The sequence below is a fragment of the Eptesicus fuscus genome, chromosome 4, assembly GCF_027574615.1.
Source record: "Eptesicus fuscus isolate TK198812 chromosome 4, DD_ASM_mEF_20220401, whole genome shotgun sequence".
Lineage (NCBI taxonomy): Eukaryota > Metazoa > Chordata > Mammalia > Chiroptera > Vespertilionidae > Eptesicus > Eptesicus fuscus.
In genome coordinates this window covers 96,975,563-97,552,278 of record NC_072476.1, presented here as the reverse complement: position 1 = coordinate 97,552,278, position 576,716 = coordinate 96,975,563, and the positions used below count along the sequence as shown (strand labels likewise).

The following is a 576,716-nucleotide window of genomic DNA, read 5'->3' as shown; positions in this document are numbered from 1 at the left end:
CTTCTTTCCTGCCATGTACTCACCAGCTACAATCATGTCTTTATTATTTTTTAAAGATATATTTTATTGATTTTTTACAGAGAGGAAGGGAGAGGAATAGAGAGTTAGAAACATCAGTGAGAGAGAAACATTGATCAGCTGCCTCCTGCACACCCCCTACTGGGGATGTGCCCACAACCAAGGTACATGCCCTTGACCGGAATCGAACCTGGGACCCTTCAGTCCACAAGCCGACGCTCTATCCACTGAGCCAAACCAGTTAGGGCTATAATCATGTCTTTAAAATGTTAACTGGATCTTCCCATGCCCCTACATGAACACTCAAATGGACCTGATTTTGAACTCCACTGCAGTGCTGGACCCTTAAATAGCCACAAAAATATGAATATCAAAGTATTTTTTTCATAATTGAAATTTTATTGTTTGCTTTGAGGATCAGTACACAGACATTTCAATTTGTACACAATTCTTAACACATGTAACAAAATGTAAAGTCATGTAGTTGTGGTTCTTTCCTAAACAGTTATTCTAGTGACTTTCCAGTTTAAAATTTGGAGGCTAATTTTCCTTAATAGAGTATCAAGTACCAATATCTTCAAATGTTGCTACGCTATTACATCAAAGTCCCACTAATTCACAATTTAATATCATATATACTACATAATCAAATTTCCAATCGTTCACAGCACATTGACAAAGTTACTAGGAAAACTGGACTACCACACCAAAGATGTTACAGATGCACAAAATTCTGACAGGGAGAGCCAAGATCAAGGAGTGGTTTTCTTTAGGAAACAATTCTACCAAAAACATGTGAATAGACGTAATTTAAAATGTTCAAGACATAGCAAATACATGACTGACTCCAAATTGCCATTTAATATGCTTTGTATTATAGGATATAAAAACGACCCCCATCTATGGAATGTTAAGCTGACACTCAAGACAATGAAAGTCTCCCATATTCAATATCCCACTATTTTCTGGTTATGCCAAAAAATAAACAACCAGCAAATGACTTCACCTCTTAAAAAAATCATTTACACTTAAAACAATGGGATGAGTTGGAATTCCCTCCTTCTTAAAAATGTTTCTAGAGCTACTAAAAAAACTTGCATTTACAAAATAGGTGATAAAAATATTCCTCTGGATTGTACAAGAAGGGAGACAGGGACCACTGATAAGACATGGTACATGACATTAATCAGACTTGGCTTCTTTTTCTCCTGCTTCCTCTGAGGCTGGACTCTCCTCGCTTTTAGTTTGTGTTTTCCGCAGGTAGATTTTCTTTAGGTTCCTGGTCAGCCACTTCGGCCAACTTTCCCTTTGCTGCCTTTCCCCCTCACATTTGCACTTTTAGTCTGCAGATTTATCCTTTCCTGTCGCCTTTATGGGCTTCATTTCCACTTTTGCAGGAGCAGGTTTGGCTGACAACCTGGCCGACCTCCTCTTGGGCTCCTCCTTGGTCACCCCTTGGCAGAGCTGACCTTCCTCTTGGGCATCGTGGCAGCGGATCAGGCACATGCTGGGTGCCTGAGGGCCGAGGCATGCCAAGAGGCTTCGCTGCTGCTTCTCTCGCTGCCCAAGCTGCTTGGACCCCATCAAAGTCTTTCATACCCTTTTTCTTATGGGTATGCGTTGTTATGGTTATGGGCATAAATAAAATTGAGGTCATCAGGAGGCAATATTATAATTTTGGGCTGGGTGGGAAATTTTATTTATAATTTTTTGTGTGACTTTTGCCCCCATTAATCCAGGCATAAGGTGAGTTCCAGAATACAAAGGTGTCCCAGACATTGAGGAGCCAATAAACCCTCCTGGGATTCTGTGAGCCAAGTGGATCCTGTTGCCTCTATGACAGAGGCCCCCCATTAGGCCACGGTGACTCCTTGACATAATTTAACCTGAATTGTGTGTTTTAGACCTTCTTGAAAGATATCACTGCTGTCAATATTGATCCAGACATTTATCACGGTCAATTATAGGGTCTCCAGAAAATTGTTTTTAAGGTATTGGGAAAAGCGTGATATTTAATCCCTTCTTGGTGAGGGTTAGCTTACCAATAACTAGCCTAGCTATCGAGGAAGAGTGAGTTGGGATTAATTCACACAAGCAATAAATTACAGTGTCAAGAAAAAAGTAAAGAGGAAGAGACAAACAGAATAAGCATGTCATGAAACGATTGACAAAAATTTTAAACCCAATTTATTTATTCATTAAGAAAAAAATAACTGGCAGTAGTGGAAATGGTGATAAATTAGCCTCAATGCTAAGAAATGAGGCCCAGGAACCATCTGCATAGCAATTAGGAACCAAGTGATAGATAACCTCTGAGTAATATATTATCAGGTTGCATTGGCTGCAAAATCAATGGCCACTGGGGCCACTGTGAATAGATGCGTTACTCTGGAATTAAGAAAGTTGGGTGTTGTGAGGAGGAGTGGTATTGACTTAGTTTTCAACGCTTGAAAGAGGCAGTTTGGGAGGTGGGTGGCTTTGTGCACAGCATATATGACATATTTAACTCTATACAACATGCATAGAATTCAATTGTTGACTATTTAGTATTCCAATGTTTCCTTACTGTTTTGACTCATGTTGCTGCCTTTACCTTCTAACCCAGTGATGGGCAACCTTTTGAGCTTGGTGTGTCAAACTTCGCCAAAAAACTGAACATAACTCGGGTAGTGTGTCACTTTGAGGAAAAAACATTATTTCACAAATGTTTCATCCTCAGGAGCAGCAAATGTTTCATCCTCGGCATGCGGCCGCCTCAGCAGCCGCATGTCATCAGAAATGGTATGCGTGTCAGTGCTGACACGCGTGTCATAGGTTCACCAACACTGTTCTAACCTAAAGTTTTTATACCCCTCAGAAGCATTTAAAACTCTGACTGTTAGACTTAACAAGAGGATGTGTTAAGTGCCATGTCAAAGTAGGTCATGATTTTATTAAGTTGCATTAAACCTTGGTGATTGTCAGTCTTGAGCCTTTTAACCTCCCTGGGATAATGGAGGGATTTTAATATGATTCTCTATGGTGACTGATTTGAATTTCTAGGACAGCAATTAGAGAAGAGGACACCTACCTGGTTGAAGATTCCTTCTCCCAGGTGTTATCTCAAATGAAACAGCTTTGTGGTGTATTAAGGAAGCCTACAGTTGTATCTTTGAGAGCCTACAAAGACACCAATTTATTAGACTTGGTGTCCTTCTTTGCTAAGAACCATACAACATGCTAGTGTACATTCAGAAGTGCAGGAAATCTACCAGCCTGACCTCATGTGATGTGCACTCATGTAGCTTATTCTTCTCAAACCCCAGTGGCAACCTTTGAAAAGAAACCTGTCTGATTGGCAGCGTGACCCTACAATCTCCAGTGTCATCCAGATCAGAAATTCAAATGGAATGAGCTGAAAAGGCCACCTTTTCTTTTGAGAGTCAGAGAGCTAATGAGTGCTTGTCAAATGCTTATATAAGTTATAATTTGACTGGTAAAGAGCCTTAGGACAGAAATGTATGAGCTAGTAATAGTTAAAAGTCAAAATTTCTAAAATAGAATCTGGGCCATAAATATGCTATTATCTTGGTGTCTGTAAATGGTATATAGTTAGATATAAAAATTTAGTCTAAGTTCCAGTAATCTGATATGTAACAAACTATGTGTGTATATCATCTATTATCTACCCATCCATCCGTTTATATATACGTATACATTCACACATATCCTCCTATAAAATAAAAGCCTAATATGCAAATAGACCAAACAGCAGAACGATCGATTGTTATGATGCGCACTGACCACCAGGGGGCAGATGCTCACGCAGAAGCTGCCCCCTGGTGGTCAGTGTGCTCCTACAGGGGGAGTGCTGCTCAGCAGAGCCAATCTTATAGCTAGCAAGCACAGCACCAGTGGCAGGAGCCTCTCCCGCCTCTGTGGCAGCACTAAGGAGCAGCAAGCCAAGGAGAGCAGGTGGGCGGTAAGGAGTGAGGGGTCCTGGACTGTGAGAGCCCTGGACTGCGAGAGGGATGTCTGCTTGTCGGCTTAGGCCCAATTCCCCTGGGGAGCGGGCCTAAGCCAGCAGTCGGACATCCCCCAAGGGATCCCAGACTGCGAGAGGGCGCAGGCTGGGCTGAGGGGACCCCCCCAGTACACAAATTTTGTGCACCAGGCCTCTAGTATATAATAAAAGGCTAATATGCAAATAGTGCGAACAGTGAAACGACCAGTCACTATGACGTGCACTGACCACCAGGGGGCAGATGCTTAATGCAGGAGCTGCCCTCTGGTGGTCAGTGCAGCGGGGGTGGTGGGAGCCTCTCCTGCCTCCATGGTAGCACTAAGGATGTCCGACTGCCAGCTCCTGGACTGTGAGGGGGTGCAGGTCAAGCTGAGGGGCCCCCCTCCCCCGAGTGCATGAATTTCATGCACCGGGCCTCTAGTATGATATAAATACATGTATGATGTATATACACACATATACATAAAGGGATGTAGATATAAAATAATATATATAAAATGGTCCATATATAACCTTTGTATCTATGTCCTTTATCTCTTTTTCTCTCTATATATGTATACATTTATGCAATTTTTTATTTTTATATATATCCTTTTCTTTAGAAACAATTTAAATGGAGCAATGGGAAGGTAAATGTAGATACTTGTGCACCAGCTCACAAGGGTCAGGATGAAACTCTTTGTAGGAGCCCAGAGAGACATGGGAAGAGAGATTGCTCTTAAAAATATCATCCACTCAGCAGCTACATTAGAAATAACATCCTTCATTGTAAAGGCAACTGAGAAAGGAAAACATTGGGCTGTGGTGGTGGCCAAATCAATTTGCTGAAATTTCACAGCTGTCTTTCTACAAATGGGACTCTTGTTGGCACCGAGGAACATGTGGGTGAAGACCAGACAGAGAAGAATGTCAGCTTGGCTTCTTCTGTGCAGATAGAATCTTGTAGCTGCTTTCAGTCCTGAGAAAGTAGTTTAAAAGGATAACAAAATTAAAACCTTTTTTTTTATTATTAAACAAATCAACTTATTTCCCTTTGGAGGGTGTATGAGGTTCCCGAGACCTGTATTTGCTGCTAACTTTTAATCATGACATTTACTTGTCATTCTCATGTTTCTTCTTAGTTATCACACAGTTTCACAGTGTCCTGCCTAAATGGACCCCATCTGTGCTCAGTGACAACTCTGTTCTCCCTCCCAGGATAAGGCATGGCCTATTGCCATCTGGGAGAAAATGGGCTATCTGTTTCCTCCTCAGCGGCGGGGACATTTGGTCATGTTGCTAGTGCTCCACCATTTTGGTAACTTGCCACTGTCCTGTGGTTTCTTCTGCTACTTCTGCCACCTGCTGACCAACTTTTCCGAATGTCTTGAGTTTGGATTCCCCAGGAAAGACCTGATTCCATTAGCCAGCCTATACCATGTTTCTCTTGGTCGTACCTGTGAGACTAGTTGGCATCAGATGACACCTTCATCTCCTGTCTACCCTAAACGGGATTGGAGGGGTGGGGTCACGTGGTATGGTACAAAGTCACTTCCGTGCAAGGAACTACCTGCATTGAGAGCAGGTTTCCCACAGAAAGGGATTTGGGCATTTCTCTGGGCTGTAACAGACTCTGGCTCTGTGCAGTGAGAATCCCGCCTTCCAAGGTGGCTGTAAGGATAGAAAGAGAATGCTAAGTGCCCAGCATAGTGTGACTTAACAAAGCCTGGGCCTCTTCCTGCCCCACTGTCTTTTGACTAGAACCTGTGGCACATCTGGGATAGTGTTTAATTGCATAGACTCTAGTATAGGTACCTGGATTCAGATCCCAGCTTTGCCACTTGCCAGCTATGGGACCTTGAGCCAACTGCTTAACTTCTCTGGGTTCATTCTTATATGTCTAATGTGATAATAGTGGTATCAACCTGAAGGCAAACTTAATGACTTAATATAAGGCGTTTACACAGTCTATGGCACACTCTTGTCATATGATTATTATTCATTCTCATTCTTCTAGAAGGAATAAAGTAAAGGTGAAGTTAATACTAAGAGGACTGATCTATATTGGGGTTAAAAACACTCAAGCATCACAAGGATAAACTTTTGAAAGGGGTCCAATACCAACAAATTAATGACAATCTCCAATATGCAGAATGAGAGTGATCTACCAGCAGAAAACTAACGGGAACTGGTGCGTCCACCTCATCAGTTGATAGTGACAACTTGACATGGTGAATGGAGAAGTGGGTGAGGCCACTGTGGATGGAGGGGCAGAGCAAGGTGGGACCGAGGGAGGTTGCCCAGCTCAGGAGCTGTGTGCGTGCATGTGCACCCCATGTCTGCCTTCCCCCACCTACTGTGAGTTCACGCACCCAGACCTGCTGATTGATCCAAATTCGCTTCTGGAAAAATTCAGAGAGTGAGACAGTTAATCTCTGCCATTTGGCTAGGACATAGGTCTATGTGCTTCTATCAGCTGAGGCCAAGTGTCCAGCCAAGCGCGGTCAGGATTTCCTGCAGCGGCTGGCCAAATAGTCCTTTATCCTGTGAGATGGAACCAGTTGACTGACATTTCCCCTTGTTGGCAAAGGCCTCTGTTCAAAGCTCCTGGACAATGAGTATGCAATGTCCTTTAATATGGGCTTTTCATTTTTATCTCAAAGTAACAGTTTTTATCATCTATGAAGAATTTCTGCACCACTACCTTCAGATTCGCAGCTTCTTATCTAATTCTACTATTTATTCTCCCCAACAGGAACTCACTAATCCAAAAAATCTGAGAGTCTTCTGAACCAACATAGCAATGGGTGATACACATTGAAATCAGCATAGCAAGCGTGTTGGGATATTTGAAGGTGCCTGAAAGAGAAAGCATATTATATATTTTCTCTCTAGGATTTATAAGCAGCCTGTAGGGTACATATTATCAGTATTCCTATTTTACAGATGAGAACATGAAAACAGAAATAAGTAACTTCTCACAGATTAACTGCCTAGAGGTTGGCTGAGCTGGGATTTCAGGTATATCTGACTCCAGAATCAAAGCTCATCTTTTTCTTTCTTTTTTATTTTTCAGGTTATTTTATTTTATTTTTTATTTTTCAGGTTTTTACTGGAGCACTGGATGATGGGGTGCTGGAAATGGGACAACATCTGGGAGAAAGAAGAACCCAGGTAGGACCGGGGGTGGGGGGGGTATATGGGCTTTGACATTGGTAAATTCTATGTTATAGATTAATGTGCTTATAAAATAACTGAAGGTGTAAGACCTCAAATAATAACGCAAATGAGCACAGAGCAAAATCAGAAAGAGCTCGGTTGGGATGTACTGGATACCAGGCTGATGGCAGATGAAGAGTTTAGCAACGATGGAAAAACACGACCATATAGTGTAGTAAGGAATTCTCCCCCTTAGTTGCAAATATTCATGACTGAGAAGGTAGGAAAGGATAAATAACAAGCAGGTTTTTGAAATTTGATAGATTTCAGAATATTTTTTGCATGCTTGGACCATATTATTGTTCTTTTTCTTAAAGTTCTAATAAAAATATCTGGCCTGGCTGGTGTGGTTCAGTGGTTGAGCATTGACCCAGTAACCAAGAGGTCACGGTTCGATTCCTGGTCAGAGCACATGCATGGGTTGTGGGCTCAATCCTGATCGATGATGTTTCTCTCTTATTGTAGTTTTTCTCTCTGTTCCTCTCCCTTCCTCTCTCTCTCTAAAAGTTAATAAAAACGTATTTTAAAAAATATCTGTGAACATGAGATTGAAAAGGAGAGGTTAGTTGTTAACTTCTGCTTGTGTGGATGTGAATCAGAAGAGAACGGAGCCTATGATAGTAACTGCCAATCATGAGCAGAATTGTTTTTCTCCTTCCTTCACCCACTTGGAAATTCCAGGACTTCTGTGTCTCTCCCTAGAGATTTTGCAGAGATAGGCATGTTGTTAAATGATATAGCTATCTCTCAGTTCCTCACAGAGGCACCACAGTGCTCATCTTAGAAACCCACAGAAAAAATAGTTCCATACTTAATGAAAATGAGAGCAGATATGAGAGAGGCAGGAATCAGCTAACATTGTCATCTGAGGTCAAAATGGGTGAACAAATCCAGAATGTTAGAAATGATATAATAGACAATTGTCTGGACTCTCCAGATGCGTGAATGTCATGAATGACAAAAATGGTGATGGGGAGGAGCTGTCCTAGATGTATATAGACTGACAAGACACAATAATCAGATGAAGTGTGAACCCTGAGTGGATCTTGAATCAGAAAAAAAGAAAAAATATATAAAAGATATTTTGGGGGATAATTGAAATATGGACTCTATAGTACAAAATGTTGTTGACTGATGCTAATTTTAAGTGTGACATTGATGTTGTGGTCAGAGAGAAAAGGCCCTTATTCTTGGGACAGAAATGCTAAACTTTTCAGATCTCATGATTACTGCAAATCATTCAGGAGGAAAGAAAGTAGATCAAAATACAGAGATAAAGAAAGCAGCATAATGCTAACAGTTGGTGAACTCTAAGGGATGGAAATATAGGTGTTTCATGGTACTATTTATTCAGCTTTTTGTAAGGTTTGAAAATTTTCCAAATAAAAAGTTGGGGAACACTGTTCCTAGTGCTGTGCCTCTCACAGATCAGCATCCATCTCCTGAATGTCTTCCATGTGCACACATCCTCTTGAGGCTTGTTTTACTAGTTTTTCTTCTTTTTAAAAAATCATTGCAGAAAATATTATTGGACAGTGTTGACATTGCTCAGTGTTTTTTGTTGGTTTGTTTTTTTTTTCTGTTTCTTTAATTCTATTTTGTTTTGCCTAGGATGAAGCCTTGGCTGTGTACACACTCAGTACTCTAGAAATACTGTTATACTTTTAAAAACTAAATTCTATTTAAGTAAATGTCACTTGTTAGGTGAATCACAAATGCCCCTTTGTGGAAATTGGATCTCCAAGTTTCGTCTCTTGGGTGATTGGTATTTGAGGTACCCAGTGCTCATGCTCTCTGTGGGAGTGGCCACAAGATGGCAGTGTCTCAGAACGCTGCTCTGCTTGGAAGTTAGATGTGAGAGTGGCTGAAGGGCATGGATGGCAGGTTGGCAGCTCTGATGCTGTGTTCATCATCAAAAAGGTTTGAAACAAAGACTTGGAAGGTGTATTGGGAAAAAGACAGTATGAGTTGTTCTTGTGATATCCTTTGCCTAGAACTCAACCACTTTCTATGGCAGCTATCCATGGACTTGCATGGAATATTTCTTGTCTGTCCTTACACTATGTTTGTAAATTTCCTCTAGTTATTTATGTTTTCATGTATTTATGCTAGGACTTCACCTAGCATCTCCCTCTACTACCCCATGACCCATTAAAACTCACTAAACTCTATTTGTTGCATGAATTCTAAACATAACCACCAAAGAAAAAAATATTCTTTCTACCTATGAGTATCTATAGAATTAATGTGTGTGAGCATCTTTATTATACTGCCATTATCCTTCAGATTTCAAGAATTCAACATTTCTCACTTAGAATCTTTATATAGGGTATCATCTTTAATAGGTTCTATTTTTACTATTGGGCTTTCATAGTCTGTGAGGAGCTAATAATTGAAATGCATGATTCCTACGTTCCTGTGACAAAGCAAAGCAAGGTCATTTTTTTTGGTTCAAAATCCAGTGCAGACTCAGTAAATCCCAGAGTAGCCTAATAGAAATAAAACTTGATGGCTCTGCAGTTATCTTTGGATGAGCTTCAAACTGAGGCCATAGATCACTGTAAACGTCTAGGAGAGTTCAGTGTTGGTAAAGCCGATCCCCAAGCTTGTGAAGAGGTGAGGAGGCTGCCGTGGGACCCTCTCAGTGAGTGTGGTCTCCTTGCTCCATAAATCTGCTTGGAGGCTCGTCTCGGTGTGGGCTCTTTGGCAAGGGCCCTTCTCAAATCTGCAGGGTGAGCTCAATGTCTGGAGAAGCATCATTTGGGTTCTTTTCCTCTGACAACCTCCTGATAAATTCTACCCCCAAATGGAAAGACACTTAAGCAACGGTGCTTAAAGGATTATCTTGTTAGAGCCATATAACCTTTGGATTATCCCAGGCTGCGTGAAGTGCAAACGTTTGTCTTTCACTCGGTGAACCCACAAACTGAATTAAGCCTCAGCTCATTTATCAGGCCCACTGACGAAACGGCTTCCCTCTGCGTAAGGACATGCCAATATGCATAAAGAGCTCATGCCTAGAGAGCACCTATGAACCCAGATACTCACAGCCTGCCTTGGGGGTAAAGCATATCTTGCTATTTCAAAGTTATGGATTCCCTTTTGTTTCCGGTTTTCTAAAAATTCCAGGTATTAATTGTGGGCGGTGGGTGAATTGCTGTGGAGTGTAGTATTATCTTGCCTATAAACACACAAAAACGTGGTTGCATAGAGTTAAAGCTTCTAACATCTGTTCCTATTAACATGTTAGCAAATTGCACCGTCATAAATCGTTAGGGTAGGAACTGGCTAGGGCATCCCGTTTTGCCTTTAAAGGGGCTCCAGTGTCTTGCAAGCCTGAAGGATTCCAACATGTAACACTAGCTGGTGATAGCTACACTCTCAGAAAGATTTCAGGGCAACAGCTTAAGTGAGAAGACATGCTCTTTATGGTAAAATATAAGATGGTATAAATATTGAATGGATCAGAGTTGCCTTCATTTGAGTGGAAAGAGTTGGATGATTTCAACCCCACTGCTACTTCCTTCAAGCCACGGGTCCCACTACTGTTGGACATGTTATCCTCCCTTTTTAGAAGGTTAGCTATCTCAGATTTTAGCACAGCTCTCCGGGTCATCTTCCGTTCCCTTCTTTTCTCCTGATATCTAAGGAGGTAAGTCCTTGGCATTTTCTCCTTTCAGAGCAGAAACATCACAGAGTGCGATCTGGGATCGTTTTTGGTGACTCACCCCAGGGCACCTTGCCCCCCCCCCCCGCCCGCCCCCAACTCTGGGACTGGGAGAGTGAATGTGAGGATGTCTATAACAGAGTAAAAGCACCAGAAAAATGTAGTGCACGACATAATTTTTCCAAATGGGGTGACCAGAACTATATTTCTGGATGACAGTTCATTTGATTCAGGCCTTGATGGTATGCAATATTTTTAAAAAGCACTTTGGGGAAAGTGGGCCTTTAGTCAAGAGTGGCAGTAAAAGCCTAAACAAGGAAATGAGAAAAATGTATGTCAGGTTTTGCTTAATCCAGCTGATGCACCTGGATTATCATGTGCCTGTGTCTGAAGCATGCGGTAGAATATAAGAAAACCTAGAAAGTTAGGCCAGGGTTAGAGCCAGGATGGCATGGAATGCCATGCTGAGGGGTTTGATGTACAGGTTTAGGTAATAAGAGCCACTGGCAGTATTTGAAAAGGGGGGTGTGTGTGACATAAAACATACTTAAATAGTCAGTAACAAGGCACCTACTGTGTGCACGCACTGTACTAGTGCTGCTCTTATATGAATGCATTGCATCTTCTCAATAATTCTGTGGAATAAGTATAATTACCCCCTGTTTAGATGGAAGCACAGAGAACTGAGGAATTTACTGAAGGTCACATAGCTAGAAGTGGCAGAGCCAGAACCCATACACACGCATCTGCCACTTTGTGCCGGGGCTGACCAGCAGCTCCTGAACGACGGATGAACAGATTACTCAGACACAGTGTGTCTGTGCAAGAGAGGGCTAAGGGGCCCCTGGCTCTAGCGGCCAGAGCAGCTTTGATTGCCTGTCTTGTTAGCCTTTTATTGGAATTTTTATCTTTAGATACAATCAGTAGGGTGAGTAATCTTGGGAGGACACATGTGTTTACATTGTCCTCTAGGCAAGGGCATCCAGGGATTAAGCATAAGGATTCCAGTAAACACCCAGAGGTCTGCATGTACACAGACTTGTTTGGAAAGGTCAAGGAGTAATTAGGGGGCACCACCATCGACACTCCCCTATCTCTCCTAACTTGGAATTCTGATAAACAGGGCAGGTGGCCTTCCACACACTTCCCTTTTATCAGAATGTCCTTCTTACAAACTTTCCAACCAAGTCTCGTGTGCTCCCCAACAACTTTACTGCCCACATGTCCTTGGGCAAACTCTAGTGACTAATGACTCAACTTCAGCATTTAATGCTTGCCAAGTGCTTAGCAAGAGCTTAGCATTGTCTGCCTTTAAAGAAAGGGCTCAAAATGTCACTCCCATTATAGTTAATATTATTAAGACTCCTTAAGTAATATGTCAGGATGCAGGATCCTTTGAAGGGGTTGTTTATTTATTTATTATTTTTGAAGGGCTCTTTAAAACATATCTTGTATTCCCAGTAAATACTGAATAAAATAATTGTTGATTGCCCTGAAAAAAAAATCTTGTATAAATTGCCAGGGTGCAAGATCTTTTAAAAAGTCCTTTTAGAAGATCTTTTCAAAACCATCAGCCTATGTTGAAAGTGGCCCTATGGAAAGAAGTTGAGAAAGTCCAGTTCATTAAGATAGGATTTAGCAGTAAGATTATTGTTCATGCATCTTATAGGTTCCAATCACACTAACAGCTTGTTTATTTCCATTCAGAGCCTTTGGTTGGTGTGAACTGTGAAGTTACGTGTTTCTCTAGCAATTGATCTCTGTTGCTACAAGCAAACAGTATGGACCCATCATTCAGGGCTTGGAGACAAAAGTCACTGTTTTCAAAGGGAGGATAGCCCCACACATTGGAGGAAAAACAAAATTTTAAGAACAAAGCCAGCCCTAGTTTGGCTCAGTGGATAGAGCGTTGGCCTGTGGACTGAAAAGTCCCAGGTTCAATTCTGGTCAAGGGCACTTGCCTGGGTTGCAGGCTCAATCCCCAGTGGGGGGCATGCAGGACGCAGCCAATCATTGATGTTTCTATTTCTCTCTCCCTCTCCCTTCCTCTCTTAAATCAATACAAATATATTAAAATAAAAAAGAACAAAGTCATACTACTTCTCAGTCTTGATCCCATTGGTTATTCATTTATAAAAGTCAAATTTAAAAAGCTGATATTTAGTTAAAGAACTAAAGTATAAGAAATTCATTGGATGGGTAAAATTTTCCCAAAATGGACTTTTCCCTTCACTGTGTCAATTGTAAAGTAAATAGAATATAATATTTTTTTTGCCTTGTTTCAATGTAAAGGCAGAAGAGTGAATCTAGAATGTCATTTATTTTTATAGTGATTTTAGTGATACCGTAACTCAGCAAAATGGCAGTCCTAGGACTGGCGGTGACCTTGGCCAACTCCCAGGAAACAGATCTGCTCTCACTTGTTTCCTTCCTTTCTCTTTGCACCGACTTACTCTTTAAGTTATCCTTACTCTTTAAGTGGACAAAGCTCATCCGATGCTGAGACAGAATCAAGCACTGGTGGGTGAGGCACAAGCTTTCCAGAGGGGATTCCATAGAGAGACAAGCTGCTCTCCTTTGGTGTTCTCTGCAAAAGCAGTTCTCTCCTCAGGGAGCTGCGGCAATGAGCAAGTGATCTTGAGTTCAAGTGGGCTGCCTCATTAGGGTGTGTTTCTCGTGTGTGTATATATTGATATATTCATATTTATACATGCAGTGATGTAGGAATCCGTTCAAATACAGACAAGTTACTTGAATTTGCAATGAACTGAAACAAAAAAGGAAACTGATGTAAATAATATCAACTTTTATGACTTTTTTAAAAGGAAGAACGGAATGATGCTCTCCTGTAGTTCCTATTTTTCACTGAAAAATGCCTCAGGATTAATCACAGGCATATCACTGAAGTCTTTACCCACATAGCTTTCAATTTGGCTGGATTAGATTTGGTCTTTTTCCTCATTGTCCCCACCATTTTGAAGAATACCATCTATTTTAACTTTTGTGAAAACTCCACATAATGGAAACACAAGGGATAATTAACAGTCTCAGTAGCTCTGTTGCCAAGAGTCCCTGTCGCTCCCTCCTGCTTATATATCTTCAAGGTCAGGCACTGCATACAAATAAGCCTTTTCAACTAATTTTTTATTTCCTCTTCTCCATGTACCTTATAACCAACTCAGGATTACTTATGTCCAATAGCCGGGGTCAACATTTTATTTCATTATTATAATAGAAAATCAATGGATCAGATATGTCTCTTAAATGCAAAACATACTTTTGAGTAACAGGCATTTCAGTGGGATACCTTATATCCTTATATCAGGAATTTCATCATCACATTGGTCTTGAGATGGCTGGATGTGTGTGTGTGTGTGTGTGTGTGTGTGTGTGTGTACATGTGTGCATGTGTGCATAAGTGTGCATGCATGTGCTGGCTCAGAAAGTACCTGAGCACCCACAGTACAATAATTAAGGAGGCCCTCACTCTTAGAGTTGTGCAAGTGCAGAGTTGGTAGCTGAGAGTGAGCGTCTCCTTAAATATTGACCCTGAGTGTCTCTCTTATCACACTCCGGTCCTGGCCTTGTGACTAGAAAGGGATGAGGTGAGTAGGGTGGAAAAATTCCTGGCTTAGTGTTCTGTCCCTTGTGGATAGTGGGGGCCTGTGATGTACCTGGGTAAGGTCTGTGAGCTGGGCTAGATGTGGCAGGGCTCTCACCTCTGCCAGGACACCTCTGCAGGGCTCTCACCTCTGCCAAAACAAGAGAAGCCGAAGCAGAGCTGTGAAATTTGTGGTGAGTTTTCAATGCTTGCAATTGAACTCACTGGTGCTTCAAATATACCCCCAAATAAAATGTATTCTAGTTGTGCTATTCAAAATGAACTTTCTGATTTATAAAAACGTGAGTTCATTGAGCAGACTAGGTGGCACAGTTTATTAATGGCATTCATGGTTAAAGTGCCAGATGAAAGTATTCTTTCAAACCTGCCACTGTACCTTTCTGGATGCATGCCTCAGCCGCTTATTGATAAGGCTGAGAGTCTGCATCTGAGACCTCTGTCTATGCGGGGCTTGAGGCAAGTGGTTCATTTGCTCCTGGCCTCCTCTGTGTGGGTCCCATATTGGAGGATATAACTGGAAAACAGCTATGAACGGTCAGTGTTGAGGCATAAACATCCAGTTCCAACACCTCTTGCTCAAAGCAGCTGTGCAGAGAAGCAACACCATGGCCGACTCCTGAGCAGAAACAGCAGAAAGCAACTCCAAATGGAGTTTAACTTCAAGGTGCAAAGGGGATATTTGCCAAGAAGAGGGATCTTCAGGTCAGACAGTCACTCTCCACCAGCTCTGCAGTAGAATCTTCTGGGAAACGTTAAAAAATATGAATGCCCAGGAGCCTCCTCAGACCCATGAAATCAGAATCTCTAAGATGAACTGGATATTTCTATTTTTTACAAAACCTTTCCAGGTCATTCCACTGTGCAGCTGGGCTGTAAGGTCAGGAGCTAGTAGAGGTTGACCAGGTATCTATACCAGTTTTTTGTTCTATTAGACATCTGTGTGACCTCTGTTTGATGGGGACAAGAAGGGAAGTTTCTAAAGGGCAAGGAGAATGGAGAATTATTTTAAAAAGTTGCCATTTCCTGGCTCACACTGCTTGAGGAGGCAGGAGTGATTGGGAATGCGTGGGAAACACATTGATTCCATCAATGAGAAATGGGTAGAGAAAGGAAGCCGTATTTCCTAGTCTCATTTCAGATCCTCTAACTTGTTCCTATAGCTGCAATTATTTAATTATTTCTTTGTTTTTAAAAATATTTTTTGTTAAGAATATTACAGATGTCCCTCATTTCCCCCTGCTTTGTCCCCCTCTACCTGGCTCCTGCCCCACCCTAGGCCTTCACCTCACTATTGTCTGTGTCCATGGCCATTATTTCTGAACCTTGTGCCCCGGCGATGCACAAGCACAGAGAACAGCTGTTGAAGCTCTTTTCCCAGAGCATCCAAGGCAGCTAGAATGACTTCCAGGCAGGGACCAGTGCCTGAAGGGGTGCTGGTTCCCATAGGAGGAGCCAAGGTGCCTGGAGATGCGGTTGCTTATTTCTGTGGCTTAAAACCTCCACTTATCTCTCAAGTGATGCCAAAAACAAAGACAAAACACACACCAGAGGATTACATACATTATTCTTGAAACCCATAAAACATTTGGGTTGTATCTGGAAAAGCAAAAGCAAAAGCATTTCCAAACATAATTTAAAAATTTCCTCATTGTGTTTTGGTATTTTATACTCCCCCCCCCCCCCCCCCCCCCCCCCCGCCCGTCCCCCTCCTGATTCTCAGGGGACTGAGTTCACAGGACTGTGGCAGGTTAATAGACAGGTTAGGAGCAGGCCTGTTGTGAGAGTCTAAGCTTCTGGAACTGTGACCCACAATGAATGGCGACCTAGGTGCTTTCCCTTTTAACATACATGTGGGTGTATTGAAAAAGCCACTGAAGACAACCCCTCAGCATGCATTCCTGCCAGCAAGTGGCCATTTGGAGCTCTTTCCCTTAGACGCATAGACACATTTTCTCCTCCCCAAAAGTTCTACTCCATATTAGTCTTTTTTCCCCTCAGAAAAGCATTGGTATGCTTAGGATTTTGTGCTGAAGAAAAAACCAAGTCTTCATGTGACTGTGGGCAAGATATGGACTCTCTGACTTCTAAGATAAGACCTTCCTGGCACATAGTAGTCACTTAACACAAACGGTTGCTTTTTCCCTCTCCCATTAAATAAGACAAATGTAGAATGTTTAGCACAGGACCCGGCCCGAAAAATGTCAGCTATTATTGTGTTTCGGCATCAAAAGCCTTGCCTAGCATATAATATATGCTGAACATTTCTTTGCACAAGTGAATAAATAAATACCGCAATATCTAATTCTTACATAGTGCTTAGTAGGTGCTAGACACTATTCTAACTGCTCAATTTATGTCAACTAATTCCATCTTCTTAAGAACCCTATGACACAGAGCATTTTATAGTTGGGGGCCCTGGGGCAACAAGGACGCAAGTGGTGGGCCCACATACACCGGGTATATTTTTATAACTATCTTCTGGAGACAACAAACTTATACTAACTGACACAGTGGGAGAGTTTCATGAGGGAGATTTAAACCAGGGGGCTAAGAAAAGAGGCACCAGAGTGGGTGGCAAGTTTTGTGCAAAGCCTCAAAGTCATAGTTAGGGTCTTGAAGTGCCTGGTCTGGGAGACTTTGTTCTAAACATATTCTACTAATGACTTTTACCCCCACTTCCTCACACAAATATGTAAGACTTTCCACAAATGGAAGGCAAGTCAGCAAATAAAAGAAGAACTATTTGCAGTGCTTGGCGTGCTCTGACATGGAGGGTGTGGCATTTCTCCCACGTCAACATACTTCTGTTGGCCAGTGATGTCCATGCTGGCAGCCCCTTTCATCATGACGTGGTGATGGGCTATTTGCTGGCTACTTGGCCCTGCCCAGGTGGTCCTGGCCTTAAGCTATACCTCTGTGAGATCAGAATCCTTATTTTCTAAAGAGCAAGAGTTCTGTGTTAGGACTCCTATGTCATGCGCTGACAGTGTGAAGTATGAAGAACCTTAAACTGATAGAAATAAACATTGTCCTATCTAATAAAGAAGGACTATGCTAATTGACCATCACACCCTCACAAAGATGGCAGCGCCCACAGCCAATAAGGAGGGAATATACTAATTGACTGCCACACTCTCAAAGATGGCAGCGCCCACAGCCACAAGATGGAAACGCCCAGTCCCCTTAGCCCCGCAGGGGCAGCAGGCGCTCAGCATGGCTGGGCCCACCCCCAGGTGGGTCCAGCCGCTCCGCACCTGGCTCCGGAGTCCCCCAGTCTCCTCAGCCCCTCAGCTGCCCAGGGCCAGCCCGAGGCACAGGCAAGCCTTGGATGGTGGCTGCCCAGCTGCCCAGGGCCACCCGAGGCTCAGGGAACCAGGGCCGGCCGAGGCTTGCACTGCCGGCAGTGGCAGCAGGAGAGGTGTGATGGGGGCATTGCCTTCCCCTGATTGCTGGGTCGCTTCCCACCCCTAAGGGCTCCCGGACTGTGAGAGGGGGCAGGCCGGGCTGAAGGACCCCCCCCCCCCCTTCCAGTGCATGAATTTTCATGTACCGGGCCTCTAGTCTTTTAATAAAGCTCATTCTTTACTGTTCTCTCGACCTATCTATTTTGACTCTATGCTTCTCATTATCAGTAAATGGGAATGCTGTGGGTTGATTTGGATCTTCATGGAAAAACTCATAGCTCTCACTGCCTGCTGTTATCTAGTCTTTCATTAGACAAGCCTAAGCCCTTATCTTTTTTCCCTCCCAAGTGAAATGCTTTATGTATGTGTGTGTGTGTTTATTTAGTTTAGGTATCAGCCTAAAGATAAATTTTAAGGAGGAAAACCCTATAATTTTAAAGTCCCACTGTGAGGAAGGTCACTGTGATTATGACACCACGTGTGGTAAATGGAAAGTTCTGATTTTTTCATAGGTCACAACTCATCAGAAGAAAGACGTGTGTTTGTGTGCTCCTTTCTGTACTAATTGAGGGAATTACATTTTCTCAGCTGGTTCATTTCTTTATCAATGGCAGATGCGCTCTCCCTCCTCCTCTGGAAATAGCATTTTAATTCAAAAGCCAGTTGTTTCAATTGCATTCTGCTAATAAGATGAGTCATAAGATGAGGGAACTGATGCGTTTTTAATTTTCTTTGTTTCAAAAGCAAACACACCGAGGCGGCCTGCAGGGCATTTGCTGCCCACATGTCACTCATTAGAGGTTCATGGAGGCAATCTCAAATTGAGTTGTTTGTGTAACCAGTGCATATATTTCTCCAGTTGATGATTTATTGCTTAAACTACAGTAGCGCTCCCCAGAAGACACAGGCAGCCTGTGACTGTGACTCACACTTGCCCACGTGTTTTTGTGTCTTGCTTTTCAGGTCACCTGGATGTAGACCATCCAGTTGGCTTGGAAGTTTCCTGGCTGCCTTTCCAGAGGAAATGTCCTCCTTGTAAAGGCAGATTCTGTAATATAAGCGGTTTCTCTTTTTCTTTTTTAAAAATATTTTTATTGATTTCAGAGAGGAAATGAGAGGGAGAGAGTGATAGAAACATTAATGATGAGAGAGAATCATTGATCTGCTACCTCCTGCACGCCCCACACTGGGGATCTAGCTCATAACTGGGCATGTGCCCTGACTGGGAATCCAACCATGACCCTCCTGGTTCATAGGTCCATATTCAACCACTGAGCCACACCAGGTGCGCTATAAGTAGTTTCAAGCACAGAGATTTAAAAGCAAATGAGTGGCTTACTCAGAGAGGTCAGGAAAAGAAATGGAACTGAGGTCTTCAAGGTCATACTAACTAGATGATGGCTACATTATTTTTCAAGTATTGCTGTTATCTTTTACATGTACATTTAGAATGTTACTTTGTGCTTATTTATTATTTTTAAAATGAATGAGGCAGCATTGTTTACAAGGCTCAAAAATAAGTGATTCATTTATGAGATGAGTTGTAAAGACAAAGTGATGATGCCACATTTTCAGTTCTTCCTGAGAGCTTCCCCGCCTGTGGATCAGGCCAGCCTTCCACTCATGGCTGTAGGGGTCTAGTTGGGGAATGCCAGCATTATTACTGGTTGTTTCTCTCTTGTCAGTCTCTACTCCTCTCCCTGCTGCCTAGCTGCTATTTGGAGAAACAGGAATTAGTAGCAAAGGTGAGGGAATTTTTACTTTCCTGGGAGAATTGTAATCTGATGTTGGTTCCATCGGGTATGGTAGCTTCCATATGCGGATTTTTTTTTTTTTCTTGTTGTCTGCATCCTTGCATCCTTGCTCCTGTAAACTTTGAAAGTCAGTTAATTCCCTCCCAACCCCACCTCTCACCTATACACAGGTGGGAATCAGGCAGACATCCCCTTGTCTCTTAAACATTAGAGGATACAGCTAGGCTATCCACAGAGTTCTCTCAAACCCCCCTTCAGCTGACTTCCAGGAAAGGGGAAACCCTGGAGCACATCAGAGCACTGTCTACAAAGAGGGTCTTCAGGGCTGGGTGTTTCAACATGCCAGGGGCTCTGTCTTCTGCCGTGTAGCCCAGAGGGAAGTGAAGTGGCCACACCTGCAAAGCTACTCATCTCTCAGCCGGTCCCTTCACAGTCCTCTAGACTCTTGCTATTCAAAGTACAGTTCTTGGACCACAGGCATCGACTTCACCTGGGAGCTTTTTAGATGTGCAAGCACTGAGGGCCACCCGCCCCCTCCCCCCCGCCTGCCGCAACTCCCTAGAACCTGCTTTGGGACAAGATCCACAGGCGGCTTCTATGCATATTAAAATGTGAGAGGCAATGATCAAATGATCACGGACTTACTGGAGTGGATGGTGCCTACACAATGTACATGGGGGCCTCTGCTGAGACCAGGCAAAGTCACAGTTAGCATCCTGGTACACATACATGCCCCATATGGTCCCAAATAATGAAACACTGAGACAGAAAACGGATAAAAATTAAATGGAAGGGAAAGATGAGGTGGCACATTTTTAAGAGTAATTAGGTCACATGGAATAAGTTTTAGGGTTAGCAAGAGTGTTGCATCTCATGTCATCACATGGGCATGTGTAGAAGTCTTATTTTCAGCTGTGTCGTTGCTGCAGTTATGGTCCCCCCATCTTAATTGCTTTTCCTACCATGGTTGAATCTTCATCCTCTGAAACCCCAAGTCAGCAATTTGGGTTCTTTATTTGTTTGGTTCATATGACTCAAGGATTTCTTTTTGTAAACTGGGTAAAGTTTTCCATATTTCCAGTTATATTGTTAGTGGGTTTGGAGGATTTTTTCCATTTATAGAACACTTGCTGAAGTTGTTGAGTCTTGGAATTGTTAACTATTCAGTTATTTGTCATACAAATATGGTGTGTGTGTGTTTAATGAAAGTCAATTAAAACAATAACAAAAAAATTCCCTAAATTAGAATTTTTGTCATTGGAACGGAATCAAACTGTAATATGTCATTTGTCAGTAGGCCAGTGTGCACAGCACACACATTAAAAGCATACACATTTCAACATTTTTGTTTCCTTTAATTTTAACTGACTTATCTGAAAGCTTTGGGCTGGACTTAATTTCTGTACACCATCTGTTACCACTGATTCGAGACCATTCTGTTTGGCTCAGGCGCATAAAGCATAGTTAATTTCCCCATCACTCGTCTGAATGCAACTATTTATATTATACTTTGTCAAGTTAAACTTATTTTGATATATTAGCTTATACCTTCTCTGGCACATAAAACCTTTACCTTTCCTTGTAGTTTTTAATAGTTGAGGAAGTTTAAGATAAGCAGGTAAGGGAACAAGGATTTTTTTTTCTTTTATCATTTATATTTCCCTGTTATATACCCAGTTATCCACCCCTCCAATGTCTCTAACATTTAGGCATTATAACTTTCCTTCCCCCCCTCTCTGTAGCTTCTCCCATCATAGGACTAGCCTGAAGTAGAATTATGCAATTGGTCTTTGGTAATACAGCTTTTATTTAATAGTAAGCTTTATTTTAGAACAATTTTAGGTTTATACAAAAGTGAGTGTTCGTCACCCAGTTTCTCCTATTGTTAACATTTGAAACAACTGTGGTATATTTATCACAACTTGGAAAATAACGTGGTGCTTAACTATTGACCAAACTCTCTACTTTATTTGGACTTTGCTAGTTTCTCCACTGATGTCTCTTTTCTTTCCAGGATCCCGTTTGGATTATCTTATTGCATTTAGTCTTTTTAAAAATATATATTTTTTATTGATTTCAGAGAGGAAGGGAGAGGGAGAAATAGAAACATCAACGATGAGAGAGAATTACTGATTGGCTGCCTTCTGCATGCTCCCCACTGGGGATCAAGCCCACAACCCAGGCATGTGCCCTTGACTGGAATCCAACCCAGACCCTTCAGTCTGCAGGCCCATGCTCTATCCACTGAGCCAAACCAGCCAGGGCTGCATTTAGTCTTATCTCTCCTTGTCTCTTTTGGCTGTGATAGTTTCCTGGTCTTTTCTTGTGTGTGTGTGTGTGCGTGTGTGTGTGTGTGTGTGTGTGTGTGTGTGTGTGTGTTTATGATCTTATCAGTTCAGGAATATTCTAGACTGTCCTTCAACTTGGGTGTGTCTGATGTTTTTCTCATGGTTCCATGGGGGGTTCTTGATTTTTGAGAATACGGCAAAGGTGAAGTGCCCTTCTCACTCCATTTTCTCTGGGCATCGAGATTGACTTCACTCATCATTGGTGAAATTTACCACTTGCCACAGGTCCCAGTCACTAGGCAGCCTTTCATTTTTACTCGTCATCCCCTATAGCCCACTGTCCACACCATGGCCCCCTTCTTCTTACTCAGGGAGGAGAATGATTCCCTTTTTCAACTTAACACATGAATCTCAGGAAAATATTTGAGAGAATTGTATATAAACAATAAATATTTTAATAATCTTTCCTCGCCAGGAGTGCTTAGCTTCCAGGCTTTATCTCTAAGGATGGAATCATGAGAGAGAAGATTTTGCTTCCTACTAAAATTATTTCAGCCAGCAAACAGCCAGATAGGCAGCTTGGCAAAGGTTTAATATTTTCCTGGGTCATCAGGCAGGCCAGGGGAGGAAGGAGGAGTTGGGAGGATTTTGCTCTCTTTCCAGAAGCTTTGACACTGTTCTAGTTAATCTGCTGCCTGCTCTTCTAGGCAGTAAGTCCTGCCCCGGGCTCCCTTTCCCATTTGTAAGACTCTTTTAAAAAGGCAGTAAACCATGGCCTGGGGCTGGGTCTCAGTGAGGTCAACTTTCCATCTGAGAGAGGAACAGGCTGGGGTGTGTGGGTGCATGCAGGCTTGGATTTCCCAGCAGGACAGCTGTGCCATATAAATGTTTGCCAAGTATCTTTCTTTGGTGATGAGACAGGTCCTTGTTTTGACCAAGTTATATATTGTACTTTGCATGTGGCTGTTTTCTGAGTTCCTTCCTTCCTTCCTTCCTTCCTTCCTTCCTTCCTTCCTTCCTTCCTTCCTTCCTTCCTTTCCTTCTTTCTTCCTTCCTTCCTTTTCCTCCCTCCCTCCCTCCCTCCCTCCCTCCCTCCCTCCCTCCCTCCCTCCCTCCCTCCCTCCCTTTCTCTCTTCCTCCTCCTTATTCTTCTCCTCCTCTTCTTTTCTTGTTTAACAGGCTTTCTTTTCTAACCTTCATTGTGTCTCTTAAGATTTCTGCCTCCCATCTTTTTTTTTGATGTAACTGTATCAGATGCTTGATGCCCCACACATGTTTCTGCAGCTATTCCAGAGGTCACCTGCCAGAAATACCTGGACACATAGGTGGCTCTGTACATCGCTCTGCCTGAGAGTGGTCTCTGGTGCAGGAAGAACGCCAGAGTATAAGATAGTTAAGGCTCCATGAATGACCCTTATCCACTAACAGTTGAAAATTGGTAGATAATTACCCCAGCTTCCTTGTCCATTGGGTAGGACAATTCTGTGTTGAGAGGTCTATACCAGCACTGACAATAGAACTTTCAGTGATGGTGAAAATATTCTGTCATCCACCCTGTCCAATATGGTAGTGATTAGCCACATGTCACTATTGAGTACTTGAAATGTGGTTAGTGAGAATGAGGAACTTAATCTTAAATTTTAGTTAATTTAAATAGCCACAGGTGGCTAGTGCCTATTGTGTTTAGAAGTGACATGCATAGTCTCTCAGAGGGTCCAGGGCAGGAAAGAGCATCAGTTTTCCATTGTAGTCACCCAATTAATATACCCCCTGCTCATTGGCTTTTTGGCTTTTCTGTCTCATATCCTCATTCCTCCAACTTCCTGGATCATCTCCTGTAAGGGCTGGTTTTATGTGTCAATTTGCCTGGGCTCAGGGATGTTCAGATAGCCGGTAAAACATTGTTTGTGGGTGTGTCTGTGAGGGTGTTTTCAGAAGAGATTAGCATTCAAATCAATAGGCTGAGTAAAGAAGACCACCCCTTACCAACGCAGGGGGCATCATCCAGTTTGTTGAGAGAATGAATAGCATCAAAGTCCAAGGAAGGGAGAATTTTCTGTCTGTTTGAGGTGAGTCATCCATCTTCTTCTGCCTTTGGACATCTGTGCTCCGTTCTTGACCCTTCAGACTTGAATTGGGACTCATACCATTAGCTCGGCTGGTTCTCAGGCCTTTGGATGGGACTGGAACTACTCCAGTGGCGTTCCTGGACCTGCAGCTTGCAGATGGCAGATCACCAGATGTCTCAGCCTCTGCAATCACACGAACAAATGCATCATGATATAATAAATCTCTTCCTATGCATCTCTATATATCCTACTGGTTCTGTTTCCCTGGAGAACCCTGATTAGTATATCTCTCAAAAAAAAAAAAAAACACAAAAAAACTACTGGCTGAAAAATGCTTTTCTCAGGGACTGTTTCTAGGGGATCCCAACCTAAGACGCATTTGCACTCAGCCTCTCCAAGTCCCACCCTGTCTCTCTGCTATTGACTCTGACCTTCATATGCCTCTGCCTCTGGGTTCCTGCAACCCTAGTGAATCAGAGTGCACTAGGGAACTTCCCCACGCACAACATAGGCATAGACACAGTGCTGTAATGAGCTGAAACAAGGCTCACATGTTTGTTTACATTCTCAAAGGCCACCTTCTGAGGCTCTGGTGTGCACTACAGAGGAAATACAAAAGAAATAATTGTTTTTATTCTTTCCAGCTACTGTTTTAGTACCATAGAAATGCACAGAAATAAAACAATCTATGCCCTTGGGCTTTTGCGGTAGGTTAGATTCATCTCTCATAGGGAAATACAAACACAAAATGAGATAGAAATGGCTATTGAAGAAAGGTATTTTTCTTTTTTAATTTTATAATACTTTTATTTATTTTTTTATTGTTTAAAGTATTACATATAGTAGTGTATATATCTCCTTTCCCCCCCCCCATTGACCTTCCCCTAGCCTCTCCTACCCCCTGTCGCATTGAAGAAATATATTTTTCAAAAGACTAAAAAAGTCTACTTGTTAAGAAAGACATCACTTTGGTTAAACTATACATTTCTCAGCTCCCTTCTTGTTTGGGATCCATGTTCGCCACAGAGAAGAAGCCCCTATGGAAGAAGAGCTCAGGCAGAAGCACAGGTAGAGGGATGTTGGCTCCGAACACACTGGGTGCTCCTCCCCACACACCTTTCAGAGCTCCTCCAACCTCCCGGTGCTGGTAGTCCTGCTCAGCCTGTACTTACTTCTCAGTCTGCTGGTTGTTTGTGTTAATCAACAGCAGAGTTGCTAACAGATGCCAAGAGGACAGCATCCACTGTTAGAGTCACCACCCTCTGTGTATATTTCAGTTAGGTTTTCTCTTGAACGTTAAAGGAAGGAACAAATTTTCCTTAAATCCATGGAGGAACTGAACCCTGAAATTACTCAAAAGCTTGTTTCTGCTAGAGATTTAAAGTTGATAGAAGAATCGGTTTTATCACTTTTGTTGAGGTCAGTGACACATTAATTTGATATTTTATTCTCTCAATGTGCACTTCAATTATATTTTAAGAAAAATAAAGAATGCACTGTATGCATGGTTAGAATTCTTCATAAGAAAATATTTTTTCTTCCCCTATTCTTCCTTTCCTTTTCCTGTTTCTCTCTCTCTCTCTTCTTTTCTTTCTCAAACCCCCATGACTGGAGGGAGAAAATAAACTCCTTGTAATCTATCCAGTAGATTTTCTCTCTTATTAGAACATTTATTATTCCCTTCACAGTAGAATTTTGGGTAAATTTTGTATTCCCCTATTGGATTTTCCTACAATATCTTGCTGTCTGTTGAGTCCATCCCAGTTTAGCTTTAGGCTAATCTTTTCTCACTCTTGGTGCTTTACTCATGTCAAATTGCTTGATACCCAAACTGCTTGATTCCCCCATCTCCCCTGCCTCTGTTTGTGGTGCTTCCTTCCTTTGCTGGGAATGGCCCCCTGTGTTTCCTTCTGCTTCCACAAGTAGATTCTTTCTTCAGGGCCCGATTCACACTCTCAGACGCTTTCTTTATGGTCTTCTCTCCAGTCTTGCCCTATCTCATTTTAGTACATTCTTAAAAAAAATTTTTTATGTATTTAAAAAATATATATTTTATTGATTTCAGAAAGGGAGAGGGAGAGAGAGCTAGAAACAACAATGATAAGAGAGAATCATTGATTGGCTGCCTCCTGCCCGCCCCACACTGGGCATTGAGCCAGCAACTTGGGTATGTGCCCTGACTGGGAATCTAACTATGACCTCCTGTTTTATAGATTGATGCTCAACCACTAAGCCACGCCAGCCGGGCAACATCTCAGTACATTCTTAAAACATTTACCACTCAGCCAGTGTTTGGATTAATCACATATTTTTTATACGTTTACCCTACAATAAAATTGTAGTCTCTTATTGGTGATGATTCTATAGTATGTAGCATGATGCCGTGAACATAACAGATGCCTAAAATATATTTATCGTTGCCATTTGCTGACTTATTTCAAGACATTTAGATTAATAAAGTGTGTGCTATTGATATTCTCAAAGCTGTAACCATTTGAGGAAATACTATGATTTAGGTGGCTTCTAGGATGTCACACAGATTCTGAACCAGAATATGTTGGAATTAATGTGGCCGAAGTAAAGAGTGGTGCAGCCTTGACTCTGATAATCTGTTTGAATTACTAAATTTCTGACACCAGAAAATACACATTAGTAATTTAGGCTAACCCAACTGATAGATTAATTAAATAAATTGGATTATGTTACTATCAAGTACATACATCTACTAAATCAAGGTATATAAACTTCTGACAACTAAAGTATTTTAGTAACTCTGCTATAAAGACAGTTATTTATAAGGAGTATATTTTTTATGTGAAAAGGAGTGTTTATTGAATACTTTAAAGAAGTTTGTTATCATAAATATGTGAAATAAGACTCTAACATTTGCTTATATAAAAATTGTTTTAATACCCTTTCTCATAGTTGAATTATAAGTAAATTTATCCCAAGTCATAAATTCCAAATTAACAGCACGTGAATTAATGAAGATTTTGCCAAGAGCCCTTCAGAGCGCACCCACACCCTGAAATCAAGTCACACGTCATAACTCAAAATCAGCAACACTCACTTTTGAAAATGTTTCCACAGAAGAAGGAATAAATATGCTATTCTATTGAATGACTAATTATTGCCTTAAGTAAAAGAGCTATGCTGTTCTAAAATAACGGAGACTATGTTTATAAAAATAACTATTTATTGGCCCAAGGTGCCATTATTTCTGCTTTGGGTAGAGTAAATTGAAGGGCTCACCTAATGAGTTTTGCACAGGTTTGATGTGCATAAATCTTCTTGAACTCTTGTATTATCTAAGCCTCGAAGTTTCTTACTTTAAAATCTTGTTTATTGTCTGCAAAACGTGACTTCTTTGCTTCAAAATAAACAGGCTATAAAAAGTCCCATAAGTCATCTTGGAATTTAGAAAACTCTTACCAAACAAAAATCTTAATGGGTTCAGTGTCCATGATGCAGAAACATACGGATTAAATTTCCCTTAAAATACACATGAGCTTGAAAGTGAAGGGTGAACGTGGTGGGCCAGTTGCACTTGAGGTTTTGTGGGAACCAAGACCTTCGGAAAGGCACTCAAGATGCTTTTCTATATCCTCACATTCAGCCAGGTTTTCAATTTGGTGGGAGCTCCTTATAATTACAGAGGATCCATGTATGTAGCTTGAAATGCTCCCCTGTTGGTTGCATAAGCCTTTGTAAAGACTAAGGGCATATGGCACATTCTGTAATGAAGATAACTTGATTTCTTTTAATAAAGACAGCAATGTGTATCACTTATTGCCTTTTATATCCAAGATGAAAGAGCTTCGTCTTGGCTCCTACAAGCACAACAAAATCATAACCCCTAGGAAGTAAATTTAATGTTGGTGATATGTATCACTAGTTTAGATAATTTTATGAGTTATCATCTATACATTTTTCTTTTGAAGAAGAAGCATGTACAAAGTCTCCTATTTTTCCAGAGCCTAGGCACACCCTAAGTCTTTACTGTGTGTGTGTGTGTGTGTGTGTGTGTGTGTGTGTGTGTGAGAGAGAGAGAGAGAGAGAGAGAGAGAGAGAGAGAGAGAGAGAGAGATTTTGGTGAGGGACAAGGGACCAATCACATTTTCAGCCATTCTCAATGAATCTTTGAATTTATAGAAAAAATTGTCCAGCACAGTTGAGAATTTTTAATGTAGCTATTGAAGATTTTCCATTCTTTGGAATCTGGAGGGTGGTTTCCTCACTGCTAGGAAAGAGAAAATGCTAATTACATGCCCTAGCTTTATGATGAGATCATTTATTTAAATGAAACTAATGTGGTGGTAGTTCACAGTTATTTTGGCTCTGTAAACTTTGCTTGCAAGTTGATATTTGGTTTGGTGTTAAATCATTTACAGAATGCATTTAACAATTTTTGCATGTGCTATAGCATGGTGTATATTTAATCTGGTAGGGCACCCTGCGAGCAAAGAAACCCTGACTTTCCTGAGCAGAAGAGCAACTTGTGAGCTCTGCCTGGTGACTCCTGCTGGTCAGTGGACAAGGCCCAGAAACATTTATTGTTTCAAAGTGAATTAAGACTGTCCAATCTTTCTTCTTCAATGTAAATAGCTAAATGGTGGTCAACCTGATGGCTAAAGGGTTAGAAAGTCTTGCTTCATGAAACCTAAATGAGGTGTTCTAATAAAAATTTTCTTTCTCATGGGAAATTAAACTGTAAGATGAGATATGTTCTCCTCAAGAGGATTTCTGTATATTTTTTGATGGGCTATAGTAGAGATCACTTCTTTTTAAAAGCCTCTCAATTAAATTCTTATGGCTTCAAACCCCTTGGAAAAGAGAAAAAAAATATTTTAGGGATCTGGACAGAAACAAGAGATGTTTTCACACAAGATGTTTCTGTATCACTTCTATAGATGACTGTGAATGAGGTTATGCTGAGACTAAAAAGAAGCCCCTGAATCTCAGTGGTTTAAAGCGACAAAGGGCTTGGCTGGCATGGTTCAGTGGTTGAGCGGCGACCCATGAACCAGGAGGTCATGGTTTGATTCCTGGTCAGGGCACATGCCTGGGTTGTGGGCTTGATCCCCAATGGGAGGCATGCAGGAGGCAGCCGATAAATGATTCTTATCAATGATGTTTCTATTTCTCTCTCTCCCTCTCTCTTTCTTTCTGAAATCAATACAAATATATATATAACAACAACAGTAAAGGTTATTTCCAGCCCCATTGAGCAAAGTGTGGGGGTTCTACATGTGTCCAGGAGAGCTAGAACAATGAGAAGCCCCAATGGCTGTTTTGTGTATTTACAATCCATAACAATCAACTTAAATTTTCTTTAAGGTTTTTATTCATTTGTGTATCTCTCGAAAAGGCATTATTATTAGAAGTGAGAGATTTGGGACCCTTGCAGAGCACAAATTGTTTCTTCTTAGCACAGGTAGAGAATCATGCTTGTCATAAATAATGGAGTAATTGACCAGATGGAGCCATATTCATACCTGGAAATGCTCCACTTCATTTTGTTACTTAGGAGCCTGGCTGAGTATGCTCACATTTTCTTCCAAGAGGAAAAGTGGTGTATATGGCAGGTTTAAAGCTTCCAGGTTGAAATGTGTTTTGTGGTGTAGGTTAAAATGAAAGTTATAACATTGACAATAATTTTAGTGAATGAAGAGAGTACTACTCTAGTGCCCATGAAATTATTTATGATTAGACATTTACCATAGAAAAATATTGGTTTACTTTAAATAACTTTCACTTAAAATTTTATTTAAATTATTAAGTTATTAATTTATTCAAAATAGTAAATATTATTAACACTTTATTAATTATTAAAAAATTAATAACTTGGATTATTAAGGAGTTTCCCCTAAAAATAAAAAATGGAACTTCCATTTGACTCAGTGATCCCACTTCTGGGAATATATCCTAAAACCCCCAAAACACCAATCAGAAGGAATATATGCATTCCCATGTTAATAGCAGCATTATTTATAATAACTAAGGGTTGGAAACAGCCCAAGTGCCCATCAGTAGATGAATGGATAAAAAAGCTGTGGGACATTTACACTATGGAATACTATGCAGCTGTAAAAAAGAGTGATCTCTTATCTTTTGGAACAGAATGGATGGACCTGGAAAATATTATGCTAAGTGAGATAAGTCAAATGGAGAAAGAAAAAATATCACATAATCTCACTTATTTGTGGAATCTAATGAGCAAAATGAATTGACTAACAAAATAATACCTGAAGCATGGAGGCATGGAACAGACTGACATACCTCGATGTGGGGTTGGGAGGATGAGAATAGGTAAACCAAGAACTTACATACTTATATGCATAGCCCATGGACATGGGCCATAGCGGGGTGGGTGGGTAGGAGCTGGGAGGTGGAGGTTAAAGGGAGAGAGAAATGGGAGATATCTGTAATACTATCAACAATAAAAATATATTTAAAAAGAAAAAAGTATATAATGTTCATTATCTTGCTGTCCAAATGCCTTTTCACTCTCTCCCTAATCTGGGTGCTTTTAACGTGGAGTTATATATTTTGTTTTATTCTCCTTCTTCTCTTCCCTTAGATAGCCTCTTCCCTTAGATAGCCTCACTTTCAAATCCACAGGTGGGCAAAAGTAGGCTAACGGTTGTTCTTATGGAAAATAATACAATAATTAATAAATAATAATATGAGAATAAACTTTTGTGTTTCATGTACTCACAACTATATAATTATCAGTACTTTTGCCCACCCCTGTACATTTTCTCTAGATCTGATTTTAACTTTCTATCTATCTATTTATCTTCTATCTATCTGTCTATCTATCTTCTATCATCTGTTTACCTATTATCTATTTATATATCTGTCTATCCATCTACCTATCTATAAATATGTACAGTTATAACTGTAAGAAATGGATTAAAAAACACATTATTGTTCTTAAGCCATTTTTTTTATAGTTATGTCTGTGAGCAACTCAAGGACAGAAATTTTATCATTGTATTTTTTTACTCCCACAACCTGGCACATAATAAATGTTCCTCAAAGTGGCTGAATAAATAAAACAAAAAATGGTGATAATAGAAATGCTCACACAATCATTCTACAAAGTGGTATGTTGTGTACATGCCATTGAATGGTATGAGCTAAACATTGCAGAACATTACAGATTCTGAGATTGAATTCTTAAGTTGAGAAACTCAAGAAAAAAATTTTTTGAATAGGCATAAATGTTGAGATGGCTTTTGGACCATCAGGACTTTGATAGATGGTGATGGGGGAAAGGCTTCTTTCTTTGATGTTTTCCCACTTTCACTTTCCTCTTACTTACAAAATTCTAATACAGAGAAGGCAAGGTAAGCTTTATCTCCCATGCCAGGAGCATGGTGCTGAGAAGAATGCTATAGTTCCTTCTGGGCAGGGCAGAATTGTCTTCATAGACACTGCAATTGACACCAAATAGCTCACATTTATGTCACAGAATGAAAGAGCTCCTTTTAGGGAGTAGAAATAGCCTTTGGATTACATTTTGTAATATAAGGAGTGGCAGGGGAGTTCTGAGGAAAAATACCTCCATCTATGATCTCTTAATTCTACCCTGACAATTTATTTCTTCATGTTAAGATTTTTCTATTTCTTAGATGAATCCTAATGGTCAACCTACCTGACCTGTGATTTCAGGGGCCAGAATAACATACTAGGACTTCCTGTTTAAAATGATAACCCCTGGGGTGTGCTGTATGCACTTTTGTACACCTCAGGGTTTTGAATTACGCAATTATACATAATTATGGGTACTTAGAGCCACCCCTTTGATTCTGAGGTCCTGTGATAGATTGCAAAGTAAGCTGCTGTTTCCTTCAGATGGCTTGGCAGCGGTCTGGGAGAAGACCACAGCAGTGTGCCAACATTAGAGTTTTTGCTGCCTTCTTAAGTGGAAGCCTGCCTTGTCCCTATTAGCATCGAGACTCATCATGTGTCCGGGCTGTCATAATATTTATTCACAACAGCTGGCGTGTGACAGAGAGTGAGGCCTGTATCTTCACTCAAATAAGATCCACGCCTTGGTTTATTTGAACTAGTACAGAAGAAGAAAGATCTTATACAAAATGACATCTGGGAAAAGATGCACTTGCTTTTCAAAACACTGATGACATCATAAATGCATGAGTTTCCAGGATGGCTGCAGATGTCTAAATAAAAATAATACAAAGAGAGAAAATGGAAAAGTAAAATGGATTTACAGGGCATTGTACACTGGCTCCTCAGGTGTTCCCCCCAAAAACCTGAACTACCTACCAATTTGCTCTCTTGAGTCAAGCAGGGGCAGAAGGAAAAGGGGTGGCATAGTGAGTCTAATGCTGAGTGTCAACCACTTAACTACCATGGTCATGGCCATCAATGAGGCAGTGGAGCTTTGGGAAGTGGTTGGCTGGACAGTGAGGGTAGAAGGGGACATCTCTTATCTGAAGTAGCATTTCCAGGGTGCTTCCAGTAGCAGAAGAGGGGTCATTTGTAGATTGAGTTCTGCTACGAGGGTGTCTGGGGGTGCACCTGTGGTGTCCGCTCCAGGCCACCGATGCCTGGGATGTTGCTAAAGCCATGGAGTCTTCCCTGCTCCTGCTAAGCCGCATTGCTCAGCTGCTCAGTGGCTTCTCATCCCAGAGTAGGAGGGGAAGTGGGGCACAGGAAGAAGCAGAGTCTTCTGGAACAAATCAAGAGCCAAGGATCCTTTTTATCCTTCTTTACTGAGCACTTTTAGGCAAATACTCTTTCATGATGCTAATTGACAGACATAGCACATACTCATTCATTCAATGTTTAGTCAACAATGATTTCTGAGCATCGATTTTGTGCTGGGCACTGTGCTGGATGCTGCAGACACGGTGGTGCCTGTTCTCATCGAGTGACAGTCTGGTGGAGGACAGAGGCAAGCAAGGATCAGTAAAAAGAGAGTGAGAAGTGCCAGGGCAGTGTTGTCTAGGTATTAGGGCACACAGGAAGGACACCCACCCAGAGTGTAAGGATCAGGAAGAAATTCCTGGAGGAAGGAGGTACTGGGGAGTAAGGATTGAAAATAATCCCCCCTAGGGGAAACAAAAGCAGGAGAGAAAGGGGCTTATTCTGAAACCAGAGCATGGCTGGTGCTGAGAATGTGGGAAGGGCGAGAAGGCAAGGAGTGAAGATGGACAGGTAAATCATGGGGTAAGTTTCTTTGGAGAGCGGTGGGGAGTGTTTCAGGCTCTGAAGTGATGAAGCCAGGTCTGCATTTTAGAAGGACAGACCCATCTGCAGCGAGGATTATGGATTTGTGCAAGGTGAAAAGAGAGGTGTTAAGATGAATATTCACCAGGATAATGATGACCTGGGTGGCACTGGTGGCATTTGGGAAGGGAGAGAAGTGGACAGATTTAGGAGACATTTTGGAAGGAGACCTCATAGAAGTTGATACATCATTAGTTTCAAGGAACGAGGAAGAGGATGGAATCGAGCATAACTTTCAGGTTTCTGGACCCAACCATCACCCTAGAATATCATCATTTCAGGGAAAAGCAGAGGGAAAGAGTTCCAAGAAGCTTACTAAGAGGGAATGATCAAAGGTGAAAAATAAGGAAGAACTGATGTCTTGGGAGCATATTTTCAGAGAAAAGAGTGGTCAGTATTGCTAATTGCCACTGAAATACCAAGTAAAATAAGCCATTGCCCTAAGGACAAAAGTCTGTGGGGAACTTGGCAGCAACCATGCCTCTGGAGTGGTGGGGAACTGGAGCAAAGTGTTCACGACATCGGCCGGACAGGGAGAGAACGGGTGATTGCTGGAAGAGATTTGCTCACTAGGAATCTTTTATTCCCAGCAACAGAAAGCCTAAATCAAAGTGGCATAAACCCACATGGAATTTATTGTTCCATGTGGCTGAAATTAGGTGCTGATGTCATCTGGAACTGAAGGGGACACGGAGAGACTGTATGTTTTAGAGAGGAGCAGAGAGGGGTGGGCTGGTTGCTAAAGTTGATGGTAAAGAGAGCCAGCTAAGGAAGAAATTCACAGGTAGTAAGAGGGCCCATGAAGGTAGGAGATCAGGGCTGTGACTTATCAACTACTGTGTGTGTGTGTGTGTGTGTGTGTGTGTGTGTGTGTGTGTTAAGGTACTCTCAGATACTTGTTGACTAATTTTTGAAGGGCTTCTTTAATTTATGTAAACCTGAAATATTGCCATCCCATCCCACTGAGTTTATAATGTTTTTTCTTATATTAAGGTTCTGCATAACAAATTATTGCAAACTTAGCTGCTTAAAATGCCACTCATTTCTTCTCTCACACCCTCCATGCATCAGGACCCTGTACCTGGGTCCTCTAATCAGTGTCTGAACAAGCTGAAATCAAGGTGCTGACTGGGTCTGCAATCTCATGTGAGGCACAAGTTCTTTTAAGCTCATGAGCTATTGGCAAAATTCAATTCCTTACAGATGTAGGGCTAAAGTCCTGGTTTTCTAGCTGACCATTGGATGGGACAACTCTCAAGTCATCACTACATGGCCTTCTTCAATGTGGCAGCTTACCTCAAGGCCAGTGGAACAATTTCTCTGACTTCCTCTTGTTATGGGATCACTTGAATATGTAAGGCCCACCCAGCATAACCCACTGAAAGTCAACTGATTGGCAGCCTAGTCATGGAAGTGAAATCCCATCATATTCAAAAGTCCTGACAACACTAAAAGGGAGAGGGCAATTCAGGGCATGTCTATTAGGGGTTGGGAATCTTGAGCTTATTTTAGTTTATGAAGCTGAAGAATGCTATATAAGATGAAGCTGAAGAATGCTATATAAGGCTTTTTGTATCAGGCCATGGTATCAGTCAGCTACTGCTGTGTAAGAAACAATCACAGGATTCTGCCTACCACACTTCTTTATAATTCGTTTGTGTTTTATATAACACCTTCATAAATTATACTACATTTTGTTACTGTGGCAAACTGAAGGATTGTTCCCACGTTTCCCTCCCCTGTAGGAGCATGAGACATCTGCATACTTGCCACGGCTTTACGGTGAGAAGGGGATAATTTTATACTCCTTGGTTTTGGGGTTGACCAAGCAATTTGCTTGGAAGGATAAAGGGGATGGTGCTGAGAGAGAGGGAAAATTTTTCAGACCCAGATGCAGACTTGACAGGTGTAGGAAAGGAGAAACGAAGAAGGTGGGAGAGGAGACAGACTACAGGGCAGTTCAAGGAAAGTTTTGGCCAAACTAATGGAAAGTCCTCAAGTCAAAGTCACCCAACTGAAGAGTCCCATATCTTGCAGGAATGGTCCTGCATTAGTAACCTCTATCATTTAACTCAGACATTGGCTGGGAGCAGCCCTAGGGAAATGCGGCCCCACCATAAAATGGAGGTGGATGCACAGTAGCAACAATTGGGATCTGCAGTCGGTTCATTTCTGAGTGGTGCATTCTCATGCCTCCCCTGGGCAGAGACATGTTATCAAATGTGGTGTGGACAGAGACTTGCAAAATGTGTGTTTGGTAGACTTGTCATCTGATGTTGCTGCCATTGCTATCATAACTGGCAGCTGGCATGAGATATGTGCAGCAGAGCCACCCTTCCCAACCTGCAGAGTCATGTGTGCACCCCTGAGATTTTGTGATTGTTTCTTACACAGCAGTAGCTGACTGATACCATGGCCTGATACAAAAAGCCTTATATAGCATTCTTCAGCTTCATAAACTAAAAGATGTTTGGTTTTAGATTTTTAAGGCAAGGAGGGGAAGTAAAATCTAGGTAGGATCATAAATTTTGAAAAACACAGTATTTCTTATATGAATAAATAAACTGGGATCTAGAGAGGTTAAATAAAACTTCTCAGTTCACATGGCAATTTAAAGAAATGAAAAAACAAGTTTGATTAATCTGGGTTTCCATATATACCTCAATTGTCAATCATGCAGATTCTGAGAGGTGGCTGATTTTTTACACATGAAACATTTTAAGTCTCTTAAATAATACTTGATCATAACTGTTTTTAATTAGAACCAGAAATGGGATAACTTTCAAATAGAACATCAATTTTATTTAAGTTGAGTCTGATTTTCTAGTATTTTGACTTTCTGAGATAGGAAGTTTGAAAATAATTTAAAACAGGAGGAAGAAAATATGGGTATGTTGGAAACTACAGAGAATTATAGAGATCATCATGTGGAAGCCCATACATGCTACAGATATATTTTGTTTGGCCAAGAAATTTTCTAAACTGAGTTTTATGCCTTTAGTAGGTGTAGGTATTCTCCAGGTGCCACCCTCCAATTCCACTACCTCCCATTATTTCATACCTGGCCCACTTCATTCATGGACCGCATCTCCCTGGTCCCTGAAGGAATTTTAGTTTGCAATCCCTGATTCAAGATGAACTAGTATGACATTATCCAGTAATTACAGGGCCTCGATTCGTGTATGCTACATTGTAACTCCTTAATTCACTAATTCTTTTCTACATTCATTCAAGGATAGCTAGTGAGTGCCAATTTGGACAGACACTATTCTAGGTGCTTGAACAAAACTGACAAGGATTCTTTCTCTCATGGAGCTTGCTTTAAATATAATAAGTAATAAATATAATTAGTAAATTATGTAAAGTATAAGAAGGTGATAAATAGTATAGCAAAAGAGAGAGTATGGTGAGGGAAAGGTATTGATTTTGCAATTTTAAATCAAATGGTTAGTGTAGACCTTATTGGGAAGGAAACAATTGAGTATTTGAGCAAAGACTTGAGGAAAGGAAGGGAAATAACTTTTGAAATGAGAAAATGAGTAGAGGAATCATTCCTTGAATGGAAACCTATTTTTATCTCAAATAGCTCCTGAAGATAATGGCTTTTCTGCTTCTGGAAGAATGTTGCTTACATTTTTAAAGTTCAGTTTCTTCAGTGTTTCTGAGCTTTCCTAATCTTTCAGGCACCATCAAAAGAAGTCAGCTTGCATCTCACTTTTTTTTAAAGGGTTTCTGAGTTCCCTGGCTTATCCTAGCACCCTGCAACAACACATGGACTTACCTTTGTAGAGAGAAAGTGAGATGAAGGGCTCTCCTTTAAGAGAGGAATCCGCAGGTTGAAAGCGGGATATGGGCACCCTTCCATTCAGAAGGCATCAATGGTTCTATTGTGCACAGGGCACATTTTACACTTATGGATGGCTTCCATGGAACAGAGCTGGAGCTGAGCCACAGACAGAAAACAATTTATGTCAAAGGTGACAGAATAAAACATCGACAGCCCATTGAATCACAATCGCAGGCTTTGACTGGTGTAGCCAAGTCTAATTGAAGCCATCATTTCACTCCTGAGAGGAACTTTCTCTGGAGAAGCTGAGGTATGCATTACCCAAACAAACTCGATCCAGAACTCAGAGTTTCAGAGCTGCAGAATCTGCTATGTTGGAAAAAAAAAGTTTCCCCTTCAGACAGCTATTCTGTACTAAAAGGGATTACAGCTGATATCTGATCTAGCCTTGAATACTGGAACTCAGTATTTGTACCCACTCCCTGTGGCCTAACACTTAAGATTCAAAGAGGTGGTTACAATGTTTATGCTTCAGAGAAGGAGGCTATGAGAATGGGCACCATTTCAAGAATGTTGATTTTGGAGAAGTAATCCTAAATAAAAGGCTTTTTTGTTTCTGTCACTTAAGATGAAATGGCACTGTCCAGCCCGAGCTAGCCTTAGGTTAAGTTATCGCAATGGACTGTTTTGTATGCATTTTTTCTCAGTTGTCAACACCAAAGGAAAATGTAAGGAAAGCCTTGTCACTCCTCAGGATTTTCTGAGATGTAGCTCACGTTTAACTTTTCCAGGCATGCTAATGGGCCTTGGGTAATATTTTGGTCATTTCTATCTAACAAATTGCTTTCTTTGAATCTGTTGCTGGTTGAAAAAAGATGAATGGAGAAAGGGCAACGGGGTGAGGAACTATGCTGAGCACTTTACTCACTCTCATGTCTCTTTTGTAAATGAATCAAGGACCTCTTCCAGCAGTGAGAGGGAATCTAAGAAAAAGGGACTCATGTCCAGCTAAATCCAGAAGGAACGAAGTGATAGGCTGAGGCCAATGTGTTGGCTTGGGTTTCCCTCAAAGTAGACCCTGCGATAAAGATTTACTCCCCTGGGAAGGGAGTAAAGAGTTGGGTCAGGAAGGGAAAATGGCCAATAAAGGCAAGCTACTAGTGAGTTTACATCTTTGGGAGATTCTGGGAAAGGACATAAACCACAGCTAATCCTGTGCTTTTTCTCAGCATACTAACGATATTCACCAATCCATTTCTTCAACAGATATTTTTGAGGGCCACTCAAGCAGATGCATGAGTGAAAAAAAACACACACACAACAAAAACCGATGTCCTTATATAGCTTTCATTCTGGGGGGAAAGACAAAACCAAGATAAATAAGTAAAGTCTAGACCTGTGCTGTCGGATATAGTAGCTTCCAGCCACATGCAGCTCTTGAGCACTGCAAAAGTGGCCACTCCAAACTGACATGCTGTGGGGAAGAGAAAAGGGACCACTGTTGGACCAATGTCCTTGAATAGTGATAGGGCATGGGATCAGGTGGACACGTAGAACAATTTTCACAGGTTGGGAATATAGTCCACTTATGCAAAAGAGAGAGCTAGTGACTGAGGGCATGAAGGCAGGTGCACAGATGCAATGTCTGGAGCCTGAGGAAGTTCCCTTTCTGAATAAAGCAAAATTTTCAGTAGTTTCAGAAGCAAGCCCATGGGTTCAGAGTGAGGATGAGGGAGGAGCTGTCCATTTGCGATGAGAGAAAGAAAGTATGACATAATGGTCTAAAGAGTGGGAGAGAAAATGGACTGAGGATGCATCGCAGGCTCGCTGGGCAGCATTGAGGATCCACTTGAGATTCATGACTGGCGGTGACTGAAAATCGCCATCAAAAACCTTTCTCACTTTCCTCCCTAGTCGCAGAGTCTTGGCCACCCAGCCAGTTTTATGTTCACGGCTTCCTTCTAGCTTCTTGTAGTCATTTTACCAAGTCCTTAGAAACCAGCTATGAGAAGAAATGTGTGTTGCAGCCAAGTGTGGGCAGAAGCATTGGACAAGGACTCTTCCATACCCCTTCCCCCTGTTTTCTGGCTGGACTGTTGACATGGACGTTTCCCAGCTTTGTCCACACAGACAGCGAGAATAGCCTTGGGGGTGTCAGAACAAGACGAAAGGTAGCTGAGGTCTAAATGACCACACGAGGCAGTGACACTCTGCCAAACTGTTATATGTGAGAGAATACATCTCTGTGGTGCTTAATCTAATAGTTATTTGTGATTACAACAAAGTGCAAGGGTAATAGGGAGTGGATGATGGAAAAAAGCAAACATTGTAAAAATTGACCATTATACCAAAGTGTCATTCCTCTCTGTTATAGCCTGCCACTGATGCTCTTCTGAAGTCATCAGTCTAACTATTGCTCCTTTAAAAAAGATTTTTTTCTTTTGGCTGTTTTTAAGATATCTATCTAGATATAGATGTAGAAATGGATATAGATATAAGAAAATATCTTTCTAATATATTTATTATGTCTGTGTCTATTTCTGCATTTATATTACCTAAATATATCTATATATGTATATAGATCATCCATATCTATCTATATCTGTACCTATACCTATACCTATACCTATACCTATACCCACACCTATCTATTGTTTTTAAGCAATGTGGTAGATTTCATTTTGCAAAGTGGCCCCTATCATGCAGTGCAGTCTATGTTTTCTCCTCATAAAATACAGGTGAGTTTTTTTTGTTTTTTTTATGACTGCCTTTTCCAATAGTGTCTGGTAGAAATGACACCATGTATTTGTACTACAAAACAGCCATATACTTGTATGTGACTTTCTTGGGATATTGGATCTTGGAACCCAGTCACCACGTTGTGAGGAAGCCCTGGCAGTCTGTGGAGAGGCCACATGGAGAAGAACTAAAACCCTGGCCCACAGCCCTGGCCGGGTTGCCAACTGGTAGCCAGCACCAACTAGCCAGTCTCTGAATAAGCTAACTTGAAAGCAGATACTATATCCCCCAGTAAAGTCTCCCTAGCTGGTTCTAGATGGAACAGAGACAGCCAGCCCTGTCAAGCCATAACCAAATATCAAATCCATGAGTAAAATAACTATGATGTTTTAAGCCACTGAGTTTTGGGTTGGTTACACAATAGAAAACTGCAGCAGATTTAGTTCCTTAGCATGGAGTAGGTCCATTAAAAATGGAAAACATTTGACATTGGCTTTGGGCCTGAGTAACAGGCAGAAGCTGGAAGGACTTTAAGGAGACGGTTAGTGAGAGCTTAAGAGACCTCAAGGAGAGTGTTAGTGAAAGTCTAAAGGGAGTCTGTCAGTGAAGGCTTAAAGGAACGTGAAAAAAGTGTTACTGGAGGTTGGAGGCAAGGAAATCCTTGATAATTAGTGGGAAAGAGTTGCAACACCATCATCTGTAGCAGTAAGGAAATCAATAAACATACCCAAGGACCTCTGAGTTTTTGGAGGTTAGTGCATATTTGTTAGTTATATAAATCATATATTTAGAGCTCCAGGAAAAGAGGGATAATGGAGCACAGGCAATATTTCAAGTGATAGTGGCTGAAATCTCTCCAGATATATTCACTCTAATCTTCATGTCTCCTCAACTGTTAAACCTGCCCACTGACTTTTTACTTTCAATTATATTTTGTGTTTCTATGTAAAAACTTAATTTGCTTCTTGCATCACTGTACATTGTCATACTTTGTAGCTTCCTTGGTGTTGCAATTGTTTTCAAGCCTGGATTTTAATTTTCACTCTGAACTCTTGGTTATTGTTCATGGTTCTCACTTCCTTGGAGAATTAGTTGTGGAAACTTTTGAGGTCTAGAAGGCAAGTTCCTCCAGATAGAATTTTCCAGGTGCCACCCCAATCTAGACACTAAACGAAATGGGTGGCTTGAATTTGCTTATGTGAATTTGGGCAAACATTTTGCAAAAATCAGCTTGTCATTACCATCCTTCTCCTCCCACTCCCCCCATACTTTTCTCATTGCTAAAGCACCAAAGCAAACTTTCCTTGCAGCCTTCAGTGAGGAGGGTGATAATTTTTCCCCCAGTTAATCCTTAAACTGAAAGTGGAACTCTATGGGGTCCCAGCTTTATGAGGAGAAGGCTTGTTATTAGACCACCCACGTTGTCTCTGTTCCTCATGCCCTAATGAGAACTTGAAAATCACCTCTCAAGTTCCCACTTTGGCAAATGCCCTCAGGCCAAAGGGACTAAAGCACACACTTTCTCTCTTGGCTTCCAACTTTCTGCTTACATTTTGGCCACAGACTGTCTTACTGTCTTGCAGCGCATCAATACTTTTAGGAAGATGTAATTTTTTATATGAATCAGAACTTTAATTATTTTGCATGGAAAACGTGGTCTAATACCCAGCCCACCATATTACCAGAAATGCTTCTCTCCCTGTGTGGCACAGTCGGGCCTTCTAAGTGCTTTCAGGCACTCTTTAAGTCCTCTGGGTCTTTTTCCTTGTGGGTTTTACAAACATAAACTTAAGCCAAAGGCCATATATGAAATACAAAGTATAGATTCCCTAGTCCCATTAGAGAGAACAGATGGGATTTGCTTCTCTCACCAACCCACCACGGAGGGAACAAAATTAGCAAAAATAACTTTAGAAATTGAGGGAGTTTATAGCACAGTAACGAACATTATATTGCCTTCTTTAACAATACATGGTATGTTTAATCAGAAAGTAGAACTTAAATGCAATATGAATGGCCTTCAATAGTCTTTGCCTTTGGATTAGAGATTCAAAAGATAGGTCCCTAAATGTGGCCATTTGTTCAATTGCTGGCATAGGGTTTCCAAATGCTATCTAGAGCAACTGTTCACTTTTGGTAGAGTGGCCCATTAAAAGCACAGATGGCTTGTTAGATGGACTTTATATTTGTTTCATTTAAACCCACAAGGCAGATAAGACAATTTAAAATAATGCCAAGAAAATGAGATTTGCTTTAGAATATGTGTTTAAAGAGTATTTGGTGAGGTCTCCCGACACGGTTTTACCTTAATTTCTTCATCTTTCTCACAGTTGTGCACATCACTTTGGAGTCAGTATTCATGATTTTGAGGAATGCTTATGTGTATTTTGCAGTCTTAAGAAATGCACATTTTCCAAGGGTATAATTTCACAAGAAAAATACTACCCACAAAATGAGGATTTACTAATAGATAAAAGCAATCTTATAATGACATTTACAAAGAACCCTCAATTACCCTGAAGATAATTGTAGATGCTTGGGGCCAGGGACAGAAAGGATTTAGATCAGTTCTGCACTGCATAGCTTATTCTTTTTCAAGTGCCTGCCACATACACTCTCCCCTTCTGAGTAGAGAAGCAAGAGGCTGTTTTGCATTTAGATTTCCATGGGTTAGATTATGAGACCTGTAGATCTGGCTACTACTGAAGGGACCAGGGATGCCACCTGGGCATGAGGAAGATGAGCTGCTTAGAATGCAGTTCTGCATGAAAGCTCTACCCAGTAGGGGTGTTCGGCACCTGGTGGTGGTAACTTTAACAAGCCAATGAGATCTTCTCCTAGGAGAAGTTTAAAAGTAAGATGAGAAAGACCAAAATAGATAGTAGAATAAAACAAAATTTGAGAGAGGCAGAGAGGGTGGGGTATGAGCAGAAAGCAATGAGGCAGCAGAAGCTATGAATTGGCAGAAATGATGAGGTAGAGCAGCAAGTAGAGAGAGGCAGTTAGATCACAGAAACAGAGAAAGCGGGGCACGGAGAAGGAAGTGGTGGTGGAGAGGGTTATGGTTGGGATGCTGGTCTGGCTTTAGTTTCATGAATGGCATCCAGCTCTCCATAAAGGCTATTTGCTTACTGCCTCTGTTATCTTAAGTTGCTCATGTATTGTTTCAAGAAACTCTCCTACTTTAGAAAATGTGTTTTGTTCCTTAATAACTGAAAGATATGAAACCAACTCTGATGGAAACTGTGACCAAATTGGCATTTAAATAAATTGCACATGAGCAAATTTGTCAAGGTGGCTCAGTAGGTATGTGTAGTTTTAGATGCTTTACTCTTCTTTAAACAAAACAATGACAGATTATATATATTGGAATTAACCATTTAAAAAGAGAGAAAAAAAAAAGTCAGAGCCACAATCTAAAGGCAATGTTACATGTCTAGAAGTGAAATTGAGCTAAACTAAACTGATACCACAGGACTCATAGAACTAAAATTGGACAGAGCTGTTGACTTCAAATAAATGAGTTACCAGAGGTGCCTGGATGTTCTGCTCCCATGTTAATGCAAAATAAAGTGATACGTGTGAGGTGCTGTAAAGTTCACTGCTATAAAGCAAGTGAAAAGTTGTGACCAGTTGTTGCCTATGGTCCACTTCTTAGAGAATGAAGGAGAGACAGAGTCTGTCACACCAGCAGGACATGGGCCAAGTCACCACTGGCTTAGAGACAGAGACAATAATGTCCTTATTATCACCTTAAGACAATACCTTGAATAGCTGGATGAAGGCAAAACAGCTTAATGGGAAAGGGTCAGCTCAGAGTGGCAGAGAAAAACCAAACAAAGAAGCAAACATACACCTCCTCAAATACTAGCAGAACAGAAGAAGCAGGTCTGATTTAAGACTGCAAATCAACTACTAGTATTACTTGGGTTTCCAGCTAAGCAGCCTGCCCCAGATTCTAGACCTGCCAGCCCCCATTATCCTGTGAGCTAATTCCTTAAAATAAATCCCTATCTATCTATCTATCTATCTATCTATCTATCTATCTATCTATCTATCATCTATCTATCCCTACTCTTGGTTTTGTTTCTTTGGAGAACACTGACTAATGCAATAGGCATGGATAAGAGAGAGGCTTCAACACATCAAAATAGATATTAGGAGAAAATCTTAAAAACAACCAAAGGAAAATAAGCTATCTTAAAATCTTAAGACTTATTGACAGGAAGTACAGATTACCTGCAACTGAACAACAGACTGGCAGCAATTTTCTTGACAATAAAAATACATGAAGAAAGATAATAAACCTAATATCTTCAGTCTATTGAGGGAAAATAGGTTTTGACTTGGAATATTACACTTCATTAAGATATAGTTTATGTACAAGGGTTAAATGTAGACATTCCCAAGCATCTAGAGTGTGACTGCCATGGTTTTCCATTGAAAGAACCAGTTAAGGGTAGTCACACTCTAGGAAGTGGGATGCAAAGCAAAACAAAACCTGTGAGCAGAAAATCTTAGGTGAACTAAATTAGGTTTCAACTAAACGACTACTTTTTATGTTTAAAAAAAGATAGAAAAGTTTTATACGAAATAAAAAATAAGATGGCAGGCATGTGGTAACTCAATGAACTATGTTTTATGGACTTAATTTTAGGTGAGTGGAATAAAGATAGCATTTAACTTGGAAGGACACTGACTTGTACTGAGATTCTGTGTATTTCAGTGTTGAAACACTCATCTATAGCTGTGCTAGACACCATAAAGAGACAAACAATTGCTTGCACCTATACCAGAACTACAAGAGCAGTACGCAAATGCAGAGCGGCAGTGGTGTGTTCTGGTGACTCAAGTTTCACTAGCAGTGTCCACTTCAGTAACAAAATATTGGCTAGCAGTGTTGTCTTCAAAAACACAAAGTACTGACTAACTTTTGGTAAATTTCTAAGCCAATGTACAGGTTTCCCTTGGTTTTCACAGCTTTCACCTTTCTGAAATTCAATAGAAATTAAAACATTGAAAAAATACTGTGTACATACAGTGAATCCTCATTATTTGTGGATTTCATATTTGCAAATTTTTCTACTTGCTAAAATTCATTTATAACTCCAAAATTGATCATTGTGATGTTTTTGAGTAGTGCTTTGGAAATGCAAGGACTGGAACAGGGTCCTTGAGTTCCATTGAGTTTGTGCCATACAATGAACCCTATTTCTACTCTGCTCCCTGATACGTTAACATTTTCTCTCTGGAAAAATCAGGTTTCCCATAAAGGTATTCTTAAGGTCAGCTCACTTGCTGGGGATCTCTCTAACTTAGATTTTAGTCTGTGCTCAAAGTGGCCACTCTGGTATTCTAGTTGGTGGTGAGCAGTAGAATATTTTGGAAGACTCAAGTCTTAGGAAGAGAACGTATGAACCCTTGAAGTCAATAAGGGATCATCGGTCAGGGTTAGCATTACATGAAAGTTCAGAAGGACTCAAAACTCAGTGCTCATCGGATTATTTACTGTGATGTTTGTTTTCATTTTTCTCCTCTCCAACCTCCACTTTCACCCTTTTTCCTCTCCAAATGGAGGGCTGAGAAAGCACATGAAAAGCACCACCAAGTCTTGTGTTTGTTCCACAGACCATACTGCCTTCCTTACCTGTAAGTCAGGTCCTGTCAATTGTGTAGGTTTAGGAGGTGCATAAAGAACACACCATTATGAAGGACTCACAGTGGGACTGGCTTAGGCATTGGGATGCAGAGACATGGAATCATCTATCCTTGAGAAACTCAAAGTCCTTTAGGGGAGAGACACTAAAGAACAAAACACTTGAATATGAGTTGATTGGGTAATCCCAAGGAGAGGCCCATAGCTCATCCCTGGGAGGGCGTGAGGAGAGGTGTGAAGGCTTTCTGGAAGAGGAGTCACCTTGAGCTGATTTCCCAAAAAAGTATAAGAGTTTCCCAGGCTATTCTATGCCCACCCACATAAGGTCAAGGGTCATTTTTGAGTTACCTAAAACTCTTTCCAGCCACTCTTTAGCCAGATTTATTCCATCCATAAATTCAAATTCAACAACTGTATCATAGCAGTGACTTGTGTAGTTGGAACAGTTGAACACTTTGTTTCCAACCCATTAAGTTAGTCATGAAAACTCCCAAATAGCTCCAGCACATTTGCTGGATTTATTTAACATCTTTATTTTAGGGAGGTCCAAGCTTTATAGACTGTTTCATTTATTCTCATATCAAATATCACTGAAAGGTTAAATTTGGTGTTCAGTGACATTCTCCAGGCAACCTTTCCAAAGCTAAAACTGAAAATAATGGATGTGACATTTCTTCCTGGAAATCTCCTCCACAAAGCCCAATCTCGAACCCTTAGAGGACTCAGCAGTTTGGGATTGTATCAAACCTGCCAGCTTCGTGTGATTGGAGCTCCGAATATTTCAACTGGACAAAGTGTCCGGAGACATGGGTTCCTTCAGCTGGCAAGAATTCAAAGGAGGGAGGAAAGAAGGGAGACAAAGAAAGAGAGAAGGAGGGAGGGAAGAAAAAAAGATGAGAGAGAGAGGGTGGGTGGAGAGAGAGAGAGAGAGAGAGAGACTGGTTGAATACAAGAGAGGCCCTATATCCATCATTAATGAGAGGTAATTGAAGGAATTAACTAATCCATCACTTTCTAAGGAGGCACTGCGGTATAGTAGAAATAGATGGGAGTAAAATCTGAATTTGAATACCATTTCCATCACATACTAACTATGATATCATGGGCAATTAAGCTGAGCTCTGTCTAATTATCTGAAAAAGATCTGGCTTGATAAGAGCACCTAATCCATAGCATTGACTTGAGAATAAGATGACTTTAAAGATGTAGAGTACCTTAAAGAGTTCCTGATTAATAAAGTCATTCTATAATAATATTAATAATGCTTATTATACATTATATAACATTATTATAATTATTAGTGGTGGTAGTAAGAGTTTGACTTTATAAATAAAATCACAGAAGGATGAATGAGTACAGTTACACCATTTTGGGTTAGTGTCTACTGCCAATTTGAAATCTATTAGGATTACTAGTACTTGAAGAGACACATACATATTTGTTTCCTAGGGCTGCTATAGCAAATTACCACAAACTGGTGGCTTGAGACACTAGAAATTCATTCTGCAATTCTGGAGGCTAGAATTCAAAAATCAACAGGGCCCCCTCCCTCCCAAAGCTTTAGGGGAGATTCTGTTCTTTGCCTTCTTCCAGCTTCTAATAGATTCAGGTATCTCTTGGCTTGTGGCACAGATTAGAATGATGAGGGGCAGGAATTACTATTCTTTAAAAAGAATATTCCAGGAAATGGAGAAAGGCTTGATTCAGAAACTTGTTTTTTTTAAGTTTGAGACATCTAGTAGACATCAAATGGAGATGTTAAACACAGAGTCAGATGTATGTATTTGGAGGGCAGAGAAAACTCCAGATGGGAGAATAAAGTTTTGAATTGTGAATGTATAGATGGCATTTAAAAGCATGAAACTCAGTAAGATCTCTCAGGGGCCAAATGCATAAAGAAAACAAAAATTAGCCCAGAATAGAGCATTCTGAGGTAGACAAGACAGGTATCACATACTACAAACAAGAAAACTGACTCAGAAAAATTAAGGGACTTGCCCAAGGAGAAGTAATTTGAAGTCAGAATTTCAAATTAGTTATTCTATTTTTAAACTTTATTGTTTACAATATATGCAGTGTCTTTTGTAAAATTTGCTGTAACAAGAAGAGTTTAATCAATCAAAACTGGTTTTAAACTGTTCTTTTTCTTACTGTACCCATTTGAAAGATGTAATAACAAAAATAGATTTAATTTTGAATTATTTTATAAACATGATTTTTTTCCTCTGCCTTTTCATAATAGCCTACATTGTCACCTCAATCATGCACTGAACATCAGAAATAAGTTTGCACTTGAGATAATCTGAGTAAATGTTATTATTTACAGACCTAATTCTGGACTTTATTAAAATCAAGTTATATTTTGAAAGTCTTATTTAATAACATCTTATTGATGTTCTTCTTTTTTCCATTTTGGGAAGGCATAACTTATGGTTGGCTATTGTATATTGCCTTATGCAGCTGCTATTTGAAAATATTTTTGTTTAGGTGCTCAATAAAGTTTTGTGGAATCAAATCCATTTTATAGTCCTGCTTGGTACAGTAATCATGTAGCTTTTACAGTTGTGCATTATGACAGCACAATTGAAAAACAGCTCATACCCTCGCAGGTTTGGCTCAGTGGGTAGTGTCGGCCTATGGACCAAAGGATCCTGGGTTCGATTCTAGTCAAAAGCACATACCTTAATTACAGGCTCCTCCCTGGCTCTGGTCCTGATCAGGGCTCGTGCAGGAGGCAACCAATTGATGTGTTTCTCTCACATCGATGTTTCTCCCTGTCTTTCCCTCTCTCTTCTACTCTCCCTAAAAATCAATGGAAAAATATCCTCAAGTGAGAATTAACAAAAACAACAACAACAACAAAAAAGCAAACAAACAAACAAACAAAAGAAACAGCCCAGCCAGCATGGCTCAGTGGTTGAGCATCGACCTATTAACCAGGAGGTCATGGTTCGATTCCCGATCAGGGCACATGCCTGGGTTGTAGGCTCTGTCCCCAGTGTGGGGCATGCAGAAGGCAGCCGATCGATGATTCTCTCATCAGTGATGTTTCTATCTCTCTCTTCCTCTCCCTTTCTCTCTGAAATCAATAAAAATATATATTTTTTAAAAAAGAAACAACCTTTCTCTCAAAAATAGGAGTGGACTTCAAAAGCTTAACTCTGTGAATGTGAGAATAGAAAGTGGCTTTATAAATCATCAATTCTACCCCTGCCTCTTTAGAGCTAACTAGAGCTTTTCTTCAGAGAAAACGAAGGCCTAGAGGAGTTTGGATGACTCACCCAAGGCGACACTTGGTGGTGGGAGGCTGGGTCTGGAATTCCAGCCTTCTGCTTCCCAATGCCAGGGTCCGAGTCCCCAGTTAAGAAACTGAGAAAAAGAAAAGGAAGATACACCAAAGCCCATGATGGACAAACTGAAATGTTTCATGGGAATCTAGATTTAGAGCAAAGAAAGAAAGAAGGCAAACATTCTACAGTATTTATGAGTGAAAGTGTTTCCATGAGGAGGATGGCCAAAGCATGAGAAGCAAATCCTGCCTTGACCACTTACGCCCTTACTTCAACGCCCCACACCTGCTTCCTCTTCTTAAGATGGGGAATAAAAATAAGGGGGTTGGTGTAAGCATTCGGTGCAAGAACGCATGTAAAGTGTTTAGAATAGTGCTTGTCATACAGTGAGAGCTTGGTTAATGTTAGTTATATTCCTCTTTTTATAATAAAGTGAGAGAACCCAGGCTGATGCCCTCCCTAGCTCCTCTACTAGCCCTGCAAACTCAGACAAGTCACTCAATTTCTCTGTGTCTCAGTGTCTTCGCTAAAAATGGGGTTATCATAGTTTTTCTGCCGATCTCATGATGAAGACATGCACGAGGAGTAAATAATTGTAAGTGCAGGGCTCTTGAGAGTGAGCATTTCTTTTGATGAATTCTATTGTCTTGTGTCCTGTCTGTATTATTTCCTTGGCTTACCTGCATACTTCTTTAATTTCAACGTTAGAATGGTTATTATTGTATTAGTTGAAAGAATTAAGAAAGGGCAACTTGTTTTCATATGGAAGGAAGGGGAAAAGATGCTGTTAAGGATCAAATATTAGAAGTCTAAAAAAATGTGACCTAATAAATTATTTTATATCAAATGAGACCTTCCTAAAATAACCAGCAAAAAGTACCCATTGATGTAGCTTTCCTGGCACGCTGGCTTTTTTTAAAAGCAGTTAGATGGATTTTTAAAAAATGTTAAAATGAAACATTCGGAATGAATCTAGTAGCTGTGGAACTTTTCCCTATGGTTACATTTTAACATAAAAAAAAAATGGGGCAGGGGATGGTCTTTGTTAACTAGTAGATAACTGGGATTCAGAAATCATGATGCTTGTTTTTTACTTTCATTCGAATTTTCTCCAGGCACTTTCTTCATTTATGCCTCATTTATTCCATTTTTAAAAGATACTGTTGACTTTCAGTTTTTGTTTTTTTTTTAACCACAACAGGAAATTATGAGGCTGTCTTTCTAATAGCTCCTCTGAGTTAATAACAGAATATTAACTGTTTTGAGATTATTACCCTTGTGAAAATGCTGTTTTAATTGAACAAAAGAAACACGTTTAAAATGACAAAATGCAGATATGGTATGACATGCTTTTATATATTTGTAGTCTTAGTTTTTAGTGATATGTTCATTATATTTGGATACAGTATGTGATCTTCACAGCTGAAAAAATTAATTGCTTTATAAATCAAGTTACTGATACCTAACCAAAAAAATTCTCAACAAGAGGAGGAAATATTAGTTTTTGCTATCATGTCAAACATCAGACAGATCGCATTACTGAATCAATTTTCAAAGAAATATCTTCTCAAAGGAGGCTGAAAATAAATGACAGATAAAGAAGCCTGCTTAGCAGGTTGTTCCCAAAGTTAACTTGTGATATAAATACGTTGTCATGGCATCAAGCCTTTTCTGCTTCTGGGTTGTTTCCAATTTTCTTAGTTTCTTCCTCAACTTCCCCTCGACAAGTAGTACGTTCAGTCTCCCCTCCCTCTCAGCTCTTCGAAACATGCAAGAAGGTTTTATTTCATCCATTTTTCCCTATGTAAATTGAAGCCAGTGAATTATTTCTCCCGTGGATATTAGCATTTTAAGTGTTAGCAATAAATATCAAAGAAAATACTTTCTCCCTGGTAACATTTACATTCTTAACAGGTGAAGGAAGGATAGTTTAAAACAGAAAAGGAAGGATTATTTAGTCCTTCTATGATCATATACACTGAGTGGCCAGATTATTATGATCTCTGAATACATAATAATCTGGCCACTCAGTGTAGGCCCGGTACATGAATTCGTGCATGGGTGGGGTCCGGCCAGCCTGGCCAGGGGGAAGGGGCATGGGTGGTTGGCTGGCCTGCCTGCTGGTCAAACTCCTGGTCAAGGGGACAATTTGCATATTAGCCTTTTATTATATAGAATATACACTGAGTGGCCAGATTATTATGCGTTCAGAGATCATAATAATCTGGCCACTCAGTGTATTTCATGCTTAAAATGGACCATGATGACCAATAAAGGAATGGACACTTTTTCCCTAAAATGCCTGTGGGCTACAGAGAGCAGATATGTGAAGAGTTTTGTTTTTGAGAAACAGGGGCATATTTGAGAAGTCTTGGACAATATTTGAGAAATCAGGATATTTAGTTCTGATTGCAACTCTCAAGCTTACTCTAAGGTCTTGTCTCCTTTGAATTTTATTCTTCTTTTGACAGAAATGAACCGAGGTCTGTATTCTCAGTATTGAGATAGTCACTATGTTTTACTTATGTGCTCATTCTTCTCAGAGACCAAAAATGAGTGTAATTTAGGTAATACTTAAATGAGAGACATTGAAGAATAAGAATGACCCTGTAAACATAAACTGACCATTTATTTCTAAGGCATAGACTTTATCTTATTTAACTAGACTGCTTCTGGACAAATATGTTTTAACTGGACAAATATGTTTCAATAGAAAAGAAAAACATTCTACATAGGAAATGATTGTTGTAAATCAAGTATGAAATCTGATCTATTTGCAAACCAGAAGGCTTAGAATCTGTATTCTCACCACTAGTTTAATTCTGCCCCCTTGTGTGTACAGGATGCATTGAAATGGGGCCAATAAGCTCACAGGAAATAAGGCAGGAATGTATCACACACTGCATTAAAATCATATTTAGGAACAGAATATCTATCTAAAATTGGTATAAACTTGACATTCTGCAGTAAAAGTAATATCCTAAGAATCACCTTATGCGAGGGACTAAATTGAAAAAAACGACGTAAATCTACACCCAGGTTATTCTTAAGATATCTCCCTGCTTTATCTCTAGTACTTCTGGATTAAGACTATACTAACTAAAAAGAAAAAAAAATGTATTTGTTACTTAAAACTCCAACTTATCCGAAGAATATTGACTTTCTTCTAATATATTCACTACAGTTACTTTAAATACCAAACAACCCAAATTCTTTTAAAGTCCATTGTCTTTTTACAGCAAAAATATTAACAACATACTGAGGAGTCTGTGATATATGTAGAAATGAAATATATAACAATAACAGTGCAAAAATGAATGAGGGTTTAAATGGAATTGTACTGGTGTGAGATTCTTAAATTATGGGGGAAGTCATAACATATTAATTCAATATTAATTGCCTATCAGAAGTGAAAGATGCACAATATGATTCCTCCTTCCATCTTCAAAGCCAGCAATCCCATTGCTCTAATCTCTGCTTCTGTCTGTATGTGTCTTTCTGAATGCTGCTTCTCCTGTCCCCTTCTTTCACTAATAATGACCCTCACACTTACACATATCCACCAAGGCAATCCAGGATAATTTCCCTTTCTCAACCATTAACCATACCTTCATTAACCATACCAGCAAAGCCTTTTAACCGTGTCAGGCAACATAATCACAGCTGCTAGGAATTGGAGGCATCTTTCTGTTTCCCATCTCTGGGTAGAACTGGGATAACTAGACAGGAATCATTTTCCAGGTCATAAAATAATCAGTGTAGTGTGTTTCAGGGCAAGAAGAAGCATTGTGGCTGGTTCAGTCTCACGTTGTGATGTACTGAGAAAATGGACGGTAGTGAGGGAACCAGATTATGAAGAATCTTGGTTGCCAGGATCAGCAGTATTTGACTTTTCTAAAGTCAATAGGAGAATTTTGAAGTTTTAAAAGTACGGAGTCAAAGGTTCTAGAGATATACAGGATCTTAGGGCAACTTCTGAGCCCTCCCCTGCCTTCAGGAATGTAGTGTGATAATGTTCATTTGAAAGAAAAGACAAAATAGTCCAGTCATAGATCTAGAATATTAGCTTAATCTTCTCTTGTTCTCTGCTTTGGAAGTGGCAATACAAATTCTCTACACATTATCTTGTGGAATCATTGATTTTAACTTTTCCTTTGGCCAAGTGGAAAAGAGATGGAATGAGTCTGGGCTCTCCTGCCAATCAAAACTTTTCGGATTTAAAGATGCCAATTTCATTATAGGTACCATGACAACCAATTAGCATGTGATATTTTCATATTTCATTACAGATAACAATGAGCCTTTGAAATCCATTGGGATTCAAGGGGGATTTTATAGACAAACAAAAAGAATGCTTGTTTGGTTATTAAACCCTGAAGAGAATTTAGTTCTAGTGAATATTCTCAGCCTTCAACTGTATCTAACAAATTTATTCTTAATGATCTTTCTTACTTTTGAAATTCTATCTCTTTCTTGTACCTACTTAAACAACCCACCCATATTTTCAGAATTCTTCTTACAAACATAACTTAATAGGAAAGCCTGTATATTTATGGCTATAGACAGGATTTCTTTTAGTAAGAATGGAATCAGGAATGTAGGGCCTAAAGGAAACTGATACTTAACAAAAGATTTAGGAGTCTGTTTTTAAGAAAAGAATACACAGGTTTAATATTCTTCAATAGTTATTCTTCTTGATGCCTCTTTTGGCACCATACTATTTTAAAGTTAGATCTGTATAAGATTCACTTCAGATTTTAACACCTACCTCCCCAAATTTATATACATATACTAGGGGCCCAGTGCACAATTCGTGCACCTTGAAAGGAACTGTGGGCCACGAGGCTGTGGTGGGCACAGGGGCAGGTCTCAGCCCATCTTTCGCACCCCCACCTGGCCCCTCCCACTACGGCCCCCAGTCCCTGTTTGCCAGCAGCCCCGCTCCTACCACCGCTGCCACTCCCACTCACTGATGGCATGGAGCGACTGGGGCCAGCACCAGCAGCGGGTGTGAGTGGCGGCTGCTGCCCTGATCGCCCTCAGGAGCAGGGGGAGGTGGAGAAACCCTGAAGGGTGATCAGGGCCAGCAGCCATCACTCGCACCTGCTGACGGCGCTGAGCGATCGGGGCGGGCAGTGGGTGCGAGCGGCAGCTCCAGCGCTGGCAGCAGGTATGAGTGCTGGGCGGGACCACAGTACAAGGGAGCAAAGAATTTTCAGTAACCACCAGAGGCTCGACCCAATGACAGTGACCAGCAACCCGCCTTGGTCTGGCACCTCCGCTCACCTGCTCCACCATCCCACCACAGCCAACTCCCACCATGTTCCATGCTTTGCCGCCTGCTGCCGATGCCTGTCGTGTTCTGTGCGTGCCCCTTGGTGGTCAGCACACATCATAGCGACCGGTTGTTCGATTGTTCTGCCATTAGGTCTATTTGCATATTAGGGTTTTATATATATAGACTAGAGGCCCAGTGCATGAAATGTGCACGGGCGGGGAGGCGGGTGTCCCTCAGCCCTGTCTGCACCCACTCGCAATCCGGGACCTTTCGGGGGATGTCCGACTGCCAGTTTAGGCCTGATCCGCTGCAGGATCAGGCCTAAACTGGCAGTCGGACATCTCTCTTGCAATCCGGAACTGCTGGCTCCTAACTGCTCGCTTGCCTGCCTGCCTGATCGCCCCTAACCACTCTGCCTGCCTGATCTCCCCTAACTGCTCGCCTGCCTGCCTGCCTGCCCACCCCTAACCACTTGCCTGCCTGCCTGATCACCCCTAACCACTCTGCCTGTCTGTCTTATCACCCCTGACCACTCTGCCTGCCTGCCTGATTGCCCATAACCGCTCCCTGGGGGGCAGGGCCAGCCAGGGCAAGGGGCTGTGGTCATTCTGGTCTCTGGTTGTTCTGGTCATCCCACCATTTCAGACACTGGGCTTTTATTATATAGGATGTTGTTAGCATCTTATGAGATATATCTGACAATTTTTAAAAAATGAAACTTTAATATCACTTATCAACATTACTCTAAAATCTAATAAGACCTTAGTTCTGAGTATTATCACAATAGCTTAAGCAATTTACATCTGTTGGTTTCTCAATAGGTACCACACCTATCATTCTTTCTTTCATAAAATTATATTTTTTTCTCCAAACAGAATAATCTTATACATTGGAAATGTTACTTTTTTTTTTTAGCATAACCCAATATACAATTAGCTTTTAAGATCCTACTATAATTGATGTCATAGCATAATAATCTAGGGACTAGAGTTGCCAATTGAAGGATGTGATGCCTCAACATTTTTTTTTTTCCTGAGAGGATGTGGGAAATACCTTTTGTTTTGTTTTGTTTTAAGTACATTATTGCCATATGCAGAGAATTTGAGGAGATTTTTATTCCTTGATGTGTAACTGTTATACATTTCAATTCAGGCAAAATGATAACCCGTCCACATTGTATAAAAGAATGTCAGAATGCAGAAAACTGTATGTCTTTTTTATGTTGAAATAAAGGATGAAGTATTATATTGCTGTTAGGTTCTATGCTCTAACAGACAAAATGTAGTGTCAGAAAAAGTATAGGCCCATATGTTTCAGCAGGGGCCATTTTGAATATGCCTATGATGATTCGTTTTCACCCTCATGTTGAGAACCAAATCAGAGACATTAGGAGCAGAGGAATGATAAACAGCTACTGGGGTGTTTGCTCATTGCTCCCTACCTATCTTAGTGAAGGACTTTCTGTAATTGATGAGACAACTAGCAAGGGTGCTGTGACAGGCCCAGAGTAGACATGGAGTATCCATTGAGAAAAGTGATCAAATAAGTTTCTGCAGAGAATAGAATATTAAAGCATTGGTTCTGTCTCCAAATTTGCTGTTTGTTGACCTTGTTTAAAGGCAGCCAATGCTAAAATTACTTTAAGATAACAATGATCAACCTATAACATTTAGGGCAAATTCAAAAGTAGGTGGATAATAAATAAGAAAAAAAAAGTAGTAGATGGAAACCAACAGTTAAAGTTCTAAAGTTTCCTTGCTTACACAGGTCTGATGGAGATCCTTTGGAGATTATTTTCTGTATCCCCTGAGTGGGCAAGAGTCCCCTTGGATCAATTAAGGACATTGATTGATAACTCTTAAACTAGGGGTTTGTTTTTGCTGTCTATAAATTATAGATAAAAATTGAGACTTATCAGCTAGGTTGTATGGTTTGGATCTACCAGGTGTTCTTGTGGACTGGCACAGCAGTGGTTGATCAGCTCCTGAATCTGGGAGCTGAGAAGTTGATAAATGACTGTGGGCGATGTCGACTTCCATTAGAGAAGTTGGGTTCATTGTGGAAGGCCTTGGCCATGGAGAGCAGTGTTAAGCAATCAGTAAGTTTTGGTAATATCCTTGGCAATAGGATTCAAGTGACATCTTTCTTTGACAAACTCCATAAATGCTCACTTCAGATATCTGCATGGTTGTCTTATCTCCTTTAATGTTACTATTTACTGGTTACTCCATGTAAAATGGCAACCGGATGTTCTCCACCTCCTCCACATTCCTGATACCTCCTTATGCTGTACTATTTCTTCTATTTTTCATAGTCCCTATTACCTTCCAAAGTACCATATCACTTATTTATTTTGCTTATTTTTTATCACCAGTGTCAATTATGAGCTCCTAAAGTGCAAGGATCTTTGTTTTTCCAATGATGAAACCTAAAGACCGTGCTTCTATACAGTAGGTGCACAATAAATATTTTTTAAATCAATGAATTAATGAAAGGAGTAAATTTGGTCTTTGGTATATTTCAATAATACGTTAAAATAATTGTAACCCAACATTATGCGATGCACAAATGTTCTGCCACTGTAGGGTCCTAGGTAATAATAGAAAATTACAACAACCTACTCATGAATATTTTATGTGGGGAGAATTCCAAACTTTTATTTGCTGAAGATCTCAAGCTTATCAAAGCTATAGGTAATGTATCTGGCAACTTCATGCATTTCCAATATTTACTTATTTACTTTTATTTTTATTTAAAATATATTTTTATTGATTTCAGAGAGAAAGGGAGGAGAGAGAGATAGAAACATCAATGATGATAGAGAATCATTGATCAGTTGCCTCCTGCATGCCTCCTACTGGGGATTGAGCCTGCAACCCGGGCATGTGCCCTGACCAGAATTGAACCGGATCTTCTGATTGCTAGTGCAATTAATACATTTAGGTCAATGGCTATATTTAAACAACAACTTTCTATGCAGAAAAATCCTTACCTGTAAGATCCATGAAGATCAATACACTTTGGCTATGAGGAGGATGGGTTTAATGAAAATTTAACTTTTCTGAAAATTCTGAGTTTATATTGGCAGATTTTAGATTGTTAAAATTTGCTTGTATTTAGTTGTCATGTGTTAATAATTTCTACCTCTTCCTTTAAAATTCATATATATTTAATATATGAACATTTATGCAAATATAGTATAATATATATGTGTATACATATTTAATATTAGAAATTTTATTGATATTTAAGTTGTCTGATGATTCTAGACTCTATATTGACCCTAAATTTTGCATGGTTGATGTAATGAGATCATTTTTTCCATGACTGAGAGTCTATATATATATATATTTTTAATCCTCTCCCACGAATATTTTTTCCATTGATTTCTAGAGAGTGTAGAAGGGAGGGAGAAGAAGAAGAGAGAAACATTGATGTGAGAGAGACACATCCATTGGTTGCCTCCTGCATGAGCCCCTACCAGGGCTGGGGAACCTGCAGCCGAGGCACATGCCCCTGACCAGAAATCAAACCCGTGACCCTTTGGTCCGTAGGCCAATGCTATAACCACTTAGCAATACTAGCCAGGGCAATAAATGCATTTTTTAAAATAGAAATCTTGAAGGCTCCCAACCCAAGAACTCTTGCTTAGGAAGAAAAGCAAAAGTCAAAGATTTCAAGCTGCAGAAGGAATGTATATTTGATTGCAGTCTGTTGTGAACCAACACAGATTGTGTGAGTCAAGGCTGAAATTATGACAGTCCCAGGTAAACCAGCAAATATCTGCATATTTCTGCTTATGTGCAAAATGCAAGAGAGATACCACTATCTGAAAAATCTTTGTCAAGATAGAAGAATCTATCAGCTTCTCCCGTTTAAGGTTCTAAGGCTTCGCCAAGCCACTGGGGGAAACCAGGCATTAATCTCACTATTCATGGACCTGAAAAGTCCCCATTAACCACCCTTTGAGTCTATGGATGGGCTCTCAAAATCTCTCATTTCTATGCTGGCCTACTTCTGCCCATGGAGATGTTGATACATCCAGAAGCCTGGATGCTATTAGTGCTTCAGAATTTCTATTGTCATCTCTATGATTCAAAAACCCAATGTAAGAAACTCAGAACAAAAAGCACAATGTCTGTATAGCCTCTTGGGATGAGAGAAGACTGTCTTACTCTTTTCGGTACTCTATGTCTTTGAGCACAAAAACCTGAATTAAATATTTCAATTCATTATCCTGTCACATTTTAAAAAATATATTTTTATTGATTTCAGAAAGGAAGGGAGAGAGTCAGAGAGATAGAAACATCAATGATGAGAGAGAGTCATTGACTGGCTGCCTCCTGCATGCCCCCTACTGGGGATCTAGCCTGCAACCTGGGTATGTGCCTTTGACCGGAATTGAACCAGGGACCCTTCAATCTGTAGACTGACATTCTATCCACTGAGCCAAACTGGCTAAGGCATCCTGGCACATTTACTTGTCACACAACCCTATGAAGTAATATTATAATGCCCATTGAGGAGGAGGAAATTGAGGCTTTGAAAGGTTTTAGAAATATACCTATGATTACATTGTTAGTGGGAAGTCTGTTAATTTCACAGTTATAGCACCTAGAAACCATGTCTGTTGTCATTTTAATTTGACTTCATAGTCATCTGCAGGTCTTTGCAAATTCTGAAGCTATTGTGTGAGGTAAGAAAGCGGTCTTTTGAATGTTTTAGAACACTGAGAGATGAAGATGTGGGGACGTTTGAAGAGACTGGCTCAGCACAAGTATCACAACTAGTAGACATCACTGAGGAAGAGTCATTGATTACTTAGAGGAACAGAGAAGGGGAAGTAGAAAAAGTCAAAGATAATGTTAAATTTCAACATCTGTTTTCCCTATATTTCTGAGTGTCTCAGTAAAATATCTTAGTTTTTTCTTACATCGTTATCATATAAATGGCTACACAGAGCAGTTAAAACCTTGCCATCATGTTCCCAGACTAATCTATAATAATAAAAGCATAATATGCAAATTGACCAAATGGCTGAACAGCAGAACGACCGTCCGGACAATCTTTCAGACAACCTTCTGGACGAAGCCAGGGCTGCGAGGGTGGCTGGGGCTTCAAAGGCCTACTCTTGCACAAATTTCGTGCATTGGGCCCCTAGTTTACTTATAATTAGCATTGCATCTGAGCATTAAACCTCTCAGATGAACTTTAAGGTCAATTTGCCAACAGAACAAACCCTTTGGAACTTTGATTGATATTGTATTAAATTTACAGAATAAATTTTAGATGAGTTGGCAGGTTTGTGTTATTAAGATTATCCAGATTGGAACATGAGACATTTTTCTATCTTTTAAATGTTTCTTTTATGACTTTTGGTGAAGTTTCCATTTTTTCCTTTATATTAAGCTTGAACATTTCTCATAAAATTAATTTTCTAAACATTATATATTAACTTTTGCTAATATATTACCTAAGTGATTATTGTAAACATAAAAGATAGCAAGATCTTGGTACCTGAAATATCTAATACATGACATATGGCTAACTGGTTCACTTCCAAGGACTTTTTGGCTCACTCAAATGCAGCTACACTGCTTTTTAAAATGTCTCTTTTGGGTGAAGACCAGACCGGGTAGTTTGTACTATCAAACACAGAAGTACATAAATACAACATATAATTAGTTGTTAAAGGAATTTGGAAGTTCATTCATATTAGGTACTTATTTCAAGCATAGATGTGTGTGTGTGTGTGTGTGTGTGTGTGTGTGTATGTGTGTGTTCACTTTTATTCTTTACTTCATACTCAAATAAAATGACATCATTAAAGATCATCTGAGAATAATTAGGATTGTGTCACTACTTGGATTCTACGTGGGAACAAACAGGCACATTTGTAGGGAAAGTGCTCTGGGGGAATGCAGGACACTCACTGGAAGAGACAGAGTCTTTGGTGCAGTCTGAAGTGGAGTCATGTGCTCAGGGGAGGATGCTGGAGAAGTGAGCCCAGGGGGGACCACTGACCCTGGCCAGGAAATGAAACAGGTGTCCAAGATAAAAAAAGGACAGTTGGCTGTTAGGTTGGGACGGGAATCAAATCCCACGACACAAAGGAAGGTGTCATGACCAAACCTCCAAAGTGAATGTCAAATGAATAATTGCAACAATTTTGCCTGACTTATTTTGCCAAGGACATGTTTTAGTGGTGATCCTACAGGGTTATAAATAAGTACCTCACAATAAGCTCTTATCTGGTCAGTTCTCGATACTTGGTTAAATCTTTTCCTTGGTTTCAGATATGAGCTCCTGATTAGGCAACTGGGAGCAGAGCTGAGTCCATACTTACATAATCCCTTGGCTAAGAAAAATAGGTGCTACTTGGAGAAAAATTGGCACGAGAAAGTTAAAATAAGGGGAGTGGATGATGCAATAGAACAAAAAAGAAAGGAATTAAGTGAGCATAGTAGAACCTCAAGACATCGCAAATGCATGGAATTGAATTAATGTTGACATAAGACATACAATCCTGCCTTGCTTCTCACTAAACTGGTGTTTCCAGACCTGTGAAATATTCCTTTGCTGATCTGTAGGATCAAATGTGCTTCTTACTCAAGGTTGGCCAATATAAGACATGTTGGGTAGGCATTACATGCCAAACTCTGTGCAAATGTTTCTACATTTTGGTCCTTGATAAGAAATTTACTTGTTATGTAATAACATTTCTTTAACTGACTGTGTAATACTCAGGACACAAACAATGGTATTAATTGTATTTAAATAAAAGTATAGAAAACTTTCAGTTATCTAGGATATTAAAATTAGGATCTTCTGGTAAACTAATCATTTTGGTTATTTGAGGATTATGTATTGACAAAGCAAACACTGAACAAAAATAACATGATTTAGTCCATTTCTGATAGTTCTCAGGGATCCCGTTGTTCCCAAAGGCCCTATTTTGCAATAATAATCATATGACACCATGCACAAAATTCAATCGCTTGTAATTGGATTTAACTGTTATTTAAATTGTAGGTAAATACAAGTTACAAAACACAATTCTGAATTTATTTCCAGAGAATCAAGAAATGTCCTGAAAGAGAGAATAATTCTTCAAATGGCTTTATTGTAACAAAGCTGTATTCCTGGAATGTGTATGCTCCAGTGAAATTTGTTGTCCAAAGAACTTATTTATGATCAGACCAATAAAGTTCACTTAATTTTGAAAAGCAGAACGAGAACCCAGTACTGGGGAGAGTGGGCCCCAGTCACGGTGGCTTTGAAAACCCTTCCAGCCTCTTGGTGCCTTAAAATGAAATCTGCAAATCTGCATGGGTCTGGTACAACTGAGCAAAAGAGACCAGATTCAATTTTCATCATATGAAGGGCATATTACAGCCGAAATTAGTGGTGATTGTACAAGGTTTTAAACACTTTCCACTACCAACAAATGCCAGCACTAAAAGAAAAGATGCAATTAGTGCCATAGCAGCCACTACCAACTGCCAAATTCTGCCACCCGGAAAAGGAGTCCCAACCCTGCTGAACTGTTTTTACATTCTATGCTCTATGTAAATATTATGTTTTCAATAAAAAGACCCACATGTAGCAAAAATACTTCATTTACTTTTGCAAGGCCTCTGGTATGACTCTAGAAGCAGCAGCAAAGGAGAAACCTTCAGATATAAACTTCCAAAGCATCTTATGGGACTCCTGCTGTAGGTGGCATGGAGGATGTGGCATATGACTGCAGCACCTTTCCTGGCTTTTAATTTAATTTCAACAATGTTTTTTCATTGATTTTAGAGAGAGGAGTAAGGAGAGGGAGAGAGAGAGAGAGAGAGAGAGGAGAGAGAGAGAGAGAGAGAGAGAGAGAGATTGGTTGCCTCCTACACACCCCCTACTGGGATTAGCTGCCAACCCAGGCATGTACCCTGACCAGAATTGAACCGATGACCCTTTGGTGCATGGGATAACACTCATCCAACTGAGGCACACCAGCCAGGGCTCTCCTGGCTTTTTTGAAGTGAGTACTTATAGTTGAATTGCCCAGCATTACCTCCCCCGCACCGCCTTTTTTTTTTTTTTTTTTTTTAAAGGATAACTCAGCTGATTTAGAGGAACTGCTCCCTGGTTGGCCAGGGATAGTATCCTGTCTGCCAAAGTATCATTCCTGTGCTGGAAACACACAAAACTATTTGTCTTTTATCCAATTTATATACTTAATAATAATTAGTAAATATAGTCACATAAAAATGAAATATAGGCACTAAACCTTACTAATACAATTGTATCAGATAAATTTGACTCAGGAAATTTTTAGTTGGTGTTAAGAGTGGACAAGAAATAAATTTACAGCGGCATAAGCTCTAACCAATAAAAGAGTTCTTAAATTAGTTGCTTCAGAAAACCAAGTTTACCCTAGTTTCCACAGAGAATGTGATAAAAGCTATGTACAATTTATGATTAAATAAGCACACACACATACATGCAATTTATACACATGATCACATAGAGTATCAGAATGTCCTTGCTTATCATCCCTGAGTTGATAGAAAATATGTGCACTAGGTTGCTGATTACTCTTCTCATTCCATTTGGTGTTCTTTAGAAGTAAAACATATTCCGAGGTGATTGCTTTATGTTTTATACTTCTGCATTAATTTCCAATTGTGTATAGACTATTTTAAATGTATATACCATTCCATTTTGGACTTCTTAGATGGCATTTTAAGCCATGAAAAGAAGTTATATTATGTATATGGACAAGGTGGACTGACACCAAAAAAGTTTTTAGAACCAGCCTGGGGCCATTCCAGCATCTCTAGATCCTCAGAGACGAACTCATCAAAGAAAACTGAACAGGAAGAAAAACCAGGAACTTAAGGCAGTGCGATGTCCTGACCAATGGGGTGGGTCACCTGTGATGAATGTTGCTGAGCTGGGAAGTAAAGTGAGTTTGGAAAACCAACCACTGGATTGGGAGCAGTGCGGTTATTGACAAGAGCAATGGCACGGAAGCAATGGAATAGTATCTACACTGCAGTGGACTGAGGAGCGAATGGCAGCCGAGGAATCAGAAACAGCGACAACAGACAAATCTCTTACACATTTTTGTTTGAAAGAGAGGAGGTAAATGGCAGATAGAAATGGAAAGGCCTGAAAGGACAATGAAGGAATCTCTTGTTTAGATGGTATTTATTAGAGCTCGATTGTACACTGATGAGGATTATTCAGGAGCAAGGCACAGATGGGGTAGAACTGAAGCCCTTGGGAAGGTGAGAGATGGTGAGATCCGAGGATCTTAGGGAATCTGTACTGCTTCCGTCTCTCCAGCTCTCCTTATACGAAGCTGTAGGTCCAGGTCCGCCCTCCATGGCACCTGGCACAATCTAACTGCAGAATCCTCTGTGTGATATTACTCTCTTAGACGTCCTTTCCCTGAGAAAACATGGGCCTCTCTGTCAAATGTGTTTAGATCTTAATCTCTTGCAGACAGAGGCAGTGTCTATTTTTGTCTGTTGTAGAGGCAACCGTGGTAAATCATTCTTTGCTTAAGACCAGCAAGAATCAGCGAGAGAATGCATTGAAAAGCAGAGGCCAAGTCAGCCAGGAAGATATCTCTGGGTGGAGCATTCCTCCCTTGGTCTGGGAGAGTGAAAGAAATGGTAATGGAGAGGAAATTACAAAGGCTCAGGGGCTGGTCTTGAAAACATCAGTAAGATGGCTGGGGTGATTGCTTATGTCTGCTGATCACACAGTCCCGAGGTGCACCGCCAAGTGGCAGAGCTGGGCAAACTTACTTTTGTATGTTTACAGGAGAGGAAAATCTTATATTTTCACGTGTGTCGGAAAAGGCCACAGCTCTGAACTCGGAGCATAATCATGAAACTTCATCCGTGAGTTCTCAGTGCTGCTACTCACAGGACCCACCCACCTTTGTCCAGCTTCTCAAAGAGCTGCTTTTGTGTAAGCACCCTGACCAGCACTGCTCGCATTTTCTAAATACCTTTCCCATTATAACAGCTTTAAAAACAATGGTCCCTTTAAAAATCAGTGTCATGGACAGAGAGCTGGTCCTGGAGTCCAGTCACTCCTCATGCTGGTTCCAGTCTTTTTTGCCACATTAGGAGAATGACTTAGAGAAGGACACGTTGCCTTGCTGGCCTCAATCCTCTCAGCTGTAAAGTGAGATGATTTACCTGTTCTCAGTTCTAACATCCTGTAAGCCATAAGACAAAATTCCAAGAGGAGAGAGCAGGTAGTGTAATGTCCCCCTTAGAAAGGAAAATTGTACCCCTCTAATCAAAGAACTAAAAGTCTAAAAGCAATGTTACTTTACTTTTTGCTCACTGAGATAATAAAGGTAAAACAAACGAGTGCCCGGTGCTGTTGTAAGTACAGGAAAATTGCCCCTCTCAAGTACACTGATGAGGCCGTAAACTGGCACGTCAGATTGGAATGCAATGGGACAATAGTATAATGAAATTTAAAAGGAATACAAGCCCAGCCCTGGCCAGTGTGGCTCAGTTGGTTGGGCCTTGTCCCATGCATCAGAGGGTCCTGGTCAGGGCACATGCCCAGACTGTGGGCTGGGGTAGTGGTAGGGGAGTTGTAGGAGGCAGGGCTTGTGCAGGACACAGCCAACATTGATGTTTCTCTCTCCCTCTCCCTCTGTCTCTAAAAATCAATAAAAAATATTTTTAAAAGCATATAAGCCCACATGTCCGTGCCTGAAACACTTGTTTATATTTTCTATACTATATATCTACTGTTTAATTATAAAGAAAAATAATGTGATGAAGAAAAGAAGTAGGAAAGAAAATAAGGGAAAGAAAGTAGAAAGAAAGAAGGAAAAAATGTTATTTTTTATTTACTGAGATGAGAAAGAATGTTTTGTGTGTTCAGAGACAATCAGGAGTTCAATATTTGGCATTTTATGTTTGAGAGGGATATTAAACATAAAAGTGGAGTTATTTTATAGGTTTCAAATAGAAGTGACTTAGGCACACCCCATTCTTTTATTCCAGTCTTTTTGTCTAACAGCATGACTTAAGACTTGATTGGGTTTGGAATTTGGTTTTGTCGTAGAATTTATAGCAGTATAGACCTAGGCCCTATGGATTCAACCTTCAATTGATAGCCTTCAATTTCCTGGTCATATCAACATCCTTTACGCATTTAAAACTGACCTATTTTGGCATAAATAAACATTTTAATAACACAAACTCCTCCTTGTTTGAGCAAGTCTCTACTCCCATAGGCCGCCTTCTTGATGAAGCACTCCTCTGTCAGAGGCCCCTTTAGGAAGAACTGGGGAATCACTTATTTTGTACCAAAGGAATGCTTGCTTTGTCCTCAGAGAAGACTTCAGATACCCTCACCCAATGCTGTGCACTTGAGCGTAAGAGGTGTCCCCCATCTCATTCAAGAAATGTGGTTACTCCACCATGGGAAGGAGCAGGAGGAGCAAATCTAATTGCCATTCTGAAGCATTTTACAAAAGGTGTCCTTTCTTGGATTTAAGTCCATCCAAAGTGAAATATCTTTCTTAAAATAGTAAAAAGAGCATCATCACTTTACTAAGAAACAATATCTGGCTGGTTAAGACACTAGTGAGAGAGAAATGGTCATGGCTCTATTTCACATTTCCTTTTAGAAAACCAAGTGGCCGCACCCTTCCGCACGCCTCTCAGCAGAAACAGCTGTACCAAAGGGGGTCCTAGGGGCTGACGAGCTCTGATATGTGATCAGAAGATTTCTGGGAAATTGAGCACCTCAGCTTTGGAATGTGGCCTGTTTCCATAAATAGACTAGTGTATCCTGTGGATTTAGGCAAAACACTTGATATTTTATGAGGGATTTTTAAAATAAAAATAAGTTTTAAGGAATTTAAAACATATAATTGCTACAAATATTTAAATAACACGTTGCCACTTATTTAGAGAGTATCAAATCATGATCAAACATTTACAAAGGAGGAAAAGACTCAGGCTCCTGCTTGTGTCAGCGTTTTCTTAGTGGAAGTGAGAAATTTGACTCAAAGTACCTTCATCACGGGAAGGGATTGGTTGGCTCCCACGATACCAATTCTAAGGTGGATAATACCAGGCAAGGTCAAAGCCAGGTGCACACATGATGACATCTGGAACCTGTCTCTCCCCATCTCCTGGCCCTACTTTTTCTGTCTTGGCTTTGTTCTCAGCCAGCCCTTTTCTTCACGGTGACAAGGTGAATCCAGCAGTTGCAGGCTTACAGTCTATCAGCCGAGTGACCTCAGAGGAGAAAAGAGCACCCCCGACATGCAACCTGGGACTCACTCTGATTGGCCCAGCTTAGGTCGAATGCTCGACCCTGAACCAACCTCTGGAGCCTGGGGTGGAATTTTATGATTGAATGAGCATGGGTCACCTGCCCAATTGCAGGGGTAAGATTAGGAGCATTCCTACCTGAATTATAGGGTCAGAGTTGGGTATCTATATATATAAAAAGCCAGTGTCCATGATGACCCTGATGACCAAACAACCAGTCACCATGAGGTCCATTGAGCACCTCTTGGTTTCTCCCCTGTCGCCCACAGGCTCCGATAGCAGCAAGGTGGGCGGTGAGCGGGCGGGTGGGCAGGGCTGTGAGCAGCAGTGGGCTACCGTGTGCGATTTCGCACGCTGGGCCTCTAGTTTCAGAATAATGGTAACTTGGACCAAAGCATGTGATATCGGAGAACTGATGTGTGTTCTTGTCAGAGTGAGCTCTCAGCAGGGCTAAAAACAGGAATGGATACTCAGCTCATATGTGGGACACCTGCAACTGAACTGTTAATCTGCATTCCTTTAGGAGACACTGAGAAATGGGAGGGCAGAGGCAACCAGTTTCAAGAAGACTTCCTTTAGACTACATGTGGTCTTCTTGGAAGACTACATCAGGTATTATATTTTCCCAATTAACATTTATCTCAGACTTCCTGCCATAGAGGGAAAGATTAGACAAAGTTGGCTGCCATTGTACTTGTCCCCCCGACCTTTTTCTGAGCACAGGAAGTAGGACCATCAGTTCAGATTTATGTCAGTTTACAAACCAGAGAGGATTATCACCTACTAGGTGTACCGCAGAGGAATTAACTTTTAATTGAGGTGACCCAGAAAGGAAAGCTGTTTCAGCAGAGAACTTCTGCCCGGAGAAATTGGCTTTTAATGACCAATTTCCTTTCATGTCAATTCACTAGAGGTGGCGAGGTTCATGAATCTTATTTTACCCACCTCTCACGCTCTTATCCACCTCTGAGGAAGGATAGACACTAATTAAATTTGCTTTTGTGAGAGGGAACTGAGAATGCCATAAGTCTGCTAAAGAATGTCAGACTTAGGAAGGAAGACAGCATTGTGTGTTGTTAACTAATGGAACATCAATGCAGTTAAGCTCTTGACCTTGAAGTTCCCTTATTACAGATTAATTTATTCTGCTAGGGTTTATAAAATGACTGGGGACACAGGCTCATTAGAAATAATAATCCTTGATTACAGTTGTTATATGCCTATGTTTCTTCTGCTTTCATCCATGGATTCTGTAAAACTAATACCCATAAAGTAGCCCATTTCAAAATTGATAATATTAATTTAAAAATTTGTTTCTGTTTTTATCTTTCCATTTTCTACTCTTTTAGGGTACTTAATAAGAATGTGCCATCATGATAAATCTGTGGAACTATTTTCTTGCATGATTTAAGGAAATCATGCACAATATTTTATAGTTACCACCCATGTTGTGGGACCATTATCTAATGACTATTCATGTTTAAGGAAGAAAAAGGTTTATTACATTTGAAACAGGCTAAACAGCATGGGATTATTTAAATTCTAATCATGTTCTTATACTGACTCCCTATGTGACCCAGAGAAAGTAAAGAAACACTTTTACTTGGAACAAAGAGAATAGCCTGCTAAATCAAACCATTGATACTTAAATATGCTCATTAAACACACCCCCTTTCTGAAGGAGATTCTATGTATAAATATATATTGGGGCAATCTTGCTTTGACACCCTTCTGATTGAAATGGGATTATTTTTTCTTCTCACTAACATTTATTTTCTTAGATAAAGGAGTGGATGGAATGAAAGATAAAATAAATATAATGAATAACTATTTTTAACTAGAGGCCTGGTGCATGAAATTCGTGCAATAGGATAACAAAAGTGGACTGACTGTGGTATCTTGGGGACACAGGCATTGGGGTACTGGTACACATGGTCTTTCCCTCCTCCCCTCCCCAGGCAGGTTTCCAGGGTTGGGAGAGGAGGATGACTTACAATACAGGCCGTCCTCAGGTTACGTCGGAGATCCGTTCCTACGGCAATGTAACGTGATTTTCGCAGTAAGTCGGAACCCACCTACATAAGCACCTATGTCAGTGACATGGAGCACAGACACAGCAGTGATGAAGTGAAACAGTCAAAAAAATTTAAAAGATAACTCCTGACCTTTACTTGTGGTAAATAAAGAATAAAAAACATAAAGCACATGTTCTATGTTCTCAGCCATAGCACTATTTTGATATTTGCGGTTTCCTGGCCTCTAGAGGTAGTGTGTTCGGTGGCGGGGAGGGTGAAGGAGCAGAAGGCAGACTGGAAGATCGAGGAGTTCTGCTTGAGATGTGAGACTGAGGTATAGGAATATGAGCCCTGAAAAGTCTAGAGATCTCAGACCCAGCTTTCTGAATACTTGTCTCTATAACCCAGGGAGCCTTCAATGCCACTAGCTTGGAGCCTGTTTTCTAAAGGAAATATGCACCAAGATGAGTTCAATGAAAGAGAATGTTAGTCATATTAAATGTACTTAAATAGTAATAAACAATTAAATGTATTTAAACTAGACAAGCAAGGCTTTGAAAAGATTGTTGAGTATCTACAGGTCCATTTGTCTATCTATTTATCTATCCATTTGTGAGACTCCACTTGTCTCAAGAATATGTCACTGAAATGTAATAACTGGAGTTACATGAACACACACAAAATAATGCTATGAAATAATTTTTTTTACAGTAAGTCAAGTAATACTTTCAGTTCTTATTTATATGTGGTTTACTTGGGGGTGAGCTTTCTCAGTGTTTTAACCTGAGTCAGTTAATAGGGGCCAACTGGAGACAGAAATCCTGCCCAAGAGGAAACGGGAAATTTTTAAATTACTTCCAGTGCCCAGGAAGAGTTATGGAAACCAGGGAATAGAAGGTAAGATGGTCACCTCATATTAAGATGAATGATATCTTGGAAACAGAGAGAAGGTGGTTTCTCTTTGGTTTCATTTGTGTAAGTTAATAGTATTCCCAGAATATTCAAAATAATGTCATATACCACTGTGGTGATTTCTAGAAACCACAGCCTTGGTTAGCTATCTTTTGAACTCATTCATGGCACTGTTGAATTTGCAGTTCTGGAAATTCATCCAGACAAGAAAATGTGTGCTAAGGGTGTTATTAGTGGGGAGCTCTTCGTGTCCCCGCTGGTTGCCAGTGGAAGTGGGCTTTTTTGCGATGTTATGAGAAAGGGAATTTTCTGAGACTCACACAGGAGAATGAGTGGTATTTATTTGCATGGAATTAACCCCTGAGTTTCCAAGGTCCCCTCTCCCTCCATCCTGCCATGGAGGAAGTCCAGCTGTTTCTTCAGTGGAGCTAGGGTTAAAGCCATTGTCCAGAGTTTCCATTCCTTATTTGCATCAGACTAGCTTATTTTGCATTCCCAGCTGTAGTCTGTTGCATGTGAGGTCTGCATGGGCATGGGCCATGCAGGTTCTAGGTCCACATGACTATGGAGGAAACACAGAGAGTGCAAGGGAGCAGGAGCAACAAGAGAGATAGAATTCCTTTATCTGGGGGTTTTAATGTCTAAGGTTTCATACACTTGCATTGGTTCCACCCTCTCTAGCCAATCCATGGTGTCCTAGGCTAGATTGACAGGCAAGTATCTTCCCTAGGCCACCCTGACTTTACTGCATGTGTTCTTCTTCTCCTTTTTTGGACCCCTGCCCCCAGTAATTTTCTGGGAATGGTGGTTCCCTGAGGAGTGTAAAGTTGCAGCTTCCAGATGAAGCCTCCCAGATGGCCATGTCTATAATGTCTGGCCTTTACTTTGCTTTCTTCCTATTATTAATAACTAGCCAATTACAATGGTAACAAGGGGGCACTAGGATGGTTACTTAGCATAATATGGAAAGAAGACTGCATGCAAAGCTGTATTTGTTTACCTTCAGAAAAGTTTATTGGCAGCAAAATTGTATTTACCAAGTCAATATAAATTTCTTTCACTGCCAGTAAACAATGTTTAATTGTTTAGCTTTAGTCTTAGAATTTCTAATTTTTGAATTGTTTTTGAATTCCCCTTAATACTTTTAATATCATGCTCATCCATTTATTCACTCGCTCATTCATTCTTTTTCTTGTATTCATCCAACATGCCCTTGGATAGAACAAAGGCTATTCTATTCTTGCTGTTGACCAGCTGACTGTCTAGTAAGTTTGCTGATGAATGATTTACTGTTATGCGTATATGAACAACAATGAAAGGGTTAGAAATATACACTTAATGCCAGAAGAATTAGCACAGCAAATCAAGGAGGAGAACAAAAATGCAGACATATCCTGAAGTGTGTGTAACTGGCTTGGAAGATTTTTGAAGGCAAAAAAAAAAAATCCATATTCTTATTTTGAATTCCCCAAAGCAACTGGAGTATGCTTGGTGGGTGTTCAACTGATTCTTGTTGAATGAATTCCACACAATAAAATGTTGAAAGGCAACAGACCGTAAACTTCTGTCCCATAGGCTTGTTGTTGGGACATATTGAATTCAGAATGTTTCCATGGAAGGTTTAGCACTATATGAGTCTTCTGTTTCCATCCTCCATCTATTTTCAGCTATTTTCATTACATTACTCACAGCTCTCAAGAGTTCAATTCTTTCTATTATTGTTTCATTGTTCTGGACAGGTTTTAACACATTAGAAATGCTCAGCAGAGTGCTTTTTTAATTCACTGTTTTTTAAGTAAGATTAATTTTCACATTTCCCACAGGTTCAGTCTTTAATCTTCTATATTATATGAGTAGAAAAACATAGTAACAATGGGCAAATGAGGTTTTAAATTTCAAGACTTGGAGCCAAGGTGATGATACAACAGAAGGGAAAAATCAATCAATCTCTCTTCTCTCTCTCTCTCTCTCTCTCTCTCTCTCTCTCTCTCTCATAAACAGCAGTAATGTGCTTTGTGAATATTTATTGGTAGCCCTCAAATTTAAACCAAAACCCAAAAAAGTACTCAAGCTAGGGAATCTGTGAATAAGTAAGCAGAGCAGAACAAGTTCTACCATTCTCAGTGGATTTGTCGATTTCCTCTAGTCTTGGGTCTAAATTTCTCTTTATTATTCCTCAAAAAAGAGCATTAAAATTTTTATAAGATAAATAGTCTTATTTCCTCTACACTGTGATTTGATAAATAGATTGAATAGTTGTAAAATCATAAAAGCCAGCATTTCAGTAAGGGCCTGAGGTCAGTTGAAGACAAGGTCAGTTGAAGACAATTAGAACAATTCAGCCAAGAATGTTGAGATAGAAACCTATAATCTAAATCTATAGCTGGGGGGGAACTGATACCAAGAGCTTGTGCATAGATAAAGAAAAATGTTTATATGTCAACAGACTTAATTGTCTTAACTATTCCAGGAAGCAGAAAACCCACTGTGGAAAGTTACCGGGTTGTAAAATGGAAAGACCCTGCCCCCTAAAGTGTATTTAACCTGTGTTCAAACCCTGCTTCGGGGCCCACAACCTCTGCTCTGTGTTCAGAGTATGTTGTGGGACCGGGCATGCCTGTACCAATAAACCCTTTGCTTTTTGCATGAGAAGCCTCTCTTGGTGCTTTGTGAGTGCGGCCAGCGTTCCGGGCGTTACATTTGGAGGTTCCACCGAGATTGCTGCAGCCGCCTTCAGGCTCCAACAGACGCTTCTTGGGGTAAGTAACGGCGCCTCTTGGATAGCGATCGCTTGTCCTTGTCTTCTGTTTGCTGTTTAGTTTGAGGGTTAAGGCTGGCAAATCTGTTTGGTCTGGTGGCTGTCGGGGAGGGGCGTAAGTCTCCCCCGACTGCGACGACAGACGTGTCCTCGGGTCGCAGGCCACATCCCCGGGGGACGCCCTGGTGGAATCTGGGGAGGCCCAGGGACGCCTGGAATCCTCCCATCTGGGGAGGCCCAGGGGCGCCTGGAATCCTCCCATCTGGGGAGGCCCAGGGGCACCTGGAATCCTCCCATCTGTTAGAATACTCTGAAATTCTGTTGCCAGCCAGGTCAATTGGTGCTGTGAGACCTTTTGGATTTTTGTCTGAGCGTGTTGTGTTTGTCCTTGTCTTCTGTTCAATGTTTACTGTCATTTGTATGGTTCTTGTCATGGGTCAGTCCACCTCCACTCCTCTGTCCCTGACCTTGGATCATTGGTCAGAAAGCCTTTCTGGCTCCTCAGTTCTCTCCCAGGACCCTGCCGACGATGTCGCAGGCCGTGATGTTGCCTGTGAAACCAGCTACCCCTTCCCCGCCGCCCTCGGCCCCTCCCGTCTTCTCGGCACAACCTGATCTGATCCTTTTAGACTCTCCTCCGCCCTATCCTAGGTTAACAGGTCTCGTGGAGCCCTTAATGTTCTCCCGTCAACCCATTTGGGATGGCTGTCAGCAACTCCTGGGAACCCTCTTCACCACTGAGGAGAGAAACTAGGCTCCTAGAGGCGCGGAAAAATGTTCCCGGGCGGGACGGACGACCAACGCAATTGCAAGACCGAATTGACGACATCTTCCCCCTGCGCCGCCCAGACTGGGACCCTAACACCCAGGAAGGTAGGGAGCATCTGTCCTCCTACCGCCAGGCTCTTGTGGCAGGTCTCCGGGCAGCCTCCAGGCGGCCCACCAATTTGGCCAAGGTAAGGGAAATCGTTCAGGGGCCCCCCGAATCGCCCACAGTCTTTTTAGAGAGGTTAATGGAGGCCTATCGGAGGTTTACGCCCTTTGATCCACAATCAGAGGAACAGAAGGCCTCGGTGGCCATGGCCTTTATTGGCCAATCAGCTGCGGATATAAGGCGTAAACTACGGTGCCTTGATGGGCTCCAGGATTTGACTCTCAGAGACCTAGTTAAGGAGGCAGACAAGGTTTTTCACAAAAGGGAGACAGAGGAGAGACAAGGCATTGACTAAAATCCTGGCCACAGTAGTTAGTAACACAAGAGAAAGGAAGTAGAAAGGGAGGAGACCTGGGTCCACGATGGCGGTCAGATTTGGACTCGGACCAGTGCGCATATTGCAAGGAGAAGGGCCATTGGAAAAGAGACTGTCCCAAAAGGTCCAGGACATGACGGCATGGCTTGAGGAATACCCAGATGCTTGGGCCGAGAAAGCCGGGCTAAGGCTGGCAGAAAATCAACCCCCAGTGGTGGTTACCTTGAAGACCTCTGCAGTCCCAATTCGAGTCAGGCAGTACCCCATGAGTAGGGAGGCTCGAAAAGGAATCAGACCACATATTCAGAAGCTAATCCAGGAGGGGGTTTTGAGGCCCTGCCAGTCGGCTTGGAATACGCCGCTTCTCCCTGTCAAAAAGCCAGGAACAGGGGACTACCGACCAGTACAAGACCTAAGGGAAATTAACAGTAGGGTACAGGACATACATCCCACTGTACCTAACCCCTACAACCTTCTAAGCACCCTCCAACCTGACAGAACCTGGTATACTGTATTAGACTTGAAGGATGCTTTCTTCTGTCTGCGGCTCTGTGAAAGCAGCCAACCATTGTTTGCCTTTGAGTGGACTGATCCGGAGGCCGGGATAGCGGGACAACTGACCTGGACAAGGCTACCCCAGGGCTTTAAGAATTCACCCACCATTTTCGATGAGGCCCTCCACCAGGACCTGGGTCCCTTCAGAACCTGACACCCGGAGGTGACTCTGCTCCAGTATGTAGACGACTTACTGTTGGCTGCACCGTCTCAGGAGGAATGTGAGTATGGGACCCGTTCCCTATTGCAAGAGCTTGCTCAGCTGGGGGACCGGGCATCAGCTAAGAAGGCCCAGATATGTAGGCGGGAAGTAACTTTCCTAGGATATACTCTCCGGGAAGGAAAGCGGTGGTTGACGGAGGCCCGGAAAAAGACTGTTGTGCAGATTCCCGTACCTGCCTCCAGGAAACAACTCCGAGAGTTCCTGGGGATGGCCGGGTTCTGTAGGCTATGGATCCCGGGGTTTGCGTCATTAGCCGCCCCACTTTATCCACTTCTAAAAGGGGATGCGGAATTTTCCTGGGGGCCAGAACAGCAGCAGGCCTTTGATGACATCAAGAGGGCCCTATTGTCAGCCCCAGCACTGGCACTCCCCGATGTTGAGCCGAGAAGTCCTAACTCAGACCTTGGGACCCTGGAGGAGGCCAGTGGCCTATCTGTCCAAATGTCTGGACTCAGTAGCAGGAGGATGGCCCCGCTGTTTGAAAGCTATAGCTGCCGCCGCTCTGTTGGCCAAAGACGCTGACAAATTGACTTTGGGACAAAAATTGACCATCATAGCCCCGCATACTCTGGAAAGCGTCATCAGGCAGCCCCCAGACCGATGGCTCTCAAATGCACGCATCACCCATTATCAAAGCATTTTATTGGATAAGGATCGAGTAACCTTTGGGCCCCCGTCTACCTTAAACCCTGCCACCCTGCTCCGGACGAAGCTGCGGATCCGGTCTTGCACTCCTGCCAGGACATCTTGGCAGAGGAAGCAGGAATTCGCCGCGACCTGAAGGACCTTCCATTACCCAACTCAGAAGTAACCTGGTTCACGGACGGTAGCAGCTTCCTGCGAGATGGTAAGAGACATGCGGGGGTGGCGGTGGTCAGCAGAACTAAGACCATACGGTCAGCAGGGCTGCCAGAAGGGACCTCAGCCCAGAAAGCAGAGCTAATCGCTCTCACGAGAGCCTTAGAATTGGCTAAAGAAAAAAGGCCACCATCTACACTGACAGCCGCTATGCGTTTGCTACTGCTCATGTACATGGGGCCATATACCAGCAAAGAGGACTACTAACCTCAGCCGGAAAGGACATTAAGCATAAGGCTGAAATCCTTAGGCTACTGGCGGCCGTTCTGCTGCCCACCGAATTGGCTATAGTCCATTGCCCCGGTCATCAGAAAGGATCAGACCCCATAGCCGCAGGGAACCGGCGGGCAGATGAGGAAGCAAAGACAGCAGCCCTTCGAGGGGCAGAAGTTCTAGCAGACAGAAGTTCAAGTCCACTAGTAACTGAGACCCAAGAGGAGAATCTGACACCCACAACTGTTACAGCATGTTCATCAGCTCACTCATCTAGGTGCCAGAAAATGCAAGAACTGCTGAGGGAGCAACCCTTTTCCTTAACTGCTACAGAAAACAAGAGGCTGACGGAACAAGTGGCTAAGAATTGTCAAGCCTGCCAGGTTGTGAATGCACATCCATCCCAAACCTCAGAGGGAAAGAGACTAAGGGGGAATAGGCCTGGCCAATTCTGGGAAGTGGACTTTACTGAAATCAGGCCAGCCAAGTATGGGTTAAGATTTCTCTTAGTTTTTGTAGATACTTTCTCAGGATGGGTAGAGGCCTACCCCACCCGGAGGGAAACAGCCCAAGTGGTGGTAAAGAAGATTATGGAAGAACTTTTTCCTCGGTTTGGACTGCCCCAGGTAATTGGGTCAGACAATGGACCTGCTTTCGTGGCCCAGGTAAGTCAGGGAGTGGCCAGGGTGTTGGGGATTAATTGGAAATTACATTGTGCCTATCTTCCCCAAAGTTCAGGGCAGGTAGAGAGAATGAATAGAACCATTAAGGAGACCTTAACTAAATTGACCTTAGAGACTGGCGTTCAGGATTGGACCTTGCTCCTGCCTTATGCTCTGTTTTGGGCTCGAAACACGCCCTCGTCCCCTATGTATAATCTCACCCCTTTTGAAATTCTGTATGGAACCCCACCTCCGGTCTCAAGAATATCACCCATTCTAGGTAAAGGCTCATTACCCTATACCCCTCTGCTTGCCAGGTTAAAGGCTCTGGAAGGGATCCAGTAATTTGTCTGAATGGAAGCCGTTGGCCTCCGCTTATCAACCAGGAGACCTTAAGGTGCCCCACTCATTCCGAGTCGGAGACTCGGTGCTCGTAAGAAGACACCAGACCCACAGCCTAGAGCCCCGGTGGGAAGGACCCTACGTGGTGCTGCCGACCACCCCGACAGCAGTAAAAGTAGATGACATCACGTCTTGGATCCATGCCTCCCATCTCAAGCCTGCGCCGCAGCAGCCGGGACCAGAATGAACGGTAGAAAAGACTGACAGTATTAGACACTTGGGATCTGGGAGCAGTAGAAGACCCCACCAAACTCCCCCTGCTCATACGAGATGATGGGCACCATCCCAGCGGTGCCCATACCTCGGGGTGCAGTGATTCCCGCCAGGGGTGTGTTCTCGGTAACATTGAATTTTATGTATGCCCCAAGGAAGGGAGGGACCGGGGAAAAATAAGGACTTATGGGGGGCCTGAATCTCTATATTGTGCTGCTTGGGGGTGTGAAACAACAGGGGCAGCCTGGTGGATACGAGGTCCCCCAAGGGACTGGATACAGGTATTGAGGAATATCACGGGAAGAGCCAGCACTGATTGTGAAATATGATCCCCTTGTGGGACAGGCATTCTATGTAACAGGTTAAACATTTCCCTCACTGAGAACGGGAAAAAATCAGAGAATCTACAGACATGGGGTCTTAGATTCTATACTCCGGGCTATGATTATAGATTATGGTTTACAATAAGACTGAGACAGGAAGCTGTCCCCGTACCTGTGGGCCCAAATCTTGCCCTTCGCCCACCAGCATCACTTTAATCAGGCAGCAATACTCAGCATTACATGAATCTGAAGGTCTCTAGGATTAGAGACCGCCCACAGAAAAAGGGGGGAATGAATAGTTGTAAAATCATAAAAGCCAGCATTTCAGTAAGGGCCTGAGGTCAGTTGAAGACAAGGTCAGTTGAAGACAATTAGAACAAATCAGCCAAGAATGTTGAGATAGAAACCTATAATCTAAATCTATAGCTGGGGGGAACTGATACCAAGAGCTTGTGCATAGATAAAGAAAAATGTTTATATGTCAACAGACTTAATTGTCTTAACTATTCCAGGAAGCAGAAAACCCACTGTGGAAAGTTACCGGGTTGTAAAATGGAAAGACCCTGCCCCCTAAAGTGTATTTAACCTGTGTTCAAACCCTGCTTCGGGGCCCACAACCTCTGCTCTGTGTTCAGAGTATGTTGTGGGACCGGGCATGCCTGTACCAATAAACCCTTTGCTTTTTGCATGAGAAGCCTCTCTTGGTGCTTTGTGAGTGCGGCCAGCGTTCCGGGCGTTACAAGATCATCCCTGGTTCTCTGGAGAAGGTCATTAAAACCTGTTTTTAAAAGCCACTTAATTGACTCATCCTGGGAAAAGCAACAACTCTTTTTAGAGTACTCAGAGTGGCCTTAGGGATTTTATTTATTATATTTCTGCAGAGTACATATCAATCCCAAGCTTAAGTTTACTTCTCTGCACAAAACAAAACCTCTTAAATGGAGTATTTTCTTTTGTTAAAGCTAAGTGAAGAAAACAGAAGATGGTCAATCTTTTTGCTGTGAGAAAAATTGTGAGGTAGAAGAAAATTGTCTAAGTAGATCTCCAAATTTATGAAGTTAAATAGAAACTGGGTCAGAGATGTCAACTTGTCCTTACAGTGGGAAGTTCTGAACTCTGAACTTTGAAGCCCATTAGCGATGCTTTTGTTTCTAAGAGGGCTGTATTTTGGCATAACGGTTTCCATTGTTCTCCTTGACGTAGTGAGCACGCCCCTCATCTAGCCTGCCATGCTTTACAGCAATTGACTTATATTATTGCTTCCTTCTTTCGCTTGCAAAATTCCTCAAAACTGTCTGCTACCTCTCATCCTGTTCCCATGTGACTTCTTCTTCTACCAACACTTCAATTTCTGGGGGAAAAAGGAAACAAGTCAATAAACAACAGCAAAAGGTTCAAATTTTCCCCCTGTATTTTATTTCACTTTAAGATAGATCTTTGTGGCCCTAGTCAGTTTGGCTCAGTGGCTAGAGCATCAGCCTGTGGACTGAAGGGTCCTGAGTTCTATTCCCATCAAGGGCATGTACCTTGGTTGCAGGCTTCTCCCTGGCCAGGGCCCTGGTCGGGCACGTGCAGGAGGCAACCAATTGATGTGTTTCTCTCACATCGATATTTATCTCTGTCTTTCCCTCTCTCTTCCACTCTCTCTAAAAATCAATGGGAAGATATCCTTGGGTGAGTATTAAAAACAATAAATAAATAAGATAGATCTTTGTGGTTTAGATAAGATATACCTCCATGCCTTAGACTCCCTCGGTCTGAGAGAACCAGCGGTATATTGAAGAGAGACAACACAATTTTTTGGAAGAATCTTAGGTCTCTTTGGCAAAGCCTGGAAGAGAGATAGTGAAAAGTAATATCCACTGGCTTCTCAGATCTCATCTTATTTCACATTTCTGCATTTTCCCACCCTCTTGTCCTCTAACTGTATCTGGCAGCTTTCTTCCATTCCTCCTCACCCCTGCTGACTTTCTTACAGCAAGGCCTTGCACACCCCACCTGCTCCTTCTCAGTCTCATCTCATTTTTCAGTGTTAGAATTCTCAGTTCTCTTTCTGCCACAGCCTATCATGTCATTTCTCAACTGCTGCCCATATATGCTGGTGGGCTCCAGTCAGTCTTTTCATACGTGGCCCTTCCTCTGAGCTCAAGACCCACAATTCCCTCTTCCCCAGGCAAATCACAACCTGCTTATCTTTTATTGTTTTCCACCTTCCCTTCAAAAGCAGGAGTCTCCTGCATAAATTGCCCTAAAAAAATGGAATCATGTTGCCTCAGTATCTTCTTTCACACTCTCATCTTCCATATCCACTCATCCCCAAATCTCTTGTCTACTTTCTAGTTAGCTGCTTGATCTGTCTTCTTTGATCCTCATGACCCACCTGTCACTGCACCATTGAAATTGTCTCTTGCCTATGCCCCTTTCCCTAGCTCCTTTCATTGAGAGCTTGTTTGGAGGTTCTAGCAGGGGAGCGCAGCTACTCGTATACCCTTGACCAAAGACCGGTCCTCTCCTCTGGAGGGAAGGTCGTCCTCTTCAGGAGGGACGCACATGGATCAGTGAGGGAGGAGGGGGACACCCGCCTAGCCAGCCAGATCAGCCGAATCAACCCTGGCGATCAATGGGGTGACAGATGTCGCAGCCAGATCGCCCTCACATCCCCTAGCTCCTTTCATTATCAAACCTCATCCAAACAAGAAAAATGATATTACTATCACACCTAAAATCTTAGAATGGTTTTTGAGCACCCAAAAAACTAAGATAAAGTACAAAATTTTAGCTTATCATATAAGAACATTCAAGCTCTGGCTCCAGTTTGCTTGGCCAACTTTATCTTCTGCAAGTTCTTACTCTATACCAGGTCAAGCAGCCCAAATCCTTTGTGACTACTGGCCAGTACCCCCACCTGGAAGAACCCCACTTTTCTCAATTCAATTGAATTTTGCCTAATTGTCCAACAAGACCCAGATGAAATATGTGCCTGGATAACGCCTTCTCTCAATCTTCTTTCATTCCAAAGATGTTACACCTCTGTGATACCACCATACCTCTGTCAAAACACCATAGAAGATGCTGAGGACATCTCCCTGTATCCGAAGAAAGCCAGGGTTTGCAACCAGTCAATCTAGCTTAGATTTCTGGCTTGACCACTTGCCTGTTGTTGACCATGATTAAGACACATAGCTTATTTTGAACAGAGGTTTAATAATAAACCATCTAATAAATTTGTGAGGATTAAATAAGAAAAAATATGTGAAAGGACTTTGTAGATCATAATAATTGGTAAGTATGCTATTGTTCACTATCCATGAACAATTTCTCTTTATCTGGATTATTCTCTCTCTAGGCATGAACAGCTTTTTTAGGTGTGTGTGTATTGGGGGGGGGAGGGGAGGGTGAGCAGGAAAAAAATATGTTTATGTCATTGACAATATTTTGATTTTGTTACTGTTGTTTGTATACTTGACTCTTCCTGCTTATTGAAGTATGTGTTCCTAAGGCTGGGGACTACGTTATACTCATTACCGTAATCCCCATACTGCCTAAAATATATCAGAGGCTCATTTAATATTTGGTGAATTGAATATGTAATTCTATTTTAAATTACTTGAATAATATAATATTAGAAATATTATATATGATTTTTATAAACTTTAAGCCAATGGTTCTGAACTGAAGGTAATTTTTGTACCCCTGGGACATTTGGTAATATCTAAAAATATTGTTTCATTGTCACAACTATGGGTTGGGGGAAATGCTATGGCATTTAGTGGGTAGAAGCCAGGGACGCTGCCCAATATCCTACAACAAAGAATTATCCAGTCCAAGTGCCCTTAGTGATGAGGTTGAGAAATCCTTCTTTAAACTAAAAAGATTATCTAAAAGAATATCTGTTTGGGCTAATATAGACTTGTACTACTAATTACCAGAAACATGAAATAAATATCATTTAATTAGGTCCAACATTTCTTTAGAAAAACAACTCTTGTCATCTTGGGAGATTACTGAAAACTTTATTTTTGAGAATTATTTTATGATTTTTTTTTTCATGCCAGTGTGAATTTTTATTATCCTCATTGCTCATCTCAACTTACGGCATAAATTCAATAGAGTAATACTTCAGTTGCTTTAAAAATCTGATTTAAAAATGTAAAACAGATCCCAACTTTGCATATATTTTTTAAAAGTACTCTCAATGTTTTCAATAGCCTGTGTTTAAAATTTCGAAATATGATCATAGAATAAAATGTTCCCATGAGCATATTTAATTTTTTATTATTCAAATATTATTTTGCAATGGAGAAATTAAATGGAAAGGGCATGCTAAGGATAAAGAAATAGGGAATAATACTTTTTATTTTTGCTTATGACCTGAGATATCCATTTACTACTTCAGCAATCTTAGGCGAGCTGTGGTAATCTTAGGGAAGGAAGTGGCGGGATGGTTAGTGTGGGAATCTGAGAAGAAGCTGTCACAAGAGTCTTTTAAACTAGAAAAAGGACTTACCCTCTATTCCCCTTCTTCTCTATCCACTTCCTTCTTGATGGTTAAGAATGTGGTGTGCCTGTAAAGCAGCTTGGTCCTCGAATCGGATTGATGGCAATGTAGTCCAGCAGTACTTTAGGGAATGCCAGAGTTGTGACATTTCTGCCATCTCTCTGCTAAGACACTGTCCTGATGTATATTTTTTGTTGTTGTTGTTAATCCTCACCCTAGGATATTTTCCCATTGCTTTTTAGAGAGAGAGGAAGGGAGGGGGAGAGACACAGAGAGAGAAACATCCAAGTGAGAAAGACATACCAGACACATTGATTGGTTGCCTCATGGCACATGCCCCAACTGGGGCTAGGGATTGAGCCTGCAACCGAGGTATGTGTGTGGGAAACTGCCTATTGTCTTCACTAGCAGAGGGGTGTGGACAAGGAGCCTAGAATGCTGGTGACCCTTGAGCCCTGGCAAAGGTCAGAGCTATGCACCCACTGCTTAGTTGAGACAATGGTAGCTGAAGCAACTTCCCCACCAGACAGTCATGTAAATCCTTACTGATAAGATAGTCCATCTGTTACTGGAAATTGCCTGCCTAAGGGCTATAGGTGTTTCCCAAATTGAATAAAAGGATGGCAAGGCCTGAGCCCAGGCGGCCCTCCAATTTCCAAATTATTATTTCTTGTCTCATCTCTTTCATTTGCATGAGGCCCCTTCTCCAGATCCTGAACCCTGAACCACGCGGGACGTGGGTCATTTTCACACATGTGCCCTTGACTGGAATCGAACCCAGGACCCTTAGTCTATGGGCCAATACTCTATCCACTGAGCCAAACCAGTTAGGGCTCCTGTTGTATCTTTTGACACAGATCACACAGGGGAAAAGGAATGGAAATTAGTTTTCTATGTGGAGAGGTAAGTTTTCACCTAATCTCTCTTAGTTTGACAAAAGGCATAATTTTTATTGAATGAGGATAATAATAATAATATTTATCCTATATAAGTGAAATTACTGGTTTAAGAATCAGATTTGATTATGTACATGGCTTTTGAAAGCTAAAACACTGTAAAAGTGACATGAATTATTATGGTACTAAAGGCCTAGTGCATGAAATTCATACACTGGGGCAGGGGTGTCTCTCAGCTCAGCCTGCACCCTCTCCAATCTGGAATCCCTCTCACAAGCCAGGACTGCTGGCTCCTAACCACTCACCTGCCTGACTGCCTGATTGCCACTAACCACTCTGCCTGCCAGCCTGATAGACCCATAACTGCTCCCCTGCTGGCCTGATTGACACCTAACTGCTCTCCTGCTGGCCTGATCACCCCCAGCTGCCCTCCCCTTGCAGGCCTGGTCCCCCCAAATGCCCTCCCCTGCAGGCCTGGTCATCCCCAACTGCCTCCCCCTGCTGGCCATCTTGTAACAATGTGGGGGTGGCCATCTTATGACAATGTGGGGCGACCATCTTGTGATGACGTGGGGTGGCCATCTTGTGACAACATGGGGATGACCATCTTGAGACAATGTGGGGTGGCCATATTGTGATGCTAGGGCATGAGGGTCAATTTGCATATTACCTCTTTATTATATAGGATGAGTATCCACTTGAGTTTTGAGGGGACAAAAACAAAGCTCTTTAAAGCTTCTAGAATTCTCTTTTTCTAACAATATGACAGTAAGAAAAAATATTGTTTCTCGAGGGTCCCGGGGGCTGCTATTTTAGGCCACTGTCCTTGAAAGTAAAGCAAGTTGTTTGTAAGGAATAGTTGATAGAAAATGTGCTAACTCCCCCTTTTTTAACTTCAAAAATCAGACTCTAATTACAGATATCTTTTCCAGATTGAACCACCACTAATTTAACCAAAAACATGTGTGTATAACAAAAGAACTCGTAAAAGGAACATTTGAGGTTTCACATGAATTTCTGCAAAAGACAAACACAGTAAAATCACAGAATTGGCTGATGGATGCTCTGCTGTGCTAAAGTTATAAAGGTTTTATTGAATCCTTGGGACTTATAATCTCCATTCATCCTTTAAGAGAAACTAAAGGTCTTAATCCATGGAGGATCTTTCCTCTGCTTACCAGGGAAGCAAATCCTCCCACCTTGAATGGCACAGTCCAGAGCTTTCAAGAACCCACTGTGGTCCATGCTTCTGGTCTCCCTCCAGCTCTCTATCAGACGTGCGATGGAGAGGTGTTAGCTCTGTTGCTTAGCAAATGACTTGAAATGGCATGGAGCACTTAAAACTAGAGTTATTATAGTATGTTTCTGATTTAAATATTGCTTATTTTGCAACTCTTATCCTGGAAAGATGCCTAATAATGCTAAAAATACCAAATAGACATTCAGCAAATATTTTAAGTTTAATTGACTCATACTCAAATGAATGTGCCCCAAACATGACATATAGGGACCACTTACTCACCAGGAGGGCTGACACATGGAGGAGAAGTCCAAATCCCTAATGGAAAGCCCTCAATGTTGCAGAATGACATTGAGAAAAAGTATTCAATACATTGAGTTTAATAAATATTTCTTTTTCCTTGATGCAGCTTCCTGACTCATTCCTATTTCCTTGTCTCTTCTCATGAACTGTTCAGAGAAATCTTTGAGAAACTGATCAGACCAATACACTAGACATCAATCTTGGAGGCCATCAGCTACCTCAGATAGATAGGCAATGACTGTGGTAATTTTACACTTCTTGGAAATGAAGATTATTGTCATGACAAATGTTCTCAGAGTGTCAAAACACTAATTAAGAAGGGAAAGAGGATAAAATGGAGGTGGAACCTATTTGCTAAATAGCTGTTTAACTCTTGTGAATTCTAGAAGTCCATAATATGCATATTCCAAGGCATAAACAAAACAGCTTCTTCTGACACAAAGATACAGACTTTGGGGGAACATGATTATTTTTCCCCATTTGGATTTAAGGCATTTGGAGGTATTACTTTATTTCTTATCATTCAAATTCTTCTATTCTGTAATAAAAAGTAACTGTGAAGACACCATCTCCAGTAATCACTGGGTTATCTGGTGATATGCATGCCAGTATTACTAGTATGTAGGATATTATTATCTCTTCTGCACTAAATATTTTTTGTAAAAATTAACAAAGAAAAAGATGGAAGAATAATTCAGGATCACAAACATTTTTCCAAAATCTATCAAAATAAAAATTTTAAAGTTAAAAGAAAAGCTAAAATTTGCTAGTAGCAATCAAACTAGGAAAATATATAATTTTATGTTAAAATTTTCTAAAACTGGTAGCCAAGGACAGAGCTACAAGTGGTTCTGCATTGATTTAAGCAACAGCCAGACCAACAGTCATAAACATTACCAAGAAAATAATGATAATCAACAGAATCCTGTGAAATTTTAGCAAAATAGGAGTCATTGATTTCGTTTCATTAGAGAGCTGAACGAGTGGAACAGAGAAAAGCACACAGAGGAATAATACAGGAAGCTTCCCCCTAAATGAAGGCAGACATAAATTATAGATTGACATGGCATGTGGGCACAAGGGAAAATGGATAAAGACGAGTTTACTTGGAAACCTCACTGCAGATAAAAGCCAAAATCCTTTAATTGCCTCAAGGCCTGTGTGATATAATAGTATATGAACATTTACATCATATCTTTGTGATAAATCTGTATCACTAAGAATGCTTTGTGGCATAAAGCCTGTTTTGTGTGTTACTAACATAGACATATCTCCTTTCTTTTGGGTAGTTTTTCCTGGTGTCTCTTTTCACCTGGAAATTCATCAGTCAGTCAGTCTGTGTCTTAATGTGTTAAGGTTGTCCATTACAACACATATACCTGGATTTTGTTTTTCTCCTTTCTCTTTTGTTTTTGTGTATTAAAAATACACAATTGAGTGATTTAAATTTTTATTTTTATTTTCCTGGAGGTTATACATGGCATTCATATAATTTTAGTGGTTACTCTTTAAAAAATCAATTGAATAATTGATTTAACACAGTCTAAAGTTAATCTTTAGTCTCTTGTCACATAATACAAGGACTTTAGAACAGTTTAAAACAAACCAAGTCTCCTACCAAGCAAAATAGAGTCAGACTCATAGATTGAGAGCAGGCAGACAGCTCTGGTGGAGGTTGGGGGTGGCGGGATTGAACAAAAAGAGAGGGAACTCATGGACATGGACAACAGTGTGGTGATTGCAGGGGGTGGTGGGGGTGTAGGAAGAGGGCATAGAGGGGCTAAATAGTGATGGAAAAATAAAGTAAAAATGTAATCACTTATCCCCCCACTTTAAAGGTGAATTTTTAAATTTTCTGTAAATGAAGACATCAGTGGAGGCAAGAAAAAAGCCAGTGTCATTCTCCATTTTTTAAAAGTGCTTCTCCTTTCATGTCCCCCCTCACCCAGGCACTCCTGTACATGCTCACACACTGCCCACTCCAGACACTTCTAGGTGTCTTCCTCCATTTCTGCTGCTGCTCTTCTTGCTTCTCTTCCTTGCTACCAAAGCCTGAAGTGTGGGATGGACAAAGGGGACAGCTTCAAGCTAGAAAGAAAAAAGGGGGTTCAATCCAATTTTATCTCCTTCCCCCTCTATACCCTGCCCTTAGACCTGATGAAAAGGATGGCAGTTTCCTATATTACATAAGCAAGTTACATTCCATTAATGTTGTAATCTCTCTGGCCCCATCTCTAACCTGGCAAGCATGGACAACATGGAAAGTTTACATATTGAAAAAAGACTTCTAGATTAGCTCATGTTTTGTTTGGAAAATGTATGACTGCCTGGAAATAGCATAGTAGTATGGTTCCTTTATGGTGTGGGGGGAATGTTGTGACATTTCCTAAACATAATAGGTTCATGGTTTCTTGGGATGGAAAGTGTCTAGAGGAAACCTGTAAAAAAAAATGTTTGGTAAACGCAATAGAAAGTTGAGATAAAAATGTCATTTTTGGCTCTAACTTCACTAATTGCTTAGAGAGTACCATATGTGTATTTAAAAAGATTTAAAATAAAATATTTAATCATCTGCATACTGACTTATATCTGTAACTCTTTAGTAGGAACATTCCGTTTTAACACATTTCTGGTATTCTCTTATTGTAATGGTAAGTATAATTCCTCTCTATTGTGGCAAACCTTACGTAAGCCTGATATACAGGGTGGGGCAAAAGTAGGTTTACCCTTGTGAGAGTTTATTCTTGTATTATTATTTATTAATTATTGTAGTATTTTCCATATGAACAACTATAAACCCACTTTTGCCCCACCCCGTATATCACCAGGAGAAGATATATAAAAACAATGCCTGGATGGTTCCATCAGGGATTCCAAAACCTTTGTGCAAGTGAGATTTTGGGGGTCTGCTCACTACTGTACACTTGGCAACTGGCCCAATGCCTGGTTTATACATAAGATGCCTTACATTATTTGTAAAATAAATAAATGGGAGGTGTATCTGAGAGATATAACCAGTTTCCATGTGACCATTTAATTACTTCTTGAAGTTTGGTTATGCCTCAATTAGGTTATTTTCTTAATTAGGTGCTTACTTTTTTATTATTTTTATTTTTTTAATTCTCATCTGAGGATATTTTTCCATTGATTTTTAGAGAGACTGGAAGAGAGAGGGAAGACAAAAATATCAACATGAGAGAAACACATCAATTGGTTGCCTCCTGCTCATGCCCTGACCAGGGCTCGAGCTGGGGAGGAGCCTGCAACAGAGTACATGCCCTTGACCAGAATCGAACCAGGGACCCTTCAGTCCACAGGCTGACACTCTTATCCACTGAGCCAACCTGGCAAGGGCTAGGTGTTTACTTTTAGATGGCACAGGTATCTCATTGCAGTGACTCAGTGCATTATTGCTGTGTTGACAAAACGCTTTCACATAGAACTAATTGGTTTTGATTTCCTCCCCCAGTTACCTGCTGAATTCCTTTGCCATTGTGTAGACATAGCAAAGACAAATTTTCTAGGAATTCCAAGAGGGGGTTTTAGTCCCAACTGCAACTTTCCCAAACTCTGTTCTATAGATACTAATGTGACTCAAGATGCTAACTGAGATCTGCCACAAAGACTTTATGGTGGCCAGGTAAGTTTAGAAAATACAGCATTTGGAGACCATACATCTGGGAGAGTCTCGATGTATATCAGTTTCTTAAGGGCTCTGAAAAGTCCTTCAATAAAAGAACTGGTCCAATTTAATTTACTCAAGCACTCCCAATTTTTTGGCCATAAGCTCTATTTCTAATGGTATTAAGTGTTCCATACACATGGCTTAGAAAATGCTGTCCTGCCCTATATTTATATCAGTTGTGCTGATTCTTAATGTATTCTTAAGTAGAACAATAATAAAAAAGAAATTTGAACATTATTTATTTTCTGCTGCTTGTAAGAGTTCCCTTTATTTCTTTAAAATATATAATAACCTCAGAAGTATATGAAAATATATGAGTGGTTAAATTACCTAACAAAGTTCTTTGGTTTCTAATATTTTTCTAAGGCAAAAATGATACTCTTCAGAAAGTGAGGAAATAGTTACAGCCACCTACTTTAGTGACCATTTTTATTTTTTCTGCAATAAATTCAAAATTCCCAATGGCACAGCATTGTTGTCACACAAAACTGATTCCACTTTGAACATGAAATGTACACCACTCTGGTATGGGCAGAAAATTGTCTCTTGATATGTTACACATGCCACAGAATCTGGAACATTCTTGAGATGAGAGAAAAAGTGATACTGTCTGTGTCAATGTGGAATGGACTGCACGGTTTAAGAAACTGAAGTTCTGTTTCTATTAGGCTCACATACATTGCTCCACTCTTGGGGAAAGAAATATGTATAGCAAACATATGAATGGAGATGTTGAGAACTGACCAGCCTTATTTAATTTATTTCAAAATCTATATGCATACTGTATTTCTACAGAGTCTGATGCACCCACATTTTAAAAGTGGGCAGCTGAACTGCAATAGCATGCATGGCTAGGAATTCAGTGTCAAGGGTTTTGTCACTCTTCTCCCTTAGGAGTGTTCTAGAAGGTGAGCAAAATTATTTTAGTCTCTCTCTCTCTCTTTTTTTTTATGGAAACAGGTTTAACACAGGTCAGGATATGGAAGGCTAAGCCTAGCTGTGTCTTCTTCAAGGATTAAGAAAAAACCCACACAAAATAATTGGACTGTATAAGGAACTAACCTGTGCAGCTTAACTTCTTGAGCTATGAAAAAGCTGAATAGATAAGATCATGGATTCTAGCACCTACAGAGTGATGGCTGCATGGGCACCAAGGAACAGCATATAGGGGACCAAGGGACAGTAAAGTGAAGCATTATCACAGAAACCTTTTATTGTTCAATCCTGAGGAAAGCACATGACATAGAGCATGAGTGTACCCACTGGCACTGCTTTACGGAAAAGCGTAGACGATACTATAAGAAGAGTTTCTTACAGCATTTGATGCATTTGGATGCTGATGAACATCATCCTTTGTGGGAATCCAGAGTTCCCTAAACAATTATGGTTCCAAGGTGGTCAATTCAAATTATATGACAAAGCTTGCCCTGGTCAGCTCAGCAGAAATACTTAATTATCTCTTTATCTATATGTCTATATCTATGTCTATGTCTCTAGGTCTATAATATCTATATCTATATATTTCTCTATATGTGTACATATAAGTATATCCTATATAATAAAAGCCTAATATGCTAAGTGTCTGGTCGTCTGGCCGGCCATTCAACCAATCAAAGCGTAATATGCTAATTATATGCTAAGGCTGCTCAACCACTCACTATGATTTGCACTGACCACCAGGGGACAGACAGTCGACCTGTCAACTAGTCGCTATGATGTGCACTGACTACCAGGGGGCAGACACTCCAACCAGTAGGTTAGCTTGCTGCTGGGGTCTGGCCGATGGGTACGGAAGGAGACAGGCTGGACATGCCCTGGAGCCCTCCCGTGGCCCTCCCCAGCTGGCCAACCTTCCACATCCCTCCCTGGCCCCAATTGTGCACCAGTGGGGTCCCTCGGCTTGGCCTGTGCCCTCTCACAATCTCGGCTGAGGGAGGCCCCCCTGAGTGCACGAATTTCATGCACTGGGCCTCTAATACACACACACACACACACACACACACACACACTAGTAATTATCCTATCTAATAATAGACAAATATGCAAATTGACCATACCTCCAACACACCACAAGCCACACCCACAAGCCACGCCCACCATCCAATCAGAGCGAGCATGCAAATTAACCCAAACCAAGATGGCTACAGCCACAGAGAGCAAGGTTTCCTAGGTAACAGAGGAAGCCAAGCTTTCCGCCTGCCCTTGCCAGGCCTAAGCCTCCACTCAAGCTACAAAGTTTCAATTATAGAAGGTAAACAAATTCAAACAAATGGTGGCAGAATGGAGCTTGAGAGAGCAGGTCAGGGTTGCCGCCAGCAACAGGGGAAGCAAAGCTTTTGCACAACCTGGCCGGGCCCACCCGCTTAAGGCAACAAAGTTTCAATTATAACCCCAATACAAATGGCTGCCGGCCTCGAAGGGAGCCCTAGGCTTGGCTCCGCTCCAGGCTACAAAGTTTCAATTGTAGAAGGAAAATAAATTCCAGATACCAGGGCCTCCGCTTGGGTTGCCAGGGGTCGTGGCTGGCCTGCAAACCACCACAGGCCCCTCGCTCAGGCCATCCCACACCCCAAGGGAACCCCCACCTGATCCAGGACACCCTTCAGAGCAAACCAGCTGGCCCCCACCCCTGTACCAGGCCTCTATCCTATCTAATAAAAGAGTAATATGCAGATTGATCATCACTGCAACACACAATATAGCTGCCCCCATGTGGTCAAAGATCCTGCTCCCATGTGGACACAAGATGGCCACCACAAGATGGCCAGCAGGAGAGGGCAGTTGGGAGGCAACCAGCCTGCAAGGGAGGGCAGTTGAGAGGGACCAAGCCTGCAAGGGAGGGCAGTTGGAGGTGATCAACCCTGCAGGAGAGGGCAGTTAGGGGTGACCAGGCCGGCAGAGGAGGGAAGTTGGGGGCAAACAGGCTGGCAGCAGAGTGGTTAGGGGCAATCAGGAAGGCAGGCAGGCAAGCAGTTGGGAGCCAGCAGTCCTGTATTGTGGGAGAGATGTCCGACTGCCCGTTTAGGCCCGATCCCGTGTCCAGGCCTAAACGGGCAGTCGGACATCCCTCAAGGGGTCCCATATTGGAGAGGGTACAGGCTGGGCTGAGGGACAACCCCCCTCCGTGCACGAATTTTGTGCACCGGGCCTCTAGTATACATATATGAATGCATACATTTTGATAGACAATCTGTATTGGATTATGAAACTGGGATGACAGTTGTGGATAGGTCAGTCATCTCCTCTTCTCAATACAACCTCCTCCCTGCACATCTCCTCCCTCCTTCTAGTCCTTAAAAAGAAGCTTTTGAGGTTTTGAGAGTAACTCTTCAACAGAGAAACCCCTCTAATGCTAGTAACTTCTTGTTGGTTATTTCTCCAAAACAGAGAATGTGGTGCTTTTGGAATGATGTGGTTGCAGAAGGAGACCAGCTGCATAGACATCTCTCTTTCAGTGTGGGCAGAAATGAGGCTGTGTGCCTCCCTTGCCATTGCCTTCCATGGCAAAACAGGAAGACTGCCTTCCTCAACGTCTCTGGCTGTGGGGTTGGGCTATGAAACTGGTTGCTGTATTGTGCATGGAACTGGTGTGTGCTACTCCCAGGTCTGGCATTTGAAAACACCCCATGAGAGCAGTTCAGATCCCTGAAAACTTCACCACACTTTGTGTGAGTGACAAATAGACTTTTTGTATTATGTCTCTGATTTGGGGGTTTGTTGCAAAGAGTGTTAATTATCCTGACTAATAAACTCAGAAAATAATCAAATATGGTGACAGTCAAGTACCTCCATCAGCCCAGCCAGTGGTTGAGCATCAACCCATGAACCAAGTTTAATTCCTGGTCAGGGCACATGCCAGGGTTGTAGGCTCAATCCCCAGTAGGGGACATAGGCAGGAGTCAGCCGATTGATGATGTTTCTCATTTATGTTTCTATCTCTCTATACCTCTCCCTTCTTCTTTCTCTAAAAATAAATCATATTTTTAAAAATGTACCTCTATCAAATTTGGTCCCCTTAAATATTTTTATGTTGGTTGATCTCATTAACAAGGGCAGAAAATGTTCTTCGGCTCCTCAAACACATCAATAGACTAGAATGTGGAGCGACGTAGTCTGAATGAATGTGTGAAAGGGTCATGGGTTGTTATTTTGTTTACCTTGATAGAAATTGTATTCACTGCCCGACTTCTATTTTAGCAAGAAATAAATTCTCTTGTAGTGTGTGGTATCAGGGATTTTGCAAATGTGTATTATAGGTTGATTTCTGGGAATTTTGTCCCAGAGAAAAGAGTCCTGTACAGTTCAGGCAAGAATACTTATTTGTTGTGTTCATGAGTTTCAATTTTATATCCCACATATGAGTGAAATCATATGGTTCTTAGCTTTTTCTGACTGACATTTCACTTAGCATAATGTTCTCAAGGTCCATCCATGTTATTGCAAATGGCGTTATTTCAGCCTTTCTTATGGCTGACTAGATAAAGAATACTTCTTAATTTTAAGTATACTCCGTATTCACTAATGTGTATTCCGATCTGTCTCATGCTCTCATTTCAGTCAGCCTCATGGAGAGTTATTCTCTACAGCACATTTCTGTCGACTGATGAAAAAATGAAATTTGGAACCACACACAGGTTATCAAAAATACGGATACTTTCCCTGCAGAATAAATAGACGCTCTTAGGGAAGATGGCACTTTTGAACATAGGAAAAGGTTGACATGTGTGCCCAGTGAATGAGGTGATAAGGAAGTGGGCCAAGTGGAAGAAATGATGGTCATGGGGCTGGAAAATCTGCTGACGAGTATTTTCTGATAATGACTGGTCATGACCTTACCATTGGTCAGGAATCATTCAGTCTCTGAGAACTTCAGTGTTTTAATTTGTAAGATAGAGATAATAAATATCTTCCCAGTCTGTGCATGAAAGTGCTTTATAAAATGTTTTATACCAATGGATTATTACTGTTAATTTAGGATTCTTAGGGAGTCACCAATGTCGAAAAAGCACAAATGCGCATGCCATTTGCTAGTAGATGCTACGACCCTACAGAGGAGGTATAGGAAGGGGCTGCACTAGAGTCTGTCACTGCAGTCATCCCAATTGCTCATTTCTTAGCATCAACGGGTTGGAGTAATGTGTGTTCCACAACACCGATTCCACTGTCCACCTGAACAGTTTCCTGCTTCAGCTTTTAAGCTCTGTTTCATCTTCACCAAAGGTGCACCATCGGTCATACTGCTACCGTCTTCTTCCATTTCTTGCTTTACCTTTTCTAGTTCCTTACAGCTTTGGTGGTTGACTCCTGTGGGTGCGCTAACCTCACAAATAAAATGATATTTTTGCTTCTTAATTATTTAGCCCTTTAATATGAAGAAAATAGACTTTGCTGGAGGGGCTTTCCAAACAGGCAGAGAAAGCATCCCAGATATATGCAGAATCATGTGCCTCGGATCATAAAATTTCTCCTGAGCTGGAATTAATTAGAAATTGCTGGAACTCTCTGGCATGGAAACAGCTGCTGTCAGGTCTGCACAGCATTTCCCAGCCTTGGAACAGCTGTACGTAGTTTTTCTTTCTCTTTCCAACTAGACCTATGGAGAAACCTGTTATGCTCTGACAAGGGTTTGGAATTATTCTCATGAGATAATCAGATCAGCTTAGACAATACATGGAAAAGATTGGGGTGTTTTCTATCTAAACAATTCTTTATCTTTTTTGTTGTGGTGGAAGCCTTTTCAGAATGTTGTCAGTGTGAGCTGGGGAAATTTTCTGGAGGGAGAATGTTTCTGAAGTGCCCTGGCAGTGGGTTCTGTGACACTTGAGCAGGTACGGTTTCAGCGCCCTTAACCTCACCTGTGAGCTGGAGGCACTTTTTAGCTTAGGCACTTAGAATGTACTACTCATTACAATAAGGTGGTGGAGGAAGGTGGCTTTGAAATTTGTATTAAAAAATTAGGTGTCAGGAGAGACAATGCTTTGTGCCCTGGCCAGCCACCCTGCTAGGTTCTGGGGCTGCAGGAAGAGGGTAAGCGTTCCTATGTCACCCAATGCCTCTACCAGGGGAAACATTAATTCAGACATGTGCTTCACTGGTGATCAGTAGTACTATATAGTGATAGACAAGGGAGTGCAGTGTGTGTGTGTGTGTGTGTGTGTGTGTGTGTGTGTGTAAGCTGTTCTGAAGAATTCATGGGGGTTAAGATCTGCTATGGGAGCCATGGCCAGTGTGGCTCAGTTGGTTTAGCATCATCCCATGCACTGAGAGGTTCCTGGTTTGATTCCTCAGTTGGTTTAGCATCATCCCATGCACTGAGAGGTTCCTGGTTTGCACACGCCCAGGTTACCGGCTCAAGGGGGGCATGCAGGAGGCAGCCAATAGAAGTATCATTCTCATTAGTGTTTCTCTTTCTCCTCTCCCTTTCCCTTTCTCTCTTAAAAAAAAAATGATGTGCTCTGGGAGTCATTCTGACTCTGGCAATGCAAGTCCCCTACCCCAAAGCAACTCTAAAACTCGATGAAATGGTCAAAACCAAGCATTGTTTAGCACTCTGGAATCTGATCAAAAACATGCTATTGAATCCACTGCACAGGCAGGAGAGCAGGGCCTGGTGTGCATTTCCATTTGTTCAAGTTGGTTTTCATAAGGGGACTTGTGGTTGTCATTGGGACAACTTCCCACAATCCAGTTGTCCTTTCTGTCTGGACCCCGTAAAGATTGAATTTCCGGACCTGTCATGTTTTAGTGGGCCTATGGGAGTAGCACTGCCCAGTGAGGTGAGGGCTTCGTCATTACTGGCAGGTTCAACATCCTCCAATATGTTCTTTCTCTCTAGAATAGAAATGAACAGCATTTGAACTATGGCTGTGCCATTAGTGTGAATCACTGAGAGATTATGCGGAACAGAACACTACTGCCAATCTCTGATGGATAGTTTGTATGAGGGAGAAATAAATCTTTTTTCCCCCTTAGTCCTCTAAGATTTTGAATCGTTTGTTACGGTGGCATAACCCATTCTATCCTGACTAATACAGGGTCTGAGCCAGATGGCTATGCATCTCTCTGCAGAGGGTGAGGAAGCAGAATTCCTGTTTCTTCTGAAGACAAATTTTGCCTAGGACTCCTTTAGGGGAAACAAGAAGACAAAATACACAGAATTTTCAGCTCAGGCTTCTTGAATTAAAGCAGCTTTTTTTTTTTTTTTTTTTTTTACTTCAAGTCAGAGAACTAAATATTTTATTTTATTTAAAAACCAGTATTTGGAAAGCTGGCAACTTTCACCTAGGGGTAAATTGAATATGATGCCAAGTTCACACCCATGGAATTAATTGACTGTTCTACTTTCAACATAAGGTATCAAAGTTTTCTACATTAGTGACCCATGTAAAACAAACTTTGCCACATGGGCTGTGGTTTTCAAGAAGGCTTCTATTAAATGAACTACTCAATATAAATTTACCCTGGGGGTGCGTGTGTGGATGGAAAAGCATACACGTACTTAGAATAGCCCTTTTTCTATTTCTTCTAATTTTATACCCAAAGGCTTTTAAAAAAAACCTTTTTGGTGTTCAGAAGTCAACATTTGTGGCAGAATTTGCTTTTAATCACAGACTTCTTCCTAGAGCTGGAACATAGGAGAAACTAGTTCTTTTAAAAATAGTCTACATGTAGAAACCCCATGGATTGTGCATTTTGAACCACTTACTGAACTTCTGATGGTCCTCTTTGGCATGTAAATCCTTAAGATCATCTTCAGCCACAGCCTGCTTCCTGTAGGCCTTCATTTTCTGTCTTATGGACCTTGATGATTCATCTTCTGTTCATCTCCTGTCCAGGTCTTTCCTGGGGTCCTCTCATTTCAAGACTATCTTTGGAAAAGCTTCACATTCTTGAAAGTCATGCACAGCTACAGCAGCATGTTCTATTGTATTAACGTCTGTATTTTTCACCCTTTACATTTATAAAAAGATTAGTAACATAGACTGAGAATAAGAAAGACCCATGACCCATGATATTTAGTGATTGGGTTGAGTAAATAAGACGGGTATGGTATTTAGACAGAAGCAGGGAGGAAAGTGGAGTTTCCTTTAAACCTATAAAACTACAAAAGGCATTTCTGATTAGAGGGAAAATGAAAGGAGGAGTGTTTTAACATGTCAATGAATTAAGAGGAAATTTGAAGTACAGTATGGCCAATAGATCAGGACACCACTGGCATTGAAAAGTCAGTCTGTTACAATTCTCAAGGGGAAGGGGCACACCAAACCATGAGGGGCCACTTGGGGAAGCACCAGGGTCAGTTGGGAGCCAGACGGAATGGGAGGAAACAGGTGAGAATTTTTACTGTGGTTTCTGCAGGTAAGAATGGGGAAGGCAGGATAAGCAGGCTTAGGATTGGCTGGTTTGAATGATTTTCTTGGGCTCTGGAGCCTAGAGGCTATTCCTAGTTGTCTGGTACTTGACCCTGGGGGTGATTAGGGCAGGTGGCTAGTGGCCTGTAGTATGAGAGTCAGAGAGAAGGTGGTTGAGGTGTGGGCTCTGGGTTGGTTTATTTGTACTTGCAGGGGAGTTGTTTACTATCTCTAAGTAGTGGCTCATCCTGGGAGAAGAAGTCTCTATAGAGTCAGCAAGGCTCCAGATGTCAAAGAATCAGAATACAGAAAATAGAAGACATTGTTGTTATGAGGAGGGATTTGTTTCCTAATTCCTGGCATCAATGAGACGGGTATGTAGGGCCCAGGAACAGAAAAGGCTCTCTTAGTTTCATATTTGCATGTAAGAAATTACCCCAAACGTGGCACCTTAAGCCAACAAAGATTTACCATCTCAGTTTCTGTGAGTCAGGACCTAAATTCACCCTAACCTGGGTCATCTATTCAGGGTCTCTCACAGGCTTCAGTCACCTCATGTCTTGACGGGGAGATGATTTGCTTCCCAGCTCACTCATGTGGGCTCTTGGACTGAGAGCCTCAGGTCTTTGCTGGTTGCTCCTATGGACCTTTAGGGAAGTTTGCAATATGGCTACTGGCTTCCATCAGCAATGAAGCAAGAGAGCAAGAGGTGGCACACAAGATGGAAGCCAATGTCTTTTGTAGCCTAATGTTGGAAGTGACATCCCACCACTCTTGCTGTATTCTATTAGAAGCATGTCACTCAGTCCACCCCACAGTTGAGGGAGCATGAATATCAGGATTCCATAGCAGCCTGCCTTCCACATGGGCAATGGCATTGTATCAAGGAAGCAGCCAGACTCTAGAAGGAGGTGTCAGCTTCTCTGCATCATGGCATGGACAGACTCAGAAAGATGGCCCTTCCCATGCATGGCAGAGAGGTGGCAGAAAGTCCCAGCCCACAGACTGGCTGTCTACACATGCCAAAAGATGGGCATTTCTGAGGAAACAAGTGTAATTTAATGATCTGACCCTTGTCCCCTCCTCCTACACCAAAGCATGTAAGCCTCTGGGAACTTAGAGATGACTTGGGGACTGGGGGAGTGATTTACCAAGGTGAGCACATTTGAAAGTACTTACAATTATTCCGGAATAAACAGCATAAGCTAGGACTGTCCCAGGCAAAGCAAAACACCCAGTTGCCCAGCCCTAACCCAAAGGAAGATGGATTTGTTTCCTGCCATCCTACTGAAGGGAAGTTCAAAGTGGAAAGAAAGTTGAGATCTGAAAAATAAAGTGTCTGAGCTGCAAGTAGACCGGCTATTGAAGTCATTCACCTTTTGTAGCTCATGCCTAAGAAGTATTTGCTGGGAGGAAGAGAAAAGCTATCAAGGAAAGTCTCAAATTTGCCAATAATTGCATGTGGCCATCCATCCCAGCCATGGTCAGTGCTTCTGTTCTCTTGCCAGGTGGAATCTCCACATTTATCATGCCTGAGCGTGGAGAGCATTCGAACTCCTTTCTCACCCAGTCCTTGCTGTCTCCCGGGGAATATATCTTTCTCACTTTACCTGAAGGTAGAGTTACGACAGGACAGGGCCATTTGGGCATCCCCAGGCCCTCCTAGACAGGACGGGAGCATAGTTGTGTGAGGCAGAAAGCTCCACTCTTCCTGCCTGTCAGTGTTGGTTAGCACCGGATTCATGCTCCAAAGCTCCCTAAATCCTTTTCCTTAAGAAGTGACATTTCAGCGCCAGGTGCAAATAATGAAATTTTCAGCATGCAGATGATAACATAATGTCTTTTGTTTGCCTGTGTATGTTTTGAAGACTTTTGAGGTGTCCGGTCTGTGAGAACAAACAGATGATGAATTAAAAGTGAATGCAGGTGTCTCCTCATCACCAAATGTGGTAATCACATTTTCATCAGCAAGTAATCTCCGTTGTCACTCCCTGTGCACCTCTTTGGGTAGGGAAAAAAAATACTTGTGATTTGTAGTTGCTTGATGTGAGAAAGCATACTTTTCATGGATTTTTTTATGTTTTATGTTTATAATGTTAAAAAACAAAATTCAACTGAGTAAATTTGGTCATCTAATTGACTTTATTGAATAATTCATAAATTGGCAAACATCCAATCTATCAACTGGAAAGGCGCTCTGAGGGGTTGTACAGATGGAAGGTTTTTATAGAAATACTAGAAGCCTGGTGCACGAAATTCGTGCACGGCGGGGGGTTGTCCCTCAGCCCAGCCTGTACCATCTCCAATCTGGGACATCCCTCTCACAATCCAGGACTGCTGGCTCCCAACTGCTTGCCTGCCTGCTTTCCTAATTGCTCCTAACCGCTTCTGCCTGCCAGCCTGATCACCCCCTAACCACTCCGCTGCCAGCCTGGTTGATGCTTAACTGCTCCCCTGCCAGCCTGTTTGCCCCCAACTTCCCTCCTCTGCCAGCCTGGTCACCCCTAACTGCCCTCTCCTGCAGGGTTGATCACCTCCAACTGCCCTCCCTCGCAGGCCTGGTCCCTCACAACTGCCCTCCCTTGCAGGCCGGGTGCCTCCCAACTGACCTCTCCTGCTGGTCATCTTGTGGTGACCATCTTGTGTCCACATGGGGGCAGGATCTTTGACCACATGGGGGCAGCTATATTGTGTGTTGCAGTGATGATCAATGTGCATATTACACTTTTATTAGATAGGATAGAGGCCTGGTACAGGGGTGGGGGCCAGCTGGTTTGCCCTGAAGGGCATCCCGGATCAGGGTGGGGTTCCCTTGGGGCGTGGGGCGGCCTGAGTGAGGGGCCTGTGGTGGTTTACAGGCTGGCCACGCCCCCTGGCAACCCAAGCAGAGGCCCTGGTATCTGGAATTTATTTTCCTTCTACAATTGAAACTTTGGCCGAAACCGGTTTGGCTCAGTGGATAGAGCGTCGGCCTGTGGACTCAAGGGTCCCAGGTTCGATTCTGGTCAAGGGCATGTACCTTGGTTGCAGGTACATCCCCAGTAGGGGGTGTGCAAGAGGCAGCTGATCGATGTTTCTCTCTCATCGATGTTTCTAACTCTCTATCCCTCTCTCTTCCTCTCTGTAAAAAATCAATAAAATATATATTAAAAAAAAAAAAAAAGAAAGAAACTTTGTAGCCTGGAGCGGAGCCAAGCCTGCTGCTCCCTCAGGGCGGGAGCCATTTCTATGGCAGTTAATTCACCTTCTACAATTGAAACTTTGTAGCCTTAAGCGGGTGAGCCCAGCCAGGGTGTGCGGAAAGCTTTGCTTCCCCTGTTGCCGCTGGCAACCCTGGCCTGCTCTCTCAAGCTCCATTCTGCCACCATTTGTTTGAATTTGTTTACCTTCTATAATTGAAACTTTGTAGCTTGAGTGGAGGCTTAGGCCTATGGCTATGGAAAGCTTGGCTTGCTCTGTTACCTGGGAAAGCTTGCTCTCTGTGGCTGTAGCCATTTTGGATGGGGTTAATTTGCATACTCGCCCTGATTGGCTGGTGGGTGTGGCTTGTCCGGTGGGCGTGGCTTATGTAGCAGAGTGATGGTTTATTTGCATATTACCATTTTATTAGAGAGGAAGGGTGGGACAAGGGAGCTATGAACAAAAGAAAAGAAAATAATAGTTTTAGAGCATTGCATCTTCTTTTTAGGGAAAGAGAATGGCAAGGATTTTATCATGCAAATGGTTTTTTTCTTTCTATGGGAGATAGAGCAGGCCCAAGTGACAGGTATCTCGTTGGTGTTGACCAGAAAACTCCACACTAGTTGATTAAGATTGTATTTCTGGGAGAGGTTAACAACAACTAGGTCAGGTATTGAATCTAGGTTTGGTACCATGGGCTTTCGCACAGTGTTGCCATTTTGGGCCTATGGTTTTTTCTTTAACAATAAATAAGAAACACCTATGTTTTGTACTTTTAAAAAATCTAAGATATGATATAAAAAAACTAACTGATTGACAATCTAAAGGATATTTTTGAGCCAAGATTTTATTCTCACTTTTTAAAAATCTAAAGCAAAGAGTGATGAGGATCTCCATCCGAGTTTCTGCAGATCTAGTCTAAATTCCCATTTTTACCAGCAAAATCTCCTTATGTTCTATTGTTTCTTTTCATAAAGATGATATATTGATAAAGTTTCCTGGGAGACTTGTGAGTCTCTACTATGTGGGGGAGGAAGGAACTTTCCTCTACCCTTCTAGGTTCTTAGTCTAATAATCAAATCACACAAGACAGATTAAAAAGTGAAAAATAACTCAATTTAGTTACACACAATCATATGGGAACCTCACATACATGAGAGAGGCAGAGATTCCACATACATGTGAGGTTCAGAGACAGAAAGGGAAAATGAGACATCCTGAACTAAGGATGAGGTCAGGTGCCTGGGGCTTCAAAGGGGAGGAAGGTCATTGCAGGACAATAAGAGTAGATGTTCAGTAATTGGATGTTTGCTCTGGCCTATAAATAGGTCATCACAAGTTACCTCTGTTAAAAACTCTTATTATGGGCAAGGCCCCTAATTTAAATTATTTAAGGGAAAGGTAGAAATTTCTTGTGAGCCTTCAGGGTCTCGATTGTCTTCAGCTCAAAATAATTCACATGCCAAATGGCACATCCTGAGGAGACCTGTTCTGAACCCCTTCAATTACAACTGACATGTGTGTGTGTTTTTTTTTTTTTTACATGTTTTTTTATATATATATATATTTATAATATATATATATATATTGATTTTAGAGAGGAAGGGAGAGGGAGAGAGAGATAGAAACATCAATGATGAGAGAGGATCATTGATCGGCTGTCTCCTGCATGCCCCCTACTGGAAATCGAGCCCACAACCTGGGCATATGCCCTGACCAGGAATCAAACTGTGACCTCCTGGTTCATAGGTCAATGCTCAACCATTGAGCCATGCTGGCCTGGCTTACTATGCTTTTATATATATTCTACTTTGCAGTTCCTCGTGAACACATTTTTTTTTACTAGTACTACATTTATAAATTTTGCATTATATAACTCTTGTGTCTTTAAAACTCTTAGCAATATTGGAGATTTTCAATGTCTGTTGTAAAGAACCTGAGGAGGGAATAATGCCAAGAATTTTTATGTATTTTTTTGAATAGTAAGATTTATTAAAGGATAGGATAAGATAGATAGATAGATAGATATAGATAGATAGATAGATAGATATAGATATCAATTCTTTCCTATCAATGGGATGTATAAAATCTGGATATTCAGTGTGATCTCTCATAAAGTATTATGAATATAAACCAGGTATAACATTATTTTCTGTGTCAGACAACATAATTGGTACCAGGAGTGGCTTCAGGAAACCGAGCCTGAAAATGTGTTTCTGGGATTGGGTGATTCTTAATATTAGGTGAGGTCTTAAATAACCATGTTGCTGAGGAAAATAGGACACTGGTAATTTATGGCATGCAGTAGCATCATGGTAAATCATATCATCACTAGTGATAACATGGGATGAAGTGCATGTGTAGGGCGGGACATTGGAGATGTAGTAGCTGTGGCATTTAGTCACTATGCCAACCCTTGTGATTACGAAGGTTGTAGCCTCACCTGAAATGATAGAATGGAGTACTGTTCTGCACCTCTTCACTAACCTCCCCCTCTGTGTTGTGTCATCTCAGTCTATCAACTGTGATGCTATCGGCTAGGAATGTCTGGGGCACTCACCTGGGTGCTTGCTACTGTGGCAAGCCCCCACAGACATTTCCCAGATGGGAACCAATGTAGTTAGCTCAGGCCTTGTGGTTCTTATTATGATTGCAAGATACACCTCAGCTGCAACCATCAGGGAACTTTGAAAAAACAAGAAAAGATTTATTACTTACAAATTCTGGAGAGTGCACAACACATCCAAGGGCCACACAGTAAGTTAATGGGGAGAGAGAGAGGGAGCAAGGACCTGGGGCTCTGTGTTTATTGAAGTGGAGGTTGTGGTGCGTAGGGTTTCATGAGTTCCCTCTTTATTGGCAAACTGAAGACACAAGAGCAAGAATTAAGACACAGCAAGGGAAAAGTGGGGCCATTCAAGTGGTCACTTATCTAGGTTACCCAGGCCTTTCCAAAAGGGGAACTTTATGGGTGGGGCAGCCTGGTTTCTTATCTAGTTGTTTTACTGAATGCTGTGTTGTACAGCTGGTAATAAGTCTTTGAAATGGATGCCTCAACAATCAAAAGCTTAACGTTAGACATATTACAATGAAAAATCTTAATGTTAGGCACTGACACTACACCCTCCCACTGGGTGGGTTTTCTACCCCCTGACTTTGTCTTGCTTTGGTCAATGGAATGTGAGCAAATGTGATATTAACTGAGTGTGCAGTTTTTCTCAGTTCTGCATCCCAAAGATCACTGTTAGAAGAGCTTGTCCCCACTAGCTACTGATTCTTCAACCTGGTTCTCAGAATGAGACAAATGGGACAGATATGAACTTGACCTGAGGCCAATCCAAATGAATTTCTGCCCAAATCCACTTCAGCCAATCCTCAGGTCTGGGGTCAAGAGAAGTGAATGCGGTGTGAGAAGCCACTGACATTGGGGATAGCTTATTACATAGCATTAGTTGACAACTGACAACAATATCTGACTTCTTATTGCACTACATAAGAAAAAAATTAAGAATATGCTTAGAGAGCTGGAAGGCTCCAGTGAAGCTTTTAACTTGTCCCTCATCTCCTAAGAGTAGCCCCAAGCTGCCTTAACTCATACTTAGCTCAGAATGACACATATACTTCATTTTAACTTTCTGCCCCTATGCCTTTTGTGTATGTGGAGTCTCTGCCTCTCCCATGTATGTGGGGTTCCCCTATGTACGTATGTAATTAAATTGGGTTATTTTTTCTTGTTAATCTGTCTCATGCAGATTTAATTATTAGACCAGCTGAAAGAATCTTAAAGAGTAGAGAAAAGATTCTTCCTCCAAGAGGTAAAAATGACAATGCATACTGCCTGCCAGGACCTTCTTGCTGAGACCAACACTGATTGCCTGCTCCATGCCCTTGACTTTCTTTCTTTCTTTTTTTTTTTTTTTCATGCCCTTGACTTTCATCCATGCACCAGAAACTTCCAGCCTTGCCTGTCCTCTGCTTCCCAGGCCTCATTCATTAAACTTTCTCTACAGAACATTTTTCTTTTCATCATATTCAATCTCTCTATCTGTTGTCTTGGCCAGGATTTTGGTTATATAAGAATGACAAGAGGTATTGAGCCACAATTTCCTGCAATAAGTTAATTTCTCATGAAAAATCCAAAGCTTATAAAGGCCCTGACTGTGAACTCCTTAAGTGTAGGGCTACACTTCACTTCATCTCAGTCCCTATATCAGTACCTTCAATTTACAGAAGCTCAATCAATCAATATTGACTTTTTGTTCCCTAGTGAAGAGCATTTCTGAGAAGGCTAACCCCTAATTTGTAAAACTACTGATTGGAATTCTCTGCTGTTTTGTTTTGTTTGTTTTTTTTTTTTTTTTTAGATGGCCTCTTATTCTAAAAAATAACTTTGCTTTCTAGCCAGCTTTAGCCTGCTTGAATAATGAGGAAAATAAACTTAGCTGTCTGACCTTGTAGGCCAGAGACTAGATATGCCCATACTCTCAATGCCATGCCAGGTGTATTTTTTAATTGGATAGAACTGTGTTGTTTTCAAGGCCAGCAGCGAGATAACCACTAAGCGCACATAGGGCTGGCTCTTTAATAAGAAGGGAAGTTCTGCTTGTAGCCTTGCTTAGAATTTGAATTCATTTTCTCTAAGCCCACCGATGAATAAAGTGTGACTCCAAACTCTCCGAGCATTGCTTGATTTATTCCGGTTCTCTGTAACATTTTGACACCCTCAATCTTTTTTAAATATATAGTTAAAAGCAATAAAACATTTGTGTGATATTAAAATATGGGATAAGTCTCTGAAAGGGTTAAATATTTGTGAGGGAAAATTTCAGACTTGACAGACACCTACCCCTACTGGATGCCGACACCCCTCAACTCATCTGAAGCACTTATGTGCATGCTGCTATTCTCCTGCTCAGGGTTTGGAGAGTTTTGTGTGTTTTTTTCTTCTAACTTCTCCTCACTACTTCCAAACCATTATGGTTCCCCTCTACTCCTGAGGGGATGACTATTCAATATGTCCAGTGGAGTAAGAGATAGATTGGAAAGACAGGTTGAGTCAGATCATGAATGTGTTAGGGGCAGAAATAGAATATTGGGGACCGGCTATAATGGTAAGAAATATTAATCATGCTTTGCTACCCATGATTGCTTTGTTCTAATTAAAGAAGGTACATTCTAACCTGGCTGGGAGTTGCACATGGGACCTGGGAGCTCAACCTGGAAATGTAGCCCATTCTCCCCATCAAGGAGCTGCTTATTATCATGGAAAGGTTAACAACCTTGTTGCAGAAACCAGAGCCACCAGCCCTTTTCATATCGCCTGTCCTTTGAAGACCCCCAGCCTGTGCTACCCTCAGGCCTTTGCAAATCTCCTGTAAACTGCCCATTTGTCATACCCTTTTGCTTACTTCCCCACGTAATCTTTGTTCTTCTACCCAATATTTGCAGCTGGCTTATGGTGGGATGCAGAGCAGATTTTTGTGGATGACCTGCTGCCGGCAGTATTGGAATAAACGTTCATATGATTCAACCCTGTCTCTGCTTAACTGGCTCAAGTAGTAACTGGCAGCACAGACCCATGATTTGTGTGGTTACAAATGGTCTTGTGAGTCCTGCTATAGAATTAGAAATTTATTTTGTAGGGGCTATTGAAACTTTTTATCAGTGGCATGACATGTCAGCTTTATAATTTTGGAAAATTTTTCTGGCAGTGTGAGAGGACTGGGTGAGGGGTTAATGCAGTAGAGAGTAGTTAAGGTGGTATTAAAACAACTGAGTGCAGGCTAGAACGTAGCACAGAAGCTGTCGAAAGAGGACTGGTTCGGAGGATAACTTGGTAGTTCAATAGTTAGTGCTTGTTATGATATCCCTTCAAGGCTCTTTCAATGTTCACTGATCCCCTCTCCTCCCATCCATGGTCGCATGAGGGGGTAGGTTGAGAGTGCCATTCCAGTGAAAGATGACACATGCAATCGGAATTCTCATTTTTCTATAACTGTGTTGATGTAGGAAATGTGAAAACCTGTAGAGGTTTTTATAAGTTTATGTGAGACAAACTGACGGCATATGCTGGGGAGCAAAATCTCAAATGCTCTGGAGAATAAGTTTTGCAGCTTCTTTTATGCATTTGCAATTGAGAAAGTTTACATGGCGGTGGAAAAAAGCAAGGATGGGATTGGATTAACAAGATTATGTGCTCCTTTGAGGGAGGTTATGGCTCATTTCAAAGGAGTGTCAATGCAGAGGCCCAGAAACAATGGTCAGGGCTTGCTAAAGGCAATGATAAGCCTGGGGCGTCACTATCCATCATGACCTGCCCAATCAGGAATTTATGATCAGATTACCTGTGAGGTTTCTTTCCATAGAATCCTTTTTTTGTTTGTTCACAACTACTGTCTACCGTGCACCCATTCTCACATGCCCTCTATTTCACATCAATTTTTCCTCCTGATACATTCTCTAAGATTCACATTATATGAGCAAAAGTGTCTGTTTACTTAACATTCTGTTATTTTAACTCTGTTCTCTAAATACCAGTTGGCACATAGGAAGAGGAAAACATGATTTGTATTGAAGTCACAAAATAAAAAAACAAATAATTACCCCTAACTAGTGAATAGAAAGCTGTGTATAAGAGGATCTCTCAAAACTGCTTCTCTCAATTTAAACATTAAATATAATATACCAAGGAAATAATGGAAAAGTAATAATTCACTTAAGTTACATTGTTTATCTTACACATGATCAACTGTGTGGAAATTGCTGTGGTTTGTAACTAGCCTCCATATGGTGTCAGATTATTCATCCTGTCTAGCAATCTGCAAATAATTTGTTCATGTAATGCCAGGTTTTAAATGTATTAAATATGAAAAGTTTACCAAAACACCCTGAATTCGTACATATTTTTTGAAATAATACTCATGATTTGTCTAACATTGTAGAAACTCACATACAGATTCATCTGAAATTATATTTTAGGTAAAAAATGTAAGTTGTTCAGCAGAACTGATTGTGGACCTTTTTTCACATTTTACAGCTCCCTGATGCCAATGTGGTGGTAATGAGGGATGTACACATTTAGAAGTCAAGGCAAGTGATGGGGGAGACTTTATCAGAAGGGATCAGCCTAACAGGTTCTACTTAGGGGCAGAGATCTCAGTGCTAATGAGTGCCTTGTGGGAAATTGGGAGAAAACCAAGCTTCTATTTGCATGAATAAAATCTCCATATGGCGTCAAGAAGTGTGGTGGGATGTGAGTTTTTAAAGTAGCTTGCTCTTTCCCATGATTATAGGAAGAAGATCATGCTCTAAGAATTTCAATTTACAACAGCCAAGCAGCTGTGCTTTAAAAAAAAAATCAATAGTTTTGTGTATATATGTATAAAGTAAATATTGAAAGAAAACAAGTCAAGGGACAAAAGTATGTGAACAAAACGCAAAAGGTAGGTTATTGTAATGACAGAAGTTTAGTGGCTTCTCTACAACTTACTTTCAAGACTCTGATGTGAAACTTCAGTGCAGAGAAATGACATTTCTCTTTTCCTTGCCATACTCTCTCTGTAAGGATGGGATGGGCTACAGGACATCGCCCCTGTTTTTGTGTGTGCTGTTCCCTCTTTTCATTGTCCCATTCACTCATTCCGCACTACCTAAAAGGACCAGCTGTGACTTTCTAATGATGAGGAGGCATTAGGGGACACATCTTTGTGGCGGGGCTGAGACCAGGGTGAGGCAAATGCAGCACTTGCCTTAAGTTGATAGTGGGCCCCCTCCCCCAATATACTATATATCCCAGTCCTAACCCTTGGAACCTGTTAATGAGATCTTGTTTGGATAAGGTTCTTTGCAAATGTAATTAAGAATCTCCAGATGAAATCACCTTGGATTTAGGGTGGGCCTTATCAGAGAAAGGCAGAGGGCAATGTTGGCACTCAGAGACACAGAGCAGGCCATGGGAAGACAGAGGCAGTGAGTGGAGTGATGCTGCCACAAGCCAAGGAACCTCTGAAGCCACCAGAAACTGGAGAAAGTAAGGAAAGATTCTCTTCTAGGCTTTCAGAGGGAGTGTAGTTCTATTGACACCATGATTTTGGATGTCTGGCCTCCAGAACTGTGGGAAAATAAGTTTCTATTGTTTTCAGCTGCCCAGTTTGTGATAATACAAGCATAAAATTGAAGGTGTCAGAAAACTCAGTAATCAAAATAAACAATATTTTGTTGTAATATTTTAAAACATGAAAAATGAAAGCCAAGAAAGAGATAACTCATAATGAACAAAACGTTAACACTTTCAGACAACATCTGTGAGGTTGTGGCAGGGATGGCCATGCTGGGCAAGCTGAACCCAGTAGGTTAATGAACTGATGCCTTTTATATACAACAACTTACTATCTATTTGGATCAGAGGCAAAAGCATCCATGGGATAAGGAAGAAAACTGTAGCTGCATCCAGTTTCCCTTCTGTGGTTCAGACCAATTCAGCCCTGGTCCCTAGGTTGGACCAAATCTCCAAAGTGCACTGGACCTGCAGCAGAGACAAATATTGTTCCCTGACACGGAATCTCATGTTCTCTGAGAACTGTTTGGTAGGTATTATTGTCTCCGTTTTGCTACATTTCTTTCGGGTTTATGACTCCAGCAACTGCCTGCCTGGCTGCCTCTGGACTGAGCTTTAGTTAAAAACGTATAGCCCATTTTATTGTCATCTGCTTCCAACTGGGAGTGTCAGAAACAAACTGAATGTAAACGGAGGGACTACTGTCAGTGGAAACCAGCTGTTTGTGCTCCTCTCTCATTTTCTACTTAGGGTCACGAGGCTGTCTTCCTGGTCCTCCAAGATCATCAAGGGATCTCACTAAGGAATGAGGTGGGGCACATCTGCCATCCAGCAGCGGGGGATGCTCTTATCATCAGAGAGACACATTATATCCATCGGTCAAAGGTCAAGTCTCTCGTATCTGGGGTTCTCCCCTCTTCCAGACTGCATGCTCTCTGAGTAAAGAGAGCTAGTAGTCTGGGAGAAGGGTCTTCATGCTCCCCACAAGCTCCTGGCTGAGATCTCGGAGGGAGGTGCAGTCTCTACCAAAAGTCCCAATTCAATCATATTTCCACACTGCTATTGAGCTCTTCCAATGTACCAGGCATTGTGGCAATTTAGAGCAGTGGGCGGATGAGTAAGAAAGTGGAATGGGATATATTTTCCAAATAAGTGAAACTATCTAGTGATAACTCCCAAATCCTCATGGGCTATGGACATGTAAAAACAGCAGTAGAAGGAAATGTCTACCTGGGCAGCTCCGGCACAAGGCTTAGATGTCCTTATTTCTCCCTAGGACTCTTTTCACACCCACAAATTCAGTTTCCTTTGATTATTCAAGCCATGCCAAAGACCTTATCTGCATATGGAGACCACAGAAGAAAGATTCTGCACTGCTTCCTTAACTTGTATTGACTTAAAGTCATGTCACAGAAAAGAATCAGGAATACAGGTGTTTTCCTTTGCATTCCAATAATCGGTGACTATAACTTAACACTTTTTTTCCTATAATATAGCCACACTGAATGATTTCAGAGATTTCATGGTGGTTATTTTTTAAAATATATTTTATTGATGTTTTACAGAGAGGAAGGAAGAGGGATAGAGAGTTAGAAACAGCAGTGAGAGAGAAACATCAATCAGCTGCCTCCTGCACACCTCCTACTGGGGATGTGCCCGCAACCAAGGTACATGCCCTTGACTGGAATCAAACCTGGGACCCTTCAGTCTGCAGGCCAACGCTCTATCCACTGAGCCAAACCGGTTAGGGCCATGGTGGTTATTTTTTAATGTATGGTACACACGTTTCAATTACTGAGGGTGTCTTACTAGTATATTAAAATGTATGCAGATAATAGTAGGAAATACAGTAACCAATCTAAACTTTTAAAGTTGTAGAGCTGAATAGCCAAGTACAGCTTTTACTTGAATAGATGTGACACCAGCTGAGAAGTGGATGTAGCGCATATGGTCCGGGTCAAGGAGAGTGGAGGCCGTTAAGTTCTGAATGCACATGGTGGGGTGGTGGGAGCTGAACCGTGCTGTGCAGGAAGTGTCATGGTGTCCACGTTTCTGCACAGTGTGGGGTTCACTTTCATCTTTCTCTCTGGGCAGGAAGTGATTCTTTCTGCCAAAAGAGTTTAAAAATCCATCCTATCACCACAGCCTGCAGAAGACTGATGATCCTGCAGAGAGAACACAGCTGCCAGAGAGGGAGAGCGCACTGGTTCCCACAAAGAGACCGAATGAAGCTGCTGGCAGACACAGAAGCCTGAGATCAGAGAGAAATGCAGTGAGGAAACACCGCCAGAACTAGAATCTTGCATAGGATTTTGGATGAAAGCAAAGCCTTCCACTGAATCAATTGGCAAAACTTCAGCCCCAATGATGTACTTTGAGCATATAGATATAAGGATATATTACTAAGATTTAGTAACACAGGCTCAAAGCTAGATATGGCCATCTCATACCATCTCATGTGTGCCAAGAACACCTAGGGCACTTTGAATAGGATCCAGCCTCAACCAACATGATTTCTCTAGGCCTAATAAAAGTTATGCTATGCTCCACCATAAAGATAAATTATAGACTGATTTCAGAAGACCTAAAATGTATTCTTAAGTAACTAGGTATGAATTTAAGATCACAAATTCAAGTGTTCTATGATATACCTCCATTTTTTAAAAGTTGAATTTAATTCAACTTGGAGCCCCTGTTCCATCAGATAGTAGACATTTAATCTCAGGCAATTCAAGTTTATCTCACCTTAATCAGCTCCTTCCTCCAAATGTGTGTTTACATAATGAGGAAACTGTGTTGTGCTCTACACTAGATGGGAGGAAGGAGCTGATTTGCCACTCATCTGGCTGTCCAAGCATTGCCTGGCTCTACTGCTCCATCTGGTCCATTGAGGTCCATCCAAGGGCACTACTGACTCATCCCTCAAGTCCAACTCAAGGCCCTCAGCTCTGTCCTTCTCTCTGCTATTTCACAGCCATTTCTGGGCATGCTACAGTGCTGGACATCATCTGAGGTTACCCCCAGGAACTCCTTGGGGGTTTTTCAGCTGTTCATCCTCCATTATGGGCCAAGGGTACCCTGTGCTTTCTAGGATCCCATCTGCTTAGATGACCTTATAGCCATTATTACCTTGGGGTCTTGCCAGCTCCTCAGATCTCTCTGGAAATGGTCATGTGAGGCACTCTGCTTCTGATAACCGGGGAGTAGGGCGAATGACAGGGCCCATATCCCTCACTGGACACTCAATCTCAGTGTTGTCCCTCTGGGTCTTTTCTGTTCCCAAGGATTAGAAACATTTTTTTTTTCTTCTTAGTTTATAGTAAGGAAGGAGGGAGAACACAGAGCAGAAGGTGTGCTTTTCTTCAACAGATGCTCTCTCAAATCTACTGTTTATACGTTTTCCCTGAGCGTGGAGCTTCTGAAACCTGGAATGGCTGGTCTGATTCCCCTGCTTCCCACTCCAGCTCCTCTTCTGGGAGGCCAGTGTGCAGAAGGTCTACCTGTTTAACGTAAGAGGGGCTGAGGGGTAGAGAAAAGATCAGTAGTCAACAGTACATTGGTCAATATCTGAAAAGGTCAGCATGCCACGCCACTTGAATAAATTGATTATGGTTTTCACAAAATGTGAGTTTTCAGTGGATCCCATTGTGCATGAAGTTCTAGGTTTAGGCAACCTTATGGTATCACTAATATAAATATTCCTGATCTTGATAGATTCTGTATATTAGAATTAAAATTCTTGTGTTTACAGTAGAAAACATAAAAATATGAGTGCTATCTTTTGCAGAGTTCTCTCTGGGGATGCTATATTTCATATCAGTTCATGGACACAATCTGAAACATAGAGTTTGCTAAGTATGTAATATCTCAACCCATTCAAATACAACCTTTTGTAAGTCAACCTTAAAGTGAATTACTAGGAAATCACGATCTAAGCCCAAATCTTAATCTGTAAAAAGATTTCATTATCTCTATGAGGTTAAACACATCTTGCTGTTTTTATTATGACACAAAGAAAATGAACCTGAAAATGAAAATTCTTAAGATTGAGTCTATGCATTACTGAGAAGTCAGTTATTGAGAAACTCCTCAACCCATTATTCACTTCTTGATTAATTTAATTTTAATGTGGCAACCAAAATATTAGCAATTCCAAAAAAATTAGATTTTGAGTAAAATATTTTTTATTTCTAATAGAAAAAAAGCAATTAAATGGTTACCTGTGTCTAGTTGAAATCTACCTCGCAAGATTTTCTCCTTCTTTTTACAATTCACTTAAAAGAAAATGGTTTGTGGAATTGAAAATAGTGCTAGAAGAGAAAACTAACAGAAACTTTGGTGAAATGAAAAAGCAACAAATGTCAAATGGAGTTTAGGCTTATTAACACCATTCACCAAGTTTCAAAAGGGTTGACAGGCACACATTTATCTTGAATGGTTAATGTTCAGCTCTTACCTCTTTGAGGAAAAGCTGCCAAGTAACCCAATAAAACCACGGGCCCCTTACCAGGGACAGCTTAAAGTTTGTACCCTGAAAAGTTCCATAACATCTCAGATAAAAGATAAGCACCTCAATCCTTTCTGCAGGTTTAAGCTCCCCAATTAGGACACTGACTTTATGACACTTGACCCGGATGTGTGAATATTCTTCAATGGAAATGTACTTAATTTAAGGATAAAGCAATTGGTTGTCCAGTTTTACAGTTGCCTTGTGGTGAAACAAGAATGAGAATGTTGATTGCACATGGGATGTTATAGTTCACACCATTTAAAAAATAATCCTGATATTTTTATACCTTCTACATCTTGAGAACTCTTAAATACATTTTTTTTTTTCATTTGATTCTTAGAGGACATTTGTGACTGTTGAAATGGAATCACAAAGCTCGGGGCCATATAGATTTGGAGGCTGGAAGTCCAAGATTAATGTAGCATTGATTCTGTTCCTGGTGAGAACCTTCTTCCTAGCTTGTGGACAGTGCCTTCTCACTGTGTCCTTACATGGCAGAGAGAGGAAGACCTCTGGCCTCTCCCCCTCTTCTTAGAAGGGCACTAATCCCATCACAGGGCTACTCTCATGACCTCACCTAATCTTAATCACTTTTCAAAGGCCCTACCTCTTAATGATACCCTCACATTTGTGGTTATGGTTTCAACATATAAATCTGGGGTAGGGGGGACTCAAACATTCAGTTCGTAACAACCAGCAACTAATTCTTGCAGATGTGACCTCCTCAAGCCTTTCCTGTCATCTCGTTTTGATTTGGGTTACTGGTCTCCCTTACAGGCGATCCAGAGCATCTGGATCTTCCTCTGATCAGGTTACTTATAATGGTGGGTGTGAATAACAGAGTTTCTAACTGTGTTTATCTAGATGGCCTTGGAGTTCAGTCTCAACAGTAGAGTATGGCCAATTGGTATACAGCTTTGCAGTTCTGGCCCATAATTCTCCCATGCACAATTTTTGTCTTTTCCTCTATCCTCAGTGACTTTGGAGGCCACATGTTGAGAATAGCTTGAGTGATGGAACATTTTGAATCTTGCTTCCTATGAAAATAAAATACATACATAGAAAGTCCATATCTTTTATCAAATGATAACTTAAAATTGACTATAATTTTAATGGATATATTATTGCAACTGGCTACTGGTGAAGAATTGAAAATGACTGTTGAAAATGCATCATTTGTTTCATTTAGGATAAAAGTAAAAAATTAATATTTTTAGTTTATTGAAGATGCTTTAAGATCTCTTCTGCTTCCAGTGAATCTAAAGAGAAATATTGATACCAGATACTGTAATCCCAAGTGTTAAAGGGAAGAGACAAAGAAAGGAAACCTAGGTATCCTGAGAAACCAGCCCACTCATCCACAGGAATAGATGGGAGTAGATAGGCCTAGTTCTGTTGGGAGAGTGGGGCAGAGTTTGGTGTATAGCCCAAGGCAACAGAGAAATAGGCATTGGCCTAGTGTGTATGGGGTGCCTTGAGGAAAGATTTCTGGCTTTGGGATTCTAGGAGCCATCTTCCTCTCTAGGCAGCTTAAAGAAGGTGGAGGACAATGCTGGGAATGACTGAGGAAGGGACTCCCAGAGGCTGCAGAGAAGGTGAGTCCCAGGGACAGGGACATGTGGGAGCCCTGGGGTCCTTCTAGAGAGCAGTGAGGAGAAGTGGTTGTTGGAAGCCAAGATGCCTGAGAGGCAGCCGACCTCCAGGGATCTGTTTTGTGGTGTTTGGAAAGGTAAGAGGGAAGCTTGGCTGGAATATGGGGAGTTGAGGATAGATGTTGTTATGGGTTAAATTCTGTTTCCTCTCCCAAAATTATGTTAAAGTCCCCCAGTACTTCAGAATGCAACCTTATTTGGAAATAGTCTTTACCGAGGTAATCAAGTTACAATGAGGTCAGTAGGGTGGGCCCTAGTCCAATATGAGTGGTGTCCTTATAAAAAGAGGAAGTTTAGACCTAGAGACAATGCATACAGAGGGAATATGATGGGAAGACACAGGGAGAATGCCATCTACAGGCCAAGGAACATCTGAGACTGCCAGGAGCTAGGAGAGTCATGGGACAGATTCTCACAGCCCTCAGAAGGAAATAAAACTGCTAACACCTTGAATTCTACTTCCAGATTCTGAGACAATAAATTTCTGTTGTTTAAGCCAAGAAAAAAAAAAAAAAGGATTTTAGCTTCTACCAAATATACTGTGGAAACAATTGCCCTGTTATGAGGATTATAAAAACAAATTGTATTAACAGTTTAGATGCACATTATGCACTGAGAGGTGTTGCTATCAATCCAACCTAGATTGTATGAATTAACAAACTAGAAACCAGTTCATTTTTTACATTTAAAACTTTACATGTTGACATGTATAGTGTTCATTAAAAGTTTACATAAAGATGTTTAATGTAGGAATCACTGTTTTATTTATACCCCATATAATTATCAATATTAATCTCCTATGCATATACTTTTAATGAGCAATGACTATAACTTTGTAAACTTTTTGGTTTCTTTGTGCTAAGTTTATTATTATTTTATCTACTGAAATTTAATACTGTGATTTTTTAATCTAATATAAAAGATCAAGACTTGTATTTTGTATGTATTTTCCTTTTTATTTTTTATTTTTTTTTTGCAGTCCTGTATTTAAATTAAATTTTTGAATTTTCAGTGCATGATGTATTAGGGGAAAAAACTAACAAGCAAGCATGTTAAACTAGCCCCTCCTCACAGATAGTTTTAGGAGCAGTGAGTTAGATTTCAGGTTTGGGGCATGTGGCAGGTGGAGGCATACCAATCAGTGCCATAGCTGGGTAGGACGGATGGGTCAGACAGCACAATACCCATCAATCCTGGACATAGCGACAGGATGGGATTTTGTGTTTTCTCCCTGGGAGGTGGCAGTGAGTGAGTATACTTTACATGCAGAAAGGAGACAATTTCAGAGAGAGCACTCACATTATAAGAATTCTGTTTTAATAATGTCAGCAGAGGAAAAAAACAACAACGATCACTCTAGTAAGGAAGTACATGGGCTGAGAACAGACTAATAACAACTCTTATTGTTTGAGTTTATTATATGGCAGCTTCTGCCTGAGCCAGGATTTCTCAGCCTCGGCTCTGCCGATACTGGATGGAGTGGGGGAGACCATCCTGCGCTTTGCCAGATGTTGAGCAGCAGCCCTGGCCTCTACCCACTAAATTCCAGTAGCATACTTCACCCCACTTGTGACAAGCAAAATTGTATCCAGACATTGCCAAATGACCCCAAGGGGGCATAGTCACCCATTGAGAAATGTTCACTTCGCAGCAGCAATTCTCTGAGTAGGCACTATTACCATCTGCCTCGTATAGATGAGGACAATAAGGTGCAGGCTGGTTAGTGAAGTGGAAGTAGCCCAAGGTCAGGAAGCTAAGAAGCTGCAGAACTTGGACTTGAACTAGGGCAAGTGGCTGGGATCCAGACAGCCAGGGTCAGGCAACCTGAACTCTACCCAGCTTCTGTAACTAAAAGATGCTGGTGGCTTTAGCCCTTGGAATGACATAATTACTTTAAAGGGAAATATTGTGGTTGTGGTCTCTCTGTGACCTACTTCAAAATGTTTTAAAAAATGTCAGTGTTTCTGTAATGGAAATTAACATTTTTCTTAGAAACGTACTCCTCTCTCTTTTCTTTCTCAACAAAATGACACTCCTAATGACCCAGCTGCTTAATTCAGAAAATTTCCCCCTTTTCCTAAAACCTATAACCTATTTCCAACTTGTGTGCTGTCAAACTCATAAATTCAATTTAGAAATAATTTGAAGTAACAACCTGATTTTTCCCCTCATATAATCATCTTAAGACTATTTCCATAGATGTTAAGTGTTTATCTTCAAAGTAATTTTTAATAGCAGCTTAGTATCCCATCTTTGGAATGTACCCACTTATTTAACTAATTTACTGTTTCGGGGCATTGCGAGGTTTTTTTTTTTTCCCTAGTGTTTCGTGCACCATAACAATTTTGTTTGTGCTTTTCCTGCCCACAGAGCCTCAGCTGACACCACTGTCCAGGGCTAACAGAATCTCCTCTGACTCATCTTATCAGGGGACTTACCTCACAGGTTCCTTGGATACACTGGGAAATTTTATGCAGAAGAGTATTGTGGTTGATTCTTATTCTAGAAAAATTACTATAGATTTGAGGCTGAAAATAGCAGAAATGAAACTGGATTCAGAAAGAAGAGTTAGAAGTGAACTGAGATAAGATTCTGAGATAAGGCAGTGTCAATGGGAAAAGGCTTAAGAGGTATTAAGGAGTAGGATTTACAGGATCTGGGGACTATTAGGTAACAGGGTTAGAAAGAGGGAGAAGTTTAAGATAACTTCTGGATCTACATTTGCTTATTATCCTAATTTTAAAAATTAACTATGGAAGGATACGTTGGGTTTCAGTTGATTGACAGGACCAGAAGAAAAATAATTTGAGAACGATTTAGTCTCCTTGAAATCTAAACCATTTTAATTCCACTTGGGATCAATTCTGTTATTCATTATCATATGAAACATTATACTTTTAAAAATCTCTGAATGGTGAAAAAGGAACTGACTCCCCCTCTTCCATTTTATTTTAAAATATGTGTGATATATACTGTATATGTATCTGGATGGAAATAACAACCTTTAATTCTCCCCTGTATAAAATATGGGCAAGAAGGAAAGAAAAGAAAATGGAAGTTGCTCTGTATCATTAATGATCTAGTAATCCCAACAGCTCAATTCAAGTAAAAGCCATTTACTGAGTGATTTCTTACTCCTTTCCAGGGGTGATTAAGCCCAATACCTCTTTTTTATATCTCAATGTCTTTAGGTCTGAAATCAACAAATAAAAATTCAAAAGTAGTTTCTCCTTAAATAAAAATAAAAAAAGAAACAGAAAGACTTGTATAATTATTCTAAACAGATTTTTACAAAATGATTAATTATATATATATATATATATATATATATATATATATATATATATATATAATCTTTCTCTTTCTTTTTGGATAGTTCCTTGCAGTTCAGTTTCATTGCCTGGCACAGAAACGTCGTGAAGAAAGGACAGCCTTTCAGCAGCTATGGAGAAATGGAGTTGGGTAGGCTGTGCCAGAAACACTGGGAACTAGCGGCTTTACTGCTAGGCTAGACGGCATAAGGACAGCAGTGGTGCCAGGTGTGCAGATGAACACAGCACATCTGTTAATTGCATATAGTGGCTGATTGTAGTTTGTGAGTTAATTGAGGAGTCCCACTCACCTACCTCTCCCGAGTGAGAGAAAGGCTTAGTGGGTATGAAAGTTCCCAAGAGTAAATCTAAAGAAAAACAGCATTATCATTATCTGATACTTGGTTACCTGAAAGAGAGAGATGATACAGATAGATACAGCAATAGAGAAAGAATGAGTGAGAGCTCACACTAGCTATAACCACATTTCATTCTTAGGCATGAGAACTGTGTAATTAATGATTGACCTTTGCTCTGTCTGTCACAGGGATCTCCAAATGGCCCTCTGCTCCTCCACATTTCTCAGCCTCACTTGTAGTTGGATTTGATTCTGGCCATTGGGATGTGGATAGAAGTAATATAAGTCATTTCTAAGCCCGACCCATCAATACATTCCTCAAGATTCTCCAGCTCTTTCTTTGCTTGCCATGTGACTTGGGAGGATGCATTTGGCACAGGGACAGGAAGGGCCATTGGATTTGCACTGGACTTTATGTGTTAAGTTCCTCAAACTTATCTGTTGTGGCAATCAGGGTTGATGACCTTGACAACCTCTATCTTTGCTGAGGTGATGGGATAGAATTGCCACTTCCTTCTTTGAAACACCTCTTCAAAAGGCCATTTTATAATTATTCCCACATTTCTCCAACTTGGAGGCTGCCTTTTTTGTTCATTTTAGACTAATAGGGTAACAAGCTAGAGATAAGCACAATATGTATTGACCCAAGTGTGTATGACCTCTACTTTGGCTCAAGAATGGCTCTCTACAAAGTAAAAACAAATGGTATCTATAATTCTGGAACATGTGGACTAATGAGAAAAACAAGATGCAATCAACTTGGAACCATTAGAAAAATCATTGCCAATACCAGTGATCCTTCCCTTATTTCAGGACATATCCATATTGTTAATTTTCTACATATGTTGTTTAAGGACAGAGATTCTGATCTTCTTAGGGATGACTTTTATGTTAAAATGAAGAGTTCTGTCTGTCAGATATTAGCCTTACACTCTTCTAATTTTAAATAATATAATAGATCCTGGGACAAACCAATTATAGTTATATTTTATCTCTGCACAAGTTGATCTGGCATTTCATATTGATAGAAATGTTTGTAATACACATTCTGATTGGTCTGATATCATTGGAGAAAATACATTTATGAAGCAGAATGGTAAGGGAAAATTTATATATCACTAAGTAACACCCCTTCCATTCAAAATGTTACCTTCAGAAAACAATAAGTGTCTTTTGTATTTTGTTGCCTTCCTTAGAGAAAATAAAAATCCATTGCACTGAAAAACAGTTTCCCTAATCAACATTTGGAACATGTAACTAGAGATAATAAGTTTAAAATAGGAAAAGGAAATAATTAAATAGATGACCATAAAAGTTTATTATGCAATTAGTTATATGCATACATTTGCTTGTTTTTCATTCTAGACTACTACTATCATTAGAAATACTTTAAACACATGAAAGAAATGAACAAAGTTATAAAATATGTAGTTTTGCTTACAGCTCAATGATGACTAATTTAGATTATCAGATGGGTAATAAAGTGGGAAGTTTCCCAATAAAGCACACCATTTAACATCAGATAAAGCCTTCTTTATAGAGGTAGAAAATATATAATTTTACTTCTCAATCTTGATTTCAATAACACAGTCTGAAGATATGACGTGACTTGCCCATTTAACTCTAGGAGAAATCCCTCAAGAGATTTGAATTGGAATAAATATTACATCTTGAATTAGAATTATCACAGTTAATGATTACTTAATTTCTGGCTTTAAAACTAAACATTAATCATGTTTTCATGATCCATATGGTATCATTTTTCTAAGGCAAAGCGTTCAAAATTAATGATTTTACTTTAATCAGGAAGGTATATAAACTAGGCACAACAATGTAGTGCTGATGTCATCACAAATCTATAGTAAATAAGATAAGAAACTGCAAGGCAGATGGCCTGAGTTCAGATACATTGTTACAGATATAACATTTAATCTCACTGTACCTTGAGGTTTCTTATTTCACATTATTTTTCTGCCTATATTATTTTGATAGTTATTCCTAAAATTGTGCCTTTTTAAAGATACAAAGCGTGGTATTAACAGAAATGCAGTTAGAAGTAAAACATATAAACAAAAAATGTTATATTTTTAAACAATTATTATTTACATTTGTTTTAGGTTCCCTTTTCTTTCTTTCTTTCTTTCTTTCTTTCTTTCTTTCTTTCTTTCTTTCTTTCTTTCTTTCTTTCTTCCTTTCTCTCTCTCTCTCTCTCTCTCTCTCTCTCTCTCTCTCTCTCTCTCTCTCTCTCTCTCTCTCTCTTTCTTTCATTCTCACCCAAGGATATGTTCATTGATTTTTGAGAGAGAGGAACGGAGAGAGAAACATTAATGTGAGAAAGAAACATTAACCAGTTGCCTCCCATATGTGCCCCAACTGGGGACCAAACAGACAACCTAGTTATGTGCCCTGACCGGGAACCAAACCCACAACCATTTGGTGTACTGGATGACACTGCAACCAACTGAGCCACCCAGCCAGGGCTGTTTCAGGTTCTCTGTATGTATATTCAATCCTCTCAACAAAAATGAAGGAAGTTCATCATAATTAACTCCAATTATAAAGGAAGAAATGAAAGTTTAAAGATTAAGAATGTTATCCTAGTCCATCCATCTAGAATTGATAGAATTGAACTTATATTTGATTACGGTTAGTTTATTTGGTTTGAGACATTCTGAAAAGAAGTCCAATTCTTGAGATTATATTTTCTCTCGATGGTTACTGTGTCAGATATTCTCTGTTGAAACTTAGTACCATCCCTGCCTTTTAAGCACTTCTCCATACTGCAGGTGGGAAGCTCCAGACGTCCTAGGGTCCCATTTAGATTCTGCCATTGAGATGTTCTTAGTGAGCTTTGGAGGGTAGAAGAGAAGAAGCTCCTATTCTAGTGACAAATGGCTGTGGGCTGTTGCCAATGGCTCTGTGGTGACCTCTTAGAACCACCTAGTGTAGTGCTGCAGGCATGTCAACTCATCCCGTGCCTGTTTCCTGGGATCCACACTTCTGATCTCCCCTTGCTAATCGCAGCTCCCTGGTTTTCACTCCTGTCCTCTGACCTGTTATTTACAGTGACTATGCAGCCTCTACACATATCAACTGTGGGTTTTGATTTCCTGATTAATTCTCTTGGGTATGGAATTTGGTACCAAAGATTGATACAGGTACAAAACCTCATAGATGGGAATCAGAGATTGTTATCTGACTGGGTTAGATTTGAAGGTGGTATTAATGATCTCATTGAAAATAGGAAATGGGTTAAAGGTAGATCATAGCACAGAGACAAAACATTAGCTTAAAGTAGCATCCGAAGACACTTGTGACTGTGTGCCTGCTTGATGTAGACATAGTTAGGGACTGTCAGGATTCCCTTATGGAAACAGGGATATTAAGGGAGGAAGGGAAAATGGAAGCCTCAGAACCACTACCAAAGAGTAAACTAAAAACAACAACACAGGGGAGCTTGCAGAGATTAATATCACCATCAAAGCATGAAAGATGCTGGCAGTTGAGTCCTATTACATCCCTCATTTAATTCAACTAATTGGCTCATGGGAGAGGCAGATCTTGGAGAATGAATAGATTATTGTAAACTGAAGTAGATATTTCCTATAATGACAGCAATTTCTGGTATTCAGCTAGTTGATCTAGAAAATATCTTTTTTTTTTTTATCATTGGTAAGTAATAAAGAACATCAGAGGCAGTTTGCTTTCACCTTAAAGAAACAGAAATACAGCTTTACTGATTTATCTTGGAGTGATGTCAGTTTTTAGTAACTTGTGTCACTGTTCCACAGAACATTAATAAAATCTGATGAGCAGGATGTAGACAGTGCTGTAGGTGCCTTGCTGAGACACATGTATGATGAATGATGAGGGATGACCTCATTAAAATTCAGTGACCTGCCACCTCAGTGTATTTTTTAGTGGCCCAGTGCTCTGGCCTGGTTGAGATATCACATATCACATTCAGTGTGAAAAACAAGTTGCTCAAACTTTAACTCCCTCTTCCTAAGAAAGAAATGAACTGCTTGAAAGCCTCGTTTTATTTTGGAGGCAACCTACACTATTGTGCTGCTCTGACCCATTTACTAAGCATTCCTTAAGGCTACTACTTGTCCAGGCCACTCTGCCAACTATGCCTTTATGACCTGGACATCCAACGGAGCTTGCATCGTCTATGGGGCAAATAGGAATGTGTATGGAGTTATTGGCAAGCTCCCATAAGAGTTTCACTGTAAAGAACCTGTGGTTTCAGAGCAAAGCCATACTCTCTTTTGCACATAACTTTCTCCTTTTCAGAAACAACTCCTGAAAAAGCAGTCAGAGAAAGACAAATACCATATGATCTCACTTATAAGTGGAATCTAGTGAATAAAATAAACTGATGAACAAAATAGAACCAGAGGCATAGAAACATGGAACCGACTGACAACTGTAAGAGGGGAAGAGGAAGGAGGGGAGTAGATGAAAGAAGATGAAGAGATTAACCAAACAACATGTATGAATAGCCCATGGACACAGACAATAGTGTGGTGAAGGCCAGGGGTGGAGCTGGGGCTGGGGCTGAGGCAGGGTGGAAGTGGGCAATGTGGGGGGAAATGGGGAGCATCTGTAATAGTATCAACAATAAAAAAAGAACAACTTCTGATTTGCTACAGGGCCCAGGTAGGGACTCATTGCCTGGTCATGGGACAGAACATGATCACAAGATTATAAAATGGTTGGTTTGATATATCAAGTTAACTTGATATATCAAATCACAAAAAGGCAGAGAATGATGGGGCAGCATGGAAGCACTTGTCTTCAAGTGGAAATGGCATACAAACAAGGTCAACCTTAAGTAGGTTCTGAAGGCTAATAAATTTAATAAGCACGTGATTCATGAAACCATTCCTAATGCATTTCTACCTCTCCTTCAACTCATGCTGCGTTTCCTCACGGTGAGTTTCCTCTACCATTGACTGAGAATGTTGGTTCCTCAAGATATCCTGGCACTAGTCACAACTGGACTGCTGTAGCTTCGTGCATCCAGGGAGTGCCCTGAAGGCAGTGAGGAAGAGAAATACTTTCAGTGGAAGGAACTCCAAGCATCTTGTCTTTTATTGTGCATGAGAGGAGAATAACTAGGGACAAGTTTTTATACTAATTCATGCGTAATATCTAACAACTTGGCCAGATGGTCAGGGTTTGGGATGAAATTATTCTGTAGGATAGGTGACAGGGAGGTATAAGAATGGAGCTCTCAGAGGGCCTGAGCTTAGGAAAATATTTGTTTTCCATGAGCATTTCTAAACAAAGGTTACTCACTGTGAATGTCAATCAGCATCTTTCCCAGCCACCTCAGTGCTCATGAACTAAATACCATGGCAATAGGATTGAGGTTATGACTAGAATTAAAAACATGGGCTTCCATTACCAAGGGTGATCTGGTCATGATCATTGCTGGGTGTCCAGCCTGCCAACAGCAGAGACCAGCACTGAACCCCTGGATATGGCATAATTTTCCAGAGCAACTACCAACCCTCTGATGCCAGGTGATTCCATTGGACCTCCTTTATCATGGAAGGGTAGTGCTATGTGCTCACTGGAATAGATACTTCTTCTTGTTATGAATAAGTCTCTGTGTTCTCAGTGCTTCTGCCTGTAACATCCTCTATAGATTTAATTATAACTTTATGATCATGGTAATAATGAATTCACCACCTGCAACCAAAGAATTAGTTTTATAATAATAGAAGCTAGCCTAATAGGAAGATTCAATAGCCTGCTGAAGATTTAGCTTTATGCTGGCTAGGAGACAATACCTAGCAGGAGCTAAATCAAATACCTAGGTCTATGTACATAATATGGTAAATTTCTCCTACAATAGGATATCACAGGTCTGAGAAACAAGGAATGGAAATCTTTTCACTTAATAAGCTTTCCTCAAAAGTTATGTTTCCTGTCCTCATAACCTTGGGATTTTCAGATACCAAGATCTTGGTTCCCAAGAAGGAGAGTTTCTGTAAGGGCTGCATTGACCTTGAAGTTCAGATTGCAATTTAGCCATATTGGAATTTCAATGTCATTGAAATAACAACAAAGAAGGGAAATACTCTACTGGTGGGTGACTAATCCTGATCAGTAAGGGGAAGTAGAGGTGATGCCACAGTAGGGAGAAAGCAGTATGCAGAAAATGCAGGGCACTGTGTGAGTGTGCCTCTTAATGCTTTCAGTGTTGTTAAAGAAATATCACAGCTACCCAAAAAAGGCATGACTATTAATAGCTTGGACCACTCAGGAATGAAGCTTAGGGTTGTTCTGCCAGGGAAAAGTGCAAATCCACCTGAGATGCTCACTGTGGACAAAGTGATTATGGCATGGGTCATAGAAAAATTTCTAAAGCAATTATAGCTTTGTGATAAGTTGCAGAATAAAGGAATATAGTAACCATGCTTATATTCTTCCTCGCTGTATTATGCATACATTATATTAGATTAGTTTTCTCCTTGCTCTTCTAGTTTATGTAAGAAATATTCATGCTACTTGAACTTACAGTATAGTCTGCAAATTACAGGATATTAAATAGGGACTGTTATTGAGCTGAAAAGGAATGCATATCCAGTAATGGATACAGTAATATTTGGGTTTTTGTAAATTGCCTTTTAAAGGAGAGTGTGAGCACATCTTCATTAGATCGAGGGATATAGTCAAAAGCATAATAGTGTTGTTTGGAACGTTATTGATATACGTATGAAGAATCAAACAAGAGACTGTGTCTTGATATATATCACAATCCCTATTCTTTTAAACTCTAGCATGTAACACGGCACTTGACAGTTTGAAAGCCACATTAACCAGATTTACTGGCCAATAGGGATTTGCTTTAAATTCTGCCAATGGGAGACATTTGAGCAAGATTTGGAAGTGGAGGAGAGAGAGAAGCCATTGTTCTCCAGGACCAGCTGGGCATCTGCAGATGGCAGCTATGGGGTTTTGCCAGTGGCTTTCAGTGTCCTTCGGCAATGCTGTAAGAAGCATAGGTCATTGGTGCAGGTTTATTGGGATTCTTCTACTTTCTGATTGGTTGATTCTATGTTTACCTTCCTTGGCTTTGAAATAATTGTGTAAGACTGTAATTCTGTGTACTACTCCACCTTCTGTTAAAATACCTAGCATAATTTCTGTTTTTCTGGCCACGTTCTCACTGATAAGTGTACTGAATCTTTATTCCTATATTTGGCCATTAGCTACTCTGAAGATGTTATAAGACTGTGATGTGAACATTGAAAATGTCTTCCCAAAAAGTATTCCAAAATGCATGCCTAAGGAAGCGTTTATCTGCAGCAGTTCTGAAAATACAAAGGTACTCCATAAAAGGAGTATATGTAAATAAATATACTGTATATTATAGAATATAGCTCAAATGGTTCAGCTGTAAAACAGAATAGATTTAAGTGGCCTGCTTGAATATTCAGCCAATTTATTATGTTGGTGTCCCAAAATGTTACACTGCCAATTTTTTTGCCAGTTTAACTGACTGTGAGTTTGCCAACATAAACAGGAATAAAAGAACAGGTTGAGTTGTATGAAAGTCATTACAGATCCAACCATGTGCCTTTTAAAACATTATTATTTAAAATTTATTTCTATCTTACTTGAACTCCATCTTCTGCGTTTCAAAGGGAGAAGGAAATGGGAGTGATAGCTACTTTCAGCAGGGAAGAATGTATTTATTTTTTCTTTTAGTTAGACAAGCTAACTCTCCTCCATATCCTTTAGACAAACTGCCTGGAAAATCTTTGTCTTTCTAATAATGTGTCAGTGTTCCTTGAGTGACACTATGCAGATTTAAAACACTCCACATCACTCCCACGTGGGACCATTTGCTGCTTCTGGACCTACCAAGAACTTTCAGCTCTTCCTTGGGCAGTGCTCAGATCAGAATTCTTTTAGCAGTTTACAAATGTCTCCAGTTGTTTATCTGTGTTTCTCTGCTGGATCGAGCTCAGCAGCGTAGAGATTATTTTATTCGCATCTGCTTAGCAAATATAGATAGTAGGCACCGACAAATGTTTGATAAATAAATGAAATAAATCAACGGATGAATAAATAATAGGATTTTTTTATTTGGAAGAAATATTAGCAGTTCTCCTGTCCAAATTCCATGTTTTACAAAAGGAAAATGGGGCTCAATGAAGCTTTGTTTGGGCCGATTTCGCACAGTAAAACTTTAAACAGTATTGCTGGTCCTAGACCACAGGTGTCTTGGCTTCCCGTTCAGAGTCTTTCTACTCGGTCATTCCTGGCTAATTTGGAATCTTGCTTGAAGAGATTGTGGTTCATTTTCTAAATATTTGCTCTGTAACATTCCTAACATCCTTGGGGATATCATTCACACTTTAAAAATACTTGAATAAAAGCACCTATAACTTCAGGCATTCAAATAGCTACAGTAGCCTTCTAGATTTTCAGCTGGCTCCTTGCCTGTTCAGCATTTCATCACTTTCATAAAACAGCAGCACTGTTTTATGTGGCATTTACTTAAATAGTGTTTTAGAATCTATGTTGGATGTAGATTCTATATTCTATATCTATGTTTGATATTTTATTATTGACTTGTAGATCTTCTTTATAATTTTTAGATACAAGTCCTTTGTAAGATAGATGGTAGATATAATTTCCACCCAGAATGTGATCTGCCTTTTTGTTATCTTCCTAGTATTTCCTAAAGTGTAGAAGAATTAAATTTTGATGAAGTCCAATTATTTCTTTTTTTAATATTGTGGTTCATGCTTTATATTCCTAAGCACCCTTTGCCTACCCCAACATCATGAGATATTTTCTGAAGTGTTCTCTGAGGAACTTTATAGTTATTGCTTAAAGTTTAGACTTATTTTCAGCTTAAGTGGTATCCATATATTTATCTAATTGTTACAAAATTATTTTTTGAAAATATTTTCCCCCTCATTTAGTAGATTCACATTATTCTTGAAAGAAAATTTATTACACATATATTTTTTCCCTGGATTCTGGATTCTATTCTATTGTTATATTCATCTATTTTTCCAAAATCACTCTATCTTGATTATTGTAGCTTCATGGTAAGTCAAGTGGTGTATATATCCAGCAACTATGTTCTCTTCCTTCAAGATAGTTTTTTTTCTCTTCTAGGTTCTTTTCATTTCCATATAAATTTTAAAATCTGCTTGTCAAATTATACCATGCATTCATTAAATCTATAGATCAATTTTAGGAAAAAGGATATGGGAACATTCCTATTTTCCAATCTATGAATATGAATTTTTCTCCATAAATGAATGAATCTGTACTAATATTTGCAGTGCCTTTTAACTTTTCAGTTTAATTTAGCTTTTAAATTAATCATTGAAGTTGGACTCTTTTTAAAAATATATACTTTTATTGATTTTTTACAGAGAGGAAGGAGAGGGATAGAGAGTTAGAAACATCAGTGAGAGAGAAACATTGATCAGCCATCTCCTGCACACTCCCTATTGGGGATGTGCCCGCAACCAAGGTACATGCCCTTGACCGGAATCGAACCAGGGACCTCTCAGTCCGCAGGCTGATGCTCTATCCACTGAGCCAAACCAGTTTTAGTGACTTTGGACTCTTAAGTAGCCTTTATGGTTAAATGTACATTGAGGATGAGGCCTAACATGTGACATTGTGTCCAGCAGGATTGGTGATGACAAAAGTGCCTGAGGCTAGTACTTAAGTCTGCAGTTAACACTGTGATCTTTCTATCTAGTAGGTACGAGCAGTTATGAAATCTTCAAAGGAGACTAGAGGAGACCACCAGGACAAAGAGGCAGCATAAGCCCGACCACTGTAAGTTGGTATGCATTCTTGTGTTTCAGCAAAGGTGGGAAAAATATAAATTACTTATTGCTTCTCTTATTTACTAGAAATCAATAATATATTTCTATTTCAAAAATCTTGTGAATGGTTGAATTTCATTGCATCTAGCAAAACGTAAAGAATCAGTTCTAATAATAAAACCACCACATTTTCAGAAGAAATGTCATACATAATATATTAAGAATACATATCTATATGTATTGATGACTTTTCTCTTATTTTTCATTCTCCAGAATGTGTAGGTGTTTGAGTGACCCTGGCTACCTAAAACCTATTTTATCTTTGATAACACCTGGTAATTCATGGAGTCTGATGATGTATGTGAGAGCTTTCTTTTTCCTTAAAACCAATGAAGGAAAATCATACTCTAATTTTACTTTAGCTATTTTCTTTCTAATTTTCTTTGTTTTTAAGTTCCTTCTCCATTATGAGCTTTTGTTTTAAACATTCTGTTCTTATACTGTTCCACTGATAGTGTATGATGTCCTGAAAATAGAAGATCCTGGTCCTTAAAAATTTATTTCAGGTAATGTAAAACTGACACTTCAAGATACTTTTCCCCAAAAGGTAGTTTTTCATTATTTCAGCCACTGTCTTCGCAACTTCTTCAGACTCAGACTCAAAGAAGGCACAGCCTTTGCAATGTCCTCTCCTTTTTACTTTTGTGCAGTGTGAGTGTTGTAATGGTGCCAGACTAGGAGCTGGGGTTCACAAAGCCCTCCAAGTATATGGCCCACAAGAGACTCCGGGAGTAAGTTTTCCTTGCTGGTTGCACACCAGCGATTCTCACCAAACCCCTCAAAGCCTGCCTGTTCCTGCAGGTTATGTGGCAGTAGCATCTTGCTGCCCCTGCAGAAACCCGTTCGTGGTGCCCTTTACCCCCGGCGCTCCTGGAAAATCCTGTGGGTGCTCTTTTAAATGGCATTTAAATATTAATTTTTCTATTTTTTTTGTATACAGAAACCCAATTAACATTTGTACATTCACCTTTTATCCTCTGATCTTGCTAAATTTTATTTCTAGTAGTAAGGTGGGATTCCCTCTCAGATGAGCTCATCTGGGACTCAGTCTCTGCAACACGTCTGTGGAGGTGATGAGAAGTGCTAGTGGCCTGCCTCTCTGGGAAGATACTTGTCTTGGTCCATTTGGGCTACTTTACAAAATACCATTGACTGGATAGCTTGTAAACAACAGAAAATTATTTCTCCCAGTTCTGGAGGCTGAAGTCTGAGATGAGGGTTCTAGCATGGTGAGGTGAGGGCCCTCTTTGAGACTGAGACTTGGCATGGTATCCTCATATGGCAGAAGGGGCTAACAACCTTTCTGGAACCTCTTTTGTAAGGCATTAATCCCATTTGTGAGGATTCACTCTCATGATTAAAGCACATCCCAAAGGTCTCACCTCCTAATACCATCACATGTGGTGGTTAGGATTTCAACATATGAATGGGATGAGGGGCACAAACATTCACAGCATAGCAATGCTGTAGACCTCAACTGGGACCCGAAGGAAGAAAGATGCTTGTGTTCTTGTCTGCATCTACATGGACGGGCGTTTCCATTATGCTGAGCTGAGGGGAATGAGGAAAGCAACGGGTTATAGTTCAAAATGCAACACATTCTCAATGTGCAATGGAGTTCTGGTAGATTTTCTTGATTTTTATTTTGTTTCTAGTATGCTTTTAGGACAGTTTCTCAAGAATTTAAATGGTCTTGTTTTTCTAATAATTTTCACCAGTTATGTTTGTTTACCTGGGTAGGGAGTTCACAGAGCAACTCTTACTACTATCTTGGAACTAGTACTCCCACAATCCACTCAATTCCACCTAGTACTTTTTAAATTTTTAGATATTATACTATTCTAGTCTATAACTTCCATTTGTTATTATTTTTATTATTTTTTTTTAAATTTCTTTATTGATTAAGGTGTCACATATTTGTCCTCATCCCCCCATTCCCATCCCACCCCTCTCCCCACGCATGCCCCAATCCCCTGTTGAACTTAACCGTTGGATAGGCTTATATGCATGCATACAGGTCCTTTGGTTGAACTCTCCCCCACCCCCAACCCTCCCCCTACCCTCCCCTATCCTCCCTCTGAGGCCCGATAGTCCGATCGATGCCTCCTTGCTTCTGGTTCTGTTCTTGTTCCTCAGTCTATGTTGTTCATCATTTCCCTTAGATGAGCGAGATCATATGTCACTAGATATATACTAATAAGAACTGAATGTGAGACGAGCAATAATAGTTATGCTGACAGGCAAATGAATCAATCTGTAGCGAGCTTCCCCCTGGACCAACAGTTCTTTTGAGACCCAATTTCGATGTCCAGTAGTTCCTTATGTGTACATGTCAGCACTGACCCCTCAGCTCTGGATGGTGGACAAATGGTGGTAATGGAGGTCTGACTCCCTCTGGTTTGGTCTCGGCCGAACCCAGGGGCACGGCGTCACCCGGACAAGGGGCGCGTGTTCTCACCCGGGCCTGGGACCCAGCCTCACCCGGATGGATCCAGGGGCGCACGGCCTCACCCGGACCCAGGATCTGGCTTCACCCGTACCCAGGGACGCTTGGCCTCTCCCAGACCCAGGGGCACGTGGTCTCACCCGGGCTTAGTTGCACAAGGCCTCACCTGGATCCAGGGACACATGGTCTCTCCCGGACCCAGGGACGCTTGGCCTCTCCCAGACCCAGGGCCACTTGGGCTCACCCGGGCCTAGGTGCACGCGGCCTCACCCGGATCCAGGGACACATGGTCTCACCCGGACCCAGGGACGCTTGGCCTCTCCCAGACCCAGGGCCACTTGGGCTCACCCGGGCCTAGGTGCACGAGGCCTCACCCGGATCCTGGGACACATGGTCTCACCCGGACCCAGGGAAGCTTGGCCTCTCCCAGACCCAGGGCCACTTGGGCTCACCCGGGCCTAGGTGCACGAGGCCTCACCCGGATCAAGGGACACATGGTCTCACCCGGACCCAGGGACGCTTGGCCTCTCCCAGACCCAGGGCCACTTGGGCTCACCCGGGCCTAGGTGCACGAGGCCTCACCCGGATCCAGGGACACATGGTCTCACCCGGACCCAGGGACGCTTGGCCTCTCCCAGACCCAGGGCCACTTGGGCTCACCCGGGCCTAGGTGCACGAGGCCTCATCCGGATCCAGGGACGCATGGTCTCACCCGGACCCAGGGACGCTTGGCCTCTCCCAGACCCAGGGGCACGTGGCCTCACCCGGGCCTAGGTGCACGCGGCCTCACCCGGATCCAGGGACACATGGTCTCGCCTGGACCCAGGGGTGTGTGGGCTCTCCCAGACCCAGGGGCGCTTGGCCTCGCCCGGGCACGGGATCCAGCGTCATCCGGGTCCAGGGGCACTTGGCCTCACCCGGACCCGGAGTCCGGCCTCACCTGGACCCAGGGGCTTGTGGCCTCACCTAGACCCAGGGACGTGAGGCCTCACATATACCCAGAGGCGTGTGACCACACCCGAGCCCAGAGGCGCGCAACCCCGCCCGCACCCGGGTCTCAGCGGGGCCCCGTCTTCCCGATCCCAATTCCTGCCGGTCAATCCCCCCTCAGCAATTCCCCTGGCCATCCTTCCAGAGCTCCAGTATGGCTGCTGCAGAACTCGTCGGGCGGCGGTTCGGTGAAGCTCCAGTGCACCCGGTGTATGGCGGTGGGCCGGTCTGGCGTCGCTGCGTCGGCCCTTGGGTCTGCATCAGTGGCCGGTCGCCGAGCATGCGCACCTGGCCGCTTCCGGGGCGTTGAGATTCTTGACGGACTCGGAGGTCAGCAAGCGCGGAGTCTCCCACCCCATGTCTCATCGGGGCTCGTCTGTCCGTGCTTGGCTGCCAGTGGAGCCGTGCCCTCAGCCGGAGACCGCCGGGGGAACTGCGCCGAGCACGTTCCAGGCCGCTGTTGTATCGCCTGAGCCATAGTTCTTTTGTGTCGCCTGAGCCGTAGTTCTTAAAGTGTGGTCTTTGGGTCACCGGCATCAGCATCATCCCACATACCCCTCTTTTATTCTAGTTGTAGAGCATCTACTCAGCCAGCCCTATGGTGGTCTTGGATGGTGTCTGCTCTGCTCTCTTGTCGTAGTCTCAAAGTTGTTGTGGTAGGCAACAATCAGGCTTCCGCCCTATGCCTCCATCTTGGTCCTCCTTTGTATAGTTAAGTCTTGATTGTTGTTGTTGTCACTGGGGGGGCTCTCTTTGTCTATAAAGGAAGAGTTGCTGTGCAGGAGACACGTTTATGGGCCGGGTCTTGGTGCAGCAAAGCTTTGGCGCTCACTGAATATTCCCGTTGAATGTGTCCCTTATGCATGTGGTTGAAATCTGGTGTCATCTCCCACAGACCACTAGATGCCCTCGTTTCTGGGTCTCCAATGGGGTGTAGATCAGCTACTGCCTTAGGCACTCAGCAAGGATTACAGCAAAAACTGTAGTTTCTTCCTCCTGTCTGAGTGGCCCTGGAGCAGTCCGACTAGAACAGCAGTTCATCTGGTCCGCTGCCAGAGGGCAGGCCACCCACATGCATAAGCTGTTGCTTGGGGCGCAGGTGTGCCTGCAAGACTTGCGGGGCAGGTCTTCAAAATATGCGGGGCGGGTCCCAGGGCGGGGCGGGGTCTCAGGGTGCCAACAGGCCATGGTGCGGCGAGCCGCGATGGCTGTGAGTCTGGTCCTTCTGCCTTCCACGTATCTAAGTCCCCTCGTTCCGCACTCCAGCGCAGCAAACACTGATTGCTGGGTGCACCTCCGCAAGAGTCCCGCCTCTCCCCGCAGGCATCTGGGTCTCCCGGGGTTCGCCAGAAGATGGATTTCAGGGTGATGGAGAGCTAATCTCCCCTAGGTTTGGAACAAAAGCCCCTTTCCCCCGCCACCAGCCAGACCCACGCACCTCCACACCTCATCCCCTCCGATTTCGCTGGGTGCAAGGCAACAGAACAGCCTTTAACCTCCGCCGCCATCTTTTTCAAACTTCCCAATTTGTACTTCTTAATCCCTTCATTTCAGTCAACTCTACTGAAGTCTAGCGCTGCCGGGAGATGCACGGAAAGGGCGCCCGGGCCTCCATCCGGTGCGCGCATCCCGCGGAACCAGGCGCGCGAGGGCCGCGCGGCTGGGACGGGCGCTGGGCGGCCGCCGAGCTCCAGGCACCGCCATCGCCGCGTTCCGGACGTCGCCGCCGCGGCGTCCCCCCGATTTGTACTTCTTAATCCCTTGAATTCAGTCAACTCTACTGAAGTCTAGCGCCACCGGGAGGTGCACGGAGAGGGCACCCGGGCCTCCGTCCGGTGTGCGGGGCGCGCGGCCCGAGGCACCAGGCGCGCGGGGGCGCGGGGGCTGCGCGGCGGGGACGGGTGCTGGGAGGCCGCCGGGCTGGGCTCCGGGCGCCGCCGCTGCGGCGGCGTCCCCAGCGTCCCGGGCCGGGCGGCCTGCGGGGGCGGCGGAGTTGCGAAAGTGAGTGAGTTTCCCAGGGTTTCGCCCGGAATGGGGTTCAGTGCAATCGGAGCCGGTGCTCAGCGCACTCTGGAGCCTTTATCTCCTTCCTGCCAGTGAACTCCGGCCAGGTCATCAGCCGCCCCTTCCTCTCCGGTTCCATCCTCCCCGCAGGCGCGTGTGCTCGTGTCTCCGCCCGTTTCTCCATACCTCAGGCTTTTACGGCTTCCCCGACTGTCCCCGTGGCCTTCTCCTTCCCCCCAGCTGTGGGCATTTCAGTCCACCAACTTTCCTGTGGTTCTGGACGATGTCCGTTCTGACCTCTAGTTGTATTTTTGAAATTGTTGTGCCCGGCTGCAGGTTAGGTGTTTAACCTATGCCGCCATCTTGGTTTCTCTCCATTTGTTATTATTTATACTTATCATTTCTCTCATGGTATTTCTTTTATGGTCCCTCATTATGTTAATATTTTCTTTTAATATCCTGCATGCTAATTCCAATGCCTTGGTCATTTCTGGGTCTGTTTTTATTGCCTATTTTTTTCTTTCTTTTTTTTGAGTCTTTTTAAAAATATAGATATTTTTATTGATTTCAGAGAGGAAGGGAGAGGGAGAGAGACAGAAGCATCAACCACTGAGCCACGCCACTGAGCCCTACTTTTTTCTTGATTGCTGGTCACATTTTGCTGGTTTTCATTTGCCCTGCCTTGTTCTTTTTTCTTTTTTCTTTCTTTTTTTCTGTATGCAGAACATTGTGGATATTTTGTTGTAAGGTGTCTAGGGTAAGTTGTCTTCCTTCAAAGAGTGTTGAGTTTTGTTTTGACAGCAATGAAATTATGGGAACATTCTCTTGATCTTATCAGACTCGAATTATGCTTTGTTAAAGCAGACCTGCATTGGACTTGTCTTTTTTCCTACAGTTTGTTCCTTTCTCTAGGGCATGCTCTTGATTCCTGAAGCATCACCTTTCATGGTTCTATATTAAATTGCTCAATCATGTCTCTTCATCCTGGCTGCTCCGAGGTTCCCCTATCTTTGAGCTGCATGATCCCTGTACCTTTGCGAAGCTTTCGTTCTGGCAGTCACTCTCTGCCAGGCATTATGTGGTCTTTCCTGGTGCATGTACAGCTCAGTCCTAGCCAAGGGCTCAAGAGCAACCCGTGCAGATTTCATGGCTCCTCTCTGTCCTTTCTCTTCTTAAGTATCCCGACACACAAAATTTTATATGACTCAACAGCCAGGAAGTCTTATCTTAGTCTCCTAGGCTAGCAAAACTCAATTCTGTTTTGCTTGTGTACAACTTCTCTGTGCCATAGTGAGGTAGGTGCTTGTGGTCTGAATTCTGAAGCCGATGTAGTATTAACTTTGCATATTTTTCTTATCTAAGGATGACTGTAATTTGATGCCAGTTAAATAAGGCCAGAAATGGTTTTGTAATATATTTTGAGCAATATTATAGCTGTTTATATCGGGAGGGTGTTTTAGTCCATTTGAATTGCTATAGCAAAATACTATAGACTGGGTGACTTACAAACAACAGACATTTACTTCTCACAATTCTGGAGGCTGGGACGTCCAAGATCAAAGTGCTGGAACATTTGGTGTCTGGTAAGGGCCTACTTCCTGGTTTATAGACAGCCAGCTTTTCACTGTGTCCTCATATGGCAGAGGGGATGAGGGATCTCTAAGGGGCCTCTTTAAAAGGGCACTAATTTCATTCATGAGGGCTCCATTCTCATGACCTGGTCATCCTCAAAGCTCCCACCTCCTAACACCATGACATTGGGGTGTAGATTTCAACAACTGAATTTTGAGGGGACACAAACATTCAATTTATAGCAGAATTCTGCCCCGCCCCCCCCTTGTAAGATATCTTTAAACTTATTTATGAATTTTTAATATTTACATATCTAGTTTGCTTCTCTCTGTATGCAACCTGGATACCAGAAATGTGCACTATTATAGTAAATTTACTATCATTAATAATGTCCTACCCTAGGAAAAAGAACAACAGTACTAAGTAGCATACAAGGAAGTTCCAATAGATGGTGCCATTGAATCTAAACTCTTTTTATTCCTCCTGTGCCAGTCAAGGACTAGGCAAAGCATGTCTTACCTTTGTATATGAGAGGGGATATCTGAGAGGGATACATATTCCTGAGAACTTAAAAAAATATAATTTTAATTCAGGAAGTTGGAAATTTGAGCTTAGGGAGACAGTAAAATGGTCCATACAAGTTCTACAATCAAAGTTGGGCATTTAGAAGGGGAAAGATCCCAATAGTAAGAGAATAAATCCATTGCAGTATAAACAAATAAGAGTCAAAATGTTTAGTTAGTATAGTATTGCTACAATGGGGAAAGCTTTATTTATTATTTCAGTTGACAAAGTATGTCGGAATTGATACTCTCCAGACATGCTAAATGCTGGAAAAATGTAATTAGTGATATAACTTATGTGAATTGACTTAAAAAAGTCTCTCACTTGTATATTTGTTAAACATATTGCTGAGAGAATGTCAAATCAGTATAATCACACTTCATATTTAGAAAACATTTCAACATTGAGTAAAATTCCCCCATATAGACACTTAATTTGAAACTGAAGTGTGAAGACCGCCAAAGTTAATGTGCCTATCAAAGGAGGATTTTGTCAGTGGCATCTTTGCATGAAGTAGACTAGTTTAAGTGTCTTCTTTATGTTGTGAGAGAAATGGCAATTTTTACTTGTAGTTTGTACTTTATACTTGAGATTTACCATGTGAAAGAAGGAGTAATTTTCTGTGAACCAAGATCTCCTAGTGCCATAGTCGGCAAACTGCGGCTCGCGAGCCACATGCGGCTCTTTGGCCCCTTGAGTGTGGCTCTTCCACAAATACCACGGCCTGGACGAGTCTATTTTGAAGAAGTGGCTTTAGAAGAAGTTTAAGTTTAAGAAATTTGGCTCTCAAAAGAAATTTCAATCATTGTACTGTTGATATTTGGCTCTGTTGACTAATGAATTTGCTGACCACTGTCCTAGTGCAATCATTGTTCTGCATTGTGAGTCTACATTTCACCTGGTTAACACATTTCATCAGGTGCTCAAACTGCTGCTGATGTGGGTTGGGTGAACTTATGGGTCATGAAAACATAAGCCAAGCACTGACCATTTCAGGGCTGTGGCAAATTTGTTCCACTCCTTATAACGCCTAAAACACAGAATTCCCACTTTAACCACACAGATGCTGTAAATACATGAAAGAAAATTCCATCATGATAAGATCAATCAAGTTCTGCAAATTGCTCATGTAATAAACATCTATATATATAAAAGGCTACTATGCTAAATGTCCCTCCAACTGTCTGACCAGTCACTATGATGCACACTGACCACCAGGGGGCAGATGCTCAACATAGGAGCTGCCATGACAAAGAAACAGCACTGGGGACCTGGCACTGACAAAGCAACACTCGGCTTCCCCCAAGTGGAACACAGGCCCCGCCACCACCCCGGAGAAACAGCCCTCCAAATCACAGCCAACACTGCCGAGACCCCATGGCTCAAAATGCAGCCCACAGCCCAGCCCAGCCCGGAAATGGTTACTGTGGGCACTGGATAATGATGTCCCATAGCAACGCCCGGCTTCCTCTCCCTAACGACTAGCCTCCTTGCAATTTCTTCAGCCCAGTTACATGACTTGCTTCATAGCCAGGTGCAAACATTTTACACTTTAACCAAATGTCTGAGAAGCGTTTTCCCATGCCTCATCTCATTTGATCCTCACAGAAGTTCTGGAGTAGGTAAATAGGAGACTTGGTAGAATCCTATTTTCTTTTCATTAGCCGGAAAACGAAGATTTAGAAAGTTTAGAAACTTGACCCGACTGAAAAGAAGTAAGAAATGGTGGACCTTGAAAATGACGTTTGGTTTTCTCACTGCACAGAATATAGTCAAACACTGCTGCAGTTAATATTTTATTTACCCTTTGTTCTCCCTGCATGATCTACAATAATAATCTGCTTCATGTTGATATTTACTTCTGTGTTGCTGACAATTACCTGAAAGAGAAGTTGGGGTGCTTCAATGGGCTGGAAAAAGTTTAGCTAAATCAGAAAGCAGGTCTAATTAGGCAAGTTTATATATATATATGGCTAAGTTGACTCACACATGCACGATACATACAAAGCTCTTACTGGAAACAATTGCATGTGTGTGTTTTGATCTGTCATTGTCAATCATGAATTTGGTTGACACTTCTTTTATAGAGAAAGGGTGAATAGTGATATTAAAATATTTCTTCAAATTAAAATTTCCTTTCAATGTGCACGAATCCATGCACCAGGTCTCTAGTGGTATTTAAAGAACATATTTTCCAGATTGCCCAGGTGCCATTCCTGCATTCAGAAAAATCACTAAAGGTAAATGTATATATCATATTATCTTAGATTCATCAATAAATGCTTGTATCAAGTAAACATTAAATATTTATGTGCTCAGCCTATGACAGTGACAAATTGAGAATCATGCATTTGATCAGTTTTTCTGCATGTTTTGCAAATCTGTAGTTTAAAGTTACTTTTTTGTCATTTGGTGGCCCTTAAAAAGAAATCCCTATTTTCTTTCAGTTAGTTCCTATGGAAAGGAGGTCTCTGCAAAGTATTTGGATTTCTTGCCTTTGTCAGACAATGAATAATGACTAATTCCATGGGTTTTGTTTGCTTATGTATTTCTTTTACCACACAATTCATACAAATCAAGGGCTCAAGAGTGATATAGCTCATCTCACGTAGCTGGTAAGATCAGATGGCTATATAATATTGTAGGAAGAGGAACATATACAGGATCAAAGAGCCTTGGTTCAAGTCTTGAGTCTGGTACTCTTTACTTGAAATTTTTATTAAGTTACTTATTCCACTGAGAAATTTTACAATATATAATGAGTCTTCAACAAGTTCGTAAACTTTGATTAAATAATTTATTTTTAGAGATTTTTTTATAAAGAAAGATGGGCTATATTTTCATAAGAAACATATGATAGTATTTTCTTTTAAAAATATATATTTTATTGATTTTTTTACAGAGAGGAAGGGAAAGGGATAGAGTGTTAGAAACATCGATGAGAGAGAAACATCAATCAGCTGCCTCCTGCACACTCCCTACTGGGTATGTGCCCACAACCAAGGTACATGCCCTTGACCAGAATCGAACCCGGGACCCTTGAGTCTGCAGGCCGACACTCCATCCACTGAGCCAAACCAGTCAGGGCAGTATTTTCTTTATGTGGGATAAAGAAGAGAATCTAAATGCCCTATAATAAGAAAATACTTATATGAGTTTCATGAAATATCATATTTGAAATAGAAATAGTATTTTCAAAGAATTTATGACATAAACTTTTTATAATATAAATTTTAAAATAAAAATACAGAATTTTTTTTTGTGTGTGTGTGAGGAGAAAGAAGAAAATGCTCTAAAATATTACCAGTGGCTATTCACTTCCTCCACTCCAATTTTCTCCCCTGTACTTTGTAATTGGTTTCTGACCCCAATTTGCTACCTAGCTGTTCTCTTAATAACCTACTTTTCAGTAGGATCTCATTTTCTGAGTTCTTACTCTTTTTTGAGCTCTTCAAAACTATTTAACATTGTGACCTGAAACAACTACTTCAAATATCTAAAAGTTCTTTTTTTCTTCTGTCAGTGCCTTTCTTTGAGTCTCTTGTCTTTTAATCCCTGTTTCTCTATCTTCTGATTGGCTTCTCTACCTCTTCTGGGATGTAGAGTTCCCACGAGTTTCAGTCCTCGGCTTCTTTCTTTTACAACATGCACATTTTTCCTTCTATAATAATACAGTTCATTACTTCTAAGCTTCTAATAGTCATTATTACTTGGTTGTATATCTCATTGTACTTGGACTTTAATATGACCATTTGAGGATTTATTATTTTGTGACCAGGACTGAAGCAATATGGGTCTATATGAACTTACCTTGTGATGGCTTCTGGAAGGACCTTCTTTCCATTCTCTGAGTTATTTTCTAGCCATTAATAAGGTCCAATCTGCTTTGTGAGAATAGTAGGTCAGAATATATTTTTATTAAAAAATATTTACTCCTTTTCTCTAATTCTTATGCAGAGTAAAATACCTCTCCCATTGATATTGCACTTGGCTGTGTGAATTTTGCTTTGACCTCATATAGGTAGAATGAGCTTTCCTGAATCATGACCTTTGTTTCAACCTTGTATCTTACTTTTGGCTAAAACAAAGTTAGCAGCCATAAAAGCAGCAAAGACTTGACCCATACTCACATGTTTGGGCTTGTCATCTTACATTTAGGCCATCACTATGAAAACTTGCCTTGTGTAGCTATTGGCCAATTATAGACTTCGGAATAAAGAAACATGGGGTAGACCTGAGTTAAATCTCCAGTGAGGAGTCAGAAAGAGTCAAACACACAGATTGATGCCAAATTACAGTGCTGATCTGTCTATTTCAGCTATCCTCCAGCCAACTCAAAGACCTGTAAACAAGAATAAATGATTATTATTTTAAGCCATTGAGTTTGATATGGTTTAATGCACAGAATTATTGTGTCAATAGCTGACTGATACAAGTAGACCCTTGTCTGAAGATAGATCCCTGGACTAACACACTTTTGGGAGGGTTTTATGGTGTTCTACTTTATCAGTTACAAGTCTTTCCTTGGCAAAAGTCTTAGAGTAGAGACAGTTTAAGCAAGGTTTGACTCAGGGCTCAAACAGTGTCATCAGGTCCTAGTGTCTCTTGCTCCATCCCAGTTTAAGTTCCATTTCCAGGCTTTCTCTTTTTCTTTTTCTCTGAGTGGCAAATGGTTGCTTTCATTTATTAAAAATTATCATTCAACATATACAGTGTAAAAGTCAATTCTAGCTTCCAAGTACAATTTCAATATGAATAATCATCTGTTTCTCTTTAAGAGAGCCCAACATCTATATACGTAAAAGGCTAAGTGACCGTCCAACCATCCGACTGGCTGGTAGATATGATGTGCACTGACCACCAGGGGGCAGACGCTCAACACAGGAGCTTCCGAGCTGCGGTGATTTGGCAACTGTGGTTCTCGGGTGACACACCCCGGAACCAGAGAGGAGGGAGCCCAATTCTACCTTTGGCCATGGGTTATGTTGTTGCTGGGGCATTGTCGGCCCCCAATCTAGTTTACTGAACACTTGTGTTTGCGTTCCACACCCTGTATGACAGCAGCTTTGCAGAGTGCCCTCTCATACTCCGGGACCCCTCGGGGGATGTCGGAGAGCCAGTTTCGTCCAGATCCACACAGGCCAGGCCAAGGGACCTCACCTGCCGGAGGGACCCCACTCACTCCGCAGATGCCCTTCGAGCAGCATCGTCACCCCAGGTGCCACCAGCCCGGAAGGGACCACGGGAGGTTGGCTCCAGGGCATGTCTGGCCTGTCTCACCTAGTCCTGCCCCACCAGCCACCTTCTAATTAATTTCCCTTTCATTGTGCACGAATCTGTGCACTGGATCACTAGTAGTTACTATAAAACCAGTCATTTATAGTTAGGGGAAAACACTTTTCTGTGGATGCCACGTAAGTCAAATGTAGACAAAAGTTGAGTCAATGACACTTGAAGTCCATTGGTTGGGAGAATTGTCCTCCAAAGGGAACCAGAGGAACTGTTTTAAAGGAAAAGATCATGAGTGCTTGGTGTTGTACAGAAAGCAAGAGACAACAGACCTTGTCTACAACAACTTATTACCATTCGTGTCTCCAGGTTTTCTCTATTTCAAATTGTCCTCCACATGCACCTTGTCTTCATAAAACACAGTCATGGTGGTATCATTCTCCCAATCAAAACTTTTATAAGTCACCATTGCAATCAGAATATGGGCCACAGCCTGAAGGTTGAAGTTCAAGGCACTTTATCATTTGTTTCCTAACTTCTTTTCCAGACTTGTACCCTCCCAACACACATGCAAACCTTCACTTCAATGACAGTGGTAATTCTTCCATTCCCTTAGCACATCCCACAACCCTCCCAGTCCCATGATAGCATTTGACATGCCATGGGTCTGTCAGGAGCTCATCCAAATTCCACCCCTCAAATTGTGCTTCTACCATGGCTTGTATCACAGTCAACCTCATGTGGTGTCAAGCACATATGTGTTCTCCAGATGGTGCATCTCTGGAGGATGAAGGTAAAATTCACCTCTGTATCCTCCAGAGCGACTCACAGAGTACTTTTGAATCATCAATAAATGTTTGTTGAAATGTTGAGTTGTAAAATTACCGAGCCTCGGGCTCAAGAGCAGAAGTTGGGATTGGCATAAAGCTCAGTATTTTCAGCATGTAATCTCTTTAGGCTCCTACAGGTGGCCAAATTCTGACAAGCTGCTGGACAGGAAGGTGATTTAAATTACATATCTAAAGGAAGGTGTAATTTAGCCCATATGGTGGGATAAAATAAGCAGACAGTCAGAAACTTCACACAAATAAGAAAGAGGCCCACAGTCAGCTGCAGGGGCCCAACTGAAATGTGTTTAAAATGCATTGCTTGCCACTTGGGGGGTGTCTCCAGGGTTACTAAAGGAAGGGTTCCTGGGCAGTTTGGAACTTAATTGATTGGTGGCTGGACCCTGAGTAAGAAATGCTGAAGGTTTTCTATATTACAAGTCTATCTTTATTTACACAAAGTTCTAACAGCTCAGAGAATACTCTGAGTATATTGAGAGGGGAGAATTAAATTAACCAAAAACTTTCATTTGACATTGTACCTAAAATACTTGTCTTTCTTCTTGTGCCGTTTTCACACACAAAGTGCCACCAAAGAGCTGTAGGAATTATCCTAGGGTGGTTAGAAAAGAAATATATTGTAATCATCAGTTCACATATGCATATACATGTGAAGAAGAAGTCACTTTTTGAGGTAGTAGAAAGAGCATTGAAAGGAGGATCCTGGTACATGGTCTCTGGATGAGCACTAGGGCTCATGAGCTCTGTGGACCTGAAAGGGTCCTTTAAAATCTTTGAGCTTTGCGACATAGTCTGAGAGATTAGGCCATAGTTAAAATTACCTTTAAAGTCACTCGCATTGTTTTGAGATTACATGATTCTATATTTGATAAAATATTATAGGTAAGATATATGAAATACCAGAAAGCAGGTGGGTAAGTCAATCTGACAACAGACAGTCATCTATGCTCCTTAAGTATCTTGGGGCTCAAAAGTTTAGAACTTTCTATTGTTTGGGGAAAGGGAACAAAAAAAAATATCTATAGGTCTGATTTTTTTGCTGTTGTTTTTAATCTTCACCCAAGGACATTTTTCCATTGATTTTCAGGGAGAGTAGAAGAGAGAGGGAAAGACAGAGAGAAACATTGATGTGAGAGAAACACATTGATTGGTTGCCTCCTGCATGAGCCCCAACCAGGGCCTGGGCCAGGGAGGAGCCTGTAACCAAGGTACATGCCCTTGACCAGAATTGAACCCGGGACCCTTTGATCTGTAGGCCAATGCTCTATCTACTGAGCCAAACCGGCTAGGGCCATAGGTCTGATTTTTTTAAGTAAAATTCTTTCTTTGTTTCAGCAGCCTTCAGTGCTCCTATTAAAGTGCTATTGCAATGGTCCTGGAAAAAGATGTTTTATTAGACTAGAGCAGGTGTGGTGGGAGAGGTGACCAAATTTCAAGTATGTTTTAGAGATGGAGCATTATATTATACTAGAGGCCCGGTGCATGGATTCGTGCACTAGTGGGGTCCCTCGGCCTGGCCTGCGGGGATGGGGCTGAAACTGGCTCTCCAACATCCCCCTAGGGGTCCCAGATTGCAAGAAGGCCGTTCTCAGGTGATGCACCCCAGAATCGGGCTCCCTACTCTCTGGTTCTGGGTGCATCACCCGAGAACCACAGCTGCCAAGTCACCGCAGCTCAGCAGCTCCTGCATTGAGCATCTGCCCCTGGTGGTCATTGTGTGTCATAGCTACTGGCCGGTCACTTAGGCTTTTATATATATAGATTGCAATTATGGGATATTAGGGAACAAAAGAACCAAGGTTAATTCCTAGATATAAGGTTGAAACAACTGAATTAATGGTGGTGTTATTTATTAATATGGGCAAAGGTTAGGGCACAGGAAGATTTTGGACAAATTAAGTTTCAGATATCTTTTGTACATCGAAGTGGGGAGATTGGGTAAACAATTGAATATACAAGTCTAAAAATATGCTTAGAAAAGAATGTGTGTCAAAGAGGGAAGGGTCAATGATATCCAGTATTACAGAGATTTAAATATGATGAATTCTAATATAATTTCCATGTGATAACTGTGGTTATAAATTTGAAGTAATCCAGTAAATTTGATTTTTGTCATTTTTAAATCTATACTTACCTACCCAGATACAGGTGCTGAGTAAGAAGATAGTAGATTTAACAAGGTTTGAGGTCTACATGAGTTTTTTAAGGAAGAGAGGTATAAAGGAGTATTTGCAAGAATGTGGTTCTAGCCCAGCTGCCGTGGCTCAGTGGTTGAGCGTTGACCTATGAATCAGGAGGTCATGGTTTGATTCCCCATCAGGGCACATGCCCAGGTTTTGGGCTTGATTCCCAGTAGGGGGCATGCAGGAGGCAGCTGATCAATGCTTCTCTATTGTTAGTGATGTTTTTATCTCTCTCTTCCTCTCCCTTCCTTTCTGAAATCAATACAAATTATTTTTTTAAAAAAGAATGTTGCTCTAATTTCAGAATACATTGAATGAGGACAGAGACAAAGCAATAGGGCCCTGATGGGTAATGAAAAAAATGTGAGATTTCTATGGATTGAAGTTATTGATAAGTTTGAATATTTTCATGGTATATCAAGGTAGGAGTTAGTGGTTTCCTTCATGAGATGTTTTAATGAAGGATTGGGGAAGAAAGGCTGACTGAGTGAAAAGTAAGTGGAAGAGAGAGTGGAATCTGAGGAAGTAGAGACAGAAAGCTGAGACAATAATTTTGAAGATAATTCCTATTAATAGACACCAAAAATAATGGGACACCAGCTAAAGAGAGGTGTGAGTCAAGGGAGGATTTTAAAATAATTACCTGTTGATGAAAATGACATAATGGAAAAGGTTAAATCAACAAGGAAGATGAGAGAGGGTATGATTATAGAGGTGATTATGAAAAAAAATTGAGTTCACTGTACCAGTTTGCCTTATATAAAAGCAATAGAAATTCTCATCTGAACAGGTTGGAAGTTGACATACATGAACACAGAGATAGACCTGCTGGTAAATGTGGTATTGCAAATGTACAGAAAATTTCTGCTGATTGCTTCCATTTTATCAATGAAATAAAGAAGCATGGCCATCAGAGGAGAGTGGGGGAAATGGTGGAGGTCCAACAACAAAATGAGAAGGTATGAAATCATCTCAGAATGTGTGAGAGAAAATTAACCGAAGAAGTACATTAGGATTGTCTGACAATGCCCATTTGAGATTTGTGGTGATAAATTTGAAGAATGCCCAGAAAATTTGATTTTGTTATAGTTTCCATCCATATTTACCTACTCAGATATAAGTGCTGAGTAAGAGGATAGAAGAATTTAATAGATTTGGCATCTGCTATATAAACTTGTTAAAAAGAGATAGAGGACTTTTTGCAATAGTGTGGTTGTAATTTGAGAATGTTTTGAAAAAGGAAGAAATATCTAGAGATAACATCTAGGCCTTAGTTGTATTTCAGCTCCAAAACCAGCCCTGGATGAGGTCAAGACCAGCTGCATTGAATAATGACCTCCTGCCCTGGTACTGGCCAATCAATCAGTGGAGACCACAACCCTAAAAGGATACACTTAAAAAAAAAAAAAGAAAGAAAAGAAGGAAGGAAGGAAGGAAGGAAGGAAGGAAGGAAGGAAGGAAGGAAGGAAGGAAGGAAGGAAAGGAAGGAAGGAAGGAAGGAAGGAAGGAAGGAAGGAAGGAAGGAAGAAGCAAAACCATAAAGGTTCTGATGGCTAATGAAAAAATGAAAGAACTATGGATTGAAGCACTTGATAATGTTGAATATTTTTATGGTAGGAAAACCAGAATGAGTGAGGATGAGGAGGAAATAAGACAGGGAAGTATTTATAAATAAGAGAGCTTTCAGAGATAGAGCAGTCTCAGAAATAACAACATGTAGGGCAGGGTTTCCAAAAGTTTTGACCATATCTATTGCTATGAGTTGAATTTGTCACCACCACCCTCCCTCAAATATAGGATGATGTCCTAATTCCTGGTATCTTATAATGTGATTTTATTTGGGAACAGGATTATTGCAGATGTATTTATTTAAGATGAAGTCATATTGAATAGGGCCTTTAATCTTATATGATTGACTAGAGGCCCAGTGCACAAAATTCATGCATGGCGGGGGAGGGGGGGTGGTTGTCCCTCCCTGGCCTGCACCCTCTCACAATCCGGGACCACTGGCTCCTAACCGCTCACCTGCCTGCCTGCCTGATCACCCCTAAACCCCTCTGCCTGCCTGCCAGATCACCCCTAACCACTTGCCTGCCTATCTGATCACCCCTAACTGCTTGCTGGGGGTCAAGGCCAGCCCTGAGAGGGGCCATCTGCTTACCTGATCACCCCTAACCGCTGGCTTGCCTACCTGATTGCCCCTAACAACTTGCCTGCCTACCTGATCACCCCAATCGCTAGTCTGCCTGCCTGGTCACCCTTAACCACTGGTCTGCCTGCCTGATTGCCTCTAACTATTCTGCCTGCCTGCCTGCCAGATCACCCCTAACCACTTGCCTGCCTACCTGATCACCTCTAACTGTTGGTCTGCCTGCCTGATCACCCCTAACCACTCTGCCTGCCTACCTGATTGCCCCTAACCCCTTGCTTGGGGGTGGAGACAGCCCAGTGAGGGGCCGTCTGCCTACCTGATCACCCCTAACCACTTGCCTGCCTATCTGATCACCCCTTACTGCTTGCTGGGGGCATGACCAGTCCTGTGAGGGGCCGTCTGCCTACCTGATCGCCCCTAACCACCTCTGCCTGCCTACCTGATCACCCCTAATCACTCTGCCTGCCTGCCTGATTGCCCCTAACCGCTTGCTTGGGGGCAGGGCCAGCCTGGCGAGGGGCCGTGGTAGTTCTGGTCTAACAGTCGTTATGGTCATGACACTGTTATGGTCTCTGGCCTTTTATTATATAGGATGTCTTTATAAAAAGAGGAGAAGAGACACTGACCCATGAGGCAGGAATGCCATGTGATGATGAAGGCACATATTAAAGTGCTGCAGGTATAAGCCAAGGAATGCCTAGGACTGCCAGCATATTGCTAGGATCCAGGAAGAGGCAAGAAAGTGTTCCCTTGTAGGTTTCAAAAGGAGCATGGCCCTGCCAACACCTTGATTTCCAACTTTTAGCCTCCAGCTCTAAGACGATAAGTTTCTGTTGTTTTAAGCAACTCAGTTTGTGATACTTTGTTACAACAGCTCTAGGAAGTAATACATATACAGTACCTCCTCTAACGATTTTTATGTATTTACAAAGTATATACATTTATAATCATACTAGAGGCCCAGTGCACGATTAAATCATGCACGTCTAGGGTCCCCTAGGCCTAGCCTGCCATCAGGGCCATGTCTGCCGCCCCGCGATGCCTCTCATGCTCTGCGGAAGCTGCCGGCACTTCACTCTGCCCGCTGCAAGAGCTGCTGCTCATTTGGTCATGACAGCGTCACGACCACAGGCCTTTTATGATATAGATTCATGTCATGTAACTTACAACACACAAGCAAAATGAAATGTTTGCTTTCATTATATGTTTGATAAAACTAATATGACTTTCAGAAAATCTCATTTTAACACTTATTATACACTAATCCCAAGGACCTGTGCTAAAGTCAGTTCATGCTGTTACTTAGTGTTAAAGACTGACATATCTTAAAACTTCATAAGGAGATAAAATTTATGACTGCAAATCTTGAGTAGGCGTTGTCAGAAAAATTCTGGTATATTTCACCAGTCAAGTATTGGCTGATATTTTTCAGTCTATATTTTCTAATTTGTTATTGCTGCTTAGCTAGTAAATAGTTATCTTTCAAATCGCTTATGTGGTCAGTGCAAGAGACAGATGCATCCTGGAAGATGACAGTAGATTCTTGTAAACTTAACTAGGCATGGACTCCAACTGCAGCTCTGTTCCTGTTCAGTTTTTCTCTAGGTCAGGGTTTCTTAAATTTGGCACCGTTGACATTTTGGACAGATAATTCTTTGTAGTGAGGGCCTGTTCAGTAAATTGTAGGGTGTTTCCCAGCATCCATGGCCTATCCACTAGATACTAGAAGCACTCTCTACTCCAGTTGTGACAACCAAAAATATCTCCAGATATTGCCAATGTCTTCTTGGTCATACTCCCCGCCTCCCCTCCCTACTGCCACTCCATTGATAACCACAGTTGTAAGCCAAATCAACACATCTCCTGGTACCTGCCATGTAGTTATTGGTCTGGAAAGTGTTCTTTCTTCTCTACATCTCTTAGTAAAGATCATTTTCTTTCACCTGACACAACCAGCAATACATTTTCACTACCCAAGCTATAGCTACATCAACCCTCCAGCCCTTTCTCATAGTCTACTTTATGGTAGATCTAGTTCACCTCTCTGTTCCACAGGATGGCACACTGATCCATTACATGGATGGTATCATGCTAATTGAAATTAAAGAGCAGGAAGTGAAAATTGCTCTTGGTAATTTAAGAAGTTTCCCCAGTTTGCCAGCTGCCAGATATCTCAGTGTAACTGGCCAGCCACCAGCCAGCAGACAACTGACTCCATACCTGTGAGGATGCCCAGCAAAGACTAACCAGGCCAGCATAGATCAGAATAATTGTTCAGCTGATCCACGGAATTAAGAACTAAATAAATGCTGTTTTAAGCTGTTAGGTTGTGAGGTCATTTATTATGCCAGAAAAAGCTAACTGACACAGTGCTCTTTAAAAAAAATCCTGGTGAATTGTAGAAGCTGGAAACCATATGAAGACTATAGACACACAAACCATTGGGCAAATGTGGGAGGCTGCTAACCAGGTTCTATATGATTTCATTAAAAATATTTCTTGGGGTGGTCCATCTGCCCTATAAAAGTACATAGGGACATTATAAAACTGAAAACGATAAATATGTCTGTTCAGATAATGAACAGAGTGTAAATCCCAATGTTATGATAGAAGCAATGAAATTTCCCGTGTGAATCAAATCACAGCAACGTTTAACTGAATGCCTAAATGTTGAACTTAATGCTTGAAGATACATTATGAATAGCCATTCATCCATGGCAAGTAAAGATGGAACCAGGAAAATGTTAAAGATGGTTGTTTTATTTATTTTTATTACCTTTATATTTCCAGGAAGGGTAGTGCTATGTTTTGAAGCTGGAATATTTTCTTTACATTTTAAGAAGTTGGAAGGAAGTAAAATATAGAGTCTAAAGGCTACGTTTGTGTGAGTGTTGTTTTGACCAATTACCATGTGACTTTCAACTACTTTCTTTTCATTTCCTCACTGGCAAACTGAGGATCATGATATTATTTCCCAGGATTAAGGAGGATCAAATAAAACAATACATTAAAGGCACCAGCACATTGTAAATACTTAATGGGTATTTACCACAACCTTGCAACTGTAAAATTCTTAAAACTTGTTCTTGAATACCTCTAGATCAAGAAAAAATAAGGGTGAATAAATGCCACAGTATTATAAAGTTGATGGTTATAATAAAGTAAAGAAGCCCAAAACTAGGCTTATTGCAGTGATCACTTTGCAAGTTACATAAATATCTGACCACTATGTTGTACACCTAAAAGTAATATAATATTGTGTGGCAACTGTAATTGAAAAATATTATTTAAAAAATAATAAGTAAAGCAAAAAATCTGAATTCAAATTTTTTTGTTTTTTTCACTAATAGTGTTCCATTATATTATAAAAAGTTGATATTTTTATAAAATTCTTTGTTCCACAATAATGATTATACATTTTTACTGCTGCTCTTTTGGATACAATGTAAGTACATAGCACTTTATATTTTCCAAGGGGCTGTAATGTCCCGTACATGCCTTGACTCTATCTTCAACACGTTGACAGAGGCAGGACAGGTCTTATTAACTCCATATTCTTAAGGGGGAAACTGGCATGTTATCAAAATAATGACTGACCAAAGATGATTGCACAATAGAATAACCTAAGTACTCTTCCTGATTCCAATCCATTGAGCCAATATCTATTTACAAATCAGCTGGTAGATGTTTGCAATTGTGGATTTGACTGCCATATTTAGTTAATTATTTTAAGTTTGTGTTCACCTGGCACTATTCTGCTTATTTTGGAGATTAAAACTTGTTTTCTTAAGGTTTCTTTAGACACAACACAGAGATGACAGGTTTGCAGTTTGGGACTCAAAATGGAAACTTGGATGTGTAAAGTTTATTTACTCTTGGCAAACCACAGCTTCCTGTTATTTGACCTTTTTTTTAGAGTTGCTTTTTAAAAAGTACTTTTAAACATTTACTTTAAAAAATCTTCTTGGACATTAGATAACTATGAAATAAACCAAATTTTAATGATTGAAGTGTAAATGAATAAAAAACATATGGGTAAATTTTTCCTTAAAACACACATGGGTTTAAAAAAAAATGAAATTGCTCAGGGCCAAATACATCTGGAAATTTATTGAACCTCAAACATTTGGAAAGTAGTTTGTGACCTTCAGCAGACTGTTATCATAGCTCAATTCTAAACTCCTTTTGCATGGAACCTAAGTCATGGTGAGTTGATATCAAGCTGAAGTTGAGTGTACTGAAATGATGACCACTTTCCCAAAATACCCTTGTACTGACCCCTCCCAGGCCTGAAATCTCATCATTATAAGCATGCTTTTTTTCAAAAGAGATTTAAAACCTGAAAAAGCCAGATACAGTCTAAAATGTGAACAATATTGGGAAAGAATAATTAGAAATTAATGTTTAAATAGCCCTTTATAATTAATAAACACCTTCACACATTTAAGTGCTTGGATACAAACTCTATCCTATATAAGAAAAGCCTAATATGCTAAGTGTCCAGTCATCCGGCCATTCAACCAATCAAAACATAATATGCTAATGATATGCTAAGGCCGCTCAACTGCTTGCTATGACGTGCACTGACGGTCAGGGGGCAGACAGTTAACCAGTTGACCAATCGCTATGACATGCACTGACCACCAGGGGGCAGGTGCTCCGACCGGTTGGTTAGCTTGCTGCTGGGTTCTGGCCAATCGGGACTGAGTGAGATGGGCCGGACATGACCTGGAGCTCTCCCATGATCCCTCCCCAGCTGTCCAACCTCCTGTGTCCCTCCCTGGCCCAGATTGTGCACCAGTGGTTCCCTCAGCCTGGCCTGCACCCTCTTGCATGAATTTCATGCACCAGGCCACTAGTTGTTTATAAAATATGTTCATTTCCTTTATGAGGCCCAGAGATGGAAGTCATTCACCCCAGACACACAGTGGTCAAGCCAAGACCAGAACCAAGAACTTCTGTGCCTAGTCCTTCTCTTTACCTCATGCACCCTCTTAGGCAGCATGATGTGTTTGCATTCGCCAACCCATAGTTGGACTGAGAGATAAAATGGCAAAAGAGGCCACTGGCTACTCTTTCCCCAAGCTTGTCTGGGAAGGATATAGTTTGAGGTTTCTTACATGCTGAGGTGGAGATTCCATCAGAAGACAGAATTTGAAGATCTAGTAGAGAATGGGAAAAACAAATGGAATGAAACACCTGGGGAAGCAAATAGGGAAGGGATCCTGAGAGCAGACTGAGGAATGGCCATGCCTTACCCTGAACAAGAAAGCAAGAATATGGATATACAGAGATGCATGAAAATTGATAAGCTGGATGGGGGAGCAGGTGATGGAATTCCTGGCTGGGAGAACTCCAAGCAGCAATGAAGCAAGAAGTAAAGCACCAGCTGAGAGTCAAGATGGGGCAAAGGGATGAAGAGAGAGATGAAAGCATAAATAGTTCCTAAGAAGCAGAGAGGTTGGTGAGTAAGGACACTTAAAGGGATTATTGGGTACAGCTAAAGGCCAAGCTTGACATTTTTTCACCCAAATGATTTTTCCAAGCAGTGTCAGCAACTTGGTTATGGGAGCAAAAATCTTATGTTTAGATTGATTGAAATCAAAGTTCAAAGTTTTATAAACTCTCTGTGGTTAATGGGCTAAGAGATTTTTTTACTTCAGAGATAAAGTAGTTTTGCCTACAAGGACCAATTCCAAAGTGGTAGTAGTATAGAATTGCAAGTCTAGATGGAGCCACAGTTGAATTTTTGGAATCAAGGTATGAGAGTGGGGATTGAGACTTTAATAACTTTTTAAAATATAAGTATATATTAGTCTGCTTGGCTGCCATAATAAAATACCATAGACTTTGTAGCTAAACAACAGAAATTTGTTGTCTCACAGTTCTGGCCAAGATCAAGGTACCAGCAGGGTTAGTATCTGACAAGAGTTCTCTCCTTGGGTGGCAGATGAGTGTTTCTCTTCTTAAATGGTACAACCCTGTTAGATTAGGGCCCTATTCTTATAACCTCATTTGACTTTCATCACCTCCTCATAGGTCATACCACCCAATATAGTCACATTAGAGTCTAAAGTTTCAATATATAAATTTCAGGAAGACACAAACATTCAGTCTGTAACAGAGTTCATGGCTCATCCCTTTGAGTCCCCTTATGTGTGTCTTCATGCTGGTACTGTACAAAATAATGAAAAGAAGTTTCCCTGGTGCTTTGAATTATAGTGTGAGGGATCTTAGCCTCATAGAACTTTAGTGATGGAAGGGCTTGAAGACATGACCTAATGCACTAGGCCCATTGAATTGGGTGAGGAGACTTTACACCTGAGCGATGAATCACTGTGCACAACTCATACCACCAATAACTCTTAGACACCATTTTGAACCAATTTTTCCAACCTTAAACTTATTGCTCTTTCCAGACTGAAACCATTAAAAATTCCACACCCTCTTTCTTCCAGCTTAGAAATCCTGTGAAATTCTCTTTGTCTTAATGGCATGTAACATGTTCAAGCAGGAAGAAGGAATCTATTTATTTCATCATGATTTTTTTTTTTCATGAGTATTTCTCACAGATAGAACAGCAGCAGCCTGGTCAATTTATCTTCTTCCTTGTCAGCAAGAGTTTCAGACTCTTGGCTTCTACTACCTGCCTGTGGGCAGGTATCAGAACTGCCATCCAGTCAAGAAAAAGGAAATGATTGAATGTTACCAGAGCAAAGAAACTGTGGGAACCATTTTATTTCATGAAAACTTGGAAAGTCAGTTTTTTTAAAAGTGTTGAGATGACACATGGTTCATCCATTCTTTTAAACAAAAGCAGCCTCTACTTATTAGCTAGAAGATTTGGGTTCTGGGAAGAAAGTTTTGTGTCTGGGAACAACCTGGAGGAGGTGTCTGATTCTAGTCTATTTCCTGTATGGTGCACATTTTGGGGTCCCAGAGCAGATCCACAAACTATCAGGGCTTTCATATGGCTTTCCTATGGAACTCATTTAATCATGCAAATGAAGGACATATTTCCCAGCACTTCATCTTCATGTCTATTGAATAATGTATAGATAAATACTCCAGCTCAGATCAGAGATTTCTTCATGACTCCACTCAATTTGAGGCAAATTTGGGAGTCCTGTTAGCTGGAGTGGATGGGTTTGTCAGTTTTTCTCTGACACAGAACACTCCCACTCTTTTCATCTTTCTGGCAGGCAATGATTCTGAACCTCTCTGTAGCTGGGTCTGAGGGTTGCTGATGTCATTCCACCACATGGTCGAAGCCCACTCTGCATACATTATGGAAAGCAGCTCCAGTTAGTATTTAAATGCAACTTGACTCCCTTGCTGAGGGAAATGCAGTGCCTCTAATAAGGCCCATGTGTGGGGAAACTTGTTGGAAGTTTGAAATTTGCCAGTCTTTGCAGAGGAATGTTCTATGAAAATTTAGTTTTGTATTTGTCATATAGCATCGCAGTTCAAGTGCACTTGGGGGTTTAATGACTGTGAGGAATGTCTTCTTTCTTACATTCATATAGTATCATGCCATGTTGGAAAGATAGGATGACCGACTCACCCTGGTTTGCCATGGACTCCCTGTCTTAGGATGTCTTTGGGCCTTAGTTTCTCACCTGGATCCTGTAGGAAATTTAATCAGATGAGTTTTATGGTCTGCTAGCAATAAATGGCTCTGACTTCTTTGCTAATCTTTACTTATTAAATTTTCACTTCCTTTTCTTATAAGCTGCTGCCTTGTCCACCTTCAGCCCTAGATAAAGGATGCCCTCTCTTTTACTGTTTTGCTCCAGAGCTTCTGCCTGTCAATGGAGGAAGACATCTCACCTTGCTGATTGTCCCATTAATAATCCATATGACCTATTTTCTGAGCTCCATGTACTTTTTTGAAATCTTTTGATTTGTTTACAATTAACTTGCCATGTAACCAGCACAAAGCAGGTGCTATGGACTGAATTGTGTCCTGGCCTAAGTTCATACGTTGAAGCCCTACCACCCATGGGACTATATTTGGAGTAAGGAGGTTACTAAGATGAAATAAGGTCATTGGGGTAGGGCCCTATCTGATAGGATTACTGTCTTTACAAGAAGAGACATCAGGAAGCTGGTTTTCTCTTTCTTCCATATGAAGATGCAGTGAAAAGGTGGCCAACTGCAGGCCAGGAAGAGAGCTCTCCCCAGAAACCGATCACACTGGCACCTTGCCCTCAGACGTCCAGCCTCCAGAACTGTAAGAAATAAAGCCACTCTGTCTATGGTACTTTGTCAAGGCAGCTTGATCTGACTAAGACAACAGCCACAACCTTGGAGGCGATTTCAACCGCTTAAAGTGGACACATTTGCAGGCAGGTAAACAGCACCTTGGCATCCTAACACCTAGGACTTTAATAGAACACTTTATATCTAGCAGAAGATGCCTGTAAGGCTAAGCTTTCTAACTGTCAGGGAGCCAGTTAAAGAAATTGGTGTGTTGAAAATATATCTGGTGGTTGAGTTTTAGTAAATAAAGCCCATGGGAAGTACATTCCATCGATTAGATGTGAGTCAGAGCCACATGGGTATAGATAAATGATGCAGCAATTTGCTGGTTACCAAAGTTCAGATCAAAAGCAGAAATGGTCAGGTGTGTTATTCAAAATGTAACACCAGGTCACAAACAACCATGCTCAGCTTAAAGTTTCCCTTTTTCTAGGAGGAAAAACGAGTAGGATGTAAAACCCTCCTTCCTCACCAACCCAGGTTGACAAAGACAGACTTGATGGAACAGGGAGAGGCATGGAGATAATAAAGCATGAAATCAAATCCAGACAATAAAACTGAGGAGACATTTTTCAGAAAAGCACACTTTAGAAGAAAGCAAACCTCTTTAGAATTGCAATGTTCCATTACTTCCATAGAGAGGGAGGATATACGTTAATAGTAACACCACATATAGTACATGCTGCTTATTTTAGGTAAATTTATAATTAAGCCAACTGTTTACTAAACCTGCCACATGTTTAGATTTAAACATTTCAAATTAAGCATGTTTTTTCAAAATTCTAAATTGGGAATTGTGTCTTAATGTCAATTGACAAATTTTACTGAGCATTTGCTATAAGCCAGGCACCATGCTAAGGACTTTATATTTATTGGAGGTGGGGAATGAAAGAGAGGAAGAAACAAAGGTAAGCCTATTCTTTTAGCTTTTGTCACTGGCTGTGACCACTGACACTAGAACACACAGGAACATGAGGGCCAATTTGAGGGAAGCTGATGAGTTCTGATTGGTACTTGTTGAGATGTGGGTCTTGGTATGACAGCAGGTAGAGATAAGATGGTAATACTTACTATGAGTCTATAACTTGAAGAATGGCTAAGTATACAGATTGTGAAATGGATTGCCATATATACAAAAATTAGCTAAAGGTTGGGATTAGAGTAGATCTTCCAGAGAAAGCATAATGGGAAATAAAATAGAGGAAATCTAAGCTGGAACCTGGAGAAAAGCATTATTTGAGAGGAATCCATGAAGGAGATAAAAAAATATAACTGAGAGAAATATGTGCAGAACAATAAAAATTCTGTCACATGTGCAAGACAAAGAAGCAGGATAAAGAATAAAGTGCTGTAGAATTGTCCAGAAACAAACCCTCCAGCTTTGTGAATCCAGACATTGGGTGGCTCCCGAGGGAACACGTTCAGTAGAGCAGTGGAGAGGGATGCCATGTCACAAGGGTTTAGGAATGGCAGGGAGTGATGAAAGGAACATAGAAAACATTCAACCCTATTTAGAGGTGTTTAGATGCAATGTGAAGTCTAATGATAACTAGAGAATCCAGGAAGGTCTTTTATTTAAAGATGAGAGAAACTGCAAATAGTTGTGGATGGAGACAATATTGTATTTGGTGATAACCAGATCTAGGATATGAGACTAGACATGGTGAGTGACAAAATGCAGATTGAATGGTCATTGGAATTAAGGAAACAAGACTAGGTTTCTGGATGCACTTGCTACATGGCATTGCCATTCCGGAGTAGAAAGAGGTCACCTGAAGGTCATCAAGTTTCTCCAGACAGGCAATACCTACATAGCTCTAACCACAGACCATACCGACTAAGTAATTTAAGTATTGTTAGAGAAGAGAAAAGTGGATCAGGTCTTAAAGTATTCAGTGAGTAAATGGAATTGACCAGAAGGTCAGTAGAAAATAGTGATGAAGAAGCAGAGAGGGTGGTGCTGGTTGGCTGGCCTGACCTTCAAGGCCAATTCAAGGGAGCAGGAGTCCACGAATGAAGGTATAGCAATAATGACATGGAAGAGACAGTAGGCTGTTAGGAAAGTGACAGCCCAAGATCCTCCTCCCCGCCACCGCCAATCTGGTCTCTTTGTGCAGACTGACTAGTCCCTGTCTAGAGAGATGATAGTGCAAGGCACGGGAACACCTCACTTATCATTTAATTATCCAGCATTCATTTATAAAACGTGTCAAGGCTCACAGAAACATACCAAAGCAACACAGTATGTTTTGAAAACGTACTGCCTTGTGGACTAAAGCAAGTTCTTTTTACTTTCTAATCACTTATTCTGAATAAAGAAAACATAAATGGTTAGATTTTTAATTAAGAGAATTTCTACTCTGCACTTTATTCCCCCTGAAATATTTCTGGCCAGGGTAAGAGATTTTGTAGTAATTGCCAGCAGAGTGTGGATTCGATTTGGTTTGAGGGGACATTTAAAATAACCTAGCTCAGCAAGCCAAACCTCACAAAAGGTTTAAAACTTGAAATAAAGGCGCAGGCCCCTCGCCCCCTCATTAGTGCCCACGGATGCTTTGCATGTGTAGGGATCCCGGGATGAGCCCTACCAAACAACCAAAAGCTCCGGCCATTAACCTTTGTGCCTGGATCTTGAAGTTGAAGGGAAAAATAATAAGAAGCTGATGGTTTTAGAAAAGTCAATAAAGCAGGTACATCTAACGGGAGAACTGAAGTTGGAATTGTGAGACACAGGGCCATTCATGGAACTGACATGTTCCCCAAGGGTACAGGACAAAACAGCTCAGGAGACAGAATTCTCCCATGGTAATTTGGTATGAATTACACAGCACCTTCAGTGTTCCTAGGGCACTCGGGCAAAAGAATTATTCATGCCTCCCTGATCATTTCAGCCTAACGGCATGAACCAGTACAAAAGAAAGGCTGCCGGGCAATGCTGTTGGGGCTGGAATGCTTTGCAGAGTATTTGGTTCCCCAAGAGACTCTCAATGGAGTTGGGGGTGGGGAGAGTTGCTGTACATTAATTGGGAAGTGGTTCCAAGAACTAGAATTGGCATGCAGTGCAAGGGTTTTCCAGGGTAGGTGGGAGATGCCGGGGCAGCCTGGAGAAGGGAGGAAAGGAGAGTATAAAAGCCAGAATGTTGCAAAGGGTTCCGTTAGTTGCCAGGAGCTCTGAAAGTGGGAAAAGGATGCATCACCAAGGTAGAAAATCTCTGAGACGCTAAAGGCAAAGAAAGCATGCAATTCAAAACCAGAGCAACTTTGCTGATTGAGGTATGAGACCAACTCGGGGGCCTATTCAAAGCGTTATTATGCATGGTGAATAAACATGGAATCTTTTTATGAACTGACTCTATTATTATTTCAGCTCTGTCGCTTTCTGCTTAAGCCTCTCTTACTAATACCTTAAGTTCAATAGACTTTACTGTCCAATAGTGTATTCAGGGCTGATCTATTCTTTGGCATGGTCTGCAATTATTTTAGGTCTCTAAGAATGGTGTCTTTTAGATTATATTTTGAGTATTTCCTAAATAATTTTCATTCTCTGTAGAGTTGGTGAAGGTACTAAAAAGACAGTATATGAGAATGCATTACACTGATAACCAAATCAGACAGCTTCTGTTTGGAGCACAAGTACTCTTTAGAACAAATTTGGGGGGAAAATCTTCATAGATTTTCATCAATATTTATGGGATAAAAAAATTAAGTTAAAAATTTTAAGCACATTTTAAAGTAAAGTCTAGCATTTTTACCTCCCATTTGACTTTTGAAAAGTAAAATCAAGTAGAAAGATGACACTTGTGAATTTTCACTTGTTTTTTCACTCATGTTTCTCCCTCATGAAATACCCTTTCCTCCTTTTTCTATGCACCTAGTTCTTTAGAGCTCAGTGACTTTTCACCTCCTCTATAAATCTGCTTGGCAATCACCGCTTTTACTGATGCATCACTCTCACAGAATTTCTTTTTCTGTGTTTAATGTTTCATAAATAAGTGTTTTGTCTTCATACCCAGAAGAAGCTCTTTGTGAAAAGAGAACCTTATAAAATAATGATCATTTATTATGTACTTCTGACTTTTCCTCTCCATTTAGCTTTGCAAATTGGTGGGAGGGAGGTAAACTCAACTGGTATTTATTGATTGACTATAAATAGGTAATATCTGGGACTTTAACATAATTTCTTTAACAAAGTGCATATAAACCAAAGTTTCTTCTTTGCCAAGATATATGTTTTCTATCTATATGACTCATTTTATTGCCTGAGGTTAAAAAGCCCTTGTTTTTTGATTGTTTGTTTTTTGTTTTGTTTTTCCCTTGGGGAAGACACTGAATAATAGGGACTTTAGAGAATCTCAGGATGATACTGTGCGACATGCCTGTCTCCTCTGTCGTAAATATTGGGGAGGTTTCATGGCACCCACATTACTCCAGAAGCACAACTCTGCACTGTTTTACACCTAAAGGAACTGAGTGAATGTGGAGCTGCTCAGAGACAAGAGCACTGCTCACTCTGCAAATTTCACTTGCTTCATTACACTGAGAAGATACATCTAGAACAAAGATATCATCATAATCAAAGGTGTTGAGTAAAGTACTGAGACTGAGAAATAAGCTTTCTCTATCTCTTCCTTTTTGAAGCCGCTCGTGCCCCAATTATGCCAATTTCTCTGTCACTGTTAAGCCTTCTTAGCTGATAGGCAGATTCTATACATTGTTCAAATAAAATGTAAAAACTAGATGAATCAATTTTAGTGAAAATTGCAAATCTTGCAAAAGATTCAGGATTTCACAAAGTCAATGAATGTGATTATGGAGAAAATATGATTTAATCCCTACCCCACACCATACACAAGTATAAATTCCACTTACGTTAAATATCTAAATTTTTAAGGTAAGAAATTTAAGTTATGAATAAAATATAAGAATATTATTTTATAATTTAAAGCTGGGGAATCCAAAATCCATAAAAATAAAGACTAAGGTATTTAATCACATGACAGGATAAATGAATACCACCATGTAGTTAGAAAACAGCAAATAAAAAGCAGTAGATCAGGCTAGCAACAAGCATGAGTTATTAAGGGTTAATTTTGTGTAACCTTGGCACCTTTACGCAGTATTCATGGAAAAAAGTTCTTTTCCCTTTCCATGGTCTAGGGAGAAAGACGGGAAAAGATTTACTCGTAAAATAATATAAGAGGTATCTGCAAGAAGGAAAATACATTTAATTCTGTGGTTGAATGTCTGCTTGTTCATCAGGGCAGCTAACCTTCACCTGTGTTGTTCCTGCAGGGAGTCCTGCATTGGTGAAAACCAGTTGGAGAAAGGAAGGTTGTTTTTGCATTCCTTGTTCTTAAGGAATGGGGAAGATGAATCTTGGAAATTATTGGTAGTTGCAGAGCTGGAGATTGAGATGGTAGGTAAGGTTGTGAAGGGTGAGAGATGGTTTGTTACAGGCTTGCTAAGAATGAGGGCAGCCTTACCTGGAAGGATAAAAAGACTCCCTGCTAGTGGGTCTGTGGTATGATGCTGCTAGCTAGTGATCAGTAAGAGATAGCCTAAGCTCACCTGGAGCCTCTAATGCATAGGAGACCTGGCCACCACTTTCTCTCAATAAGCCAACAGACAATGAGTCAGAGTAGGAGTCAGAATCAACCAAGAGACTTGCAGCCTCGTAACAAAGCAGAAGAAAATAAGCATGAGGTGTGTGGTGTGTCAACTTTGCAACACCCTTCACAGGCCAGTTATCTCACAACAACATAACTCCCCAGTGCATATTATCTCAAAATGCCTTCACTGTTATAGTGTATGAATACAGGCAGAGCACTCTTCAGAAAAAGAAAATCTCAGAAAAATCCCAAAATAAAATGTAATGGAATGTAAACCAAGAATGACCAAAAGAAAAAAAAGAAAAAGGCAGACTGAAACAGAAAAGAAAAAAGAAACCCCGACATTTTTTCAAAAATTGATAAAAATCCCTTCAAAATTCAGGAATAAAATGCAAATATAAAATAAACATGTGAAAAATATGCTGTTTTCCTCAATACTTCCAGCAATATAGCCCAACCATTGCCAAAAGAGCAGGGCTCAAGTTTTAAAGAATGACAAATTTAATTGCTCAGCATACTTGCATGCGAGGCTGAAAACACATAGGGGCATGCATCCCACTGAATGGCCAACTGAAACACATACACTATAAGGGGCTGGGTTTAAACAAACTATGGTTGGGACCAAGCAGACAAAATCAGGGCATTCCCATATGTCCTCCAGAGGAGATGGCCAATGAGCCATGCAGCAGCCCAGGTCAGGCAGCAGCATCTTTGTTTGTAATCAACAAGGGGGACAGCCTCCAAGATAATGCTGACTGAAATGGAAAGTTTATAAGAGAGAAAAGGAACATGATTGGGCCACAGTTATTGTTGCTTTTCCTGCATTATTGATCTCCCTAGTCAGCTGGTCATCAGAGCAGCTTGGAAGCTTGTACTCAACAATGGGCTTTTTCAGCTTCTGTATGGAAGGGCCTTGGGTTGACACTGTGGGTGCTAGGAGGGAGGTTGTGAACATGCATGTGAGACACATCCTTACCCTCAAGGAATTTGTAAGATCAGACATGTGTGTATCACACACACACACACACACACACACACACACACACACACACACACACGACTTTACTACAAAGCAGAGCTCACTCAGAGTCACAGAAGAAGGAAAAACCTAGTGCCCTATGAGTACAGGAAAGTCTTAATCTCCTCAGGCCAAAAGTAATTTCACTCTTTTAGATTCACATAGCACTTGACCTGTCTTAGATTTATTGATTTAGAAGAGGAATGACAGCAATGAGCTGACAGAATATAATAGAAACAACAGAGAACAAAAGTGTGGAGAATACTGAAAATAGATTCAGAAATAAGCAAAGCATTTATGGAGTGGCCCTCACCTGTCAGTTCCATGTGCATCATGTGATATAGCCTAATAAAATGCAACTTGATGGATTCACACTTAAGTAGGTGACAGAGTTCATTCTGTAAGGAGAATGTAGAGTCTCCTTTATATAAGGGCTAAGACCTTTCTACAATAGAAGCCCTGGGCAAATGCTTCCAGCATGAGATTGCTATTCTCCTGAAGCCTAAAAATCATGAATGGTCACCCAATATTGATGTTCTGTATCTTAAATGTCTAAGGGATTGTACATTTATTCACAACTGTAGGGTGTTTCTTTTACGGGGCGTCTAATCAAGTTTGGGAGGTAACACTGGTCATGCTGATCAGGAGATCAGGAGAGTCATATAATGTGGAAATGAAATCTTACCAAATGTAGTTGGTTGACTAAATATATCACTCACCATTAATATCTGAAGTTATGTCTAAATGGAGTTTAGGTGAGGGGACATAGAAGAATGTAGGTTTGTCAGAGACTCATTTTTTTGTGGCTGTTGTAACAAATTACTATAAACTTGGTGGTTTAAAACAAAAGAAATTTATTCTCTCACAGTTCTGGAGGCCAGATGTTTTAATTCAAGGTTTTGGTAGGACTATACTCTCTTCAGAGGCCCTAGAGGAGAATCCTTTCTTGCTCCTCCAACCTCAAGTGGCCACTGGAATTCCTTGGCTTGTGGCAGAACAACTGTGATCTCTGCCTTGGTCTTTGTCTGACCCCCTCCTCTTGTGTCTTCTCTCTGTTCCTTATACTGACACTTATCATTGGATTTAGGGCACCCCTATAGCATGATCTCATCTCAAGATAGTAATGTAATTACATCTGCAAAAATTCTTTTCCGAATAAGGTCACATTTCATGAAATTCTATGATTCATGAAATTCGCCCAGTTCTGCAATTCTTTGATTCCATACTATTTCTAGAAAAATACCGGTCCTAAAAAAATTAATGAATGATGGATCAATAATTGGCCTGAAAGGAAAGCTGGCCTTAATTGACTTCTATAATACAGCAGAGGCACCAGCGAGTGATGGAATTCTGAACTGGCAGGCATAAGACTGATCCAGGGTGTTAACTCACCATTCCATGGACTGTTCCAAAGAACAGGAGTAAAGCAGATGATTAAGGAAATGCTTATACTTATTTACCCCACACCATGCCTTTTAGCAGGAGTTTTCAAGTCAGAGCCTGACAGCCTTGGCAGGAAAAACATGAACAGAGAGTACTCCTCGTGGGTACTCCATTGGTTATTTATTGTGACAATTTCTACACTCTGGAAATTTTTACTGCTTTCTCTTATTTGCCCATATCCCAAATTACCTGATCACAATGTGTCCGTGACAAATAAAAGGGGGCTCCATCAGGAAGGAAACGAATTAAAGGGCTTGGAAAAGCGAATCTTCACACCACCTGGAGCTCTCCTCACTCCTGTCACACGCAGCTCTGGCTTACACAAAGGCCCTCTGTGCTCTGACTCCAAAACATCAACTACTCTTGGAAATGGGAAACCTATTATCATGGCTCATGGTTGCTGTTTCCATTTAAAGGGCTTCAACTGAGGTGCCAGGGATCCAGAAATTTCCATTGCTTAACTGATGCAGAATGATAGAGAAAACAAAAAGAAGCAAAACCTTTGATAAAAACAAGCCCTTCTCTGATGTGATCCTCTCCTCTTAATTTTACTATTTCCTCGCCCATCCTCCCCTGCACAAAATGAGGTCACCAGGGAAGATAACTACGTTGGTGGCATTTATTGTACAGGGATTCCAAATGTTTGTTGTGGTGCTGTTTGTTTTTTTTATTATTATTATACAAAAAGAAGAACAAGGAAGATGTGTCAGTATCTTGTCGTTGCTTACATAACTGTTTCCACGCTGGAGTTTGACAAAGTTAATCGAATCAAAATATTTGCAGCACCTTATTTGTGTTGGTTTCATGTATGATTAGCAGACAATGAGCTTGAGTTCTTAACATCATTAATTCTTTAAAAGGAACAACTGGATAGACTTAGGGGGATTAGAGGATTTGGGCTGTATTATAAATAAAAGTTCACTTGGACTGGGTATTTCATGCTTTCTCAAACAGACTGGCCAGATTTTCCCATGCCCTCTGCTGGGTTCTGTCGAGCAAGGGTGTTGTCAGAATTACTGCATGTAGAACAATGCCGGCAGCTGCCAAGTGCTCAACAGTCATCAAAAGAACAAATAAGATGCTTATTCATATTTAGAATGGATACTAAATAACACAGACCAGATGAAAGTGGCATTTTACTGAATAATAGTGCAATAGCATCTGGCATGTTTTCTTGATTTTTGGTAGGCTCGCTTTGGGGTGGAGAAAGCCAAGGCTGAAGAAGTCCAGAAAAAAGAGGACAGATTTGTTAAAAAGCAGCACGTGTTTTATTCCAGTTTGCTGCAAATGTGTGGTGCTCAGCTAATATTTCTACAGTTCTAATGGGGAATGTGCCACTTTTCTTTGCTCGTTGGGCAATTCTTGGTGATATTTTTAAATGGTGCTTATGGCATTTTAGAACTCGGTTATTTTGTACCTTTTTCCTGTCTAGGATAGAGTATTTATTGTTGGGCTTGTGAAGGGTTAAACCAATCCATAGACATTTTCTGGTAGTACTCCTGTAGCACTAAGCTCACACCTAGGGGAGAGACAGATGTGTCTTCCAGTTCCAAGAACAAGTGCATAGGACATCCCACAGAGGTGAGAGAGAGAAGTATCACCTTTTTTTTTTTTTTTTTGGTCTATAACTATTAAAATTTAATGGTAATATTCAACATTGTTTTTAGATAGTCACTCTCTGAAGTGAAATAACTGCTCTCCAACCAAAGGGGCGCAATCTTCACTACAATAGTCTGAGGTCGGGTCTGGGGGAGTCAAGAATGCTAAAGAGCCGAAAGAGGTACCAGGAGACTCTGATGACACTTTCTTAGGTCTGGTCCACAGAAGCAGCTCCTAAAAGGACCACATTATGACATTTATGGGCCCTAGACACCCTGATTCATGGTAGATGGATGAAACACTCTGCTATTGTGCAAAGCCAAGATGTGTAGAACCAACTGGAAATAAAAAGGATAGCAAGAAGTAAGACATAGAGAAGGGGGAAGAAAATGAGAAAGAATGCTGGCACCTATAGTGTGGCAGTAAAGAAGAACCTGAGTCCATTGATACACAGCAGATTCCATGATGATGGAACCTTGGAGTGGGTGATGAAGGGGACCCCATGATAATGAGGATCATATGAGGTCCACCTCAAAAGCACAAGCCAGAGAGGATTTTAAATGGAACATGGGGGGACGTGCAGCCATCTACACAGAACAGTTCTAGGCAGGACAGAATATTGCCATCTTTAGATGTTAGTGGGGCTGAGTAACTAAAATCCAAGTCTCTTAGTGCAACATCCAAGGTTTTTTCTTCCATACTTTGCTTATTTCTTTTTTAGTTACTGATTATTTGTTTGTATGTTTGTTTAAGAAGGTTTGCAATTCATCTATTTCTAAGAGTAACCTCTATAGTATTTGAAACTTGTGGTAAAATTGTCCTGCTCTTTTTTTTATATATATATTTTATTGATTTTTTTACAGAGAGGAAGGGAGAGGGGTATAAAGCTAGAAACATCAATGAGAGAGAAACACCGACCAGCTGCCTCCTGCACACCCCCTACCAGGGATGTGCCCGCAACCAGGGTACATGCCCTTGACCGGAATCGAATCTGGGACCTTTCAGTCCGCAGGCTGACGCTCTATCCACTGAGCCAAACCAGTTTTGACTGTCTTGCTCTTTATAGACATGAATATATAGAAGATAAGCTCACATGATAGTAAGGACTTTGAATATTTTGTTCACTGCTATATTTCATTGGCTAGAGTACTGCCAGGCATGTAGTAAGTGCCTGAAAAAATATTATTTGTGTTTGGATGAATATAGAGATATCTTTCAAACAATTGTACTTGCTGAAAAATTATATTAATTTCTCACTCAAATTATTAGCCAAAGCAGATCTGATAACTAAAGACATTGTAAATTTATGTTAAAATATGTTAAGAAAGGGGGCAAATAGAAGGAAAAATGTGTCTGTACTATTTTTCATTCTTCTATGACTTCAAAGTGGTTGCTATAGTTTAGGCCAAATATTCCACTTTCTTTGGACTAAAATAAGTAGGATATGTGACCAAAGTAAAGGTATTTTTTTATAATATCAAGACATCAAGTCACAGTTGAAAATTTTCAGGTCACTATATCCTTTAACTGAAACCTATTATTCATGCTTTCATTTTGATTCATTATATACACAATTTCTTCCCTGTTTTTTTTATAACTTTTGTCTGTATGAATCTGTTGCCAAAAATCAAAGAATAAGTTTATTACTTTAGGCAATGAAATATAAAATAAAACAAATAAATTATCATTATTTCCTATATAGCTACAACAGAGGTGCAATAGATTAAATTTTACATTTTAAATTGCTTTAGTGAACATTTATTCACGCATTCAACAAACATTTAGTGAGCACCTACCATGTATCATGCAACATTCTAGGGTTAAGGATAAAACAGTGACAAAAATCCTTATCATCATAAAGCTTATACTCTGATAATTATGTTTCCATAACTTTATCACAAGTAGATAAATATTCAGTGAATTTTGTATTTTCCAGAACTGGAGTCACCAAACTTTCCCTGTAAGGGACCAGATAATAAATATATTAGGCTTTGTGGCTATCCTTTTAACTTGCCCTGAGGTTAAGCTAGGATTGGAATGGGAGCAACAGCTAGCCACAAAGTAAGACATTTTCTAGGCAACAGTCCCATTGCTCCTTGAGTTCATATCACTGCCTCACCCCAGTTTTTGCTAACCTATTTACCCTCCTAATAAAAGCCAAGCCCTTTCTGCCTGACTTTTGAAACACTATGAGATTTTTATGGCATTGCAAGAGTCTCAGCTCCTTATTGCCATCATCTTTTGAATAGAGTTTCTCCTTCTCTAAATCCAAAATGAAAGTTGGGTTTTCATTTGACAGGTTGCTAGCTTTAAAAAAAGGAGATTGGAGGGAAGGTGGGAAGGAGGGCAGGAAGAGATTAAACAAATAATTTATAAGCATATATGCATAGCCCATGGACATGGACAATACACAGGTGAAGGCCCTAGGTGGGGTAGGAGATGGGTGGAGGGGGAGCAAAGGGGAAAAAATGGAGGAAAATGGGGGACATCTATAATATTCTCAAGAATAAAATATATAGTTTTTTAAAAGGTGATTACAAGATTTGCTTTCTCAATCACACTGAAATTTTCCTATTTAATTGACATATCAGTGAATTCTCTGACCCATGGAAGGGAAGAATTCACTCCAAAGAAACCGGGCCAAACTGCAAATAAGAAGTGGAAATATGCCAAAAACGATCATTCCTTCAGCTTTACAGATGCTAGTAATGTACCTTACTGAGTCTTATGCAAGGACATGTTTTTATACTGTTATAGTGCTAGTTAATTTGCAGCCTAATTTTGAGACCAATCATTTAAGGTTTAAAGAAAAGGTAATTGGTTATTTTAAGTGTAAACATGATGAGCTCTTTAAAAGCCAGAAATTGTTACAGCTTTTAAAATTAGAAATAAAAATGCTACTGAAGCATCCTATAGGTTTTAATTTTTAATAAGATAAATATATATATATATATTATGTAAACAAAAGACACACACAAAGAAATTCCTTGGAGACCTCACTAATTTTTAAGAGTGTAATACATTCTTGAAGTAAAAACTGAGAGAAAACCACTGTTGTAGCTAAAACACGGGTTCACTGTACCCTGTCCTAGTTGGTTGATTTTTTTATATATATAACCTCATAAGAAGTCAATCAAGAAGTTCCCGAGAGTGAGTAAGCAGAAAGGCAGAAAGAAAGTCACTTGTGGGGTGTCAACAATCTGGCTGTGAAGGGAGCAGAGAAGGGGTTCAGGGACCAAAGGATAGATTCTAGTGAGGTGCGTGTATGGACAGGGGGCTCACAGAGGAGATGCACCTTTGAAGGGAGGAAGGGGAGGGCATCCCTTTGTTTTGCTGGGAGGAAGAAAGGAGATTCATCAAGATCAGGGGTCAGCAAACCTATCAGGGGCCAGAGAGTAAATCTTTTCGGTGCCATCTGGTCTAAACCACAACTACTCAACACATTGTTGTCACAGAGAGAGCAGCCATAGACAATAAGTAAACAAATGAGCATGGCCGTGTTCCAAAAAGACTTTCTTTATGGACACTGAAATTTGAGTTTCATATATTTTTCACATGCCATGAAATATGCACGATTCATCTTTTTCTTTTCAGTTATTTAAAATGTAAAAAAAAAACAACAAAAAAAAACATTGTAAGCCAGTAGTCTGTATAAAAAAAAGGGGCCATTGTTTGTTGGGCCCTGGTCTAGATGCTGGGAAGGAAGGTGGAAATGTTTATTAGAAGTGGGTGGTAACGGGGTCCTGGGAGCATGGCTCCTGCTCACAGATCTCTGCTCCTTCAGTGAAGTACTAAGCAAAGACTCCAGCTGGAATAGGGATAAGTATGAATTGCCAGAAGCAGACGTTTCTGGTGGGGGAGACAAGGAAGCTGGTTTACAGGAAAACAGCTGCAGGTAGAGCAGGGTGGACATCCAACAGAGGCTTGATGGTGTCAACCAACGGGAGGCTTCCCGAAGGCCCTGCATGGAAGCTGGGTCCTAAAGGATGACCAGGGATTGTTAACTGATTGAAAAGTGGGAAGCCATAGTAAAGGACTGAAGAGACAAAGAAACGATGACATGCCTCAACATGACCGTTTTCAAGTGACAATAATCACTTTCCAGAATTTGTTTTAAGCAAATTGCCTTTTAATGATACTAAAATAGAGACTGACTGTAACGTAAATGTCCAGACATCCCCAAACAGGCCAATGGGCTGAAATGCGCACACATCTGGTCAACATCTGGAGTGCACATGGGACAAAATCCATCAGATTTGTTCTGCATGTTAAACTTGAGTGTAGCCAGAGAAGTTGATGCTCATTTCAGGTCTGGGCGAATTTGGTCCATTTGGCAAAGGGATATATACGGCCTAAAAAGCAAGTTCCACTTATAGTTTCTACAGAGTCTAATGTAAGCTCCAGGAGTATGACTCCGCCTTAAAACCAATTCAGCTTCGTTCTTTCTGGCATGGTGCAAGATAAATAAGTTGAACTTCAAACGAGTAAAGTTAAAATTACAGAGTGATTCACAATGCTGTGTTTTTCGTTGCTTGTATACCTTTTCGAATTTTTAATTGTGGTAAAATGCACATAAAATTTACAACCAATTTTTTAAAAGACTATTATTATTATTTTTTAAGAGCAGCTTTAAGTGTCTAGCAAAATTGAGAGGAAGATACAGATATTCCCCATATACTCCCAGCCCCCACACATGCATAGCCTTCCCCATTATTATCATTTCTCATCAAAGTGGTACACTTGTTACAATTGATGAACACATCATTATCACCAAAAGTCCATAATTTACATTAAGTTCACTCTTGGTATTGTGTAGTCTATGGGTTTGGATAAATGTATGATAACATATATTTATCGTTACAGTATACTGAGAGTATTTTAAAAATTTTAACAATAGATTCTGTTTCACCCCGTATATATATATAAAATGTTATCATTTCTACATATAATCAATATAAAAATATTTTATATTCTGTTTGTGCTATATTCCTAAAATCTAGTGTGTATTTTATACTTATGGCCCATTCATTTGGACACCAAAATTTTTATTTACATTTCAGAATGTCTGTAATTATTTTAGATCTTATGATAACTTTTTAAAACATTGTCCAATTAGATTTATCTGAAGTTGTAAAAGAAATGTTATCCAAACACATCTTTAGGAGGTGATGAAGTATTTTAGACAGCACATGCTTTGCTGTGAAAAGAAACTTCAGGTTTTGTCAAATTCCCACTCCAAAACGCCTACAGTAAATCAATTAAAAAGATGGTCATATTCATTATACCACTTGCTGGGTACAGATTCATTATAGATGCCAGGTGCCTCTGAGTAGCTGATGCTGACCTGTTGGGTGTAGCTGGGCAGGTCACAGTTCCTGGCATTAGAGGAAGTGGTAACTGCAACTAAACTGTAACTAGACTTACAGGGATACACACATCTTCCCTTTAGACCTCTTTTTCTGACTGTTTGAACAAAAGGCAGAGAACAAATTAACTTCATTTTATTTATATTGAATATTACAAATTAAAATAAATGAAGGAAATTAAAACAAAGACACTGGATTTTCCATGAGTACAGATAATAGTGCTGAATTTAAAGGGCTTTGATTACTTTTCCCAGGAGTCCTCGGAGGTTCAGGGGTCACAGTCGTGAAAATGGGAATTATTTCCTAAACGTCAGAACTCTAGACAGAAGTTTCCCCAGTGAGCTGACCCAACTGGATTTTGACAAATGTCTTTGTTTTTACATCTTCTAAATTCTGGACCATTAGAATAGCTTTGCAATCATTTTTTTTTTTTTTTTCTGGCAAAAAGAAACTGGTTTAGTTAAAGAGTTATTTTGGCGGGCACACTGGCATGTGCTTAGGTATAGGATTTGCCTTTTAGCCCAAGCTAAATAAAGTTAGACAATTATGGTTTGGGGGTTCTTTTCCAGGAGACAAATCAATATTTTTTTTTAAAAGGCAACATGTAGCCTCTAGTTATTAAAAGATTTGTTCAAGAACATTCATATTCCATCGCCTCATGTCAGAAAAATTCAAGCAGAAAGACATTTAAATAGTAGGGTTTTTGCAGTTGTACTCTTTTCCTTGTTAGCACTTCATAAAAAGTGACAAACTAAATATATTTTGGCCTTCTTGCATTTACTTTAACTACTGCCCTAAAGTGTTTTTTCTCTTTAGATGGCCCTCATTTATACTTTCTACTTCTCTGTATTGGAGAGTATTTGAAACCTACTTTCATTGTGAGATTCATCACCAGTCTTCAAAAATAAAGGGAGAACTGGGAGATTTTTCTCAGATAAAATACATATGGCCAAGGTCACCACTCTTCCTGCTTTTCTATGCATCACACATTAATGCCGATGCTATGAATTTCCTTGATTTGGCAACCATAATGCCAAGGAAACATTAATTTTCATTTTAAAGGCCAATAAACTAAATTTGGCAGGAAATAAGGTTTTACTTTTATAAAAACTTATTAGGAGCAAAGAAGACATAGCTTAAAGCTATCTTGAACACAGTTTTTTTGGTTTTGTGCGTTTTGATTTTTCTTTTGTATTGAGGGGTATGAATGACTAGGATGATGTTGAAATACCTTTAGAAGTTTTTGCTTCTAATATTTGAAGGGTATCGCATCAGGACTGAAATAAAAAACTTATTCATATTAAAGGTAGATTAATCTGTTCTTACATATAATTGGATATATTATAGGGTTTTTAGGAGTTTGGGCCAAATGAGAAATACAATTCAACTTTCAGTTGGATGGGGAAGATTTTTGTTTGTAAAAAAGGAGAAGGCAAATGGGAGTCATACATTTTACTTATAATAAATCAGTTAGAAAATGATAGCAGGATTATAACACTCTCCAAATACAAGGATTGCAGCTATTCTTTGCTGTTTGCATGCAATTCAAAGCCAACTCCCATAGAGGCAACACTGCATAAGGAGATGAATTCTTTTCTACCAAAAGAAAAACACTTTGAGTGTTTCCATATTTTGTTGCTATAGAATGTCTTTTCTATTAAAAAAAAAAAGTTGTTTTTCTTGGTTCTTCAGCCGACTTCCAACCAGGCACATCTAGGATCAATAAAGGAAAAGAAACATTTTTTATTTGAAACCTAAAGGGTTAGCTGAGCTGAATATTCTGACTTTGATAAGGCAGTCCCAACAAGATGGCCGTGTTATTTTTTCTGCACATAATTTCTCACTTTCATGTTTCCATTGGCAGCCCAAGTCCAACTGGGCTGTTGCCTGCAACACACTGCAGGGGCTGTGAAGAAACTCGGGTTTGAGCATTCTTTGGGAGATTCCCTGGTGCTGGGAATTCCTTAGGCAATGCTATCACAATCCTGACTTTTGAACTACCCATCAAGCAAAGGATTTTCAATTCTTTTCTTAACTGGAGAAAGACAAGATATGATTGAAACAAAAGCAATGCCAGAGGGGATGAAAATGAATGATGATAACGTTTTAATTTTCTGAGCTTTAGTCTCTTGAGAGCAGACAGAACAAGATAGCCCCTCTAGCCTATTTGCTTAAAGTATAGAACAAAAATAGTTTTATTAACTACTAAGATAGCACTACTCTTAGACAACTGATGCTATGAATTCCCTGGGAAAAAGCAGAAATATTTTATAAACATTATGTTAAAATTTGCAATGTTGTTCCAATAAGAAAGACACTATTTTAACATATTTACAAATACTTTAGTTCATCAACTTAACATTTATCAATAAAATAAATAAATATAAGTTCCATGAGAGTAAGTGTTTAATCTATTTTATTTACTAACTAGAGGCCCGGTGCACAAAGTTTGTGCACTGGGAGGGGGGGGGTGTCCCTCAGCCCAGCCTGCACCCTCTCAAATCAGGGACCCCTTGGGGGTTGTCTGACTGCTGGTTTAAGCCCGATCCCACAGGGACATCCCTCTCACAATCTGGGACTTCTGGCTCCCAACAGCTCGCCTGCCTGCCTGATTGACCCTAACTGTTTCTGCCTGCCAGCCTGATCGCCCCCTAACCACTCCCCTGCCAGCCTGATCGACGCCTAACTGCTCCCCTGCTGGCTCAATTGCCCCTAACTGCCCTCCACTGCTGGCCTACTCACCCCCAACTGCCCTCCCCTGCTGGCCTGATCACTGACAACTGCCCTCTTCTGCTGGCCATCTTGTGGCAGCCATCTTGTGACCACATGGGGGCGGCCATCTTGTGCACGGGCATGATGGTCAATTTGCATATTATCTCTTTATTATATAGGATATAACTCTGGCACTTGGAACCATATCTGACACAAGAAAAGCTTTCAATAAGTATTTTTGTGTATAAACAAATAAATGAATATTGAGATCAGGCTTGAAGAAAAACAGGAGATTCACAGGCCTCAAACTATTCTATTTTGAAATTATTATCTTGGTCTTAACGTAACTATTACATTTAACTTGCTGTTATTGTTATATTTTATTTAATCGGTGGCCTTTCCTTCTACTCTTCTTTTTTTCACCATTTTTCTCTTCTACTTTGATATTAAATAATGTTTTTTTCCTTAGGCCACACCAATACTCATAATGAATAGGAATATTTGACTTGCTACAGACAATTTCTGTGTTATTAGTATTTTATTTTCTGTTTCATTTCTTACCAAGCAATGATTTTTCCTTGTCAAGGTTGCTTTTCTGAGATATTTTTATATTTCTCATTTTGTCATCTATTTATTTTAATCTGTTTTCTTATTTATGATAATTTTATTTTCAACTTAAAAAAAATTCCTTCAACTCTTACTAGCAAAAATAAATTATCATTAATATCCAATCTTGTTATCTTTGTTTTAGGTTAAAGTAAAAATTTGTCCATAAGTCAAAAGGACATTCTTCCTTTTCTTTAAAATCATATAGTAATTTATTTTGCACATCACAAGTAGTTCAAGCCGATTTCAATCTTATTTTTTGTCCAAGTTTGCAAATGTTTGTTTGCAAATGTTTGCGCAATTCTTCATAAATCTCTTCTAATGCAGTATTTCTTTATGTAAAAAATTTATTGACATGTAACTTTAAATAAACTCAGTAAAAAATAACTAACTAAATAAATACACTGAATGTATTTAAATTGTACATTGAGGTAAGCTTTAAAATACAAGCAAGATAATAAACATATCCATCACCCTTTAAAGTTTTCTGATGACCTTCCGTAATCTCTTAGTTGGTCCACTTCCAACACCTCCAATCTGGTCTCCAGGTAACCACTGATCTGTTTTCTGTCACTGTAGACAGTTACTAAGTTTTATATAAATGGAATACCTCATATGCAATGCTCACAAACAAAATTTATCATCTTTCCTCTCCATATATGAGCCTCTTAGTGTGTTTTCTATTTAAGTTAATAAACCTCTTTTATTCAAGATTAAAACTGGAGTTGTCCTCAGTTTTCCTTTCTCTGTTGTTTAGATATCAAGTCAGTTTTTCACAATTGCCAGCCCAGCTTCTGAAATGTCACTTTCCTGTCTCTACCTTCCTGTTACCAGTGGGGTTTGGGGGTGCAAGAAGCGTATCTCTCTCATCAATATTTCTATCTCTATCCCTTCCTCTCTCTCTAAAATCAATAAAAACACTTTTTTAAAAACAACAATATAGTCATCTCATGGTTCTTTGGGTTGACAGAGCTCAGCTAGGTAGGTCTTCTGCCCCACATGGTGTAGGCTGGGACTGAAATAATCTAGGCGCTTGAACTGATGTGGGATATCCAAGATGGCTTACTCAGAAGGTTGGCCAAAGGCAGTTGCTTTTACTTGGAAGTTCAGATGAGGATGGCAACTGCAGAGTCAGTCATGTACCATGCATGCTATCCATGAAAAGTGGGATTCTCAGAACATGGAAACTGAGTTTTAAGAGGGTGTTTTCCAAATAGCAAAAGATAAAATTCAAAATTTCTTAAGGTTCAGCGTTAGAAGTTACTACACAGCTTCATTTTCACCACATTCTAGTGGTCAGTGTTGGTATCAGGCTATCCCAGGTCCAATATGGAGAAGACTGCACCAGGGCATGCATTACAGGCAATGTAATTCATTAAGGTCCATCACTACAGACATTATGTGTTTGTTCTCTCTTGTTAAATTATGAGATATTTGATTGCAAGTCATTGCGTCTTATCTTTGTTTATGCAGCAGTTAGCATAGTGCCTGAAATGATCATAGTTTGATGAATGCTTGTAGAATTTAATGGTCTTACCTCTTCTTTCTTTCCTTACTCATCACCGGTTGTAGACATTCCCAGGGTTGATGTTGGCCCTTGCTTTTCTCTCTCTCTGTTCCTCCCTCGCCCCCCAAACTTCAGCTGTGACTTCTGTGGTCATTCACATCTCTGTCACACAATCTTACTCATTTTCCCTCCACCCCAGGACAAGGCCCCTCCTCCAGCTGCTACATGGGGTCACTGGCACCAATTAACTTTTAATCCTTTGGAAACAACACCATGGAGGTATTTCTACTTTTTTTGTTCTCTTTCATGTATATTCCTCTTCAAGATTATCATGTTGTCCTTTGAGATGTCAAGGTTATTTTAGTAGTAAAATATGGAAATGTAGTTAAAAGATTTTGGGGAAGTATTTGTTAAATAAAATTGAATAATTGTACTGATTGTGAGAATTCTGAGAGATTTTGGTATGGTTACATGAATTCTGTTTCTCCATAGAAGAAATTTAGTGTGCACCATTCTCCAAGTTTTATCAAACATAGACACCCTCTTAAGAACACCCTAACTTGAAATCCATAACACATACCAGGAACCTGCTGTATCATTGTATCCTGATTCCAGCTTTTCCTTAATGTTTACAGCACTTACTACCTCTAAGACTAATTTAAGTACTTATTTATACATTTATTTCCTTTGACATTTTTCCTTTTATAACCTAGAACAGTGCTGCCACATAGAAGGTACAAAATAAATACTTGCTAAATGAATAAACTTTTCATTTTATTGATGAAAAAATTGGGACATTTTAACACTGGAACAAAGTCTCCTGACTTCTATTCCAGTATACCCAGGCATTTCCTGGTTAACCAGCTACCCAGAATTAAGGTTTTTACTGCTGAATTTCAATTTTGTAAGCTCTCTAGAATTTGGGTACTCATTTATCTTAAAATACCATTATAAGACCAGTTCATATAGCAGTCAGAGGAAGATTATTTTAACAATGCTTTCATTTTTCTCTGGAAAGTTGGGGAATTTCTACCAATATAGTCTTATTTTATCCTCTAATTTACTTGAAATTACAAAGCATTACAGAAATATGGAGCCATGAGTTGGTATATTGGCAAAGGATATAAATAAGAAAGGAGTTGAGAAGCTTTCTTTTTTTTAACTACTTAAGAAAAAGCTATTTAATCTTTCAAATTTAGTCATAACTTTCATGCTCCTTACCATGAAAATAAACAAACAAACAACATTCCATGTAAACTCTTCTTTTGGTCGAGTAATATTTATTCAATCAATAACAACTATTTATTGAAGAATCATTATCTCCCAGGCTCTGCAGTAAGGGATGTATGTGATTACTTCCATGGATAAGATAAAGGCACCATTGAGTATATAATCATTATAATGATAGATGCTAAAAGGGAAAAGTACAGGTTTCTAAGTGTGCATATAACAGCAAGACCCTTACTTAGTGTCGGGACCATAGAATGCTCCCCTAAGAAAGGTCCATTTAAAATGAAACTAGAAGGGCAAGTTAAGACTCAAGCAGAGAAAAATGGTGGGAAGTCTTGGAGAGTTTGAGAGACTGAAGTATAGCTGAAGAATATCAGGCAAAGAAGAGGTATGTAGCAAGGGCCAGCTATGGGCCAATAAATGATATCAACAGCTAATCTCACCCTTTCTTTTTATTTTTTCCTCATCATTTTCCCAGAGTCAAAGGGTAAATATATATATATATATTACTATTTATTTTTATTTTTTAATTGAATGTATTGGGATGACGTTAGTTAATAAAATTATATGTTTTATATATAATTCTACAATGCATCATCTATGTGTTGTATTGTATGTTTACGACCTCAAGCCAAGTCTCCTTCCATCACCATTTATTCCCCCTTTACCCTCTTTAACCTCCCCCAACCTTACTTCCCTCTGGCAATCACTATGCTGCTGTCTGCACAGCTGTCAATACTCTTAGCAGATGGACAAAGAGTACCAGTCTAGCTATTGGATAGGGTCCTCCAGGAAAGAGGAATAACCTTGAGTGGGACGAACTCTTTAGTCAACAGCAATTTCTAGAGAAAGAAGGAGATGTCAGCACAGCTGTCAATACTCCCAGTAGATGGACAAGGAGTGCCAGTCCTGAAGAGGCATCTGGGAAGTGCCCCATAGCATCCGCTATAATGAGGTAATATAACAAGAGTTACTGGCACTAAGTAGATGCTCAATAAATATTTATTCTAAAAATTCTTTTATTCTACTCATTTTTATGGAATTTTGTTTTGTTTTGAGCTCATCTCAAATCATAGAGTCTTAGATAGGGAAGACACCTTAGGGACTGTTCAGAGCAGCCCAACATAAGAATGTTTTCACAAATAAGCACCATGCCTTACACAGAGTGGGTGATGCAAAGAAAACATTTGCTGGGTGCTATAGACCGAATATTTGTGTCCTTCTACATTATGTTAAAACCTAATTCACAAGGTGGTAGAATTTGGAGGTGGGGGCCTTTGTGAGGTGATTAGGTCTTGACCTCATGAATGGGACTCATATCCTTCTAAAAGAGGCCCCAGGGGCCCCTATTTGCAATATGAACCAGGAAATAATGCTCTCAATCCCAAGTAAGTTGGGATTGATGAATAATTACTATTTTTTGGAATGGCTCATAGACTAGTTCATTCAATCACTCTATAATTTTATCTTATTTATTTTATTCAAATTGAAATATATTTGATGTATAACATTGTATAAGGTTAAGGTGTACAATGTGTTGATTAGAAACATTAATATATTGCAATATGATTACCACCTCAGCATTAGTTAACATGGCAATTGCATCACCTAATGATCATTTCTTTTTTTGTGTGTGGTGAGAACATGTAAGATTTTACTCTCTTAGCAACTTTGAAGTATATAACACATTATTATTTACTATAATCACTAAGCTGTACATTAGCCCCCCAGAATTTACTCATCTCCTAGTTGCAGGTTTGTATCTTTTGACCAACATGTAATTAATATAAACTCTCTTCCTTTCTCTTTCATGGCAGTGACCCTTGTGTAGGTCTCAACCCTGGGCATTCAAAGATGCCACCTAACCTTAGATAAGTTGCTAGGGTGTTTAAGGAAGACTATCTGCTGAGGCACATTCGGTAAAGGAAAGTATAAGCTTCCAGAGCCAAACAAATTAGCTGGGGAGTCCAAAATCTATATATATAAAAGCCTAAGCGACCGTCCAACCATCCAACCATCTGACTGGTAGCTATGATATGCACAGACTACCAGGGGGCAGATGCTCAACGAGTGAGGTGAGGAGAGAGCCTGATTCCAGGGTGCAGTATCTGAGAACCGCCCTCTCACAATCCGGGACCCCTCAGGGGATGTCAGAGAGCCAGTTTCGGCCCGATCCCCACAGGCTAGGCCGAGGGAGCCCACTGGTGCATGAATCCATGCACTGGGCCTCTAGTGATATATAAATTTGGAAAATATGATGTGGTTTTTCTTTACTCAAATCCCCTATATACTTGCCTCAACTTTCCATTTCAATTGTGGGTTCAGAAAAACTGTGTGACTCAGAAATAAGGAGCACGAGGAATAAAAAGGAAGACAAGAAGGAGGATGTGAATATGTGCAGATAATGCAAAGTAAGGTCACTGGAATGCCACAGTAATTACAGTGGGAATAAATATACATTCCAGAGGTCTCCGCAGGATTAATTTTTGACACAATTAATTTTATTTGCTTTGAAAATATGAAGTGGATTTGTTCCTCATCTGGATGCAATCGGGTCTTCCCAGTCTTAGGCTAGATAGTTATGTGTGTGTGTGTGTGTGTGTGTGTGTGTGTGTGTGTGTGTGTATTTCTTTTCTGATTTTAGTGTGCTGCCAGTGCCAAAAATCCTCTGGGTAAATATATTGGATTTATAAAAATGCCACCCCCCAATCACATTAACCAAATACTGCTGAATGAATGACTCACAAAATGGGACACGTTCACTGAAGAAGTAATTTTCACTTTCCACTATATTTAGCTAAGAAAAAAAACAACACAAAAAATCCAACAGAGCCAAAAACTTAGTGTGTTTATTATGAATATATATACAGTGTAGTATTAGAATTTCTCATACAGGTAGGTGTGGCAGGTGACCAACAGTTGGAGCTATTTAAATGCCCCTCAAACTAGTTGTTTTCGTGCACTCTAAAATTTTTATACACTCTTCAGAGAGATTCTCCGAAGGTTAAATTGCTATAGCATTTTGGTTAGAAAAATAATGCATGACTCTCAGTTTAGGTTGTAGAAAAAGTTCGGTAAACTGAAAATACATTTTAAATCTGTAATTTACCAGCTCTCTAAAAAGTATCATTTTGAAAAGTGTTCAGTTATTGAGCAAATCAGACCCAGTTTCTTGGGAGGAAGCGAGAGGTGACAGCTGGTGCTGGCGATCACTTTCACAACAGACTGGCAAACACTTGTATCAACAGGGATAGCTCAGGGAGGTAAACTGTTAATTTCATGTTGCTTAAGCATGAATGGTTTGTATCAATTACTTAAATCTCTGTGTGTTTATGTCAGTGTCTCAGTATCTTGTTAATATGCACGCTGATTTCCCACTTCAACAATCTTGTGTTGCATAAAGCACTATGAAGTCCTGAAGAGTCACAGAAGTGGGACAGAGGTCCAACTGGACAAGGGACACCAGAATACTGGTGCTATATTGGGGAGAATTAAGAAAAGAAAACATTTATTTGGGTTGTGCTCACCAAGAACCTAGAGACAACTTTGAAATGGTTCTGCTTATAGTTTATCATGGAAAATACACTTTTCTTGAAAACCAAATCTATCAACCATCAAAGGTTAATTTACTAAGGCAGGGAAATTGATTGAAAATGTCACTAAGGACATTTCTCCATAACTGACAATACAGAGATCATTACAAAAATGTAATACTAGACCCTGTTTATAAAAGTAGGTGGGAAATGGATGACTCTGACAGTGTAATAGACATAACCTGTCCTTTTATTTCCTCAATTACAGGAGTCCCCCGTATCTGCAGGGGATATGTTCCAAGACACACAGAGGATGCCTAAAACAACGGATAGTGCCCTATATACATACTGTTTTTTAATATACATATGTGTGTGTGTGTGTGTGTGTGTGTATGTATACACACACACACACACACACACACACACACTGAGTGGCCAGATTATTATGGTCTCTGAACACATAATAATCTGGCCACTCAGTGTGTGTGTGTGTGTGTGTGTGTGTAAATTCGTGTATGGGTGGGGTCCAGCCAGCCTGGCCAGGGGGAGGGGACATGGGCGGTTGGCCAGCCTGCCTGCTGGTTGAACTCCTGGTTGAGGGGACAATTTGCATATTAGCCTTTTATTATATAGGATATACACTGAGTGGCCAGATTATTATGCATTCAGAGATCATAATAACCTGGCCACTCAGTGTATATATACACTAGTGGCCCGATGCATGAATGAAGATCTGTGCAAGAATGGGCCTTTGTTCCCCTGGCTGCCAGCACCAACTTCACTCTGGCCAGAGCAGCCTTTCCGCTCCGGCCCGGAGCCGCCTTTCTGCCTTACCACACTGCCCAGAGGCCCGGAGTGGCTGGGGTGGTACGGAATGCCTGTGTTGTCACCATGGCGATGACGCAAGCATCCCGCCCCATCCCTGGCTGCTCGGCGCCTGCAAATTAACCCGCCATATTTGTTGGGTTAATTTGCATACTCACTCCTGATTGGCTGGTGGGCGTCACAAAGGTACAGTCAATTAGCATGTTACTCTTTTATTAGGTAGATATATACATATATACATATCCTATCTAATAAAAGTAATATGCAAATTGACCATCACTCCAACACACAAGATGGCTGCCCCCATGTGGTCAAAGATGGTTGCCCCCATATGGACACAAGATGGCCGGCACAAGATGGCCAGCAGGGGAGGGCAGTTGTAGATGATCAGGCCAGCAGGGGAGGGCAGTTGGGAGGGACGAGGCCTAAATGGGTGATCAGACATCCCTCTCACAATCCAGGACTGCTGGCTCCCAACTGCCCTCCCCTGCAGGCCTGGGTCCCCCCCAACTGTTCTCCCCTGCAGGCCTTGTCCCCCCCCAACTGCCCTCCACTGCAGGCCTGGTCCCCCCCCAACTTCCCTCCCCTGAAGGCCTGGGTCCCCCCAACTGTCCTCCCCTGCAGGACTGGGTCCCCCCCAACTGCCCTCCCTTGCTGGCCTGGTCTCCCCCAACTGCCCTCCTCTGCTGGCCTGGTCACCCCTAACTTCCCACAACTGTCCTCCCCTGCAGGCCATCTTGTGGTGGCCATCTTGTGTCCACATGGGGGCAGCCATCTTTGCTACATGGGGGTGGCCATCTTGTGTCTTGGTGTGATGGTCAAGTTGCATATTACTCTTTTATTAGATAGGATAAAAGTTACGTGAATGTGGTCTGTCTCTTTCTTACAAGTCCTCCGCTGTTAACAAAGCATCCACTCTCCACGACAATCTTTAGTGTTACCATGTCCTCTATACTAATCAAGAACAGTAGCTATGAAGTCCCCCAACGTCCTGCTTTCCATCTGCATAATATCTCAATGATCAATAGGGGAAAGCTTTAGTAATTGTTACTACCTCACATGTCCTTCATATGACCTTCAGACAGGTGGAAAATCAAATTCCAAAATCCTATGCCAAGGCACTGCTCTCTATGACTGGTTGTCTTGGCCTAAATACCTAGAATTAGTGTAGGGCAATGTTTCCATTCTCATCCAGTGAAGCAACAACAAGGGGGAAAGAAAGAAAATTCAAGTTTGGCATTACCAAACTGGTCTCAGCTTCACAAGGACACATAGCTGGTGTCATGGATTTATGAAATGTCTCCAGTAAGGCAATCTGAAGCTCTTACCTCAGGACACTCCATGGGGGAGGGGTGGAGAGGACACTCCATGGGGGAGGGGTGGAGAACAATATATCTGTCTGTTTTTCTCCATCTTTAGTTGCTCGAAAATCCCTCCAGGTGGCATTTAGCATCAGCCTGTCTGTGTAGCTGCTGAAGAAGCCAGGGCCCCTTAAGTCCAATTGGGCAGGAAGGAGATGCTAGAGTTCCTGAATCTCATTGCTGAAGTCCCACCTCCTGCTTAAAGACTGTTAAAATCAATGGTGTTGCGACATGTGCTGGCATCATGGTGGGGCTTGACCGTCACAGCAGAAACATGAAGTATCGGTGGCTTCATGTGGACCAGGAGGTGGGATAAGTTGCCACGGCCCTTGGGACAGCCATATCTGAGCAGATCTGTGGGGTATATAAACTGGGTCCAGCAGTCCTATGTGCTGGCTCCCTTTGTAAATTCTGGTAATTTAGAAATGACTCTTTGTGAGAAGGGCAGTGGTCTTTTAATATTTCTTCCTATGGCCTTGGGCCCAATGTCCACTTAGTTGATGTAGACTCTGGCTTATCTGTATCTTTCAATAATTTGTCCTCAGATTATTAAAGAACACTGAACAAAACTAAAGGCCTAGCCTGATGGAATAATATTCCAGTGAGAGAGTCAGATGGTAAACAAATAGTGATATTTAATATAATGCCAGGTTACAGCATGTTCAGAAGTAAAGAAAGGTCATGAATAGAGTGAAAGCCAATGGTCATGAGTGGCCAGGGAAGGTCTCTTTGTGACATGACACTTGAGCAGATGTGAGGAAAGTTAAAATTTCATTCTATCAAAGAGCGTTTATCCAACACATCTTTATTGGTTCAAAGGATCTATCAGGCAACTAGAAATCAACTGTAAAAAGGACACCCACCGTTGCTACTTAGGAGCTTACAGTGTTGAATTTAACAACAACAACAGAAAAAGAAGAAAATAAAGAGATTAAAAATCATTTAAAGTGCTTGAGTGATAACCTCAAAAGTTTGACATATGGGTAAATATCTACCATTTTGTGATTGGGTTTTATAAAGTCATTAGAGGCCTGGTACACGAAATTCAGGTATTTGGCGGGGGAGGGGGGCCGGGGCCCTCAGCCCAGCCTGAGCCCTCTTGTAATCTGAGAGCCCTCAGGGAATGTCCGACTGATGGCTTAGACCCTAAGCCATCAGTCGGACATCTTTAGCACTGCCTCAGAGGCGGGAGAGGCTTCCGTCACTGCCACTGCACTCACCAGCCATGAACCCGGCTCTGGCTGATCAGCCCTCCCCTGTGGGAGCTCACTGATCACCAGGGGGCAGCTCCTGCATTGAGCATCTGCCCCCTGGTGGTCAGTGCACATCATAGTGAGTGGTTGAGCGGCCTTAGCATATCATTAGCATGTTACGCTTTGATTGGTTGAATGAACCAAACACTTAGCATATTAGGCTTTTATTATATAGGATATAGAAGACTACATTTTTAGTAACAATGGTACTTATATAGCCAGAGATTGTTAACACATAATGGAGACAATTTGGACCCTGAAAAATAGACTCAGGGATTTCAGTGATTCTGTGTTTTTTAACTTAACTCAGAGGCTGTTACAAGAGGTTTTCTTCCCTAATTGTTTCAGTAAGGAATATTTCCTTGAAAATAGTGTTTAATAGACTGTAGCAAAATTTCTACAACTTGACCTTGCTTTATTCTGTAGGATGCCATAAGTATTCATAGTTTTGTACCTGGGTACCTGAACTACCTGTACCTTTCAATATAAGTAAAAATGCACTTAGTGAGAAGGACAGCTCTTAACAAATATGTGCTACATGGAAAAACCAGCTGTATTTTGGTTTATGAAATATCTCAATTTATTTTCCAAGTATTTTGGATTAGATAAAACCAAACTAGGTTTTGCCAAGAACGTTTCCCCCTTAATTTTTGAAATGATGTGCAATTTTGCAGAAATTTACTCCATATGTTTCTGTTTCATTTACATTTAAATCACCAAAATATTGCTTTGTAAGATCTGTTTGATGTCCGAGAAGCCATTTGAATTAGTCCAACACAGTTTTTATACATTGAGATATAATTCACATTCTATAAAATTCACCCCTTTAATGTGTACCATTCAGTAACTTTTAGTATCTTCTCAAAGATGTGTAACCATTACCACTTTCTAATTTCAGAAGCCAATAGAGGTTTAAAACACATCGTCTTAAAGAATGTTGAATTTTAACAGTAGAAAATGTATGCATGAGCTGCATAGTGGAGTTCACCTTGAAGCTCCTGGTCTGGAACTTGATGTGAGTTTTTGCTGTAGAAAAGAGACTCGTTCCAGCCCTCATACCACAGCCATAAATCAGAAAAATTCTCTATTTAACAAAGTAGCTGCAAAGCTCAGGGGTTAACACAAGGACGGGTTTCTCTGTTGTGAGTAATACACCACTGTGGCCAAAGTTCAAAAGTCTATTCCTTTCCTGACCAGATCCATTTCTCTACGGATGATATTTATGACAGTTTTTTGACCTGGAAAATCCCAGACCATTGGGTCCTGATCACACAGTTTTTGGCTCCAAACAATGTTCTCCTCGCTCTCCTTTCCTACCCCATCCAGCTAAGCCACTGCCAGAAAAACGAGAGACTATATAAGGCTGACTTTGAAGGCAGAATATTTCCCTAGTGGCCTCTGTGTATTGAATTTGGAACTGTCTGCTTAGGAAGGAATGGGGATGGTGAGTCATAAAACAATTTGTTATCTCAGCAAGGCCCTTCAGATAGTGTTTAAGGATACTGCCCTATCAGGTGCTTCAAGGATGAAAGATTCCTGTCAAATACCAATATCCCTCTTTCTCAAGTTAAGTTCTCAATGAAGTATATTTGATTTAGGATATAAAAAACATATGTACTAACATGAAATAAAATAGCGTGACAGTGCATTAGCCATATTTCCCAGCTTTTTAGGAGTTGTGACACCCAAACTTTGGAAGTTTGATTTTCTATGACCCTCCTTCCTTTTACAAAGAATAATGCATGCTAAAAGAAAAGGGAAAAAAAAAAGCATCGTGTTATTTGTAGAAGTAATCAACCTGTGGGATTTGAGAGTTTCCTTCATCTTCAAGACCCAGATTCCAACTTTATAAAATGGGAGTAACAGTAGCAACCATGCAGAATTAATGTAGAATAAGTTAAATGATGGCCAGCACAATACCAGGAACACCAATGATAAGTAATTCTTGAATTTGAACTGAATCTGGCCTCACAAATTGACCTCTGATTAGGCAACTAGAATCAGTTTCTATATTTGTTCTCCCAGATTATAAAGGAGGTTTTAGTAGTCACTGTTCTTTTCTATGAATGCATTGCTTCATTTCTAAAATAAACACAATGTCAAATAAAAAAGTGGTTTGTGTGTTTTCTATTAAGTGTCTCGTAATGGAGCTATCATTTATTATGAACCCGTAGTAAAAAGTTTCTTCCAAATCAGTCAAGAATTTTTGAAAAGTAATTAGTTAATATCCCATTAGTTGTCCTCCTTTCCCATAATAAGCTTAGCAATAATTCTTGAACTCTACAAATCAGGCAAGTTTTATTGTACCCTGTATTCCTTTGTCCCTAACTTGGCAGTGCTTTTTGTCTACATGACAACAAAATGTCTGGATGAAGAATAAAATACTCAGTCATCTAGATGTTTTGTCTACACAATGCTACATGTTTTGATGTTATGTAGACAAAACATCCAGATAATTGTTTTTTTTTTCCTTTTCATCCAGATGTTTTGGCATTATTTATGCATAGCTCATGTCTAGTTTACTATTCATTGAAACAGGAAGAGAACACAAATGTAAGAGGTGAGTTCAAATGACATGAAAAATGTCTTGGGCATTAGATCACAGGTGAACATTTCCCTGCATTAAAATAACTCATTTCTTGAATATCTGTGGTATTTACTCACTTAACATTTTTGTACTTTAAATGTATGAAACATTACACAGAAAAACATGGTTGGATATATATAATATCTAAAATATTGCTTACAAACATGAGTTAGAATGGAGAGGGAAAAAGGGGGAAAGTTTGGTTTGATGAAACAAATCCTTTGATGTCATGAATGTGGGAGACAGTGATGATTACCTATAAAAGCTATTCTGAAGCATTTTCTCTCTTTCTGCCTTCCAACAATGGGGCTGAAAAGGCAGACACTTGATTTCTTGGCTTCTCAGTTGTGGGTAGATGACCAAGTGACCCAATTTTTGATAATGGGAAATGTGATATGAGATTTCTGAGAAATAGAGTTTGTTTGTGGATGAAAAGAACAGCTATAAGGGAGAGTTTATTAATTCTATTACTTCCTTATTTGCCTTTTGTTGGATATGGATATGATATGGAAGCTGCAGCAGCCACTTTGCAACCATAGGACAATAAGCAAGTAGTGGAGTACAATGGATATAAAATAGAATGGGTCCTTGACACCATTGCTGAGTTACTGGTCCATCCTTGGGCCTCCAACCACCAAACTTTTTATTAAGTAAAGAATACATATTCTTATACCCTTAGCTACTGTTAGTCATGTATTTTGTTACTTGCATCTGAAAACATTCCTAACTGGTAAAGTAATGCAGATATGTGTCCTGTTGACATATAAGAGAACTGTAGCACAGGTTGCTGAACTGACTTCTCTCATGTCATAACTGCAAAATTAGTGTGAAAACAAAATCAGAGCCCAGGTCTCCTGGCTTATAATTCCCTCTGCTCCCACCACAAGAACACACTGAGTTTCTGAAGTCACTAAATATTGACCAGCCAAATGTCCAGGCCTTAACTTAGAAGAATAAAATGCCACCAACCAGTAAAGGTAACTTTGGAAAAACTCTTCAAAGATACTTAAATCAGCATAAGAGACTCCTTTTATTTGCTACATGTGGGGCATGTCAGAGTAGCTTTAGAGATTTTAAAATCTGATTGGTTTAATAATCAGAATTCCATATTCTGACACTCCATTCCAGCATGCTAATCTCTGGATCCCTCAAGGATTTATCTCTTAAAAAGTTTTAGTGCCAACCATTATGTTGAATAGGATTTGAAAACAAATGAATAAACATGTGTTTTGAGAGCCAGATTTACTGTATATTCAAGTCCAGTCTCTATACTTGCCAGATGTACTATCTCAGGATAGGTACTTACTCAGTTTCCTCATCTGTAACATTATGTTAATCTGATCCACCTCTTCAATTTTTGTGAGGATTAAATGAGATAATACATACACACCTGCCCTTGTACATGGTGAATAATAGCAATTTAGCAAGTAGTAACTATTGTTATTATCCAAGAATTAAGAAACTACCAGATCCAGATGATATGGATGCCCTGAGCAAAATGCCTCTATCCTCTATCCAAGTGGCCTCCTTAAGCATGGCCCTGATGATATTAGATTTATAGGTCTTGATAGTAGACCTGGAGAAAGATACCCCAAGAGGTACTAGTTCAATGATAGTTGGCTGTGGCTTGTGGCACTGCCATCAGGTAAAATGTTCAGACTAACATTGGGAATCATCTCATTACTTAATCCTCTTGTTATCTGAAAGGTCAAAGTGAGCCATCAGACTACCTGAAAGATAAACTTTGGTTTTCATAGATGTACTCAACACAGTGAATAACTTAGTTCCATTCTACATTTAACAAGCCTCTTGTCAAAGCACCTTGGTGGTTTATATCCTGAAAAAGGAAATTAAAGTAATAACATTGAGGCAAATGCCATGGCTGGTCACACACACACACACACACACACACACACACACACACACACACACACACACACACACACACACACCACACACACACACACACACACACACACACACACACATACACCACACACACACACACACACACACACACACACACCGATTTCTAAATTCAAATGGGCTCTTCTTACAATAAATTTAGCTTACTGTGTGTTTTCACAAAATAACAACTACCGGAGAAGTTCTTTCTGTTCTGAATTCTCAAATGCAAAATAAAACCTTGGGCTCTTGGCTGAAAGGCAGAACCTGCCATTTCATTCCCAACACGGGGAAAGCAGCTGGATTGAGAGAACGCAAAGCCCCGCTCCACTATTTTTGCATCGTATAATGTTTTCTGTAAACCTGGCAGAGGCCTACAAAGAAAAGACAGTTGGGTTTTAGGAATTGGCCTTGATTTTCTGCTTGGACAGTGAATATCAGGCATCCATTCCTAATGAAAAGCAAACAGAGGATCACTACTTTTCCCCATACATTCCTTACATATTTATACTTGAACGTATTCTGTGGAGACAGTTTTTTTCTACCAGTTCTGCATGCAGAGGGTGTGCACAGGAAAGCCTCATCTGGAGGGCCGGGGCTAGAATAACCAACTGGAAGTTAACCCTTGTGTGCTCGTGAGGCCCTTGGGCCTGCACCTTCTCTGCCTTCTCAGAGGCATCCCGTTCAGGTGCATCTCCAATCAAGGGCCAATCAAGTCAACTTGGACTGCTCTCTGGGACAAGGAGTCACACTGCTCCTGATATTGTCAGCCTGGCCCTAATGTGTCACTATATAGTTCTCCAATGATTCTGATTTTATTCTAAGGACTATAGAAGCAGTTCATCTTCTATGGCTAGGCCAACTCGTGACGCTTGTTGAAACAGGAAAAGTTCCTCAGTCGGTGTCAAAGCCTCAGTCACTTATTAGTTACACAGCTATATTCAAGCTAGCTTACCTCTAGACGTTTTAATTTCCTCACCTCTAAAAGGGCAACGATTGCTCCCCAGCATGTAACATAGTTCTTGTAAGAGATGTTGTATAAAAACACCTGGAACAAGGTCAAGTACCATATTAATGGAAGGTATTAATCTTATAGCACACTAAGGCATTCCAAAAAATAATCCTAAACTAAGATTAATTTTCAATATGAATACAAAATTTTATTCTTTTTAATTAAACCTTTTGTTTTGAGATTCTTCTAGATTCACATTCAGTTGTTAGAAATAACATGGAGAAACCCCGTGTACCCTTTACCCAATTGCTCCCTTTTCTAGTCCGGTTGGGCTGCCATAACAAAATATCATAGGTTGGTGGTTTTAACAACAGAAATTTGCTCTCCCATGGTTTTGGAGAATAGAAGTCCAAAATCAAGGTCCCAGTATGGTAGGTTTCTGGTTGACAGGATTTTGTTTTGTTTTGTTTAGTCCTTGAAAAATACTGTGCCACTTTCTTCCGGTCTCCCTGATGGCTGTTTAGAGATATCCACTATCCTTTGAATTATTTTTTCCCCTATATATAAGGTGTCTTTTTTTAAAATTCACTACTTTACAGATGTTTTCTTTGTCTTTAGTTTGCAGAAGTCTGACTGTAATGTGGATTTCATTAAATTTATCCTGTTTGGATTTCACTCAACTTCTTGAATCTGTATTTTACATCTATTGCTAAGTTTGTGAACTTTTCAGCCATCCTTCCTTTGAGCCCTTTTTTAGCCTTCTTACCTGCCTATCTATATCTCTATTAACATATTTTATATGAATAAATCTATACCTATATAATAGATAGATTTTAAGGAATTAGCTCACATAGTTGTGGAGGTTTGGTAAGTCCAACATCTGCAGAGTAGGCTAGCAGGCTGAAGATTTAGGAAAGAGTGACAGTTCAAGTCCAAAGATGGCCTGCTGACAGATTACCTCTTTATCTGGGAAGGTTATTCTTTTCTATTAAGACCTTCAAATGATTGAATGTAGCTCACTCACACTATGGAGAATAATATGCTTCACTCAAACTCAGCTGATTTAAATGTTAATCTTATATAAAATATACTTTCAGAGAGACATATAGAATAATGTTTGACAAAATATTTGGATACCATGGTCTAGCAAAGTTGACTCATAAAATTAATTATCCCAGTCCCACAGATCTCACGTTCTGTTGATACTATTTTTCAATGTATTTTATCACTATTGTTGTACAGATTGAGTAATTCCTATTGTTCTATATTCCTTTATACCTTTTTTTCTCTGTTTCCTCCATTCTGCTCCTGATATTATCCATTGAGCTTTAATTCAGTTATTATATTTTTAGCACTAAAATTTCCATTTTTATTTTTTAAATATTTTATATTTTATATTTCTTGGCTTAGGATCTCTATTTTTTATTTTTTTCAAACATGTTCACAATTGATCACTGAAACCTTTTTTTTGATGGCTTCTTTAAATATTTGACATAATTCTAACATCTCTTTCATCTTGGTGTTATCTTTTTTTAAAAATGTATTTTTATTGATTTCACAGAGGAGGGAGAGGGATAGAAAGATAGAAACATCAATGATGAGAGAGATTCATTGATTGGCTTCCTCCTGCATACACCATACCAGGGATCTAGCCTGCAACCTGGGCATGTGCCCTGACCAGGAATTCAACCATGACCTCCTGGTTCATGGGTCGATGCTCTCCCACTAAACCACACCCGCCAGGCGGTGTTATCTTTTTTCTTTTTTTTCTTTTACTCACCTTACTATCTTCCTGGTTCTTGGTATCCTGAGTGATTTTCTATTGAACCTGGACATTTTGGGAATCATGTTATGGGTTATTTAAATCTCTTATCTAGCACCACCCTGACAGGAGAACTGTGGGGGAGACTGTCTCATTACTTGCAGGTTCCCTTCTCAGCCTCCTCTGATGCTGAAAGGAGGTAATCCTTGTTAGTGCTGGGCATATGGGAATTTCAATGCCCAACTAAATATCCTAACCTGTCTGGAGGGTAGAAATGCCTCATTGTTGTTTCCCACTTGGCTTCCAATGATCCCATAGGGAAGTGGGTGCTTTGTTACTACTCAGCGTTCTCTGACATCATCTCAGTTGGGTGGTGGATGGCCCCTAATCCCTGCTCAGTTGCATAAAATCTGGTGTCCTACTAAGCCTTCCCTGACATCACCCCAGCAGGAAATTGGGGCATCTCATTATGGAATTCAGGCTCTTTACTCAATTTTTGTTGGTAAGAAACTCCCAAATTCCCGTTCTCTTGGCTAGAGAATTTTATTTGCATTTTTTGGTATTTCCAGGTTGCTGGCTTTTTTACTTCCAAACAGGACATATAAGACAAACACACACACACACACACACACACACACACACACACACACACACACACAACACAACAAAAACAGGGGATTCACCTCCATGTTGTTCTTTGGGTCCTGAGGTCCTAGCTTGATTACTGCCTTCTCCCCATCTTTCAAAATAATCTTATGTTTGCTTTATATCTAATGTCAAGGTTTTTAGCTCTATGTACTTGGCAGGAGAAATAGGGAAAAGTATACCTATTTCAAGTTTGTGGAAGAAGAAACTACAAAAACTCATTTTTAGAAGAGAGGTAAGAGGATAAATGATGTTAATAATACTTTAATATTGTTACTACAAAGGGGTTATGACTCACCAGTAAGCAAGAAGTCATAAAAGTAACTCCTAATTAGGCTTTCTTACTAGAATTTTGTTTTTACTTTGAGATTCCACTGAATTCCCACCTCGAGTTTTCTCACAAATATTTTAAGTGTTTTATAGTAGCTGTATCTTTAGTTTATGATGACATTTGAATGTACTCATTCCAAATTCTGGTACAGGATATGGAAAATATTTAGCACTATATTTCATATCACCAATTCATACTGTCTTTGGAGCAAAGTGAGCTATTTGTCTTCCCTCTACATTCCTGGCCAGTTCCCAACTTTATCACCTATACTCATAAGCAAGGGTTACCTAGACTGTACATTTTTAATAAACTCATGGTCAAACTAAAAACCTCTCTTCTGCCTTCTTGACATTTGAAAATATTAATAAAACTTTAAAAAATATTTTTGTTTGCCAAAACATGAAGTCTAGAAATGCTTGTATTCCAAGTACTATAGTCCTGAAATAATTGTAATAGTAAAAATATTATAAATTATGTAGATAAGTTCAAGATCTGAATTTCCTTATTTATAAGTTAAACATACTAAAATTCATACAAGATTGCTCCTAATGGTTAACTTTCTATAGTTGTAGTCAGTAAAGCATGTTAATGGCTGAAATGGAATTAGAACTCTCAGATCTTAACATCTACAAATCTGATCATTCTTATGCCTTACTTCTCCAAGGAACCCTATGAAAGAGATGGTTTTACCACGGTTTTGCTGGTAAAGAAACAAGTTCATTTACCAGTGTCACCTGTTAAGTAACTATTTCATGAAACTTTCTAAAATAATATAATTAGTATTTGGAAGAACCAGGACTTACTCACTCTCAGCCTTCTAACTCCAAAAACAGTTTTGTTTCTTTTCTGAATCAAAGCTCCCTCTCTGGGACTGATGCCAAGCTCTACTTCCTCTTGAAGGATGGATACCAGAAAAGTCCTAGAGAAAGTGTCCAAACTGTCTGCTCCTCATTTTGCTTTGATTATGCCATGTTTCTTCTTAATATCTTACAGTGACTTATCTTCACATTTGGGATAAAGTCAAGGATCATTATGGCCTTTGTCAAAGCTCTTAATGAGGAGATGCTGCTTCTGATTCTTCTCATGATAGAGTAATGGCTTCCTTTGAACAACTAGAAAAGTGGGCAAAATATATTAAACAGTGGTTTTCAGACATTGGACAACAGATAGTGCAGTGTTCTGATTCCTGAGAAAATAAAAACAAAGGAGGTGATACCTATGATGGCACCAGCTCACCATCTGGATGCAATTCTAGGCTTTGGTAAAGGGAGGAAGAACCCAAACAGAGCCTCGCAGTCTCACTGAGTTGGGCAGATATAGGTTAGAGGCTTTGTCCCTTTCATGGAGAAAAGGTGCAAATGCCAGACAGGAAGGAATTCCATAAAGAGAGGTCTGGATATTTATGGAAGTGATGCCTCAAGTATTTCACTGAGTATTGATGTCCATGTACAGACAAAGAAAATGCCCAAGTCTGGAGGGAAAAAGCACAGAAAAGCTATAGGCAGAACAATTCCCAGCATTCACAAAAGCTGAGAATAGTTCATGTGCCCACCAGCCAGAGTAGAAAATCCCTGTGATAAATGATGCATCAGATAGAGTCCACAAAGGTATCACCTTAGCAGTGGAATTAAATAGCCTTAAACTATATGTTGCTCTAGCATGTCCTAACAAAGCATATAGACATGCCTTAAAAGGATAATGCTGATCCAAAATAATAACGTGTGAACTAGAAACAATTCAAAGACATATAAAAAAATCTAGCAACCAAAACCAAATTGTAAGCTTCATGACAACCAACATCCAATATATATATATATGTGTGTGTGTGTGTGTGTGTGTGTGTGTGTGTGTGTGTATGTATGTATATATATGGCATGAGAGAATACAAGAAAATAAAATCTACAACCATAAAAAATAATGCAATAGGAACATACCCAGAAATGACAGAGATAATGTAACTAGCCAACAAGAACATTGAAACAGCTCTTGGAAATATGCTCCATATGTTCAAGAATGTAGGGGGAAAAATGATTATAGTAAAGACATAAATGAAAAAGTTTTTAAAAAGACAATAGAGAACTTATACATTGAAAATGTGATCTCTAAAAATGGATATTACACAGGATAAAATTAAATGAAGTAGGCAATAAATTTTTAAAAATATAGTTACTTTGCAGACATAATAATAGAAGTACTCAAAGTACACAGAGAGAAAAACACCAAAATCATTAACAGTGAATCAATGAGGTGCCATTTCAAATACTTTAATAAATATGTAATTGGAGTTCCAAAAAGAGAGAAGGAGAAACAGAAAAATATTTTAAGGAAATAATGGCCAAAGTTTTACAAATTTGTTGAAACCTATAAACCATAGATTCGAGAATCCCAACAAATTCCTAATAGAGAAAGCATAAGTTAAATCATCTCATCCTATCTAATAAAAGAGTAATATGCAAATTAACCGTTACTCCGCAACAAAATGGCGGCCCCCATAGCCATAAGATGGCGGCTCCCAGTCCCCTCAGCCCCACTGCTGGAGTGTTTGGGCCTGTCGGCCCAGCCAGGGGTCACGGAGACCAAGAAGAGAGGTGGGATCCGCCCACTCTGGTAGCGGATCACACCTCGCTGCTCTGCAGCCTCTGGAAGTGTCTGGGCCTGTCAGCCCCTCTATGAGGGTGGATGCTGTGTCCAGGGGGCACATGCAAGTGGGCGGGGAGTTGACTCTGGGTCTTTTGGCACAGGGGGACTTGATGCTGTGTCCCAGTTTGTGCTGGCCCAGACTCTGACAGCAGAGAATCAGCCAGAATCAGCCATTGGTCAGACAACTCTCAGTGGCCTGACAGCCATCTGACAATGGGGAGCAGGAAGTCCCACCCCTAGAGAATCAGCCGTTGGTCAGATAGTTCTCTGCCACCTGACAGCCAGGACTCTCATTCACCTGACAACAGGGAGGTGGGACTATGTCTAAACATCTACTATTGATACAAGGTAGCTCTGCAGCCGAAAGAAGCCGGTGTTATCGACAGAAAATGTCTGAAGACCAACATGCGTCTGATCTTGAAGGCAGGCAGGTGAGCAGTTGGGAGCCAGCAGTCCTGGATTGTGAGAGGGATGTCCGACTGCCCGTTTAGGCCCGATCCCGTGTCCGGGCCTAAACGGGCAGTCGGACATCCCTCAAGGGGTCCCAGATTGGAGAGGGTGCAGGCTGAGCTGAGGGCCACCCCCCCCCCCCCCATGCACAAATTTCGTGCACCGGGCCTCTAGTTATATCATAATTAAATTTTTGGAAATCAGTGAATAAGAGATCATTTTAAAAGCAGCCAGAGAGAAAAAGACCCATTAAGAATAGAAGAACAAAGATAAGAATGACAGTGTAATTCTTGTCAGGAAAAATGCAACCCAGAATACAATGGACCAATATCTTAAAAAAATAGAGTCAGGAAAATGTCAACTGAAAATTCTGTACTTAGCAAACATATCTTATAGAAATAAAGGTAAAATAAAAACTTTTATAGAAAAACCAATATTAGAGATGTTATTGTCATCAACCCTCTATAAGAATTCTCAGGGAAGTTTTACAGAGGGGAGAAAAATGATTTTAAAAAATCTGAATCTGCACAAAGAAGTGAAGAGACTTACAGATTGTCAATAAGTGGGGAAATATAAAATATATAAACTAACAAATATGACAGTTTTAACAAATTGGAGAAATTCTTTGAAAAATACAAACCACTAAAGCTCAGTCAAGAAGTAATCTGCATAGTAAAAACCTTCTCACAAATAAAAAGCCCAGGAGCAGGCAGCTTTACTGGTGTAGCAAATATTTAAGAAACAAACTAGAGCCCTGACCGGTTTGGCTCAGTGGATAGAGCGTTGGCCTGCGGACTGAGGGTCCCGGGTTCGATTCCAGTCAAGGGCATGTACCTTGGTTGTAGGCACATCCCCAGTAGGGGCTGTGCAGGAGGCAGCTGATCTGTTTCTCTCTCATTGATGTTTCTAACTCTCTATCCCTCTCCCTTTCTCTCTGTAAAAAAATCAATAAAATATATTTTTTTAAAAAAAGAAACAAACAAGAGTGGATGCATAAATTCCTCCAAAAATAGAAGAGGAGGGGATACTTTCCAATTCATTTTATAGAGCAAGCTTCACACTGGCACTAAAACCAGACAAGGAGTTACAAGAGAACAACAGACAAATAGCCATATGAGCACAAGTGCAAAAAAAAAAAAATTAACAAAAGATTGAAAAATTTAAATCAAGTAATATGTACATCCTATATAATAAAAGGCTAATATGCAAATTGACCAAATGGCCAAACAACTGAACAACCAGTCGCTATGACGTGCGCTGATCACCAGGGGGCACGTGTGGAACAGGGCAGGCACCGGCTGTGGTGGGATGGTAGAGCTGGTGAGTTGGGGCGCCAGACCAAGGCAGGTGCCTGTCGCTGTCATCGGAGCGAGCCTCTGGTAGTTACTGAAAATTCTTTGCTCCTGCACATTGCAGTCCCACCCGGTGCTCGCACCTGCTGCTGGCGCCGGCCCCACTTGCACCTGCTGCCTGGTGCCCAGTGCCATCCCTGATTGCTCGGCGTGGTCAGCGAGTGCGAGTGGCAGCTGCTGGCCCTGATCGCCCCTCAGGGCTTTTCCACCTCCCCCTGCTCCTGAGGGGCCATCGGGGCCAGCAGCCACCGCTTGTACCTGCTGCCGGTGATGGCCCCACTGACACCCGCTGCTGGCAACCGTCCCGCTCACACCCATTGCTGATGCACGGCACCAGCCCCGATCATCCCTGAGGGCTTCTCCACCTCCCCCTGCTCCTGTGGGGCTATCGGGGCAGCAGCCACCGCTCGCACCCACTGACAGGTGCCGGCCCTGCTCGCACCCACTGCTGGCAACGGCCCCAATTGCTCCGCACTATCAGCGGGTGTGAGTGAGGCCAGTGCCGTCAGCACATGGGAGTGGTGGCAGTGGGAGGGGGGCTGCTGGCAGACAGGGGACCGGGGGCCACAGCAGGAGAGGCTTGGCGTGGGTGCAGAGAACGGACCAAGACCTGCGCCTGGGCCCACCGCAGCCTCGCGGCCCACAGTTTCTGTCAAGGTGCACAAATTCGTGCACTGGGCCCCTAGTATTTATATAAATATAAATCATAACCAAATTTATCCAAATAATGAAGATTAGTTTAACAACAACAAAAAATCTTTAAATAGATACAGAAAGTTTTTTTGGGAAAAGACAACATCCATTCATGATTTTTAAAATCTTGCTAATATTAAAGGGATTAATTCATCAAGAGGACATATTAAAGTTTACTTGACTACCTATCCAATTATTTTAAAGCTCTCAAAATAGATCTTCCTGGCCCTAACTTTACTTCCCTTTAGAAAGACAGTGTCTAAAATGAGTTTTTGTTGTTGATTTAGTGTGGCTTGGAATGGGGGGTCTTTTCTTCCCCTAAATAGTGTGCTGGAATGTTTTTGGCCAATTTCTCAAGATCTACCGTAATTACATTGGCTAACTCTGTTCATATGCTAGAGAAGTTATTGTCTTTCATTCAGAAGTCTGAAATTTACTACCTTCACTGACAGATTTCCCATGTTACTCAGTATAAAAGTAACTCAATCTGTCTGAAAACTTCTTTCACTTTGCCACATATTGTAATATTTAGGAAGATCAACAAACGTGAATCACCACAATTGACCAAACTGATGGCCAAAACTAAGCTGAGTTCTCAAAATGATACTTAAATCTCAGAGCTTCCTCTCCTTCAAAAAATTTCAACGTGATTATGGAGAACCCCCAGCAACTCTGCCTCCTTTTCTGTTAATGTTTTTGCCCTCCAAAATGAATCTGCACATTCTGTTACTGCCACAGTGGTGAGCATCATGGCTATCCATCCCTTATCTGTGACCTTCTTGACCACATTCTGATATTGCCTGTTTCTTCTCTCAAATGACCCTCGCTGCTCTGTTTTCCTTTCTGCTGCCATGGCCTTGCTCTTCTTTCCATGTTTTGACCACAGAATTCTTCTCTGTGCATCTCAACCCCCTATTCTCGTCCAGCTCATGGTAACACAGTGTAGTGGACTCGTAACTCACCTTTGCTTCATGAGATTTATAAAACATACTTTCTTTCAAAAGCAGAGACTGACTTTCTTGAAATGAATGTAATTCAGATGTCCATTGAGGCCCTCCAAGCTCTTTAAATGGGGAAAACGTTTTAACTCACACGTGGTGGGGAGTCCAGAGCCTCCCTAAATTTGTTACCTCCCAGGAGGCTCGTGTTCTCCTGGTCACCTTTGGCTCCTACCAAGCTCTTGTTCTCACCTCCCAGCATTTCTCTTATTACTCTGCTCCACACCGACTTAAATGTGGAACACTGCTCATTTTCTGTGATCCCAATGAAAACACTCACACCTACCACTTAAATATGTAGCAGAACCTGCAAAAGGAGAGGTTTTGTATTACCATCTTACTCATTCCAAATCCCCTCACATTTTCCCTTTCTCTCCATTTTCCTAGATCCTCACCTTTGAGGAACTCTTGCAAGCTCTTCTCTCTTCATTTTACCAAGCAAAGTAGTGAAGCTCAAGACCCCTCAGTCAGCTCAGGGCTGTCCTGTGTATCTTGAGAGGAGATATCCAATGCAATCTAAACAGAACAACTATCTATCTCCCTGAGGCCGAATTCTCTGATAGATGATGCTACTTCCTTGTCTTTCTCCACATTGAGCAGAAGAATTAAGATTCTAGTAGATGAGCAATGTTCACCTGATTCAGAGCTGATACATTGAATATATGAAATGAAATATACGATACTGGCACGCCTTGACCTTCGAAGCTCATGTAGCTACTTGTGTAAGAATGTTTAATCTGAAATCAAGTAGGGTAAAGTCTTCCCACTGCCAGGACATGGACCCCATTCCTCAGGGACATATCACAAGGTGTCTGGGCCCAAAGCAAGTAACTCCCTGACATGACTGCTTTCATCATTAACAATATCCCAGACATAGCCATCCAGGACGCACGGCACCATATGCATAGATTCCTTCTGATTCTCAGAACTTGTCTCTGGATAGAAGGCAGGGGTGAGTGGCTAGTTGGCCCAGAGCGGCAGCAGCAGAGCACAGAGAGGAAGAACTGGTAGGCTTCTATGGGAGCTGGAGGAATGAGCATGTGTGTTTGGATGAAATACCCCCAGATAATGACTTTCTGAACTAGTTGGGGAAAATTTAAGGGAGGCTAAATTTCTTACAATCCTGTGGGCAAGGCCTGAGTCAGAAAAATACTTCCTTGTAGCTGCTATTTCAAAACTGTTTTTCCTCCAGGCTGCTACAATCCAGAGAAACATATGTTAAATATGTTATCTTTAACGAAGAACGGGTAAATCGAATTGTTTGCAATTTGTTTCATTTTTATTTTTCCCATGTTTTTGTTCATTGTAAAAACATATTATAATAGCAGTAAAAGAAATGAAAAATGAGGGAAATTATTCAGAAATCTGCCCATGAAAGCAGTTCTTTTTATTTTCCATGTTTCCTCTTAGGGATTGTCTATCTGCTGGCAGTGCAGTTCTGTGCTACTTCCCAGAGTGGAAGTTTTAGAAGAAAGACTGAGCTCAGCTTCTAAAAAGTTATGAGACATTGGCTATATCCCTTAAAATCTTGGGAGTTTCCTTGCATTTAAAATTAAACGATTTTATTTTTAAAAGTATATTTGTATTAATTTCAGAGAGGAAGGGAGAGGGAGAGAGAGAAACATCAATGATGAGAGAATTATTGACTAGCTGCATGCCCCACACTGGGGATCAAGCCCTGCATGCCCCACACTGGGGATCGAGCCCCCAACCCGGGCAAGTGCCCTGATCAGGAATTGAACCGTGACCTCCTAGTTCATAGGTCAATGCTCAACCACATAACCACACTGGCCGGGCAAACGAATTGATTTTTTAAATGGATCCTTCCAGTTTAAAAATTATTTGTACTTCTAGACTTGTACCAGAATGAGTATTCTTTTGAAGTATCATATTTGGGGCACTGGACATTTTTTAAAGCTGAGAGAATAGTACTGGCAAGTGAAAATGGCAATTAGCAACACCACAAACAATAGACAGGAGCAGAAACTGAAACTCAAGAGTAACCTTTTGATAAACATACTTAAAAATAACTGTTTATTTTGTTCTAATTCTAGAGTTTCCCAAACTTGTTTGCAAGGCTTAAAGTTTTTCTAACTGCAGCTTTGCTTTCTGCCATTAAATATACCCATCATTAACCACAGAGATACTATATTAATGTTATTAAAGATTAACAAATTATATTTCTACTTTTAAAAGTTTGCATTTGCATGCTGTATAACTTAGAATGGTGCTTGTCTTAGTCCATTCTGGCTGCTATAACACAAATATCATAGACTGGGTGGCTTAAACCAGTATTTATTTCTCACATTTCTGGAGGCTGAAATGTCCAAGATCAAAGTACTCATAGATCCAGTGTTTGGCCAGAATCTCTTTCTGGTTTACAGAGGGATCTTTTATGTCTCTTTTTATAAGGTAATTAATCCCATTAATTAGGGCTCTGCCCTCACAACCTAATTACCTTCTAATGGCCCCACCTCTTACCTCTTATCACATTGGTGGTTAGGATTTCAACATATGAATTTTGAGGAGACACGAACATTCAGTCAATAACAGTGCTAGAGCAAAACACCTGTGGTCCCTATACTGGACTGGTGTTGAAAGTGTACTTACCTTTAGCATGGTGATTATAGGTATTATATACTTCAAAGTTTCTAGGAGAGTAAATCTTAAATGTTCTTACCACAAAATATAAATGGTAATTATGTGATACAATGGAGATGTTAGCTAACACTATGGTGGTAATCATTTTGCAATAGATAAGCATGTCACCTCAAACATTGTACACCTTAAATTTAACGCATGTTATATATCGACTAGTAGCCCTGAGCATGAATCCGTGTGCCAGTAGCTCTCTGCAGGGCCTGGCCACTCCGCACCCGTGGCCCAGAGGCCCATCTGTGGCCAGGCACAGAACGCTTGCATCATCGCCCTGGCGATGAAGCAAGCATTCTGCCAGGCCGCTCATGCTGCCTGCTCTCAGCAGCCGCCTCCCACCCCCCCGGGACTGGGGGACTCTGGCGGGGCTGAGAGGACTGGGCACCTCCATCTTGTGGCTATGGGCGCCACCATATTTGTGATGGAGTGATGGTTAATTTGCATATTACCCTTTCATTAGCTAGGATTATATCCCAGTGAAGCAGGAAGGGAAGAGAATGTCATGAGAAGAGAATGCTGATAAACATAGAGTGCTCAAAGACAAGAAGTAATATACTCATGATTTCAAGGAAAAGAAAATGATTCCTACCACTCAGCAGAGAATTCTCAGGCTAAGCAAAGTCACCCAGAGAAAGCTATCAACAAAGTTCCCCAGTGACCTGGGCATTTTCAGAGTGTGGGATCAGGTGTCCACCTCCTGTCATTGATCAGTTCACTTGAAAGCAAAAAATAAATTTTTTTTGCCTTATATAAACAAAAGAAGAGCAAGAACATTGAATCAAGCAAAATATTTCTCATTCAGTTTTTTACAACTGGTGTCCCTAAGGGTACTCCTTGCACCAATTCTTGAATAAAGGTGGACTTCCTGGAGACTTCAAGTGCTCAACGAATAAAGTGCATTTAAAACAGTCCCTATAGTCACTGTGTAATTTATTCTTGGAGAAAAGATCCTATCCACACCTGTCATTGTCCTGGCTTCTCCATAGCAAGGTAACAGTTGTTGTAACCAAAGACATATTTATAGGTAATGTTACTTATGCAAAGGGAGGTGAATATCAGAAAGTTCTATTTAGAATTTTCCAATTCTTCAAGAACAACTCGCTTAATTGAATCAAGAGTATGGTGAATAATTAATTCACGGGAAGATTTAGGAATACCCATACAACTTCAGCACAACACCACTGGTGTTCACACCATAAACGTGTGCCCCAAGTGTAATGTAAATGCTCAAAACAACAACAAAAAATACCTTCAAACTACCCTAGATTTTTCATTAATCTTTGTTACTCCCACAAAGATGGTCATTGCTGAGCCTCTTCAGACCTGCTTAAAAAAGCAGACTATGCCATTGAATTTGTCTACCGCATGGTACTATTTGTACCATCAAATAGTATAGACTCCCAAGCCCATGGTGGAATATTCCTGTAAACAAAATTCTTATTTCTTAACCACCAACTCTTCATCTTAAGATGTTAAATTTATGTTTAGCCACACAATATCAAATAGCAATGAGAATAGCAGAATGCTTTAGAGATGTATTAATTAATAACCAGTTCTGAGTGGTTTCATTAATGAACAGACTTCACACAAATTAGCAAAGATAACCATAGAAGTAAAACTCAGTTTTCTTCTATATCTGGGTCTTTTAGTATCCTACCTAATAATAGACAAATATGCAAATTGACCATACCTCCAACACACCCACAAGCCACGCCCACCATCCAATCAGAGCGAGCATGCAAATTAACCCAAACCAAGATGGCTACAGCCACAGAGAGCAAGGTTTCCTACGTAACAGAGGAAGCCAAGCTTTCCGCCTGCCCTTGCCAGGCCTAAGCCTCCACTCAAGCTACAAAGTTTCAATTAAAGAAGGTAAACAAATTCAAACAAATGGCAGCAGAATGGAGCTTGAGAGAGCAGGCCAGGGTTGCCGCCGGCAACAGGGGAAGCAAAGCTTTTCGCACACCCTGGCCGGGCCCACCCGCTTAAGGCAACAAAGTTTCAAGTATAACCCCAACAGAAATGGCTGCCAGCCTTGGAGGGAGCCCCAGGCGTGGCTCTGCTCCAGGCTACGAAGTTTCAATTGTAGAAGAAAAATAAATTCCAGATACCAGGGCCTCCACTTGGGTTGCCAGGGGGCGTGGCCGGCCTGCAAACCACCACAGGCCCCTCGCTCAGGCCACCCCATGCCCCAAGGGAACCCCCACCTGATCCGGGACACCCTTCAGGGCAAACCAGCTGGCCCCCACCCGTGCACCAGGCCTCTATCCTATCTAATAAAAGAGTATTATGCAGATTGCTCATCACTGCAACACACAATATAGCTGCCCCCATGTGGTCAAAGATCCTGCCCCCATGTGGACACACGATGGCTCCCACAAGATGGCAGCAGGAAAGGGCAGTTGGGAGGCAACTGGCCTGCAAGGGAGGGCAGTTGAGAAGGACCAGTCCTGTAAGGGAGGGCAGTTGGAGGTGATCAACTCTGCAAGAGAGGGCAGTTAGGGGTGACCAGGCCAGCAGAGGAGGGAAGTTGGGGGCAAACAGACTGGCAGCAGAGTGGTTAGGGGGTGATCAGGCTGGCAGGCAGAAGTGGTTAGGGGCAATCAGAAAGGCAGGCAGGCAAGCAGTTGGGAGCCATCAGTCCTGGATTGTGAGAGGGATGTCCGACTGCCAGTCGGACATCCCTTGAGGGGTCCCATTGGAGAGGGTACTGGCTGGGCTGAGGGACAAACCCCCTCCATGCACGAATTTCGTGCACCGGGCCTCTAGTTGATTATAATAGTCTTGAAACAATATATTTTTAAAAATATGTTTTTATTGATTTTATAGAGAGTGGGAAGAAGAGATAGAAATATCAATGAGAGAGAATAATCAATTGGCCCTTCTGCACTCCCCCTACTGGGGTCAAGTCCAAAACCCAGACATGTACCCAAACTGGGAATCAACCAGCGACCTCTGACCTTGGTACATGGGATGACACTCAACCCACTGGGCCACATCTTACAAGAGTAGAAACACACCTTAATTATGTCACCATGTAGGCCATGCTAGTTTCTTTCTCTCACTTCTTAAATGTGTGTATTTTTCCCAATGACTAAAAAAATAATACCAAATGCCAATGCAATCCATGCTTCAGAACAAGTGAAAGATTTTGACTAAGATACCACATTAACAGTACATGAATTATGTCGGCAAGGGGGAGGAGTGAGGGAGGGGGGCATGCAAAAGGTTTCTTGATTGTGAATGGCTACTCTTGTGGCTAGACTGACCCTTGTGGTTCTTTTTATGGTTGCAGACACCCTCAGTAATAACATCAGAAAACTCTGGGTGGGGAGAGGTTTATTACTCACAGGCCCTGAAAAGTATATACCATACCTGAGGCCACACAGAGAGGTCATGAGGGGTGGGGGGTAGAAGAGGGGATGAGGTTCTGCCTTTTATAGAAGTTGAGGGTAGGGTCCTAAAGTTTCATGGGATCAATCTTTATTGGTGAATTTTAAACATAACAAAACAGCAGGAATTTAAAGTGCAAGAACAGAGAAAAACAAGTGGCTCAAATGGTCAGCTATTATCTCTAAAACAAAGGATTTGAGTAAGGGGAGGACCTGGACTGGCTCTTAGTCTAGTCCTGCCGCTGACAATGTGTTTATGGAAATAGCCATCTTTGAAGTGGATGCCTCTGGGGAGTGGATGCCTAGTGGCAATCAAAGAAAAATCAAGGCACTTGTATTACAAAAAGAAAAGCCAACTGTCAGGATTTATACTACAGCTACTCACAATAGCTCCCATGATCTTAGCTTCATCTAAAGTCTTGTATAACTCAGGGATTGAGTCACCCTATTCATTCCCAAAATGGTCACCAACTACCTGAGCTGGGTTTGACAAGAACCATAAGTGACCTCAAGTCAAATTTCTTTCCTGTGCTCAATATACTTTGTGTAATAACAGGAGTCAATTGTGCCAAGATAAAGACAGAGCAGTGTCTCAAGAAGTGTCTTGTCTGTCTTCACTTATACTGTAGATTGTCTTTTTACTTTCTGATGATGTCATTGGAAACATACTCGTAAAGTGATGAAGTCTAATTTTTCTTGTTTTTTTCTTTGTTTTGTCGCTTGTGTTTTTGGTTTATAAAATGGGAGTAAAACATTTATAAAATGTTTTCTTTTAAGGGTTTTATTATTTTAGTTTTTATATTTAGGTCTTTGATCCATTTTGAGTTAATTTTTGTTTATGGGGTGATGTAAGGGTCTAACTTTATTTTTCCTCATGTCCAGCACTACTTGCTGTAAAGACTTCTTTCCCTAAGGGATGGTCTTGAAAACCAGTGGACCATAGATTGGTTGATGCCTTCTTGAAATGTCGGTTTCATTCCATTGGTCTATACGACTATAATTATGCCAGTACCACACAGTTTTCACTACTGTTGCTTTATTGTAGTTTTGAAATTGAGAAGAATGAATCCTTCTGCTTTGTTTTTCTTGGGTGAGATTGTTTTGTGTATCTCATTTTGATCCAATGATTGGTCTTTGCTTAAAAATTGAAGCAGTAGAAAGAGGTAGATTCTTGTAATTGGGTGATGACAATATCTGTAACAGGTCCCTCCCACACTCAAGGGGAGCAGGTATCCAGAGCATGAACATAAGAACTGCCCTAGGGTCTGTCTGCCACAACACCAGTGCATTCTTTCGCAACTATCTAAATGTAAATAGCAGCAACTGGCCCTTTGCCAAATTATCTCTAAATGGAGAACTTTAATGATTTCAGTAAATATCTGGTAAAACTAATTAATATCAGGTGGGTAGTTAGGGTAGCCCAAACATTTCATTCTGACAGAGCACTCACAAGCATAAACATAAATAAGTGTGCACAGAGACACACATAAAAGCATGCCAAATTCCAAAACCAGTACTATGAATCATTATGGTCCAAGTAGTTTAGCAAATGCAATTCTTCTTTATGATGAAAAAGTGGATTAAAGGGCAAAAATCATCTGGATAATTTATTCCAAAATTTTCCCACATCCTCCACCAGTTTTACCATTTATAACTTTTTGCCAAATTATCTGGATAGCTGGGTCAACCGTACATGTCACCTTTTCTTATAAAACTGCCTTTATTTGCTAATGTAGATGTCACACCTGAGTTCCATATGTGGGCCCCCAACTATGCAATAGGGAAGTTGAATCTTACAAATAGAACAGAAAATAGTTTCCATGGTAAGTACTGCAGCTCCAATGTTTTGCATCCCCTTTCCTGTTGGTTGCAGTGTTTTACACTTACTCCCTTCACTGAAATAGCAGAAACATCTGCATCTCCTCCCTCAATCAGTATAACACTTTATGAGTCCCAGATTTACAAATAGTATCAGTTACATGCAGTAAACCTATTCTTGGTCTTATTAATTACTTTCCATCAACTTATCCCTCAGGCATTTCGGTTACAAAAGTATGCAGACAATGGACAGTAATGGCTGTAAGTTAGTTATTTGACAAGTAGGTTCCTTTGCAAAGAGTTTCTTGTTAATTATTTAAAGAATCAGGGCCACAGGGAGGCTCTGCTTGTTTTTGCGTAAGTCATATTTAATCACCTATAACTGGTTTTCTCCTCATCTATCCTCTCTTTACTTCTCCACAGAATTTTTAGAAGTCTAAGATCTAGATATACTAAGGTGCATTAAGTTGTTTTAACCTTTTATGTGGCAAATTCACCCCAAGTCTTAGACCAGCCTCTGATCTTAAAGATTTGTGTTATGCATATCCATCTTTTTGACATTATGTAAAAACAATAAACAAAACAATAAGCATATCACATAAAATATATTTTCACAGACTCTCCTTGCATCTCTGTTTCTGGGGAAGATATGATTAATGAATCACTAAATGCCTATGATCAGTAGTTCACATGGGAAAAAGGTAAGTGGAAAACCTTTTATTCCAAGGTTGTGGGCAAATGATGTGTGAAATTGTTGACAAATTGCCTTCATTAAGCTTTCGAAATGGGCATTCCCCACCCACCACCCCCATAAATTTGGCTTCTTTTCAAATATGAATGACTGTGCAGAGTTTTAAGACATTCACTGTGAAGTTAAAATTTGCCATAATGTTTGTCCTTGAAAATCTTTATTCTAGAGAAAAGTGCTAGAAAGTTTAAAATAGGATTCTTACATGGATAATACTCATTTCTGTACAAAACACAGACTTAAATGCTACCCTATTATCCCCCAGATGCACAAAGAGAATAGGTATGAAGTAGAAAGACCTTTTTTGGTCAATTATTGACCTCTCAATAACAAAGCCTTTCAGGTCAGGGCTATGTAGGGTAGTGGACAAAACTATGGCCATGCAGTCTCACTGTTGGGGACTTAACTCCCAATTCTGCTACTTAGGGAGTGGGACTCCAGGCAAATAGCTTAATTTCTCTGTGCCTCAAAATCCTCATAGATAATTAAAAATAATAATATATATTTAATAGGATTGGGCTGAAAATTAAAATTTAATATATAAAGCACCTAGCCCTTACCTGGCACATGATAGACCATCAAGAAATGATAACGTGTACTATTACATACTTGCAGGATCAGCACACACTTTGATCTGAACTTTAAATTTGAAGACCATACATTATCCAGTTTTCTTTATTTTTTCTTTTATTTTTTAAATACATTTTTTGGAGCCCTAGCTGGTTTGGCTCAGTGGATGGAGCATCGGCCTGTGGACTGAGGGGTCCCAGGTTCGATTCTGATCAGGGGCACATGCCTTGGTTGTGGGCTCGGTTTCCAGTGGGGGGCAGGCGGGAGGCAGCCTATCAATGATTCTCTTCATTGATGTTTCTATCTCTTTCTCCCTCTCCCTTTCTCTCTGAAATCAATTTAAAAAATATATTTAAATAATTTTTTATTGATTTCAGAGAGAAAGGGAGAGGGAGAGAGAGATAGAAACATCAATGATGAGAGAGAATCATCATTGATTGGCTGTCTCCTCCACTGGGAATCGAACCCACAACCTAGGCATGTGCCCTGACTGGAATCGAGCCGTGACCTCCTGATTCATAGATCGACACTCAACCACTGAGCCACCATAGCCGGGCATCTGGGTTTCTTTAAACATCTACATCAATTTATATGTCTACAATTTGGGGACTTCACTTTTGGTTCCTATATGACCTGCCCATATTTAGGCTTTCTCTCCTCTGGGGATCATTTTAGCAGAGGACAGATAATTTTGATATGCTATTTATTCGATGATTCCTGCTTCTCAGAAGAATTCTTATAAATAAACCATCTTTATTTCTCACATAACTCTGTGGTGTGTAAGAAGCCAGGAAGGTAGCCAGTGCTCTGAGATACGTGTTAGATAAATGTCTGAATGGATCCTTGTTTTCCCGATGAGGAAATCAAATCACAGAGAGGTAAAGTAACTTGGCCAAAGACATATCCAGCTAATATCAAGGAAAAGACAAAGATCCAGAAGACCTGAAGCCCAGTCTCCAACTGTCTAAAAGCCTTTAAATATCTATAAATGTAAGCTGGTATGGGTTTATTCCAAGTAGGCTTATCTGACAGAAATTGTCCTTCTTAATAGTTTACAGCCTGAAAAAACATAGAACTTTGTTTGACTCAGATCTTTAAGGAATCTGGTATCATTTTCCAAAATTGGCTGCATTTTTCCAGTCGTCAATTTTGCAGATGAATATCCTGTAATCTAAGATGTGAGGTTAAATGTAGACTAATCCACAAGTGAAATATCAATTTGTTTTAAACCCATAGTAAGGCAGAGTTGTTTTTTGAGCAACTGAGAGCTTGAGTTGAGCAATTCTTGTCCATTTTTCTTTGTTTAAATGTATGTTCAGGTCACTCCGTTTGTGTGGTATTCAGCAAGGGCCTTATTTAAACTTGCTGTATTTCGGAAGGAGGAATAACAGCATTGGTTGAGAGGTTAGTAACATCCAGCTTCAGGAAAGTCACTGTTTGACTAACATGGCCATAGAGATCCCACGAATTGTCTCCTAATGTCAGACATTTGAATGCCACAGTGGGCTAAAAAAAAGCCCAGATCTACCTGTCTCATTGGCTCGAGAGTCAAGGTCAAGAGAGGATTCCTAAGATATAAACCCATGGTGGAGTGTGTTTCTCCACTGGGCTACTTAGAGGATTTGAGTATTGGTTTGGAAAACAGATGGAACTTGTTGTTTCACGAGAACCACCAATCTCTGGGCAGTCTAGATGAGAAGCAGATCTGCTCTAGTGATGACTAGAGTTAGAAGCCGATCATCTCTAAGTGCCAAGTCCTGTTCCACATTCTAGGGATGCTGAAAGATATAAACAGTCATTTCTATGGACTTGAATGTCTCCTGCTGTCTCAATATGCTCTTGGGACACTTATGGCTAGAGTGACTCACAAGGTAATAATTAGAGAGGAGGAATTGTATTTTATATATATATATATATATATATATATATATATATATATACCCAAGTATATACATATAATAATAGTAGGACTACCTAACTAAAATTGTGAAAACCATTGAAAAGTACACTGAACTCTGCATAAGGCATTGGATACTACTGTCTTAGCCCTGATGTTAACTTTTTTACTTACTATGGAAACATCATTCTTTGTTCTGGACCTTAGTTTCCTTTTCGGTAATCTAATAGTAAGAACAATTCCCCTAAGCATTTATATTCTGTGATCATTGCTACCCTTCCCTTCTTGCACAAATCCCTGTCAAGCTCTGAGGAGCATTTCTGTATATCTTGCATTCAAGTTGGTTCATGACATTCATTTTTACTGTATTTTTTTTTATAGCAAAGAAAGTTTTTTTCATGGAACACTTTTATTTAAACTTCTCATGTGCCATTTTTTCTTTCTTTTTTATTGAACTAATTGGGGTGACATTGGTTAATAAAATTATGTAGGTTGCAGGTGTACAATTCTATAATACATCATCTGTATCTTGTACTGTGTTCACTACCCCAAGTCAAGTCACATTCCATCATCACCATTTATCCTCCCCTTTACCCTCTTCTACTTCCCCGACCTTCCTTTTCTTCTGGTAATCATCATACTGTTGTCTGTGTCTATGAGTTGTTGTTGTTTTGTTTAATCCCTTCACCTTTTCTCACCCAGCCCCCTCAACATTCCTTCCTTCTGACAGCTGTCAGTCTGTTTTCTGTATCTATGAGTACCTTTCATGGCAGCGTGGATACACCTGGAGAGTATTATGCTAAGTGAAATAAGCTAGTCAGAGAAAGACAAGTACCCTATGATTTCACTTATATGTGAAATCTAATGAACAAAATAAACTAACAAACAAAATAGAAACAGACTCATAGATAACAAAGAAATGTATGTACTGTGGTTAGTGGAAAATACCTAAGTATTTACCCCACCTAGGGGCAGCACTATGTACTAAATCAGAAGTACCTTGGTATGAAACCTCCACTTATTAACCTGAGCTTTAAAAGTTAAATATAACCACAGTCTCATCATCTTACAGGCTTTCATCTTGAAGTGGTGTACTTTTTCTTTAATCTAGAATATATATTAGGGTTAGGAGTTATTGGTGATTCTAGGTCAGTAAATTTTCTGAAGGTTTTGACCCCAAATTGGTAAGTATTACAATTTTCTTGGCATCATCATTAATATGCTCAGGGACTATTGCAATTAAATAAAGGATGAAATAGAGACATAATATTCTATCTGACAGAAGGGTTATTATGCACAAGGGGGTGACCAGGTATTCCAAGTAGACAGAGTACGAATTTGCATCAGAATCCTCATCTAGAAAGATTGACCCTTGAACAACATTGGAGTTAGGGCAACCTACCCCCCAAGCAGTTGAAAATCTGTGTATAACTTTTGACTTCCCCAAACTTAACCACTGATAACCCACTGTTGACTAGAAGCCTTGCTGATAAGATAAATAGCTGATTAACACATATTTTATACAGTATCATATATTGTATTCTTATAATAAAATAGCCAAAGAAAATATTGTTATGAAAATCATAAGGAAGAAAATATACCTTTACGTATTTACTGAAAAATATTTGCATATAATTGGATCAGCGCAGTTCAAACTTTGTTGTTCAATGGTCAATTGTATATATTAGAAGGGCACTATTGGAAAGGTTGCAGAATCCCCCACCCCTCTCTGAAGATCTTTTACACAAGGATAAGTGTTTTATGTCGATGAAAGATAGATTGGCATGAAATAAGAGAAAACAAAAATTTCTTTTCATTTCCCTCCTGCCTGTATTGTGACTTGTTATGTCTAGGTAACTTTAAAACTACAAAACCTAAGCCTCGAATGGCCCTGACTCATCGTTTGAATCAATATCAAGGGCAACAAAGAGACTATAGCTCTATTTGGACCCTAAAATAAACAGGGTTTCTGTTTTCAGTTTTAATTCTATTTAAAAATTTTAAATTATACTTTAGCTTTCCCCCCCAGGATTACATTTTCTCTTCTTAAGTACCATTTTTATGATTGACTCCAGTGACCTGAAATTTTAGAGCTACCTGAAACTGTGATGGATTGTGTGGGCACTTTCATCTTGCTGAAACCATCCCACCATTGTGTTCTCTTAAGTTAAATCATAGCATCCACTTGAGATGCTTGGAGAAAAGCATCCCTGCCTTCCCAGTCTTTCAAGGTGTGAGAACCAGAACCTGGGTTGGAATTGGTCCATAGACTATCAAACAAGGACGAACTTGAATGTCAATGTCATTGGAGCAGTTTCCCTGCGTTATGCATGGGATTGATTAGTTTTACAGATAGTTCAAAACATCTGCTAGTGCCTAAAAACTCTCATTGATTTCTGGATTGCTTGTTTGGTTATGTAATACTTACACTGAATACACCAGGCTACTTTCCAGTTTACTTCCAGATATAATTTTAGGGCTGATGCTAATCTGTAAAAGCACATGTGATTTGGATTTTGGCAATCCTGAAGACAGCTTCCCTCTCTCCACATCATCTTGATGGTTGATGTAAGCCAATGGGTCCTGAATTTTACCTCCTGCAAGCTGGCAATTCCTAACTGATTAACTTTAACTCAGGAATTGGCTTCTACCCATTGGTCTGATGAAGCCAATGTCTGCTCTCCTTAAGGTCACGATCCTGAGCATACTGAGATCATTACAGTGGGAGTGGGGGTGGGGGTTGGGATGTCTTTTGTATGTGACAGTAGAGATTTCTTACTACAAAAAACCTTTATTTTAACATTAGGAAGAATGTCATCTTTAAAAGGCAAACCAATAAACCAATTGGCAACATAATTCTAGTCAACAAAGGGATAGAGTTATATCTATTTTCAGTTTACTTTAATATTGAAGGAGTGACTTGGTGTCATTAAAACATATGATAGAAATATGATTAATGCAGACTATATAGGTAAGCTTCTTTTTGGTGCTCCAGGTCAGACAAAATTAGCATTTGATGAGCTTTTCTTTTTGTTTAAATAATTTCTATGATAGCAAAACTTCTATAAAATTTGAAACTATTTTTTAAACTATGTAACCAAATGTTGTTGCTTTTTCTATTTGGGGATTGATATAAAATATTTAAAATATTTAAAATCAGTTTCAGTCCTGTACAACTTTAATACAGATCAAGTGCTTTAAAATATTTATGATAGAGAAAATGATTCCATCTGGGCAGGGAATTTATTACGGGAATATCATACCAATTTGAACTGAAGCCACTGTGAGATTAATTTCTTTTCTGCTGCTAGAATATAAATGTGTCCTGACAGCTGCTTTCTGTAACTGAAATGTACTTATTTGCATGCAGTATCTTCTATTCAATGAAATTATATATATAACAGAGGAACTCTGGATGAATCAAGCAACAAACAAAGGTTGATTATAAATGCAAATGCCAGCCACGAATTTACTATAAAATATTGGCCAGTGCTTGTTTTGAAATAAACCCTGGTTATTAAGAAATTTCAAAGAGACAATCAGGAATATCAGAAGAATTTGCTGATGTTAAAAGAAAAAAAAATTACACAAAGGGAAGAGATGACCTTGTTCTAACACATGTTTTTCAGACTTATTAATGATTAACATGCCGGTAACTCTCTTTCCGATTCCATTCCCTTTCGCCATAGCTAGGAGCTGAAAAGATGGACATTGGTACAGAAATAACATGCCATGTGGATATATAATAATTTAGATACTTATGTAATACGATTGGAGCCAGCGTAAGTATAGATCGCAGATATAATTTCAGCATGATGATGATAAAAGAGAAGGGTTTCAAAGTAAGAAGTCAAATTTATCATGCTTTCTTCAGGGACAGGCCCATCTAATTGAGAGCCATAGACTCAAGCAAAAGGTATGGGGGGGCCAATGTAGCTTCAAGGTAAGCAAATAAAGACTAACAAACACCTTTAAAATTGAGATTAATTGAGAATAAAAATGATTCATAAACAAAATTACACTAAATCAAAATTCTCACATTAGGTCTCAGAAAACATAATTTCTTATCTTTTCCTTTTAAGAAGAGTTTTATAATTAGTTGGCTGGAGAGCCTTGTATTCTAAGTGGATCAGTCACTGATAGAAGGCAGTAAGGCAGCATTGGAGAGAAGGTCAAGTCAACCATTATGGTCTAGAAGTTTACACATCTTTGCTACTGGTGATCTTTGATTGAGCCAAAAGGAAAGTTCTGGAAAAAAAGGAAGAGAGGAAGCATGAAAGGCGGGAAAGAACTGAAGGAGACTCTTTCTATGTGCATTCAGGTTGCAAAAAGATTTAAGCTTAATTGTTGCAACAGTTTTGTTCCCTGAAAACTACTGAGAAGTTTTCAGACAAAAGTTAAACAATTATCCACTGTAAATATTTATAGTGCACTTCCCTAGAGCAAAATCTCTAATTCTACTCTTCAGTGAGGACAGAGAATTTATAAACACCCAAAGAAAACACCGTGAGGGGCAAATTAGAATAGGATTTAGGCAAAGAAAAAGGAGTACAATATTAGTGTTTTGTTGCTTGAAGTCTAGAATACTCTAGAACCTCATTGACCTTTTTCCAGTATCTGTATTTGCCACACAAATGGTGTCTTTGAGTCATTCTTGGGAGAAAAAAAGGAGGAAGTTGTATTGAAGTATTCAAATACTTAGTTCTTGCTGTACTTTCAGGAGGAATGTGGAGCTAATTTGAAGTTATGGTCTGTATTGTTCAGAGATTTTTTTAAATAGAAAATCAGATGTTCTTGGGCACTCTGCTGAGACTAGAGAGGTAAAATTTATATTTAATGCTCATTAATACATATTTTTCTTCTCCCTTCCTTCTCTCTCTTTCCAACTCTTAAGATTTAATTTCAGGTTATTAAGTGGTCTCATGTAATGTGCAGCTCACCCAAGCAAGTATAACAATATTCAGACTACATTTGGATAGGCCTGCTACCTAGCTGTCCTATCTACTCAGGGCACCAGAACATTGGGTGGAACTATTATTTGAGGTTCACCTGTGTGCAATAACAGTGGTAGGGGTAGGAGGAAAGTTCTTTAACTGCAGACTCCATAAAGATAAGGAAAAGTATGAAAATGCCCAGACACCCACAATAGAATGAGAAACACATAATTGACAATAGCTAGTGTAAGTAAAGTCTGAAACACATGCATATAAACCTATGAACCTATCCGGTTACTATCTTATTTCTCCAAACTTGTTTTTATATATATCTAATCCTTCTCCAATCAGATGAATCTCTTTGGCAATGTTATTTTCAATGGCTGTGTTATGTAAATCACATAGAAGTACTCTATTGTGATTTCTCCAATCACTACTCATCTTTATTTCTTTGACAAACAATGGTAGATTCTCCTCTAAGTGCCAAGCATAGCTCTTGGTTCTTGCCCTCAAGGAGCTCAAAACTGACTGATAGATGAATGAATATAATTTAGGAAGAGGGGGGGAACGCAGACAGATTTGTAGGTGAGAGAAGGAGGAGACCATGATGACATTCTGGACTCAATGATCCTCTCTATTTTCTCTGACTCAAAGGAATGAATTAAATAGAGAGAAATTTCTAGATTTAGTAGCTATTAGGGAGATACTAGGACCAACCTCATATTGTTCTTTCAGCTGATAAAATCACACATCTACGCTCTGTTTCTCAAGAATTAGGAATTTCAGACTTTGATAATTCAGGAAAAAAAAAATGTACCTGTTTTGTAAAGTCTAACAAATTTTGTGAGGCTTGCCATTAATACTCTTGATTTCCTATTTAGAATATTATTTTAAAAAGTAAAGACACACTTAAATGTAAAATTACTTTTCAAGTCAAAGATAATTTTTAGGGGGGGGGGCATATTTTAAATTAGGGACTGTTATTAACTCTTTAGTTATTCGTGTTTAATCTCCTGTTCAGAATAAAAGTTAACATGGAAAAATTAAATTAGACCAAACTTTTTACTTAAGATATTTATTTAGATATTGCATAATTTTTTTTCCTTCAAAATCCATTAGCCGGTTTAATGATTTTGAAAATTATTTATAGCTAGGACTCCTAGCCAAGCTCCTTACTTCTATGGGCATCACTTTTCTTTGTTTTCAGAAATGAAATCATTGAAAATATAATCTCTAAAGTGATCTTAAATCCTAAAAGTTTACCTTTCTATATTTCTCCTAACAGTAATGCCCTGGGAATAAATTAGTAAAACAGCTGTATAAACTGGTCCAATTTCTTCTCAAGAGTTGCCAGGTGTAATACTTTGGGGGGAAGTATGGGAGAAACAAAGAGAATTAAGGACAACGAATTGTTTCTGGTGTTCCCTGACCAAAAAACCAAACATTCTGAAGTCTTTGTCTGCCTGGTAAGAAACAAGCTAGGGCCCAAGAACAACTGGATTCCCAAGAACTTTGGTTTCAAAGGTTATTAAGCTAAGTAAAATAAGCCAGTCAGAGAAAGACAAATACCATATAATTTCACATATATGTGCAATCTAATGAACAAAATAAACAAGCAAACAAAATAGAAAGAGACTCATAGATACAGAGAACAGACTGATAGCTGTCAGAGGGGAGGGGCATTGGGGGGCTAGGTGGAAAGGTGAAGAGATTAAGCAACAAAAAAGAGAGAGAGAGAGAGAGAGAGAGAGAGAGAGAAATTCTTAGACATAGACAGCCAACTGTATGATGATTACAAGAGGGGAAAGGGTGGGGAGAGAGAGAAAAAAGTGAAGGGGGATAAATGGTGATGGAAGAGACGACTTTGGATGGTGAACACAATATAATGTACAGGTGATGTATTACAGAATTGTACACTTGAAACCTATATAATTTTATTAACCAATGCCACCCCAGTAAATTTAACAAAACAAAACAAAAATAAATAAAAATAATGTCTGGAGCCCCTAGATTGGGGTCTTGAGAACACCCTTTGGAAAATATGGTTCTGTTAATTCCACTATTGCTCTTCTTGAATGTAACAGAGCTCATATTCCTCATAATGTGCTCTGATCACCTGTTCTCTAACTATCTTCAAGTTGATCTCTAGACAATTCTTATTGAGCCATAGACTGGCTCTAATCCTTCTAAGGGGACAGGTTACATTACTCACCTATGATTGAAAGCCAGCACCACAGTGTGGTACACACTGCCAAGTCATTATCTTGACTTTTCCTCTGAGTCCATCTCCTGCCCTCTTGAAGTATAGTTGTCTCTCTTCTTTAGAATAACAAGAGTTGTCCCACCATGATAGCTTGCTTCACTTCCACCTTACCACTTCCTTTTTACTCCTTTTTGGTGCTGATGGTGTCTGTGCTGGTTCCAAAGTTAGCCTTTCTCACTGAGAATAAGAGGAATGATCTCATGTATGTTCTCTGTTGCTCTGTGGTCACAGGTTTGTTTTTTGTTTGTTTGTGTGTTTTTATCTCCCCCCCACTTGTCTAGGTAAAAATCAAGGCCATTCTGTGATAGGGTCTTCTCAAGAGGAGGTTATAATGTTGATGTTGTACATTTTGTCCACCTATCTCTATATTTAGGGAAACAAATACTCACATCTTAAGAGGATAGAACAAATATAGCATTTCCCCTTCATTCCAGAGTCAATTGCTTTAGTTTATCTAGTGTATCTAGAAGTCTGTTTTCTCTTCTATTAATTTTATTTCTTTTCCTGTTCATTAGGTAACAAAAATCTATTTCATTTACTCAGTTTGTCATTAGTTTATTCATCATTTATTATTGTATACTGAATATAAAACACTGAATATTAAAGAAAATACATAGCCTTTACCTTGAGAATTTTCTTGAATCCAGAAGAAATATTGTCAACAACCAATAATAATAATAAGTAGTGATATATGGAAAATACAGTATAAACAGAAAAATAAGTGGCTAGATGGAGGAAGGTTACTCACACCCTCAACATGAAGAAAACATTAGAGCTATTCCTTGAAAGATAAGCAGAAATTCTTTGAGTAAAAAAAGTATATGGGTTTGCCTATATTTAGGGGGTAAGAATGGGGCCAGAAGAGCGAGTTGTTCTTTGGTTGTAATCCATATTGCTTACTAATCTAAACAGTATTAATAGAGAAAAATGGAATCCATAGATGTCTTTCCTAATACACTGATTCTTCTTTACCCTCAAAAACCTCTGAAGTGCCTTGTCCTTATTCTTCATACTCTGGGTTCATAAGAAAAGACAGGAAGAAATAAAACAAAATCCTTTTACATCTTAGAAAATAGTAAAATTCGAAGCCCCCATTTCTCAAAGCAAATGCAAGTCATATCTCTTTTTAACAAGCTGGTCACTTCATCAGAATTACTCTGTTCTTATTTTACAGTTTTGCTGAATCGCAAAGCCCACTGCTGCAGTGGAGCCCGGCTACATTGAAACTTTCATTGAAGCTTTAAAATGTTGTTTATAGAATGCAAACGTGTAGTGTATCATATATTAGAAAATGGCAACAAATGTTGGTGTGATGGGTGAGAACAGGAGTGATGTGGAAATGGGAATACATTTTTAGTTTAAAAACAGTAACTGCACTCTCCAGGATTGGTGAGTATTTGCCGGTATTAAGAGATATTTAATCAAACTTGTCTTGTGCATGCTATCAAAAATATTTAACGAAAGAATTCATGTGGGAAAACTGCCAAAAGCTTGGGAGCATCTGTAGAGGGGCCAAATACAATCATAATTACACTAGGAGGTGCAGGAACTGGCTTTGTAAATTATTGGGTGTGTGCTAAGTAACTGATTTTGTAATTGACAAAGCCCATCTCAGGGATGCACAGACAAATGGGCAGGACAATTAGGGCAAGAGCTTGGGAATAAATCTGTGGAGGACTGGAGGATGAAGGCATTGTTTTCCAACTCCTTGGAACCTGAAAAGCATTACAATGTAAGGCATTCCTGAGACATTTCTTAGCCCTTTCAAACTTGTAGCTGTGATGAAGATCCATGAAGCATTGTCCCTCTGGGGTTTGCAGGCCTGCAGGAAGATGTGATAGGTGATCTTAGAAACAAAACCACGCTACTTGGGTTGTGTGTCCCTGAGAATACAGATCTATTTCCCCCAGGTATAACCACAGTTATGTCAGAGTAAGAAGTAAAGCAGAAACTTTGGCAGCAGAAGTTCAAGACAAAGTTGGGAGCATAGTGAGATAGAATTAGGTGTTACCCTGCCCCCCACAACACACACACACACACACACACACACACACACACACAACCACAGAGGCTAAAAATAATCACTATTAAAAGTAAACAAAAATTTAAAAAAAGGCACAAAGAAAGAAGGTGGCTCCAGACAAAAAAGGGACTAAGTCATAAAAGATGCAGTGTTGGGGGTGGGGAGCTGGAGGGTAGTAACCATCAGGCCCCCTGGGTCTGGGGAAGAAAGCAATGTAGAGTCTGTGAATTTGGGGAACAAAAGTCAAGAATCCAGGTTGAGAGTCTGGGGGGAAAAGCAGGTTAAAAGTCCATATAGATATCAGGAAGATTATGTAAGTACAGACATGGCAATTCAAAGGACTTTGGCTGGTATTCTGAATCAGAAGGGAAAACACAAGAGATTTCAAGACAGTGGAGAAACATGGCCTAACCTGTTAAAAAAGGAATCATCCTGGCTGACATTGTCAGGGAATATATTCTGAAAAATCTATATACTAAAAGGGAGAAGCAAAGAGTAGAGTAGGGAGGCTATGATAATAATCCCGGTGCAAGATGTTATTTTTTTTCCCAACTTTTTTAATTAAGGTATTATATGTGTACATATCTTACCATTGCCACCCCCCACCCCACTCCCATATATGCCCTCACCCTCCAGAGTTTTGCATCCGTTGGTTATGCTTATATGCATGCATACAAGTCCTTTGATTGATCTCTTATCTCCCCCACCTCTCCCTAACTTTCCCCCTGAAATTTGACAGTCTGTTTGATGCTTTACTGTCTCTGTATCTGTCTTTTTGTTCAAGTTTATAATGTTCTTTATTATCCATAAATGAGTGAGATCATGTGGTATTTTTCTTTCATTGACTGGCTTATTTCACTTAACATAATGTTCTCCAATTCCACCCAGGTTGCTGCAAATGATGAGAATCCCTTCTTTTTTATGGCAGCATAGTATTCCATTGTGTAGATATACCACAGTTTTCTGATCCAGTCATCTGCTGACGGGCACCTAGGCTGTTTCCAAATCTTAGCTATGGTGAATTGTGCTGCTATGAACATAGGGGTGCATATATCCTTTCTGATTGGTGTTTCTAGTTTCTTCGGATATATTCCCAGGAGTGGGATTACTGGATCAAATGGGAGTTCCATTTTCAGTTTTTTGAGGAAACTCCATACTGTTCTCCACAGTGGCCCGGTGCAAGATGTTAGTGGCTTAGGCCAGAGAGCAAAGGTGGAGATGATGACTAAAGGTTGAGCAATTGGCCAAGACTTCCATAGGCTGCTGTGATGCTAATTAGTGGCAGCTGAGCCCTGGCAAGCCATCGTGACTATAATCCTTTTGACCAGCCTCTTGCTGGACCAGCACACAGGCAGCCTACCTGGGATGAGTGGGACAGTGTGAGTACCAGGCAGAGATGATTAGGATCTCTTCTGGCAATATGTCTGCCTGTCTAACAAAGCACCATACTTTCTGTATGCTGGAGCTTCTGAATGGATGTACACAGTGATGTTCTCTCCCCTGGCAGGTGCTGGCTTATGGAAGAAATTAGACCAGCACAACCTACGTCCTCACCCCTAGATCCAGCCGCTGACCTGCATATGATTCCAGAACCCACCTTCTCTCTCTTTGGGTGGAGCTCCTATTCCTGCTTCTGGCCAAGGGCAGCCTCTTCTCTTGTGTTCTAGGTCCCATCCTTCTCTTCACCTCCAGGATTTTGTTTCTGTCTCATTACACATGCCTCTACACTGGATCATTCCCATCAATATACAAATAGAACCCATCCAAACAAACAAAACCATTTTCTCTTCCTCCATAATATGCTGCAGCCCTTTCTCCTACCAGTCCAGAGGAATGGCTCCATATGAGCTCACCACGAGCACCCGCCAAGTCCATGACCTGTTCATTGAATTTGAACAGTCTGCAGCATTTGGCACACAGGGCTACTTCCTTTGTCCTGAAACATTTTCCTCTTTCCTTTCTTAACGCTCTCCTGTATTTTTGTCCACCTTATCATCCGCATCTTTTCAATCTCCTTTGCCAGTTCCTTTTCCACTGTGAGATGATAAAATGTTGACATGTATTTGGGGTCTTCCTTAGCTTTCTACAAGAGCTACATTCCTTCCTAATTCCCCTCATCTAGCTCTATTCCATTCAATACTGTCTATGTGCTGAAGCCTCTGGGTAGAAGCATCCAGTGCTGTTATCTGCCCTGATGCCTGACTCATTGACTCAACTGCTGCCTGACGTCTCAGTTGTGTGTCTAATTGCTCTCAAGTTGAATGTGTCCAAAACAAGTTTCTGGGTCACCAAAATCTCCCTCCAGACAACCAGTCCTAAAGGACTTTTTCTCCATCTTCCTCAAGCACTCTTCTTGCTCAAGCAAAAACCTACGAGCCGTCTTTCATTTTCCTCTTTTCTCATAAAACTCACAATCAGGTGAGTTTTGCTGGCTCTGCCTCTAAAATACATCTGACCAGTTTTTATCTTCTCTACTATTGGGCTAATTGAAGTCAAATCTCTCTCACCTTTTTAAGGACAGAGGCTCTAACTTAGGTCCCTGGGCTCCTAAGAGTCTGTCAGCTCTCCACATGATAGCCTGCTGATCTGAAAATATCAGTCACATCAAGTCAGTTCCCAACTTCAAAGTTTCCTGTTTTGCATTATAATAAAAATAAAGTTAAAAACAATTATCATGCTCATGAAATGCAACATAACCTGGCTTTTGTTCCTTCTCTGGCAAACCTGAAAAGTTTCCACTTATTTACAACCTTCTGTCTATACTGGCCCCAGTAGATTATTTTCTTAATTCTCTACTCCCTTCTTCTGTCATGTGACCTTAAAATGCACAATAGTGGGCCAAGTAGCTCCCTCATCCCTTAGACTTGGACCTGGCTTTGTGACTTTTGTTGTTGTTGTTGTTGTTTGCAATGCTTGCAAAGATTTAAAACAGGCTTGAGCCCTAGGGCCCGCCATGAGAAGAGCACACACTATTTAGTTTCAGCTCCTTTAGTCTGGGCTCCAGAGGGACTTGTGGGGGAAACCGGAACCTGACCTGAATTTGGGCACCAAGCCCAGCTCACCCACACACCTGAACTGAAATGGCCCCAAGTGAACTGCAGACCTGTGAGGAAGACGTAGAGGAATATACTGAGTTTGGGGGATAATCTGTTATGGAACATTATCATAGCAATAGCTGACTGATACACTGGCCCCTGGCCTTGACATGCACCACACTCATTCCAGTTTTAGGGACTTTATATTTGCTGTTTCCTCTATCTGGAACATTCTTTCCCCCAAATCTCCACATGTCTACATTCTTTCGTTGTTCAAGTCTCAGCATAAATGTCACATCCATAAAATTGCATTCTCTGATCACTCCAGCCACAGTAGCCCTTGCTACAAAACTCACCTCCCACATGCCATTATCTTGACTTATTTTCTTCATAGCGTTTTTCACTATCTGAAATTATTTTTTTTTGTATGTGAACCTGCTTGTTGTCTATCTCCACCATCAATGGTTCCATCTCCCTGAGAGCAGAAACTGTGTTACCTTATTCCCTCCTGTACCTCCAGAGCTTGGAATGGTGTTGAGTTGATGAATGCATTCTGCTGTGGATGCTGGACCCTTCTGGAACCGTATGCAGCTGGCTGCAATTGCCAATTATAAAACCATTGGCTTTCATCCTAGTTTGCATGACTCTCAAGACCACAAGGCTGAAGACACACAACCTTTTCTAATCAGACCCCAGGTGCCCACTTATAGCTGGAAATGGGGGCAGTCTAATACTGAAAGACTTTGAGTTTTGCAGAGAAAGGTAACACACATGTGAAGACTGCTTATAGCAGGGAATTAATTTATTGCTACCAGAGAACAAATACATACGTTTCTACTTAAAACAAATTATAAACTCTAATAAAAATTTTTAAAGTCACACTGAATTCCAGGAAAGTTTTATATTATCCATACTTGAGAGAGAAAATGTGCTGCTATATTCCTTTGTTATTTTAAAGCTTTCCTATATGACCTAAGATTTTGGCTATATGTGCAGACTGAGTCTTGATATAGACATTGAAAGTATTATTTCTTCATGTTGAGTAAATGTGTGTTACTCACATATGCAATAGTATATTTAGATGTGATGGAAAGTGAAGAGGGTGCCATTTTAAGGGGTCAGCATTGTAAAAAAGGTGCTGTTTTGTATGTATACATTTTCTACATAACTAAAAAATTCCCATTTAAGCACCAATGCATTTTAATAGTTTAATTATTATGAATGAAAATGTTATTGTGTTATTTGTTTTTTCTTCTTTCTCAAGTAAACACAATGTGCATCTCTTAAGTTTGCCGTTGGCTGTAACTAACAGAAAAGCCAAGTAACAGTGCGCTGAAGATAGTTCCCATCCTTCCATCACAGCGAGTTTGGAAGTAGGAGGTTGCTGGCGATATCCCAGTGGCTTTATGTTTTCAGGACTCTGGGTCTCCATCATTACAATTCTCTTGTCCTTTTTTTCCCTTAAGTTCTCCTGGCCACCACAGTTAAAAAACAGTGGAGTTGAGGTAGGGAGAAGAGAGGAGAAATAGTAGCAGAGCTATCTCTGATTTTTTTTTTTTTTTTAATAACAAAACCTATTCCAGGTGCTCCTAGTGAATTTTGCTTACACCATGGCCAGGACATTGCCATATGGACATTCTTAACTGCTGGGGATTCTAGGAAAATAAGTATTTAACCTTTGACCTAGAGAGAAGGGAAAGGCAAGGGAGACAGGAAGTGGAAGTGTGTGTTGTGGGAGCCAGCCAACAGTGTGTGAAATATAATAGTTATATGTATGAATTGTTGAACAATAAAGTGTTATCTTCAGAGACTACTGAAGACTGTTAGCTACATGCATATTCACCAATATCACTTCTCCTCCTCAGTGTGGGTTGTTTGCTGGGCACAGTAGGCCAGCCAGGGACTACATGTCTCAGATCCCTTTGCATCCCACATGTAGCCATTGAACTTGCTCTCACTAGTGGGATGTGAGCAGATGTGATGTGGCATGACTTTTTCACTCACCCTTTATATCTTCTGCCAGCTGTATGTGCATGATGGAAGAAGCCTGGATCCCTGAATCACCATGTGGAGAATAATCTCCAATGGATTAGTAACATGTGCTTGAACTGGTTTATGACCCAGAATTAAATTTCTATTGTATTAATACAGATTACTAAAATTTGGAGATTTATTTGTTATGAGCACTATCATTACTTTATCTAAAGCAATAACACATGATGATATCACCCCAGATTTTTCATTTGTTTTTTATTTCTGCTTTTTCTTTGTTCAGTTCTTCCATTTTCTCTATAGAGATTTTTTTTTCTCATCACCCTCCCTATAAAAAGCTGTAACTTTTCACAGTTTCTCAATATGTTGAGCAATATTCCTTATAATTCCTTGCTTCTAATTGGCTGTGTTCTAAGAAACCTGATAGTTGTGTTAGGATTCTGAATGTTACAATATGCTGAGCTAAGCATATAAAGTTTATGATGCTATTTTGGCCTATTGAGGGGTCTTTGGTGGCCCTCTGATATAGGATAGTTGCCTAATAAAGGACCAGTGACAAAGCAATATGGAATTATATGTTAAATTTAGAATCAAGGGTGCAGTATAACATTTTGTCAGAGTGTGTGAATATTGTAATATTTTTAATTACAGAAAAGTGACTATTTTGTTTCTCAGAGCTGAGGAGACAGAGTTTCAAGAGTCCTATATAAAATACCCATCCTATTAAGCTATCTATTTACTTTATAATTATTAAAATATCTAAAATATCTAGCCACTCATCATTATGATATGAAGATTCATATTGCATAATAAATGTTTGTTTTGAAACCCAATTAAATTTCACAGACGCCAAAAATGTTTCACTCTTTATTAAATTAAACATATATACCTCTGCTGAAAGCTGGGCTTAGTCCAAAATGAGGCTAAGTAGTGAGAAACATCATAGACTTTGCAAATGAATCTTGGTCCCAATTTTGCTGTGCATCATTATAGGATTTACTTAGTTTTTCTGAGCCTCAGTATCCTCATCCATAAAGTTGAACCTAGAGCACTGCCTGATTAATTGAGACATGCAAAACACAATTCAAAACAGCCTGAGCATGGACCCTCACTTGCCCAGGATACCTTTATTTTAAACAGGAATAGTGCTTTTCTTTCTTTTTGTTTAACTATGCTTTTTCCCAAGTATTTATAGTGACTATGACAACATATACTTAATAATCAGAAGGATGTTATAAGTTAAGTTTATTTTTCTATTTTGTTTCAAACTGGAATTTCTTAAATGGGATTGTTATTATCTCCCTTTATGATAGGTAAAATATTTATAGGCTTTAATTTCAAAGGGAATAAATGTAATTAGTCACCACAATTTACTTTTCATTATTAACTTTGCTTTGATATTAGAAACCCTGGAAGGTGACTCAACAACAACAACAACAACAACAACAACAATAATGGAAACAATGACTCCAAGATAAATAGTGGCCAGGTCAAGAGAGGTGGTGGAGTTGGGAAGAGAGAACCTAAGAATCTGAGTGCATCGGGCACTAACCAATCTAGTGATTCTAGATATTTAAACTGGTTGAGCCTGTTTCTTCCACCGTCAGTTTCCTAATTTGTAGACCTCAGACTGAGAGCATCAGGGAGACAGACGCATACAAACAATCAAGTTGTCAATTGCTACACACGAAAATGTCAAGAGGAGCTGCATTGTTCAACTGCTTTATCCTGGGTGCTCTTCAATGGAACTTCCTTGAATGGCGATGGAAAAATCTCAAGGATCACGTGAGCGGAAACCCGCTTTGGATGAAGATAATGTAGACTCTGCCTCATTTCTAGATTGGGTTTATACTTTTAGGTGTAATCTGAAAACTTATTTAACTCTTCCACATTTTTGACATCCATATATACTTAGGGTTCATGTCACAGGATTTTAATTGAACTCAACAGACATGGAAAGCACATATATTTGGCCAGGCAGTGATTCTAGTTATGAAAAGATGAATTACAATTCAGCCCTTAATCTCATTGCACTGGGACAATGGAAATGTTACCAGTACAACAAAACTAATCCTGTCCTGTAAAACAGATAATTTTATGATTTTTTTCTTTCAATGCATAATCTCTCCTGCACAAGAAATCAAGATTTAACATTTTTGGTGCATGATGTTTAAGAAAGAAAACTGTACCAAATTAAAGGAAATTACCCAAATAGAATCCGTAGGAAGTCAAATCACTAACAATCTCTGCATATGATTGCAAGCCTTTTAAGAAACAGGTAATTACAAAAATCTTGGTATTCCATGCAGCTATCATCTGTGCTTATATAACATGCAAGGTGTCCCCCAAAATGTGTACACAGTTTAACAGCTGATAGCTTTTTGAAAATGAAATGTATTTTAATAAACACTTCCTTTGCAAGTATTCAAAGAGTGTGTATACATTTTTTGGGGGGACACCCTATATATCATTATATATGTTTAATTTAATTCAAAACATCTAACACCTATAGGGAGAAACTGCTATGTGTTTGCCTCCCTACACAGACATTTGCACTGGGAATGTCCTGGTCTTTACTGAGATGCAATGTTACAAAATTCCAGGTATTTACATGGAAAGGAAATAAAACATTAAGAAGAATTTTCTTTTTCCATTTCAAGGAGGGAACACCAAAAGGCCATTTTAAGGCTCTAGAAGTGCCATATAAATCTCCAAGAAAAGGTAGTAATGTATTAAACAAAGAATAACATCAACCACAAGATAATACTTAAAAAAAGGAATCATAGAACCAGGGAGAAAATACACTTCCTGGCTTGGAAGCTCTTAAAAAGTTCTGAGCCAGGAAACCTCCCGCACCAGGGCGGGAATGTCTTTGGCTCCCCAGTGACTCCCTGCTAAGTTCCCCTCAAGTTTTCCCTCCTTCTCTCTTCCATTCTCCGCCTCAGTCCCAAACGTTCCAGGAGGATGCCAGCATATATTCCTGAGATTGCCAGATACAATCAGACTCTGAGGCATGTTTGTTTTAAATGCCCCTGCACCTAAGATAGGCCATATTTGCAGGCAAAGCCAAGGGATTTCAAACGACGCCTGGAAGCTCATCTTACACATTGAGGGCCAAGCCCGTAAAGGAACAATAGTGAATGCAGCCAAGAGCACGTTCCTTTGCTCAGAGTGGTTCGCGGGTGGCGCGAGGGCCCGCGCGGAGGCTGGGGCCCAGAGCCAGAACCCCAAAAAGGAGCGCTGCCCCTTTAAAAGGCCGCGCATCTCCGGTCCGGCCTTCCTCCCGGGGGCTCCAGCTGTGATTGACGCTGGGCGGCGAGAGGAGGCGCCTGGCGCTAACAAAAGTCCGGCCCGCGGGCGAGCTGCGCCGGGCCGCGAGTCTCTGCTGGGTCGGGGCACCCGCAACAAGTGGCCGCCGCGCCCATCCCGGGGGAAGTCGTGGGCGTGCAAGGGCGCCGGGAAGAGGCGGTCGATCCGGGGAGCCCGGCCACCCGTGCGGCTCAGCGCCCACCGCAGGGGGATCGGGGCGGGCGAATGGGGACCCGGCGGCGGCGGCGCGGCGAGCCTCTGGGCGGCCCCAGGGCGCGGGCTCTCCGCGGCGTTGCGCCCGCCGGCCGCGATCGCGGATTCTAAGAGCGGCGGCTGCCCCTGGCCTCACCCGGAACCATTGGGGGTGCCAGGAGGGGACCGAGCGCCCCCTCCCATCGGAGTGCAGGGGCCGCTCCCAGCCGGACATCGGCCCCGGAGCGTGGGGTATGCGCAGCTAACGGTCCCGTCGGACGGGCTTTCCTCGGGCGGAGCGCGCAGGCGGTGCGCCCCAGCTATGGAGTGTCCCGGGAGACGGCGGGCATGACGGCGGCAGGATGGGCGCGAACAATGGCAAACAGTACGGCAGTGAGGGTGAGTGGGCCGCCCGTCCTCACACTCCCGGATCGCGCCCCCCTTCCTTTCTCCTCGCCCTCGGGTCTGGGAAGGAAGGTTCTCGCCCGCAGCGGTGGCGCACACCCGTTTGGCACTCGGTCCCGGCCGTCACCTTCCCTTTGGGCACTGAGTGCTCGGGCGCCCCGAGGATGCTTTCCCACCAGGGACGGGGGAAGCAGGGGTGTCCTTTTAAGCAACTTCCCAGGTTGTCTTTGGGACGGCTCAAGTTGCAATGCCGTGGTGTTTCTGAATGCCTGTGCCTCAACTTTCCCACCCTGGGCGTCTGGATTTAGGATGATAGTTTGGCAGATGGTGGAGAACGTTTTTCAAAGAAATAACGAAGTGAAAACTTTCTCAGGCCTTTGTGCTCCAGTCCGCTCTCCGGTAGCAGGAAAAAAAACTCCTGAAAAAAGGAGTTAAGTTTCCATTCTCTGCTCACGGACCCCTGGGTGACAGCTTCGTGAAACTGACCACCGCTGGGCCCCCGTGAGGCGGGGAGTGGCAGGGGGCTTTGTCTGATTCTCTCCGGGCTCAAGACGGGCAAAGGACCATCTGTTCCATGGGGCTGGAAATTGCACAGAAATATTGCCTGTCAAGTGGGAACTTGGAAGTTGGAGAAACTTTAAACTCCACCTCCTCCTAAAATGATGATGGATGTGTGGGTTGGCTTCCCCCTCGCCCCTCCTCCCTCGCTTCGCATAAAACTGTAGGGTTCTCACCCCATTGATTAACAGCATGCTCCCGATATGCGCATGGCAAAGGCATTTTCATAGTTCAAAAGTTAGGAAGGTGGGTCCCTCGTGAACTTGGCTAGAGGGGCGTGGAAGAGCCAGGGTCGGTTTTACAGCCCGCCTCCAGAGGACGGGCGGTTACAGACTCGGTTCAGAGCCTGCAGACGGTAGGAATGCAGAGAAGGCTATTCAGCCGGTGGTGTTTGGGAAACTCCTATCATCCTACCCGAAACTTGGTGGATGTCGCTCCCCTTGTTTGTGACCCTGTTCCTGCTCAGTAGCTTTGTGAGATTACAGCAGAGAGCAATCAGAAACACACGCCAAAACTCCATAGCCACAAGAGCCTTTTGTTCAAATCATTCTCTCCCAGATCATCATGTTTTGAATTCCACATGTACGTGAAATACATATATTTCCTTATTCTGGGCAGTTATGTGAGAGATTCTTTTTGGTGACAATTTCATTTTTAAAAAAGTTAAAAGGTGGTCTTTTTAGATAGCAACTTTGAAAGGATGCCAGGAAAGATTATTGGAGAATCTTAGCCACTCCCCCCAAACTTCTTGGAGTTCATGTTTTAAAAGCTTGTCGAAAATGGAAGATGGAGCCTTCTTATTCCGAGTTATTAAAGGCTTTCAGGGAGCGGAGTGTATGCTTGTCAGTTCTGGGTGTGCATACATTGTGCTACTTGAATACTATGGGCGGGAAGGACACCCTAAGAAGTATGCCGAGTTGCTGCTCTGGGTTCTTGAACAAAACCCCTGCACACTCCCCCTAATCCTCTGCAACTTGTCCGTATATCCCAGCGTTCTCGTATTGTACAGTGTGTGGTGTATGACGACTTCCTGTCTGAACAGCAGAGTTTTCAACCCTTGGGAGAGCAAAGGAGAGACAGAGAACTAATGTTCTCCAGCTGTTATCCGTAAATGCTACCTCTGCATTTTCACTTCAGCTGAAGTGAAATTTTACTGGGATCAGATTTAGGTCGTTTTATAGGAAGAACCTCGGGCTCAGCTGATTCCAGGAGACCAATAGGAAGGTTGGGGAGGTTAACTGAATTTTGGCAGGAGAGGACATATTGTGTTTATTTGCATCAACTCTCTTCAAATGCATGGAGAGTCCTCGGATAGGTGAGGTGGAAATAGAGATACAGAAGTAACAAGGATTTCAATCTTTTCTCCTCCAGTTACACCTGGTCTCTCCTAAATAGGGTTTTAACACAAGTGGTCAATTGTGTCCCTCTGTGTTAATGGAAGGTAACATCTATGAAGATAAGCCTTCTGGAATTTGATGTGTCAGTGCCATCTTTCTGTTCTAAACCGTAAAATCTCAAAGCAAGTGAAAGCAACCCCTAAACATGGTATCTCTATTGTCATCGGAGGCAGAAGTAAGACAGTTTTAGTAGATTTAGTGCAATTTAGGCATGGTGTATTTCAAACATAAAGGGGAAATAACCAATAAATGCGTATCCATAGAATGCATTGAGATCGCTCGACTCTAATACACTGATGTTTGTATATACTTTAAAAATTTGCAATTTAAGTATATATTTTACCTTCGACACCACCATGTAAATGGGAACCCCCGTAAATTTTACAACAGTGTTGAGTTATTACAACATTTAAAACTTCAGCATTTCATTTGCAACCTACTTTCTCTTGTTCCTGGAAGACACCTTTTTTCATTAAAACAACAGAAAACCTGTCCCCAGACTTACCTTAGCAGGTGAAATGGGGCAGAGACTCGCTGCTCAGTGTAATCCAGCGGCCTCTGCACCACCGGGATGCTTGTCAGAAGTGTAGAATCTTGGGTTCCTCCTGGAACTACTGAATCATTTATCACGTGCACATTGGAGTTCGGGGAAGTTCCAGTGCAGGGCAGAGCATTGACTTGGGAGTCTGGAAATTTGATTCCAGCTTCAACTTAGCTACCGTGACCTTGCTCAATTCCCCCAAATCTTGGGGTCTTTCTCCTCTAGAGTGAGGAGAGAAATTCCTTTTGGCCTGATTTGTCATGATCTAATAATTCTTGAGCATGTAGTTGTTCATTTTATTTTGCTCTTAAGGGACAAATTTAATAGCGGAGATTAGCCTTGTGGGGAGACATGTTATAATAAATAGGGAAGTTAAGACTATGATTGCTTCGAAATCAGTAAATGCCCCTCTTGCTATTGTCATTCTGTTTACCCTTCATCTCTGTCTTCCTCACTCATTGTTACCTCCTTTCTTAACTTAATCAGTTCTGAAATCCCTGTAAATCAATAATAAGTGTTTCCCAAGTATTTTGTTTTCCTAAATACTTAGTGAACATTTAGGTTAATGATTTAATTTGCAACCTTTACGTAGACTGGGATTTTGCTCAAGGAAAAACTTACCTTCCCATTTCTGATCATTAGCTTTCTAGAAACATAAGCAAATGTCTAAATGATGAGTATGTTCTGGTAAATTCTTTAACAGAGGGCTGTTTTCCGCCCCCTTTATCTCTTTTCATAAAGTGTGAGTTTCAGCCCCTGTGTAGAAGTCCACAGAGTGAGTGGTGGTGGATGATTCAAAGCCATCAGAACCATTAGCTTTGACGCTAGTTCAGCCAAATAAACAAAACTCTGTTCAAGTAGGAAGAGAGGAGCTGCCTTCCCTGCCTTTTAAGGCTTCTGAGCCTTACCCTCACTTACTCATTGGTTTCATTGTTATGTTTACTCTACTCCAGCAGGTCTGAGACAGTAGCACTTACACTCTTAACAGCTCCTTTGCAAAATCCTGTGTGTTATTGAATTGCAGCTGATGAGGCCACACTGATGGGGTGTGACCCTTGGCAGCTCTGCTGCTCTATGAAGATCCTTGGGTCCTTTTTCCCAATCACAGATCTGTGACCTCAGATATGAGGAGAGCCAGTTGCCTGAGCACATAAATCATCACAAATCCATTATGACCGTGGGGAACATACCTTGAAATAATAATAACAATGGCAACTAACATTTATTAAAAGCTTACTATGGCCAAGCATGATCCTAAGTCCTTGACATGCATTGACTCATATAAGCCTCATGTGGGTCCTATGGGGAAGGCACTTCTAAGGTCCTTATTTTATGTATGAGGAAACACAGCTGCAGAGAGGATGGTCATTTCCCAGGTCCTCCAGCTAGTGTAGGTGGAATTGGGACTCAGGGCCATGTCATTCTAAGTCCAGAGTCCTTTATTCATTCATTCAACTAATGCACGTTGATTTATTTCCTACTATGTGCCAGGAACTCTTCTAGATTCTTGGGATATATCATTAAATAGCTAAAGATCTGGTCCTGTAAACAATCTTGTCTTTGTGTGTGTGTGTGTGTGTGTGTGTGTGTGTGTGTGTGGAGGGAAAATGGAATGATTAACATGCGTACACACCCATAGGATAATTCAGTAAATCTTGGGATTCATTCTAAGTAGCTAAATTTTCTGAATAAAGAAAATTGTCAGATTAAGATTATTCAAAGTTGGGAGGAAGAAGGTGTTGCAATTTTAATTAGATAGATCATTGTGGTGGGCCTTATTGAAAACTTGGTATGTAGACCAAGATATAAAAGAAGTGAGAACCTGACCTTTGAGGATTCATGGAGCATGTTGACTGTTACTTTGAGCCACTGTGTTATACGGAGGTGAATATTCTATGCAAGGGTTGTGTCATCAGTCTTCCATAGTCAGATGCAATGGAACAAATCAGTCTGGCCACAGGGCATAATTTTTTGCCTAGAGCCTTTGCAAATACGTTTTATCCAATTATGAGACATTTTGTGACTGTTTTTGGGGTCGGGTAGGGGAGGCCTAGGACATGCTCTTCTTGCTATGAAAGGTGGCTGTTGCTTGATTTATTGGATATATAAGGAAACCTCCAAAGGTTTGTTAATTCTTAGTTAGAAGTATGTCTTTGTCTTTTGTTTCCAGTAAATAAATTTATTCTGATAAAAATCAGAAGATAAGCCATATTGATTCCACTGTTCCATGCAAATCATAGCGTTAGCACAGCTAACAATACTATCTTTGATCTGACAATAAGAAGATGTTTTCAGAGATTTGGGGAATCCTTTTACATGTTTAAAATAAGAGAAAGAAAAGAGAGGTAACTTTTCTTTGTCCCCTTGGGGAATTAACTCACAAAAACTTCGTTTTAACTCCTTCTTCCCTTTGAAACAGAGTGAACTCTGGCTTGATTTTGAGCAATTAATAATCACTCTTTAAATTGAATTTATTGAGTTGGAACTGGTTAACAAAATTATACAGGTTTTAGGTGCACAATTCTCCAACCCATCTTCTATACACTGTATTGTATGTTCACCACCCAAGTCAAGTCTCCATCCATCACCATTTACTCCCCGATACCCTCCTCCACCTCCTCCATTTCCCCACAATCACCACTCTGTTGTCCCGGTCCATGAGTTCTTTCTCTTTTTTTTTTTCATTTTTGCTCAATCCCTCCACCCTTGCCTCCTAGCACCCCTTCCCCATCCAGTAGTCCCTTCCCACAGTTGTCAGCCTGCTCTCTATGAGTCTGTCTCTATTTTGCTTGGTAATTCGGTTTGTTCATTAGATTCCACATATGAGTGAAATCATATGATACTTGTCCTTCTCTGACTGGCTTATTTCACTTAGCATAATTCTCTCCATTTCCAGTCATGCTTCTAAAAAAAGTTAAAAAATTTCCTTTTTTATGGCCAAGTAATATTCCTTTGCGTAAATGGTACACGGCTTTATTTATCCTCTCATCTACCAATTTGCCCTTACCTATTTGGTATCTTGAAAGCTGCTTAAACAACTTTGCTTGAATCTTTGACTGATGGAACTTTGTAGATATCATGCATCTTAAGATGGCATTGGGGATGTATTAAAATACACGACAGCATGTTGAATAAATTGTACAGCGAATAAATTCTCTGAATCATGAAGAAGGGAATAAATGGAGTTTAAAAATGTAATACATTAAAAATAATACTTGAAGAGCTGTCTTGAGGAAAATTAGATTTCGGAGTGCTGAACAAAGACAAATGTAAGTTACTAGGAGGTAGATTTGGCTAAGTCTGAGGAGGAGCTAATGATGAGAGCTGTCCCCATCTGAGATAGGCTCCCTAATAAGGCAGTGAGTCTCCTAACATGGGAAGGCAGTGATCACAGTAAAGGATGTTGTGCCAGAGATTTTCTGCATTGGGTACGGGTGGGTTCTACCATAGAACCTTACACCAAGTTTCCTAGCAAACTCTCTGTCATGTGTGACTGTGTTAATGTTGGATAAAGTGGTATTGTTTTGTTCTAAGTCATATGGCTACTTTTTCTCCCTCAAATATATCTCTAGCATTTTAATTGTTAAAAGTACCCCCTTAACCAACTTTCTTGGGGTTAATTCATTATCTTCCTTCTTTCTACATATTTATATCTATCTAGATATGTTTAGGTATTAACGGGAAAATCCACTGATTTTATTTACTTCCCTGCTTTCTGCAGGACATAACCTCCTGCACTAAAAATTGAGTTTGATAAGTGACTTCTGTTTTCAGTGCAGTAACGGATGCAGACTCTACCTATAGCATTACTATTACTTTTATTATTACCCTAAAACAAGTACATCTACTAAATTTGAAGCCAGACCCTTAATTGTGCTTACATTCCATGTCTTGAATAAATATTTTGACTTTGTATGTAAGACTTTTGATTGGTGTTATTGGTTAGTGCTATTTGAGCAGAAGCTACAAATGGACAAGAACCACACAGAGTGATACACTTGCTCAGCACACGTCCCTGAGCAGCAGGTGGTGATAAAGTTCGTATCAACTGAACTTTCCCAGAATGTAGCTATGTTTTTTGTTCTGGTTATAGAAATGTAGAGGACTTCTTCCATTTGCTCACTTCAGTAATCTCTAGATAGAATAAGACTTGCTCTAAAAGTTTAGTGTCTAACTGAGAAGCTGGGGAGGATGGCCAGTTCTGAGATCACTGGCCATCCTGAGATCACTGGCCATCCTCCCCAGCTTCTCAGTTAGACACTAAACTTTTAGAGCAAGTCTTATTCTATCTAGAGATTACTGAAGTGAGCAAATGGAAGAAGGTAGGGGCTCACTCACAGGAGGAGTCCACTTCAGCAATGTGCTAAGTGTGGCTATAAGTGATAAGGGGGAAGTGTATGGAAGAATAGAACTACTGTCTAAATAACGAATACCTAAAGGATGCACGTGAGTTCTAAACCAAAACCATAACAAAGCAGGTAAATTGGAGGAGGAGGAGTGTACACCTTTGGGGAAATTGAAACATTTTGTTAAGAGACTTCTTCTAATTGTTCCCTCAGATCTTCATGTTCTGTTTTTCATGTCTACTTCATGAAAAGTGATTCCTGCGGGTTCTGTAAGTGAGGACCTTGGAAAGCCTCAAGGAGGGGCAGAAACACCTGGGCTCTTCCCACGCTTGCAACACTGCACCAAAGAGAATGGAGGCCTCTGGGCGAATACTTTCAATATATTCTAGTTAGTACCCCAGAGATTCCAGCTTTCCCACTTTGGACATTAATACTCATTAACCATCTCTGAATTTTCCTTGCTAATGAAATATAGACACATGGTCAACATTCTCCCCATTCCATAGTCAAAGAGGTGGAGACTGTGTCTGAAAATCTTTACTAGGTTTGTGCAATAGGTGTGCTCATTCTATCAATTCCTATTTAAATTCTAACCCTCCCACAAAATGAAAAACAGTTGTTAACACTGTGTGAACTTGTAATTGTAACTTTAGAAGCCCTGAGCAATGTGTAGAAATGTTATTAAAATATTTTTTTGTTTGCTACTCTTTCTGTGGTAAATTCCTTTGCTGCATTTCCCCCCTGGGCAGATATAGCAGTGGAAAGAGAATCAAAATTTCTAGAGAAAAATGTTAGCAATTTTTCTTACGCTTGTGGACTGACCTTCTGACTTTAAGGAACTCATTTTTGGCCTGGCGAAGTCAGGAAAAGCTACTTATAGGTGCAGTTGAACCCTTTGACCCATTTGAGAACTTGAGTCAAATTGTGGGGTTATCTGAGTTCAATCTAAGACTCAGGCCAGGTCTTAACGGTTCCAACTGTCAGAGGTAGTTCAGACCTCAGGAAGAAGAATAGGCCTGTGACTAAGGATGCAGTGGATGGAAGACAATAAGAACAAGGGAGGGGAGAAGAACCAATCCAATGCATGGGAATTAGAGCATTGATTGCCTTCACATATAAAGAGCAGACTCAATGTTGTACTCACTTCTTTTTTCTTAAAACTATCTTAGCTCTCAGAACAAAAATATTAATAATAGATATTTGGTTGGCATGGTTATTATCAAATTTATTACATTTTTGGTCATTATAGTAATATTAATTAATAATTATTGAGCACTTACTAGGTGCCACTTCCCCCACTGAGCACGTTATACACATGTATATTTCATGGCAGCCAGGAAAGTGGGCTCTGATGTCCCCATTTTAAAGATGTCAACACAGCCCAGCCAGGTGTGGCTCAGTGATTGAGTGTCAGCCCCGTAACCAAGAGGCCACAAGTTCAATTCCTGGTCAGGGCATCTCTCCGGGTTTTGGGCTCGATCCCCAATAGGGGGCGTGCAGGAGGCAGCCTGATCGATGATTCTCTCTCATCATTGATGTTTCTATCTCTGTCTCCCTCTCCCTTCTGCTCTGAAATCAACAAAAATATATTTAAAAAAAAGATGTCCACACAGAAGCATAGAGGCAGGCTAACCCCTGCCCATGGTACACAGCTGGTGAGTGGCCCAGTCATGCCTAAATTCCCTGTGACTGTGCTGGAGTCTACACCCCTTCCTATGGTGCCCATGACCCCTCTACCTTGTCATTGCTGTTGCAGCCAAAATTTTTCCCAGTCTTTGTTTTGTTTGTGTGCTTCAAAGAATTGCAGTGATGGAGAAGTAGCCAGTACAACAAAGACATGTTTTATGGATTAGGTGACCAAAAAATGACATCTTTTGAAGGAAACTTTTAATTCATTTTACCTGGTTCTCCCAAGGATAAATTAACTGCTCATTAGGTATCAGTCTTCTGACGAATTGGCAGGCTATCTAGTGTCTTTAATAACTTTAGCACATAAAACAATTAGCATATTCTTTAGAGTCCACAGGGCACAACGTAGAGCTGAGAGGCTGTCTTCCAGATTCTCCAGAGCGTTATGAACTTGGTTCTGGGGCAGCCCTTTACCTGGAATAGCCTTGGTACCTTCCAAAAACCAAAGCTAATTCAGGATAGAGAAAGGTGCATGTTTCTTTCCTAGTAAATAGTTTATAATTCATATCTTATACTTCCTTCTGGTTTTAAAACTATAGATTTGATAGGTTCATAGCAGTGTTATTTATAATAGCCAAGATCTGGAAACAGCCCAAGTGCCCATGTAGAGGAATGGATATAAAAGCTGTGGTACATTTACACAATGGAATACTACACAGCTATATAAAAAAAAGAACTCTTACCATCTGTGACAGCATGGATGGACCTGGAGATTATTATGCTAAGCAAAATAAGCCAGACAGAGATCATATGATCTCACTTACATGTGGAATCTAATGAACAAAATAAGCTGATGAACAAAATAGAATCAGAGGCATGAATACATGGAACAGACTGCCAGAGATAGGAGGGGAAGGTGACAGGGGGAACTGGATGAAAGAAGGTGAAGGGATTTGTCAAAGAATATATATGCATAGCCCCTGGACACAGATGACAGTGTGGCAAAGGCCAGAGGGGGAATCCGGGGCTGGGTGGAGGTGGGAAAGGGGGAAGGAATGAGGACATCTGTAATAGTGTCAACAACAGTAACAAAACTATGAATTTGAAACAGCCATTATTATGGGGAATTATTCCAATATCTACTTGAAATTTTGCCCTTTGGCCAGCCCCTGGGAGATTCCTTCATGGATTTGTCCATGAAATTGCTTTGGAAACTATAAAGCATTTCAGAAATTAATTTCATTTATCATCACAGGGACTTTGGGGTGGGTGTCCATCATTATCCCCAATTTAAAGGTGGGGAAACTGAGGCCTTTGAAAATTAGATGACTTGCCTTAATTTGATAGTGAACATTAGATGAGGTTATTGTGATTCTAAATTAAGTACACTTTCCATGATACCACCACTCTTCTTTAAGTGCTATAAGAAAATCTGTGTCTATCTATCTATCTATCTATCTATCTATCTATCTATCTATCTATCTAAATAAAGAGGTAATATGCAAATTAGCCAGGACGCCGAAACAGTCATGACTGGCTCAGGAGGCGGTTGCTCGCACAGATGGGCAGGACAGGACTGCTAGCCCTGTGAGGCAAGCCACAAATGGCACAGCCCCAGAGCGGAGGCAGGGGGGCATGCCCAAGCCACCATTGCCGCCGCTGCCCAGCCCCAGCAGGCCCGCCGCTGCACGTGAGCTGCAGAGGAAACACCTTTTCTGACCGCTCATTGGCTAAGCTCCCAGTATGCCACTGGCAGTGTTCTTGGTAACTTGGGTAATAAGAATCCAAGAAGGTGATCTAGGGTTTTTCCACCTCACTCCTGGAGGAAAAAATAAAGGTCCGCTGCTGGAGGGGCTAAGAAATGTCATATCCTGCCTGAGCTGGTTTGGCTTAGTGGATAGAGCCTCGGCCTGCAGACCACAGGGTCCGGGTTCGATTCTGATCAAGGGCATGTACCTAGGTTGCAGGCTCCTCCCTGGCTGGGGCCCAGGTCAGGGCACATGCAGGAGGCAACCAATCGAAGTGTCCCTCTCACATTGATGTTTCTCTCTGTCTTTCCCTCTATCTTCCACGCTCTCTAAAAATCAATGGAAAAATATTCTCAGGTGAGGATAAAAAAAAAAAAAAGAAAAGAAAAATGTCATATCCTATGAAAGAGACATCTTGAAAATGCCTAAAGAAAGTTGTCATTTTTTTGTGGTGAAGGGACTGGAGTCCATGTTGATGAAAACACCTTGGTGGCAGCAATGGCAGCAGCAGTGGGGTGATGGGGGTGGCGCCTTCCCCTGATCAGCCCGCAGAGGGAGGCCAGACTGCGGCTTAGGGAGCGGGCCTAAGCCATCAGTAGGACATCTCCTGAGGGCTCCTGGACTGTGAGAGGTGGCAGGCTGGGTTGAGGGACCCCCCTTCCCCCAGTGCACGAATTTTGTGCACTGGGCCTTTAGTAAGAATATAATTATGCTAGAGGATTATCATCAGGTATTCTTGAGTATTTTAAGTTTCTTACATCCAAGGATGCAAGTGGGATTCCACAATCATATGTCCTTTAATAGCTTTTGTGTCTCTATTAGAAGTAGAGAAGCCTGGCTCCCTATTGGTCATTTCAGCCACAGAATTGTGCCCTGGCTCAGGGGAGCAGCCACACAGTGATAAAATTATTATAATGAGACTGCAGAGTGAATTATTGTTAGATAAATGTTTATGACAAATGACATTGTTCATTAAAGTCCACTTGCTGGTCAATAAAACTCAGCTGGGGCTTTGAGGGGCATTTTTGTCCTCTGAAAACCTCCACTGGTGATGATGTAATTATTTTACTGCCGGGAAGATCAGAGGATCAGCTCTGAAACTGGGGACCCTCAGCACCACAGAAGTCCTCATTCCCTTTGATATTTGTGTCATTTGCTATTGAATAAGCACATTTCTTAGAGGGCTTTAGAATGGTCTAGGTTCTGGGACAAGCCATTTAGGATGAGTTGATATCAAAAGTCATTGAGGTTCTATCATGGTTGTGATAGAAACTCATCCTGTTCATTTAGTCTTTAATTGCTTTACTTTTAATTCTGTCTTCTAGTTAAATTTCTAACATTTTTTATTTGTTTTCTGTTCCTTTGTATTTATTCATTGCTCATCCTACCACATGCTCACTTTGATGTGAATATTACCCTGTTCTCATATAGGTCCTCAATATATTTTTGTTAGACAATCACATGAAGATGAATCTGAAGCCATGATCTTTATTGGATCTAAAAAAAGCTTATGAAAACCCTATCATGTTTTCAGTGAACTTTTCTTAGACTTTGATATTTTACTCTTAAAATTTTTTTTTTCTCTGGACATGTTTTCTTCTGAGGATATTCTAACTTGGACTGTTATTTTTAACATTGTGGTTCCACCTTCTTATGGATGAAAATAGTTTAATTTGTGTACTTAAGGAAAAAAAATGTACTTTTAGCATTGCTAAAGACTTTTCAGCTTCACTTTTTTACGGTATTGTCGACATCTATTTTCAGTGATTAGTATTGAGTAGGATGTTACTGTATATTTTTATCGAAAATCACATTGTTCAGTAATATTTGTTTAACTGATTAGAAATTGGGTTTATATGTCAATTTAAGTAAATCATTAATCTAGAACTCAATTTAAAAATTTGAACTTTAAATTAATCATTCCTTTGTTTCTGTGTTCTCTCTCTGGAATAAAAGGTCATAGGATTATGAATCTTTTTAAATTCATACAAGGTGTCCCAAAAAATGTTTACACACTTTGAATAATAATTAATTCAAATGGGTTAAATCTGAAAAGAAGGAACCATCAATTGAGCTATCAGCTGTTAAAGTGTGTATACATTTTTTTGGGACGCCCTGTATATTAAACTACTTTATCACATCTCTGTTTTAATCTTTTTTGTTATATAAAACTAGTGCCCCAGTGCAGATTCATGCACATTGAAAGGAAATTAATTAGAAAGTGGCCAGAGGGGTGGGACTGGATGAGACGGGCTGGACACACCCTGGAGCCAACCTCCCGAGGTCCCTCCCTGGCTGGCCATACCTGGGGCAGCACCATGGCTCGTGGGGTGTCTGTGGAGTGAGCAGGGTCCCTCTGGCAGGTGGGGCCCCTCGGCCTGGCCTGTGGGGATTGGGCCAAAACTGGCTCTCTGACATCCCCTGGATTGCGAGAGCGTGGTGCTCGGGTGCCGCACCCCAGAATCAGGCTCCCTTCTCTCTGGTTCCGGGGTGCGTCACCCGAGAACCGCTGCTGCCAAGTCACCGCAGCTTGGCAGCTCCTGCATTTAGTGTCTGCCCCCTGGTGGTCAGTGTACATCATAGCTACTGGTCAGAGTGTCTGCTCCCTGGTGGTCATTGCGCGTCATAGCTACTGGTCGGACGGTCGGATGGTTGCTTAGCCTTTGATATATATAGATAATAAAAATTATTTTGTTCATTATGTAGATTCCACATGTAAATGAGATCCTATGATCTCTGTCTTCCTCTGTCTGGCTTATTTTGCTTAGCACAATAATCTCCAGGTCCGTTCATGCTTTCACAAAAGGTAAGAGTTTCTTTGTTATAGCCATGTAGTATTCCATTGTGTAAATGTACCACAGCTTTTATATCCATTCCTCTACTGATGGGATAAAATTATAATAATTTTATCACTGTGTGGCTGCTCCCCTGAGCCACGGCAACTGCTGGCTCTATGCAATCTACCTTCTTCCTTGACTTTCATATGTGTCTGGTGTGCTAGGAATAGTTTCTAGTAGAGCTTCTATCTCTGGCTTCCCACATAATTAAAATCAGAAGTGAAATAATCAAGTTGGAAAAAAAGAAAGACATTATTGAGCTGTAAGGTGTATGGACATGTACACATATATAAGACTATATTTAACTAACCCTTTGCTATCAGTTAAACAAAGTCCAATGTTTCTCACATCCTTGTTTGTAAATGGAGAGAAATACATATTCTATAAGGAATTTCAGAAATTCATTTAAAATTAAAGTATCATTTTTTTCTTTAATAACAAGGTATCTGTTAGAGGAACAGTGTCAGACAAAGGGTTACCATAAGAATCAAGCAAAAGAAGAAGTACATAGTCCAACACATGAGCTATTCTGAGCTGGAACTTGGGATAAAGGTGACTGAACTTTATGAACAAAGGACTTGAAATGGTTTTTAATTTTTTAAAATATATTTTTTATTGATTTCAGAGAGAGGAGAGGAGAGATAGAAATGTCAATAATGAGAGAGAATCATTGATTGGTTGCCTCCTGCATGCCCCCAAATGGGAATCGAGGCCACAACCTGGGTATGTGCCCTGACCAGGAATGGAACCTCCACCTCCTGGTTCATAGATTGATTCTCAACCACTGAGCCATGGTGGCTGGGCTTGAAATGGTTCTTGACATGATATCCATCCACTTGGAACTGCGTGTTTTAGTTCATTTACCTGAATGTGTGTCCAGTTCAGATGAATAAATATTGTAATATCTCATTGGTGGGAATTTTACTCTGCATGATACTAGGCCTGGTGGACATTTGTTTAAAGTGCTAGAGTATAAATTCAGATGTATAGGACACATTCATATGTCAAGGATCAGCAGCTGCTGTGTTGGTTGGAAAGATTTATATAACCCCATTTGGACAATATTGTGCATATGACTATGGAAGTAAGTTTTAAGATGACATTTCTGTCCTGAACAGCTTACAGGTCACATCTTGTTTTGCACCTATTTTGCTTATTTACTTATATTTTAATAATATTCCCTATTTTCTGTCTCTCTGGAAAGGCCTCTCCTGTTGATTACCCTGCTAGCTTGTTTTGAGAGACAGTATTTCCTTGGGGAGTCTTTCTCCACTCCGAAAGCCATAACAACATGAACTGTGCAATAAGGAGCCAATTTCTTTCCCCGGGTTGTACTTCAAATAGTCATTTCTTTGATACAGGCTAATAAGAACAGGAAAAGTCTCATTTTTAAATGCATTGGTTGGGGTTGCTTTACTTCCAATAAGGAAAATTGCCTCACAAGGGGAAACATGGGTAATAAAGCTACAACTAACTGAATAATTGTATTCAGTCTAATGTCAAAATCCCCAAGCTGTTGCCTGCAAATCCAGTTCAATCTGGGGTTGCTGTGTGTCCACTGATGTGTGTAGATTTCATTTTCTGCTACTGCTGGTCATCTCTTCATGCTTAATGAAGCTGCATTTCAAATGCGACTAGAGATTTTTGTTATGTGTGGGGTTCCCTCTCCCCTTCTCAGTGCTAATTGTAAGGCTTGAGGTAGGTAACAGAAGGACTTTGGACATTGTCCAAAAATGAAATATGGAATAGAATCATGGATATTTGAGTGGTGAAAGTGACCTCTGATCACCTTACAGAGAAAGAGATTGAAGCATAAAGAAATAAAACAACTTTGCCAACATCAAACAGATAGCACAGCTCTAGGATACCAAAATTGATTTTCTTAGTTCAGCTGTTTCCTTTTAATCCATCTATTTCTTCTTCACCATGCTTTTCTTTTTCTTACTTTCAGAATATTTGGGGTGAATGTAGTAGCTGTCCTACTTCTCTGTCCAGTTAGCCCCTCCAGCAATAACCCACTCATACCCCTAGCTTCATAGAGATTGGTCACTGATGGCTTACAGCCCAGAACCTCTCCAGAAATTACTCTTACTCAGGGTAAGGGAACAGCCCCCATCCAATGACTAGTTGAGTGGGGTACAATTTGGGACCACTCTGAAGGACCATTTTTAGTCTAGAACTCCCCATTGAATTGGCTGAGTCCTTGATTACAAATGCATCACAGACCAACTGTTGTTTCTGTGCAATCTACCTTCTCCCTTGCCTTTCATATGTGTGGTCCTGAGGGTACTTCCCTATAAACTGTCTGCACTTTAGATCATCTCAGAGAGTGTTTACTGGGGAACGCAACATAAGACAATGGAAGAGCTGGACTAGAATGCTATTTTGGCAGGGGTCAAGGGCAGGATGCCACTGCTGGGAAAATCATCTTCCTCTTGGGAATGCTGACTGTCCTTAAAAGGGAATATTCAGCAGAAAGTTAATAGACATGCACTGGTTTTCTGCTTGGGGACCTTGTTTATTCCTTTCATTGTATAGATTAGGAAATCAAGCCCAATAGGCTAAAGTGACTTGACCAATAGCATGTAGCTAGTTGGCAGAGGAGCAAAAACAAGCTTATAGTTCACAGCTATTGCTATTGGTGCTGCTTTTGAAGAGCCATTTTGGAATTTGTTCAGTGCTGTTATGCTGCTATAACTCAGAATTGACTGCAGATGGGTCTAGAGACCATTTATCTGTCTGATCCATTTGTTCAACTCTAGCACTGAAATCAGACATCTCAATAACTCTTATGTGGTCCTGTTTTGCTGATTGTAGGTATTCATTTACCAGAATCTGTAGTTGGTATCGGGGGGTTAAAACTATAAGAAATAGTTCTTGAGTTAAGGGACCTAGTGGATGGAATATAATAAAGTACTAGAGTAGCCATAGGTGGCCAAGTAAGCATGTGATGGGAACACCAACCTGGCTGTGTGAGCTTTACTGGGGATGTTCACAAGGACTAATGATCTAAGATGAGCTTGAATTGAGTTTGGAAAGATGAGTAAGGGCTGAGAAGGAGGTAGAGGGAAAAACAGAAGGTCAGATAAGGAGGCAGGGGCCAGTGGGTTAGCTATGAGGGAGGAGAGGATGAGCCTCACACCTGGAGAGGTAGGCAAGGTTACATGGTCAAGAAAGCATCGTGTAGGCAGGTGGATGGCAGGAGGAAGCCGGTGGCACGTGTTTAGCAGGGCAGCCTGGGAGAGACTTAGAGAGTTCCCTGGAGAAGTGTGTGGATTGCTGTTTCTACTCATTAATATTACAACAGTCCTAGAGTACTTCCCTGATGGATAAATTTTGGAGAAATCAAGTAAACAGCTCAACTCCATCCTGTTTTTCTCTTGGGAAGCAGCTGCCCTTGGGGGGAAGTTCTTCTGCCCAAGGGGAGACCAGCTTTGGTCTCATGCTGCCAACACTTGGGTTCAGTATTGGCCACTTGGCTGTAGACCTAAAACCACAACCTCTGAACTAAAGTTCCTAGAAATAGAGGTGCCATTTTTCTTTCTATCTGCCGTGGCTTCTTTATTATTTCCTCATTTTTTTTTTAACTTGGGTAGGAGAAGGGGATGCTATTCATTGAACCCCATTGATATCCCACCAGTAGTGTGGGGTGGGAGCAGCTGAGAGCAGGATGAAGGTGTGGGTTTCAGTGATGAAAAGAAGGTAGAAGGACTTGGTGACTAATTGGCTGAAGGGGATGAGTGGGATGGAAGATTAGGAAGACTCTTCCTTCTGGCTTGGGTGGTTGGGTGCCATGTTGATTCATATACCTTAACTTTCTGTCTACCTAAGTTTCTAGTGAGTTGTTTCTTGAGGCCAGGACAGTTACTTTGCCTTCTTATCTGTCCTTTCATCACCACCACCCAGGATCTAAGAGAATTTTTCAGGGACTGATTCCCATGGGCATTTGTTCATCTAAATTGGTCATTCTTTTATTAATCCATGGAGCCAGCAGAGTTTTGTTAATCTCCTTCTATGTGTCAGCACCCTGCTTGGCCTGCCCATGAGATACAGGGATGAAGAAAATGTTAACTTGTGTGCTAGGAACTCTGAGTCTGGTGAAGAAGCCAGAACAACATACAGTGGAAGATGGGGGAGAGGGTGCTGGCTAAGCAGTTCTGGAGCCAAACAGCCTGAGTTAGAATGTGGTCCTGCTACTTGCAAGACGGCTGGCCTCTTCAGAGCCCCAATTTTTAAGATAGCCAAGTCAGTGTTTAACCTCAATGCTATTTCACACTATTTCTAAATTCTCCCGACTTGGCCCAGTAAACTAGTGGATTGGCTATCAATAAATTCTGCCAGAAACTTAGACAATTGTTTTTGGAATTCGTTTTTAAAACAGGAAATTCCTGTCTATAGCTGGGAGAAGTTGTCACATGAGCAGCCTAAGTTATGCTCTATTTCTCACTCTTTTGGACACTCCCATCAGATCAGCACTTGATGCAGGGAACTTAGAATGTGGCTTATTTTTGTGTGAAGTTTTTATTCTGAATTCTAATTGCATGAAAGATCTCAAAAAGAGTCTGAGCTACCTTTTTATAGAGAGAAAGAGAGGGGCGGGGGAGAAGAGGGGGCGAAAGAGAGACATATCAATTGGTTGCCTCCTGAAAGTCAGGGCATGGGAGGAATCGGCAACCCAGGTATGTGCCCTTGGTCGGGAATCGAAACCATGACCCTCAGTCCCAGGACTGATGCTCTAACTGCTGAGCCAAACCAGCCAGGGTTGAGCTATCCTTTTATTATGGCAATTCTGGACATTCCTAGGAAGTAGGGAAATAAGGTGCTAGTGTGATTTTAAAGAAGGCCTGGTATAATAGGAGGGACACTCTGATTTGTAGTGTCTATGCCATTTCATATATCAGTAGACTTTTTAATGATCCTAAAATTGGTGGAGAAAATTCCTTTGTTTCAAGAGTCCTCAATTCAGTGGGAAATATTACTCACATACAGAAATTGTGTGTGCGTGATGTATACGCATGTGTATATGTTATTGTTCTTATTTCAGTAGTCAAGATCAAATGAGGTGCTATGTGCCAGATATTAGTACATTTATTTGTTATGATTTTAGTTTGTCTCCCAATGTCCAACACTACCAAAATTGAAGAAGACAGTTGACTTAGATAGGAGGTGGTACAAAAATAGTGATCAGATTTCCCAAAGGATAATATTTGCTATATTTGAAATTACTATAATTTAATTAGGAACAAAATGCCTCAGTTTTAGCCTATAAGGTTTTATTTTTTCTGTAACATGAGAGAAATACAGTTTCCTTCTGTACAGAAATATAATTAAAATTAAAGTATTATTAGTTTCTTTAATAATATGGTATCTGTCCTATAAGAGGATGTGATAGGCTCTTTGTTTATGTCAGAGAACCCTAAGTTTAAAGCTGGGTAGGACTCTAGAGATGACTTGGTCCAGAGATCTTATTTTGGGGACTAACAGGAAACTGAGGTACCAAGTGCTTGAAAAGACTTGCTATGCAATGTCCCATACGTAGTACAACAGAGCATGTGGTCAGGAGCACAGATCTGGTGCCAGGCTTGCTGGATCTCAAACTGGCTCAGCCAATTTCTAGTTGTGTGATCTTGTGCAAGTTACTTAATGAACCTGTCTGTGCACCAACTTCTGCATCTGGGAAATAGAGTCAATAACAGTTCTTTCCACCAAGAGTTTTTGGGAGATGGATTGAATTAGTAGATTAAAAGTTATAGTGTACAGTACATAACACAGCTGCTTACTGGTCTACTATAATCTGTGTTTCATTAAGTCTAAGATGGATTGAGGCTGCTGCTTTTTCCATCTCAGAATGTCTGAGTGGAAGATTTCACAAAATACACTACAATTTGCCTTTAAGATAATATTGATTATAAGATGGTGTTAAATGGGCAGTGAGGGGGTGGAGTTTAGAATCAATTGAAAAAGATGCTATCAACATCATCACCATCATCATCATCATCATCATCATCATCATCATCATCATCATCATCATTTAGCTGGTCTACATCTCCTAGTTCAGTCCTTCTATTCTATCTTGTACATCTGGGTAAGAATGTACATCTGTTTATAAACTGCAGTTTCAGAAACTTTCACTTTGGGCAATAAAGTTTTTAGCTGTTTATTCTGAGCACATGGAGTCTACTTCTCTGTGGAGGATATCACGTAAAATTCTGTGACAGTTAAGTTTTATATGTCCAAGTCCTAAAAGACTGCTAAGTTGATGCCCCTATCTTCTATCTTCTTGGAGAAAGGGAGATAAAGACACGCCCAAATTCCCTTGAAAGAATGAGCCTCCTTGCTCTGCTTGCCAGCTAAGAGGACTGATGATAGAGCCACATATACTTTCTTTGATTTATTATTGCTTTATAGTTGGATGGGTTAAATCTCTAAGCATGATACATTTCTTTGTGCTGAGCAAAGATTCAGATTCAGCTGAAGCTTTTCATAGTAATTAGAAATAACTTTTTTCATTGCTATTAAAATTCATCCAACAATGAAGGCTGGAGTATCCATTTGTGAAGATTACTAATAAATTCAGTCTGGGGTGAAAACCATGTAAACTGTATATGTGTGCTTGTAAATCTCCCACCAGAGTGGGCTTTTGTGAATACATTTAGAGCTTTGGGCCAGACTTCTTTGTTTGATTTGTTCCTTCATTACTATTTTATTATCTGTCCTCCTTCCTCACTCCCTCCTTGCCCTGTCTCTCATTCATGGTTCTCCCTTTTCTCTTGCCCTTACCCCTCCTGCCACCCCCCTCTTGCCCTAGAAACCCCCCTTCCCCTTTATGCCTATTTTCTCCAAAGTTTATGTTTGACTGTTGTCTCTGGGCAGACTGCCCAGTTTGGTTTATTTGTTTCTCATAATTGTATTCAGTGCCTCAGTTACATGTTTTAGATGGATGTTTGAAATGTCATTTGCCTCCTTTATACCACAGTATTTTCGTGGAGTTTTGTAGTATTTTAAAATATAAATGCAAATTTGACCTCTCCAACATGGGGTTGTACAAAATGAATACCCTAATGGATCAGAAGGTATTCCAGATATCCCTACATTAAGTTTTACTGTCCCAGGTCTCTCTGTAATGGAAGAAAGATAGTAACTTATTGCTTAGCTTGATTGTTGCTAACGGTTTTGCATTTATCTCTTCGACAGAAATAATCTGCTGAGTTTAGTTTTATGGAAGATAAATGCATTGATGATAGCGTAAAAATCCCAGGTGTCCTTTATGTTGAAATATAAGCTAGTGTCAGCTTTAAAATGATGGTACAACCTTAAACACATCATACTTAAGTCTTAGCTCAAAGTCTATTTCTACTTTGAGAAATTGTGATTTGGGGCCCTCTATTACTCTGTAACCTTCTAGCAAAAAACTCTAAAGTTTTAAAATATGAATCTTTCTATGATGATAATGGGTCTTCCTAATTGTTGTACAGTCACAATTTTAGATGTTCCAGACACTTACTTGCATTGTCCAGTAAAGAAGCAACAAGTCACATGTGGCTTTAACATTTTTAAGTACAATTAAATGAAATTAAGTATTCGGTTCTCCAGGCACCACGGTAGCCACATTTCAAGGGCTCAGTCTCCACATGTGGCCACCATATTGGTCAGTGCACTTACCATCATTGAGAAACTCCTCCTGGACCATGCTGTTACAGACATCTAAGTTAGGCTAGAGGGCGCTAATGAGTACATTTCATGGAGTTGATTAATTAGGCTGAAAGGAAGCTGCTTTCACAAGAGATTACAATATTGGTAAATGAGATAATTTTTTAAAAAGTTGCATACATTATCCAGGAGGTGAGCAGTCCAGCTGGCCACATAGTGCTCTTCTCTCTAAGTCATATTAGGGGATGTGGTTCCTTCTGTCTTTCTGACCCATCATTCCCATGGCATACCTGCATATATGTGGCCCAGTTTATAGGGAGAACAAGAGTTGCTCAGGGCAAGTGGCTTTCTTACAGGTTGAAAATGACTGAGACACTGTGGACATCACTTGTTCACATCCTGTTGACCTAACCAGAGCGCATATTCACACTCTGCGCTGCACGGGAGGCTAGGAAATGTGGCGATGAGTTTGGCAGCATCTGAGCAGTGTAGACTGTTACTGTGGAAGAAAAGGAGAGTGGATTTTTGCCAAATGACCTCATGTTCTATATAAAGATATGACATTTAAGGTGACAGTTCATTTGCTGTAGCTAATTTGTAGTTATTCAGGAGAGATGTGCATTTAATTTCAACAGTGCCTGGCTCTCCGCTTTTATTATGTTATCGTTCCAGTGATGTAAAGTGGAACATTTTATGCACCACGATTTGCTCTTCCATCTGCTAAATAACCTGAGTGTGTGGAGTGGCTCAGGTTTGAGTCTCAGGTGGGACCACCGAGCTGTGATTCCCATGTGCATTCAGTGCTGGGTGGATTTGAGGGTGGAAGAAACGGACAGTTGCTATTCTATGTTAAAGCCCTGCTTGACTACGGCAGGGAAATATACTTAAGGGAATTAATTTTATGGCCTATTAGTGTGAGTAAATGATGCTTTCTTCTTGGGAGGTAGAAGGGCTTATTTCTATAATGAACCGATATACCTCTTCTAGAGAAACCTAAGGCATTCTTTCAAATGGTAGAATTATAATTTAATTTCCTCTTTCTCTTTTAGAATAAAAATGGTAGCTATCTTTGTATGTCTGTGTTGGTTTCTCAATGATGTGCTGCTGATGACCCTTCCTTCTCCTCACCCAAACCCAGTAGAATTATGAAGTGTTAGAGTGTACTGTGCAAAGTTGGTGTTATTATCTGTTGGTTATAGCTTGAAACAATAATTCATGCAATTGCATTAATTGCTGTGGGCCAGGAAATTCCCTCTCTTCTTGTTATTAACATGTTGAATCTTATCTCTTCTCAGTGTGCTAGACTCTGTTTTATCCATTTATCATGGGAGATTAAGTGATAATATAGGTAACTTGCCTATATTAATCTTTCTGAAGCTATTATGCATTGTAAATTATGTCCTGTCCCATGGAGAATGGATAAGGAATGGCTAAGGCCTATGGAAAGGGAAGTTGTCTCAATGAGATTGATCAGAGGACCCATTTTGTCCTCTCTCCCAGGTCCCAGGACCTGTGACTTTCATCATCTGCCCATTAGCTTCAAAATTTTGAGTGTTAGGACTTTCTAATGTTTAGCTCTCCACAGAAATCTCTCTACATAAGATATATGTCTGTTGTCATGTAATTTGAAATCTGGCTTTAACACTTATGAGCAATGTGACCTTGAGCCAGGAAAATAATCTTCCAGTGCCTCAGTTTTCCCATCTTTAAAATGAGAATAGAAGTACCTCACTCATAAGGCAAAAGTGATATTTTAAAAAAAATCTTTTTTAGATTATTTTTTAAAGTTTATTTTCACTTACCAATGACATACAATATTATTTTAATTTCAAGTGTACAACATAGTGATTAGACATTTATATACCTTAGGAAGTGATCACCCCTGTAAGTCTAGTACTGATCTGGCACCATACATAGTTATTACAATACTAGAGGCCCAGTGCACAAAATTTGTGTGTGTGGGGGGTATCCTTCAGCCCCACCCCTGCACCCTCTCAAATCCGGGACCCCTCGGGGGATGTCCAACTGCCGGTTTAGGCCCCATTCCGCAACTGGCAGTCGGATGTCCCTCTCGCAGTCTGGGACCACTGGCTCCTAACTGCTTGCCTGCCTGCCTGATTGATGCCTAACCGCTCTCCTGCCAGCCTGATGGCCCCCAACTGCCCTCCCTTGCTGACCTGATCGCCCCTAACCACATCTGCCTCGGCCCCTACCACCGTGGCTTTGTACTAAAGGAAGTCAAAGGTCCAGAACATGTCTAGTCACCCAGTCTAATTAACATGTTACCCTTTATGAGTATAGACTAAAGGCTCGGTGCATGAAATTTGCCGGGCCTTTAGTCTATACTCAGCCCAGCCTGCACCCTCTCCAATCTGGGACCCCTCAAAGGATGTCCAACTGCCCTCGGGCCTAAACGGGAAGTTGGACATCCCCCTCACAATCCAGGACTGCTGGCTCCCAACTGCTCACTTGCCTATCTTCCTGATTACCCTTAACCGCTTCTGCCTGCCAGCCTGATCACCCCCTAACCACTCCCCTGCCAGCCTGATTGATGCCTAACTGCTCCCTTGCCAGCCTGATTGCCCCTAACTGCCCTCCCCTGCTGGCCTGGTCACCCCTAACTGTCCTCCCCTGCAGGCCTGGTCCCCCCTAAGTGCCCTCCCCTGCAGGCCTGGTCAGCCCCAACTTCCCTCCTCTGCTGGCCTGGCCACCCCTAAGTGCCCTTCCCTGCAGGCTTGATCACCCCCAACTGCTCTCCCTTGCAGGCCTGGTCCCTCCCAACTGCCCTCCCCTGCTGGCTTGATTGCCCACAACTGCCCTCCCTTGCAGGACTGGTCGCTTCCAACTGCCCTCCCCTGCTGGCCATCTTGTGGCAGCCATCTTGTGGCAGCCATCTTGTGGCAGCCATCTTGTGTCCTCATGGGGGCAGCCATCTTTGACAACATGGGGACAGCCATCTTGTGTGTTGGAGTGACAGTCAATTTGCATATTACTCTTTTATTAGATAGGATTATTGACTATATTCCCTATGCTATACTCTATAGCCCAATGACTGTTTTTATAACTGGCAGTATGTGCTTCTTAATCCCTTTCACCTTTTTCACATGAGATTAAAAATTCCTAAAGTGAATTAAAAGTTTCTAGAACATTGTAAACACCTTATAAGTGCTAGATAGTCTCTATACTTATTCAATTTAGGTACATCTTTAAGTAGAGAAACTGTCGCTCTTGGAGAATACTTGAGAAGGCATGTCTCTTCATTTTTATGTTGTTACTAACAAGTGATTCTGACCTCATCCATTTTTAAAATTCGTAACAATGCTGTTCCTTTAACATGGTCCCTTAGAATAAGACTCTGCCTTCTCTATAATGTCCTAGCCGTGTCCTTCATTTTGCAAATGAGGTCATTGAAGGTGAAAAAGTGTAGTGACCTGCGCAAAGATACAGTTTAGTTGCTGGGTTGTACCTTAGCCCTGTTCTCTTGCTTTTCAGTAGAACGCTTTTTCTCTGCATGTCTGTATTGCTCTTAGTGTGTGTGTGTGTGTGTGTGTGTGTGTGTGCATGTGCATGCCTACATATACATTCATTCCTATACACTGAGTGGCCAGATTATTATGATCTCTGAATGCATAATAATCTGGCTACTCAGTGTATATCCTATATAATAAAAGTCTAATATGCAAATTGTCCCCTCGACCAGCAGGCAGGCCGGCCAACTGCCCATGTCCCCTCCCCCTGGCCAGGCTGGCCGGACCCCCACTCATGCACGAATTCATGCACCGGGCCATATATATATATATATATATATATATATATATATATGTACATATATATATATATACACATATACATATATATATATATATATATATATACATATATATATATATATATATATATATATATATACACACACACACATACATACACACACACACACACATACACACACTGAGTGGCCAGATTATTATGCATTCAGAGATCATAATAATCTGGCCACTCAGTATATACAATTTTAGCCAAGGGCTCTATTCTATAAGAGAATGTAAAGGGAGAGAAATCATGATATGCATAGATGGAGGAGGAGACCACAGAATGTGATGAGAAGAGAGTTTTGAACAATTTGAATTTTGCCAACCTGGACCCTATGTTAAAGATCGTAGCTCATTAGCATCTCTCTGACTCACCTCTGGAAATAAACAGCCTCCTGCCTGCAAAGTATTGCACGATTATCTGAAATATTATGAAAGCATTAAGACATATGCCGCCTGCTGTTTAGGAGCCTGAATGCTTGGGCTTTGTAGAGTAGAGGACACATATACATAAACACAGTGAACAGTTACTAGTATGAAGTCACCCACCAAAAAGTAAAAGGCTGTTCTGTGTGTTCGTTGCAAATGAAGTGGAAGTGGTGAAAGAAACCGGGAATGAATGAGGTCATCTGCAGTGAGTGGGGTGAAGGAGGGACTACTGTGAGGGAAACCTGGATTTTGTGTTAAGGAGTGAGGTCAAAGGGACTTATGTGAGGGATGGAATGTGGGATGGGGGTGGCCATTTGGGAGAAAGGTCCATGGCAGGCAGGGTCATGGGCTGGAGCCGGGATCCTAGGCAAGGAGTATACAAGAAGAGTCGACACGGATTATTCAGTTAACTAAGTGGAAACTCTCCTGAGGATTCTGTTATGTTAGCTCATTGGCTTATACCTTGTCTGGGGAGAAAAGCAGAGTGCCTGTTTGTGGGAACAGGAATTCCAAAGGCATCTTTTGGTTGCCCTTAAAGGTTTGGTTAACATCCAAGGCTGGGAGGAATGATCAAGAAGCCATTTAATCAGTGTAAAACAATGAGTATCTCATGTCAGAATCTCAAAACAATTAGAGGCTTTATTCAAAACAGACCTGGGCCACTCCAAGGAATAGGGGAGAGCTTGCTGTTCCACTAGAGGGAAGCCGGCTTTAAAAAAAAAAAAAACCCCCAAAACAGTGCATCTACAAATAGAAGAGGAACATTCCTGCATAAAATCCAATCCCAGCCAAATGAAGAGTGTACAGCATGTCATCGCCAGGAATGGAAAACCTCATAAGCAAATCTAGACTGAGAGAATTAAGGGGCATAAAAATGTATACTCCGCTGAGACTGTCCTGGCTCAGTGGCTCCCTGTGCCTGTGAGGATCATCTATGCCAAGGAAGGATTGCAGCCTTCCTAGAAAGTACTTGAAGCTATTGTAAACTTCCTGGAGTGCTTACAGCGCCTTGACTCTCAACATCATTCCTGGGTTTATATCAGAAGGAATCTCCATCCTTTCATAAATTTGGTGGAGCTATATAAATCCTGCTGACTATTCACTTTGCAGTAGTTCAATTGGATTATTGATCTTTACACATGTTGATTTGTTTTTTTCAGACTAAATACCCTTAAAATTTAAAAATACAGTTGTGTGTTTTTCCATTTTTATCCACTGAGCCAAACCAGTTAGGGCATGTTTTTCCATTTTTAGTTTTTGTTTTTCCTTTAAACTGCTTTGAGCTTAAAGTAACTCAAATGTGAGGTGGAATTTTTGGAATATAAGCCTTCATCAGTAATGTAAGCTATAATAAGACTATTAGGTTTACACACTGTCCCACCTTTAATCATTGTAGTCTAGTATCACAAGGGCTAAATTTAATTTAATACTGAAAGAGTCAACTGAGGAGGAAAATGAAGTATCCAAGGTGGTTATTTGTTCTTCTTGTCAACATGATAGATGATAAAACATTTGTCTTTATGACTTAATTAATACCAGAAATTACCTTGTCAATGTTATTTTGCCAAAATGATTTTCACATTCACTTCATCAGAAATTAATGCTAATGTGGTTTTAAGTGCTAGTAGTTTATCTAATGCTAACTCTCATGCATATGTAGACAGAATTTATCCTTTAACCTTAAAGGGCTTTCTCTAAAATGTTCTAAAATATTCATTACAAAACATTTAGAGGATATAAGTAAGCAAAATGTGTAAAATTACAATCACCATCATCTCACTACCCAGAGATAACCACTGTTAACATTTTAATCCATTTTATTTCAGTTATATGGTTCATAAACTTTATTCATGGAAGTGTTTTTAGGATATTTTAAAACAGAACATCATAGAATTGCAGAGTTGGAGGGGATCATGGATTATCTGGTACAGCCTCATATCCATTCGTCTACAGTACAGTGTTATGTTCAAAGAAACCCTTTGTTGGTGTTACTGGCTTGGGGTCGAGTGTGTGATGTTGATAAATTACTAACTTCTCTAAGCCTTGGTGTCTTTAACTATAAAATGGAAGTGCTTTTATTCATAGGTTTTTGTGACAATGACATGTTTTGTATGAAATGTTAACATGTTGTTTGATATATAGTGAGTGTTAGATAAACCTTGTTCTTGGTTGTTATTCAAAGTAAACCATGTGTATCCGAATACACTTGGTGAATAAGTTTGTTCAGTGTTGGGTAGTCACTGTATCTTCTTGTAGTGTCTAGTAGACACAAAAATGAAGAGCCTTTGTTTCCTGAAAATATTGCCCTCCACCATTTAAAAAATACTTCAAAGTGAGAATTAACCCTCCTAAAATTAGCATATTAACAGAGCTCTTCATATTAATATAAAATAATATTGCCCTCCACCATTTAAAAAATACTTCAAAGTGAGAATTAACACTTCTAAAATAACCTGACTCAAAAATTGGTTTAGTTTGTTAGGGGGAAGAGCTATGACTGTTTCTTCAACAGTCTCTTTATTTGTGTAGATCCAGCACTTGGATAAAGACCATATTTCTAAGATAATTTTTGAGAATGTATTCTAAGGAACAGATTATTGTTTCTATCTGTCAGATATTTCCTTGGCTAAGTTGAAAGTTAAAGGATATACAGTAATTAAGGCTGAATAAAAATCATCCTTTTAAAATTCTTACTGACTAATAGGGACCACAGTTGCCTTGTCTTTAGAAATAAAATTTCAGTGACCAGTGTCCTCTCTCATGGGCTCCATTTCCATCATTGTCCTCTAGCATCTGCTCATCCTTTGCCTGTACCTTCTAGATCTCTATCTAGCCAGAGAACAAAGAGGTTTGGCTTCCATGTCTTTAGAGGGTGCATATCAGTTAAACTGTTTTTCACATCCATGTGATGAGTCAGACACAACCAGAGCAGTGGTTGTATAAGTGAGTGGCTATTCAAGAACCACTTAGGGCTTAACATTAACAGAATTGTGCCAATTGATTGGATATCAGAATAAAGAAAAGTCAAGGTGTCCTCCACATTTCTGACATAGAGGCATGGTTGAATGGGGGTGCCATTCACTGAGAAAGGAAATGCAACAAAAGAAGCATGATTTGGGGCCAAGATAGCTTATTCCAAATCTGTTGAGTTGGGATGACTGTGGGATGCCCAAATGGAGATGGCCAGTGGACATTTGAGTCTGAAAGTTAGAAATCTGAGTAAGAGAGATTTGGGAGCATCATCCTGTAGTTAAAATCACTAGAGAGCATGTGGTTGGCCAAAGAGAGCATTTCTAAGAGAATCACACTGTGAGTTGGATGTAAGTGATCCTCTTGTCTTAATGTTCCGCATGCTGTGGCTGCTCTGTAAACATTTGGTAAAAATGATGAAAAACTGATTGGCTCATGGGGATAAATTGTTTTCTCATTTTGGCTCCAGAGAAAGGGCAACACATTTTTGTGGTAGGATAAAGAGGGAATGACATGTGGTTATGAGTGATATTAAGCATTGTTTACATGTAGGAAGCTGAGGGAATTTATGAATGAGTTTCAGAGAGCCAGCAGAGACTTGAAATTATATACAGAAATGGGTAAAGGAGCCATAATTTCTATCACATTCTCAAAGAGTCAAAAAATGTTTGAATAGCCCTAGCCGGTTTGGCTCAGTGGATAAAGCATCCGCCTGTGGACTGAAAGGTCCCGGGTTCAGTTCTGGCCAAGGGCACATGCCTGGGTTGTGGGCTCGATCCCCAATAGGGGACGTGTAGGAGGCAGCCGATCAATGATTCTCATCATTGATGTTTCTATCGCTCTCTCCCTCCCCTTTCCTCTCTAAAATCAATAAAAATATATATTTAAAAACAAACAAACAAAAACAACAACAAAAAATGTTTGAATAAACTGTTACTTTGGAGGCAAAGGAAGGGAACAAAGATCACAACAGAATAACCCAGCAGGCCAGAAAAATCACTTAAGTAATGAGGGACAGGAGGGATGCCCACCCTTCCCCTCTTGGTCATTGAGAAGGCTTTAACTGGACAACTTGCAATGTACCCTGAATGGGGAGGAGTGACAGAGGTATGAGATTTTCTCCTACCTGGAAAACCTTCTTGGCTCGCTACTTCTATGAACAAAGCAAAATAAGTTTATGGGGAAAAGGATGCTTGAGTATTTCCCAAGGACGTGATCAAGAGCTAAGTGCCAGATGGTCTTAGATGCCGTCAACTAGGTTCTCCTGGGGTTGACTAACTCTCCCTAGAGAGAAGCTGGAGGCATCATTAGATCTTGGGTTATGCAGTGGTTGGCAAACTCATTAGTCAACAGAGCCAAATATCAACAGTACAATGATTGAAATTTCTTTTGAGAGCCAAATTTTTTAAACTTAAATTTCTTCTAAAGCCACTTCTTCAAAATAGACTCGCCCAGGCTGTGGTATTTTGTGGAAGAGCCACACTCAAGGGGCCAAAGAGCCGCATGTGGCTCGGAGCCTCAGTTTGCCAACCACGGGGTTATGGAATAAGTAAGTGATCAGCCAGAGAAAAGTGCCTCTTCCATATCAAGGGAACTATCTTGAGATAGACTAAGCTACAGCAAGGAGGGATAAACCATAGAATCCAGAAAAATGCATTAAATATTAGCTAGACCCAGGTTCCGTCAGTGCCAGTCAAATAAAATCTTTTCTGTTCCTCTTGTTTCTTCTCCCCCATAGGATTCACTCCCTGAGTTTTTGTCCAGGAGCAGGGGGAAAATTTCCCTATTCAATAGATTCTAAAGGGGTAGTGGAGGACCAAAATAAATTATGCCTTGTGAGTCCTGCCTACTCAATGTTCCAGTCACACATGAAAGGTTGGTACAATGAGAAAACAGTTTGAAGGTTGTAGCTATCTATAGGAAAAAATTCTTGATCCCATTTAATTCTGAGACCATGATTTTCTTTTAGAAGCAAGACAATAATATTCTACTATTCTTCATATGCTATTAGAGAGTAGAAATAATACAAATTGTGCTTTTCAATGGAGTTTGTTATTTTTAAAAAATTCAAGCAAAGGCTAGTATCTTTAAGGGGTAAACTGAAGATGCTACTAACCCCCTCTGGTGTCTTACACAATGCAATTGCATTGATACTATTGGAGGAGGTAGAATAATTGGGTTTTGCTAAATCATAGGAGGGAAATCAACAGATTCAAGCTGACATTGAAAGTCAAGTTTGCAAGAAATTACTGGCATTCTTGAGTTCAGAATATTAATGACAAATGTGCTTAGGGAATCTGATACTCTCTCTTCCATGCATCCTGGCAGAGCCTGTTATTTAAATCTATTTACTCTGATTATGAAAGGCCCCACACAGGCCAGTGTGCCCTTGGAGGGGCTGGTGGGGAGCAGTGGGTCAGTGGCATTGTGTTGGTGGGATTCCAGCAAAGATGTGGGGGGAATCAGTTTGTTTGTCTAAATCTGTTCAGAAAGCATGTTTGAGTAATTCTTCTGAGCAGATTTAGACAGCGTATATTAGAGGAGCCAGTAAAAAATGTTGATGATGGAAAAAATAAAAATGTATTCTTATGAGTGGTAGACAGAAAAAAAGAAATCTAAAGGATAAACAGAAGGAAAATGCACATACACTTTTTTATTAGCTTACAGAATGAAAATGATTTGCAGATGTTCAGCTGAGCATTTCACATAAAACGTATTTTATATACCTGGGCTTTTCCCCCCTTCCCTTATTTTAATAGCTGAAGCATCTTTCTCTTGTGAACAATTTATTCTAATGGCAATAAAAATGCAACAGCACCACTTTCCTATGCCCAATAGAAATGACTTATACGGTATCTTAAATAGCTTTTAAGACATGTCTCAGCACACACGTCATAAGTGACGTTGTAATCAGGGAACCATAGAAAAAAAAGCACAGCTTCTAAAATAGGAGAACAAGGGTGCCAGAAAATCTCCTGGAATTTCACAGGAGGGTTTTCCTTAACTGGGTAATTCTTGCTAGTCGACATAGTACTTTGCTTACTTGCTACTTTTTTCCCCCCTAGGTTGATTATAAGTCATCTGTGAGTTTGCCTTTTGGGCTATGTTGCTTTTTATCTTTGGTAAAAACTTCTATTGATGAGGGAGATACACTGAGGACCCTTCATGTCCTAGAAGAGAGATTTTATTGGATACTCTGTAAGATTATTTTATGGAGGTATGGGCAGATGTTTCTCCAGGAGTTCATCCCTGTCCCTTGACCTCATGAAAGGAGGCCATATTTCCCATATGCATCTTCTAGGCTTTCTTTTGCAAAATGAAGAATATTATGTAAATAATATTTTGATTATTTTACAAAACAGTGACATTCTGCTTAGAACTCAAAGTTATCCTTTTAAAAATTCATTTTAAAAATAATACAAAAATAAAGCACCTTCATTTTACTCTATTTATGAGTTTTCAGGAAATACAAAGGTCACTGGTATAAAGTATAATGATGCACTATTATTAACTGTAAATAAATATTTAAAATAAAAGTTTTTGGTTAACAATATAACAATGTGGTTCTTTACATATTTTCAAATAACTTCTATGCAGATTTTTAATTTGCTTTTCATATAATTCTATGAATGGCATTAAGTGAAAGTATGTGCATGTGTCTGCATTTTCTTGATTATTCCATTTTAATTAATGAGCAAATGGAGGTCCAGAAGGTATAGGAGACTTTTTTTCTATTACCCATCAGACCTACCTGTGAACATTCTTCTATAGCTCTGAATTACATATTATTTTTAGTCACAGTATTAGAACATTCTATAATTTAACATTTTTCCTAATATAATTGTAACTGTCTATTATGGGACATCTGATCATATATTCCAAACACTTAGACCTATAACTATCACTATTCCTTTGCCACAATTTGAATATTTGTGAAGAACTAAAAGTTCCAAACTCCTAATTTTTTATTCCCCAAATCACAACTGACCCTTGGTGATGTTTGTAGACATGGAACAGAGAGATATACTTCAGAATCCATAAGTCTTTTTGCATATTTTGATTGAGACAAATCTAAAATGTTCCCAACTGTAGTTTCCTTTTCTGTTTTTAAAATCAGCAGGTACTCTAAAACATGGACAAGGTAACTCTGCTTTATGTTAATGTCCCCATGATTTTTATGCCCCTTTACACAAACAGGAATGGTGCTTTGCTTTCCGACTACAGAATTTCTGGTTTCCTAAGCTAGAAAAAGTGCGGGGGAATGGGGTGAGCTGCCAGATGCTCTTTCCATTCTGACAGGAAATTTGAGGTTCCTGAGCAGTGAAAGTCTAAATATAGGTTTAATGGATGTCCAATTGTCAGTACACAGAGGAGAGCTGGCCTTGGAAGAGAGTCATCTCCTTCCAGTGTTTCCAAAAGAAAGTCAGCAACCCCGATTTCATCCAACAACCATTCATACTTTAAAAAAATATATAGCAGACTTTGAGCTAGGCACTGGGGATAAGCTGATGAATAAAGCACATTACCTACGCTTAAGACTAGTCTAGCAAACGCGCACTTATTCACTCAGATTCATATCTTCATGACACTGGAAACACGCAGGGATAAACAGCTGGTGGGTCAGTGGGAATTTGACAAGCCAGGGTCTAGTTATCAGTCACATGTACAGAGGGTAAAGAGTGAGGGGCCAAGCTCAGTAAGAGGGCCATTTGTTAGTGACAATTATTGGACCATTGAGCTGTAGATGAGAGATCTACTTCTTTAAAGTCTTCCAGCTGTTTTGAAATAGTTTTCAAAACTAATAGACCCAGGGAATAAATGTTCGGGGTCTGACAAACTTGCATTTGCTATGTCCTTTGTCAGCAATTAGGTTGTTGCCCTTGCTTATCCATCCATGCCTCTTGCCTTTTTTAGTAGGCCAAGGGAACTCCAAATTGGAAATACACTCAAGTTCTTAAATGTGACTGTCAAAGTGTCCTCTTAAAAATTAATTATTTCATAAGTCCACTTTTGACAATTGTTTCCCCTTGTCTGGTTTGATTTTACAGTTGCTTCTAGCATGTAGCATGTTATTAAGATTTCTGATATGCTGACTCAGACATTTTTTGGTATAACCTCTACAACACACAAAGACACACATACGTACCATCCCTCTACATATATCTAAAATGACACTGAAATAAATAGCATAAATAGCAAAGAAGGAGAGATACATTATATTTAAGTTTTGGGCTTAGGCTTATGCTCATGATTAATTTCAGAGTAGGATGTGGATACAGAATTTGCTTGTGATTAGGGAAATTAAACAGCCCCCTGAACCATTCATGGTGCCCCTTTGTTGTTCAGGAGCACAACATAGTGTCCTGTTAACTACTCAACAAAGTTTGCCTTTTTCCCTGAATCATGTGACCTTTACCTTCATCTGACCTCATTTGTTTTAGCCTGTCTTTTTTTTGGTTTTGTTTTGTTTTGTTAAATTTTTGGTTCAGGGACTCATTATAGATCTCCTTTAGTGTGTCAAGGTTAAATACACCAACGCTTTACTCTAAAGGATTATTGAGATTTTCTACATACTTGGTATATGAGCAACTTCCTAGAAGGTTTGCCTCTTGTTCTGCTTATGATGTTTAACAAAAATGAAGAAAACTGCTTTCCTCTTCATTTCAGCTCCTAAGGACTGGCAAGGGACTTAGCTAAAGTTTGGGGAGGAATGTCTGGCAGCTTTGTGAGATGGGCGTGAAGAAAGACGGGAACCCAAGAGAGATAGTGATGAACCGATATGTAGCAGCAAAGGGAGTGTGAAGTGAGGCAGTGTGAGCTGGTCCCCTGCCCCTGGCTGCCTAGGGCTGCAGGAGGATTGGGTGAGGGGTGATCCTGGTGAGGGATTCCAAATGACAGACACTGACAAACATCCTAGATTGGCATTTTCATTTCCTGTTTAACCATGAAAGGATGCTAGTTCTTCTTTTCTTAAGTGAACAATAGTCCCTATCTTATGAGACAGTCTATAATTTTTCATTAGCTGACATATTAGCTTATAAGTTAGGAAGGAAATTTCAGAACAAGGGAGTAACGATACTGAATGCATGCCCCTTGGACCATCAAGAAACTATGGTTTTGTTGATGGTTTCTAGAAAGCCCACTGCATGGGAGAACATATTTGCCAATGTTATCACTGATAGGGTTTAATCTCAACATTTACAGGGAACTCATACAATTAACAAAAGGAAGATAAACAACCCAATCAAAAAAATGGGCAACAGATCTAAATAGATACTTTTCGAAAGAGGACATACGGAAGGCCAAGAGACACATGAAAACATACTCAAAGTCATTAATCATCCAAGAGATGCAAATCAAAACCACAATGTGGTACCATCTCACACCTGTCAGAATGGCTATCATCAACAAATCAACAAACGACAAGTGTTGGTGAGGATGCGGAGAAAAAGGAACCCTCTTGCACTGCTGGTGGGAATGCAGACTGGTGCAGCCCTGTGGAGAACAGTATGGAGTTTCCTCAAAAAACTAAAAATGGAACTCCCATTTGACCCAGTGATCCCACTTCTAGGAATATATCCCAAAAAACTAGAAACACCAATCGGAAATGATATATGGAACCCTATGTTCGTAGCAGCACAATTTACCATAGCTAAGATTTGAAAACAGCCTAAGTGCCCATCTGCAGATGCATGCATTAAAAAACTGTGGTACAATGGAATATTATGCTGTGGTGAAAAAGAAGGAATTCTTACCATTAGCAACAGCATGGATGGAACTGGAGAGCATTATGCTAAGCAAAATAAACCAGTCAGAGAAAGATAAATATCACATGATCTCACTCATTTGTGGAATATAATGAACAACATAAACTGATGAACAAAAACAGATCCAGAGACAGAGAAGCATCGATCAGACCGTCAAACCTCAGAGGGAAGATAGGGGAGGGTGGGGGTAAGGGGGAGAGATCAACCAAAGGACTTGTATGCACGCATATAAGCATAACCAATGGACAAAAGGGGGTGAGGGCATGAGTGGGAGGGGTTGGGGGGACAATGAGGGGATAAGGACACATATGTAATACCTTAATGAATAAAGAAAAAAATAAAATAAAAGTAAACTATGGTTTTGAAGGGTAAAACCAAGAAAGTTTTAAACAACGATGCTTTTTTTGGAATGTAGAAAGCTTCCAAAGGTGAACTCCTTTGAAGGACAAAGCTCGTTTTGAAATGCCTATGTTCTGTAATGTACAGTAAAAATTCAACCTACTTTCCCTGACCAGTGTGGCTCGGTTGGTTATGCATCATCCCACACACCGAAAGGTTGCCAGTTTGATTCTTGGTCAAGGCACATGCCTGGGTTTTAGGCTTTTTATCCCAGGTAGGGGGCATGAAGGAGGCAGGTGATCCATGTTTTGCTTTCACATTGATGTTTCTCTCTCTCTTCCTCTCCTTTCCTCTCTCTCTAAATACAAATTTAAAAAAAAATCATCCTAATTATTTCATTGACATACCTCATTAACAAGAATAAAAGTCATAATAACTAACATTCAGCAAACATGGCTTGTGAGTCCTGAGTGGTGAAGAGTGCTCTCAGTCTGCCTATGTTCATACCCAGGTGGGTAACCATAGGCATTTTGCTTACCCTCTCTCTTCCTTAGTCTCCTCACCTACAAAATGTGTCTAAGAATTGTATTCACCTTGTAGAAATGTTTTGATCACTGAATAAGGTAATATACGAGGGACACGTGGCACATTGAATAATTTCTGAGACAAAGTAGCAGTTTAACAAATGTTAGCCATTTGTTTGTAGAAAGCTTATAGTTATCTTCTTGACTTCTTTATAAAGATGAGAAAATTAGGCGTTGGAGAAAGAAGTCAGAAGCTGGAAAGTAATTTGTAGAAAAAGAACCAGTATGCAGCCAGAGCTTAATCAGAATCTCAGCCTTGTGCCCTGCACCACCTGACTCAGTCAAGTACAGCATGGGGGCCAGATTCTGCCTTTGTGAGGCCCTAGAGCTAAAGATGGTTTTCTTGGGTGAACACCACAATTGAGTCGATGATTGGAAACACTACCTTTGAACCCAAATTAAGAGAAATGTCTCCCCTTCCTACCCAAAAGAATTCCAGTCTCTCAGTAGATATGTATTCCATGAGCTCTTGTACTCAATTGTTATTATTGTATTTTAGATTTCAGGAATAAAAAAAAGGTGTGGAGATGTATTTTCTCTCTTGTTTTAGACAAATCTACATAATCACCTTGATTTTGACACTAGGCATAAAGCCTAAAAGACTCCTCTCTGGTTCTTTCCAGAAAACGTTTGCTGGAGCCACACTAACCACTCTGTTACTGCCTCCCTTATGTTAGCCACTAGGGTGGTCCCTGTGGAAGGAATGTTTCAAAACCAGAGACCTGGTCATTACCAACGGTGTGCAGGGGACAGATGCTGGGCAGCCACGGTGGGTGGAGGAGGATGTGTCCAGAAGCCGGGCTGTGAGCCCTCCTGGTGCTGCTGCATGTAACCTAGCTACAGAGATTTTGGCAGGGCCCATGACTGGCAGGAGCTTCTGTGCCAAGGCCTAGGAGGGTATGTTTCCGAAGATCTCTTCTGTTAGGGCACATAGGCTAACTTTTGTCGAAATAGAAGCATTCTCTAAGACTTTGCGTTTCTTTCCACCTCTCAGGGGTGCACTAAATAAAAAATGTCCTCGGAAGATGTAAGCCTAGAAGCTTGGCAAGACTTTTCAAAAGCAACTTTAAGTATTTTTATTTTCCCTTGAAGGAGGCTTGGAAAACTCATTTACACCACTAAGCTGTTGGGAGATAGCTGGTGCCTGGAATAAAAATCATGTAACAAATGGCCTCTGGGACTTGTTTAACGGGCCCTGGTAGCAGAAATGGTGTGATCGGAGACAAGAAGCCCATGGCAATCTTGATTTTGCCAAACAAAAGTAGACCAAAGAGATGGAATTCTGGAGGGCGCTATTGAGGCCTCATCGAGATGTTCAGGCCGTGCAAGCCCTTTCATTTCACAGATGCAAACATGGGGACCTAGGGACCTTGAATCACGTCTTGCCCAAATTGGTGAGAGGCCAAGAGGTAGACCCATGGCTTCTTGCAAATGTCCTTATTTACTTGGCCATCAAACTGCTCTCAACCTTTTGTTTCTGAAATTCGTTAACATTGAATACAAGTTCAGGCGTCTCCGTGCTGTGATCCTAATGATGAAAATGCCTCACCCTCTGTTTTGGGAATGACTCACAGGTAATGAGGTCGCCATCACCTTACACCCCACCTGGATCCTGACTCAGGGGGTGCCCACCCAGTTGTGAGCTCGCCCACCCACTATTTCTTACCTTCCCTTTCAAGCAGCTGAAACAGTTCAAGACTTGTCTTAAACAGTAGCATACGAGCAAATGTTAAAATTTAAATCTGGGCTTTTAGCCATACAAAACAGGGTGGGAGTTATTATTTTCTGCCAATGTTAAGTAAAATGAACATCCACTTTTTGGGATTGGGCAAATGAGGCAGCAAACCTCTTACCAGGACGCCCCTGCCTTTCCTCCCGTGATGTTTGTGTTGTGCTCAGCACTGCCACAGAATTGTCGCCGTACGTCACAACAAGGACTTGATTAGACAAAACACTGCCGGAGCAGGCCTTGGTCCATTAGTTTGTGTTCATTTGCATGCCCCTTGCTTTCTCAGAACATGTACTTGACCCTGGAGTATCTGTGTTGCCATGGAACCTCTTTTCTTTAGCTGTTAGGCACCAACATTTGAATAGCTTCCCTTTCAAGGCAGACAGCCTCTGTGTTTCTTACGTTTCTCTCCACAAAGCACGGGAACAGTGCATTGTTTCTGCATAATTATTGAACTGGTAGTAACACTAGGGGTCTGTCCTGTATGTATTATATGGATAGTATCAGGAGCAAGAATTCTACTCTGTGGACTTGGAAGGGATTTTAGCCAACACAAGAGTGAGCCATCACCTCAGGTAGTTAAACGACTGCCCAGGCACTTGCTGTGCAGAGTAGAGATGGATGTCCCTGGCTGTGCTACCTATTAATCTTTACCCAGCTATTAATCTCTAGTAGACATCCTTGTTTCTTTTGTTCTGAAAAGTCTCATCTCTTTCTGTTTCTTCAGTATTCATCTCCTCCTCGTGACTATTTTGTGGTAGTCTTAAAGGAATTTATAGACATAAAAAAGGACATCTGAATTTCCAAAAGGGAAAAGAGTTTGCTGTTTACATCTGTTGAAAACCTTGCACTTGTTGGGTCCTCTGACATATGGTTTGCCTAGTTCAGTGGTCGGCAAACTGCGGCTCGTGAGCCACATGCGGCTCTTTGGCCCCTTGAGTGTGGCTCTTCCACAAAATACTACGGCCTGGGCGAGTCTATTTTGAAGAAGTGGCGTTAGAAGAAATTTAAGTTTAAAAAATTTGGCTCTCAAAAGAAATTTCAATCGTTGTACTGTTGATATTTGGCTCTGTTGACTAATGAGTTTGCCGACCACTGGCCTAGTTTGATGCCCAAAGAATTGCTGAGCCATTTATAATGGCAATTGGCCCCCTTTTTTAGGGCACATGGAAATAAGTTGTTTAGTGTATTTCCATTAGCCATCATGTTCATCGATGAATGCCATTGGCCACTTTTTCCTGTCATGTTGGAAACACTCTCATCCTTGGCCCATGACACAACAGTCTCATGGTCTTGCCTTGGCCTCCCCTGTGGCCCATCTCCCTGTATGCCAGCCACTACCCACTGGCTACCCTCCAAGCCCTCTCCTCTCCTCACACCATCATTTCTCTCTCAGCAAAGTCATATGTACTGTGTCTTCCATTAAGGAGACAAATTGGTTGCGTTGACTCACACACGTATCTCTTGTTTAGGTGTTTCCACCAGGTTCTACACTCAGATATCCAGTAACCTAGTGAGATGAATGTCAATTTCATCTTGGTTATTTCAAAGATATTTCAACTCAGTACATCCTAAGTCAAACTCATGATTTTTGCTTCTGTATCTGGTTCTTTTCCCTGGACCGTTGAAGCAGCCACCTACCTGGTCTACCCACATCCACTCCTGCCTCCTCCAATGTGTTTTCCACACTGTGGCCAGCACATTTGCAAAGGCAGGTCTGTCTTAACATCTTATTTAAAAGTAATCATTGATTATAGCTTAAGAATCTTAAAATAAGTTAGCCTCTTGTCCATGTTATTATGTCATATAGTTCTTCAGTTGTAATACTTACCCCAGTTGCAATTTTTTTGTTTATTCTTGCTGATTTATCTATTAAGGCTTATGTTTTCTATTCTACCATGAACTCCACAAAGGTAGGGGTATTTCCTGGAATTTTTAGCTATTGTTTCCCCACTATTTAGCTAGTGTGTGGCAAGTAGTAGACACTTGATAAATATTTATTGAACAAATATAGATGATGAAACTGAGGCTTAAAGAGATTAGCTGAAAATGTACTTAAGTTTTTTACACTTGCATTGTAAGTACCATAGTTTCCCACAGATTAGCCACACACAAATACACACACACACACACACACACACACACACACACACATTATCCAGCTAAAGCAGGAAAAAAAAAACAACACAAATTTTCATTTTGCCCGTGGAAAGAGAGATGTCATTTTAGTTGATATAAAAACAAGGTACAATCTCTAGGTGTATTAGTCAGGGTTTTCCAGAGAAACAGAACCAACATGATATGTACATATAATATATTACAATTTTTGTTATAAATACATTTTATCAAATTATATATATTATGTATATATTTTATATATAAGTGTATAACATTTTTAAAATGTGAAAAAGGAAAAAACAAACAAACAAACAAAACCCCCAAGCAGCACAGTGAACTAGTTTGCACAGTGAGATCTCACTAACAGCGGGGCGTCAGCTGCTCCCTTTAGGAGCCAGAAGAGGTTGGGCTGGTTTTCCTTTGCTTTCCAAGAGGATAAATCTTCACTTCCCTTCAGAACGCAGAGCACAGATCCTGGCTCCTGCCCTGTTATTTATTGCTGCCAGGCCAAAGGGAGCCTGCCAAGGGAATCACACAGGTGCCAGGCTGCGTTCGACTCTAAATGGCATATGTGGTTTCTAAGTACCCTGTTCGCTAGGCCCAAGGGATTGAATATGGAAATAGCCCATTGCCTGCATCTGGATTCCAAAAATAAACCCAAGGCTCCTCAGGAACCTGGGGCCCCTCAGCTAGATCTAAGCAGCGACACGTCCTTGTAGATGAGGCCACATAGGAGGAATTAAACCCACAGTGAATGGTGTCCAAGTCAGATTCGTTTTGTATCAAGAACTATTTTCTCCTTTCTTATACAGAGGTTTCTTTTTGATCCCTTTGAGTCTCTGGAATAAATCACAGGTGTGGGTGCATAGGAACGCATCCACAGTCCTAGTGTTTAGAACGGCAAGGTAGGCGCATACGCCCTGGAGCTGAGCTGTCTGGGTTCTCCACGTAGGAGCCATGTCTTCTCCACAAGGTGCTTAGCTCTTGTGGGTTATTATAGAAATGAATGAGTTAAAACAGGTAAAGCCCTCTGGACAGTGCCTGGCACATAGGAAGTACTCCATCCATGTGAGCCATCAGTAGTAGCAGTCCTAGTGGTGGTCTTCATAGCATTATGTTTGTCTGGACACAATAGAAGAAGCAATTTGTGTGTGGGGAAGGAGAATGCATAGGGAGATAAAAATAAAAGATGAGTTAAGGACAAATTAGGAGAAATAAAGTTTTGGAAGGAGACACATGTCTGAATCAACTGGAAACCCGCCAACCTATTGCCATTCAGTTTAATCTGACGTGAGATTATGGAAGAACTATGGGTCCTGAGTAGATAACATAACCACTTGAAGACCTCAGAGTCATGAAGCTGCCTGAAAAATACCATCTGTATGCCTGTATATGGATGTGTGTGTGTTCCATAAAGGTCCCTGGATATGTAATCTAACTTCCTTCATTAGTAATGAAAACATGTTCATCACAGAACTTATGTGGCTTGCCCTAAATAATATTCACTAAAAGTGATTCAGAAATGTTGTGTAAAAGGCGTGTTTTATTATTCTATTGGGAAGTTTTCCATATATCTCATGAACAAGGAACAAAAAGTTATTTTGCCAAGTTCTAAAATGGTCAAAATGTGCCTAGTAACTGTACATGATGAAGGAAAATACTTGTCAAAAAGAAAAAAAGGAAGATTTGTGGAGTTAGGCAAAGATTGGAAAGATTTGCAACACATATTATTGCTTTGACAACAAAACACCTGGAAGAATGAATGATTATTATTTACATTGATGATAAGTGTTTGTGGTGTTTTTTTGTTTTTTTTTTTTTTTTCATGAAAACGAACTACTCATCCCCTGGTGATTTCATGTTGTACCCCATTACAAAGTCACGTTCATTGTTTGAGGGTATTCTTGGTACCCATACATACGGTATGCTTGCTATGTATGCATCTTAACACTAGCAGGTAAGCTCATTGAAGATAGTTTACAGATATTTGTACTTCTCTATGTACCTAGCAAATATCTTGCACATTGCTGCTACTCAGTCATAGTTTCTGAATGAATAATGAGTGAACATACAGTGGAACAAATGAGTTCATGCAATTAAGGCAGTCAATTCTTAATAGCACCTACCCAAATGACCTGAATAATACCTAATAAAGTATTTCCACTCGTTCTTGCTTTAACCTTCCAAATTCTGCTTAAGCTGGGTGAGATTTCCTCCTTAAAGTATTGTTAAAAATTATTTAAAACACTTACCTTGATAAGTATAGTAGCCAATGAACTATAGGTTTAAAAATATAAATCAAGTGGCCATTGGGGACTAGTTCCCTTAACCACTGTGGAAGAGAACATTTTAGAACTACAAATGGTTCCAGTCGGACCAGCCACCTGCTTGTTGCCCTAAGACCTCAGCCCCTCCTAAATTTATATTTCATCAGGTTTGACTTTTTCACCACATGTTAGGCTCCTTAAGTGACTCGATATTTTTGTATTAATTATAAAATTCATAAGCATGTTTACCACATACAGTATTGTGACTAAAAAGAAAGTTCCCAGCTTAAGGAATGGAATGTTACCAGCCCATTCAAGTCCTCTCTGTGTCCTCAATTCTACGCCTGCTCCAGGTCACCTGCATCCAGATTTTGGGTTTATCACACCTCTGCTATTCTCTTTATAGTTTTCTATGTATGTAGGCATTATAATATAATTTTGCATGCTTTGAATCTAATGTAAATGGAATCATATTGTATGAATTCTTTTATATCTTGCTTTTTTCCATCAGATTTATGGTCATGTGAATTGCCCATGTTGAAGCCTGTAGCTATATCTATTTCTCTCATTTTCACTGTTTTTTAGCAATTTACCTGTCTGTCTTTCTCCTTCCCTCTCCCTCCCACCTTCTTCTACACGTATTTATTGAATTCTTTTCATGTGTCAGACACTGTTTTTGGCTCCATGGCCAGACACAGAAGTAAATAAAACAAGATCAAAATCCTTGTCCTCATGGAGTTTAACTTCCAGGTAGGCACACAGATGCTAAACAAAATAAAATGTTACAGTGTTCATATATTAGATGTTAATAATTGTTATGCAGAAAAGTAAGGCATGAAAGGTTTAGGGAGCCTGGTTTGCAGGGGTGATTTCCAATATTAAAAAGGATGGCTAGGGCCCTAGCCGGTGTGGCTCCGATGGTTGAGCATTGTCCTATGCACCAAAAAGTCGCTGGTTAGATATCTGGTCAGGGCACATGACTGGGTTTCACGCTTAATCCCCAGTAGGGGGCGTGCAGGAGTCAGCTGACTGATGTTTCTCACATTGATGTCTCTCTCAAATTAATAAAAACGTGTGTGTGTGTGTGTGTGTGTGTGTGTGTGTGTGTGTGTTTTAAAGATGGTTACGGAATATAGTACAACTTACCTATATTCCTGCTGATAGCATTCAGTTGTCTCATTTTGAGGCCATTATGAACAATGTTGTATGTGTCTTCTGCTACAGAGATACAGAGGTAGATTTCCTTGGTATATATTTACTCCTGGGGATGGAACTGCTGGATTTTCTAAATATGCCAGATGGGTTTTCATTGATAATGATTTATTCATCTTTGCATCTTTGGTACCTAGCATAGCGCATGGCACAGGATTGGGCTAATATTTACTTGACCCAGTAGAACTTTATTGTAGAAACAAGAACAACAGGAGCTGACAATCAATGCCCTTTCATCCCATTAATTGTGCTCTGCTGTTTATGCATCAGGCCTTGCATGTAAAGTGGAAACCAGGCTTCGTTTATTTGCTGTACCAAACTATTCTTAGAGAATGCCTTCTGAGCTTCGCCCAGATCATGTTGGCTGTGACAATTGGCCTTGCTAAGGCCTCTGTAACAGTAAAGGAACACTGAGTAGATCCCAGCTGTTTATTGCAAGCATTTCTTACTCTCCTGTTCGAAACAACCTTCGAAGAAGCCAAGTTCTCTTTATAGGACGTCACCTCCTCTTCCTCCATGCTCCTGGCATCTGGAGCTTGCCTAAAGAGAGTGCTCTCCAGTTTCCTATATGGAATCAGAAGTCTCCACTTGAACTTGCCCCCTGAACATTCCTGACCAGCTGATGTTTTGGCAAGCATAATGGTGCACTTTAAAACTGATCCTTCCTTGCTTATGGAAAATGAATCCAAGGTACTTGGGGAGTTATTTGGGCTTGGGAAGGCTTGATGCCTCATAAAATGAAGTTCTGGGCTGAAATACGACAAGCCCCAGAATTGTGCCTTTACTTTCTAAATATTTAAAATAAAAGTGGGTGGTTCTAGCCAGTTGTTCTGCATATGAGTGTTTCATCATGTTTTAAAATGTCCAGGCTCAGCATTTAAAATAAATAAATTTATTTCTCATGAAGTCCTTTTAGACGCAGTTATTGGGAACTGTTTAACAGATAATTTGTGAGTTGTACGGATGTTCTATATTTTGTAGTTCCGATTCTTTCTAATATATGTTGAACCATTTAGTTACCGACTGACTTGTCTTTATTAAAACTTGGGTAAAGTGCTTTTCCTATCAAAGGCTTCTTGGCATATATAGTATGATGTATGACATTCCAGTATACTGCCTTCTCTCCTCCATTATAAAAGAAGCCACAATGTGCATTGTTGTCATATGAATGCAAAACAGCAGAACTGTTATAGGGTTGTTGTGGGTTTTTGGTTTTGTTTGCCATTTTGATATAAATGGTCATTCTTAAATTTTGGCTATTGCTTTTAAAAATAATTTTCAGCCTTAATCTAGATAACATAATTACAATGTCAACCATATTTATGTGTGTGCATGTATGTGTGTGTACACCTGATCTATTTAGTGAATCTCATGCCAGCTTTTCTCAAAGATCCTAAAGGTAAATGCCAGTGATTATGGGAATTATTGAAATCCTAATATATAAAAACTCTGGGTCATAACATCCGGTAACGACTGAGGCTCGACCAACCGGAAGTCAGTCCTGCAGTCAGCTGGCTGCTTCCACTGCAGGTGAGGAGCCTCAATACTGACTGCTGAGGGGGCAGCAAATCAGGGCCAGAGAGAGGCATGAAGAGAGAAGCAGGGACTGATCCGTTGCCTCTGTGGCAGCTTTTGATCAGCACTTGCCTCTCTCTTTCTCTTCCAGTCTGGCCAGCAGCTGTGCCTCCATTTCTCTCCAGGCCTCCACCCGAGCTGTTGATCAGCCTCGCCTTTTTGATCAGGCCCCGTTGATAGGCCCAGAGACACTGACTGGCATAGAAACCAACCAATCAGAACCAAATCTGGGTGAAGTGTGAGGAACCCATGGCTGCCTAAGAGGTGGAGCTTTTGACACTGACTGGCACAGAAACTGACCAATCAGAACCAAATCTGGGTCAACTGTGAGGAGCCAATGGCTGCCTAGGAGTCGGAGCTTTTGATGCTGACTGGCATAGAAACCGACCAATCAGAATCAAATTGGCCAGCAGAGGAGGGCAGCTGGGGGCGAGATGAGGCCGGCAGGGGAGGGCAGTTGTGGGCAACTAGGCTGGCAGGGGAGGGCAGTTGGGGGTGAGATCAGGCCGGCAGGGGAGACACTTGGGGGCGAGATGAGGCCAGCAGGGAAGGGAAGGTAAGTTGGGGGGCAATCAGGCAGGCAGACAGAGGCAGTTAGGTGTGATCAGGAAGGCAGGCAGAGGGATTAGGGGCAATCAGGCAAGCAGGCAGAGGCAGTTAAGGGTGATCAGGCAGGCAGGTAGGTGAGTGGTTAGGAGCCAGCAGTCCCAGATTGCGAGAGGGATGTCCAACTGCCGGTTTAGGCCCGATCCCACAGTTGGACATCCCCCAAGTGGTCCCGATTGGAGAGGGTGAAGGCTGGTCTGAGGGAACCCCCCTCCGTGAACAAATTTTGTGCACCAGGCCACTAGTAATTAATAATAGATACACACTAAATATCAGTTATAACAAGAAATGAAAAAGGAATTAAAAAACAAACTATATTTTCTATAACGAAAACATATGGTATTTACCATTTAACCATTCTGTGAGCCATCATGCCACTTTCTTCTTCTCTTCTCTTATATTTAATGTGGTTCAGCATCCAGAATGCCAAGGGGTTTTCAGAAACGTTATAACACTAAATCCGCGGAAGTCCATTTAGCAAGAGTTGTACGGACAAATTGCAACATGTTGCACAATACGTATGCCTGAAATCCATTCAGAAGTTGTAAGGTTTGCTCTTTGGCTCCTGTAGTAATGATGTACAGCCTTGATATTAAGGGCCTGTTAACAGTTGCATGGTCTTTGTGAAAACTGTGAACATCTTAAGTCTTTCAATGCATAAGTAAAATAATGCATTTATGTATGGCTTCTTCTTAAAATAAAGATAACACTGAATAAAACTAAGCATTTATGGATGTTTCCACTACACAGCTACTAAAAATAACAGGAATAGAACTAGTAGATTTTCTGATTTTAGAGAGAATGAAGGCATATGATCTCTCCCATTAAAGTGAATGGCAGTCGGCTGCATTTTCCTGTCGTTCTAATATGGTTTTTCCAGCCATAAAACAATGATTAGCTTGTGCTTAAGAAAAGTCTGTCAAGTTTCCAGGGAGGAAATATTTGTTGAAACCTAGGCTATTTCTAACATGATACCATGTTTTCACAGTAAAAATGTGAAGCTAAAGAAAGGCAATATTCAAATGAAAGGAAACTTTCAACTTCATTCAGCAAAATGAGCTTATGCTTTGGTTATAAATATTTGTAAATGGAGAAAAGTGACAAATGTGGTGTCATGTTGTAATCAGGGTCTCCAGAGAAAAGAACCAATAGAATATATATGTATATGTTATTATACGTCTGTGTGTATACAGTTGACCCTTGAACAATAGGGGTTTGAACTGCATGTGTCCACATATACACGTGTGTGTTTTTTCAATAAGTACCTCTACTGGTTTTGATTCAAGTTGGGAGTCTAGGGATGTGGAGGGTTGGCTGTATGCATTCATCTCTGCCTTTTTATATAGTGGACTTGAATAGCTACAGATTTTGGTATCTGTCTGATTTCCTAGACCAATCTCTCACAGATAATTGAGGGACAACTTAAGTTTTGGGGTAGTCAAAAGTTAAATGTGGATTTTTGACTGTGCATGGGTTTGGTGCTCCTAACCCCTTCATTATTCAAGGGTTCACTTTGTGTGTGTGTGCTTGTGTATGCATACACATGATGATTTTGGAGGCTGATACATTCCAAGAGAAACAGAACCAATAAAATTCACAGGGAATGTGTTCCGAGACCCCCAGTGGATGCCTGAAACTGTGGATAGCAATGAACCTTGTATACGGTACTCTGTTTTTTTCTATACATACTAGTAAGTACATAGGTAAGGTGACCAGATTTTAACATTGGTAAAGCGGGACACCATTGACGGAGGAGGGGGGTTCTTTTTAAAAAATATATATTTTATTGATTTTTTACAGAGAGGAAGAAAGAGAGATAGAGAGTTAGAAACATCGATGAGAGAGAAACATCGATCAGCTGCCTCTTGCACACCCCCTACTGGGGATGTGCCTGCAACCAAGGTACATGCCCTTGACTGGAATCGAACCTGGGACCCTTGAGTCCGCAGGCCAACGCTCTATCCACTGAGCCAAACCGGTTTCGGCCCGGGGGTGGGGGGGGGTTCTTGATTAAAAATTTGGTCTTATATTGTAATCGCTTTTGGTTTTTTTAATAAAAGGAAATTCACTTCTTAGATCATCGTTGAATTTGCATCCTCTTTTCTTACTCATTATGTTAAAAATCTAAAAAAAATAATTTAAAATTATATTATAAATTATTATATACATATTGCTTAAAAACACAGTAAGTAGGTACATAATTACATGAACATATTTTATTGTTAGTTTATAAATTAAAGTAATTTGATTGTTATAAAGTAACTATATTTAAAAAAATTATTATTATTATTATTTAATATATTTTATTGATTTTTCACAGAGAGAAAGGGAGAGGGATAGAGCTAGAAACATCGATGAGAGAGAAACATCAACCAGCTGCCTCCTGCACACCCCCTACCGGGGATGTGCCCGCAACCAATGTACATGCCCTTGACCGGAATCGAACCTGGGACCTTTCAGTCCGCAGACCGACGCTCTATCCACTGAGCCAAACCGGTTTTGGCTAAAAATTATTTTAATCCTATATTTCTTTCTAAATAATAACAATACTAACTTGTATTATTTTTCCTCTGAATTTGCCGTAAGGTAAGTCGTAAGTGTCACTTTCAAGGCCGGCGCTAGACTTTTTGCCGCCACTATAAAATATAAATAATACGAGTACTGTCTGCTAAATTCAAGAAAATTTATGCATTTATGAAATAAATAAATTACTTACCTAAATTATCTGAGTAGCTGATTTGTAATGACATCACTTGTTTAACTAGCTTACTAGCATGCAGTACAATGTGTATCGTCGTTGTTACAAAATGTAACAAAATGTTTTCGTCATTGCCAATCCCCAAAAATGCCATTGTTCATTAAGTCCAAACAATGGTGGTCGAATTCTAACAACTGATCAACAATGCGAACTTTGATAAGCAGTTCTCGATAATCAGTTCTCAACAATTATTTGTTATTATTAAAGTTTAACATTATAAAATTAACAAAAATAATATAAAACTCATATCCTGGCTAAATAGCCACATGGCCACTGAAAACCGTATATTCCCTTCCCGTTCTCCCGCTGTTCCCTAGCTTGTCGTGCATTCTTTCCAAAAATCGGGACTTTTTTAGAACCCCGTGGGACGTGGGACAAATTGTTAAAAATCGGGACTGTCCCGCCAAAAGTGGGACATCTTGTCACCTTATACATAGGATAAAGTTTAACTTATGAGCCACAATAAAAGATGAACAACAATAGTTAATAAAATAGAATTACAACAATAGACGATAATAAAAAGTTATGTGAATGTGGTTTCTCTCTAATAACTGATCTGATAACCTAAATAGTTACTAAGTGACTAGTGGGCAGGTAGTATAAATGGGGTGAATACATTGGACAAAGGGATGATTCACATCCCATGAGTGACAGAGCAGATTGACACCAGATTTCATCACATTATTCAGAATGGCACATGATTTAAACTTAAGAATGTTTATTTCTTGAATTTTCAATGTAATATTTTCAGACTGAAGTTGACTGATGGTAAGTGAAAACATGAAAAGCAAAACTGCATATAAGTGAGGACCACTTATATGGTCCTGCATATAAGTGAGGAGCAAAACTGCATATAAGTGAGGACCATACACATGTATGTATATTTATTTTATATGTATTATACATACTGTACATACTCAGCTGATTATGGAGTCTGACAAGTCCCAAGTTCTGCATTGGGCAAGCTGGACACCCTTGAGAGCCAGTGATGTAGTTCTAGTCTGAGTCTGAAGGCCTGAGACCCTCTCCCCCACTAAGAGTCAACGATATAGTCTCAGTAAATGCTGGCAGCCTTCAGACTCAGAAAGAGCTGATGTTTCACTTCAAGTTCAAAGGCAGGAAAGAACTGAAGTCCAAGTTCAAGATAGTCAAGCAGGAGGAATTCCCTTTTATTCGCAAGAAGATTAGCATTTTTGTTCAATTCTGGCCTTCCACAGATTGGACAAGGCCCACCTTCATTAGCAAGGGCAATCTGCTTCATTCAGTCTATTGATTCAAGTGTTAATTTCATTCAAAAATATTTTCACAGGTACATCTGGAATAATGTTTGACCAAATATCTGGGCATCCCATATAGCTCAGTCAAATCGACACATAAAATTAACCATTCCACATGTCAAAAAAAGATGTTATTTTTAAAGAATAGGAAAAGAAAAAACATAGAAGACAGGAGACTTAAGACATTTACAGGAATCCATCCTGGAAAATTCACATCTCTTCCATGTCCTGTGTTGAAAATAGATTAAATATGGAGTAAAATACTTCAGGATGTAGACATTTTTATGTTTTAATGATAGAAGAGTACGAGGTCCAAGTTCACAACTATATTAAAAGAGAATTTGGATGGGAATAAGACTTAAGTTGAGCAGGTTTCCCAGAACCTATGCTCCAGTATGTGTAGGTTGTTTTTTGTTTTTTTTTAATTTGAACATGAGTAGTAAAAATGAACAACCAGTATTTCAATTATAAGTGCAGTTGGCTTCTCTTGTTTTATTTAGGCAGGCCAATTTCAGAATGCCAAACAATAGTTGAGTAATTTTCCCCAAGAATGTCTGTAAGACATTTAATTCAATTTGGTGAACTTGAGTAAGTACCACATGCACAGCTCTGAGCTAGGTGTGGTTATGTGGGACGTGACTCAGAGCAGACACTCAGGGAGAGAAAGGACATTGGCTTTCTAAATGGGGACATCAATTTTGGGACCTAGACACTAGTTACAACCCCATAAGCCCCTGTTTTGTACAAGAAGCAAGTTTTTAGGAGACATATCTTACCCCAGATAAACAGATATTACAAGCCTTTGAAAAAGCAAATGATTACTTTTCTGCTGACTCTGAAAGAGACTCAAATGGCAGGCACTTGTTGGCATTGGTGTCCTACACGATTTCCTGCCTTTGGTGACTTATCTGTCATGACTTGCCTTTCTCCTGGAAACTTGCAAGTCACTTTGAAATACGTGTTGTATTTACCCATGTAGAGAGGATATCAGAGAAGGTTTCTTGCCGAACTGTTTTTTCCCTTGAGTTAGGCATCGAGTCACAGAGGCTCCTTCCAGTGGGGGAGCTGAGAGGATGCTCATTCCTATCTGAGTGATGTGCATGTACTGCTGATAGTTTCACATGGTACTGCTGCGCAAGGAACAATTTTAAACGTATTACACCATGAGGGCACCAGCACACTAATTTTAACTACTCTAGCAGTTCATCAGCACCACTTTGGGGACTTTTTTTTGTTTTGTTTTTTTCTAAACTTTATTTTGTAGAGCAGTTTTGGGTTTACAGCAAAACTGAGAGGAAAGTCCAGAGATGTTTCCATATGCCTGCAACGCCCCCCCCCCCCCACATGACCAGCTTCCCTAATTATCAATATCCCCCCATCAGAGTGGGACATTTTTTACAATTGATGAACCTACATTGACAGATCATTACCCAGAATCCACAGCTTATATTACAGTTCATTCTTGGTGTTGTACATTTTATGACATCAGACAAATGCATAATGACATGTGTCCACAATCACAGAATCATACAGAGTAGTTTCACAGCCCTGAACATCCTCTGTGCTTCTCCTGTTCATCCCATGCTACACCCCAACTTTAGGAACTTTTTTTCCTATGGATAATTAATGGCTGCTGTGATTTTTACTTAATTTATACATTTTATCAATACATAAAAGGGGTGGTTCTTTTTTTCCTTCCAAACTTCAGATAAGAATACTAAGCATTTCAAAAGTTTGGGAGAAAAGAATCCTTTTTGGTATTGCTAAAATGTATGAACTAAATAGAAATGCAGAGACTCATACAACTGGTTTGGAAGGGAAGTTAGTGGGTACTGAATTAATTTTTTTCATTTACACATTAGGAAACAGAGGCAAGAAAAATTAGATGGTTTGTCCAAATATAGATGGAATATGTCTAAACTGTCTCCTTGTCCGTTGGGAAACAAAGTCCTTAAGGTTTAGTTTTCCTAAAAAAAAACCCAACTATATTAGATAAATTGAATGTTGAAATGTGAGTGTCTCTCTTACAGGTTAGCACTGAGAGCCCTCTTCCTTTCCCTTAAGCCTACCTCTTGTCACATGAATTGTGCCATTCTGCTGAATTCAGAGCGTACAGATCCAAGGTAAAGGAGGTGTCCCATGTCTGCGGCCATCCAGTCCTATTCAAGGTCATGGGCTGGTCCACCTCTAGCTGCAGGCAGTCCCTGTGTGTTTTCCAGCTTTTGGAAAAAAAAATCCCTTCCAGTGCCAGGTTGTAGGGTATGTGTTTTCTGTAGTTCCACTGGCTCTTCAGCCGAGACTTGGGGGACCAGTTGTCCCTTATCTGACCATAACTGTGTGGGCTGGTTCCTTTGGAGCTTCTGGTTTATAGCTGAGCTTTAATTTTTATGAAATGAAACTTTAAAATGTCATTGTCTTGCCAGCTAAACATCTGTTTTCTACAGCAGATTCAAGTCCCAAAATGGAATTGAAATCATAAAACCCAACCAAGAGTTTAACTCTGCCACTTAAATCAGCGATGCTTTAATTTTTTTTTTCTTTTCAAACAAATAGAATAGAAACTGTGATAAGTGCACTAGCTTAGCCATCATTCCTTGAAAATTATACTAGTAATAATGGAAGTGCCTTTTTGGGAATCTTCCAAGACCTCTTAACCTCGACCCATCAAGTAGTCATTGGACAATGAACAGGTGTAGGATAACAGAAGATGAAGTTGTTTGCTTTCAAAAAGGGAGGTAGAAATAAGGCTAAAGGATGTGATTTGAATTCAATGGCTTTTCCCCTCCACAAATATGTAAGTAGTTTATGACAATGAAATGATTTGACCAGGACCGAGGAGTCAGACTTTTACAGAGGAAGTATTTTGCATTTTTCTATCACTGTTTCGTACATATGAGGTAGTAGCATGGGGCTGCTGGGCAGATGACATTTAGATGAAGTTTGTGGGAGTGGGTTAGGGATCACCCTGGGACCATCCCGGTGACATGAACACTCTCAACCTTTTGGGTGAGGTACCCTCTATCACTTGCAGATATCTCTCTTCATTAATGCTTCCTCCCATTGCAAGAGGGTTTAGCAGTACAGTGACAAACTCAAGTGTGTCTCATAGGCCGGGCAGATGAGGTGGATGAATAGGTCATCTGGTGGGGGGAGGTATTCTGTGACAACTACAAATACCACACTTCCTACCCTATTACTAGCCTAGAGAATTAGTCCAGATTTGTCAGTAATTTCCAGGCTCTAATTTTTCAAGGGATTTGAGAAATCTGTATTTTTATATGAAATATCTAAACTTTTAAATATTTTAAAAGGACTTTAATATGTATTTTAAAAAACACCACGTGGGCCAAACCAATAATTCCTGTGACTCACTAGTTTGTGACCTTGGGTGTCAGGACTCCTCGGTCCATCCAAATGTTTTTAACATTTCTTATTGGAGGAAATTTGGCATAGTTATTCATTCTTTCTAAGCTGAGTTTTCACTTTTTAAAGTTGAAATAATAATGCTTGCTTTAGAAAATGATGAGAATAAAATCAAAAGGGCAAGTGGAAACACTTTGTAATTGCAAGGTTTTTTAGCGGTCTTACGTGTTACATGCAAGGACAGAATACGCTAACATTAGGAATAGCTTCAGCAGAACCACCAGGTATGGCCACACCTTGTGCCAGCTGTTTCACAGCTGCATTGCCCCAGCTCAATGCGAACTAGACTCCACCGTCAGGAACCAACTTAGCTCTCAGACTGAAATAGCAAACAGAAATAGTAGCCAGCAACTCTGTCTATGAAGTGTCCTTTTTGACTTTGAAAAAGAATTATCTAGATTGTAGTCTACAGGTGAAGGAGAGATGTGTCCCTTGGATGTGGACATTTGGGGTGATGGCCTCTAGTTCAGGGCTTTGAGGGTTGGAAATGGACCTCTGTCATTGCTGAACATGAACTCAGAAGCAGGTGGCTTAAAGGAAAGGGCATGGAGACCAGAAACCTGAAATCTACCTTGGTTTTCATGGTCAAGCCCTTCCAGTCCAGCCCTAATATAATTTTGACCCTTTTCCTACATTTCTACCTTTAAGGAAGACTCTCTAAATTTATATTAATCTGAGTTTACTGACATAAACATAGAGTTTTTCTTTGTTAGGGAAGGCTCTAGAAGGGATGCAGAGAATGTGTCTCACTCTGGGTCCTGAACAAGCACTGTCAGATCCAAAATCCAGAAATCATCAGGCGGAATTGAACATTTCCCATCCCCACCATGTCCCACAGTACCTGGGCATATTGTTGTTATTTCACTTTTTTTTGTTTGTTTATAGCAGAGATTTGTCTTCTATAATAGACTCTGAAGTCTTTGAAATGAGTTAGCTCAGATGTTACTTATTTTTTATCCTAAGGCCCAGTGAGCGATACAGACAGTCAATAAATGTTTGCTCAGTTACATTAAGTGACTCTGGGCCCTCCATGCCTTTGAATCTCTGAAGGTTGTGTAATGTTTATAACAGGCAGTGGCAAGAAATCTTGCAGCAGGAAGTTTCAAGGAAGGTTTTCAACTTTGCCAATATGAAATCTAGCTCATAACTCTGAAAAAGAAAAATAAATTTCCACCCACTAAAAAAATTCACAGTGAAATGGTAGCTTCAGTTTGCTTGGTAGAAAGCAGAGAAAGAAAGGGCAAGTACAATTTTTTTAAGTGAAGCTGATGTTAGCCAAAGGGGAACCCTGTAGTGGGGATCCCTTCGTACTATGCAGGAGGCAGCCTTACAGTCTCGTGCTGGGTTTTGCCCTAGAAATAAGATGGTCCTGTGTAAGCTCTGCCAGCATAAACCAGATCATTTATGTTGTTACAGGATGTCCTGTCCACCTCATATTGGATGCCCTGCTTCAGCCAGACAGCCCTTAGGAGTAATGTCAGTGGGTCTTGCACCTCTGGGAATCCTTGAATATAAGCTTTATTACATGTCCTTGACTTACACTATCATAAATGTAGATACGCATTAACAAACATTTGTACCACTACCCTCAACTCCCTCACCAAAGAAAAGTATTAGAGCTGGAAACTTTTGAGTCATATTGACATATCATAAAAGTGATATATAGAATTGAGTGTTATCTGTACAGTCGGTGCCTTCCTGAGACAGAACGAAGCCCATAATTTCTTCTAGGAAACTCTTTAAGACTTCTGACTGCAATTTATTTTCCCAGAAATCCTCTGGTAGCTTTTTATTGTCTATACCTGTCTTTTTTATTATTGCATAAATATTGCAAATATTTGGCAACTCTGGTAAGTGCAAGAACCCAGTAACAATATATATCTTTTTAAATTCGGAGACATTTTATGAATGCATAAACTGTGCTATCTCCAGAATGATTTATTATAAGAAACAACTTTGTCTTAAAAAATTTAATGTCTACTCTGTAAAAGTACAAATGGATAAAATATGGCTTAACAACAGAAGTACTTACTGAGCAGGAACTTACCAGGTTCCATAAAATAATACAGGTTTAACCTAATATTCTCCAGTATAAAGAGAAGGGTGTCTTTTAAGGTGAAATAAATTCAAATCTTAGCAGCCTTTGGAAATGTATTTTATGAAGAAATATATTATGATATAGTAGATACTATGTGTTAATAATTTTGGACTGTAAAATTAGATTAGGATTAAAAATAAACTGTGGAAGATTGAAGTAAGCCAGTAACTTCATTACTCATGCATGCAATAGACATTTTTATATGAAGCAAGTTCTGTTTGCCCTAAAGTAAAGTTTCACTGTATGTTGGTAGTTTAATATTTAATGCTGGGGAGAATGAGAGAGTGGGTCTAACTGTGGGGATACTAATTATTGCACTTGGGTTTTCATCTGAAATGTTCTGGTGGCAGCCAACCTTAGGTCATTTGATTTAAATAAATACGAGGGCTTTTTGGTGTGGGGATTGGGATGGTGGAAAGTAAAAAAAAAAAAGGGGGGGGGAAACAACATAAAAATGAAATAAATCACTTGGAATCAGTGTGGGTACTAAACTAGTTGCTCATATTTCTTAGTCATCCAGATGTGAAAACTTTGTAGTCACACTTGACTCTTCTTTTTCCTTTTAAATGTAATGCATCTACATTAGACGATCTATTGAATCTATTCTGTATCTCTTTTACACTCTTTCCTATACGTTTTTTTTTCTATTTTCTCTTTTTTTCATCTAAAGGTTTTCTTAAATTTTTTAAAAGTTCTTTGTGTATTTTCCCTTTTTATTTATTTATTTATTTTTTATTTTTTTATTGTCTAAAGTATTACATATGTCTCCTTTTTTCCCAATTGACATCCTCCCCCCTCCCCCCCGCCACTTTCTCCCCCCAGGACAAGCCCCTATCTCCCCAGTTCCTATACATTTTTTTTGTTCATTCCAAACTTGTAATGGGATGATTTATTGGTAATACTAGTGGGCACAAATATGAATCAAATACTTTCATCAAATATAAGTCAATCAAATGTAGAATGCACCGAGGTCAAGTGCTTTAAAAGGAAATGTGTGTATGTGTGCTGTAAGAGCCTGTTACAAGGCAGGGAGGTCAGGGAAGGATGCCTAGAATAAGTGATGATTTGACTGGGACATGAAGGATGGGTAGGAGCTTAATAGTCCAGATGGGGAGGTCAAGTTCTCCACTGATGGGTCCATGAGTGCAGTGGCCCTGAAGCTGGAGCAAGCACAGCAAATATGTGGGACTAAAAGAAACATTGGTGGCTTTAATACATCTACATTAGATCATAGTCAGGCCTTGCTGAGGACTTTTGTACATATCATAAGATCAGTGGGAAGATAATGAAGAATTTTAAGTAAAGTCATGGTGATGTGGTTAGTTTTAAATTTGAAGTAGTGGCTCTTTGTTGGCAGTAGGGAGGTAAAACTGACTATGAATCAATTAGTCAAGAATTTTATGGAAGCAGTCAAGTGAAGGAAGATGGCAGGTTGGGTTTAGAAAGCGCTGGTAGAGGAGGAGAGAGCAGAAGGAAACTGAGCGAGGTATACAAGGTAAAAATCCACAGGACCTCATGGTAGATTGGGTATGGGGATGGAGACAGTATCAAGAATGACTAGCCTGTGTGACTGGTTAGAATGTGGTACTATTTCCAGAGAAAAGGGACATAAAGAGCACTGGTCTCTGTGAGGAATATAAGTTCAGTTTTGCACTTGGTGAGTTTGAGGTTACTTCAGCACATCCAAAGGGAAATGTTAAATAGGCAGTTAGGGCTCCCAGTCTGAGTGGGAGGTGAAGTCTTGGTGGAGAATTTTTATTTTGTGTACATATAGGTGAAAACTGAATGCATAAATGTGAGATCAACCAGGGAAACAAATTGGAATAAGAAGACTACAGAGTCTAGCCCTGACCCTTCAGAGACTCTACCGCACTGGATGAGCCTGAAGAGGAGTCAACCAAGAGAGTTCCTGTGGAAACAAAGCAAAGGCAGTGCTTTTGTTTGGGGTTTTGCTTTAGATATGAAATTCGAGTTCCTGTCTCTGTCTCATATCCAGACCCTCTATTATAGAGTTTTTGGAAGTTAAGTTTTTGAAGTATAGTTTTATTCTTTTCTCAGAAATATATAGAGGTTATCCATTCTCGACAAAATTGAACATCCTCCAGGTTCTGGTTTTTACCTACCTTATTCTTTTAAAACGTTTTTAAATTGATTTTAGAGAGTGGGAAGGAGAGAGAGAAACATCAATGTGAAAAAGAAACATGGATCGGTTGCCTCTTGCACATGCCCAGACCAGCAAACTGGGTATGTGCCCTGATGGGGAATCGAACAACCACATTTTGGTGCACAGGATGACACTTCAACCAAGCCACACTGGCCAGGGCTTTACTGCCCTGTGAATGGAAGGTATTGAATGGTTTGTTTTCTTTTCTTTTTTTTGCGGTAATATGCCCTTGATTTTTTTATCATGTGGTTTTTCTCTTGTAATTTCTTTAACTAGAAATGCCATCCTCACCTACCCTATGTCTATGTTTAAGTCCACACCAACTTTCATGGATTAGCCCAAAGGCATTAAGAATTGTCCACAGTCCAGATGCCTATAGAATTGGCCTATGTTTATAGAATACAGCCCGGTTTGAGAACAAATTAGTCTCCATGTCTTAGATCTCAACTCCCTAAAATGGCAGGATGCCCTTGTCTTTTATCTTTGTATCTCATGCTTTGAATCATGGTAGATGTCCAATGCATATTTATTAAATGAATTAGATCATTCATCTTTTAAAAAATATGAGGCATCTTGCAAGTCTTTCTTCCAGTATGTCTTGGAATTTTTAATTTCCTGATCATTTTTGTTGACTATTAGATGTTTTTCCTCTCCTTTTCTTTCTTGGGTTTCCAAAGATTCTGTGTCATTTAGATATGTGTTAAATAGGCTTTGCTTGTATAGGTATCTCTATAGATTCTCATTGTCCAAATGGAAAATGTCAATCTCAGTAGAGGAAATGCTTTAGAAGCATCTTGGGAAGGTGTTGACATTTGAAGTTTTTCCCCCTGTACATTGTCCTGGACACTGCCCCTTAAGCAGAGAACACAGTGGGTTCACTTGAACATGTTGGACAGAGATAGGCTAATTGCATCTGTGGCCATGTAACAATTGAAAGCTACCTGGCCTATGTGGGATTTACCGCATTATCATTGGGTTAGGGTTGTAGTTCTCAAAGGAGCCAGTTTTGCTCCCAGGTGATATTTGACTCTCTGGAGACATTTTTTATTGTCATAGATTGGAGGCGGTGCTACTGGCATCTAGTTGATAGAAGCCAGGGAGGCTGCTAAACATCCTTCAATGCACACATCAGCTTCTCAAAACCAAGAATGATCTGGCTCCAACAAAAATGAGTGAGGAAAAGTCAGCTCCAAAAAAACCACATCGAATTTCCCTCAGCCCAAGTTATGGAGTACTTAAAAACATATTCTGACCTGGAGATGTGTTTTCATGTAAACGTACCTCCCATTGTATAGTTATTTATGTGCCTTTTTATCGTGTGTGTGTGTGTGTGTGTGTGTGTGAGCGCGCTCACGCTTTGTCTTTTCCTTGAAATATGAAACAAATCTGGGATTTGATTCTTGGTTGATCCACCTAAGGGAACTGAAAATCACATGAAATAGGGTTTCTTGGTGTTTTCTTGATTCTTTGCAGTTATACTAGCTTTCTGTTTTAGTGACCAGAAAAGACATATCCTTTTGTGTTTGAGGAACAAAAGGTTGGCCTTATTATTTTAGATTAGATGTTTCTTTCTTGGTGGCTTTATATTTTGTCTGTGATAATAAATGAGTATTGCTTTACTTTAAAATACAGTTGTGTTTCTTTGCCCTTAGTCTTTGGACTGCTTGGCAGGACATTTCATTTGCTATGAAGGCAGGCTGGTAATAGTAGTTATCTTTTTCCAATCTACTTCAATTATTTTCAAGCTGGCATGCAATAATATAAGTTGGATGAAATGTACTGAGTGTTTGTTTATGTCCCTTGGGAAATATGGTATAATCCCTAGCTACTTATTCTATTTTTTTGTTTGTTTTAGCACATGCAATATGCCTGTCTCGTTGCTTACTAGTCTAGGGAGCAAAGAGCTACAGTTTCCTACAGAAGAACATCAAGAGACCTATAAACCTAGAGTTCAATTATTGGCAACTCACATTCCTGGTCCTCAACAATACATTCTCCATCCCCTGCTTTCATTTGCCCTATAATATTTTGTGTTTGATTTATATTTTAAATTAGAACTGGGTTTAGTGGCACATGAAATCATGTGAAAAATAATGTTTGTCAGAAAAATTCTTAATATTGTGTCATTTTTAGGCCTCAAACTGGCTTTATGGCACATCACTTTCAAGGCAATATGAAAGATGATGACTTCTGAAATATAGCAGTTACACTTTCATAGTAGGATGGTAACATTTAAGTAGCTAGACTTTATAAATGAGCAAGAAGTTATAGCTTTGGACTTAAGAATAATATTTATGTCGGTAGTGCTCAGTGTATGGCAGAATTCACCAGGCAAAGAAACAGTTGATCTAGAGCTTTTGCTTAACTTAACAGCTGGTGTAAATCACTGACATTTAAGGTACGTTTAAAAAGATTGATTTTTTTTTTGTTCCTTAATAACTCATTGGAACCATAAAATTTAGATGAGGTAGCTTGCTGTCTGAGATTTGGGCCATCCGTTTGAAAAATCACTCACAATGTTTATACATCTCATTAGAGCAGTCATCAGCATCTTTCTGATACTCTGATTATCTGTTTGTCTTTTTTCCTATTATTTTGCAACTGCTCTAAGGGCAGGGGGCTTTTCTGATCATCTTTGTATCCTGGGCCTTCCCTGGATATGAGTATAGCAAACATTCAACCATTTTTATAAAGTAAAAGCTGAATTTATTTGAAAGAAACAGTATCATTTCTTTGCCATAAAGGTTTTATTAAACACAGACTCCACAGTTATGAGATTTTATGTAAAAATATTTTGAGAAGCAGCCCTGTTGACAGTGCCTCCTAAGAGACTTGCTTAATTTTAATGTGCCCACCATGAAACTACTTCTGACAAGCGTAGCTCATTCTCTCTAGTCCAGTAACTGGCCTCATCTCATCCCAGACCCGCTGGCTTAATATAGTTTCTGGTGACATCATTGTAACGTGGTTTTAAATGCCTCATGTGACATTTATTGTCTATATCACAGTATCTGGGTTCTTCAGAATACTGGCTTCCATAATCCTCAGTGGAACAGGGGGAATTATTTTCTTCCCTTGGTGTGTGTGAGCTTCTTGGGCTATCACTTACCTTTTCAGGAAAGTCAGATAATAGGGAAAATATCTATTCCATACATGAAAAGAGTAACTGCTAACTGCTTCTCTGTTAGCGAGCTGCACTGCATCTTATTCAGTAAGACTTCTGTAAGATACATAATCATCTATACTAATAAAAGAGTAATATGCTAATTAGACCGGGAGACCTTCTGGAGACCTTCTGAACGTCCTTCTGGACAAAGTCAGGGGCTTGGCCGGCCTGCAAACCACTCCCAAACAGCCCTCAGCCCCTCGCCCAGGTCAGCCATGCCCCCAAGCGGGAACCCCCATCACAATGACGGAGTGGCCGGCCTGCATACCGCCCCAGCCCCTCACCCAAAATGGTACCGCCCCCAGTGAGGACCCCCACCCTGGTGGGGGCATGGTCAGCCTGAAAACTGCCCCAGACAAGCCCCACCTCCCAAGGGGACCCCCACCCTGATCCAGAACCCCCTTCAGGGCACACCAGCCAGCCTCCACCTGTGCACCAGGCTTCTATCTATACTAATAAAAGGGCAATATGCTAATTAGACCAGGAGACCTTCCAGGAGACCTTCCAGACAAAGCCATGGTGGTGGGGCCGAGACAGAGGCAGTTAGGGGCGATCAGGCCAGGAGGGGAGGGCAGTTAGGGGTGATCAGGCCAGCAGGGGGGGCAGTTGGGGGTGAGCAGGCCAGCAGGGGGGCCAGTTGGGGGCAAGCAGACTGTCGGGGGGGCAGTTGGGGGCGAAAAGGCCAACGGGGGCAGGGCAGTTGGGGGCGAGCAGGCTGGCAGGCAAAGTGGTTAGGGGCCATCAGGCAGGCAGGCAGGTGAGCGGTTAGGAGCCAGCGGTCCCGAATTGTGAGAGGGATGTCCGACTGCTGGTTTAAGCCGGCAGTCGGACATCCCCTGAGGGGTCCCAGATTAGAGAGGGTGCAGGCTGGGCTGAGGGAAACCCCCCCCCCCCCCCCCCGCACAAATTTTATGCACCAGTCCTACATAATAAAAAGGTAATATGTAAATTACCATCACTCTGCTACGCCCATGATTGGGCCAGCAGGAGGCGCAGGGGGTGGGACTCGGGGTGGCCGGGGTGGTGATTGGGCCGGCAAGACGCTGAGCTCCTTGTAGCCAGCAGCGGCGCGAGCTCAGCGTCTGCGCCATGGCTGTGCTACAGCACAGACGGGCCTCTGGGGCAGCGAGCTGGGCGTTTGGAGGCCCTGGCTGACAAAGCGGTGCGGGCGGGTGGGCTGCGCGGCTCTCGGGCGAGGAGTCTGGCAGCAGTTGGGCCGCAGGAGCGCGCGGCGGTGTCCGCAGAGGACACGGGTTTCCACGCGGGCTGGCCGAGGGAGGGCTCATGAGGGAGCCAGAAGGCAGAGGAGGCGGTGGCGGCCCCAGCCTTCCTGGGCGGGAGGCGAAGGCAAGACCCCGGCCTGGGCTCCGGCCGCTGGAGGACAACGCCCCTGCCCTGCCTCGTCCTAGAGGCCCAGGGACTTCAGACCTGCCGGCCACACCGGTCCCGATCAGCAGACAGACAGCCTACACATGCATGATTAAATCATTCACTGGGCCTCTAGTCCTATGTAATAAAAGCTTAATATGCAAATTGACCAAACAGCGAAACAACCGGCAGAACAACCACTCACTATGACACGCACTGACCACCAGGGGGTGGACGCTCAATGCAGGAGCTTCCCCCAGCCTGCAGACCCCAGGCCAGCCAAGGTGGGCGCCACCCAGTTGCCTCACCAGTCGCCCCACAGAGGGAGGGAGACAACCAGCGGCGGTGGCAGGTGGTAGGGCTGGTGAGCGGGTGGTGCTAGGCTGACTAAGGTGGGTGCCAGCAGAGGTCCCCCTTTAGCCCCCTGATCGCCCCACCAGTTACCCCATAGATTGGCCCTGATCGCCGGCCAGGTCTAGGGACCCTACCCATGCATGAATTTCATGCACCAGGCCTCTAGTTTTCAAATAAATTAAAATGGTTTCTGGTTGTTTTGTTTTTGTCCTGGTTCCTATAATGAAACATTAATATTAATATATAAACCATTTTGTGTGGGGGTGTATTGATAGGCTTAAGGATTTAGTAGAGGCATTGAGCTCTAAATATGTCCTTTGTACAAATTTGTGTTTCAAAATAAGAAATAGAAGCTAGAGGTTCTGGCTAACTGTTGTATTACAAATAACTCTGTTGTGTTTGTCAGCCACCATATGTCTCCACGGAACTCTGTCTTAGCGCTTTGATCTGTGGTCATGTTTGGTCCAAACCCCATGCATCATAAAAATAATCACAGGTTACTGGGGTTGATGTCCATGTTTCCCAGCTATAATCATGCCCTTGCAGTCTTATTTGTTTTGAAGAGCTTGTCGCATACTGCAGATTTACATGAGCTGTTTTTCCCCAGCACCTGTGATTCTTTTCCTTTGGATTCGGATTCCTGTTTATGGGATGTGTGGTCATGGATGTAATTCAGGAACACAGGGCTATGCAGGTGTTTCCCTTGGCTGATAGGAATGCTGTAGTTCATCAGGAGAAGTACAAATGTTAACTGGCCATCACCCATAACATAAAAATGCTTCTTTATTATACTGGGAAAGTGCCTAGAGCTAGTCTTGTGAGAATAAAGAAATTTCTGGAACTTTCTGCCAAAAAAAATCCTCATATAAAACAGAGAAGTGGAGAACAGCATATTGGTCATGTTTTGAAATAACTAATGAATTTCTTGAGACAAGACACAAAAATGCATTGGAAAAAAAAATCCCCTTTGAGCAATGATTAGAATCTGGTTCCCAGGAGGCAGGGACTAGAACTAAAAAAACAAAGCAAAATAGCATGAAACCAAATATCAAAAGGACATTAGTAAGTCTGACAGATTGGCCTTTGGGTGGTTTTGTGCAAGCCCAGTGGATTTGGAACTTCTGTATCTTCTTAGTCAAGTCTGGGGTCTAATACATACATCTGGCCCCTATGAGATCTGGTCCCCCCCTCCCCCCCTGCCATGATGATATAAGAGATCCAAGCTACTTTCATCACTTAAGCAGGAAATAGCACAAATTGATAGAAATCCAATACAAAATAAAGCAAACACAGGTGTACTAATTCAAGGAAATGAACATGTTCAACTTTTCTTGTCTCACCCTATTCCCCTCCAAAAAAGTTTTAAAATGTTGGTGATTTCATTATCTTGAGATAGAATGTTTCAGGATAGGCTAAATGTTTACCTGTGATTTTCTCATACATGACATTGAACCTCTTGATGGGAAGAAAATTATTTAGTTGTTTTAGTCATTCCCTGTTTCCAAGTGAGTCTACGTCAGATATGTGTAGATAGACAGCTGTTGCCAACAAGTGTGTTGCTTTTTGGTAAACATCAGTGTATTCATTTGTTGAGATTAAGCAGTGTCAGGTCCTTTGGCGTTTTCATCTTTTCATATTTCTGGTGTTAACATCTTTAGGCAAATAGGACTCTACTTGTACCTGGAAGATTGACATTATGAGAGAGGAGAACAGTGATATTCCTCACCCTTCATGAAAACAGACAGGAAGAGGTTTTATACCTCATTACTTGTGTGTAACCACATTTAAGTGAAGACTTGCTCTTAAATAGTATTTGGCCACAAGCAATGTGGGAAGTAGATCTCTTCAGGTGAATTTGAATATATTACTGTTGGACTCTATAATTGATATCCGAGAGGGACATAGGACCCCAGGATGTTGCATTGCCCACAGGCCATAATTTTTCCATTAGTACGTGTCTCTAGGATATAGCCTATAATTCTTTATCCAGAAAAACAACATATCTAAACGGAAATAATGAAAGTTATAAAACACAGATGCTTCTCTAAGCACAACAAAATTGCTTCACAATAGCACAAATTATATTTCAAATAAAGCAATTCTAGTCTATTATTATGTCACTAGAGGCCCAGTGCATGATTGAATCATGCACGTGTAAGGTCCCCTACACGCTTTCGCTTTCGATCACGGGGGAGCTGGGTGCCTGTCCGCTGGTGCACCAGGCCTTTCAGAAGCCTCCGGCGTGGCAAAGGCTTCTGAAAGGCCTGGTGCCTGAGTGGACAGGCATCCAGCTCCCACACTTTTGTTTTTGATCACTGGTGCACCAGGCCTTTCATAAGCCTCCAGCGCCGCGGAGGCTTCTGAAAGGCCTGGTGCCTGAGTGGACAGGCACCCAGCTCCCACACTTTTGCTTTCGATCGCGGGGGAGCTGGGTGCCTGTCCGCTGGTGCCTGAGTGGACAGGCACCCAGCTCCCACACTTTTGCTTTTGATCGCTGGTGCACCAGGCCTTTCAGAAGCCTCCGGTGTGGTGGAGGCTTCTGAAAGGCCTGGTGCCTGAGTGGACTGGCACCCAGCTCCCACACTTTTGCTTTCGATCGCGGGGGAGCTGTGTGCTTGTCCGCTGGTACACCAGGCCTTTCAGAAGCTCTGACCCGCCGGAGGCTTCTGAAAGGCCTGGTGCCTGAGCGGACAGGCACCCAGCTCCCCTGCTTTTGATGGTCCGCAGTGGGACATGAGCTCACTGCCCCAGAGGCCCCTTCTGTGCCGCAGCACAGCCATGGCGCAGATGCTGAGCTCGAGCCGCCGCAGGCGACATGAGCTCAGCGTCCCGCCGGCCCAATCGGTCACCGTGGCCACCCCGAATCTCCCCCCCCCCCGGCGCCTCCTGGCCAATCACGGGCATAGCGAAGGTACGGTCAATTTGCATATTTGTCTATTAGGTAGGATAGTGTGTTCTAGTTACTGTTGCTGCATAACAAATCACCTTAAAACTTAATGTCTTACTGTTGAACCTCATAGGGAAGACAGGGAAGGGTGTGTGGGAAGAGATCAACCAATGAACTTGTATGCATATATGTATAACCCGTGGACACAGACAATGGGGTGGTGAGGGCCTGGGGGGAGGGGAGGGGGCAGGAGTGGACTGGAAAGAGGACCTATGTAATACTTTTAAGAATAAAGATTTAAAAACACACCTTAATGTCTTAAAACAACAGACATCATTTTATGATCTGTTTCAGTTTTTGTGGGTCAGGAATATGGGAAGTCCTGGGCAGAGGAATTGTGGGGCCAAGCAGTAGCTGAAGCTGGAACCCCTGGGCTGGAGCAGTTCTGGATATGGCTGGTTGGTTTCTCTCTCTTTCTCTTTCTCTCTCAGGTCTCAATGCCTTTCCACAAGGGCAACTTTGGGCTTCCTCACAAAATGGCTGTCTCATGGCAGTCAATCTGCTTACATGGCAGAACAAGGTTTCAAGAGTAGTTTATTCCAGAGAACAAGGTAGAGGCAGCATTACCTTTTATGACTTAGTGTCATTTTCCACCTGGATTCAAGAGGAAGGAAATTAGACTTCATGTCTTGATAAGGTCATGGGAAGTCTAGAGGGCATGTGGAATGGCAGACAATGGGTGGTCATCTTTGAAAAAATGACAGTCTACCACCCTTTGCTTTATAATTACTTAAAAAGAGGGTTTTAGTTTCTGTTTCTGGATAAGCAAACTGAGAAGCCATCCTTTTACAATCTTTGAATAGTCTTGGAATATTTAACTCATTCTTTTACAGCCGGCATGTGTACAGGCCATGCCTACCTGGGGGAAAATATTGAAGGAAACATGAACATACACTTTATGGTCAGGGTGTGTTGGAGGTGCTAGAACTGGAATGGGAGGTGATAATCCTGAAGAATCTCATGAACTGCCCTTCTTGTGTGTGTTTTGAGGCCATGGAGAGTCTCCTGGCTGTTCATTGGTTGATCTCAGGTGTCCAGATGAGCAGTCATGGGAACTGGGAGAATGTCCTAGTGAAACTTATGGATGCCACAGTGTATTTTAGTGCATGGTAGAAGGAGAAATGGCACACAGGAGGTCAGGATCCTGCATTAGTCCCATTTTGAGCTGCCAAGGTTACAAAGCAAAGACACCTCTGTAAAACCAAGATTGTGAGTTATGCCAACCACCAGTGATGGTTGAACAGTTCCAGTACCCACAGACAGATGTCACTAGCTAATGGGTCAAGCCCACTTGCTTTATCACATATAACCAAGGCCACATTTTAATGGGAGTCACATTTTAAAAGTCCTCAAAAATCATCTGGCCGGGACCTAGCTGGTTTGGCTCAATGGATAGAGCATTGGCCTGCAGACTGAAGGGTCCTGGGTTCAATTCCCATCAAGGGCACATGCCCAGGTTGTGGGCTCAGACCCCAGTAGGGGGTGTGCAGGAGGCAGCCGATGAATGATTCTCTCTCATCGTTGATGTTTCTATCTCTCTTTCCCTCCCCTTCTTACTCTCTGAAATCAATACTTTTTTATTTTATTTTAAATTTAGAGGTCTTCAAAAATCATACTAGAGGCCAGGGTCAATATATTGATTGGTTTTACCTTAACATCTACTGAGTAAACATTGGACACATCAAGTATCATTTGTAATGATCAACATTGCTATCCACCCCGCACCCCAGCTGTTCTTTATGCAATTCTTATAAATTAACTTACTTGAAATTAACCATTTGCCATGAGCTAGAGGATGCCTTAGGGACCTAATTCATATAACAGTGAGCTGATACCCATGCCCACCCTCCATTGACCTATCCCCTTATTCCTGAGTGCACTGGACAGTGGATGCCAATGTTGAAGTTGGGGACCCACTAATTTTCCTCCCTGCTGTGTCCGGGATGCTGCATTTGGAGAAAGAGCCCCTAGGGCTTGTCTGGAACCATAGGAATGGGGGTAACCGTGTAGCCATTTTTGCCAGCTTTATGGGACCTCATCTTATTGTGGAAATTTCTCCCAGAGTTAAAACATAAAGGCTTACTCAGGGCTATCCCTTTGCAATAGGCTATCCCTTTAAATTTGCTCTTATAAATTAGAATCTCTGCCTGTTTGTCTGTCTTCCTCCTTTCCTCCTTTTGCTTATATGCTAAGGTGAGCATTTGTGGATGCAGTGAGCTTGGGTGTGAGTTTGTGGGGCAGGAAGAAAGCAAGGTTGTTCCTGTTGGATATCTCCCTCCCAGAAGCCCAATCCTACATCCAGGCTTAATCCTTCCAACCACGAGCTTGCTCTGACCTCACTCCTTACATAAAACATATTCTAGATCAATAAAAGATTGAAATACATACACTGAAAGGTGAAAAGGTACTGGAGAACATATGCATACTTTAGTTTTTCTATTCTGGGTTAGAGAAATATAATTTAATAATATTAGGAAAGCATACAGGCAATGATGAATTTGATCTTCTGTGTTCTATGTGGGGAAAAAGAGAAATCCCCTATATGTTCATACCAAAGAAACTACATAGGTATCATACCAGACATGTGACCTTATGCCACACATGCTATTCTGTAACCCCTGTTTTGTTCAACAGTGTCATAGACATATTTCCATGTCAATAAATGCACATTTGGTATTTTGTATTGTTCCCACTTTTTAATTAATGTAAATGATTGTGTGAATATATCCATAGGTGTAAACCTTTTGAACTTGTGCAGTTTCTTAGCCTAAATTTTGAGAAGTTTTGTTGGGACAAAGTCTAAGCTTATTTTAAATTTTGATGCATATTGTCAAATTGCCTTCACAAATGCGGACCAGTTCCCCCTCTTACTGAGTGCTGCAGAGTTCATGCGGCCTCACTATTGGGAATGTGGGTTTTGTCAATCTTTTCAGATCTTTTATAGTCTCACGCGCATACACATAAAAAATTTCCTCTCATTTTAATTTTCATTTTTATTATTACCAGTGAGATAGAACACTTGACAAGCTCACTGACCACCTCTATGTTTTTTGTTTTTCTTTTACACATAGCCCATTTTCATTCTTTGCTCCTTAATATGTTGGGGCTTTTATTCTCTAGTTAAGTAGTAACTATTCTTTGTCCATATATTGTATTATTAATATTTTCTGCAGTTTTTAAAAATATATATTTTTATTGATTTTAGAGAAGAAGGGAGAGGGAAAGAGAGAGAGAAACATCAATGATGACAGAGAATTACTCGTCGGCTACCTCCTGCACACCCCACACTGGGGATGGAGCCCACAACCCAGGCATATACCCTTACAGGGCATCAAACCATGACCTCCTGATTCATAGGTTGGCCCTCAACCACTGAGCAACACCAGCTGGGCTATTTTCTGCAATTTAAAAAAAATTCAATTTTCCATATAATAGTTTTTGAGTGATTTTATTTCTTTTCTTTTCACCCCCTGTTTTATTTCTTTTTGTTTGTGCTTTAGTCTCTCATTTTTTCTAACTGCATAGACGTTTTACTTCATTATTTAGTCACATTTATGCATCATTTCGTATGTGATGTTAGCATTTCCTGATAGGATTAAACAGATTTTCTGATCCAGAGTAGAAAAACTTTTACTCTGTAATTCTAGTGACCCTTCAGTTTTTAATTTATGCATTTTAATCATTCATTTATTTGAAATATTATCTTCCTTAGCCTTTTTGTGATATTTAAGTGCATAAAAGCTAATTCTTAAAAACGGTTGTAATATCCTGCTTCTGTCAGCTTGTTGCTGATATATTTTAGTGAAAGGAATGAGGACAACTCTAGCCTTATTTTTAAAAAATTATTAACCAGTTGTCCCAAAATAATTATTGAAGCATCCTTCTTTCCACCTATTGATTTGAAATGCCACTCTTACAATGGATTACATTTTCTATTTTTTTTAAATACATTTTATTGATCTTTTACAGAGAGGAAGGAAGAGAGATAGAGAGTCAGAAACATCGATGAGAGAGAAACATCGATCAGCTACCTTCTGAGCACCCCCCACTGGGGGTATGCCCACAAGCAAGGTACATGCCCTTGACCAGAATCGAACCTGGGACCTTTCAGTCCGCAGGCTGACGCTCTATCCACTAAGCCAAACCGGTTTCGGCACAATGGATTACATTTTCATGTAACTTGAGTTTCTTTTTTAACACTTGGATATTTCTCTTGGCTTTTGGTACAAAGACCTCTGAATGTGCCTGTGAGACTCGCATGGTCTCCCTCTGCCTGCACCTTGTCACTGCCTCCTTGTGCATCAGCACATGAGCCTTCTTCAGCTCCACGACACTCTTGCTCCTTGCTTGGGGCCTATGCACAGGCTGTTCCCTCTGCCTCACACCCTCTCTGTACCCCAATTCCTACTTAGCCTTCAGCTTGCTTCTTAATTATCAAGGGAAGTATTTTTTGACTTCCAATGTGAGGTGTGTTTTTTTAAAAATTAACTTTCACAGAACTACACTTATTTTCTTTATATTTATACAGTTTTACAAGTGTGGTAATATGATTAGTATCTCCCTCCCTCAGTAAGCTGGAAATTCTTCTTTTCTAGGGCAAAATCAGATATAAGCCTGATTTTGCATATAGTTATCTCCCCATCACCAGCCACATGGTTGCACTTAGTAGGTATTTATTGGATGCCAAATGAATAAATGAATGGATGGATGGATATTCTTCCTACTACTTTTTTCCCCCAGATATTAGATATGTATTACATATGTGTGTGTGTGTGTGTGTGTGTGTGTGTAAATCTATAATAATAAAAGCATAATATGCAAATCAACCAAATGACCGAACAGCAGAATGACCATTCGGACGACCTTCCAGACGACCATGCTATGACACCTACTGGTGCCAGGCCAGCCAAGGCAGGTGCTATGCGATTAATCTGGGGCCTGGCCATCCCCCCATGATCACCCTGCAGAGAGAGGCCCAGGCCATCGGCCGGCGGGGCGATCAATTGGGGAGCTCCATGATTGCCCCAAAGAGTGAGGCTCAGGCCACCAAACAGCGGGGCCTCCCTCTGTGGGGGCAGTCCATCGTGGAGCCCTGGCAGGGTGGGCAGGGCCTACCACTTTGGGGCAATTGATGCTGGAGCCCCGCAATCGATAGCCCCAAAGAGGGAGGTCGAGTCCTGGCTGGGTGGGCAGAACCTACCTCCTTGGGGTGATCGATCGTGGGGCTTACAGACTGTGAGAGGGCACAGGCACAGCTGAGGGACCCCCTGCCACCTCTCCCCCAGTGCACTAATTTCATGCACTGGACTTCTAGTATATATAGATATCTATATATCTATATCTATATCCATATCCATATCCATATCCATATCCATATCCATATATCTATATCTATATCTATATCTATATATCTATATCTATACCTATACCTATACCTATACCTATACCTATACCTATACCTATATCTATCTATCATCTCTATATATGGCATAATGAAAAGAGCTGGGCAAAATTTTATCTTTGGGATATCTCCAAAGAAGAGATATGCAATCAGCTTGCCTGGGTCTTGAACTTCCTTTGATTTTCAAGCCAGAGTCAGATGCACATAATTCCTGTCCTTTTTCTGCCTCCTGAGCCAGACATAGCAATCAGGTTTTGTGGGATCCACGATGCTTCGGGATTGGTTAGTGGTAGCATATGGGCATCACCAGCAGGAGCTCATCTAGTCTTGTCTGGTGCTCATCTGTTCTTGAGGGTGTCTCTCCTGGCTCACAAATCAGATGATAGATGTACTGGCTGCCCATGATGCTGACCTTAGCCTGCAGTAGTGAACTTCCTAGTTCCATGGTTTCTGGGGCAGTGGGAAGAGGAAGAAAATTCATCAAAGGATTCAGTGTTTATCCTGACACCAATTTGTGATGGACTATAATTATAGTTGATTTGATTTTAATCCATTTGATTGGAATATCTAGAGTGAAAAGCAGGCTCCTCCTGGGAGCATGTTTAGTGCCTCTGAGAAGAAGTTTTCTTTTTAAAGTAGAAAAAGCCTCATTTGCCTGCAGTCCTATGCTACTGTACCAATTAGTTTGGTGGTGTCATGAATACAGGTTCAGCAAAGCTTCCAATTGGAATCACTTTCATCTACTCTGGTGTAGAGTATTAAAGCAAATACTTTTTTTAATTCTATGATTTACAGTTAAAAATTATATTATAATTCCTTCCCTTAATTTAAAATATGTATCTGTGTTTACTAGTGGGTTGAGGAGGAGAGGGCTTGCCATATGTGAAATTTGACACCCTTCATCCAACATGTATCAAAAGGAAGGGGACATCTTTGTAATTTGCATCAAACAAAGGAAAAGACTAAAAAAACTACCCTGAAGCAGAACCTATTTATATCACATGGTTACTCATTGTCTTTGCTGGTAGAGAAATATGAGACCAACTGACTGAGTTATAGAAATGATACAATTTAGAAATGATGATAAATAAGAGTAGCCTGGGCTATTGTTATTTCATGTAATTTTCCAAGGGATAAAGGTACCTACCACATGGAAAGTCTGCACTTTTAAATGACCTGGATGAAAATTTTCAGAGCAGAGAATAAAATATTCAAAATTAAAAGTTAAATTTTAAAAATATCAATTGTCCCCTGCTGGCATGGCTCAGTGATTGAGAGTCAACCTATGAACCAGGAGGTCATGGTTTGATTCCAGGTCAGGGCATATGCCCGGTTGTGGGCTCGATCCCCAGTGTGGGGTGTACAGGAGGCAGCTGGTCAGTGATTCTCTGTCATCATTGATGTTTCTATCTCTTTCCCCGTCTCCCTTCCTTTCTGAAATTAATAGAAATATATTTAAAAAATAAAAATATCAATTGTCATTGTTAGCAAACTTCCCAATACTATAAATGTACTTGTATAAGTTAGATTTTTTAAAATATATTTTTATTGGTTTCAGAGAGGAAGGGAGAGAGAGACATCAATGGTGAGAGAGAGTCATTGATTAGCTGCCTCTTGCACACCCCCAACTGGGGATGGAGCCTGCAACCTAGGCATGTGCCCTAACCTGGAATTGAACTGTGACCTCTTGGTTCATAGGTTGATGCTCAACTATTGAGCCATGCTGGCTGGGCTGTATAAGTTAGATTTTTAATCTTGTTTTTCTTTTAGTACTATTAATGGAGAAGAGCATGGATTGTATGCTTAAGATATGTTGCTAAGAAGAGGAAAAATTTATCCTCATTTTTCTTCCATGGACAGCTCAGATACCAACCATTAGCTGTAACTCTATCACATTGCTTGAGCTGTGCCTAATAAATTCTGATGAGTTGTTAAAACTGATTTAGTTTTATGCTAGAGTTGTATTATATTAAATATTTCTTGTCAGACTCCTTGGTATGCATTACACATGAACATGTATCTTATTAAATTTAAATCAAATTCTTGTTCAAGGCTAGTTGCACCAATGTGATCTTGTTTTTAATTGTGAAATGCCGATGAATGGCTATTCCTGGAGGAAGCTTTCCTTTGGTTTAGTTTAAAGCAGATGATGTAAAAATGATTACTTAGGAATCACGAAAATATGTGAAACTGCAAGGCCTGGAACTAGTCCCCTTAGTTAGATCTCAATAAGCCCTTAAAAATATGTGCTGTCATTGTGAAGCTCATTTTTCCAAGTTAGCCCCTAATATTTGGCTAAGAACTTTTTTCTTTCCAGATATGTTCTACACAGAATCTGGGGGGTATTAAGATTGATGAAGGAATCAGAGCTTGAGGTTGGGAGCCAGCGTTAGCACTTCTGGGTGATGACAAATCATGCCTTAGCTCCCTCCCTTTTTTATATTCATATTTTGTCTCCCTTCCTCCATCTCTCCTTCCTTCCATCCCTTCACCCTCCTCTCCTTCCCTCTCTCCCGCCCACCCTGTCTATCTCTCCCCCTCCCCTCTGCCTTCCTCCCTTACTCCCTCTCCATCTCTTTCTCTTCTCTCTTCTTTCCCAAAGCACAAAGTGATAAGTTGGAATGAAGCCTATAATTTTCATGAAGTATTCCCTATGCTGACCTCTGAATGGAAAGCTGAAAACAAAGTTATTGCTTTCGACACTTTACCAGGAAGTGATGGTGGGGAAACCAATCCTTATTAGTCCTGGATGGCACTAAACCTCCAGCTCCTGTTCCAAAAGACAAGTTACAGTTCACTCTAAAGTGAATACAATGAAGAATTGTCTATAACATGATCGGCACAATTGTGCGTCTTGATTTTACTTTCTAAGTAACGGGTCTTACAGCTCTCAATCTAAACTCCACCAAGAAGTCAAGCCTGACCTGTCAAATCATTTAATGGCTATAAGTTATCTTTTAAAAACCACTGTTAACTTCCCTGGTCATTGGCTTTCATAAAGATAGCCATCTGAAGAACTTCAGTGAAACAGAGACTATTTAAACTTTCTTTTTAGCCATTTCTCTTGTCAGTGTTAGTACCTGAGAAGAGAATGCCAAGACAAATATTTTGGGATTTCAAGAGATATTTTCATTTCTATCCATTTCTCTCCATCTTCCTGTCACTGCCTATGCCAAGGAGTCATCACCTCCCACTAGAGAGTTCAGTAGCCTCCCTGATGGTTTTATTCTGAACCTCACTGGTCCCTTTACTACTCAGCTGCTAGAATCATCTTTCAGAACAAACAACTGTCATTCTCCCACTAGAAAACCATCCAGTGACTTTCTAATCCACATATACAGATTCACTAAAGCCAGATTATTATTGCCTCTGGGAATTGTGTGATTTGCCCCTTCCCTATATCTCCTCAGTCCCTGGAACACACCTGGCCAATTCCAACATCAGTGCATTCCAAGTTTCTGGCCTGGAGTGTCCTTGACTCTTCTCTTTGCATTGGCTGACTCTTCCTCATCTTTTAGATTTTAGCTCAAAGGTCCGCAAATAGCAAAGCCTTTCATGATCCCTCCACCTTAGTAGACCCCCCCTTTTATTTAGTATTACCCTCTGCATGAGTACTTGGTCGATTTTGAAATTCTGTATTTATTTTTGTTTTGTAATTATGTCTTCTTTTTCTCTAAAAATGGGATCTAGTTGGCTTTTTTCATTGTTGTAAATCTCAGCTTTGGCATGGTGTCTGGTACAAAGGATGCATGGTTATGGTTAAAGGATCCTATAAGTTAGGTACAAGCATTGTCTCCATTTTGCAGATGAGAAAACTGAGGTACAGTGAAGTAATTTTTTCAGGGTCCCAGAACTAGTAATAGATGAGAATACTACTTGTTGTACATTAATTGAATGAATGAATGAATCTTCATTAATCTAAGATGTGCCTTCTAGATATAACAGTTTTAGAGTTTAATAAAGAAAACTTTAGAATGGGTCAGCTAAAAGAAACAGTCATTAAATAGAATGTTTCCAAGCTGAGGTGAAAGCTCTTCTCCTCCTTTCTTCTCCCCACCCCCAGCTGTTTAGCATATGTTTTTGTTTTTCAAACTTTTTTTTTGTTCTAAAAAACTCTCTAAATTCTGGGATCCTTGACAAAGCCTCACTGTTATGCCAGGTTGAAACTCAGCCACCCATATTTGCTCATTTTGCATCAGATTTACTGTCCAGCAGAGGCAAAACTGAGGTCACTGAATAGAAACTAGACTTTTACTTTACAGCATTATGTCTGGTGTAATGTTGAGTTCAAAGATTTATTACTTAATGTTGGTAGGTTTCAGGGAGACTGTTGTATGATTTATTTACTGCCAGAACTAAATGGTCAAGTTTTTAAAGTGAATGCTATTATTCCCAAAATAAGTTATCACTTTAAAAATACTTTAGGCTGATTTGACTATGCATTTTAAAGTACTGGTGTGTAAATGCATGACTTTGGTCATCACATGGAAGGACTGTGGCACAAGGCCAAAGTAATGTTATTATCTCTGCTCAGTAATAGTTTCTGTGCAGCTGGGATATATATATAGACACACACATGTATACATGATATTCTTCCCAGTTTAAAAATGCCACTCTGACCTCTATCCATGTTCCATTTCCATGCAAATCATGGAATAATTACTAAAATATGAGTTTTTGAAGGCCAATGCCATCAGAGCCTTGTTTTGTTCAAACTCTGAAGATTTTAGTCCAGTTTCTCTTCTTTTTTAAAATTCAACTCATTTTCCTGTTTCTTTTGATATTGCTAATCTTTTGATATTGCTTCTTGATTCTTCATATGGAGACCAGTGAACTATTGTGGGTCACACAAACCCCTTCCCTAATAGAAATGCCAGAGTGTTTCTTGTTGTAACTAATGGAATTACCTAAGAATATATTCAGTGAGAAAAAGGATGTATATACAAGAGGAAAAGTAGCGAGAAATCCCATATTCTTGACCTGAGCACCCAGTAACCTTGGGTATTAATAGGCAACCCAAGCGAACCTGTATTCCTGTATGGACAGAATGCATGCAGTGAAGGGAGCATCATGTTGCATATTTGTGCTTAAAAAGGCCAGGTGAATTGCATTATTTAATTTCCTATGAATTCTCTAAATCAGAAGGAATGGCGTTGGAAGCTGCCCTTGAAGAAGCTTTCTGGTTGTAGTAGTGTCAGGCCAACACGTGGCCCAGGTAGCTGTTTTTGTTTGTCATTGAGTTTCCCAAGCCAGCCTTGGGCTTAGCCAGTGAGTCCTCAGTGCTATAATTAGAGGCACAGATGAGATTCAGACAGTGGCTATGGACACTTCGTACGCATGTTTCAGTGGCTTCTTCATCTGCTCTACAGTTAATGAATATTGCTGTGAAGAATTGGCTAACCCTTAATCTTCTGTGTTTAAAGAACAACAATGATGATGGTACTTCATTTATCATCCCAAGTTTGTGCCGTGTTTTTCTTAAGAGAATGATTTCTTTTTTACAACATGTTTTAGGATATCTTTGACCTTGAGAGTCAACACTGGTATGAAGAGGGCTTGGCAGAGGGAAGTAGGAAGGAAGGGAGCCATTAATTCCTAGTTGGGCTTGACTGCAGGTAAAGAGGATATATATTAGAGTTTGAGAATTACACAGGCATGGGAGAGTGAGAAGAGGAAGATGGATATGTGATGTACACAGTATGAAGCCTGTTCCCTGGGTGCAGGCATGATTCAGAGAACCTCCCATCTTCAATTGTTCATATATAATAAGCTAGGTGACATTTACTCCTCGGAACACTTGAGAAGATCATCTGTGACTTTGCTGCTTGCCTCACCCCAACTTTCCAATCACAAATTCCTGGTGTTTTTACTGGACTCCCATCTCTCAAATTTATTCATTTCTCTCCACCCACCACTGCTGCTTCCAGTAATATTTTTCTAACCAGTCTCACTGCCTCCAATTTTACCCTCTCCAGTCCATTCTCTACACTGCAGCTCAACCTGCCTTTCTGTAATCTAATATGCCCATCTGCTGGTTCAAACCCTTGGAAGGTGCCTCACTGCTCTCGGGATGTAGTCCAAGTTCCCTACCAGGATCTCTGAGACTTCAACTTTCATGACCATCTCCCATCTTATCTGTGTTTCCTGAATGCTCCCTGTTCTCTTTTGCTTCTGGACTTCACTTTACTTGGGATGTGCATTCACTGTTGTCTAAATTTCCAGATCATCTTACACCCTCAGCCAAATCTGAACTGGTGGACCTACAGTGAACTCCAGAGCATCTTGCCCTTTTCACAGCATGTGTGGAGATGGTTCTGCTTCTCAGGTTAGTCCTCCCTTGGACAGTACATGTCTTGAGAGTCGAGATGTTGTTGCTTGTAGGTTCTCAGCTCCTAATGCCTGGTCATTAAAGCAGGGACTAAATCAATAGCTGTTGTATAAATTAATGAGTCAGGTAACTGTGCTTGGGGAAATGCTTCTAGTTAACCTAACAGTTGTATTGTTTTAGTTCCTGTCTCTTTTTCCTTCGGTCTTTTTAAAAAATATATTTTTATTGATTTTTTTTTTTTTTTTTTTTTTTTTTTTTTTAAATTTCTTTATTGATTAAGGTGTCGCATATTTGTCCTCATCCCCCCATTCCCATCCCCCCCCTCCCCACGCATGCCCCAACCCCCTGTTGACCTTAAGCGTTGGATAGGCTCATATGCATGTATACAAGTCCCTTGGTTGAACTCTCCCCCTCCCCCCACCCTCCCCTATCCTCCCTCTGAGGCCCGATAGTCCGATCGATGCCTCCTTGCTTCTGGTTCTGTTCTTGTTCCTCAGTCTATGTTGTTCATCATTTCCCCTAGATGAGCGAGATCATATGTCACTAGATATATACTTATGAGAACTGAATGTGAGACAAGCAATAATGGTTATGCTGACAGGCAAATGAATCAGTCTGTAGTGAGTTTCTTTCTGGACCAACAGTTCTTTTGAGACCCAATTTCAATGTCCACCAGTTCCTTATGTGTACATGTCAGCACTGACCCATCAGCTCTGGATGGTGGACAAATGGTGGTAACGGAGGTCCGACTCCCTCTGGTTTGGTCTTGGCCGGACCCAGGGGCACGGCTTCACCCGGACTAAGGGGTACGTGGCCTCACCCGGATCTAGGGACACATGGTCTCACCCAGACCCAGGGACGCTTGGCCTCTCCCAGACCCAGGGGCACGTGGCCTCACCTGGGCCTTGGTGCACGAGGTCTCACCTGGATCCAGGGACACATGGTCTCACCCGGACCTAGGGACGCTTGGCCTCTCCCAGACCCAGGGGCACGTGGCCTCACCCGGGCCTAGGTGTACGAGGCCTCACCCGGTTCCAGGGACACATGGTCTCGCCCGGACCCAGGGGCACGTGGCCTCACCCGGGCCTAGGTGTACGAGGCCTTACCCGGATCCAGGGACACATGGTCTCGCCCGGACCCAGGGGTGCGTGGCCTCTCTTAGACCCAGGGGCACGTGGCCTCACCTGGACCTAGGTGCACGAGGCCTCACCCGGATCCAGGGACACATGGTCTCACCCGGACCCAGGCGCACTTGGCCTCCCCCAGACCCAGGGGCACGTGGCCTCACCCGGGCCTAAGTGCACGAGGCCTCACCCGGATCCAGGGACACATGGTCTCACCCGGACCCAGGGACGCTTGTCCTCTCCCAGACCCAGGGGCACGTGGCCTCACCCGGGCCTAGGTGCACGAGGCCTCACCCGGATCCAGGGACACATGGTCTCACCCGGACCCAGGCGCGCTTGGCCTCCTCCAGACCCAGGGGCACGTGACCTCATCCGGGCCTAGGTGCACGAGGCCTCACCCAGATCCAGGGACACATGGTCTCACCCGGACCCAGGGACGCTTGGCCTCTCCCAGACCCAGGGGCACATGGCCTCACCCGGGCCTAGGTGCACGAGGCCTCACCCGGATCCAGGGACCCATGGTCTCACCCGGACCCAGGGACGCTTGGCCTCCTCCAGACCCAGGGGCACGTGGCCTCACCCGGGCCTAGGTGCATGAGGCCTCACCCGGATCCAGGGCCACATGGTCTCACCCGGACCCAGGGACGCTTGTCCTCTCCCAGACCCAGGGGCACGTGGCCTCACCCGGGCCTAGGTGCACGAGGCCTCAACCGGATCCAGGGACACATGGTCTCACCCGGACCCAGGCGCGCTTGGCCTCCCCCAGACCCAGGGGCACGTGGCCTCACCCGGGCCTAGGTGCACGAGGCCTCACCCAGATCCAGGGACACATGGTCTCACCCGGACCCAGGGACGCTTGTCCTCTCCCAGACCCAGGGGCACGTGGCCTCACCCGGGCCTAGGTGCACGAGGCCTCAACCGGATCCAGGGACACATGGTCTCACCCGGACCCAGGCGCGCTTGGCCTCCCCCAGACCCAGGGGCACGTGGCCTCACCCGGGCCTAGGTGCACGAGGCCTCACCCAGATCCAGGGACACATGGTCTCACCCGGACCCAGGGACGCTTGTCCTCTCCCAGACCCAGGGGCACGTGGCCTCACCCGGGCCTAGGTGCACGAGGCCTCACCCGGATCCAGGGACCCATGGTCTCACCCGGACCCAGGGACGCTTGGCCTCCTCCAGACCCAGGGGCACGTGGCCTCACCCGGGCCTAGGTGCATGAGGCCTCACCCGGATCCAGGGACACATGGTCTCACCCGGACCCAGGCGCGCTTGGCCTCCTCCAGACCCAGGGGCACGTGACCTCATCTGGGCCTAGGTTCATGAGGCCTCACCCAGATCCAGGGACACATGGTCTCACCCGGACCCAGGGACGCTTGGCCTCTCCCAGACCCAGGGGCACATGGCCTCACCCGGGCCTAGGTGCACGAGGCCTCACCCGGATCCAGGGACCCATGGTCTCACCCGGACCCAGGGACGCTTGGCCTCCTCCAGACCCAGGGGCACGTGGCCTCACCCGGGCCTAGGTGCATGAGGCCTCACCCGGATCCAGGGACACATGGTCTCACCCGGACCCAGGGACGCTTGGCCTCCTCCAGACCCAGGGGCACGTGGCCTCACCCGGGCCTAGGTGCACGAGGCCTCACCCAGATCCAGGGACACCTGGTCTCGCCTGGACCCAGGGGCGCGCGGCCTCTCCCAGACCCAGGGGCACGTGGCCTCACCCGGGCCTAGGTACACGAGGCCTCACCCAGATCCAGGGACACACGGTCTCACCCGGACCCAGGGACGCCTGGCCTCCCCCAGACCCAGGGGCACGTGGCCTCACCCGGGCCTAGGCGCACGAGGCCTCACCCAGATCCAGGGACACATGGTCTCACCCGGACCCAGGGACGCCTGGCCTCCCCCAGACCCAGGGGCACGCGGCCCCACCCGGGCCTAGGTGCACGAGGCCCCACCCGGATCCAGGGACACATGGTCTCGCCCGGACCTAGGGGTGCGTGGCCTCTCCCAGACCCAGGGGCACGTGGCCTCACCTGGACCTAGGTGCACGAAGCCCCCTGGACCCAGGGGCGCGTTACCTCTCTCAGACCCCTGGTCGCGTGGTCTCACCCGGATCCAGGGGCGCACGGCCTCACCCGGGCTCGGGACCCAGCCTTACCCGGATCCAGGGGCCCACGGCCTCACCTGGACCCAGGGTTCAGCTTCACCCGGACCCAGGGGCACATGGCCTCACCCGGACCCAGGGGCACGTTACCTCTCTCAGACCCCTGGTCGCGTGGTCTCACCCGGATCCAGGGGCGCACGGCCTCACCCGGACTCGGGACCCAGCCTTACCCGGATCCAGGGGCCCACAGCCTCACCCGGACCCAGGGTTCAGATTCACCCGGACCCAGGGGCACATGGCCTCACCCGAACCCGGAATCCAGCTTCACCTGGACCCAGGGGCGCGTGGCCTCACCCAGACCCAGGGGCGTGACGCCTCACCTAGACCCAGAGGCGTGTGACCACATCTGAGCCCAGAGGCTCGCAGCCTCGCCTGGACTCGGGTCTCAGCGGGGTTTCGTCTTCTTGATCCCAATTCCTGTTGGTCAATTCCCTCTCAGCAATTCCTTCGGTCATTTTCTCAGAGCTCCAGGGCGGCTGCCGCAGAACTCGTTGGGCGGCGGGCTCGGCAAGGCTCCGGTGTGCCCGGTGCACGGCGGTGGGCTGGTCCGGTGTCGCTGCGTTGGCCCTTGGGTCTGCAATGGTGGCCGGTCGCCGAGCGTGCGCACCTGGCCGCTTCGGGGCATTGAGATTCTTGAAGGACTCGGAGGTCAGCAAGCATGGAGTCTCCCACCCCATGTCTCCCAGGGGCTCGTCTGTCCGTGCTCGGCAGCGAGTGGAGCCGTCCCCTCAGCCGGAGACTGCCGGGGGAACTGCGCCGAGCACGTTCCAGGCCGCCATTGTATCGCCTGAGCCATAGTTCTTAAAGTGTGGACTTTGGGTCACCGGCATCAGCATCATCCCGCGTACCCCTCTCTTTTATTCTAGTTGTAGAGCATCTGCTCAGCCAGCCCCCCGGTGGTTCTGGCTGGTGTCTGCTCTGTTCTCCCGTCGTAGTCTCAATATTGTTGTGGTAGGCAACGATCAGGCTGCCGCCCTATATCTCCATCTTGGTCCTCCTTTGTACAGTTAAGTCTTGATTGTTGTTGGTGTCACTGGGAGGAATTGTCCTCCAGGCCAATTGGCCGTGAGGACCCTCTTTGTCTATATAGGAAGAGTTGCTGTGCAGGAGACATGTTTGTGGGCCGGGTCTTGATGCAGCAATGCCTTGGCGCTCACTGAGTCTGCCTCTAGAATGCCTCCCTTATGCGAGTGGTTGAAATCTGGTGTCATCTCACACCAACCACTAGATGCCCTCGTTTCTGGGTCTCCAATGTAGTGTGGGTCAGCCACTACCTGAGGCACTCAGCAGGAAAAAGCTTCTGCTCAGCTTGGCTGGGGCGGAGCTACAGGGTGGAGCCTACAACCTTGGCTTCCTGTCAGCCCCGCCCTATGAGGCTCCTGTGTCTGTGTCCCTCTGTATTCCTTGCAAACACCTCTGAGAGAAACGCGCCCTGGAGTTTCGCCCACTGCCAAACAGTCCAGTCCCTCCCCTAATGAATCTGGACTCCCAGATTCTCGCCTGGAACTGGGTTTCAGTGTAGTTGGAACTGAGTCTCAGCGCAGTCTGGCGCCCCTGTCTCCTTCCCAGCAGGGCCACCCAGTGGCGCAGGCAAAAGTCTGTCCTCTGCGCGCCTTCCAGTGCGCGCCTTCCAGTGCGCGCGTCTGGAGCCGCTGCTCCTCTGTGCCTCCGCCACCACAGCCCAAATTCATTCCACCATGGGTGCGCCTGGCTTCCCAGGGTTTCGCCCGGAACTGGGGTTCAGTGCAGTCGGAACTGGGGTTCAGCACGGTCCTGAGCTTATGTCTCCTTCCCGCTAGGGCAGTTCAGTGGCGCAGGCAACAGTCCGTCCTTTGCGCCCCTTCCCGTGCGCGCCTCTGGAACTCTGCCTTCTGCCGCTCCTCTGTGCCTGCGCCCCACAGCCCAGATTCATTCCCCCAGCCTGCGCCTGGCTTCCCAGGGTTTCGCCCGGAACTGGCGCTCAGTGCAGTCGGAGCCGGCGCTTAGCGCAATCCGGAGCCTTTATCTCCTTCCTGCCAGTGAACGCCGGCCAGGCCGTCAGCCGCCCCTTCCTCTCCGGCTCCATCCTCCCCGCAGCGCATGCTCGTGTCTCCGCCCGTTTCTCCATACCTCAGGCTTTTACGGCTCCCCCGATTGTCCCCGTGGGCTTCTCCTTCCCCCCAGCTGTGGGCATTTCAGTCCGCCAGCTCTCCTGTGGTTCTGGACGATGTCCGTTCTGACCTCTAGTTGTGCCTTTGAAATTGTTGTGCCCGGCTGCAGGTTAGGTGTTTAACCTATGCCGCCATCTTGGTTTCTCTATTGATTTTTTTTATAGAGAGGAGGAGAGAGGGATAGAGAGTTAGAAAAATCGATGAGAGAGAAGCATTGATCAGCTGCCTCCTGCACACCCTCTACTGGGGCTGTGCCTGCAACCAAGGTACATGCCCTTGACTGGAATCAAACTTGTGACCCTTCAGTCTGCAGGCTGATGCTCTATCCACTGAGCCAAACCAGTTAGGGCATCCTTCTATATGGCATGAAGTATTCTATGTAAAAAAGACAGATTTTAAAATCGTGTGAATGAGTCTTTGACCACATTGACCATATTGACCACAGCTTATCCTTTTTATTCCCTTAGTGTTTAAATTATTCAAATCTGGTTTTCCCAGAGTTGAGCATATCCCCAGACCATTTTGCCCCTTGATAGAACTGGATTGTGATAGCTGTCAGTTAAGACTAGAGATGGTCATGGGATAATTCACTAAAGTGCTAATTTCTCCTTATAAAATGGAAATTTCCTAGTTAAAGGATAGGACAAAAGGGAAAACTCAGAGTAGAGGGAGGCTTAGGCTTAGACCAAAGCTTGACTGTGGAAGTGTCAGGTTTCATTTCTCTTTCTCATCAGGCAGAGCCAGCGGCTCAGTGGCATCACTGCCCTCTGCCTTGGGTCTTGCCATCTGAGTTTTGAAATTTGTGAAGAATGAGACTGGCCTTACATTTAGCTATCTGCCCATTGTGGTAAGAGGGCCCCTGAAGGCCACTGCACTGAAGTCATCTTAGAGACTCCTAGAAATCTTTGGGTTCAACAAGTGCTCATTGAATGCCTACTATGTTCATGCTCTGAGCAAACTGTGGCTCAGAGAACTTAAATCCCTTAACTAGAAAATTCTAAAACTTGGACTGGAATATAGGTCTTCTTTCTGTTTATCCTCTACTCCAATTTGATATTCTTCACCTCTACACTTGATAGTTATCCACTTCATTTATGATGGAACAGGATGATAAAGTCAGATGGACCTGGTTCTGCTCTGGGGTGAACTTACACTGTGACCTTGGGTAGGTTAAACTTCTGTGCTCTAATTTCTCTATCTTGACAATTGAGAGAAGACTTGGTTCATAAGATTGTGATAAAGTTTAAATTAAATTATGTATAGCCCTGGCTGGGTGGCTCAGTTGGATGAAGCATTGACCCTATACCAAAAGGTTTCAGGTTCGGTTCCCAGTCAGGGCACATATCTAAGTTGCAGGTTTGATCCCAGGTCAGGGAAGATACGGGAGGCAACCAATCGATGTTTCTCTCTCTCTCTTTCTTTCTCTCTTTCTCTCTCTTCCTCTCTCTCTAAAATCAATAAAAACATATATTTGGGTGAGAATTAAAAATTAGATTATGTATATAAAGTCCCTGGTACACTGCCTGACACCATCACAGATATCCTTTCCTCCTGTTTGGAATGCCTGAAATCCACATTATTTAGCCATTTAAGTTCAGGCTCCCATTTAAAATGGGGGTTCCCCTAAAAGCTTTGTGGTAATATTGTATCATTTGCCCCGACTGTGTTTTTTAGTGATTTATTTGGACACCTGGACCATCAGAGGGAAGAGGACATTTGTCTGTCTACACATATAGGCCAAGCCCTTAGAGCTTGTTTTCTACATAGATTAAAAACTGGAATTATCCCTTTGCACTCGCTTGCTTTTTTTCTCGATTCCTTTAGTCTAATGCTAACCGTGTCGAGTCACACTCGACATCCGAGTGCAAAAGGTTATACTTGTAACATTTAGTGTACATAGAGAGAACAGAAACCTCTTAGCCACGTGCAGAGAAGCAGAATTTTATTACTGAGAGATTATTTTCATTATTTGAAGAAGTTTACAAAGGATACTCTGCTTACCTCACATTTCAGCGTAGAGCTAAAATTCTGTTTGCATTTAAAAATGAAAAAAAAAAAATGGAAGAGTGCTGGTGAATGACAGATTCCAAAATAAAATTTGCATACTCAAACACAGGGTAAGTGTTATCCACATGATGCTGCTGCATGATTATGATTTGGTTGAATACTGGGAAGTATTTAAGGATAAGCAGTTAAAACCATTCTCCTTATGGAACAACAATCCTAGCAAACGTTTGAAATGTTACAACCCTCAAAATGAAAAATGGCTGACTGAAGGCCAATTAGCTGCACTGGAATGCAGCTGGTGAACATTTGCTTACTATTTTCTTCCCCGCTGTGGCCCTTCCTTGTTCTCACTGCCTCCAGATTTTTGTCGCTTGATTCTTCTTTGGAAATCAGCAGGCCTTCGTCTTTGTCTTCTCCGTATGGAATTCTCATTAAGTTTTCTGATGCAAAGATTTAGACTAGAAATTAATATGCTGATTTTCCCAAGAGTTTTGTAAGAAGCTAAATAGCATAAGAGATGGACGTAAAAATGTACAGATTTTGTTGGTGGTGTTGTTTATTTGTTTAATTAATATGACAAATACTTTTTCACGCTTTTTTTTATTGGAGGTTTGCTTTCTCTCTTTATGCTGAATATATGGGTTTCCTCTAAATAAGTTCATTGGTGACTCACTACGATTCTGTATGCTATAGAGAAGAATTCAATGTAAGTGACTGTATCTTGAGCACCATCAAATGAAATTTAGTTACTTCATACTCATCACCAACCTTATGGTGTAATTTCCAAGAAATGTTTATAATTAGGTTGAACCAAGTGAAGTGTTTGATCTTGATCCCTTTTTTTATTTTTAACCTACAAAATGGCAGGTTTCTTTTGGATTTTGTGTAGTATTGAAGATCCAGTCCATTCATTTCTTTCCTTATGCTAAATTACTTTCTCCAATGCCCATAGTATGTTCTATATACATTAGACACTTAATATTTACTTAGTATTTGTTGCTGGGATAATGGGCCGAGATTTGATCTCAGTGATATTGATTAAGTAGGATTTGCTTCCATTGCTATCTACACCATGCAATGAACATGAAGTATCATGAGGCTGAGATGGCCGACAGGAGATTTAATGTCTTCATTGTCCAGGCATTTCATAGTGTATTAAGGGAGGACAAATGGTGGGTCAAGGAGGTCAAGTATTTGGTAAGGCGTTTGAAAAGTAAACAGTTGAAAAGGTTAAAAGTGTATCTGTTCTGATCTTGGGCGGTCTTGGCCAGTAAACTTAGCCACCCTTTGAAATGGTGTTTCTATTCCTTACTGGGTGGTGAAGGGGGTGTATTTTGCATGATGGATGGGAGTGCCCATTAGCCACCCACCAGACAGTCTCAGTTCCTGATGCATGTAATTCAGGGATAGGAACAGGAACACAGGATTGCTATTCCCAGCTCCCACTATTCCAAGCTATTCGCAGCTGAAGATGAGTTTAAGGGACCTGAAAAGACTGATGCTAGAGAAGAGGCAGGTCTTAAAATAGAGATTCCCAGATGGCCTGGGACATGGTCCAGAGTTCAGGTGTTCAGAACTTAAGACTGGCCTTTCCCATAATAACCTGCAGGTGTGACACACTAGATTCCAGCTGCTGCTGACAAAAATGCAGAACCCATGCTCTTCTTTGCATATTGCAAAAGTTCTTGATTGCAGTGGAAGTGCTGGGTCTCTCCCCTAATTCTCATGTCCACCCCATTGCTAACTGTAGTTACTTTGCTCTGCTCCTGTATGGACAAAGCTGCTCACTGATGTAGAACCTTGTTTAATCTTTACATTTTAAAAAGATGCCTGTATGTGATAAGAAGTCCTCTGTGACTTTTTTTGTTTTCACTTCACATTTTCTAGAACATTGTTATCATCAGCAGTAAACTTCCTGGGGTTGTTGTCTTTTTGCCCACTGCATTGTAAAGCAGGAAGGTCAGTGCAGTGGAAAATGTACATAAAACCAAATTGGTATATTCCCATGAAGACTATAAATGTCAGTTGTGATCACTACAATCTTAAGTGCCTAATAACTATAAATGGCACTGACATTCCAAGTGGGGAGAGGTCCCTGAGACCCAAAAAAGGTTGTGTGGATGAACTGATGAAGAATTATGGTCATATGTAGGAGGGGATGAGATGCCATTCTAAGCTAGCAAAAGTGTTGGCACAGAGCATGAGGTAATACTGCACATGGTGAGTTTGGGGAAGTACAGGAAGACCAGAATGGCCAAAACAGGGACAAAAGAACCACCTAGAAAAAGAGACCTGGTCTGCATTCTTTCATCTGATTATTGATATAGAATATATTATTTGGATTAAAGTGCTGGTCTAGAATCTTAATTTTGCAGTAGTATACAACTAGATTAATTCACACTCTTAGAACAGTTTTAACAGCTAACATTTACTAATTGCTTTCTACATGCCAAGCATAGAATAGGTGCTTTACATGAGTTGACTCACAGAAAATGCACCACTCTGGGCCCCCATTTTATAAATGAGGACACTGAGGCAGAGTTAAGTATCTTTTCAAGGTCAAGGAGGGGATACGTGACAAAGGTGTTAAATCCAAGTGCATGATTCCAGAGTTTGGGCTTTTCCCCAAGAGGTTATCATAAAAATCCAAGAAAATGATGGAGTGTGGTGACCAAGGTCTCTAATGCCTGGGACTTTCACTTACAAACTTTGGGAAGGTAATACACTCTGTGCCTTCGTTTTCTCTGTGGATGCTAACACAGGTCCTATATCATGGAGTGGAATAACAAGACTGCAGATCTTTCTCCGAAGGGGTTGGCTGCTATGAGAGCTTGGGGAACATCTCAGCCCTAATCTTCTTGCATGAAAAAGAAACAATGAAGGCTCAGAGATAGTAAATGGTTTGTTCAAGTACAAAGTTGGAATTAGGATAAAGTGCTCTTGTCTGTAAAAAACAAGGGCCCTTTTCTCCACAGCAGGCAACCTGCTAAATCAAAATGTGTGGTCACACCAAATGGGCTAAGGTTTGCTTTTGAAATAACTAAGAAAAAAAAGCATTTTAAAATAAATTCTACTGCTTTGGGATGGAGAAATCATGGTAGAATTTAATGTTGTATAATATGAAGATATGTGTTTGTGTGTAGTGGCAGATTTTGTTTTGTTTTGTTTCTAAGTAGACAACTGGAGTATTCAGAATTAGTTCCTAATTCTTCACTGCTGTATTTTTAATATGTTTCTTCCTACATTACAATAAAGATGAGTGTTGACTTTCAAATACAAATTGTTATACATTGCTAATCCCAGGCCATCTTTTGTACCTGTATTTATCCAACAACATACAAGCAGGCTTGATATTTATCTGTGATCTCATGATCCTTTTCTGGGACCTCCCCTGATTTCAGAGACACCAAGAAATCAGGGTCCAGGGTTGGGCAGCCCCTCTGCTGCCTGGTATCCCTACTCATCCAGTGGCAGGAGGGGGCTGGGGTGGGGGTGACTTCTCAGAGGGAAAGAAGAGAAGCCCTGATCTCCTTCTAGATGCCCACTAAGTCCCAAGCAGAGATGAAAATATTAGGGGCTGCCCTAGTAAATGTCTGGGCTGGGACACCAGTGTCTACTCTGGCGTGGCATCTCTGGGACCTCCCTACTCCCCTCTCCGCCCCCCCACAGCATCTTCCTCCCCTACCTCCAACTAATTTATTTTCTGATCTATTCTGAGTTTATGTTCCTCTTAACCCCTGTCAGATTTCTACTTGGCAATAAATTACTTTTAGTAGTTTTTCTGTGAACTTAAAGTGATACATACAGCATTTCCTTTCAGTGTCATTATTCAGACTCTGCTAAATCATTGCCTCTTATAGATCTATATTAATTTTTTATCTTTCTGTACTTGAAGATTCTTTGTATTTTAAAACCTGCTAGTTTTGTAATTTGGATAAATTAAAAAGGCAAAGTCTATATTTGCATGGTGTTACCTAGTTCATTAGGCAAATATTTACTGAATTTCTCCAAGAGTTCCTGACACTGTGGATTGCAGTGATCTGGACAGTCAGACTCCTTCTCTGGGGATCCTTAGGGTGAGTTCTCAGGGGAGGGCAATGGATGTTTATCAAACAAAGTCCTTTGGGCCATAGTAGAGAGTTTGGCTTGAGTCAGAACCCAATGGAAACTGCTATGGAAACACGGCTGGTGACATGAACTGATGATGTGAGCATTAGTGTTGGTGGGTCATATCTTGCAAAGATGGGGAAGGAGGGGTAACAAGGGCAGGAGGGAAAGCACTTAGGCCCAACATGTTTAATTCCATCTCTTGGTTAGAAAAGATAGAAATCTTGAGGCAGGCAAGATAATTCTGCCTGTTCCAAACCACGAATCTGAAAACATCTCCCTAGATAGCATTACATTAACAAAAAACACCATTACCAATGCCAGAAATTCTTACTTTTCATTTAAATGCGTTAAAGCCCTGTAGATTGTATTCCAAGGTGTTGATGAACATACTCATAGCATAAACATACTCTAGAATTTCCATCTGCGTTCCACAAAATGTCCCATCAAATGCAACTTGCTTTCTGAGATGAGTGTAATGAGTTTTACAAGAGGGCGAGTGAAGAAGGCCTGAAGTAGAGGACGATGTTAATGCCCTGTTCTGCCTTCAGACCATAGTGGAGAGCCAGAATGTCTGTCGCTGTCATGGATGGAGTGATGCCTTTGAGCTAGAAGAGTTTGGAAAAAGAATTCTAGAGAAATTTATAGGTATTAATCAAGTAGCAGTACATCCAGAAAGAGAATGAGGAAAGGAACAGCTATGGGTAGCGTAGTTGATCTATTTTAGCCAAAAGGCAAAGCTATTTTATTTTCAAAAGGAAACAGAGGTTAGCTTTTAAGTTGTTGTATTCAAGAACTATTCCAGTTGTAGGCAAGATTTATTTTGCTCAATGTATCTCTTTTTATAGAAACCATACCTTTCCCTTCACTGGCCCCTGTAAGCCTTAAGTTAGGTTATGACCGCAATTTATATGACAAAAGGTTTGCAAATGCAAAATTTAGGGAGAGTAATTTTTTTTTTAATGCATAGAGCTTTGGAAAATACAACCTAGATTATAGGTGGAAGTTCAATTAATGTTTTTGAAAGAAGAAAGACCTACCGAGTCATCTGTTCATTGCTCAGAGCATATTATTCTCTTTCCCAGCTTCCTGAAGCCTTATCAGATTTATTGTATGTCTATATATATATATACTTCTTTTTTCTAGTTGGTTGTGCTTTTTTCAAACATTACAATTCATCACTATTAAATTATTAGTTTGTATTTACTCAACCTTTTGTAGAGTCAGTCTCTATGGTAAGAATGTGCTGCTTGCACATTTTAAAAAAAGTATCTTCACTTTTTTTAAAGTAAATACAAAAGCTATTTTATTTTCAAAAGGAAACAGAGGTTAGCTTTTAAGTTGTTGTATTCAAGAACTATTCCAGTTGTAGGCAAGATTTATTTTGCTCAATGTATCTCTTTTTATAGAAACCATACCTTTCCCTTCACTTTTTTTTTTTTAAAAGTATCTTTAGGATGAAATTTTTTTCTTGAATTCCAAGTATTATCTTCAAGCATAAAATTTCTGCAGTTCCAATGTTCACCACCAGGCGCAGCACCAGAACACTTCCTTTGTCCTTGATTAGCTCACATAATAGAAATGCAGTAGTAGGGTGGGTATCAGGACCGGTATGAAATGGGTAATGTCCTAGTGATATCATTACATGATTTCTTTCTGTTTTTCTATTTTGCTGTGTGCATCTTCATGTTACAGTGGACTCTGCTTTTTTAAAAAAAAAATTTTATTGATTTCAGAGAGGAAGGGAGGAGAGAGAGAGAAACATCAATGATGAGAAAAAATCATTGATTGACTGCCTCTTGCACTCCACCTACTTGGGATCAAGCCCGAAACCCAGACATGTGCCTTGACCAGGAATTGAACCGTAACCTCCTGGTTCATAGGTCAATGCTCAACCACTCAGCCACTTTGGCTGGGCAGGACTCTGCTTTCTAATACAGTATGGCTGATAACAACTCCTAGGGTTATAATCCAAAGTGAGAGAGCATTTTTTCCCTACTATGGAACAACCTTGGCCATTTAACTGTCCTTCACTGTCTGCCCAGTCAATCCCTGGACAGTAAAGATGGGCTCGAGTTGATAGGCTGAGGGCAGACAGAGCTTCCTGTTGGAGGTGATGGTGAATTTTCTCTCACCCAACCATGATTCAGCTTAGGGATGGAATGGATCCCCCAAAATAGAAAATGGAATGGATTTGGGGGTGGGGCAAGCACTGCATTCAGTGAATGCTTTAGCCTCTCCTTTGTTCAAGTTCTGATTTAGAAGAATTCTGGCTGGCTGTGAGGTACTCTGTCACTGCCACTTACACTTTCTCAGCTGCCCTGTGTTCAGAATGCCTACTGGCGCAATGATTACCTCTACTCCCATGAAATAGCCTTCCAGTGTGGTTCCAAGGAAACCTCCTCCCAATGCAAGGAAAGTAGAAGAGATGTAGGAGGAGAATAATACTCTTAGGAAGCATGGCAGGTAATAAAATTGAGTTTCTTATTTGGAGATTAAGAGGATCACACTGAACAGGCAGAGTCAGAAGTCACACAACCAGCTGCAGTGAAGTAATCCAGCTGTGATTTGGTGACATAAATGTGTGTGTGTGTGTGTGTGTGTGTGTGTATGCAGATGTATTTATATAGGTATATGTGTGCATATACAAATATATTTTTTTCTTACTTACAGGAAATTGTATGTCTATTTATAATTTCAGTGCAGTAGGAGAAGGAGGAAGTTGGTTAACAACTCTGTCTCTTCCACTTGACCTTAACTTTTAACTCTCTTGGATCTTGGTTTGTGGTTGTAAGTGGTCTGTAGTTGTGGTAGAGAGTTGGTAACTTTCTGCATTGAGGAGAGTAAAAATGTGGGAGTGGAGAGGGATCTTGAAGATGACCTCCTCCTCCATCCCTCTCCTTTAATCATAAGTGCCAGGATTGTTGCTGAAAAGTCTTGAGTAGCTTTTTCCTGGCTTCCCAGCTCACCAGGGAGTAAATGATCTGAGCTACCAATTTCAGTTTCTCCTTTTAAGTGCCTTCTTAACAATATTTGCTGCCTGTGTGTTCTCTATGGCAGGAGAACTTGTTTGTTATAATCTGCTTTACCAAGTAGGGCTGTTTAGATATTTTTTAGTTCCCTTATACAGAATTTTGTCCTTACTAAATGGGATGTATGGGGTAGGAAACATAATTAGATCCTAGGATTATTTTGTATTACACAAGGTTAAGATATAAAATATATAGATAACTCTTTCACTTTTTTAGGTTTAGTGCTTATATATAAAATGAGGAAAATGAAAAACCTTTCAAGAGTTATTTATTATTCATAATTTCCATTAATTTAGATTGATCATCTCTGAGATTATGGTAGACACATTTTGTATAAAAGCCCTGAAATCAATGACTGGCTGTAGGGTACAAAGGTCTCTATAACTGTATGACTTTAGACTGGGGTTGAGCCATGAAGCCACAAAAATTCAAAGGACGTTACTGCCTGTCTTACCATTATGTTCTCTATTGAAAGGTGAAGTTGTTTCCTATACTCTTTCCCTGCCTTTAAGACCCTGCAGTAAAGTAGCCTTTACTGACAAGATGGCTTGATCATGGCATTGGTTCTAACACACGATCTGTGTCTGGCACATGGGACTTGGAATGAATGAATGACTGAATCAAAAGAGGCCGTAATGAGTGTATTGACACCAGAGGCTCTTGATGCCAGAAAATGAACACATGGCTTTGAAGTTGCCCCATACCATGCTGAGACAGCACTGCACTTCAAAAAGATCTCTTCTTGCTTTTCCTTGTGCATCTGATTTAAGCATCTGATTTAATTAGGTCTTCTCCTGATTTTTGGGCCACATCAGCCCTTCAGAATTTTGGAGGAAAATGATTGGTACAAATTATAGTGATGTTGTTATTAGCATAAGACTGTCTTTTGTATGACTTACAGTACCTCTTAGCCTGTCTATGATCTGATCCTCTCATTACTCTGCTCAGAGACCCAGCTGTGAAGCACCATTTGTCAGCAGCAGCAGCACCTGTCTTTGTGTCAGCTGACATCTGTGTTAACTCTGGTGGAACTTCCTGAAGGCCCATAGGTGGGTGTTAGGCTGGGGGAACAGCCTCTGCCTTGCTACCTTTAGTGAAATATTGCCTGGACTTTTCAATGTGAAATGACCTATGATGGTGTGCCAAGTGCTTGTTTTTACACAAGTGGGGACAGCCTTTTAGAACTTATTGCTGCTAATCCTTCTTTTCCACCCATAATAACACTGCCATGCACTGAGACTTGAGTAAATGTTCATATGATAGCATCAGGGTGGAATTTTCTGCTTAATTTTGCAGAAAATGGTGTTGAAGTATCTGCTGAGTTAAATATGACCCCACCCTCACCTCCTTCAATTCATGTTCTTCCTGGAACATTAGAATGTGATCTTATTTGGAAATAGAGGGATTATAACAGATGTAATTATGTAGATGCAGGCACAGTGGAGTAGAGTGGGTCCTTAACTCAATATGGCTGGTATTCTTGTAAAAAGAGAACAGAGATACACAGAGGGAAGATTGGCCATGTGATGACCGAGACAGAGATTGGAGTTATGCCGCCATAAACCAAGGGATGCCAAAGATTGATGCCAACCACCAGAATCTAGGAGAGGGGCCTGTTGAAGATTCTTCTAGAGCCAGCAGGGGAGGCATGGCCCTGCGGACACCTTGATTTCAAACTTCCAGCTTCCAAGACTATAAGATAATAAATTTCTTCTATTTTAAGCCATCCAGTTAGTAGTGGTCATTTGTCACAGCAGCCCCAGGAAGCTAATACAGAGTATATATTGCATGTCACCAGTGGGAACATGTGAATTTTGCCAGTTCTGTTTTGCATGCTGAACACATCATTGTTGTTTAATGACTCATTTGGGGCAAACAAAGATTTGGGTGATACCTGTAAGGAAAGGATAGTGTTTATTAGAAACATTATGGGAACAAGGATATTTCAATAGGAAGAAATTTTCAGTTTATTTACTCAATCAGACCCTCATACTTATGTTCTTAGTGCATATGCCAAGGAGAGTGCTTGCTTTGGGATGTAGAACAAAGCAGGTGCAGAACCTATCCTCATGGAGTTGAGGATCCAGTGGAGAAGACAGACACGGTTGTTTGCAGTCAACCTAGATATTTTTCACATCATTATATGAAAAATAAAGCAGTCACACTAAACATCAATGGCATTGTGGAAACCAAATAGTATTTGGGAATATCATCTAATGATCCTATTTAAAAAGTTTGCCATACTTCTATTTATGTGTCTGTGGTTTATCTCCCCAACTCAATGTGGATAACCTTGTTTTTTTCCTACTAATCATAATCCTTTGCATACAACGGGTTTATTAGCATGTAGTTGAATTAACTGAATTATTAATTATGAATATTAATAGGGAGGATGAGTAATAATAGCTAACACCTATTAAGTATCTATTACATGTAGATAACAATATAAGCAATTTACTTATTAATCTCCTTTTATTCTCATAGCTATTCTATTATTATATTTAACAAAACCCATTTTGCAGATGGAGAAACTGAGGTACTCAAAAAGTAAGGTAACCCTCAAGCTCAACCAGCTAGTTTAGTGGCAAAGTCAAGATGCCAGCCCAAGTAATCCAAGGTCAGGTCCCTGCCCTCCAAGGCAGCACATTATGCTTTCCACAGAAGGTAGCAGGTGGCTGCAAGAGGGCTATGTGGAAATCATGCCCTTCCCTTCCCTTCCCTTCCCTTCCCTTCCCTTCCCTTCCCTTCCCTTCCCTTCCTTTCCCTTCCCTTCCCTTCCCTTTTCTTTTCTTTTTCTTTTTCGTAATCACAGCCTCTAGGAGTAATGCAGAAAAGACTGGTTGTAATTGAGATTATTGTCTTAGTATACCTTCTTTCTTCACCAAGAAAAAAAGAGTGATAGTAGAATGTGGAATGATTACTGATCAACTCAAGTTGTTTCTATTTAATTATTTCTCCTTTTACCCTTTGGCTTCTAAGCTATTGCTACTGAAATGATTAGATAGCCTTCAGGGTTGTGTGCATTTCAGCTGTGGACTTGCATTTTACATCATGGTTTTGCTTGTGTGGTTTGGGAATGGGATGTCCCCTGCTGCCCTGTCTGACTTGAGGCTGAAGCTCTTATATACATGTCCTAGAGGGAACATGAACAGTCCGCACATATCTGGAAGGAAGGGAAGGCCCAAGTCCCGTGGCTGTGCTGTTCCAGTCAAGGCCCCTCAGGCTTCTGCAGAGCAGAGCTTTGTGTTCAGAACCTAAAGCCCCACGTCTGCTCTGTGAACATGTGCAATGCGTGCTGGTTGGCGTTCTCAGTGCCAGCCACACAGCCCTGCCTGGAGGTAATACAATACTGGGAGAGATGGTTCCCTTGCATTCCATTCCTTTAACCCTTAGCACTCTTCCCACCCAAGGGATGCCACGGGGTGGTAAATGGCTCTCAAGGAATTGCTGACCCAGCAGTGGGCTTGTCCCATTTTCCCTCCTGGAAGAACTCTGTGTACTTTGTTCATCTGCTCCAGCCGCAGCCCTCAGGATCAGATTTCTTCTGGAAACAACAAGCGTTAGAAGTTTGAAAGCTGAGAGCCACCAGGGGTCAAAGCCACCACCCTGCCATTGCAGCATTATTCACAATAGCAAACAGGTGGAAACACCCCAAGTGCCCATCCGTAGGTGAGTGAATAAACAAAGCGTAGTATACACACACAATGGAATATTATTCAGCCATAAAAAGGAATGAAGCCCTGATATGGGCTAAACCCTGGGTGAACCCTAAAACATCATGGCAACTGAAAAAAGCCAGATGCAAAAGAACAAAACTATTGTATGATTCCACTCGTGGAAATGTCTAGAATAAACTGATTTATAGAAACAGAAAGCAGATTAGAGGTTACCAGAGGCTGGGAAGGGAGGATTGGGGTGTTATCACTTCATGGGTACAGAATTTCTGTGTCAAGTAATTTTGGAAATCATAGTGATGGTTGCACAACATTGTGAATGTAAATAATGCCACTGAATTCAATACTTAAAAAAATAGTTCAAATGGCAACTTTTGATATGTATATTTTTAAAATAATGAAAAAAGCCAGCACTCTGCATCAGGTCTTCTGTTTGAGTAGGGACTGCGTCTCTAGCAATGAGGCAAATGGGAAAAGTGTTCTTGGCTTTTCTCAGGCGGCACATAAGCCCATTAGAAGGCAGCCTCCTAGGGCCGTGGTCAGCAAACTGCGGCTTGCGAGCCACATGTGGCTCTTTGGCCCCTTGAGTGTGGCTCTTCCACAAAATACCACGGCCTGGGCGAGTCTATTTTGAAGAAGTGGCGTTAGAAGAAGTTTAAGTTTAAAAAATTTGGCTCTCAAAAGAAATTTCAATCGTTGTACTGTTGATATTTGGCTCTGTTGACTGATGAGTTTGCCGACCACTGTCTTAGGGGAAGGGAGTACCTTGTTCCCTAGAGGCACCCTGACTCCCCCAGTTACAGGAGCGTGTATCCTGCCCAGTGACCCCGAAGTCACTTGGTAGGTGCTTTGGGAAACTGTAGTAGAAGTTCCAGTTAGGACATTAAATTTCTTGGAAGGAAAAAAAGAACAACCTCAAAACAGAATTCTAACAGTTTTTTATTTCACTTCCTTTCTTACTCTTGTCATTCTTAGCCCATACACCAATCATCACCAGGAGAGAACTCAGAATAAAAGCAAAAGCATAGGACACCATCTTCTATTTTTTTTAATTTTTATTTTTTGCTCTCAATAAAGAAAGGCAGAGGGCTCAGGGTTCGATTTCTCTTTGTTTCACTCTATTGCAAGGTCTTTGACTCTGGGGATTCATCTATTAAATCTCTTCCTTTTGTCCTGAAAGAGCTAATGTGCTTTCACAATATGTGTTTTTTCCTAAAAACTAATATACATCTGGGTCAGAGATTAAGTCAGATCATCCTTTGCGATAACGAGTATTATTCTTCTATATGTATAGACATTTGAACTCTCAATCAGAGAAGGTAAGAAAGTAGCTCATAAGATAACAATCAGGAAAATAACAGTGGATTCAACAAACAGATATGACCTGCCATTCCCTTGATCTAATTCTGAAATATTGAAAATGATTCTCTTTCCATTGGTGTGGACACTTAATATTAAATCAGGCACTCATGTTGCTCCAACAGCAGCTTGAAAACAAGGTAATGGAGAGAAAGAGAAAATAAGTGGCTAAGCCCTCCACATGGGTTCACATGCCTGTTTGTGGATTTCATATGAGAAGTCTGAAGCTGAAGTCCACAGGAATGAATTCAGTGCCTATAATCTGGAATTGATATAAGGAATCAATTTTGCAAGTGGTTTCTTGGACTCTTAGGAATGTTAGAAATCATAAGACCCATTGATTCATTTTTTTTGGTCAGGTATTGACTGATATTTTCTATTCCACTCTTTATATTCTTTGTGTTGTCAGTAAATCACAATGGAATGTCTGCCTGTCTTATTTTAAGTATCTGCATTTGCAGAATCAGCCTGGGCACTGGAAATGAGAGAAGAGAAGAAACTTATTTTACATATGGGAATTTTTTTAATTAAAAGAGACTTAAAATCCCTCTCTAATAGGATCCCCCTTTAACAAACATTCTCTTTCTCTTCAAACATTGGGAAAACATGGCCCATTCTAACGGAAACCCCAAAGGATGCAGGATTGGAATAGAAGACTAGCACATTATTCTGCCAGCATTCCTGGGTTAGTCATGTGTCTCAAGTGACCTAAATGATTGATCCACCACTAATTTCTCATACTGTGATTCAGAATCATATGCCTGTGTTAACTTGTTACAGATAATATTTGCCATCTTCAAGTATGTTATTCTTCACTTGCTTTGATATTTATTTGTATTTGATACCTAATTTTTTATTTCCCTCATTTGCCCTTTTAGTCTCTAATAGGGAGGAAATTAATAAAGTGCAAAATTTTACTTTACCAAATTCAACAGGCACATTTCTGATAGACTAATAACCCTGAATGGCCAATAAACAAACAAACTTTCCTGTAGGTAAAGCAGTTAGATAGAGAGCATAACTGTCAACCTTGCTTATATCTGAGGGATTTCTGCTGGATATATAAGGTTTGTATAAGTTAATTTATATGCACATAGAATACTATGTGCAAACAATAGTAAAGCAGCAATTAGTGTTTTAAATTTCATTTCTGTCTCCTGGTACAAATCGAACTGTGACAAATGGGTCAATATTAAACAATTGCAGGGTGGGCTGTCGCTGGCATTGCACATAATTGAATGCTTTACAAGCCATAAATTATTTCTTACCCATAATAACCTCCAATAAACCTGAAAGGTGGGTTCCCCATTTTAGTAGAGGAAATAGGTAGTTGTTTGTTGTTTGTTTTTATTCCTGTTTTATAGATGAAAACAATGAAGCTTAGAGCGTTTGACAGGTTTTCTCCTGACCACCTTGTTTAAAAGTTGTAAATGTGGAACTTAAATTCATGTGAGTCTGACAGTGTGATGACATTTTCATGTGTCAGCATGGCCAGTTATTTAATCAAACACTATTTGAAGTTGAGAAATGTAGGCAGTCCCTTCCTAATGCAATAGCTGGTCTTGCAAGAACATTTTCATATTGTACATTTCTGATTTTGGCTATTGGAAGCCAAATATCACCCTGTTATTTTCCTCTGAGCTCCTCCTGTAACATTTAATCTGTAAGAACCACCCCCGCCCGCCCCCCCCCCACACACACACAATATACACACCTTTTCCTTGTCCACTTGAACTCCCTGGAGTGTTGGTTATGTTTCCAGAAACAAGGCTAAAGAACAGAGCATGTTAATAGTATCTGAAATATGAGCCCCATTATACTAAGATTTATTGAGTATTCCCTAAGTGCACTATCCTAGGTGCTATATCTGGATTATTTTATTTAATGCTCAAAACAGTCCTATGAGGCAAGAATTGATTTTCCCTACCCTGGTTATAGCTAAGAAAAATAAAGCCTAGAAGGGTTTAATAATTTTCCCAACACGTCTAAGTGGCAGATTTAGATGTAAACCCAGCCTCATCACTCTATCAAGCATGTCAAACTTCGGCCCATGGGCCGCATGCGGCCACAACCAATACTCATTAACGATTACTCATTTATTTCAGCCCTATGTATTCAGCATGTCTCTACGTTTCTATGAAAATTGAAGCTTTTGTTTTTTTTTGCAGCCCACATAAACTGAAACCTTGTTTATTTGGCCCGTGTTAGCTTTTGAGCTTGGCATGCTTGCTCTAGATCCTACACTACCCACTGCAGTCTGCCTGAAGGCGGGTGATAAACTGTGAGGCCATATTTAATACAAGATCATCTACAGTCAGTCCTTACTATCTGTGGATCCCGTAGCTGTGAATTTGCATAATCATTAAAATTTATTTGTAACCCCCAAATCAATAGTCGTTCATGTGCAGCATGGTGAAAATTTTGAGTTGTCCAATGTGCACGTTCCGAGTTGAGGTTAAACAAGCAGCATGCTGCCTCCAGGTTTCAGCTCTCATGCTGTAAATTGGTGTCCTTCTTGCTGTCTATTTAGTGCCACATTTTTTTCATTTTTGTGCTGTTTATTGATGATTTCACTACTTAAAATGGCCCCCTTGCCTCATGCTGAAGAGCCATCTGTGGTTCCTAAGAGCAGGAAGGCTGGGATGTGCCTTATTTAACACATTTACACGTGTTAAATAAGCTTCATTCAGGCATGAGTTACAGTGCGGCTGCCTTGAGTTGAATGTTAATGAATCAACAAAATACATTGACTAAGATGTCTTCAAACAGAAATACACCCAAAACAAGGTTGGGGGTGACGAAAAGTGACCAGAGGGTCGCAGATTCCTAGTCCTGTGTTTCCCTTCAGAGCAAAGATCCAGCCTTGTCAGTGTTTGCAGTGACTTTATAGAATATTACTACCATGAATAACAAGAATAGACCATATTTATGTCTCTATTATCTTACTTTCCATAATTACTTAAATCATTAAATAGCCAGGCATTTAAAATTGTACTTATTGATGGGCATACATTCTCAGTGTGTCAATATTACTCTCAAAGGGACAAAAATTGGGGGCGAAAACTCTTAAGCATTTTATGTAAAAGCAGAGATATACACACAGCACATAATATATGCACAGTATGTCTGTGGTATTACAGTTTTATTGTGGGAGTAACTGCAGAAAAAGTCTAAAAGTGTCCTTGAGGAGAGGGCAATCATAAAATATGATTGAAAAACACAGCCATAGAGCATACTGAAAATATGATGATGCACCTAAGGTATTTACTGGAGTCCACAGCACAGCATGCACACTCTATGTTAGCTATTATTATACATATCATTGGTAACATTATGTTACCCCGATCTTCTTTCCTTTCTTCAGTCACCAGCATTTCTTAAACGGGAGTTTGTGGTCCTCAGAGAGGTCTGCATACACGTTTTCAGACCTGTCTGAGAATTTCCTCTGAAATTTGTTGTTTTATTTTGTGCTTTCCTTTTGATGATAATCTTAAAAATAATAATTGTGTACTGGTTCCCCTTTATAACAGAGTCCTGCCATATGGTTATGTTGTCCAAGTTGGTACCTGTCTTTTAAGGAAGGAGTTCTGCTTCTGTGGTTATGGGCCAATAAGGAATGAAAGAAGAGCAGACAATGAAACATGAATGACAGGGTCAGACCAACTGAAGGTCAACTGAGGTGGCATCGTGCTGCAGCAGGAAGGACTCTCCGAGTTCTAGCGGAGAGGCTGAGTCCTCACGCAGCCTGAGGTAGCAAGGATATGCCAGAAGCAAGAGAACGTGGGCTTTAGCAGCCGGTACAACATTCATGTTTTGAAAGGCAATTTAATGTAGGCAAAATAACATCATCTGCCACATTAAATTAATGGTGTTAATTGGAATTTTATGGGCTTTATTGTTTTTGTGTTTAATTGGTTACTTTGTTTTTGTCTTTTTGTTGAATCAGAGCTAACACATATGGAGTTTGTTTCTAGTTTTCCATTTGTGCATCACTAAGTAACAATATACTAAAAATAATTTAAGTCTGTATATCCGTGGTACCCAATAATGCTTTTTTACTGAAAGGGAATGTTTGCAGGTTTGAAGAGTTCTGTAATGTACTCATAGGATCATAAACTATTTGAACTGCTAGAAATCACTTAATCCATCCATCTCCCCATTTCCCCCACCAGATGTGGACACTGAGCCTCCTGGAGGGGAAGTGAATGTCCAAGGTCAAAAAGTAAGGGGGCAGCAGACTGAGGTCAGAGGTAGTTTGACATATTTCTAACTAGGTATCGAGTCCAACATATCAACCTCTTCCAAAAATCAACCATGGCAGACGTATAGTAGCACACAGGCGACCACAAAGGCAGGCTAGACATAAACTAATGGAGAGTTACTGCCCTGTGGCTCACTCTGAGGGAGGAGGATGTGGAATGGGCAGGGATGATGGGAATAACAGACTTGTTATAACAGAGTCATCAATCACAATGAGCTTCCCAGGTGATATCACCCATGAACTTGGATTGTTCCATTATTCTCAGCATTAGCAAACAAGTCCCCGAAGCTCTTTAAATTGCCCACTGGTGCTTTTCAACTCTGTTTTTAGCCTGTAATCTTCTGCCACCTAACTGGGGTGTATACCACTGTGTAGGGAAGACTGTTGGAAACCAGTGTTTCTCAGCTGCTTGTAAGAGTTTTAATCATAACTTGTGTAGTGAAAAGAGTTCATTGTGATATAACTGGTTGGTCATTATATTAGTTTTCCATTGCCACATGACAGATCACCACCAATTTAGCAGCAGCTTAACACGAGATACATTCATTATCTCATTTTCCTTGGGTCAGAAATCTGGGCTGGACTTTTGTTCAGGGTCTTACAAAGTTGCAGTCAAGATGCTGGCCAGGGCTGGGCTTTCATCGGGGGCTCAAGTCCTCTTCCGTGCACACGTGGGTATTGGCAGAATTCATTACTTTGCAGCTTTAGGACTCATGCTGACTTGCTTCTTTAAGACCAGTGGGATGTCTCTCCTCCAGACTCCTGTAAAGGGCTTATCTGTTTAGGTCAGGCCTACCCAGAATAATTTCCCTTTTGACTCAATTCAACTCATTAGGGAATTTAATGGCATCTGCAAGTTCCCATCTGCAATGGAATTTGTCTCAGTTCTAATCCTCTTACCATCATCATAGTCTGTGGCTTGGTGGCAAGTTGCAGGTCCTGCACATGCTCAAGGGGAGCAGATTACCACGGGCAGGGGCACTGACTTAAGCCATTCTGGTCGTTACAAGAAAATACCATAGAGACTATCTATAGTGGTTTATAACAACAGAAATGTGATTCTCACATTTCTGGAGGCTGAAAAGTTTGAGATCAAGGTGACTGGTGAGAGCCCGCTTCCTGGTTCGTAGACACCATCTTTTCTCTGTTTCCTCACGTGGGCAGGGAGCTTTTTTGGGGGGGTCTCTTCTACAAGTTCATTTCATGAGGGTGCCATACCCATGACCTAACCACCTCCCAAAGGCTAATCACCTCCTAATACCGTCACGTTGGTGATTAGGCTTTAAAATATGAAATTTGGAGAGACACAAACATTTAGTCTATAGCAGGTGCCATGGGCGTTATCTTGGAATTCCGCTCACCATGGTCATTGGCACTTCCATCACTAGGCAGGGAGTATGGTTCCTATTTCTGGACTTTCATGGGATTTTAGAGACTATTTAGCAATAATGTTATATATGCTCATATTAAAAGTCAGATGAGTGCAAATTGAGCTATCAGCTGAGGTAAGATTATTTAGATCAGGGGTTCTCAACTTCAGCACTATTGATGTTTTGGGCTGGATAATTCTTTGTCGTGAGGGGACTGTCTTGTGCATTGTAAGATGTCTCTAGCTCCTTACCCACTAGTGCTAGGAGCATACCCTCCCCTGTTGTAACAACTAAAATTGATACCAGACATTGCCAAATGTCCCATTGCATGGAGGAGCACCCCTGGTTAAGATTTACTGCATTAGAAAAATGACACAGTCTTTTCTTCTTTTTTTTTTTTAAAAATGAACTTATTAAAACAGGGAATTTTTTTAAAGGTGATAGAGCTTCTTTGGAGCAAGTAGGCTCTTGCTCCTCAGGTAATGCCTCATTCTTAGATTTGCATTTGTCCTTTATTGGAAAATGCAGTTTATAGCTGCAAATAAAAAAATCAATACTGTGGATGTGTTTCGCACATGTACTTTCTTAGTCACATGTACGCCAAAATTATATTACGTTATCATATTTGACTATGTTTTATAATCTTGTCGGAGTTTATAGTCAAGCAAGATTATAATAAGACATTAGTTTTACTCTGACATGGGTCAGGCATTTCCCAAAAGATATTTAATGCATAAGGCAAGAAACCTAATAAACTCCTTTCTTGGTGTTATTGGCCCTTTCTTGGAAACGAGCGATGTGGCTGGTATGGGACAGAGTGAAAGGCACGGCCTAGTTCTGAAATTACAAAACCCAAAAGCTGCTCATTTCTGTTTTTCTCTAGGCAAAGGCAGCTCAAGCATCTCATCCGACGTGAGTTCAAGTACAGATCACACACCAACCCAAGCCCAGAAGAATGTGGCTACCAGTGAAGGTAGGCATCTGGTCTTCATTATCTCTTGCCCTCTCTTCACAGTGCTGGCTATTTTTGGAAGGCAAATAAAATGTGTGAGTCTGAGTTCTGTTCCACCAAGTGGGAGCATATGAAAGTCTTAAAAATGAGAAGGCAAAGGTTTTCCCAAGTTTCTTTTTTGTTGTGCTGCTGTCATTGTCCCTTAAAGTTGTTGCAATGGAATTTAAGTGTCTCATTTCTAAGGCAAATGCTGTTATTTTGTGAAAATATAGTAGGCTGACTTTGGAGAAGCCTTTATGTGTATATATATATATATTCAGTATAGAAAATGTTCTGATTGTAAAATCCTTATGCTGAAGTTGAAAGTTGTGCAAGAACTTTCAGAATAGGCATACCTGCATTCAGGATTGTGACAATGGGAAGGTCATAGTCATGTGCTTTGTAGACCTCTTACTAATCACCAATATCTGATAGTAGGAGAAGAGGTTTGTTTGACTATTTAGAGAACAATTGAAAAATCCTGCCTATCAGGACAGAGATTGGTCACATTGATATTCTTGATGAAGAATCTGACTATACAGATTCAATGTAGTTACAATACATGTTGGAATTCAACTGCATCCCAATAAATACTTAGTTGAGAAGCTTTTGAGTTATTGCTTACTTGTTTGAGTGTGGAAATAATTGTTTCTGTGGTAGTTATTTAGAGGAAAGTTGACACTGTTATGGAATCAGCTCCTTTCATTTTAATGTTAAACACAATTAAATGACTTGTTTTCTGAAGAGTACTTTCTAAAGTAATTGTCGAATGAAGATCTAGTGTTAATATATCGATGCCTTTTATAATGAAAGACTCTTTGGAAGGTATCACCTGATTTTCATGACACTGTATAAAGCCCGCTTTCCTCAAGAAGCCAGCATGTTACGGAAACAGTCTCCAGTCTTTGTTTTGTAGGCAGACTTTCTGCTGCTTGTGATGTGGGGGAGCATACTCATGGCCTGATGTTGGTCATCTCAGCTGTGTGACCGCTCTTGATCTGTGCTACAGTCCATGCATTCATGATGATGCCTTTTCTCTGCTATGTTTATCTTCTCTTCGGGTGTTCTTTGACTTGGTGTGTTTCAAGTAGCACAGAATTACCTTCTGTGGGTTAATTATCCCCAGACTGATGCATAAGTAGCTTTTATAACTGGATTATATTCCCTTGTGTTTAATGCCTTAACATTGTTTTACCTACACAGTAAGGCAAACAGATTGGGGCATTTTTCTCTGTGCAATGAAGTGTCAGGTACCAATCCAATTTTAATTTTCTGCCTGTTAATTCAAATATGGGCATTAGATCATTCTTGAAATTCAGTTAAGGTAATGTGCGAATCAGGTAAATTGATTCTAGACGTTCACTTTTGAGGCTTTCATTCTTTGAAGCCAAAATGGAAATCACTTCAATGTAATTTATTTATGATCCTCTGTAATCAGAAATCTATGTTTTGTAATATTATCACTCTTTTTCCACCATTATTTTACAGTCACTTTTGTCACAGTCCTTTGTCTAATTTGAGTGGCTGTGAAAATAGAAAGTTAAAAGTATGTTAAATAGTCCCTCTGTGTTTCCCTATCTGGATTTAAGTTATGTTAGTATTTTTTCTGCTTTTCATAAATAGAAAGTATAAAAATATGTGAACTCTGTTGCAAGGGTTGGGGGAAGGGACTGTGGGATTTCATGCATTTAAAAAATCTGCTTTTTATGCCTAAAATTACTCTCTAGTGATTTATAATTTTTATTTTATTTTGCCTTTTCCTTTGGTGCAGGCCCAGCCAGTATTTTGTACATTTTTATCAGAATGCATTCTCTATCATGCTGTGGGTAAAATCAGGAGAGAAAAATGGGAAAATGTGATGTTCATATGAAACAAAATTTTTAGCTACTGGGCTAAATTAGTATGGAATTTTTTTTCCAACTCTCAAGGGGAAGAACACCATCCTTGTGAAAGACGTTCATTATATATTTTGCATATCTGAAAAGTTATAAAAGAAAGTATTGTTTTTCTATTTGTTTGCATGAATTCTTTTAGCTAATGTTTTTAATGAAAATTTAAAAGTGTTAAACAATAAATTAGGTGTGGGTATTAGTTACATTAAAATGTATTTTAGAGATGTTTGCTGCATGATTGGTCTCATATTGCTTAAAATTAAGCAATTTTAAGCCTGGTTTTTCAAGATGGAAGTGCAATAGCCAAGGCTAACTTTCTTAATGCAGGGATGACAGAGTCCTGGGGCCGGAGCAATTATCACATCCTCCTACCTTCATAGAGCAAATTTACCTGATGGTGTGTGTGCGCATTTCCTCCTACCAGAAAACACCTGTACACAACATTCTGGCAAAGAAACAGAAGGTGTACTTTGATTTCTTAGACATGCTACAGAGGAGCAAACTTAAAAATGCTTCTCTGATTCTCTCCCCACTGTTTTCTAGAACTATGCTTAAACTTTGATATGAAGAAAATATTGAGTGAGTGGTATACTTCCAGAAGCCATTGGATTATGGTTATTTTCTTCAGTTCCTTGATCCTCTTATGATATTTCACCTCTGAATTCCTTAGTATTGTCTTCAGGAAGCACAGCCTAGATCCTCAGTTATAAGGTCTGAGTGATACTGATTTCTAAGAATAGTATCTATTGTGAAGGATAATACTCAATTTTCCTTCAGCCTTTGAAAACTGTCCATACCTTTAATAACTGAATTGGAAGCATTGTGTAGCAGTGTGGGACTGACTTCTCCCTGATTGACTGGATGGCTGGATGGGGAAGGTGGTTGTCGTTGTTGGTAGTGGTGGTGGTGGTGGTGGTGGGGAAGGTGGTTGTCGTTGTTGGTAGTGGTGGTGTTGGTGGTGGTGTGTGTGTGTGTGTGTGTGTGTGTGTGCGCGCGCCTGCACATTTGTGTCCAAACTTCACAAGATAGCTAATGTCACAGGCATTGTCTCTTACTAGAAAACATGTAGGTAACCACTCTGTGCAATATATGATGGCAGATAAACTGAGGATGTGGAGTTGAGGGAAGGGAGGGTCACTCTCATAGCCTTCACTTAATCTAGGGCTAGTGATAGGAACAACAATTAACTGTAAACAAACATGAGGGATCTTACTGGGGAGATGACAGTGTTCTAAAATTACATTGTGGTGATGTAACTGAAATGCAGATTCGGCTGCCTGCCACAATGAAAGCCAAACTCATGATACAGGTTCTGGTGCAAAAGAAAAGAGGTTTATTCAGGTGCTATGACCTAGGATAGTGGCAGACTCTTGTCTCAAAGACTATTCCCCCTTCCTGCTCAAGCCCACAATTTTTATAGGGCAGTGGTCAGCAAACTCAACAGAGCCAAATATCAACAGTACAACGGTTGAAATTTCTTTTGAGAGCCAAATTTTTTAAACTTAAACTTCTTCGAACACCACTTTTTCAAAATAGACTCGCCCAGGCCGAAAACCAACTTCTATGCATGGGCCACGAAGTTTCAATCGCACTGTATGTGCGCGCCCACATGTGGTATTTTGTGGAAGAGCCACATTCAAGGGTCCAAAGAGCCGCATGTGGCTCGCGAGCTGTGGTTTGCTGACTACTGTTATAGGGAGAGGGAAGGGAGGACATTTTTTTTTCTATCCTATTATCTTGCTAGCTTTTGGTTGCTCCGGCCCTGTCCATTCATCTTTCTAACTTTTGGCATTCTTGGTCCCTATCCATTCATCTTTCTAGCTTTTGGCTTATCTGGGCCATAACCATTCATCCTTCTAGCTTTTGGCTAGAAAGAATACAGCATGTTGTGGAAGCATGTCTCCAGTCTTTGTTTAGGAGACAGGTTCTCAGTGTAAGAACCTCCCCCTGCACTAACCTGGCCAATGGGGGAGATTGGAGACTCCCTGGTGCTCCCTGACTGGACAGTATCAGGCTCAGTGAGGAAGAGGTGACTGCAGGACCTGGCAGGAAGTCTAGAGATGCTGAAGTCCTTAGCCCACCTCCTGAGGCTAGATACAGTAGTCCGGGGAAGCTTGTTGGAGTCTGCAGGGAACCCCTCCTTCCCAACACACCTGCATCCTCTGCGTAGGCCCTGTGCAGCCTGCCCAAAGTGGCCAACCAGGGCTGTGCCCACCATGCTGCCAGCTACTCACACTCCAACTGAGTGTCTAAGGTAACAGTGATAGTTGCTCAACTCAGTAAATTTACTAGAAATCATTGGATTGTGTATATGAAAAAGGGTGTTGGGGGAGCTGCTGTTTCTCAGGACCTTCACACTTGTATCTACACCATCACAAACCATCCTTTGCAAATGCTGTTTCCCAACTCTGGGAGGAGGTCGTGAGCAATATCCAGAAGACCTGTTAAGTGGATGAGTATAAAATGCAGGGCTGCCATCTAAATGCTGCTCTGAGATGCTCTGACCTTGGGGCCAGAACTAGCATGACAGCCATCATAACGAGTCTCTGGATTCGTGTTTAAAGATTTGCACTTGGTACCTGGTCAGAGGTTTATTCACCATAGTACATATTCTCCAATGAAACTCTGAAGACACAAGAAATTATAGACCCACAGGTTTTATAAACTTCTTTTTTTTTCTTTAGCTTTTTCTAGACAGTATCTAACCTCAGCTCAGACTTTAAGTATTCCAGCATCCAACTCTAATTGTTGAGGCCTCCCATTTATTCACCCTGTGTCTTTACTAAAGGACTTGTGCCCCTGCTGTCTATCTAATGTTCCCACTAATCCAGTTGGAGTCATAAGGCTGTTGTTACCTTGGCATGGTGGGCATAGATGGTGGTACAATTTGGTTTTGACCCAAGAAAGAATGGTATATTGGACCTGATAGTAGTGTTCTTGTCCTAAGTCTCAAGCAAAAGTTTTGTGAATTTTAATTTTGTGACTCTAAAGCCACACCCCTTTTAAGAAATTGGCAGCCTGCAGTGCTTTCTCCCTGATAAGTGGTATAGGCTTCCTTTAATGCCCATTATATTTCTTGTGACAGTTTACTAGAAAGTTCCTGATAACCTAACACTGTAGGGGGTTTGGGTTCAAGTGCAGAAAGCTGGAAAATTTCCATTTTTCCAAACAAAATCTGCATTCCAACATAGTAAGCTGCAGCTTAATTCCTTCCAGTTGTGTTTTGTTCTTTTTCTTCCACTTTTTTTCAGTCATCTTCATCCACACAGTGTTATCTCTTATACTGGAAAGAATAGGCTTTGACCTTTAGCTATGAAAGTAAGGTCCAGCCCATGGTTGGAATAGAGCACACAGCACCCAGCCTTGAGTCAGAGCAGTTGTGTTGGGTTAGATCAGGGCTGGGGAACGTCTAGAGAAATCATTTGGTCTGGCCCTGCCAAGGCATTAGGGGTGAGTTAATTAAATGTTTGATGAAATATAGTAGGCTAATTTTTAAGTTGGTAATTTTGTATTGCCCTTGAATGATGGTATAAATATCAAAATGGATTTTGGCAGGAAAAAGGTCTCCATCCCTGGGTTAGACCATGAAGATGCTTCATAAAAATAATAAGCTGAGTTTGGACTTCTTTCACAGAATGGGGGGTATGTGGATGTGGGTTTAAGGGTGGCATCCCAAAAAAACTTAGTCTTCTCTCCAGCTGGAGGAAGGTGAAACAGTTCAAAGGCCAACTCTAATTGGCTGATGAGGAGTCAGCTTCATCCAGTTGTTCTTTAGACATATTCAAGTTCAGATATTGAATTCAATGACAACTAAGTTTATAGGTGTAATGGCTGTTTATAAATGTTGGTTATCAAGCAAGACAACCATAGAATCATAGAGCTACAAAAGGCCTTGGCAGTTTTCTGATTTAATATACTCCCACTTTACAAAGAAATACCTGTGGCATAGAGAAACAAAAACATGTGTTCGAGATTATACACCTAAAAATTGTCCAGCTGGAATTTGACACAATAGTATTTTGGTGAGAGATGGTCAAATTAGGAAAAAGCATAGCCTTTAAAAAAGCCATTTCCTTCTGATCATGAAACTATTTAATTCTTTTTTGTCCACCTGATTTTTAACTGCGTATTTTGAGCTACTTGCAGAGCGGGGGCAGGCTGTTTAGAAAAGTTTGAGAAGGATCGTTGAGCACAAAGAGATCAGTAGTTCCAATGGGAGGAGAGGATCTGCATCGAATGGTAAAAGGATCTTAACCTACTAGAGTAGATTTGCTTCTTACCTGGAGATGGAAACACTTCTTTTAAAGACAACTCATGACTTTAACTTAGCCTTTCCATAGATTCATTTGTGAAATTACTTGTTTAACTCCCTGAAAGAAGGTCATTTTAAAATGTTTCATTTGAGCCATGTGAAATGAGTTGATTTATAAAAAAAAATCTGTGGTAATACTTTTTCCTGGAAGTTAAAATCACCAGTTTATTTATATAGTCATGAGTTCTCATGTTTTCAGTGCCCAAATTAGACCAATTCTAAATAGAGTTATTTTGAAAATTCTTAACCATCTGGCTTTGTTTGTATTCTCTTTGTCTTATTATATTCTTTCTACTTCTTGAGTGTACCCCTCAAACAAAATTCATAGGAATCACTCAGGAAGAAAAAGATGATGCTTTTAATTCAAGGTGGATTCTGTTTTCCAAAAAGCCTGTTTGATTATCCAACAAATTGAGCAAATATTTTGGGAACACACTATTTTGGGCTCTTTCTAGCACTTTCAGGAGCATTATTGCATTCACCTTTGTTTCAGCCTCTGTTGCACTTCTCTTGAGAAGTAGATATAAAAGTTCCATTTGGCAGATGATAACAGGGAGACTCAGAAAGAATCAAGGTGACCCAAAGTCATATAAACTTGGTAAGTGGCAAAAATAGGCTATGAGCCATGATTTCTGAGGTTAATGCTTAATGATTGCCTCGTAAATATCATGAAAATCTACTGAGGATTTCATACTAATTGTTTTTAAAAGTTTATATAAAAGTATATCTTGAAAGTACTTAGAGAAGCTTCTTTTCAAATGCCAACTCATAACTGTGTCTAGATTGCTGATAGTATGCAAGGAAACACTTTATTGGTCTATGTATAGTCCAGAAATTGACTTTATTTATTTTATATTTTTATTTTTAAATATATTTTTATTGATTTCAGAGAGGAAGAAAGGGAGAGAGATGGAAACATTGATCAGCTGCTTCCTGCACACCCCGCACTGGGGATTAAGCCTCCAACCTGGGCATGTGCCCTGACCCAGGAATCGAACCGTGGATGACCTCTTAGTTCATAGGTCGATGCTCAACCACCAAGCCATACGGGTCAAGCCAGAAATTGGCTTTTAAATCCTTAGCTATAGAAAGCAAAAGTCAATATTCTAAGCTGCTTTTATATTAGGCATTCATTTTTAAGTTAAGGGTACATAACTATACCCTTAACATAGTACACTAGAAAGACTTGCGGTTTGAAATTGACATTTAAGTTAATCATGATGTAGGGTCTATAATGTATGTAATAACGTAAGAGTACTGAATGGTTACATTGCTTGTTTTCCCTTAAAACTAAGCCAAATAATTATATTTTAATTTTAAATGTATACAAGTAGAAGATAGCAGTCTCAGAGCATGAGCCTTGGAAGACTGGAACATACCTTGAAGCAGACTAAGAGAAAAGAGAGTGAAACATATGACACAGGATGAGGGATCAAAAGTGAAGAACTGGAAAAAAGAAAATGACACTAAAGAAATGGCTTTAAAAGTAGTTATAAAATTATACCTATTCAAGTTGGAAGTTTGGGTAGGGGACCTTATGGGAGGGAGAGTTTCTGAAACATGAAATGTAGTCTTAGGACCTTTTACTCTGTGCACGAGGAAGGTGATGACTGACTAGTATAAAGATTTACTTTGCCTTTAAAAATTAAAATTTAAATGTAACCGCCTCTGAACATTTCAGGATCCTTGAGGAAAGCTTTTACCAGGTTTTAGCTGTTGAAACTTAATGTGTTTTGGTAATTAAATGAACAACTCACTGCTTTGTGACCAAGTTTCTTGTATTGTTTAAGCTACTGCATAATGGTAAGTTAGGTGACTTTTGAAAGATTGCACCAATTACATCTTGATTTGAGCATGTTACAGATTCAGGCTGCCCAGTTTAACAAAGAAGTCAAATGTGCATCTGATGATTAACTTCAGCAGTGGAAAGCTTAGCAGTGAGGTAGCCACAAAATTGTTATGTAAGCCTACAAAAATATACAGTGAAATTCTAAACAGCATCTCAGACTCAAGAACTAAGTTTAATTTCTTGAGGGAATTATCTTCCAAAATGGATCATCCAGAATGGCAAAAATGTCATTTAATGGGCTCAGAAGGAAATTAGGTTTCTGTGTATGTGTGTGTTTAAGGACACCTTAGAGTACTACTTAAGATATCCAGAATCTCTCAGTGTCTTTATGTAGAGTTGGGAGGGAGAAAAATTAGATCTTTAATATTCTAATGCCATGGCCAAATTATTCTGTGTTCATTTCTTTCACCTACATTTTGCCTTTTGAAAAAAAAAGCACTCAATAAATAATTGATGTATTCCAGCTATAGGCATTCTGGTTCATCTAAGTACAACTAAGCGTATTTGTAATGTAGGCTTGTATTATTCCTAAAATATCCGTAATTTCAGTAATTTAATTCAATGGGAATTTATTAAAGGATGTAATCTATGCTCAAATACATTCTTGGGCATTTATGGGGTACACAATGTATGTCACTCACAAACTGGCCACACAGAGAATGATCCCTACCTTCAGCTGTGTTTTCTTTTCCTTGAAAATTAATTTTGGGTTTACTTGAATGGATTAGGTAGAACATCCACCCTATGGGTTCTGAGTCCCCATCCTTTCCTATTGTCTTAAACAAGCAGCCTTCATAATATTGCTGTTAGCTATTTGGTTTCCTAAGGAATTTGACTTTATGGCAGAATCCACTGCTTCCAGAACCTTAGCAATGCTGGGGAAAGTAACCACGTAGGAAATAGTTAAATAGTAATTCAGGTGATATAAGGTTGTGTCCCAACACTTGATCTACAGAAGTGCTGTTATTGGAGAGGAAGAAGCCTGGATGGGGAGCAGGGGTAGGCATCATGGCAGCCAGGAACTTGGCATTTTGCTGTGTAAGTAGAAGGTGGGAGGGCAGAGAGGAAGATCTAGCTTGGTGTGTAAGGTTGTGAAGAGTGGGGAAAGCGGAGGCTTCTAAACAGACCACCTCCCAGAAACACTGAATAGGATCACAAGTGTTTTGAACAACCAGTTTTCACTAAAATATTTAGTTACGAAGTGGCTGCATAGACTTTGTACTAGGTTTTCAATGGATCATACATAACTGGAGACGTCAGTGACAAACAGGCTATCACTCTATGACACTCTGTACCCACCACCTTTCTCTGGATCACTTAAAAGGATTTATACTAATGAGCAGACTTCTGAACCCCTCTAAGGCAAGAAGGAATGTGGAGGAGGTTGTGTGCAAATATTTGAGGATAAATATCCTGCTATTGGAAATATTTGACATTTACAGTCATGGATATAGTCTGACCTTAAAATTCAGGTTAACATGTCTGTTTACTTCCTCTTTGACCAGGAAATAACTTCCCCAGGATAAACTAACTTCCTCAGGAAGTCCTCACTTCCCAAGGCTGTAAGGCTGATTAACAAATAATGAGAGAAAAGCACTGTATTTTAAAAGGCATTTCTCTATATCCTATATACTTACAAAATGTAGAAAATCCTCATTGTGTAGGAATTAATGAACAAGTAATTTAGACATTATTTGTAATCCTTAAGAGATAAGTGTAGAATTGTTATAAGGAGAACAGTGTGTGGGAAGCAGATAGTAACAGGAGGATTTCTGTTAATTTTAAATGTAATAGGAGGATTTCTACTGTATATAACTGTGACTGCCTTCGGTGGTGGTGGGGCGGGGCGGGTAGGCCACCTGTACACTGAAGGACTTTTGTTCTTCAGTGTTTGAGTATGTGATGTGGGCTTTAGAAACACAGGTTTCTCTCCACAGTAGAGAGATTCTGGGCTGCAAAGGAAGGAAACAGAGGGAGTGCCCAGGAGAATGAAAGAGGAGATGGATGGGAAGAAAAGATGGCAGAGCTGGGGAGATGTTCCAGCATGGTGAGGCGTAGGGCTCCTAAGGTGACACCATCCTGTGTCCCTGAAAATCTCCTCAATCTTTTCTAAACTCGCGAAATGCTTGGTGAAAATGGATTTTCTATGGAAATCAGTGAAGACAAGACTTCACTTGCTGTTTTGTGTAATCACCTAAACTTACAAAGATACAACAACAAAAAGCCAGTTTCTGAAGAATTTGTCAATTAACACTCCCTTACACTTACAATTAGCACACATTTAAGCAATCTGTTATGCTCATATTTTATTGTGTATAACAGTATTTTATATGACTTATATTCAGTTATGAAATTATATTAACTTTTCTCTTTGAGTCTAATTGCAAACACATTGTTTCAATTATTAATAACTAGAGGCCCGGTGCACGAAATTTGTGCACTGAGGGGGGGGGTTGTCCCTCAGCCCAGCCTGTACCCTCTTCAATCTGGGACCCTTCGGGGGATGTCCAACTACCAGTTTTGGCTTGATACCACAGGGATTGGGCCCAAACTGGCAGTCGGACATCCCTCTCACAATCTGGGACTGCTGGCTCCTAACTGCTCACCTGCCTGCCTGCCTGCCTGATTGCCCTAACCGCTTCTGCCTGCCAGCCTGATCACCCCCTAAACACTCCTCTGCCAGCATGATTAACACCTAACTGCTCTCCTGCCGGCTCAATTGCCCCCAACTGCCCTCCCCTGCTGGCCTGGTAGCCCCAACTGCCCTCCCCTTCTGGCCTGATCTTGCCCCCAACTGCCCTCCCCTGCTGGCCTGATCTTGCCCCCAACTACCCTCCCCTGCCAGCCTGATCTCACCCCCAATTGCCCTCTCCTGCCAGCCTGATGGCCTCCAACTGCCCTCCCCTGCATGCCTGCATCCCCCCCAACTGCCCTCCCCTGATGGCCTGATCTCGCCCCCATTGCTCTCCTCTGCCAGCCTGATCACCCCCAACTCCCCTCCTCTGCCAGCCAATTTGGTTCTGATTGGTCAGTTTCTATGCAGTCAGCGTCAAAAGCTTCGCCTCCTAGGCAGCCATTGGCTCTTCACAGTTGACCCGGATTTGGTTCTGATTGGTCAGTTTCTTTATCAGTCAGCGTCTCTGGGCCTATCAATGGTGCCTGTTCAGGAAGGAGGGGCTGATCAGCAGCCCCGGTGGAGGCCTGGAGAGAAATGGAGGCACGGCTGTTGGCCAGGCTGGGAGAGAAAGAGAGGCAAGTTCTGGTCAATGGCTGCCACAGAGGCTACAGATCAGACTCTGCCTCTCTCTCTGAAGGCCTCTCTCCAGGCCTGATCCTCAGCCCCCTAGGCAGTCAGTGCTGGGTCGGAGTGCCAGCTGCCATAGCAGTCAGCGCTGGGTCGCCAGAGCAGCCCAGCGCTGACTGCAGGACTGATTTCTGGTTGGTCGAGCCTCCCCTGTTACTGGTCGTTATGACCCAGGGATTTTATGTACTAGGATTCTTCTTTTTAGATGCTTGACTTTTCACAGATTTTTCTGTGGGAAATCTTTAAATGTCTCCTTTGTCCTTCCAGCACTGACATCCTTGCTCTCTGGCCACAAAAGAATGTTCTAGTTCCACTCCCCCCCTCCATCCCCCCACCCTGCTCAAGACACAGAATTAGTCATGCCCAAAGTGTCTGGGACCTGTTAGTGGAGAAATGTATTCAAGACATAAATCTGGGAATCAGGCAAAGGGTTCCTGCTGTTTTGAGCTAACTTTTAGTGAAGTTAAAGATAGATAAAATTTATTTTTTAAGGTACCAGTATACATTGATTTTAAAAATTTATGATATTGTATATTATAAATTCCTGTACATTAGCTATATCCTGTAGTATGAAGTTTCATTTGTCACTAGGACTTTCTACGATTTAGCAACAAAAGATATAACTTACGTTGAACCTTCCCATCAGATCTCCACATGCGCCCAGGCATGCATTATCTGTGGTAGTGATAAGTAATAGGCTACAGGTCTATCAAGATATCTACTACATACATGTTTTATGTATGATTTTTATTGATACCTCCATAGTGTCATTTCTGCAATTGCTTGAACTTCTTTGAGGAAAGAACTGTGTTTTATACAGGTTTGTATACCCAGTGGCCTCCACAGTATTTGATATATAATGACCATTTGGTAACTGTTTATTGGATGAATGAATGGGCTCTTATTTAAGGCTAGAGGCCCGGTGCATGAAAATTCAGGCACTGGGGGGGTGGGTCCCTCAGCCCAGCCTGTGCCCTCTCGAAGTGTGGAACCCCTTGGGGGATGTCCACCTGCCGGCTTAGGCCCACTCCCCATGGAATCAGGTGGGCCTAAGCTGGCAGTCAGATATCCTTCTGGCAGCCTGGGAACTCTCGGGGGATGTCCGACTAACTGCTTAGGCCCACTCCCGTTAGGGTCAATTTGCATATTATCCTTTTATTATATAGGATTGTAAGAAGGAATAGCCCTCTTGAGTGTTCCAACTGTAGTTATAAAGACAGTGACCTTAAAAACTATGCAAAACCAAAGTAATATATGAGAGGTATAGTTACTTTCCAGGGAAAAAAGAAAAGAGTAATTCTGTTACTTAGGGAAACTGGAGGCACATTATGGAATTATTTCCATTGATTTGCTCTAGTTGCCTTTGTGTTAAAGGAACTTCTTTACTTAGAACAGATACGTCAGAAGGAAGATGGAATAGAGGATATTTCTAGTTTCTATGTTTTCATTTGTTTTAGCAATTTTAAACAAAAGAAGGCTTGTTGTCTATGAATGCTAGCTCCATAAATATAAGTAACCATTTTCTCTCAGAAAAATTCTTTAGATCACCAAATGAGGTAAACATAAATTTTGAATTCTAGGCCTTTTCAGCCTCTCCACCTTAATTTTAAGAGCAAAGCAAAAATTTTATTTTCTCACCTATTTAATTTTATTAAATTCCTTTTTAATCTCTTAAGCTCTATATATTGAATTGTTTCAATTCTTCATTTACTTATATCTTAAAGTACCAAATTAGACCCCGTGGTTCTTTAACTGATGAAACTGGAGAAGTAAGTTTCATTTAATTGGCATAAAATATAGCTGGCCAGTTAATAAATGTGTTTACGATTTTTGGGTTCACTGATGGTTATGAAGAAAATGTTAGAAAAAGCATCCCTAAAGGATTAAAGGAGAAGATAATACTATCTTTTTTAAAAAAAGAATTAACCTAGAACCAACTTTGACCTCAGATTACCTTTTTGCAAGCCATTTTCTATTTCCTAGAAACTGAGAAATTATCAAGTTCATATGTTTTATTTAGCAGGATAAAATTCATATGTTTTGTTTAACTGGATTTGGGCTGATCAAGACAGAGATTTCGAAATACTTCATCCAATCTCAAAGATTTACAAAGAGCTAAGTTCTGGTTGAGGGATGCATTTGGAAAAATGGAGTAGAAGGTTGAACTCAATCTAAACGAGAAAGCAAAAAAAAAGCTGTGAAATGAAAAATTTGTGATTTTTAAAAAACTTTCTACTTATGTGTGACACATGTTACTTAGCCTTAGTTTTCTTCTCTGTAAACCAGGGATAACAATACTATCAACTTTATGTGTTGGCTTTGAGGATTAAATGTGAAATATATATACAGTATGAGTCTCTTACATATTAGTTGGTTTAGTTTCATCAGCTTAATCACAGCCACTTTATGTAAGTTTCATATCCTACCTTATTCTGGTATAGGAAGACTTTGTATGGAAAAGTCTCTCTTACATGAATTCAACTTAATTCCCATGGAAGTTCCAATATAAGATTTTAATTTTGAAACTGGACCAAATTCCACTTCTTTACCTGGAAGAATAAATCTACTGTATGTGGACAATTTAATTACATATGTATGACATTAAGTATGTTGAATTACTTAGGTACATTGAACTCATTTGTTGAGTGAATACATGTACATATGAGGATATCCAGGAAAATTTTGGAAATGAGTAATGAGAGTAACATTTTGTGAGTATCATGAAAATATATTATATACTTACAAATATTTAAGAAATATGGTATGGTAGGTTTCAGTGTAATGAGCTAGAGAGCTCAAGGTAGACTTAGTTATATATGGCAACTCAGGGTCTGATAAAGATGGCATTATAAGCAATAACAGAGATAAGCCTTGTCAATACATCTTAATGCTAACGGGAAAATCAGCTTCTCATTTTGAAAAAGAAACATGAGGGTCCTAATGTGTTCCTGATGCCAAAATAAATTCTTGACGGATGAAAGATTTAAGTGTTCTAATTAAATATATTGAATTTTTAAAATATTCTTTAAGTAGAAGAACATTTCAAATCATAAAAGGAGAAGTTGCCAGAAAGCTAAAGAGATCACCAACACATGCATGGGGCAGTGCCTGCTCGGTGGTGTGGAGGAGGGTAGGAAAGAGCTTTCTATTGTCAAAAATGTATGTCTTTCCATTAACTAAAGTTCAACAAAAGTTTCTTTTTTATTGCTTGACTTCTCGGAGCTTTTGATGTGTTAGTGTATGTTGTTAATCTCCAAAGAGTATATTTTATTTCTCAAACTTTTTTTATTATTCCACAGAAATGAGAAATGCTGATATATGTGAATGGAGAGCCTTAAAAAATGTGTACACACTTTGACTTAGGAATTTTACAGTAGGAAATCACCTTCAAAACATGACTTTTGTTTGTAGATATACGCTTCTTAATTTTTAAACCACAAAAATCTTGGCAAAACATTGAGATATCGGTATGTCATTGTCCTGTTTAACTATTAAAAACATGTTAGCAATTTTTAATGATGTGGGAAAATATTTATGAAAAATGCAGACTGCTGAGCAGCATTTCCCAAGTGATCAAAATCATGTGAATAGGATTATATTTGAAAAGGAAAAAGTTTGAGGGATCATATTTCAAAATGTTATCAATGGTTATCATTGAGTGACAGAATTATAGATTTTCCCCCAGTATTATCCAGCTTTTCCTTGTTACAAAATAATATACAGAAAATTCAAGTTGGTTTTTCTTTTAAGGGCTGAAAGTGTCTCTTTGACATATTTTATTTTTTATTCTTTTTGTATTCTATTGAATGAAATATGACCAAAAATTCAATTATTTGATTTTTGATTGTTGTTTAATTTTTTAAAATAAGGATTAACCTTGCTGTTTCTCATCCATGATACTCAAATATGAATTCAGCACAGTCTATGCTTTCATGTTTTTTGGTGTGTTTTTTTACTAATCAGTTTTAGAAGACTTTTCATTTTCCAACACAGGTTTTCTCCTTTATATCCATTTAAAAAACTAAGGTTCTTGTACACTGCATATATTCTACTTCATTCTGTATTAATTTTCTCAGTGATAGCCTCACTCATTGAATATTTACTGTAAGTGTTGTGTTTAGTGAATGGGGACTCCTTGATGAACCAAGTGGACACAAAACTGACCTTCTGGAATACTTTGTTTTGTAGGGACACAAATATTCTATAATCTCAAAAATAAATTACATGCTAAGAATACATTCTTCAATACATGCCTGGAAGTAAATATTTAAGCTGAGATCTGAGTGATGAACAGGTATTAGCCAGGATATTATTTAAGTGAACATGTGTGTGGGGGGAGGGATGATGGGGTGGGGGAGTTGTGTTCTAGTTGTCTATTACTGTTTAACAAATTACCCTAAAACTTAATACATTCAATTCATACAGTAACAAATTACCGACAACTTAGTGGCTTAATACAACACGTCTTTTATCTTCCAGTTCTGTTGGTCAGAAGACTATTTTCTCAGAAGACTAAAATTCAGGTCTTGGCAAGGCTATGTTTCTTCATTCTCTTGGGGAGAATCCATTACTTGCATTTTCCAGCTTGGTTCACAGTCTCATCCCTCATCTTCAAAGCTGGCAGCATAACATCTCCAAATCTCTCTCCCTCCGACCCTGCTTTTTCTGCTTCCCTCTTACAAGGACCTTTGTAATTACTTTCAGCCCATCGGGATAATCCAGGATAATCTCGTCATCTCAAAGTCTTTAATGTGATCACATCTGGGAGTCTATGTAATTTAACATGTAAACTAACATGCTCACAGGTCTGGGGATTAGGACACGGACATCTCTGGGGCAGTCATTATTCTGTCTTTGACATTTATATAAAACAGCAGCCATTGTACTATACATCATAATTTATTTTTAATCGGAAATTTGGGCTTAACTGTAATTCTGTGGCTCCATGTGGCATGGACTAGGGACACTCGTGGTACTCAGCTGGTGGATAGGCTGGTCTAGAAGGTCAACAGTTTGTACCTGAACCTTGCCTAGGATGGCTGAACTGTCTATAGGAGAGCCTGAACTGTCTATAGGAGAGCCTACCACTCAATGTCTCATACACAGGCATTCCCATCAGTTGCATGACCAGGAATGTGAGGTGATTTAGAAAGTAAATATATGGTTTGTGAAACCTGCTCCTCCTTACCTAAACCCAAACACTCAAGTGGTATAAGATTTTTCTGAACCTTTCAGGTGGTTCTAAAGGAAAGGAATTTGGTTTGCTCAAGACCCAGTTGATGCCATGGAGCAAACCAGGTTAGCCTTTGTACCCCTAGAACAAGACAGACAGAGACAGGCTTTCGTGTGGAAGGGCAAGGGCAGAAGGGCTGGAATAGGAGAGATAGAATCCATGTCTTAGCCCTCACCTGGTATTCATCTGACATGTCCAGTTCCCCTCAAATTCTTATATCCCTCAACAGCAGCTTGCCCACCTGTTCAATTGATTTGTGACTTTATTTACGAAAAAGAACTCTGGCATCTTTCATAAATGAAATACAAAGCTCTGAGTACCTTCTGCCTCTCTTTTTGTGACCAGGGTACCATCTTACTCACCTCAGTTATAATTTTTTTCAACAGGTTTCACTTACTTTTCCCCATTTATTACATGAACCCTTTTGTGAGTTTAACAGGTCTTTGTTTTAGAGCAGTGGTTCTCAACCTTTCTAATGCTGCAGCCCTTTTTTTTTTTTTTTTAATATTTTTATTGAGGTATTATATGTGTACATATCTTACTATTACCCCCCCCCACCCCACACCCACACATGCCCTCCCCCCCCCAGAGTTTTGCGTCCATTGTTTATGCTTATATGCATGCATACAAGTCCTTCGTTTGATTTCATAACTCCCCCACCTTTCCCAAACTTTCCCCCTGTACTTTGAAAGTCTGTTTGATGCTTTACTGTCTCTGTATCTATCTTTTTGTTCACCACTTTATAATGGTCTTTACTATCCCTAAATGAGTGAGATCATGTGGTATTTTGCCCTTTAATACAGTTCTTCATGTTGTGGTGACCCCCAACCATAAAATGATTTTCGTTGCTACTTCATAACTGTAATTTTGCTACTGTTATGAATCATAATGTAAATATCTGTGTTTTCCGATGGTCTTAGGTGATCCTGCTAGCGGTTCTCAACCTGTGGGTCATGACCCACAGGTTGAGAACCGCTGCTGTATAGTATAAAGGACATGTTATAAAGTTAGTAGGTCTGTGTAGTATAAAGGACATGTTAAAACGTTAGAGGCTGAGAAGTCCTGAAATTTGCAGTTCTTCTCAATTAGAAAGGTTAAGAACCACTGTTTTAGAGGGTCCGCATGAACAATGCAGCAAGCAGCCAAATTTGTCATGTAATAATTTTTTGTGAACCACACAAAGACAGCTAGCTCCACGTGTATACATCTAAATGAACTCTCCAGCACCAAGGTCTCCATCCTCAGGCTTCTTTCAGTGTGTTTGAATTCTTAATCTAGCCAACCCCATCTTTTCCCCTTACTGCAGCATTTTAGAATCGAGAAACCAGCTAAGTCTAGCTGAAGATTTGCATGAATTCTGATTTTTAAGAGCCAACAAGCAAATCTAGCCAAAAACCACCTTGTTCTCTGTAGTATATGCCTGTAAAAAAGTCTCACACATGAAAGGCAGATCTATAGAAAGATCTTGGACGGAGCAGCTGACCTTAGACAGAACAGCATGGAGAAACCCTTTTTCTCCTTTTCACTTTCTTTATATCTTGCATTGTGGCCAGGGTTGAAAAGGTGGGTGGATAAAGTGTTTAACTTCTTTGAAATATTAAGCGTGGAACTTTGATTCATGCTTTGATTGCCCTGGATAAAGCAAGGATTGAGGGTTGAGCTCAGAGAGTTTGAAGGAAGTTATTGCTTCTCCACAATGTAAGGCTGGTAGAGATGAAGTCGGGTTTGGTCTAGGAAAAGGAAGTAGCTCCTGCATGCACAGCTGTTGTAATGTGCTCCGAGTGTCTGTTTGGAAACAATGGTCATCTGTGAGTGGGTAATCTGTTTCCCGACTGTATGTGTGCCTGCTTAGGTTTGACCTGAAGCCATATCAAAGCCTAGCAAATACAGAGAGAAGTTACATCCAAATTAGTTTTTTGGGTATGTGTCTAACTCAATGTTTTCCATGATCATAAAACCAAAATCAGTGATTCTTGAATTCAACACTTTTTTTGACAATTTGTACTTTCATTCATTAAAAGGGACAGTGGGACGAGGAGAGATAAACAAAAGATACTTATACTTATATGCATAGCCCATGGACATGATCAATAGGGTGGTGAAGACCTAGGGGAGCAAGGGCTGGGTGGAGGGGAGTAAAGGGGAGTGGAAATATAAAATATATATATTAAAGGGCCAGTGAACTTGTCAGATCATAATAACCTGCCTGGAGTTTTCCTTTTTCAAATCTGTCTTTATTGATATTTTACTGATGATTTGGAAGGAGAAGATAAATAATAGTTATTTTGTTTCCCTTACATGGCAAATGATATAGCAGTGATGTTAAAATGTGGTAATTATTCCTTCTTTCTTGATACATCCAGAGATAGATAGAGAGAGAGAGGGAGAGAGAGACCCTATTCATCACATTTGCCTACTTGAGCAATTCTGCATTTGTAAGGAAGCACTCCCTCAGCCTCAAGGTGACTTCCCTTTGGACATTTGCTTTGGATTGTAGTGCATCAGAGGTGTGCTGGAAGCTTGAAGCCTCAGGAGGTCATGCTGTTTTAATAGGATTAATGGTGTCTTCGTGGTGCTTCTTAGTCTCTGGATTTCAGGTGTAGAGAATCGCATACTCATGAGGAAGTAAAGCCCTTCTCCCACCTCACTAGAAGGAGGTGTTCTCTGGTTGTGTGTTGTGACATGTGGTCATAGTGCCCTCACCTTCGGATGGACCTAGGGCAATGGCAGAGCAGAAGATACTGGAAGCCAAGCACCTCAGAGCAGACCTGGCGCATAAACTCCTGGGATTTTATATTTGCCTTGTTCCTTTCCCAGCTAAGGCGTTAACCCACAACCCACACTGATAATCAGCAATTTTCATGGACAAAGTGAAATGCAAAGCTAATATGGGTCAGGCCATTTTTACCACACTCTGGACATAATGGATGGATGATTGTGGGAATTCATTTGCTGTTTTTGTTGTTTCCTTTTCATTAAGCCAGCATGTATATATATAGTTACACCCTGACATCAGCTGATACCTCCCCTTGGTACAGACCTCCATAATATGGCAGCTATCTCATGGGATCTTAGATTGTTTTTAAAAGTATCTCTGTAACTTTTTGTCCTCTTTGCAACAGGGTTTACTTGGTTCAATTCTATATGAAACTTTACAGATTGAAAGTTCTGTCCAATAACAAAATAACTTGGCCGCTTTGTTCACTTGAAAATGACAACGTAATTGCCTAGCCTTCCTTTCAAACATGGAATTTTGGCTTGTTTAGTGCTTGTTCTCTGTTCTAACAGTCACCCGCAGCGATTACTTCATTCGTGTTTCTAAGAAAGTTTAAAACTCTTGGAAGCAGTGAGGTTTAATGGGGGTGGGTAGAGGTGGGAGGAGGGGAAATGTTAGAAATCACAATTAACCCACCGACTTGTTGGATGATATTGGTGATTCAACCTTCCTAACACTCAGTCTCTGCATTTATAGTGAGGATAACAGTATATGCCTCACTTGTCAAACAATTGAAGGCATCGGTCTGTGTAGTACAAAGGACATGTTAAAAAGTTATTTCTTATTGAGCATTTACATACCACTTAAAATAATAATAATTAAAATAATAACTTTTTTTGTCTGGAATTATTATAGTTACTCCCAACTTAATCGTTACAATACTTGAATGAGGGAGCTTTATTACTACCCCCATTTTATAGATGCAGAAACTGAGTTAGAGAGGATAAGGATCTTGCCTAAGGTGAAATTGCTAGTAAGTGGTCAGCTTTTGAATTGAACCCAGACAGTCTGGCTCCAGAAGGAAGAACTTGAAGCAATGCCAGGAAATCATTTTCACCAAGTTTAGTTGGAACCAGGCTTGAAAACTGTCTCAAATGCTGCCTCTATGGCTATGGCAAGGGCTGAATAGATACTCCTGCATTAATGGAAATTAGACATTCTCCTTGGCTGATCTTATTCCTCAAATCATTTTCAGCTGTTTGGGAGCCTTGGAATTGCTGGAAATGCTTAAACCCCACGTTGTTGATTTAACTTATTTTGTTGTTTTGCAGTCTTCTAAATTCTCTGTTATAATGTTAATGGTGTGTTACCATGTGATACTAATGAACAGCTGTTACCCCCACACGTTGAGACATGATGGACGAGGAGACTCAGAAATTTAGATTGTCCTATGGTGAAGCCAGCTGACAGTCGCCTGGATAGCATTGACCAAGTGATGCCCCCAGACAATTCAAGAGCCTAAAGTAGGTTAGTTGACTCTAGGATTCATGGAGAGTTCAGATCGCTTTGTGACGAATGGACTGGCCAGAGGTAATAGGTGCTCATTACGTCTGTTGGTGAAAATTACAAAACAACCACAAATTTAGTCTGGTCTTCAGGTATTAAGTGGCTACAGTTAAAGTTCTTTGAGGCCATTTCTAGTAAGCTTAGAGTCTATGGAAATTCTACATTATATTTGGTTGGACTAACTTCAGGATAGAAGCAAGACAACAATGGGAAGAAAAGAATTCCAGCCTATCTGTGTAACCTTATAATGACAAGAACAGTGTCAATCATTGAAATTTATTTAGCACTTGTAAAGAAATTTCACAAGTGATTGTATCTGATCCCTACAAACTCCTATAGCTTAGATAGGATAAGTATTATTAGCCACACTTCCAATGTGGGACATAAGACTCAGAAAAATCAAAGAAATAAATGTTCAATGTATACGTTGAAGTGTGTTCTCACTAATAAAGTCATCCAAAATTGAAGTCGGGGTGCTGAATTTATTAGGCTTGTAGGATCCTATGTGGTACTTTTCTCAACATCATGCCTTGTTTTTTTTACATATGAATTGGGAAGGAAGGCACCTGCTTGTCACTGAAGTCCACATTTTTAAGTACAGGGGAAAGGATGTATATAAAACGTTCTGAAATGCTTAAAGAGTTCTATAACTAGACACATGTCAAGGGGCACCAAACTCTGGCTTTAGGCTTTCAGTGAAGGATTTTATCTTCTAATAACATGGTCATTTATACAGTTTTAAAATCTCTGGAACATTCTTGTGGAGATCATTATTTATCCTGTCTCAACTAAACCAAGTTTAACTGTTCAGTATTCACAGAGTTGGGTGGATCAGGTCCTAGGATGGCTCAAACCTGGCTGATTGAATGGGACCTCATTCCTTCAAGATAACATCTCTTTCACTAACTTCCACATACATTTCTGGGAAGCTTATTTTTCTGTTCGGGCTCTCTTAGCCACCGTAATTTTACAAGTGTGCCATTCTTTAGCCTTATGCTCTGTTGAAGACTTACTTCTGTTGAACGATGAACTCCAGCTGAAATGATCTTCCCTAGAAACTATGGAGAAATGACCACTTAAACTCAGACTCTACAACTGTTTTATTGTCCTAGACTGTGCTCATCAAAGTCCCAGCCAAGTTGATTTCAGCTTTTTGTGAGCCAGAATTGTTCTTATGCTTTTAAGAAAATGGACATTTTTTCATTTCCTTTCTTGATATTACTTATTTTCTTTTTATTGCAATACAAGTATGCTTTGACATTGGAAATCTAAATAAGCCTTTCTTATTGGTTGCTCAATTAGTATATTACTGGTTTGAGTTATTGATATGAACAAGTTTTATAGGGAACAATAGACAGCTATGGAAAATCCATGTTATGAGATCCTGAGACTAAAAAAGAAGAAAAGAGGCTATCACATTTTGGCAAGTATATTTGTTTCTGCTAGTGTATATACATTCAAAAGTGTTCTCATGGCTTTGCTTTTTACTTTCTTTTAAATTTTTATTTTTTATTGATTTCAGAAAGAGAAAGGGAGAGGGAGATGGAGAGGGAGAGGGAGAGGGAGAGGGAGAGGGAGAGGGAGAGGGAGAGAAACATCAATGATGAGAGAATCATTAATTGGCTGCCTCCTGCACACCCTCTACTGGGGATTAAGCCCACAATCTGGGCATGTGCCTTGACTGGGAATGGAATGGAGATTTCCTGGTTCATAGGTCAATACCCAATTACTGCCTGGGCATGCTTCACTTTTCAGATATTTATCTTACAAAGATACAACTGCAGCAGACTATTCATGTATCATCTAGGCAGCACTACATGAAAAAAGATGCTGAGTTGGTTATTCCAATATCTTCTCAATCTATGTCTGAGAGTCTGAAGTCAAATATTTATAGGCCCTACTTAATCCTCTGTAATCTTCTCTCTATGTGCTTCCACTTTGTGGCTTCGACTGCTTCAACCCTGCTTGTAACATTAGCTTTATTTACTTGGTCTCCAGGGCCAATCTTGACTTTGGCTGGAGAGATTTAAGGAGCTCCAACCAAGTTCCATAGGCCTCTTCAACAAATGATACCTCTTTTTATCTGGTTTTGACCTTGTATCCAATTCTTAGAAGTGAACTGCTATCTGATCCCAAGACTATAAAGCTTACAAGAAATAAGATAGTGTGTGTTCATGCAAAGACAGACTAATGAATCAGTAGAGTCCAGAAATAGACTTATACAATTGATTTTTGACAAATGTGCCAAGCCAATTCAATAGAGAAAAGGTGATCTTTATAACATATGGTGCTGGAACAATTGGATAGTCATAGGCAATAAAATTAATCCTGACCCTTATTTCATACTATATACAAAAACAACCCAAATGGATTGTAGACCAAAATGTAAAAGGTAAGACTAACAACAACAACAAACAAAACAAAACAAAACTTTCGCAAATGAACATAGGAGAAAATCTTAGTGAACTTGGGTTTGCCAAGACTTATGAAATAAGACACAAATGCCTGAATGATAAAATAAAAACAATTAATAAATTGGACTAGGTTAAACTTAAAACCTTTCACTTTTAAGAAGACACGATTAAGAAAAGAAAAAGGCCATCGGCTGGAAGAAGATACTAGGTGCATCGGTTAATAATAGTGGATTTTGTAATCAAAGAAAACATGGTAATTTCAAGAGAAACATCAAAAGTGCTTTATTCAAATAATGACCATTGCTAGCTACACATTTCCCCATCTTTCAGGTAATTTGTAGATACCGTCCCAATAGAACTTCTCTTGTTTTGAGGCAAACCATTCAGAGACCCAATTTTCCACTTCTTCGTGCGTTTTGAAGTGCTGTTCAGAAAGTGCATGTGCCATCGATCAGAACAAGCGGTAATCTGAAGGAGCAAGGTCTGGTGAATATGGCGGGTGGGTTAATACTTCCCAGATAAGATCTTTTAATGTGTCTTTAACTGGTTTTGAAGTGTGTGATGTGAGTCATCATGAAGCAAATTTACTTTTTCTTGTCTTCTGGCACATTCTGGTCATTTCATGATCAAAGCGTGGTTCAAATTGATTATTTGTTGTCAGTAGCGATCAGTGTTAATGGTTTCACCTCATTTTATAAGCTCATAATACAGCACACCTTCCTGATCCCACCAAACGCAGAGCATTGTCTTCTTTCCGAAGCGATTTGGCCTTGCAGTCGGTGTTGATGGTTGACCTGGATCAACCCATGATTTTGTGCATTTGGGATTCTCAGAATAAATCCACTTTCATCGCCAGTCACAATTCGATGCAAAAAAGACTTTCTTTCATGCCATTGAAGCAACATTTTACTGATGACTTTTCAGTTTTCCATTTGTCTTTCGTTAAGTTGATGTGGCACCCATTTTCCTTCCTTTAAAATCTTGCCCATTGCTTGTAAATGATCAGAAATTGTTTTTTGAGCAACGTTTAATCTTTCTGCAAGTTGTTTTTGAGTTTGACACGCATCTTCATCCAATAATGCTTGTAATTGTTGGTCTTCAAACTTTTTCGGTGGATCTGGAGGTCTTTGTCTTTCATATCAAAATCATCACTTTTAAAGCATTTAAACCAGCATTCACAAGTATCTTGAGATGGACCATGTTCACCATAAGTTTCCCAAAGTATACGATAACTTTTTCTTCAAAATAAAGTAATGAATTATAACTTCCCGCAATGCTCTTTTTTGGCACGAAATTCAACACTTTTAAGTGTAAAAATATCTACGATGTTAACACCTTCAGCAAATTTGACATATGAAGTTTTGAAGCTTGTTGCCAATACAACAAAATAGCATACATATCAAATAGTATATATATCAACATATGTGTAACTCCGTCTATTGAAAAAAATCCGCATTATTAACCGGTACACTTAGTATTTGCAAAGAATAGATCTGACAAGGACTTGAACCTAGAATATGTAAGTCATTCTTATAACTCAATTATAAAAACTTAAATAAAAAATGGGCAAAACATTTGAACAGACACTTCACTAAAGAAGATATGTGAGTGTCAAAAAGATACATGAGGAAATACTCAAAATCATTAGTTATCACTATATCCTACTAATGAAAGTGGAAAACAAAGAAAGTAGATTGTGGTCCCCTTTTTTCCTGACATCTTATTTCAAGGAAATAAGCTCTCCATGCCTGAGCCCCTGTCACAGCATAGAGTCTGATACCTGGCCCCTACAGGGCCTGCTTCAGCCTGCCCACAGGTTTAATGGTCTGGTACATTATTTCAAACTTGGTTTTCACCTGCCTATTTCTATTTTTTAGTATCGCTTACTGATACCATTATGATAATCTGATTATTATTTAACAGGAAAGGAGTGAAAGGGGAGACCAAAAGATACAGGCGTGCCATTTACACAGTTTTGCCAAAAAGCTGCACTTAACATTTTCCAAGTCTATTCCCAGCTGAATAATGGGGGAAGGGGCTGGACAAAGGCAATTTAGAATCATGGTCAGTAAGATCTGAGTGACATGGGAAAATGCTTACCTTTCGATTGCACCTGAAAACAGGTAATTGGCCAGGATGGGTGTGGCCACTGCAAGTACACTAAATCTAAGTATATAAACTTCTACACCAAGGAGCCTCTTGCTCTTGGCTCCAGGGTGCCTGGCTCCTGGGACTCCTGCTGCAGGGGGCTGCACTCCCTCGCCCACATAGCGCTTGGCCTTGCTGGACTCCACACATGGACTAATGGACTTTAATGTGGTCTGAAAGCTGAACTACATCCGGCTGCAACATGGAACAAAAACTCTGGACACTGGCCTTGTTTCTGGCTTTGCTAACTCTCAGCTGCCCCTCTTCCAGGATTGGCTTGGGAGAACTGGGATACTACAACCAGAGAAATGTAACTCCACACAAATAAAATCTTCTGCATTCCATTCTCCCTTGGGGCGTCTGAAAAATGCTTCTTTCAGGAGCACCCCAAGACCCTTGCTCCCCAAACGACAGGGGAATTTCATCCACCGACAACACTACCACTGGACTCTTCCTGCTGTGCTTTCTCTCCCCATTGGGCTATGCCAGTGGTCGGCAAACTCATTAGTCAACAGAGCCAAATATCAACAGTACAACGATTGAAATTTCTTTTGAGAGCCAAATTTATTTAAACTTAAACTTCTTCTAACGCCACTTCTTCAAAATAGACTCGCCCACGCCGTGGTATTTTGTGGAAGAGCCACACTCAAGGGGCCAAAGAGCCGCATGTGGCTCACAAGCCGCGGTTTGCCGACCACGGGGCTATGCTGTTATTTTATATCTTGCCCTCTGTTAGCTATGACTGTGTACTTTCCCCTTGCTCTCTAAATTAATATTTCCCAGACCACACTTTATTTCATCTGTTCAACCTAAGATGCACTCATTGCTCATCCTGCCCCATCCCCAAATATACCCGTTATCAGTTGCTAAATCTTTTCCTGACACTAACCTCTGAAATTTGACTAGTTCCTGTCTTTGACATGACTGTGGTAAAAAAAAAATAAAAAAAATTAAGAACATATTGTAATAACACATCATTTTGCTAACTTGCGCTGAAATGCTGTTGGTCCATGTATAATCTTTAAGTAAGGGAAGATTGAAGTCTCTACAACTTAAAATTTCCTTTGATATTTGATATTTAAAGTTTAACACAGACCAGGATTTCTGTTTTACAATTTATTGGGCATGATATTCTTATATTTGCTTTATTTCCTTTTGTTCTTCGTAAGCTACATTTGCCTCCATTTCCCTTCTTTTGTGTATTTCTTCTTTCTCTTACATTAATCTGAAATATAAATGCCAACATATCTTCTTTTCACATCTGATTTCTCTGCTAATCTTTTCTTTTTACATCTTGTTCTGGCCACCTCAGGACCCATGCTTGTACCTGTGTTTCTATTTATTCTTGTTCATTCCTTATCCATGAGTCTCCTTTCCCGCTCCCTTGCTTTTGATTTTCTTGAATTTCTTTGAATAGAGTAGAAACAGCTCCTGCATCACCAAATGGCTGGGTAGAAGGTAATATTGAATCCACTTCAGGTAGCAAGTTTTTTCTGCATGATCTAAATGCAGCACTGTTTCTATGAAGCAGCAATTGCCCTGAGAGTTAAGGGGTTCTGTCACTCACCAGCTGTTCTTCAGTCCTGGAGATATAGTTCTACTTGGAAAATACCTCTACTCAAAAAAAGTAGCTTCTACATTCCTTTTGGGCTTCTCTTTTCTCCTCCTTTCTAGCACCCTTTGATGAGTAGAAAAGATTTTTCTCAAGCCACGGGGCAACACCTCAGTCTCTAGCTTGATGCACAATTTTATAAGCAAACATCATTCTGAATGTGGACGTTTGTGCTATTATCCATAGGAAAGAAAGGCCTTAAGAAAGAAAGGCCTTAAGATTTCATGTAACAGCTTATCTGGAATTACTGATAACCTTTATTCAGATTCCATTGTCAAAGGACTTGACCTATGGGCCTGATTTCCCTGATAAGGATTATATTTCTGAAAGAATGGTTATCAAAATTTACCAAGTAACTTTGCCTCTCATCCTCCTGCTGCAATGTGCTGTAGACTACTTAAGCCCCTGAGGAGCAGAATTAAAATTAAAGAAGATATGCTGGAAGAGCCATTGGCCAATACAAAGAGCAAGATGAAATGTGAAGCTAATTTCAACTTCTCAAAAATGTCGCCTTTAGTGGGAAAAGTTAATGAAATAAACTAGGCTTGTTGTAGGCATTTGTCCTCCCTGAATTTATCTACAGTGATACTGTCCTTTCCCTTTGGGGAGTTCTGCACAGAGGCTACCAGAAATGATATGTTCCTTCAGCTGTCCTGACTTTGCATAAACTTGCTCTGGAATTTTACTGAAAACTTGAATGACTTTGACACAAACTTGGAGAATCAGTAAATACCATTCGGCAGCAATGAACCTGTCAACACATGGCAATAGGGTGGATGATCATGCAAATGTCCATTTTACTTCATGTGAGTCAAATATACCAAATAGGGAACTGATTAGACTTAAGTAAACTGGTTTTTATTCCCACCGACAGTGGAACCAATTATTTCTGAGAGAAGGCTTTGTTTATTTTTACTCTAGGGTGAGGGTCTGTAACTCCTCGAACTATCCCTGAATTTAGGCCAGATGAAAATGGTAATTCAATATGGTTACCTTGATGTGTAAATGGTAGGGTCTTTAATTGGGTTCATTTACATAATAGAGAAAGGAGTCTGGGAATCCATTTGAGCAAGGATGAGATTAAAAGAGGATGATGATCTGTCTCTTAACTCTAGATCTGAGGGAAATTTATAAAACAAGGACAAAACCCTAAAACTGTTCTTTAGCAATTTACTTATCACCAAGCCATAGACTTTCTTGTCATTTGAACGCCTGATGCGTATTTGGTAGCCACCTCTCTATTTTAATTCTTGGTGTCTATTACTTCTGGCTCATTTTTGTCTTGAATTTGATACCTGAAGGATTCAAGGTTATTTAAAGGATTTAAGACTTCTAACTATTCCCCAAAGCTCTAATCTCTGGAACAGAGAAACTTCCTGATTAGAAAAACAGGCGCCAGCTTTGGCCCATTGAAGCACTGAACTATGAGAAATGTTGTCTAACAGTTTTGGTGGTTTTTCTCTGTGTGTATTGGATAGATTTTGGAAGAGTAGGGCTTAAAATTTCATTTCAGATTTAAAAAGTCATGTAATAGGATTCTACCACACAAGCCTTACTTTGTTTAGATATACACATACGGGGCTTGTAATTATAAGTCTCTAGAATACAAACTACATGTTGAAAATTGTGTATCTTCATTTTCAAACTATGTACATGCTAGAAATTTTCTCAGAATATGTCTCAAATGGATCTGACCGTGAAGGGGATATGGATAATTGCCATGGCACCTGTAGCGTGCCTGACTCCAGAAACACCATGCTTCCTGGTCTGGACATATTATGATGGCTTCTAATATCGGCACACACTTCATTCCTAGTCACATTTGAACATCCTGTGTCAGCCAGGTCCAGGCTGTACAAATAAGCAAAGGCTAGGTTTCTTTCTATGCTATCAGAATTGATATAGAAATACAACTTTTGATTAAATTAATCAGCACTTCCATATGTGTGGTTTCACAATCAGCCACAATCTAGGCTATTATAAACAACTATGGTTGATCAGTTTGCCTGAAAATTGTAGCTTCAGTGTGTCTGAAATAGTTGTTTCTATGGATTCAGATGTGTCAACCATTTCCCATGTTTTTTTTTTTTTGAGGGAGCAAAAGAGTCCACTTTCAAAACTTGGCATTTTAGGCCCGGCCGGTATGGCTCAGTGGTTGAGTGTCGACCTGTGAACCAGAAGGTCACAATTGGATTCCCAGTCTGAGCACATGCCTGGGTTGTGGGCTTGATCCCCAGTTTGGGGTGTGCAGAAGGCAGCCAATCAATGATTCTCTCATCATTGACCTCTCTCTCTCTCTCTCTCTCTCTCTCTCTCTCTCTCTCTCTCTCTCTCTTCCTCTCTGAAATGCATTAAAAGAAAAAGAAAAAAACCTACCTTGACATTTTGGAACACGAAAGTGGAGAGAGGACTAACTCTCACTTATTTAATAGATGCAGACACTGCACACCGAGAAGATCCATGAGTTACAAAACCTGGCAACTTACAAAGCCTTGTGCAAAACTTGGCTTGTTTGCCCCAGGTCATTGTTGCAGCCAGTACTACCCTTACTCAGTACCCTCACTGCGTCTCGAGTACCTACTCCTCATGGCTCATCACCAGAACTCAGTGCTTGTCTGTGCGCCCAGCCTTGATTGTTTTGTGCATAGGGTCAGAATGATTTTTGTGTAAACTTGTGTTTGTAATCCTATTTTTTTATTCAAAAATACTATGTGCATGTTAGGGGGAAAATAAAAAATTCTTTGTTCATGTGCTGACCGCTGAGTTCAGGATCATTTGGAAATGTCAACTCTAGGTTCTATATAGTGAAACAGATAATTTCACAATGTTAGCTGCAGACTTTAATGTTTCGGACAATTTATAAATAAACTTGAGAAGTTGTGAGTGCATAGGTTGATGTGAATCACAGTAATTAAGGAACATGTGAAATTGCAAGGTAACATTGTTTTGCAAACAGTAAGGATGTCTATACACCAGGTGTTATTACAGTAAAGACAAATGGAAACTACAGACTTTAGATGATTAATATCTAATAGATGTGTCAACTTGAAAAAATAATAAGTTCAGTGAATATTTTTGTTTTAATTTACTTTATTGTTAAAAGTATTAGTTATCCCCATTTCTTTCCCCCATTGATGCCCTTATTCCCCACTCCCACCCCCTCCCCAGGCCTTCACAATACTATTGTCTGTGTCCATGGGTTATGCATATATGCATATAAATTCTTTGTTTAATCTCCCTCCTCCCCCCACTCCTCCCCTCTGAGAATCCTGAGTCTGTTGCTTCCATGTCTCTGGATCTATTTTGTTTGTCAGTTTATTTTTTTCATTAGATTTCACATATAAGTAAGATCATGCAATATTTGTCTTTCCCTGACTGGCTTATTTCACTTCATTTTTAGTTAGAAAATGATTATGTGTCCAATCAAACTTACTTTATATTAAAAAGATTAAATTATCACTATAGCATATTCTGGGAATTAGTTACATGAAAGGTAGACTGTGTATTTTATATATTATAGAATCAGATGGAGTTAGAAAAATGGGCCAAATTGACATTATAAAAATGGAAATGAGAGAAGCCCCATTTATAATAATGTAGGAAAAAAGCCATGAAATACCTAGGAATGAATTTAATGAGAAAGTCTCTATGATGAGAACTATAAAATTATATTGAAGGATATAAAACAAAATCCAAATAAATGGAAAGACAGACCATGTTTTGGATCGGAAGACTTAATATCATAAAAATGTCACTCCTTTAGACATTAACATATAAATTTAATGCAGTTCCAATCAGAATTCACTTTTTCCCTCTTTTGGAACACATAAGTGATTCTAATGTGTATATGGAAGAATAAACATGAAAATTGCCAAGAAAATTTTGAAATTGAGGAACAGCAAAGAAACTTGCACTACTAGATATAAAAATGCAATATAAAGCTACTTTAAACAAAATAATATAGTACTGGCCTGCAGTAAACAAACAATTCCATAAAAAATAGAGATCATTTAGCATATTAAAGATTGCATAAACCAGTGAATAAATTATGTTATTTAATTAATACAATCAGAAGAATGGACTGTGCTTTTGAAAGAGATTAAATTTTATTCATATTTCATTATATAACATTACAGATGGATGAAAAGTCTGAATCCTAAAAAATAAGACCACAACAGTCTTGGAAGACACAAGAGAATATCTGTGTAATAATCATGTGGTGATGGTTGTTTTTTTAAAAAGCAAGACCAAAATCATAAATATATAAAGAAAAAATTAACTTGATTTCATGAAATGTAAACATATGTAAGGCCAACACTTCATGTAATAGACATCTTAAATGGCTGGCCAGCAACTTTAGAATGTCATTTAGATGTTTGGGAAATTATCCTCCTCATAAATTCTACTGTTTTAAGGTAGAAGCCAGAAACCCACTTTCCCAGGCTCCCTTGCAGCTAGTGTTGAGACTTTGGCCTCATAATGAAGATGCGTCCATTATAAATTCTGATTCAGAAAAGCATGATGTGAAGAAGGAGGTTCCTCATGGGATCAGTAATGTTGAGAGCGACAGAGAAACATTAAGCAATGGCAGAAAGATCCTGCACATGAGGGTGGGAGAGGGGCAGATTATCCAGTGGGATGGTGCAGCAGCTTAATCTAGACATTTTCCCTAGCTGTGTAGCCTCAGAGATTGGCTGTATGTTTCTCTCTGAAACTTCTGTAATCTATCTAATACCTTTTAACAAATACCTTTTCTGCTTAAACTAGTAGGAGTGAGTTGCATTTTGCAGGTAAGAATTCTGACTGAGCCGAAACCGGTTTGGCTCAGTGGATAGAGCGTCGGCCTGCGGACTGAAAGGTCCCGGGTTCGATTCCGGTCAAGGGCATGTACCTTGGTTGCAGGCACATCCCCAGTAGGAGGTGTGCAGGAGGCAGCTGATCGATGTATCTCTATCATCGATGTTTCTAACTGTCTATCCCTCTCTCTTCCTCTCTGTAAAAAATCAATAAAATATATTAAAAAAAAAAAAAGAATTCTGACTGAATCACCCACATAAAAGGTCAAAAGACAAATGATAGACTGGGAGAAGATAATGACAATCTAAACAACAAAGCATCAAAACAACTAAGGAGGAAAAAATATGCACATGATATAAACAGACAACCCACTAAAGAAAAAAAAAAGGCAAATACAAGCTACATAACCTTCTGGATAATTAGGGAAACAATAATAAAATCACAGGTTTCAACCATCAGATTTGTTAAAACTTAACCTATGGTTAGAATTCAGGGCTTGTAGGAATGTAGGAAAATAACCACGCTTATACCCTGTTGGTGAGACTGTATAGTATAGGCATGAGGCCTTGTGGCCTGGCAATAGTTTGTACAATTAAAACGTGGACACTCATTCACAGAGAATTATCCAAAAACAAATAAAAACATTCAATTTTTAAGATATACAAACACATGTAAATACAAACAAGGATGTTCATCACAGATTTCTTTAGAATAGGAAGCATCTGGAAACAACTGAAATGGTCATCAGGTGAGTGATGGTGTAAGGAGGGCTACACCCATAGTCTGGAATTCTAGAGTGCTGTTAAAGCTGGTCTACATGTATCAGCTTGGAAGACTATATTTGAAATATTATGAAATGTAAATATCAAATAATAACCTTATTCCAATATAAAAGATTAGGTAGTAAACATATTTTATGAGAGAAGTTAATCATTGGATACATTGCAGGTTTGGTTTCAGCCGATTGCAATAAAGTGAATATCACAATAAAATGAGACACAGAAGATTTTTTTGTTTTCTTGGTGTATATAAAAGTTATGTTTATATTATATTGTAGTATATTAGGTGCGCAATAGCATGTGTCTAAAAACAATGTACATACCTTAATTAAAAATATGTCATTGCTGCCCTAGCTGGCTAGGCTCAGTGGATAGAGCATCATCCTGCAGACTGAAGGGTCCCAGGTTCAATACTGGTCAAAGGCACATGCCCGGGTTACATGCTCGATTCCCAGTAGGAGGCATGCAGGAGGCAGCCGATCAGCGATTCTCTCTCATCTTTGATGTTTCTATCTCTCACTCTCCCTTCCTCTCTGAAATCAATTAAAAATATATATATTTTAAAAATATATCATTGCTTAAAAAATGCTAACCATCTTCTGAGACTTCAGTGATCTTTGTGTTGGTGGAAGGTTATCTTTGGATGTCGATTGCTGCTGATTGATCAAGGCGGTGGTTGCTGAAGGTGACTGTTTGACAATTTCTTAAAATAAGACAATTAAGTTTGCCACATCAATTGACTCTTCTTCCCTTCACAAATGATTTCTCTGTAGCATGCGATGCTGTTTGATAGCATTTTACCCACATTAGGACTTCTTTCAAAATTGGAGTCAGTCCTCTCAAACCCCGCCACTGCTTTATCAACTAAGTTCATGTCATATTCTAAATCCTTCATTGTCATTTCTGTCTTCTCAGCATCTTCCCCAGGGGTAGCCTCCATCTCAAGAAGCCACTTTCTTTGCTCATCCATCGGAACCAACTCCTCATCCATTAAAGTTTTATCATGAGATTGCAACAATCCAGTCACATCCTCAGGCTCCACCTCTAAGTCTAGTTCTCTCGTTATTTTCACCACATCTGCAGCTACTTCCTCTACTGAAGTCTTGAACCCCATCAAAGTCATCCATGAGACTTGGCACTAACTTCCTCCAAAGTTTTGTTAATGTTGATATTTTGACCTTTTCCCATGAATCCCAGATGCTCCTCATAGTATATAGAATGATGAATCCTTTCTAAAAGGTTTTCAATTTTCTTTGTCCAGATCCATCAGAGAAATCACTATATATGACAGCCATATATAGCCTTACAAAATGTATTTCTTAAATAATAAAATCTGTAAGTCAAAATTACTCCTTAATTCATAGGCTACAGAATGGGTGTTGTGATAGCAGACATGAAAACAACATTAAGTTCAATGTACATCTCCCATCATATAATTTAAGTTTGAAGGTTTATATGGGCATGGTTTGTGGCCATATGCAATTACAGTGCTAATATCAAAGATCACTGATTACAGATTACCATAATATAACAAAGTTAATGAAATATCATAAAGTAATAATGACAAACTTTGGAACATTGTGAGTATTACCAAAATATGACACAGACACAAAGTAAGCAAATGTTGTTGTAAAAAATAGCACTATAAACTTGCTTTACACAGGATTGCCACAAAACTTCAATTTGTAAAAAAAAAAATGAAATATCTGCAAAGCACAGTAAAACATAAAGTCCAATAAATCAAGGTATGCCAGTATTATAGCAGATAGATACCAAATTATGCTTATAATTTGGAGGAGATATTGGAAGAGAGAAACTATAAACTTTAGATGTTTCTATATAGTTTGCATTTGACACAATTGCTTTTATAATCCAAATGATTAGTGAATTTTGTACCGCCATCACAGTTTTCACCCAACAGCATATTATTTGTAAAATTGAAAGGTCTGGTTATCCAATTTATTTTCCCTGGAATAACTCCCCGAGGAATGAGTCACATTTCCATCTGTAAGAATGTCCCCATGAGGCAGGGATGCTCAATGCCAGGCCAAACTCTGATGGAAATATTTTGATTCTTCCCATTCCATTCCCTCTGAAGAGTAACTTTGTCATTCCCTCACTTTTTTGATTTCTTAGTTTTCACAAAGAAACAACCACTGCCATTACTACCCATCACTGAAGCCGATCAAATTTCCGCACAAAGGACTTGGATGCCGGGATTTGCAGAGGATAAATTTACTGGGGGGAAAGGCACCTCCTCAGACTTCCTTGTATATTTCCTAAGGGATGTGCAGCCATCCAACTTACCTTGCCAAACTCCCATTACATGAAAAGAAAACAAACAAGTTTATTGTTAGTTTAATGCTTATTACTGCCCACACATTAGCTTGAAATCAAAGTTATGAGACATGAGACAACTAAATTGAATTGTTAGATGATATACATACACTTGATAGTGCCCATAAAGTAATTACTAAACTTCTGCAGCACACCAAAATATATTTTTTGCTGATATGACACAAATAGGTATAATTTAGATTAATTCACACTGGATGGCTATTGTTATGTTGGCTGTTGTCATTTTTTTTTATTTGACAACCTAAGGGAAAAGAGGTCAGTGCCCCTGACTAAATAGCCAGCTATGGCATGTTTTAAAAATCCTTGTGGCACATTTGTTGAAAATGGCTGCTTTAGAAAGATAGTCATCTATTAATCATCTGGTTACCAGAATAAAGTCTTGGAATGAGTCTTAGTAACTATATTGATGGTAAACATTAACCATGAGACATAGAAACCAATTTTTAAGCAGGCATTATTTTTGAAAATGAATGTTGCACTTTGGAGTGGTCACATGTTACAAACATGCACTGATTCCAACGATGTTACCACTGCTTAAACATTTTTGGGTCTCCTTGGAATTGTCTTCTAGGAGCCACAGAAGACAATAAATCTTCTGCTTCTATGTATAGCTCATTTTTAAAATCCAAACTAGCATCCCAAGCCTAATAACTCATATTATTTATGCATCTTGGCTCCTCATTATTTTTTGCAGTATTCACTAAACACATATTTAAAGAACAGAGGTCTGTTGCCATTTATGTTTTAAACTCTGAAATTTCAAAAGGAAGAAGTGCAAAAAAAAAAAAAAAAATGAATCAATAGCAGCATACTGGAAAAAAGCATGGAATTCCCCGAGCAAATTATCTCCAAGTGAGAACATGCATTTGGATGTAAGTCGGGGATGATGAGGAATCAGTCACACTGCATTGTAATGTTGCAGAGAGGAAAAAGTAAGGATAGGCTTTAAAGAGTTCTGCAGGTTAGTTCAAAAAGAGCTCTACTACTTGCTTTCTGTGTAATATCAGGCTTCTTTCTGAATTACCATTTCCTCAGCTTTGAAGTGGAATTGTGAGAAGTATCCTTGAAGACTAGTAAGAACTGGTGGTGACCCACTGTAATGTCTGGGGTCACCCCAGGCTCAACTGTGGCACCATATATAATGTCAATATCATCAGATGATCTGTCCAGAGCTCATAGACAACTTTATTTAGCTTTTTGCTGTTATTGCTATTTTACTGGATATCAATTCTTACATTTTCTAAACAAATAGCTATATGATAAGGTTGTTGATTTTGTTTTTGTGGAGGTTTTTTTTTTTTGGGGGGGGGGGGGCGAGTAAAGTGTTTTAAGAAGGACCAGGCCCAACTATGACTGAAAGTTTGTTGCAGGTAGATCAAGCTTATAAAGAAAACCACCGAAAACTACTATCAGGTTAAGAAAAGATGTAGATGGATAGTTGAATTATACAGAGCAAACTCAATCCAATTGGGCCTGCAGGTTCTTCTCAAAAGGGGAGCTTGCCCTTTGAACTATTCCATCACTTTAGGGAAGAGGTCTAATCTGTAAAAGTTTATAACCATAATTCACATGGTTTAGAATTTCACTGTTCTTCTTAAGAGTTTTTAGGTTTACCAAAAAAAGTAGGAAGAGGGCAATTATTATATTTCAAAGCTATAGCAAAACCCCTCCTCCCCTGACATTGGGTTCAAATTCAACCCAATCCCTCTTGACCACGAAAACAGAATTCATAATTATCTCAGGTGATTCTGACATTTTGCCATCTGCAGGAGATTTTAGTGTTACTATGTTACTGAACAAGGTTAAGTTTTCTTGGTTAACGGGAGGGCTTTTGTTTGCTCGGACAGACTTACAACATTTCTTTCAAATAGATCATGAAGATTCCAAAACTGACCTCTGGAAGGACCCCTGGAATTCAGAGCAATACATCCATGTCAGTCTTCAATCTTGGCTATGTGAATGAACCTGATCTCAATGGACTTTTCCCAAAGAACTTTTTGAACTGTGACGTTCTGGTTCAGATAGATGATCTGCATTTATTTTGCAACATAAAATAAATCATCAATCACATGAATAATGCATCAGTTGTAGTGCCTGCAGTGGGATATTATCTCCCTAAAACAGCAAATGAGTCAAAATATGTGTTATATTAAAAATATTATATTATTTAGATATTAATTAAAAGTCATTTTATTGTAGTTGAATTTCAAGAACCAGATTATATTTATGAATTGTATTTGTATCTTCTGATTGTTGAAAAATGTTCTATATGCAAGATTTTTCTCCTGAATTTAGGCACTGTCCGAAATAAATAATGAAAGATGGATGACTCATTATCTGGGGAACTTGAACAAATAAAACAATCTCATTTCACCTCAATTTTCTGGATATTTTGATTGGATGTTGGCCTATGAATGCCTGAAAAGTCTGTTTAATTGCTTATATTCACCATTTCAAGTCGCTTCTATGAATGTTTGAAAAAAGTAATTATGTACTGAGCTGAAATGTAAGGTCTTACTGTGTATGGATTATCCATTTGGAGAATATATGAAGCCATTTGTGTTGCTCAGCCCTTTGCACACACTGCTCCTCAGCGGGCTCACATCCCCATGGTTGCTCACAGATGTGCTGGATGGAACTCCTGCTAGCATGCAGTCCATAAATTTCCCATTCTGTAGGTCCTGGGTAGGCTGTCATCTTACACAAGGCTACAATTTGAAGGATTCTGAGTGTATTTTGATTGCTTTTAATAGGACCATTCATTTTATCATGTGGATGTTCACTCCCTAGTTTGGGCTAGAATTTGGGGGAGCATCAAACAGAAGGAGTGCTACAATTGTTTTATTCCTTTATTATTTTTCATGCCGTTGGGATGATAGAACTTGGCCCCCATAATGGAATCTAGAGTAATGGTGACATCACAGACTAAGAACGCAAGGGAACACTAGAGACAGCGTTGTTGTAAGTAGAGCTTTCACTGCTTCCAAATGGCTCTTTGTTCTCTCCATAAATCACGTACTCCATTTTACTATCTCTAAATTATATTGTTCCAGCTTCCTGGATCTCCCCTCTCCATCTGGAATTCAGTGGCTCCACGTAGGCCTCATTTTGTCGTCCTTAATTCTTAACTGCCTCTGGTGTTCTTAAATGCATGTCCAACTGAACGACTCCTCTTCTTACAACCCTTCACTGACTCTTTGTCACACACGGCAACCTTTCCCAAACTGTGTTCCCTGTAGCAATTATTTAGCATGCAAATTTACCCAAACTTGTTCTTTGTCTCAGTACTGGGTAAAACCAAAGTTGAGAATGGTTCCTTTTGCTGGATATTTGAAACTATAAATATAATTTTAGGAGTTGTAAACCCTCAGGGTGGGTGATGGTATGGTTTTTACATAGATCAACTTCTCAGACTAGTACTCCAGGACATATACAGAGTAGGCAAAAGTAGGTTTACAGTTGTGAGTATGTGAAGCACAGAGTTTATTCTTGTATTATTATTTATTAATGATTGTATTATTTTCCATACGAACAACTGTAAACCTACTTTCGTCATGCCCTATATATATGTTGGGAATGATAGGCTCTAAGGTAAAGCTGCACTTCCTTTGTATGTCATACTAGCCCACTGCCTAGCTTTGAAATTCACCCTCTATTGTTTTCCTCCTTTGTACAATGCATATTAGCCATACCATACCAACCTACGTAACCTTTTCCCAAATCACCACCCCGCTGATTGACCACATGATGTTCCCACCTGTCTGAATTCTTCTTCTTCCCCCGCCCCCTAAGCAAACTTCTGCTCATTCTTTTTTGGTGTTGTTTTTATTGCAAGTTTCTAATTTTTATTCTTTTAATTAATTAATTTATTAAAATTTTAGTCTTTAATTACAGTTTACACTCTATATTATTTTGTATTAGTTTCAGGTCTACTCATTCTTTAAGATGCAGCTCAAGCATCCCTGCCTCTGAGAAGTCTTCTCTGACAATCCCAAACAGCGCTCAGCACTCTGTTTTCAATGCTTCTTTGCTGTGTGGAATATTCTCTTACCGAATATAAAGGCAGTTTTGAGTCCTGCTGTCTGCCAGGTGCTTCTCTATGCTTTAGCCATGCTTTACTTCTGTGATTCTCTTCCCTATAATCTTAACTCTTAATATTTGAATTTTTAGTGCATACCAGAATGGCCTGTCCATAGTAGGAAATCTGTGTGCAGTGGCTAAATCCATAGCCCTTGAAGATTTTTTATGTGTTGTGCTATGATCTTTGAAGTTACAATTGTTATACTTGTAACTGTGTTAATATTTTTTTTACCCATTATTGTGTAGAAGGAAAGTAGTAAATCAGAAAATCTAAGATCTCTCACTTCTCTAATTAATCGTTTATTTATAATTTTTTGAAGAAACTCCATACAGTTTTTCCACAGTGGGTGCACCAGTTTGTATTCCCACCAACAGTGCACTAGGGTTCCCTTTTTCCCACATCCATCTTGAGTATGATGTCTCACTGCATTGAGCCTCAGTTTGCTTATCCACAAAATAAGACTGAAACCATCTCTGAGGGCACTTTCCAGCTCTAAAATTCCATGGCTCTCTCTAATGCCAGGGTTTTCACTAGACTTTTTTAATTTGAGAAGCAGAAAATATGGCTATGTTTATAGAAAACAACTGTGAAGATTTTTGTTTTAAGGTTTTTTGTTTGTTTGTTTTAACCTTACTCAAACTTTTCAAAACAACACTTTTTTTTTGTTCTTAGTGGATCTCAGATAGTTTTACTAAAAATATTTCTTAACACAAAGCTCCAGTTAAATGTTTCATCTTCTCTGATTTGCCCTGCAAGAGCTCATCTGAGAGTTGAGGAGGCTTCTGGCTTAAGGCTCCAATTACAGGAGTGGGACCATAGGTCACCACACCGCAGGGCACTGCTCTGCAGGAGGGGCTGGCCAAGGAAAACACTTGTTTGAGCACTTGAAGCAGAAGATGAAACAAATGCTTTTCAGCTAAGAAAGAGCTCATGAGCTGGCCCCCACGAAAATGTTCCACATGATAAATCCTGAGGGCAGTGGAGTGCTCGTCATGAAGTATACTGCCTGGGAAATCTCTGGCCCAGCACTCCACACCTGCCATTTTATATTCTTTTCTTGCAAAGCCGCAAATTAAATATGGCCCTCCACTTTAACAGCAGCACTTTTTAATGCAGAAATGTTAAGTTCTTGTGGTGAAATGAAAATGTAAAAAAACCTCTTTCATGTTGGCTAAGTTATCATCATTTTTATTTTCCTCATCAATAGCACTAAGTAAGATTTACGGCTTGCCAGTACTGTAGTATTATTTTTGCAGTAGAGAAATATTTGTGGAATATAGTTACTGTCCTTAAGACATTTCTGGGTAGGAGAGCCATTGAATGTGTCTACAGCTGTTTTAAAAAGTGTGAGCTTTAATTCTCATATGTTTCTCAATGAAATTGTTTTTAGTTTGGGGAGAAGTTTTTTGAAGTGTACAACACAGGATTGCTGTATTGTATAGCAGATCTCTAGAACTTCATCATCTGGTATAACTGAAGCTTTGTAACCTTTGTAAAGTGGCTTCCCATTTCCCTCCACCCCCAGCCCCTGCAACCACCATTCCACTCTCTGCTTCTGTGAGTTTGACTGTTTGAGATACGGGCAAGTGCAATCATGCATTATTGTCCTTCTGTGATTGGCTCATTTCATTTAGCATCATGTTTTCCAGGTGTATACATGTTATCATATACGGCAGGATTTCCTTCGTCTTGAAAGCTGAATAATATCCTATTGTATGTATATACCACTTTATCTTTATCCAGGAAGTGCAAATTAAAACCATGATAAAATATCACCTCACATCTGTTAAGACAGCTATGATCAAGAAACAAACAATAACAAGTGTTGGCAAGGATGTGGAGAAATTGGAATCCTTGTCCACTGTTGGTGTGAATGTATAAAGGTGCAACCGCTATGGAAAACTTGCCTGAAAGTCCATCAGAGAATTAAAAATAGAAATACCATATGATCCAGCAACTCCACTTCTGGGTTACTGTCCAAAAAAACTGAAATCAGGATCGCGGAGATTTCATGTTCATTGCAACATTATTCACAATCGCCAAGATGTGGAAACAACCTAGTTTGGGGAGAATTTTATTAAAAGTCATCGATCAAAGTCAGAAACAAAGATTTTCAGTATAACAGCATGTCTCAGGATCTATATCTCAAGTTACATGTGGATTTAGTTTCTGAACTATCACCCTGACTAGACATTTTTTTAAAATACCAACACATGGGCAGTGGGAGAAAAGGACAGTGGGAAATCCTGAATTTTTACTCCTCTTCCCGGCTGATTAGATTCCTGTCCTAAACTTATTAGCATGGTCGATACTATTCACCTGAAACATTAAATGTGTCGACCTCTCTGCAATGCCGTGGTCAAAAATGGAGTCCCTCCACTTGGTTTCTTATCCAGTCTTCTGCCTCCTGCTTGGGAGATGAAGCTGTCCTCCTGCCTCCATTGACAGCCTCGCCAAGTTGGCCGAGGGAGGCTGAAGGGATATACATCACACTGCAGCCTTCTCACTGCCAAGTTCTAGTCAGTTTCAGCAGTATATGTGAAAACCTCCAAAGCAAACACCAAGAAAGGAAATCAAAATTAAATTAATCCTCTCCAAGGATAAATAAAGCATGGATATGCTGCTCTGGAGCGTACAGGATGGAAATCAGAAAGGCTTTTGCTTGGGTTTTGATGACACTGTGATTCAGATTCTGGATTCTTCAGCCCAGTGAAGAGGAGAGATATAGACCTACAAAAATCTAGGTCCCTTACTAGTGCTTATATATGTAAGAAAATATGCCTCAATAGTTGATATTTATAGGTATCTTCAAGATGGTGTCTGTGAGTTGGCAACAGAAAGTCATCCTGTGAAAACAGTCACTGTATCTTAAGAGAACAGGACTCAAAGTCTTTCTCTGAGCATATTAATGTCAAAGGGAAAAAGGACACTTCAGCATCACAGAATTACAGGCAGATACAAATGACTTTTAACTTCTCGTCTTGCTTTTCATGAATTGAGAAAATTGAAGTGAGGCAAGATCCTTTTATTCACACTCTGTGTTACATTATAGCTAAAAAAAATTTACTCTCTCTTTCGATTTTGATGACTACCTGAAATGATTTTGTCTCAACTCTAGTTTTCTAACCAACATTTGACAGACAGCTAAAAAAAAAAATACAGATACTTACTAATCTATTAGCAAAAGCTGAGTGATTTGAGACCAGCTTAATTGAAAATCTTGTTTATTTTTTTCATCAGTCTTCACTGAAAGTTAAGACCAAAGAAGAACCTCCTTTGGTTATACTAAATGCTAAATTTTATCAATACCCTTTGTGGTGAAATCTGAGCTAACAGTGAACAGACTATTATGAATTGTGCTTTAGCCAGCCTATGCAATGCTGTCAGTATACCACTTTACTGAACTTTATTCATTGCTTAATAGGTTCTTTGCAATGAGGCTGAATGCCTTCTAAGTATTATCTTAGTGAGTGGATATAATAATTCCATGAGGGTTATTGTTTTAGTTATTCCTATTGTTTAAATGAGGAAATTAACGTTTAGGCACTACTTTATTTGGAACCCAAAGTCCATGCCATTGATGAGAATGTAAGTGAAACAAAAAGATTAATAGCTTTATTATTGCCAGCAAGAATCAGTTGGGAAAACGTAATTATTAATGGATGCAAACAAATGAGTATGCATAGCATTTAAGAATAAATCTGTCAAGCATCATAGGGACCTATGTGAAGAACATGGCAACCAGGTAGGAACACAAATTGGTACAACCTTTCTGGAGGATAATTTGACAATTTAAATCAAAAGCTTTATAAAAAAAGGCATATTTTCAGATTCATCAACTTCAGTGTCAGGATTTCATCTAAGAGATGTGATTAGAGAGGCAGCAAAGAGCTCTTTGCACTTTAATTAGCATTGATTCTGCTGAACACAACATTTGAAATAATATAAATATTCATCAACTAGAGGCCCAGTGCACGAAATTCGTGCATGAGTAGGGTCCCCAGGCCTGGCCAGCGATCAGGGCCAATCAGGGCCTTCTGGCTGCTGGCTGCCAACTAAGACCTTCCTTCACTCCACGCCGCCCCCTGGTGTTAAGCGCATGTCATAGCAGGTGGTCTAACTCTTGTCAGTCGAACTCCCTAGGGGACAATGTGCATATTAGCCTTTTATTATATGGGATAGGAAATTTTGTAACTTATTTAATACCTTTTTTAAAAAAATAATACATTGTTCTAGAATCTTTATACCCAGCTGAGAAAATCCAATTGTATTGATCATGGCATAATTGGTGCCTAAGAACATGGTAACACATTTCTTCAACAAGACTCCTAAATGGCTCTTGGTTAAGAGGAAAACTGTTTAGTAACTACCTGTTTGTCCAGGTGACAACTTAACTGATGGATACAGTCTGTTACCCCTGACTTCAAAAGTGTTTATATCTGGCCCTGGCCAAGTGGCTCAGTTGGTTGGAGCATCATCCCAGACACCAAAAGGTTGAGGGTTCAATCCCTAGTCTGGGCAAGTGCAAGAGGCAGATAATTGATGTTTCTTTCTCACATCAATGTTTCTCTCTTCTAAAAATCAATAAACATATGGGTGAGGATTTTATAAAAGTATTTATATATGATTGGAAATTATTCTGTTTGTAGCAGATACAGGGAAAACGCCTTAGTATCTGAACTTTTCTATTAGCTGGAGATGGCAGTGAAATAAATTTTGAGCATAAGGAATCACCTGGTTCCATTTTTCTGATCCAGAGCTTCAGGCAATGTCTGATCATTATGAATAAAATGTACCTAATTATCCTTCCTGTAATGTTTGTAGAGGCCAAAGGCAGGTCATAAATAGAATAAGAGAGCAAACTAAAGAGTGAAGGCATTATTGCTGACATTGCTTCCTCATTTGAAACACAGCAAGTTTCCGTTTCTTATGTGGACTTAAGCACTGCATCAGGAGGTCCTGGAAGTAGTCTTTGGAGAACTAAAATGTGTCTTTTCTTGAAGCTCTCAACTCACAAAGAGTAGTTTATTGTCCTTTTTAATTAATCAGCTAAAAAATGTGTCTGTTCAAATCTTACTATAACCAAGGCACATTTGTGTCATGTGGCTTTACACCAGGAAGTGTGTGTGAAAGTGAGGCTGGGTTGTATCAGAGATGAACAACTTCAGGGAACCACCTAACCTTGTAAATTTTAGTCACAATATGCTGTCATTAGCTCGTGCTCTCCATCCACTCACCCAGCCCTCCTTTCACTAATATATTTATTTCCAGAAGAGTTATTGCTGATATGGTTCTTGGAAATCATTGTGCTAACTACTGGGATGCATGAATGAATAAGCCTAAGTACCTGCTTCCAGTGAACTTATGCTCCAGTGAGATGTCCAGTGATCTTATGGGATGATATAATATGCTACATGCTATGAGAAAGATATGCACAAGGTAGTATAGAGAAGTATGAACCACTACCTGGGCAGGGTATGGGTTAGGTAATGGTGGGTGATTAGAAGATAAATAGCAGTATTCCAGCTGAGAGAATTTAAAAAAATCAATAATGGGTAATGTGGTAGGGAGAATAATGGCCCCAAAGATGTCCATGTCCTCTTCTCCAGATGGCAAATGGCAAAAGGGACTTTACTGGTGTGACTGAAGATCTTGAAGTAGAGAGATTGTCCTGGGTTATTTGAGTGGGTCAGATATCATCATAGGGGTCTTTATAAGAGGGAGGCAGTGGGGTATTAAAGAAAGTGTAGTCCCAGACAGAAGTGTATCTTCAACAATAACAAAAAATCCTTCCTCTTGAGTATTAACAAATAAAACTCATGAATGCAGTTGCGGAACTAATTTTTCCAAATTCTTAATTATGTTCATAGTCTTTGAACGTGACATTAAATACCTAAAATGTACAAATGCATCTTGTAAATCCTTTATGTATTTGTATACCAGGAGGATAAAAGAGAATTTGGAAGCAATCAATGTTACTGTAGCAGAGTGGGGGTGGAGTGTCTCAAGATTACACGAGGGAGGAGAAAATCATAGATAGGACCTCAAAGCATAGAGTGGGAATAACTTTACCTGGAAAACCTGGGAGAATATTTCAGGGAAAAGGAATGGTGTCCAATACAGTTCAGATATCAGAAAGAAACGTGTAGAGGTTAGAATATTCCATCTACTTCTACAATGTTGGCAAAACATAGGCTGCTCTGGCTACAGAGCAAATTGAAAGCTTTTAAGACAGCCAGACTTGGGTTTAAATCTCAACTCTGCTATTTACCATATATGTTCGGCCTTGACACCTTCACTTAACTGCTCTGTGATTCAGTGTTCTCGTCTATAAAATGGGACAACAATTCTTTCTTCACATTATTGTTACCAAGAGTCAATGAAAAATGTCTGGATAGGACTTAGCACTATGCCTGACACACAGGAAGCACTCAATAAATATAGTTATTCTGACTGCATTAGATCTTACACATTTCTTATCATAATCTAATCTCAAATCCGTAGTCACCAACCTGGCATCCATTCAAGTTAGATAGCTCAAAGCAGAGCAGATGTGCAAATACATAAAAACCATACCTGACAAAAAAGAGTTTTTAACAAGGACTCAGTTGGCCACCTGTCAGAGCATGTGTACTTTTTCAGAAATGCCCGTATAAGGGGTTATGGACTCCAAGTCCCCAAACCAGGATTGCACACTCGTTCCAAATGCATTTGTTCAACTGTCTGAACGGCTTTGTTCAGTGGGTCACCTGTTTGTTCCAACTACTTGAGGCCCGAGCAGCTTCACACAGCCTTGCTGTCCTGCTCTGGATGAGCAGGGGAGATCAGCTCTTCACTGAGGTTCTTCGAGATCGTAAAGAACCATCTTTTCAAAGAATTGTTCACATTTGGAAAGCCCCACGTTAGACAGAGCCAGTGCATTTACACAACTAACTATTGTTTGATAAATTGGATAATATTTAAATCATTTTCTAGCAGCAGAGTAAATACCCTCAGTATCAGACACCGCGGAGGCCCCTCTCTCTAGACCACCCTCTTCCTTGGAAACCGTATTGTCTGCGTTAGGAGCCTTCCTCCTACTCCATGTTCTTTTTCTCTCCCTACCTTTCCCTGTGTAGCAATGAACAAAGTATATTGACCTCAAGGGATATTATTTTAATTGCTGCATTTTTATCCAAGACTTAAAATATACAGAATTAGAAAAACCTCACTGTATGTAATTTTCAATGTAATTTAGAAGGTGAAATTGACTCTTTTGGACTCGCATCTTTAGTTACCAGATTTTTAATGGCTTGGAAGTGCAGTGATGCTTGAAAATGTAAATTTTTGGAAGGAAAAAGCTTCGGAAACTGTGACCTACTTTACTTTTAATGGCTCGGGCCATTGAGCCAAGAAGCTCGGTGACCACCCATGGGGGCTTCAGGCGAGTCGTGATTGTTAAACTCCAGGCCGAGGTTCGTTAGAATTAAGTGAAGACATTTTCTATCCGAAACAGGGAAATTCTAGAACGAGTCACGTGGATTTAGCACCTCTGTAGTGTTCCAGCTGAGCCCGTCCTCAGATCTGAACACACAGCCTGGCAGGTTGTAGACCTTACATGTTTGTTGAGTGAATTAGAATACCACGCTCCTGCCTCTGTAATAAAAGTCTCTCTTGCCCCCACTAAAAGCATAACAAGTGAAAGCATTAGAGGGAATTACAATCCAAGGCCACCCTGGATTAGAATAGGTGGCTATAATAATAACAAAACCCCTTTCCAGGAAACCCTATATTTGAAAAATCATCAGAAATAAACCCACATGGCTGATTAGAATTCAAAAGCCCTAAATATAACTATTGCCTTTTCATTTTCAAATGTCTGGACTTAACTCTTGCTATTTTGGGATTAGTCTTAGTGAAGTCAAACTATGGCAGTAGAAAAAGACACTCAGAGGCCAGGGTTTCTCAGCCTTGGCACTGCTGACATCTTGGTCTGCGTGATTCTCTGTTGGGTGGCTGTTCTGTGGATTGTAGGTCATTTTGCAGTATCTCTGGCCCCTGCCCTAGGTGCCAGTTAATACCTCGAGTTGTGACAACCCCAAATGTGTCCAGACGTCTGTCTGTTCATTGCCAGATGTCTCCGGGGATGGAGGTGATGTGCAAAATTGCCTGTGGTTGAGAACCACTGATAGAAACCCATAGTTCTCTGCCCTTTTCATTTTGCCCATCATGAGGGAAAATCCTTTTCTCTGTTGTTTTTTAAACAGATGGGCTAAGTGATGAGGCATTTCTTCACTTCAGAAAAGAAGCTTTTGCTTTCCAACTTTCAAACTATATTATTTTTTTAAATAATCAGCTTTGCAGGTGTAATCAAAAGCCAACTCAATTAAAATAAATAATGATACACAGCTAGGAAATTGTCCCTGCAGTCAGTGATTAGAATAAATATACTTTGTTCTTCGACCTTCTCCGGTTACCAGCTGGGAGGGAGGGCCTCCCTGAGCAGATACCCGGGGTCCTTCACCCCGCAGGCTGTCAGGGCTCAGTGCTGCCATTGGAGGAAGAGATGAAGGGTCTCCTATGCATGCAGTGTTATCAGCATGCCTGAGGTCAGTGGCCCTCTTCTGTAACTTTAAGGGAAAGGATGGGATTTTAGTTTTCAAAACTGGGACTTTTCGTGTGGGCCACATGTCCTTCTCATCCTCCTACCAAGATTTCATAGTCGATCATGTCACCCTTTTCCTGCATTGGACTCCCAGGACAAATGTCTAGGAGGACAGGTCGCCTCTATAATTGTCTGTACGGAGCCCCCCCAAATTCATATCACTCCTTGGGGCAGGTTTTCCCACTGGCCTTTCTTCAGGACATCATAGGGTAGACACATAGGGGTTTGCCCAGCCTGGGGTGGGACGATACCCTGAGAAGCATCATCCAGGGGTGTTATTGCTTCTACAGGGAAAAGCATAATTGTAACTGAGTGAGGACTGACTGATGACCATATTCTGACCTAAATTTTCATCTCAAGCTCTAAACATGTGTGTCCAGGTGCTTCCCCAGGCCTTCCTATAAAGTGCTGACTTGCTGGTGTCTTGCTCCTTCTAAAGCAGGGGTCCTCAAACTTTTAAACAGGGGGCCAGTTCACTGTCCCTCAGACGGTTGGAGGGCCGGACTATAGTTTAAAAAAAACTATGAACAAATTCCTATGCACACTGCACATATCTTATTTTGAAGTAAAAAAACAAAACGGCAAAAACACCCGCATGTGGCCCGCGGGCCGTAGTTTGAGGACGCCTGTTCTAAAGTATCCTGGTCCTGTGTTGGTAAATTAGGATGACCAGAAAGAACCTCCTTGTGAGAAGGACCACCTAGGATTTTCACCCAGAATGGGTGACAGTGGATGCCATCAGGTGTGGGATTTACCGAAAAGCCATCTGCTCACTGTCCCCTTCTCTTATTCCTACAAGGACTGTTCCCCCCTAGAGCCCGGGAGGGGTCTTTTCTTTTAAAGATATTGGATGGGATCATTATTTCCTTATTCCTCGCCTGATTGCCATTGATTTCTAGAGAGAGTGAGAAGGGGTGCGGTGGGAGGGGGGAGGGAGAGAAACATTGATGTGAGAGAGACACACACATTGATTGGTTGTCTCCCACATGCGCCCTGATCAAGGCCAGGAATGGAGCCTGCTGCTGAAGTATGTGCCCTTGATTGGGAATCGAACCCACAACCCTTTGGTCTGTGGGCCAAAGCTCTAACCACTGAGAACACTGACCAGGGCCCTTAGCTTGCTTTTCACTTGCTATTTAAAAATAACTCCCCCCTTAGCTTGCTTTTCACTTGCTATTTAAAAATAACTTCCCCTTGCATATGAATAAGTCTTTTTTTTTTTTTTTTTCAGAGAGGAAGGGAGAGGGAGAGAGAGAGAGAGAGAGAAACATCAATGATGAGAGAGAATCATTGATTGGCTGCCTCCTGCACGCCCCCCACTGGGGATCGAGCCCACAACCCAGGCATGTGCCCTTGACCGGAATCGAACCCGGGACCCTTCAGTCCGCAGGCTGACGCTCTATCCACTGAGCCAAACCGGCCAGGGCTGAATAAGTCTTTTTTTAAAAATTTTCCGTAAATCCTTACACCTTTCTTTAGTCTTAGCCTCTCCATAACTAGCAAAGTAGCGGGGTAATTGTTAACACAGAAGGGACACTGATGCGCAGAGTCCTTCAGCTGGACAACCTAGTGTTAAATGCCTGGGCTCCCCTTGTCCCCAGGACACAGCAGGAAAGTAATGACAATGCTGAGGTGTGCGTGGCCTAGGAAGACAAGATGTGTTTAAAAGTGCCCTGTCCACTTTATAAATATGTTTTACTAGAAAGTGTTTTAATACTTTAAATAGACATTGGCAGTCAGCTTCCAGGAGCCCAACAGATCATCTTTTCCCAAATAGCTACAGCCTGCCCTCGAGGAATAGAGCCGGGACAGAGGGACTCAAGCCAAGCATCCTCTGTCATTTTGACACCTTTATTAATGTACCATGGTAAGGAATGAAATAATCTATTCATCCATGTTTTAGCTAAGCCTGGAATATACATTTTTTAGGCCAGGAGGAGGGGAGGGGGTTGAATGGAAAAAAACCAAAATGCTAAAGGGGAAAAAAAATGTCTGGATGGACTTCGCAACCATAAATGGTAAAACTCCCCCTGTTCCCCTGCCAGCAGAGAGCAGCGAGGCAGGTTTTGATTTACAGGAACAGCTCAGCAAGGGCCTGGTAGAGAGCTTCGTGCCTGCTATAAAAATGTGATTAGCTATAAAACAGAGAGATTTAACAAGAGAATTTAAACGTAGGCAACAGACCTGCTCAAAAATAAACAAAAACAGAAATCGCTGCCTGCGTGTCTAACTCAACTCCATAAAGACCAGGGTTAGGGGAATTCTTTTTCAGGCTTGCGATATAATTAATAACTTTTTTACTTTTCGAGTCTAAAGAGAGGGAAAGGAAAGATGGCCTTGAACTTTATAAATAACTGCAATCTGCTTTCACCTACAGCTCTTTTAAGTTGTGGTCTGCGCGGTCCTAAAGCATGGATAGGAGTCCTCGCAAAGAACGCCCCACTTTAGACCCTCCTCCGTGACCCTGAGCTGGGAGGAAACAGAAGTCCCTGGGAGCATCCAGGGCCTTTTGAGGGAGGGCAGAGTCTGTAAAGTTGGGAGTCTCTAAGCTCCAGGGCTCTTGGCTCACTGTGGCAAGTCTGTGATCCAGCCCTACACTGCCCCTGCCCAGGTCTAGCCAGAGACTGAATCGCTTCCGAATGATAGTACTTTTGAATACAAAAGGCTTGATGGAATAAGACTTAACTTTGGGTGGAGAATACACCATAAAATATCCAGGTGATGTATTACAGAATGTTACACTTGAAATCTATATAATTTTACCAACCAAGGTCAGTCCAATAAATTTAATAAAATTAGCAAAACAACAAAACACAAAAACAAGACACTCCTAAGTCTGAAGAGGCCCATTGGTTGAGGACGAATATTTAGTTAAATTTGCACATGTAAGTCAACCACTGGGATATTTTCTCAGTAATTCATCACAACAGCCGTGATCTATGGGTTTCTCACTGCGTGTCAGTCACTGTGCAAAGTACTGTATATGGACTGTCGCCGGATGTCCCAACGGCACTGCAGTAGGTTTTATTATATCTATTTTACGGACAGGGGATTCACATGCAGGGGGATTATCACACAGCATATAAAACATTGGAGATGGGATTAACTCGGACCTGTCTGAATCCAGAAATCAAGCTCCTAACCCCTATTCCAAAAAAGTAATAGCACTTGTTTTTAGAACGTATAGAAAGGCCCAGGGTTAGGAGAACCGAGCTCCGTCACTTCTGGGTGCAGTTGCTTTTTCTGCCCTGCTCCTGTTCTCTGCTTAAGCCTGATGCAATTGCAGTGCAGACATCTCTAAGAGATTTGCTTCTTTGGGTAAGAGGCATGCCAGCGGAGTCCTCACGCCAAACATGAGGTTCTCTTGCTTTTTCTGCTGCCCCTTGTCCTTTGGGCCTCTCTTGCTTATTCTTGTCGTCCTGAGTACATTTGGCCCAAGGCTCTTGCTGTCTGGGAGGGAATCGCCTGTTTACTGGAGTACATATGGCATTGTGTGGTTAACTGCAATTTCTATTATTTCAAAAAGCACTAGTACATTTTACTGACCCAGAAATTAGCTAAACATAATTTAATATTTTCTAAACATTCAACAATCCTTGTCATGCTTTAAAGTTGTAGCTGTCTTTCTCTATGTCAGCTTGCTCTCCATTGTGTTACACGTTGGACTTGAAGGGGAGGGAAGGGATTATTTTGAATTTGAGGGGTTTTCAGACACGTCCTAGAATTTAAAATAAATAAAACCATAATACGACCTGGCTTTATTTTCAATGACTTCTAATTTCATAAATAGAACTTTCATGTATATTCTCATTGATTAAGACTCTCCTGTGTGTGCCTACATGTACAAACCCTAACTCTTATATCATGATCATCCCTGCAGCTGTGTCCAGCTTCCTTAGGATGTTGCCATGGTGAGATGTTACCACGAGTGGAGTTTTAAAGGGAGTCTTCTATTGAGTAAATGCTCAGTCTACTTTATTAACATGGCTTTATAACTAAAGCATACTTTTCTTTTCAAAATGGCTTCGCTATGATTTCTGTCAGAATAAGATCTGAATTAATTTCTGAGATGGGCACTGGGAATGTGTGGAACAGTGTACTTTTCCTGGAGTCTCATTCTTCTCCTGTAGTTATTTATGGGGCCAATGCCATTTTTCAAATAGGGGGCCCATCCTTGGAAGTATTTTCTCACATCCCCCTGTGTGGCTTGAATGCCCCACCTAACCCTTTTTCATAGCAACTGTGTGTGTTTATCATGCAAAGATGTGGTTAAGTAATTTTATATCGCTGTTGTTTAACATATAGTAGGCGATCAGTAACTATTTGTGTTGAGTGAGTGAATGAATGAGTACACTTTTACTAAAAAACACTGCAGGTAAGAGAAGTGCACTGTTCACTTAACACCAGGCACCATGTCATCAGGTCGGTGTAAGTGTGAGATCACGTCTTTTTGAGGACCACGATGAATTCCAGGGGAGTTTGGCATTGCTATTGGACCTTAAGGAATCGATCATCTCTGGTTAGGTGAGACTGATAAGAGTGGAATTCCAGAGGTAAGGGATGATAAAATTGCAAAGTCTGGAAAGTCTAAAAGTACAATTCACACTCAAGAATAAACGTGAGTGGAAGATAAAAACTCATATAGGAAGAGTGAGAGAATGATACATTTTGGTGACACATTTTCAAGGATCTTAAATGGCTGACCAATGAGTTATATTTAATTTGGAAGGCAATTGGAGAGCAATGTTGGTTTTTGAGCCAAAAAATGATAAGATTAAAAAAGTGCCATGAGATTAATATAACCATAGTATGTAGTATATCTAATGATAATAAATTGAATGAGCAGAAAAATCTCCTAACAGGCTATTTTAACATTGTAGATTTGAGGTAGGAGATATAAATTGGGAGTGGAGAAGTGGGGACAGAATGTTAGAGGTGACTAAGACATTTTTCTCAAGTTGGCAGACTATCTATACACACGAGGCTTAATTAAGCTATCAAAGGAACTCATTTGCTCCCCTCTCTTGTATATTTTAAAAACTTCCCTGAAAGGCAAAAATTGTGAAAGTCTTTTTCTTTTCCCCAAAGTGTGTTTAAATATGAGCAAAGAAACCCAACTTTCAATGTTAAGACCAGTGCTCTTTTGGAGTTTACTAAAACCAACCCGCACCCTTGAGCAAAAAACTAAAGAAATGCTGTTTTATAAAATAAAACTAGAGGCCCAGTGCATGATTGAATCATGCACGTGTAGGGTCCCCTACACGCTTTCACTGTCGATCACGGGGGAGCTGGGTGCCTGTCCGCTGGTGCCTGAGCGGACAGGCACCCAGCTCCCACACTTTTGCTTTTGATCGCTGGTGCACCAGGCCTTTCAGAAGCCTCCGGTGCGGCGGAGGCTTCTGAAAGGCCTGATGCCTGAGTGGACAGGCACCCAGCTCCCACGCTTTTGCTTTCGATCGCGGGGGAGCTGGGTGCCTGTCCACTGGTGCATCAGGCCTTTCAGAAGCCTCCGGCGCGGCAGAGATTTCTGAAAGGCCTGGTGCCTGAGCGGACAGGCACCCAGCTCCCACGCTTTTGCTTTTGATCGCTGGTGCATCAGGCCTTTCAGAAGCCTCCAGCGCGGCGGAGGCTTCTGAAAGGCCTGGTGCCTGAGCGGACAGGCACCCAGCTCCCACGCTTTTGATGGTCCGCAGTAGGACATGAGCTCGCTGCCCCAGAGGCCCCTTCTGTGCCGCAGCACAACCATGGCGCAGATGCTGAGCTCAGTGTCCCGCTGGCCCAATCGGCTACCCCGACCACCCTGAGTCCCGCTCCCCGCACCCCCGCGCCTCCTGGCCAATCGCGGACATAGTGAAGGTACGGTCAATTTGCATATTTGTCTATTATTAGGTAGGATGATTCAAACTTATTATGAGGGTAAAATACAATTGACCCTTGATCAACATGGATTTGAATTGCTCAGATACACTTATAAGTGAAATTTTATTCACTGAATACATTAGAGAAATTTGGAGATTTGAAAAAACTCACAGATGAACCTTATCATTTTCTTAATAACATTTTTTTCTCTTGCTTATTTTATTGTAAAAATACAGAACATAATACATACAACATACAAAAATGTGCTTCAACAGTTTATATTACCGATAAAACTTCCCATCAATAGCAGGCTATTAGTAGTTAAGTTTTGGGGGAGTCAAAATTTATGCATGGGTTTTTACAGTATGGGAGGGGGGGTTGCACCCTTAATCTTGGCTTTGTTCAAAGGTTCATTGTAGAAATATTCTTTTGAGATCTACTTACTCACTTATATTTTAGAGGGAAATTTGGTGATGATTCACAACCCTTATAGAAAATTACAAGGGAAGTTGCAATGTGAAAGGAAAATGTTTCTTTCTCATTTTTAATGTGTCCACCAGAAGTTGACACAAGGGGTATAAGCTTGGTGGAAAGCAATACAGAGGGAGTTCTTTTAGAAAAATCACCCAAAAAACAGATCATTTGTAATCTTTAAAAAAGAATAACTAATGGTTGTTGTTTTTTAATAGGTATCAAAGGTTTTTATGAAAGCATAACTTTCAGGACATGCTAGAGTCAGTATACATCCAACCCAGTAGCCATCACCTAGATCTAAACTGACTTGAACCTCCAGTACTAAGTTGCATTGTAATTTTGCAAATGCATTTAGGGAGCACATTGACAAAAATTTCATCAGTTTATCCAGTGGCTCGTGATGTCTATAAGGGTTACGAAGTATAGGAGCTAGAGTAGTGATTCTCAAGAACTAACCTTTTATCTTTACCAGTCAGTAGTGAAATGAGCAAAATAAAGATAGTATGCTGTTTTTTGTAAATATAAAAGTCTGTGTTATATTCCTAATTTTATTTTTAAAAGTGGTGATATATTTTAAAATATTGTACCTTTTCTCTCTCTCTCTCTCTCTCCCCACAGAGCTCTTAGCATTTTTGAGTTCAGTCACTTAAAGATTTTGGACTGAGAGCGTAGAACAATTTTCCATAACAAAGGTTAAAATGAAAGCTTTGCTTGAATAACACTCAATTAACTCTAAATCAAATTAATCTTAGGAAACCCATATTTTTTTGTCAGGCTTTACAAACTAAGTATAAATATTGGAATAGCCTAAACTTCTTTTAACTATGTAGATTCTTGTACCCAACCTGCAGAAGGCTCAGAGACCCTGGGTCACAGATGTAAGGAACGTGCATTGATTTTGTTAAGCCCTCCCAAAGTGCTGCTGAGGTAGGTGTCCTAAAGCACACTTGCATCATCACTGGATGAGAAGGTGACTGTAGTATTCCAGGTGAGAGAGAATAAACACCCAGGACTGTGTGATGTTTGGGAAGGATCCTCTAGTGGCAGGTAGACCCCTGTTGAAGGTCTGCTTCTACCATTCACTCTCTGAATCTTTTCCCTGTTGTTAAATGAGAGGTCTATTAGTTTCCTGGAGCTGCTGAAACCGAGTACCACAAACTAGGTGGCTTCAAACCACAGAAATGTATTGTCTCCCAGTCCTGGACACTAGAAGTCCAAAATTAAGGTGTCAGTGGGGTTATTTCCCCTCTGAGACTGGATAGAATGCATCTTTGTCTCTTTCTAGCTCCTGGTGGTGGCCATCGATCCTGGCTTGTGGCTAAGATCACTCCATTGTCTGCCTCTGTTATCCCATGGTGTTCTCTCTGTGTGTTTCTTTCTTCATCCTATAAAGACACCAGTCATATTGGATTAAGGGCCCAGTCTATGTCAGTGTGACCTCATCTTTGCTAAACTAGTTACATCTGCAACAACTCTATGACCAAAGAAGGGGTCACATTCTGAGGTACTGGAGGTTAGGACTTCAATGTATCTTTTTGGAAGATGCAATGCAATCCATCACAGAGGGAGAAAGGTTATGTGGCTAGAATAGGTCAGGGGTTCCCAAATCTAGAGTTAGTAACTAGTTTACTGTGACTCTCTAAAGGGCTCTTGAAGAACAAACTAGAAGTACAGGTTCCTTTAACCTGATCTGCAGGGTCTGATTGAATCACTGAGGTTGTGCCTTGGAATCTGCATGTTGGCTCTGCAGGAAATGCCCGCTCTGAGGAAGCCTGCTGGAAGCATCTGCTTCATGGATGCTTTCCTGGGCGTACCGGGTAAATGATACATTATGACTACGTAAATCCTACGTGATGACCACATGTAACTGTGTGTGACATCTTTACAGTGCACCACCATGCGCTTGTCCCTTTCAGCAGGGGCAGGGAAGCGGTGTGCACAAATAAGCTTGTTTCACTGTTCGTCTCATGCTTTTACATAAAATTAAAGCCCCTCCTAAGAATGATCTCTTATCAAATTAAACACATTTTCAATGTTTTTCTTTTTCCACTGTTTTAATTATCAAAGGGATGATAGCCGTATAGGCTCTTCTTGAAATGCAACCAAAATGTAAATATGAGTTCACCCAAGTCTCTAAGGATTTAAAGAGGCCAAACATTTGATCAGAATGGCATGTTTATAAATCCTCCTTTTGAGATAGAATACAGATAACATAGATAGACTGAAGCCAAAAGTGCTCTTTGCTGCAGATGCACTCAATACCTACATTGTTAATCCCTGGCTGTTTCAAAGTAATTGCAGGCTTCTTCATGGAACCAGGTTTCTGATTTTGGAGACTAAGATAACTCACATTGCATGTCCTCAATTATGATAGTACATGGGTGGGGTCTGTTGCTTGTATGAAGTGACCTGCCTGAGGAAAGAATTGGGGCTTCGTGTGTGTTACAAGCTGTATAGTATTACATGTGGCCCTTTTCTCAGCAAAAGAAATCAACCTTACTCTTAACAACTATGTCTCAGAATCACTGAGTTGCATGTTGAGTGAACTTTAAATTTTTATTATCTAGTTTGATGTTTCACATAACACATTTTGAAAAAGAAAATGTGGCTGATACTTGAATAACTTATAGTCAGTTAATAGTTTCCTTTGAGTATTTTTAAGTTATATTTGTGTTCTTTTTTCCTAAACATCCATTGCTACTGATCTGCACTTAATTGGTAACATTTCCTCCAGTATATTTGCCTCCCTGGAGATACTGCAAATACAGTGAGGTACAGACTTGTGATGATTCCTTGCATTAGTCTGGCCCATAAAATATTTTGCCCAAATTGTTATTTCAGAGAGTGTTTTTAGTATTAATTATAATCAGTTTTTATACAGTGTATGGAGGTTCAGATTTAGGAAGAGTGTGACTGAATGCAGATGAAATCTGTGAACTTTTCTCTGGGTCAAATTTGGAGATACAATTAGAGGGGAAAAAACTTTCTGTTCATAATACCTTTCTGGTTCATCTAGTCTCCAATGAGACTATAACACTGATTTCCAGATTCTTAGAGAAGTGTTACTATCTCATTACAGATCTGCTATTCTCTGTGCCTCTGGGTCAAAAGTTATCAAAGAGAAACAGGAAAATCCCAGCTGAAATAACACTCCACATAGTCCAGAGACTGTCTGCGGCATTCCACATTAATATTCAGACCTTCACTGGAAAGCAGTCTCTTTAAGCAAAGAGTAGCATATATAGTTCAGTCTCCAAATTTCCCAGCTGCACATCATTGAGTCACTGGGTTTTCTCCCTGCAGTGGTTTCTTTTTAGCCACAGCACATCTTCATTGTCCAGCTTCAGTTCTTCCATTATGTACTGATTAATTAATTCTTAAATCTTTGTTGAACATTTACAGTTTGCATGTGCTAGGGTTGAACAATTTAAGAGAAACTCGGTTTAATTGAAAAGATAGATCTATGAGGAAAATTACAATGTTGGAACATGATAAATGACCTGAGCAAAATGCAGTAAAAAATGTATAAGAAGAACATAGGAAACCCATGAGCAGTAAGACACTCTTGTGAAATGAACGGTCATATAGTTAAAGAAGGTAATCTTGATCTTTAAAGTATTCATTCCTTCATTCAACATTTTTTACTAAATATTTCTATGTATTGGGCACGTGCTTCCAATGACTAGAACATAACTTTTGCCTTAAAAACATACTGGCTGAGAGGAAAATTGTGTCATTCACTAAGCGAATGAAGAATCACAGCATCATGAAAAGAGCTGCCTTAGAGAACTGAAGGCTGTGAGGAAGGAGCACTTGAGAAGTAAATAAAGGGAGGTTCTTTGGTTTATAAAGGACCTCCACTCAAATGAACTCAAATAAAAATGAGACCATTGAAAGGCACGAGACACTCTCACAGGAACAACATACAGAGGGTGTGTGGTTTCGAGAGAACTGGCCATCAGGTAGCCACTTTGCATTTCTCTCTCTCTGGTTCTCTATGTGCTTTCATTCTGCTTCTTATCATGTATACTTTCTCCAATATAGAATCATTAGTATTTTACTGAACAATATATTTTTTTAAATAAGACCTTCTTTTCTTTTAATAAAATGGCCTGCAGTCATCTTCCAAGTTGGTATTTCCAATTGACGCTTCTCTGTCAATAAAAATATTTTTATTTGAGAAAATACTCTCTACAGCTGCTTAGGCATCTACTACTGGTAAGTTCAGAGCAAATTCTGCTAGATAGAGTTTATTATTAATTTTTAATTTTTGGTATTAAAATATGTAACTATTTCAGCCTGAATATTTTTACATTTTATTTACAGTATTATATTTTTAAATTGGATTTATAGTGACCTTTCACAATAATGGCAGATGTTTCACTTTAACAGAATAAATTTCCAAAATTTACTTTGAGTGATTGGTATGAATTAGATGAAGACAGCCAAATTACTATTTGCATTAACTTTATTTTTCATGTAAAGAATCTGATGATATTGACATAAAATTTGCATCTTTATTTTTGTGTGAAGTTCTTCTGTTAATGGAGCCAACATACAGTTATTGCTTTACTCTTTATATATGTAAAACAACTTGTAACTAAGAACAAGTGAAATTAGTTCAGCAAAGCATTAATTGATCCATCGATTGATTGAAAAGTCATGGTTCATGGACTGATATGTAAATATATCTCTTACAGCCACTCATGATACATTGGCAATTTTCGGCACAGTCTTCCTAAAATAACTCATAACTTTTGGTAGCAGTTATTAATGCTTCCTGAACAGGTTATGTGTCATGTGGATTTCATGAGGCCAGGAAATCTTTGGTGGGGCCAGAAGCAAAATTACAATAAGTAGGTGCTAATTTTAAAGGGTGTGGCCACTTTGAAATGTGGAGCGTTGGAATTTTACTTTCAATAATGTAATTTTAATGCCAATTTTAGCCTCCTAAGTGAAAATGTCCTCAGTGTAGCTAAAAAATGCATAGCATTAATGAAATGACAACACACAAAAACAAACACAATTGTATTTTCCCCCAGAACACTAAGATACAGCCAACCTATATTGTGCAGAGCAGATAAACAAGGTCACACTCAGACAGTGGTGGGTCCTTCCGCCCTGAGTAGTAGGCTGGCATCTCACAGAGACTCGCTCTGACTTCATGTTTGCTCTCCTTCAGTGGCCTTGATTTCTGCTTCTCCTGCTGCTCCTGGAGGTTCAGAGTGGAATTGCAGAAAGGAGGGAGAGCCCTAAGGATTGTGGTGGAGGAGGAAGAGGAGAAAGACAGCAGCTCTTTCTAGAAGAGGGAAGAGGTCACTCTTCAAGTCATCAAATTTAAATCTTGTGTGTGCTGCTCATCGACATGGTGACCTAGGGAAATCCTTCAGTCTCTTAGGATCTCAGTGTTTGCACCTATAACATGAGGAATTGTAACAATGACATCTCTAATTTTGATATTCAAAGACTCCCAGTTCTTTATGATTCAATGGCAGAAGTCTCCCACCCACCCACCCCCTCTTTCTTTCTTTTTTTGTGGTAATTACTGAAAGTACAGTCTACTTATTTTGACCTTTGACTATAAGGCAATTCTTTGAGGTAAAAACAAAACAAAAAACGTTCCCTTCTGAGATGATTGAGTTGGAACCTTAGCATTCAACATAGAGATTCTAAAAAAAATGATTACAGAAGAAAACTATGATGCCAAGTTCCATGTGGTGATTCAAATCCAGCAATTAGACCCAAATTCTGTGAAGTTTCCCATTTGCTATCAGTAATGTCCAAATCAAGATATATAGCATTTCTTCCGTTTTACCCTTTAGTTGGAGTTAAGTTCTGCTGGAGACGAGGTGGTATGTTTTTATTTATTTTTAAATCCCGAATTCTTTGTCATTTGCAAGTGCAACATATTAAACTACTTAAAATACTTTGTGAATGAAATCACATGTCTGAAATGTGGTGTAAGTTACTAGAGCACTTGAAGGGGAGGGCTCGGGTTTAGTCAGTCTCCTTTATCTTACCTAGTTTCTCCATCCCAGGCATTCTTTTTCAATGTCTCTCTCTCTTGAACCCCAATAATTATCTTAAGCATAAAGCATATTTTTATGCATAGGCAGCTCATTCAGATTGGTAGGGTGGATTAGGTAAAAAACAAAAATTATTAGGGCAATTTTTATCTGGTTTAAACGAGTTGAAAGAATCATGATACTCAGATTCAACGCTGCCCCATCCTCTGATTTTGCGTTCTCACAATTCTCTATGATCTAAAGGAGCATTGTATTGGATTTTCACAAACAGTATGTTGAAATCAAATCTACTGATACATATTGATGATCTCAATATTAAAGGCTGAGTACTGTAACGTGCACACTTAAGCTCATGTGTACAAGAACGTGGGCTCACCAGGACAGGGATTTTGTTCATTGTTATAATCCTTTTGCCTTCCAAAGTGCTTGGCATCCAAGGATGCTAAGCAGATTAACTTAACCAGAGTGAGGGTAACCAATGTTCACTTGAGGTTGAGAGCCATCCTGTCCTAGTCAGTTAGGTATCTTCAGTCCTTAGAGCAGTGTCTGCCTTTCATTTAAGGGAATGAAATGACTGAAGAATTTGGTTCTTTACGGTCCATTTTGGGAGACAAAATAGCAAAATATTAAAGAGTAGCAATAGTTTCAGACCACACAGGACTGTCATATTTTATTATTTAAATAATGATATAAATATTTTGTCCTAGATATTCAAAGTAGGAGAATAATACATAACATAAGTCAGCCCCCATCAGACTTTGACATTGTTGGACTATTTTTATTTATTTATTTATTTATTTATTTATTTATTTATGATGTAAACCTTTGAGCACCTCAATGTTCCAGGCAGTATATCAGGTACTTACTGGGGAATCAACAGTGAATAAGATAGTTGTAGGTCTTCCTTAAATTAAAATCATAATCTAATGGAGAAAACAGTAAAAAAAAGTAATAAATAACATGTTGATTTTTGAAGGAAAAAAAAATGGGACATTGAGATGAAGACTAACAGAATAGCTACCCTATAAAGGATGAACTTCATCTGGATTATTGAAGTTGAACTTAAAAAGTGAGAAGGAACCAGCTCTCTGAAGAGCATTCCAGGCAGAGGAAAGTGTGTGTGCAAAGGCACTGAGACTCTCAGGCATCTAGACCTGTTCTAGATGGTGAAGAAGGAGACAGGTACTGAAGGGTGTTGATCAAGAGGGCATTGTAAATCAATGTACCACAATACACATGATCCAATGACATTTTCAGACATTCACTCTTGCTCATTTATGGAGAATGGATTCTAGCGCATAAGAATGGACGTGCTTATGCATTTGCTTTAATAGTTCATCAAAAGAATGATGGAAAATTTGACTAAGATAGCAGTGAAGAAGGTGAGATATGGGAGGATTTAAGGTCATTTGGGAAGATATGCTATTGGGGACAAAATGAGGAGGGTTAAGGGAGAAGTAGGAAAGGAGGGGTTCCCTTAGGTTTCTGATTGAAATAATGGGTGGAGAGTGGTGCTCTTTACTGAGGTGGAAAATACTGGTGCCAAGAGACAAATCTAGCATGGGAAAGCAAGGATTCTGTGGTAGACAGGTTAAGTTTGAGATGTCTGCCAGACAAACTCAGAGATGTCAGTCAGGAGGAGGGAACTGGATGTGTGAATGTGGATCTCAGAGGAAAGTCTGAGCTAATGATATAAACACAGGAGGACACAGTAATACAGAACCAGCTGGGCATATTAAAATTTAAGCCTTCAGGTTACAGAAAAACAACCTGGAATAGTGAACTAATGCAAGCACTTTTCTCATCCACCATTATTTTATTCAATCTTTCATTCTCAATCTGATCTTATACTTTCTTTACTGGCCATATGACCCACATCTGCACATATTTGCTCTTCCTGACAATGACTCTGTTCTTTAACTGTCCTGGTTTATACTGTCATCTCCCACCTTTCTACTTCAGTCCACCCTCCTTTCAAACTCTTAACCTGGTCCTTTCAGCTGCTTCTCAATATCTGGACTTTCACTGTCTCCTATATACAGTGTTTTACAAGGGGTAGTGGTGGATGTTAAAAAATCTGTATTAAGTTACACTTAGCCATTTTTTATTTTGTTCAAATACTTACATTCTCTTTGGAAAATAAATTAGTTTATATATTGTGGTAGGACAAATAATGTCCCCCCAAAAGTGGTCCCTTAACTTATATGTCATATCAGCAAAAGGGACTTTGCAGATATGATTAAGTTAAAGGATCTTTATATATGGAGATTATACTGTTTATCTGGCTGAATTCAGTGTAATAGATAGATAACAAGCATCCTTATAAGAGAGAAACAAGAAGGTCAGACAATGAGAAGATGTTATGACAAAGAGAGAGAGAGAGAGAGAGGAAAAAAGGCATCATGGTGACAGAAGCAAAGAGAGAGAGACTGAAGTTCTGGCTTTGAAGCTATAGGGTGGGGCCACAAGCCAAAGAATGCAGGTGGCCTTAGTTAAAGCAAGGAAATAAATTCTCCCCTAAAGTCTCCAGAAGGAACACAGACCTTCTGACACCTTGATTGTACAATTTCTGACTTCCAGAACTATCCTATATAATAAAGAGGTAATATGCAAATTGACCATCACTCCAACTCACAAGATGGCTGCCCCCATGTGGCAGGCTGCCACAAGATGGTTGGTGGGGAGGGCAGTTGTAGGTGATCAGGCCAGAAGGGGAGGACAGTTAGGAGGGACCAGGCCTGCAAGGGAAGGCAGTTGGGGGCAACCAGCCCTGCAGGAGAGGGTAGTTGGGGGGAATCAGGCCTGCAGGGGAGGGCAGTTAGGGGTGACCAGGCCTGCAGGGGAGGGCAGTTAGGGGTGACCGGGCCAGCAGGGGAGGGCAGTTGGGAGGGACAAGTCCTGCAGGGGAGGGTAGTTGGGAGGGGAACCAGGCCTACAGGGGAGGGCAGTTGGGGGTGACCAAGCCAGCAGGGGAGGGCAGTTGGGGGGGACCAGGGCTGCAGGGGAGGATAGTTAGGGGCAACCAGGCCAGTAGGGGAGGGCATTTAGGGGTGACCAGGCTGGCAGGGAGGGCAGTTAGGGGAAATTGGGCCAGCAGGGGAACAGTTAGGCATCAATCAGGCTTGCCGGGGAGTGGTTAGGGGGTGATCAGGCTTGCAGGCAGAAGCAGTTAGGGGCAATCAGGTAGGCAGGCAGGTGAGTGGTTGGGAGCCAGCAGTCCTGGATTGTGAGAAGGATGTCTGACTGCCCTTTTAGGCCCAATTGGGATCAGGCCTGAAAGGGCAGTCAGACATCCCTCGAGGGGTCCCACATTGGAGAGGATACAGGCTGGGCTGATTGATACCCTCCCCCCGTCCCCCCCCCATGCATGAATTTCATGCACGGGGCCTCTAGTTCTATATAATAAAAGCCTAATATGCTAAGTGTCTGACCGTTCACTCGACCGGTTGCTATGACACGCACTGACCACCAGGGGGAGGATGCTCCACTGGTAGGTTAGCTTGTTGCTGGGGTCTGACCAATTGGGACTGGGTGAGATGGGCCAGACACACCCTGGAGACCTCCCGCAGTCCCTCCCTGGCCCTGATTGGGCACCGATGGGGTCCCTCAGCCTGGCCTGCAACCTCTCACAATCTGGGACCCCTTGGGGGATGTCGGAGAGCCAGTTTCAGCCTTATCCCCACAAGCCACGCCGAGAGAGCCCACCGGTGCACGAATCCATGCACTGGGCCTCTAGCAAGATAATAAATTTGTATTGTTTTAAGTCATTGAATTGGTGATAATTCACTATACTAGCAGTAACAGGAAACTAGCACACCTATTATAAGGAAGATAAATGAAGGTTCTGATGATTAAAATCAGAGACCAGGGGATCACAATCTCTTCTGTAAAGAACCAGATAGTAAATAGTTTACGTTTTGTGGGTCATATGGTATCTGTCCCTATTACTCAACTCTGTCATGTAGCATGGAAGCAGCCAGAGACAATATGAAGTAAATGGATGTGGCTATGTTCCAGTAAAACTTTATTTACAAAAATAGGCTGAATTTGGCTGTAGCTTGCTGATACGTGGTATAAACCAGTGTCTCATAATTATTTGTTGTCTTAATTTACACTTCATCTGATTTTTATTTAAGTGCATCTCATAACACAGTGAACTAGATGTAGAATATTTATCAATTATCTATAGTTGATTCTCCAACCAGAAACATTAAGAGTTTTAATTGTGAAGATCAAGCTAATTATTAACACTCCGCAGTTATCTTTAACTCCTCAGTATTTGCACATCGTAAAAGGTGTTTCCTAGAAGTGTAAATAGTAGTACTATATTACTCTGGCCTGATTTGCTCAAGTGAGAAGACCATACTGTATTTTCAGGAAGCTGCCAGCATTTCTAATGCTAAGAATATGCATAGCTCATAAAAATGTATTTCATCAAGCACTGTCCACAGAGGATTAAACTAAACTGTAAAACCAAAACATGTTTTTGTGTACAGCTTTCAGGATTGCTAATGCTGTTTTGTTTATAATTTCTCCCTGGGACATCTCTCTTGAGGCAAATGTTCTCTCAGCAGAGGAGGTAATGTACAGACAGTGTCATTTTTAGCCAAATAAATTGCTGCATGTGGGGATTCTTATTAGGCTTGTGTCTTTTTGCTTTGTGAACCTGACCCCAAACATCTGCATCGATGTGACAAGTGAAAACAGCCTGCTTATACCTGACTTGCCAAATACAATTCTGTCCTCATCATGTTTAAATCACGATTACGTGACATTGGCCCCCTCTCCCATGCCTGCTGGCTTCTTCTCCCTTCCTCCTTGCCCATCATGTTGACCTCCAAACTTAACAGCTCATAGCCAATCCTGCCATGTCTGTGGTCAGGCCTGCATCATCATTACTTCCTCTGCCATTTCTCCCAGCCTCCTTTTGGTCTAAATATGATTAGCTTGTTATTGTCACATGCAACTTTACTCTTTATATGATTTTTGCATGCATCCTACTAATTATAGATACTCATATTCGGAAGCTAGGTTATAATTTGTTTATAGTCTATAATACTTAAGTGTAAATATTTTCTGGCTTATTCACTGCTAGATATTACTATTTATTTGATTCATCTTTAGATTTTAAAAAATACATATTAACTCTTGAAGGAAGGTACTATCATTGTTACTAATTCATTCTCTTTCAATATTATATTGGCTACTCCGGATTCTTTAACTTTTCATATAAATTTTAGAATCAGTTTATTGATATCATGAAATAATTCTGCTTTTTTTTTTTACTGGGATTGCATTGAATCTGTAGATCAAGTTGAGTGGAAGTGATATCTTGGCAATATTGAGTTTCTATTTAGTTCTTATTTGAGTTTGTTCATCAGAGTTTTTTTGTTTTCCTCACATAGATCTTGTACACGTATTGTTAGACTTATACTCAAGTATTTTATTTTGGGGGGTTGCTCATGTAAATGGGGCTGCATTTCTAATCTCATTTGTTTATTATTGGTATATTGGAAAGCAATTGACTTTTGTATGTTAATCTTGCATTCTGCAACCTTGCCATAATTACTTATTAATCCCAGGAGGTTTATTTTGTTCATTTTTTCCCACAGTTTCTACATAGCCAATCATTCATGTGCAAACAAAGACAATTGTTAATCTTCTTTTCCAATCTCTTTACATTTTAATTCATTTTATTGCCTTATTGCAGCTCTAGCAAAGGCTTTGCATTAGCAAAGGCTTCCAATATAATGTTGAAAAAGAGGAGTGAGAAGGGATATTGCTGCTTTGCCCTGGTCTTAACAGAAAGCTTTGAGTTTCTCATCTTTATACAAGATGTTAGCTGTAGGGTTATTGTAGTTTGTCTTTATCAAGTTGAGAAAGTTCTCCTCTATTCCTAATTTACTAAGTGTTTTATCATGATTGTGTGTTGGATTTTGTCAAATCCTTTTTTGCATCTATTGATATGACCATATGTTTTTTTCTTCTTTTTTAACCTGTTGATGTGATGGATTATATTAGTTGATTTTCAGATGTTGAGCCAGGCTTGCATACCTGGGATAAATCCCACTTGACCATGGTATATTCTTCTTTTTATACACTTTTGGATTTGATTTGCTAATATTTGGTTGAGGATTTTTACATTAATGTTCATGAGATAAATATTGGTGTGTAGTTTTCTTTTCTTATAATATTTTTGTCTAGTTTTGTTACTAGCCCTTTGCACTCACTTGCTTTTTTCTCAATTCCTTTATTCTAATGCTAACCGTGTCGAGTCACACTCGACATCCGAGTGCAAAAGGTTAAAGTAATGCTGGCCTCAGAGAATCAGTTAGGAAGTATTTCCTCTGCTTCTATCCTCTGAAAGAGATTGTAGAGTTTGTAAAATTTTTTTTCTTTTTTTTTTTAGAACTCACCAGTTAACCCACATGGATTTGGTGCTTTTTATTTTGGAAGGTTATTAAATATTTATTGAGATCATATATTTCTTATTTATGTAAGTTTTGGGCAGATTTTGTCTTTCAAGGAAATGATCCATTTCATCCAGGTTATCAGATCTGTGAACATAGAAGTTGTTCATAGTTTTCTTTAATTATACTTTTAATTTCCATTAGATCTGTAGTGATATTCCCTTTGTCATTTCTAATATTCATTGGTGTCCTCTCTCTTTTTTTCTTAGTTAGCCTGAGTAGAGGCTTATCAATTTTATTGATTTTTTTTTTTTCGAAGAACCAGCTTTTGGTTTCATTGATTTTTCTCTATTGGTTTTCTGTTTTCAGATTCATTGATTTCTGCTCTAATTCTTTATTTTTCTTCTGCTTACTTTAGATTTAATTTGTTCTTCTTTTATGAGTTTCTTAAGCTAGAAACTTAGAATATTGATTTTATATCTTCTCTAACCCATGCATACTATCAATTTCTCTCTAAGCACTGCTTTTGTTTCATCCCACAGATTTTGGTAAATTGTATTTTCATTTAGTTCAAAATATTTTTTTAAAAATATATTTTATTGATTTTTTTACAGAGAGTAAGGGAGAGAGATAGAGAGTCAGAAACTTCGATGAGAGAGAAACATGGATCAGCCGCCTCCCGCACACCCCCCACTGGGGACGCGCCCGCAACCAAGGCACATGCCCCTGACCGGAATCGAACCCGGGACCCTTCAGTCCACAGACCGATGCTCCATCCACTGAGCCAAACCGGCCTTGGCATAGTTCAAAATATTTTTACATTTTCCTGAGATTTCCTTTTTGACCCATTTGTTATTTAGAATATGATGTTAAAACTCTATGTATTTAGGGATTTTCCAGTTACATTTCTGTTACTGATTTCTACTTTAATTCCATTGCGATCTAAGAGGAGACATTGTGTGAGTTCTATACTTTTTCATTGCTTAAGATGTACTTTATGTCCCAGAATGTGGTCTACCTTGGTGAATGTTCCATGTGAGCATGAGAAAATGTGTATTTTGCTGTTGTTGGATGAATTAGCATACAGATGTCAATTATATCTAATAATTAATAGTGTTATTGAATTCAACTATATTCTTACTGATTTTCTTCTGCTGGATTTGTCCCTTTCTGAGAAAAGGATCTTCTTTGGATTTTAAATATAAGTATATGACATTATATTGAGAATTATGCTAGTGGTTTATAATGGAATCCTTATTTTTATTATTACCTTTTAAGTTACAGTATGTTCACCCCTCCCGTACTGTTTTAGAGAAAGCAATCTATTCTCATTTCCAGATTTTCATAGTGGCTGTCATTTAGGTTAAAAAATATATTTGATGATAGCATTTAATGTCTTGGAAGCACAGATTAATTAGGATGTATTCCTGAATACTTTCAACTTTGGCATGACTTCACTTAACCTATTCCAGATGATTAAGGATTTTTATTATCTTCAAAGAATGACAGAGAAAGCAACTCCACAGTCTCCTGACATGGACTCATTCCAGTTTAAATAATCTGCCATTAAGGCCCTACACATTTGCTAGGCCTTGGTAAATACACCACTTAGAGTGGAGAGCTGTGTTTGGCAGTGTATTTCTGTTTTCTTTCTAGATTCCAGAAATGCCTGCTGCTCATATTCTGATATCTTATAGGTATGATGACCATATTGTGGGTCTGGTTTGACAATGTATACTCCCAGCAATGCCACAGAGACTTCATCACAGGCTATCCTGAGGATGTGCATTAGTGCTGAGTACCTAAACCATTCCTGTCTTAAATTCACTGTGCACACACTCCACTGAAAAGGTTATGATGATTTATTAGTGAAATAGATATATTATGCCCAGAGGGATTGAAGATCAGTGGTCAGGATGTATGAATAATAAGAAACTACACTAAAAGTGCTTGCTTGCCCTTTTGGATAGTGTAGTATTTGGATGAGTGACAAAAGGTGAGTAAAGAGTTGAGATCAAATAATGAGATAAAAGTAGACACGAGGCATTGCTCCATAATATACCTCAGATGTGTACCTCCCAAAGATGTATATAATATGAATTTAACTGTGACAAAACAGATCCAAATAGAGAAACATTGTGCAGAACAGTTATCCTGGGCTCTTAACAAATGCCAATGCCATAAAAGTCAGAAGAATTTGGGAAATGTTCTAGAATAAAGGATCCTTAGACAGATTCTGGATTCAAAATTAAATGAAATAAAATGAAGTAACAAAATGCTTTACAGGACATTATTGTGTCAATGGAGACAATTTAAATATGGAGTGTATTTTAATGTAAATATCAAGTCATTGTTAAATTTTCCCTTTGTGATAATCGTAGTGATGTGAGATAATATTCTTCATAGCAGGTACATGCTGAAGTATTTTAGAGATTCAGAGTCATGTGATCTGCAACTAACTCTCAAGTAATTCATAATTAGAGAATATGTATACTTACATGTATATGTAAATGTATGTATAAATGTGAATGAGAGAGAATATAGTAAATGTTAACAATTAGTAAATCTTGGTATAGACGTGCTTTTTGTACTATTCTCCCAATTTTTCCATAAGACTGACATGTTTCAAAATAAAAATTTGGGGGCAAAAAGACAACAAATCCCCAAAGGCCTTTCCCTCCAGCTTGTGTTTGGATGTTAGTTAAGGTTCAGATAAACGAATGTGGAAAATCCTCAAACTACTAAAATAAATAATCTGTTCTAATCTTTTGTAATATTTGGATATTTTAGTACTTATAGACAAGGACAGCTCAAGACTGGCTAAATAAATATGTCTTCATATGTATTTGACCCTTTAAGGGATGTCTGTTAAGCCAACAAATAAAATAACACAGCCAGGCAGCCAGGCATCGTGATAATCACAAGTTTTTGATTTGGAAATGTTTCCCAGTTGGGGAATTATTGCTTTCAGCTGTAATAATAATGGGCTTTTCCGCTAAGGGAAAAACACACGTTTTTTAAAATAAATATCATCAGTACAATTTTACCGTGTTGAGAAAATATAAATGACCTTTTTTTTTTTCTTTTCTTTAAACATGAAGATCAACCAAAGGTCTCATGAATGTGTATTGGGGGAGACAAAATTTCATTTGCATGAGAGGTGATTAAAGAGACCGGTTACAAAAGGCTTCACCATCATTTTGAACAGCGCAAAAGCCCTTTTCATTTGTGGCCTTCACCCAAGGATAAACCCAGAATTTTATCCAAGCATGTTGGCTACACTTTTCTACTGAAATCTGGATTTTGCCTGTTGAACACAATTCAGAACGGACTTATGAGCTCAGGGGATGCCATTACTTACGTCCCAGGAATTATCTCAAACAAGGTTGTGTAGTTTTCCTAGACAGGGTTTAAAAGGGCCCTCACATTTCTCCAGGGAACTGCAAAAGGTTTCAAGACGCCTTTGGGGTGGAATTTTACATCCTCATTTTTTTTTTTCTTATGAAGAAATACAAAGGCACAAGAGAGAATACTACCCTGTGTTGGGTCCACTGAACTTGCTATAACAATGGAAGCTAAAAGGGGGAAAAAAATAGGGACCAGAGACTTGTCATTCATGAGCTTGAGGCTAATAATTTTGAAGGGAAGAGACCATTTTAGTATCATTCTGAACAGCTTAAAATCTGCATATGCAAACTAAAGATTGTTCGTCTTCCCCTCCCAGGGCTCATTTGAAATTCTGTTCCTGTGTGTTCGCTAAGTTGCAGATCCCGAGCGATGATGTCAGTGTCTATCTTTAAGAGCTTCTAAGCTCAGCTTCTCTGGGCCTGTGCGGATGGTCTGCACCCTTACAAAGACAGGTCCTAAAAGGCAGGCTTGAATCTCATTTGAGAAAAAAAAAAATGCAGTTTCACACATGAATGGCAAGGAGAGTTTTTGGTTATTGGTATAAAACAATGATAATTGCCAAATTGAGAGAAATATTAGAGAAACGTTTCCATGGTAACAACTTTCTGCAGAAAATGTGATCCGACCTTCAACTGCTGGATAAATTACTTTCAATTTTGCAATGTATTGAGAAACCGTGTTTGATATCTTGGCCACCTGAGTTTTGTTGTACTGCTGCTGCTTTTATCACCTGGTATCCATGTCCACCCTTGGCAAGGAAGCGCGGAGGATCACCTTAATATACCTCATTCGTTCTGAGAGGCTCGTAGCTGGGAACTGGACACCAGGTACAAAGGGCATCTAATTGGACCGCTGGGTCCCTGGGTTTTCAGGAAAGATCACACACCATGTGAATTTCACCCGCTCGCAGGAACTCTCCAGTGGACTGGCCATAGCAGTGCACACACTGTGCTCAGACACCTTCAGGGTGGAGCCTTTTAATTGGACCAGGTCAAAGGTGCCTCCAAAAGATAATACAGCAGCCAGGCTCTCCCACGTAATCGTGCCATTGAGTAAGACCTGCTTTTAATTCTGGGGTATTTTATTCTTTAAAAAAATCTTAAATTTCAAATCTATACTTTTGCTTTTATGAAAGAATATTGATGAAAAGTGTAACTGATGGAGGAGGTATATATAATGCTCATTCGAACCCATTTTTGAAGTTCAATATTTTATTTTAGTTAGGGACTAGGTAGATTTTCATTTTGTTTTCTGCTTATAGACTGTATCTTGGGTTTTCAAAGAACTGTTTCTCAATGGGAAATCTACACTATCGAATGAAACAATCTCTTTCTAAAGCCCTTTGGGCATGTGATTTTAAAAGACCTGTAAGTCTTTAAAGTGATAAAAGAGCTCCAAGCTTGTGCAGTTATAGGATCAGAAAGGTCACCCACAAAATCTAGAAATTATTCTGTCTAAAATTACAGCAAACAAAAATCAAAACATACAGGGAAAAGTAGTCATTATAAGACCTTTCTTTTTATTTGCACTTAAAATACTAGTAGAAGTATTGATATTATCTCTCCTCTCTCAGTACCATTTTCAATTTTGCTGTCTCTATTTATTCCATGATGAATAAAAATAAATGTTCCCCAACTTAGAAAAGAATTTTTTGGCACGAAGACCCTTCTATGCCATTACTTAGCTCTTCTTGATATTTAAAGTTCTCAAAATATTTTTTCATATTTCCTGACTTCTTATATTTTATATATATTTTCTTTGTTGTTAGCATTGCAGTGATATTTCCCAGGCATAGTTTCAGCCCAGAAAAAGATACTCTTTTCAGTAGGATTTGCATTATACATGTTTGGCTAGACAGATCATTTAAAAATATACCATTAAATCATTGATACTGTAATTTTTGCTGTTATAAAACCTGCCAGTATTGTCAAAGAATGTATATCATTGTGCACTCAGCATATTTTTCTTTCATTTTAAGAAATATGTTATTATGAAGTATTTTAATACCTCCAATATCAGGCCTACAGAGACCATAGCAGGAGTACAAACGTAAGCCCAATTCCCGTTTGGTAGATGTTTAACAGGCGTATGTCATCCTTATGAAATATGTGCTCCAGCCTTGATAAATATATCTTCACAATAACCTGGAAGGCTAGCTTTTGAATTTAGAAATTAGGATGCCTGGGGTCTCATTTATACTCATGTACTACCCCCAGTCCCACCCCGCCACTGTATCCTATACAGAAAACTTACAAGCATACACTTGGACATCACAGCCTGCATGTCCAAGCTCCACCCCAACCCCCACATATAATTGCCCTTGACTATCCATCAAGCTTAGGGGTGTCTATACATGCAGTAATGGCACAGTCTGCTGCTGGTACGATATAGAGCCAGGGAATAGATTGACCTAGTTCCTGGAATTAGTCTAGGGGTCACTTTGGCAGGGTCCAGGATATCTGAGTGTGGGCTATAACAAGGTACAGGCATTAGGTAGACATATTCCTTTGGCTGGCTGACTTTTTGAACATTTGCCCAAGGATGATTTCAAAGAAATGTTCATACCAGCATTGTTTGTGTGTTTTTTTTTAATCTGGAAACAACTCAGTTATAGGTTGACAGGGGATTAGATAATATATGTTACATAATGGAATACTAGAAAGCACAGAAAATAAATGTTTATATTATAAATATTTTATATACTATTATTTATGGTAAATTTTATATACCTTTATAAGTATGCTTTCATATATTTTGATAAATGTATATGCTCATGTAACCACTTCCACAATCAGGAAAGTGAAATATCCCTGTCATCCCAGAAAGCTCCTTTTTGCCCCATTTCAGTCAAGTTCTTTCTCCCTTCCAAACCCCAGGCAGCTACTGATTCATTTTCTGATACTAAAGGTTAGTTTTGCCTAGTCAGGGGAATTTTCTGTAAGTGGAAAAATGAAGTATGTACATTTTCTGGGTCTGACTCTTTTAGCCCAGCATAATGGTCTTTCTCAAAAATTACATTTATGAACTGACTAGTATATGTCAGTGAAATTTATATTTTGTGGAAATTGTCTTATTTACAGTTATTTTGCTAAACATTTTTATTAAACCCAATAGTTTATCTGAGACTATTTTGGTTTTTTAATGTGGATAATAATAGAATCTGGAGATAATGACATACTTGATTTCTTTCTTTCCAACCCTTATGCCCTTTATTTATCTTGTCTTATTATGCTAGCCAGAACATTCAGTGTTAAGTTGAAGTTATAATAGTAATTATGTTTTTCTTATTTTTAAAGGGAATGTTCATAAGTGAACTTGGCTTCATAGAACAAGTGAGGGTAAACTTTTTCTTAGAGTCAGATAATAAATATTTGTGGCTCCCAGATCACATAGTCTCCATCAAAACTACCCAACTCTGCTGATGGAGTATGAAAACAGCCATAGATAACAGGCAAATAAATAGTCAGGGCTGTATTCCAATAACACCTTATTTACAAAAACTGTCAGCCAGTCTGCGGACTGTACTTTGTTGACTCTTTTCAGTAAAATAGATTCAAATACTTTGAAGACACTAGGACTATTTATACTTTTGGTGTCTTCTTGAGTCAGTTTTGTTAAGGTGCATTTTCTAGTAATTTCTCCATTTATTTTAAGTTTTGAAATTTATTTTATAATTATGTTATTTGTAGTTATCTTTTATTTTATTTTGTCCATTTTTTAAAAACAATGTTTTGTTTGAGACTTTTATCTCTTTTCTTGATCCATCTTAGAATGTTTGCCTTAGTGTTTTTGTTTGCTTTGTTTTGTTTTTAACAAAACCTTTAACACAACCAAGTAAGTGATGACATCAGGTTTGTCATCCATTTAACCCACAAAGAATTTTTCTTTTTTAAAAAAATATATTTTATTGATTTTTTTTTACAGAGAGGAAGGGAGAGGGATAGAGAGTTAGAAACATCGATGAGAGAGAAACATTGACCAGCTGCCTCCTGCACACCCCCTACCGGGGACGTGCCCGCAACCAATGTACATGCCCTTGACCGGAATCGAACCTGGGACCTTTCAATCTGCAGACGGACGCTCTATCCACTGAGCCAAACCGGTTTCGGCCCCACAAAGAATTTCACTGATCTACAAATGGTAGATCATTTCTTCACCTGCTTTGTTTATCCCTGCTCTATGCTGTGTCCTTTCTTAAACAACATGTTCAAATTAAGAGGGCAATCTTTTTCACTAGAGAAAAATCATTCTTCATTCAGTATTGTAGGATATTGGTCTGCTGTTAATAGATAACAAGAGCAAGCATTCTTTGAACACTTAGTATATGCCAAGCACTCACTACATGTTTTACACCTATTATCTCATTTTGTCTTCACAGCTATTTTACTTGGTTTTATCATTCTTCCCATATTTGCAGATAAATAAACTGATACATAGAGAGATTGGCAGGCATAGAAAAAAAAACAAAAACAGTGTGTTAGGATTCCAAACTCAAGCAGTTTGATTCCAGAGTTTGGAATGCCAAAGAAATTTTAACTTCTGGAAAATTTCTTTGGCATTTCCCTCCTAATTTTGTACCCATAAAGCAAGCTTTTAATGAATAACTTAATGCCTTAAGAAGACATGGCCATTAGCAAAAAGTACTCTGTGAAGAGAGAAGAGAGCCTGGACCAATTATGTCCTGCAATTTAATTTTAAAAACGGGGGTTCTAATTTGTAACTAATTCTCCTGTGAGATTGATCCTTGCCTAAACCACTAGGATCATGTTTTTGAATGAAACTATGTGGGGGTCAGAATTATAAACTAGGATTATATATATATATATATATAAACTATGTGGGGGTCAGATTATAAACTAGGATTATATATATATATATATATATATATATATATATATATATATCTCCTACCTAATAATAGACAAATATGCAAATTGACCATACCTCCGACACACCCACAAGCCACGCCCACAAGCCACACCCACCATCCAATCAGAGCGAGTATGCAAATTAACCCAACCAAGATGGCTACAGCCACAGAGAGCAAGGTTTCCTAGGTAACAGAGGAAGACAAGGTTTCCGCCTGCCCTTGCCAGGCCTAAGCCTCCACTCAAGCTACAAAGTTTCAATTATAGAAGGTAAACAAATTCAAACAGAAATGGCGGCAGAATGGAACTTGAGAGATCAGGCCAGGGTTGCTCCCGGCAACAGGGGAAGCAAAGCTATCCGCACACCCTGGCTGGGCCCACCCGCTTAAGGCTACAAAGTTTCAATTATAACCCCAACAGAAATGGCTGCCAGCCTCAGAGGGAGCCCCAGGCTTGGCTCCACTCCAGGCTACAAAGTTTCAATTGTAGAAGGAAAATAAATTCCAGATACCAGGGCCTCCCCTTGGGTTGCCAAGGGGCGTGGCCGTCCTGCAAACCACCACAGGCCCCTCGCTCAGGCCGCCCCACACCCCAAGGGAACCCTACCCTGATCAGGAAGACCCTTCAGGGCAAACCAGCTGGCCCCAACCCCTGTACCAGGCCTCTATCCTATCTAATAAAAGAGTAATATGCAGATTGATCACCACTGCAACACACAATAGAGCTGCTCCCATGTGGTCAAAGATCCTGCCCCCATGTGGACACAAGATGGCCACCACAAGATGGCCAACAGGAGAGGGCAGTTGGGAGGCACCCGGCCTGCAAGGGAGGGCAGTTGAGAAGGACCAGGCCTGCAAGGGAGGGCAGTTGAGAGGGACCAGGCCTGCAAGGGAGGGCAGTTGGAGGTGATCATCCCTGCAGGAGAGGGCAGTTAGGAGTGACCAGGCTGGCAGAGGAGGGAAGTTGGGGGCAAACAGGCTGGCAGCGGAGTGGTTAGGGGCTGATCAGGCTGGCAGGCAGAAGTGGTTAGGGGCAATCAGGAAGGCAGGCAGGCAAGCAGTTGGGAGCCAGCAGTCCTGGATTGTGAGAGGGATGTCTGACTGGGATCGGGCCTAAACAGGCAGTCGGACATCCCTCAAGGGGTCCCAGATTGGAGAGGGTACAGGCTGGGCTGAGGGACAACCCCCCTCTGTGCACGAATTTCATGCACTGGGCCTCTAGTATATATATAATATTTTCTAACTTTCAAAAGCATTTTGCAGCATCTCATGTTATCTTCACAACATGTCTTTAACTCATGATAATTATTTTTCCTATTTCAGGGTTAAGTAATTTGAGGATAGGAGATTCAAGTATCTAGGTCCAAATCACAAATTCATGCTGGTGAAGCTCAGCTATAAACAAAGGTCTTCTGTTTCTCCATATAAAACTCTTTTCCAGTACAACATAGATCAGGCATTTCATGAGTCCTGCCTGAAACAGCCACATGATTTGACCCTTACATCATCTGCTTTCACTCAGTGTTGTAGCAATAAGGATTGGATGATGAGTGACTTATTAGTGTCACAGAGGACTGCAATATTTAATGTGTGTATGGACGTATTTTAGTTAAATGAACAAAGTAGCCTCTATGAAGTTAATGCATAACAGAAATGCACTGAAACAGGTACTAGAACTTATATAATTAAATAAGCATTTCTCCAATGGACATAACACACCAAGAAGAATGACAAAAAATTTTTGCTTGGACTTCCATATCAACAACACCTGCAGATAGGTTAGTGTCAATTTTTGAAAATTTATTTTTCAGTTTCTGAATGTGTTGTTCTAGAGAATTTAGTGTTCCCTTTTTCTCTTAACACCAGCAGAGAACTTGTGCATGAACAGCTGACCTCTAAGCGTCTTTTGATGATGTTATTGCCTAAGGGGACTTCAACTTGATGACAGCTTTTCTTTATGACCTATGTTCCAAATAGTAACATGTAAAATTTTGTTATTAGCCTCTTTCTTTGACTATGACTACTTTATAAAGAAAAAAACACTATTATTCCAAACCAGTACTAAGTTAATTTTGGAAAAATTCTGTTGCATAGTCTATTGGCAATGATGTTTATCTTTTATAGCTAAATGGTAAAAAAAAATATATGTAGTACACAGTCATAAATAATAGTAGTAAATAATACTAATTTTAATTATAACTAACATTTTCTGTGCTTATTCTGCTCCAGGGAGTATTGTGATTTAATTTGATCCTTACAACAAACCAAGTGCTAGCATTATTTCCATTTTACAAATGAGAAAATTATGCTCAAATAAGTGAAGCAGGGCAACCAGTTCACCCTACTAGTTAAATGTGCTCATTCCAGATTCCATTCTTAACCACATGCTATCCTGTTACGTGACATGTGATCAAAGAAGAACGGAAGCCAGGATTTATTCCATGAGAAACAAGCAGATGCCTCACAAACTGCAAGACATCTAGACCATTACTATCCCCTTCTCAAGTTAGCAAGCTCAGTGGCCAGGAAGGTAGATGCACATAGGATTCTCTTGAAACACAAGATGTAGAAATATAATACATTTTAAAGACCTTTTCCTGTTTCACAAAATCGCCACTTTATGAGGGCAGAGAAATTGGGAAGAAATTTCACTCAAACTTTTATTGTTTTTCTCTTGCACAGATGCTAGGAATCTCATCATGGATAATGTTTTCCTATGTGCTTGGCTACCAGGAAGTTTAGAACCAAATGTGCAGCCTACCCATAATAACTGTATAGGATTTTAGGATGTGCTGGTATTAACCATATGTTGGCTTCATATTGTATCTCTGCCTCATTTTTCATGGGCTCTCATTTCTTGAGTTATTTACTCTTCATTCTATTTTATTATAAAAACTAGAGGCCCGGTGCATGAATTTGTGAAGGGGTGGGGACCCTCACCCTGGCCTGCAATCAAGGCCTATCGGGGGGCCAGCCGGCCAGGGGGAGGGTCCACAGGAGATTGGCTGGCTGCAGGAGGTTAGCTGTGGGAGTGCACTGACCACCAGGGGGCAACACCTGCATTGAGTGCCTGTCCCCTGGTGGTCAGTGCACATCATAGCAACTGGTTGACAGGTCATTCTGGTCGTTTGGTCTTAATGGTCGCTTAGGCTTTTATATATATAGATTTCTTCAAGGCAATTCTCAAAATCTTACTGATGTGGACTAAACACATCAAACATAAAATATTTAACATACAATTTCAAAATAACTTGTTTTGTTTAAAGAAAAAGAATCATAAATATGGACCACTGAGATTTTCTAACTGTTACATAAAGAGAGGGTTAGTTTAGTTTGGTTTATTTTAGGAACAGAATCTAGAGATAATGACATCATTATACACAACCTTGTGTCATGTATCCTAATGTAAAAATAAAGTTTGTTCTGTTTTGGAGAAGCTATTTCTAGTTTATATTTCCTATTCACAATCGGTTGTGTGACACAAAGGGACAGTTTTCTGGTGCCTGATAACAACTATTAAAGCTTAACTTCTCCAGAGTACCACATGGCTTATAAATCAGTGTTATTTTGGATGACATGGTAACAAACCTGGGCCCTACCACTCTTCAGTGACATCAGAATTGATTACTCTAACAATTCGGAGATGGAAACTCCATGCTGGTTATTCAGAGATGGGTAAGAGAAGAGGTCACATTTTCAAGCAGGTTGCTCAGCTTTCTTGGTAATGATGCCCTGGAGCTTCTCATTATCCATGTGATCAAGAGGGCATGATTTTTCTAGGCAGCTTGACCCGGCACATGCAGCCTGCTGAACCCATTCTTGTTTATCAGAGAGAAAGTGGCTGGAAAGAAAAAAAAGATTACTCCACAGCATCCCAGGGAGGGGAGAAGGGAAAGATCCAAGAAGGAAAAAAGGAAAAAGAAAATATTGCTTCTGGATGAAAAAATTAATAAGCCTAGGACACGGATGACCAAAATGAGTCAATGCAGAAACATTGACAGCACCTCTTGAATCATCTGTGGGATGTGTGGTGCGTCGCAGAACACATGATCACCTTTTCATTGCGAGCGTTTGCTGTGAGGAGTTGCAGATGATGGATTTTCTTGCGGGATTGAATTCCTCTGTGTGCTGAGAGAAGAGAGCTGGAGGAGGCAGCGCTGAGGCTCTGATTCCCTTGCAGTCCCAGGCAGCTGCCTTTTTCCTGGCCAGCTCCTTGCACTTCATGGGTCCTGTGTGGTGCGTCAGGCGCCAGAAACAACAGTCATGTCAAGTCGCACTTCAGGATCCAACAAAGTTATCTCTGTCCAGCACGTTTCCAAGTGCAATGAAAAAAAGGTATGAACAGATGGACAAATTTACTTGTTCCATTCCTCTCTGGTGAATCTGACAAGCTCTTTGCCCCTGTATGTCTGTTTTCCATGCTTTAATTTTTTTTTTCCCAGATAGAAAACTCAGTATTCGAAAGTTGATTTTGGCAAAGTTTATCAAGTAGTTCTTACGTTAATTCCATAGATATGTTTATTTATCCACATAAAATATTTTCCTTCCTCAAATTATTGTTCCTGATAACCAGGGCATGTCAATAATTAGCTATTCTTTTGGGATTTAAGAGCCACTCTATTAGTTAACAAACAAGCAAAATAAAAACAAGAGGAGAATATAAAAGGGGTGTTAGTGTTTTATAATTTTTATTAATTGATGTACTAAAAACACAATAACAAAGAAACTATTTTAGTAATTAAAATGTAGCCTTTAATGTTTATTATTATTTATCTCTTTTATTTATATTGTCAAGAACTTATATTTTAGGTAAAAGTAATAAACCCTACCATGTTGAATGCAGGCCTCCTGTATTTATTAATTTGCAAAGGTATGTGTGAGGCTAAGGAATTTGATTTTAAAGGTAGTGTGGCTGCCCTAGCTGGTTTGGTTCAGTGGCTAGAGCATTGGCCCACGGACTGAAGGGCTCCAGATTCGGTTCCAGTCAAAGGCACGTGCTTGGGTTGTGGGCTCGATCCCCAATAGGGGGCATGCAGGAAGCAGCTGATCAATGATTCTCTCTCATCATTGATGTTACTATATCTCACTCCCTCTCTCTTCCTCTCTGAAATCAATAAAAATATATTTTTAAAAAGGTAGCGTGGCTGAAAGTCAAATTTATGGTGACTGGTTTGAATATTTTAAGATCACAAATTGTAGAAACTCCACTTTGTCTAAACTGCAACACTTGGAACCACAAATTTATATCAAAAAGGATTTTCTCTCACCTGCAATTTCTTCCTTCAACTTCCTAACGTCAAATACAGAGAATAGAATGCCATCAAGAGTGATGACATTGCCCTGGGACTTAAATCCAAAAGAACAAAGGAGTTTTGCACCTCGGGACTGCCCTCTCTTGGGGATTAGGTGATGTCAGCTTGGCGGTTCTCTTTAGTATTATAACACAGTTTTGTACAGAACTATTATACTTAAAAGAGGTAAAAATTACAGAAATAGTCACATTCTGACAAGCAGGAGAGTGAGTGTTGTGATAGTGCTCATTGAGTTGGACCAAGAAGAAATATTAGAACTTATACTTAACATGAATACAATAACAGAAAACGAAATTAATATATTTGTATATTTTTTCTAAAATAATTGATGGTATCTAAATAAAACTCGTGAACCTAACAAAATATTCAATGAGCTTCTGCCATGTTAATGCGTGTTGTACTGGGGAGAGTTAATGCTTCAAAGATGATTCAAACATGGCTGTCACAGCACAACCTGTCTATAGAAGGGGCAGAGGCTAGACTTTGGGTTTGGCATAAATATAATGTAACTAAAATGTTTGTTGGGGAAAGCAGTACAGTGGAGGCAGCCTCTCTGAGAGTAGACAGTGGCTATATTAAGAAAAAAAGCTTTGTGATAAATTGCAGGTTAGTGTTTTTCATATATATATTATATATTTACAATCTGTATATATATATATATATTTTTTTTTCCCCATGAAGTAACTTGCTAACACCCTTTCTGCAGCCAGTCCCTGGTCTTGTCGCCCCCAGTGTGGCTGAGCACACACTTGCCTTCAGCTGCTGGCTACAGGAGCCTCTTCCCATTTCCCTCCCAAAGGAGCCTGCCTCTGGTTGGGCTGAGTGGCCCACCACTGTCAACTTCCCCAACAAAACTGACTAGGAGCCCATGGCTGTGGCAGTTCACATGTCCTCATGGTTGTGATCCAAATGCTTCTGATGCTACACAATGTCTCTTCTCTCTGGGACCTCCGAGGGAGACGCACACCCTCCTGACTCATTCCCTCCACCGCGTGCTGCTCCTCTGGGGCTGGGAGTTGCAGTCCTGGATTTCAATCCCTGCTCTAGATGTTACTGGCCAGCTAGGCTTTGGCAAGGCACTTAATTTCTCCAATCTGTGTCCCTTTCTGAAAAATATATATTATTAAAGGACTGGTTGTTGTAAATATCCAGTGGGAAACAAATGAGAAAGATCCATCAGAGCCTGTCCCGGAGCAGACCATCAGGCACGCCCTTTAGCCTTTTCTTCCCTTCTTCCTCCCTTCCCTTTCCTTTTTTCCTTCTTTCCTTGCCTGCTTTCCTTCTTCTGCTCCACTCCTTTTCATTCTCTCTCCTTTATTTTATTTTTGAGATGTAAGAACCACAAAGGAAGGATCTGTGATGTCTTTGGTGAGATTCAGAAAAGAAAGAGATTTCTGACAGTTGGAGGCATGAGAGAAATAATCAGGAAGAGCATTTGCTATAGGTGGTAAAGTTTGAATAGACTTTATGTGGAAAAGAGGGAAAGACCATCTAGACTGGTGAATGGAGGCCTTGCATCCTAGGTTAAAATGTCCTTCTCCTGTTAGGCAGTCTGGGGTCTTGGAAGATCTTTTTTAAAAATAATGTCCTAGATATATTTCAGGGGTTGATATTGAAAATGGCATTTGAGATTAACTAAACAGAGAAGAATGGGGGGATCCATTTCAGAGGGTTTGAATCAGAGCAGTGACACATGGAATGGAAAAGGCTGTTGAGAAAGAAACTGTGGTCCCAGTGGGACTCCAGCTAATTGCAGGTAGGGAGCAAAGCATAGCATGAGAATAAAGGTGGTTGAGGTTTTCAGTTTGGTGACTGGGGTGATGAGAGTGCTGTGATCATGGAGAAAAAAATGCAATGAGAGAAGGACACTTGCAAGGAAGCTTGAGGTGCCGGCTGGAAATTTGGGAAGTTGTGCTTATAACGTGAAGGGAAATATAAGCCATGGATTTTGTCTGTAAGAAATGTCCAAGGGTAATAAGTGTTAGAGGAGAAAAAGGCTGAGATAAGATGATGTAATGGGACAGTGAGATTTCTTTTTTGAATGGTGGATGATGCTTTAAATAAATCAGAAGAGGAACCACAACTACTCAGAAGAATGGATTTCATGGCTTCAAATCCCTGCTCATAAGAAAAATGTATTTGTACCTCTTCTGTTTTTTAAAAAATTAGTATTCAATGTATTAACATTGCAAATCCCAAAACCTAGTTTTCTTAGATTTTTAAGTTTAACTCAAGCTCTCATTATCTATATATATATATAAAAGGCTAATATGCTAAGTGTCCATCTAGTAATGATGTCACATAGCAATGCCTGGCTTCCTCTCCCTAGCGACTAGCCTCCTTGGAGTTTCTTCAGCTCAAGAACACCCAGGTGGAAACATTTTACACTGTAATCAAATGTCTGTGAAGCATTTTCTCATGCCTCATCTCATTTGATCCTCACAGAAGTCCTGGAGTAAGTAGATAGTAGATTCGGTGGAATCCTATTTTCTTTTCATTAGCCAGAAAATGGAGATTTAGAAGGTTTAGAAACTTGATACAACTGAAAAGAAGTAAGAAATGGTGGACCTTGAAAATGACTTCAGGTTTTCTCACTGCACAGAATTTAGTCAAACACTGCTGCAGTTAAATATTTTACTCTTTGTTCTCCCTGTGTGATCTACAATAATAATCTGCTTTGTGTTGATATTTCCTGCTATGTTGCTGACAATTACCTGAAAGAGAAGTTGGGGTGCTTCACTGGGCTGGAAAAAGTTTAGCTAAATCAGAGAACAGGTCTAATTAAGCAAGTTTATTCTATATATACTAGAGGCCTGGTGCATGAAATTTGTGCACTCGGGGGGAGGGGATCCCCCAGCCTTGCCTGTGCTCTCTCACAGTGAGGGAGCCCTGCAATTGATCGCCCCAAAGAGGTAGGCCCCGACCACCCATCTGAGGCTCCTTGATGGATTGCCCCAAAGAGGTAGACCAGAGCTGGGGGTCCTGCCTCCACTCCACGCAGAGCCACAGGCCCTGCCTCTGTGCTGTGCGGAGCTGTGGGACCTCCAGGCCTTGCCGCATGGAGCCGCAGGATCCCAGGCCTCACCACAGGACCTGCCTCTGCACCGTGCACACAATATCAAGCCCCCTTCCACCCGCATGCAGTCGTGCCCACCCGCACGTGCCCAGTGCACACACAGCCTCCTGGTGATCACTTGTTGTGGCGTGAGGGTGTCATGGCTTGAGGGCATGATGACCATATAGGCTTTTATTAATAGGATAAAGGGCTAAGTTGACTCGCACATGCACGATACATATAAAACTCTCACTGGTGCCAATTGCACGGGTTGTGTTTTGATCTGTCATTGTTGATCATGAATTTGGTTGAAACTTCTATTATAGAGAAAGGGTGAATAGTGATATTAAAATATTTCTTCTAATTAATTTCCTTCCAGTGTGCATGAATTCGTGCACTGGGCCACTAGTTCTATTTATAAATCTCATACAGTTTAACAATCACATTCAATGGGACCTTCACAACTTAGTTAATTAAATTTAATTAAATATTTAAATAGCATTCATAAGTTTAATATATTAATTTCTTTTTTCCAGCTTTTCAAAGGACTAACAAACTAAAAAGTCCCAAGTTCTGGAGTAATCCACATAAAAATAATAAATTATAATTTATAATTATGGTAACCCTTTTCTTAATATTGTTTTTATAAATGAGTAATTTTTTCTTATGTTTATAATTAAAATAACATCAAAATAAATTACCTAATCTTAAATTTGATAAGTACAGAAAATAGCAAATATACACAAATTATTTCTAAAAACAGATATGTCAGTGCCCTGGGCTGGTTTTTGCTTCATCATCTTTGTCTCTTACTCTAACCTTATCTAGTTTTAAGAAAATGTATACACCATTTCCTTTATCTTGCTCCAATTTAAAAGCTGGAGAGTGAAATATTCAAATTCTCAGCCTCTCTTCTGCAGCAACTTGCCACACTTCTTACCTAATGGGATATATGCAGGACTCATTGGTCTGCAGCTCTCTGGCATCTTGGGAACCACCTTGGCTTCCTCTGAGGACACCTCCTCACATGTCCAGCCAGGCCTCAGGGACAGGATTTGGCGCTCTCACTTGCCCATTGACTATCTCTGGGCCACAGGAAACATGCATGAAGCACCTCATTTCTCAGCTGCAGCCCTCTACTCTGCTTCAGGGTGTTGCCCTTGGGATGCTCTCAACTGTGACTCATCAGTTGTTGACCCAAATAGATATTTAGCTTTTAAAAAGGTCTTTTTTTTTAAATAACATATTTATTAACTTACAATCACATACCATGTGATTCACCTATTCAAGGGTTCATTCAATGATTTTAGCATATTCACAGAATTGTGCAGCCATCATCACCACACTCTTATTTTCTCCTACCCCACAGTCCTAGACAACCTGCAATCAATATTCTTTTTGTTTCTATAAGTTTGCCTATTCTGGATATTTCACGTAAAGGGAATCATACAATATGTGGTCTTTTGTGACAAGCTTCTTTCACTTAGCATAATGTTTACAAGGTTCACCCACTAAAACATATATCAAATACTTGGCATTGACACATTTGTCCACAGTGGTCACAAATTGGGCTGAATTCCCTACTGTTCAAACAGAGAGAAACACGGTCAGTTTCACAGTTCAGTATATTTGGGAGACATGAAGAATGTAGTTGCTTGAGACCATCACGCATTTTCCTAAGAGAGAACTGTCTCCTGTGTGTCCACTCTGGGGGTGCCACAGGAAGAGGCAGACTAAATGTCAGTGTCATCCACACCAATGGTGGATATCCCCATGCTCTTTCATGTGATTCTCCTCAATGCAAGCAGATGGCACATAGCCAAAGATTATTTGTTATCCTTGTAAATATAACTATGATGTTAACTGTTAGTTTTGCTTTAGACGTTGTCCAGCATTGACCCTTCGCAGTAACATAGACACATTTTGAGTCTATTGGTAGATATTTTCAATTATAATAACAATTCTACCTGATACTAAACATAATACCCATTCTGTTGGTGATTTACCCATTGGATAGATATGAGTGCTTGATTATATACTTGCAACTTTTTTTTTCTCATATAGTTCATATGGATGTTCAACCTAAAAAATAACAGCAACAAAAACAATCATTCTTTCTTTCCAAAAGTTATGGATTGACAACAGGGTGAAATTATATATAGAAAGTCATTCTTTGGCATTCACTACATTTTGTAGGCGTTTTAAAACTGCTTTCTTGGTCTTTGTTTTTCTTCTTCTCCCAAAATGCTGCTCTTAGGTTTTAGAAAGTATAAAAAAAAATTACAAGTGTTTAAAATACATCTGGCTCTGTGCAGTGAATATTAATTTGTGTGTTCTCAGGGCTGCCTTGTTGTAAAAGCAAATGAGGCAAAAAGGATGGAAGATATCATATAGTCCAGTTTAGTTTTATAAGGAAAACAGAACCATTCTTAAGAGTTATAACACCACTTACACAAGTTGAAAAAAAAATTTCCCCCTGAAAAAAAACAGCAGCTCAGCTGGAAAAGGATTATCTCACAAATATAAAGCAAATCCATTGAATACTCAAGGGCGTCATGGTCAGGGGACAAATACGCCAAGCCCTTGCCTCATTGTGGTTACAGTTAGGTTTGAATAAAAATCAGAGGTAAGGATTTTACTGAGGCCAGGACGAGCAGCACATTAGCACTAACCACAGCTCGGAAGAAGACATGTGAATTATTAATTGTGCGCATAGGTTTAAGAATGCTTCTGCTTCATGCACACTTTCTGCTGTTTTTGAGATGTTCTCATCCAGAATTACTTGATGAGATTACTTAAAGGGGATATTTTTATAAATACTCCCTGGTGAAAAATGCAAATGGTTTTGACTTTAATGAATCAAAATCGGAAAAGCATTTCCTAAGTGTTTTTCCCCTGTGGTGGTGGAGAGAATAATAGATCTTAATTTTGAAGCTATTCAGACATCTTAAACTATAGAGTCTGGAGAAAAGAACAAACCCATCCCTAATGAGGGGAATTCTAAAACTGAAGCCATTGAAGTACAGAATTTGCCCTGGTGAGAAGTAGTGACACCGCTTTCAAAAACAGGCGTCAGAACAACACACCTTCCCTGGAAAGGCTGCTGGACCAGGGCAGTGTCTTCTGTCTGCTTTGCTGATGGCTGTGTTGTTCCCTCCCCACTCCCTGGAACTCATGGTTTTCAGGAAATACCTGTGACATGAATGAATGCGTGATACGGGTAAGTGGCTAAATGAGTGAATGAATGAGTGCTGTCCAGTAGAGCGTTGTGTGACCTGTACTGATGAATAGAGGAGACAACATCTTATTTAGCATCGAGATTATTTGTACGTTTATGGCTTCTTCTCTGATATTTGTGTTGGCATCCCCAAAATTTTGAAAGCATTTCCTTTCAATCTTATATACACTATTATATTTTGAATATGGTTCCCTGAACAAAACTTCAAATGCTATCATGAAATAAAAGTCAAGGGAGTCTGAATTAATACATTTTTCCACAGTTCACATTTCTGTGGCTTATTGCTGAATAGTCCAAATATTTAATTATGAATATTTATTTGGAAACTGTGACTATAAGGGTACATAGTTCCTTAATAAAAATATTAAAGGAATTAAATGAATAGATAAGTGACAAGCCTATGTAGCAAAATCCTTGTGTTAGTTAAGACACTATTTTTACTGCTTCCTATATTCATGAACATGTTTGAAGTAAAGTAATTCATTCTGTTCTGTGTCAGGCATTCTGGACAGGAGAGATATCAATGAACAAGTCTAACTCTTTGCTCTCATGGAGCTTGCAGTCTAGGGGGAAGACACAGAAGATGAAAAAATTTTAAAATAATTATGTTATACTAGAGGCCCAGTGCACAAATTTGTGCATGGGTGGGGTCCCTCTGGGTGGCCTGCAGGGATCGGGCTGAAACCCACAGTCCAACGCTGCCTGCAGCTTCTACCTGCAGCTTCTACCTGCCACTCCCACTCACCCCAGCCCCACTGTGCCTGCTACAGGCTCAGGCCCAGTCAGTCTGGATCGGGAGAGGTTCATGCTGCCAAGGGGAGTGGCCTGCGGATTGGACTGAAACCAGCTCTCCAACATCCCCCGAGGAGTCCTGTATTGTGAGAGGGCACAGGCCAGGCTGAGGGACTCCACTGGTGCACAATTGGGCCAGGGAGGGACTGCAGGAGGGACTGCGGGAGGGCTCCCAGGAATGTCCAGCCCATCTTCACTCAGTCCCAATCTGCTGGACCCCAACAGCAAGCTAATCTACCCGTCAGAGCATCTGCCCCCTGGTGGTCAGTGCACGTCATAGCAAGTGGTTGAGCAGCCTTAGCATATCATTTGCATATTATTTGATTGGTTGTTCGGTTGTTCTGCCATTCGGCCTATTTATATTACCCTTTTATTACATAGGATTATTAATTAGTCATGATGTAGTAAAGTAAAACAAAATAGACTGATTAAGATGAAGCATTGGTAATACTGCTACTTGAAAAATGTTCCCAGGGAAGCAAGGGAGTTAGCTTTGCAAATGTCTCTGAATTTTTTTTAAGTGTATGATATATCCTGCCAGTGTGGCTCAGTTGGGTGTCTCTCCTACGCTGAACAGTTGCAGGTTTGATTCCTGGTCATGGTTAGGGACTTGATCCCGGTAGGGGGTGTGCAGGAGTCAGGGTGAATGTTTCACTCTCACATCAATGTCTCTCTCCATCTCCCTTCTTTTTCCTCTAAAAATCAAATTTTAAAAAAGTTTATGATATAAAGTGAATAACAACTGTATACTCCAGGTAAAAAATAATAAATTGCTGAAGACTTTCATCACGAGGTACAGAGAGTAGTGACCTGGCTGAAATCTTACCAGTACCTTGAAGTGGGCTTTCTTCTTGCTCAGGATGAGGTCACCAGAATGTTCCTGCTGACCTCATTATGAGGTCGAGGGCAGCTTGTTTCTTGCATTACTTGCTATAACATGGTTCTCTCACGTCAGGCCTTTCCTGGTGGCCTGGTTTAGTGGAGAAGGAAGCTTTTTACCCCCTGCATGACTCTTTAACACTTGCAGCAGCTCCACCTGCAGTTCCTGGCAAGTCTCTGATTGGACATTTGACCTAAAAGGGCCATGCTGAATTTAGGAGACATTTCCTGCTTCTTTTGTTTACTTTTTGCCCTTGAGTACCCAAAGCCTGTGTCTTGGGCCATGTTGCTGAAAAGGTTTCTTTTGTGGGTCTTTCCCCCTGTTTTGTAGTTTTGGGTTTTCTGGTGACGCAATGTCCTAAGTGTCTGCTTTACTCTATATACTACATCCTTTTAACCGTAGTCCTGGAGCAAAGCATGTAAGGGGACAGAAAACCAAAGACAAAGCTGATAAAGTGCAGCAGGGAGCAGCTCAACGTAGGCAGAGTGCAGCCGTGAAGTGTGGTTGCCCCAGTGTGAATTACCCTCTTCTTCCTCTAACATCTGGCAGAAAACAACGCCCAACCTACATGATATAAATTACTGAGCCTAATTATGTATGTTCTAAATTGTGTCGATCTATACCTAATACATAAAGAGAAAGATGAGTTAATTTTTTCAAAAATATCTAATTCACAGGCTATCATTCAAACATTTCTCTTTCTGTCTTTTGAGTCTGAGGTACTGTAATTTCTGGGGATTGTATGCTTTCTGGGAGATATTTGCACGATATTCAGTAAAATATCATGCAATCTAACCTAATAATAGACAAACATGCAAATTGACCGCACCTTCACTACGCCCACAGCCAATCAGAGCGATCAAGATGGCGGTTAATTTGCATATGCGGGTGCTGAGCAGCCTGGGTCCCGTAAACATCCTCCGGACCCAGGCCGCTCAGAGCCTGTAGGCCCACGCTTAGGTCCTGAGCGGCAGGGGCCCAAAACACCCCCTGGCCACTGGGAGCCTTGGCGGGGCGGGAATGTTCCCACCCTCCAAACACTTGCAGCAGTCTGGGTTCTGGGAAACATCCTTCAGACCCAAGCCTCTCAGATCCTGTAGGCCTGCGCTTAGGTCCTGAGCGGCCTGGGTCCCATAAACATCCTTCAGACCCAGGCCGATCAGAGCCTGTAGGCCCGCGCTTAGGTCCTGAGCGGCAGGGCCCCAGAATGCCCCCTGGCCACTGGGAGCCTAAGGGTGCAGGCGCCAAGGGGCTGGGTCCCACAAACATCCTCAGGACCCAGGCCAGTCCGAGCCTGTAGGCCCCTTGCTTAGGTCCTGAGTGGCAGGGGTCCCAGAACGCCCCCTGGCCACTTTGAGCCTATAGGTGCAGGAGCCAAGGGGCTGGGGGTGGGGCGGGCAGAAACATCCCCTGTCACCATAGTGCCCCCAGCCGCTTGGGAATGCTCCAGCACCAAGAGGCAGTTTGGGTCCACACCCCCAGCCTGGCGCACATGATGGGGGGCTGGCTGCTGGCCTCTGGGGTGTGTGGAGACCCTTGGCGGCCACCGCTGCGTGCGGCCCAGGGGTCCCTGCATGACCCCCAGCCTGGCGCCCATGGTCAGGGCTCATACAGGAGGCAACCAATCAAAGTGTCCCTCTCACATTGATGTTTCTCTCTGTCTCTCCCTCTCTCTTCCACACTCTAAAAATCAATGGGAACATACCCTCAGGTGAGGATTAAAAAAAAAAAAAGCATATCCTATGAAAGACACATCTTGAAAATGCCTAAAGAAAGTTGTCATTTTTTCTTGGTGAAGGGACTGGAGTCCGTGTTGATGAAAACACCTTGGTGGCTGTGGTGACTGGTAGTGGCTGCAGCAGCGGGGTGATGGGGCTGGTGCCTTCCCCTGATCAGCCCGATTGCCTCCCACAAAGGAGCATGGGGAGCGGGCCTAAACCATCAGTAGGACATCCCCTGAGAGCACCCAGTATGTGAGAGGGGGCAGGTTGGGCTGAGGGACCCCCAACCCCAGTGCACGAATTTTGTGCACCGGGCCCCTAGTTATCTATATAACCAAGCATCATAACTGTAACTGAAAGTTGCCTATTGGTCCCACAAGGCTCTTTTTTTTTCCCTCACCTTTTCTTGATCAGTTGCTAGGTGGTAACTAGTATCTGGGGTGCAAAAAGGGGACAATTAGGAGACTAATGGAAGTATGTAATGGGATAAGATGAGTTTGAAAAAAGGGTTCTCACATGAACTTTGAGCTTCCAATTGTGTCTCATTTGACTTGAAGGCCATGCCAGACTTCCTGTTGTACAAGGAAGTCATCTAAGATATGGATCGATACAGAAAACCCTTGGCTATGTTTATTTTGTAGTCTACTAAGGCTTTTTGATACCTTTTAGGTGAGCGTTGACTCATTTTTAAGGTTTGAGAATGTTAGAAACCACAGGATTCCTAAATAAATTAAGTGGAATCCTATTTCTTCCTTATTATGTCTGAGGAGAGTATTAAAATAAATAGAAGTAGATTAGACTCAGAGTTTAGTGTCAATTTTTGATAATATACATCAAAGAGGAATGCAATGGGCATGGTCTGTGACAGTGGCTTATCTTAACAATGCATTTGTGTTTAGTGTTTGGGGTATTCTCATTATTTTTGTAACAAATTTATATACAACGTCGTATTATTTTTTCAGATTAATATTTAAGTAAGAATGTGTTCCCGGTGCATAATGATTGCCCAGCAGCAGGAGGAGAGCCCAGGAGTATGCTGCTTAGCAGTCAAGAAACTGGTAAAGGCTAAAAATGGATAATCCACAGAGTGAGAAAAAAATACAGTGGAGCTGAAAATCCCCAATGTCATTCTGGGAATATCACAAAATGGAAAAATAGACAAATCACTTCAATAACTAATTTTAAGGTTTATAGTGAGAGTGAGTTGTCCTGCAAAAAGTTTAATACCTTGATTGTATTTCTTGTCGACTTGCAGAATTTTAGTTTCTAATGCAAACAATTCAGACATCACTCCTCATGGAGAATGCACCTAGGGTTAAGGATAGAAAGTAGAATGCTAAAAAAGAAAAAAAAATGACAGGGAAGGAGCTAGAGGTTTTTGAAACAAAATCCAAAATCTTGGGGGTGGGAAGAATGGAAGGAGGCATATGCCTCAGTTGTGTTCTCGGGAGACATGAAGGAGCTGAGATGGATGAGAGGGCTGTTGGCCTGGGTTTTGTCATGAAGTTTTCATGGGAAGAAAATGTCAGGAAAAGGAAATGTAGTTTGAGAAATAATCAACAGAGCTGAGTTTCCCAAACATTTTGTTTTGTTTTATTTTATCTTAATCTCACACCATTGCAATTCTACAACTCTTTAGTACCAAGGCAAGTAATAGGAGGTGAGAATTAAAAATGTCAAAAGCATTAAGAGTTTAGATTTTTTAAAAGCCTGTAAAAATATGCATCTTAATATGCAACAGAATAATTTGTAAACATTGAATCTGGAGAAAAATCTTAAAGAATATATGCAATCAAGGAATGATAAATAGAATTCAACAGCATGGTGTTATGATTGCTAATTTATTATGTATCAAAACTTAGTGTATTGTTTACTGTACTTTTTATTGCTTCATTTTAGTTAATGTACATATGCTGATAGAACCTTGTATAAATTCACCCCCAACCTCCGTCCCCCAATCCTTCTTTTACAATCACATCTTAAATTCACCAACTATAAATTATCCTTCTAGAACTTTCTTGGGGAACTGTAAACTACTCCAGGGATGACTGCGCTTTCACTCCCATCATTCATTCTTATTTCAGAGTGATATATCCAAGGATTTGTCCTTGGTTTAATCAATCTTTTCCTTCAGCAAAACGTTGACTTTAGGGCAAAGTTGTTTCTGTTGTGATAAGACTTTGAACATTTCTGTCACTGCAATTCAAGACATACTTGGCTGTTCAGCAGCAGCCAGGCACAGAGGGAGGAACCTAGAGAGCAGGCGTGGGCTGGACACTGCCAGACGCACACTCTCTAGGACACACTCTCTCTATCTTTCCTAACCCCCGCTAGTGTTTGTGACTGATGAATTCACTAAGCACTTGGATATCTCCGACTTTGTTCTTTCAGCAGGCCATTTGTTTATTCGAGAGCTTATTTTGGCAAGTGAATAATCAGCTATCTGAACACGCTCAAGGGCGATCAACGGGAATATTTGACCTCAACTTTAGATGACATGCATTTTTTATGTTAGTATTTGAGACTTAGCAGAGAGACTGATCACAACTGGCTTTCTGTGAGCGCACATCAAAAGCTCTAAAGTGCACACACAAGAGAAGTCTGAAAAACCCTCGTCATTATAGAAATTCTATGCAATTTTTTTATTTGAAGATAAGGAGTTGTGGACAGGACAGTCTCACAGCCCTTTGTTCTAGAGATGGAACCTACAGATCTACATTGTATTGCTTTCTCCCGCTTCAGAACTTGAATCAGTACAAATTTATTACTTGTCTTCTTATTGAACACTATTAATCAGATGTAGTTAATTGATGTGACCTCGGTCTCCTAGTGGATATGTTGTTTCCTAGATGTAGTTGTCTGCAGGGGAAGTAAATATAGTGGGATCAGGTAATGGCATATGCCTTTAGAGCAACAGCCTTCAATTCTCACTACCTCCTGTGCCAGTCAAAAGTTGTATATTTACTAACTTGGATGTATTAGTTTGGAACGGAGTCAGCAAACTATGGTTTGATGATTAATAATGCTCTCTGGAACATGGAAAGCCCCAGACTGGACATCAGATGCCAACTAGGTAAGAAGTCATGAGTAACTCATTTAACTTTCATGAATCTCAGCATTCTCATCTGTAAAATGGGTAGGATGTATTAGATCAGTGGTTCTCAAAGTTGACTGTGCAACAGAATCAAATGGAGGACTTGTTTAAATGCAAATCACTGGGCCTTTCCAGATTCAGTAGGGCTAGGGTGGGGGTCTCAGAAGTTGCCTTTCTAACATGGTCCCAGGTAGGTGATGTTGATGCTACCTTCCCAAGGAACACACTTTGAGAATCACTGGATTGGTGATTTCTCTGACCACTTCCAACATTTATTTTGGATAGCTATTCCCTGCCCAGTGGCTACGTACAATAATAGCCTATGTAGAGTCTCTGAATACATTGTCTATGGAGGTAAAATTGGGGAAGTGCTCCTAGTAAACTTTAATAAGGGCAGAAACTTGGATCAGATTGATAGTGGGAAAGCCCAAGATAATTAATAGTAGCCCTGAACCTAGTGGTGAAAGACTCCAAAAAGTTGGTGTATGGGAGTTTAGCAACAGCGAGACCACAGTGGTGGTGGCTGGAGGGAGCTGGCATTCAGCTGAGGTGATGAATTCAGTATAAGTGATGTGACAGATTTCAACAAGTTTAAGTACATATTGGATACTGAAAAAAAAGAACGATTTTATTGAGTTCTCAAGTCAGTCACTGGGCACCCAATCTGTAGCACCACCAACCTTCAGCAACTGTGAAATAAACACACGTGCACCAACACAAGCAGTGTTAGCTCAGAAGAGTGTTGGCTTTCTTCTTCGTTGTCTAGACTCTTAACAGGTCTGTTAGTGATTCTGGAAAGCATTAGATCCTTGGCTTTTTCAAACCTGGCCCACAAAATTATAAGGTTATTTTCAAGTACATTTCAGTTCCTGCTATTAGGAAAACCCTCGCTCACTACAGGAACCAAAGTACATGACTTCTAGATGCAAATAGGGAAATGACAGAGGGACTAGTTAACGCAATTTATAGCTATATTTTTCTTTCTTGAATGCTCAGTGATGGGAAAATAAAGAGGAATAACTTGAGTTTATTTCTTAATATTTAGAAAATCTCTTCTGCTGCTGTTGCTCAAGATTTCTGAATTCTTTTTATTTTGTTGTTGTTTTTTGGGGGGGTGTTTGTTGTTTGTTTGTTTGTTTTGTTAATCCTCTCCCAAGGATATTTTTCCATTGATTTTTAGAGAGAATGGAAGAGAGAGGGAAAGACAGAGAGAAATATCAATGTGAGAGAAACACATCGATTGGTTGCCTCCTGCACGAGCTCCGACCAGGGCCCAGGCCAGGGAGGAGCCTGCAACCAAGGTATGTGCCCTTGACCTGGAACTCTTCGGTCCGCAGGCTAATGCTCTATCCACTGATCCAAACCTGCTAGGGCAAGATTTCTGAATTCTTGAATCCTTTTCCAGCACACCATAATGTTCCTCAGATTTACCAGACTATTGGCTGAAAACAGGTTTGCAAATGCAGACTTAGGAAAGGCTCAGCTTAGGAGAATTTTAATTTTATAATTTAGTTGAGCAGTCCTGTGTGCACTGGCAAACAAAACTGTGATTAAGGTTTATCAATAGATCCAACCAAGAATATCTATAATCAAATAATGATCCTATATAATAAAAGGGTAATATGCAAATTGCCCAAACTGTAGAACGACTGGTCGCTATGACACACACTGACCACCAGGGGGGCAGATGCTCATTGCAGGAGCTGCCCCCCTGGTGGTCAGTGCGCTCCCACAGGGGGAGAGCCACTCAGCCAGGAGCCGGGCCTAAGCCATCAGTCGGACATATTCCAAGGGCTCCCAGACTGCGAGAGGGCGCAGGCCGGGCTGAGGGACCCCCTCCCACACACCGCCAGTGCACGATTTTCATGCACTGGGCCTCTAGTAACAACAATAATAAAGGAAATAAAGAAAGAAAAAATAAGATGGAGACATTGAAAACATGAATGGGCAGGCATAAAAGATGGATTTGCAAGTTCTGTTGGGTGTGTGAGGGGATTTTCTCTTTCTTTCTCATTACAAATAAAAATTATGTTGTCTCACCCATCTCATGGGAAGGCAGCTTTTGCACACCACCAAGCATAAAGCTCTCAGCAAATAGCTATACTTTGCCTGGGCAACCATGCGTAGGAAGCCTCAGTTTGCAATTTAATCAAAGACAAATTTCAAAAGATGCATCCAGCCCTGACCGGTTTGGCTCAGTGGATGGAGCATTGGCCTGCAGACTGAAGGGTCCCGGGTTCAATTCTGTTCAAGGGCATGTACCTTGGTTGCAGGCACATCCCCTGTGGGGGGTGTGCAGGAGGCAGCTGATTGATGTTTCTCTCTCATTGATGTTTCCAACTCTCTATCCCTCTCACTTCCTCTATGTAAAAAATCAATAAAATATATATATTTTTAAAAAGATGCATCCAGGAGAAATACCTTTGTCCTCTTACCTTCCTTTCTCTACCAAGATGAACATTTCTCATTATATCTGGAACGTCCCAGTAACCATTGCTGGCCAATACAAATTCTTGACCAATATGGACTAACCAGACACATGTAATGAGCCAATCAGAATGCTATAATATGTGATGAGCAGTTTACAGATTGTTGCAAGGACTGTTACTGAAAAAAAATGGAGAACTTTTAGCACAGAAGAAACCTGTTGCATTCCAATGCCTGGACCCCCAAAAACTTGTTGCATTTGTTGAATCAACTGCTTTCTGGTTTTCCATAGTAGTGGAGGGGGAAAGAAGAAGGAGAGAGGATGAGAAGAAGAGGAGAGCGAGAGAAGGAGGATATATGAATGAATGAATGTGAATAGTCAGCTTCCAGACTCCCCTATTGGCTGGTTACATAAATAACCACTTACAAAATGCAGATTTGGCTCAGAATAAATAAATTATTATTTCCAGGTATACTGAGAATTTCCACAGTTTCAGAATCAGCCCTGAAACCCTCCAGTCTAGTTACTGATTTGCATGTTTCTGAAATCTCACCAGATTTTCCCTAGACCTGTCTCAAATTCTTTTTTTTAATCTAAGTCTAGATGGTGTTTTCAAATATTTTCCTTAAATATATTTCATTCAAAAAATGTAAGCTTCTGTACATAATATTTAGCAATCTCTCACATTAAGAGGAAGCAAAAAAGAGCAATCCTCCCCCCACAAAAAAAAACAATGTTTTTTATATGCCTTTCTACCCTCATGTAGTTTTATGATAGCATGATTATTTATTATCAATCTTATTCCCTCCTTGTAAGAATTTCAGTATTAGCTGAAAGCACATTACTCTTTGTCTTCTCTTCATTTTTATAATCTATTGTTATACACTTAGAAACATTTGATCTGATCAGTAATAATGCTTCCAAATGGCAAAAAAATGTCAATAGCAAAGGGTTTCAGATAATGAAAATGGCATTCTATTGTATTTCTTTTACCCATTGAACCAAATTATTCTCAGTCCACACTGTCTCCAAGGAAAAGACAGATCTGAGTTGGAGTCTTCAGTCCTGATAGCTTTGTCTTGCTGTGGCTTATGCCAAGACTTGCAGAGTAAATCACAGCAAACATCTTCAATTCACTAACTGTTGGGACAGATGGACCATTTTTAGGATGTCAACATTGGATACAGATAGTTTAAAGCTATATGACTCTAGTTTTACTAGCTGTGCCATTCTTACTGAGGGAAAAGAAAGGCTTCAAAGATCAAGTCCCCATAATACAAGGGTGGTTGTGAGTGTGAAGTGGGTCATTTTTAATGACTCGCCAAGAGCCACTTGTAAAAATGTATAATAGAAGTCGTTAAGAGATTCATTTCCAGTCGTTTCTTTTCTAATTCTCAAATGTTTTCATGAACTTGGTGTATTCTTGAGCATTTCTAATACTAGATATAGCCTTGATGGGGAAACATATTTTTACAAATTACCAAACTTAAAGAATTTTTATTATCTATATAACATTTGGGTTAATCATTTGAGCAGAGGAGTAAGTATGAAGGTTTCTAAGTGGTTGTTGCCAGGAAAGAGAGTTGGAGGCAGGAAGTTCTCCTTTATTCGGCAGTAATACCTACAGAGAATAGATTAAATAGTATTTCTCTAAACCTCTGAAGATAAATCAGTGTGTGTGGATTTAGGAATCAGGAATAAATGAACAATAGCTGCCTTGTCATTTCCAATTGTATGTCTTTCCCCTGCATTAGAATCCTTTCCTAGAAGAGTGTGAGAGGTTTTGTTTTGTTTTGTTTTTCTTGAAAGGTAAGTTTCATGGTTAAGAAAAGTTATCAAAGTGATGGGGAACTAACTCCAAGGAGGCCAGTAGGAGGAAATGGACTAAAGCTGTGCAGCTCTGAGACCTGGCCGCTTAAATTCCTTTACATTTTTTGAAGAATGTTTCAAATTCTTGCTATCCTCCTAGGAGGCTCTCGGGCTTCAGACACTAATCCCAAGTAGAGTCACCGAGACCGGAAGACATCAATTCACTGTGACAAACAGAAAGCTAAATCACGTTCCAGCCGGAGTGCTGTATAGATTTATTTTCTCAACAACAACACAACAACAAAAACCCTTTGTGAACAGATGTTTTGAGTTGTAGTAGAGGTAGAGGTAACACTATCCCAAAGAATCAAGGATTTTCTTTGCCTTCCAGCTCCAACACCCAGGAGCTGCAGGGTGGCTCTGAGCCACTGAACTGCTGCTCTCTCATTAGTAAGCTGAGAAGGGCTAGCATTTCCATGCGGGCTCCTTTCAGGATATTAAGTAGGTGACATATGTGGAAACGCTTTGTGCACTTAAGCACTCTACAAATCTCGAAGGACTGGAGGATGGAGCTAAATGGGAATGAGGCTTGATTCAGCCAAGATCAAGGAATCTCAATCAACCCCTTTATGTCACATACTCCTTCTACCCACAACACATTGATTCCTGTTTTCAAGTGGACAAATAAGTTAAATGGTTTCTGATTCTTCCCGTTTTCTCTGGTTACATTCTGTAACCGCTGTCAGTATATCATGTTGACAAGCTTCTAAATTAGGAGAAACATTTTTACTTGTACTTATTAACAAAATAATTATGCTTTATGAAAAATATTTTTCTTTCTTTCTGGACTTAGCAGTGGAAATATAATTATTTGGAAATATAAATTATTTGTTACTACCCCAAGTCATTAGTTCAATATTTATAAAAGGCTCATCTTGGAGAGATACTGATGACATGAATGTTAATAAATATGAACTCACTTATTCATTCATTATCCTGTTCAGAAAGTGTTTATTCAACTACTAGTACATGCCAGGGCACTGGGAATGTGACAGGGAACAAAACAGACAGCGTCCCCGCCCTCACAGAGATTAAATTCTATTGAAGGCTGGTGTCCGGTCATGAGGAGTTAGGTCTCTAGTGGAGAGGAGGCCAATATGAAACAAATTACCTCAGTGCAAGGTGGGGGCTCCTATAACGAGGTGTGTGGCAAGGTGTTATCAGAATAGCAATGAGAGACCTACCCCAATCAAAGACAAACAAGTCCAGGGAAGATTGCCTGGTGGACAAGATGCCTAGATAGCAGGCATTTCCCATGGGGAAAATGATGGAAACAGTGTGCCAGCAGTTAAAGCCTGGCATCAGTGGGGAAGAATTGGCCTTTCTCTTGGAAAATGAAATATGAGTAAAACAAGGTACTGAGCATTTTACTAAGTGATGTCAATAAATGAGGCAATGACTGCCGGAGAATTGGTCACTACAGAACTGGAAGAGATCTTTGAGAGTCTTGCCCCCAGCATTTGTTTTTCAAAGGTGAAGAAATGAAGGTCCAGGAAGTCCCAGTGTAGATTTAGGGTAGAGATGCCTCATGCTGGCCAGGAGTGAGCTGCTCTCCTAAATTGTCCAGGCAATTTTATACGAAGTTACACACACAAGTCACCCATGGACCACAGCTAAACATTCTGATTATCCATCTCATAGGAAAATGATTAACTGTGGCACTCAATCCATTACATTGGGTATTAAATATATGTTTTACCTTAGAATACTTGATTATTTTTCATTTTAGGTACACATTTATTGAATATTACACAAATTCTAATCGAATGGTCTGTATTTTTGAGAAACAGAAAAAAAAGATGATAAGATGAAAGAATCCTGGATAAAATTATTCAGGATTCACCATGTTTCAACTATATTTCTGCTGAGGTTTTTCCCAGGCTCACCATCACTAAGTAGACTGGGATTTCCAAACTCTTCTTGCTTGGGTTTCAAATAATAAGTGATGAGATGCAAAAACGAAGGGACAGGGCACTCTGGACCTAAGAACTTCCTTCCTGGTTTGCAGAGTAAAGATGTCATCCCATAGCCTGGATTGAGACAGGAAGGAGAGAGGCCTTAGTATTAGCAGGGATTTCACCACAAGAATTCATGTCTCTGTCGGAATAAAATGGTGAAGAGAATGGGATGGTAAAAGTGGTAGTAATGAGGATAAATTTAACTTTTAAAGCATAGATTACAGAGTGCAGTGAATTCATTGAACAAAAAAAAAAAATGAACTCCCACATGGTAAAATATCAAATGATAAATATTTTAGAAACCTGAAATAGGCTTGAAATAGCTAGGGAATGAAGCAGAAAAAGAAATAACCAGTCATTTGTGTTTCAAAGTGACCAGAGATATTAGACAGTTACAAAAATATTGCACGAGTGGGAAAATGAAAGCGGTAGGAAACGTGAAAATCATTCATCTTTCTTCTGGGCAGCCACCTCCCTGTCCCGGCTGCTTTGTTCATTGTCTTGGTCAGGTACAATGTGTGTGCATGTGGACAGAAGGAGTATTTAAGAGGTAGGATTATGTTGACGTTGGAAGCAATCTGTTTCTTCCATTTCCTTTCCATTGCTTCAGCGTTGCTTTCTGAGTAATCTACAGCATTAATTTTTTGAGTGGGTAATTTCCTTTTCCCTCCCTTTAAAAATAATTGTTTATGGCTTGTCTTGGTGCCAAAAATATCACAGTCTGGTTTCAGGAAGCAGAACTCCATGAACAGGAACTCCACATTCCCAAAGATGTTCTTGTGTGTAGACAGGGCCTGGGGTTTCATGCCCACGCATCTCTACTCGTCTGGGACTGCAGAGAGATCTGCCCAAGTCCTTTGCCTGGATCACTGGTCTTTCACAGCCTTGAGCTTGGTGAAGTTTGGAAAAAAACTATATTCTCATATTTGATTTTGTATTTGTCTCTACCCTCATCAAACCAAAGAAATGGTAGGAAAAAGAACTGAAGTTTTCTAGAATCTAGTTGGTAGACACTAAGGAAGAAACTCAGTAAATAGTAAGCACACCACTGCGTTCTACAGTGATGGTCAGGACAGTCCAAGAAGAGGGCGGTTTTCCTCAAAGCAGCCTCGCTTTACCCTCTGTTTTAAAAATCTATAATTTTCATTCAAATGAAAGCCTTAAATAACTATGAAGCAATTTAACACTGATTTACTTAAAGGATAAAATCCATAGCATACAACAGGACGAAAATTAAAATTGGGTTCGGATATGCTACTTGGGGGGTTGTGTGTGCCTCCAGAATCACAGCCCTTCTGGTGTGTGGCAGCCTACAGCTCTATTAAACTGTGTCCCTAAACCCCAGAACCACAGTGGATGGCTGGTATATGTTTTCCTACACTGGGCTGTGACTGTGTCAGGCTACTCTAGGGATCAGGAATAACTGAGACAGTAAGACCAGCAAGCGCACAGATAAATACCAGGTGAAAAATTTGGAGAAGATTCATTGAGTAAACAAAAAAAATGTAGGTACTTTCCTGGAGAAGTTGTATTTTTATTCCTCACTTTGCTAATTAATTTACTGTTATTTTTAACATCATTCCATTAGTTACATGTAATTATCAGGCTCCAATATTATGCAACACAAAAGATAAATATTTGGGGACAAAAATAGATACCACTAGAAAAAGCAAGCACACAGATTATATTTACATATACTGTATGCTTATTCATAAAATAACTTTTCCTAACATAAGAAGTAGTAAGTAGCCGAAACCGGTTTGGCTCAGTGGATAGAGCGTCGGCCTGCGGAATCAAGGGTCCCAGGTTCGATTCTGGTCAAGGGCATGTACCTTGGTTGCGGGCACATCCCCAGTAGGGGGTGTGCAAGAGGCAGCTGATCGATGTTTCTCTCTCATCGATGTTTCTACTCTCTATCCCTCTCTCTTCCTCTCTGTAAAAAATCAATTAACAAAAAAAACAAGAAGTAGTAAGTGTACATCAGGCTAGAAATGTTGCTCCATTCATATGCTTTTACTACTTTTTGTCATGCTCACCTCAAGCACAATTGTCCCCTTTTCACCTCTTCAACTTCATAACAGAAACTTTCAAAAAATACAATATGTCCCGTTGCTTTGATTAACATGTCCACAGTTTGGCCAGTATCAGAGTCAGAAACCTGTTGTTGATTTTGTTTCTCCACTGACATAGAGGCAAAAATATACATTAAACAATGTTGTCCTTTTTTTTATGTGTTTTCAGATCTTCTACTGTAAGGATAGTGTGAGCTCTAAAAGCAGATACCTATCATTTGCTTAAAGAGTAGCATTTTTGCAGGTTTGCTAATTCTAAATCCTCACGTTAGAAATACAGGGTATTCAAAAAAAATGTATACACACTTCAACAGCTGATAGCTCCATTTTGAAAATGAAATGTATTATAATAAGCACTGCCTTTATAATTATTTAAAATGTGTGTATACAGTTTTGGAGACACCCTATATAGTGCAGAGTGCCAGTGGAAAGCGAAAAAACACTCCAACATTTAGAACTTGGAGCGATGCTGAGCTGTCCTCCTCTGGGATGTGTGGTCCATGGTGACAGTCCAGGCACCGCAGTGTCCTCATAGCAAGCTGCACTAGCCCTGTGTGGCTAGAGCAGTGCTTGAGACATCACCTGGAGATGTTGGTATGAACTGAACATAGAGATCTAACTATATGTCAAAGCACAGCAATGTGGATGTTTTGATTTATTTGGCTCCCATTTCAAGGCAGGCATTGCTCAATTTATCAGACCAGCAAACAGTGAAAGAGTCAATAAGATGCATCGTTTAGGGAAATGCCCCCAGGAACTGATCCAAAATATTGGCATAATATTTAAATCCATTTGCCAAGATCGTAAATCATTCCAGTTCCATGAGAAGGCAGGCTGCAGGGCAGAGGCGAGGAGGCTGTGGGGAACCCTGGCTCAGTCGCTGCTGCCTTGCCGTATGGACTCTGGCACTCGACCTGCTCTGCGGCCAGCTGCCACCTCACAAGGGAATGTGAGAGAAGGCTGCTGCCTCAGGCATCACCGAGCACTCTGTATTAAAACCCTCCAATAAATGACACTGTAGCTATTTAGCTAATTATCGCTATTTGAGTCTATATCTTGAATGCATCCATCGGGAACCTTCAAACTTGACCCACTGTGATATGATGAATGTATATGTCATGGGCAGGAGAGTGCTCCAACTGAGAAATTTAGCATTATCCAGAGTGAGACGCAGAAAGCCCTGAGTAATCCGTACTGTACCCAGCCATTGCTTCATCATCTACATTTTTATTCTAAAACGTATGTTTATTCTCTATGTAAAAGATTATGAAGCAAATCAGCAATTGGAAACAAGCCATTTAATCCTCCGGGCACCACATGGTAATGTAGTTTTTAAATTCAATATGGCATATGCAAAAGGCTTTAAAACAAATGGTTCTGTTGTTGTTGCCATTAAAATAATAAAAATGTTGTGCTTTAAGCATATTTCATATCCAGATTGGAGGGGGGCTCAGGAGACACGGCAAATAAATGCAGTGGGGTCGTGGGCAAGAAAAGAACATTAGCAGGGCAGTTGATGGAGTTTAAGTAAAGAATTGTAGATTAGGTAATAATACTGTATCAGTGTTATTTTCCTGGTTTTGGTCATCGTACTGTGATCATATAATATATTCACATTTGAGGAAGCTGAGAGAAGGTTGTATGAAAGAGACCCCATTGTGCTATTGTTTGAAACTTTTGTGTAAATCTGAAATGATCTCAAAATAAAGAGTGAAAAATATTGTATGGATCAAATTTTTCACTCTCATATTTGTCTTCAAAAAGGTCAGTTTAGAGAATGCTTCATGTAGTATTGATCTCTGATTGTAATTTAATAATCCATATGGAATCACAGAGCAGTAAACCTGAATAGATTTATTTAGTTCATTGATGGAGGAAGGATAAAAAAAAACATTTAACAATTAGTTTATGAGGTGCCAGGTTGTAACCAGCTCTGTTAGTTGTCTCCCAGTATCTGCTCACCTGTTCTCTATGCCCAGCCTGGGTGACAGTTCATCCAATCTCCCTTGAAACTGAATGGCCCATGTGAGCCAATACTGACCACTAATATAACATGAGAGAATGCAGGGAATACTCCTTGGAAAATTTTTCTTTCCTGATAAAAGGAACAAACATATCGGATTCTTCCCGTAGTCCCCATTTTTATCTACCTTGAATATAGCTAGGATGTATGAAATCCTGGCAGCCAACTTGTGACCAAGAGGCAGAGACCAAGAAAACTAGAGAGATGCCAGCACCAAGGTAATAAACAAATCAGCAGCTAACTACCTCCAGAATGTTGATATAGGAGGAAATTAAATCCTTATTAGTTTGAACCAATGTTGTGATTTTTGATGCTTAAAGTTGAAAACATTTCTAATCCAAAAGATTTACATGAACTATTTCATTTCATCCACACAGACATCCCTTGATGTAGGCATTATTATCATCCTACCCATTATACAGATTGGAAAACTGAGGCTTACGAAGATTAATTAACTTCCCACAGTCGTACAAGTATGAGTGGATCTGTAATTGGAATCTAAGCCTGCCTGGCTCTAAGCCTCCTTCCTTTTCCACCACACCACACTGCCTCTGTACATGGTTACTTGTACATGGCAGTGAAAATGCTAGATTAGGATACTTGCCCAGACTTACCCAAGTAGTAGGGGTTGTATCAAGATAAGACTCTAAATTTCCTCAAAGCCTGGCTTTCTTATTTCTATACTAGAGGCCCAGCACACACGAAATCTTGCGTGAGTAGCTCACTTCCACTTGCATCAGCTGGCCTCCCCGCCCATCGCTGCTAGTAGCTCGAGCCCCGCCCACCATGAGAGCCACTGCTCATTTGGTCGTGATGGCATTACGGCGTGACAGCCCCTGGCCTTTTAGAGATAGCTTGGCGTGTAAGGTGTACAAAGGCATGTCCACACCTCTGATACAGTCTTATCATTCCACAACCCTGTGGAACAATTAGAACTAGCTTTCTCCCCTGTAATTTACAGTGAAAACCTCTCTGCAACACAAACTGTGTGACCAGCCCAAGGTCTCATAGTTGGTCACCAGTGGGCCTCAGAAGGGATATCAGCTTCCTGGCACCTTGCTAGATGGCTCTAATGCATGATGTTTACTTTCACTTTTTTAAAAAAGTTATTTTTATTTATTTCAAAGAGGAAGGAAGAGAGAGATAGAAACATCAATGATGATGAGAGAGAATCATTGATTGGCTGCCTCCTACACGCCCCCTACTGGGGATCAAGCCCACAACTCCGGCATGTGCCCTGACTGGGAATCGAACTGTGACCTCATGGTTCATAGGTCGATGCTCAACCACTGAACCACACCTGCCAGGCTTGCTTTCACTTTTTAATCACTTGGAACTTTTTCCTAAATAATACATCTTATTGACACTTTCATCCATCACTACATTGATAAATATAACCTAGCCTGAGCCACTCATTTTTCTAAGGGGATGCCACTTTAATGAAGCCATGCTAACCTGGTTATAGGAAGAATTTTGACAGCCTGAAAATTAAAAAAAAAATTTTTTTTTCACAAAAAGCTTTGACTACCAACTAATTACCAACTAATCAAAACAACAGTTCTTCCTTGCCTTCTGGGATCCTTACTATTGAGTTTGGAGGTAGAGGCAGATGCATCTGAGGTTGTTGTCCATGGTCCTGAACTACTTGCATGCTAAGGTTCAGTTGTTTCTCTTGACCCTTGGGACATGAGGGACTGTCTAGCTTTCTGTCTCTCCCAAAAACTCTGTTGTAGTTGAGGAAAGAAGTGGTGAGCGTGGTGAAAGGAGCTTAGTGAGAGAGTATAAAATGGACATAGGCTGTTGCATAGGCATAGCCCTTAATAAGATATCAGATAAAAAATAAAAACATTTTTGACACAATGTTTAAATAATTATAACAACAAAAAAGATACCACAATCAACTATTACATAAATATCAAATAACTAAAGGGGATAAGGACATTTGTATATTGAGCAATGAAAAAGGTGCATACATAAAACAGAAGATGTAAAAAAATGTAGTGATTACTAGTTGAATTGCACAAAAATATTCTAAGTTGATGGGGTTTTGTTTGTAATTTGATAGAAAACACTACATTGTGTAACTTATTAGCTGTGTCATGCATTTTGACAGCTCTGTCATGTTTCTGGAGATTACTTTCTGCCTCTCCCCCATTTTCCCCCCTCTTCCCACCCCCACTCCAACCCCCAGATACCATCATCACACACCATGGTAGGAATGAATAAGCCATTCCATGAATTTCTCTCACTCTCCATACCCACCCCATCAGACACAAACTATACATTTGATCCTTCACCTTATCTGTGATACTCATTTGCATTTACTTCCTGATCTTGTAAACCTCCAATCTTTAGGGATGGAATTCGAATTAGGAATGGGTTTGGGGTGCTGGATGTCTGTGACTCACATTATTTGATAGATTTCACAAAAACCAGTAATTACACATTTGTTTAACTAATTTGGAACTTCGTGACACACAGGAATGGAATATGGACCAGGCATGTCTGTTGCACACACTTTTTGATCATTAAAGACCACAATAGCAATCTTTTTTACACGTTGATAAGACCTGTCAAAGCAACCTCATTGCAATTACATTATGAAAACATTCTGCTTATTTTCCCACACTCTATTAATTGTAGCTATTTAGTTGGACACACCAGAGGTTTTAGACATGTGGGTGCAGCAATTGTCTGATTGTCATTTTCTAGTTTTTAACTAGAAAGGCTTAAAACAGATTTCACTTTACATTTCTCAGGATTAAAAGTAGATGCCTGTGATTTGACTTTCCTTAATGCAAAATGTGAGCCAAAGTTTTCTTTCTGTATTTAATAATAATATTTAATAATAATAATAATAAATGGGCTGATAAATAAAAATAAATCCGAATCCAGAACCCTTTGTTAAGTGAAACATTATAGAAATACATAGAAATATGTCAGGGTAGATGCCTACCAACACTTGGGTTAACAAATTGTGAGTGTTCTACTCTTGGTTGCAGAATTAGCATCATACAGAAAAATGTGGTACGTTTTTATCCTAATTGCTGTTACCCCAAATTCCAGTTTTGCTTAGGGCACACCTCCATTTTATAGCTTGTTAATAAAGAAGACTATAGTTTAAAGTCCATGTTGCCATGGAAACAACCAATTAGATGTGTAACTGAAGGGATGGAAGACAGCTGCCAAAACTCTCAGGGAAAAAAATGATCTGGGTTGGCAACCTACAAGAAACATTGCCTGCTAAAAACTTTTGCCAGCTTCTCCTAGCATTGGCCTGCAAGTTTATATCCGAGCAAACATCTTGCACCCATTTGCTAAGTGCTGCATCTGTAATATATTCTAAAAGGATAATTGTGTCTGGGCCTCAACATATGTGATGGTGAGGCAGGAAAAAATTCTCACATTTTTTAGGATAATTTCTCTCATATGTTTCTTATAAGTTCATGGCAGCAACATCAACACAAGAAAAAGAAAAGAACTTCTAAGTTCAGAAGTGTATTCATAACTTATATTTTAAATGTTCCTATGTTCACTGTTTATATGTAACCATGTATAATGCTAATGCTTAAGAAAATTAGAATTATAGAACTTAAATGAAATATGTGAACCACTAATTTGGAGTTTTGATGTTTAATCCTTGCAGACCAGTGGCACTCTAATTACAGATGTATCTTACATTTTACTTCCTAATTACTCTGTATATTTATTTTGCTTTGTTTTCAGGAAGCTCAATATGCAAATATAATGTATTTACAAAATAGAGAATTAAGTTAAAGATAATGCACATTAAAATATATTTTGCATACATTATCCCATTCATCCTCTTAACAACCTAGTGAGGAAGGATGTTTTCATTTTGCATATCAAGAAACTGAGATATAAAAGGTCCAGGACTTACTTAATGTCATACTTTGTAGTTAATAGTATATTTAGGGGTAAACCCTCATCTGTACCTCTAGATCTAGGGTTATTTTCACTCTACAATATGCCTCCCCTGCTAGCTTAAAATTAAATGCACCTGGATCTCAACCATTAATATATCAAATAGTGTAACTTTTGAATCTTCACTCCAAAAAGGGTTTATACTTGAGACTCATCAGTTAGCAATATACATATAAGATATTCATTATAGTCCACCTGTGTCTGTCTCTTATTTGTAGGTAAGTGATTGAAAGTTAAAAGAGTAAAGCAGATAATGATGGGGATCACATTTAATTAGCATGAAATGATACACAGTGCAAATCTTGTTATGAGATTGTCAGACTAACAGAATTACAAATATACATGGCATGGTTTTGAATACGGAAAGAGAAGTTGAATCAAAATCTACAAGCTTAACACAGAACTTTTGGGTCTTAAGGGACACATAAGAATTTCCCTCTCAACAAAACAGGGTATATATAGTATGCAAACTCCTGTACTTTTTAAAAATAAATTCCAAGGTTGAATAATTTTTTTCTTATATTGGCACGGTACTCCTTTTTACAAGAAGGTATATTTAACTTACAGTGGTGTATTTAAAATTGTTCAAAATTTGCAAGTTCAGTCAACAAATAACTTAAATATATTTCCCATATTTTATACCTAACTAATATGAAGAAATTAAGGTTAAAATGTATGGGTATCTAACATGCTTAGAAAATTTAGGTATCCTTTCTCAACAATAAAGGGTCGACCTTTATACATTGAGATATATTTTAGGTTATTTGAAGGATATTTCTGGTTAAAGTCCTATTATATTTTTAACTTTCTCTCTTTCAAGTATCTCCAACTCTCTTCAAGCCACCACAGTTCCTGACTAAAATAATGGTTCTATCTTTTACTTTACTGAGGGAATAAATCTACCTTTTCTATCTCAATTTCTCTACTCAATACCTCTTTATTTAGGCCTTCCTTCTTTTCCTTTTTCAGTAGTTCTCAGCCCTAGGTGCACATTAAAATCACCTAAAAGCTTTCAAAAAATACTGTTGACTGGGACTACTCAGGGCTGATTAGTTGAGAATCTGGGCTGAGGCCGGCCAGCATGGCTCAGTGGTTGAGTGTCAACCTATGAACCAGGAGGTCACAGTTTGATTCCTTTTCAGGGTATATTCTTGAGTTGTGGGATAAATCCCCAGTGTGGGGTATGCAGGAGGCAGCCAATAGAAGATTCTCTCTCATCAACATTGTTTTTATCTCTCTTTCTCTCTCCTTTCCTCTCTGAAATCAATAAAAAAGTAAAAATAAATCTGAGCTGAGAACCACTGACTTGATCTTTTCTCCTGGAAAGAAATTTCCCTCTTCTTTGTCAAAACCAGATTTTCACCTGTGGTCAAGATAATATTGCCTCCTCAACAGCACAGCTTCCTGAATCACCTCCCTTCCTCATCTTCATCATTCTTCTGTGCCAGTGTTTTGTTTTGTTTTTCTTTACATCCTCCCTAACTAGCTCAAGAGTCTTATAGGTAAAGTGAATATGTTACTGGGAAACCCCCAGTTGGGCTTGGACTGTCTGTCTCTGTGTCCAATAATGAAGGCAGGGCTGAATCATATAAGACGTTCATTGAGAAGTCTAGTCAACCAAGAAGACAGCTCGCTTACAAGCATTCAAATCCTGTTTTACAGCAAGGTGCAGGGGACAGGATTATGAAGGGGAATGTGAATGCAGCTACGAGGAGGCCTGGGGGTCCATAGACATCAGCTGTTGTCTTTAGTCATCAGGCGATGAGATGATGTTTTTGACTCCTGGTGGGTTGGTCTAACCCTGCTTATCAGTTCTGCTTGCTGGATTCACAGCTGAGTCACCTCCTCAATCGCTCCCACAGACCTTGAAAAGGAAACTTAAGAAAAACATAACTCTCTATTCACATATGAGAAACTTAATCCCCATTCACATAAGTATATGTGTTCTAAGATTTAAAATAATATGATTACTTTTCAGATTAATTCAGGTGCTCTATCAGATTATAAGTCCCTCTGTCATTCCCCCCTCTGATTAGGTAGATTGGTTGATATCTATCAAACTTGTACTATACTAAACTTTACTTTTAAATTCATTATATTGTTGTAGTGTCACTAATTTCACCCCTGCTATGTGGCAATTACCCCCTTTAAGTCTGATGACTGGAAAAGCACCCAACAACCTACTAAGTCTAAGTGGTACCAAGTCCACTGTGAGAGATTACTTTTAATTGTTTTTTTGTTTGTTTGTTTTTCTCTTAGCTCATGGGTAAAATCATTATTTATTGAAAATTACCACCCTAACTGGTTTGGCTCAGTGGATAGAGCGTCGGCCTGCAGACTGAAGGGTCCCAAGTTCAATTCCGGTCAAGAGCATGTACCTTGATTACGGGCACATCCCCAGTAGGGGGTGTGCTGGAGGCAGCTGATCGAAGTTTCTCTCTCATCAATGTTGCTAACTCTCTATCCCTCTCCCTTCCTCTCTGTAAAAAATCAATAAAATATATTTTTTAAAAGAAATTATCAATGCAATTAATGGCATATACTATTATGATGGGTCTTATTACTGAGTCTGGGGCAGAGTGGAAAAGCCATTTCATTAAAAATGAGAAAGTGTGGCTTAGGATCAACTACTCTCTTGTCTTTCCCAGGGAGTGCCTTTTGGGGTAATGTGATTTTCCAGTTGTTGGTTTCCATGCCATTCTGAGTTATAAGGAAAACCATCCATGGCCCATTAAAAAGCTGTTTCATCCGAAACAAACTTATGGATACAGAAAACAAAGTGATGTTGTCAGGGCTATTGAGGGAATGGGGAGAAAAGAGGAAGGGAATTAAGAAGTACAAACTTACAGTTATAAAATAAGTCATGGACATGTAATGTATAGCATGTGGAACATAGTGAATAATATAATAATTATGTACAGTGACAAATGATAACTAGACTTATGGTGATCGCTTCGTAAGGTATATAAATGTTGAATCACTGTGTTGTACACCTGAAACTAAAACAATATTGTATGTCAGCTGTAAGAAAAAATAAAATTTTAAAAAGTGTTTGAGATCACTTAGATAAAGATTTACATGGATTTCAACTAATTTGAAATCCCCAGTGTGGGGTATTTTGATCATAATTGATGAAAAATAAATGTATGTGTGTTTGAGAGTTTTAAGGTCTGGTAGATATAGTCAACAGACTAATGGCAATATAGTAAGGTTGAAAAAGAAACATTACATGGTCTATTTCAAAATTGCTTAAGCTATTGATTTATAGCTTTTGCCCAAGAATCACCATGGAAAATCTATTTTGTGGCAAAACTCTATAAGCATTTCTTATTTCAAAAAGCAATTTATTTCAAAAACAGAGCCACTTACTTTTGGAATACTTGTTTCTTTGGTAAAGATTTCTGAAATTTCCATTTATTGCTCTTTCTCCTCAAAATTAATCAACCTTACATCATTCCAGATATCCTACTTGTGTTTGTCAAAAATGTATTTGAAAACTAATTGCCACATCATGTGGGGATTGAGAATAATAAGTGATTGCTCTCTTTGCAGTCATCCTGTGGAACATGTGGAGGCAAGGGAAGTCTGGATCTGTAAAGGAGGGGAGGGAGGGTAAATAACTTGGTCACAATTTCCAATGTTGTGTCTATGGTTCTTTGTTGAAAACAAAGCAAGTCGATGTTGGTTTCACTAAATAAATAGCAAGATTAAAGGTAAATATTTAGTATATAATTACTCATTCAAAGGAAAAAGCCAAAGGTTAGCTATGGTAACTTGTGTATATTTATTGAATCTCAGAAAGTCCTATTTGTGTTACTGGAAGGAATCTCAGGTAGAACCACATATACACACATGTATGTATATATAATATGTGTGTATATATAATATGCATATGTATTTTTTACATTGAAAATCATTCACACTCAACTAATGCAGAATATGCCATAATTTGAGTTAAAATTTCCTAAAGGATACCTGCTTTATTTTATAGAAAAAAAAGCAATTTGTTAAGTATATTAATCCCATAAACTTACTTCAAAGTCACTAAGAGATAGGAATGGGTTTGAGGCCTGACACAGCTGTATTGTTTATTCAGTAGGTTTCTCTATTATAGGAGGTTAGTGAGCTCTAAGTGCTCATTCAAGCAGATGGAATAAAAATTCTGGGGATTGTAGTTGGAATTACTCTACAAAAGATTAAAAATGATTTTTCTCTTCATACTTTCCACAAAACATTGCCATTCAATTAATCTACATTAATAGTCTTAATTTTCTAAAGAATTTAGTATAGAAATGGATGAACTGGAATTTGTTATACAATCAAATGACAAGAGCAGTCATTTAGTCGGATTTTTTTTTACTACAAAAAATACATTTTTTTTGCCTCTGCAGTGCTGCACCAAAAAGTCAGGAAATTTTTTTTCTGGTGCAATAGCTCCTTTCGGCTATAAAAAAGATTAGCTCTCTGATTCCATTTATTCTGAAACTGTTGCTGTTCATGATCTCATTATCACCTCCTTAAACTTCATGGCCAAGCTCTGTTTCTCAGATATGCTGCACACACTGTTATAACACTGATTCCCATGGGTCTCTGTGAATATACCTCTCCCCTGTGTCACCGGGGTCTAATTTGAGTCAGAGGATAGAGGACTCCAGGAAGGATTTCGCCAACAGAAATTGGAACTGACAGTAAATCTGTAATATTTGAATATATTAAGAGACGTTCTACAACTCTAATGGATGTTGATTTTGTGATAAGTAGAAAATAATCAGAAACTTGAAGCAATTGAGAACTATAGAAAAATTTTAAAGTGTTCAAAAACTAAAATGTAGTCATGGTACACCACAATCTTATTTGTAAATAGTATTCCTATACCACTGAAACTGGCTTAACCAAAATGTATGATATAATAACTACACTGGAGGATGGAGAAAGGTGTGTGTGTGTGTGTGTGTGTGTGTGTGTGTGTGTGTGTGTGTGTGTGGTGTATGTGTGTGTTGTGGGTGCCCACCAGTAGATGAATGGATAAAAAAAAATCTGGTACATTTACACAATGGAATACTATGTAGCTTTAAAAAAGAAGGATCTCTTATCCTTTGAGACAGCATGGAGAGACTTGGAGAATATTATGCTAAGCAAAATAAGCCAGTCAGAGAAAGACAAGTATCACATGATCTCACTTATATGTGGAATCTAATGAACAAAATAAATTGATGAACAAAATAGATCCAAAGACACTGAAGCATGCAACAGCCTGTGGAATCTCAGAGGAAAAGGGGAGGAGGGTGAGAAAAGATTAACCAAAGAATTTATATGCATCTAGAGGCCTGGTGCATGGATTTGTTCACCGGTGGAGTCCCTCGGCCTGGCCTATGGGGATAGGGCCAAAACTGGCTCTCCGACATCCCCCAAGGGGTCCTGGATTGCGAGAGCGGGGTTCTCAGGTGACACACCCTGGAATCGGGCTCCTTCCTCTCTGGTTCTGGGTGTGTCACCTGAGAACCACAGCTGCCAAGTCACCACAGCTCAGCAGCTCTTGCATTGAGCATCTGCGCCCTGGTGGTCAGTGCGTGTCACAGCTACTGGTCAAAGCATCTGCCCCCTGGTGGTCATTGCGCATCATAGCTACTGGTTGGATGGTCGGACAGTCACTTAGGCTTTTGTATATATAGATATGCAGAACCCATAGATAGACAATAGTGTGGTGAAGGCCTGGTGAGGGGGGTGGAAACTGGTTGGAGGGGTTTAATTGGGGGGGGAAGGTGGACATCTGTTATACTTTCAACAATAATGATAAATTTAAAAATAAGAATTGAAACCATGGTGCAATTTGACAGAACCTCCAAGTAAATAATTCATGAGCAATTAATTGCCTTATATATGCAAGTTCAAACCTTAGGAATGAAGGTATACATTTGGAAATGACATTTTCTTTTCTTGCATTTTTAAAGAAATGAATGTATTTCCTTTTTATTTACATGTCAATGGTTCTAACTTCCACTTTTCATTCATTTCTATTAAAAACAGAAAAGCTATGGAGCTCTGCTTGTTCCAGTTTCTGCAAATACATTATCCAATAAATTGTCTCTGTTGCAATTGCTGCCAGGCTGGTATAGTGTGCTGGGCATGGAACTAGCTTTGTTGCCATGAACAGGAAAAGAAAAAAAAAGAGTGAAAGGACATATTCAGTAATAAGGAGCCAATAGCAGTGTTCAAAATTAAGAAAAAGAGATGTACTTTGTAAATACGTTCTTTAAGGTAAATCATGGGAGATACATTAATAGAGGTAAATCATGGAGAGATTCGTTAAAAGAGTTCCAATTGACTACCTCTGGGGAGAAAGGGTTGACCTTTTCAAATATTTAATTACCTTACTTTGATTTAAAAACAATAAAAACATTTAAATGTGATTGAGAAACTGGGGAGTGGAAACCATATATCTAGGTGGCCCTTCCTGTAAAAGAGAGCATAAAAATGAGGCAGCTGAGGAGTTGAAGGAAGACCCTTTCTTTGGTGGTGAGATTGGTGTGTGCATCTCTTGTTTATAGGATTAAAGAGTTGAAATGGTGAGATTAGTAATACAGGAGAAACAGAGAAAGATTTTAAAAATCGCAGTTGCTAAGAAAGGAAGGGTGGATGAGATCTCTATCAAAAGTGAAGGCATTTGCCTGTGAAAGGATAAGGGATATTTCCTCCATTCTAAGACAGAGGTTGAGACTGGGCAGGTAGCCAGAGGGTGGGAGATGTTTAAGAAGAAATGATACATAAAGTAGAAAAAGCTAAATTAGGAAGGAAATGCAGTGGAGTTGCCAGGCAATATTGAGACTTTATTTAACATATGCAATCATAAATTTAAAGTGGAACCAAACAGCTATAGGATTTTACTCCAGCAACATAAATCAACTATCGCGCAGGCAGAGAGAGGATGGAAAATAGAAGCAATACAATTTGGGGTTTGACACATGAATCCAACAGCAGAACAGAGAAGCAAGAGAATGAAGGTTTTTGGTTGGAAGTGAAAAGGGTGGTGAATCAAGGAGTCTTGGCTGGGCAAAGGAGAAAGTGGAAACAGAAGATGGCTGAGGAATAGTGAGAAAGTAGAGGGGTTAGTAAATTAGAGTGTCAGTAATGCTGCAAAATTGGAATCATGGAACTGTCATCATTTCCAGGAAGTGAGCTGGAAGGTAAAAGGAGTGTGAGTAGGAGGTGATGCAGCTTCTGGAGATGAGAAGGTCCTGGGTGTGGTGTTGGGAAATGACCAAGGTAGAGTGGAAGAAAAAGCCATTAGAGGTGAGGTCCAGGAACTAAAAGGCCAGGGTACTGGATGCTGAAGTTTCCAAGAAGGATCATTGTGAGTCGGGTGAACGAGATACCCACCCTGACAGTGATTAGGGGAGAGTGTGGTGTAACTGGTTGGTACAAGCCTCAAAGGAGCATGACATTGCAAGAACCAAGGGGAAGGGGTAAGTGGTTGAAAGCAGTAGCGAGGAGATCAACTCCAAGTCCTGAGGTCCAGAGAATACTGGAGAAAATACATGGTTCATTGAAGCAGGCTGCAGAGAAAGGAGTGTGCTCAGAGGAGAGCTCTCAGTTAAGGCACTGAAGGGAAGGGAGCATTCACAGGAGTTGAGTGAGGATGTGTGCTGAATTATTGATTGTGAGCACTGTAGTCATAATGGGAAGGGTTAGCAGGGAACAGAAGAGTGAAGTTTTGGGTCATGAGACAGATGTATGGGAATGGGAATGAGGGTTAGCAGATTTCACAGGAAGCTTGAACTTGTGATGGATGAGGTAAACAGGGATGTGCGGCATTGATGAATGAGTTCTCAGAGTCTCTTCTTAGCAGATGGGCACTCAGTTCCAGCACGGTGACCCCTAACACTTGGCCTGGTAGAGCAGCAGTGGAGATTCCTCCCACAGCATGCATTGTTACGGCAGCTCTAGGAGGGTGCATTCTCCACCCCCCACAGTAATCCTTGCCATTGCTTTGGTGAAGGTTACCTTAAAGAACGTAACAGTGTGATGCCCTGTAGACATGAGAGGAGAGCCTACCAGGGCAAGGGTGCCTATCGTCACTCTCAGTGGTAACCTGGCAACTCGTGTTGCTTCTGAGTCTCAGATTCCCCATTAAAGAAGGAAAATGGGTAGCCCTGGTTTAAATTTTTGCTATTATAACATTAAATATATGAAAGTATATCTGTGGCATTTTAAAATTAAGGCTTTTAAACCACAATATCGAACAGAAATACTCAAGGATATTAGACTTCTAAAGAAGCACGGCTGATGGTCTTCCGTTTGGAGCATGTGTGTCACTCTGCCATTGGTAATGGAAAAATATGAATATATATTCATGCATAAATGCATTATACACATACATCAATCACCACCATCATTTTCTTTTGTGTTTTTATATTTCTTTTCTTTTTTTCTCATTCTTGCATCTGAGGATTCAGTGTACCTATTTCCAGGAATCAAGTTCATAATACAGCCTTGGGTTAAGAACTATGCAATTAACAGCATTGCAGGAAAACAAGTTATAACCATGAGGTCCAAAAGAATCACTGCTTGGCCTTCATAACTTCCCATCTCCACGTGTACAGAGACATTTGGGAGCTCTGCCCAGCCCTCACCAAACAGCTATAGAAGCAACTCGGGAAGAAAGAGTGGAGGCTAACTGTGGGTGGCCCTCTGCACCACGGGGTGAATCCACAGTTACACGTGCATCTCACACACACACACACACACACACACACACACACAGTCACAAACACACAGCATGGGTCAGGCTTCCAGCAGCAACCTGGTCACCTTTGCATCAGTTGGTTATAAACTCAAACAAGTTACTTTGGAATATTTTCTACTCAAAAGAAGAGAAACAGTAGATGAGGATGGTGCCTTCATCTTTCTTTGCTTCCAAGTGTATAAGCCAATCACTGCTTCCTCACTTCCAATTAAAGGAAAGAAATGAGCCTCATGCATGGAACCATGAGCCCTCCTAATATTAAAAGTCACATGCTTGACTGAGAGAAGATGAAAAGCATTGTGGATTACCATATTGGAAACAGAGAGAAACTAGCAGCTGCCTGTATTACCATATCAAAGAGCATACGGTCTCAGTGATAATTCTTGGGCAAAGTAGATGCGAGACATTTTTGATTAAATCCTTTTAAGCCATGCTCCATTCAGCTGTATCTGGTATATATTGTGGCCTTTTGCTTTAACTTTGCAGCAGTGTGAAATCCCCAGCTTTGGCTGCAGCAGCATGTGGCTCTGGGTGGCATCTGTAAAACAATGACACTTCCTAATTTTCATAATAAACAGAAAATACTTTGTAAAAACAATATTCTATATTGGAATTATTCCATTTATCTGACTAATTGGGCTAGACTGTCATTACGAAGTGAGCAGAAAAAGGCAACACAAAAAAATAGCTTTTGCTTGTGACCTAATTTTCTAAAATTTGTTTTCTTCTAGTGCAAGTGCCACTAAGTATGGAGTCCTCACAAGTTGTAGGCTTTTTGATAGGTATTTCCACAGGTGAATTGCAATATGTTTAAAGGTAGATGGCATTAAAAGGTTTGGAGGGTTTTTTGTTTATTTCCTTCTCTACCCCTGCCTCCTTCTTCCTTTCCTTATCCTAATCTCTCTCTCTCTCTCTCTCTCTCTCTCTCTCTCTCTATATATATATATATATATATATATATATATATATATATATGCAAATTAGCTGGGATGCCGTAGCAGTCACGACCGGCTCAGGAGGAGGCTGCACGCACAGATGGGCAGGAGGGGACTACGTGCACAGTGAGGCAAGCCACGGATGGTGCAGGCCCAGAGCGTACACACACACATAGCGGGGGGTCTGCCCCAGCTGCCGTGGCGCGGCTGGAGCAGGCCCAGAGCGGACACACTGTGGCGCGCCAGCAGTCCCACCTTTGCGCGTGAGCTGCAGAGGAAACACCTTTTCTGACAGCTCATTGACTAAGCTCCCTGTACGCCACTTGCAGTGTTCTTGGCAACTTGGGTAATAAGAATCCAAGAAGGTGATCTAGGGTTTTTCCACCTCACTCCTGGAGGAAAAAAATGAAGGTCCGCTGCTGGAGGGGCTAAGAAATGTCAAGAAAAGAGACAGGGAGTCGGAAGAGAGATAAGAAATTTTTTCAGGTGTTGCTTAGAGGTAAAAATCCAAAATTTGTAATGGCTTATAAGGCTTTGTAAGATTAGCCCAAGCCTGCCTCCCCCAGGGACCCCAGCCTTCTTCCAACTGCTTCAGGTCCTGCTCCATTTATCTGAAACATTTCTCTCTCTACTATCCATCTACCTAATGCCCTAGCCTTAGCTCTTAGCTTAAATGGCACTTCTTCAAAAAGGCAAAATCTCTCTAAAATGCCCTATGGGACTGATGGCCACCCTTTATTAGCAGTTGTCACAAAGTGGAACAATATTTTTAATAATACAATAATTTTTTAATGTATGTGGCCTCCTCCAGACCAGGAGCTGCATGGAGATAAGAGCTTGTCTAATATGCTCAAAGGTGTCCAGAGTGTTTCATAGGTTCTTCAGTGTGAAGCTTCTCAGATATTTTTACACTTTCATCATGCCCAAACTAAGGCTTCTTCACCTGAACAGACCACCTTTGTCCTGAAATAAATTGACCCTGCCCCTTAAGACAACCCAGTGCTCTCCTCTGCCCCATAGACGGTGAGCATAAAGGTGGAGCACAAACAGAGTGATGATGTTCAAGGCCATTAGCCAACAAAACCCTGGCAGGTTTTCAGGCTGTTCATGCTCTAATTCCACCACTAATGAGCTCCAAACTCCGTTTCAGGATCACAACCTTTTGCTCTGCTGTGGCCTCTACACAGAGGTGTTGGCTGTGTTTTTCCCATCATGTGGGTCTCTCCCATCCTCTGCAGACCCCTTCGGCTCCCAGCTCTCTTCTTCACTTCAGTTTGAAGCCAGGTCCCTGGTTCACGTTCCATGCCTTGTGATCAACTCAGGGCAGGCAGAATGGGAGGCAGGGGAGACCAGGGGTGCTGTGGGAAGACCATGGGGATGAGGCTGTGAATCGGTGCACTGTACTGATGACTTACCTCTAAACAAAGACTTTCTAAAGTGTAACACTCAAAATAAAATAGTGCTTTTTGTAGATGAGGCATGCCTGGGAGAATTCATGAGGGGCAGACTCTGAACCTTGAAGTTTCATTTAAGCAGATGAAACCTTTCCTCTGAGCATAGAGTCTGGAGTTTGACTACCTAGCACTCAATGACACTTCCTCTCCCATAGCTCTCTGACATTGGTAACATGTTCAACCTATCTATGCCTCAGTCTCTCAACTGCAAAATCAGGAACTAATAATCATCTCTGTCTCAAAGCAGTACCATCCGTTTTAAATGAGGTAACTCATGTGAAGAGCTGAGCATGGTGCCTAGTGCTTTTTGGTGCTAATTGAAATATTAGTTCTTATTTCTGTGTCCATTTATTATGCCAGTTCCCCAAGTTCCCCACACCAGTATTTTTCTTAGCAAATCATTTTATCAGATGGCCACGAGCTTCGTCACTGCCCAAATCATTAAGCGCTAAAGAAAACTTCCTGTTATGAAGATTTCTCTTTCCTTTTTCTTATCATCATCAAATTATGACTTGCTTTGAAAATCTCACACATGTGGTACATCCTTTTGAAAACAACATAGTGGTTGGAAATCTCCAGTGCACCCGAGGTTTCAGAACAGCCTTCCCAATCCAGAGTTTAATCACTAATCCCAGAAGGAATGGGGGGCATAGGCTCGACTCAAGAAAGGAAACTCAGGAAATAGAGGCACAGAAGTGAAACACCCCATTTTCCAAACAGTGATTCATGGATGAGATGTTAATGAGTTTTCTGTGTGAATAGTTCTATGAGGACATCTGTTTGGAAAATTAGAGTACATTAAACAGGCTTGTATTAAGACTCCAGACTTCTTGTATTGAGGCTCCTTTTAGCCATGGGAAGTCCATGAGTGCTCAGTGTCCCTTGAGGCTGGGTGGTTTGGGACAGTGGACAGAGTGTGGGCTCTGTAGTTGGTGTGCTGTTCTGGACTTCGCATTTAGTACTATATAGAGTGGAATCAGGATTTAAAGTAAACCTATGATTGGGCCTAACAAGTTCAGTTCTGTGGTTCTTTGTTTTCCATACTAGCTGTACCAGTTACATTCCCATCAACATTCTTACCGACATTGGTTGTCTCTTGTCCTTGTGAAGACAGCCATTCTAACAGGTATGAGTTGATATTTTAGTGTGGTTTCTATTTGTTTTCCCCTAGTAGTTAGTGATATTGAACACCTTTTCATGTACCTGTTGGCCATATGTATGTCTTCTTTGGGAAAATGTCTATTTGTGTCCTTTGCCCATTTTTTAATCAGGTTATTTGTTTTGTGGGTTTTTTGTTTGTTTGTTTTTGCTATTTAGTTGTATGATTTCCTTGTATATACTTTGGATAACCAACCCCTTGTTAGATATGTGGTTTGCAAATGTTTTCTCCCATTCTGAAGAATGCCTTTTCATTTTGTGATGATTTCCTTTGCTGTGCAGAACCTTTTAGTTTGATGTAGTCCAATTTTATATTTTTTTATATATTTGGTGTCAAATTTATGAAATCGTTGCCAAAATCAGTGTCAAGGAGCTTACTACCTGTGTTTTCTTCTAGGCGTTTTATGGTTTCTGGCCTTACATTCAAGTTTTAATCCATTTTGAGTTCACTGTAAAGAAGGGGTCAGGTTTCATTTTTCTGTATGTGGTTATCCAGTTTTCCCAGCAATTTATTGAAGAAACTATCCTTTCCCCATTGAGTATTCTTTGCACTCTTGTCAAATATTGCTTGACTGTACCAGTATGTACAAGGATTTATTTTTGGACTCCGTTTCATTGGCTTATGTGTCTGTTTTTATGCCAATACCATAATGTTTTGATTACTATAGCTTTGTAGTGTAGTTTGAAATCAGGAAGTGTGATGTGTCCAGCATTGTTCTTTCTCGGGATTGCTTTGGCTATTTGCAATATTTTCTGGTCTCATAAACATATTTTTCTATTTCTGTGAAAAATAGACACAAAGCTCTTTCATGCCTATATACACCAAAACCTTTGCTTATGCAGATGAATAAATCATTATATTTATGATGCTATTTTGTTCTGGTATATTTGCATTTTAGCAAGGAGGAAGGGGATAAGTGTTCTCTTTTAATCTTGAGCCTAACACAAACGTTATATTTTTTTTAGCTAAAAGCAGAATTATGTATACAGAAGCCACTTTTACTCCAGAATTCCTTTATAAATATATTTATTACAGTTCCACAGAAAGTTTTAACACACTGTTTCGAAAATATCTCAAATTGCTCTGTTAATTATTTAATCCAATGAAGGTGACATCACCTTGCTAAAATGAGAGATAACTGGTGGACATCTTTAGAAATGATAGAAAATTGCAAATAAGGTTTAAAATAAATAAAAGATGCTAGCCAAATGCTCTGGTTTAAGGCCATGAGTATTTTATAGATTCTTATTATTTTACCCCCATGTTCAGAAAAATGACTGACTGATCAGAACTAATAATATCTCCCTTGACTAAATATGGCTAAATAAAGCTAAGAAAAGTGTTTTAAAATTGGCAGGCCCTTGTGGAAAATATTGCCAGAGCCTTATAAATGGGGTAGTGAGGATTTTTTGCTCACAGATTCCCTGGCCTTTCCTTATCTTTTGGTGTGAGTTGAATGACTGGCTTTGTGAACACTATATCTTTGTGTGTTTTTTCTTAACAGCTTTGGGATGCAAGGCTAATCACTGATCACACAATTGTATGCTGATTTTAGGCTCCTTTATTTCTGATTCGCAACCAAAAAAAAACTATTGTTCACAACCCAATAACAATGTACTAGAGGAGAGAGGGTAAAAAAAAAAAAAAAGCAACAGAAAGTACTTCCTTCATAGATAGAAATTTGGCTTCAGTATAGGCCAGAGAGAGCAAGCAGGGTGCATTTCCTGTGGGAAATGTTTTTCAGTGCTTTGTTTTTTAGAGTGATGCCTTAACATGAATTGCTCATGAAACTTTACAAGACAATTTAAGGTTTAGGCTGTTAAGCCAACTTTGCCAAAGGAAACCTTACCTGTGATTCTGTAGCTCCTTATCGCTGGTGATACCACATGCCCAGTCTGGTTTTTGGTTTTGTGTTCTGTTTTTCTGTAGCCTTCTATTCCTCCAGAAATCCAGGTCAGGGCCTGGAGCGTCCACGGCTGTGATGAGAGTAGATGAAAGACCTCTGAAAAATGATGAAAGTGATAGAGAGGAATAACAAGGTAGACCTGGAAAGATTTTCTTCTTATAATTTAACATTTTTCTAAACATGTAATTGTTTGCAGTTCTGAGGGATATCGTAAAAAATGATTACATATTTCACAGCAGGGTTTTTAATGCTTATCTGTTTGGGAAGCTTAACATAATTATGGAAATCTGATGCAGTCTGAAAACTTTAAACTATATAGAATTCTGAGGAAGATATACCTAAAAGCTAGATATTGCAATGATCATCCATGTACCTTTCTATGTGAAAATTTTAAATTCATGACCTTCAAATGTTGCTCATTTGAACATAAGGACTTAGTCTTAAGAATTATCAGCAAACAAATGGTATATTTGATTATTAAAATCAGCTCAAGGTTTTGCTTTATATGTTTTTTCAAGAAGTGACTATGGATACCTTCACTGGTCTTTATTTTGGGAGCCTCATAAGGAGGGTGGGAAAAAATAGAAGATAATAATAAGATAATAATATTTTTATTTTAAATTAGAAGGAAGTGAGTACACATCTTAGTATTTTTGCCTGTTCAAAGATCTTGTGGCCATGAGCGTCTCATTGATTTCAAGGGCACACTCATCAAATTACTACTATAAATACAACAGATGAAGAGAAAAGGCAATCACATCTTAACACTGGATAATAACAGACTCCAAAATATCAAATTTCTTATCCTCAAATGTCTTCATGATACTCTATAATCTATTTTTCTAGCCAACACATAATCCATAATCTATTCTTAAGATTTTACAGAGTATTTTTCCTATGTAACTTAGTTGGTAAGTTTTCTTATTAATGTAGTATGCCATTTGATGTTCAGCCATTCTATTATCCATAATGTTTCAATGATATGAATTCTCCCTCAGAGAGAGAGAATACTAGGCCTGTAGAATAAATTTTTAAATTATGAAGACATCTTGAGGTGCAATTGGCTACTCAAAATCAACTCTGAATCATTTTCTGCCAGAGAAACTAAGAATGCCTTGTTATTTAAGGAAAAATAAGGTGGGGACTTTGCTCTGAATCCTAATAATGATAAGGGTACTTTTTCCAATAAATCACCAATGCGGAAGACCAGAGGGCAGGTGGGTTCTCTAACTCTGGCCTACAGGCCAAATCCAACCTGCTAGCTGCTTTTGTAAATAAAGTTTTATTGGAACAGAGCCATACTCATTTGTTTACACTTTGTCTGCAGCTGCTTTTGCACTGCAATGCTGAGGTCAGTAGTGCCAACAGAGACTTTTGGCATGCAAAGCCCCAAATATTTATACTCCACTGCTTTACAGAATATGTTTGCCAGCACCTGCTCTGTTAGCTTATCTATTTAAAATCTATATCACTTCCTGACCCAAAATGCCAAATGAAAACAGAGTCTAGATATAGACACTGGTAATCACATGAGGAAAAAAATCTTCCAATCAGACAGGTTTTATATCCTGCTGTGATATCCATTTTTTCTGATATGGTTTACACATGAGGGGAGATCCAGATAATTTAGCACCTCTGCAATAAATATTTTCCCTCCTACTGACATATTCCAGTATTCACTGGGATCTATTGTGCCAGGCCAGTAAGGATTATGGAATTCCCTCAGCTCCTTGATATGTTAGACAAGTCAATTCCAAATTAGACACAGACAAAGTGGCACAAAATGGATTTAGAATGTGTATAAGTATATCCATAATTACTCAATTGGAGACTCAGAGAAGTACTACAAAATGTGTTATTCTCATTGACATTATATTTTTATGCATATATATGGTAGTCGAAGAAAAGGATACAACTATCATAATTATCATGAGACAGTATACTTTTTTGGCTGGTTTTTAAAAATACAATTATTTGTAGAAATCTGAACTACAAAGTGGATTTCAAAGAGAAATACAACACAGCTAAGAGATCATCTTAGCTGTTGTCATGAGTGTAGTTTTATAAGCAATTCAGTTTCACCCAGCAAATACATTTTCTTGCTATGAAAACAGAGGCGGGATAGAACATACAAGACTAGGGTGACCATTATAATAGGCCGCCCAGTGCCAAACACTCTTAAGAGTGAGAGTGGCACTAGTAATAATTAAGCCAGGCAACAGATATAATGTAGGACTATCCTGGACAAACCTGATGGTCTCCCTGATGGCTCCTATTCCCGCCAGTGGTTTTAAAGTGCTTAGCTTCATGGCTGAGCTAGATCCTGCAGAGCCTTCTGAGAATTACAAGGCCATACTTTCTGTGGCCAGCTAGAGATAGGCTCTCTTACCTCTGGGCTGATGCAGCCCTGCTCCAGGCATAGCTCACTGAATGGTAGACTGAAAGGCAGCCCCAAGCTGGAACCCCTGGCCAAATCTCTGGCAGAGTTCAACCATATATGGCTGTTCTCCTTGGCACTAGACAAGGTAACAGTAGTGAAAAGAAATTCATGGGGACATATTTTGTTCAATACATGCACTTTTAGCCTTGATCTAAAATAAATATTAGTGGAACTTTTATATTTTGGATTCCTATAAAATACTAGATTTTAGTAAACACAAATTAAGACCGTTATTAAGAATAGGCTACAATTTAGACAAGAAATTTGTGATGTCTGTGCTTTTAAAAACGTAACTTCATGCTCCTGAAACAAGCTATATGTTCTGGGACTTGAAGTCATCTCCATCAGAGGAATATTGGCTCTTATATTTGCCTAGACCTTTCAGGAGAAAGTAATTTGGATTTTTTCCATTTAATTTTCCAGATAATTGCTGTGGTTCCTTCCCATTTCTTTATTAATAGAGCCCAGATGATAGAAAAGAGGTAGCAAAGAAAAATGGGAACTTTGAGGTGGAGGAATAAAGCAAGATGGCCATCATATTAAGAGCATTGGTGCCATGTCATGTAATTCTTCTGACCACAAGCTATAGCAAACCCTCAGTCTGCTATTGTTTTCATGTTCCTGGCAGACCCTAAGCTTTTCATTTGGAAAGACTGATGACCAAACATGTCTGCCTCGGAGCACACAGACACTCACAGGCTTGCCAAGAACCCTCACACTGTGCTGCGTGGAGACTCTCTCCCTTGCTCAGGGATGATGGAGAAGGGAATAAAAATCACTTAAGCACTTTATGATTTTCTTTTCTTCCAGTCCCCCTTTTTCCTTTGGGCTAATTTAATTTCCTCCATTTATGAATCTGATAGTTTCTCCGCATCGTCTTGAACTTTCTTCAGCACTGATTAATTAACTTTTTGAATAATTTTGTGGAAGAAATTGGGAAATAATAATTTATATTTGCATATGTGAAAAAGTCTCTAGGATACTCAAAAAGCAACAAACGTAGTGATGTTGGGAAGAGTTTGCTGAACAGATAGGAGATGGGATCGGAAGAAGACTTTTCACCATGTATCTTGTTTTGTTTAGTGTCGCTTGCAGTATATGTGAATTTGTTACCTATTCAAAAAATTTCAGTTAAAATATTTTTAAATCGCAGTGAAAATGAAAAACAGCAGCAACTTTAACAAATACTTCATCTACACTCCCTTCCATAGTAGAACTGGAAAAGCATAGCAGACATCCACTCTTCCGATAGAATGTGTTTGACGTGGCTATGTCAGAGCAGTAAATACATTTTTACCTCTAACTTTGCCTGGTCAACTTTGGGGGATAATAAGTTTCCTGTCTGCAAATGAGAATTCTATCCTAGACAGAAAATTCAGTGTAACAACATACAGGCCTTTGTAGTACAACATGGTGTGGTGAGGCAGTATCTTTTGCCAGAGTTTATTGCAGATAATCTCCCATTTTCTTAGTGGTGATGCAGCGTACTTGGAACGCATTCATTAGATAAGCAGTGAATGGTTGACATGTATACTGCACTGGCCAAGCAGTTAAATACAAGAGGGAACAAGGACTTCACTCAGCCCAGACGAGCCCCAGTGTAATTGAGGAGACAGCAGTCTACATGCAACATCATTGTATTGTCATGGGTGACATCAATGCCGTACCAGAGACTGCTAACTAGAGTTCTGTGGGGAGACAGGGGAAGAAGCAACTATTCTCACATCCTCATGTTGCAGGTGCTATCTTTATAAAGTTTAAACAATAGACAGAAAGTAATACATTTCTATTAAGTGAATAAGCAGATAGATCTAAGAGGGTTAGAGAATTCATAAAAGAAGCAAACCAACCCACAAACTGAGTGGGTAGGGAGTGGTAACTAATATTGATTGAGTTCGTACAAGTCAGGTGCATGGTGTACTAGTAAATCATTTCATTTAACTTTCACAACAAACGAAAGGGGCAGGTATGGTATCCTTATTTTGTAACTCAGTAAGGTGAGGTATACCGCCAGTAAGTAGTGAGTACTGACAGTAGACTGGTGAGGCCATATCTAAACAAACTCCGGCATCTGTGGACCACTGTGTTGATGGAGCCATGTTCTGGGTCAAAAGGTCACAGTCTCTTTAGCAGTTCCTGCACCTGAATCTGGAAGAGTGTTTATTCAAATAGGCCTTATCAGAGCACCTGTTTTCAGGCATGTATCAGTTAATACCTTCACAGCATTACCTAGATAAGTATTTGATTAAATTTCTAAGTACTGTAGTCCAAACACATTGATATATAAAACTAACCATCATAAGGAATTTGAGCCATTGCTACTTATAAGAATACATGATAATAATAACTTAAAGGATATGGCCACAAGACTAATATATTTAAACTGTTAAGTATATTAAGTATATAAAATAGAGCAAGACACATTAATAGAGAACTTTTAATGGAAGGTTAATTGTAAATGGTGTATAAGAAAGAACATTACTGGGCCAAAAGTATAATTTCTATTTTGACAAGACATGTTCTTTCTAGAACAGTGTAAAGAATTTTCTTCACTATAGGTATTTTTTTCATCAATGGATACAGGATCCTCCATCTTGGTGTATAGTGAAAAAAGTAAGCCAGAGTTTTGAACAATTACTTCCTGGCATTAGAAGTATTTATTGAGAGAGGAATTTGGGGTATGTGTGGATAAAAGTGAGAAAGAGGTGCTCTCCTATTTTTTACTGTCTACTCTGAAAATGTCTCTTATTATTATCTCCTTAGTGCAGAGGAACCTAAACCCAAATGCAACATAATAACCCCATTTCATATTTCTGTGACAGTTTAGTTGCCAGCTGATTTGATGCATTTGGAGCATTTGATGAACTTTTTGAAAGAGGTGTGTTTATCTCTATTCTATTCATGAAATTCAAAGATCTTTGGCATTTTAAGTTAAAAAGGCTTAGCCTGGTGGTCTAATCTGCATCTCAACAGAAAAGAGAAAGATTTCAAGGTGACAGAAGTCCACACACAAGTGATTATGTTTCCCCAATTCCCACCTTACCCTCACACCCCTATTTAATTCATCAATAAGTCCACTTGGCTCTACTTCCAAAATCTATCCTGAATTTGAGTACTTCTCACCATCTCTGTGATGTACTTCAAGAGGTCATCATCTCACTCCTTCTCTGTATCTCCACCTTCTCTTCTTACCCCAAACAGTCCACTTTTGACCCAGTAGCCAAAGTGATGTTCTAGAAGCATGAAACAGATCATGTCATGTCCCTGAATTAAAATAGAGTGCAATTAAGGTAAAAATCCATGCTCCTGTCATGGCCAAGAGGAGTCTGTCTGGTCACACCCACCTCTCTGATTTCAGGTGTACACACTTATGTCTGACTTTCCCCATTGTTCACTGCCATAGAGTCCTTCATTTCTCTCTCCCTTGATCATGCTGTGCTTGGCCCCGGCTCAGGACATTTGTGCTGGCTCTTCCTCTTTCTTGAATATCCACCCACTCAGAGTTTTGCTTGGCTCTCTCCTTTAGGTCTCAGGTTAAGTATCTCCTCCAAGTGCCTTCTTCCGCCTTCTTAGCTAAATTAGCACTGCTCTCAGCACCCAGAAGTCATTCTTCACCAAACTGCTGTATCTGCTTATTTTCTTTTTAGCACATACCTATGTCTGAAATCATATCTTTAAGTCTGTTGATGGATTTCCTGTCTATTTGTCACTCCTTGGGAAAGAGTGAGACCCTGAAAAACACAGATATCATCTAGTTCTTGCTGTATACTTGGATAAACAGACATTTGATGAATATCTGTGGACTGGCTAATTTTTAGCACTTTTATGCTCAGACTTTAGAAGCAAGCCACTTAAAAATATTTGACCAGCATTTTATCCCTAAATATACTAAGTATAACCTTGACCCCCCAATTCCATAGATACTTCTCTGTGTAACAATGGGTCTGTTTCAGATAAAACCCTATTTTGGTATTTCCCATAATCACTTAATTCTCTTCTTGCAAACATTATCTTTTCCATGCATTTAAAAGAAAAGAAATGCTTTAGCAAGTGAATGGTTGAAGGTAGTTCAGTCAATTTTCATGAAAACAAGAATAAGTTATCTTGCCATGAATTTCATATTGCTTGTCATATTTCTCTCCCCTCCTCTCTCTTTTCTCCTCCTCTTCCCTCTCCTTATTTTACTCTCACTGCAGCCCCACCCTTGTTTCAGGATTTGTCACATTTCATGCAACTTTGGGAAAATTCATTAGATGACCTATACTTTTCTCCAAAGGCTTTATTGTTTCATTTAGGAATAAATAAGGAAGATGACTTTTAATAGCATCTGTTTCTCATGTTCATGCATCTCACTTCATTACCTATGTCTCCAAACTTGCCCCTTGACCACTGCAAGGGCACTGTGAGGGGAGGTCTGGCAGGCATGCACATACACGGGAACCACCATGTTTGAGGGACAGGACTTGGACATTTCACAGCAGCCCCCCTAACATTCCCTACACATCCTTTACATCATTCAAAGAAGAGACAGTCAACCATTTTAATCATTTTAATAGAAGCATTTTTCTCTGAAGCAGACATCTCAAGATTCTTACCTTCATTTGTAGTTATTTATGACCATTTTTCCAACTCAAATATTAAAATAATTGATTTTACATTTCAGTATTGTTTGTAAACACCAGAATATGTGTGTATATTACAGTTTATTTTCACTGAATGGTTTTTATTTTACTCCGTGTTTAAAATAAAAAATTTTAAATTAATTATTCTATTAGTTGGCTAGGCTACCATAGCAAAGTACCACAGACTGGGTGGCTTAAACACCAGAGATATATTTTCTCATAACTGGATTCTAGCAGTCCAAGGTTAAGGTGCTGCCTGCGTTGCTTTGTTCTGAGGTCTCTCTGCTTGGCTTGGAGGTGACCTTCTCCTGTGCCTTCACATGGTCTCCCTTTTGTGCCAGTCTATGTCCTAATCTCTTCTTACAAGAATACCAGTCATATTGTAGTAAGGTCGATCCCAATGACATCATTTAACCTTAACCTTATTTATGACCTTACTAATGACCTTAATCAATATTAACCTCATTTAGCCTTTAATCTTCTTTACAGGCTCTAGCTCCAAATATAGCCACATTCTGCTGCGGTGGGGGTTAGGATGTCAGTATATAAATTGGGTGGGGGTGGAGGGTACACAGCTCAACCCATAACGACTTTGTAGAGAAAGACTAGGAGAGAAGCATGAATTCCACAGCATAAGGACCATCTGGAGGCAGTGAAGGGGAGTGATGTCTCTTTCAGATCTGGAAATGTAACTCTTCCCAAATAGAAATCCACACTCTTTGAATTTGGTAGACTACAATCGGAAGATAAAATAGAATATCATATTAAACATACTAGAATGTCATATTAAGATACAATTTTTTAATTTTTATGGATTTTTCATTTTTTGTAGACTTAACTTGAGGTCTAAGGGCCAAGTCAGTCGTCACTGTGGATTCATATAATGACATCTAATTTCAAAGTTCTTTGAGAAACTGTATGACCATAGCCATTGAGAGGCTTCATAAATAGTCCACATAGGGCCTTAAAGGCTCTATCTGATTTCTAAAGTCACTGAATATATCAACCATAATTAATTCCAGGAGAAAAATAATCCATTTAGGGGACAAAGGTTATTTAATCATAGGTTGTTTTTTTTTTAAAAAAAGCTAAGTTCTTCATGTTAACTTAAGTATTTGGTGGGAATTACTTGACCATTTAACTTTGGTGGATATAAAGTAGATTCATTCACTTTTATGAATTTTTTTTAAATTGAAAATTATTTGGGTATTGAAGGAGATGGAAGATTCATCTTTCTTTTGCAAGTGAGTCAATAAAGAGAAAAGTGAATGTTGATTTTTGCCATACAGCCCTTTACCTTTTGGTTTCTGAAGGTGACCTATTTAAAACTTCACAATCACAGAAACAAATTTTACAAGTCATGAAGTTCTTTTCTTTTTTCCTTTTTAAAAATATATTTTTATTGATTTCAGAGAGAAAAGGGGAGGAAGACAGAGATAGAAACATCAATGATGAGAGAGAATCATTGATCGGCTGCTTCCTACACATCCCCCATTGGGGATTGAGCCCACAACTGGGGTATGCGCCCTGGCCTGGAATTGAACTGTGACCTCCTGGTTCATAGGTCGATGCTCAGCCACCAAGCAAAACAGGCCGGGCACAAGTGATAAAGTTCTTTAAGACATCTGATCCAATCCCATAATCTATAGGTGTAGAAAGGCAAACTGGCTCATTACACGTAGAAGGATTTAACAAAGTACTTAAAACTTTAAACTATACCTGTTTCATTTGTTATAACAATTATTTCGTTTGCTTCTCAACAGGCTACATAAGATAGTTGTTTTTAGTCTCCAACATAATGTAAACTCTGCCACTTTGGTGCTTGTTGCTTCTTTAGTTAAAGCAGAAAAATGAACTCTTCAAACCCTTGCACTCACTGTGCTGATTTGTGTCTGAGTCATCCCAAAATTGTTTTCCCATCTACCTGCTGAAATTGGCTTTGAGAAATATAAATACAAAAAATAAATAAATAGATATATTTCTGGCATTACCCGTGAATAAAAGTGTAAATAAGTTAAAAAATGAATTACTTTAAAGCAATTTGCAAAATTAGGATGTTAGCAATGGGTGGGGAGGAGGGTAAAGATTTTGAGTGGAGAAGTGACGATAGGGCTGCACCATGGATTTGCCTTCTCTACTGGGGCTCATTTGAGAATGTGGGTGTTTTTATCATTATCCGGTTGGGACATCAGATGTAAAACAAGGCTTTTCCCCAAAACTTGGACATATGCTCACCCTATTCTTTAGGAAGTTAACTTAACCCAGCAGAGAACTGTGGGACAGACTGGACTATTATAGGTTGGTAAGTGTGTTTCTCAAGTACACCAGTTAGAGAGAGGGGGAAGGGGGTCTATGCTTGACCAGAAGTGGCTCTTCCCTTGCACAAGGGCAGAAGCAGCCCAGAGCAAAGTGACAGTGATTTGCTGTGTGGCCTCCCCAGTCCGCCTGCGTGGACCCATCTGTCCAATGTGCACTGCCCTGTGAGGTGTCTTCCGTTTCTAAGTCTATGGTATGATTACCTTTCTTAACAGTAAACAACATACTGTATACTAGAGTAAGAGACAAAAAATGAACACTCTGAAGTGGTGAGACACACCGAGTTGGCATGAGGAGTTGGCCACCCTGCCTCAGAGACCCTCCACATGCCTCAGCCCACTCATCATCCCGCATGGCCCAGGAAGGAGAGGACCCCAGGGAGGGAAGACCTGTGTTCCTGAAACCCCCCCCAGAGCTCCTATGGAGAAGCAGGAAGCAGCCCCTACTGGCTTGAGAGTAAAAAGCCTCTGCAGCAGTCACTAGTGGGCAAAGTCCTACCCATTCTGATGAAACATAGGTCAAAGAGTTTCAATGGAGTTTTCTGATAATACCAAATGCTCAGCATTCCTGACTAGGAAGTTAAGTTGCAAACTGGTTGCAATCAAATTTCCCCTAACTACAGGTGTTTATTTCTGCCTCCAATATTTATTATTCTTTCTTTATAGTCTAGAGAAGGTATCCTAAATAAAGCTCCCAAGCTCTCAAGCACTATTTCCAGGAATAGCTTCCATTTATTCTTCACAATCAGAAAATAAGCAGATTTCTAAGAGCAAGGCACCCCAACAAGCAGTTGAGGATGGGTATTTTGGCCAGTGTTTGGAGGTAATGTCTGAGTCTGACTGTGTAAATCAGTATTACAATGCCCTCCACTCCGGATTCACAGATTGCCCAGAGCTGGAAATTGTTAGGCTCCTCAACTGGGTGAAAGTGAAGACTTGGCTACGAGATGTAGAGGTCTCCCCGTGACTACAGCCCAGAGTTTGGCAGCTGAGACAAGACAGCCAGTCCAGGTCTGTGAGCTGCAGGGGGTACATCTGTGCTGGAAATTACTCACACACTCCCGAGGACTGGATAATTTATTATTTTCCTCTTTCCAATAAGCTCAAATATGTGTGTAGTATCAAATTCTGAAGATCTCTAGGCCAAGTATCCCATTTACACTCATCTGTCTTCATAGTCAAGTGGATTAAGATGAAGCCCTGAATTTATTTAAATTATATTTTTGGTTGTAACTTCTTCTATATCTGACCCTGGACTTCTGATGGTCAGTGATAGCTTTCTCCCCGAGCCCCTTCCTCACGCTCAGCCTGGACCAGCCCCTCCCGTGCCTTTAATTGATGCTGTGTTGTGGCTACATACTTCCCACAGTGTATCCCAGGCGTCTTCCAGTCCGTGCTTCAATACCTATTACAGTGAAAGGAGGTGGGCTGAGCCCTGAGAGTAAAGATGGACATGACAGCCACTGTCTTCCAAGTCAGACCCAACACATAAAGGAAAATTATGACAGAAGAAAGATTTCATCCCAAGTGGCCATTTCTCAGAGGTGATCCCCTTTGCCTAAGTTTCCCTTGTAAGTGAAAGTTTGGACACTTCACACTAGCAAAGGCTTGTGTGACTGTGCAATTTGTTGTGTTGCCAAAGCTTGGATACTTCCTGACACATCGTAGGGACTCAGTGTGTAGATTCTAATTGCAGCACAACTTGTGAGCTTGTGTCGATGTGTTTTGTCCTGTTAACTACTGCCCTGTAGAACTCATGTGGCCACTGCTTAAAACTCTTGCACTCACTACATCATTTTACCCATCCTGAATTTCTGAAGACAACTGGGTATTATTTTCACCTAATAAACAACCCAAACCCCAGCTAGCTTCCTTAAGTGGAACTCAACAAAGGGAATTGCCCCAACTTTAATATTAAACCACCATCATGGATTTAACTATGCAGAATTATTTTCTTGCTTGTGGTCAACCCATAATTGTCATCATGTGAAGTTGCTAAATTTAACAAAATTGTGTATGAATGACTTCATATCACAGACATCTGTAGAATTGTATATTCTAAAGCTGGATACATATTTCTTGGATAGTTTATGTACATGGTTATTTGAATGTTGAACGTGAGAATTGTTTGTGAGAGACCTTTATCCTTCCGAGCTTGTGGACACCCCTTAGGTCGCCCTCCCACTCACTCTATCAGTCAGTCATCTTGGTGGTTAAGAGCTCAAGTTCTGGGAACAGGGATTCAATAAAACTGGACTGGAATCCTAATTGCTTACCCTCCCTAAAATTCATTTCCTACTGGGAAAAAAAAACCATTAATAGAATCAACTTCACAGTTGTGGAGTTGTGTTAGGTGGATTAAATTTAAATTTGGTTTATAAAGATTTTAGCACGGGGCCTAATTCATAGCGAACAATCAATAATTGTTAGCCATTGATATTATCATCACTAGAGTCTCAAATAACTAATAGCGTTATTAAAATAATTATGCATATAAACCCTTTGTTCTCCTAGAAAACTCCAACCATTTTAAAGAAAAAACAACAACAGCTTTATGTATTTTGATAGAAGAGCAATAGCCAGACTGCAACAAAAGAGGAGACAGACTAGGATTATTCAGTTAACAATAAACAGAGCTTGGGCACGAAGCTGAAATGGAAGGGCAAGATGAGGACAGATGACTTGAGAATACTTTTATTTTGTATAAATGAAGAAATATTGACATGTCCATTTGAAACAGAGTATCTGAGTATTTTCTTAGCCAAAGCTGCAATTCTGTTTTTCCTAGTGTCATAAATGACATGCCATTCAAATGTGCAACATTCACAAGGAAATCTGGATTCCCAGAATTTCTTTGGAAACACAGAACATTTATTGGATAGTTTAGCAAATAATCTATTCTGGTATGATTTGTTTTAATTTAAATACATAACAGTAATGAAATCAGACAATAATGACCCACTTTTTATTTTATGTGGAAAATAGTGGAGGAAAATATTTTAGATTGAAGTATATTTTTTATTTCTTAATGTTTTCTAGATCTCTCTCACCAAAAATAATATTAAGAAAGTGAATAAACATGTACCACTGAATAATGATCATTACTGAAGCTTATTTAAAATTAAAAATAATGAAACATAGCATTCATATTTTTAATGTTAATGTAAATAGCACAATTGCAAGTTTTATTTGCAACATTATTTTATCTGGCTTGAATTTGTTCAGTAAAAGCTGTTATATGTAGCTATAGTTCAGCTGCCACTGTATTTTTCTTTTATAATACTTATCAAAACTGAAATGCAATGATATTTGTTTATTATGTCTTCTCCCAACTCTAAAATCCAAGAGGCAGGTCTATCCTGTTTATTTTGTATTTCCATTATGTAGCACAGTTCTTGGAGTGTACAGGCACTTGTAAATGTAGAGATACTGCATCTGCATTTTTACCTTTTCTATTTTCCTAACAACAACAAAAATAAAGATCCTTGGACAAAATTAGAATAAACTATAGCACTATCTCTAAATTTGCAACTCCCAAGCGCACAAATATAATGACCCTAACAGTTATTAACCATACTCTTAATAGCAGTTACTCACATGGTGGGATGCAACAATCAGATAGGACATGGGCTTTGTGCCTGCATTCCACACTTCCCTATAATTATAGGGACATTTTTTTTCTGTAAGATAGTATTCTGTTCAATGAATCTTTAAGGTGTATTAATTTGCTCTGGCAACTAATTTGTTTGATCATAGCAAAGTACTACAGACTTAGCTTAAACAACAAAAATTTATTTTCTCGCAATTCTGGAGGCTGGAAGTGCAAGATTCACGTGTCAGCAGGGTTGGCTTCTTCTGAGGCATCTCTCCTTGGTTTACAGATGGTTTTCCTTCTGTGAGTCTGTCCCGATCTCTTCTTCTTATAAAGACACCTGTAGTATTGGATTAGAGCCCTCCCTAAGAACTCATTGTAACCTAATCATCTCTTTAAGGACCCTCTCTTCAGATAAGCCACATTCTGGGGTACTGAGGGTGAGCACTTCAACCTAGGAATTATGGGGCAACACATTTCAGCTCATAACAATGTGGTCATGAAAATCTCCCATGACCAGATGGGTTTGAGAAATACCCGGTGAGACCAAATTTAAAAGATCCCTTTAATATGCTACCGTGCACTAGGAAGTGGCAAGAGAAGACTGTAGGATGCTGGCTTTAAAAACAAACAACAAAAACCCTGCATCACTTTTAACATTCCAGAAGCCCTTCCCTAGGAACACGCACTTGGCACATCACAGTGGTGGCCCAGCGCTGTGGTGTAGCCCTGCTCATCTTACCTGGCCCTAAGCAACCCACAGAGGAGTCCAATTTCTGATGAGCAATCATTCCCAACTCTGGACCATCTCTCAAATACATTCTTTATTTGACACATGACTTTTCTTTAGATATGTAATAATTCTTTATTCAATTAGGAAAATCCCTTTGCTTTCCACCAACCAATTTTTTCACCTACTTCCTCACTCCAGGCTTGGAGGTGGTGTTGGACAGCGGACATTCAATAACATTTTTGCAGCCTATTACCTCATGGTTTAAAAGGAATGATGAAAGGAAGAGGTGCAATGGCATGCCTCTTGAAGGGAAGGAAACATAAATGTATAAGTTTGAATAGGGTTTCAATGCAGAATAGCTGTCCAACCTCCATGGCAACAGAATTCGTTGTGGACTCATTCTACAGGCACATTTATTAAGCTCTTTAGGAAATTAGCACCTTTGATAAGAATGTTAGCAACTTTCCCTGAACTATTGCCTATTGACAGTGGGCCCTTTACAGAGTAAGGACCCTGTGAATTAATCCCTATTTAATGAGGAAGATTTAAAGGTGATGAGAGTTGTGTGCTGCTTATGGGAAAACTCTGCCTAAATAGGTTATTTCTGGAACATTAAAGTCTATTCAATCAAAACACTTGGCTATTTAGGACAGGACAATTTTGTGAGAAATTGAAATAAAATACAGATTTATATTCTGTTATTCTCACCACCTATAAAATGTCCTGTATTTGCTTTAAGGGTTTTTAAATTTTTACACTTTCTGGCTTTCATCAAATCTTTGATTTAGCCTGCACTAAATCAAATAGCTAGATATTGAATTTTGGCTAAATGGTGTTTTTAATAAGGTGACAGCCAATGGCTGCAATTGAGAAGCAGTAATTTATTTTAGATTAATTTGTAATATATGTGTCATTTTAAACTATCTAAAGAGAGCTATAAAAAGATGTTTGTATGTGAAAAGGGCTGTTGGATTCGCACCATGATGCAAATTTTCCACATATACCTCAAGACTTGAATATAAAGCATAATTAAAATATGTTTGGGTGTTAAAATGTTATTGTGACAAAACCATTATTATAATTTTCTTATACTTGATTGTATCACTAGGATAGAAAGTACTCAGAAATTAACTGGTGGAAGTATATTACCAAAATAACTTGTTTTGATTTTAATTAATCTCTACTCTGTTCTGTTCTTAGGTATAGAAAGTGTTTAATTTTTCTCTTTCTTTGCTGTACATCTGAGAAAGCTCTGAGGGTGTGAGAATAGGTGATGCGGTAAAATCCATCAGGTGGTCCTTCTCATGCAGTGAATGCCCCTTGGTTTTATGCACCTGTAAGGGTCTTGCCTTTTTAATCCTGTGAATAGATGCTTAGCTGATATTCAAATGCTGCCATAAACATGGCAAAAAAAAAAAAAAAAGCCAACATGATTTAACAATAAGACTATTGAATCTGATTTAAATGGCTCTGAGTATAGTCCTAACCTTTCCTGGCTACATTTTCCTCATCTGTAACATGAGGAATTAGCCAATAATTTGCCTCAGTGATACCCCCGTCTTCTTTGCTGTTCAGCATTGGCATCCTCATCCAAATTTTTAAAAAATGTTGTATATACTATTGCAACAGAGATACTTGATCTTAGACTCAAAATTAATTTAAAGATTTTGCATTTTGCTAAAGTTTTCTTTTATCATGAATGCAACAAAGTTGATAATTTATTTAAAATGTTGAGAATTTTATTAAGTTACTAGAGGCCTGATACACAAAATTCGTGCAAGGGGCTTGGCCCTCACAGCCCTGGCTTCGTCCAGGAGGACATCCAGTCTAATTAGTATATATCCTTTTATTATTATAGATTGTGTACAAAATAATCATGTTTGAGACTGTTGTCAGAAAATAAAATATAATTCCATAATAAATCAACATTTATCAAAAATCAGAGTTTAAAAGAAGAAACTTCTCTTAATTTCTGTGTAGGTTTTTTGGTTCCTTAGATTCATGTGATGGCTGTGATCAAATGTGAACTGATAGTAAGTTTGCTGGACTAATCAGGTCCTGGATACTGCTGTATCTGACTGTACCTCAGGGTTCTCACCTGTGAAAGGGGAATGACCCCTTCAACAAGTCAAAAATGATGGGAGGAGGTGCCTGAGGCTTTGCTGATGCTGGAAGGATGTGTCATGGGGAGTAACAGATATTCTTTTAAAAGACATGTGATGTCATAGAAAACTTCTTTCCTAAATGTATGACTTTTGCTAACTTAAAAAAAGTAAGATATTTACATTTTTGTCTGGATCACAATACCAGATCAGCTGGTAAAATTTTCTAGCTTAGTAATGGAGAAGGCAAGTTCAGGGTAAGCATGTTAGAGTGAGGATTAAATATGTGAAAAGAATTAGAAAATGGAATTTAGAGACTGAATACTAGCAGATTGAACTTTGGAAATAAAGGCAAAAGAAGGTGTGTGTCTTGTAATGCAGCTTCAAGTGTTTGCACACTCTTCATAGCAATCCCACACAACATAGAATCAACTAGCTCTCAGGCGCCCGAGAGAGGGTCTGCGTGATAACAGCTGGGGCTATGGCAGGCATTAGTACCATTCTTCATCCTCAATAGTTTATATATACACACACATAGTGTATACATGTATATATAGCATGTATATGTGTGTATACACATGTATATGTAATGCTAGTATTATATATTAATACAATAAATAGTGTGTATTATTTATAGAGAGATAAATTCTGAAAAAAACACTGTCTATACTAGGAGGGACTCCACAGTCATGTTCAAAGGAGAACCTAAGAATCAAGAAACAGTAGCTATGCTGTGGCTTTTTCTTGCTGTTTTTCACACCAGTGAAAAAGGAAGGACCTTTTTAAACATTTATTCATAACTACACATTGAAATAGAAGGCAGAACGTTATGTTTTTTCTTCTCATCCAATATATCTTGCAGGAGAAGCTATTTATTTCTTAGACAACCTTAGAAAGCCAGTTAGCTACATGGAGGATTGGCATACGTTTTCTGTGGAGGACCAGGTTGTATGTTCAGCAAGGCGGCCATGGGGTCTCCATTGCTACTGCTCAGCTCCCTGCCTCGCAGCATGAAAGCTGCCAGAGAAGAGGCGTATTGAAATGGCCCAGCCCTAACCGGTTTGGCTCAGTGGATAGAGTGTCGGCCTGCGGACTGAAGGGTCAAGGGCATGTACCTTGGTTGCAGGCACATCCCCAGTAGGGGGTGTGCAGGAGGCAGCTAATCGATGTTTTTCTCTCATCGATGTTTCTAACTCTCTATCCCTCTCCCTTACTCTCTGTAAGAAATCAATAAAATATATATTTTTTTAAAAAGAAAAAGAAATGGCCCAGCCCAGGCTGGATCTGGCCTGCAGCCCTTAGGGTGCTCCCAGGGTCCTACATGATAGAAGAATAATTCTGATTTCTAATTACATTGTTGCAACTAAAAGGCTTGTGGCTCCATAAAGTCCTGTGTCCGTATGGAAACTGCAGACCTCCAGTAAGTCATGTGATACCTTCAGCAAAGGCCAAGCATCTGGCTGTTTAGAAATCTAAACTTTAAAAAACACCTATTATGTTATCATTACGGTTATTGCTAAGCTTTTGTGTACTTCATTCCAAGAGTGATCTCAACAGCTTTAAAAGCTGGAAACAAAGCGAAATTGTACCTTTTTTTTCTTTTCACTTTGAATCTGATGTTTTAAAACAAAGGCCAATGGAGGGAAAGATGTTTCTAGGAAAAGATAATATATCTTTCAATATCAGATACTCTCTTAAAACCATCCTAATGAAAGCCACAATAGCACTGAGTTTGTTTGGTATCAACCAGTTCACAAATCAAAGGTTCTCTGTTAGAAGATCTAACCAGCCTCGGGATAACAGACATGCAGCCACCACCCACACGCATCCCACTTGACCCCTCTCTGAGTTCTAACTCTGGAGGGATGACCTTCAAAGGGAATACTTACTTCAGAAAGAGGAGTGCTGAGGAATCGTGCCCTCCTGGGCTTGTTGTGGCTGTGAACTTGAAATGATAGAATGAGGAAAATATGTTCCATAGCAAACCTCTAACTGTGACTTCTTTTCCAAAACCGTATTGGGAGGTGAGGCCGGGCTCCATATTGAATTCTAGCATGAAGACAGACCAGCTCTGTTTATCTAGAGAAAATAAATACTTTTCTAGGAAAAGCAAATGTTAGGGCTGTTTTGTACACCTTGCCAATGCTAGAACACCAAGTCTTTGTTTGGGTGGGCGTTTGTGGAATGAACTTCGGCCCGTATCTGGAGGGTCCCTCATGCTTTATGCTGGAAGCACCTTGATCATTATTTCACGGTGTAGGGAACATTGGTGGCCGCCCGGGTCTCTTGCTGGCACCGTATATGGCCACACTCGCACTGAACTGCCCGCGCTCCAGTCCTGCCCCTGTCTGCTCTCAGGTGCTCGCGTTGAGTGAGACATTACTTAGTTGAGGAAGCACCTGATTCTGGGTCCCATCCCTGAGAGTACTTCATTGGTTACCCTTGCCTATTTTGCTTTAACTTTTCCTCATTTGTATTTAATCACAAAAATGTAATCAAGCTTTTCTTACCTTAAATTATCTCCCTCTCAACCCCCACCTTCCCTCCTACTTATAGCCCAGGTGTTAATTTTTCCCTCCTCCTCACCTTTCTTAGGGTCAAGCTCCATACAAGAAAGCTCTCTCAGGTTTTGGTCTTTCTAGTCTCCTGGACATTTGTGGGTTTCCATAGCATCCAATTTCAATGATTCCGTTTTCTATGAAGTGAATTCTCAGCTTTGTGCTTTTATTTTTGAGGACTTATTCACACCACAATATCTAGTGGTCGTTCCGGATTTCAGGAATAATTATTGGTCAGGAAGGGGCACCTAACCCACACACAGGTAGGGAAGAGAGAACCCGTCCAAGGACTTGCCTGGGTCCAGAAAAAAAAAAATCAGCTCCTCTCCCCTACCACGGTTCTCCACCTTGGCTGTACTGTAGTGTCATCTAAGGGGCTTTAGAAAATCCTGATGCCTGCACCACGGCTTCCCCACTCCCCCCTCCACCCCCGAAATCTTCATATAATTGGTCTGGAGTAGTAAGTGCTACAATAGAAGTGAGCTGCTGTCCTATTGGAAGGCCAGCTCCCTGACGGCAAGGAGACCACTTATTCAACTTTGCTTTCTCATCCACTAAATAGGCCCTGACACATGGTATTTCCTTGGTAAGTGGTTTCTAATTGGAAAGCTTCACTGTGAATTAATTTCCAAAGGTAAGAATCCATGGGCAATTTCATCAATTAGAATCATAATTTTCCTTATATTACCTAGATAGATCTTTCCCTAAAATAGTGTTTTAGATTATTAGCATCAATCTTCCTGTTGTGAAGATATTTTTTTCTAATTTCATAATTGTGTGTGAATTACATCTCATAAAAATGGCTATAAAACGGCAGCTCTCAGGAAGGCATTGTGCATGGAGGAGTACATTCATTTTAGAATCCAATGTGCTGGCTTGGAATCCCACTCCGCCACTTACTGGCTGTGGGATGTTGGGTGATTTACTTAACCTGTCAAGATGTTATTGTACTTAGCTATGAAAATTAATAACTCCACAATGCTGAGTGCATGTAGGACACTTGCTAGGTGGCTGCTGTTTTCTCCTTTCTCTTATCTGACCCTCACAGCCCTATGAGGAAAGGAATATCATCATATTCTCATCATCATCATCATCATCATCATCACCATCATCATCATCATCATCATCATCATCACCACCATCCTGTTTTGTATACTTGGAAACAGAATTAAGGACTTTCCACACTTTAAAGAAATTCATAACAGCCAAAGTCAGGACTGACTTTTCTGACATTTCAGGAGGATGAGCAGAAAGTGCCGGAGATAACCCTCATTTTCTCCTACTCTTCAGCACCTGGATTAGCTAACCTCTAATTTCTCTATTACAAAGAAATGCAGAGTCGATCTTGAGGATGAACATGAAGGTGTGATATTTTAGACGAAGCACCTCAGTAATCATCCTGTGTGGGGTTTGAGGTGGGCCAGTCTTGATGTTTCTCAGAACATGCGAGGGTAGAGTGTAGACCCAGGCAATGAGGGTGATAGGGCTGCTTCCTGATGCTCAGACCTTCGCTGGCATTTGAGAAGCCTGGATATTTTTCCACTCCACATTTCAGTGGGTTTAATTATTATCATTTTTGCACCTAGCAAAATGAATGTTTTTCCACTGTTCCTACTTCTTAATAGCATTAACATTGTAGTTAATGTTACTCTTTTATTTTCTTAATGGCTACTGAGATTTGTATAGTAACATTACACAACACTTGCATATTGCTTAGCATGTACTATTGCCCTGTTCTAAACACTGTAGATGTGAGCTATATCAACTCAATTATTTCTCACGATACCCTATCTGCCCCCATTTTATAGATGAGGAAACTGAGGCACATGGAGGTAGAGTAGGGGTTCTCAGATGTTAGTGTGCATCGGAAGTTACCTGTAGGCCTTGTTAAAACAGATTTATGGGCCCCACCTCCAGAGTTTCCCATCAGGAGGCCTGGGGTGGGGTCAGAAAATTTTCATTTCCAGCAAGTTCCCAGGAGTTGCAGATGTTAATGTTGCTTTTCCTGGGAACACTTTAGAGTCACTGAGATGCAGTAAGTTGCCCAGGCACACAGTTAATAAGTGGTAGAGGATAGATTTGAACACAGGCAAGCAAACCTCAGAGCCTTTGTGTTACTTTCCATAATAGTTAGACGGGACTGATACACCTTCACAAGAAGAATACCTGTGTTTCCCTATAAGCCAATTTCTATTTTTCTGCATATCAATGTGCCTGTCTACATGGGTGCCTGTGCATATTGTATGGGTCAATATACACATGTATATAAACAGATACTCCACTGAATCTACTTCTGTATGAACAGATAACCACTAGCAAATTCTTTAATCATTCTCATACTTATGTGAACAATTATAATTAATAATTTGTTTTAATAACTTCTGAGTCCATGACAGTCTTTATAGCCTGTTATGCTGACATAATGAGCTTGTGTTTTAAAAGCATATGTAATTGCATACTTATTTCCTAGAAGTAAATCATGCTCTATAGTATTTGACATAATGATAAGCATAATTAATGCATTAGAATTGTAGATTCTTAGTTATCAACTCCAACCTCTCACCAGACTTGTAAATCTCTGAGGCCTGTGGAAGAAGTGCAGGCGGCCATTGCCTGGAGGCTTCCCATGTTTATCTGACTCACTTGTGGGCGGCTCCACATGTTTCAAAGCTCTTTCCCACAGTCCCCCTAACCCTGCCCTCCTGTGAGCTCCATCCATCCTAGACCTGTGTCCTCCAGGGACACAAAAGCCTTTTCCATGCTTTCCGAGAGACCTTCTCATGTATAAATCCACCATCCAAAGAGTCTAACCTCAAGCTGCGCTGTCCCGTCTTAAGTGACTCTCTGTGCACCAAAACCCAAGATCTTCCTGCCCCCTGCCCTGCCTGCCCTGGGCATGCTCTAACCTGGCACTGCCACTTCTATCAAATACAGTGTCCCAAAGTGAATGAAACGCTCCAGAGGGACCCAAGAAAGAGAACCATAGCCCTGGATCTGGACATGGATACTGAGATGAAATGTAAAGCATTTTCATTGGCAGATTCCCAGATCCACTTTGAAAATATTTTGTTCTCACCTGGCTATGGCTCATTTGCTCAGACACAGGGCTTTGGACTTCCTGGCACCGGATCCGATGCCCAGGTTTTCCTTTGTCTGATTTGGTTGTGACTGTGCCGCCCTCTGCTGTTCTTCAGAGTTAGTTCTTAATGTTTGCATTTTCCAAGAAAAGCTAACTGCCATTCAAAGGAGAGCATAACATCTGTTGATTTAAGACAATGATAATTTTCTTCCTCATGGTAGACAGACACTGTAAGCTCCCTTAACCAGTGTTGCTTGGTCTAAATAACCGAGCCTCACAAACTGGCTGATGTTGGAAACACAGAGTATTTTTTTATTAGATCTTCGAACTCGATCTAACAAATTGGTTTTGGGATCCTTTTGGTATTTTTTTGAAAGTCGTTATCTTGAATTATAAGCTCTTAGAGGTTGAAGACACTTTTAAAATTACCAGGCCAGTCTTTTTACAAATGAGAAACTGAGGTTCCGAGAAGTTAGAAGAATTTCCATGTGTCAAAGCCAGTCTGTGAGTTTCCAGTGTGAACCTAATTCATTGTGATATGTTTTTATTTTAGGAAATCAAATATATTCATTTTGGAACATGAGATATTATCAACTTTCCAGGTTTTTTATTTTAAGCCAAAATTAATACTAAACATTTAGCTAAAATTTTGCAGTAATTTAATTATTTTTGGCATTTATTAAATAAAATCCATATGCTATGATGGATGACTTAAAAGACCAATTTTCAATGTTTATTTTCTTATGTTTTCTTATTATGTTTGCTAATGTGGCTTCTGACAGAAGTAAATATATTATTAGAATTGTTGTAGCCACTCATTCATAGATGATTGCTAGAAATCCAATAAAGTTCGAAATTTGTTTATAAATGGTAATATAGTCTGATTTGATCCAGTAAAATCATCTTTATTTGGTTAAAAAATATGACTTTATATGGACTATAAGGTCTTCATCTAATAAACCACTACATATGTCATAAAATACCGAATAGATCTTACAACTGCTAACTAGAGCAACTGTACAATTTACTTATTTAGAATCCTTTGAGGTTTTCACTGGCTTCTAGCCAACAGAAGAAAGAAATACATATGCATTTGAATGGAGTACCTGTCATATTTCTATCAGAAGTGGCAATTATTCCAATTCCTATTGCAAAATGTAAAGCTTCGGACATTTTATTTTAAATGTTACCTAGTTTTTTTCCCCTCTTTGTGACAGCATGGATTGACCTGGAGAGCATTATGCTAATTAAGTAAGCCAGTCAGGGAAAGACAAGTACCATATGATTTCACTCCTCTGTGGAATCTAATGAACAAAATGTTACCTAATTTCTGAATCCTTATGCATTTGGGTCAGTAGAGGTATTGTCATCTTTTCTCTGGATACTAGCCCTGGTCACTTGCAATTTCACTAAGTCTATTATTCAAAAGATTTGAAATGCAAATAGGTAAAAGTAATTTATTCTAAGGACTTCAGTTATAGAAATAGAATTCTTAGAGCTAGAGGGGGTCAAAATAATTGTTGACTTCAATTGTCCTTTTTTAGATATGCAAAAAAGGGGAAACTCAGTGGTTGGATGACTCCTCCAAGTAACAAACAAAACCAAGAGCAAACTCAAAGCTCATTGATTCCCAGGCCAGTACTCAATACATTTGCCTCAAGTACATGATCTGAGCCTCCTGACAGAGCCTCTTGTGGACTTCAAAATGTCGAGACATTTTAGAGAAACATGAAGACACAGTTCATGTTTCTTTTCTACTTAAAAGGACCTTAGCTACAAACTAACATAGTTGAAAATTCTCAAGAGAATTCACATTTCAATTTTAAAGACTGTTTGTTTGATACTGAATGTCTAAAGTTGAGAGACTCTTAGAAAGCACATATGAGCTTTAAGAATTAATACTTTGAGAAAACAGTGGTTATCGGGCATATATTTCAGTCTAAGTATGGGGTAAGGACAGGTGGCACCAGCATTCTCTGTGATTTTCTCTGTGCTCTATTCAACATGCACTGAGAGCTAATCATGTACCTAGTCTATTTCAGCATCAGAAAAAAAAAAGTTAAAAAGCAGAGAGCTTGAGGTAACAGTATAACTATATTCTTTCTAGTGGTCTCCTGGCATTTGCAAGGAGCCAAGTATTCTCCTCTAGGCTGTCCCCTACAGCTTTGTTTTTTTAAATACAGGGAATATGCTCCAGGAATGATGGATCTGGCTGCCTAATGATGATGACAGGCAAGATTCTGTTTCATTCTGTGAACTTCTCCTACAACAACCTTTCCATTCCCACTCCATGAGCACTTCTTTATTCTTTAAGATTCGGTTCAGTCACATCTCCATGAAGAGCTTCTGGTCTTCCCCTAACCATGAGATGGAGAGCCCAGCTCTGCTCTGCATAGAGATAGCTGCTGTGTACCGCTCCACCCTGACATTCAGTATATTGCAAATTTATTATTTCTTTATGTGTCTTTCTCTTAGATCAGACACATAGGAGGTGCATAATAACTAGAATTATGTTAAAACAGAAATCTTTATTTTGGCTGTTGTTGGTACTGATTTAAATAGTTTATATTAGACAAATAGCAAGTCAAATCATTTGACTGTTAAGTGGCATACATTGTACTCAGTTTATCTTGAAAAGCTCACCCAGAATTTGTTTAAAATTCAGGGTTCTGTGAGTTTTAATGATTTGCAGTAGGCAATTGGTAACATCTGCTGTGAGTATTTTCCAAACTAAAAGTATATAACAATACTCCATGCAGAAATTGTTAATGTTCTAGATCAAGCATTGCCCTATATTCAAGCATCTCAGTACTATTTTCTCTGGAAAACCTGGGCCCTGACCACCTCCACAAGACAGGAAGCCACCAAAGCTCACAGTGTCCAGGTTTCAGTTACTTAATTTGTAAGAGAATGTTTATTTCCCTGTGCTTCCATTTTCACACCTATGAAATGGAGACAATAACTATCTCATGAGGTTATTGCAAGAGTTAAAACACATAAAAACATGTTACATGGCTGGCATCATCGGTACTATGTAGGTATTGCTGCTGGATGTTAATAGATTGAGTTAGGCCTCCAGATTTAGAAAATAAAATATGGGATTCCCTGTTAAATTTGACTTTTAAGAAAACAACACATAATGTGTTTATTCCACATCTGTTCCATGCAATATTCAGTAAATACTGATGCTAAGAAATGATTTGTTACCTGAAATTTAAAATTAATGGGTGTCCTGTATTTAATCTGGCTAGGTGAGTAAATGAAACAAACCTAGTTGCAGTTTAGGAATGTTGCTTTTTAAAGGGCTGTTTTGAATCAACTGAACAGAATATATTAAGCCCCTCCGGCAGGGACCTTCCATGACTGATGGAACATCTTGAGGTGGCTTCTTGACCCCTTACACTACAGGCTCAGGTAATGAGGAAGGTGCCAGAAAGTGAATCAGGAATTATGGGCAAATCAAAGATTCAAAGTTCTGGGATATCCAATGGGCCAATTGTTTTCATTCTGCCGAGGTTTAGTCTCTCCATAACCTACCATGGTATATTGGAAAAGCCAAACAGAATTTGGAGTGGAAATCTTAGATAGAGTGATATAATTGGTACACAGATTTTACCAAATCATTTGTCAACTAAATAGAAATGGCTGGCTCTATTCTTGGCTGGCTCTGAGAAAAGGCTTGGAGACAATGCAACAAATGTCTCAGGAAACCTGTTCACGTAAGGTTTTCTACATTGCTTAATACTCTCTAATTCCTGAGAAGTTATCTTGCCTTTAGTTATTAGAATTTTTAAGGAAATATCAAAAGTGAAGTATGAGAAAAGATCCGTGTTAGTAACAATCCCTTAATTTGAATGGTGATTCATGACCTTCAGAAGCCTGAGCCACTGTCGTGGATTATGGTTTTTAATATTGCTTGTTCTACTGAGTTGCCTTAATCCACTATTTAAGTAACCATGAATTTTTATGTCATTATTTAATAGTGACCCTAAGTTAACCCTTCAAACTTCAGAGCCATCCTAAGCTTTCATGTTATCCTCGTCATTTATACTAATTGTCTTTGATTTTTTTTAATGCAGCTCATTAGTTACAATTTTTTGTTTATTTGATTGCTAAGCTATTTATCCCTAGAAATTTTTAACTGCAAAAATTACTAAATTTATAGACTTCAAAAAGTTTTCTTATATTTTTGGAAAGCTTACATCTGCTGTGTAAGTACACTTAAAATCCATGTTTCAATGCCATCTCAAGGAAAAAAAATGGTTAAAAATAAAACACGGGAGTGGTTTTTTTCATTTTTACATATTTTCTAAGTTGGGAATCACCCAAGTAACATATGGTAATGATTTAGGATTCTGAATCATATGCAATTATTTTCATCTTAATAGCATTGGCTCTCTTTGCTTTGAAATTCACCAGTTGGCATATATGTTTTGCCAGTCCACACTTGGTCTATATTTTCCTAGAAGTGCTCTTGAAAGTATGAATGTTAATTATTATTATACAGTAGGGCCATAATTTTGGAAAGATTTAGTGCAAAGGGTCAAGATTTGCTTTTGAAATTTACTGTTTTATTAGCAAAAATGAGAATATGTGGCACCTGGATGTTTTCTTTGCAAAAATCCTGAAAAAATCTATCCCTCAGGTTTTCCATCTTCTGTTAGTACAATACTATTATTTTGGTAATTTTCAATAAAACTGAAATCTGAATCATTGACATCTTGAGACCCACCAAGGGAATTACATGTTGGGTTCATAAATGAACAAAGGTGAACTCATTGAGCATGTTTCTGGCCACATCTCTCGTGTTTAAAACCCTGCCCAGAAAAGCTGGATTTATCCTGAAGCCCATGAGGCTTCCACTTCAAGGCCCCCACTTGCCTGGGTCCTTCCAAGATCCTAGGAGATATCTACAAATGTATTTACATAGACTTCAGAAAAATTTGCCGAAGTGAGATTTCGTACCATAATCAGGTAAGATTACAATCTCTTTCCAACTCCTCTCCGTTTTTAAAGAGGACCCTCAACTTGTACAAACCCCAGACTCCACTAAACTGGACTTCACTCCTGCTTCTAAGATGTAGCTTATCAGGTTAATTACATATCCTGGGTTGTAAATGAGCCGGAACATTTTTAAAGTTGTGTTTGTTAGTCACATGTTCTTCCTAGAGTCAGCTTGGGTTCCTATCAGCTTTGCTGCAAGGGAAAGTGGGATGGGAAGGGGAGTGGGAATGTGAAGAGAGGCCCCCAAGCTCAATCCCCAGCCCTCCCCCTGGAGTTCACCTCCTCTCCCTCATTCCTTATGCTCTTAGGGCAGATTTTCCTCCCATCTTTACACCTGGAGAGACTCAAACACAAAGTCTGGGATCTCAGTAGCATCTAGATGCATAAAATTCACAGACAGCATCTACAATCTCAGCCTTCAGGGAAATGTCTGTCTACAGAGGATATAGTCTTACTAGAGGGCTGGTGCATGAAAATTCATGCACTGGAGGAGGGTCCCTCAATCTGGCCTGCCCCCTCTCATAGTCTGGGAGCCCTCAGGGGCGGGAGGCAACCTGGCAATCAGGGGAAGGCAAAGCCCCATCACACCTCTGTTGCTGCCACTGCCAACAGCACAAGCCTCAGCCAGCTCTGGTTACCTGAGCCTTGGGTGGCCCTGGGCGGCTGGGCAGCCGCCATTCGAGGCTTGCCTGCACCTCGAGCCAGCCCTGGGTGGCTGGGCAGCCGCCATCTGAGGCTTGCCTGCGCCTTGGGCATCGGCTGGGCAGCTGCCATCCAAGTCTTGCCTGCGTCTTGGGCCAGCTCTGGGCGGCTGGGGGGCTGAGGGGACTGGGGGACTTTGGAGGGCAGGCACACGGTGTGCCTGCCACCCCTGGCAGGGCTGAGGGGACTGGGCACCGCCATCTTGTGGCTGTGGGCACCGCCATCTTTGAGGGCATGGCAGTCAATTAGCATATTCCCTCCTTATTGGCTGTGGGTGCTGCCATCTTTGCAACGGTATGAGTGTCAACTAGCATATTCCCTCTTTATTATATAGGATACTCAGATAATAATAATGGAGAGCAGAATGTTTTCAGTACCCGCAATCAAAAGAGTACTTTGTTATATTAAAGACCTTTAAGATTCTTCTAACTTCAGTGAAACCAAATGCTTTGGAAGCTGAAGGGAGATTGCATGTCAGGGGAATAGCTAAACTCTTCCTGGAGATGGTCTCCTTTCGAGGTGAGGGCAGAGGAGGACATAGACAGGAGAGGCTGTGAGTCAGAAACCGCCTGTTAGTAGGTATATAGGAAAGAAAGGGACAGGGCACCTTACCGTAGACCAGATTCTGAAAATTTTGCACAGCACTTCTCATCTGATACTGCTGTTGGCTAAGTGGCATTAAACCTGTGTTGAGAAAACTATTTCAGGTGACAACCCCAGAACCCAATGACCCTACAGCTAGAGAGCCGGTTCAGTATTCCCCACAGCACAGTCAAGGAACAGTAGCCTCATAGGACATCCATATAATTACAGGGAAAGGGGCATCTGCATTTGCATGGATTTTCTATGGTCAAATCCTCCAGGGAAATACTAAGGCATTCTCCTAACCTACACAGAACTCATAAAATCTCTAATAGGCGAAATGTGCAGGATGAATCCAGAGGTTTGTTTTTCCAATCATGTTCTCTGGAACTCATCCTAGGAAACCTTGTTCCAATATCACACCAGGCTGCTGTCACAGAGGAAGTAAGGATACTCCCTTTAGAGAAAGCGATGTAAATTCTGAGAGGATAGTGGGCCTGTGGGTCACATGCGGGGGAGGTGGAGTGGAAGAGATATACATAACATCTGTCATTAGGGAAGATGATAACGAACACTTATCTACACATGTGGTGGTCCCATGTTGTGACTCACCCTCTTGTAAAGAAATAGCCCATGGTCTTTGCTCTGTGCACCATTCAGGACCTCTGCTCTCCTTTTCACTCCAATTCCTGACCTTTTGGTAAGAAAGCAGCTACCAGTCTTAACACAGCTCTCCATCCCTGCTCCAGAATTTGCAGTACAAACTCTCTGCTCTAAATACTCCAGGTTCTGCTTGGTGGAACCCACACATCTTTTTTTCCCCAGGAAAGGCCCATCCATGCCTTTCTTGTGAATGTAAATTATTCCAACTTTCAAGACTGTTGTCTCTGTTATCAATTTCAGAGCCTGTTTTGAAGCTTGTTTTGCATTGCTCTTTCCCTGAGGGCAGTTCATAGAGGAAGCTTCCACGCAGCCTAAATAGTGGAGAAAAGGATCAGAGAACATGTAACCTAAGGGAATAGCAGCCTTGTAATATCATAAAATATGATTCCGTTACATTTGTCTAAAGGTTGTTTTTACAAATTCAATAAATCACACTTACTAGGGAGTAGATCAAACAAAAATAATGTGTTCCTTAATAAATATGTTTGGTATGCTTCAATGGGAAGTTATGAATTCAAAAGTAATGGAATTTTGACTGATTGTCAGAAGTACAATTTTTAAAAAGTCTTGATTCCATGTTCAATCAATTGACCCTACAGGGCATTTAGATTAACCATCATGAGAACAGCTAGTCCAATAAAGGAAGTTTTTTTAAAATAAATCAATGAAAGAGCATGCAGACACTGGGTGACACACAACACTGTGTTTATAGACATTCTCTGTCCGAATGCAGAGAGGAACCCAGGCAGTAAGAGATCTCAGAAGCCATTGGAACAATTGACTCAGAAATTTAAAGGTAGTCTGGCAGGTTAACCATTCATTCATATACTAGAGGCCCGGTGCAGAAAATTCGTGCACGGGTGGGAGAGGTGTCCCTCAGCCCAGCCTGCACCCTCTCCAATCTGGGGCCCCTCGAGGGATGTCCAACTGCCCATTTAGGCCCAATCCTACTGGGAGGATTGGGCCTAAATGGGCAGCCGGACATCCCTCTCACAATCCAGGACTGCTGGCTCTCAACTGCTCGCCTGCCTGCTTTCCTGATTGCACCTAACTGCTTCAGCCTGCCAGCCTGATCACCCCCTAACCACTCCCCTGTCAGCCTAATTGATGCCTAACTGCTCCCCTGCCAGCCTGATTGCCCTAACTGCCCTCCCCTGTAGGCCTGGTCACCCCTAACTGCCCTCCCCTGCAGGCCTAGTCACCCCTAACTGCTCTCCCCTGCAGGCCTGGGTCCCCCCCAACTGCCCTTCCCTGCAGGCCTGGTCACCCCCAACTTCCCTCCTCTGCCAGCCTGGTCACCCCTAACTGCCCTCCCGTGCAGGCCTGATTGCCCACAACTTCCCTCCCCTGCAGGCCTGATCCCTCCCAATGGCCCTCCCCTGCTGGCCATCTTGTGGCAGCCATCTTCTGTCCACATGGGGGCAGCCATCTTTGTGTGTTGGAGTGATGGTCAGTTTGCATACTACTCTTTTATTAGCTAGGATAGAGGCCTGGTGCATGGGTGAAGGCCAGCTGGTTTGCTCTGAAGGGTGTCCTCGATCAGGGTGGAGGTTCCCTTGGGGCATGGGGCGGCCTGGGTGAGGGGGCTGTGGTGGTTTGCAGGCCAGCCACACCCCCCGGTGACCCAAGTGGAGGCCCTGGTATCTGGGATTTATTTATCTTCTATAATTGAAACTTTGTAGCCTTGAGTTGAGGCCAGAATCGGCCAGGAAGTTTGGCTTCCTCCATCGCAGGGGAAACCCAAGCCTCCTGCTCGCTCCATGGCCGTAGCCATTTTTGTTGGGATTTATTTATCTTCTATAATTGAAACTTTGTTGCCTTGAGTGGAGTTCTGGGCTGGCCAAGGTGTGCAGGAAACTTGGCTTCCTCCATTGCCGGGGAAACTCAAGCCTCCTGCTCGCTTCATGGCCACAGCCATCTTGGTTGGGTTAATTTGCATACTCGCTCCGGATTGGCTGGTGGGCATGGCTTGTAGGTGTGGCGGAGGTATGGTCAATTTGCATATTACTCTTCTTTCCTTTTTTTTCTTTTTTTTTTTAGATAGGGTCTGTGTGTGTGTGTGTGTGTGTGTGTGTGTGTGTGTGTGTGTGTGTGTGTATTGATTTCAGAGAGGAAGTAGAGAAGAAAAGAGAGATAAAAACATTAATGATGAGAGAGAATCATTGACCGGCTGCCTCCTGCACACCCCCTACTGGGGATAGAGCCCAAAACCTGGGCATGTGCCCTGACTGCGAATCAAACCCTGACCTCCTGATTGACCTCAATCACTGAGCCACTGCTGCTGGGCAGGTTATCCATCCTGCTTTGCTGCCATAGACCAGCTCCAGTATCTCCCTTCTCAATTTCATTTCAGCAAACACAGAACGAGGTTCCTTCTGTAAAGCACTGGCCACTGAAGGCAAGTCTTTCAATCCTGCCCTTGGCTTTGCTTCCAGTGTGTTGGGCCAGGTCTTGTCACTTTCCCTAGGGCACAGGGACCCATATTCAAGGTAAAGGAGGTTGTAACTAAGAAGAGATTTGTTTATCTTCCCAGAAATCACTTTCAATCCATCACTTTTCCTCCTTTGCATTGACTTCTCAGTGCTGTGTGAGAGGAAGTCATGGACATTCTCAGATTTTCATGATGTTTATTATTTACTACCTTGACAAAAATAATCACTTTCATATGAAATATATATTTTGGTAACACTCTTTAGAGGGAAGATCTGGTTTCTCCTTTTAGAAAATAATAGTCATGTCCTCTTCAGTAATATCCAGGTGCCTTTTTCACCATCTAGGTCATTTTATGAATTATAAAACAGTAAACTATAGAGCCATCTGTAAATAAAACACTATCTTCATTGTATTTATTGATCTAGTTTTCATTTTCAGGAAGACACTTACTAGGAGATAAAAAAAGTTACCTAGAACTTGGAAATAAGCAAAGTGAGGTAATGTCATTCTGATATCATATGGGAACATTGTTTAACAGGCTCACCTAAGGATTATATTCCAGTTTAGGGAGTGTAACTTTATTTTACTTGCTAAGTACTATTGATTAAAGGCCTAAATTCTACCATTTATATGCTAACATGTATATTTTTGTCTAGTAGAAGTTAAATGATTTCTGTCTTCAAAGAAGGTGTCTGCCCTGTAGAGCATTGCCCAGTTGTACATCTGATCCAGAAATCTAATTACAAAATTACTTTTCCACTGCCCATATGTTCTCATTCTCTTTTGAATCTATCTTACTGGTTTCCTCATTAAAGAGTTAAATAACATGTTTATATTTTATTTATTATTGAAGTGAAAGTCATGTTTTTCAGTTTTTGAAAACTGTATTTTGGCACAAGTAGTTTATAGATTTTTTTAAAAATAGGCTTTGTTTTCCATAAAAGACACATACATAACACAGATTAAACTATGGCTGCTTTGAATCTGATGGACTGGAAGCCTTCCAGACAACCTTAATGCACCGTTATCTGGTCATATATCCTTTGGCCTTAACTGGTTTCTCTTTCAAGTTCAAATCAAAGCTCTAGTAGAAGCTGTGCGGACCTATCCAAGTTCTCCATCCTTCAGTGCTCCATTTCCTCTTCTTACAGTGTATATGTTTTATAGCCTCGAAGCTGAAAGCCTGGCCTTTGGAAGTATGCAGGTTACAGAAGTGCTCTTTCTCAGTAAGATTTACATCATGCAGGTGGTATCCATGAAGACCTAAGTAGGCCACAGAAAAAAATTAGCAAATTCATTGGCTACTAATTTGCTTATTTCATTTCAGAAGCTAAATGTTAATTGCATTTCAATAAGAAATATTTCCAGTAATTGAGCTGTGCCACTCATTATAAACTACAGTTTCATTTTTTAATGGTCATTTTGTTTGCTTGGTGATAAGTCATGAGTTATCAGGGATATATACACCATTAACTCCTTTCAAATGTAAATAACACATACCTTAGGAGTCATTGCTTTGCCCTTTTAGTAAATATTCTGACGCAATGCTATATATTTTAAGGAACCCAGCATTAATAGCCTCTCATGGCCATCACCAGCTAGATTTGCACTGAGGAAAGAAATGAAATGGCCTGTATTTTAATTCCAATTTCTAGTGGCATTTTCTACTATACAGTCTCAGTGTAAAATGCAAAAAATAAAATAAATGAACAAAGTTGTCTAATGGTTTGACCTAGGATGAGAAAAATATTTTTATTTTTAAGTCTTTATTGTTGAAAGTATTACATATGTCCCATTTCTTCCCCAATTGACCTCTTCTAAACCACCTCCACTCCCTGCCCCAGGCCTTCACCACCCTATTGTCTGTGTCCATAGGTTATGCATATATGCATACAAGTTCTTTGGTTGATCTCTTTCTACCCACCCACCCACCCTCCATCCCCCACCTTCCCTCTGAGATTCAACAGTCTGTTCCGTGCTTCTATGACTCTGGATCTATTTTGTTCAACAGTTTATTTTGTTCATTAGATTCCACATATGAGTGAGATCATGTGATCCTTGTCTTTCTCTGACTTATTTCACTTAGCAGGTCCCTCCATGCTGTCTCAAAGGGTAAGAGATTCTTCTTTTTTACTGTTGTATAGTTTTCCATGGTGTAAATGTACCACAGGTTTTTTTACCCACACATCTACTGATGGGCACTGGGCTGTTTCCAGATCTTATTTAAAATTCTAATGTGTAATTACGTATTATTATGCACATTATGCAATTATAAAATGCAATAGAAACATTAGAATCATGCATAGAAAAGGCATAGAGGGCATAGTGATGTCTTTTGGAATATCTACTAAGCATTTTACTTGACACATCCTTTTCAGCTTCATGACAGTCCTAAAGAGTGGTTATTGTTTTAAAATATAGGATGTACCCAAAAATGTACTCACTCTTAAACAGCTGATAACACACTTAATTTTTACTCATTTTCAGGTTTAACTGACACTGACTTTGTAATCATTCAAAGTGTGTATACATTTTTGGGGGACACCCTGTATGACAAATGGAGGTCCACCCAAAGTGACTTTCTGAGAGTAATAGCCTGAGACATGATGGGAAAGGCATCTGACTCAGAAGCGTGTGGTCTCCAATGACAACTGAAGAAAACAGCACTGAATAGAGAGGTTTCACACAGTGGAATCCTGTACACATGTCACAGGGCAGAGCATTGTCATGTGCTGCGGCTTTGTATAACAGATGCTGTCACCTCTGAGAGGACTTTCTGTAAGTAGTTGCAGGCTATTGGAGTTTTCAGGTAACTAAAAAGAATAATCTTTCTTGCAGCAGAGGATTGGGTGATTTTATGATCTGCATGCAGCTAAAGAATTCTGGGAAGGGTATGGGCATGAAAGTATCTCAATCCTGGCCCAAAGGTGTTTATTTTTCACTAATATTTATATAGGTTTTATGAACCCCCTCCTCCCACCCAATAACATTCATTCACTCTTTCAACAAAAACTCGTTACTAGGGATTGTTGTAGGTGCTGAGGATATCAAGGTGAACAAAATCCAGGCAGTCTCTGTTCTGATATTTTATCATTGAACAATGTTCTAAATTTTTCATTCATTCATTCATCCATAAAATATTTATTATACACTTACTATGTACCAGAAGTTGTTTTCTGAGCTTTGGGATATAGAACAGAGCTATGAGAACAAAATTAATCCCTGTTCTTCTAGAGCATGAATTCCAGCAAAGGGAGGTAGACAGTACTCAGTAGACATGATCAAGGAGGAACATTCTATAGTACTTTGGAAGGTAATAAGTACTATGGGGGAAAAAATAAAACATAAGTAGACCATGTTAAGAGACTACTGGGAAGACCAAGGTGGGAGGGAAGCAGATTGCAATTTTCAGCAAGATACTATAGGTGAACCTCATCAAGAAGGTGACATTTGAGCAGATTTGCATGAGGTGACAAAGTGCTGTAGATTGAATATTTGTGTCCTCTCAAAATTTATGTGTTGAAATCCTAACCCCTCCCCAATGTTATGGCATTAGGAGGGGGACCTTTGGTTTTATTAGATCATGAAGGTGGAGCCCTCATGAATGATATTCCTGTACTTATAAAAGGGACCCCAGAGATATCCCAAGCAGCTTCCTCTATGTGAGGTCACAGCAAGAAGACAGCCATCTATGAACCAGGAAGTAGGCTCTCACCAGACACGGAATCTGATCTTGGGGTTCCAGGCTGTAGAACTGTGAGAAATAAAATTCTATTGTTTATAAACCAGTCTGTGGTATTGTGTTATAGGAGCCTGAAAGGACAATGACAGGGCGTGAGTCATGTAGTGCTTGTGATGAGTGCATGCCAATAAAGGCATCAGGTGGTTCAAGGCTTCTAACTGGGAGTGGGCTGACATGTTCAGGGAACAATGAGAAGTGATGGTAAATAGAAAAAAGGAATAATGGTAAGAACTGGGTTGTGAGAGTTCAGATTATGACATGTTATGCCCCAATTAGTCTGAGAAACCCTGCAAGGTTTGGAGCAGAGGGTGATGTGGCCTGTCCTCTGTCTGGTTTCAGCTTCTTGTCAATCAAACACCAGGGCCATAGGAGAATTGGGATAAATCAGCTGTCAGCTACATCTTCATCCTTTGTCCAGGCAGGACCCTCTCTTGGACATCTTGTGTTCTCCTAGCATCTTTTGCTACTTTTCTTATAAGAAAGCACTGAAGCATCCAGACTTTTCTGGTTTACATCCCTCCCTTGTATCTAGCAGAGAAATACCCATAACTACGTGGAATTAAGTAGCCTAGGGCTGAAACATGTGTCACTCACAAACTTATGACCCAAGATCCCTGATGCTTGGTGAAAAGTTATCTTAGTTCATTTGGGATGCTATAACAAATATTCCATAAACTAGGGAGCTTGTAAACAACAGAAATTTCTCATAGTTCCGGAGGCTGGGAAGTATAAGATCAAGTCACTAGAAAATTAAGTATCTGGTGAGAATCTGCTCACTGGATCGTAGATGCCATCTTCTCACTGTGTCCTAACATGTAGGAAGCAGCAAGAGCTTTGGGGATCTCTTTTACAAGGGTACTAATCCCATTCATAAAGACTCCACCCTCGTAATCATCTCCCAAAGGCTAATCACCTCCATAATACCACCAACAAAGGGGGTGAGGTTTCAACACATGAATTTTGGAGAGGACACAGACATTCAGTCTGCAGCACAAGCCTAAAGCACTTGCCCAACTGGGACTAAGGTGATCATAGCGTCCTATATAATAAAAGGCTAATATGCAAATTGTCCCCTTAGGAATTTGATTGACTGGGAGTTCGACCACTCACTATGGTGTGTGCTGACCACCAAGGGGTGGAACAAAGGAAGGCCCCAGCTGGCAGCTAGCAGCTGGGGGAAGGAAGGCCCCAATAGGCCCTGATCACCAGCCAGGCCAAGGGACCCTACCCATACATGAATTTTGTGCACCGGGCCTCTAGTCCTACCTAATAAAAGAGTAATATGCAAATTAACTATCACTCTGCTACACCCACAAACCACACCCACCAGCCACGCCCACCAGCCAATCAGAGCGAGTATGCAAATAAACCCAACCAAGATGGCTACAGCCACAGAGAGCAGGAGGGAGGCTTGGGTTTCCCAGGCAATGGAGGAAGCCAAGCTTTCCGCCTGCCCTTGCCAGCCTAAGCCTCCACTCAAGGCTACAAAGTTTCAATTATAGAAGGTAAACAAATCCAAACAGAAATGGTGGCAGCCACGGAGCTGGAAAGAGCAGGAGGCTAGGGTTGCCCCCTGGCAATGGAAGAAGCAAAGCTTTCCACACACCCTGGCCAGCTCAGGCCTCCGCTTAAGGCTACAAAGTTTCAATTATAGAAGGTAAATAAACCCCAACAGAAATGGCTGCCAGCCACGGAGTGAGCAGGAGGCTTGGCTCTGCTCCAGGCTACAAAGTTTCAATTGTAGAAGGTAAATAAATTCCAGATACCAGGGCCTCCACTTGGGTCACCAGGGGGCGTGGCTGGCCTGCAAACCACCACAGGCCCCTTGCTCAGGCCACCCCACACCCCAAGGGAACCCCCACCATGATCTGGGACACCCTTCAGGCAAACCAGCTGGCCCCCACCTGTGCACCAGGCCTCTATCCTATCTAATAAAAGAGTAATATGCAGATTGACCATCACTCCAACACACAATATGACTGCCCCCATGTGGTCAAAGATACTGCCCCTATGTGGACACAAGATGGCTGCCACAGGATAGCCAGTAGGGGAGGGCAGTTAGGAGGGACCAGGCCTGCAAGGGAGGACAGTTGGAGGTGATCAACCCTGCAGGGGAGGGCAGTTAGGGGTGACCAGGCCGGCAGAGGAGGGAAGTTGGGGGCAAACAGGCTGGCAGGGGAGCAGTTAGACATCAATTAGGCTGGCATGGGAGTGGTTAAGGGGCAATCAGGAAGGCAGGCAGGCGAGCAGTTGGGAGCCAGCAGTCCTGGATTGTGAGAGAGATGTCCGACTGCCCATTTAGACCCGATCCCTCGAGGGGTCCCAGATTGGAGAGGGTGCAGGCTGGGCTGAGGGACACCCCTCCCCCTGTGCACGAATTTCGTGCACCGGGCCTCTAGTTCTAATATAAAAATCCAGCATAAATCAAAATACTGTAAATAATATTATTTTATGAAATTAGATAGTTGCTTCTTATTAGAAACTTGATAGTAAATCCTTTAAGAAAGAATCTACCCTGGCCAGTTTGGCTCAGTAGATAGAGTATCAGCCTGTGGACCAAAGGGTCCTGGGTTCTATTCCGGTCAAGGACACATACTTCAGTTACAGACTCCTCCCTGGCCTAGGCCCTGGTTGGGGCTCATGCAGGAGGCAAATAATCGATGTGTTTCTCTCACATCTATATTTCTCTCTGTCTTTCCCTCTCTCTCCCACTCTCTCTGAAAATCAATGGAAAAATATCTTCGGGTAAGGATTTTTAAAAAAAGAATCCTTTCAAAAATCAGTAAACACTCAATGTACCTTTAACTGCATATGTTGGATAAAATTAAGTGTGACACCTGTGATTTCAATGTTCACAGAGAAAGTCTAGGATATTTTAAAGTATCTGAGACATACAGTTTGGCCATATATAGCTGACATACCATCAAGGGGGAAAATAACCATAAATATGCTTTAAGTTCCAAACAGCTAATCAGAGACCACAGTTAAGTTGAATGAAGATAAACTTGTTTTAACAAGACCTTTATGTTTGGTTACAATTGACATGTAAGACAAGCATGCTCAGATATAATCCAGCAAAGGAAAATTGAGCCAATTCTAGATAGAGCTGACTTAGCCCAACCTCTGTAGATAATATATTACCTAATCACTTCCTAGTTGGTTAATATTATTATGATTATTCGTGCTGAGATATTTTGAGGGCTAGGGATAGCTAGAAGTCAAGTTGGTCGGAGACCCAGAACACAATGCATCTTCCTCAAAACTAACTGGGTTCCAAGTCAGGAATCTGAGGTCGGCCTCTGACAGCTGCAGTTCTCAGAGCCATGGATTTGTGGATGCAGATTCTGTTCTCAATGCTTGTTTGCATTTCTGTAGGATCAGCAATAGCTTTTCTTGAGAATTTTGAAACTTAATCACTCACACAAAGCAAATGGAAGACAAATAGAAAAGTAAGTTTTGTTGGGGAGCAAAAGACGGGCTCATTTATCTTGACAGTTCTAAGGAGCACCTATGGAATTGTGCTTTAGGCCATGGAAAAAAACAACTGTTTAGTCCAAGGTGTGGGAGTTGAAGTGGAGAGGCAGAAGGCTGAACTTCACTCTGCTGTGGCTCCAGGTTGTCCAGCCCTCTCAGACCCCACCACAGGGAATTAGACAAGCACATCATGATGAATCCATTGAGACCATTTCTGAATTTTAAAAATCTGCAAGTATTTGTATCTTCATCTCAGTGCATATTTCAGCTACATTTGACACTGATAGCCTCTTCTTCTTGAAACACTTTTCACCCTTGGCTTCTGGGTCTTTCTCTACTCCTGGGACCAAGGCCATCTTCTTTCTGAATTCTCTTCCCCCTTGACTAGTCATTCAAAATGCTAGTTCTCTTTAGAGGGTCTTTCTGGGTCCTTCTTCTCACACTACACTTTCCAATACACACTTCAAGTTTTAACTACTTGAAAATTGTATGGAAAATTCTTGTCTTTATCCCTGATTCCAAACCCCTGCTCCCCACCCCCCCCCCCCCCCACCCCCGCCCACACACATACACACACCTAAAATTTAACTATAGCTCTATCTATAGCAGTGGTTCTCAACCTTTTTAATGCCACGTCCCTTTAATACAGTTCCTCATGTTGTGGTGACCCCCAACCATAAAATTATTTTTGTTGCTACTTCATAACTGTAATTTTGCTACTGTTATGAATCGTAATGTAAATATCTGTGTTTTCCGATGGTCTTAGGCGACCCTGCTAGCGGTTCTCAACCTGAGGTTATGAAGTAGCAACGAAAATAATTTTATGGTTGGGGGTCACCACAACATGAGGAACTGTATTAAAGGGTCACGGCATTAAAAAGGTTGAGAACCACTGATCTATAGGGATGTCTAAATACAACTATTACTAAAAACTGTAATTATATTTATTTTTTATTGTTTTTTAAAACTGATAGGTTCCAAGAACCATCTAGTAACTGTATTTCCAGTATGCCTTTTACAAATCACTTTCATCCATTACTTTGTAATACTCTTTCTTTCTTTTTTTCTTCACTGTGATTTTCTCATTAAAAAAAAAAAAAAATACTGTTTTCGCCTGGCCTGCATGGCTTGTTGGTTGAGTGAGCATTGACCTATGAATCAGGAGATCACAATTAGATTCCTGGTGTGGGCACATGCCTGGGTTTTGGGCTCAGTCCCCAGTGGGGAATGTGCAAAAGGCAGTTGATCAATGATTCTCTCTCATCGTTGATGTTTCTATCTCTCTCTCTCCTTCTCCCTTCCTCTTTGAAATCAATAAAAATATATTTTTTAAAAATATTGTTTTCTCTAACTAGTGTGCAGTTCAAGAGGCTTTCCTCTAACACTGTGCCACTCAGGATTTCTCTACCATGAATGGCCTTTTTATGAATTTCACCCATTTCTATTGGATCCTCTGGGTGTTTTTTTGTTTTGTTTTATTTGTAAAAGTTCAATATATATTCTGAGTACTAATCCTCTTACTGTTACACAGTTTGCTAATTCCTTTGTCCCATTCATAACTTACCTTTAATTTGTAGTGTCTATTATTATACAGAGGTCTTAATTTTAAGGAAATAAAATTTAATTTATTCATCACTTTGTGATTTCTGCTTTTTGTGTTTTTTTTCAATCATTCTCTAACCTGACATCAAAAAGATATTCTCGTATTTATTCTAAAAATTATAAAAGTTTGTTCTCGTATCTAGATATTTAATCTACTTAGAATTTATGTTATATGCTGTCATGTAGGGATCTAACCTGATTTTTTCTCCTTATGGGAAATCAGGCTTTTCAATACAAAATATTGAATAGGACATCTTTTTTCTATTTATTTTTAATGTCTCCTTGATCTTCTTCCAAACTTCTATATGCCCCTGATCGATTCATTGGTTCATTTTAATAAACCAGGGAAATGAATATTCAGAGCACTGTCAAAGAACCACCAAAAGAGGAAATTTTTGTTGTTGTTTATGTTTGAAATAGTAGGAATTCAGTAAGCATTTGAATCAATAAAATGAAATGAATTTCTCTTCTATGTGGTTGATTGGTCATAGAATTAAAACTATGCTCAAAGTCCCATATCCTAAGAATTCAAAGAACAATAGTGTTTAGAAGACAATGAATAATTGCTCTCTTCAAATTTATATATATGATAAATAAAAGAAGAGGATTGCAGAACTTCTAGAATTTCTAAGAATTTCAGAAGATTACAAATTACTGATAATAATTAATGTGATTTCATTGTCATTTTTCCATCTAAGTTTTTAAATTGTAATGTTAAAATTTCGAGGTGAGTAGTTTTTAAAGAAGAATGGATGCACAATGGCAACATATATATATATATATACGTTCCAAAAGTTAGGCTAAAATGTTTAGGAACTACTGCTTGGGGAAATTGCCATATGTTAAAAAATATTTTTTGATTTAAAAAAAAAAAAAGTTCTTTTTTTGATGAATCTGTGCTTGCCAGCACTGCTTAGAGACACTACTCCCAACTGTGGCAATTCAGAGCTGGAAGAGGGCAGGGAAGGGGAGAAGGTGGAAAATTTGGATTTCTACTGTTTTAACAAGGGGAAAAAAGCAATTGCCAGTAGTTGCTTTTAATTACATACAGATTGCCCTTTTATTTTGCTTCAGTCTTTTCAGCTCAAGTGCCAGGGAAGGGGAAGTATTACCTTGACTGCTGCACTAGAGGTCTGCTTCCACTTAGCTGCTGCAGCAAGTCTTGCCTTCTTCTAGAGCCGCTCCCCCAGCAAACCCACTATGAGAGGAGTCAGAATGGCTCCAAACACCAGAAATAGCAGTTCTTGAGTCAGCCCAGCTCAGAACCCACCGCAGATCTCTTGGGACTGCCTGGGGCCGTGGTCGGCAAACTGTGGCTCTCGAGCCACATGCGGCTCTTTGGCCCCTTGAGTGTGGCTCTTCCACAAAATACCACAGCCTGGGCAAGTCTATCTTGAAGAAGTGGCATTAGAAAAAGTTTAAGTTTAAAAAAATGGGCTCTCAAAAGAAATTTCAATCGTTGTACTGTTGATATTTGGCTCTGTTGACTAATGAGTTTGCCTACCACTGGCCTGAGGCAATTCCCCAAGTTCTTCCCCATCCTCGCCTTGGAGCAGTGAGAGAAAGCCAGGTGGGGTGCAGCCATCTCTTAATGCTAGCAGACAGCTAGGAGCTGAGTGCGCATACAAATTGGGCTCAATGAGGAGAAATGGTCAGGGCTGGGAAGGAGAGCAGTTCCTCCAATGCCTTCACCCTCTGCCACCATCACTTAGACCCCTATGTCCCCCAAAAGGCTTCAGAAATAGCAAAGTCATGAATATGAAACTCCAGATTGTGAGGGACCCTGTAGGAAAATGTCTTTTTCCTTAAGCCATCTTAGCCTCAAGATCCGTTTGTTCCCTCCTTCCCTCGAGTAGGATACACCTGACCTCCAGCTTAGCCACCAGCCTCTGTGCTGTGCTCCCAAATGTAAAGCCATCTTGCAAGGTGGGCAGCCTCTTACTAGTACCTCCTCTTCTGTGCAATTTGGTACCTCCTTGTGCTAATACCTGTGAGTTAACCGCTGTGCGAAAATGGGTCCTTATGAGAAATTGGTTCTTTCAACTTGAGGAGAAAAATATTGAAATAATTTCCTTTTTCTTCTCAGCATATCCCTCTCTGTGCTCTCTTGATGCAGTGAATTGACCCGGGACTTCTAATTCATCTTTCTGCACATTCTGGCTTTGTCCAATGTGAAGGGTACACAGTAAGCTTCCATTGTGGGTGACGATGTAGAATCAATATTCTGATAGGATTTGGAGCATCTGGTTACAGTTTCACTTTCCATACTAACCAGCCCTCTGACTGCCAGCCGAGTAGCATACTCATTAATCCAGTGATCTCCTCTTGCCAACTGGGGAAATTAGGACTAACACTCCTAGTCTGAAGGAATGGAAAGAGTTCATATTGCCAAATGATTATCCCTCAAATATAAAATGTGACTTAACAGTATTCAAAGAATTCAGATACAGTAAAACGTGAAGGGCCCTATAGAAATTGTATCAAACATCAGTTCATCATCACTTGTCTTCTTTCCAAATATAAAATCAAAGATTAGTTACTGCAAAATTAAATGAAAGATTACAGAAGTGAATGAAGTGTGTGTGCGTGTAGACATGTTTCAATGGGATTGCTTAACTGAGAGAGGACTTTAAAAGTAAAAATCTCTAATGCAACTAAAGTTACTGCAGAGTTTTGTTGATGCTGAGAACCCAAAACTTGTTTCATGAAAAAGGTCTCCAGAAACTAGGGTTTCATTGTTATTTCAGACAGTACATTTCAGGAGCGCTGAATCCTTGACTGTTTAAAAGCAAACAAAGCCAGGGTTAATGTTTTAATGTTTGCCTGGAATTTTTCTCTCTTCTGGAAAAGTAAATCCAAGATGGCAGCTGCCAAGATTAAATATGCTTTTTGGGTATTCTTTAAGCTTAATGTGTAAGGTATTGCTCTAGCAATGTGCAATTTAATGAACTCCACTGACATGTGGTTTATGGAAGTGATTCTCCCATGGATTTGAAATCCTTTATAGCTTTGACCTACTCCTAAATTTTCTCCTTGGGTTTGTGATCTAAGTATTTGCAAAAAGCCATCTAATTGTACAGTGAATTCCATGTATGATTCCTCTCTTGATCTGCTTATTAAAATTTTAGTATCACTTTTCTTTTCATTGCTATCTGAAAGAGACCTTCTATTAGGAGGTGAAGAAACATTTGGCCAATAAATGAGTAGATGAATGAATAAGAACTAAATAACTACTAATTCAACATCCAAACCTTTTACATATTAATTTTTTTTAATCTCTTGAAATGAGACAATTAATATTATTAGGACAGTTTCCCTGAATTCAATTTACCTCTAAAAATTTGAAGTCCCTTAAAATCTTTCAGCTTCTGACTCGCCTGTTCTCAAAACTTTCTAAGTATTAACTTAGTTGATTCTTCCATGAGTGAAGTATTCTTATTGACTCCATTGTACAGATGAGAATACTGAGGCATGGAGTGAATACAGAGGCATGGGATAATACTGACATGCTAGGTCAGTAGAGGTGGAGTGTGGATTTGGACCCCAGCAGGCTGGTTCAAGAACTCCCTTCTCAAGCAAAAGCAATCCTGCATAGAGACATTAGAGTTTAGGTATATTCTAAATACCCATGTAACTTAAATCATGGAAAAGTGCTATTCAGTTTAAATTGTTATAGAATAGTTAAATTAGTAATGATACATTTTTAATGTTGGAAAACTTGCAGAGTGGTGAGACAGATTGTGGCAAGAGGTGAAGGCAATACAGGTTACAATAGGCACATATTTGAAACTTGAATTGATAAATTCGAGGGAGATGTGCAAATGTGATTCCAGGTTAAAAAGCAGTAATTTTTAAAATAAACTGTACAATATTACTCCCCATTCAGACTCTAAGAGCTAAGTTCATGTTCAGTTCTCTGTGTCCTCCCTTGCAGAGTAACGTCTCTTGTATGGTCCCTTTGGACTAGGGCTTCTGTAGAGAAGGGGACATCTCTTTGAAAGGGCCCTCAGATCAAGCAAGTCATTCCTGAGACTTAGGGAGGTCATGGGGAGACCACTTACACAGATATATATATATACTGAGTGGCCAGATTATTATGATCTCTGAATACATAATAATCTGGCCACTCAGTGTATATTTTATATAATAAAAGGCGAATATACAAATTGTCCCCTCAACCAGAAGGCAGGCTGGCCAACCACCCATGTCCCCTCCCCCTGGCCAGGCGGGCCAGACCCCACCCATGCACGAATTCATGCACATGCACCTGGCCTCTAATACACACACACACACACACACACACACACACACACACACACACACACACACTGAGTGGCCAGATTATTATGCGTTCAGATATCATAATAATCTGGCCACTCAGTATATATATATGTATGTATATATGCTGTGATCATGTCCATGTCATCTTTAGAATGATGGAAGTAGAAGGGCCTCTTAAAACCCAAACATGTGTTATAATTATCATTAGGAATTATAACTTTTTATAGAAATTATGTGCTGGGCATTGTAGCAAGTGTTTTCTAGCATTATTTCATTTAATTCTCACAACCTTCCTTCCCCAGTTGACTGGGAGTAGCAGGCAGTTAATTTCAATTATCTTTGGGATTTTAGATATCTTAGTTGTGACTTAAAATGTGAATGTCTTACCTATACCTATATTTCCCTTATCCTTACATTCACAAAGTGAAAAGCAGAGATGGACTCCCACATAATGATCTATGCTTTTCATTTATTTCTATTATAATTGGGGTTTTTTGTTGTTAGTCCTCACCTGAGGATATTTTTCCACTGATTTTCAGAGAGAGTGGAAGGGAGCGGGAGAGACAGAGAGAGAAACATCAATGTGAGAGCATCGATGTCTCACATCATTTGGTTGCCTCCTGTATGTGACCCGACAATGGCCAGGGATCGAGCCTGCAACCAAGGTATGTGCCCTTGACTGGAAATGAACCCAGGACTCTTCAGTCCACAGACTGAGGCTCTCTCCATTGAGCCAAACCAGCGAGGGCTGATTTTTTTTTTCCCCTGAATCATTTAGTAAACATTTTATAGCAGTAATAAGTCAACACGGGATTTTCCTTTTGAATGTGTGCTGTGCACCTGCCATCTTCTCCTTGTGTCCAATTTGACTCTGATGCCAGCACATGCGGCTCCTAATTTCTTCTCTGCTACTCAGACTGTTCTACTTCTCTCCAAAAAGCTCAACTAGTATGCTCTTTCTTTTTCCTTTAGAAAACACAGCTTTGAAATGCAGTCTTTCTTGATATAGAGCATTGCTTTGGAGCTATTATGTGTGTAATCAGCAAGGATACACACACCCGGTCATTTCCTGGAGAACATGTTGCCAGAACAGTTCACAGTCACTCCTTTTTTTGGCATTCCCTTGTCTACTTGGAGAGACTTACTGCTGTTCAGAGAAGTTTTCATCCGTCAGTACTTTCCATTTGAAAATCATGCTTAAATGGTCTCTTTTCCTATGGTAGCCTACAAGTAAAATGCAGTCCAAGTTGAATGCTGACTTGCTCTTAGAATCACACAATAGCACACAATTGGGTCACTGTAGCACCTAAGGGTAGGAATGACGCCTATTAAGAACTTCCCATGTCCTCCAAGAGGGTAGAACTCATTTTATTAGCATGGAAATTTATTTGAATTGATAAAATAATGGATCATTCCAATCATTTAAAACATGTTGTTATGCCTGAGAGTGAGTGTTTTAGTCACCAGGACTCTCTTAGAGTACAGTGAATCTCAAGGCCAAATCTATATGAATTGAATATCTTCTTAATTCCTTCTAATTGTCATGTAGTTAATGTAATTTGGGGGAGCTAGGTTATCTAAGGACAAATGTGAGCTTGTGCACTATTGTTATATTCATGGAAATAAATAGCAAAATAGAACAATGAGTCTACAAACTACAATAAATGCATAAATAATCAAAGAAACCAGCAATTTTTCCTACATGCAGCTAGCCATTAGCCTCCTTCTAAGGCAGGTCCTTATGAAGAATATGTCTAAAATACAATGAAGAGTTATCTAGAATACAAAGCACAAACAACCCATCCTGTCTCCTCTGCTCACCCTGTCCGATTCGTCTAAGTCAAAGCCGGGTAGGACTCTGAGTATGCAGGCAGATAACGTCCTGGTGAAAGCCCACCCATCTATGCTGGCTTGTATCTCCCTTAGCCCTGTCCTTGCAGGCTTTGGAATATTTCTATGACATTGGATCGGTTACAGTGGAAACAGAGAGAAAGTTTGTAATCATATGATATAAAGATCTCTATTTGTGAGCTCAACTATTGGATCCATCGTCTTTCATCAGCAGAAAAATGGGGGAAATCAAATACTTTGTTTTGTTTCAACCACCCAGAGAAGGAAGAGCTCAGAGCGTGGGAAATCAATATATCTTACTTACTCTGACAACCCCTCCCTCTGGAGCGTGTACATGATCAGGGGTAGGCAAATGACTTTTCCATCATATTTGGCCCAAAACCACCCTGGTGAGTGAAGAGCAAGGGAATCGTTTGATAAGATTTGGAAAATAACATCTGTTTTTCTTAGCATTTCTGGATGAATTTATCAGGCATCCTGTATTTTACACTTTCTGTTGAAAACTTTAAGTGAATACCTTGCATGGACATGAAGCCTTTGGGTATTAGAAGCTCCAAGAGACTGTGCTGTTGAAGGAGGCCATGTTTACAGTCAAGTGTAGAATCATCTGAAATGTTTGTTTCCTCCCTGGAAACAATGGCTCTCCAGGCCTGCATAGACTGCTTCCTTGCTCCGTGAACTTGGAACTAAGTGTTGATGCTCATACACTTAGAGTTCTAGGATTCCATGAATCAAATTCTTCTTTTTTTTAAATAAATTTTATTAAACTTATTGTGGTGGCAATGTTTAATAAAACTGTTTCAAGTCTATCACTCTATAATATATCCTCTGTGTATTGTATTATGTATTCACCACCCAAAGTCAAGTCTCCTTCTGTCACCATATATTTGTCCCCCTTCACCCTCTTCTACCTCCTCCCTGCCCCCTTGCCCTCTACTGACTTATCCTTAGAAGTTCAGTTTGGCTACTATGTATATGGAACTGACTAGCCAAGCACAGTACAAGCAGGGAGAAAAATACAAATAACTAAGATATTTTTCCCTAAGCATATGAACAAGGCAGAACAAATACAGATAAACACAATTAATAGCTCATACTCAATGAGGAATTCCTGGTGTAAGCTTTAGACATATCCGTTTACTCAATCCTCCTTTCTATGAGGTAATTTCTGCCATTTTGACTACTCTACAAATGAGGAAACTGCACCCCCTAGCAAGCGAAGGAGCCAAGATTTGAGCTCAGGTACACTGGTTTCTGAGTCTGTGTCCAGAACCACTATGCTCTGCTACAGCATGGTGAATGCAAGGATTAAACATGTAACCACTGGGCATCTGGGAGCCCAGAGAAGAGGCATCTGGCTTAGCGCATGGCAGGTTTGGGGAAGTGGGACTCAGAGTGTAGTCTCCATCTGTACTTCTGTCTTTTTAAGGAGGTCATGTCTTGAACGGGGATTTAAAGGATGAGAAAGTGGTTGCTAGTTGAAGGAGCATACCAAGGCAAGGGCACAGCTCAGCAAAGGCCCTGAGTTGAGAAGCGGTACTTGGGGCTGGTGGGAGGGGTAGTAACAGTCAGGAGAGGAGCATCTTTTCCTGGGACCTGAGCAATGAGACTCAATCCTGGTCAATTAGGAGGATGATAGAGATTCTTGATTTTTTAAAATTAATTTTCACATAGAGAGTAAGGAAGAGGGAGAGAGAGAGATAGATACATCGATGAGAAAGGAAACATTGATCAGCTGACTCCTGCATGCCCCCACCAGGGATTGAGCCCACAACCCAGGCATGTACCCTGACCACCAGGAATTGAACTGGCAACATCTTGGTGCCTAGGTCGACGCTCAACCACTAAGCCACACCAGCCAGGAAGAGCCCTGGATTCTAAGTACAGGGCAGGAAGTTAAGGGTATCAGCAGGAGTGCAATTACAAAGGTTTCGTGTTGATGATCAGGAACTTGAAATGTCTCCTATATTGGTGGGTTCAGAAAAATCAACATGGCAGCTGTATGGAGCTTGAATTTGTTAGGGACACAACTCTAAATGTCACATTAACTGTAACATTGGCTATCTTCTTGAATGACGTATGATATTCTCAACTCTCTTAATGAACAGTGACAAAGATGTAACAGATTGTTTTCATCAACATTTACTAAGTTCCTCTCTGCCAAGCCATTGGACCAAAATATTCAATAAGATAAACTGGACCACTTGGGAGATTTCTTACTCTGATTTCATCTTTCTGCCTTTACAGAGAAATGGTTCTGGTGCCAGAATATGAAGCAGAAATGAGAGAGAGGCAAAGGAGCTGTGAAATCCATATAGCAAATAACCATCTGTTAACAATTTATCTGACAAATATTTATGGGGGGCCCAGGCATGCTAGGCTCATTTGGACATGCAACACTCACAAGTGTTTGTCCTCATAAGTGTACATTTAATAGTTGACTATAATTAATAGGTCAGCCTAAACATGAAAAATTCAAATTCCAAAGCATATTTTTAATAAACATCCTTTACCCATCATGTTAACTATTCCGTCTTCCAATAGGATTTAGAATCTGTCTAGGCAATCTTAGGCCGGTTGGCCCTGTGACCTTCCCTGCATGTTAATTACATTAGCATGCTTTAGAGGAAAGGAAAAAAGGAAGAAGTTTGAGGTAGGATATCTGGTTCAAGTTCAAGTTCAAGTTAAGTTCCAGTTCAAATCAGGTGTTTTTCTATAAAAAGAATCATTAAGCTGGATGACCTTTTTAATCCTTTTGAATTTAAACATGCTAAGCATATAATACTTCATTTTTTTCCCCACATGCTTTCCCATCTGTTACATATTGGTGCTTTAAGAATGGAGGTCATTTTAGCCAAAATCAACATCAAACTGCCCCTACATCTTACTACAATTGTCCATTACGTTAACTTACCAAAATTTTTTAGTCGAGTTCTATTTGGAGTAGGCACTGTGATAGTTATTCCTTTTTCACAAATACACTAGTTAAACTGATTATGACAAACTCAGACAAACCTCAGAAAGCAGATCTTCTTCCCTGTATAATAGTTATCAGCTTTTTGAATAATGTTTTAACTGTTTACAATGAAACCAGGGTACTAGTCCACTGATATGATAAGACCAGTGCATTTCCTAATGTTAGAAACAAGTCAAAATTCATTGTTCTCACTTCCTTTGCTGAGTTTAGTTGACCTCATCCAAATTAGGAAAACACTTAGCTTGAAAGTTTGCCCCCATAATTTAAATAGAAAATAAAACCAAAATGGTTTATTTTTCATTATTGCTTAATTTTAAATATTTTAGATGTAATTTAAGTTTTGCAGCATTTATTGTGCTTTTTTTATTTCAAAAGATACATACATTTTAAGTTTTTAAAATGGATAATATGTAAAGGAATTCAAGTAAAGAAAGAATTTTGCCTGTAATTTTTCATCTTAAAGATAGCCACTATTAAGGTGAGGAGGAGCTTTTTCTACATATGTGTATATTTATATAAATGTATGCAAATATATGTATATATAAACATTTATAATGAAACAACTATATTACTCTGCACTGCTTTACTGAATTATAAGTGAGTTGGGACACAAAAATTATGTGTATTGTTTGTCTTGATGGGCCAACTGTAAAATACTACAGGTAGTTAGCCATTTCTTTCCTACCTTAAGTTACATACATTTTTATTCCCTCTGAAATAAAAATGATCCTAAGAAAATAATACATTTAAGATAAGAATTATCAAAAATAGATTTATCAAATTAATGTAACTAATAGAGCTAAATGGAAATCATTGTCAAGAAATATTCCTACTTTTTAAAGATAATCAGCTTAGTATGTATATATTTTGTAATTAGCATGGCATGGAGGGAAGAGACCTGATATTTATGAAACATTTACAGATACCAGGCTTTGTGATGGGAAATTTAAATCTGCTATTTCACTTAATCCTTAAGATAAGAAGGAGAATTTAGTATTATCCATTTGACAGTTAAGGAAACTGAGATTCAGAGATTTTTAATACTTTGCCCAGTCACACTGTTAAATATGATATAGAAAGATAAAAACATTCATAATTTTACCACTAGAGTAACTACTGGTAATTGTGTCCTATAGTTTTTAAACTCGTATTCTATGCATATTCTATTCCATGCATTTTATTGCTCTCATTCCTTTTCTGTTCCTTTTCTTTCTTTTTACGATGAGATCATGATATACACACTGTTTTATACCTGGTGCATTTTTTCACTTGGCTGCTTGCTTTCACTCCTTTTTAATGACCATAAGTTAAGGAAGCATTATTTATCATAGTTAACCAATTCCTAATAAATGCATATTTGGGGTATTTAAAAACAATGGTTCAATACACATTCTTGCATATTTCTCTTTTTGCGTGTATACAAGTATTTCTGTAAGCAGAATCATGAAAGCTAAAAATCCCTGAGACTAAAAGCATGCACACAATAAATTATAAATAATATGACAACGTGGCCTTGCAAAAAGGTTTCACCAGTTTTTACTCTCGTGACATCATGTAAGAGTGCCCCCTTTACCACTGCCCCAGCCAGAGGAGGGATGGGAGAGATCATTCATCCCTTTCCTTTACTGATCACACACTACTGACCCTGAGAGGTGAGAAAGGTTTGCCTATCATTTTAAGTGTAGTAATAACTGAGTTTAAACCCAGCTGAGATTATAGTATCAAATAAAAAAAAACCACAATAATAATGATAGGCAGCACTTAGGAATGCCAACCACTGTTCAAAACACTTTTAAAATGTTAAACCCTCTGAGTTGTGTGCAATCACTATGCCCAGATTGCAGGTAAGGAAATGGAGGCCTGAGAGGCTAAGTGACTTTTCACCAAATCAACACATTAGAATTGGGCAGCATGGCCCAAGAGTCCATGATCTTAGCCTGTGTTCTATATTTCTATTTTATATTTATTTTCTAAAAAGTGAGTTTCCAGGAGTTATTCCAACCAAGTTGCCCAGCAGGTCTATTAAAAAAATCATGAGCATAAAAAATTTGTATGTATCATCAAACAGAGGAATTGTGGACTTTGAGTTAAAAAGAACCCAGCGTGTGTGTGTGTGTGTGTGTGTGTGTGTGTGTGTGTGTGTGTGTAAAATGTGCCATCAGTTCTGACTGGTCAACTCTAGCTGGAGTGTCCTGGGAGTGAGAGCATAGATCACAACCCCTGCTCTCTGTGAGTTGCTCGAGACACAAATCTGGCAGTTAGGCAAGGCTTTGAGTTGAAGATGAGACTTGGAAATAAATGGGACTGAAAATATCTTCACAGCTTAAAGTTACTAAAAATGAGGTATCAGTAAGGGTGTTTCCTATGATTCAGTAAAGAAGAACACAATTAGAAAGTTATGGAAGAAGTCCGTTCCAAGTTTATACCTCAGTGACTTGAGACTCTCCACTCAAATTGGTTGCACAGCTCACTGTTTGTGTTCTAGATATAGCAATGTATAGGTACAGGGGCTTCATTCCTTCACAGCTTGTTTAGGGTTGGTGAGCTTCTGCAAGCTTAGATTGACATTACCTGCCTGCCTTCTGTAGGGGGCAACATGCCTGCTCCCTTATGTTAAGCAAAACACACATCCTTCTGAACCGCACCTGCATCTACCCTCTCCATCTCCACAGACCCACAACACTTCTGGGATCCCTTTTCTCTCCCTGGATCTCCTGGGAATCTCAGTGGTCCCCTCCACTGCTCTGCCACCTCAGGTCCATTTTCCTCCAACGTCTCTTGGTGCCCTGGCATGTCTACCAGTCCCGATGCTCTGCAAACCTCAACCAAGGACTGAGCCACTAGGCTTCACGTGCCATTTGCCACAGAACCCAGTGATGGAGGAAGCACATGACTTGTTCCACTCACTTTCTATAAATTCTGTTTTTGAAAACTCTCCCTCTTCTCCTCTTTCCTTCCTTCCCTTTTCCTCTTCATTCATCCTCTCCTAAAACGCAGGCTTAAATGGACTCGGGTTGAAGAAGATTTCGGTGAAATGAATTCACATTTTCTTCTGCACGCTCTCATTCCACAAGGCTTTGAAACCTATGGTAACTTTTGGTTCTAGTGGTGGGTCCTTCTTTGAAATGTAAATCTAAAGAATACAAGTATTTAATTTGTTATTCAGATTAAGTCAAAACTGCACTGTTGGGTAGAGAAGAACTCTTAAACCAGCTATGGAGGTTCTCCCTCATTCCACAAGCAGCCCCTGACAGAGGTCCGTGGAACCCTAGCGCTCTTAGGAACACAGTTTAAAAACCATGTTCTAGAAATGAGGAACTATTTAAAGTTGATTAGCAAGGGGGTAAGTTGGTAAAAGTAATGAATGTTTCCTTGTGATCCAAGGCAAAGTGAGAAACCAATATGATTGGATTGTGACCAGAAAACACATTTGAGCTTAGTTTTAATTATGCAGAAATAGATGATTTCCTTTCTCCTCCAATAAAGTTCTGAACGTTTTTAACTACTAACAGATACATGCAAAGATGACTTGCAAAGGGTGGGTTCTAATATATAACATACAGTTTCTGATATATGTGTGTATATGTATATAATTATTTGACGCATATGTTCAAAATGTTTTTGTTTCAAGGACCAACAGCCATAAATTGAGGAAATAGAAGCAGACAAGTTAAACAATTTTTCCAAGCTGGCATACTGGCTCAAGAAAATGTAGTATTTGTCAAGATGGCAGTTTGGATTTCTTTCCAAGTTCATGGCTTCATGTTCCAGTCTTCTTTCATTTCTATTTTCACATGGAAGTTCTACTGCACTCTAAGAGAACTATAGCAAATTACAACCTTACAGCTGCTAAAGGATGGAAAAAATGAGGGAAATCTACACTAATAAAAGAATAAGATGCAAATTGACTGTACCTTCGTGACGTCCACCAGCCAATCAGGAGTGAGGATGCAAATTAACCCAACAAAATGGTGGGTTAATTTGCATACAGAGGCTCCTAGAGGCCGGGGGCAGGACACAGGCATTCTGCACAGCCCCAGCCACTCTGGGCCTCTGGGCAGTGTGGGAAGGCAGAAAGGTGGCTCCAGGCGGGAGCGAAAAGGCGGCTCCAGCCAGAGCAAAGGCGGTGCTGGCAGCCAGGGGAAGGAAGGCCCATTCTTACACGAATCTTTGTGCATCGGGCCTCTAGTATATATATAAGACTTATTGAAGATGAGTCAAACACTCGATTGACATAACCATGAATAACACATCATCATTGATAGCAAAAGTAAACGATTATTCTACACTAAACCATTTAGCCAGCATTTTGGTCAGGAAAAGTGTTCTTTTTGTGGATTCACTGGATGAAAGAAGGGTTTTAAGGAGAAAATCAATGGTTTTGCTGCTCAAGCTTTTCTGTATTGGTTAGCTCCAAGGGATCTGAGAATTGTAGAAGGCTCTGAGGGCAATGATTTTGAAGTACTTGTGTTTATACAGGACAGGCCATACCCTTATGTGTCCATTAGTTTCATTTGCAGACATGTTGTAGTAGGAATGATCTAATGTAACATTTGTTAGATAATTTGATAATTTGTAAATTGCCTTGTCTTGAGTAACTTCCTCCAGTGAACTCAAAATGGAGCAAGCTACCTTGGCCAAGTGTTAGTTTTTTGTTTATTGTCCCTTTTCTTTATTTTAAAAAAAGCTAGGATTAAAATTTACAAGACCTTCAAATTAAGGAAGGTTTAAATATGATTTATATGTAAATTGGAAAATATGTGCTTCTCTATGCCTTACACACTCCAAATATATTGTCTTACCATAATGCATCTTCCTAATGTTTCTAATTAAACTCTCAGGTTAAGTTTGGACAAAAATTGGCTCATTCTACCCCATTTCATATAAACGATGGGCATTAGTCACAGATAAAATTAAAGTTACAAATGTAGGAACCATTTCTCATTGAAGTAACATCTGAAAATTTTTTATTACATGTGGTTATGTGTATGAATATACGTACATATGTGTATACTCATGTTTCAGTAAATATATATTTGTAACTTGTAAATGTATTATTGGCTTTCTGATAGGCATATTATATATTAGACATTGAATTCAGTCATTTAATTAATTCTACCTATGGTTAGAAAACATATTTTCTTAGCACCACTGATCACCTTCACTCACTTATAATTGCTGTTTTGTGGTTCATTGTTGTGTGCACATGTAACAAAGTGTAGAATTGCAGCTATGCTCTGCATAACCAAAAGCAAGGTCTACATTTGTCCCATTTGTGCACCATTTCTGGTCAAAGGTAACCTTTTCTCCAGTAACAGATTTGGTCATGTAGATTTTGTCTTGGAAAAAAAATCCACACAATTGTTTGTTTGTAAGAATTGTTTGGCCACTGCTGGCCTTCTGGGGTGAGGGGTCCCATTGTCGGAGTCTTTGAAGATAATAAGAATGGGCAGGAGATCTATTCTTCTGGGAAAACCAGAGAATTACATGTTGTAGTGTCAGGAAGGGAGCAGTCACTTTATGTGGGCATTTTCCCTGAAGCTGGTATTTAGAGGATTGTTTTCTCTGACCCTTGAGGAACTTTTAATTTTCTCAACATAGAAAGGTCGGTATTTCATCTCAGCAACAATTATGGTGAAAACAGCTCTAAGTAAAAGTAGATTGAAAGTTATTGTCCTCCCCAAATGGTACTATTGTGTATTGTTTTCAAGGAGCTATTTTAAAAAGAGAGAAAGGGGGAGGGGGAGAAAGGGAGAGAGAAACCCAGAGACCAAGAACAGAAAAGCAAAATGCTGAGTGAGGATGTGAGGGATTAGAGAGAGGATATTTTGAGATTTAGAGGCCTGTCATCAATTCTCAGTTTCCTCTGAAGATCCAAGAAGTGCTGATGGAGAGTTTCTTTACGCAGTGTAGAGGTTAAAGTTGCAGCTTTGCTCTAGGAGCTCTCTAATAACTCTAATTCCAATTCAAAATTTTTTCCCTTTGGTTCTCTGAGTGTCTACACTCCTATGACTACCCTTTTGCTGTGTCCAGGTCAGCTCCCATTTGCTTTCTAAGTTGTCCCTCCCACTATGGGACCAGGATCTCCTGCAGGCTTTTAGGGGACAGCTGTGGTTCCTATTGGCTCTCCTCAGAGCCTTCCTTTTGGGACCTGCCCATCCCCCAACTAATGGAGTTAGGATGGAGCTGTCAGTCAGGGGCTTCCACCTCTTCCACAGAAGCTGGACCAATGATGCCTGCTCACCCACTAGAGACCTTTTGGGGACCGGAAGGGCTACTTGGAGCCAGAGATGTTTCTTTCCTTGGGAGATTTGCAATTATTAGGGCCACTTAAGTTTAAAATGATAGTCCTCCCCATCATGAAAAGAGAATACTTCCGTGAAGAAAAACAAGAAGAGGGAGTTCTCTGAGACCATTCAGAAAACACCTGAATTGGGCCAGTCTAAAGCAAGCCACCACCAGAACATTTTAGTTACAGCAACAACAGATTCTATTTTACCTGAAGACTAGTTTAAGGTCGATTTCTATTTCTTGTAGTAGAAATATTTTCTTTAATAGCATTTAAGTCTGATTGTGATAGAAATAAAAACCTACTGGTTCTGCCAACTCTACTGATTTGGTTCTACTGAAACCTAACCCATGCCTCTTGGCTACATTTCTGCATTAACAGTAATCCGCACTACATTTCTGGCTTCTCTCACTAAGTTGTTCAACGTGCTCCGTGACACTTATGATACATTACTTCTGCCAAGATTTCTTCCTCTCCCACCTCTAAGATATGAGGGCTAATCCTGCATTTTTGTTCATTCTAATTGGCTCTTAGTCCTCACCACCCAGCCCTAAGTCTTGTCAGTAGAACAGCAGTGATAGAGCACCCACCCTCACTCTAGCCTTGGAAGATCAGTGCTGGGGCTTCCAGAAACAGTAACAGCAACACAGAAACAGTGGTGGGCAGTAAGCAGGATTTTGTCATCAGAGTGAGACCACATCCACCACTCTCCAAGGTGCCCATGGAAATATTTTTAAAACCGCGTCCTTGTAGATCAAACTAGCCTGGCACTCATCAAATTTCTGCCTTGATTTATGTGAATGGAACTCTATACTCTCTGGCAAAAGAAAGGATATCAACACTCCATCTTCAATAAAAATGGGCTCTAAAAATAAAATAATGACTGGAAAGCATGTGCTCCAAGTGGAAAAGATTAATACTGGAAATCCTTAATTATTAGGGATTTTCTTAGTCCTTTTATGGCTTCCCTTTCTGGCTCTCCACTCTTGGGTTTTTACTACTTATTGGCACTGGTACGAGAGAACAGATACAATGAGATCTAATTTGGAGTGGACAGTCTGCCACTTGGCAGTGCCTTTGGGAAATTTTAGTAGAACGGGTCACTGTGTAGACTTTCTGCCGTATATGATGTAGGGATTAGAGTCAATTTAGGTATCTCTGTGAAGCCTTACACATACCCATTCAGAAGTGCATGCTCTCAACACACGCTGACATGCATGTACAAGAAAATGCTGGAGTCCCCCAGGGCTCTCTAAGATAGGAATGAGCAGCTGTGTCAGCCTCACCTTGGAGAAGAGAGTATGGGGAGGGATTCCCTTTCTACCAGGTTAGTAAGCACCTGGCTTCCCACCAGCTGGACTCTGATGAAGCTGAGGTTCTTCTCAGTTGCACGTCAGCACTCCCCACCTTCCATTCCAACTGAGGGTTGCTGACTTTCCCATTGCTCATTCCCATCCTGCTTCAGAGGCACATTCCTGTTCAGTGTGGCAGGGAGGCCCATTTCAGCATTCTCCTCCATTGAATAAGCTCACCCAAAATTAAGATAAACTCAGCTTCCCAAAGAGAGAAATATTATTACTAATACTGGGATCTACCAATATCACGTGCCAGGCTTCATCAGCAGAAGTCCTCACCGGTAACTTGACCATGTTGGACTTCTTTGCTAAGAGATAACAAGAAGAAAATGAAGCAAGCAGGATGGCCAGTGGACATTTCTTGATATTTTAAACTAAAAATGAAAAGTTTGGGAAATAACACTTCGAGGGTGGGGTATTCTATGAGTTGTCTGCAAAGACGACTAAAGGGTTTGCATGGTCCTTTCACGCTCACATAGTCCTTGTAGTCAGGCACTTCGGGGAGCTGGGGGGTTGTGGTCTGCATCTGTGGAATCACATGAGACTGAAACCCTTTTTAGGACCAGGCCTGAAAGTCTGGCAAGGCTAAGAGGTCCTGCGAGAAAATATGTGAAGAGACACAGAGCGGGATGAACCTTTAGAGGTGAACAGGAACAGGCATGAAAGATTGATATGCTTTCAGCGAGAACTAGTTATAAGGGAAATGCTTCTCTTTTGCTGAAATATTGAAAAACAGCAATTTCTCTGACAGCCACGTGATTAGATCAACAAGAGATTAGGAAGAACTACACATTATTTAAGAATGAAAATCCAGCACTGCAGATGGGCTCAGCAATGTCAAAATAATAGTAGGCTAGACATTAATGTTATTACTAATTTTCTGTTTAGCTTGTTAATTTCCTCTATCACAGGATCTATCTTTTGCTACCTACCGAGAGATGGCTCTAAATAATATTTTGAAATTATTAATTATTTCATTAATTCGGTGTTATTTACCAGTGTTATGTGCCAACTACACAGATCTAATCAGTAAGGAATTAGAATGACAAAGATAGGTCATTCGTATTTTGCTATTGAATCTCTTTTATCTCTATGGAATTTAAATATAATTAAATGAACCCTTCACATAAATTAACAAGCAACATGAAGGAAATTAATATTGCTGTCACTATTCACATTATTCTAATTTTTCTTTGAATATTTTAAAGTCAATAGAAACTCTGCAAAGTGACTGAGCAAAATTCTTCCATTCAAATCCTTACATCTTTCTCTTTTCATAATGAAAATATAATCATGGAAGACTAAGGGAACTTTAAGATACTTAGTACAATGTCTACATGTTATAAAGAGAAGCCACTGTGAGTGTGAACAGTTGCAGGTATGATACGAATCCAATGGCAGCTTTTCAGTAGGAATGGATCACTTTAAGTTGGAGGTTCAAAGTAACTGTGTGATCTGAGACAAAGACAATGGACCTTTCTGAATTTTGAAAAAAGGTAGTTGAAATATGCAGTCATCTAAGAAGTTTAATTGATCTGTAGAGAATCAGATTCACAGAGATATTAAATATTTAAAATTTCTCCTCTTTGACATGAAAGTGTACCAAATGAAATTATGATTAGGATGTCTTCTCAGTCATTCGTTCTTCAATTCATTAATACTTATGATTAATACTGTCTCCTGTAGACAGGATTTTGTCTCACACTAATAAGTTCGTTTCTGGCAAAACATTACACGTCACATAATGAAAAATATTTTCCAAAAAGTGTTACTGAGTTTGATTTTTATAATTATTTATTTTTAGAAGCATGTATTTAAAAGAAACTGAAGTAGAAGCTCCCATTTATCAAAAATAAGTGGAATTTAAACTACATATATACCTGATTTTAAAGAAGAAAGGTTCCAACACTGATGCATGATAATAGATTTCCATCTTTAGAAGTAAAAGACGTTTGTTACTTTGAGGTTCAAGTGCAGAAACTGGTGGGCATTCTCAAGGGATTATCCATTGAGAACTCTCCAGAGTATCAGACTATCTAGGAAGTAGGACTAAACACATATAATTTTTCAAGGTACTTAGGTTGTTTTAATATGTAGCCAGGGTCGAGAACTGTTGCCCTGAATTCTCTCATTGCCAGATGAACTTACCTTCAGCTAGCTAGCTGCTCGGACAAACGTTGAGTGGGAACATGGATCCCTGCTAATTCACCAACAATGGGTGTTGTTTCCTCTCTCAATATTTATTTGCATTTTGATATGGAACCTATACCACCAGCTAAGTCATGTTTTCATAATTTCAGATAGTTCTTTCTTTCTCCTTGCAGAATCACACAAAGGAAATGTTTTGATGCAAATTGTGCTAGCTAATCAAATAGGAAGCTCAGTGTTCGTAATGGCCATCAGAAAACTTTAAGGAGAGTTCAGTTTCCCAGACTTAGGAAGGGGGAAGGGATCCTCAAGCCTAATCTCCTTCTTTTCTAAATCTGAAACTTTCCTAAAACTTTCCTAAAAGAAGCCTAGACAGACAGCATTTGCTGTCTAATGGGAGGGCTGCATCCGGAGGTGAGCACACACCACGCTGCACCTCCCTAGAGGTTAAAGAGGTCTTTATGGAATGAGCAGAAACCAACCACCTCTGTCGTCTTGGGAAATCAGCTTTCCAGGGCTAAGTTTTTGCTTAAGATCACACAAAAAGTGAATTCCCAGTATAAATTCCCCCAGTGTAAAAAAAGGATACCCTGGGAAGACCAATTTCCTTCAGAATTGTGACATGTGGCCTACCTCCTGGCCCATGTCACTTGACTTGTCAGTATAACATGTTCATCAGTTTTCACCTTGATTCTGAAATGAAACTGAAGGGTGTCTTTACAGACAAGACTGTAATATAGGGAACAAGATGAAAAAGCTGTCAGTAGAGCTGAGGTTAGTAGTGAGATAATAATACAGATAATAATACGAAGGAATAACAACACGTTTGTAAACAGCCATAGGATGGCCAGAGTCGATGTGATGTCAAAGGCCGGGACAACACATGTTCTTGACCGTCTTTTAAATCCGTGTGAACTTTCTCCTAGTTCTTAGTTTCAAGCAGTATAAATCTACCAGCTAACTTAAGCAGAAAGAGCTCATTAAGAGAATGTCAAGTCGATCACTCACTCTCCAAGAGAATCTGAAAGCGAGTCCCAAGAGCTCCCGGCCAAGGGCAGTGGACCACAGTCCCAGCAGGATACTGGCCTGCTGAGGGACACCTCCCAGGCTGCTTCTGAAATCACTGCCACTGTTGCCTCTGGAGGCGGTGGGCACTGCTGTTGCTGTCTATACCATCCCTTGGAATCGACTCTGCTTTCTCTGCCTCTTCTCTTTCCTAGCTCCCATTCCAAGTCTAGGTGTCTCTGAGTTAGAGGGGACTGCCACCTCAGGAGGAGGGGAATTCTCCAACACAGAAAGAGGTGCATATGTACAACAGATAAAACACAGCTGTCTTCTGCAGGTTGGGTCTCCAGTTCATCTGTGAACTGTGAGACCAGATGGCAAAGAGACAAGTACAGATATCAAGAGGAAGCTTTCAAAAACACCTGACAAAAAAGTTTAGGCTTAGGTCTTATATATCTTTATCACATGTTTATTTCATTTCTCTAGTAATTTATTTTTATTGAGTTTGCAGAAGTATGGGTCTATGGAGTGATTGGAAGCAAAAAAAAAATTGCCTTTAACATAGAATTTGAAAAGCAATAATTCTTACCATTAAAGACATTGGTTTGTAACTTGTGCTTAGTAAAATAAACTCCGAATCATTAGGCTAGGGAAAGTTTTATATTTTCATTAAATAATAAAAAATAATATACAGAGTACCTTTATTATATCCTATCTCTATTGCATGCTCATTTAAGCCTCGCTATCCTATCTCTATTGCATGCTCATTTAAGCCTCACTATCCTATGAGGCTGGTACTATTTCTATTCCAATTTTGAAGAAGAGAAAACTAATCAACAGAGAGACTAAGTAACTTTCCAAGCAGTCTGTTTTCAGAAAGTTAACTTTCACCCGCTAAACCACACTGCCTTTTTACATGGAAGCCCCTACATAAGGGTAGCCAAGAGGTAACTTAATAGTATTATTCACTGTCAGAGGTTGTCCTTTGGGGGGCCAGAGTCACCATTTTTCTGAGTAAGCTAAAAACCATTTTTAAAAGACAATGGTTTGTAAAATAGATTATTTTAATATTTTGCTAGGTTTATTATCATCACTTCCAAATTTAAGCAAATTCATTTTGTTAATCCTTTTACTTTTTTGCAAAAATGATGTAATTCTCTATCAAATTATACATAACTCTTCACTGAGACTTCAATTCCAGGGATGTCGCCATTCTGCCTCATCCAGAAAGTGGAACATAAGGTCTCATAAGACTGATAAGAGTGCTCACTCCTGGTCATCTACTGCTTCTAGTGCCAGTCAACCATCAGAGATGAGTGCACCCAGGCCTGCGGGGCCAGGGCTAGGAGTGGCACAAAGCGCTCTTATGGGATCCAGTCCGGGCTGGTGTCCAAGTGCAGAGCTTTCCTTGGGCCTCTGACTTCTCTAAGGGGTGGCCACATGAGTCTGGAAATGTCTGCTGTCGTGACCAAGAATCAAACCAGCTTCCCATTCTTCATAAAGATTCCTATAAAACCGACATTTCAGACCTGGCAGAAGTCTCCATACAAAACCAGAAATACATCAATATTCTGAGGAAGGCGGTATTAGCAATAAATCCTGTGAAATCAAATGTCACTTAATGCTGTAAGTCAGTCTCTTCTCAATCTAGTCCCCATTAGCAGAAAATCTGACTGTGGTCACAGAACTGTTTTTACCTCCTTGATCAAATCCCTGAGATTAAACGATTGAGTTTGCTGAGCAGAAATAACACCTGCGTGGAATCTCCGGCCACGGCAATTCTTTTGAAGCCTAATAAGCTCCAATCTCAGAAAGTAATGTGGAAAAATAAGATAGCATTTTTTGCTAAAATAGGTATTATAAACTAAATGATTTTTTAATGTCAGTGTAGTCATTTTTTTAAAAATCAATAAAGACATAGCCTGCTCTCTCTTAGTCTCAGACATATTATCATGAATCATCTCATCTTTCAAGATGTCCACCAACTTTCAATGGTTGAAAACTTCTTCAGTGTAATTAAAACAATCCTATTAACATTTATCATTCACATGTTAGCATGTATTCTTCAAGCATTTGAGGTGAGATAAGAAATATGCGGATATTTTCATCTATATTTTTTCAAGTGTTGGCATGATGAAGGTCTTGGTGTAGATGCTGACTGAGAGCACTGTGGCAAAGCAGGAAATCCAGAGGAATGCACATTCCCAAGTGTTTATTCATGACAAGACAGTTTTAAGGTTTAGTTTGTTTTTGTTTAGTTTTTGGTTTTTCCCAGAAGAGAACATCCTACCAGTGTATCCCACTCTTATTTAAAATAAGTCATGAGATACTCAATGGTTTTTAAATCCATGTATAGAAAAGCTATTATTCATCAAACAAGGTTTCCCACACATCGGTTTCTCATCACAAGTTATATGCATAACAGTTTTGGGTTGTAAGAAATGGGTTTTCTAACCCAAAGTGGGCATTGTGAACTCACTTGTCACTTTATAGGTGGTGAGACAGGCATTCTTTATTGAAAAGATTTTGGCAATAATCCAAGATGTGGTCTTGGGTATATTAAAAGTAAAACAATCCCCACACACACACACCCAAAAAAAGTGGAAGGAAACTTGTAATAAATTATTACATACATGTTTACCTTTAAAAAATTTTCAATCTACCAGTGAACGAAGGAGCATGTTTTTAGACTGGTGTATTGGCTACTGATTTTGCTGTATAACAAATTACCCCAGAGCTGGCCAGATTGCCATTCTGCTGGTTATTTGTTGAATATCTGGATACAATTTTTCAGTGGGTGGCAGAGTACAAAAGTATGTGGCTAGAACTTAAAACTAATTAAATCCTAAAACCCATATATTTTTGAGAGACTATGCCAAGTAAATATCATCTGTCTATAAATACCAAAGTATCCCCCAAAATATATTATATAGATTCAAGTAGAGTTAGCTACCTAATAAATACTTAGGGAATTTGTTTTGTACCAAAAAAAAGGTAATAATCACTCATTATTTTTCTTGATGATCTATTATTTCATTGCTGAAAATAATAAACAAAACTGGGCTAAAATCAAAATTTAGTTACAAGTAAGTTCTATATAGATAGTTAAAAATATAAAATCCAAGATGTTAATAGGAAAAAGACAGAATTCAGTTCGTATAAACAGTCTTATTTCATTGGGAACATTTTAATTTAACAGATTCTAGAAAAAGAAAAGTGATGAAATTAAAAGTAAAACATTCCCCCAAAAAAAGAAAAAAGTGGAAGGAAACTTGTAATAAATTATTACATGCATGTTTACCTTTTTAAAAAAATTCAAGCTACCAGTGAATGATGGAGAATGTTTTTAGAGTGGTGTATTGGCTACTGATTTTGCTGTATAAAAAATTACCTCAAAATTTGGTGGCTCAAACAACAGCTTTTATTACCTCACAGTGTCTGTGGGTCAGGAATCAGACACTGCTTATTTCCAAAGACAGCTTTCAAGGTGTCAGCTGGGCCTCCGTCACCTCAAGGCTGGACAGAGAGGGTCCCACTGCACACTCCCTCACATGCTTGTTGGCAGGGTTCAGTTCCTCACAGGATGTTAGCTGGAGGCCTCCTTCATTTTCTTGCCATGGAGGCCTCTTCATAGGACAGCTCATATGTGCCATTTTGCTTCATCCCTGTGAGCAAGAGGGAATGCAAGTAAGAGGGAAGCCACAGTCTTTTATAACTATCTCAGAACTGATATCTTATCACTTTTGCCAAACTTCACTTGTTAAAAGCGTAACTAGGCCCAGTCCACACTCAAGAGGAGGTGATTACACACAAAAATTAATACCTGGAGGTTAAATCTTTGTTACCTACTATACACAGTGATTGGTTTCCACTTGGATGATGACAACATGAAGGGTAGAAGATCAAAGAAATATTTCAGTTCCCACAATGGCTTTCCTTCAAAATGTTTTTAAAAATACACATCATTGGATATCTAGAACCTGATTCCATTTCTGTGACCATCTTTATAGCCAGAACTGGGCAAGTTAACAATCCCTATTATCATTTGTGTGACATTTTCTTGTTCAAAATGTGTGTAAATAAATTACCAGAGGCAAGTAAGAAGGGAGAGGAAAATCAACTCAGGCAAATAACTGGAATAGCCTGTACTAAATGGCCTGGATATGCTATGCCCCTGCTTCTGTTTCTACTAACCAGCAGAAAGAACTACTAAGAGATCATTTTAAACTCTGCGCATGTGTGTGTGCATGTCATGTACTCTATGCATGCATATGTGTGTGGCCATGTGATTGTTATAGTGAGGATACTCACAGAGGAAAGTGGGTGACCTTGAATATTTACCTTGTTGTGTCCTCCCTGTGCAGAGGATTTTGATCAAGGAAAAGAGTTCAGGGACATCTAGAGCTTGTGGCACCATGAAGATGTCAGACAGGAGGAGGCTGAACTAGAGTCTGGTGTCAACTGTGCAGAGGAACTTGATTAAGTTGGAGAGGCCTAAATTGGTCCTGTCTCCAAAAGGCATTTCTTTCCTCTGAAGTGTGCTGTTTTCTTTTTTCTCCAATGGCAATCCTGTGGATATTACTCAATACATCTCCCAAGTTATATTTTGTCTTCAGATGGAGCCTAATTTTCGTTATCCCTACTTGACCCCTTCATTATGCTGGTTTATGGCTGACCATCCTGCCAATAGGGCGTTTCACCCCATAAACCAAAGATTCTCTGCGTCCCTTAATTTGCAGGGTAGAAGTAGTGTACACAGAGCCAAGGTGAAAATCCTTTGCTAATAAAATAGGGTGACATTTTGGAAGCTGCATGCGTGTTTGCTCATGTGTGTGCATGCGCACATACCCATGTGTGTCTATGACTCACAAGCACATATTTTCCAAGAGTCGTGGCTCACAAAACAACATTACTGCTCTAACAATTACACTCTCCCCAGAGTGATTCCAAGTGCCAGAAAGATTTCTTTGCATTGAGCAAGTTTATTGTGGCTCTCCTTCAAGTAAAAGGCCAAAGTCTACTTACCTGGCAGAGGAGATACCATGATCACGAAGGTGGTTTTCCCAGGGTAAGTTTACCCATTGCTTTCCGGGTATGCTGACCCCTTCAATTTCCCCAAATGTGGGAAACTTGACTGCTAAAAAAGGGGCCAAACTGTACTTTGTTTTGCTTTGGGCTAGAAAGAGGAAAAAGAAAAAGCTTAACAATTCAAGACACAGATAAATTGCTTTTTTTTTTAAACAAAGACTCATTGCATTTATAAACATGGGTATCCCATAATTTTTAAAAATCGTTTATATGTGGGGATGAGCCTTATAAACAGTACAGCCTAGTCAAGCTATGGTTTTATTCCAATTAAAGGACTGGACCCGACAAGACCACCAATTGTTCTGTTGTGTTTTGGAAGCTTGATCCAAGTTTACATTTCCAGCCAATGCCTCACCCCTTATGTTTATGACAGCACAAAAGAGCTTGCTCTGGGAATTTCTCAAGGGGAAGTCAGGGCAGTGTGCACTGTCACTGAGCAGGAGTGCTCAGGAGGAAAACAAAGTAACATATGAAACGGGAAGCAGGAGAATGGATAATTTTTCTTCACTTGACATTTAAATCCCAAATTGGATTCTCCTGCATATCAAAAGCAAAAATATTTTCAGTGTTTGGACATATGTAGGAATTGCCAAATGGAGAGTTAAGTCTGAGAAAGTACCACAACATCAACGGTTTGCACAGCTGTTGTTGGAAAGGACTCCAAACCACCCCAATGTGTCTAGCGAATATAAATATTGACCACGTGCATTTCCTGGCTTTGTTTAAGGGTCTCCCTGAAGATGGGAAGCTAATAAGTACCTTACCAAACACACTTTGTATGACACCAACTCTGCCTCCTGTCATGGTTATCACTCCACAATCTACTTACAATCATGCATAAAATAGCTCTTTTGTGGGAATTTGAAAATGTCACATGTGGTTATTTTGGTAAACTTGAGAGGATTGACTGTGTGTTAGTGTCTGTGAAACTATGTTAAATACATATGTGCTTTTCCAATTGAGAGAGGAGGAACTGCCAAATGTCTGAATACAAACAGTGATTTATCCTGGGATTCCTTGTGCCCTGATGGCCACCATGCTTTTACGCTGAGCACCCACCTGCTCCGAGGCGCCTGGACACCAGACTCTAGTTCAGCCTCCTCATGTCTGACATCTTCATGGTGCCACAAGCTCTAGATGACCCTGAACTCTTTTCCTTGATCAAAATCTGGTGGCTTAGACAATCTGAGAGGTCAATTTAAAGAGATGTCATAAAGTGCATGCATAGTAACTAAATCTAAATTATATTGTATATCATCCAGGAACAGATCAATAGCTATTAAGTTTGCCTTCCAATTTCTGCTGAAGTGGTTACTGTGACCCACCTATAAATTCCACCTAAAAATGCTAATACAAATGCCTTCCTGAAGCCAGTGAGTTTTCCCACCATGATTTTAACTTTTGTGTGGTGACATTTTTTGTGTGGTGACATTTTGAGTTTAGAGAACTACTTGGTCAGGTATGGGGGGAAAAGCTTATAAAAAGATGAGGTCCAAGATGACCTTAGGCACCTTAGTCTCAGTGTTCATTCTACCACTCGTGGGCAAACTTCCCTCTATTTAATAAAAATGGCAACATTGGTTTCTATCTTCCTAAAGCCTAGAGTTCGGGCAATACCAAAGCTCCTTCCCCCATTACATTTCCTTCTTTGTTCAAGCCTTCGAGAGCACATGGACAGCTCTCTATATCACAGCAGTCATGACAAATCAGGGGGACAAACAAGCAGAAAAGAAAAGTGGGTGGAAATTGTACATTAATACCCTCCCAGGGACAATAAGTGGTATTAAATTTACCACTAGTTGGCCACAAGCCAACGAAAACCCTCCCTGTTGGGTCTAGTGGTTGAAGATTAACAGGCTGTAAAGCTTATTCTTCAAGGAATAGCATCCAACCTTCTTGATGTGTCCCCAAACAGTCCTACCTGGGATTAAGATGCAATTCCTCCCTGTGTTATTTATCAGGAGGCTTGTCTTCCTCATTGAAAAGCAAAGGCTCCTATTTCTTAGAAAAAAAAACATTGAGCAATGGAAAATTTCCCATTGATCCAAAGTGAGGGAATATGGGACACCTATGGTATTTTTAAGTTAAAGCACAGAAGCTACATGTGACCTGAATCAGCTGAAACCTGTATTAAATATATGCCAGGTATGTTCAGGTTCTCTAAATCATTGGTTCTTCAACCCCTTCCCATATCAGAACACCCAAGAGCAGGGGTCCTCAAACTTTTTAAACAGGGGGCCAGTTCACTGTCCCTCAGACCATTGGAGGGCTGGACTATAGTTTAAAAAAAAACTATGAACAAATTCCTATGCACTTATCTTATTTTGAAGTAAAAAAACAAAACGACAAAAACACCCGCATATGGCTCACGGGCCGTAGTTTGAAGACGTCTGCCCAAGAGCTTTGGAAACCTCTAATGCCTATTATGTACCCCAGACCAATTAAATCATAATCTCTGCAGGTATGATCCAGGCATCCATGTAGTTTTAAAACTCCCCATAATTTCACCATGCAGTCACGTCTAAGAATCCGTGCACTAACAGAGCACTTATAAATTTCTGCAGGTGCACAGCTCTGTGCTTTGAACAACTCAGCCTCCAGAGTCCATTTATTCTTTCCTTCCACAAACACATGATTATTCAGCAGCATCCCCCAAATAAAAACCAAGGATGAGACTTGTAAAATCAAACAACAAACAAAATTTCAACCAGGCCAATGTAAATAATGAGGTGGGAGGAAGTTGGACCACTCATAACCTGAGGAATATTTCTTCTCATCGTGCTGATTTTTTTTCATTTTTCTTTTTTTTTATTGATTAAAGTATTACATATGTCTCCTTTTTCCCCCATCAACCCCTGCCTGACCACTCCCACCCCCCTGGACAAACCCCCACCACCCCAGTGTCCATGTCCATTGGTTATGCTAATATGCATGCATACAAGTCCTTTGGTTGATTTCTTAACCCCTACCCCTACCCTACCCTGCATTCCCTCTGAGGTTTGACGGTCTGTTCGGTGTTTCTTTGTCTCTGGATCTATTTTTGTTCATCAGTTTATGTTGTTCATTATATTCCACAAATGAGTGAGATCATGAGATACTTATCTTTCTCCAACTGGCTTATTTCGCTTAGCATAATGCTCTCTAGGTCCATCCATGCTCTTGCAAATGGTAAAAGTTCCTTCTTTTGATAGCAGCATAGTATTCCATTATGTAGATATACCACATCTTTTTAATCTACTCATCTGCTGATGAGCACTTAAGCTGTTTCCAAATCTTAGCTATTATAAATTGTGCTGCTATGAACATAGGGGTGCAAATATCCTTTTTTATTGGTGTTTCTGGTTTCTTGGGATATATTCCTAGAAGTGGGGTTACTGGGTCAAATGGCAGTTCCATTTTTAACTTTTTGAGGAAATGCCATACTGCTTTCACAGTGACTGCACCAGTCTGCATTCCCACCAGCAGTGCACGAGGGTTCCTTTTTCTCCGTATCCTCACCAGCACTTGTCATTTGTTGATTTGCTGATGATAGCCATTCTAACAGGTGTGAGATGGTACCTCATTGTTGTTTTGATTTGCATCTCTCGGATGATTAGTGACTTTGAGCATGTTTTCATGTGTCTCTTAGCCTTCTGTATGTCCTCTTTCGAAAAGTGTCTATTTAGGTTCTTTGCCCATTTTTTGATTGGATTGTTTATCTTCCTTTTGTTAAGTTGTATGAGTTCCCTGTAAATGTTGGAGATTAAATCCTTATCAGAGATAACATTGGCAAATATGTTCTCCCATGCAGTGGGCTTTCTTGTTGTTTTATTGATTGTTTCTTTTGCTGTGCAGAAGCTTTTTATTTTTATGTAGTCCCATTTGTTTATTTTCTCTTTAGTTTCCATTGCCTTAGGAGCTGTATCAGTAAAGATATTGCTACGACATATGTCTGAGATTTTTCTGCCTATAAATTCATGCTGATTTTATAATAAACATATATTCTTGGGAACATCAGGCTTCATTCTCTCTTTTCAAGTAAAGAGGAGAATTTTGACAGCTCAACTTCAATATCCTCTGAAGATGATCATGGCCTGACAGTGGAAATCCACATGAGATTCAATAAGAATTTTGTCATATTAGCCTTCCCTTTCAATATGTGAACTCTATGTACAATAAACAAATTTGGGAGAAGATCTAATGTCTTATAATAAATTTGGTGATAATCTTTTAGATAAATTCATACAGATGTATTTTTTAAATAATTTATACAATTAGGAGAATCTAAGAATAATAAATCTTATCTTTGGGGAGAGAAATCAAGCTTAATTATAGCCTTAATAGTAGTAGTATTTTCTCTGCATAATTTATCATTTTTTTGTATTCTTTTGCTGGAACCTATTACCATTTGGATACTTCTGCTGAGATGAAGTAGTTTTAAAAAGACCTCAAAAACTCTATAAGTTATCACTTCCTAATTCTACCATATGCACTCAGACATATCAGAAAAGTACAATCTTTAAGTATCTTCTTGTTCATATCAGAGATGTACCAATTACTTTTAGTATAAGCCTGACCTAGGGACAGTATACTTCCAGTGGTTTTCTATTTTACACTTCATTTTAGTTCTACTCTGCACAGATCTGAGTAGTTTCCATTGATATTAACTCTCACTGCCTTTACCATTTAAAATTTTAGGAAAAAAGAGAAATCCTACATATAATCTATACTAATAATAGAGAAATATACAAATTATCCATTATAGCGTCACATCACAACTGGGTCATCAGGCTGCATCCCCACCCTCTGGTCAGGCAGCTGCAAGGCCCGGGGTAGGATAGGATACCATAGGAGAGGATAAGAAAGGAGAGGGAGAGGAAGGCAGGCCTACATGCAGACAGAACCAGAGGAGAAACAGAAATACAGAAAGGCAACAAGAAAAAGATGTAGGAATGGAAAAGGGAAGGAAACGCGGGGCTGCAGACAAGAGTGGGTTGTGACCTGGGCGGGGAGGGAGGGGGAGAAGCAGGTGAGCCCGGTGAGGGGTGGGGCAGGAGTCCCACCCAGGTGTGGGAGGAGGGCAGTGGCCCCCCGGCATGGGCCATTGGCAAGGAGGCGCCCACGGGTCTGGGACAGAGTGGTGGAAGGTCCAAGGCCTTCTGGGCAGAGGCACTCCTGCTTTGCGGTGGCAACAGCAGTGCCCAGGCTGCATGGGCCTCAGCCACCCTCGCTGAGCTGGGCGTCCCAGGCAGGGAATGGGAGCAGGACGGTGGCAGGGAGGCAGGGGAAGGAGGGGGGCAGCGAACACCTGGCTGGGGCTGAGCCCTGGGCTGGGGGTTAATGCCCGCCCCCCAAACGGAAACTTTAAGAAGGGAGGAGGGAAGAACTTTATAAAGGAGTCAATAGAGAGCAGAGTTAAAGAAGGAAAGAGGATGTGTGAGTGAACTATAGGAGCTATAATGAAAATCAAGTATAGTTGTGTACTTATATTTTAAAAGTAGGAGTCAGAAAAGGAAAAAGATAAATGGTAGTGAATAATTAGGCAGGGAGATAGATATTAAAACAGTGGAAGTAAGTAGAGAAGAATGTATGGGAAAGGTAGGATGAGAGAGAAAGAGGGAGGGAAGAAAAGTTTTAAAGGGAACCCAGTAGAGCTTAAAAGGAGAATGGGAAGAAGGAAGAAATGGGGGAGGGAACAAAGCAGGTCCAAGGGAGGAAGTGAAGAAAAAAATTAAGGTGGGAAGGAAGGAAAAGGGGAGGGAGGGTAAGGGTGAAGATAATGGAAAGAAGGAATGTGGGCAGGGAGGGAGGGCAGGAGAAAGATGGGAAGAAGGATGATGGAACAAAAGTAGGAAAAAAGGAGGAAAGAAACGTTTATAAATGATGAGTGAGTAGAAAAAAGTCTTACATAAAGGAGAGAGAAAAATTGTGTGAGAGGGAGAAGCCAATAAGGAAGTCAAATACAATTGTGTGTGAAGGGGATAAGATTTTAAAAAAACAAGTTAATAGGGGTGACCAGGCCGGCAGGGAGGACAGTTAGGGGTGACCAGGCTGGCAGGGAAGGGCAGTTAGGGGGATCAGGCAGGAATGCATAGTGGTTAGGGCAAGCAGGCAAGTGAGCAGTTAGGAGCCAGAGTCCCAGATTGCGAGAGAGTGCAGGTCGGGCTGAGGGACCCCCCCCCCCCCACTCCCCATGCATAAAGTTCATGCACCGGGCCTCTAGTTTTCTGTATTTTAGAATCCATCCATTCAATGCATATTTATTAAGCACATAGTTTGTGTCAGCTCAACTCTGATGTAAGAGCTGGAAACACATCAGGAATCAAAAGAAAGATGAGGTCCTTTGAGCCTCCAATCTAGCAGAGGGAGGCACAGAGAGAGAGAGATTGAATATAATTGGAACTCTTACAGCAAGCTTTAAAAAAGCCATTGAATATCCTTAAAATATTCCAGGGGGGGAAAAAAGTCCAATTAAATTATAATAGGTAAAGAAGGTGCTATAATAAGCCAGATGTATTGCATTTTAGTGGATGTTTCATTTGCAAACATTACAATTTAGACACCTCTGATCTTTTAAATTTCATCATCTATAGGAATGATCATCCAATTCTGATACTTAGTGCTTTTATATTTTTTTGAAGCCCAAGGCTAAATGTAAAGTTATGATTTAAACCATTAGTGCATCATGAGAGCCTAGGATGAGCAAAATAGCTTCTAAAATTACCCATCTCATAGTTTCAGCAATGGAATGGGAGAATCTCACCCAGTGTGAAGATAACTACCTTTAAGCCAATCTGTAAATCCTGGCTATAGAGGATCAAGAAAGAAGTGTTCTCCAGCCCATGTACCTGCAGGCTACTGGAGTAACTCCTGCCAGCTACTTCCTCCTTGACCCTTTGAAATGCAGATTACCTGGGCAGCTTATTCTGACATTGGCAAGCATCGGAAACTGTAGTCTTATCCCAGGGCTGCTATTTACTATTTCTCTGTAGGCTTTGGTAACTAAAATGAAAATGGAAAAATACCGAACTTGCCCACAATAAGGCATTCAGTCTAAAGAAAGATAATATACCTTAAACTGCTTTATAAACTATAGTGGGAAAATGCAATTTTTCCTAATGTAACAAATATTTTTGAAGGGCTTCTAATATCAACAAATATATGTGATTCTTCTACACAATCACTCATCTTGCAAGAAATAAAAACTCCAAGAGCTCAATCTAAAGACTTTACTCATTCCACTTATTAATTCAGCAGATACTTGTTGAATATCTATTAAGTATGATGCACTTTTGTAAGATGCTAGGAAAAGAGTTGAGCAAGACAATCAGGGTACCAGTCACCATGGAGTTTACATCCTAATAAGTAGGAAGATAAATACATGCTTTAATTAAGTTGGTAAGTGCTGTGATAGTTTAAATGAGCCCTACATCATCTGTTGATGGACCCAGGCAGTTGCTCATTAAGTAGACAGTACTTGAATCAAGCCTGAAAGGATTTTAAAGCAACCACATAAATTTACATGAAGGAAGAGAGGACAACTAGAGCAGGGGAGAGTTTAGATCATGCTCCTGGGAACAGTGAAAGTCCAGTTTTCTGGAGATAGGCCACACCAAAGGAGATACTAGCAGAAAAAGTTGAAAAATGTGTGTTGATTCCCCAAGAAGGCCAGCTTACATGGTTAGGCAAGAAGTCTGAATTCAGCAGGCAATGGGGAAAGCAATGTAAGATGCTGAGTAAAGGAGTGGGTTGATGACAGGTGTATTTTAAGACTGATCGAACCAGTCTTAAAGGATTAGAATGGAAAAGAGTGAAAGGTATGAAACCCATTGGGAGACTACTGCTATTATTAAATATCTTTCATAATGTCACTGTGACTTGTACAAATAATAATGAAGCACACTGCCAAGCCAGCATGCAAATATACGTCATTTGTCATGGGTATGCAAAAAAATAAATAAATAACCAAAGATATCTAGCCAGTCTCCCATCCCCATGTACCTTCCCCTATATAAATACCATGTTTTCCAAACTCGTGAATATGAAGATCTCTCTTTAACATTGTTTAGTATAGCTATTACATCCGAAGTAGGAGAAACCCAAGATTCTACCTCTATTCAGAGCAGACACTCACAGAATGAATCCAGCCCCAGCCAGGAACCTCACAAGCTAGAACATTTGTTCAGGAAGCAACTATCCATCAGCTACCCATTTCTTGTGGAGCAGGAATGACTCAGCCTCTTTCTCCCCACATACATTGGAAATTCTGTTAATTTACTTGAAACAGGAAGGTGAGGGCATAAGCAACAGTAATCTTTGAAGCCAGTCATTATTTCTTTGGTAGAGCAATGCCAGCCTGCAGCCAGGTTGACTGACAGACACATAATGTTTATGTGTATGAGAGAGAGAAAGAGAAAAGGAGAGACCCTTCGTATCAGTCAGTGTAAGAAGAGAGGAAAAAAGGAGTTTGACTTGAGCACTCCTCATTCTCAAAGGGCATTTGTGCATTGATTCCAACAAAATTGTCCTCGGGCATAGCCATGTGAAAAAATGTTTTTATGGTAAAATTTAGATTTTTGCCTCAAGCTAAAAATAGGTGTCAAAGGATTTAGCTCTCCACCTGAAAGAGTTTCCATAGACGCCTGGATAAAACTCAATGTGTTCTTGGCTCAACCACTGCATTATAGCCACAGAAGAACTGCAGCTCAGCGCTTACTGTGAACCTGTTCAATATCACATGCATTTGCACGGCAAGTCCTCTGTTTATTTTCCTGTCAGCTGGGAAGTCACTTCACTGCACCTGCTCATCTCCTGCCAAGTATTTATTTTTTTGTCCAGCTCTTTCTGTTTCTCATAGGGATTTTTTTGTTTGCCTTTTTTTGAAAAGGACTGAATAATTCATAGCGCATTCAAAACTAAGAATATATATTTATTATGTATATGTACGTGTGTGTATATATACATCTTTATATAAAGTGTGTAATGTATATAAAGGAGTATAAGGTATATACATATGTAAATTATTAATCATGCTATTAATTGATACAGTATTTTACAATATTTTTAATTTAGTGCTCTGAAACATTGTTCTGTTTTAAGGGTTCTGCTATTATTTACACAGAAAAGAAGTTGTCATTGAGATAAATAGATTTGAAAAATCAACATTTTATAAGCTTAAAATTTTGATCTGAATTACTTGATAAAATAGTTCAGGAAACAATAAATGCAGATACCTTGGTTTTGCTCCCACAATACTTAAGACACAGGGAGCAGTGGTATCAATGTATTAGACAAGCCTGGAAGGACAATGCCATGCGATCTGGCCTCATCAGGAACTATTCAGAGACCTGAAAGAGAAAGAGGTACAAAAAAAACACCCACAAAATAAATAGTTTATAAAAAGAAATATAGCAAGAGCCCATGAGAAGAGTCCAAGCAACCTATGAAAATAAATCAAAGGTATAAATCCTAGAATCTTATGAGAAAACACTGGAGAACACCATATATATTCCCAATCAAATAATAAATGAACCAATAAACTGAAGCCTGTGATTATAGAAATTGAAGCATTGAATTATAAATAATTTGGTTCAATGAAGAAAAAGTCACTGTAACTATAATTTTTGATATTTGTCAGCCTCTGTACCCATTGGCCCAATTAGCAGATTTCCAATTTTCTATAGAACAAACTTCTGGATTCTTATTAAAACCTAAATTCTTCCATAAAGTATCAAATAGAAACCTACTTAACTTCAAAATCATGTGAAGAAAAAACTATAAAAATAAAAAAATGGATTCTTTAGATGCCACTCCAGAAATAGATTTTTCAATGGCTACTCCAATTTCTAAAAGCCATAGACTCTACCATATAATTTACCATATAATGATGCCCAGAGTAACAATTATTTCCTCTCTTATTGTTTTTTAATTAATAAGTCTTAATTTATTTTCCCCCCGCAAGATTTTTCCTAAGTGAACCATAGAACATTAGAGCAAGCCAGAATTTGATAAAGCCAGAGTTAGATCATATCATGAATTTCACACATGCATTACCGTTTTTTAGTAGAACTAAGGCCTAAGTCATTCTCTCACCTCTAGGAGCATATTTAATCATACCCAGCACAAGCCACCAACTACTCAGCCATGAGTTTGTAAATGATGAGCTTTGCATTCTGAATGACTTTTAAGGCATGGGTGTGGTTTCCATGCCTTGCTATCTATTATACAGGTTTACTTTTTCAGGTTAATAACACTCATTTTAGAATTCAAGTGCATAGAAAGTTTAACTGCAAGCTTCAATAACTGTTAACTTTCCTTGTGCAGACCATCAAGGGGATGTGATTATAAGATGACCAGAAAACTTCATTTAATTAGGACCCAAAAGCACTCCACTCCATTGACCTTGCTTTCTCTATTGGTGTCCAAATGGAAAAGGTCCCATGCAGCTGCCTCCCATCCTGTTCCTCCTAGCCTTCTCTCTGTGCCTGCGGAGTGCACGGTGACAGTTTTATATTGGTTTTCTTGCTTCCACATGTGCTTTTTTCCCCCCTTAGAGCATATGTTTAATATTTAGGACAGGACAGGATGTTTAAAGTTATGAAGTTATCAGTTTGTTTTCCTTAGAAGGCACAGATGCCCCAACATGCAAAGTCCCAGAGCTCTTAATGTCCTCATAGAAGAAAGTGCCCACCATTGCATCTATGTTTACACAATTATTATTACCTAAATGGCCTAATGTTTTGATCCAGCACATTTTCACCATTTGCTGCCATTATGTTGACAGAAGACAACTGAATAATATACAAAGAAGAAATCAATGCTTTGATTAAAAGAAAAATGTGTCCAGATGACTTGAGGAAGTTGCTCCAATGAGCTTTCCACATATACTACTTTCATCTGTTCGGATGATCCCAAACTATGCCGTAATTGGTGATATGGGTATTCAGTGCCTCAGTTTGAGTGGAGCGCTAACTCTTAATGTTTTTGTCATCTTTGCTAATCTTTGATCTTACTAATTTAATAAGGGTATTTTAAAACCAAATGAGCAAATAAAACTACAAAAAAATTTTAAGGAAAACTCAAGACACCAGCCTGGAATATCATGTCAGAGTGTTCACATTTGCTGATAAAATAGAGCATTTTAAGTTCAGAATTAAATTTATGAAGGTAGACAAACTGGTCCACCTATGCAAGCAGGGTAGGGATCTCAATATGGTTTGGAGGAAACAAAGGGAAGAATGAAGAGGGCAGGATGGAGGGGATGAGGTTACCTCCCAATCTACTCATGAGCCCCTACCCCCACCCTGACCCATGTCACAAGATCAAGAGATAGCTTCCTAGCACTGTAACTTACTGAATAGGAAACACCCTAATATACAAAATACAGTAGTTCCTCCTTATCCACAGTTTCTATTTCCATGATTTCAGTTACCCACAATCAACCATGGTCCAAAAATATTAAATGGAAATTTTCAAAAATAAACAACCTATGTTTCAAATTGCATTCCACTCTGAGTAGCATGATTAAATCTCATGCAGTCCTGCTCCATCCCACCTGGGACGTGAATCATCCCTTTGTCCAGCGTCTTCTTGCTGTATATGTCCCCTACCCATTAGTCATTTAGTAGCCATCTCAGTTATCAGATTGCTTATCAGAAGGACAGTGAGCCACATTCACATAACTTTTATTACAGTATATTGTTATAGTTGTTTTCTTTTATTATTAGTTATTGTTGTTCATCTCTTACTGTGCCTAATTTATAAATTAAATCTCATCATAGGTATGTATAGGAAAAAACATAGCATAGTTAAGGTTTGGTATCCACTGGGGGTCTTGGAACATATCCCGCAGGGATAAAAGAAGTCAACTCTATCAATATAAATGATGAGCCAGCCTGGCCGGCATGGCTCAGTGGTTGAGCTCTGACATATGAATCAGGAGGTCACGGTTCGATTCCTGGTCAAGGCATATGCCTAGGTTGTGGGCTCGATCCCCAATGTGGGGTGTGCAGAAGGCAGCTGATCAATGACTCTCTCTCATCATTGATGTTTCTACCTTTCTCTCTCTCCCTTCCTCTCTGAAATCAATAAAAATATTTTTTAAGAAAAAATAAATGATGAACCAGAATCGACCATTCTGTTTGCTTTATAAGTTTCAAATTTGGTTAAAAGGGAACTAAAAGCACAAGTTGAACAGGAAATAATCCTGGATAGAATCATCTCCAATGTTTCAAATATATACTTCCTCCCCTACCAGTTCCCAACCTCCACTCCAACCATTTTTTTTTTAATGATCTTGGGACTAAGTGGGAGCTTTAAATACTAGTACGGGTTAATGCCACAAGTTATCAAGAGGAGCTAAGTTTTAGATTTATTTTTTTAATCTTGATCCAAATACTGTTAAGAGATATGTTAAAAAATATAAACATATATATATACCTTTCTAAAGAGAAATATGACCCAGAAATTATAGATTGGTTGAGAGATGGGCGAACTGGAAAGTTAATGAAAGGTCCTCATTCTACAGAGAAATAGCTATGCAGTTGGTGTGGCCGTTTTTCCCAGAAGTATTTCACTTTGTTTGAATTCTACTCTGCAACTGAATTGCCAAACGGTTATTAATTTCCCTTTAACATAAGGGCTTCCTAAAAAAGATTGTGATTTAAGTTTTGAAAAATGACATAGTCTAGAATGGGGAGACCATGTGAGCCAGCCATGTAAAGTCCCATCCCCCAAGAGCCAGGAGTCCATCAAAAAGTCAGTTTTTGTGCTTCTGAATAGTGGTCTTTTCACTGGAAATGCCCTACCCTGTAGGATGGCCCTGGGGTCTCTCAGGAGAGATTATGAACTTGGACTGTAGTAGGCTCAGGGGACTCCACATGCAAAATGTGTGCCAGGTCAGTGACAGGTACTCATCCACCTACCAGGATACAGAGATCCCTAGCAGGTAAATTAAGCAAAAATAAATTTTTAAATCCTCACTTGAGGCTATTTTTCCATTGATTTTTAGAGAAAGTGGAAGAGAGAGGCAAAGACAGAGAAATATTGATGTGGAGAAACACATTGATTGGTTGCCTCCTGCACACACCCTGATCAGGGCCTGGGGCCCGGGAGGAAGCCTGCAACCAAGGTGCATGCCCATGATTCTGGTGCATGACCAGAATCGAACCCATGACCCTTCGGTCCACAGGCTGATACTCTATCCACTGAACCAAACCAGCTAAGGCAATAAAGCAATTTTAATGTACTAAGTTCCTTTAGTTGTTACCTTTTCTATTTGACAATACAGTCTAGAGAGAATGAGATGTTTTCCTGAGATCATTTGGCCATTGGTTTTTCCAAGTATTTAAAAATGACAATAGAGATACTGCATGTATGAATCAATATTTATATAGAACTTAGAACAGTGTCTTGTACATAATAAATCCTTTATACATATTTTTACATTAAAAGAAATTATTGTAAATAATTTAAACAATGTTGGATTACATTTTCAAATAGCTAAGGAAATGCAAGGATTTGCTCTGCTTTAAGAACATTCTGATGAATTATTGATCTTTTACATGTTTATACGTTTAGTGCAATTTCTCTTCTTTCTCACTAGAAAGTTGAATTTGTGAAATAGACTGCCGCTCCCTGTGGGACCTGCTTTTGCTGTGAACTGAAAATTTATAAGTTTCTCTTTACCAGAATCTAAATTCAATACTATACTAGGGGTCGAGCTTTGAAAGATGCAAACGTTGGAATTTCGTAACTGTTCATGGGGAAATAAGGCAAAAGCATTATCTGACAATTGGAGATAGAAAATAATTAAGGCTGCCATATAAAGTGCAACTTGAAGGTTGAAAATATAGATTGCTGGTCTTTTCATGAAAATCTGTGTGTTTCTGCTCTTGTCAAGACAAGAGCTGGCTCACTGCCCCAGCTTTGCAAAGTGACTCTGGAGGACAGTGAATAAATATGACTGTTTCTCCCACACTGTGCAGGAAAAGCCAGCTCTGATCACTACAAGTGATGTGTGAATCAGTTGGGGGGTAGGGGGTGGGTGTCGACAGGACGGGAAGAGTTCCTGTTCCATCTTTGGTGATTAAACTTTAACAGAATAAGTCTTAAAATTCTAGGCAATGTAAAAGAGTTATTCTTTTTTATTTATTGTGCATTTCATGTTTTTTGTTTTGGGGTTTTTTTTGTTGTTGTTTTTTAACTTTACTTTCATTGTTGGATCTATTACAGATGTCCCTATCCTCCCCCCTTTACCCATTCATGTTTTATTATGATTAGGAGTGAGCAGTGATGCGAGTAATCTATAATAGCAAGTATCATGAAAACAAAAGCACCGAGAATCTGGCTATTGGGCCCTTCAGATGATGGGTGCTACAAGAGATTGTTTTTGTGTGTGCAGGTGTCTTTTTAAATATCTTCTGAGTAAATTAATCTTACTAAGTTAAGTGTATGTACAGCCTTCAGCCTAAATTCAGTGGAGGGGAAGAGGAAAAAAAGACCTAAAAATAAAATGTTGATGAAGCACAGAGGCGTTCCAACTTCTTCTTCAATCTGAAACATCTGGTTCTTCCAAGTAGTTCTATAAAATATTACCAACCAGAACCAAAAAGAAACTGAAAAGGATTTGTTACAGGTCCAAGCAAAGGGCATCCCCTTTGGTGCAGTAGTTGAACGCTTTCTGGGTGGCTGAATCCAGGTGAAGCCCTGGACTGACTCAGACATGAATGAGAGAGCACCTGGCCTCAAGGTGCTCTCAGTCTAGTGGGTGGAGAGACACTGTGGGAAAAGGGCTATGGTGCAGACATATTTGAATTCAATGGAAACACTAAAAGTAGCTAAGTAATTCAGCCTGGGTGCATCTGGCAAGGCTTGACAGGGAAGCTCATGTCCTACCTGGGACTTGAGAAGTGACTGAGAATCCACCAGTTAGTCTGGAGGAATAGACCGTCTGGGCCTGGGGAACAACATGAGCAGAGGCTCAGATTTGTGAATTTTGGGGACTAGACCAGAGGCTAACAGAGAAGTGTTAAGGAGGAAGCCCTTGGGGAACCCCAGTGGATAAGTGGTAAACCACAAAGAGTGTGAGCAAACAACACCTGAGAAGGAGAAAAGAAAAACAGAACAGAGAATGGTGGTGCAAGAGCCACGGGAGACATTTCAGGGAGAGAGCAGCTCACGTTGTCATAGAAAAACATACTTATTAAAACTATGAGAAAGGGCTTTCACAATGACAGTATTCTTTTACCAATAAATGCAACGGCCATATTTTGCTCACCCGGTGTTAGTACGTTATGCGCTAACTATGGATCTTTATTTTTATTCCACCCCTCTTCTTCTCCCCAAACCCTCCCACTGACATGAAAAACATTGCAAAGGTTTTTGGAGATAACAGTAAGGAATTTATAAAGATGGCACTATGCCAGGGAACCCAGAATAACATGCCCCTAAAACCATAGCCCGAGAGCAGGAGGGTGCAGAATTTCTTCCCTACAAAGTCCTCAGTAGAGGTTGTATCATTTTTCTTCGATGCCTCTGCCAGCAATGTCACTTTTTCCATGGAGTCCACCTAACTACACTGTGAAGTGGGTGGAATTCTGTCCACTTTACAAAAGGGGAACCTGTGGCTCATGGATTTCATTGACCTGCCTCAGAGGATGCCAGTTGCACATAGTAGAGCAGAAGAGAAAGGAATTCAGCTTCATCTGTTCCATGTTCTTTCCACCTGAACAGCATTTCCTGAACTTCAGACACTTACAAATGCTGTTATGATTGTTGTCATATCTACTCATCCCCTACACTATTATTCGCTCAATATTTTTAAAAGTAAACATTAACTTAATGTTTACTTTGAAAAACCAAATATTCCAACATTACCTTACTTGGAAAACCAGTATCACTTACCATAAATAGAGGATGATTGTTAAAATAAAAACAAATTCTATTGAAAAATAAAAACCCAAAGTAGTAAGAATGTTATTAAATGCTAGCTATATGCTGCTATCTGTCAATGACCTTGAATCTGAAGCCTGCTTTTTTTAAAAAAAAAAAAAAGGAAGGTTAATAAATGTTGAAAGGGATTCTAAAAGCATGCGCTACCCTTGCCTTTTGAGAAGGTTAGCATCTAACAGCATGGTACTCTCTCTCAGAGATTAAACATCCTGCTTTTCATTGGAAAAATAAATAAGATACAATCATCTCCCTTTGGCATGTTACGTTAAGAAAAAGGATGGTACCAAGAAGTTATCCTTTCAAGGCTGAGGAAAGCCATAAGGAGGCTGATGAATTATAATAATCCATGGCTCATAGTTTCTCAGGCCACCTAATACTTTATCAAGCATAAATTTCCTAAAAGATTATTTCTAGATATTTGTGTTGCAGAGTCCAAAGATGCCATTCTGTACATTTCATTGGTTATATTTATGACTTTTAGAACAATGTGGCTTAATAGTTTCCTTAGCAATAACTAATTTCCTTCTATAGGAGCTAAAGGGTAAAATGGAATCCCTGCTCTCAGTTCAGTTCAGAGTCAGAAACTGGATAACATGGTGGCCAGGCATAGATACGGAGCCAGGCATTGGACTGGACCATATACCCTGATATTAGAGGAGCCTCCTCCTCCTCCTCAAGATATCAGGGATCAATCACCATAGCTCTGCCCTCATGGGACTAGTCCAGGTGACTGACAAAGCAGGTGTTTTGTTCTTGGACAGAGTCTTAGTCATAATCTGATCCTGGGGTGATGTTACCAACAAGAACCCTGTAATCTTGAAGGTAAATCCTCCAGTGAAAAATGCAAGATAATCTAGTCTATATACTGTAGATTTCCACTTTAGAGCAACCAATTCCTGAAATAAGTCCTAGGTGTGTATATAAAGTGAACCACATTAAGAAAAAATATTTTGAAATAAAACAAGAAGAAAAAAGATCCTTCAGATGGTATTTTTCTTCACTCGCTGAGTTTTATAGATGTATTTTTTTAAAGCTTGAGTTTAAGCTAAGAAAAGAAACCTTGCTTTTTATGGCAAGAGTTCTTGAGTAGAAAGACCACTTATAATGGAAAGCATCTTGCACCAAAGTTTTGGTAATCAGAGTGGGAACACGCAGAGTAGCTTTGTAAATTTTGACTTTGAAAGGCCAGTGTAATGTAAATATGACTTCCTAGAGTGTAAACAGCAGCGGTTTGAAAATAAAAACTTGTACAAAACAGGCAGCTATCTAGTTAGAAGAAAATGTGTCTAATAAGCATGTGTGTATGAGATGCCTTGAATATTTTCTACTCTACTGTAATTACTAAAGATGTAAAATTTCCAGGACTCCGAAACCATGAGAAAAAGAGTTTATAGGGTTTTTTTTCCTCCCAGAAAAAAAACAGCTATGCTTTTCGGTATTCTTTACATATTTAAAGTAACTTAAGAACACAAACCATAGTGTTCTCATGTAAATTACATACTTGGAAATGTTTTCAATTATTAATGGAGCCACAAGCTCTTAAAATTTAAAGAATCAACGATCTCTTAGACAACGGTTGAGAATATCAATATAAAAAGTATAATTATATTTATTGGATTTAGGATCTCTATTGTGTTATAGATTATATTCTTTTCGAGAAAATCCAAAAGCTCAACAAAAATATGATTTAATTACCATGTTTTTCACTCACTACCGGGAGCTTCTGTATCCATTGTCTTCAGCTGACGCTTATGAAAACTGACTTTTTTCCCAGACATGTACAAACTTTTCTATCCTTTACCATCCTGGATTTTGTGTGATTTGGGTGCATTCTCAATATGGAGTCATTTTTCTCTCTCCCTAAAGGATTGGAGAGGTCAGAGTCTAGGTTGAGGATGTACTTTAATGGGACTGTGGTGGATGCAGAAAGGAGGTGGGCTAGAAACTTGCTTTATAATCCAGTCAAGTGCAAAAACTCCTCCCTTCCTAGACCCCTTCTGGGCACTCACGCTGCAGTAACAATGTGTGTTAAATGATCCAATGAAGGAAGGAATCATTACTTTCTTTTCTGCCTATAAATCTGTATTCTAAGAATCTGCAGCAGCCCAGGGATTTTAACACCCAGTCTCTATCCCTGTGTATTCCTTGCAGTCCATCTGTATATTTTTCTACAAATATCAGTGCTATGTGGTTGGGTGTTTTTTTGTTGCAGTTCTATTTCAATCTTTTGAATATATCCACCTTCTCAATATCATTAAGAGACACAGTTAGACACAAAATTATGTCCTATTGAAAAAGTGTGTGATCATTTCCTCTTTAAATTCTCCCATTCTGTTTTCATGATACTTGCATGTTTATCTCTATCTTTCTTTGAGTCGTACACATTCATAACTGGCAACTTCTTTTCTAATCCTTATATTTGTAATTAACCAGACCTGTCCTTTATTTGCAAATTTTTCCTCTAATAGCTTTGTCTATCTTTCTGTCCATCCTTCCATGTGCTCATCCATCCTATCACAAAATAATCTGTAGAGCCTACCTTTAAAAGATTACATTATCAATTCATGTACTTATTCTTGAAAAAAAAAATGTTTGCTCAAAGAATGTCTGCAGGGAAAACAGTGGTCTTGGTAGATAAAAAGGCCTCTTGCCTTTTACATTTTGGAAATATTTTATATGTTCTGAAGATATAGTCCTCTCCTGAGAGTTTGGGTATTCCTTTTCCTGACATTCCAAGGGGCATCTTAGCTTCACATAAATGATTGAGAGCCTTTTGTGTACACTTCCTTGCAATGTTTCTTGCCAAGAATGCTTTGTGGGTGATATCTGCTCCTGTGGTGATGTGGATGCCACAGAAGCAGCAGGCAAAGAAGGCTGTTAAACAGACTACTATGTGCCATTTCATTATGAGCAACATGTCCAGTTACCAAGAGGACTTCTGAGATTTTTAGGACACTTGATGCAGCCATCAGTGAATTTAATGTTTGATAGAAGCTTTTGGAAATGTATATTTCACTTAGCACATATTGCAAGTTCTGTTATTTTCCCTGCTCAAAATAATGTCTGGCAGTATGGAGACCTTCCATATACTATCCTTCCTTCACCATTTGCCTAGGGGAGAAGGTATAGAAAGATATAATATAATGGCTAAGTTTTACATAAATGTATACAATGTGTTAAAATTAGCAATAATATCCTCTCAGAATTATTGTCAAATTGTGTTTTAGCCCAAAAAATATCACCTTAGTGATACAGGCAGATTTTGCCCTCAAGACATCAGATAGATGGGGGGGATGAGGACAAATATGTGATACCTTAATCAATAAAGAAATTTTAAAAAAAGACATCAGATAGGTAGAAATTCGCTTTGGAATGGGTATTCAGATATGAAAATAAGTTCATACCTACAAAATATTCCAAATTCATATTCTAAATCCTTATTCTTTCTCTCTGCTTTGTTTATATTACAATGTCATTAATGTTTTCGGGAAGTTGAGGTATCCCTTTCCCCACTGAGTGCTGGGGTTGGTGTCCTTATGATATCTTGAGAAAAAATACATATTCCTTTTCTTATGAATGATTTAAAATGCACCTGGGATATAAAAGTACATGCCAAGCTAGAAATTGTAATATTTTTAAACATGTAAGTATTTTCATTTAAATCAAGACATTTATGTGCACCTACTATGCACCATAAGCCATATCAGATACCACCAGGCACACATAATAAAACAATTTAATTCTGGTCTCAAAGGAGTTTTTAATGTAATAGAAGGCAGTAATGCTGTGCAACAACTCAAAATTTTAGCTCACACATCTGTGGCTTCATCTGGGCATTGGTTGCGCCCAGCAGAGCTTAGTTGAGCTTGACTCTCAGCAGCAGGTTGGGGGCAGTTCTGTCTGCTCCATTGGCTTCTCCTCATCCTAAGATCAGTGGGATAGCCAGGCGTGCCCACCCACACCAATGGCTCTGGGCACATCACTTTCCCTGCAATTCACTGGCCAAAGCACGTCATGTAGCCAAGCCCAGCATCACTGAACTAGAGAGATATGCTCTGCCTGAGAGGAACTATAAAATCTCACCAAGAGGGATGTGGGATATAGAAGGGATGCAAAACTGAGAAAAATAATACAATCCAAGCACATTAGGGAAAGATACATTCACAGATACCTATATAATGAGGACTCATAGGGAAAGGAATTGATTATGTCCTAAAGATACCAGGAAAGTGTTCTTAGAGGGGAAGGCATTTGTGCTCAGTCTCAAAGAGTATTTGTATTTCAAGGGGCAGGCAGCGAGGTAGAGAAGACAATAATTCAAAGATGCTCCCTGAGCAAAGTTGTGGACATGTGAAGGGCATTTCCAATGTTAGGTTATAAAGCAGTAAACTAAAAGAAGAAAATTATTGCAGTACAAAAAGTATATGCATATGAAAACTATAAACAGACACTCAGTGGAGATATGGGTGTCAGAATTTTGTGTGTTGTATGTTATTACTGAGAGTTATTTGAAAAAATGAGTGTTTGAAAAGTCCCAAGGTATGAAATGTGGAAAGGCACACAACTATAGAGTTTTTAAGTCTTTAGAGCTATAATTGGAGCTGGAAATGACTTTGAAATCATCTAGCTCAACTCACTATTTCAGATGAAGAAATTTCTATTTTGGAGAAAAAAACTACTCTATCTACCTTTCAATCTTTTAAAGGTAGGCTCTCTGTGTGTGTGTGTGTGTGTGTACGCGCAAAATATATAAAATATATAAACATAATTAGAGAAAATAAATGTCTTCCTAGATGAATATATCCATTATAATGCAAAATATATAATATAGAAATATTTGTAGAGAATAAATTCTTTCTCATACATATATTGAGATAGGGGGATATGAAGTGAGCAGACTCATTATAGTAGTATTCTGAAGAACATAACTCCTCATAAACTTAACACCACTGTGTCCTCCTCATCAAGTGATCTGTTTGGTTCCAAGGACCAAATTTAACTCACATTATTTAAATGCAAATGGAATGGGTTATTAATACGAAGAAAAAATAAATATGGCCATGTATACCCAAGGCTTAGAAGTACCAACCTGAAATCTAACGAAGGAAAGGGGTGCTCCCCAGACCTGGGTCCCCTCGTTTGGGGTTCAGTTATCAAAAGATGGGGGGGGGGGCAGATGCTAGGGGGCAGGTAAGGACAAAGATAGCAACATTTTTTTACACCCACTGGCCCAACTTCCTTTCTGAAACTCATGCTCCTCATTTGTAAATGAAGCATATTTTCTGCCTAACCGAAATATAATTAGGAAACTAAATCAGTTTGTGTTCATGATATATGGAGTGTCCCTCCAGCATAGAAATAATGAAACTTTGAAGTTGTGCCCTTTAGATACTCACCATTAATTGTAGATCAGAGGTCAGCGAACTATGGCCCTCAGGCCAAACCCAGCTGGTTTGTTCTTAAAAAACAAAGTTTATTGCCGCTACCACGCCTATTCCTTTACATATTGTTTATAGCAGCTTTTTGCACAACACTGAGGTTGAGTAATTGCCACGGAGACTGGGCCCATATGGCCTGCAGTGCCTCCAATATTTCAGATCTGGCCCCTTAGGGAAAAGTTTGCCCATCCCTGGTGCAGAAGATGAGCTCCTCTCTGAAACTGAACCTTGCATGAGCTTCTGCTTCCGGTGATGGATTCAGCAGGGTCTGCCCTGGATGGGTATCCGTGGAATGAGAGGGTCACCCACAGTTGCCTCCTTCTGGGGCTCCGCTGGGGCCGTCACTAACCCTTTGCTCTCTGTCCTTTGCCAGACTCCGACCTGAGCATGCGCACCCTGAGCACGCCCAGCCCAGCCCTGATATGTCCACCGAACCTGCCGGGATTTCAGAATGGAAGGGGCTCATCCACCTCCTCGTCCTCCATCACGGGGGAGACGGTGGCCATGGTCCACTCCCCGCCCCCGACCCGCCTCACCCACCCGCTCATCCGGCTGGCCTCCAGGCCCCAGAAGGAGCAGGCCAGCATCGAGCGGCTCCCGGACCACTCCATGGTCCACATCTTCTCCTTCCTGCCCACCAACCAGCTGTGCCGCTGCGCCCGCGTGTGCCGCCGCTGGTACAACCTGGCCTGGGACCCGCGGCTCTGGAGGACTATCCGCCTGACGGGCGAGACCATCAACGTGGACCGCGCCCTCAAGGTGCTGACCCGCAGGCTGTGCCAGGACACACCCAACGTCTGTCTCATGCTGGAAACCGTGACTGTCAGTGGCTGCCGGCGGCTCACGGACAGAGGGCTCTACACCATCGCCCAGTGCTGCCCGGAGCTCAGGCGCCTGGAAGTCTCAGGCTGTTACAACATCTCCAACGAGGCCGTGTTCGACGTGGTGTCCCTCTGCCCGAACCTGGAGCACCTGGATGTGTCAGGTAAAGGGCAGCTGACCTCCCACCAGAGGGACTTCCCAAGGCACCATCTGAAAGCAGTAGACCACGTTGCCACCTTGGGAGGGGCCACTTCTTGGTGACCATTAAAGACGGAGAGTAGGAGGGAAGGAGCTGACTTCCATAGAAGCTGTCTCTATGTAATCATGATGCTGGAGGCCAGGGGTATCTCTTCCATCAATAATGTCCACTTCTTAGGAGAACTAGAGGCATCTTTGGTCTGGCTCTTCCAAGTTAGCAAGACTTTTCAATGTCTGTTCTCCCCCATAACTCCCAGTTATTTCAGAGCAACCTTAGATCATGGGAACCAAGTATCCAATCACAGGCAGGTCCTTATGTCCCTGGGTTATTGTTCTATAGAGCCTGAGAGCTGTGCTGTGGGCCGTGCTCATGATTGCCAATTTGCAGACACTGGAGAAAACCCATCCTGGCCAAGTGTCTCCTTATATTTCACCCCAAGTCTCCTCACCTGTGGGTTGATTTTGTATCTTCCGTAAGCAAAATCCTCAAACACATAGTGCAAAAGTAAGGCCTATTGAGTTGGGGCCTTTAGTTCTTTTAAAACCTGAGGGAAATCCCAGCATGGCTGCTTTGCTCAAAAACCTCTTTCAGGCAGGAAGAATCAAAACCCAGACTCACCCTTTGGCGCCAGATGTGGATCCGGCCAGACTAACAGCTTCTCTTTATCTCATCTGTTGCCCAGTGAAAAGATGAACATTCGAGAAGCTAAAGTGTGTAAGATGCATCAGGGAGTTAAAGAAATGAACAGCAGGAGCCACAACCTCAGGGATAGTTGGGGAGGGGTCAAGAAGTAAAAACCACTGGGACTGGCAAATAAACAGAATTTGGGATTTACAAGCATCTGAGGTAAATGATACCCTGAAAAAAAAAAAAAAAACACAGAAAAAAACAAAAAAAAAACCCTGAGGTAAAAGCCAGTTCTCTCCGTTTGCTCTCTCTTTCAAAAGCCGACATCTGAAAATATTTCAGATGACAGTCAATTACTTTTTGCAGATTCTTTCCCTTGCTGGCAAGCAACTGTTTGCTCCCCGCTTCAGCTGGCGTCGTTACAAAACCATAGTAACCGTATGTTCAGTCCTGAGCAGCCATCGACATAATGAAGCAGGAAACCGAGAGGTTTTCTTACATTTTTTTTCCTCCAAGGAGTTCTGGAAAGAGAAAGCATTGTGATGTGGTGGAAACTAATTTCAAAACCTTGTGATTTGGGACAATTCTCAGCTTCCTCTAGATGTCTTTCATCTTCAGTTAAAAAAAAAAAAAAAAAGACAAAGGGATTGGATTCTAACATTCTAAGATTCTGGGCATTGTGGACCTCTTTTATAAACACCTCATTTTCTTTTCCTTCCTCCAATTAGAAAATGATTTCTTTTTGGAACCCCCATCTTCATTGAAGGGACTCCCCATACACCTCTGATACAGGCTGCAGGCAATTGTGCCCTCTCTTTTGGAGTCCTATTGAAATTCAATGCAAAAACTACTTTGGCTTGTTAAGAATGGAAATACCTGGGCTTCTAGCCTGAGTGAGTGGGTCCTGCTTTTAGCCCCTTTGACTAACTGGTATGTAAGTCTTAATGCCCTTCCTCTATAGTAATCTGACTTTTTGGAAGTCCATATGTATTTGTATAGGGTCTCATATGTCTCCCAAAGCCCTCCTGTGATATGTGTACATCAAGCATGTCAAACTCAAAGGCTAACACGGGCCAAATAAACAAGGTTTAAGTTTATGTGGGCCGCAAAAAAAAAAAAAAAAAAAAAGCTTCAATATTCATAGAAACATGGGTGTATTTCGAAAAGTATAGTATAAAAAACAAAAAGAATAAGAATAATGATAACATTAATGTTTTCTTCCTGACACTTGGCTTCTCTTCCTCTGCTACTGTCTTTCCTACTTCAGGGGAAATCTTGTTCGCAGTGATTACTTTCCAAACTGACCCAAGGTGAATGTCCGTAATTCTGGATCTGGCAGGAGACTTATTTCCTTTCATAATTGTAAATAACTGCTCACACCATGATATTGTCTGGGCCACAAAAATATTCATTGTGGGCCGCATGTGGCCTGCAGGCCACGAGTTTGACATGCTTGGTGTACATAGAGCCCATAACAAGGGGAATCTGTAACTCGACAAAATACAGAATTTCAGATATTGGCCGGGAAGGGTAGAGAAGGGCTTTTCAGGTAGATGGACTTGAAAGATCTAACAAGCCATAAGGATGAATCTGTTATCACAGAGGTGCCCTCCATTTCTGAGAGAATCTGGGAATTGCTACATTGATACCGGGAGCAGCCGGAGGGCTGCCAGAGGTGATCTCATCTATGTCTTGTTCTCCTTGGTTCTTACAGCTGGCCTCTGACAGTGGCCACCTTCTCAAAGGCAATAAGCTTGACTGTGGAAGACTCATTGCTGGTCTAGATCTTAATCCCCCCCTGAGGACATGAGAGACTTCCTCTCCCATCCCCAGCAATGCAGAAAATGCCCACATTGAAAGTTATCTTTTCGAGTCATTGAAAGTAACTATAACTAGCTGTAGTGTTTTCTTAATTATCACATATCACCTTTTATAAATGTTTAGTCAGGGTTCTCCAGAGAAACAGAACCAACAGTGGATCAGGAGTCGAGAAACTTTGCCCTAGTCTGGCTGTACAAGTAACACTCTCACTGAGCCTGAGATGTCCCCTCTTTAAAAAACGAAGGTTATATAGGATGATTTCTAAGGTTCTCGCTATGTCTTTAATGTATGACTGCATGAAATAGCCATAGATGTCACCTACAGAGCCATGGACCAGTTTCTTTTCAACCCAAACTTAGCAGATCTGTAAAAATTAAGGCTAACATTAAAATTAAAAATTATTGATCTAAAGTAGTATAAGCATATCACAATAGTTTATTTACCAAAACTGAGCTAAACTGGTATTTCATTAAATTTGGAACTATTTTTCAAAAACAATGCCTAAATTTCCTTGGACCAAATACAGCATCTTTCCTGGATTTCGCTAGATATTTTAACTATATATGGAACAAAGTTTGTCATGTACTCTTGAAAAACAAAGTACCTTCCCAGATGTCAGAGATGGGCAGCCACTACAGTGGATACATAAATTCAGTATAAGCAGGAGTACAGTCAACCTAGAAAAAGAAACTCAAAACAAAGGAAGATTTCAAAGCCCAAGTTCAGGGGTACCACCACGGAGCCCACTGGAGCAGCATGGGCCGCCTCTGGCGAGTCGCATCTTTGTTCGCCAGTGTTGCATTGTATGCTTTACTCCTTCCTGAAATTCTTTGACTTGGTAGCACGTGGCTTTTGAGCCATGTTATTCCCAGGGCCTGAATTTTACACGCATTTCCTGGGCAGCCTGCCAAAAAGTGGGAGGAAAGTCCCAGCTAGTACTCTAGTGCAGCTGCTTGGAAGCCTTGGATGTAAGTGAGAAACACAGAGGTGCCCGAGGTGAGGCACCTGGCTTAAGACATGCCAGAGGGATTCGGGTAGAGCAGAGAGAAAGTGAGCAGGCTATGTAGTGTAATAAACTATATCTACATATGCATTTATTTATATACTATATAGACTATGCATACCAATTATTTATACTTACACACTAAAAATATACTGTACTCATTTACATGGCAATGCATAGTGAACTTAATTACACAATGAAATAAGTGTTTCATATATTATATAATAATAGACAAATATGCAAATTGACCGCACCTTCGCTACACCTAAGCCACGCCCACCAGCCAAGCCACGCCCACCAACCAATCAGGACGAGTATGCAAATTGCCCCAACAAAGATGGCGGCTAATTTGCATATCAAGACAGTGTCGAAAGAAGCCAAGAGCTGCAAAGGGGAGTAAAGCTTCGAAGAAGCAAGCAAGCCAGGGGGGCGGGGGGAGGAGAAGGGAGGAGCGAAGTCAGGGCCGTAGGCGAAGGGAAACGAAGGTGGGCTGGAGGAGAAGGCGGGGCCGGCGGCAAGGGCGGAGCGGAGGCGGGGCCGGGGCCGAAGGGAAACGCGGGCAGGCTGGAGGAGAAGGCGAGGCAGGCGGCAAGGGCGGGGCGGAGGCGGGGCCGGGGGTGAAGGGAAACGCGGGCGGGCTGGAGGAGAAGGCGAGGCGGGGGACAAGGGCGGGGCGGAGGCGGGGCCGGGGCCGAAGGGAAACGCGGGCGGGCTGGAGGAGAAGGCGAGGCGGGCGGCAAGGGCGGGGCGGAGGCGGGGCCGGGGCCGAAGGGAAACGAAGGCGGGCTGGAGGAGAAGGCGGGGCCAGGGACAAGGGTGGGGCGGAGGCGGGGCCGGGGGCGAAGGGAACCGAAGGCGGGCTGGAGGAGAAGGCGGGGCCAGAGACAAGGGCGGGGCGGAGGCGGGGCCGGGGCCGCAGGGAAACACGGGCGGGCTGGAGGAGAAGGCGGGGCCGGTGACAAGGGCGGGGCGGAGGCGGGGCCGGGGGTGAAGGGAAACGCGGGCGGGCTGGAGGAGAAGGCGGGGCCGGTGAGAAGGGCGGGGCGGAGGCGGGGCCGGGGGTGAAGGGAAACGAAGGCGGGCTGGAGGAGAAGGCGGGGCCGGTGACAAGGGCGGGGTGGAGGCGGGGCCGGGGGTGAAGGGAAACGCGGGCGGGCTGGAGGAGAAGGCGGGGCCGGTGACAAGGGCGGGGCGGAGGCGGGGCCGGGGGTGAAGGGAAACGCGGGCAGGCTGGAGGAGAAGGCGGGGCCGGTGACAAGGGCGGGGTGGAGGCGGGGCCGGGGGCGAAGGGAAACGCGGGCGGGCTGGAGGAGAAGGCGAGGCGGGCGGCAAGGGAGGAACGGAGGCGGGGTAGAGTGCAGCAGGAAATCCCATTGCAGGAATTTTCCTGCAACGGGAAAGCTAGTATTATATATAAGTATAAAATAATTATATGATATATAGTGTAAATATGAATATAATCCATACACATGCATGTTCTTGAGGGGAAGGGGTTAGAAACAATGCTTAGAGAGGCATCTAAAGATATCTTCCTGAACTTAAATTTCCATATCTGTAAAATGGACTGTTTCAAAAATCAGGTAAGAAAATGTTTATAAAAACTCTTTGTAAACTTCATAATTCAACACAAATGAAAGGCATTATAATAAAATATAGACAACTGTTTTACAATGTAAATATACATCAGCCAGGGTTGAAGTTTTGAGGACATTTAAATGTAGGAAGTTGGATTCTTCTACCTGATCTTCCTATAGAAACTCTATTCACTCTGTAGGTCATTCATTCATTCATTCATTCATTCTACAGATCCCTAGTGAGCACCAGTGTGATGCAGGTGTGAGGGAAACAGCAATGAATAGCCCAGAGTCCCTTTTCTCAGGAGCTGACATTCCAGAGTGGGGACAGCAAACACTTATATAATCCCACAAAGTGACAGAGACAGAGCGCTGTGAATGAATGGGAGCCAGGGAGGGGATACTGGTTCACACAGGGTAATTACTGGTAGAGAAGAATTGCCCAGTAAACTGACATGTGCTGAGAGACCTAAGGAAGTGGCATGGGCCCATGGAGATCTGGGGGAGCCCAGTTCAGTACACGGACCTGAGGCAGGAGGGAATGTGACAAGTCTGCAAAGAAGCAAGGAGGCCAGTGAGGTCGAAGGAGCAAGAGCCACACTCAGAGTGCACCAGGCGCAAGTCCTTGAGACCTCTAAAACTGTATATTTTATTTACTCTGGGGTATGGGTGCCATTCAGAGGCTTTGAGCAGGGTGACATGATTGCAGTTCTGTTTTCTAGAATCTTTCTGGCAGCTGTGAAGAGACTAGAAGGTCGGGGGGTGAGGCAGGGCAGGGAGACTGTTTGAGAGGCTAGAACAATAATCCAGATGACACGCTTATTCTTCCTTCACCCAAGAGGATTGAATTGAATCCCCAGATGGTCACCTTGTTAGACTAATAACTACATGTATTTCCCATAGAGTTTTCAGAGTATGTCCCTATCCATTATCTGGCTGCATCCTCATTATCTCCCTATTTTGGAGGCACACCAGCTGTTCATTCCTGTTAAAGGAGAGTCTTGAGATAGAAAAGTTAAGCCTCTTGCCTGAAGCCATAAGAAATAGACTTGAACCATGTGTGACTCCCAGTCAGAGCTCTTTCAGCCAAGCCAAGGTCTGGGCCAAGCCTTCTCTCTCATATCACACTTCTTTGGACCAGAGAGCTAGCAGGCCATTACAGGGAAGAAGTAACCTTTACTGAGCTTCCAGGACCAGGGCAAGATATTTATACACGTCTCATTTCTTCATCACAGCCACCTTTCAGGGAGCGTCAACATCCCCATTTTAAGACGAAGGAAATACTCAAAAGGCTTGACTTGCCCAATATCTTGCCCACTAGAGATGGATCTGGAATTAGAACCATGGCCTTTCTGATTCTAAAGCTCGCAAACCCCCTTAAACTCAAATAATCAAAATAGTTTTTTTTTTAAAATCAATGAACAGGGAGAATCCATCCTTGCTCTCCTTCTCTGCAGGGGCCCAGTAGGGAAGGGGATCGGGCTGGGGGAGGGCAGAAAGCTGTGACGTCCCCACCCAGGGCAGGCCCCCCTCCCCAATCCCCGCGGTTACTCTGAGCGTGTGTTCTGTCTCTCTGTGTAGGGTGCTCCAAAGTGACCTGCATCAGCTTGACCCGGGAGGCCTCCATTAAACTGTCCCCCTTGCATGGCAAACAGATTTCCATCCGCTACCTGGACATGACGGACTGCTTCGTGCTGGAGGACGAGGGCCTGCACACCATCGCGGCGCACTGCACGCAGCTGACCCACCTGTACCTGCGCCGCTGCGTCCGCCTCACCGACGAGGGCCTGCGCTACCTGATGATCTACTGCCCGTCCATCAAGGAGCTGAGCGTCAGCGACTGCCGCTTCGTCAGCGACTTCGGCCTGCGGGAGATCGCCAAGCTGGAGTCGCGCCTGCGGTACCTCAGCATCGCGCACTGCGGCCGGGTCACCGACGTGGGCATCCGCTACGTGGCCAAGTACTGCAGCAAGCTGCGCTACCTCAACGCGAGGGGCTGCGAGGGCATCACGGACCACGGCGTGGAGTACCTCGCCAAGAACTGCGCCAAGCTCAAGTCCCTGGACATCGGCAAGTGCCCCCTGGTCTCGGACACGGGCCTGGAGTGCCTGGCCCTGAACTGCTTCAATCTCAAGCGCCTCAGCCTCAAGTCCTGCGAGAGCATCACGGGCCAAGGGCTGCAGATCGTGGCGGCCAACTGCTTCGACCTCCAGCTGCTCAACGTCCAGGACTGCGAGGTGTCGGTGGAGGCCCTGCGCTTCGTGAAACGCCACTGCAAGCGCTGCGTCATCGAGCACACCAACCCTGCCTTCTTCTGAAGGGACAGCTTCCGGCCGGCGCCGATTGCCTACAAACATGAACAAAAGGAAACGTGTGTTCTTAAGGCAGCCTGTGTAAGCCCCGACACCCGCTCATAACAGCTCTTTCTTCCAGGAAGGTTCTTAGGCATCTGGCTTTTATTTTCTTCTACTGTCTCGGGGGCAACAGAGGTCATGGGAAGGAAGGGGGTGGGGTGGGCGGGACAAAGGTCTGTTGCAGTAAACGGTTTTGTTGGTCAGGTCAGGTAGATTGCAGGAAGTTTCTGTGCTCACAAAAGATGTACCTCAGAAAGCTGATTCGATGGCTTTGGAAACATCCCCTTCTGTCTCTGTCTCCTCCTGATCCCATTTCCAGGGTCCTACACCCCCATCCCTCATTTCCTCGCTTCTCTGCCTCCAACAGCAACCATAACACATTATCAGAATAATAATGCTTTTCTCACCCACCACCCCCCTTAAACTGCTTGATTGGCCTAAGCCACACTCTTCAATCCCACACCCAAGCAAATTCTTGTTAAATCCATGCCACAGCGCCTGGTGTATACAAAGTACTTGCAGACCTGTTTAGAGAATCTCTTGCATCAAGCAGCATGGTGCAGGAGGAGAGACCTGCATTTGCCCCCCAACTCTGCTGCCAAGGGGCTCTGTGATCTCAGGCAAAGCATTTGACCCTCTGGGCTTCAGCTGCCAGCACTAAATGAGAGACCATCCAGCTCCAGGCTTGGCTTCATGCCCAGTTTAGGACTGAGGGAACCGAGATGTCAGTGAACAGAAGTACTTTAGCCTAGAGCAGTGGTCGGCAAACTCATTAGTCAACAGAGCCAAATATCAACAGTACAACAATTGAAATTTCTTTTGAGAGCCAAATTTTTTAAACTTAAACTTCTTCTAATGCCACTTCTTCAAAATAGACTCTCCCAAGCCGTGGTATTTTGTGGAAGAGCCACACTCAAGGGGCCAAAGAGCCGCATGTGGCTCGCGAGCCGCAGTTTGCCGACCACGGGCCTAGAGCACAAGAGGCATATACTACCTCTACCAAGAGTGTAAGTTCTATGGATGCTTTTGGGAGATTCAGAAGTGCCAACGCCAGTGTCCTCTATGCCCTTCACTCCATTCCGAGTATTACCCCATCCCTGTTTGTTGGATGGGTGAGTCTCCTGGGCATCTTCTCCCACCCTGCTAGATCAGCCCACTTCCTACCACCAAGAAACTCCTAGCCACAGCCAAGCCCACATCCTTCAGTCAAGTTGATCTTTCAAACGGAGAGTTTTCAAATGGAGGAAAGGCCCTCACAGTTTTTAACTAACAAGCAAGGCCCAAAAGAGCACATGTCCTGCAGTGCACATGTGGCCTGCATCAGGCACATCTGCCCTGCAGCTGGCAGGAACAGACACCTCGGTTCGTTGTCATTCAGATCACATTTCTACTTTTCTCATCTATTTATTTCTTTGTGCATCCAGACTTCATCACATGAAGCCTGCTGGAGTTAAGTCATAGTGTTTAGTTGTGCAGATTGCCACCTTGTGTGCCTTCCCCTGTGGCTGTCTGCATGTTCTTTGTTGAAGAATGCAGGGCAGGCTTCCAGGTGTTCATATACTGTTCACTCAAAAATGCCAGACAAATGAAGAGGGGACACATTGATAAGGCTTTTGGCGCTGGTTCACCAGCCAGGCCCTTGGAATAGAACATTAAAATAACTGCCAAGTATAAATTTTAAATGGTCCTATTTGGATAGAAATCCATTTGCTAGCCTTGTTCATGTGAAATTGGGATGCCAGAAGAAATTCCATTGCTTATTTTCATGTAATTGAGTTGCTTTTTGTTAATAAACACATGATCTTTCCCAAATTATGCTCTGGCCGTGCCCCTCCTTCATCACTGTTCAAACCATTCATCCTTTCTTTCTGAAAGTGTCCACCATCCAAACCCAGAACCTCTGCATCTCCAAGGCAAGCATGTGGAATTTGTCTCAGATCAAGCTTACATACCACTCGACAACTGCACTCCCACTGTAGGCTCCCTGCTTTCCTTTGTCTTGTGTTTGGGAAAGAGATAGAGTGAGGTGGTGTCTGCCCATGCATCATATGAAATATTGTCTTCTCTCCAGTCAACATCATCAACAACTTAGATGTGCAATCAAGGCCATGGGATGGCGGGGAGGGGTGAATTGTTTGTCTGGGGATGGTATCTACTGATAGCCATAGAGCTTAGCACCATAAAAGGGGTTGAAGATAGCATTCCCCTGCTCTGTGACTTGTGACCTTGTCTAAAGTCTCAGAATTTGAGTCACAAAGGATTATTCCTAACCCTTGGCACTGGGGTCTTCCAAGTGAGCTGTTTTCATACTCCCAGAATGAGATGAGAGATCCAAAATGGTTCCCTGAACCAGAGAAGGGGAGTCACAATACAAATATTTTTATCACCACCACCTAACCACATCATCAAAACTGTCTTCCAAACATGAGACAATACCAACTTCCATACTGATTGCCCAGCACATACTGTCTTTCCCAGTTTCTCCCTTATTCTCAACCTTCTTTTCCATTCTGCTTCCCCTTAGGGTGTGAATCCATGACAGAGGTTACTGGGGAAATCGCTCAGCAGATTTTTAGAGACCAAACAAAAGGCCTCATAGGAAATTTATCTGTTTTAGAACTGCTTCCTTCCTGCCTCTGCTAAATTGAATGCTCATTGTTGTTGTTTTTTTTAATTCTAATGTTCAAATCACTGCGTGCTGTAAGAATCTAGAAAGCCTTAATTTACTACCACCAAGAAATAAAGCAATATGTTGGTAATTGGGTCAAGCCTCATTTACTATCCTGGCTAGAGGAGCATGATGTTTAGATGGGACACTCAAAGTGAGCAAGAAACTTGCCTTATGTTGAAGTGGAGAGCAAGCCAGGTCACTGCAGCTGTTGTCCCTGTAAAGTTGCATCCATGGTTTTGTCATTTCCCTTGGCTCAGTGAATTTGGCTGAAAATTAGCAAGTAAGTGAAAAGTATTTACCTTCCCAGTTTAATTCAGATCTTAATTCCTTAACCCACACTTGCAGCCAGATGTATTTTGGAATTCATAATTTTTCATATTTTAGAAAGCTATCTGGCATATTTTGTAACAGCCCTGGCAGACTCTGGCACAGCACCCTTATTCAAACATGCTAATATTTATGCATAAGATTATTGCAAACTCTATGCATCCCTTCAGGTTAGGTTCTATCACCAAATTAATTTGTGTCAAACATAATGAAAAAAACTTCTATTTTTTCAGGTCTTTCTAGATCAGAATTATGGATAAGTAATTGTGCACCTAAATGTTATTCTCCTGGCACCAGTTACAAACATTGGAAACATCTTCAAAATTATGTTGACCATTAGTTGTTATAAGTTAAAAAAAAAAGTTTTTTAAAGTCTTAGAGCATTAACACCTGGAAGGATAATATGGCAACATGATCTAAATGGAAAAAAATATCAATCAATTGGAAAAAGAGAAATGCCAAACCTCTACTCACCCAAACCCTTAGATCTGAGAGATCAATATGGCAGAAAGCAAGTACTGAGAGATGAAAGGCAAATTTCATCGTTAACAAGTAAAAAGGTTTTAAGAGATATCAATTTTAAATCTATTTGTCCTCAACCTTCTTATCACCCTATGTCAGCTGCTTAATGACTCCCATTTAAGCCAATAGGACTGTTAACATTCAAAGCATTAACTTGAAGTAGCCCTTAATCTTATCATGCAGTCTTATTAAGATCCCAGAATAAGGCTAGCAGTAAATTAAATGCATTTGTCCTTTACATTTACAATTGTTCAGAAGTAGAAAATGTTTTCAAGAAGTTTGGTATCCAGGAGCGTGCAACATGAAACCAAAAAGACTGAGTATTTTAAGGGGAAAAGTAAAACATTGCTTTTACCATGTCTAAATTTTCACAGAGAAGTCACCAAAAGTGGTGCATTTGTTCAATAGTTGGCAATTATGGTTAGTTCAGAGACAAGTTAATTTGATAAAATGCTGAATAGACAGTAGAAGAGGGAGAGAGAATATTTAAAGACTAGGTAAATATTGCAGTGAAAACATTCATGCAGAAAATCTGTGAAACAAATTGGTTTTCCAGGTGCTGCTAACCAAATGGTTTCTTTTTTATTCATACACAAGTGGTCCTTACTGTTCCAGGAAGGAGAGGGACAATGGATGCTGATGTTGTCCTTGAGACTTGCCTGAACAAAGAGCAATTCAGGAGGTTTCAATAAGATGACCACCAGGTGGGCAAACCTGTTCACATGGGGAAGAAATCCTAATATATAAAAACCCAGGGTCCATAATGACCAACCAAAGGCTCGACCGAACACTGGAAGTCAGTCCTACAGTCAGTGCTGGGTTGCCTGGGTGACCCAGCACTGACTACCGCTGCTGCAGGTGTGGTGACCCAGCACTGACTGCCGAGGGGGCTGCGGATCAGGCTCAGAGAGAGAGGCAAGGTCTGATTCACAGCCTCCGTGGCAGCTGTTGATCAGCCATTGCCTCTTTCTCTCTGGGCTTCACCAGCAGCCGTGTCTCTCCTGGCCTCCATGGGGACTGCTGATTAGCCCCACCTCTCTGATCAGGCCCAGTGAAAGGCCCAAAGACACTGACTGGCATAGAAACCAACCAATCAGAACCAAATATGGGTGAAGTGTGAGGAGCCAATGGCTGCCTAGGAGGCGGAGCTTTTGACGCTGACTGGCATAGAAACTGACCAATCAGAACCTGATCTGGGTGAACTGCAAAAGCAGAACCTAAGATGGGGGCTGAGGAGGGGTTATAAGGGCAACAGCTGTTTGGTGTAAAGTGTAAGAAAGCGGTTCAATTTTTTAATGACCGGTTTGGCAGTATAGTGCATATGGCTGGCTATCAGTCCAGATATAAGGATTATGTATTTTTGTCTGCTAAGAGCATCTCCTCCTGCTGAAAAAGGCTTTACCCCCACATTTAAGCAATCCTATCTATATAATCTATCTATACTAATAAAAGGGTAATATGCTAATTAGAGCTAGTCGACCGGCCATCTTCCAGACGTCTGACTTCCTTCCGGACAAAGCCACGGTGGTGGGGCTGAGGCAGAGGCAGTTAGGGGCAATCAGGCTGGCAGGGGAGGCCAATTGGGGACAAGATCAGGCCAGCAGGGGAGGGCAGTTGGGGGCAATATCAAGCTGGCAGGGGAGGGCAGTTAGGAGCGATAAGGCAGGCAGGCAGAGAGGTTAGGAGCAGTCAGGCAGGCAGGCAGAGGCGGTTAGGGGTGATCAGGCATGTAGGCAGGTGAGTGGTTAGGAGCCAGCGGTTCCAGATTGTGAGAAGGATGTCTGATTGGAGAGGGTGCAGGCTGGGCTGAGGGAACCCCCACTCCATGCACAAATTTCGTTCACCGGGCCACTAATCTATATAATAAAAACCCAGTGGTCGTAACACTGTAATGACCAAAGACCAGCCACCAGGAGGTGCATTGATGGGTCCTGTGGTGCTGGCGAGACTTGACCCTGGGTCCCACAGTGCACCAGGTCTGGGTCTCGTGCAATTTTGCACACTGGGCCTCTAGTACTTTCATAGACACTCAGACTGGAGCACCCGATCCAGGAATGTACCCTGGTGGTTAGTCCTCCTTTTTCCTTTGAGTGCATCATCGTCTCCTAAAGCCACAGGTCCATTTTGTAAAGCCCTTTTTTCCTCTCAAGTCAGCAGATCAGTTTGCATCTGAAGCCACATGGATGAATAGAATATCTTCATTTGAGAACTAGATGTGACATAGTCCCTGCCTGTCAACAACACATTTGTGAAATCTCCAGCAGAACTACCCCTGGAAATATCTGTATCCAGTTTCATGAACTACCCAGGAAGGCTACCTTGAAGCTCTAAATTGTTGCTCGGAGGTCAACAATCAGCATCATCTAGGACAGTCATGAAGAATCATTTAAAAAAAAATCCTTGACCTAAATATTTCCAAATCTAGTCATTTCCATATTGTGGAATGTTTCTCCTTACAGTCAATGAGCTACTGAATTTTATACTGATGATATCAATATGTCTGAATTCAATTCTTGCCCATGTGATGATGAACATATGATAGTGATTGAAAATTGACATTCTTCATGAACAAAGAATTCCCAGGGAGAGGCAATAATTTTCTTTTGAAGGAGCACGTGGTACTCAGCAACCCTCAACTCCTTTAACAAAAGTTAATTGACCAGGTACTATGATAGAAGCTGGGTGAATAAGATATAGTACCCATATTCTAAATGGAACTCTGATTAAACAACTATAGCAGCATGTAATGAGTTGGAGGGTAGAAAGGGGAATATATAAAGAGTGGCAATATTCATCCATTCATCCAACAGGTATTGACTAAGAACCTACTGGCTGGTACTGCAGGTCTTGCCCTCATGGAGTTCACCAAAGAAGGCATTTTCATCACCATATGGAGAGAGGAATAGAGCTCAGGGACTCCTCTCAAAGAACACCCTTGAGCTGGATTTTATAACTTAGACAAGGTGAGCATCAGAAGCCATCCATGATGCATTTGATCATCCAAAGCAGGATACATGGATCCCACTTAGGGAGACAACATTTGATAATGTTAATGAAACTATTTCTACTGTAGGTGAACATTAACTTTGTCATGGCCTTGAGTTAGTCATATGGAAATAGCAGATTCAGTTTTGTTTTAAAGTCATCTCATAGATTAATCTGATCCCTATGTACATTTCCTCTCTCTCTCTCTCTCTCTCTCTCTCTCTCTCTCTCTCTCTCTCTCTCATACACAAACTATCATTTTTAAAGGAGGAGGACATTCTATGAAAACAACACTGAAGCATCATTTCTTGGACAAATTCTATGAGCCTCAGAGCATTTTGACTCTTCTCCCAAACAGCATATGCAATAGCACGCCATACACCTGTGAACCTGCAATCATGATTTCCCCTGAATCTAGCTTAGGGAGAGGATGACAGCAGCTCCCTCCCTCAATGATCCTTGGATTCTTCAGCTAGCATGGATGCTCTTTTGTATCATTCTAATTGGTATGAACTTAGGATGGGAACAGTCAAAATAATTGAGGTTTCCCAACTTACCATGTCCTTTTATTGAAAATCAGACTATGTCAGTAATTTAAGTAGGTAGCTCAAATAAGATTGATTAAGTAGCCATTAAAATTGCCAAGAAACTGATTTTACTTATAAAACCATTAAGGTTGGGTTCTTTGAAACCTCAAATTTTATCAGGGTTGTGGCTGTGAGATTTTCTGCCCATAGTGACAGTAAACTAAACGATGAAGGCCATTAGAAAGTGTGATAAGAAGGCTTTTAATCCCTGTTTCCCTATAGTCAAAGGCAGCTATCCTCATGATTTTTCAGAGACCCAAATGTCTTCCAAAGTCAGAGTAGGCTTATTAAGCTCATTTCCAGATAGTCACACAATAGATACAAGGGAGAGGGTTTCTAATTACAAAGATTAACCAGTAATTGGTACTTCTTTCTTCTCCAACCTTCTAACCACACTATCTACCAACCACTAATGAATACAGCTGTCCTCTACAAAGAAAGCCTTAAAAAAATTTCCAGGTTTTCCATCATGAATGTATTCTTCCTGGGTGTTTACATTTAGACTTCAAACAAATTTGTCATGGGCTTTTTCATTTATAGAATGTAGATAAAGGGACAACACTGTCACAACTGATAAATAACCTCTTCATTTGATCTCAAAGCCATTCTTTTGGAGCTGGAGACCAAAGGAGATATAACTACCTTTGTATAAATTTACATTTTTCATACTTCCAGAATAACTGCACAAATTCTTTGGATTTCAACTGCACAATTCCTCATTTTTCAATTCCACTCCCTGATCATGGGGAAATGTTGTTTTTTAATGCTCCCCTGACACTTAGGAAAGCCCCTGAAGAGATCATTTTGCAGAACAGATCCTCATCTCAGTAGAAGCACCAGAGAGACAGAATTCCAACCATTTCTCTTGTTCTTACAACCACAGCCCAACATGTGATTTATGACACACTTGATCTTTATGAATGACGTCCCTGCAGCAAAGGCTTTCCATTAGCTGGTCGGACTCTGAGTCTCCAGTTGGCTCTCCTCCACCACGTTTATAATTTTAAAACAGCCAAAGGATAATGACCATGGACCCACTGGAAGGCTGGAGACCAAGAGGCTGTGGATTCAAAGAAAAAGAGAGAGAAACATTTAAATAATGACCTCTCACTCACATAATGTAAACCAGTTACCATCGATTTCCAAGCTGGTATTGTTTCACTGGTACCATCGCCTTCGGGCTTCTGTGTGTAATGTTTCTATTTAAAATAGTGCACACAGGAAATACAAACCCGGCCATAGGCGAGCCTCCTTTCCTTTTAAAACTTGTGCTTAACCCCAAATGCATGAGGCCAAATAACCTTCAGGGTGATCATGTGAAGTAACAACTCCGTTTGCTTTTATAAAAAGAAAAGCACACTTTCTCAAGTGCTGAGTGTTTCTGTTTCTTTAACTTCCCTCACCCTAAATCCATTGGCCTTGTGGCCTCAGGACTCCAATGCCTAATTCTTCACAGCCAATAGCTTGTTCTGGCCAGGAAGAAAAGTGACCTTTCTTATCTGATTTTCTGAACAATGCAACATATTATGTTCCTTGCAAAGTCCTCTGCAGGCCTTACAACCCAAAGTTACATTTTGTGGGGAGCTGGAATCCAAAACAGGCCTTGGGAAAATCAGACTGAAAGTCTCCTTTGCCTGAAACTAAGAAATATTTGGTAAGTCTTATGGTGATAGCAAATGCAACATTTAAAACTTTTTTAAGATTTCTACTTCTGGACTTTAGTGAGGTAAATTTCATGTACTTATCTCCCTTTGTAGACTACTGTCCATTGAATTCTCTATGGTGACTGATGAAATACAAATTGAGGTTTGGTCCTGCATGTTTTTCTCTTCTTCATTTTCCTAGTTGCAGTATGTGAGTTTGGCCACTCTTGTGTGGTACCCATTTTCAGGAGATGCATCCCTGGGGGTGAGGAGGTCTGTGGTGATTTCAAAGAACTTTTCAGGAAACATTGCTAAGGGTGGATAGTCTAATGTCCAGCAGAAAGTATCATTGTCAGAATGCGTGAGTTAATTTGTCAGGAACACAGAACATTTTGGAGGGGATTCTGGGCATATAATGAGCTTCATTCTGGAAGACCGCAGGGGTATTTCACTCCCTTCCTGTTGGGTGAACTCCAAACTGTATGCAGAGTCTAATTACCCCATAACTATAAACAAACTTCATCATCTATTTGTAGGTGTTTACTGATCACTCATAATTTTCTCATCATTTTCCTGGATGGCCCTGCTTTATGCACATCTCCAGTGGTAAACTTGGTTTCTGTTAAAATCCAGGGCCCCTCATATAAAGGATTAGTAACTATCAGAAAGCCTCTTGAAAACTGTTATAAAACTAAAGGTAAGAATTTCAGTGTATGTGGTTGAATAATTTCAAAAAACACTTAAGAGAAAAGTGTCAAGGTTCTTTATGATGTTTGTTTTTGGTAGAATATCATAGGAATAAGGGGTTTGTCGGTATTTTATTCTGTGTTTAATGACCAAATATACTGTTCCTATATGTCTAGGAATGGAGTAGGAATACAAAGAGCTGGATTTTTAAAACATTAAGTTTCATTTAGAAGTGGTCCAACTTTGGTTGAAAGTATCATAATTAGAAATTTTACATTTCAGTTCGCCCAATGCCATGGGAACACCTGCTGGTCCCACTGCTTCATATAACTAAAAAAACAATACTTTCCCTTTAGGGTTGTAATGGTTGTAATGTGTCCAATACATATGGATCGTGTTGTAGAACAACTCTAGACATTAATTTTATTTCAAAATATCATTAGTATATGAATAAATTTGAGTCTGATTGAAGTTAGCATTAAGCTGCTAACTCCAGTAAGATTTATTAATGTACCTCTGAACACCCCAAGAAAGCCACTTTTAGCCAGCATCCTTCTGACTTAGCAGAATCAGAATAAAGAGTAGAACTTGCAGGCCCTTTTCCAACCTTCCTGAAATCTCTCCAGTCTCAAAGCAGAGAGTACTGCCAAAAGACTCAGCCCAAATGCTGTTCATTCATTCTCATCTTCTTTATTAAGTTTCCAACTGTCCCTGAATTTATCTTGAACTATCTTTGAGATGTCTCCAATGGGCTTTCTAAAATAATATCAGTGTCTGTAGCAGCCTTCCTCTTGACATTAGAAGTCCATGGTAGCAGAACTTCAATGCAGTCCTGTACTAAGAGAAAGCCCCACCCTGTAGACCCCAAACACAGAGGCATTGACCAGCCCTACAATGTTGTAAATACAAAGAGAAAGCATTGCCTTTAACTTTTCATAACATGGTCAGATCTGATCAAGTTAAGTAATTGTTAGATGAGGATTTAACACTCCAGAATTTGCTTCCTGGTTCTGCTACTGTTTTTCTGTTTATTTTTGGAAGAATCACTTTATTTATATATTAGAAGATATGTCATTGTTCATATTTTATATGGTGATCTGGGTTTCATGTAAAAGATAAATGATAGATGAATAGATAGATGATATATATTTGGTCAAGGAGTTCCCAGCATCGATGCTATCTTATTAAAGTTTCTGGCATTCTTGAAATTCTCACTTGTTTAGTATTTTATTTAGCCTTAGGAGACACATTAGGTTAGAGGCACAGGACAAAACACCAATGGAGCCACATTTATCAAAAATATTGAGTGTTGCATCTGCCCTCGTTTTTTATCAAAATCACTCTAAATCTTGCCAGTCTGGCCAACTAAAAAGAGTAAAAGAATAGAGATATTCTACTGATGTTGGAATAAGGTCAAAAAAGATGTTTGACTCAGCCAATAAAATGGAAATGCTATAGGAGAAAGCCAAGGGGATAAATAACCCATCTGAATTAGGATGCAGACAGGACTTCATGGCCTAGATTTTCCTCTCAGTTCTGGTTACTGGGACCAAAGATGAGGGTATTTATTGATGGCATCCAAAAGTCTCTCCTTTGCCAAACACAATATTTTTTCCAATGTGGTAGTAGTGAAATGTGTCTTTTGTACTGATTTTTAAAATTCCCTAGCCAGATTTATTTTTCTGGAAAAATATAGCAGGATGAATACCATTGATAATCAGAAGTAGCCAGCATTCTAGGGAAACAATTTCCAAAGAATACAACTAAATTTTTGTATGTGTTGCCGCTTAGTGTATTCTTTTTGACAGAGCAGTTAGCTCTGACTGTGGAAAGACACAATGAAAGCACTGAAGATGTGAAATATTCTAATGACAGCAAAGTGACACTTGGTCATATAGCTCAAACATTGCTATTTCATAATGAAATGCATCTTTATTTTTAAAGTGACATATCTGGGTGTGTGGAGTTATGTGCAAAAAGGGGGAAAGGACTGTTATGTACTATCATCTATACTAATAAAAGCCTAGGTGGCCCTTGCATGCGTCACCGTCACAAGATGGCTGCCACAAGATGGTCACGCACAGGGGAGGTGGGGCCCAGCATCCGCTCTGTGCAGTGAGACCTGGGGGTCCTGTGGCTCTGCACAGCACGGAGGAGGCCGGTCCCATCGTCTCCGCCGCCTCGTGTGAAGGAGGCAGATCCCGGCGGAGGAGGGCAGGGGAGGGCAGGGTCGTGGCAGGGGAGGGCAGTTGGAGGTGATCGGGCCAGCAGGAGAGCAGTTAGGAGGTGATCAGGCTGACAGGCAGAAGCGGTTAGGGGAAATCAGGCAGGCAGGCAGGCGAGTGGTTAGGAGCCAATAGTCCCGGATTGTGAGAGGGATGTCCAACTGCTGGTTTAGGCCAGATCCCGCAGGCCTAAACCGGCAGTCAGACATCCCTGAGGGGTTCCAGATTGGAGAGGGTGCAGGCCAGGCTGAGGGACACCACCCCCCCCCCCACCCCGTGCACAAATTTCATGCACCAGGCCACTAGTGTAGTGATAAGGAGAAAACTAAAGTAGATTAAGGGGAAAGTGAATGCCCAAGAAGGTGGGAGTCCTCCTTTAGATAGAACCATTAGGGAAAGTTTCTCTGAGGAGATGAAATTTTGACAGCAGAGAAAGAATGTATTTACAATGTATAAACAATTTGCAATTGAATATTTACAAATCACCCCCAAAATTGGCAACTTAAAGCAACAAACATTATCCCACAGTTTCTATGGGTCATAGAACTGTATCACGAGTTCCTTATCTCAGAGAACCTGGGAGCAGTGGAGTGGTTCTGGCTCAAGGTCTTTCAGTCAGATATCAGCCAAAGCTGTAGTCATCTGAAGGCCTGACTGGCTGGGGAACTCACTTTCAACTTCATTTCATGATGACTGGCAGGAAGCCCTACCACATGGGCCTCTCCATGGTGCTGCTCATGACATGGCAGCTGGTTTCCCCAGAGTGAGTGATCCAAGAAACAGGATAAGAGATAACAAGCAGGAAACCATGTGTCTTTAATGACCTTGCCTTGGAATGACATGCTATCGCTTCTGCTGTATCCTATTAGTCACACAGACTGTCCCTGATACAATGTGGAAGGAAACTACAAAAGCCATGAGTCCAGGTTCATTGGGAGGCCATCTTGGAGGCTGGCTATGTCAAAAACATAGAATCTCATTTTTTTATAGCCACTCAGCTCTTAGTTATTCAGTCATGTCATTGATCACCTCTTCTGGTTCGTCTCTGAAGAGATAAGAGAAGAGAGAAGGAGAGGAGGTGGAAGAGGTGCAGGTGGAGGAGAAGGTAGAGGTGGAGAAGGAGGTAGAAAAGGAGGTAGAAGGGCAGGAGGAGGAGGAGGAGAAGACAAAGGAGGAGGAAAATAACAAAATAAATAAAATGCAAAAAAGCCCTAGTCGGTTTGGCTCCATGGATAGAGCATCAGCCTGCAACCAAAGAGTTGGATTCCATGTACCTTGGTTGCAGGCTCCTTCCCAGCCAGGGTCCTGGTCAGGTGATGTGCAGGAGGCAACCAATGGATGTGTTTCTCTCACATCAATTTTTCTCTCTGTCTTTCCCTCTCTCTTCCATTCTCTCTAAAAATCAATGGAAAAACATCCTCGGGTAAGGATTTTTAAAAATGAAAAAAAAACAAAAAAAAAGATAAATTTCTGCATTTTCTTTTAAAAAGCCATTTTAATTTTGCCAGCCCCTAAACCCAGGTCATCTCTAAACATTCCATTGCACATCCAAAGATATTAATGCACTTTGCTGTAATGTGGTAGCTTATTCAGTATCTCAACATTTCTTTCTCTCACTATTAGTCACTCCAAATATCACAAGTAGAAAGGGGTTTTATAAAGAGTTTATTTCCCAAAAGATATTAATTATGCCAAATGTTCTCCCTTATAACATTAAAGTGCTATAGGACTTTTTGTTATAAATAATTGATTACATTAAACATGTTTGAAGACATTGTCTATGATCCACTATCCCTGTTCAACATCTGACACTCTTAATTCACTCAAGTCTCTGTGAAATGTCTCATACAATAAATTTTTCCTTGGGTTTAGTTCCAGGGAAAATTTTACTCTCCAGGCAAGCTTGCCTGCTTTCTTTTAACAGTCTATGGGGATGACATACCTCAGTATATTTCTCTCCTTTGTTTCCAAAAACAATCCAGAAAATAATTAAGCATCAAAATATAAACTTCAGCTCTTTCCAGGTAACTGATAACATCAATTTGTTCTTGAAATTTCATACTAGTATGATCATTCTTCTTATCATTTTTCAATATGTTTAAAGTTATATACCATCTCCAATCTTTTTGCAGTAGGCAAGATTTATATTCCAAATAATAGTAAATCATAACAGCTTCAGCCAAGAGTAAACGATTCTTGATCAAGCTCCAAATCTCAGGTCCATATACACAAGCGCTGTCACTCAGTTCTAATGGCACTGCTGAAAATGAAGGACTCTTAGCTGATCCTCCAGTATCCTGAGAAATATGCAGTCTTTCATATAAGTTATTTCTTGAAAATCGTGAAGCTAGCAAGAGTTGATTTAGATATGCCCTTCCTCTGAGTCCTAACCCTCAGGAAATCAGAATGTAACTATTTATGGTGATAGGATCTTTACAGAGGTGATTAAGTTAAAATAAGTTCATTAGAGTGGGCACTAATCCAATATGACTCCTGTCCTTATCTGAAGAGAAAATTTGGACCTAGATAAGTACATAAGGAACACCAGTGAAGACACAGGGAGAAAATGGCCATCTACAAGTTAAGGAGAAATGCCTCAGATTAAAAAACAAACAAACAAACAAAAAAGCACACCTATAGACACCTTGTTCTTGTACTTCTGACATCCAGGACTATGAAAAAATAAATTTTTGTTATTTAATCAACCCACTGTGTGCACTTTGTTATGGCAGCCCTAGTAAACTAATACACTATTATATTCTCCCACAGAGAAATAAAACCTAAAGCCTCCAATATTTTCTAAAGTAGGGTCAAACCATAATTGGCCACAATTTGGTTTAAAGATATGAAATTATGTAGAAGCTGAGCACAGGAAACAGAAAAGAAACCAACCACACTTACAGGTATCAACTACATCCCAAGTGAACTTCTGGAAGTATCTAAAGCATCTCAGTCTGATCAACAACTCACTTCTATGAACTCTCTGGGTAAGGTAATGCTAATAAGGGGAGGAGGTATCAAAGAGAAGATTGTTTCCTGTTCAGCTCAAATGTGCTTCTTCACTCAATTTTTTAAATATATTTTTATTGATTTCAGAAACGAAGGAAGAGGGACAGAGAGATCGAAACATCAATGATGAGAGAGAATCATTGATTGGCTGCCTCCTGCACACCCCACACTGGGGTTCATACCTTCAACACTGGCATTGCCCTGACTGCGAATTGAACTGTGACCTCCTGGTTCATGGTCAATGTTCAACCACTAAACCATGCTGGCCGGGCTTCACTAGGTGTTTAAGTACCATAGTTGGCGATATCCTTTGTAGCTCAACTCTACCAATTATCATCTTCTGTTCATCTTTTGAAATTGCTTTAAGCCCTGAACAGTTTGGCTCAGTGGATAGAGCGTTGGCCTGAAGACTCAAGAGTCCCAGGTTCAATTTCGGTCAAGGGCATATACCTTGATTGCAGGCACATCCTCAGTAGGGGGTGTGCAGGAGGCAGCTGATAGATGTTTCTCTCTCATCGATGTTTCTAACTCTCTCTCTCCCTCTCTCTCCCCCTCTGTAAACTATCAATAAAATATATTTTTTTAAAAGAAAGAAAAGAAATTGCTTTAAATCCCTGCATGTGTTAAACATGCAGACTGGTAGGAGGGTATAAGATGTTATCCTGGGTCTGGGATAGAGATCTTGAAATGTGGGCATCACACCCCTGGCTGGGTGGCTCAGTTGGTTGGAGCATCATCACATACACCAAAAAGTTGTGGTTTCAATTCCCAGTCATGGCACATACCTAGATACCTAGATTGTGGGTTCCATCCCTGGTCGGGGTGCTTAGGGGAGGCAACTGATTGACATTTCTCTCTCTCTCTCTCTCTCTCTCTCTCTCTCTCTCTCTCTCTGCATCTCCCCCCCCCCCCCCCCCCGCCACTCTTCCTCTCTCTCTCTAAAAGTCAATAGAAAAATATATCCTCAGGTGAGGATTAAAAAAAAAAGAGAGATGGAATGACTCCTCCTCCCCACCTTCACCACCTCCTCCTTCTCTTCCTTCTCCTCCATTACAGATCAGCGACCTAGGTGGTGGCGTTCCCCTTCGAAAGATAGATCATCTTTTTAACTACATGTATCCCACTGCTCCTAGACCAAGCCTGGAGCCTTCAAGAGCTGCCCCTCTGGCTGGATTTGGTTATGGCTTGCCAATTTCTCGTCTGTATGCTAGATATTTCCAAAGAAATCTAAAACTGTATTCTATGGAAGGAGTGCGTACGGATGCTGTAATTTATTTGAAGGCTCTTTCAAGTGAATCATTCGAGAGGCTTCCAGTATTCAATAAGTCAGCATGGCACCATTACAAGACCACACCTGAAGCCGATGATTGGAGCAATCCCAGCAGAGAGCCCAGAGACACTTCTAAATACAAGAGACAAGATCAAGACTAATAGAACTTTGTAGAGAACTGAATGCTCTGGTCCTCTCTCTGAAGAAAGATCATCTTCCGCAAGTCAACCTCTGAGCTCCTTTCCTCTATCAACTCTGAGCGTGACACCATAGTTATTCCAGGGCCGGACCTTTCCCAGAGAAACTTTCATGTAGCTACTTCAGATCTTCCAACTAAAGTAGTAAATTGAGTACCTTTATAGTATGTTGTGATTTGGTTGGTGCCTGTCATAGAGAGCACAGAGCCTCGTGAGCGCTCCCGTGTCCTCATACCTCTCTCCTCATTATCATAGAGTCGTGTCTACAGTATTCCCAGGGTTCCAAGCTCCCTCCCCATCCCAGATACAGATCTCTACTGTTGTACTTTGTGATCAAATACCATGTTTGACCCAAACCACTGACTAAGGCCTGGGGAATCTGGAATTGAAGACATTAGCTAAGCGATAATTCAGTCCCAGGGCCCTTCCTTCTCAAATGCATCCCTCCTCGCTCTCTGATTGAGAGTTTTGCCTTCTGCCATCTGATCGTATTCTCATTGTGAGGTGTGTGTACTTCCACATTTAGTCTTTAATGCATTGGTTTTATTTTAAAATTCATGTATATATTTCTATTATGTCCATGAAACCGTTCCAAAGTTGTCTTGAAATGTTTCACTTAACTGCTTGGCTTCAAAGATCTTAAATGAAAAACTACCTTCTGGTCACTGTCAAGTTTGTAAAGAGTGGGCAGTGGAGCTTTTATGCTTATGTAAACCTTCTACTAATCTAATACTGTACCAAACAAACAAACAAAAAAAAGAAATGTGGGCATCACAGATCAATATTCACATTAAAATCCCATTGACACGTCATGTTTGCTTCCACAAGGAGAGACAGAAGAGCACTTCTAAGCCCAGAGGAATTTTGCAGTAGCACAGGTCTACTAAAATCCTGGCTCGATAATATTTCCAGCAGCTACTTTGATCTTACAGTCTAGTAATGTGAGGACTATTGGGGGGAGGGTGAGAGTTTATGGATAGAAAATCAGAACCAGGAAAAAGTTGTCCTCTGTAGATAAGCTAAAAGGCACACAGCTATTTCCTTTTCTTCCCCTCTTCTTTTTTATTTTTTTAAACTACAGTAGTATTTCCTTTTCAGAAAGGGGATATAAATATTTATACATCCAAAAGATGGTGTTGCTGGTGACACTCAGCTTCTATTATTATCTCCAGTATGTGATTCCAGATATTTCCATATTATTATGCCATTGGCCAACTTTGATAAATGAGGGCCTAGATCCATTCTCTTCTGATCCCTGCTAAATGTACACGGTGATGTTTTTCCACAAGATATGCAAGGATACAAGCCTTTCAATGAAGAAAGTAGGATGTTGAACTGCTGACTTAAGTACATAGGTGCCAGACATATATACATTTGAAGTATATTGATGGATGTTGTGTCTCTTTATTCAGTGTTTTTTTGTTACAGCAGGACTGATAAACATAGTTCATTAACTACCATTTCTTGGGTGAAGGGATCAGGAAGTATGAGTGGTGGCTATGAAAATGCCATCACTGTCATCATCACTCATCCCCTATGACTGGCTGCTTCCTGTCACTGCTTCCTTCATTATTTTATTGGAACAAAGAAGCAGTGGCCAAAGTGAGGTGTTTACTGCCATCTCCTGAGATGGTTTGGAGTCATGGGGATGCCAATAGGCGTGGGATAAAAAAGGTCAGCTCTATGCTTCATTAGCTATATGACCTTGGGTGGGTCATTTAATCTTCCTTTCCTCAGTAACCTGATCTCTCCCACGTGGGAATTTTCTTTCAATTCTAAAGCAATCTACATAATCTATATCTCTGAATACCAAGGTAATATTCTTTTTCAAAAATCCTTATGTTTAATTTTAACATGCTTTGGGCTCGACAATAGGCTTTGATGCCTAATTGTTTGTTTTGGTAAATGGTTTTTCTTCACCTACTGAGTAAGCAATTAGCTAAGCATGGTGCAGTTTTGAAAATACAGAGTTAACTTAGTCTTTGGGGACTTAGTTTACAAAACTACCAATGTGTTTTAAATTTGGTCTTCCTTCCCATGTTATTAACATATCACTTTCCTATTCAAAGAAGCTGTCTCCTAAATACGCACAGCCATGTTAGCAAGGGCCTTGTGTGGAGGATGGGAAGACGTGGCACCTGAAAAACTGTACCTTGAGTCCTTTTCTATTCGGTAGTGTTTGGGCCTATGAAGGAATGGAAGAGAGCAGTGCTGTGGTGGTGATGGAAAAGCCCAGAAGAGGGGGAAGTGGTGGTGACTGCGAGGTCTAGACAACCCAAACAGAGGTTCTAACCACTGCTGAAGGCTGTAGCCACATTTACCAGTGAGCCCAGAAGCCACACTGTGGGGCTCAGCTCTGGGTACTTGAGCAGCCCCAGCTTTGGTGAGCAGGTAGGCCACAGCCATATGTGGAAGAGGTGACCAAAAACTGACTAGAGCTCATGGAGGAGACCATGAACACCCACAGTCTCAATGGATGTCAGACCAAAAGGCGAGCCTGGGCTTCTGGGTCCCGTTCACCGGTCCTTGAATGGCCTAGAAGAGCATTTGTGTTTGAGTTGTCCAAGTTAGCCACTGAGAAGAAACCAGCCAAAGAATGGGTATAAAACACAAGAAGGAAGCGAAGAGTAGATCTTCATTATATCATAACTCCAACTTTTCCCACACTGAACTTTCCTGATATTTTTTCTCAAACCATAGGTGCATAATACAATAAAAGATTTTTACCAATAATATTCTAACAATGTAATGATGTTTTATTGTAACAATCCAGGAGGAATTTTAAGATTTGAACTTTCATCTGTTTCATTCTAGATAAATGATAGTTCACTTTCTTTTTTGTGTGTGTGTGTCTTGTAAAGATGATTTTTTTTTAAATTTATTTATTGATTAAGGTGTCACATATTTGTCCTCATCTCCCCATTCCCATCCCCCACCCCTCCCCATGGATGCCCCCACCCCCCTGTTGTCCTTAACCATTGGTTAGGCTCGTATGCATGCACACAAGTCCTTTGGTTGATCTCTCCCCCATACCCCCACCCTCCCCTACCCTCCCTCTGAGGCCTGACAGTCCGATCGATGCCTCCTTGTTTCTGGGTCTGTTCTTGTTCATCAGTCTATGTTGCTCATCATTTCTCCTAGATGCGTGAGATCATGTGTTACTAGATATATACTTATAAGAACCGAATGTGAGATGAGCAATAATAGTTATGCTGACAGGCAAATGAACCAGTCTGTAGTGAGTTTCTTTCTGGACCAACAGTTCTTTTGAGACCCAATTTCAATGTCCACCAGTTCCTTATGTGTACATGTTGGCACTGACTTTTCAGCTCTGGATGGTGGACAAATGGTGGTAATGCAGGTCCGACTCCCTCTGGTTTGGTCTCGGCCGGACCCAGGGGCGCGGCTTCACCTGGACTCAGGGGCGCGCGGCCTCACCCGGACCCGGGATCCAGCTTCACCCAGACCCAGGGGCGCGTGGCCTCTCCCGGACCCAGGGGCGCGGCCTCACCCAGATCCGGGACCCAGCCTCACCCAGATCCAGGGGCACACAGCCTCACCTGGACCCGGAATCCAGCTTCACCCGGAACCAGGGGCGTGCGGCCTCGCCCGGACCCGGGGGCGCACGGCCTCTCCTGGACCCAGGGGCGTGGCCTCACCCGGACCTGGGACCCAACCTCACCCGGACCCAGGGGCACACAGCCTCACCCTGACCCGGATCCAGCCTCACCTGGACCCAGGGGCACGGCCTCACCCTGACCCGGGACCCAGCCTCACCCGGACCCAGGGGCGCGTAGCCTCCCCTGGACCCAAGGGCGCATGGCCTCACCCGGACCCAGGGACACACAGCCTCGCCCGGACCAATAGTTCACTTTCTTACACAGGTTTCTAACGCATGGTCAGAGCAGAAGGAATTTAAACTCTCTTTTAAAGAGTGTAAACAGACACTTCTGAACATTCAAAAGGAGGTTTACCTGCAAACTTTTAAAAAATATTTTTAATTGATTTCAGAGAGGCAGGGAGAGGCAAAAAGAGATAGAAACATCAACAATCAGAGAGAATCATTGATCTGCTGCCTCCTGCATGTCCCCTACTGGGGATGGAGCCTGCAATCCAGGCAAGTGCCCTGACCGGAAATCAATCTTGACCTCCTGGTTCATAGGTCGAAACTCAACCACTGAGCCAAGCCAGCCCAGCTATCTTACACACTTAAAATGATCCCCAGGATATCCAATCAACCAGGAGCTTTATTCTCCACAGGGATATAGAACTTTCTGGACATCAGTAACACTGTACTTGGAAATTAAAATTTATGAAAAGTGTTCTATTAGGAGTAAAATATGAAACTTATTTCCTTAGAGTGAGATGTAACATTGAGAAATGGACTTACCTACATAAATCTATGCTATACCTAAGTGCAATTCTAGGGACAAAGATGCCTTTATACCAGAGAGCATGAGCTCTTTGCCGTATTAAATCGTATCCTAGTTTTTCTAAGAAGATTTCTTTTTACTTATGCGAGTAAGTCCAGCCTCAGACCCTGGAGCATGTGTGGGTTCCTTATGAAAAGCCTGCAGCCCCTTCCCATATTTGACAAATCCAAGGAAGGATGAGCATTTCCCAGCCCCAGATTTCCCGAGTTGGGTGGTGCTTTTACTGCTGATTGAGTTGGTTGACCTTGTCGAAGGTACTTTACCTGTATCAACTAATTAACACAAGTTAATCAAAAGAGCACTCAAGTTAGTCCTGACAGAAAAAGCAGGACAGTCCCAAAATTACTTTGCCAATACCTAAACAAACACACTGTATATATACGAATTTTATTTTTAATTCCACTTCATTAATTAGTCTTTAGGGACCAGGGATTCTCAAACTTTAGATTGCATTGCAATAAGCCAGAGGGCCTGTGAAAAGACAGATAGATGGGTCCATGCTTGGATGTTCAGATTTTGATGGGACCTGAGAATTTGCATCCCTAACAAATTTCAAGGGAATGCTAACATTGCTGGCTTAAGGACCATGCTGAGAACCATTGCTGTAGACCATTGCTTCTCTGTTAAGGAAATGCCTGTGTTCTAAGTGGGACAAAATCAGGTCAAAGTACATTAATCTATTTGTGATTCATTTCAAATAACTTCTTAGAATGTATAAGCAAAAGTATATTTTAAGACTATTTTATAAGTTGACTTCTTTGAATGGAAAATCCAAAAAGAAAATGGAGAACAAACCTAGGACATGGATATTAATTTGATCCTTATAGCCATCACCCAATCTTGTACAACTTTGGGTATCAATTATGGCTTGTTTTATGTCTATTGTTTTTATTCAGAAAACCAAAGTGAAAAGCTGGGACTCGCTATGTTTTCATAAGTATGAGGCTGTTGAGTGCATGATACAATCAGGGGCCTAAAACCTTTCTTTCACTTTCTGCAAAGTGCCAGCTGCAATGACTTCTGAGATCACAGGGGAAAGAAAATCTCATCCTCTTGATGGAAAATGAAAATACCCCTAGCATTTATGAGACTTGGAGAGGAAGTGGCTGTTCACTTCATGATACAGAGAAATACATGGGGCAAGGACCCAAAACTCTGAGCCTGCTTTCCATCATGTTACACACAGAGAAGGGACACAGACATGCCAGAGATAGTCTATATTGGATACAGATGTCCCCAAAAGAACCAGTTTATTCTGTTAAACTACCACGGTAACACCAGCTGCTTATGAAATCATGAGAAGAGAGAGGTGAGGAGGGTTCTGTGTTCAGACTTATATTTACACTAATTTTACAGACCTCATTATTTCCAAGGAAGAACAAGATGAAAGCAGCCTGCTAATAAAATCAGACTCGCCAATTAGATTCACCATCTCTCACCACCTTGAACACCATTTGTGCAAAATATATGCACTAAGTGGAGAATTGAGGCAATTATCCAGACCATTCAAGAAAAAAAAGCCCACTTTGATCCAATCAAGTGTCTTCTCTAGTAGGCAGACTTAACTTATATAAATGGAATTGGATCTCATCTCCTTATCATACAGGATGGGTTCAGACTCCATGTTTTAGAATGACATCTGGTTAACAGTTCCTGAAAAACCTCTACCAGTTTCCTCATTTTTCTCCACTTTCTGTCTTGCTGGCTAAAGGTTAATCCATCCATCAGTCAATCAGTGAATTCATAATGACTCCTGTGGATCTGAAAAGTGGAACTGATGGGCAAATGTTTCCAAAATGACATAAATTTCCAATTAACTAAAAAATTGGTGTAAAGTTACGTATTGTCTGCTTCTGACTCAGAAAGGTAAGGATGGTACCAATCAAAAGATTGGACCATTGTTTCTCATCTACTTGGAAATATCAAATGAGGCACTACATGTGATTTTGGAAATGTGGTAGCACCTTTATGCTTAAATTCATTGGAGACTGAAACTCCCAGGAAACTTCTGAGTAAGAAGGAGGCTTGAAGGAGGGGAAGTAACCCAAGTAATGTACTCTGGGTGCAACCACAGAAACTGCCGAGGAAGCATTTTGGATAGTTTTAATTGATGAGAGATGAATCAAAATTTAAATCTAACAGATAGTCTACATAGCATAACTTAACACAATATAACTTATCCTATCTAATAAAGAGGAAATATGCTAATCAACCCTCACACCATTGCAAGGATGGAAGAGCCCACAGCCAATAAGGAGGGAATATGTTAATTGACTGCCACACCCTCAAAGATGGCAGCGCCCACAGCCACAAGATGGTGGTGCCTGCGTCTGGAGTCCCCCAGTCCCCTCAGTCCCCCAGCAGCCCAGGGCTGGCCTGAGGCGCAGGCAAGCCTCAGATGGTGGCTGCCCAGCCAATGCCTGAGGTACAGGCAAGCCTCAAATGGCAGCTGCTCAGCTGCCCAGGGCCGCCCGAGGCTCAGGTAACCAGGGCTGGCCGAGGCTTGTGCTACCAGCAATGGCAGCAGCAGAGTGTGATGGAGCGTTGCCTTCCCCTGATCCCCGAGTCGCCTCCCGCCCTGATGGCTCCCAGACTGTGAGAGGGGGCAGGCCGGGCTGAGGGACCCCTCCTCCAGTGCATGAATTTTCATGCACCGGGCCTCTAGTATGAACATAACAGCATATCTATAATGCTTTCTACAAAGTAACCCAGACCATGTCTGTCTGACTCATCTTTTTCTCTCATCCTTTTAGACAACTGAGAGAAGAGGTAAAGGGTATAGAGATTTGCTAAGTTTCCCCTTCTGCAGCATTCATCTCAAACCTAGAATTGTGAAGGCTCTTATGTTAAAGGTTCATTCTGCAATGAAGGAGTGAAACTTGATCCTAGAGTGTTTCCCTCAGCTCTGACTAATTTAGTTACAGAAAATTAGTTTTCTATAATCACCCCACAGCTATGGTTAATGACATCTGAAATAAAAACTGGTTTTATTTTGTACCTACCCTTGCCAACCATGGATAAACTCTTGCATATTTGGGACATTGAATTAAAAGTACTAAAGGTTATCTTTATTCATTAAATTAGAGATACATACACAATATAATTCATTGCAGGTTACATGAGTAATAATTTTTGGCCTCTATAAAATTCACTGAAGACAGCAGTGATTGAAAATTTTTAATTAGGAAAACCAAATAAATCCACTCAGGGCTGATATTAGATGTTACTGAATAGTTCCTTACAAAATTTCTCATATGAGATTTATAAAGGTCCCCCTGTTAAGGCTTAAACATTAGTGTGCACAATATAATTTCAATTATTTTTCTTTAAAAGCATAGAAAAAAGCTATAGGAAAATATACTCAAAATAGCAACTAACAGCTGTATATTTTCAATGATTTGAGTATAAATTCTGTAAGCATTTCTAATTTTTCTATAATAAACATATTTAATTTTTAAGTCAGGAAAAATAAACTTTCAAAAGTCACTATATATACAATGTGTCATATTCTTTAACTCAACCACATAAAAATTCATAGCAAAAGATGGAAAGAACATAAATCAAAGCAGTATTTATCTCTAAGATGTAAAAATATAGAAAATTTTCATTTTGCAATATTTTAGACATTTTTATAATAACCATGTTTTAGATCTATAAAGGATTAATAAAAGAAACATGAAAGCATTTTAACAATGATTTGTCTTTGAGGAATAACTGTATGAAAGAATTTTACTGAGGAGTTTTATGACCCATTAATAATAAAGATCTAATGCATAATAACAACAAGAAGTAATATTTATATCAAGGGTATTATGTACCAAACATTATCTGAGAATTTCCATTCTTTGTCTTATTTTATCGCTAAAACAATGTTATGAGATGTATTATTATGATAACCATTTTACAGATAAGAATGCTAAGTCTAAAAGAGAGTAAAAATGAGTAACTTGTTCAACAAAGAGTGAGGTCAATGTTTAGAACAAAATGTCTGGTCTAAAAGCAAAAGGATAAAGATAAAAATCACCTAGTCAAGTCATGTTTACTTGAACCAGAAAAAAATTCAGAGAAGGGCCCTCTTCCAGCCTAGACACACCCCAACTCACGAACATCTAGTTTTTATACTTTCAATTTTTACCTGCCCACTGACTCCCCATGTGAATGAGCCACATACTTGGCAACCCTATCTCACCCCTTTTTCTCTCAGTTTTGTGTAATATCCATGAGAGAGAGACAGAGAGAGACAGAGAGAGAAGGAAAAGAGAAGAGAAGGGAATGGAAGAAAGAAAAGGAGGAAGAGGAAGGAAGACCCAGAATATCAGTGCAATCTGCAACCTTTCTTGACATTCTGGTGTAGGTCTATCATCTTACAGTGTATTATCTCAGCTTTATGGACTTCTTCTCTTAAACCTTCTCATCCTTTTACATTTATATTTCAGATTATGTTTAAATTATCTGTATTTTGTACTTGACTGTCAGCAACATGATGACAAGAATCAGCTCTCTTTTATCTGTATCCTGGTTTGTCTAGTACAGTCCCAGTTTCTGATCTATATCTATATATCTACTAGAGGCCTGGTGCACAAAATTCGTGCATGGGGAGGGGGTGTCCCTCAGCCCAGCCTGCAGCCTCTCCAATCTGAGACCCCTTGAGGGATGTCCGACCACCCATTTAAGCCTGATCCCAATGATATTGGGCTTAAACGGGTGGTCAGACATCCCTCTCACAATCCAGGACATCACTCTCACAATCCAGGGCTCCCAACTGCCGTCCCCTGCAACTGCCCTCCCCTACTGGCCTGGTCCTACCCCAACTGCCTTCCCCTGCAGGCCTGGGTCCCCCCCAACTGTCCTCCCCTGCAGGCATTGTCCCACCCAACCGCCCTCCCCTGAAGGCCTGGTCCCCCCAACTGCTCTCCCTGAAGGCCTGGTCTCCCCAACTGCCCTCCTCTGATGGCCCGGTCACCCCTAACTGCCCTCCCTGCTGGCCTGATTGCCCACAACTGCCCTCCCCTGCAGGCCTTGCCCCCCACAACTGCCCTCCCCTGCAGGCCTTGCCCCCCCCAACTGCCCTCCCCTGAAGGCCTGGTCTCCCCCAACTGCCCTCCTCTGCTGGCCCGGTCACTCCTAAGTGCCCTCCCTGCTGGCCTGATCACCCACAACTGCCCTCTCCTGCTGGGCGATCCACCCCCCCAACTGTTCTCCCCTGCAGGCCTGGTCCCCCGCAACTGCCCTCCTCTGCTGGCCTGGTCACCCCTAACTTCCCACAACTGCCCTCCCCTGCAGGCCATCTGTGGTGGCCATCTTGTGGCCATCTTGTGGTGGCCATCTTGCGGTGGCCATCTTGTGTCCACATGAAGGCAGCATCTTTGACCAAATGGGGGCGGCCATCTTGTGTCTTGGTGTGACAGTCAATTTGCATATTACTCTTTTATTAGATAGGATATCTATATCTATATCTATATATCTATATCTATATCTATATCTATATATAATTCCTCTTTCTCTCTCAAATGGCTCTGGTTTGGACAGTGAATTGTATGGTGGCCCTATTTTAGCTTAATTGTATCTTCACTACCTAGAATATCTGACACATTTTGAGAGCTTTCTACATATCTGTTGAATGAATGAATGAATGAATGAATGAATGAATGAATGAATAAAAACCCCACTACAACCAGAAAACTCAACTTCTAGTTTCTTATTTTCCCCAGTGCTAGGCAAGAGCTTTCCCTAGGTAGGTTCTGTAGGGTTAGTGCCCATGATGGTGACATCTAGTCACCTTGTCACTTCCCATGTTGGTCAGGGCCAGGTAGGTAGAAAAACGTTTAAGTTACGGAGATTAGGTACTAGTATTTACTGTGAGAGTTTGCTTTTATACAACTGTGAAAGAAGCTGGGAAGTGAAGGTTTAGGAGGGAACTTGGATGATGAAGAAAGTCACCAATCAGTTAACCTGTGAAGTCCAAGTGTGTCTAGCCACCAATGTGGGTCTATAAGGGGAAGCTCACAGCAAGGACATGGAAGTTACAACAACCTTCAGAGGATAATGTCTGGGCCTTCACTGCTCTCTTCCAAAGAGGACATCAATTCATGTTTAAACAAGTGCAACTCAAAACCATTCAGGGAATGGGAATCTAGGAAAATATGATTTTGCCTAACCAAGTTGATACAGCACAAACCAGCACACATTTTCTTTGTCCCTTCTGTCCACGCACTTGCACAATTCTTTTGAATGGCAGCATTCCCAGTCTCTGTCAGTGTCCCACAGAATTTTCAAATGACCCTGCATTCTGTTCCTGGGAGGAAATGCCCAGGGTGGCTTGCCCTAATTCTGAGCTTTCCTCCAAAAGATGAAGATATTTATTCAAGTCCTTTGGGTACTCGAAGCCTCATTATTATTATTGTTTTACCCTGTAAGGCTTAATTGAGAAAAGGACTGAAACTTAGGAGAGCGGCACTTTTCCTAGAAAAAAACAAAACTCTTCAACTTATGATGGTGGGGTCAATATGCTTATACTGTGGCTTCTATTAATTTGTGAGCTTACCTGGGTGTGTCATCACCATGTATAATATTGCTTTTACAATAGGAGGGAAAAACAATTCCTAAAACTTCTAAGTGAAATCAAGGCACACAGCTACATTGTCTTTAGGGATGATTCCAGTTCTGGCTGAAGCTGCCATGCCTCAGGGAATTAGATCGCTAAGAATGGTCACAACCTTGCCCTGACTAGACTGCCAGATAGCAAGCTAGAACTGGTGAGGGAGACCGAAAGCCAGTGTGGGAATGAAAGCCAGCTAGCAGAGCACTTATATTCAGGAAGTTCATTATTAGGAATGTGTGGCCATGAATTAATACTCAGAATCACAGAAGCCAGGAAAGTACAAAGATCAATTAAGAAAGTGAGAGGTCAAAATATGGGTATAATGTCAATTCAGAAAAGGCACAGCAGTCTGAATTTATTTTGCTGATATTGTCCCTAGGACACACTATTGTGATTACAATACTTCTCCATCCTCTCTCTCTCTCTCTAACACACACACACATCATCACCATCATCATCATCATTATTTAAATGCTGGTGAATAGATATAAGATATTCAACAAACCCAGACCATAACAGGAATTGGACAGCCTATCAGTTGGCAACCTACAAACACTTTTGAGAGTTTCCTACCCTTATAAGGCCATTATGGCCTTTTGATTTACTATTTATTGCATCTACTTCTACCACTTTATGCCAGCCAGTTTGACTGCGCAAACTAACCGTGTCATGCTTGTCTAGCCCAAATATGGGGTGACTGCATTTCCAAATGTAGAAATTCACAATGTAGTAGAGCATCAACATCATGACACTTGGTTTATATTCCATAACTCTCAGTCTTACCAAAAAAAAAACCCTTATCTTCTCTTTCCTTGTGACATCGAGCCTTTTCTATCATATTAATTAATACTCATATTAATTATGATAATTATGATCACCTGTGTCATATATTCTACCTTCACTCAGACATAAAACTACTTTACTTTAGCTCAGAGTTTGTAGCAGAACTGTCTATTTAAAGAAATCAAACAATAAGTTTGGGGACCTTGACATTACTTGACAGTTCAATATCATTACATTTCTAGCCATTTGTGTCATGTTTTCCTTCTTAGTTTGTGGTGTGTATTTTCTTATGTTCAAGGACAACTTTCAATAGCAAAGTACTTGAGGATGACAGTCTTTCTTATTAATTTGCAAGTTAATCATTGATATTAATATGTATTACCTGATTTTGAAGTAAAGTTATTGGACTGCCAGTGGGGGGTTAGATGCATAGTGTGTCATGGAGTATAAAATATACTCACTGATTCCGACAGCCATCAGGGCAAAACCGCACTCTGCCATTAACTAAGAGGGTGATTCTGGACAGTTTCCTCATTTGCAAAGTGTGGATAATAATGCCCATCACTTGGATTGGCTGCAGAAAAAAAAGATGTATGTAAAAAAAAATAACATTACACAGTTCATGCTGAATGCACTGTGGTTTTAAATCTTTTTCTAAATTTCAGAATCAATAAAGTAATTTTAAAAATCATGAAGCCTTACAACTGGAGTAAATTATTAAAAAGCATCATGGAGCACTTTTTACTCTAAGATATAAGATATTAAATTACATAGGAACCAGGAAGAAAGGGATGCTGGGGCAGGTATATTTCTAATTTTCTAATGATGACATCAAGGTAGGGGAGGGTGGGGGTAAGGGGGGGAGATCAACCAATATGTATGCATGTTTATAAGCCTAACCATGGACACAGACACCAGGGGGTGAGGGCATGAGTGGGGGCGGGTAGAGGTGGGGGGTAATGGGGCGATAAGGTCACATATGTAATACCTTAATCAATAAAGAAAAATAAGTTTTTTGTTTGTTTGTTTTAAATATATTTTATTGATTTTTTGCAGAGAGGAAGGGAGAGAGATAGTCAGAAACATCGATGAGAGAGAAACATCGATCACTGGGGATGTGCCTGCAACCAATGTACATGCCCTTGACCGGAATCGAACCCGGGACCCCTCAGTCTGCAGGCTGACGCTCTATCCACTGAGCCAAACCGGTTTCTGCAAGAAAAATAAGTTTTAAAAAAAAGAAAGAAAGATCATACCCTCTCATATGATGCAAGAGGTATCTATGGCCAAGAGTAAGCAGAGGACTCTAGGTTGGTCCGTCCATCTGTGTATTCTTCTGCGACAGGGAGCCATGATGGAAGCTTTATATCCCTTCCACCACCACGTCTTTAGCTTCCTAAGAGAAGATGAGTAGAGGAGATGCCATTTTTATAATGTCCATGAGGCTAAGAATTCAAGAGGTGTGAATATTACTACCAGGCTATAAAATTCCAGACTAAAAGCTACAAGTCTTAGTCATCCTGTCCTCTGTCAGCTCCCTGGGGCTACTGCCTGTGGTTCCTGCAGATCTAGGGCTGAGGCACAACAAACTGTGGAAAAGAGCTGATGTCCAAGAATGAGGCTCATTGACCTTGAAGTGCTGTACCTTTTATGCTCATAATCTCCTGTATTCCTAATTGCTCCGTGTGGAATCATGGTAGTAACTAAGGATATAAAATAGAAAAGGATCTTTCCACTATATAACTCACTGTACCTCATAGCGTGATTGTCTTCCCAAAACCCAACCCAATCACTCCTACATGAATCTTTGCATCATCCTTCACTCCTTCCTCCTTGTTTTCTTCGGGAACTTTTCCACAAAGTCATCATTGGATACATTGGCTTCTGGAAGTGAATATATCCATTTATCCCTTCATAGAGTTTAATAAACTTTTCTGAGTCATCTCTGCCTTTATATGACTACTTTATAAACCACCACAGAAACCTACTTATATTCTCCCCATCAAGCATCCTTCCAACTTGTGTATAATAAGATGAAGTTAAAAGAAAATGTCAGTTAACATATAAACTTTTGAAAATTTCAAACAGATAAACAGGCTTTAAAAAACCATATGCTATTCTTCTTTTGTTTCCAAACCACACTGGATGCATTGGGAATGATCATTATAAAGTCCCTGTGATAAATAAAATCCAAGGTGGTTACACAAAGGATGAATTCATAGTGGAACATAATTTTACTCATTTATTTACTCATTTATCCTGGGTTTTTACCCTCCAAAAAATATATGGGGTAAGTATAAAAATGAAAAGATATAGGATGCATACTTCCAATTTTAAAAGCAAAAAAGAAATATTATAGTTCTGTGAATGAAGAATATTTTTACAGTATTTCAGATATGGCATACATCCGGTATGGAGTGTTATCAAGGGCATTAGGAGAGATACATTCTGCAATTCATTCCATTTACTCTGCTATCATATGAAAATTTTTTTCTTTTACTCTACCCATTATTGACTTAGGAGAAACAAAATCCTATTAAAAATGAATTTGTGAACTTCTTCCTACCAACTCTTGGATTGCCTAACATTATGATCTGTTTTTAGTACATAGATTCACTTCCTGACCTCAGCTTCCTTAAATAGATTTCCATGCATTGGATTGAATCTTGCACAGAAATCAGAGTTTTAAAAAATTATGAACTCCTTGTGACTTAACCATACTACTAATCCTAACTCCAGCCCTAGACCTAACCCTACACTAGCCCTAAACCTAACCCTAACCCTGACAATAGAATTAGGATAAGCCTTAAAGCTAACCCCAACCCTAACCATACCCCAAACCCTAGTCCTAGCCCTAGTCAGAACCCTAACCCTAATCCTAACCCTAGCCCTAGCCCTACCCTTAACACTAACCCTAACATTAACGCTAGCCCTAATCCTAGACTTAACCCTAACTAAAACCTTAACACTAACTCTGGCCCTAGCCCTAACCCTAAGTTTAACCTTAACCCTAGTCCTAACCCTAACACTAGCCCTAACCCTAAACCTACCCCTAACCTTAAACCTACCCCTAGCCCTAACCCTAGCTCCAGCCCTAACCATAACCCTAAACTTAGCCCCAGCCTTAACTGTAACACTAAACTTGTGTCCTAAACTTAACTCTAACCCTAGCCCTATCCTTAATATCCTTAACCCTAAAATTGTGCCCAAAAACTAGCACTAACCCTAACCCCAACCCAAACCCTAGCCCTAGCCTTAACTCTAACTCTAACCATGTGCCCTAACCCTAGACTTGCCCTAACTCTAACATGTCCTTAGCCCTAGCCCTAGTCTTAATCTAACCTTAACTCTAACACTATCCCTATCCCTAATCCTAGTGCTAGCCCTAACTCTAACCTAGACCTAACCCTAGCCCTAGTCCTAATCCTAATCCTAACTCTAACCCTAACCCTAGTAGTAACCTTAGAACGAGCCCTAACACTAACCCTAAACTTAGCCCTAACACTAACCCTAGCCCTAACCCTAACCCTAACCGTACAATATTGCTAATCCTAAACCTAACCCTAGTCTAAACCCTAACCACAGTCCTAGCCCTAACCCTAACAATAACCCTAACTCTAATCCTAGCAATAGCCCTAAACCTAACCCTAACCCTAACCCTACCCTAGCGCTACCCATAAACCTAACACTAGCACTAACCCTAAACACAGTCCTAGCCCTAGCCGTAGCCCTAAAACTAAACCTGACCCTAACCCTAGCTGTAAATGAAAACCTAACCTTGGTCTTAGCCCTTACCCTAATACTAACCCTAGCCATAGTCATAGCCCTAAACTAACCCTAACCCATGCCCTAGCAATAACCGTAACCCTAACCCTAAACCTAAGCTTGAGCCCTAAAGCTAGACATAAAAGCAACCCTAAATCAAACCATAGCCCTAACACTAATCCTAACCTTAACCCTATGCCTGGAGCTAGCCATAACCCTAACCCTAGCCTTTGCCCTAGCCCTAACACTAGTCGTAGCCATAACCCTAACCCTAACCCTAACCATAGTCCCAGCCCTAGCGCTAGCCATAGCCCTAACCCTAACCGTAGCCCTAACTCTAACCCTAACCCTAACACTAGCCCTAGCCCTAGACCTAACCTTAACGCTAACCTTGTGCCCTAAATCTAGTCCTAACCCTAACCATAGCCCTAACGCTAAATCTAGCCCTAACCCTAACTGTGTACCCTAACCCTAAACCTAACCTTAACGCTAACCCTAGACCTAGCCGTAGTCCTAACCCTAACCCAAGTCCTAGAATTAGCTCTAACCCTAAACCTAATCTTATGCCCTTAATCTAGCCCTGACCCTAACCCCAACCTTAACCTTAAACCTAACCCTAACCCTAACTTTACCCTAGCTCTAAACCTAATCCTAAACTTTGCCTTGACCCTAACCCTAACCTTAACCCTAACCCTAGCCCTAGCCACAACTCTAATCCTAAACCTGACACTGCTCTAGCCTTAACCCTAACTCTAACCTTAAACCTAACCCTAACCCTAACCCTAACCCCAACCCTAACCCTAAACCTAACACTAGTTCTAACGCTAACACTAGCCCTAATCCTAAACCTAACCTGTGCACTAACACTAGCCCTAAACCCAACCCTAAATATAAACCTACCCCTAATGCTAATACTAACCCTAACCCTGGCCCTGGCCTAGTCCTAACCCTAACCCTAGCCCTAACCCTAACCATAGTCCTAGCCCTAACCCTAGATGTAGCCCTAACCCTAACTCTAACCCTAACCCTAGCCCTTGCCATAGCCCTAACCCTAGCCATAGCCCTAACCATAACCCTAACCCTAGCCATTTCCCTAACCCTAACCCTAAGCCTAGCCCTGACCCCTAACCCTAACACTAGTCCTAACCCTAACCCTAAATCTAACCCTAGGCCTAATGCTAATCGTAACCCTAACCCTAGCCCTAACCCTAGCCCTAACCTTAACCCTAACCTTATGCCATAAACCTAGTCCTAACCCTAACCATAGCCCTAAGGCTAAATCTAGTCCTAACTCTAACCTTGTGCCCTAATCCTAGCCTTAACCCCAACCCTAACGCTAGCCCTAGCCGTGGTCCTAACCCTAAATCTAGCCCTAGCCCTAGCTCTAACCCTAAACCTAATCTTATGCCCTTAATCTAGCCCTGACCCAAACCCCAACCTTAAACTTAAACATAACCCTAACTTTACCCTAGCTCTAAACCTAAGCCTAAACTTTGCCCTAACCCTAAACCTAGCCTTAACTCTAACCCTAGCCCTAGCCACACCTCTAATCCTAAACCTGACCCTGCTCTAGCCTTAACCCTAACTCTAACCCTAACCCCAGCATAAACACTAGCACTAGCCCTAACCCTAAACGTATCTGTAACCCTAACCCTACACCTAGCCCTAACCCTATCCATAACGTTAAACCAAAACCTATCCATAGCCCTAACACTAGCCCCTATTCCTAATGCTAGCCCTAACTTTAACCCTAAACCTCTCCCTAGCCCTCACACTACCCCTAGCCCTAACCCTAACCCTAACCCTAATGCTAGCCCTGGCTGTAGCCCTAACCCTAACCCTAATCCTAACCCTAGCTCTAACCCTAAACCTAGCCCTAATGCTAACCCTGACATTGTTCCCTAACCCTAACCCTAATACAAGCCCTAGCCCTAACCCTAATCCTAACCTTGTACCCTAACACTAGCCCTAACCCTATTCCTAACCCTAGCCCTAGTCCTAACCCTAACTCTAATCTTGTGCCCTAACCCTAACCCTAAACTTATATATAAAGTAAAGGCAAGTAGAATAACCAAAAGAATTTTTAAAAACAAAGTCAGAACTTTTACTGCACAGTTTCAAGACTTCAT

The 576,716-nt window shown here is 40.5% G+C and overlaps 1 protein-coding gene, 1 non-coding gene and 1 pseudogene across 2 annotated transcripts; 2 read left to right on the top strand and 1 right to left on the bottom strand.

Annotated features, from left to right (window-relative positions):
- Positions 1–1,027: 1,027 nt before the first annotated feature.
- LOC103295239 (non-histone chromosomal protein HMG-14-like) lies at positions 1,028–1,502 on the bottom strand (annotated as a pseudogene).
- Positions 1,503–223,956: 222,454 nt separating this feature from the next.
- On the top strand, positions 223,957–543,022 carry FBXL7 (F-box and leucine rich repeat protein 7). The gene is made up of 4 exons (XM_008151665.3): positions 223,957–224,498; positions 327,037–327,126; positions 534,856–535,467; positions 542,110–543,022. The coding sequence occupies exons 1-4, from the start codon at positions 224,462–224,464 to the stop codon at positions 542,844–542,846; spliced, it is 1,476 nt and encodes a 491-aa protein (XP_008149887.1). The 5' UTR covers positions 223,957–224,461; the 3' UTR covers positions 542,847–543,022.
- On the top strand, positions 513,044–513,202 carry LOC114235217 (U1 spliceosomal RNA). Its single transcript, XR_003621392.2, has one exon. It is a non-coding gene; the product is annotated as a U1 spliceosomal RNA (small nuclear RNA).
- Positions 543,023–576,716: the final 33,694 nt, after the last annotated feature.

Bases quoted from the DNA above. Each gene is read 5' to 3' on its own strand.
- FBXL7 (XM_008151665.3), top strand. From the start codon at position 224,462: ATGGGCGCGAACAATGGCAAACAGTACGGCAGTGAGG. The intron at 327,127-534,855 runs GTAGGCATCTGG...GTCCTTTGCCAG, and splicing joins GAATGTGGCTACCAGTGAAG to ACTCCGACCTGAGCATGCGC. The intron at 535,468-542,109 runs GTAAAGGGCAGC...CTCTCTGTGTAG, and splicing joins GGAGCACCTGGATGTGTCAG to GGTGCTCCAAAGTGACCTGC.